The 488,533-nt window shown below is 39.4% G+C and overlaps 2 protein-coding genes and 1 long non-coding RNA gene across 12 annotated transcripts; all 3 read right to left on the bottom strand.

The window, feature by feature from the left end:
• Window positions 1-14,264: 14,264 nt before the first annotated feature.
• OVCH1 (ovochymase 1) lies at window positions 14,265-110,884 on the bottom strand. 3 transcript variants are annotated; one of them, XM_086401538.1, is made up of 27 exons: window positions 110,597-110,884; window positions 109,614-109,732; window positions 109,229-109,326; window positions 108,328-108,500; window positions 102,035-102,130; window positions 100,999-101,150; window positions 99,042-99,228; window positions 87,314-87,388; window positions 85,701-85,881; window positions 78,964-79,036; window positions 78,122-78,317; window positions 70,829-70,983; window positions 62,818-62,974; window positions 62,399-62,500; window positions 56,360-56,584; window positions 50,973-51,098; window positions 49,257-49,392; window positions 48,421-48,560; window positions 37,545-37,670; window positions 33,353-33,400; window positions 32,137-32,361; window positions 24,248-24,421; window positions 21,804-22,071; window positions 20,287-20,447; window positions 16,845-16,943; window positions 15,279-15,412; window positions 14,265-14,620 (listed from the first exon to the last, which is right to left on the bottom strand). In XM_086401538.1, the coding sequence occupies exons 1-27, from the start codon at window positions 110,820-110,822 to the stop codon at window positions 14,399-14,401; spliced, it is 4,074 nt and encodes a 1,357-aa protein (XP_086257664.1). In that variant the 5' UTR covers window positions 110,823-110,884; the 3' UTR covers window positions 14,265-14,398. The 3 variants fall into 3 exon arrangements, with proteins under 3 accessions (XP_086257664.1, XP_086257665.1, XP_086257666.1); XM_086401539.1 differs by having other exon boundaries at window positions 15,378-15,412; XM_086401540.1 differs by lacking the exon at window positions 32,137-32,361 and having other exon boundaries at window positions 110,597-110,881.
• A 2,777-nt stretch (window positions 110,885-113,661) lies between these two features.
• On the bottom strand, window positions 113,662-428,950 carry TMTC1 (transmembrane O-mannosyltransferase targeting cadherins 1). Of its 8 annotated transcripts, XM_086401544.1 has the most exons (21): window positions 428,382-428,837; window positions 405,146-405,323; window positions 397,205-397,278; window positions 393,395-393,571; window positions 386,892-387,083; window positions 357,159-357,251; window positions 284,667-284,748; window positions 280,623-280,726; window positions 255,762-255,951; window positions 223,271-223,392; window positions 204,690-204,857; window positions 195,894-196,007; window positions 180,621-180,764; window positions 153,222-153,330; window positions 134,349-134,451; window positions 132,155-132,290; window positions 131,404-131,548; window positions 130,337-130,474; window positions 128,913-129,035; window positions 126,522-126,599; window positions 113,662-119,927 (listed from the first exon to the last, which is right to left on the bottom strand). In XM_086401544.1, the coding sequence occupies exons 1-21, from the start codon at window positions 428,681-428,683 to the stop codon at window positions 119,787-119,789; spliced, it is 2,913 nt and encodes a 970-aa protein (XP_086257670.1). In that variant the 5' UTR covers window positions 428,684-428,837; the 3' UTR covers window positions 113,662-119,786. The 8 variants fall into 8 exon arrangements, 6 of the variants coding, with proteins under 6 accessions (XP_086257670.1, XP_086257668.1, XP_086257667.1 ...); XM_086401542.1 differs by lacking the exon at window positions 195,894-196,007 and having other exon boundaries at window positions 428,382-428,950; XM_086401541.1 differs by lacking the exon at window positions 357,159-357,251.
• A 17,014-nt stretch (window positions 428,951-445,964) lies between these two features.
• Window positions 445,965-465,668, bottom strand: LOC147372517 (uncharacterized). Its single transcript, XR_015164146.1, has 3 exons — window positions 465,545-465,668; window positions 453,267-453,381; window positions 445,965-446,095 (listed from the first exon to the last, which is right to left on the bottom strand). It is a non-coding gene; the product is annotated as an uncharacterized LOC147372517 (long non-coding RNA).
• Window positions 465,669-488,533: the final 22,865 nt, after the last annotated feature.

The raw sequence follows: 488,533 nt of genomic DNA, 5'->3' as shown, positions 1-488,533 counted from the left end.
CCTCTTTATTTTCTTCCGTCAAGAACGTTTAAACTTTGCTTTTAAGACCAGGTAACATTTATTAAATGTTTTTCTTGTCTATGGGTTGGCCAAAAAGTTCGTTCGGATCTTTCCGTAATATCTTATGGGTAAATGCAAACGAACTTTTTGGCCAACAATTAGTAGGCTCCATAAGAAAGTACATCTGATCTACAAAGATTCTGATGTACCTATCTATAGGGCAGCAATGGAGATGCAGACATAGAGAACAGACTTTTGGTACACAGTAGGGGAGAAAGAGGGTTGGATGATTTGAGAGAACGGCATTGAAACAGGTGTATTACCACATGTAAAATGGGAATTTACTGTATGACACAGGGAACACAAAGCTGGTGCTCTGTGACATCCTAGGGGGTGGGACTGGGAGGAAGGTGAGAGGGAGATTTGGGATATATGTATACCCATGGCTGATTCATGTTGATGTGTGACAGAAGCCATCACAATATTGTAATTATCCTCCAATTAAAAATTAAATTTAAAAAAGCACATCTGTCTCCGTCAATCTTATATCACCAGTACATTTCTAAGTACTCAACTATTTATTGAGAAAGAAAATTAATGCTTCATTCAGCTTTTTCTAACACTTGCTATCATAAGAAGCAACAGAGGGGACTTTGAAAAGAACGGGTTCAAGAGCAAGCCCACGTGTTACCAGATTTTGCAGACATTGAGATTTCAATTTTAAGATTAATTGACCAAAAATTCTCACAAAAAGATAATAATTACTAATTCTTAAAGGGTAAACAGCACTTTTTTTTCACCCTGTAAGCAATATTTATATGCTTTACTGTGTGTTTCTCATTTAATCCTCACAATACTATTCACTTACTAGATATGGAAATAGAGATAAGTGGCAGTTAAGTAATTTACCCAAAGTCAAAAAACTAGGAGATGCAGAAAAATCTTGACCACAGAACCAAACTGCCTTTCAAAGGAAAAATCATTTTATTTAATGAATTAACATTTACTGAAATATAAAATTTTACTAAATTTAAAACATCCTAGAAAATAAGGGCAAATAATTTGCACAGATGGAATTTCACTTCCAGACTTTCATCTCAAGATTAGCCCCAAAACTTTAAACCACCTCTAAATTGATTTAAAGCTTAAATTGATATTTAAGAAGAAACATAGTAGGGTGGTTAGGATCACAGACACTGAAGCCAGGATTTCTTGGGCTAAAATTCCAGTTCAATCACTTGCTAGCCTGTGTGACCTTAGGCATATTATTTTACCTCTTTTGTCCTCTTTTGTTTATCTATAAAATGCACAATAATGTCTCAAAGATTGTTGTAAGGACTAACTGAGTTAATATATATCTAAAGTGTTTCTTTTTTTAATTTATTTTAATTGGAGGCTAATTACTTTACAATATTGTGGTGGTTTTTGCCATACACTGACATAAGTCAGCCATGGGTGTACTTGTGTCCCCATCCCAAACCCCCCTCCCACCTCCATCCCCCTCCCATATGCAGCGTTGTCCCTATGCACTGGCTTCAAATGCCCTGTTTCATGCATTGAACTTGGACTGGTCATCTATTTCACATATGGTAATATACATGATTCAGTGCTATTCTCTCAAATCATCCCACCCTCTCTTTCTCCTACAGAGTCCAAAAGTCTGTTCTTTACATCTGTGTCTCTGTTGCTGTCTCGTGTAGAGGGTCATCGTTACCGTCTTTCAAAATGCCATATATATGTGTTAATATACCGTATTGGTGTTTTTCTTTCTGACTTACTTCACTCTGTATAATAGGTTCCAGTTTCATCAACCTCATTAGAACTGATTTAAATGTGTTCTTTTCAATAGCTGAGTAGTTTGCGACATTTTACAGGAAATAGTGATCAAGACCATTCCCAAGAAAAAGAAATGTAAAAAGGCAAAATGGTTGACTGACGAAGCCTTACAAAAAGCTGTGAGAAGAGAAGCTAAAGGCAAAGGAGAAAAAGAAAGATATACCTATTTGAATGCAGAGTTCAAAGAACAGCAAGGAGAGATAAGAAAGCCTTCCTCAGCAATCAATGCAAAGAAATAGAGGAAAACAATTAGAGAATGAGAAAGACTAGAGATCTCATCAAGAAAATTAGAGATACCAAGGGAACATTTCACGCAAAGATGACCACAATAAAGGATAGAAACCTAACAGAAGGAGAAGATATTAAGAAGAGGCAGCAAGAATACACAGAAGAACTATACAAAAAAGATCCTCATGACCCAGATAACCACGATGGTGTGATCACTCACCTAGAGCCAGACATCCTGGAATCCAAAGTCAAGTGGGCCTTAGGAAGCACCACTATGAACAAAGCCAGTGGAGGTAATGGAATTCCAGCTAAGCTATTTCAAATCCTTAAAGATGATGCTGTGAAAGTGCTGCACTCAATATGCTCACAAATTTGGAAAATTCAGCAGTGGTCACAGGACTGGAAAAGGTCAGTTTTCATTCCAATCCCAAAGAAAGGCAATGCCAAAGAATGTTCAACCTACTGCACAATTGCACTCATCTCACAGTCTAGCAAAGTAATGCTCAAAATTCTCCAAGCCAGGCTTCAACAGTACATGAACCATGAACTTCCACATGTTCAAGCTGGATTTAGAAAAGGCAGAGGAACCAGAGATCAAATTGCCAACATCCACTGGATCATTGCAAAAGCAAGAGAGTTCCAGAAAAACATCTACTTTTTCTTTATTGACTACACCAAAGCCTTTGACTCTGTGGATCACAGCAAACTGTGGAAAATTCTGAAAGAGATGGGAATACCAGACCACCTGACCTGCCTCCTGAGAAATCTGTATGCAGGTCAAGAAGCAACATTTAGAACTGGACATGTAACAACAGACTGGTTCCAAATAGGAAAAGGAGTATGTCAAGGCTGTATATTGTCATCTTGCTTATTTAACTTATATGCAGAGTACATCACACGAAATGTAGGCTGGAAGAAGCACAAGCTGGAATCAAGATTGCCGGGAGAAATACCAATAACCTCAGATACGCAGATGAAACCACCGTTATGGCAGAAAGTAAAGAAGGACTAAAGAGCCTCTTGATGAAAGTGAAAGAGGAGAGTGGAAAAAGTTGGCTTCAAACTCAACATTCAGAAAACTAAGATCATGGCATCTGGTCCCATCACTTAATGGCAAATAGATGGGGAAACAATGGAAACAGTGACAGACTTTATTTTTGTGGGCTCCAAAAGCACTCCAAATGGTGACTGCCACCATGAAATTAAAAGATGCTTGCTCCTTGTAAGAAAAGCTATGACCACCCTAGACAGCATGTTAAAAAGCAGAGACATTACTTTGTTAACAAAGGTCTGTCTAGTCAAGGCTATGGCTTTTCCAGTAGTCATGTATGGATGTGAGAGTTGGACTATAAAGAAAGCTGAGTGCTGAAGAATTGATGCTTTTAAACTGTGGCTTTAGAGAAGACTCTTGAGAGGACCTTAGACTGCAAGGAGATCAAACCACTCAATCCTAAAGGACATCATCCCTGAATATTCATTGGAAGGACTGATACTGAAGCTGAAACTCCAATACTTTGGCCACCTGATGCGAAGAACTGACTCATTTGAAAAGACCCTGATGCTGGGAAAGATTGACGGCAGGAGGGGAAGGGGACGACAGAGAATGAGATGGTTGAATGGCATCACTGACTCAAAGGACATGAGTTTGAGTAAGCTCTGGGAGTTGGTGACGGACAGGTAAGCCCGGTGTGCTGCAGTCCACGGGGTTGCTAAAGTCGGACATGACTGAGCAACTGTACTGAACTGAATACTTCCATTGTGTATTTGTACCACAACTTTCTTATCCATTCGTCTGCCGATGGACATCTTGGTTGTTTCCATGCCCCAGCTATTGTACACAGTGCTGCAGTGAACATTGGGGTACATGTGTCTCTTTCAATTCTGGTTTCCTTGGTTTCCTGTGTATGCCCAGCAGTGGGATTGCTTAGTCATATGGCAGTTCTATTTCCAGGTTTTAAAGAAATCTCCATACTGTTCTCCATAGTGGCTATACTAGTTGAATTCCCACCAACAGTGTAAGAAAGTTTCCTTTTCTCCACACCCTTGCCAGCATATATTGTTTGTAGATTTTTTGATAGCAGCCATCCTGACCAGCATGAGATGGTACCTCAGCTTGGTTTGATTTGCATTTTACTGATAATGAGTGATGTTGAGCAGCTTTTCATGTGTTTGTTAGCCATCTGTATGTTTTTTTTTGGAGAAATGTCTGTTTAGTTCTTTGGCCCATTTTTTGATTGGGTTGTTTATTTTTCTGGTATTGAGCTGCATGAGCTGCTTGTATATTTTTGAGATTAATTCTTGGTCAGTTTCTTCATTTGCTATTATTTTCTCCCATTCTGAAGGCTGTCTTTTCACCTTGCTTAAAGTGTTTCTTTATCTTAGCTGCAAAGATACCATCAGCCCTTCCTTCTTTGTGGGTGTGATTGAGCTCTTGTGTGGCTGGAAACTGATTGCTGTTTAGTTACACCTGATCCCTGGTCTCTAAAATAGTCTACTTTCAAGGTAACAACTACCCCATAAGAATCAGATGTCCCAATAAAACAGAACTGACTAATTTGATCTTGCTTATTTAAAAAACAGCTCATGATCTTCCAAGCTACTCAGTGAAGACTAAATTTCCTCCTGAAGATTGAAACCTTACTTAACTTGGAAGGGGCAAGTACTTAATGCTATGGTGGTGTTATATCTGGAAAAAATTTGCTTCCAAAAATAAAAATGTCCATTCAGTAATGATTAGTCAAATCTATTTCACCTGCTTTCACTAATTGAGGTCATTTTTAGACTTGTCCTGCAAGCAGTACATAGCCTACACATTGTCTACCCATTATTTTTAAGGAACTTGAGGTCATTTGTGTCTCGTTCAAGCCCAGTTGTTAAGGCTGGATGGGACCACCAACTGAGCATGTGAGAGTGTCTGTTTGGTGACCTTTTAAAGGCACAGTGGTCTATAGCTTAGTTATGCCTTCACAGAATGACCTCACCTTTATCCAGCCTCTGCCACTCAGATATTTTTCCATTTTCTGATATCATTATATAATATTGGTGGTGAGATAAAATGGCCAAATAATTTCCATCCCATATACAAGATATATCCCTGCTTTTTTATTCCATAAATACTCAAAGCCCCTTGCCTTCAGGAAGCCAGATTTGAGATTTGTCTTCTAGTCCCCTTGCTTGGCTATCTTGTGAAAAAAAAAAAAAAAAAAAAACCCTGCCATTGCAGCAAACCTCAGCATCTCAGCGTTTGGGCTTGCTGTATGTTAGGTTAAAGGAACCTGGTTTGGTAGTGTTGCCTGCAGAAGAGAACCAGGAGATAGGTATTAGATTGGGAATTAACAGTCAGTGCTAACCAATCTGTATTTTGTACACATGATCTAAAGGTATTTTCATGCTGGAGTTTTTTTTGTTGTTGTTGTTGTTTGTTTGTTTTAGTTCTCTATAATTTGCATAAAAGTTTTAGCAAGTGAGTAACAAAATTAAGGTAATTTAATACTTTTTGCTATATGAGTGCCCTAGAATTCAATATACCTCAAATTCAGTATATCCCAAGTAGATTTTATAAATTACCCCCAAATCTATTCTTCTCCACTGTACCTAGGAAAGTCAATGACACCACTAACCTCAGATTTAGTCACTAGCTACCAATCCCAATGATCAATTTCTTTCATTAAAGCTACTTCCAGTTTCATGCTACACAGCAGACTGTGATTTTATGTATGTGTCAAACTATCATAATTACAGAGGATAAAACAGGATAACATGACAGAAAATCAACTTTCAACAGCACAGCAGAAGATATTTTTCCATTTTATGATATTATATAATATTGGTGTTGATCTAAAATGGTCAAATAATTTCCATCCCATACACAAGATATGTCCCTAGAGGTGATTTTCATATCATGTAAACAGAAGCAGCCAAATATATAAAAAATATATGGTCAGAGTTCAGATGCTTCGACAAAAAGTTATGAATACATATTGTAATCTTACTATTACTATTCAACAGGATTAACCTGCCAAATACTCTTATGTATTAAATTTGTTTTTGTAAGTAAAGGATGGTTGAGCCAACAACAATGAGGTCCCTCTCCTCCCTGTCTGGATCTTAGAAGAAGCCAGTCAGACCTGTTCCCCCCTGCCCTCCACTTTCTCATGAACCAGGTTTTGAATGAGTAAACTTGATCAGAAGTTGATTTTTCCTCTAATGGAGAAGTAGTTAGGTTGGGGGAAACTCACTGAAGAGTTGAGTCCTGGACACAGATTGAGGCTGATATTTTGGTATCACATCCATCTAACACATCTATAAGGGTGATGATCTATAACTTATTGATCCCTTTTGGCACTTTCATCATAATACAGATGGGGATTGCTGAGCCCAAGGTGGGAGAAGCTATTAACATCATGTCTATTCTAAGCCAAGTCCAAGCTGAAGGAACACGTAGGGAATCCATTAGAGTCTTCCATTTGGAGGCAAAAGATAGAAAAAATAAGGTTGGGAAATTAGTACTGTCTTTTTTTTGGTCTATACACCAAGTCTAGGTTCGGTGGCTCAGATGGTAAAGTGTCTGCCTACAATGCAGGAGACGTGGGTTCAATCCCTGGGTTGAAAAGATCTCCTGGAGAAGGAAATGGCAACCCACTCCAGTATTCTTGCCTGGAAAATCCCATGGGTGGAGGAACCTGGTAGGCTACAGGACATGGGGTCACAAAGAGTCAGACAACGACTGAGTAACTTCACTCACTCACTCATACATCAAGCAAAAAGGCTTGATTCAGTTAAACTATGATTTGTCAAGGGTGAATTTTTTAAAAATCATTTTAAAGTTTTAAAGGTGCTAGCAACAGCCATAAAGAACAGCGCAGCTTCCCCTGTGCTCCCCCCTCACCCCCACCTTGCATCATCTGTTGGCGAAATGCAGCTGTTTTGTCATCAGCAGAGTCAAGAAGCCCAGGGGAGAGGCCCACATGGCAAAGCACTTTCGTGCTTTAAATATTTCTGAGTCTCAAGTCACTCAAATTCTTGACCAAAGTATGAGACCTCTTTTTATCTGGAATCTTTTATCATTTTCTTATCTCCAGTGCTCTTCAGCCTCACAGTGACATCTGTGATCTGGTCCATCCTCACACTGGTGCTGGGCATCCAATGCCTTCTTTCCGCCTGGCAACACATACCCTTAAGTCTAGGAAGTTTTCTTGACTTGTTGTCTTGATTAATTTTCCCCCTCCATTTTCTCTATTTTCTCATTCTGAAACTCCTATTTATTGTTATGAGATGCCCTGGACTATTAAAAATGATAACTAGAAGAAATAGGAAATCAAAAGCAGTGGAATAAAGAATTACAGCTTTTTCTTTATACAACCACAGTATCATTTTTAATTGGCACTATTTCTTCTGTACTTATTCCTAGAAAAGGTGATAAAAGTGAAATTTAAAGTAATGTATAATAATTAGGGATGTGAGAGAGATTTCTGGTTGCATGTAAATATTCATCTCTCCTTCTTCGGTACCAGAATCCTGGACAATTAAACCCAAGTGAAGAATGAAATTCTCAGGCTTGGCAGGTAGACATGTAAGTAAAGTCACTGAGTAGGGCTTTCCTGAAAGCCGTTTGTCCCCTTTTCTCCTTGCCCTTCCTCATTTCCCATCTTGGAATGTGAGTGTGATGACCTGAGTCCTGCAGCTGTTTTATGGCTTGACAACTGAATTGATACACTGAGGATGGTGGAGGAGGAAGACAGGAAAGTCTCAGGCCTTCTAACCCTTTAGACAGACTATCAGCTGTCTGACTTCATTTAGGTAAGAGAATAAAAATACTAATTCCTAAAACTACTGTAGTAAAGCCTTTTTAACAAGCAGCTGGAAAGTAAAATTCCTGGTGGATTCAAGGAAATTTATACTATTTTTAAGCTCTCTGAAAATTGAACCTCCCTTATTACATGTACGTCTTATTATCTCTCTCCATTTGATTTTCCTTCTCATGTTTAAGTTTGTGATTGAAGCCAGCCCAATTCCAATATCTCCATGCTCCTAATCTTATCTCCCCAGTCCAAACTCCACACTTTTGCCTGCATTATCTTCTGAAAACTCCCATCAGTCACGTGATATATAGTAATTAAGGTTTGTAATCAGTAAAACCTATGTATTCATCTTTCTCTGGAACCAGGTGTTTGATATAAAACAAGTCAGTCTCCCTAGCTTCAATGTCTTCATTGATAAAATGGGAAAGAGACTGCCTTTTTGATACAATTGTGCTCAGAATTAAATTAATATATATAAAATATTCAGCACAAGGAAATTTACTAAGATAGCCTCATGGGATTGTCATTCCTAAATTAAATCCTTAAGGAATTTATGGAGAGAATTATTGAAAAAAATGGAGGCCATAAGAAAGAACTGAATAATTAGATACACTATATTGTTGAACAGCAAGGCTTAATTAAATCAATCTTTCCCCAAGTAACATATGACATAGTCTTTTTCTTTTACATGTAATGGTTTATTGCTGAATTTTATTACATTCAAACATGAGAATTTAATCAGATTTTACCCCTCCTGATTAAAGTGTCATTGAAGTAAAACTGAAACTATTCTTTATAAGTGTACAATTTACTGATTTTATTAAATGTATGGGGTTGTGCAATCATCACCATAATCTAATTTTAGTACATTTCCATCACCCTGATTTTATTTCTTGCATTTACTCAAAATCTTGAAAAGTGAAAGTGCAAGTTGCTCAGTTGTGTCCGACTTTTTGCGACCCCATGGTCTTTACAGTCCATGGAATTCTCCAGGCCGGAATACTGGAGTGGGTAGCCTTTCCCTTCTCCAGGGATTTTCCCAACCCAGGGGTCCAACCCAGGTCTCCCGCATTGCAGGCCGATTCTTTACCAGCTGAGCCACAAGGGGAACCCAAGAATACTGGAGTGGGTAGCCTATTCCTTCTCCAGGGGATCTTCCTGACCCAGGAATTGAACTGGGGTCTCCTACATCGCAGACAGATTCTTTACCAACTGAGCTATTATGGAATCCCATCCATAATGTTAGGGAACCACTGTTCTGCTTTCCATCTATAAATTTGTCTACATTCCATATAAGTGTAACTGTAACATGTAGTCTGTTGCAACTGGCTTTTTTTCAGTCAGCATAATGATTTTGAGGTTCATTCATTTTTGTGACAATTTTTTAACTGTTCTCTTTTGTTCAAATATTTTTTAAAGGACCCAAGGTCAGATTGGTAGGGGAGGGAATCCTCTTTAAAAGTTTTATTTTTAAAAAGTGCACAAAACAGTAACTAACATAAATTGAAAGTTTACTAGGTGACTGACACTCTTTTAAGTAGATAAATTTATAAATTCCTTTAACTACAAGATATCTCTATGAATATTTTTTTATTACCTTCATTCTGTAGGTGAGAAAGTAAAAGTATAATGAGGCTAATTTGCCCAAAGACATAAGGCTAGTTAATGATGAAGATGGGATTTGAACCCAAGAAGTCTGATTTCAGAACCAACACTTGTCCCTATGCCCAGGGGTTATTAATATGATATTCAAATATTTTCATAAGATTAGCTTTAATGGTTAAATGATCTAAATGGAAAAGTCAGGTAATATCTAACACAGAAGATAACACAAACTTTAAACCCTTTTCCACTGGAAGAGAATGGATGGCAGAAAGTGTAACTGCCAGTTGTTAACTAAGCAAAGTTAACAAACAGTGACATCAAGTGATATCAGGGAACACAAGACACAGTGACAATCTGTGCTTTCCAGATAAAGGGGATTGCCAGAAATGCAAGACTTTAGTGCTCTGCATGTGTGAAACTCTAATTACCTGGAGAGAAGAACAGGTTCTATGCTGAATAGCAAGTGTTATTTGAAAGACTTTTAAGTATATGTATATTCTGTAGTATTTAATATACACAGAAATATATGTAAGTTATGGAGCAAGATCATAAACATCTGTAAAACCCCCACCCAACTTGAAAATTATTAAAACCATTTATGTGTGGTTCCTCTGTCTTATCCCACCATCTTCCCACTGCTCTGAATGGTGGATTCTTGCTCCCTGGCATTTTTTTCAACCATATATGAAGCTAAACAGTTTAATTTTGCCTATTACTGGCCCTTCTATGGCACCTACTCTTCTGAAATTTGCTTTTTAAACTCATCATTGCTTTTAATATTCATCCAAAGAGCCTGTGGACTGTGTTGTGTTTTTTACTGCTATGTGAGGATACCGCTGCTGCTAAGTCGCTTCAGTCGTGTCCGACTCTGTGCGACCCCATAGACAGCAGCCCACCAGGCTCCCCCATCCCTGGGATTCTCCAGGCAAGAACACTGGAGTGGGTTGCCATTTCCTTCTCCGATGCAGAAAAGTGAAAAGTGAAAGTGAAGTCGCTCAGCCATGTCCAACTCTTAGCGATCCCATGGACTGCAGCCTACCAGGCTCCTCCGTCCATGGGATTTTCCAGGCAAGAGTACTGGAGTGGGGTGCCATTACCTTCTCTGATGTGAGAATACTACCTTTTGATTATCCATGCTTCTGTATTGGGTATGTGGAGTGCCAGCTTTTGCTGATATTCATGTTTCCGTAAAGTTTCCTGTTCATGCTCAGTTGTCATGACTGCATCACTTTCCCAGGACGCTGTTAAAGCTAACCTCATGTTAGAATCAATGTAAAAAATTAAAAAAAAAAAAAAATTACACCACCCCCACCCATGCCCCAAATGTTTTCATTTAATTGCAGCCATGCAACCGTCTAGGGCATTTCCTTAGAGGTAGAATTGCTAACTCAGAGGACATTAACATCTTTAACATTACCCATGTTATCTGAGTTGCACCCCACCCCTGACCAGTGAGGAGAGTTCCCTTCACTCCACTTTCTCATCTGTTTATATTGTCACACCATGCATTTTACCAGTTTAGAGAATGTAAGATGGCACTTTTTCTTGCTTTTGCTTTCTATTCTATTGATTGATTTCATCATCTCTGCAGCAATATCACCCTTTTGGCTCAGCTGGTAAAGAATCCGCCTACAGGGTGGGAGACCTGGGTTTGATCCCTGGGTTGGGAAGATATCCTGGAGAAGGGAAAGGCTACCCACTCCAGTATTCTGGCCTGGAGAATTCTGTTTTAATTACTATAGCTTTAACTGCCTCTGTTGTAATTTTCCACTTTATTCTGCCTCTTTATGAATGTATTAGATATTTTGGCCCTGACAGTGGTTTGTGTTGCTACTACCTGAAACTTTGGTTAAAATTACTCTTATTTTATATCTATAAGGAAGAGAAAAATGAAAGTGGTTATGCTACTGATAATAAAGTTGAGACCAAGATGAAATCAGTTAAGTGCCCAAAGCCTCACATTAACTCCTCAGTTAATCTTTGATGAGAATTAGACACTTGTTGGATCTAAGTTGTTGACTGTTAAATTGACAATATGTATGAATAACTGGAACTATGTTATTGAACTGTGTTATTACTACTTCCCTGGTAGCTCAGACAGCAAAGCATCTGCCTGCAATGCAGGAGACCTGGGTTCAATCCCTGGGTCGGGAAGATCCCCTGGAGAAGGAAATGGCAACGTACTCTAGTACTCTTGCCTAGAAAATCCCATGGACAGAGGAGCCTGATGGACTACAGTCCGTGGGATCACAAAGAGTTGGACGCAACTGAGCAACTTCACTTCACATTATTGAAAATTTTGTGAAAAAGATAAGATGGGAAGTTAGAGGATATTAGGTAATGCAATTTATGGCTGACGGATGAACAACAACAACAAAAATGTTCCAAGAATCCAAATGATAGGAGACACTCAAAGTATGTGGAGTTGTTCATAGGAAAATAGCTTGATACAGATTTCTTTAACATCAGATACCAGTGTATAAACCATTAAGACATAAAACAAAAATCAAGTCAACTAATATTAGAGCTTTAAAACTCAGTTCAAATATTACTCTTCCTGCAAAACCTCCATCCATCTTTGCAGAAAGTGTTGATTGTTTCCTCCTAGACTGGCAGCTCCATGGCATACAGAATCGTAATTAACTTTGTATATCGTTCTTCTCCCCTAGAATGAGATTCTAAAGATGAGGGAAATTTCCTCTTTCAAGGTGCCCCTCTTTGCCATACAGCAGGTGCTCATGGAGGACATTTTAAAATAAACACATGAGCAAAAACTTAGGTTATTAGGTCTCTATTTTTTTTTAATTTGGCTACATAACTTTTACAGACTATATCAATGTACACAGTTGATTGCAGTTTAATATACATAGAGCTTGACCTTGAAATGAAAGAATAAAAGAGAGTTTTGGGGAAGAAGAAACAGTCGAAGTAAGAAATAAAGCTTATGTCCCTCCTGAGTGAAATTGGCTTTCAACTAGGACAAGGGAAAATAAAGCAGTCTAACCGTAAAATAGTCTAACACAGTCCTATTCAACAGGGAAAAGATTAAATACAGAACAATTTAAAAATTACTGCCAACTGAAGCTGAAAAGAGATCACCAAATAGTCTCTGACCCTTGTAGAAAAGTCAGGCAGCTTCCCCAAGTAGTACATGAAATGCTAACCCTACATCTTTTGCTGCAGAGCCCTCAAGCATCACCACCAGATCACCATCCCAGGAGACCAGAGATTGTCCAAGCATCCAAATTAACCACCTGCAGGTCACACTGTGAAGAAAAATGCTTTAGACAGGCCTGATGTTTTAATACAGTCCATCTTTAACTCTCCTAATGTCATCTAACTGAAAAGATGAGAGCAATTTAATGAGACAAAGTAAAAATACTACAAGACAAATTAACATAAGAATGAGAGAATCTTCATTATAAATCTCATCTTTCAATTTACTGAGTTCCTATCGAACAGTATAATTTAAATCAATGAATGCAATTTAGGCCAAAATTCATAAAAGATGTTTTTAGTAAATACTAGGAAATTTAAAAACACTTTCCCTTTGTAGCATTTGCAAAAGAGAGGAGAGACAGAAAGACAAATAGAGAGGGAATGGGAAGAATGGGGTAAGAGAAAGGGAGATCAGAAAAAGAAACAAAAATTATCTTTTAGTTATTTCTTTATGGATTGTTCTTTGATTTGTTTATATTGTGCTTACCTAAAAAGTTAAACTATCCTCCCTTTTTGAATGCTGTAATTTTGGAAACAAATGATAAATGTTGGTGGGAAATAAGAAAAAAAATAGTTGCTTCAAGCTCTTTCTCATTCTACATTATATATCTTTGTGATGGGCTCTGGCATTAAGTCTCTGGTCTCAAGGGCCTTCCTTAATTTTTGGCTAAGCTTTGAAAGATGAGGGTAATGGTACTGGTCAGCTGAAATTCAGATAAATGTTTTGAAAACAATGGAAATATCTTAAATTGTACCTAAAAAGTTAAAACTCAAGTGATAAGCCTGATAAATCATTTCTTAAATGTCAGTTGCTCATTGAAATTGTGAAACTTACTGGGACCATTCCTATATTTGTGCTTATCTGTGTGAGTAAAATTAAGAATTACAAGGAGGGAGTAGCATTTCTCTTCATATCTTTCAATGTTAACCAAATTAGAAAAAATAGTAAAAGTATATATGTATGCTCAGTTGTGTCTGACTCTTTGAGTCCCCATGGACTGTAGCATGTGAGACTGCTCTGCCCATTGAATTTTCCATACAAGAATACTGGTGTGCGTTGACATTCCATTCTCCAGGGGATCCTCCAGACCCAAGGATCGAACCCACGACTCTTGAGTCTCCTGCGTTGGCAGGCAGATTGTTTACCATCAGCACCACCTGCTGCTGTTCTGCGCTGAATAGCTTCAGTCATGTCCTGCTCTTTGCAACCCTATGGACCATAACCCATAGTCAGTATCATATGGACCTGCAGTCAGCTCCTGTGGACCATATGAACCATAGTCAACCATATGGACCCTGGTAAGGCTCCTGTGTTCATGGGATTCTTCAGGCAAGAATACTGGAGTAGGTTGCCATGCCCTCTTCTGGGGATCTTCCAGACCCAGGGATTGAACCCACATCTCTTTATCTCCTCTTTATATCTCCTGCATTGGTAAGCAGGTTCTTAACCATTAGCACCACCTGGGAAACCCCAAAAAGTATATATGGTGGTATTCAAATGTGACATATACATAGTACATGGATATGAATTTAACGGCATTTAAGATTGTAAGTCCCAGGAGGCACAAACCAACATTAACTTTCTGTGACCAATGTTTAATATTGAATGTATTTATACACCAAATCCAAGCTCCTCAATGACAAAAGTTGGGAAAAGTGACACTGAGTTTTTTTAGCAATGACAAGAGACATGTTTTCCAGATATGTGGTTATGTATTTCCTTTCCCACTTGTGATCACAGTCCCACCAGGTTGGTCTCCCAGTGATCCTGCTTCTCCTCCAGTGATGGATGTGATCCAGTCTGTGTAGGCAGAAATTCTGGTGAAGACTGTTGGTGCGGCAGGATGGCAGTTACTGCTGCCCCAGCTCACAATACCGATGAGCTTGTACTGTCCACCCTCACCACACTGCAGCGGTCCTCCAGAATCTCCCTGCAACCAGCAAAAAGAAAAGTTCACTCTCCCGACTGCATGATTCCTGGGGGACGCTAACCCCCAACTGCAGGGGATGATCAGACAAGAGTGTAAGTCTCTCTCCCATCACAACAGCTCAAGGAACTAGGACCACTGAGCTCGTTGGCTGATGTTACAGATCTCTGATTCAGATCAAAATTTATATTTTCAAAGCAATGCTGAAAGAAACATGAATTCATTTTATGCTGACCATAGACTACCATGCAGGAAGTTTCATGTGTCTAATCAATATAAATGAGCAAATGATGGCTTTGAGTTACACAAAAGCATTTTTATATTTTCAGTGCTACTGGAAATAGGTAGTTTGAGCTACCTAATTCAGCTATGATGTCAAACAATAAGAAATCATCATTTTTTTGTAGGTCAAAAATAGCTGAAAATCATCAGTTTCACGTAGTTCAACCTAGCAATGGAATGAGTAATTCCTTTTGAAAACTGAATCTATGCAAATATCAAATTAGCAGTCGCAGTACATCAACTTAGCAATGGACTTATTCCTCTCATTTTTCACTTTAAAACTGCCATACGTTTGTACCTCTTTCTGGTCAGCAAACAAACATTCAGAAGACAACACTGAAATGAACCTCCTGCCCTCGTGAATGCAGGCCTTAGTTACCATACAGGAGGATGATCCGGAAGCTCCTCCACATATATTAGTGTTTTTAATTTCCAGTCCCCAGTAGCTTCGACAAGATATACTACTGATCAGTGGTACCTTTGCCTGCTGCACAGTTTTAGGAAATTCATCTTCTAGTAGAAAAGAAAGAAAAATACATAGGCAAATGCTATTAAAGGATAAAACAAAATTAGCCTTACATATACACAGACTCCAAGGGGTAAATCCTACTCATTCTCCTCTCTCAGTACTTCAATGATGCCATTAGGTGACTTGTAAAAAAACAATTATTCCACAGTGGTTTATACAACAGAAACAACAAAACACATTTTATGTGCATTCTTTTGTCATTAGTATAGTCCTCAAAAGATATAAAAATGATACCACCTTATGAAAACAAAGACAAAATTTACACCCAAATCAGTTGTTGACAAAGCAAACAACATAATTCATTTTTGACATATGAAGTCTATACTTTATTTCATTGGTTTTGCCATCTTTTCATTCTTTTGATTTGACTTCTGCTGAGCAGGACATTCTAAGTGCTGACACTGACTGGAAGCTGACAGCTGAAATTACATTCTAACTCTTTACTTTGTTGGATATTTGTAACTAGTTAATTCATTTGGAAAATAGGGTGTAGGTGAGACCAGAGACATGGATTTGATCTCTATATGGACTAGAATATTTTCACATAATCTTTCCACCCATTTACCTTTTAAAAAACATTGAAGTATAGTTGATTTACAACATTGTGATAGTTTCTGGTATAGGGGGAAAGTGATTCAGACATAAATATACATTTTATACATATATGTAATGTATATATATGTTCTTTTTCATATTACTTTCTGATTTATTACAGGATATTGAATTTGGTTCCCTGTGCTACACAACAAGACCTTGTTGTTTATCCATCCTATATATAATAGCTCGCATCTTCTAGTTTCAAAGTCCCAATCCAACCCTCCCCTGCCCTTCCTCTCCCTTGGCAACCAAAAGTCTGTTCTCTATGTCTGAGTCTGTTTTTGTCTCATAGATAAGTTCATTTGTGTTACATTTTAGATTCCACATATAAGTAATATCATGTCTACACACTTACCTTTTATACAACCCTATCATTTCAGAAAAATGCCTGACAGCTTTAAGAACAGGCACATACATCTTCAAGTATGGGTTTTTACAATAGCAATATCTACACTACTGTGAAAACAAACTGTGTGTGTGTGTGTGTGTGTGTGTGTGTGTGTGTGTGTGTCTGTATGTGCACTCACAGCACAATTGGGGAGTAAATACACACAAATATTTATTGGGTAATAACATCACTAGATAGTTACCAACACAAGTTTTTAGAAGTATCAATGAACTAGAATCAATGAACTTGTGTTAATGAATATGATGGCCTAAAACTCAAGCAGTAACCTTTAGACCTATTATGAAAAAAAGTTTTTCTACTATCATTCCTATGAAAACTACAGAGCAATTGAAAATGAATAAACAGTATACTCAGACTTCACATATAATTGTTTGGATTCTAATTTTAGAAGAGTTAATAAATATACTCACGATGAGGTTCAGTTATTCCCCATCCGGCAGTCAAACATTTGGAAAGTAAATTTATTTTATCATCTTTCCCTGGCAAACAGATTGTAGATACAAACTCTCCTAATAAAAAGGATGAGAAAGAAAAAGACAAATATCAATTAGTCTATAAGATTCATATTAACATTGTCTATATTGTTTGCTCTTCAGTGATAGCTCTAGAAATGTCTTTGACCTGACATTATCCTCTGTAACCCTATAATTTAATAAATAAAATCTTCCAGAAGCTTCCACCTATTAGTTAGTCAGAGGGGAGGGTCCCAATCAATGTACATGATACCATTTTGCTCCAAGTATTTCCATATCCTCCTAGGAAAACAGAAACACATGTCCTGCACTGAGATGTGGGGATTCTCATCCATAACCATTTTTAAAAATGCATTTGTTTTTCAACCCGTGTGCCTTGAGGACATCACCATGCTGAATCTGAGATGACAATGGAGAAGGATAAAATTGTCTTCCTTTTTCAACTATGTTACATGAAGAATGGGGAAGAATATATTTGTAGCAATTTAAACTTTTGAAGTATTTTTACAGCAAATATCTATCTTCACAGTTGCATTATAAAATATATTGACATATTACACATTCACTTTGTTTTTCTTATCACCAAAATTTGTATATATATAAATACTGTGGGTTTGTGACTCTGTGTGTATATATGCTACACACACACACACACACACACACTGAATGCAGTGCTCTTGTGTTTGTTTTCCCTTTTCCCAGGCTGTTTCACTTCATTTTCGTCTGGGCTTTTACACACTTAAGTGCCTCAGCATACCTGCTATCATAGGCCATTAATTTCAATGATATGTTCTTTATTTTTACTGCTATCTCTTAACAAAACTACATAAAACTCTTTGTAACTTGTCTATTCTTTTCCTACTCATCTCTCTACACGTGTAGCAAATCTTATGTTATACTGCCTTCATAGATGATCATTGCTCTATCATAATCTCCTCCCAAATTTCCTTGAGCTAAAGCATTTTCCCTCTACCAACATATTTTTCCCATCAATAGTTTTTTCTTATTCTGATACTCTTCATTGACTAAATTATGATATTATTTATATCATTGCACACAGATCTACTACATCATTCTTTTAACAGCACACAGTATTCAGATAATGAATGCACTGCAATTTATTAAATCCCATTGGCAAATATTTAGACTTTAACTTTTTCCTTTATAAACTGCATCAAGTTTTCCAGATCACATATCTGTGCGACGGTGCCAGTATCCTGGATAGTTGAGTTGCTAGACCACAAGGCCTGCACTTCAAAAATTGTCAGATATTGCCTAATTGCAGGATGGGGGTAGGGAGAGGTATTGACTTGTAATCTACATTCAGCTGTGTTTATAACGGAAAAATATGTCAAGAATCTTGAAAACAGTTATGCCCCAAATCCTGCATTTCTGCATCTGAGAAATTTATTTTAAGGCAATAGACCTAGAAAAATGTACATATAAAGATAGTCAATCCAGCATCATTTAAGTAAAAAAAGGAAACAACCTTTACATGAATGTTCATGGCAGCTTTATTTGTAACATCTAAAAGCTAGAAACCATCCAGATGTTCTTCAACAAATGAATGGTTAAACAGTTATGAGTGGTTAAACATTCATACCATGAACATTCAGTTCAGTTCAGTTCAGGCGCTCAGTCCTGTCTGACTCTTTACGACCCCATGAATTGCAGCACGCCAGGCCTCCCTGTCCATCACCAACTCCCAGAGTTCACTGAGACTCACGTCCATCGAGTCAGTGATGTCATCCAGCCACCTCATCCTCTGTCGTCCCCTTCTCCTCCTGCCCCCAATCCCTCCCACTCAGCTATTAAAAGCAATGCACTATTGATACATGTAACAACATGAATGAAGCTCCAGGGTGTTAATGCTAAGTGAAAAAAAAATCAATCACAAAAGTTTACATACTATATGATTCCATTTATATAATATCCTTGAACTGACAAAATTATAGAAACAAAGAACAGATCCATGATTGACAGAAATCTGGGTGGGGAGGGTAGAGTGGGGAGGAAGGAGATGGGTGTAGCTATAAAGAGGCAATAGTAACGATCCTCTTGGAGATAGAAATGTTTTGTATCTCAATTGTATAAATGTCAAATGCTGCAAGTTGTTACCACTGGTGAAAACCAAGGTAAAAAGTACTTTGGTGTCTCTGTATTATTCCTTATAATTGCATGTGAATCTACAATTCTCTCAGTATTGACAGTTTAACTAAAAATAAAATTTAAAAGCAGGGTAGGGAGAAAAAATAAGTCACAGCCAAGGTTAAAAAGCACTGCTCTGAATGCTGTCACTGACTCAGTTATAAAAGCGTAAAAAGCAAATGATTTGGGGTTTGTAGAATGGATGTACCGAAATGACATAAAAAGTGAGGTCTATAGGCATAAACAGAGGAGAAAGTTGGAGCAGAGCAGGAAAAGTGTCCAGAGCCCTGTGATTTCATGAAAAAGCTTGGATGTGTGGGTGGGGACTATCCATGGATCTTAGTTACATTTCCCTCAATACATTTTCCACCTAAGAAGGTAGGTGGATTAATTGCCATTCCCCATCTACAAATGATAAAGCTGAAGTTCACAGAAGTTACATTACTGCCCAAGATCACATGACTACTTCGTGACAGTGTGAGGATTAACAATTCCACATTTTTGCTTAGCTTCAGCTTAAGTAAAAATTTAAAAAAAGCAATATCTTACTAAGTTATAAAAGAAGAGAAAATTGAACATCTCATAGTTCAAACTGATGTTCTCTAAGTATTTGAATTAACCTCTGAGAACATAATGAGTCTCAAAAATATATATATAGGACAAAGTTAAAAACATATTTCTTTCTTTCTTTATTTTTTTAGGTCACACTGTACAGCATGCAGGATCTTAGTTCCCCAACTAGGGATCAAACCTGTGCCCCTACATTGAGAACACAGTCTTAATCACTGGACTGCTAGGAAAGTCCCTAAAACATATTTCTTTGAAATATTCTCTAGACCCCCATCAATTAAATACACATAAAAGTAAAATGTTTACACAGATTCTTCAGCTTTTAGAGAAAGGAAGTTCAGTTAGTATAAAAGAACATTTAAAAATAATTATTTAACTTCATGACTCAGGGAACTCAAACCAGGGCTTTGTAACAAAACAGAGGGGTGGGAAGGGGTGGGAGGTGAGAAGGGAGGTTAAAGAGGGAGGGGACACATGTATACCTATGGCTGACTCATGTTGATGTATGGTAGAGGCCAACACAATAGTGTGAAGCAATTTTCCTTCAATTAAAAATAAATAAGTTTGGGGGAAGAAAAGTACATACAGCACTTCTAAGCAAGATACAAGATAAAAACTATATGGCAAAGGTTCAAAATGTAAAAAAGTTATTTATACTGACCTAGTTCAACAGGTTTTTCCAGATGCAGCAAAGATAGATCATCGTTGGGAGGAAATTGTGTGAAGCTGGGGTGAATGTACACAGCTTTCACTGGTATCAAATCACTATTTCTTATATTCCCCAGGTAACTTCTTCCTATTACCAGGTAGTCTGTGACAGTACTTGTCACAATAAAAGGGAGTGAGGAAATAGATTCCACTTTTAATTAGGCCATCATTTCTCAGAATTACTAAAAATATATTCTTTAACATTTCTAATCCACATTAAAATCCTTATTATCTTGAATTCATAGGAAACAGAGGTTTCTTATTAATTCAGCCCTTGAGAAAAATTTTAAAGTGTCTACTTCCTTGTCTTCATAATGTCAGATAAAAAATACTGAATAAAAAATTCAGAATTTTTTATTCAGTATTTTTTATTATAATTAACATTCATGCTGCCTCAAGGTAATAATCATATGTATTATAATTATAATATTATGCATTATATGATGTACTTATGTAATGGTCACTGAAACTACTCTGAAAGTTATATTTACTCCCTAATACAGTGCTTCTCAAAGAAATGTCTAGGGACCACATGCATTAAGTCTAGCACAGGTATTAAAAGTGCAGAATTCCAAACATAACTCATCAACTCAAAATTCAAAATTAATACTCTAAGATTCCATTTACAAAAAACTCCCCAGGTAATTTTAAGCACATGAAAGTCTGAAACTGTCTTAATAAGTATGCCTTCTTATGATTTACCTGTATCAAAAGGAAGAGTTGGGGGATAGTATAGAAATTGAGTTTTTAGTTCACTGAAGGCTCATGATAACCACACTATTTGATTAGATGCTTTTATTGTAAAGCCAATTTCAGAGACGTTGAAAATGTTGTATCTACTTGTGCAGCTATGGGACACTGTGCAACAGCGTCAGCTGTCATGCTGCTTCTGGGAGATAATACTAAAAACGTCAAGCTAAGACTCCTCTGAGGGAGTTTTCAGATATCTCCATATCATATTAAGATCAAAAGTAAGATAAAATCAAAGAAAACAAATGTTCCTTTTTAAAGGACATTCCTTGAAATTCTTTCAAACTTTACAGATTTATTTTGGGACTGGGTATGATCATCAGACAATCCACAGGAGAGTAAGGAGGAAAGGAAGCCACATATAAGCAACCCCTGGGCTCTAGGCTCCGTGCTGAGAAACTGATGCAAAAATGTGAGATCTCCATTTTTATGGTTGGAAGGGAGGGTGTTGTTAGTTACTTACTAATTAAATTATACCTAGAAGCAGAAAGCTGCTCTTAGAATTAAAAGCTATTAGTAGTAATTTTATTAGTGAAGCACAGAAAGTTTCATCAACCTAATACATTCATTCATTTGCAAGTTGGGGACTGTATCAGTGGGAGCTGGTGCTTAATGTTTCTCATGATGTGGGGAGAGAAGGAGTGTACCCACCATGGGCCCTCAAATAGCTCCTTATCAGCACCCACCGCATCCCAGAACCCCCACCACCCAGGCACACACCTGAAGTTACAGTGTGCCGCTGTCAGGACCCACCGCCTCCCAATCAGAGCACCTCCACAGTAGTGATGGCCTTGGTGCTGCAGACTGACCAGCCAGGGCCACGACATCACAGCGGCTGCACGGCCACCAACCACCCTGGGCTCCCCGACCTCTGCAGGCAAGATATTTGTATTCCTCTCAAATCCTTCAATGAGAAATGGGTCAACAAATGGAACGCCACATGAGTCTTGAGCTGGCTGTCTTCTGGTATTGTTTTCTACTGGAAGCCCTTAGAAAAAAAACAACAGCAAAACATTAGATAGCAATACTTATGAATATGTATTTAAATCTCAGAAGGCATTTACTCCTTTTGTCAGTTCAAAACTAGCATTATTTGCAAGAGATGAGACTCATCTTTTCTTCCAATGCTTTTAAATGAGCAAAAATCAACAGTTTACTAAGGTATTAATATACACACCATGTTAATATACTCATATTAAAACACATATCTTTAGGTGAATTGGAACACAAATCAATTTTTTTTAAAAAAATAAAAATGTTGCACTTAATCATGAAATTATTGGAGATTGTTCTTTCTGTAGCATCATTTGTGTTATCCCAGTACATATATTTAGACACATCAAAATATTTTATGCTCTGTGTATTCAAAATAAGTTGTATATATAAAGGAAAATCATAAGGAAAATGTATAGCAATATGTTTACTCCATTCTCAGATTTAAAAAGAAATTTAATAGTTAAGCATTTCCTTAAATATGAAGAAAACTAAATTTTTCCATAACCATATAATTTTGGAGTGATAGGATATATTCCCAACCCAGGGATCGAACCCAGGTCTCCTAAGATATGCTCACTTGTTAATTCTTTACTTGAGATTATTTTTTACACCAGAAAGCTATTTAAAACAAAAAATTTATAGCATAGCAGATTTGCACTTGATTATTCAATACTTAAGTAAAATCATTTCTACTTTCTTTTCAGATATGTATAAAACATGGATTCCCTCTTCCTTTACAAATATGCAAACTCTTCAAAATTAAGACTATCCTGGACTTTAGGGGGAAAAAACCCACAAAAGGTATTTACTAAAACATATTTTTTATGCATCAAGTTCACTGCATTACTGTATGCTTTTATTGCATTGGTAATCCACACTTTATGTGGTAACTCAGATTTTGGGGTTGTTTGTATACATGCATCATAGCCATATTTTATTAGTATTCAACTTACTTTACAATACTTTAAAAAAGAAATGAGGCTAAATATTTTTACTGTGAGAATAAAGGGTCAGTTTAAAGATAAAGCAATGGAAAAACAAAAGCAATGGACACAGAAGAAGGGTCAATTAGGTGAGCAGGCCTTTAACAATTAAAAATCACATCTATAGGGGATTTTGTTAGTGGTCCAGTGGTTAAGACTCTGTGCTTCAATTGCAGAGTGCACGGGTTTGGTCCCTGCCTGGGTAGGGAACTAAGATTGCACGTGCCTTGTGGCACAGCCAAAAAAAGAAAAAAATCACACCTATAGGACAATGTGGTTCACTAGTCTAGGGCTCAAATTCAGGACTCTTAGGAGAGCCTGTTCATTTCACTATCCTAAGAAAGATTGTTGTTGCTTAGTTGCTAAGTTGTGTCCAACTCTTTGTGATCCCATGGACTGTAGCCCTCAAGACCCCTCTGTCCATGGGATCTCCAGGCAAGAAATACTGGAGTGGGTTGACATTTCCTTCTCCAGGGGATCTTTCCAACCCAGGGATTGAACACGTGTCTCTTGAGTCTCTGGCACTGGCAGGTGGATTCTTTACCACTAGAGTCACCTGGAATCTTAAGATAGACTGTCATAAAAAAAAAAAACAACTTTGCATTAATGTGGATTATTTGAATTTTCCTGCTATTATACTCTAATCAAGAAAATCTCCTAATAACAGATTCATTAGGTTTAGTCTTAAGCACAACTAATGAAACGCTAGCTTAAAATTAGATAGACTAAGTAGGAAAAAATCAGTACATTTGTTTCTATTTTATGCAGAAAAGGTAATATATCTAAAATATTTTGAGGGTTCTTGGTGGTGGTGAGGAGATAGTTACTTAATAGAAGAGATATGTAAACAAAGACATGGAAACACATTGAACTCTCTTCTTGTTTCAGCTTGAAAGCCCCACAGGATCTTTTAAATAGCAACTCACTGTCTCTCATGTTTATTATTTCTCAATTAAAAACAACATACACACATATAGACATGTACACACCCCAATTAACTTTATTACCTCACATGATCTATGTGAACTGCCAAAGTCTCAGTCCGTAAGGAATAGTCTGAAATGAGCTTATCCTGTTTTTAGTATTAAAGTGATTGTCACTGATCCCTAAACCAGTGGGCTCCAGGTTCTGTTTTAACGCATATATGGTACCTGATTTAGTAGATATTTTAAAACAATTACTTACCATTAATAGGCAGTTGGATCCCAATATTGCTTTTCTGTGATGGCTTCTGTGTCATATCTTCCAAAATCAGTTTAAAACCTCTTTCTCCCACAGACTCATCAGTTTTCAAATTCACAGTTAGGTAAGCACCACTGGATATCCAGACAAATTCTTTCTTGGAGCCACATAAATGAGCTGCAATGTGAAGTATACTCAATAATCAAAATACTTCTGTGTAATTACATGGGTAAAAGAGGAAGGAGAGAGAGGACATTAAATTGCAAACAAATCTTGACAAAAGAATGATTATCAATAATGTAAAATCAAGATTCTGAAGATGAAAGTCATGATTTGATTGAGACAATAAAAGGGTATAGAGTTTAAAAGATCAAAGAGAAAAGACTGGGCTAGCAATTGATATGGAAACAATTATACAATTTGTGTGGCAATCTTTGATTATAAGGGTGGTTAAAGAAGCATTTCAATGAAGATATATGGACAGAGAAATGGAAGTAATGGGATACCATTATGGACCAAATGTTGGTGTGCCCCCAAAATTCATATGTGAAAATCCTAATCCCCCATGTGATGGTATTAGGAGGTGTGGCCTGCAGGGGTGACCTGGTCATGAGGGTGGAGCCTTGTAAACCCTTATAAAAGAGAACCCAGAGAGCTCTCTAGACCCTTTTCTTGTCTTATGGGGAAATAGCAAGAAGACAGCTATGAACCAGGAAGCAAACCCTCACCAGACAGCAAATCTTGAACTTCAAGTCTTCATAACTGTGAAATAAATACTTGTTATTTAAGCTACCCAAACTATGGCATTTTTATTATAGTAGCTAAAACTAAGACATGTAGTCTGTCCAAATACAGACTAATGATGATCCTTTCCTAATACAGAAACACAAAAGTCGTCACAAGGGTTGTCCTGATAGGTGACAGGACATTTGCTGTAATTTATCTATACAAGCTGTAACTGAGATTCTCTCAAACTAAATGATACACTGTTGATTTGTCTTAAAGATAATGTTTTTTGAGGAATCTGGGCAAGAGAGATGGGGAATAGGAGAAAGTTAATCTCTACATCATTCTTATCCTTGAAGAATCTGTTTGGTGAACTGGATGTCGTGGGTAGCTTTGGAGAGGCACCATGTCAAATAAAGGCAATCTGTGTAAAGTCAACTAACACTCTGCAAGTTTTAACATAATGGAAATGGGAAAATGTTATTCTGCTTTTCAAAAAGGAGATTGAGGGTTGGCAGAGGGGGAAGGGTAGGAGACAGAGAAAAACAAAGAGGCTAAAGGATTTGCAAAGTCTTATATCAGTGAAGTAGTGTAGCTTAGTCCTTACAGGCTTGGATTCCAAAGTCAAACTGCTAGTCTGGACTAGTTCTATTAGCTATGTGGCCCTAGGCAAGTTATTTAACCTCTCTGCCACAATTTTCTCATCTGTATAATTTAGATTAAAAAAATATGGGATTATATAAAGTTATATTTATGAAGCATTATAAACATTTACTAAGTAAAAAAAACCTCAGCAAAATTTTATAGCAAATTATTAGGTGGTTTTTGAACACTTTAAGAAGGAATCAGTGGTCATGAGCAACTAGCATGGGATCCTCTACAGGCCATATTAAATTAACCTAATTTAATTTTTGGAAAGAGCTAATTAGATGGTGGCTAGGGGGAATGAGATAAACTTAATGAATTTTGATTTCAGTGGAGCACTTAATAAAGTACCTTACGATGTCCCTGTGAACAGATATAAAGTGTAAGTGGATAATTATATGACTAGGGAGCTTCACAGCTGATTAAATAACCATACAATGTTAACCTGAAGGGAAGATCTGATGGGTATGAAAATAGTTCTACCCTCGGTTCTGCCAAGTACAGTATTGCTGTTAATGGCTTAGGTAGAAATACAGGCAACACATTTACAAAACATGTAGGTTTGAAATGGGTAGCTGAATGAGAAGTAAAGAACTACGTTAAATATAGAATCTTAGTGATAGTTTAATCTTTCATCTAGCACTGAGTTCCTTCTAAAATAACCTTGGACATATGTTAGCTGCATCTGAAGATATTATGTGGGACTTATGAGCATTTATTTTCTCTTTTTAAGCAGTTCTAATTGCTTGACAGTTCTTCCTTATGTTGAATCAAAAGGCATCAGTGTAATCATATGGTTAACGGAATGGCCAAGGATATAAATGAATCAGAGTGCCTGGGCTTTAAATCAGCTTTCTTTACTTTTAATTATGTTACCAGAGGCAAGTTACTCAAAATTTTTGTGTTTCCTTATATTTAAAATGAGGATAACACAACCTACCTCCATAGGACTTTTAAGAAGATTGAGTTATAAGTTCTCAGGACTATGCATGAATAATGGTAAACATTCAACAACTATTAGATATTACTAGGCAGAACAAGTTTTATACATGGCTGAGAGTCTACGGAAATTCCATAAATACTTGAAGAGAAGAAATTGTGATCCTTCTGTCTTCTCTTTTCTCTAAGATAAACATTCCCAGGTGTCCACACCCTTCAGCATCCTGGTCATTGTGTTCTATGGATGTGTTCCAAATTTTTAATGTTCCTTAAAGTTGTTGCTTGACCAAAGATGATATTTCATAACCAGTATGTCAGGGGCAACAACCAGACAGACTGGATATTTACAGTGAAGACTCGTGAGACCAAGTTAGTGAATGCCAGCTCAGTGCCAACACTAAATTTAACCATACAAGGGATCTTATCTCTTTTGTCATAATTCTTTACTAACAACACTGCATTGAAAATTTGGAATCATTTGAGACTTTTGAAATTTGATTTCAAATATTCTACTTCCCAAATTACCACTTTTATGTATCCTAATCTATTAGTATTCCCTTGCTATAATTGATCTCTCCATGACTTCTTACCCATAATCCCATAAACTATGTACATCCATCAATCTCTAAGAAAGTGAGAGATTTTACTGTAAAGGGAAGCAGAGAAATGGGGCAACAGCTAACTTTCTTGTTCTATTTTTATTTTAATCATGGGTAATAATAGAATATGTTTGAAACTGATGAGAATGATAGAGGAGATTGATGATGTCAGAGAAAGCATAACTAAAGGAAATTTATGAGAAGCTAATAACTCTCAAATCTATATCTTAAGTCCAAACTTCAGGAGTTCTACTTCTAACTCCCTACTGCCAACTCAACCTTAGATGTATCATGGCATTAAAAATTTAACATGACCCAAATAGATCTTTCACCACAAATCCGTTTCTCCCTCTAGTATTTCCCATCTCTCTAAATACCACCACCTCTGAAAACTTCCTACTATAAACTTAGGAGCCATCCTTGATCTGCAGATCTAATTTCACATTTATTCCATCAAGAAGCCTATCAGTTCTCCAGATCTGTCCATTTTACCTGCATTCCCTTGTTACCATCCTCTTGCAAGGCAACTTTAGTACCTAAACAGTACTAAAAGAACATTCTGCAATGATGGGAAGTTCAATATGAGTGCTGTCCAGTATAGTAATCATTCACTACATGTAGCAGTTGAGCACTTGAAGTGTGGCTAATACTACATTCCATTTCATTTTAAAATTTGAATTTAAATAATAACATGGGTTAGAGAGCATAGGTATAGATTATCATAATTGCCTCGTAACTGCAGGTGTAATTCACCCTGACAAGGGGGGAAGGGATAGTGAGGGAGTTTGGGACAGACATATACACACTGCTATACTTAAAATGGATAACCAACAAGGACCTACTGTATAGCACATGGAACTCTGCTCAATGTCATGCAGCTTGGATGGTAAGGGTGTTTGGGGGAGAATGGATACATGTATATGTATGGTTGGGCTTCCCTTGTAGCTCAGTTGGTAAAGCATCTGCCTGCAATGCAGGAGACCTGGGTTGGATTCCTTGGTCGGGAAGATCTCCTGGAGTAGGAAATGGCAACCCACTCCAGTATTCTTGCCTGGAAAATCCCATGGACACAGGAGCCTGGCAGGTTACAATCTATGGGGTCACAAGAATCGGACATGACTAAGCGACTAAGCACACATATATATGTCTGAGTCCCTTCACTGTTCACTGGAAACTATCACATCATTAATATGTTATCCAGCAATACACAATAAAAAGTTTTTTTTTTTAAATAATTCACTTGTCACTCTAAAATCCATTCCCAACATGGTAGCCACAGCAGCTCTCAAATTAGTTCCTTGTCCAAAACCTTTAATGACCTCCCACTGGATGGGAATAAAGTCCACTCATTACCATAACCTGAGCTGTATGACCTGAGGGAAAAACCTTCATCTTCTACAACCTCACCTCATTCCAGTCCGTCCTCAATCTCTAGCCACTCTGATCTTTGACAGTTCCCAAAGTTACCAAACTATTCCCATATTCAAGGCCTTTTTCTCATTTATTTTTTCATCAAATATTTATTTTCAGGTAGTACTTTAGACATTGGAGATAAAGCAGTGAACAGGAGACTAAGTTCTGTTATCAGGATATTTTCATTCTGGTGGAGGGAAACAGATTCTAAACAAATAAATATACATGCTGCCAGGTCATGATTAACGCCAAGAAGGAAAAGTGTAAGAGGATTATTTAGATGATGTGGTACAAGAGGCCTTAGATTATATAATATCTGGACAGATACCTGAACAAACTAAGGAAGTGAGTCTTGAAGTCACACTGGGGCCAAGCAAGAATATGCTGTTAGTCCAAGGAAGAATAAAGAATCCAGTGTGCCTGGTTTTGGGTGAAGGAGAAGGAGAACGGTAGGGTGTAAGGTCAGACCTGAGATACTAGACACCTTCGCACATGCTATCTTGGCCTTGCCTGACTGTTTCCTTGTCATTCTTTGGATCTCAAATGCACTCCTTCAATGAGGCCTTCCATGACCATCTTAACTAAAGCAACTGTGTACCCACTATTATTCCATACTGCTGCTGCAACTAATTTCCTTCAGACTATGTTGACATAGGGTTTCCCTGGTAGCTCAGCTGGTAAAGAATCCACCTGCAATGCAGGAGACCCCAGTACGATTCCTGGGTTGGGAAGATCCCCTGGAGAAGGGATAGGCTACCCAATCCAGTATTCTTGGGCTTTCCTGGTGGCTCACATGGTAAAGAGTCCACCTGCAATGCAGGAGACCTGAGTTCAATCCCTGGGATGGGAAGATCCCTTGGAGGAGAGCATGGCAACCCAATCCAGTATTCTTGCCTAGAGAATCCCCATGGATAGAGGAGCCTGGCAGGCTATAGTCCATGGGGTCACAAAGAGTCAGACATGACTGAGCAACTAAGCACAGCACACATGTTAACAATCAGTAATTATTTGATTATTATTTATTGTTAAATACTATTATTAGTTTTTTTTTTATTATTATGTCTTTTCAGAAGAAGGTGGCAATGATCACTTCTGAACTGTTCACCATTGTGTCTTCAAGATGTCTAACACTAGAAAATGCTCAGTCATGAATTAATCTGACATGTATATTTAATATGGTGTTAACTAGTTACTGATGTCTTACCTTTATGGGGTAAATGAAAGAATGAAGAAAAGATGAACCTTAATTTTGCTAATTATTTTCATTAATATAGTGTAAAACCATTGCAATGAAACCAGTCTGGAGGCTGTGTACCATTCCATCTATATTCTCAGAAATAATTAAAAAGTAGCTAATGAATTCTCTTTAGGTGAGAAAATATTTAGTAAGAAAAGATAACTGAGACAATATAGACAATGTGGATCTATATTTGGGCTAGCTCTTCTCATCAGATGGGAGAATAGCAATAGGGTTCAATGTTCAACAGTTTAACAATGCTTATAAAATTGCATATTTCACTGAACTAAAACTACTGTAAGTATATAAAATTATATGAAATAAAACTGTGTAAACTAGCAAACTAATGTTAGTGACCTCACTTTTATATAAAATTGTGTAAGCTAATTACAGAAATAAGAGTTGTCACATTTTTAATGTTTTGACCCATGAATTTTTGATTAATCGGAACTTTTAAAGATGAATAATGTTGCCAGGTTGAAAAACAGTAAAATGAGAAATAGGAAAGCAGCCCTGACATCCAGAAACTGGTCCAGCACTCACAACTGAATCAGGGTCTCCTATTAGATACAAACAGTCTCACAGGACACCAACATCAGACTGTCTCTAAATCTGTGATAAGACAAAAACAAGGTCATCTGTAACCAACAAAACACCAAACATTGACCTCTCGGCTAAAATGAAGACTTGCTACTTCTTTACCAATTACAGTTTTACCTGTATTCTGCTGCTGCTGCTGCTGCTGCTAAGTCGCTTCAGTCGTGTCCAGCTCTGTGCGACCCCATAGACGGCAGCCCACCAGCCTCCCCCGTCCCTGGGATTCTCCAGACAAGAACAATGGAGTGGGTTGCCATTTCCTTCTCCAGTGCATGAAAGTGAAAAGTGAAAGTGAAGTCGCTCAGTTGTGTCCGACTCAGCGACCCCACGGACTGCAGCCTACCAGGCTCCTCCGTACTCTAGTCACGCCTAGATACCCAATCATAAATTTGCCCCACTTTCTCACCCCCTTCCTGCAAGCAATCTAGAGCAAATTTCACTTCCTTAGTGTGGGTGTGCTGTCATGTCTGACTCTTTGCAACCCCATGGATTGTAGCCCATCAGGCTCCTCTGTCCATGGAATTTCTCAGGCAAGAAAACTGGAGTGAGTGAGTTGCCATTTCCTTCTCCAGGGGATCTTCCTGGCCTTCCCAATTGAACCTGCATCTTCTGCATTGGCAGGCAGATTCTTTACCACTGCACCTCCTGGTAAGCCGTTCCACTTCCCTAGAATTTAGAATTTGGGCTTTGAATGGGTAATTTTTAAGAAAGTCCTCTTCCCTAGACCCTCTCCAAAATTACTCATTCAAAACCCAAATCCTATAGGGTTCTTTCTACCATCCTGTTAACACTCCATGGTTTTCAAGGATATGTGTTTTCTTTTTCCAAAATGAGTAATAAATCAAACTTGTTCAATTCCAGGTGTGTTCCAAGGGTCTTAGGTTGAAAGGCATTCTGGAGAATTATATCAGATAATTCTGGATCTGATACCATAGATGATTCATATTAATCTCATGGAGAACTAACAGCTTGATATTTTGTGTCTCCACCACCTCTATTCTAATTGCTTTAGAATTCTTGGCAGGAACCAAACTCACTGATAAGAAAAAATTTAAGTAGCTTTGGAATTTCAAAGTACATTGCTAAGCCTATTGATGTTATAAATCCTAGAATATCACAAGAGTGGTTAAGATCTTTGTAAAAAGATAGCTTCAAACCTCTTCTCCTGTCCTTTGTGATAGGTGGATTGTAATGGCATCCTGATTAGCAGAACTGGTTGGAAATTAGAGAATGGGATACAATATTGAATTACAAAATCTTTGGAAAAGTTCCCTCTATGAGTCAGTCTCAGGACATTGTCTGACATTCAAATATAGTACACGTCATGTGGTCATTAAATCTCTAAAGATTATTCAAGTTAATTGGGCTTTTTTTTTTTTTTGTAATTTACCTTGTATCTAAAGAGAGCTACCTTTATTGTGAGGATGAAATCTAAGTAAACACATTTTCAAAAAGCTGTCTAAAAATGCAGTTTAGGCAACAGAAACTCTTCAAATATATGACTTCCTGAGAAAAACAAAATTAGTGTGCTCTCTGATGATAAAATGAGATAGGAATCACTGAAATCAAGAAAAGCTGGAATTAAAGGTGAAGAGCCATTGAGTGTGGTCTTATGCTCTGACAGCAAATGATATTGCTCCCAAGGCAAATGTAGATCATGTTTGCCACATATATAATTATATAAATGTTCTTATGAATGCTTCTCAACATAGGACATTTAAGAAGGTTCAGTTTACCAAGTAATCTTGATTGCTGATCTGGTCCATCATAAATATTGAAATAATCCCATTCACAGTTCCAAGATTCTTCCATTATAAAATCTTTAATCAATGCCTTCATTTTATTTCCAGATATAGAATAAAAAGTCCAAGTGCAGTTCAGCATATTAGGATAAATGTTAGGATAATTGGGAGATGTGATCTCAAAAGAACTAACTGCAATCAGATCCAATATTGGACACCCTTGAGGCAAAAAGAAAAAAATATTGTATGCAATAGTCAAGGAGCTGAGTTACTACTTTTTGGATCTGGTTTTAATGTCTACAACAGGTCATTAAAACCTTAAACTGCAATGTACTTCTATTAAGTTATATTACTCTTTACTTCCATAGATCCTTATATATGGTGACACAGGGTATGAATGACTTTTGTTCTGAGAAACTGACCCTTCTCAAAAGAAGACAAAGTTCTGTGACTTTAACTGACAAACTATGAACCACTAAGTCACCCACATATACATTGTGATGTAGCTTTGTTGCTTATCTTTAGCACGCAATCTTCTAAACCCCTGAGTAAATTACATACTTCTAAAATTCAGCCTATACTAAAAATTATAATCATTTTATTTGGTAAGGAAATTTGGATCACTCTCAGATAGTTGAAATCAGGATATTAAGGTTCACAAGGGCCAAGAAGCTACTACACCAAGAAGAGAACTGAGGAATTTAATGACATTTTGGATTTACTCCAAATGCTCTAGGCATTATTCAAGACAAAATTAATGCCACCCCAAATTGATTTACTTCATCAGTAATCTTGTCATTTTAGTTAACTGTGCAATGGCCCAGCAAAAATAGAGGGTGAAGGATGTCAAAGCACAATCCAGAGGACATAAAGTACATGGAAAGAATGTTAATGAATAACAGAGTTAAAATAGGGGGATCTCATAAACAAAACATGTATTTCTTACACAGTAATCAGATAAGGTGCCACCTTCTTACTCTCTACTCTCTGATCTGCCCTAGGTCTCCACTACCTCCAAAGTTTGACACTCAGAAAATTAATATAAGTTCATATCTCATTATAAAGCAAATAGAATAAGGACACAACACTGAGAAGTCTTTGATAGCAGTCAAAGTATACTTATTCCTAAACAGTGTTTAGCAGAAGGAAATTCCTCACTCTATTTCTATATCAGGTAACCAAAGGCAGATCAACAAGGCCAATTCCTTACCTCCTTTATCCTCTTTACCATTAACTTTAATGTTTCCTCTCATGGAACCTAGAATAAGAGAATTCTTAAGGTCAATATATCCTAATTAATGCTTTATATTTTTTATTTTTTGTTTAAGTGATACACTTACATTGGAGAAAATTTCCAAAAGACAGATTTCAAAAAAGGAAATAAAGTCTCCTGTAATTCCATCCTACAAGTAACCAATACTCATATTTTAATGTAAATCCTGCTTTTCCCTAAGCTATAGTGTACATTTTTTTAAAACTGTATTTCACTTTACATCATTGTAACTTCCCCCAATTGTGAATATTTTTCCATATGACTAAATATCACACATATATTTTAATGTTCACATAGATATTAATGTTACAGTTTCCACTGATATATTTTGATTTGTAATCTCATGAGTATGAATGATGAGTCAGACCTTTTTAAAAATATTTATTTATTTATTTATTTTTGGCTATGCTGGGTCTTTGTTGCTACATGGGCTTTTGTCTAGTTGCAGTTCATGGGTTTCTCATTGTGGTGGCTTCTCTTGTTGCAAAGCATGGGCTCTAGGGCTCGGGTTTCAGTGGTTGTGGCATGTGGGCTCAGTAGTTGTGGCTCCTGAGCTCTAGAGCACAGGCTCAATAGTCGTGGTGCACGGGCTTAGCTGCTCCACGCTATATGGGATCTTCCCAGACCAGGGATCAAACTTGCATCTCCAGCATTAGCAGGCAAATTCTTTATCACTGGGCCACCAGGGAAAGCCGAATGAGTCAGATTTTTAACAAACTTCACATACAGGGTGAACCTATAACATTTCTGCTGTTGTTGGAAAAATGTCTGTGCTAAAGGTTGTTTATGTTTATCTGAAAACAGAAATTGAACATGTGTACAAAATCTGCTTAGTTGACTCGTACTCATTCTTTAGCTCTCAGCCAAAGGGATTTTCATAAGCAAGACAGATGTATTTCTTACTCATTTACTAGGTAAGGAGCTACTACCTTACTGTCTACTCACTAACCTACCCCAGCTAGAATGTCATTTCCTTTATTCAAACAATTATTGAGCATCATCTATTTGTAGGCATGGTTGCACGATTTGGAGGGAACAGCAGGGGGGTGTGCTTGGTGTGGCTGAGCGACAGCAGAAAGGCTGGTGTGGCTGGGGAAAATGATCAGAGAGGTAGTCAACGAGGTAGCCAAGAACAAGATCATACAGAATCTCATGTGGTTTAGTCACTAAGTCATGTCTGACTCTTGCGGCCCCATGGACTGTAGCCCACCAGGCTCCTGTGTCCATGGGATTTTCCAGGCAAGAATACTGGAGTGGATTGCCATTTCATTCTCCAGAGGATCTTCCTGATCCAGGGATTGAACCCAGGTCTCTTGCATTGCAGGCAGATTCTTTACCGACTGAGCTAATCTCATAGGTCACTGTAAAGCCAACTAAGAGTGAGCTGGGACAACATTGAAAGGTTTTAAGCAGAGGAATAACATGATGTGAATTATTCATTTAAAAATGATTATTTTGGTGCCTCCCTGGTGGCTCAGTGGTAAAGGATCCAGCTGCCAATGCAGGAGACAGGTGCCTGGTCTGGGAAGATCCCACGTGCTGAGGAGCAACTAGGCCTGTGTGCCACAACTACTGTGCTCTAGAGCCCCAGAGCTTCAGTTACTTAGCCCAGATACCACAACTACTGAAGACCCCTTGCCTAGAGCCTGTGCTCTGCAACAAGAGAAGCCACCGCAGTGAGAAGCCCACACACTACAGCCAGAGAGTAGCCCCTACTTGTCACAACCAGAGAAAAGTCCACGCAGCAAAGAAGACCCAGCACAGTCAAATAATCAAACAAAATTTTTTTAAATATTTAAAAAATGATCATTCTGGCTGTTAAGAGTAAAACAGACTAAGCAAAGGCTTGTATCAGAACATTATGGTGGAATTGTTGAGAGGTAGTTGGATTCTAGATTAATTTTGCTGTAGGTCCACAGATGAACTAAATCTGATGACAGATGTGAGAAGAAAAGTCAAGGATGAACAGTATAACAGCTTGAACACTTAATTAGTAAACTGCAGTTGCCATCTACTGAGGTGGGGAAGACTGGTGGAGGAAGAATCTGGAAACAGAGGTAGGAAATCAAGAGTTGCATTTTGGTCATGTTAAATTTGAGATGCTTATTAGATACCCAGATGAAGAGGGAGGCAATTGCATATACAGTCCTGGAGTTCAAATTAGAAGATGGAGATATACTTTGAGCGTTATCTGTGTAAAGATGGTCTTTAAAACTAGGGATTGGATGATATCACTTAAGAGTGAGTGTAGGTAAAGAAGAAAACAAAGTCAAGGACTGGGTCCCAGCACACCTCAGCTTTTAATGGTAGGAAAAATGAGGCGCGACCAGCCAAAAGACTCTAAGGAGATCAGTGAGGAAAGAAGAGAGTCAAGTAACAGTGGTTTCCTGGAGGCCATGACAAATGAAATTCTAGAAGGAAGAAGAGGTCATCCATGCAAAATGCAGCTGTTATGACAGAGAAGTAACTGTCGGATCTCAAATTGTGGGGGTCACTGGTATCTTTGGCAAGAACACCATCTGGGGAAGGGTAAGAAAGAAAGCCTTATAGGAATGGATTCAAGAAAAAGTGAAACAGTAGAAGGGGAGAGAGTGACTAGAAATACGTTTGAAGGTGTTTTGCTATAACAGAGCAAAGATTTCCCAGAATTCCATGCCCATCCTTTACCAAACTAAATAAGACCCCTCTGTCAAATCTTAATATAGTCATTTTTTCACTGTATATTTTTCTGAGATTATTTGATTAGTTGACTGAAACAAAAACGCAAAACATGAGAGCTATGAGTTTTGTTTCACGTAGGGTCTTACGGAGGACTATACCCATGAGACAACCTCTCAGTAGCTCTGAACAAGCTGTTGCAAAGAAGTAGGGGGGAGCCAGTCTAAATGTCGTTTTGGCTAGGGGAGTATGGACAGTTAAGTACATGTCTTGAAAGAAGATTACTGCTGGTCACAAGGAACAGAGATCTCAAGCTAATGATTTTAGTGCTTTTACATGAAAATATGAAATCTGAGTTCATTAAAATTCTTCCTGAAATACACATCTAGCTATGTAAGGGGCCTGCTTGTTCAAAGCACAGAGCATCCTGTTATCACCTTAATTTCCTCTCTCTGAAGCACAGAGTGCACTGTCCATCAGCTACTGCAGTGGCTTAATCCTGGTAGAACTGGGTGATAAGCAACACTCTCGTCCTTCTCTATTTACAGATATTGACTATCTCCCCACTAGACTGTCAACTCTTCTAAGGCAGGGACAGTCTTGCTCATCACTGAATCCTCAGTGCTTTAAACATGGCATAGCATAAGTTTAAAACCATTTGCTGATAATCTGAATAATTAAAGGCTTAAATGGGAAATTTGATTCTGTTTATGTTAGCCCCTTATGGTACACCTTTCACTTATGTAATTTGAACTTGATGCAAATCTTCGTTTTCTCCATCCAACATTTCTCACGTTACCAGACTAAGAAAGTAAAAATTTTTTTGTAGAAATAACTCTCCAATTATATTTCAATTAACATTTTTAATGTGTATGATTTGATAAATCTTAAGAACTAGAGCAACTCTAATGTTTAATTCAGAATTAAGCATAATTGCAAATGTTTTCTTCATAACACCCAATTTCCATAATTTGCAGTACTTCTCAATTTTCATAATGCTATCAGTGCCTTCACCCAACTATAGGAATGCTGGGCAAAGCATATTTGTCAATAATCTGGTTATAACTAATATATATGAACTATCCACCAAACAAGTTTTAAAAAAGGAATCAATTACTCTTGATATTAGTACATTAAGGAAACCAATTTCAATATAGAAAAATTACTTGAAACTTTTAGGCTAGGGATAAAAAATTCCTACTGTATTGTTATAATATTCCAAGTATACAGAAAACTACAGAATTATTAGGTACTATAATAAAAACTGAAAAATTTGATAAATCTTATACTTTATGAAGGTTTACTTTGATGCCTCCACAGATTATAGAAGTTACAACCTTAAATACTATCTTTTTCTCTTCTAAAGCTTACAAATGAAATGAAGAACAAATTATTTTATGACATATTTTCTAATAAAGCATAATAAAGCAAAAACATACAGATATAAATATGAAAAAAGTAACAGACTTACCAGACATATGAAAAGAATATCTCAAAGAAAATTCTTTCATGGCCAAACTTGCATTGTATGTGAAAATCAACATCATAAGAGGACCATGAGACTTTAATGAAGGTGAATCTCCTTCACATAGATTTCCTAGCCAAAAAACAACAAAACAACCCCACCCCCGCAAAACAACATTCTTAGCATTCATCAAGGTAAAAGTTATTGAGCAAAGTAAAAGGAAAAAATCCTATTTTTAATACAAATTTATACTTTATCTACTACCAACAATTTAATAATGGGAAATTAAGCATAACAAAGCCCAATTAGAACAGATATGTCCTAGATTTCAAAGTGTAAGCAGTTCTAAGAAAGTGGTTCCTAACCAACTAGGACATTGTACCCCATTCTCATAATGTCTGAAATACTTAAGTAGATCTTTTAAAGCTATATAATATAAAAGAAGGTAACATAGTCTGGCTAGGTCATCAGGGAACTAAAAGATATTTTGTCACCAGATTGAAATAACCATACATAAAGAAGTATATTTGAGCTTTTGTTACATACAACTTTCATTTATCCACAGCACAACCAAATGAATAAGAGGCAAGGTACAGTAACTGGCATAAAAGTCAAAACTGCTAGCTGGTCTAAATGAGATTTTTTAGGCAACAGTTCTTAGAGGTCTCCTGTGAGTCAGAATCCTAGGGCTAATTAGTAATGGTTTTGCTCAACCTCCCGTTGCCCCTGGATTTCTAAAAGCATCCTTCAGAAGATGATGGAGACTGATCTTTACCCATGGTCTCTCTCTTGTGAGGCTGACTGGTAATAGCCAGATTGCTGTTATAAAGTTCTCTGTAACTGCTACCCTGTGAATCTAGTTCAACTTCTAGAATATAATATTTTTCTTTCATCTCCTGATTTTTATAGTTTTCTTTATGATCAGAATGTTTAATCCTTCACTACAGAAAATCTGGACAATTTAAAAAATAATTACTTATAACCTTGCAGTCCAGAAATATCCACTTAAACATATTGGTGTGTTTCTCCCTATGATAGGGACAGAATGGGATGATCAAATAGTGAGCACAATGGTGAGTTCCCCATTAGGAAACTGTAGATAGAGAGGGAACTACAGGGGGCTTTCAGAGACCACAATAAGACTAATGATCATTCAAGAAAGTAATAGGAAAATTCTGAAACAATGTGGGCTTGCTTGACTCATAACGCAAAACAAGTCACTTAACATCAAAGTCAGACTGGCTTACTTAATGATAAAATCAAGCTAACTTCAGTTCAGTTCAGTCGCTCAGTCGTGTCTGACTCTTTGCGACTCAATGGACTGTAGCACACCAGGCTTCCCTGGCCATCACCAACTCCCAGGGCTCGCTCATACTCATGGCCATCGAGTCGGTGATGCCATCCAACCATCTCATCCTCTGGCATCCCCTTCTCTTCCCACCTTCACTCTTTCCCAGCATCAGGGTCTTTTCCAATGAGTCAGTTCTTCACATCAGGTGGCCAAAGTATTGGAGTTTCAGCTTCAACATCAGCCCTTCCAATGAATATTCAGGAATGATTTCCTTTACGATTGACGGTTTGATCTCCTTGCAATCCAAGGAACTCTCAAGATTCTTCTCCAACACCACAGTTCAAAAGCATCAATTCTTTGGTGCTCAGCTTTCTTTACAATCCAAATCTCACATCCATACATGACTACTGGAAAGATCATAGCCTTGACTAGATGGACCTTTGTTGGCAAAGTAATGTCTCTGCTTTTTAATATGCTGTCTAAATGGGTCGTGGCTAACTTAGCAACAAAACCATGCAACAGAAACAGAGGACATGCCCACAAACAACAAAACAATGGCAGCATGAAACCTACATCCTGCTCAGTAAGGCCAGTGAGTTAGTAACCCCCAAAACATGTTCTTCGGCCTAGACATGTTCTTTGCACAATGCCCCCCAGACAAAACAACAATAGTAGAAAACAAGGCCTACAAACTGCCCAGTGATGTCATCAAATTAACGACCACCAAAACAGGCTCTGTGCACACAAAAATTTATGGAAAGATGATTTTTCACAATGAAAGGCCCTCACTGTACTGAGACCTGAAAATATTTTTCCAAGTGCTCTGATAGTTGAAGTAAACTTCCCTGCCTACCTGGGGAAGGAAGCTGATGATGGAAGTTCTACTTTCTTTCTACTCAATAAATACAAGAAGATCTCCCTCCCCTCACTCTTTCTTGATTACAAAAAAGTAAACCCATTGAGTATGCAGGCAGCGCAATGCTTGTCTTCCCACTTGTGAACCTTACAAATGTCCTATTCTAATAAATCACTTCCTATCAATCACTTTGCTTCTCACTGAACTACTTTGTGGGCTGAGACATAAAGGACTGTGGTGCCAGAGCTCTTCAGAGCCCTGGAAACAACACCCAATGGTTTCAGCTGGTGACCAGAGCAGGATTGTGGTAAGATAAGAAGGTCTGGGGTCGGGTACTAGTAGGGCCACGGGACACCACAGGTCAGAAGTTCTGGGGAGGACACTCCACTGATGACAGCCCATTTCAGTCAGGCCAAGCAACCCCGAGAGCTTTATGGCTCTGACTGGATTCTGAGATACAAGCTAGGGGAACAATGATATGGATGTTTAAAGATCTGGAGAAATGATGACAATCAGTATGGGTTGCCATGGAAAGGTAGTATGGAAATACAGAAAGAGTCTTATTGCTGGTGCAGGAGACAAGGGAAATGGCGTGTGAAAAAGAAGGAATTTCACTGTCTGGGTTGCTTTGACCAGGTTTGAGCCCTGGCTACATAGATACATACCGTGGCAATGGAATGGCTGTGCTTGTACACATCCAGTCGCTATATGATGTTGCAGGATTTAGCAATCTCTACTCTTCTCTTTGACCCTGAGGTTTTCCTTCTATGCTCTCTATCTGTTCCATATCTTTTAACTCCAAAAGACCTGTATGATCACCAAGGTGTAACAATTCACTCTTCTCTCTCAATTTGGCAGGGAAGCAGCTTACAAGACTCAAAGTACTTTTCCTTAATTACTAGGAGTGTCCAGTTGAGGACCTATCAGGCCCTGATGTCAGTCTTCTCCTCCCTCCAGGCCCTTGCAAATGTTAACCCTTTTATTTCTGACTTGCAGCCAGACAAGTTCCAGATCATCGTCAGCACCACTGGAGACATCTTCTGTACTATTCCTTTGTGGCAATTTCTTGGGCACTAACATCTGGTTGGGAGACTGCTTTGGAAGGGATACCATCTAAAATCATAACTGCCAATCTTGATCAAATTGCACAAAAATAAAACTTATGGATAGCCCAGGAAGCAGAGACCTTTCCTCAGGTTTGGGTCTAAGATGGTCAAATTGAATGAATCCCAGTTGACATCCCTCTGGGACATGTACTCCAGGACTGGAAAAAAAAGTGAACAAGATTTGAAAAAGAAAAAACTTCTCAGCCTATGTAACCAGGTTTGGCTGCAATATAAGTTAGAGAGCCAAGAAAAGTGAGCACCGAACAGGTCTCTAAATTATAATACTATACTACAACTGGATTTATACTCTAGAAGGGAATCAAAATGGGGTGAAATACTACATGTTCAAGTTTTTATGACCTTGTATTTGGGAACTGTAACTGAAAGGGATCTAATATATGTGTAACCCAGAAGCCTAATTTAAGGAACCAATCAGATGACAGTTTACCTGACCCAGTGTACAGGGCCATGCAAAGACCAGACCCCCCACAGAAAGAAGCTGTTGCTCCTGAAGCAGCTGTCAACCCAGTGGGAGTTGTTCCGCATCCTCCTGGAGGAGCTATTGTGCCAACAGAGGTTCTCAGATCTGAGACAGCTACTGCTCCAGCTGAGGCTAAAATCCCAGAGGAAAGTGTGTGCAAAGGTGAGGAGAGGCCACCACCATATTCCAGAACTCCTTCTCTGTTCCTCAAGTCACCCAAGGAGCACAATCTCAGCCCAGCTAGCACCCATAGTGGCCTAAATTACCAGCCACCTGCCCCTACAATCTTGCCTCTGAGCAAAGTTCCTGATGAGAGTCAAGGAACAGTAACAGTCCATGGGCCCTTTTCAAAATATCCGTTCTAAGTCTGGCTGGGGATAAATTGGGAAATTTTACTGAGGACCCTGTAATTTTCACTAAGGAGTTTACCAGGTTAATGAGAACTTTTGATCTCACCTGGGGAGATTTGCAGATTTTTACTATCCCATTGCTGCATCCCAGAGGAAAAACAGGGTATAACACTAGCAGCCAGGGACAGTGCTGACCAAATGGCAACTAGGGCCCAACAAGGACATGCAGTTTTTCAAGTGGGGAATGGCACTGTCCCTGATGCTGATCCGCAGTAGAATCACCAGATGAATTCTACTGACAGGGACAGATAGGACAATATGATTAACTATTTGATAGAAGACATGAATGGTAAAGTCTGTTTATTATGAGAAAGTAAAAGAAGTCCAACAGGGACCGAATGAAAACCCTGCAGTTTTTCAAGAGAGATTAGAGGAAACTTTTAGAAGTATACAAATGAGGATCCCCTTCCCCCGAGGGACAGACCCTTTGTCCTTTTGGCTATGCATTTCAGAGCCCAATCTGTCCCAGACATCAGGCACAAAATTCAAAAGGTATCTGCTGATCCTCAAACCCCTATGAATGATTTACTCCAATTGGCTTATTCAGTTTTCATTATAGGGATGTAGCCCACAGGGCTGAATGCCTGCAGAGAGACAAACAAAAGACTCAAATGATTACAAAGGATTTGTCCACTCAGGGACCACCAAAGGAGAGGCCAGGTTTTTGGGGCCAATCTGACCATGGTGGACCATGAGGCCCATGGGTACCCAACAAAATCACTGTGCCCTGTGTGGACAGAAGAGACACTGGAGGAAAGATTGTGATCAATGTACCCTTTGCCAACAGTCAGTGCATGGGCAGAGGGGACACCTCAGTTGCCAGCAAGTGATGGGGGCCATTAGACTTCACAATCGGAAGATAGAGGGGCCTGAGGCCAGAAGTGGCTCTGCCTAGAGATATCATCTATATAATTAATGCTGAGCCTGGGGTAGTCATTGAAGTAGCAGGCAACTTGATAGAATTTCTTATAGACACTGGTGCAATCTTCTCAGTCTTAACCTAAAGGATTGGAAATCTTAACAATCATAAAGAATATATAATGGGAATATCAGGAAAAAGACAAGGGTACACTTTCCCAGAACAATTTATATGTAACGTTCATGGCCAACTACTTTTACATTCCTTTTTGTTTGTGCCTGATTGTCCCTTTAATGGGAAGAGATTTATTAAACTAGTTAGAGGCCACTCTGTTCCTAAAGGGAACAACGAAACTTTGTGTCACATTGTGCTTAGTTGCTCAGTCGTGTCTGACTCTTAGCAACCCTTTGGATTGTCGCCCTCCAGGCTATTCTGTCCATGGGAATTTTCAGGCACTGGAGTAGGTTGCCATTTCCTCCTCCAGGAGATCTTCCCAATCCCAGGAATGGAAACTGCATGTCCTGTGTATCCTGCACTGTGTATCCTGCAGATTCTTTACCTCTGAGTCACCAGGGAAGCCCTTAAGGAAAACTTATTCATCACCAAATGATTTTAACAGAGAATGAAAATGAACAGACTGAATCTACAACTGAGATAGAAGCCCTAGTAAACCCTGAAGTTTGGAACATTGAGGTTTCAGGCTTAGACAAAGACATCTGACCAGTAGTTATCAAGCTAAGACCTGGATGAGAATATGCCTGTGAAAAACAATATCTCCTAAAGCTAGAAGCCTAGAGAGGAATTTCTCCTACAGTGAAGAAGTATGATTCATATGGATTATTACTGGTACCTTGTCAGTCACCATATTATACTCTGGTATTACCTATTCTTAAACCTGTTGGAGACTATCGATTTGTACAAGACCTAAGGGCTATTAATGAAGCTATTGGACCCATTGATCCTATTGTGCCTAATCCTTAATACTATCCTAACTCAAATCCAGGGGAAGCCAATTGGTTTACTGTGTTAGATTTAAGTGAAAGTGAAAGTCGCTCAGTCAAGTTCTACTCTTTGTAACCCCATGAACTATACATTCCATGGATTTCTCCAGGCCAGAATACTGGAGCCTTTCCCTTCTCCAGGGGAATCTTCCCAACCCAGAAATCAAACTGGGGTCTCCTGCATTGCAGGTGGATTCTTTACCAACTGGGCTATCAGGGAAGCCCAAAGGATGTTTTTTTCTGCATGCCCTTGGCCCAGGAACTTCAATTCCCTTTTGTCCTTGAGTGGACAGGCCCAGAAACAAAAGAAACCCGATAACACACCTGGACTGACTTCCTCAAGGATTTAGGCACAGCCTTGAAAATGACACCTAATGGTTTCTATTAGACCTTTAGTCATACTTTTTTTTAAAAAATAAAATATATTATGTAGTTTTTTTTCATTCCAATCTTCTCTCTTAATATCACAGTAGGACTTTCCTGTCTTCTAAAAAAGTTAGGTGAAAATATTTCATTTAGTGGTGGTATAACATTTTATCCTATGGATTTGCTATACTTTTCTTAACCAATTTCCTATTTTGATACTTTTTTGCGGGGGCCATTATCATAAATAACACTAGCTGAATGAATATCTTGTACATAAATGTAAAGTATATTTCTTAAAAGTATGGATAAAAATAGAAACACTGAATGACAGGTTATAGATTTATTGCTTTTGAAAAACATTTCTCTATCTTGCTCCAGAAAGAAACTATGTATTATACCTAAACAACAACATGAAAATGTCTGTTACACTGCATTTTATTTACTAAGTATAATCATTCTTCAAATATTTTTGTCAGTTAAGTAGGTAAATTTTTTTTCATTTATGTTTTAAAAAGGCTAAGTATTTTTTTCTCACATCTATTTGCCTATTAATTGCTCATTCAGATCACTTGCCCATTTTTGTATTATTGTGCTGCTGCTGCTGTTTAGTCACTCAGTCGTGTCCGATTCTTTGTGACCCAATGGACTGTAGCCCACCAGGCTCCTCTGTCCATGGGATTTCCCAGGCAAGAATACTGGAGTGAGTTGCCACTTCCTTCTCCAGGGGATCTTCCTGACCCCAGGGATTGAATCCATGTCTCCTGCTTGGCAGGTGGATTCTTTACCATGGAACCACCCTAGGAAAATAGTAATTCTGAATTGTATTTTAAAATCAATTGGTTAAACTATTATTTATTGTACTATTTTTAAATTGTTTTATATTAGGGATCCTCTTGATTCTAAAAGAATGCATCTGTGCTTTATAATTGTTGAGTCACTGTTAATTATTATAGGGCTGATGATTCAAGTGTGCTTCCTGTGACAAACCATTTCTAAGTTTAACTGACCATACATAGTATTCCCTGAAACAAACATTCTAACAAAGGTAGTTTGCTATGCACACACAGTTTCAAGTCAACAATTCTAGAACTATTAAGCTTTTCACTATTATAAGAAAACTGCCCTTCTTAGTAAACGGATGGCCAGAGGATTAACTTCATTGTGACAGAAAAAAATAGAGAGATTTAATTTAGATTGTATAGTAACTGATGTATAAATATTCATTAACTTTCCTTATCGATCAAAAGAGGTTGAGGGTTAATCCAGTGCTTTTGCAAAATCACTTGGGTCAATAGTTCACAATTCTTTAGGAAAATGAATAAAAGACTCAAAAGCTTTGAGAACTCTGGTTTTAACCTGACATTTTTTCAATGCTAAATCAAACATATTTGGGCCGTTATAATTTTTTTTTTTTACATATTTGGGCTTTTCTAATACTGATTTATACACATCCCCTATATTAATTACCTTAAACCTTTCTCAGAGTTGTTGAAAATCCTTGGTTACTTGTTTTTTATTTTGCTTCTGTTGAAGGAAGTTTTTAGTTACACAGGAATTTATTGATAATTTCCTGTTGTCTTCAATTGCTTTTACATTAGAATCCTTCTCCATACATAACTAAGATAATTGCTTATTTTATAAACTTTTAATGCCTTAAGAAAAATGCTTAGCTCTTTACTCAACTGTTATATGAGGTGATGGAAAATATAATTTATATTTCCCTCCCTGATCTGCAATGCAAAATTTATCACATTTAAATGCCTTATAGTTTCTTGGGCCCCTTCTGGTCTACTCATGTGTGTCTCTTTTATACCAGTACTGCTCTGTTTTAATTATGGTTACCTCAAAGTATGTTTTTATCTTGATAATTCACCTCATCATCCGGTCATTTTTTTCCCCCCAAAACATTTTCAGCTAGTTCTAGTTAAGGATAAACTTTAGAGTTACTATCAATTTCCTCCTTGCTCTCCAAAGACAATTACCATTGGGATTTTGCTATATTTTTAAATTAACTTGGGGTGGATTAATGTTAATTTCATCTTCCAGTTTTAGAACGTGGTACTTTTCTCTATTCAGATATGTGTGTGTGTGTGCGCACATGTGCACAAGTATAAGTTTCATATTTGTGCAATAAAACTCACATTTCAAGGTTATTCCTAGCTACATGGTTTTTGTGACTAATTATAACCAAAGTGATTTTTACATTATAACTTCTAACTAATTTTCACTTGGATGGTTTTAAGGATATGATTATTTTATCATTGATTTATATTTATTTTTCCTAATTTGACCTAGCTTTTAGATAATACATTTTCAATATTAAACTAGTTGTGCATTCTGGGGATATAGCATTGTTGACTATGTTTAAAATATTCATTCAATAACCTATTGACTTCAAAAACTGAGTTAACCACTAGAGGCTGTCTTATTTGCAAAAATTGAAGTAGAGTCAAAAACTTTTTGTGGAAGAAGATAGGAAATAATACATATATTTTATGAACAAATTCTAAGTGAAGAACAAATTATAAGAACAACAGAGATACAGTTCATCAATATTATAAATTATAACTGACATAGCTAATGTACTTTTTTCCCTTTTTCTGTATTTCTTTGTTCTTTCAAACCTTGTGTTCTTAAACACTCCACTGATGGAGGGACAATAGGGAGGGACAATAATCTTTTCTTCTAAGCAGCACAATTTAAAAATACAAATTTAGAGGTGTAATTCTAATTCAAACACTGCAGGTGCTTGGTTTCTTTTATATTGATTAACATGCACTCTGTCATTTAATTATCAAAGTAACCTCATGAAGCAGTACAAGTTACAGGTATTCTGTAAGGCAAGAAAGCAAGAAGTGTAGATAATTTCCAAAGATACTAGCCTAGATGCTGCACTCTCCCCACAGAAAGCTATGCCCTTCTGATGTTATGTAAAAGCTCCATGTTTACTAATATTCCCTTAAGTAGAAACACAAAGATTGTCAATGCACCTATTTCTGGGATGTTAATGGGTGTAAGCCTACAGAATAAAAGAACAGTGGTTTAGCAATTGGCTGTTTGATCAACTCTGGCAAGACTCTACCAACATGGAGAGGGACACTGACATCTGGGTCCTTCCTAGAGAGACAAAGGCCAGCAAAATGCTATACATCTTCTCTCTCTGGGAGTCACCTTGTTACATTAGGCATCTATATCTCTGACTTAGGCACATTGGGAATTTGTAATACCCATGTACATGTGTGCTAGTGATGCTGTGTCTTTTCACTTAAATCACATGAAAAGTTACAGGTAGTTATTGTCACGTTACCAGTGAGGACACTGACTGAGAAAGCTTCGGGAACATTCCCAAAGTCACTGAATTACCAAGTGGTAGAACTGCAATCTACTGGACCCAGGATCATCAGATTTCAGAACTCTAGGCTGCTATATCCTAATTAATTGAGCAACTTTGGTCACCCAGCCCAAACTACGTTTCCATTTCCCTTTTCTCTAGTCATCTCGCTCTCAGTCAGGTGTGGCCATGTGAAAAATCTGGCCAAAGTGACTTAAATCTGCTACAGGATTCTTGGAGACATATTTGCTTTCTCCATGGCGATAACCCTTCCCTGGGCCCTTTCTTCTTTTCTCTCCATTGTAATGGCCACAACTGAAATAGCCATGATGGAACCACTAGGAAAAGGCCAAGAGAACTGCAATAATTCCAGTCTTCACAGAGTTGAACTATTGAGTTGGTGGTGCATCTGCATGCCTCAGCATTTCTCTTTCTTTCACAATAATGAATTTAAGTCACTGTAATCAGGTTTTTGACTACTATCTAATTAATAAGGCCATTTAATGCCTTCCCTGCGATATTATTTTGCCTGACTAATATAGGAGATCCAACCAGTCCATTAGGAGATCAGCCCTGGGTGTTCTTTGGAAGGAATGATGCTAAAGCTGAAACTCCAGTACTTTGGCCACTTCATGCGAAGAGTTGACTCATTGGAAAAGACTCTGATGCTGGGAGGGATTAGGGGCAGGAGGAGAAGGGGACAACAGAGGATGAGATGGCTGGATGGCATCACTGACTTGATGGATGTGAGTCTGAGTGAACTCTGGGAGTTGGTGATGGACAGGGAGGCCTGGCGTGCTGCGATTCATGGGGTCGCAAAGAGTCGGACACGACTGAGCAACTGAATTGAACTGAACTGAACTGAATATTATACTCTCAGTTTTCTTGTGCTGCATTTGTCTGAGACTGTTTATTCATCCTTTATTTTTAGTATTTCTGGCCAAGTTTAATCTATGTATGACTCAAGTAAACAGCACATAGTTGGGTTTTGTTTTTAACTTAATCAGAGTATTAAGTTAATTTCAATTACAAATATAGTAACAGCAACAGGTTATTTCAATATCACATTTAAGAAGAGACTAATTTATGTCATCTGTAATTCACACACTGAATATAAAATGACCTAAGAATATTTTACAAAAGAAAATCAATAGCATAGTTCTTCATGGGAAATTGGTTACCTATTAATTTTTTGCCTGATCCAAATCCTTCATAAACCCACAGGTCACCCTGACAGGCCAAGGGCATTGGTTGCTTCTGGAAGCTGATAATATCAAGGCGAATGATATGATTTATAGGGGCTAGTAATCTCCAGTGGCAGCTACAGCACAATGAAAGAAAGTTAGAAATTATTTCTCAGTAGCATAAATTGTTATTTACTTTGTTCAGAATTTAATGCATCACTCAGTGAGTCACTGTTATTGACTGTACCTGCTTCTTTTGTGCTTAGGTGAAAGAAAATTTTAAACTATAACAGTAAAAATATTCTCTAATACTTTTGAATTTGTCAACAGTTTTAACCAAATACACCCATTATATGAATGGCTGGTCAGGCACATGTGTTATTCTAAATTCTAATTGGCAATCCATAAGAGTTAACCAAGTATTCCTGTGTCAGTTTGCCCTAAACGTCCCCAAATCATACACATTTACTTAGGATTAAGTTTATTCTAATGTTTAATTTAGGGAAAGTTCTCTTATATGAACCACTTATTGAGTATTACTATGTGCCAGAAGGTTTTACATACATTATGTCAATCTCCAAAGCTCTTTGATAGAGATTCAGCATTTCACTTTACCTAACAAGTGATCTCTTTTGTTGGGAAAGTACAGTTTATCAGCAGGGGTAATCTCACATTCAGGTTCTATATACTTAAGGCTTCAAATCAGGTATTGTCTCAAAGTCCATTCTTTCAGGAAAGCAGGTGGGAAATAATTCCTTAAACAGATAACAAATGTTGCTGCTTGTCAAGTGATCATTCAAAAACTTTCATTGTAATACAAATTCCTTCCTCACCTCATAATGGTTCTGTGAAAATTTCTCGGGAATTGTATGATCCCTGCTGGTTTGGTCAGAATAACATCTTCACAAGTGGCCACATGCTCTTGGTTTGAACTCTGAAGAGACTGGGTGCTTTTACTGCCCTTTGGACCTAGAAATAAAGAAGAAAAAAAATGAGATAAAACTAATTTTTAAGAGGCTTGTTATATGCTTTTTCAGGTCAGAGCTGTCAGTTTTCCTCCCTGTTTTAGAAAAAGTTAACAGGAGGTGGTTAGTTTCACTAAAAATTTTTCTATCTGAAATATTCAAAGGTTACAGAAAACCAGCACCTCTCTCAAATTATATTTGGCACAGCCTAGGGTCTATGGAAGATAAAGAGGAATGACTGTAGATGATGTAGTTTCCCTACTCAAGTCCATTTAAAAGCAGTATTCTTTTTAAAAAATTTTAATTCAACTATAGTTGATTTACAGTGCTGTGTTAGTGGCTGGTATACAGCAAAGTGATTCAGTTATACATATATATTTATACATTTTTTCCCCATTATGGTTTATCACAGGATACTGAATATAGTTCCCTGTGCAATACAGTAGGGTCTTGCTATTTATCTGTTTTGTATATAATAGTTTGTATCTGCTAATCCCAAACTCCTAACTTTCCCCTCCCCCACCCCATCTCCCCTTTGGTAACCATAAGTTTGTTTTTTCATGTCTGTCAGTCTGTCTCTGTTTTATAAGTTCATTTGTATCACATTTTAGATTCCACGTACAAATGATATATGATATTTGTTAAAGCAATATTTATACTATAGTTCTTTAGGAAAACAAATTTCATATGATATACATGCTTTTCTTTTTATTTCTCACTTAAATTTTTCCATGTATATCCCTGCAAAGCTTTTCAGTGCCAAGGAGAGAAACTAGTTTTTGGTTACCTATGTTCATCAAGAGTCAAAAATCTCATTAATTACATGTCTGAAAATCTAATAACTCTGAATTGTGTACAGTTTACATTTATATCAGCCTCTACTATTTTTTTAGCTTGTCCTCAAAACTCATTCTAACCTTTTATTTTTATAATATCAGTATAAAGGGAACTCCTGTAGAGATAAAAATTGTCTGGAGCTAATCAGCCAGCTAAGATTTAGAACCCAAATCTTTTAATCCACAAGGATAATGGTGGTAGGAAAGGCTAACTGTGGTATAAAATGACAATCACGATAAAAATATTACTTTGCAGTTAATATATTGTATCGCCATGTCCATGAGTCACAATTCTGAATGATGTACAAGTCAGTCAAGTTATTCACTAAGTAGTTTTTCTCTTGGATCAGACCAAAATCAGATCATTGAAAATGATTTTCCCTTCAAATATAAACTCATTCCCCACAGAAACATAACTTTGCTTACAAAACAGTGCGTAAGTTTTGAAATATCCCTAAAAAGAAAAACACTGAGATTTTTTTTTAATTTATTTAATTGGAGGCTAATTACTTCATAATATTGTGGGGGTTTCTGCCATACATTGACATGAATCAGCCATGGGTGTACATGTGTTCCCCTGTCCTGAAACCTCCTCCCACCTCCCTCCCCATCGCATCCCTCTGCATTTTCTCAGAGCGCTGGCTTTGTGTGCCCTGCTTCATGCATCAAACTTGCACTGGTTATCTATTTCACATATGATAATATACATGTTTCAATGCTGGTTTTAACTTTATAAGTTAGAACATACCTTGGACTCTAAAGACAATATAATTTATGCCAAAAGCACCTTGCACACTGGAATGAAATGTCACCCTCACCAGTGGTCCAGAGCTCATGAAAACCATTGGATAAAGCCTTCTTCCGCATAATTTACCTAGGTTAAAAAAAATCAAATTTATTAAAAAAGAAGAACATTTAAAAAAGTTTCTCTAGTTTAGGCATGGCAACTAAACTCCACTCTGCAAATTGAGGAACAGCATTCTAGAATTCAAATGACTCGCCCAAAGTCACGGACTAGGGGGTGGGGAGTCAGGAGCAGAACCTAGGTCCCAAAATTTAATACCTGTTACAGTCTGCTATGTCCCATTGTTCCCATGAAAGACCGTAGGTAGCACATTATTTTATCTTTATTATGAGGCTGATATGCCATTTCTCTCCTAGGAAAGTAACCTATTTATTAAAAATACATCACTGTGAAAACCCATGATGGAAACTTTTTTATGTGAAAATTTATTCTTTCCCTACAGCCAATCTTCTTTTGATTGCTTTATTTTGAGAACCTAAGTCAAAGAGAATGTAAAATTATAACCATAATTCTAAAATGATTCAGAGGGCTGATTAAGAAGGTATAGAAAGAACCCATGAGTTTCTTAGAATCAAACTCACCTACTATTAAGAATAATTCCATGTCTTTCTGTAATAATTATTTAAATGTCATCTGCTCAGAAAGCTGGTTGTTCTGCACCCAATTCTATGGCATCTGCAATCCCATATGCTTTTTCTCTCTCTTCCCACCTCATTTCCCCTTAATCCTTCTGTCTAATGTATTATATATTTTATCATGTGTCCTCTCCCCCCTAGAATATATGGTGGTAAGGGCAGGGACTTTTTGTCCATTTTGTTCACTTTTGAATGCTCACAACCAAGAAAAGTCAATCCTTGACCCATAGTAGGTGTTCCACATATATTTGTTGGGAGTAAGGAAGGGAAAAGATTATTTACAAGAAGAAAAAATCATTAGTTGGCATGATATATTAGAGTAAATGATGCTGAAATACTATTTGAAGAATAAGCCAATATTTATTTGTAGCAAATAGAGATGAATGCAGCTCTTGAATGGTTGCTGGCTCCCACAGGGAAAAACATAGCATTTGCAGTGCACAAGGATACTATCCAACTTGAGTAAGAGGTAATATCTCTATCATAGCCTCACAGTTCTGCTAGCTATCATCTAAAGGACAGAACAATTTTACAGGTTTCAAGCTGACAATGTCAAATCAAAGAAATGCTAGGTTGAAAAATTATAGGGTTTCCACAGTTAATCTAAAACAAAGTCAAGCATGGTTTTCAGTAGGTAACAATGAAAAAGGCAAGTGTTAGTCACTCAGTCATGTCCTATTCTTTGCAACCCCATGGACTACAGCCCACCAAGCTCCTCTGTCCATGGAATTTTCCAGGCAAGAATAGTGGAGTGGGTTGCCATTCCCTTCTCCAGGGGATCTTCCCCATCCAGGGATCGAACCCAAGGCTCCTGCACTATAGGCAGATTCTTTACTGTTTGAGCCACCAGGGAAGCCTGGTTTTTCCAGAAATCATTTATTTCTATTTGGGAGCCTGGTATATGATAAAGTGAAGTGAAGTGAAAGTCACTCAGTCATGTCCAACTCTTTGTGACCCCATGGACTGCATAGTCCATGGAACTCTCCAGGCCAGAATACTGGAGTGGGTAGCCTTTCCCTTCTCCAGGGGATCTTCCTAACTCAGGGATCGAATCCAGGTCTCCCTCATTGCAGGCAGATTCTTTACCAGCTGAGCCACAAGGGAAGCCCAAGAATACCAGAGTGGGTAGCCTATCCGTTCTCCAATGGATCTTCCCAACCCAGGAATCGAAATGGGGTCTCTTGCATCGCAGGCAGATTCTTTACCAACTGAGCTATGAGAGAAGCCCCAGTATACGATAAAGATAGCTATAAATTAAAGAGGAAATCATTTTGTCCAAAAACGGAATCAGTCATAAGATCATTTTACCATAAGAGAGGGGTTCCCTGGTCTCTCAGCAGTAAAGAATTTGCCTGCAATGCAGGGGACCTGGGTTTGATCCCTGGGTCAGGAAGATCCCCTGGAGAAAGGAATGGGTACTCACTCCAATGTTCTTGCCTAGAGAAGTGCATGGACAGAAGAGCCTGGTGGGCTACAGTCCATGGGGTCTCAAAGAGTCAGACACGACTGAGCGACTAACATTAACACTACACTAACACCATATGAGAAAATCTATTTCAGCAGGATTAAGCTTTTTTTAATTAAAAATTTCTGACCTTAGTTGGGAAATTAATTTTTAAAAATAAAAGCAATGAGATAAATCAAAGATGAAAATACATAGAAATATATTTAAATTAATAAATTTAAAAATATTTATATCAACATACAAATACACAAAATTTAAAAGCAAATGATAACCTTATAAATAAGTACTTGTAATTTATGACAAAGGAAAAATTGTTTTATATAATTATATACACACACACACACACATATATATAGCCCTTATAAACCAATTATAAGATCAATACTCAAATTTAAAAATAATGGTAGTAACAAGGAATTTGAAAATGCAGATAACTAATAAATGGAAAAAAATTATCCCCATTAATAATTAAACAAAGTAAAAGTGATTAAATTGATAATATCAGATTAAAGGCATGGTGAAAGAGGCTCAAATTTAGTAGTATGCATTCATGCAAAACAAATGTTCTGAGTCTCTATTATTTCAATTTGGGAAAATATAGGAGGGGAAGAAAATAGCCAGATCCCTGCTCTCATGGCACTTTCATTTTGGTCAGGTAAATGAAGATGATTTCAAATAGAGACCACTGCTACACATGAAATAACAGCAGAATATGATAGAAAAAGACCATGAGAGGGAAAGTTGATGGTCCTTCAGACTTAGAATGTCTATTTGAGGAGGTCACCTTTCAGTCAGTCAGTCATTTACTAAATGCCTTCTGTGTATCCAGGGCTATTCTAAACATGGGATTCCTGACACGAAGAGACAAGTTTCAGTCCTCGAGAAGCTCATGTTAATAGGGATGACATAGGTATGAAAACATGAAACAACATCATAGGTTAGAAGACAATAATGCCAAGAGAAGGGCCACTAAGAATTACAGAGGTAGGAGGTGATGTGATTCACATCAATCAGGTAGGCCTCATTAAGAAAGTGTGTTCTCTGAGGAGAAAAGGGAACTCTTGTACACTGTGGGTGGGAATGTAAGTTGTTACAGCCACTGTGGAAAATAGTATCAGGTTTCTCAAAAAGCTAAAAATGGAACTACCATATGACCCAACAATTCCACTCCTGGGGTATATATCCAAAAAAATAAAAAAAAAACACCAGTTCAAAAAGATACACGCACCCCAGTGTACATAGCACTTTACTTACACTCTCCAAAATATAGAAGCACCTAAGCATCCGTTAATAGATGAATGGATAAAGAAGATGTAATACACACACACATACACACACACATAAAGGAATACTACTCAGTCATTTAAAAAGAACAAAATTTTGCCATTTGCAGCAACATTGATAGACTTGAAGGGCATTGTGCTGACAGAGAAAGACAAATACTCGTATGATATCACTTATATGTGGATTTAAAAACTCCACAACTAGTTAATATAGCAAAAAGAAGCAGACTCATGGATATGAGAACGAACTAGTGGTTACCAGTGCGGAAGGGGGAGGGGCAATAGAGGGATGAGGGAGAGGGGTACCAACTGTTCAGGTGTAAGACAGGCTCAAGGATGTGTTGTTTTGTAATAACTGTAAATTGAAAGTAATCTTTAAAATTGTATTTAAAATGTCAAATAAAAAAATGAAAGCACATCCTAGTCAAGACTTGACTGGATGGAGAAGAGCTGTTTGAAGAGCTGGGAGAGGTAGATGGACAAGGGCCCTGAGAGCGGAGTGTGATGAGTTAAGGGACCGGGAGGCAAATGTCATACTGTGCATTCTGGATCTCATTGCAGCTACAAAGAGACCTCAAGCCATTTCAATCAGGGTGGATGGGGAGGTGATCTGATCATAGGGGGAAAATGTGCAGTGGACAGGCCAGTTAATGGTTTCCTCTGCAGTTTAAATGAGACAGTATTTCTAAAGAAAGAATCTTTAAATAAATGGTTGTGCCTTCTAAGTCAATAATTCAATCTCTCAATTTTTCCAAAGAAAACAATCTCAACCTCAAAGCAATTCCCTGGCTTCCATATACTCCTGAATCAAGCACGCACATCTGTGTGTCAACCACCTACACTCACAGTAACATACATAAACTTTTCTTTCCAGGTGTCCCCATCAACCAAATTATTTCCAGCACCTTCCCACCTCCTGCTTTGTGCATGCTGTCACTTCAGTCATATTTGACTCTTTGGGACCCCAAGAACTATAGCCCACCTGGCTCCTCTGTCCATGGGATTCTCCAGGCAAGAATACTGGAGTGGATTGCCATGTCCTCCTCCTGGGGATGTTCTTGACCCAGGGGTCGAACCTACATCTCTTATGTCTCCTGCATTGGCAGGCGGGTTCTTTACCACTAGCGCCATTCCTCTTTACTGAGAGCCAAAAACCCTGTATTATACCTATACAAACAAGAGGTGGGAAGTTTGTTTTGCTAAACAAAATAGGTTTGCCCATACATGAAATGAAATGACAGTTGGTATGTTATTAGCAAACTTTTCAATTCCACCATTTTAAAAGCCTAATGTGTTTTGCTGTATTTTAAAATTCAGCACTCTAGGTCCTACATGATTTTTAATTATCTTAATCCCTCCTTGGTCATATACACACTTCTGGCATTCTGGTATGGTTCTGCTACATTTGAAGATGGGCTCTCTTGCCTTTTTTTTTCCCCCTAAATACACATACATACAAACACACCCACTCAACCTTTAGTATACCTGTTTTGTAAATTCAAACTTGAAAATATTAAATATGTCTAAAAATAAACGCATAAAAATATGCCTGCTGCTGCTGCTAAGTCGCTTCAGTCGTGTCTGACTCTGTGGGATCCCATAGACAGCAGCCCACCAGGCTCCCCTGTCCCTGGGATTCTCCAGGCAAGAACACTGGAGTGGGTTGCCATTTCCTTCTCCAATGAATGAAAGTGAAAGTGAAGTCGCTCAGTCGTATCCAACTCTTCGTGACCCCATGGACTGCAGCCTACCAGGCTCCTCCATCCATGGGATTTTACAGGCAAGAGTACTGGAGTGGGGTGCCATTGCCTTCTCCAAAAAATATGCCTACATTACATGAATATATTACATTACATTTCAGAGGTATTATTGCCAAGTTTAACTCTCCCTTTGATCTTATGCTGCTTACACAGGAAAAGCACACATATAAATGCCCCTAAGCCTTACCTGACATCCTTCTCTCACTGTGGTTTTCTTCATAAATAATCAGAGCTGAATCTTGACACATATGAGACCAAGGGAGTAACAGATACTCAACTGTAAATTTTGCCATACTGCTTGGTGAAACTCGGAGGACCCAAGAACATTCCAGTTTTCCTCTATAATCCAGTGGATATCTTGGAGATGAAAAAAATCCTCTGGGCTCTTCTAACTCCACTTCGGAGTAACAGCCTATGATTTAGAACATAGAGACACCAGGGACCAACTCAAATAAGACAAAGAAAAGTGGGATTCTATCATAAATTTGAATAATTTAGGCTTGCAAAAAGAAAAATAAAAATTACCATCAGTTATAATTTCTTGGATAAAATGATCATCCCATTTAATGTGTCCTAGTTTTGTGAAATGAGACTGTAAAAGTAGAATTTAAATAATAATTATTAAAAATGACTTTTAACTGAATTTTAAAAATTTCTTAGAAAATGAAGGTGGACTGCATTGTATTCTCTAATGGCAGCCTGTTTTCATTTCTTTCCTTCTTTGAGATACAACTGAAGATCTGTTCCTAAAAGCTTCTTTGGTTTCAATAAGCACTTACCTTGCTGGGACAAATGATTGTATTCATGAAGTTTGAAATTGAGGTCAGGAAAGGAGAATTTGCTGAATACACTTTGAATGTCATCTTCAATTTGTACTTAAGTCTAAGGGCACTGCTGTACCTGCACGAGTACCTGCAGAGCTTCAGATGCTAGGAGCGCTCTGTCCCACTGACCCTGACATTGGCTTCTTCTCCTTCAGGTGACACCTTGGCTCTTCCTTCTTTCCCTATGTCTATTCCCTTGATAACATTTTTTTGAGCAATTACAATTGAAATACTCTGTATTCAAATGAACACATTTTTAAAATATTTATTTTTAATTGGTTGATGATTGGTTTACAATATTGGTTTGATTTCACATTTTGATGGATGAATATGATAGCTTATGGTGAACGGTGTTGGATTTGTCATCTCTGAAGATTTAACTTCAGGACTAGGGACCAGGCTTGATCACTCAAGAGTTTTGTAGAGCAGAGTTTTATTAAAGTATAAAAAGGGATAGAGAAAGTTTCTGACATAGACTTGTAAACAAGAAAATCCATTTGTTTTTGGCATATGAGTAAAAGGAACCACAGTCTCATTTATTATTTATAAATCTTGAACTAGTCGCCATTTATCATTTAACTTTTCCACACCCAAAATAGGAATGTTGCACAGACTATTACAGGGAATTAATAGTCCTTGCTCCTTTAAATTCTCAATGATGGGTATTAACCCTTCCTTAACCTCGGGCTTTAGGGGATACTGCTTTTGATGTGGAAATAGGTGAGGGTCTTTGAGCTTGATAAGGACAGGAACAGCATTTTGTCCTCAACCCAAAGAATTTTTCATCAGCCCACACTTGAGGATTTAGTTTGTTCCATTAAAAAGAGCTGGTTCCATATTCATGAAAATAGAGACCTGGACCTTGTTCAATATATCCCTCCCCAGAAGGGGCGAGGGAGACTCTGGCATGATTAGAAACTCGTGAGGAAACAGCACAGAGAAAGTTGCCACTTAAAGGATGACTGACATAATAATGTTTGGCTCATCCAGACAGTTTCATTACAGTAGTGGATCAGGAGGAAAGCAAACCAGGGGCTTCAGTGAGCACAGAGAAAGTTGCCCCAGTGTCCAAAAGAAGTCAACTGATTGGCCCTCCCCAGTTATTAATACCCAGGGTTCCTCGTGTGTAATTAGGACGGGAGCTTGTGTGGGGATCCCTGGGCACCTTCTATTGTCTATGTCAGAAGCTTTCTCTCTTTTAATACTTTAATAAAACTCTGCTCTACAAAAGCTCTTGAGTGATCAAGCCTGGTCCCTGGTCCCAGAGTTAAATCTTCTTCAGAGATCACGGATTTGACACCATTCACCGTTAGCTATCATCCTGGGGGCTTGTCCAGGATCTGAATCTGGGACCCCTTGCACCAGAGGTGAGAACTGTAACCTATAGACCAACTAATCTGCCGCCCCTTCAGTCCAGATTGTCTTAAGAGTCCAACCCTTAGGGACTACACCTCAGAGGGTAGTCTCTTCTCCAGTGTGGTCCTTTGCAGACCAGACCTGGAGCAATACATACATCATTATACATGTTCTGCCATAGAGAAATAATATTCTAATTGAGGAGACCCATATGTTAATACACTTTACTGAACAATAGAGATGAAGAGTGGTAGAGGTGAAAGGAAATGTTCCAAGAATTCAGGATTCTATTCAATTGCTTGGTTTTCTGTTACTTCTGTGAATTTTTCTTTTTTTCATTTACATGGCTATTATGGTCTAACTTAGGTATTTCTTAGGTCTACTTGGATGTTATAGTAACCTAACTGATTTTGCAGTCTCGAATCTTCCCCCATCATGTCCTTCAATCAGAGAATGATGAAACAGAAGAATTAAGCTCTTTTCTCGCTTGCTCAAAGCCAACTACAGTGGCTTGCAGGGTCTTTCTGAGTCTAGTCTCAACGTGTCTTTGCAATCTTTTTTCCTCTCTACATGAATCCTCCACTGTAAATCTGCCTGGAAAAGGAACTGAATCATATAAAGTCATGAATTCCCGAGCAGTCCCTATTTTTTTTATAAATAGGGTAACGATTTCAAAAAACCATTGCTAAGATTCATTTATTCTCTTGTGTGAAAAGCAAGTGGTGGGAGTGGGTGGCTGTTAAAGATGGCAGAGTCCTAATACTTTTTCTCACAGAATATTCAAAGAAGTAGAACAAAACAATACCCTTTTATAAGTAAAGCTTTCAAAGTTCTCTGGTATGCATAATTATTTCTGAACACATGCAAATGTGCAATATCTTCTCTACATTTTAACAATGTTCATTTTCTAATGGCCTGTTTTGTTTTGTTTGGACACGCTGCATAGCATGTCCATCTTAGCTCCTCGACCAAGGATTGAACCCGCACCTTCTGCATTGGAAACACAGAGTCTTAATCACTGGACCACCAGGGAAGTCCCCACTTTCTAACAGTCTGAAAGAGACAGAACAAAGAATACATTTGATGGTCACTATCACCACTCCCACACTTACTGACTCTTTTCATAGGTCATACCATCCCTATTCTAAGGGCTTAACATATATTACTTCTTTCAGCACTCATTAAAATTGTTAACTCAAATCATCAAAATCATTAGGTTTTATGATCTTAAAGTCTGCTCTCCATCTCAATCCCAATTCCAGATTTAATTTTAATCTAAATATGACTCTTTGACTCTAGTTTTGACTCCTGACTCTTGTGTTGTCAGAACATACTACCTGTAAGGTAACTGGTCCCTGAGTTACTCCACTTCATTCCTAGAAGATTTTAGCAGTCATTTTCTCCAACATTATTCTTATCTTATATCTTTCTGATTTCAACAGGCACATAGATGATGACTCTAGCACTGAAGCTTCTCAATTCTCAACTTCCCTCCAATAATCCTGTCCTTCACCTGACCTCATTCACTCATCCTAGTGATCAGCCCCTACACACCTGGTCATTAGCAGTAATTACAAGCCTCACATAAACTCAGTTTCAAGAACCACCATCTCCAACCACAACCTTCTATTTTTCCGCTTACACCAACACATCTTTTGAGACTTGTAATTCATCTATCCCACCACCTTTTCTTATTTTTTAACTTATCATTCATCCTTATTTTACTCTTTCCCCCAGCTTAAATTCCAACCACGTATCATTTTAATCCCTTCCTCACGCACACACTCTCAATTCCCTTATACTCTTGTATACTTGGAAAAACCCACTGTGATTGAATCTTCTCTGCACCTGTGCTGCATCTATGTGGGACACCTCAGTGTCTCCAGAGGGAAACAACCAGACCAACTGATTGCTGCTGCTGCTGCTGCTGCTGCTAACACTTCAGTCGTGTCCAACTCAATGCAACCCCATAGACGGATTGGTTTTCCTCTAAATTTATGATCATTAATCTCAGAGGCTTTTATGCTGCCAAAAAGTTCTACTACATTTCCCTAGTCCATAGGGCTTCCCTGATAGCTATTTGAAAGCCATTTAATACTTTCTCTTTTTTCTCTAAAAACTCTCAAACTCTGTTCTACAATCCTCTGTTTCACCTGCTGATGAAATAAGCAATTAGAGGAGAATTGCCAGCAGCTCTCATTCCCTACCCAGACCAGAGCACCCGTGCCTAAATATTCTGCTTTCCATTTGGCAACAATGGATGAACTGCACTTTGCTCCTGCCCAAGACCAGTCCTTCCACCTGGACACTAGATCTCATCCACTTTCTTCTACTGAAAGTTATCCCTCTAGCAAGTCTTGTTCTTCTCTCTGGACTCCTCTTCAGTTTTTCTCCAACTCTTCCTAGTTGTCTCCTGGACTTGAGCGTATGTTGGAGTAGATGAAGCAGAAATGGGTGAAAAGGGAAAGACTCTGACCATTTGGAAACCAAGAATAATGGTTATCATGGAACTTTTATCTTCTTGTAAATCTTTCACAGACTTCTAAATCTCCAGGTGCTTTTCAGTTCAGTTCAGTTGCTCAGTCGTGTCTGACTCTTTGCGACCCCACGGACTGCAGCACACCAGGCCTCCCTGTCCATCACCAACTCCTGGAGTTTAGTCACACTCATGTCCATTGAGTAGGTGCTGCCATCCAACCATCTCATCCTCTGTCGTCCCCTTTCCTCCTGCCTTCAATCTTTCCCAGCATCAGAGTCTTTTCAAAAGACCAGGTGCTTTTAACTTTTAACTAAAAATAAAATCCTATTAGCAAACAGACATTGACAGTGTGGAAGGACTAAAAGAGACAGTAACACCAATGCTGGTCTTAGTTATCTCATATCCAGAATCTTTGTTTAGCAAGATATCTGAAAGTCTAAGGACCTTTGTTCATGCAGGAATAAACAGTTCAGAGATCAGAATAATTCTGTGAACTTTTCCAAAATTCAAGCACTGTTTATAACCATAAGACTTTTTTTTAAACCTGTAATAGCTGTGTCTATGAACTAGAATCAAGATTGCCGGGAGAAATATCAATAACCTCAGATATGCAGATGACACCACCCTTATGGCAGAAAGTGAAGAGGAACTCAAAAGCCTCTTGATGAAAGTGAAAGTGGAGAGTGAAAAAGTTGGCTTAAAGCTCAACATTCAGAAAACGAAGATTGTGGCATCCGGTTCCATCACTTCATGGGAAATAGATGGGGAAACAGTGGAAACAGTGTCAGACTTTATTTTTTGGGGCTCCAAAATCACTGCAGATGGTGACTGCAGCCATGAAATTAAAGACACTTACTCCTTGGAAGAAAAGTTATGACCAACCTAGATAGCATATTGAAAAGCAGAGACATTACTTTGCCAACAAAGGTCCATCTAGTCAAGGCTATGGTTTTTCCTGTGGTCATATATGGATGTGAGAGTTGGACCGTGAAGAAGGCTGAGTGCCGAAGAATGGATGCTTTTGAACTGTGGTGTTGGAGAAGACTCTTGAGAGTCCCTTGGACTGCAAGGAGATCCAACCAGTCCATTCTGAAGGAGATCAGCCCTGGGATTTCTTTGGAAGGAATGATGCTAAAGCTGAAACTCCAGTACTTTGGCCACCTCATGCGAAGAGTTGACTCATTGGAAAAGACCCTGATGCTGGGAGGGATTGGGGGCAGGAGGAGAAGGGGACGACAGAGGATGAGATGGCTGGATGGCATCACTGACTCAATGGACGTGAGTCTGGGTGAACTCCGGGAGTTGGTGATGGACAGGGAGGCCTGGCGTGCTGCAATTCATGGGGTCGCAAAGAGTAGGACATGACTGAGCGACTGAACTGACTGATGAACTAGAAAAGATCCCTAGACAGTAACAATAAATAACTCTCCTGTCTTTCAACTTAAACTACCAACCAGAATGAAAACAGTTTATGGTATTCCAAAGAAAATTAGTGAATCCAGATAAGCAATGCTTTTTGCTAAATTCTTATTAGTTCTATTAATGGGATAATGTGAACATCTACTACCTGGCCCAGATGCACTGTCTCTTGAGGGTGTGGGTGGTGGCAGTTGTTGTCTTGTTAAGATTTTGCTTTTATTTTTTATCTGGAGTAAAACAGGACCTGCATCTGGGGAGACATGTTAAAAGTAAATAAAGATGAAAGCCTAAGGACAAAATGTTGTCTGTTCTAGAGCAGAGATTTTCAAAAGAGAATGCAAATCTAGGATTAAAGCAGCCTCAGGAAAAGTCAATTTTACCATAACATTGCCGAAGGAAGAAGTTATTCTTATAGAATTTTAATGTATATTTTAATGTATTTAGAAACTAAAATGAAATACTATGTTATTGTCTTTTCTTTTATAATGCTGTTTCTATCACTCTCACCTCTCCCAAGCCCACTCTAAAAACAGAAGAAACTTTTTATAATATATGAAAAATAGTTACCTTTGAATTTGGATTGAATCCAGTCCAGGAAGACACTCACTCTGGCAAATACACCTGGCTTCCTTGGTTGGGCACAGCCAGCTCCCCAGCTGACAATGCCATAGAGGACAAAGGGACCTTTTTCATGTTTACACACTAACGGTCCACCAGAATCTCCCTGAAACACCAAGAAAACGTGTTCTAAAATTGCTTTAATCAGAACTCCTGCTTTCAATTTTGGAACATGAATAATTAATTTATTAAAAACATATTTCTTTAATTTTTTAAAAAGATTTATTCCTTGTCATTTGGTATACCTTAGAACACTTAGACATAAATAAATGAAATGGCAAAAGGGAGAAAGAGGAGACACTACAGCTGGTATTCCAGAAATACAAAGGATTATAAGAGACCACTATGAACACTTATAAACCAAAAATTGGGTAATTTATAAGAAATAAATTCCCAGAAACATGCAACCTACTAACAACAAAGAGGAAAAAGAAAATCACAATAGACTAATATGAGAAAGGAGAATGAATCAATAATGAAGAATATCATAAAAAAGAAAAGTCCAGGACCAGAAGGCTTTACTAGTGAATTTCATTAAACATTTAAATAAAGAATCCTTGTCAAATTCCTCACAAAAACTAAAGAGGGGGGAATACTCCAAAAATCATTTTATGAAGTCAGCATTATCCTCATACCAAAGCTAGATAAGAACACTACAGGAAAAGATAATTACAGGCCAATATCCCCAATGAATATAGATGTAAAAATCCCCAGCAAAATACTAACGTACTGAATTCTGCAGTATATTAAATATACTATCAATCACCATAATCAAATGGGATTTATTCCAGGGATGTAAGAGTTTTTCAATATATGCAAATCAACAAATGTGAAAGTTAAAAGTTGTGTCGTCTCAATAGTACAAACAAAACATTTGAAAACTGCAACATTCTTTCATGATTAAAAACTCTCAAGAACTTGGATATAAAGAAAACATAACTCAACATAATAAAAGTAATATATAACAAACCCACACTTAACATCCTACTCAACAGTGAAAGGTTGAAAGCTGTTCCTCTAAAAGCAGGAACAAAAGTACTCATCCTCACCATGCCTATTCAATACAGTCTGAAAATCCTAGTCAGAGCAATCTGGCAAGAAAAAGAAATAAAGGCACCCAAACCAGAAAGGAAGAAGTAAAATTGTTTTTATTTTCAGGTGATATAATCTTTTATACAGAAAATCTTAAAGGCTTCACAAAAAACTGTTAGAACTTATCAGTGAATACAGTAAAGTTTCAGGATACAAAACAAACATGCAGAAGTCCGTTGTCTCTTGCCTGTAGTCAGTGAGGGGCTGTGCACCTTGCGCTAGTTCCTGGTGGGTTCTGCTGGACAAATACTGGGCCAGTGTCATTGAGGGAATCAAGCAAGATCTGCTCCACAGGGCTAATGCTACATCTCCCTTTTAAAATTTTGTAGAAATTATAAAAAAAAGACAGTGGTATGTGGTGTGATGATCAGCACTAAGTCCTGCGTTTCTCTCAAGGCCACCTGGGCCATGAATGAGAAGGGAATCAAAATGAAATCTGACTAAAATATTACTGCACAGGCCAAGTACATTTAGTATGGCACTGAGTTATGATATAGTTTTACTTTGGTGTGAATTTTGAATTTCAGCTTCACCTAGATAGACATAGAATGATAATTAAAATGCTGTACCAACTTATCTAATAAAATTGGCACCCAGACCCTATTTTGTTGACTATGAGATAGTTTATGTTAATTTTAAGGGTCTGATAGAATACTTCATGTGTATTACGGTGATATTCATATGCAGTGTCTCTAAACTTTATTTTCAAAAGCTTAAGGCTCAAATACAAACTTCTTTGAAATAGAAAAAAAGAAATCGTGTCTCTATACACCAATAAAAAACATATTTTAAAAAAATTTCATATATGATAGCATCAGAATAATAAAATATTTCAGAACACATTTAACCAAGGAGGCAAAAGATCTCTATACAAAAAACTATCACTTTGATGAAAAAAATTGAAAATTATTTACACAAATAAATGAAAAGATATCCTATGTTCATGGATTGGAAGAATTAATATTGTTAAAATGTCCATACTACTCAAAACAGTCCATATCAAAATTTTAATGGTGTTTTTCACAGAAATGAAGGGAAAAATCCTAAAACTCACATGGAACCACAAAGACCCCCACACAGTCAAAGCAATCCTGAGAACGGATAAAGTTAGAGGCATCACACTTCCTAATTTTAAAATATATTACAAATTTATAGTAATCAACACAGTATGGTACTGGTGTTAAAACAGATATGTAGACCTAAGGGACAGAATTGTGAGCCTAGGAAAAAACCTTAATTTATATAGGTAACTAATATTTGACAAGGGAACAAAGAGTATTCAGTGAGGAAAGATTAATTTCTTCAGTAAACGGAGTTGGAGAAATTAGATATCCATATGCAGAGAAATACAACTGAATCCCTGTTTACACCATAAAAAATTAAAGACTTAAACAAACATAAGGCCCCAAAAGGCAGAATTCCTAGAGGAAAACAGGGGAAAAGCTCCTTTGCTTGGGGCATCAGATTTTTGGATATGAAACCAAAAGCACAAGCAAAAGGGGCAAAAATCAGTCAGTGGGATTACATCAAGTTAAAATGCTTCTGCACATCACAAGAAACAATCAAGATCAAAATGTAACATGTGGAATGGGAGAAAATATTTGCAGACCATATATCTGATATGGGGTTATTATTCAAAATTATAAAATTCGTACAAATCAATAACAAAAATCACAGTTTAAAAATGAGCAGAGGATCTGAATAGACATATTTCCAAAGAAGACGTGCAGATGGCCAATAGGTATATGTAAATGTGCCCAACATCACAAGCATCAGGAAAATGAAAGTCAAAATCACAATGAGATATCATCTCATACCCGTTTAATCATCTGTCATCAAAAAGACAAGAAATAAAGTGTTTGCAAGGATGTGGACAAAAGAGAATCCTATTGCACCACTGGTAGGAATATAAATTGATATATCATTGTGGAAAATAGAACTACTATATTATACAGCAATCCTAGTTTTGGGTATACAGCCAAAGGAAATAAAATTAGGATACTGAAGAGATAACTGCAATCCCATGTTTATTGAAGCTTTATTCACATTAGCCAAGATATGGAAGCAATCCATTTTTCTGTGAAAGGATGAATGGATAAAAAAGATGTTTTGTGTGTGTGTGTGTTATGGATACTTTAAGAGTGCTCAGTTGCTAGGTCATGTCTGACACTCTGTGACCCTGTGGACTATAGCCTGCCAGGTTCCTCTGTCCATGTGATTTTCCAGGCAAGAATACTGGAGTGGGTTGCCATTTCCTCCAGGTGATCTTCTTAACCCAGGGATCAAACCCACATCTTCTGCATTGGAAGGCAAATTCTTTATCACTGAACCACCTGGGAAGCAATATATACATATATATACACACACACATATATATATATAAGATATATGTTTATTTGTTGTTTATCTATAAGAATACTAAATATTAAGATGGAATATTATTCAGCTATGAGAACAAAGGAAATCCTGCCATTTGTGAGAATATGGATGACCTCGAGAACATGATGTTAAGTGAAAAGTCAGATAGGGAAAGACAATGACTATGTTACATCACATATATGTGAAATCTAAAAAAATTAAACTCACAGAAATGGACTTCTGGCGTGCTGCGATTCATGGGGTCACAAAGAGTCGGACACGACTGAGTGACTGATCTGATCTGATCTGATCTGAATGACTCAGTGGTAAAGAATCTGCCTGCCAATTCTTTGAGGCATGGGTTTGATCCCTGGGATGGAAAGATCCCCTGGAGAAGGAAATGGCTACTTGCTCAAGTATTCTTGCCTGGGAAATCCCATGAGCAGAGGAACCTGGCAGACCATGGGGCTTTAAAGAGCTGGACATGACTTAGCGACTAGGATCTTATATACGGTTGCTAAGAGAGTAGATCATAAGTGTTCTCAACACAAGAAGAAATAGTAATTGTGCAAGGTGTGCTCAGTTGCTCAATTTTGTCCGACTCTTTGTGACTCCATGGACTGTGTAGCCTGCTAGGCTCCTCTGCCCATGGAGTTCCTCAGGCTAGAATACTGGACTGGGTTGCCATTTCCTCCTCCAGAGGATCTTCCCAAACCAGGGCTTGAACACTTGTCTCATGAATCTTCTGTATTGGCAGGTGGATTCTTTACCACTGATCTACCTGGGAAGCCCCTTCGCAACACATGTGTATAAAAATCATCACACTGTACATTTTAAATGTATACAGTGTTATATGTCAATTAATCTCAATAAAGCTGAAAATAATCAGACCTTAAAATATAGGATTTGCATTTTTTAAAGACAGCCTTTCTGATTTTTAATCAGTGCTTTATATATATATACACACAAGTGTATTTAGACCCTAACTAAATTTTTAATTATCTTCTTCTAAAACAAACTGAGCTGATAACACATTTGATATAGCTGTTTATTTTATACAAAGAATTTTACAGTAGATATCCTGAATTGGGAATAGGAGACAGATTCCCTAATTTGTATTGTAGAGCAATTAACATTTTCTTTGGGTCTAGTTTTTTTCCCCACATAAGATTATACTTAAGATTTCCTTCCAGTTTGAAAATGGTCTGATGTGTCTTTTATTCACTCATTAATTCAGTACCAACACATACCCAATATAGAATTTTCCAGGCAATTACAAACATGTCACGATACAGAAAAAGTCTGTCTAATTTATCTTCTTTTGTCAGTGCTTATCACAGGGTTTAGTACATAGTAAATCTTTAATAAACAAATGGTGCCTATTAGTTACTTTAAACAGAGAAGGCAACGACACCCCACTCCAGTACTCTTGCCTGGAAAATCCAATGGACGGAGGAGCCTGGTGGGCTGCAGTCCATGGGGGTCGCTAAGAGTCAGACACGACTGAACGACTTCACTTTCACTTTTCACTTTCATGCATTGGGGAAGGAAATGGCAACCCACTCCAGTGTTCTTGCCTGGAGAATCCCAGGAATGGGGGAGCCTGGTGGGCTGCTATCTATTGGGTCGCACAGAGTCGAACACTACTGTAGTGACTTAGCAGTAGCAGTAGCAGTTCCTACTGTGGGCTAGCCATTATGGAAAAGAATATAAACAAATTAGATTGTAATGATACCCATAAAAAGGATACTCAGAGTGAATGTTGAGAAAAAAGGAGCTGTGTGTATGTTTACACATGCATATATAAATATATATACATATACACACATATAAATATATATGCATACACACATATAAATAAATTACATAATAAATAAATTACATAAAATAAACTACATATTAACACTCAGATGTGACTGTTAAGGGCTTCCCAGGTGGTGCTAGTGGTAAAGAACTTGCCTGCCAATGCAGGAGATGTTAGAGATACAGGTTCCATCCCTTGTTTGGGAAGATTCCCTGGAGGAGGGCATGGCAACCCACTCCAGTATTCTTGCCTGGAGAATCCCATGGACAGAGGAGCCTAGTGGGCCACAGTCCATAGAGTCACACAAAGTTGGACATCACTGAAGCGACTTAGCATGCACATATGTATTATATATATGTATGTATGTGTGTGTGTGTGTGTATGAGCATTTGAGCTCATACATGAACAATAGAAGGAGCTGTATTTTTTAAAATCTAGAGAAACAGCATTATATGCACAACTGATATTGGGGCTAAGGGCCCAATTTAGACAAGGATGTGGCAAGTTTGAAGGTCAGAAGGCAAGCAGTGTGGCTGGACTCTAGTAAGCAAGGGGAAAGAAATAAGAAATACATTGGAAAAGTCAGCAAGAACCAGACAAGTATCTACTCTGTGAAGACAGAAATCACTTGATAGGTCGAAGAACCTGAAATTTTTTAAAACAGTCTGAAATATGTGGTGAGCAAAGAATCACAGGATTCCACACTGACTGTCTGAGACTCCCATGTTTCTGCATTTCAACCTTCTGATGTTCACCTTCCTGGATAAGAAATTACATTAGCGGGTCCATTACCTCTGAGTATACACAGGAGGGTAAAAACCAATTACCTGACAGATATATTAGAGTCCATTCTGTCAAAGCAAGTTTCTGAAGTTACCCTTTCCATAATTCAGTATTCTTTGTAAGAGAAAGCTAGCCACACTTGGTCAGAATTTCAGCTCCTATTTTCCTCTTCTCACATTGGCTATAAATTTGGTCACACTGCAGCCAAAGTGACAGCTGGATGTAGCTGAAGTAAGAATAGGTGCCAAGTGAGATCATGGTATTTGGCTCACCTCTACACAGATCTATTTCCCTCTCTAGTTCTTTTATGATCTCTTGATAGATTAAGGTCTTTCCTTAATGTTAGATGCTATTAAACATGACAGAGACGGCAGAGATATTTGTAATTTTCTTGATTCAAAATAGAAAAACCATCCCTCAAAAAAGGAAGAAAGAACACATTAATTCAGAATCAGAACACTTTTCTATTTGATTTCTGTAACAGTAATATCCTCTAGCAGAGGGTGTGAAACCCTTCTCATACTCCTCAGACCTTCCAGTCAGTGGCTGGCTCTGTGCCACAGGGATCCTGCGACTCCACCCATGAGATAAGCCAGAATATGACCAGAATATGAGAGGTGGCCCCCTGCAGCCCTCCAGCCATCACCTTGGGGAAGCTGCCTCACTCCTCCAAGGGAATAAGTGTACTACATGAGTTTATCACTGCAGGATTCAGTTCAGCCCCCCGCGGTGGTGGCTGGCTTAACTGCACATCCTAGACTAGCGGCTTCCCCTTCCCTGTACCACCTCTTCACATTCCTACAGCTGATACTGCACTTCTAGGCAGACTACAACTGAATCCTCCTCTTAGGGTTGGCTTCTGGAGAATGCAAATTAGGACAATATACAACATAAAACAGAATTTGTATAGAACTTGACATCATAAAAGGCTTAACCACAATAAATTTATACTCAAAGTTAAGACGGGTCTTCTTCCTTTTGTCCTCATGTTTTTACATGGAAAGACTTCTACCCAGATTATAGCCCAGTTTTCTCTCTTTAGAGGTGATATCCATTGGTTCATGTTTCCTGATGGTAGGGGCTGGGGTGTACCATCAAAGAGCTACAACTATTCAAGACACATTCTTTTCTTGCCTCTCTAGCCCAGCATGAAAGGAAATACCGATCTGGAGGTATGGGTCTGCCTTCCTTCAGGCAGCTTCCCTCAAATCCAGCCTAGGAGCTAAAGGTAGGGCTATTTCCTGTTGGAAATGCTTCTCGGTTGCATACCTAAGTCACATTTCTCAGTTGGCTATGTGGATATAAAAGCTGGTATTTTGCAATCCTTTTGCACACATCCTGTCTTTTTCTTACTTAATGCTGAACTCGCCAACAGCACGCTTGCCCAGCTGACTTGTAAGTCCATCTGTGTAGCTTTGCACCACTGTGGTATCACTGAAATTCAACTGCTGCTTTCTGACTTATTTTCCATTGCATATGAAAACCATTTTTTCAAAGGTTCTCATTTTCCTCATGATTGTTTTATTTTATTCTGTGGTAGAAAATTGTGTGAGTACACAGGAATTTAGTAATAATTTTAAATAATAAAATTTTTATATCACAAGTTGGATACATTAACTGAGAATCCTTATTTGCTCATTGCCCTTTTACCAAAGCCCTAAGCATATCTGAACACATCTCACCAGCAGGTCAGTTGGTGAGTGTCAGAGTGGTATTGCCCTCTCCAACCTTCTCATGGGCTCCTCTACGTACCCACTTGCCCTCTGACCGATGCCTGCTTCTGTCTGGCTTTTGAATAGGGGTGTGGTGTGATGCTGTGGGCACGCTTGTCTATGGCTTTGAGAGTGGGTTCTTCTCGTCTATGGAGAATCTCCAGCAGATAACAACTTCCTGTATTCCTTGGAAAAATCAGGATCCTCTCACCTGACCCACATCTTTCCCTCCAGATGCTGCAAAGCCAGCACAGATCATCTTCTCTGAGATTCCTCCTGGATGGGCTGAATAGTAAGTGCGTTCGCAGACCTCTCTTTCTAACACAGGCACTTGAATCTGCTGTAAGCGACTTGCTAGACCACCATCTAAAAAGTAGATTGAGAAAGAGCTTGATTGTGAAGTAAACAGCAGGTTATGTTAAAAAATATAGTTAAGTTCAAGCTTTCTCTACACCATCATTCGGTTTTGCCTAAGTTGATGCAGACTTCTGAATCCAAACACAGCATATTGTGCAGAATATCTTTATTTCCAGATGTGGCATCTTGGGGAAGAAAATCCATTGGCAAGAACAAGACCAAAAGCACTTTTTTTTTCTAGTTTAATTCTGATTTAAATCTTAGTGTTTCAAAGATTGCTACATGTAAGAATTCAGAAAGAGAAATTCAGTAATATATGACTTGGTGTTAGATAATTCATATTATAAATATATGTGACTATATATTTATACATGTACAGTTGACCCTTGAACAACATCGGTTTGAGCTGTACAGGTCCACTTATACTTGGATATGTTTTCAATAGCAGATATAGCAGTACTACATAGCTTGTGGTTGGATGAACCCATGGATGTGGGATTGCAGATATGGAAGGCTGACTATAAATGATACTTGAATTAACCTCCACATTGTTCAAAGGTCAACTGTAAATATTTATGTAAATATATTATAACTATATAACAATAATACATTTATACTACTACTACTACTACTAAGTCGCTTCAGTCATGTCCGACTGTGTGCGACTCCATAGACGGCAGCCCACCAGGCTCCCCCGTCCCTGGGATTCTCCAGGCAAGAACACTGGAGTGGGTTGCCATTTCCTTTTCCAATGCACGAAAGTGAAAAGTGAAAGGGAAGTTGTATCTGACTTTTAGTGACCCCATGGACTGCAGCCTACCAGGCTCCTTGGCCCATGGGATTCTCCAGGCAAGAGTACTGGAGTGGGGTGCCACTGCCTTCTCCGAATACATTTATAGGATTTCCTAATATAAACCAAAATCATGTTTCTCTTTTTCCTTTATTATCTGCTGCTGCTAAGTCACTTCAGTCATGTCCGACTCTGTGCGACCCCATAGACGGCAGCCCACCAGGCTCCCCTGTCCCTGGGATTCTCCAGGCAAGAGTACTGGAGTGGGGTGCCATTGCCTTCTCCGTCCTTTATTATCACTGGGGCCTAATTTCAACTCCAATTTAAGATAACTTTGATGATGAATACTAAAGAATTTCTTCCCTGGCCTGATCCTCAGGCAGGCCTACGTTAACATGTGTTCTGCATGACTTATTCTATTACTTTAGATTTATGACTCATTTAAAAAAGCTAAGTTTAGTATTTCATAGTTCTGTAACTTTCTGGAAACAATTTTTAAAAAATAAAAAAGGGGGTTCATGTATACATATGGGGCTTCCCCGGTGGCTCAGTGAAAAATCCCCTTGCTGGCAACCCACTCCAGTGTTCTTTCCTGGGAAATCTCATGGACAGAGGACTCTGGAGGGCTACAGTTCATGGGATCACAAAGAGTAGGACACAACTTAGTGACTAAACAACAGCAAATATGTATACATATAGCTGATTCACTTTCCAGTACAGCAGAAACTAAAAAATCATTGTAAGGCAACTATACTCCAATAAACATTTTTTAAAAAATATTAAAATTAATTAAAAATTAATTTACATTTATTGGTTTAGATGGTAAAGAATCTGCCTGCAAGACAGGAGACCTGGTTTCAATCCCTGGGTCTGGAAAATCCCCTGGAGAAGGGAATTGCTACCTACTCCAGTATTACTACCTGGAGAATTTCATGGACAGCATGGACAGAGGAGCCTGGCAGGCCATATGGGGTTGCAAAGAGTTGTACATGACTGAACAACTAGACAAGATGTACAATATTTATGCTTTTTACTCCTAGCTCTTAATACTCACAACATTGTGAGGTGGGCTGTCACACTGATTTCACACCTGAAAAAGCCAGAACTCTGAAGATTTGATCTTTCAGCAACTATGGGATAGAACTAAGAACTAGCCCGGGTCTGACTCTATATCTTACTTTTTTAATGCAATAACCTAATACAAAAATAAATTAATATATTTAAAATCCTCTTTTCAGAGACGATCCCTAAAAGTGCTGTTTTATTATCACGTCTCAAAATGGAGAACTTGTTCTCTCTCCAAGACTGAAAGACTGAAGTCACCTTTTGTAAAACTTTAACTACCTCTATCACCTGGTGGTCACAGAGTTGGTGAAGGCTGAAGGTTTCAGAGAACAGGCACATTTACTCAAGGGCACTGAGGCCAGCCAGTCCATAAAAAGTTACTGTTTCCTCTATGCAAGGTAGATATTGACCCCTGGGGAGAGAGCAGTAAATTAGGCAGAGATCTGCCTCCAAGAGGCTCCCACTATAAGGGGTGAGATATAGAAAACGAATCTGTAAAATAATGTCAAGTCCCTTTATGTGCAAGGAGATGATAAAACCAGGCAATGAAGAGAGTGAAGAAGGACAGTCCTGCTGCAAGAAAATGGTCTGAGATTTGAGTTGAGGATGGAGTGATGAGAAGAGGCTGTGAGGAGACTGAAATAGGAGTGCTCCAAGGCCAAGGAAACAACGTACAGAGCTTGATAGAGAAAGAAGACACAGTGCCTGAAGGTCAGCCAACAATGGGACAAACGAGGAACAGATGCTGGAGAGGGTTCGGGAGGTCCCGTGCAGATTCTTCAGTGCTGCGCTAGGAGGTCAGATTTATTCTTTTTTTCTTAATGAAAACTTATTATTATTATTACCCAAAAGCAAATATTTCCACAACATTCTTAACATTCAGTTTGGGATGGAAATTGTTTCTTATGTAACAAAAAGCCATTCAAGGTTTATCAGCTGAGCCACACTGATTTAAATTCCCTTTTGATATTTATTAGCCATGGAGTCTTAGCAAATGACTTAACTTTCAGGGCCATAACCCCCTCATTTGCAAAACAGGAGGATAAAATCTCCTCATATGGCAGTTGCAAAGATTTTAGAAAAATGCAGTTTGGCTGCAGGTACCACAGTAAACCGAGAAGATGAATGCTGTACAGGGTCAAAGATTAATTCCCCTCTCCTTCAAGCTCAGACTTTGCCACTGTTTTGTTTGAAGTATATTTGACTTCCCTTTCATGAATCACAACCTTGTGCTTGGGCAAATAGGAACCCACTCCACTACTGTTGCCTAGAGAACCCCATGGACAGTATGAAAAGGCAAAAAGGTATGACACTGGAAGATAAGCCCCCCAGGTTGGAAGGTGTCCAGTATGTTACTGGGGAAGAGCCGAGAACAATGACTATTAGCTCCAGAAAGAACAAAGCACCTGGGCTAAAGCGGAAACAATTCTCAGTTGTGGATGTGTCTGGTGGTGAAAGTAAAGTCTGATCCTGTAAAGAATATTGCACAGGAATCCGAAATGTTAGGTTTATGAATCAAGGTATGCTGAATGTGGTCTAGCAGGAGATGGCAAGATTGAACATTAATATCCTAGGAATTAGTGAAGTAAAATGGAAGGGAATGGGAAAATTTAATTCAGATGACCATTATATCTACTAGTGTGGACAAGAATCCCTTAGAAGAAATGAAGCGGCCTTCACAATCCACAGAAGCATCACAAGTGTAGGGTTTGGGTACAATCCCTAAATGATAGAATGCTCTAACCATTCAATATCACAGTAATCTAAGACTATGCCCAACCACTGATGCTGAAGAAATTGAAGTTGACCTATGAAGTTCTGTGAAGACCTACAAGACCTTCTAGAACTAACACCGACAAAAATGTCCTTTTCATCATAGGGGATTAGAATGCAGAAGTAGGAAGACAAGAGATACCTGGAATAACAGGCACATTTGGCCTTGGAGTACAAAATGAAAAAGGACAAAGGCTAACAGAATTTTGTCAAGAGAACACGCTGGTCATAGAAACACCCTTTTCCAACAACCCAAGAGACAACTCTACACATGGATATCACCAGATGGTCAATACTGAAATCAGATTGATTATATTCTTTGCAGCTAAAGATAGAGAAGCTCTACAGTCAGCAAAAACAAGACTTGGAGCTGACTGTGGCTCAGATCATCAGCTCCTAATTGCAAAATTCAGGCTCCAACTGAAAAAAGTAGGGAAAACCACTAGGCCATTCAGGTATGACCTAAATAAAATCTCTTCTGATTATACTGTGGAGGGGATAAATAGATTCAAGGGATTAGATCTGGTAGGCAGAGTGCATAAAGAATTATGGATGGAGGTTCATAGCATTGTACAGCAGGTGGTGATCAAAACCATCCCCTCAAAAAAGAAATACAAAAAGGCAAAGTGGTTGTCTCAGGAGGCTTTACAAATTTTTAAGGAAAGAAGATAGGTGAAGGGCAAGAGAGAAAGGGAAAAATATACACTGAACTGAAAGCAGAGTTCTAGAGAATAGCAATGAGAGATAAAAAGGCCTTCTTAAATGAACAATGAAAAGAATTAGAGGAAAAAAACAGAATGGGAAAGACTAGAGATTTCTTCAAGAAAATTGGAGATATTGAGGGAACACTTTATGCAAGGATGGGCATAATAAAGGTCAGAAACAGTAAGGACCTAACAGAAGCAGAAGAGATTAAGAAGATGTGCAAGAATACATAGAAGAACTATACAAAAAAAAGGTCTTAATGACCCAGATAACCATGATGGTGTGGTCACTCACTACATACTCACCACATATGGACATACTGAAGTGTGAAGTCAAGAGGGCCTTAGGAAGCATTTCTACAAAAAAACCAAACCAAACCAAAACAGAACAAAAAAACTAGTGGAGGTGACAGAATTCCAGTTAAGCTATTTCAAATCCTAAAATATGATGCTGTTAAAGTGTTGTACTCAATATGTCAGCAAATTTGGAAAACCCAGGAGTGGCCACAAGACTGGAAAATGTCAGTTTTTATTCCAATTCCAATGAAGGGCAATGCCAAAGAATGTTCAAACTATTGTACAGTTGCGCTCATTTCACATGCTAGCAAGGTCATGCTCAAGATCCTTCTAGCTAGGCTTCAGCAGTGTGTGAACTGAGAAATTCCAGGTGCACAAGCCGGGTTTCAAAGAGACAGAGGAACCAGAGATCAAATTGCCAACATTCGTTGGTTCATAAAGAAAGCAAGGGAATTCCAGAAAAACATCTACTTCTGCTTCATTGACTATGCTAAAAGGCCTTTGACTGTGCGGATCACAGCAAACTGTGTATATCTTAGAGATGGGAATACCAAACCACCTTACCTATCACCTGAGAGACCTGTATGCAGGACCAGAAGCAATAGTTTGAACCACACATGGAACAACTGACTGGTTCGAAATTGTGTAAGGAGTATGACAAGACCATATATTCTTACCTTGCTTATTCAACTTCTATGCAGAGTACATCATGGGAAATGCCAGGCTGGCTGAATCACAAGCTGGATTCAAGACTGCTGGGAGAAATATCAACAGTCTCTGATATGCAAATGACACCACTTTAATGGCAGAAGGTGATAAGGAACTAAAGAGCCTCTTCATGAGGGTGAAAGAGAAGAGTGAAAAAGCTGGCTTGAAAATCAACATTCAAAAAAAACTAAGATCATGGCATCAGTCCCATCACTTCATGGTAAATTGATGGGGAAAAACTGGAAACAGTGGCAGATTTTATTTTCTTGGGCTCCAAAATCACTGCAGACAGTGACTGTAGCCATGAAATGAAAAGACACTTATTCCTTGGAAAAAAAGTTATAACAAACCTAGACAGCATAATAAAAAGTGGAGACATCACTTTGCTGACAAAGTTCCATCTAGTCAAAGCTATGGTTTTTCCAGTAGTCATGTATGGATGTGAGAGTTGGACCATAAGGAAGGCTGAACAGTGAAGAACTGATGCTTTCAAACTGTGATGCTAGTTTTCCCTTGGACTGCAAAGAGATCAAACTAGACAATCCTAAAGGAAATCAACCTTGAATATTCTTTGGAAGGACTGATGCTGAAGCTTAAGCTCCAATACTTTGGCCACCTGATACGAAGAGCCGACTCATTGGAAAAGACCCTGATGCTGGGAAAGACTGACGGCAAAAGGAGAAGGAGGATGCAGAAGATGAGATGGTTAGAGAGCATTACCGACTCAATGCATATGAATTTGAGCAAAGTCCAAGAGACAGTGGAGGACAGAGGAGCCTGGTGTGCTGCATTCCATGTGGTTGCAGTCAGAAATAACTTAGCAACTGAACAACAGCAACAATATCTAATTTACATAGTCGTCTTAGTTTCTGCTATATAGCAAAGTGATACAGTTTTACATATACACACACACACATATATACTTTTTCAGATTTTTTTCCATTACAGATTATTATAAGATATTGAATATAGTTCCCTATGCTATACAGTAGGACATTGTTGTTTATCTATTTTATATATAGTAGTATGTACATGTTAATCCCAAACTCCTAATTTATCCCTCTCTTCCCCTTACCCCTTTGGTAACCATAAGTTTGTCTTCAGCATCTACAAGCTTACAGAGTTTAAATGACATATAGACAGAAGGAAAATATAAGAGAAAATAACTTTATACAGTGCAAATAAGCAGGACAACAACATCAACTCATTCAGGTCTTTTGGTATTTCACTATGGCTTTAAGAACTATAGAATCTAGCCCAGGCCTCATTAGATTCCAGTCCACAGGCCAAATCCATGTCAGCCCCTACTACCAGCTCCCGATACCAACTCTGAGTCTATTTATTACAATCCATGAATTAATTATGGTTTGTACATTTTTAAATGGTTGAAAAGATAATCCAAAAAAAAGAATACCATTTTGTGACAAGATTATTGCATAAAATTTCAATTTCATGGAGAAATTCCATTGGAACACAGCCACATCCATTCTGTAACATATTGTCTAAGGCTGCTTTGTGGTACAACAGCAGATTTGAATAGCTGTGACAGAGACCATATGGCCTACAAGGGATAAGATACTACTATCTGGCCTTTCACAGATCTAGCCTACCTATGATTAAGGCATCCTGATGGAAAAATTATAAAATAGTTCATTCTCTACTCTGATGAACTATTACAGTTAAATAAACCATGGTTCCTGTCTTTCAGAAGGAAGAAGGGCTAAAGCAGATACCGTTTGATATCGTTTCCATGCCATGTTCTCGAAACTGTCAATCAATAGTGATGTTCATGCAAAAGTAAAAGGTTTACCTTTATTAGCACTTCCCCAGCCAGTCACAACACAAATCTCAGAAGAAAACAGAGGCTCCAAGCTGTGTGGAAGACATACTGGCCTCACCACTGAGTTGAATTCTAGGGCAGAGCTCAGTTGGATCAAGGCGATATCAGAGTCATAGCTCAGTGAGTCGAAGTCCTCATGCATCACGATGTGTTTTGCCCTTCTCACCTGCATCATGAGCAAGCAAGAAATTACAGGGCAGAGTCAATGATTCAAACAAATTCCTTGTATACTGGTCCAAAATCATCCTAAATCTCTGCATTTCCACACGTCACCCAATGAAGGTGACTTTGTACTAACTTTAGAAGGGAAATCTTTGTTAATAATTTGCAGGAATCCATGAAGCACTTTCTGAGGAATGGAGGTCCTGGGAAAATTAGACTCTCTGGACCTGTGTACATGGACCTCAGTTTGCACTTCCTGACTCACTTCCCCTGATTCTCAGATTAAATGTGATCTCAAATTCTATCTTTAAATGTTGGTATAAATGATAAGTGTAAGAGGGCATTAGGAAAGTAGTAACTAATCTCATGTTTTAGATAAATGTATTCCCTGAAAGTGAAAGTCGCTCAGTCATGTCTGACTTTTTGCGACCTCATGGATTATACAGTCCAAGGAATTCTCCAGGCCAGAACACAGGAGTGGGTAGCCTTTCCCGTCTCCAGGGTATCTTCCCAATCCAGGGATCGAACCCAGGTCTCCTGAGTTGCAGGCAGATTCCTTACCAGCTGAGCCACAAGGGAAGCCCAAATGTATTCCCTGGCATGTGACAATTTAGGGAACAGGCAGAATGACCTTTAAAAACATTTCTCACCTGCTCAGTTGATTCCTTCAAGGTTCTGTCATGGTCTCCAGCAACAATGGTCCAGAAGAGTGGATTGTTTTTCCTGGAGGAGGAACAACAAAAGTTTGATATGAAAACACATTTTTCACCATTTGGTCTAACACTATAACATCCACTGTTCAGTCCAGCCAGGGGCCACCCACTACCTTGTCTGGAATCTTTATGTAACCAGAGAAGCTGCACCATGCCTTCTGATCTATCTGAGGACAAGTTCCTAATTGTCTATCTTGCCCCCTTCTTTTGTCCATAAAATGTTTCTGGAGCATTTATCAAATATCACCAGTTTATTTTTAAGTTGAGAAGGAAAAAAGAAACCTAGAGCTTATTTTAATTTCATAGTGACATTAGGAATACATGAAGAAAATTACATTTCTAATGAGATCTATGCTTTACTGTTAAAAATATTCAAATACTATATTATAGGAATATATCTTTTAAATTATCATCTTTTATAAAATAATCAGAATTTATGAAACTAAGACCAATTTATCAATTCCTAAATAGGTAAAATTCACATCTGATATCAGAGATTAGGACACTGACTACTTTTAAAGGGGAGAGGGCATAAAGGGGACCCCTAGGTACTGGCACCATTTCCTTTCTTGGTCTGGGTGCTAGTTACATGGTTATTTGCTTTGTATAAATTCCTCTAACTGTATTAATGTTTTGCACACATTTAATATACTTCAAAAAAAGTTTAAAAATTTGAATCTACATCCATTAATTTGCCACATCAAGATCTCCAGCTGAAAAAATATCCAAGGAAAGAGTCCCTCAATTGCCACAAATATATTGTCACTGATTCTTCATTTTTCAAAACTGTCTTTTCAGTAAAAGTAAAGTTATGAAAAGTATTTCTTCAATACATTTAGTCAAAGAAGTTTCTTAATACAGGTAGGCATGTTCTCTCTAATCATAACCATGCTCATTTCAGTTCCTTGCATGATGAGTCTGACTCACTGATGTGTTTAAGTGTGCCTTTATTAAGGGAGCCAACTCAAGTAAAGTGCCTGGTAAGTATACGGAGATAGTAATGACTCCATAATGGTAGCCATTATCATTGTTATTATCTGTCATGCACTCTAATGGAAGGATCAACTTTATTTTCAAAGTCACTCTCTAAATCATTACTTGGTAGTAAAGAAACGTATTTCTTAAAGCTGTTACTAAGGCTGCTGCCCTAGAATCATACCCCTGCCCCTCCCTTGGATGGAAACCAATTGCTCTTATCTAAGTTTTGGAAGGAAGCTGCAAAGAGAAAAACAAGAACTGGTTAACCCTAGAAAGGGCTTCTCTGGTGGCTCAGTGATAAGTGACCCGCCTGCTGGTACATGGGACTCGGTTTCTATCCGTAGTCCAAGAAGATCTCACAAGCTGTGGAGCAACTAAGCCCATGCGCCACAACTATTGAGCCTGCACTTTAGAGCCTGGGAGCCACAGCTACTGAAGCCTGAGAGCCCTACAGCCTGAGCTCGGCAACAAGAGAAGCCTCTGCGATGAAGAATCTGCATACTGCAATGAAAAGTAACTGCTGCTTGCCATAACTAGAGAAAAGCCCACACAACAGAAGATCCAGCACAGCCAAAAATAAATGGATAAAGAAATAAACAAACGAGTGCAGGTGTGCTAAGTTGCTTCAGTGATGTCAGACTCTTGTGACCCCATGGACTGTAGCCCCCCAGATTCTTCTGTCCATGGGATTCTCCAGGCAAGAATACTGGAGTAGGTAGCTATGCCCTCCTCCAGGGGATCTTCCTGACCCAAGGATGGAACCCACACATCTCACGTCTCTTACATCTCCTGCATTGGTAGGTGGGTTCTTTAACACTAGCATCACCTGAGAAGCCCCAATAAATAAATATTTTAAAAGGCAGCTTCTAAGAAAATAAAGGTCGCTGAAACTGGAAAAAAATCCACTGATTTAGGTTTGAGACAGATTCCAATGTACAACTGCAAAGTGAGTTTATTCCCCTAAATTGTTTATTTTTTAAACTTTTTATTTTATATCAGAGTATAGTCGATAAACAGTGTTGTGAGAATTTTGGGTGGACAGCAAAGTGACTCAGATATACATGCATCCAGTCATTCTCCTCCGAACTCCCCTCCTATCCAGGCTGCCACATAACATTGAGAAGAGTTCTCTGTGCTATACATTAGGACCTAAAATCCCACACGAGCATGAAGAAGAGTGTGGAGTCAACAAAAGGAGAACATGCCAGGTTTTCCCTAAAAATAGGACAACAGTACCCAGCAACTTGTTAGAAATAAAGATTCTCTGGCTCCACACCAGACTTTAAGTAAGAAACCTTCCAGACAAGTCTGGTATTTGCTAGAGCTAATACTAAGGGTAACCAGTGCTAGAGACGGTAGCACATGGGGTGTAGTACAATGTTGCTGTCGGTTGTCCTTATCGCCTTTTGTAGCAATGTCAGCCAGCCTGGCACGTGGGACCTTCAGCAAAAATGTCTATCTCAGCTCCCAGATTTTGTACATTTCCCCAACCGGCTCATTCCATGCAGTAAACTTGCCTTCCCAATGGATTTGGGTACGCCCCTTCAATGGAGGCTGGAGCCCTGGATGTCCATAAGATTGATGAGGATGAGACAAGGAGAAGTAAGTTCTTGAAGGAATCAGCTGAAGGATTCCCAAAGACAAGGCATGAGTGAACATACTAATTCTTCACACTAGCATCCCAAATGATTCTGGGTAAAGATATACACAGTTCCAACTTCAAAAAAGATATTTCTCTGGTCAAGTAAATTAAACAACTATAAAAGTTAAAGAAAAAATGAGGTAACCTTTTCCACATCAAATAAGTATAAGGCACAATATTTTGTGTAAAAATTATAAAACCCTACATAAAATATATATGTATAAACATTAATGTAAAATCAGATAATTAAAACATTCTTAATATTGATTACTTCTAGAAAGGAGGAATGGATTAGAGAAATGGAGAGGGTAGTTTAGATTTTACTTGATAACTTTATTTGAACTGCCTTTTTAAAAACAAGCAATACTACTACTTTAGCAAAATTTTACAAAGAAAACAAGAAGGGCCACTAAAATTACATACAAATCTTTTTGTGGTTAACTTAAATGGTTCACAAACATTTATAGCTGACTGTGTTTATTAATCGGAGAAGGCAATGGCACCCCACTCCAGTACTCTTGCCTGGAAAATCCCATGGACGGAGGAGCCTGGTAGGCTGCAATCTATGGGGTCGCTAAGAGTCGGACACGACTGAGCGGCTTCACTTTCACTTTTCACTTTCATGCATTGGAGAAGGAAATGGCAACCCACTCCAGTGTCCTTGCCTGGAGAATCCCAGGGATGGGGGAGCCTGGTGGGCTTCCGTCTATGGGGTCGCACAGAGTCAGACACGACTGAAGCGACTTAGCAGCAGCAGCAGTGTTTATTAATCTCAGCTGACTCATCAAGTTGACTAGTTCACCTTGTAAAGAATGGTTTGGTGTGGTCTGTATCTTGCTGCAAGGAATCATAGTCTATGACATAAATTCAAGAATAAACTATTTGACAAGGGAGTCTGACAAAGCTTCTTCTGTGCCTCTGGCATCAGTACTAATAGCTGGTTTCTCCAATACTTTAATTTCCATTAATTAGTTAGCTGTGATTGAGGCTTTTCCACGGTACATAAAAATGCACTTTGATAGAATTCTTATAAAATGAATTTCTCCAAGGGCCGGGGGGTGCTAGAATGAACCATGTGGTTGAGTTGGAAATATCTGTATGATCTCATGTTTACCTTAATATAGGTATAGACAGAAAAACAGGTTTATGTAAGTGAGTTAGTATGCCTTCTTACATTTTCTAGCTCTGTTAGCTAAGAGGGGCTATAAGCAATAACAACACCCTAGTAGCAACTGGGATGCTCAGCACCCAGATTTTAACTTCTTGTGCAGCTTATGGGAGAAATGGCTGCTTCTAAGACTGAGAGGGGATACATAAGATGAACTTGGAGTATCTTTGTCCCAAAAGGGTGGTGGCATATCAAAAAGACAAGAACTTACAGTGGTCAAAACTGGAAAACTCACCCTGAAAAAACTCACAGGGATCAAAGCTGGAGCAATTCAAGCAACAAAATAAATATGTAGTATTTACAAAAAACAAATGTCCTCCTGCCCATACTGGTTTAGTACACAATTTAATAAGTAAAAGGAAAGTGAAAGTTGCTCAGTTGTGTCCGACTCTTTGTAATCCCATAGACTATACATTCCATAGAATTCTCCAGGCCAGAATACTGGAGTGGGTAGCCTTTCTCTTCTCCAGGGGGATCTTCCCAATCCAGGGGTCGAACCCAGGTCTTCTGCATTGCAGGTGAATTCTTTACCAGCTGAGCCACCAGGGAAGCCCAAGAATACTGGAGTGGGTAGCCTATCCCTTTTCCAGGCGATCTTCCCGACCCAAGAATCAAACTGGGGTCTCCTGCATTGCAGGTGGATTCTTTACCAACTGAGCCACTAGGGAAGCCCCAATAAAAGGAAGAGAAGAGGTAAATCTCCCATACAGAATAACTTTAATTTATGGAGAAAACTCTGCACTCAAGATGATAGAGCTTAATGCCCAACTGCTTGAGTGTGGGCTACCCTTAGCCACTTGCTTGCAAAGAATAGGTAAGAATGGGAGGAAGATGGAACAGTGGAGACACCTGGCAAATACCAGGTTAACATCATCAGTGAGAAATCATGCTGGTAGCATGTACCCTTCATATAATGTGATAAAAAAGGACATGTCCCTCTGTGGATTTCCTGTGGAGTCCCAGAAAAACCATGAGAAAAATATCTGATGAACTCAAACTGAGGTACCTTCTACAAAAAACCAGATGAGTACTCCTAAATACCGCCAAGACCATTAAAAACAAGGTCTGTGAGACTCAGAGCCAAGAGGAGCCTAAGGAAAAAGGACAACTAAATGTAACTTGGTGTTCCAAATGGCAGAGGGAACGACTACACAGACCTTGAGATAGGAACAAGCACAGCATGTTTGAGAAAAGAGGTGAGCTTGTTGGGGACAAGCAAGAAAGGGTCAAGATGGACTCATGGACAGGGCGTGGTTCTGGACTTTGTACATTGGAATCATTTGGGGAGTATATATTTATTTAGAAGAATAATTGATATACAGTGTTGTGTTAATTTCTGATGTACAGCAAGGTGATTCAGTTATAAATATACATGTATTTTAAAAAATATTCCTTTCCACTATGATTTATCATAGGATACTGATATATATATAACAGAGAATACAGTTCTCTGTGCTACACAGTAGGATCTTGTTGTTAATCCTGGGGTGTATATAAATATACAGTGTCCAGAACCTGCCTACAAGTGTGATCAACTTAATCAGTCTGTATTGAAAATGAATTAATTATAGTTATACACGTCCACATGATAATCCATATGATATGCTATAAAGATAAAAGCATATCACAGAGGAATATAAACTGTAATTGTTTTACATTAATACAGGGAAAACAAGACAACATACTGGTTTTAGGAATTCACAGATGTTAAAACCACTCCTCAAAAAGCAAAGACATTATAAATGCAAAATTTAGCATAATGTTTACTTCTCTGGGAGGGGCACTGAGAGGGCTTGCTAGTGTAAAGATCCTTCTTACACTAAATAGTAGGGCCATTCTTTAGACTACATGTTTATATTTTGTATATTTTTTCACATCATGGCATAGTTTACAATTAAAAAACATTGAAGCTCAGTGATCAAGGTGGTGAATTACCCTACTGTGTTCTCCACTGTCGTGGTCCCACTTTAAGAGGAATGACACTAAACCAATCCAGGATATAGAGCGCTGCATGATGAGGGCTGTGGAGTCACAAATACTAGAACAGTAAGCATTCAGCGTAAAGATTAAGGGCAATGTGAGAGGGATCTTCAAGTCTAGGAAGGATGATTACATGCAAGTAGAAAGAGACTGAGTTCTTGTTTTCTGGAACTGCAGTAAATTTAGATTAATAAATTATTGCTATAGAGAAGCAGACTTGGGCTCAACATAATAATCAAAGATGCCTGTAAATGGGATGAACAATTTCAAGATTTGATTTGCTTTTCTTCACTGACTTTGTTTAAAAAGAGGCTAGATGGACATGGGTCAGAAACACTGAAAGGAAGATTCATGCTTTAGAATCAGCCTGCATGGTTTTAGGAGTTACACAATTATATTTATGTTCTAGGTATGATACAAAAAAGGCTTCCCTGGTAACTCAGTGGTAAAGAAGCCACCTGCCAATGCAGGTTCAAGCCCTGGGTCTGGAAGATCCCCTGGAGAAGGAAATGGCAACCCACTTTAGTATTTTTGTCTGGGAAATCCCTTGGACAGAGGAACCTGGCAGGCTACAGTCCATGAGGTCTCAAAAGAGTCAGACACAACTTAGTGACTAAAACAACAAACAACATGATTATTGTTGTTGTTCAGTTACCAAGTCAGGCTCCTCAGTCCTTCACTGTCTCCCAGAGTTTGCTCAAATTCATGTCTATTGAGTTGGTGATGCTACCTAACCATCTCATTCCCTGCTGCCCTCTTCACCATTTGCCTTCAGTCTTTCCCAGCATCAGGGTCTTTTCCAGTGAGTTGGTTCTTCATATCAGGTGGCTAAGGAATTGGAGTTTCAGCTTCAGCAAACAACATGGTACATAAATACATTAATAAAATATCATCAGCCTCACTCACGATTGCACACAATGTGCTGCAGTCAGAATCCAAATCGAGTTGATGATGGCACCTCCACACTGGTGATTGCCGAGAAACCTCAAACCCACCTGCCATGGCCAACAGTGGGGGCAGGCTTCTACTCCTCCTGCAATTCTTCTAGAAAGCCACTGGGGACTAAATGGAGGGATGCCACAGACACCTACAGCAAAAGAGATCAAACTAATGACCCATTCAACTGAAATAATTAAGAACACACCCCTCCCCAATATGTCTTGCCATAGTCAACAGTGGAAATTGGAGAAGGAAATGGCAACCCACTCCAGTACTCTTGCCTACAAAATTCCATGGATGGAGGAGCCTACTGGGCTACAGTCCATGGGGTCACAAAGAGTTGGACACAACTGGGTGACTTCACAACAACTTCACAACTAGTCAACAGTAGCAATTCCCAAACACCAGATGAGTTTCAAGAAGATGCAGATTCCTAAGACTCATCTCTGAAGAATCTGATTTTAAAAGCTTGCCTAGGTGACTCTGCTAACCAGTTAGGTTTTATAGGTACTGGTCTACAGAATTATGGGCTTCCCTAGTGGCTCAGTGGTAAAGAATCCACCTGCCAATGCAGGAAGATCCTCTGGAGAAGGAAATGGAAACCCATTCCAGTATTCCAAGGAAAACCCCATGGAGAGAGGAGCCTGGAGGGCTACAGTCCATGGGGTTGCAAAGAGTCTGACTTAGTAACTGAACAACAATAACTATAGAATTGTATTTATTCATTCATTTAACAAATACTTAATTAGTACTTGGTGTTATCAGGCACTGCTCTAGACATTGGTGATGTATCAGTGAATAGAATAGACAAAAATCCTGGCCCTCATGATCTTACATTCTAGTAGGAAAATTCTGTTTGTTAGTAAAGGGTATGTGGTTCTTTATTATATGTTCTTATTTTATGTCTCTTTCTCATTGTTTGAAACCATTTACCAATCCCCAGACATGCCAAATTTGCTTAGACATCCAAATGCCATTCTCTTGTCTAGAATACTGCTGTATACTGTCTTCCCCATGAAGCCTTCTCTGACTCCCCTTCAAGAAGCAGACATCTTTCCTTCTTTACAGCTCCCTGTGCAACTTTCTATTACAAATCATCAACTATAATATATATAATACATGCATACAGAGCAATGAAAGATCATAATATTTAACATAACACTTAAGGTTATAATGAAATTAAAAATTAAAAGTGTGTTAAAAAACAAAACCAAAAAAACTTTGCTTTCTCCCTTTGCCCCTAAATGCAAAATCATATTACAGAATCTGGAAAGATATTTTAAATATGAAATTTGCATATGAATAGATGAGGAAAAAAGATTGCTCTCTGTACCTCTTTCTTCCTATTTTTTTTTTTTTTATCTTTCTTCCTATCTTAAAGCTTAATTCTTCTTCCCTCTATTTATGGAGTCCATGCAAAAACCTAAAAAGAATTCTAAAAATTTCATAAGCCTAAATATAAAACCCATTCTTCCTCACTGCAAAGTATTATCAAAGTAAGATGAGGCTTTTGAAAAGAGATATCTAGTTAAAGAAGAAAGAAGATTAAATAGATCATAATCACATGGCTATCAACTCACCATATGGAATAACTTTTGCAGAAGATCTAGGATTGGTTTTGGGAAATGATGTTGATCCAATTTTGTTTAAAGAGTCTGTAGAGAAAAAAAAATAATTCAAAGTATTTACAGTAGCCTAAACTAGCTGAGTCACTTGCTTATGCTGGTCAATCATAAAACCACTCTTAAGTTGCATACCCTTTAATATTCCTGTTGTTTTCTAAACATTACCTCCTTCTTTGGCCTCATGACATTACTCTTTTTTAAAATATATATATATCTATGGTCATCTATTCCCAATCTCAGTCTTTTTTTCAGGGTCTATTCTTTATTCTGAAAAATATTCCATGAAAGTACTGTACATAGCTTTATTTGTATTCATTTACATATATATGACTTCCAAATGTCTCTCTTCAATCTAAATCTCCTTCCTGAATTCTAGATCTTGACTAGATCTAGAATTACAAATTCTAGGACTGCTGGATATGTCCATCTTGATCTCTCACAATCTCATAAAAGTCCGGGTATCTCAAACAGAATCCATTGATTTTAACAGTCAAGATGGTCTTGCAATGCTTCCCTGTATCATTTAATGACTCTACCATCCACCCAGCCAATCAAGCTAGAATCCTGAAAATCATGCTGGAAATTTTCTTCATATACCTCCTCCCCTACAACATAACCAATCAAGCAATGTCAGAATAAACTCTTACAATGACTTGCTCACACTCTCCTCCAAGTGAGTTTACCCCTAACCTTGATTGCCATCTTCTATGTTACCGCTAGGGTTTGAACTTTGGCTCTACCTCATGCCAGCTATGCATCTTTGGGAAAGTTACTGAACTCCTCTAAGCCTCTATTCCCTCATCTGTGAAAAGCAGAAGAGTATACAAACCTTTTAGGTTTATTCTGAGGAATAAAGTAATACTGTATGTGAAGTGGTTAGTCCATACCTGGTACAGGGTAAATAATCAATAAATATTAACTAGACATCCTATGTGACTGGTGGTGGAAGTAAAGTCCAATGCTGTAAAGAACAATATTACATAGGAACCTGCAATGTTAGGTCCATGCTGTCACTTCAGTCGTGTCCGACTCTGTGTGACCCCATAGACGGCAGCCCACCAGGCTCCCCCATCTCTGGTATTCTCCAGGCAAGAACACTGGAGTGGGTTGCCATTTCCTTCTCCAATGCATGAAAGTGAAAAGCGAAAGTGAAGACACTCAGTCATATCCGACTTTTAGTGACCCCATGGACTGTAGCCTACCAGGCTCCTCCATCCATGAGATTTTCCAGGCAAAAGTACTGGAGTGGGGTGCCATTTCCTCCTCCGGTTAGGTCCATGAATCAAGGTAAATTGGAAGTGGTCAAACAGGAGATGGCAAGAGTGAACATAGACATTTTAGGAATCTGTGAACTAAATGGACTGGAATGGGCAAATTTAATTCAGATGACCATTATATCTACTATTGTGGGCAAGAATCCCTTAGAAGAAATGGAGTAGCCCTCATAGTCAACAAAAGAGTCCAAAATGCAGTTCTTGGGTGCAATCTCAAAAATGACAGAATAATCTCTGTTCGTTTCCAAGGAAAACCATTCAAATCACAGTAATCCAACTCTATGCCCCAACTGGTAATGCTGAAGAAGGTGACGTTGAATGGTTCTGTGAAAACCTACAAGACATTCTAGAACTAACACCCCAAAAAGATGTCCTTTTCATCATAGAGGACTGGAATGCAAAAGTAGGAAGTCAAGAGATATCTGGAGTAACAGCAAGTATGGAGTACAAAATGAAGCGGGACGAAGGCTAACAGAGTTTTGCCAAGAGAATGCACTGGTTATAGCAAACACCCTCTTCCAATAACACAAGAGGTGACTCTACACGTGGACATCACCAGATGGTCAATATTGAAATCAGATTGATTACATTCTTTGCAGCTGAAGATGGAGGAGCTCTCTACAGTCGGCAAAAACAAGACCAGGAGCTGACTGTGGCTCATGAACTCATTATTGAAAAATTCAGATTAAATTGAAGAAAGTAGGGAAAACCACCAGACCATTCAGGTATGACCTAAATCAAATCCCTTATGATTATACAGTGGAAGTGAGAAATAGATTCAAGGGATTAGATCTGATAGACAGAGTGCCTGAAGACCTATGAACAGAGATTCGTGACATTGTGCAGGAGGCAGTGATCAAGACTATCTCCAAGAAAAAGAAATGCAAAAAGACAAAACGGTTGTCTGAGAAGGCCTCACAAATAGCTGAGGAAAATAGGGAAGCTAAAGGCAAAGGGGAAAAGGAAAGATACACCCATTTGAATGCAGAGTTCCAAAGAATAGTGAGGAGAGATAAGAAAGTCGTCTTCAGCAATCAATGAAAAGAAATATAGGGAAAACAATAGAGTGGGAAAGACTAGAGATCTCTTCAAAAAAATTAGAGATACCAAGGGAACATTTCATGCAAAGATGGGCACAATAAATGACAGAAATGGTATGGACCTAACAGAAGCAGAAGATATTAAAAAGAGGAGGCAAGAAAACACAGCAGAACTATATAAAAAAGATCTTCACAACCCAGATAACCATGATGGTGTGATCACTCACCTAAAGCCAGACATTCTGGGATGTGAAGTCAAGTGGGCCTAAGGAAGCATCACCACAAACAAAGCTAATGCAGGTGATGGAATTCCAGCTGAACTATTTCAAATTCTAAAAGATGATGCTGTGAAAGTGCTGCACTCACTATGTCAGCAAATATGGAAAACCCAGGAGTGGCCACAGGACTGGAAAAGGTCAGTATTCATTCCAATCCAAGAGAAAGGCAATGCCAAAGAACTCACAAACTACCACACAATTGCACTCATCTCACACACTAGCAAAGTAATGTTCAAAATTCTCCAGGCTAGGCTTCAACAGTACGTGAACCGTGAACTTTCAGATGTTCAAAGGGGATTTAGAAAAGGCAGAGGAATGAGAGATCAAATTGCTAACATCTGTTGGATCATCAAAAAAGCAAGAGAGTTCCAGAAAAATATCTACTTCTGCTTTATTGACTATGCCAAAGCCTTTCACTGTGTAGATCACAACAAACTGTGGAAAAGTCTTAAAGAGATGGGAATACCAGACCACCTTACCTGCCTCCTGATAAATCTGTATGCAGGTCAAGAAGCAACAGTTAGAACTGGACATGGAACAACAGACTGGGTTCTAAATTGGGAAAGGAGTACATCAAGGCTGTGTATTGTCACCCTGCTTATTTATCTTACATGCAGAGTACATCGTACAAAATTCTGGGCTGGATGAAGCAGAAGCTGGAATCAAGATTGCTGGGAGAAATATCAATAACCTCAGATATGCAGAAGACACCACCCTTATGGCAGAAAGTGAAGGGGAACTAAAGAGCCTCTTAATGAAAGTGAAAGAAGAGAGTGAATAACTTGGCTTAAAACTCAACATTCAGAAAATGAAGATCATGGCATACGGTCCCATCACTTCATGGCAAATAGATGGGGAAACAGTGGATGACTTTATTTTGGGGGGCTCCAAAATCACTGCAGACAGTGACTGCAGCCATGAAATTAAAAGAAACTTGCTCCTTGGAAGAAGAGCTATGACCAGCCTAGATAGCATATTAAAAAACAGAGACATTATTTTGCTGATAAAGGTCCATCTAGTCAAAGCTATGGTGTTTCCAGTAGTCCTGTATGGATGTGAGATTTGGACTATAAAGAAAGCTGAGTGCTGAAGAATTGATGCTTTTGAACCTTAGTGTTGTAGAAGGCTCTTGAGAGTCTCTTGAACTGCAAGGAGATCCAACCAGTCAATCCTAAAGGAAATCAGCCTGAATATTCATTGGAAGGACTGATGCTGAAGCTGAAACTCCAATACTTTGGTTACCTGATGTGAAGACTGACTCCTTTGAAAAGACCCTGATGCTGGGAAAGATTGAAGGTGAGAGGAGAAGGGGACAACAGAGGATGAGATGGTTGGATGGCATCACTGACTCAATGGACATGAATTTGAGTAAGCTCCAGGATTTGGTGATGGACAGGGAAGCCTGGCATGCTGCAGTCCATGGGGTGGCAAAGAGTTGGACATGACTGAGTGACTGAACTGAACTTACTGAGAACAGGCAACTAGGGAATGAGAAGATTAGAAGGATGATATTAAGCAGGTGCTGTTTAACTAAGTTACTTGTCACATTCTGATATTCATTTGACTATGGAATTGATGGTTATTGCCTGATTTCATTGCCATTTTAAAATGTTGGTATCGTTAACATTTGTTCAGGGCTTGCTAACCTTTTAACTTTTTCTTCTAGGTGATGAAAACCGAATAGAATTGCTACCAGGAGACAAGTTCTCCCTGTGATCATGGCAATGAACAGAACACATTTACTCTGAAGACGAAATGAAAGTGAACTGAGAGGTGGGCTCTTGCATTCAGTTGGACCAGCAGCAGAGTTGCTTTTCAAATTATCAGCTAGGTGGCTGATCTTGGACTAGAATGGGAGAGGGAGGAAGGAATGGAAGGAGGGAGGGACGGAAGGATGGAGTGGGGAAGGATGGAGCGGGGAAGGCTGGAGGAAGGGAAGGATGGAAGGAAGGAAGGATGGAGTGGGGGAAGGATGGAGGAGGGGGAAAGGATGGAGGGAGGGAAGGATGGAGGGAGGGAGGGAAGGATGGAGGAAGGGAAGGAACACTTTTCTGCAGCTCTGGGTCTTGGCCTTTAACAAATTTGGTTCTACTAAACTACTTATTCTTGTAAGTTGTGTTTCCTTATGCCTCTTTATTCTTCAGAGGCTAACCTCTGTGTCATTTTCTTAAGCAGATGCTGCCCCCTTTTATGGCAAACCTTCTGGGTCCCTCAGAATTGAGCTCCTTAGACCTCTCCTCAGTCCTTTGAACTTTGAACTTCACCTTTAAAAAAAATTATTTAATTGGAGGATAATTACTTTACAATATTGTGATTGTTTTTGCGTATATCAACATTAATCAGTCATAGGCACACATGTGTCCCCTCCCTACTGAACCCCCCTCCCAGCTCCCTTCTACCCCATCCCTCCAGGTTAAGCCTGTTATACAGTGAAGTGGGTCAGAAAAAGAAAGACAAATTTTGCATATTAATACCTGTATATGGAATCTAGAAAGATGGTACCTATGGTCCTATGTGCAAGGCAGTAAAGGAGACAGATTTTTGGACTCAGTAGGAGGAGGAGAGGATGGGATGATTTGAGAGAATAGCACTGAAACATATACATCACCATAATAGATAGCCAGTAGAGTTAGAACTTTACCTTTTATCACAACTGTTCATTTACTTCTTTGTCTTCCCAAATATTCGAGGACAGTTTGACATCTCCAGACCCATATTTATTTTCCTAATCTAGATTTTAGTGCCACAGAACAAAAATAACTCTTCAAAGCCTGCCTTATGTTTCCACTGTTGCGAAGTAAAATTAGCAAGGGTGAATGGGAGAAGCAGAAGAGGAGTGATTTATTTTTAGTGCTCTTCACTAGTTTAGAAAAAAAATGTTAACTGGATAAATTAAAAAAGAATCTTGTTCTTAACCAGTAGGTATAATTTTTTGTTTTCTTCATTCGCCAGGTCAATCTATTGTACTTTGTTTTTGTTGGACTGTTTTGATTTCACTTATAGGTATATATGTATATGTGTATATTCTATTATTTTAATTATTATTTGCCTAATTTTGTAACTGCCATTTTCTGAGGTTCATCTTTGGTTTCTCATTTTTGGGTATTTGTTTTGATCTCACTTAATGCCATAACAAACCACTTGTGAAGTCTTTGTTCCTGACCAAAGATCAAGCCCTGAGCCTTTGGAGTGGGAGTACTGACTCCAAGACCCTAGACTACCAGAGAACTAACCCTGAGGAGTATCAAATAGTGAGAAGTCACACAAAGGACACCACCTGAATACAAGACCCAGCATCACCCCACCAACAGTAGCACCCTGTGCAGAACGTCTCATCTAAACAACAAACAAAACAAAAATACAAACCCAATCATCAACAGACGGGATTACCACCTCACTCAGCCTTGCCCATCAGAGGAAAAACAAACTTACTCAGCACAAATCTCACCCTATCAAAAACTTTGAAAACAGATTGGAGAAAATGCAAAAATCAGTTAACAAAGACCTACAAGAATTAAAGAATAAACATATAGAGACAAACAATACAATTACTGATATTAAAAATACTCTAGAAGGAATCAATAGTAGAATATCTGAAGCTGTAGCATACCTCTGGGAGGCTATCAAATACACCAATATTTGAATTATAGAGGTCCCAGAAGAAGAGAAAAAGAAAAGGTATGAGAAAATTTTTGAAGAGATTATAGTTGAAAATTTCCGCAACATAGAACAAGAAATAGTCATGTTCAAGAGGTGCAAAGGGTCCTGTACAGGATAAACCCAAGGAGAAACACACCAAGACACATATTAATTAAACTAACAAAGACTAAACACAAAGAAAGAATATTAAAAGCAGCAAGGGAAAAGCAACAAGTAACATACAAGGGAAATCCCATACGTTTAACAGCTGCTATTTCAGCAGAAACTCTTCAGGCCAGAGGGGAATGGCAGGATATATTTAAAGAAGAAAGGGAAAAATCTACAACCAAGATTACTGCACCCAGCAAGGATCTCATTCAAAATTGATGGAGAAATCAAAAACTTTTTAGACAAGCAGAAGTTAAGAGAATTCAGTACCACCAAACCAGCTTTACAACAAATCTTAAAGGGACTTATATAGTCAAGAAATACAAAAGAAGAAAAAGATCTACAAAATCAATCCCAAACCATTAAGAAAATGGCAATAGGAATGGCAATAAATGGCAATATATATCAATAATTACTTTAAAGGTAAACATTAAATGCTCCAACCAAAAGACACAGACTGGCTAAATGGATACAAAAATAAGACCCATCTATATGCTGTCTTGGAGAAGGAAATGGCACCCTACTCCAGTACTCTTGCCTGGAAAATCCCATGGACGGAGGAGCCTGGTAGGCTGCAGTTCATGGGGTCGCTAAGAGTCGGACATGACTAAGCGACTTCACTTTCACTTTTCACTTTCATGCATTGGAGAAGGAAATGGCAACCCACTCCAGTGTTCTTGCCTGGAGAATCCCAGGGATGGGGGAGCCTGGTGGGCTGCGGTCTATGGGGTTGCACAGAGTCGGACACGACTGAAGTGACTTAGCCGCAGCAGCAGCATATGCTGTCTTCAAGAAACCCACTTCAGACTCCAAGACACATATAGACTGAAAGTGAGAGAATGCAAAAATATATCCCATGCAAATGGGAAGCAAAAGAAAGCTGAATTAGCAATCGTCATATCAGACAAAATAGACCTTAAAATAAAGAAGATTACAAGAGATAAGGAAGGACACTACATAATGATCAAGGGATCAATCCAAGAGCAAGACATAACAATTGCAAATATCTATTTACCCAACATAGGAGCACCTCAATACATAAGACAAACACTAACAGACATAAAAGGAGAAATTGACAGTAACACAATAATAGCAGAAGACTTTAACACCCTACTCACACCAATGGACAGATCAAAACAAAAATTGATAAGGAGACACAAATCTTAAATGATGCATTAGATGAGGTGGATCTCTTTGATATCTTCAGGACATTCCATCCAAATGTAGAAGAACACACCATCTTCTTAAGTGCACATAGGACATTCTCCAGGATAGACCACATCTTGGGTCACAAATCAAACCTCAGTAAAATTAAGGAAACTGAAATCATATCAGGCATCTTCTTTGACCACAGTGCTATGAGACTAGATATCAATTACAAGAAAAAAACTGTAAGAAACACAAACATATGAAGATTAAACAATATGTTTCTAAATAACCAACAAATTACTTTAGAAATCAAAAAGGAAATAAAAAAATTTCTATAAACAAATGACAATGAAAACACAACTCAAAACCTATGGGATGAAGCAAAAGCAGTTCTAAGAGGGAAGTTGATTGCAATACAATCCTACCTCAAGAAACAAGAAAAACATCAAATAGACAACCTAACTTCATACCTAAAACAACTGGAAAAAGAAGAACAAAAAACCCCCAAAGTTAGTAGAAAGAAAGAAATAATAAAGATCTGCAGAAATAAATGAAAAAGAAATGAAAGAAATAATAGTAAAGATTAATAAAACTAAAAGCTGGTTCTTTGAGAAGATAAAATTAACAAACCTTTAGCCAGACTCATCAAGAAAGAGAGAAGAATCAAATCAACAAAATTAGAAGTGAAAAAGGAGAGGTTACAACAGACAATGCAGAAATACAAAGGATTATAAGAGACTATTATGAACAACTATATGGCAATAAAATGGACAACCTGGAAGAAGTGGACAGATTCTTAGAAAAGTTCAATCTTCCAAGACTGAACCAGGAAGAAGCATGATACTGGATGCTTGGGGCTAGTGCACTGGGACGACCCAGAGGGATGGTATGGGGAGGGAGGAGGGTTCAGGATGGGGAACACATGTATACCTGTGGTGGATTCATTTTGATATTTGGCAAAACTAATACAATTATGTAAAGTTAAAAAAAAAAAAAGAAATAGAAATTATGAACAACCCAATTACAAGCACTGAAACTGAAGCTGTGATCAAAAATCTCCCAAAAAACAAAAGGCTCAGGACCAGATGGCTTCACAGGAGAATTCTACCAAACATTTAGAGAAGAGCTAATGCCTATCTTTTTAAAACTCTTTCAAAAAATTTCAGAGAAAGGAACACTTTCAAACTCATTCTATGAGGCCACCATCACTTGATACCAAAACCAAAGACAACACACAAAAAAGAAAACTATAGGCCAATATCACTGATGAACATAGATGCAAAAACCCTCAACAAAATTTTATCAAACAGAATTCAGCAACACATCCAAAAGCTCATACACCAAGATCAAATTGGGTTTATTCCAGGGATGCAAGGATTCTTCAATATATGCAAATCAATCAATGTGATACACCATATTAACAAATTGAAAGATAAAAACCATATGATAATCTCAAATAGATGCAGAAGAAGCCTTTGACAAAATTCAGCACCCATTTATGATTAAAACTCTTCAAAAAATGGGCATAGAAGGAAACTACCTTAACATAGTAAAGGCCATATATGATAAGCCCACAGCAAACATTATTCTTAATGGTGAAAAAGTGAAAGCATTCCCTCTGAGATTAGGGACAAGACAAGGGTGTTCACTTTCACCACTATTATTCAACATAGTTCTGAAAGTCCTAGCTACAGCAATCAGAGAAGTAAAAGAAATAAAATAATCCAGATTGAAAAAGAAGATGTAAAGCTCTCACTGTTTGAAGATGACATGATACTGTACATAGAAAACCCTAAGCATAGTATCAGAAAATTACTAGAGATAATCAGTGAATTTAGCAAAGTTGCAAGATACAAAATCAATACATACACAGAAATCACTTGCATTTCTATATACTAACTGAAAAATTAGAAAGAGAAATTAAGGAATCAATCCCATTCCCCTTTGTAACAAAAAGAATTAAATATCTAGGAATAAACTTACCTAAGGAGACAAAAGAACTGTACACAGAAAATTATAAGACACTAATGAAGGAAATCAAAGAACAACATAAACAGATGGAGAGATATTCCACGTTCCTGGGTAGGAAGAATCAATATTGTGAAAATGACTATACTACCAAAAGCAATCTACAGATTCGATCTCTATCAAATTACCAATGGCATTTTTCACAGAACTAGAACAAAAATTTCACAATTCATATGGAAATACAAAAGACCCTGAATAATCAAAGCAGTCTTGAGAAAGACTGGAGCTGGAGGAATCAATCTCTTGACTTCAGATTATACTACAAAGCTACAGTCATCAAGACAGGATGGTACTGGCACAAAAACAGAAATATAGGGTAATGGAACAAGATAGAAACCCCAGGAAAAAACTCATACACCTATGGCTATCTTATTTTTGACAAAGGAGGCAAGAATATACAATGGGGAAAAGACAGCCTCTTCAATAAATGGTTCTGGGAAAACTGGAGAGCTACATGTAAAAGAATGAAATTAGAACACTTCCTAATACCATACACAAACTCAAAATGGATTAAAGACCTAAATGTAAGACCAGAAACTATAAAACTCTTGGAGGAAAACATAGGCAAAACACTCGATGACATAAAGCAAGATCCTCTATGACCCATCTCCTAGAGTAATGGAAATAAAAGCAAAAGTAAACAAGTGGGACCTGATTAAACTTAAAAGCTTTTGCAGAGCAAAGGAAACTATAAGCAAGGTGAAAAGACAACACTCAGAATCGGAGAAAATAATAGCAAATGAAACAACTGACAAGGGTTGGATTAATTTCCAAAATATACAAGCAGCTCATACAACTCAATATCAGAAAAATGAACAACCCAATAAAATAGAGGGAAGAAGACCTAAACAGACATTTCTCCAAAGATCATACAGATGGCTAACAAACACATGAAAAGTTGCTCAACACCACTCATTATTAGAGAAATGCAAATCAAAACTACAATGAAAAATTGCCTCACACCAGTCAGAATGTTCATCATCAAAAAGTCTACAAACAATAAATGCTGGAGAGGGTGTGGAGAAAAGGGAATGCTCTTGCACTGTTGGTGGGAATGTAAATTGATACTGCCACTATGGAAGACGGTATGGAGGTTCCTTAAAAAAATCTAGGAATAAAACCACCATATGACCCAGCAATCCCACTCCTAGGCATATACCCTGAGGAAACCAAAATTGAAAAACACACATGTATCCCATTATTCATTGCAGCACTATTTACAATAGCTAGAACATGGAAGCAACCTAGATGCCCATCAACAGATGAATGGATAAAGAAGTTGTGGTATATAAACACAATGGAATATTACTCGGGCATAAAAACGAATGCATTTGAGTCTGTTCTAATGAGGTGGATGAACCTAGAACCTATTATACAGAGTGAAGTAAGTCAGAAAGAGAAAGCTAAATACTGTATTCTAATGCATATATACAGAATCTAGAAAAATGGTGTTGAAGAATTTATTTACAAGGCAGCAATGGAGAAACAGACATAGAGAATAGGCCTATGGACTTGGGGAGAGGGGAGGAGAGAAGGAGATGTATGGAAAGAGTAACATGGAAACGTATTACCATATGTAAAATAGATAGCCAACAGGAATTTGCTGTATGGCTCAGGAAACTCATACAGGGGCTCTGTATCAACCTAGAGGGGTGGGATGGGGAGGGAAGTTCAAAAGGGAGGGGATATATGTATACCTATGGCTGATTCATGTTGAGGTTTGACAGAAAATAGAAAATTCTGTAAAGCAATTATCCTTCAATTAAAAAATGAATAAATTTATAAAAAAGAATCTTCTAATGAGACTATTCTCAAAAACTATTTTAAAATCTCCTAAGTACAAAAAACATATCTCATGAAAATCTACATGACCATAAACTTGACGATCCAGTTGATGTTCAAGTTAAATTGACAGGTATTATTGTTCATGAAATCAGAGTTAAAAATTTATATACACTGGATTAAGAACAAAACCCAGCCATCTTCTTCTTATTTTAAAGCTTATTTCCGATTATATATGCAACATAGAGTATCCTTGAAATAGGCATGATCATTTTTTTGAGTTGCAGTGGATGAGGAAGGAAGAATCCACAGAAATTACACTCACCTGTCATGGTCTGTGTGATAAAATCCATCAACACAAATACCTTGGAGAAAATGCCAGGTGATGCCTTTCTCTGCTTATTTCTGAAAGGATTCCAAACTCTAGTACAACCAGCTGCCCAGGAAGTTATCCCAGCAAGAACCCAGACTCCATCATCTCTTCTACAAACAAGTGGGCCTCCAGAGTCCCTCTTTTATGGTAGAGAAAGAGGAAATTTTAAAACAGTTACAAGTTAAAAATACCTTATCAGGTGCAAAAAGATCAGCCCTCATCTCAGAGAGAGAAGTAGTAGAAGCATAAAAACTCAATGGTCATTATTCATCAACGTTTTGTGTTCATCATTTTGTTTCTTCATCATTGGTTTCAAAGGACTATCCTTTTATTCAGATGTAAACTCCTTCCACTCACTTCACGAAATCTTGTCAAGCTAACCTTTAATTTCTCTCTTCCTCCTAGTCTTTTGGGAACAATTCAAAATCAATGGAAGGAGGAGGGGGAGTTCACAGATAAACGCTTAGATAGTTCACAGATAATGCTTCCACTATAGCATTCTAGGGAAGACTGGATCACATTCCAAGCCCACAATACCAGTGAATAGAGCCCCCAAGTTCACGCAATGGCTCAAGGCTTTTAAAACAGAATGCCTGGGAAACTTATTTTGTCCCAGGGGCTATATATAAAGGATCCATTGGCTCTGAGACTAGAGGACAAAGGAGCCACACTTTCAGGATCTTTTCTTTAATAATTCTTCATAACAATGTGCTGCTTTGAAAACACATGCCAATTGGTATCAGATTGAATCCCCACAAAAGGCACAGAATTGACAACTTTATCCAGAAAATACTTACCTGTAAAGGATGAGACAGTAAGTCTACCTATATTCCAATTTAGAAAGCAGAATAATTGTAAATGTCTATCTCCTTCCTACCAAACTCTCCCTGGCCCTTATTCTGTCACCCCCTAGAAGAAAAATTAAACATTTTCCCAACAGAAAATTTTAGAGAGCTCCCCAATGCAGTTTCAAGCTGCTTGTTGGCAAAGAATAAAGACTCCCTGGTCCTCCATTTTAAGAAAAACAATTATAATTAAAACTTAAAATCCACATCTATCACAAACTGGCCTCCCTTTCCTTTCTTGTCAGAGTTGGTCTTCTTTGTGAAGTTGTTGTGTTGGCCTTGGAATGTTGTCGTATACAACATCTTTAACCCCACAGTTACTGTAGCTATGCTGCTGCTAAGTCACTTCAGTCGTGTCCGACTCTGTGCGACCCCATAGATGGCAGCCCACCAGGCTCCCCCGTCCCTGGGATTCTCCAGGCAAGAATACTGGAGTGGGGTGCCACTTTCTTCTCCAATGCATGAAAGTGAAAAGTGAAAGTGAAGTCGCTCAGTCGTATCTGACTCTTAGTGATCCCTTGGAGATCCTACCAGGCTCTTCCGTCCATGGGATTTTCTAGGTAAGAGTACTGGAGCGGGTGCCATTGCCTATCTTTGGTCAAACTCTGTGTAAACATTGCATTCCTCACTAAAGCTTGAGAAAAGTTAAAATGTTTAACAAACGGTAGAATGAAAAATAATCACAGCTAGCCTAATTCATTTGCCAAGGTGGTTATCTTGTTTGATTTCGTTAGGCTGGAAATGTTGAAACCACCTTCCTTGCCTGACCTCTTCACTCCCCCACAAAGAGGTACAGGGGTAAGAATGCACGTGGGATAGAAAAGAACTCTCTCAGCTCTGGTCAAGGAAAGTTTTTCAGTAGCAATCAGATGGAAAGATGAGGGAAAAGCGAAATCTTAAAGAAGTAACCCCTCAAAAGCAGCGCAGAAAGCACTCTCATCCATATGATAGTGGGTGAACAAATGGACTGGTTTATGCTAGGAGGACTAGTGTGCTGCAGTCCATAGGGTCACAAAGAGTTGGATATGACTGGGCAACTGACCGACAACAACAATGCTTATTACCTGGCAGGCATCCTTTTCCCCATCAGGAAAACTGGCACACAACATGTCCCTCCCCAGGGGAGGAAGGTTCATGCCCCTGAGCATGGCACCGCATCTTCTGTCATCCATAATGGGAACTTCCACTTCCTGTAGGATATTTGAATATTCTGATGCTGTGGAGAAGGGACTGGTTAGTTGGTCAACAACTGTCCCCACTTAAAGAAACCAATAACAAGCTTACAAGTTTAGAACTGGCAGATGTTTAACCAAAATGTAGAAGTAATTTTTTTTATAGCTCTGAATAATATTTTTCCCTAAAATCTTACACTAGTGACAAAGGGCTTTTTTTAAATCAGATTTTTAATGTAACATAGGCAATTGTTGGAGAAGGCGATGGCACCCCACTCCAGTACTCTTCCCTGGAAAATCCCATGGACGGAGGAGCCTGGTAGGCTGCAGTCCATGGGGTCGCTAGGAGTCGGACACGACTGAGTGACTTCACTTTCACTTTTCACTTTCATGCATTGGAGGAGGAAATGGCAACCCACTCCAGTGTTCTTGCCTGGAGAATCCCAGGGACAGGGGAGCCTGGTGGGCTGCCGTCTATGGGGTCGCACAGAGTCGGACACGACTGAAGTGACCTAGCAGCAGCAGCAGGCAATCGTAGCTTCTCTGAATATATGTTTAAATGTTTCCTCAAGAGGAAAACTTTAGTCAGTAAAGGCAACATTTTGTAACGTTCTTCGCTTTTTAAAAAACACAATACCAAAGATAAGGAAGCTGAACTATTGTTACTTTACTGTATTCTTCATCTATTATATTTACTTCCTATTCCTGACCCTGATACACCTGACCAAAATGGCAGCAGAGGAATTTTATGTAGAGCCTTTAAGTATAGCCTTTTTTTGGTGAAGACAAGCAGAAGTCTTCCCTGAGTTAGAACTCAGAGAGGATAAAACAAGGATAAATGTATTATTTAAGACCAACAAAATTCCTGATTCCAATGGGCATGTAAAGGAGCCTAGAAGAAATATTACATTCTTTTGATGTCTCTTACTCTCTGAAATCTTGCCCCATCCACTGGCCATGCAAAAAATTCCTTCTTCAAATTTATCACCTCTATGGGGAATACAGATTGGCTGAACAGTAGTTCCTGAAAAAAACAACAATAACAAAAAATCATAAGAGTCACAGACAAGTGATCCTAAATATATTTGGAAACTGACATCTCGTTGATGTCATAGCTTTCACAGTTTCTTCCTAAATGTAAGTAATGATATTTTAAAGGTTTTTCTTCTCTCAAAAGAACTATCCCATATTTATAGAAATTTAGAAAGTGCAAGTAAGGAAAACAACTCATTGTTAAAAGTACCAAAATGACCTTCCCCAACTACCAACATTTTAGGATGTGCCCTTGTTCTTAAGGGGCTTCCCTCACAGCTCAGTTGGTAAAGGATCTGCCTTCAATGAGGGAAACCCCAATTCGATTCTTAGGTCAGGAAGATCCTCTAGAGAAGGGATAGGCTACCCACTCCAGTATTCTTGGGCTTCCTAGTGGCTCAGCTGGTAAAGAATCCACCTGCAATATGGGAGACCTGGGTTCGATCCCTGGGTTGGGAAGATCCCCTGGAGAAGGGAAAGGCTACCCACTCCAGTATTCTGGCCTAGAGAATTTCATGGACTGTGTAGTCCATGGGCTTGCAAAGAGTCAGACACAAATGTGCAACTTTCACTTCACTTCACTTCACTTGTTCTTAAGGGATAGTTTTTCACTCAAGTAATTGAGCACTGTTATGTGGAGAAGGCAATGGCACCCCACTCCAGTACTCTTGCCTGGAAAATCCCATGAATGGAGGAGCCTGATAGGCTGTAGTCCATGGGGTCGCTAGGAGTCGGACACGACTGAGTGACTTCACTTTCACTTTTCACTGTCATGCTTTGGAGAAGGAAATTGCAACCCAGTCCAGTGTTCTTGCCTGGAGAATCCCAGGGACGGGGAGCCTGGTGGGCTGCCGTCTATGGGGTCGCACACAGTCGGACATGACTGAAGCAACTTAGCAGTAGCAGCAGCAGCAGCATGTAGCAAGCGGTCTTCTAGCCCTCAGTAAATGATCAGGAAAAATCCCTGCCCTGACAGAATGTAGATCTAGGCATGAATAAGTGTGAGTGTGAGTGAGAGAGAGAGAGAGAGTGAGTTTGGGGTGAAGTACAAGTAATTCTAATAATTTAGCTATCAGGTAATATGTGCTCTGATTTAAAAAAAAATCAGGAAAGGATAAGAAAGATGATAAGTCTGGGGATTAGGGAATATGGCAAGGGAGATGCAATTTGTAAAATGGCAGTCATGCCAAGTTCCATTGAGCAGAGCATTGAAGAAGCTGAGGGAAGAAATCATATCTGTGGCAGTCATATCTGTGGAAAGTATCTGAAGAAGAAAAAAACAAAATGGAAATTTCCCGCAGTGGAATCATGTCATATATGTCTAAGGAACAGTGAGGATTCCAGGATGTCTGGAGCAGATTAAACAAAAGAAATTCTAGTAAAAAATGAACAAAAAAAGAGGTTGGCTACAGGGTTAGGGTGATGGATGATGTCAGCTAAGAATACTGATTTGCATCTGAGTGTAATGGAGAACCACCGAAGTGTTTTGAGCAGAGTAATATACTCTGATTTACATTTCAAAAGTATTATTCTGGCTGCTGGGTTAATAATAAAAATTAGGGATGCAAGAGAGGAAGTTGGAGATGATTCAAGAGACCATTCAAATTAACCCAGGCAAGAAATGATGGGAGCCTGGAGCAGGATGTAGGAGAGGAGAGGGTGAAACAGAAGCAATAGACTTTTTCTGATGGATTCGATATAGAGTGTGAGAGAAAGAAGAATGAGCAATGAGTATGGTCAGTGTCTCTATTTAATTCAACTATTGTTACCAATTCCAATTATGTTCATATCTTTAAGTTTTATTGACTCCATTTCAAGTCTTCCTTTTCAGTTAATAGTTTCTTGTTAGTCATTTTTTATAGACTTTTACTTATTTAAACTTAAAACTTACTTTGTAGTTATGTATATCATTTTAACATCTGTCATCTTGGAATGTCTAATTCCGGTTGATTACTTTGCACTCTGGTGGCAACCTTCTCTGCATGCTTTTAATTGTGTGTGCTCTCAATCACTAAAGCTCTATGGGAGTACATTCAAGCTGAGACTTAAGGTTCATGTCTTCAAAGAGAATTTACTGCCTTTGCTTCTGCCAGAAACCCAATTACTCACCTGGAACAACTTTAAAATCTTGGCTTAGAGTTTTGGGGACAGGCAATGTGTATGCCAGCTGCAAACCTGAATGAATGCTAGCTCAGGAAAATAGATATTTCTGAGAGCCCTCCATCCAGGGCCAAGGTTCAAGCAGGTGAATTTTCCTTATTCCCTCACTTTATGTGGCATATTTTCCTGTCTCTTTCTCTTCCTCTTGTAAAGAATCACCTTTCAAGAAGTCCCAGGTTACATACATGGGAGGTTCCAGTCAGACTCCCTGCTCCCATATCTTACTCCCACGCATGCATGGGAGTAAGTTTCCTTGCATGGAAAGTTAAGGTTATAAGTTCTTTTTTTTTTTTTTTTTTTCAGTGATTTAACATGGATAAAATACTTTTATTAAATCTACTGTCTGTATTCTAATACTGTTAACTGACCCTCAGTGTCCTTTTTAGCACTTTTTCCTTCTAGTACAAGATCTAGTCCAGGATCAGATATTGCATTTCATTGTCATGTTGATAAAGTCTCTTTTAATCTGGAACACTTTTACAGCCTTTCTTTGTTTTTTATGATATTGTCATTGTTAAAGAATACTGCCCCTACTTTGTTTTTTGTTTTTTTTTTTTGACAGCTTTAATTTTTCAGCACTTTATTTATTTATTTTTTTATTTGATAAATTTAACACCTTTTATTGCCATACCTCATTTTACTGTGCTTTGCTTTAGTGAGCTTTATAGATACATGTTTTTTTTTTTTTTTTCCTTGTTAATTTTCTGTTTAGTTGATCTATCCATAAGTGTGAGTGGGGTATTAAAGTCTCCCACTATTATTGTGTTATTGTTAATTTCTCCTTTCATACTTGTTAGGATTTGTCTTACATACTGCGGTGCTCCCATGTTGGGTGGATATATATTTATAATTGTTGTATCTTCTTCTTGGATTGATCTTTTGATCATTATGTAGTGACCTTCTTTGTCTCTTTTCACAGCCTTTGTTTTAAAGTCTAATTTATCTGATACGAGTATTGTGACTCCTGCTTTCTTTTGGTCCCAATTTGCATGGAAAATCTTTTTCCAGCCCTTCACTTTCAGTCTGTATGTGTCCCCTGTTTTGAGGTGGGTCTCTTGTAGACAACATATGTAGGGGTCTTGTTTTTGTATCCATTCAGCCAGTCTTTGTCTTTTGGTTGGGGCATTCAACCCATTTACGTTTAAGGTAATTACTAATAAGTATGATCCCGTCGCCATTTACTTTATTGTTTTGGGTTCGAGTTTATACACTATTTTTGTGTTTCCTGTCTAGAGAATATCCTTTAGTATTTGTTGGAGAGCTGGTTTGGTGGTGCAGAATTCTCTCAGCTTTTGCTTGTCTGAAAAGCTTTTGATTTCTCCTTCATACTTGAATGAGATCCTTGCTGGGTACAATAATCTGGGCTGTAGGTTATTTTCTTTCATCATTTTAAGTATGTCTTGCCATTCCCTCCTGGCTTGAAGAGTTTCTATTGAAAGATCAGCTGTTATCCTTATGGGAATTCCCTTGTGTGTTATTTGTTGTTTTTCCCTTGCTGCTTTTAATATTTGTTCTTTGTGTTTGATCTTTGTTAATTTGATTAATATGTGTCTTGGGGTGTTTCTCCTTGGGTTTATCCTGTTTGGGACTCTCTGGGTTTCTTGGACTTGGGTGATTATTTCCTTCCCCATTTTAGGGAAGTTTTCCACTATTATCTCCTCAAGTATTTTCTCATGGTCTTTCTTTTTGTCTTCTTCTTCTGGAACCCCTATGATTCGAATGTTGTAGCGTTTAATATTGTCCTGGAGGTCTCTGAGATTGTCCTCATTTCTTTTAATTCGTTTTTCTTTTATCCTCTCTGATTCATTTATTTCTACCATTCTATCTTCTAATTCACTAATCCTATCTTCTGCCTCTGTTATTCTACTATTTGTTGGCTCCAGAGTGTTTTTAATTTCATTTATTGCATTATTCATTATATATTGACTCTTTTTTATTTCTTCTAGGTCCTTGTTAAACCTTTCTTGCATCTTCTCAATCCTTGTCTCCAGGCTATTTATCTGTGATTCCATTTTAATTTCAAGATTTTGGATCAATTTCACTATCATTATTTGGAATTCTTTATCAGGTAGATTCCCTATCTCTTCCTCTTTTGTTTGGTTTGGTGGGCATTTATCCTGTTCCTTTATCTGCTGGGTATTCCTCTGTCTCTTCATCTTGTTTAAATTGCTGAGTTTGGGACTCCTTTCTGTATTCTGGCAGTTTGTGGAGTTCTCTTTATTGTGGTGTTTCCTCGCTGTGTGTGGGTATGTAGAGGTGGCTTGTCAAGGTTTCCTGGTTAGGGAAGCTTGTGTCGGTGTTCTGGTGGGTGGAGCTGTATTTCTTCTCTTTGTTCAGTCGCGCTATGGGGAGGGAGGGAGGGATGCTGCAAACAAATGACACTGGCGTGCGCTCGCAGTGCTTCAGCCACACTGGGTCTACCCCCGCTCACGGCGCGTGTAGCCTCCCTGCCCACACTGCTCGGGCTCTAGGTTGTTCCGCTGGGAACAATCCGAGGCTGGCCCTGGGTTGCATGCACCTCCCAGGTCCAAGCCGCTCAGGTTCAGGCACTCAGGTAGTCCTCAGAGGCGCAGACTCAGTTGGGCCTGCGTTTTGTGCTCTTCCCAGGTCCGAGCAGCTCAGGTGATGAGGTGTTTGGCGAGCGCCAATGCTGCGACTTATCGCCTCCCCGCCACTTGGTTATCTGGGTGTAAAACCGGCGCACCTTCTCAGGCAGATGTTGACCGTCCAGACCCCCAATAAGTTTTAGTTAGCAAAGAAGCCAGTTTTATAGATAATGTCTCTCTGGGGCTGCGATTGCCCCCTTCCGGCTCTGGCTGCCTGTCACCGGAGGGGGAAGGTTTGCAGCCGGCTACCTCTGTTTAGTCCTTTGTTCCGTGCGCGGGCTGGCGGTGTCTTAGGTTAGGGCTGGCTTTTCACATGGTAGATATCCCACAGTCTGGTTTGCTAGCCCAAATTATTTCGCTCAGATAGTGCTCAGGGTATTCAGGCCAGATTCTTACTCTCAGCGATGCAGCCCGCGCCGCGCCTCCCTGCCCAGCCCCCGCTTGCTAATGGCGGATGCAGGCGTCTGCGCTGCTTCTCCGCTGGAGGAGTTACCGTAGGGCTCGCAATCTGCGAGTTTTAATTGTTTATTTATTTTTTCTCCCTGTTATGTTGTCCTCTGTGCTTCCAAAGCTCGGCACGGATTCGGCAGTGAGAAGGTTTCCTGGTGTTTGGAAACTTCTCTCTTTTTAAGACTCCCTTCCCGGGACGGAACTCCGTCCCTCCCTCTTTTGTCTCTTTTATTGTCTTTAATATTTTTTCCTACCTCCTTTCGAGGAGTTGGGTTGCTTTTCTGGGTGCCTGATGTCCTCTGCCGGCATTCAGAAGTTGTTTTGTGGAATTTACTTGACGTTTAAATGCTCTTTTGATGAATTTGTGGGGGAGAAAGTGTTTTCCCCGTCCTACTCCTCCGCCATCTTGGCGCCTTCCCCCAGGTTATAAGTTCTTAAAGATCATTTAGATGCTTCAACGGCAGTCACTTAACTTCAGTGTCTGGCTAACTCCTTTGAATTTGTTCTCTTTCATTGTTTTTAGTCACTGAACATTTCCCTTTCCTGTATTTTTTTTAAAGTAGGCTTTTAATATTTTGTCTAGAATGCTTAGATTATCTGTACTGAGAATGGTATCAAATATCTTGTCCATAATAATGACAGAAAGGAGAAATCTGAGGACATTTTCAAATGTCCCATACTCCTTGGTTAGAGATGAGTACAGGTAGATGGTCTAGAATATTGCCCAGCCAAGACACTGGAGTACTTAAAATGCTGATTAAGCATACATAAGTCGTGGCTGGTACTTATAGCCTGTGCAGTACTTTTTATATGTTATAGATTAAACAAAATTATTTTTAAGGAACAAAATTTAGCCATTCTAATATTACTATATATATATATACACACACAGAGAAATTAAAGTTAACTGGTAAAAATTAATAAATATAGCTTTTTTCGTTACATCTTTTGTATTCTAACTCTCCCTACTTACCAAACTTGACTTTGAGTTTTAGATACAGCAGTGCAATATTAAAACTCATATATCCAAGTCTGTTGTATTCAGGATGGATAATAATTTTTGAGACAGGAATATTCTGTTCCTCCTTATCCTTCTGAAAGAGGTTGTACTCCCCAGCAGTCACTGTCAGACTCTTAATTTGCTTCCTAAAACCAAACAGAAATCTTTCAGTAAGTATAATCCTTTCCTCTAGGAAAGACTGTCTTGATTTCATGTAATTAACATGATTAATGTATCTTTAGGGATTTCCAAATCTTAAAAGAAGATGTACTTTATTAGCGATTATTACTATTGTTATAATTTCTATAAATTATAGCTATCTATAAAAAGTCATGGTTTTCAATCATGGAGTGTTTACATTCTGTGAACTCTTCTACTGTCACTCATCATTCTGCATAAAATATTCAGGTATCTTTTGTACATAAACCAGTCTCTCTCTATATGCTCTACCATTTTAAACAATATATAAAAGTTGTTCCTACTGTCCTTTTTCTCCTATTAGCACCCTCTTTTAATAGTATTTTTCCCTCCTAATTACTGAAAAGTAGATTATTAAAACATTGGCTTATTCACTTAACATTCGATGTTAATACTTTATTAGAATCAGTAACCATCAACCCACCCTCCACTAACTCTACAAATCATAGATTATGTGTGGAATCTTTGAGGTCTCTGATTAATAGAGTAGAAAGCACAAGAAATCTTGGGCTACACACAAGCATCTGGGAATCAGGAGTCAGTCAGCAGGTAGACCAGATGGAAAAAATTAAGAAAGGGACTAAGGTTGAACGATGCATAGTATTTAGCGCATTGACTGTCCCAGTCCAGTTGCCATGGATCAAGGTTTGATAAGTAGTGGAAATCCACAACTTACTCATTGAGGCCAACCAGGCAATGTACTGCTGTAACAACCAGATCATCTTGAATCAAACTTCCTCCACAGAAGTGGTGTCCACCTAATTTCAGGGAGACCTGCCCAAGAAAAAAGTTAGGAACACAACTAATATACATCTCCACATAGATGTCATCTCCTTCAGAAAAATTTGAAATCAACTCTTCTAATATGATGTCACATTAAGATACTGATACATTCAATAAACTGGTTAGTAAGAGATTTCTTATGAAGCAAACTTTGTGACAGTGAGGTCAAGTGGGGGTCCATTGTAAAATTACCTGTTAAGCTGGAGTTATGGTATCTAAAAATAGGGAAATAATTCACCGTTAGCTCATTAAGAAATCAATGTCTTTATCACACTCACCTGCCATGGGTGTCCACCAACTGTTGAATTTCTCCAACTACTAATTCTAGAGAAGAACCTAGATTCCAAGACAGTTTCTATACTTTTCAAATCAACTGCACGAATTCCGTACTTCAGTCCTGTGTGGGAGAGCATATATGTCACACACACACACCGCTCCTTATGTCAGGGTTCATTTTATCAAGATTTCCATTCTGGGGTTTTGTTCCCCCGGTGCAGATGTTCACTCAGCTGCAGGCTGTCCCTTTTTCTCAAAATATCCCCGACCTGAGACTGTCCCAGTCACACCTCATTGACTAGCACTTGCCTGGTGACTCTCCCTGCCCTTTGCAGCCTGAGCTGCCTCAACAAAAATAGACCTGGCCACTGAATGAGGCCCCTTTCCCTCTGGTGAGGGATTCGGGGCTTTCCCTGGGAGGGTTGCTGCTGCTGCTGCTAAGTCACTTCAGTCGTGTCCGACTCTGTCCGACCCCATAGACAGCAGCCCACCAGGCTCCTCCGTCCCTGGGATTCTCCAGGCAAGAACACTGGAGTGGGTTGCCATTTCCTTCTCCAATGCATGAAAGTGAAAAGTGAAAGTGAAGTCGTTCAGTCGTGTCCGACCCTTGTCAGACTCTTTGAGACCCCATGGACTGCAGCCCACCAGGCTCCTCCGTCCATGGGATTTTCCAGACAAGAGTACTGGAGTGGGGGTGACATTGCCTTCTCTGGGAGGGTTAGCATGGCATAATTTAGGTGGAATGAAAGATACTGGAGAACATACACTGCTCTGAAACAGAGTCACTGGATTTTAAGTTACTTCCACTTGGTTATCTTTCCTTGGAGGAAAATCTTTAGCACCAGCAAAGTTAACAGATGTGCCTAAAAAGTAGGAACTCTAGAATCTAAAAGATTTCAGAAGAATATTTGGCCCAGGCACTTCTTGGGCACACCTGGCCGTTGTCTTTGTTGGCCTAGGGAAAGACACCCAGGACCTGGCTCACCTCGGCTGGGCGGGGAGTGGACCGCCAGCAACAGCAGCAGCAGGAGTGAAACAGCCCCGGGCAATGCGCGTATGGCTCCCACGCGTGGTGACCGGTCCATCTTCGCCCACACGCAGGCGCTGCAAACTAGCGAAGAGAAGCGCTCCGGCCTCACTGGGCTCTGAGCTCCCGGAAGCGCCTGCCTATACCACTCCGTCCTTCCCAGCCGGGGAGGTGGGTGGTGCATCTACTGCGCAGCAGGGTGCACAGGTGTCCCTCCTCAGGACCAGCCCAGCCGCAGCTGCTCTTCGGCCGCCCAGGTGTCATCGCGTCCCCGCCATTCACTCCTGCAAACAGGCGCGAGGTAACCTTGCAGGCGAGCCAGAGTCAGATGCAGGAGATGCTAGGACAGATGCGGGACCAAGGGGATCAATGGCCTAGAATGCTCGGCGCAGGTGAATTTGGTTCCCAGTCAGGGAATGTGGCCCAAGTCCCAGGGTAAAGGAAGCCCGGCACCCATGCAGGACACACGCAGGCTGACTCCGAAAGGAGGAAGACTCTTGAAAGTTTGAGTATTTAAAGATCCCACCTAGCTTCTAAAAAGCTGGTTGAAGACCTTGACACTCCTGAGTTTTCAAAAGGACTGGATATGAATGATCAGAATTCTGCCCTACTCCTTTTCTGGGTGTCAGTGTTATCATCAGCTTCAGTGGAATGGACCAAGCTGTAGGATCCAGCATTTAAGATTATTAAAATGAATTCACTGTATGTTAGCATTTTTTTCAATCAATATCATTTTCTAGTAAGTAATTTGTAACAAATTAGCTTGAGGTTGGGAGAGGAATAAAGCTAGAATTTGTAATTGATTTATAATTTATCAAAAAATGAGGACAAAGTTAAGTGAACACTATATATATATTAACTAACCTAGACACCCAGGCCCAATTGTCTCACTTCTGTATAAAATAGAAATAAAAGCTCCTTGAGGTAGAAGGGTAAACAAATCAGGCAGACAAGTGGTAGACAGAAGGACAGGAAAACAGAGAGGGTCAAAGTGAAGGCAGGTACAGTGACAGGCAGGTGACAGCTGAGGGAAGAAGGAGCAGAAGGTGAACTGGGAACCTGGGGCAAAAAGCTCAAAGAATGGGATTGACACCCAAACTTGAGACATACCATCTCAAACCTTTTTGTTTCATGAACCTAAAAGGAGTTTCTGTGATCTTTATATCTCAAGTCTTAGATCACTGAAAAGCTCTACAGCTGCACTATTCAATAGAGTAGACATTAGCTATAGGTGGTTATTCAAATTAATATTAGCTAAAATAAAAACTGAGTTCCTCAGTCACACTAGCTACATTTTAAGAGCTCACCAGCCACCTGTAGCTAGTGGCTACCACATTGGACAGCACAGATACAAAACACTGTCGTCATCATATAGTTCTGTTGGACTGAATTGTTTTTGAGTAGCATCGTTTTAAGCAAATACAACTTGGATGACAGTTTGAGTAGACGACTCCCAGGTTTTGAGCTTGAGTGTTGGGGAAACACCAGGAGGGGGCTTGGTAAGGTAAATTACCACAAGTCCTCAGGGACTCACTACTCTCCAAAAAAGCTCAGATCCTCCAAATGGACCCAAACTCCTCTCTTTTTTCTTAGCAAGAGTGGGTCATATTAAAGCTACTACAAAGCTCTTACAAAATGAGAGAGAAGGAAGGAAAAAATGCAAGTTGGACCCACAATGTTCAAGTTCATGGCTAACTTTCTCATGAAGCTCAGAAACCATGTCCCCTTGCAGTCTTGTACACGTGGTACACACACAGCTTTACAGGATCATTAGTGTTTTGTTTCAGACCCGAAGTCTCCATGGGGTTGGACATCATTTCCTGTTACAGCATAGCTCCCTTTGTTTCCAGAGTTCAAACTCCCAGCCTTAAAGGAGACCCTGTCCTTCTAATACAGAGGATTGTTCCCTTACAGCCGTAAAAAAATAATGCCTTTCCATTAAATAGAAAAAGACTCATTCATTGTGAATTGCATACATATAAAAAGCCAAGTCATTAGTTTCAGATAGAAATTTGCTAGTAAGATGATGGTTTAAATATAAATTGAGTTTGTGGTGATGCTGAAATGGAAGTATTCTCTTATTTAAGGAAAAACCACAAAACTATAGAAAAGGAAAGGATGTCAAGCAGAGTGAGCTGGACTATCCCAAACTAGATTGAGAAACCTGCATTGAATTTGAACATAATTTCATTAGGGCAGCATAATAGTGATCTGCTATTGGAGGCCTTCCAGGACGCTTGATGCCCCAATTCTAAGGATAGTTGAAAAATTAGGAGGGTTAGGAGACTAACCCGGGAGCAATAAGTAAACCATGGGTACATAATGTTTTGTTTAAAAAATAAGTTTTTTCATCCCTACTAAAACACTGGTCCAAACTCTAGAACACTCTCCCAAATCCCACAAGGCCTAGGAATCGGCAGTAAAGTGATCATTGGTGACACTAGAAACAGCAATTTCCTTTGAATTTGTTGCAGGGACAGATTTCACTAGGATGCAGACAGAATGTGAAGGACGGAGATAGAATGAGTGGAGACAATTTATTCTGATAGAGTGGCTGTGAAGGACATAAACAGATGCAGTAGTAGCTACCGCATGAAAAGGAATAAAGGAAAGGTTTTTTCCAAGTGATCTTCATGGTGGCCACCAGTATCCGTGTTTTAAAATAGAACTGAACTGACAAGAGCCAGCAAAAGGAAGAAGTTAAAGAAAAAGAAAGAGGTTAAAGAATGAAGTTCTTCAAGAAGTGATATCCAGGGCCCAGGATCCTCTTTTTCCATTGCAGCAACAGGAGAGAGGGGAGAATTAGGTGCAGGTAAGTTTGCAGACAGAGTGCAGAATACTGAGGAAGTACCTGTTTTCTACTTTGTATTTACATCATCAAGAAAGAGGTGAAGGCAGCTCCTCAGTAAGATGAGGGGAGGGTATCTGGAAGGGGTAAGTACTGAAATGGTCATCGTGCGGCATGAAAAGGACAGCAGGCACCACGCACACAGAACAATGCGACGAATGAATGAACAATGGGGGAAAGGAAGAAAGATGGTATTTTTTTATTTTAAAAGTGGGCACCTAATGGTGACATAAATTTCAGTGGGTACTAACCACAGACCACTTGAGAGATTGAAACAAGACTTAATTATTTTCATATTTTATATAAAATATACATTTACATAAATTTTATTTTGGAAAGACCTAGGCAAAGTGTACATAATCAGACTTAAATAAGAGAAATCCTTTATGGGAGATATATTTCTAACTGGCACAGCAAAAGTAACAAAAGAGTACATTTATATATAACTGATCAAAGCAATCTGAAAAACATGATACAAGTATTTCCATCTAATAAAAGGAAGGATGGGTGAGTCACAGCAAGTCAGCTGATTTCCACATTATAAAAGCAGGCCATGGTTTCTACAGATACTTTAATGTCTTATTTAAATTTTTTTTTCTTTTTCCCAGAAACACAACAAAATCGCTAATTTTTACGTGTGAAAGTGTTAGTCACTCAGTCATGTCCAGCTCTTTGTGATCCCATGGACTGTAGCCTGCCAGGCTCCTCTGTTCATGGAATTCCTCAGGCAAGAATACTGGAGTGGGTTGCATTTCCTTCTCCAGGGGCTCCTCCTGACCCAGGGCTGATCCATGGAGAAGGGAATGGAGACTGCAAAATAGGAGTATTAACCTCTGTCACGTTAAAGTATATGGGCAGTTCAGTCACGTTTAGGGTTCTGTGTTTTGCTGCAATAATTATCTTAAGAATTTCTAAAACTAAGAGCCACATTCAACAGTTACCTCTGCGGAGGCAGTGGGCTTTCCATTTCGATTCGGGGGACTCACAGAGCTTGATGCTGCTGCTGCTGCTGCTGCTAAGTTGCTTCAGTGATGTCCGACTCTGTGCGACCCCATAGATGGCAGCCCACCAGGCTCCCCTGTCCCTGGGATTCTCCAGGCAAGAACACTGGAGTGGGTTGCCATTTCCTTCTCCAATGCATGAAGGTGAAAAGTGAAAGTGAAGTCGCTCAGTCCTGTCCGACTCTGAGCGACCCCATGGACTGCAGCCTACCGGGCTCCTCTGTCCATGGGATTTTCCAGGCAAGGGTACTGGAGTGGGGTGCCATCGCCTTCTCCGCACAGAGCTTGATAGGCCCATAGTATTAACCACTCCTTTAATGTACTATAAACGTGACTGAGACAATTGGTAACTTGTCCCGGGTGAGGCAACTCCTTTGTGGCAGAGCAGGACTAAATTCCAGATCTCCAGATTCTTGGATTGGGTCTCCCCTCCTATGGAGCAGCAAGATAACCCCAAAAGGACATTATGCACATTTGTATTACTTGTATGCACAGTGATACAAATACCACTGAGAATGGGAAAAAATGTCCTGGATTTCTGGACACGGAGAGCTCTTTTTAGTTTGTGGCAAATGTTGATCTAAACTTACAAACTAATAATGACCCCATATTGTGATGATGCTAATTTTATCAGTTATGTGCCCTAAAGGTTTTTATGGAAAGGATCCTTGGTGATAAAATTAGAACATTTCTATATGAGCCATTTGTATTCTGTTGTGACATTGTATTTTACTGATAATAAACCATAGCTTGAAGTTATTTCATTTAAGTTATATAGCTACTAAAAGACAAAAATAAGGAAGTGCTATTTTTTTAAAGATTGCTCAACATACTTTTCACATCAGAAACTTCAAGAATAATCATAAAAAGTTATATTTCCCTACATTTTTGGCATTGTAAGTTTTTATCTTATTCAATTGTAGCCTAAATATAAGATTTGACAGGGTTTTTTTTTTTTTAATCTTTTAAAAATGTCAAAAGATGCCATTTAGATAGTTGTTTTTGTTGTTATTAATGGGAAATACCAACATACGCTTTTATTAAAGTAAATGTGATTTGGAAACTAGGAAAAAATTAAAATAAACAATGCCTATAACTACATTTGCTTTGAGTGCTGTTACTATAACCTATAGATTTAGTGATCTAAGGTACAAATCTATAATAAACCAGAGAAAAATATTTTTAAAACTTATTGTAATGAGTACAATTAAGAAATAATTAACAAAAGTTGACATGTATAACTTAAAAAAAAGAGATACAGGTGTAGGCATAAACTTATGTCATGGATCCTTCTATGAGTCATAACAAAACATGAGTTTTATATACTGGGCTCCTCATCTAGTACATGAAAATAGCAGGGCCATTCTCCATCTGAGAACCAAGAGTTCTCTAAATATAAGATCAAATTATAGTCCCATTGCCACAAATGCAAAACCACCTCAGCCAACCCACCTGTTTGTCAATCTTAGCATGGCAGCTTCAACTAACCAAGTGTACTGTTAAGTCATTCTTTGAAATTCCTTGGCTCACTTTAGTCTAAATTTAGAAGTGAAAATTGTAAAAGACTGTAAACATCTCTTGGTAAAAGTCATAAACTCTTATTAAAGGTTTTAGCTTGCAGTGGTTCTCCAGCCTGGCTGCATATTAGAATCTTAACCTGAGCGGCCAAGGTCCAGTGATTCCCAAAGTGCGCACCCAGGTTATTTTCAAGTCCACTAGGGCCTAGATAGAGCACCTGTGTGTGAGGGGCGAGATCTCAGCTGTCAGCTGAATGTGGTGTTTCAATGTGAGGCGCTTGGAAGGTTTGAAAGAAACAGTATGAAACCCACATTTGCTTTTTACTCCTCCTCAAATTAGTTTTTTCAGTCGGCTTGTGTGGAAAGCTTTGGACTTTTCTCATTTAGCCTTGATGAAAAGCAGCTGCACCACCACTGCAAACCCCTGCACCGAATGAGGTCCTGCGTGTTAGGCACGTCCGACTCCTACACTGGGGGCTGTGAGGTACTGTGGGGAGCTGGAATCCAAGTGCTGACAATCCTCTTTGTTTTGTGATGGGCTTTAAAATAAACAGACCTAAGAGGATATATCTCAAGAGTCCCTAAAATAAAATTTCCTTTCCTTCAAGGTATTTGAATCTTTGGTTTAGTTCACTACAGTTAATCTAATGAGCCATATTTCATGAATACCATTAACAGGTTGAAAACATCTGAGTCAGCTTTGAAATCCTGAATAATTCTTAAGGTTAACATAAGCTTGTAAAGCCATTCTCATGGCTTCTATGTCAAAGGGCATGTGAAAGGACTGCCACTTATTGGAGAATTTGAAGGCAAGGAGAACTGGTTCTACACAGGGCAGAAGGACAAGTTAGATAGACTGAACCAACTCCAGCCTTGTTATCAGTTACATTCCTTCCTGTCCTGGGCAAAATAGAATTGTAGGATCCTTTGTTCAAAAATTACTAAAAATTTCAAGCATAGCATCCATCCAAGCACAAGGTGCATCTGAGTGCAAGACCCTGAGGCCTGCAGAGACTGCATATCCATGAAGCTGGCTCTGCAATTCCATCTCGGAAAGAGGTTACGAACTCACAGCCAAGCCTGCTTTTGTTAAGGGAACCTGGATGAACTCCATGACTAGCCAGGGCACCCCATTCTTATTTTTATAAGGATGAGTTCCACATAATATTTCATGTTACAAGAGCAAATAAAAATAGTTATAAAATACACTTAATATCTTTGAAAAATAATGTGTGATTTACTTTCTTATAGGTACCATGCAACTATGAAAGCTATTTCATTGGCCTCATCTAAGTGAAAGTATTAACTCAGGACAGAAATACCTGATCCAACAAAAAGTGCTTACTTCTAATGTTCAAAGAGATGCCAGTGTGCACAGACAGAATGAGACAGAATGACAGAGTGAGAAAGACAAAGAGAGGGAGAGAGAGATGGAAGGGGTTGGTGGGGGGAGAGGGCAAAGGGAAGGGGAGAGAGAGAGACAAGAGAGAAAAACATCCAAAAGAAGGCAGAAAAAGTCTCCTGAAGGCCACATGACCCTTTTCTCTCAGAAACTTTTAGGCTGTAATAGCCAATGCAATTATTCCAACAAATGTACTCTCATATCTTTAGCAGCCCTTCAGATAAGGCATAATTGCTTTTCAAAATTTGGTGCTTGATCTTTTCCATTAACTTTCTAAGTATAAATTTTTGTTACTGATTATTCTAAAAAGTTTGTAATTACAGTACTAGATATTGTTTTTAGCTAGGGTTCCATGTTTTTCATTTTGGGGGTGGAGTAGTTATTTTATAATAAATATTATAGTACATTTCTTGACCTTAGGACTACAGAAGTATAATTTGGGGGACTAAAAATATCTGAAATGAAATTTTAGACACATTTATGATCTATAACATTAAAGACTATTAGAAACAGAAGACCATAGTTGTAATATATACATTATTGGATTACTGATACACACAAACATGTATGCTAATTTAAATTCCATAATCCTTTGTATTTAAAATATTCTGGCATCATCCCTTTCCAAAGAAATTTTTTTTCAAAAATTTTTGACAAAAAGTAATACTAACAACACAGAGGCAGTGCTTTCTGCTACTGGGGCTAAAAAGAAGCAGAAAGCTTCTGCTCTGGCTGGAGCACGTGACATACATGTGCCTCAAGCTACTAAATATGTATGACACCTGGCTTAGCACCAGGAACAGCACTATCCAGAGTAGGTTTTGTTTTTTTTTAAGTTTATGATGAAAACCAAATTAGAATCACATATTCCAATTTCTTCAACTCCAAAATGTATTACCACCCAAACACTGATGGCTGATTCCTAATTTCTTTAACTTTAGCAAGTGAATAATCAATATAAAATTTTTGAGGGACTGTTGAAACTTAATTACTTTGTAGTTTAGATTTATAATTTTTGTATGAAAAGCTGCTACTAAACCACTATGTACAGAGAAAAATGTGTTCATATATTAAATATTTTATAAGTTATGAAATAAATAACACTAAAAGACAAATGTCAAATTGTAAGTTCAACTTTGCCATCCATACCTTTTAAATAGAAATATATATATTTTAAAATTATGAATTTAGATTTTTTTCCTAGATTTTTTTGAGCATTTTCCATGAAATCTCCAAAATTCCAAACACAGAACCAAGAACTGCAGGTTCTATCATTCATGTTTTAAGCACAGAATTCTCATTAAGCCTAGGAAGATCAATCAATAGAGCTTCTTTACACCCATTTAGAGTCTATGAAGATTTCTGTAATATACTGTAAATATTCCTCAATGATTAAATATATTTTCAAAAAATAATCTCTGAAAGTTAAGATAATAAAGTAGAACATTCTCTCAATATCTTTAATAATTCTCATGTAGAATATACTATTTTTTCTCCACCAAAATAACAATATATTTGGAGGTGGAAACATTTATGATTTTTAAAAGCACTTATGAAATCTTAGAGCAGAGCCACTACTCCAATAATACTTGTAATAAAATTAAAATAATTTAAAACATTTCCATAAACAATCAGGGGTACTGAGATCCTTGATTTTCCCATAGGAATATGAATACCCATACACAATTCCAGAAACTTCCTTATTGATATATTAGGCAATGGGAAAACAGCTTGTATCAGAGGGGAATTTAATTTACTTCTCAATAGGGCTCTAGCAATATCCTCAAAAGGATATAAGATAAAGCTGACTTAACAACAGCCTCTTTCCCCATATATTCCAGAAGATTTTTACAAAAACTGTGAGATACTCATTTCTAGTTCCAGAGAATTAAATGAGATACCTCTTGGAAGAATTTCCCAAATGGTTTATCCCAGAGGATTTATCCTCTCTGAAATATCTCCTCTCATAAAGAAGAGATGCCATGACTTCATAGCATTTCAAGCCTCTATTTCTGGGAGGCTACACCAAGAAATGTCTACACTAAGAAATGGAAATAGATCTCCAGGTTAAAAAAGCAGATGCATATATGAAAGGAAATCTAGAATTAAAGCAAGAAAAAATTCTGTAAAATGTGCAGCTGCTGTTTTCCTTCCATCTCAGGTCTCCTAGCCCCTGCTTGCTCTTTTTGTCTTCTTTCATGGAAATGCAAGTCTCCAGCACAGCGTTACCAGCAGGTGTCCCAAAATGTGTCACCCTGAACTTGGAGTGAGAGGAAAATGCCATTGGTCGTGCCCCAAATGATGTGAAAGCAAAGCTTCCATCACTTCTTCCTCTTCCAAAGACACCAGCACTGTCCCTTGAGACTGGGTCAAACGCTGGCTACGTTTGGTTCTTTTCTCGAACTTCCTGTAATCTTTTCTCAAGGCGATCCAATTTGGCGAGATTTTCCTGCAGTAGTTTGCTGTCTGGAACCAGCTGTAAGGCTCTTTCATAATAAGTTCTTGCAGACACGTAGTTTCCCTGCAGAGAAAAAGAAAAGGGATAATTATATTCTGATCCATCAGAATACTTGCTTGAAGAATGCAGAGACCAAGAAACAGATCTTCTGGTCCATTTTAACATTAATGTCCTCATAAGGAGACCCTGTCTGCTTGTGTAATTTCATCTTTATCTGTTGCTGCCTTGGAGAATCCATTTGTTTAAGTACCGGACCAGATGGAGAATGTGAAAGATAAGGGTTATGCCATAAGGTTAAATGGCAGGAAAACAGATTTTCAATTCTATTAATACAGGGTATGAAGCTATCATCTCACAGTGTTCTCATAGGGTTAACACTATTCCTTTGTAATCAAATGGAACCAAAGCCCTGGAAATTCATAATTAGAGCAAAGGGAAGAGAGAGAAGGTTGAGTCAGGGGAGAGGGGTGTGTGTGTGCGTGTGTGTGTGTGTGAGAGAGACAGAGACATATTTTTGAAATTGTAAGAGTAATGATTAAAAAGTAGATAGTTTAGGAATCTATTATACCTACTTAGGAAATATTTTAATCTTCACTTTAAAACATAAAAACAACTTTTGCCTAACACAGGCTTTAGTGCAAATATGCTTTTATAAAATGAAGAGAACTGATAATAAATAATATAGAGTCAAATTTATCCCATACTCAAGGTGTGTGACCATATATGTCTGCTGGATACTGTAAAGGCAGGAGGGTAGGCATGTTGCACCAGATCTGTTAAAGACCCCTGTCTCCACCCTCTATTGATCCCCATCTGTTTTGTTTTTGAATAAATTAAATATTTCAGTTTAACTGGCAACCACATGTGCCTGGTCCCTGTTAAAGACCCCTGTCTCCACACTCTATTGGTCCCCATCTGTTTTGTTTTTGAAAAAAATTAAATACTTCAGTTTAACTGGCAACCACATGTGCCTGGTCCCAGAAGGTCCCTGACAACAAGTCAGAATTATTAACTTTTCCCCCAGATTCTTTTCTTTTCTGTCACTACATGTATTCCTTCTGTATGGTTGACTCTCTTTAAGATCTGTGTGCTGCCAAGTCTTAGCACTAAGATTGGTAGAGATCTCTTCATTCTAAAAAACCATGAATTTGTTCCATTTTATTCTCAGTTACAGCTCCATGTGGACAAAGACCAGTTACTCTCTAAATTTTCATTACAACTTAAAACAGTACCTCTTAGAGTAAAAGTACTATGTAGCAATATCAATATTTATTGAATGCTTAAATGAACTACCTCCCAAGTGTCAGGACCTTAGACACCTGCCTGCCATATAATGAGCACTCAATCTGATGCCATCATTACTGTCATTATTAAATGACTGTGTGTACGTGTGCTAAGTTGCTTTAGTCGTGTCTGACTCTTTGCATCCCTAGGGACTGTAGCTTGCCAGTCTCCTACGTCCATGGGATTTTCCAGGTAAGAAAACTGGAGTGGGTTGCTATGCCCTCCTCCAGGGGATCTTCCCAACCCAGGGATCAAAGCTGCATCTCTTACGTCTCCTGCATTGGCAGTCAGGTTCTTCACCACTAGTGCTACCTGGGAAGCCCATTAAATGCCTATTTGTGTGTAAATGAGTAAGCACTCTTTCTTATGATATTCACTTGTCATATTGGTGAAAAGGAGAGTAAAAATCACAGAACAGGTAATTCTACATTGGGAATCTAGGCACTGGCATGTGCATAAATGAAAGTATTTCAGATTATTAACACTGATTCTGATAAGAGGCTAAACAGAATTCTGAACAAATAAGAACCTGGATTTAGCTACATGACTTTTTAAAAATTCAAGTATTTAATCTTTAGGTTGTCTCTTGACGTTTCTTAAGCATACCACATATATGCAGACAACCGGACATCTGTGGCTCTCAGATTGCTCTCAAACTGTGTTCTTACTGTGGTTGATTTTGAAATTGTTTACCCAAGAGGTTTCTCTGAATTTAGGCCTCAGCCTGGTACCAGGCATCGCCATCTCGGATCACCAGCTTTCTCTGTCTTTTCCACAAAATCTAGTCATAGAGTTATTTTCTCTCACTCGAATTGCTCTTTTCTTAATGAAACTGGAAGTCTTTTTAAAGTTATATCCCTTAATTCAATGTCCCCAATTTCTAGGTGCTAGGTGGGGAATTTGAATTATCCAATTTCTAGAACTCTGCTAGCTACTATGAAGGCCACTAGTCCTCCGTGTCTATTTAAATTTAAGTTAATGATGATTAATTAAGAATTGAATTGCTCAACTGCACCAACCACATTTTAAGTTCTCAACAGCCACAATGGGCTAGTGGCTACTGCCTTGGATAGTACATACATGGAATATTTTCATCACTGAAGAAAGTTCTATTAGCCAGTTCCATCTTAGAAAATGCATTAATGTCATAAGGCAGAATTGAAAATATCACCTGACCAAGGTGATATGGCCCAGCTGGTGCAACTCTGATTCAGTTCAGTTCAGTTCAGTTCAGTGGCTCAGTCATGTCCACCTCTTTGCAACCCCAGGGACTGCAGCAAGCCAGGGCTCCCTGTCCGTTGCCAATTCCTAGAGCTTGTTCAAACTCATGGCCCTCAAGTTGGTGATGCCATCCAACCATCTAGTCCTCTGTCTCCCCTTCCCCTCCTGCCTTCAATCTTTCCCAGCATCAGGGTCTTTTCCAATGAGTTGGTTCTTTGCATCAGGTGGCCAAAGTATTGGAGCTTCAGCTTTAGCATCAGTCCTTCCAATGAATATTCAGGACTGATTTCCTTTAGGATTGACTGGTTTGATCTCCTTGCAGTCCAAGGCACTCACAAGAGTCTTCTCCAACACCACAGTTCAAAAGCATCAATTCTTCAGGGCTTAGCTTTCTTTATAGACCAGCTCACACATCCATACGTGGCTACTGGAAAAACCATAGCTTTGACTAGACGGACTTCTGTCAGCAAAGTAATGTCTCTGCTTTTTAACATGCTGTCTAGGCTGGTCATAACTTTCCTTCCAAGGAGTAAGCGTCTTTTAATTTCATGGCTGCAATCACCATTTGCAGTGATTTTGGAGCCCAAGAAAATAAAGTCTCTCACTGTTTCCATTGTTTCCCCATCTATTTCCCATGAAGTGATGGGACTGGATGCCATGATCTTAGTTTTCTGAATGTTGAGTTTTAAGCCAACTTTTTCACTCTCCACTTTCACTTTCATCAAGAGGCTTTTGAGTTCCTCTTCACTTTCTGCCATAAGGGTGGTGTCATCTGCATATCTGAGGTTATTGATATTTCTTCTGGCAATCTTGATTCCAGCTTGTGCTTCCTCCAGTCCAGCATTTCTCATGATGTACTCTGCATATAAGTTAAATAAGCAGGGTGACAATATACAGCCTTGACATACTCCTTTCCCTATTTGGAACCAGTCTGTTGTTCCATGTCCAGCTCTAACCGTTGTTTCTTGACCTGCATACAGATATCTCAGAAGATAGGTGAGGTGGTCTGCTATTCCCATCTCTTTCAGAATTTTCCACAGTTTGTTGTGATCCGCACAGTCAAAGGCTTTGGTGTAGTCAACAAAGCAAAAGCAGATGTTTTTCTGGAACTCCCTTGCTTTTTTATAATTCAAGGGATGTTGGCAATTTGATCTCTGGTTCATCTGCCTTTTCTCAATCCAGCTTGAATATCTGGAATTTCATAGTTCACATACTGTTGAAGCCTGGATTGGAGAATTTTGAGCATTTCTTTGCTAGTGTGTGAGATGAGTGCAATTGTGTGGTAGTTTGAACATTCTTTTGACATTGCCTTTCTTTGGGACTGGAATGAAAACTGATCTTTTTCAGTCCTGTGGCCACTGCTAAGTTTTCCAAATATGTTGGCATATTGAGTGCAGCACTTTCACAGCATCATCTTTCAGGATTTGAATTAGCTCAACTGGAATTCCATCACCTCCACCATCTTTGTTCATAGAGATGCTTCCTAAGGCCCACTTGACTTTGCATTCCAGGATGTCTGGCTCTAGTTGAGTGATCACACCATTGTCATTATTTGGGTCGTGAAGATCTTTTCTGTATAGTTCTTCTGTGTATTCTTGCCACCTCTTCTTAATATCTTCTGCTTTTGTTAGGTTCATACTGTTTCTGTCCTCTATTGTGCTCATGTTTGCATGAAATGTTCCCTTGGCATCTCTAATTTTCTTGAAGAGATCTCTAGTCTTTTCCATTCTATTATTTTCCTTTATTTCTTTGCACTGATCACTTAGGAAGTCTTTCCTATCTCTCCTTGCTGTTCTTTGGAGCTCTGATTATGAAAGTGAAAGTGTTAGTCACTCAGTCGCGTCCGACTCTTTGCAAACCCATGGACTGTAGCCTGCCAGGCTCCTCTATCCATGGAATTCTCCAGGCAAGAATATTGGAGTGCATTGCCATTCCCTTCTCCAGGGTATCTTCCCAACCCAGGAATCGAACCCAGGTCTCCTGCATTATAGGTAGTTTCTTTACCATCTGAACCACAAGGGAAACTCCAGTAATAAAAAATGTATTATAGTTTTTCTGCTTCATCCATTTCATTTTACATAGAACTTTATGAAAAATATCATCTTTTATTGCTAATAGTATGAGCAAGTCTCTCCCTCCCTCTGTTTGTCATCTCCTTGCAAAGTTTTATTCCAACTATCAACCTTGCCACAGCCCTCAGTATTTCCTAAGCTTCAGCCAGACTCAGGCAAGGAGTAGGGCCCAGGAATGGGATAATACTGCCCGAGGCACATATTTCCCAGCAAGGCAAAGGTCACGGAAACTTAATGGTTGTTCTTAAAGGCCTCATGATGATAATCCTGCAACCTGACAGTGACATCAAAATGACCACATCCAAGCCATGTGCCTGATCTATATACCTGTGTTGGACTGAATGAAAGAGTTAGTTGCTTAGTCGTGTCCAATTCTTTGTGACCCCATGGATGGTAGCCATCCAGGCTCCTCTTTCCATGGGATTTCCCAGGCAAGAACACTGGAGTGGGTTGCCATTTCCTCCTCCAAGTGATATTCCCAACCCAGAAATAAAATCTGCGTCTCTTGCATCTCCTGCCTTGGCAGGTAGACTCTTTACCACTAGTGCCACCTGGGAAGCCCTGTGTTCCTCTGTTAGATCAAGGCTAATAGCTACAGAGTAACTATCCTGTTGTTCCTTTCCATCTGTATAGTTATGGATCATGTTTTTGTTTTGTTGTGTTTCTGGGAGTGATCAGTTCCCACTTAATCATAAACCCTATTTATCCTTTGTTTAAATTATAATCACCATCTTGCTATTTTCTCAGAGTAAAGTTTGAGAGAAGCCTGAAGGTAAGCTAGCTAAATGAGAGTGATCCTTTAAAATCACGTAAGACCACTGCATTTCTCTGCTCGAAGTCCTCCAAGGATGGAAACTTGTTTGGCATAAGGGCTGAAGACCTTACAGTCCCCGTCCTTCAGTGCCCTGCATCGTCTGTCCCTGTGGCCTCTCCGCCCGGGCTTCTGTCGTTTCCTCTCACTTGCCTCCTCCCTGCTCTTCAGATACACTGGCACCCTCACACCTCAGGACCTCTGCACGTGCGCTGTCCTACTCTTGCCATGTGGCTTGCTCCTTTCAGATCTTTGTTGAAACACCACTTTTTAACTAAGGCCATCCCTAACCACCTCAATTTAAAGTTTCAGCTTTTACCCCCAGCACTTCCTATCTTCTTTCATTCTTTTATTCTCTATAGCACTTATCACTATCTGATATATTTCACGTGTATATGTATATATGTGGGTTTCCCAGGTGGCACAGTGGTAAAGAATCTGCCTGCCAATGCTGGAGATGTGGGTTTGATTGCTGGGTTGGAAAAATCCCCTGGAGCAGGAAACGGCAATCCACTCAGTAGTCTTGCCTGGAGAATCCCATGAATAGAAGAGCCTGGCAGGCTATAGTCCCTGCGGTTGCAAAGAGTCAGACATGACTGAGCATGCACACACACACAATACACACACACGTATTTAGTATTACCTGTTTTCCCCTATTAGAATGTTAGCTCCACAAGGACAGGTATTTTTGCCTTGTGTTCACTGCTTTATTCCCAATACCTACACATGTACCTGGTACATAGGATGTTCTCTAGCAATGCTTATCAAATGAATGGATGGATGAATGAGTGTCCGTGAATCTTTGATTTCCTGCAAAGGGTAGCTTCCAGTTATTAACTCAAAGGTAGCTTCTTCTCTTGAAAACAAACAACTACGTTTTTCAGTATGTCAGGTAATAAAAGATACACTAAGTATAAGTTAAGCTACAGAAAAATAAGCTGTATTAGTGTAGCTCCAACAAAACTTTAGTTCACACAGCAGACTTTATCTACTATATGATGATACCTAAGTAGGTATTATTTTCTTTATGATAAAATTATGACATCTAATTTATATAGATTTGCTTTTTAAAATGGCTTCATGATATTCAATGTCTAGATAATACAAAGTGAACATAAATCCTGCTAATAACACTTTTAAGCACCTGTGTTTTCAGTATTCAAATAATTCAAAGAGGAAATTAACAATAGTTTTTCAAACTTTTAAAGGGAAGAAAGAGAAAACACAAAGGGAAAACCTGGTTCACATGAACGGGAATTATTTTCTTACCTTGATGTGCTGAATTCCACCCATGTTCATCCAGGCCTGTGCTTGATCTGGATTTAACTCCACGGCCGCTTTATAGCTCTAAATACATAAGAAATATCTTCAGGCTGGGAAATGAGAACCCATCTTTAACACTGTAGGATTGTGGAAAGCATTTTCTATATATGTGGAAATTTAAATGGTTGATAAAATGAACAGTCATGTCTAGTTCTCAGGTGTTCCCTTTATTTCTATTATTTTTCAAAGCTGATGATTCTAAAGTGGAGGAAACTGAAATGTGTAATTTCCTTGCAGAGCTAACCTCTGGACTTACAAAGGCTGAAGACACCTGCCAGGCATGCAGGTGATTTCTATTACACGCATCATTTCCTACTGGCCTTGATCTGCTAGAAAATGGTGCTCTTAGACCTTTTCACTGTAAATGGACTTTGCAAGAAAAAAATTATAATCATAGAATCTTTGTTTCCTAAACAGCTTAACCCTCTCACAAAATCTGATCTGATTATTCAGCCCATGCTTAAATTCTTGCAGGGACTGGTATTCTGTATTTCTTTAATGAAATCTAATAATTTTTTACCAGAGGATAGTTTTAATCATTAGAAAGCCTTTGTTTTTCTTCTGCCTTTTGAGAGATCTTAAAGTGTTTGAAGAGAGTTACTTGTTTCTCAAATATTTTTTGTCTGAATAACATGTATCATAATGTCCTATCTGTGAAGTACATTTTTAACATTTGCACATTGTTTTGCATCAAAGGGTATATTCACCATTGAGCTTTGATTTTAAGAGCTGTCACTTTAAATAAAACTAAAGGCTAAGAGTACTGTCTTTGATTACAAAGCTAAGTATCCATGTGTATATATTAATGTTCCTTGCTATTTTCCTGAATAAGAATCCACCTGAACAGATCCATAAATAACTAGAATCTGTCCATCACTCCTCTACTTCAGTTTGAAGAGAAAGAAGCAAATGTTAAGAAATTGTATTGCTAAAAAGTTGCTAAAGGTAACTGAAGAGTATGTTTTGTGTTAATTTTTATCAGCAGAATAAAGTGTCTATTTCTTATTCTCTGTATAACCTTGAATAAGTTAGAAAAGCTCTGAGTCTCAATTCAGTCATAAAATGAAGACGATGAGCATGTCTTTCTTATATGATTGTTGTGAAGATTATAATAAGTGTGAATTATACATTAAAAAACTAACATTGTAGCTGCTATTATTAGCCAATGGCTTTACTCCTACTCTTCACAAATCAAGCCATAATGACTATTTAATCCATTAGTCAAGTAACTAGAAAATACTTTTGTTTTTAATACAATATATAAAATACAGACAGATATAGATACCATATAAGTACTCATACAAATGATCATGTAAGTTATAAATAATTAAAGAAAGACAGCATTGAAAATTTCATAAGGCAGAGAAGAATTTAGTTTCTGCTCAAATAGGCCACCGTTTCTGTTTTAACATTCACATTCAAATTAGTTTCTCCAAATATCTTTACGTGCTTTTCCAATAATATTTAAAAGCCACTTACTATTTATTTTCAAAAACAATCTTATCATTTGAAATTTCACTTTTTTGCATAATTTTATGACTTACTTAATTATAACCTGTGGCTTTATTGAGGAAAATATATGGCACTTCTGTAACATTTCATTATGCTTGTAAATATCTTTTTATTTCAAAGTGGGTTATCAATTTCATTCCAAAGATACACACATTAACACTGCTAAGATGCAACATACTATGTTTTAGAACACAGAAGGAAGCAGTCCTTTCCACAAGGAAAATGCAGTCGAAATAGGGAGCTAACCAGCGCTTATGCATGTGCACAGAGGGAAGAGGAAGGAGAGGATTGGAGATGGAGAGGAGAGAGAGAGACTCCCAACACAATATATGATGCTTTCAAGTCACTAGATGAAAGGATGGTGGGGAGGGCTCCCTGAGGAGACACAGGCCTGTGTCGGTAGATGAGCGGGATTCTGCAGGGACTGGTGGATGGGGTGGACAGTGTTATAGGACATGTGGAATGCCAAAGCTCCTTGGGGCACTAGTCTAGCTGAAACAGAGGGTTACTGAAGGCAAACAGAGCGCAGAAGAGTGAGAGAGAGAGAGGGGAAAGCTTACTAGAGGGCAAAATGTGGAATGCTTTAAACATCAAGCTAAAGGTGATAATTCAGAAAATAATGCGGAGGTATTGTAGAACTCCTAATGGTCAAAAACCAGAGGCTCAATTATCAAAAGAAATAAACTTACAATGTCAATTAATCAGAAAAATCACTCTACCAACATGCCATTGATCTTAGCTTTCAAAGTATATATTTCATTAAAGATTGAGAGAGTATTAATTTTAATCCATGAATTTAATAACAATTTTATTAAGTGTTAATACCTCAAAAGCTTTGTCCAGGAGGTTCTGCTCTCTCAGTTGGTTTCCTTTTGTGAAAAAAAGTTCAGATATAACTTTTGGGTCCTTTGGTTTCAGCTTGAGAGCCTTGTCTATAGCATCAAGTGCCTGTATAGGTTGGAAATTAAGACACAGTAAGTATAGATTAGATAAAGAAAAACTGACTTAAACAATATCTTCCATTCTTTCTGTTTTTATGTATTGGCTAGTGTGGTGAGTGATGATCAAAACACATTCTTCATCTTATCTGATGTTCTCACTGAGGAATAATGCAGCCCTGACCAAATAATTTCCCTATACTCCAGGTTTCCTATTTATTTCCAATGAAATATCCCTGATCACTTTATAGGAACATTGTGTGATCCTGTTGAAACAACATCCGGGGTTGGATGTTTTGCCCCGGCCACATGTCCCTCTGGACCGCTCCAGCAGCCTCATCTTGGGCCTGGTGCTCACTCTGCCCCCAGCACCCACTACCCCACCCCCTGCAGCCAGAGATCCCTTCAAGGCACAAATCTGACAAGTCTTTCTTCTCCTTAAAGCCTCCAAGCTTCTTGCAATATAAGGAAAAAGTCCCTTGTCCTGGTCCCAAGCCTTAGGATAGAGTGCCCAGCAACCTCTGTGGTTACATTTCACACGCCCCCTATTTCCTCAAGCCCATCCTGCAGACAGTCCATTCGCTGTTGATTGGGGCCTTTTCATGCTTGGAATGCTATTCACTGCCCTTTTTTGTTTAATAACTCCTATTCGCCACTCAACCTTCAACTTCACGTCACTCTATAGAGAACCCTACCACCCAGACTATTCGGGTTCCCTGGACATGCGCGTTAGGGACCATGCTGCTCTTCATGACATCGCTGAACACAACTATAATTCTGCACTAGTTTTGTGATTACTTGTTCAACCTTCATCTCCTCTTCGATTGTAAACTCCAGGAGGACAAGGGAAATAATTTTTGTGTTCTTTTTTTCCCCCAACACCACTTTATTCCCATTTGATAAATATTTTGTTGAATCAGTTCATGAATCTACTGGTTGTGTGACTTAAAAATGAAGATAAACAGTGCAGTTGTAATACAGGGCCACTGACATGCCTTAAAAGGGTTGTTATAAGGATTCTATAAGATATATTTGAGGGAACATGAAAAGTTATAAAAGAAACCAACGTTAGTCTTTATTCAGTTAGCTGAAAACAAACTGAATGACACCACATAAAACCTTCAGACCCAGAACAAACCAAGAAAACAACATTTCAAGGGGTCGTCTAAGCAGTCAAGGAGGTATCTGTGCAAAGTGCCAAGGGATAATGTTCAAGACTGCTCGCCCTTGTGAGAGTGCAGGCTGGAGGGTCATCAGCTACACCCGATTTGTGCCGTGAACACAGACAATTCCAAACAGTGTGCTCTCTACCTTGTCGTGCTGCTCCTGCTTGCTGTGGATGGCGGACAACAAGCGATAGCATTCAAGGCACCCAGTCTCCTCTGACACAATGTGACTGGTCATCTTCTCAGCTTCTTTTGTCTGCCCCATCACGGCCAAAACCTGAGCCTGCAAAACCACACGGACCTTGGCTTAGATAGCACTTGGTTATCATCTTATCAAAGAAATCATTCAGGGAACATTTCCCACAAAAGTGCTCAGCATCTATTTGTGACACACAGAGAGGGCTGACTTATCACAGTTATTAATAACAGACTTTAGTCTTCTGTTGTTTGTTTCTTTATGTAGGCATGTGCCTGCATTTGTGCATGCATGGCCGGAATATCAAAGTCATTCAATGAAATGACTTGTGCCTTTTTAAAAAAGTGAACTATGTGAAAGAGAAATATTTCCCTATGGTTTCAACAGAACGCTGTTTTTAAAACAAGAAAACAAGTTTGTTTTACTGTAAATCTAAGGAAAAGGAAGAGTAATGATCCAAAAATTGAAATAAAAAATATTGCCAATATTCATTTTCCTAAATTTGATACCTAACTGTTCTGTGGTTGTGTTAGAGAATGTCCTTGTTCTTAGAAACTGTATGCTGAAGTATTTAGCAGTAAAGATTAAGAGATTGATAATCTCACACAGCTCAGGAAAAAAATAACATGTATTAATAATATGTATATGCACATACATATCTAAATATGCACATACATACATGTACACATACACATACACACATACATACTCTAGAGGCGATAGATGCATCAAGGTGCTAAAAATTTATCAATCTGGGTAAAAGAATGTGCAGGATGCTATATAGAATTCTTGCAAGATTTTGTAGGTTTGAAATGATTAAAAAAAAACATAAAAGTGTCTTTAGGGTCCATGTGTTTGGTGAATGGGTCTAACATTGGTTAAATATGAATATTCATTAAATGGATATAGTATAGCATTCTAGTTCCCATTACGAGGCTTACTAACTACAGCTCCCTGTATTGCATGCCATGCATTTCTTCTCTTCTCCATCTTCTTTCTTTCCTCTGTCTACTCACCAGTGCCAGGCGGAGTTCCCTTTGGGAAGGCTGAAGGGCCACGGCTTCCCTGTAAGTCTGCAAAGCCTCTTCGTATCTGCCAGTGTTGTAATACAGCGCTCCCAGAGGTGACAGTATCTCAGTTTTGCGTGCTACCTGTAGGGCGCTGAATTTTGAGGAAATAAATGGACATTTTTCTTCTAATAGGTACATTTCCAAAGGTTGAAATTTAGATTCAGGGACCACTGTCTATGGTTTGAGACTCTGTTCCCACCTGGTCTTTGTTTTTATATCAAGAAGAATGTTAAAAAAAAAAAAAAAAAGATCATGGTGCCATCCTCTGACTATAAGAATGTTTCTAGTGACCTAGCAATATGTAAATTGGGCCCCAAGGATCTTTTCCATTCACCGAGATAGGCTTGTTTTGATGTATGCAAGTTTTTCATTCAGATCCATTTTTAAAACTGTGATTTTTAGTTTGGGTTGTTAAGTCCATAGCTTCAGAAAACAATGGACTAACTAAAATGAGAATTAAACTCCAAACTTGGTTTAGCACCATATTTTAACCGGCAGGCAAAAATGTCATTAATCAGGATATCATTTATCCTCATAGTACCATTTATGGTACTGTTCTCTGGAGAGGGGAATCTGTTTTGCCTGCATTGGCAAAATTTGCTAGTACTCTGAAAGAATCTGTTCCAAATAACCAAGACTTTGATGGCCAACTGCAGGAGCTTTGGGTGACTTACAAAGTGAAAAACAGGACCTTTACCGTTTGTACCACTCTTCAGCCACACTGTTGTCTCCCAGTGACCTGTAGAGCCTCCCTAGGTTCACCATGGCCACATGATGGCTTGGGCTAAGTTTGATGGCCTGTTGGTAATGGGCCACTGCCTTCTCTGGAAAGCCTGCAACCAAAGGCAGGTTGGTAAGAGCAGAGCATGCCTTAGTTATAAAACAGACCAACTCTTTTTCTTCCTTTTTAACATATGAACTCTTTTAATTTCTCCTCTGGTGATGATCATTCTTCTTGCAGCCATACCATTAAATTATTCACTTTGTAAATTAGCACACATTTTGGCTTCTTGCCACCACCTAACTTTGGACCATTTCACTGTTCACTTTCACTTAAAACCTATTTATTTTATTAAATATATTATTTTCATCGAAGTGTTTTCTGGCTATTGCCCTAGCTGATAGGATGTTTTGAAATTATCAGTGATTGGTATTTACACAAGATATTGTTGCTTCTCACTATATGCAAAGTAGAATGTGCTATTATAGAAAGAAAACTGTCCTGAGGCAACTTCTGAGGGTCTATTACAATTATTCTACTGCAACCTAGTGACTGAGACACTCCTTTAAATAAGGCAGCTGCTATATTTTGAAAATATCTTTTTAAATAGTATGTTTTGGTTTAGATGGTATTTATTGAATGGGACTTTAATAATAATAATAATACCAACTTGCATTTGTCCAATGCACTGTATATTTTAAAACCTTTTAGTTAAACAACCTCATATGATTTTTGCAGATGTTTTGATCCTATTTAGCTGTCTTTTGAAAGCATTTAGTTCCCTCTTGGGATTTAAATGATATTAAAAAATATTATCACTTTACAGATATAGATGCAGAAGTGCAAAGACATTAGGAAACTCAACAAAAATCCCAGGGCAAGTGAGGATAAAGGCCAGAACTAGAATCAAGTCTCTCTGGTATGATGAGATTCCCCAAAGAACCTTCCTTGTGAAATTATGTGTAAGTGAATGAATTGTGGGATAGTCTAAAGTTCTACATGGTGTGTTTACCTGCACAGACATCTTCTCAAGTCTATCTTCTTTGAATGTAAGTTTGACCAGGAGGTGCCAAAAAAAAAACCTCTGCATGTGTAAGGGTCTATGTATAGGTCACAGGTGAGAGGGAGAATAATACCAGTACAAAAGCATGAATATAGTGGGAGTGTGGAAAGGTACACAGTGGTTAGTGAGATTTGGGGGTTGGGAGTTGGGGTGGGATATTTTGTTGTTGAAGTAGAAGGAAGAGGGCTGGATCAGGCCAACAGGAGGTCTCTTCTTCCTTTTTGGTAAAATTTTTGATACCTAATTGATTATTATGTTGCTAATGAACCAGCAGGTGGCACCATGAAACAATTTTGAAACAGTTTTACATGCAAAAATAAAGGATGTTTCCTAGGTATATCAGAATGTAAATTTATGTCCTATGGAACAGAAGAGCTTCAAATATCCTAGAAAATAAAAACCCTCTTGAGCATTTCATATCGACAAAATAATTAAAATTGAATTTGATTGCAGGGAAGGTAGTCTAATAGTTAATGAGAACAAAGTGGTGTTTTTGTATTAAATTCAAGTATCTTTTCATCCTTTCTAAGTATTCAACACATGCCAACAGTATGTGGGAGCGCAAATCATAAAGAAGACCGGATTCCTGCCCAGTAAAGTTTTACATTAAATGAGATAAAGCAAGTATATTTTATATAGCACCTGTTTTATAAGAGTATATCAATTATAATGGAACAGTTCCTTAGTATCACATAAGGAATGGTGAAATAATTCTGAAGACTTTTAAATCAGGTGTAGAAAAGTATTTACCATCTGCCAGTAAATTGATTCAGAGGCAGTTTCTGCATCATTGTAGAGAACAGTTCATCATTATAGATTTATAAACTTGTATAAGTGCTATTCAAAGGAGACAGCTACTCATTAAATCATCAAGGCCACTTTCTGGCCACCTGGGAAGTTTTCTTGAACGATCTGACTATAAGAACTGGGCAGATTTTACCAAACTGAGACTGAAGATTTAGAAAACTGACAGCAAGTACAATGGGATGGTCAATGTGTTTCCTGCCAAGCCCAGTGAGTTCTACTTTTGAAGCATTATTTGTGTGGATTGCCACTTAGCTTGTTAGATAGTATTATCTCATCTCAACAGGTTCTCTTTAATCTCACCAGTATCAACTAGGAAAACTCCATAGTTGTTGTGTAAGTCTGAGCTATCTGGGCATTTCTTTATTCCAGCCAGGTATATTTCCTCAGCTTCTTTAAATCTCTCCTTTAAAAAAGAACAAAGAAAAATACATGAGAGAGTTTTTTTTTTTTTTTTTTAATCAGCAATAAACTGAATAACAGAAATGGGAAAAGCAGAAAATAACTTACTGAACATCTGCTATGCAATAGGCACCAAGATCAAACACTACTTACTTTGAGTTAAAGTCAGTGTCAACTGCACGGATATCAATGATATCATACTTGTGTTTAGTTCCTTCAGCACAAACCAGCTGATGTTTACTAAGAAGCAACATCTTGGATGTGAGAGTTGGACTATAAAGAAGGCTGAGCGCCAAAGAATTGATGCTATTGAACTGTGGTGTTGGAGAAGTCTCTTGAGAGTCCCTTGGACTGCAAGGAGATCCAACCAGTTCATCCTAAAGGAGATCAGTCCTGGGTGTTCATTGGAGGGGCTGATGTTGAAGCTGAAACTCTAATACTTTGGCCACCTGATGTGGAGAGCTGACTCATTGGAAAAGACCCTGATGCTGGGAAAGATTGAGGGCAGGAGGAGAAGCGGACGACAGAGGATGAGAAAGTTGGATGGCATCACCGACACAATGGACATGGGTTTGGGTGAACTCTGGGAGTTGGTGATGGACAGGGAGGCCTGGCGTACTGCGGTTAATGGAGTCGCAAAGAGTCAGACATGACTGAGCGACTGAACTGAACTGAACATCTGAAAGGATTTGCCCTACAGAAAAAGCTTCAAAGCAGATGTTTGAAAGGGATGCCTTCCATCCCAGCAACTCTCTGGATGAAAACAGGTGATCCATTCATACAGGAATGTCTTCTGGGCTGGGTGATCTCACTGGGAGACAGGGTTATGGTGCTTGTTCAGCCGCTAAGTTGTGTCTGACTCTTTGTGACCCCATGGGCTGCAGCATGCCAGGCTTTCTTTTCCTCCACTATCTCCTGGAGTTTGCTCAAACTCATAGAAGGCCTGGCTAATTGTCTATCAGCTGCATTTGCATGGCTAGCTCTCCCACCTATACTGTATGAATTTGGGGAGAGAATTTTTTGAAGGAGGTGGGTGTGGAGGTTGATGCTAATTATAGGAGGGCTTTGCCTATCCTTTTTTAAAAAAATATTTCTATAGCTTACCAAACCATTTGTTACTTCCCTTATCACTCTCCACTTTCCATCTCTGAGCTGCATCCTTCCGATAGGAATACAGGGTCCCTTGAGGCACACCTCCAACTCCTCCCTTTGTGGCATGGCCCACGTCAATTGCCACAGCTTCAACAGATCTTCTTCCAGGTGCTTTGGTTTTCTACTCTAATGATCCACTTTAACATACTTCAATAATCCTGAATTAGCTTTTAGGCACATTTTCCACAACCATCTGAGATTGTCATGTCACACTTTCTTTTACAATATAGAAGGTAATGGCTAATTAATGACTCAAAGCCACTCAGGTTCTAACAATAACTCACAAGTAAACCACTTCCTAGTACTGCTGTGAATGTCAGGTGAAAGGCAATGGTTTGGCATAAAACACAGAGCAACTTTTTCTTTTGTGTGCTCTGATCATGGACACTGTCCATAATTTTATCAGAAGTTACTACTACTAAGCATTCAAACAGACACAGGAAAAGGGAATGACAACATCATTTTTCTCAGACATGACACCTTAAGCTTGTGACTAAAAATGCCCTGAGTACTGAACAAGAAGTCAAGACATCTAAATTTGATTTTACACAGAAAGGCAAAGACACTTAACTCTCGGTAGAATGACCAATGCCATCTCTCTTAATCTACATACTTAAGTACCATTTAGGGAACAAAGTGTGGTTTAAATTTGGCAGATTTCTCTTATTTGAAGTGCAAATCCACAGTCCAGCAAAAATGGATTTCCATATTTCTAAAAATGTGTTTTCTAATTGCTAAACTCAAAAGAATTGTCAAACTAAAACAAACAAAAAAAAACCTCAAAGATGAATGAAAAATATCAAGCTATCTCTTTTCAATCTATTGAAGAAAAAAAACTTAATGAAGATATCACCCACTGTGTGTGTGCATGTTAAGTCGCTTCAGTCGTGTCTGACTCTTTGCCACCCTATGGACTTAGCCCGCCAGGCTCCTCTGTCCATGGGATTCTCCAGGCAAGAATACTGGAGTGGGTTGCCATGCCCTTCTCCAGGGGACCTTGCTGACCCAGGGGTCAAACCTTCATCTCTTAAATCTCCTGCATTGGCAGGTGGGTTCTTTACCACTAGTGACACCTGGGAAGCCCCATCACCCACTGAAGGTCTCACAAATTGGTGAGTGTACATGTGTGTGTGTTAGATGGAGACAGGCAAGTCACAAATTACATATGATCCCAATTGAATTAATAGAGAGTAGTATTGGATATTTATTCATTTGTCCATTCATTCAGCACATGTTTTCAGTAATTGCTATAGAAAGCATAGCATAGTGATTAAGAACTGGGCTGCCATATGGAGGTGCCTCAAAAAAGCTAAAAATAGAGTTGCTATATGATACAGCAATCCGAATCCTGTGCATACATCCAAACAAAGTATAATTTAAAAAGATACATGTACCCCTATGTTCATAGCAGCGCTATTTACAAATAGTCAAGACATGTAAACAACCTAAATGTCCATTGACAGATGAATGGATAGAGATGTGGTGTATTTATACACTGGAATATTACTCAGCTATCAAAAAGAATGAAATAACACCATAACGCCATTTGCAGCAATGTGGATGGACCTGGAGATGATCACACCAAGCAAAGTAAGTCAGAGAAAGACAAATACTATATGACATCACTATAGTATGTGGAACATAAAATACAACACAAATGAGCATAACTACAAAAAAGAAACAGACTCACAGACACTGAGAACAGACTTGGTTGCCAAGGCAGGGGAAGGTGGGTAGGAGAGAAGAGGAGGGAAGGAATGGGAGTTTGGGATTAGCAGAAGCAAACTTTTATATATAGGATGGATAAACAACAAGGTCCTACTGTATAGAACAAAGAACTATATTCAATATCCCATGATAAACTAGAACAGAAAAGAATATAAAAAAGAAAAAGTTATATATATATATATATATATATATATATATATACTTCCCAGGTGGCACTAGTGGTAAAGAACCCACCTGCCAATGCAGGAGACATAAGAAACATGGATTTGATTCCTGGGTCAGGAATATCCCCTGGGCAACCCACTCCAGTATTCTTGCCTGGGGAATCCCATGGACAGAGGAGCCTGGTGGGCTACAGTCCATAGGGTCAGAAAGAGTTGGAGATGACTGAAATGACCTAGCACACGTGTGCATGCACACACACACACACACACACATGACTGAATCACTGTGCTATGCAGCAGAAATTAACACAATATTGTAAATCAACTGTACATCAATAAAACTAGAAAAAGGAATTGGGCTACCAGTGCTTGGCACATGGATTGGAATCCCAACCCCACCATTTACTGTCCCTATGACTTTACTTCCCCTCTATGTTGCCAAGTGTAAAGGAATAACCTATTTCAGAAGGTTGTTCTGAAGATTAAGTGGATTAAAACAGTTGAAGCCCTCAGGACAATGCCTAGCAAGTAGCACTTTGTCATGTTAGCCTCTACCCTTATTACTACTACTAGGAGTAGTATTTGTTGAGCACATTTAAACACAAAGATGGCATTAGTATCAAACACTAACACTGGTCATAACACAAGAAAATCGAGATTTTAAAGAAATGGTTACCCAGTTTCAGATTAGCCAGGGCATTGTTTCTCTGGTTGCCTCCAAGAAATTGTTTACTGACCTCTGTATCAGAGATGATTAAAAAAATTAAAAGGATGAACATTCAAGTTACTTTTACTCTTTCTCATATAGGGTTAACTAAAGGGCTTTGATGGGAAATGCCACGTGGACAGCGTTGCGACACCTGATATGGCCACAGCAACAATACCAGGGAACCTGGGCTCAAGATCACATGCACTTACCTCTTTACTACACTGCTCACATTGAATTGTATTCCGTAGTTCAGTTGTCTTTGAGCTCCTTCAATAGACGCATTTTGTTTCATTCCTCCCCAGGTCTTGGGCATCTATCTCCCAGGGGTATAAGTAGTAGCACCACCCATGTGTCAAGTATATAGCGGAGACAGAAGAGTGGGTAACAGACAATTCTACCCTCACAGACAAGAAAGTGAGATTTGGGCAAGAGGGAGACACTGTGATGGCTGGGAACAGTGTCACAAAAGCAAGGTGCTTGGGAAGCAAACAGGAGTGACACCCAGACTGGTGTTTAATAGATTCTCTACACCTGCCAAGATCCAAATGCCAGGAAATGCAGGTTACCATTAACTCCAGCAACTGTATAATATGAAAATGTGCTTGAAAAAAATCTGTGCTATTTGAGATCTTAAAAATATCCTTATAACTAAACTGTGAGAGAGTTGAAAGATATTTTTCCTGAAAGGAATAAAATTGATGTCCTCATATTCTAAGTTGCTGAAGTCAAATACAAGAGCTTTCAAGTGCAATTACTGTTGTGCCTGATTTAATTTTACTTTCCCCCCACATTCCTGGCTGCTCCAAAAAGGCAAAGAGATCACCTTTTTCATCTAAAATCCATTTTTGGATTTATGAGCTGGGTCTCCACTAGAAACGCAATTTTCAAAGTCCAAAGAAGTAATGCGATTTAAAAGACCATCCATGTCTAGAGAAAGTAATCACATTCCTGTGCCTTTGGTATCCCCAAGGGCAGCCTCCAGACTCGGGTCTATGAAAAATGTTTTCAATATCTGTCTTTCTTGTCCTTTCACTTGACTGTAAATTTCAAAGAATGATTAACTCCACTTATTAAAAAACGTAAAGGAGCCACAAGTGCAGGAGAAAAATGCTTTCTAGGTATTTATTTAAAACAAATTTTGCCTTCTCTGGAAGGGCAGTGCATTTATCTTCAAAAGCAGTATTCTTAATCCCTCAAGTTCAGTTTCATTTACCTCATCTGGCTAGATGTCCTGACCTAAGCTGATCACTCCCAATCTCTACTGACTTGTGACAGCCAGAGGAAATGAATATAAGCTATTTATAGGACAACTTTAATTTAAAATGTTTGTGACCCGGAGAATAGTTCTGACAAATAATATGGCCATCAGAGTCCCCAACCAACCACTGCCTCAGCATGAAATCAGCCTTCGAGGACAGTGGTTAAAAATGGGCAGCGTGCAGCCATGGGCCCCACTCCAAGGCTCAAAAGAATTTTCAGTGGGGTGGAAACAAAAGAGCCCGGGGAGAGAGAGAAAATGCTGTCAACATCTCCACACTGAACGTGCTGTAATTACCGACGTGGCGTGCTTTTTACCTCAAGGAAGGGAAAGTGAGAAGTAGATCTGAAAACGGGCCTTTTGTCATTTACTCTCTCAGGTCAACTGATATGTCTGCAAAAGATTTCTTATACTTCAAACTGCAGCAACCAGCAGAGCAAATGGACATGGGCTCAATGCAGCTATCTTCAAACTTCTGGTTTGCACTCTAAAACTTACTGAGGACCCCAAAGAGCTTTGTTTATATGATGTACATTTATGAACATTTACCACAACAGAAATGAAGCATTTTTCTTTAATAAACTGATAATAAACTATATTTACTTAAAATAATAAACCAACAACCAATAACACATTCATAAGAAAATATATTTTTCCAAAGCAAAAAAAAAATTCAGTGAGAAGACTGATATTATTTTCTATTTTTCCAAGTATTTTAAATATCTGGATTGATAGAAGATAGCTGGGTTCTTATATCTACTTTTGCACGAATCTATTTCTGTATGTTTTTTAGCTAAAGTATGTGAAGGAATGTGGTGTCACACAGACATTCAGTTGGAAAGGGGAGTATATTTTCATATTCTTTTCATGACTGTGAATACATCATGTAGCTTATAAAAAATTACTATATACTTGGGCAAGAATGAGAGTAAAAAAGGCAAATTACCTGTGACTATTATAAAAACTGCACAAACCTTCTTGGACCACAGGGGGCCTAGTCAACCCTTTGTGAACAGCTGCTTAATGAATGGCCTGGAACATGTTCTTACTGTGTAGCAGGTGTAGGGTGTGACGTTCTAAAGTGGTGAAAGACCTACAGAGATGCAGCAGGAAGGTTGTGCGCTCTGACATTACGGCCGTGCGTCTGGTCTGCTTCCCACTACTCTGACTCTGACCAATGATGTGTGCACACAGATCTGCCAGGGATCTCCCAATTAGCCAAATGACTATTTACCATTACAAGACTGGCAAATGTAGGACCACTCGACATTTAAATTCATGTCAGTGACTTCTCCAAGCAGCTCTTTAAAACACAATGGCTCAGAACACAAAGCAGAGATGCCTTTTTTCTCAGCCTCTTCTTTGCTTTTATTTTCTTTGTAAAACAGTTCTTCCCCTATCAGTCACTGACATGGACGTTTATGAGAAAGATGCTGCCAATATTTTGATGTCTAACACTCTTTCTCATTTGACTGAAATGAATCAATTAACTTGGCATTCCTCTTCACCAAGGAATTTGGGCATTTCTAATCCTCAATTTTCTCCTTAACCAGCAGACTGTGATCAACATTACCCTGTGACAATTTAAGAAAGAAATGATGACTTTAAAGAGGAAATGCCAAGAATCAAAAAAGCTAAAATATGACAAATGTGACAGTGTGTAACAGTCAACAGACCAGGAAAAGGGTGGCCAAAGAAACCACCCCCCCCCCAAAAAAAAAGAAAGACCAGGAAGAGTGGAAGGGGAGCTACATGTTCATGGAATTGCAGCTTTCTCCATTTCCAAACTGGAGAAGGCAATGGCACCCCACTCCAGTACTCTTGCCTGGAAAATCCCATGGACGGAGGAGCCTGGTAGGCTGCAGACCATGGGGTCTCGAAGAGTCGGACACGACTGAGTGACTTCACTTTCACTTTTCCCTTTCATGCATTGGAGAAGGAAATGGCAACCCACTCCAGTGTTCTTGCCTGAAGAATCCCAGGGACGGGGGAGCCTGGTGGGCCGCCATCTATGGGGTCGCACAGAGTTGGACAGGACTGAAGTGACTTAGCAGCAGCAGCAGCAGCCATTTCCAAACGGTTCTCCTGTTCTTCTGTCCTCATTCTACGTACTTCCAGGCACACAACTTTGCTCCCCAAAGAGGAAGGAATCATACTGTTCCCCACTGCACAGCCCTCACCTGGTCTAATTTCTGTAGCCAGAAAACTTTTCCTAATGATTTTTTATCTCGTTGATATCTATATGTTCTTAAGGTACCAAGCTGAATTTCACTCTTTGGCCAGTGATCCTCTCCCCAAACACCCATTGCTCACATGAGATCGGGTCCCTATGACACTCGCACTGGTACTCTTTGCACACTTGTCACAACTGGGTGAGGTGTTGGGCAGAGGGTGGTAATTATTCCCCTAAGAGTATTCTTCCCTTTTAGACTCTTAAGTTCCATGAGTCAAGACCCATACCTTGCAACTTCTTCTAATACTTGGTGACACTTAAGTGCTCAATAAATAAGAATTGAATACTTAAATCGATAAATTATGTTAGGGTTCAGCTCAAGGTGACCTGACCATACATGCAATGGTATATGTGTCTGAATCTACCCCAAAGATGACACTTGTCAAACAAGAGAAATTGACCTTATTTTTGATCTATACTTCTAATTTATATTTTATTGTTCCAATTTTCTTTCCATTCTTGTATCAGTTAAAGTCATATCCCCAGACACTTAAAGAAACATATTTTAAGTGTTATCAAATTAATTAATTGAGTTTTTCCATAGGTTGGCAATAATTTACAGTGATAATGTTATAATTTATAGGATGATAATGTTAACTTTATTTCCTTTATTGCTGTGTAATGCAAGCTATATAATCTATGGCAAGAGGAGGCTGGTTAAAAATGATGGTGGGCTTGTAAATGTTTACAACCCTATCTGTGAAGCTGGAGTATAGCCAGTTCTGAATGCTAATGAAGAACCAAAAGAGACTAGTAAGCCAGAGACCATGTAGACTTTGAACCTAAGAGTATTTTCTATTCTGTTTTCTTGACTTCTGTGCTGCATTAGACACAGACTGGCAACTTTCTTCTGCATCCTTTTATGTATTTAACATCTATGACAACCCACTCTCCTGGGTTTTGTCTATTGTTTTTCCTCTCCTTTTCCACATGGATATTTGTACATCTAACCTCATTAACTACAGCCTATTACCACAGTCCAGTCCTGGGACCCCAGCATCATATGCTGAAAGAGCAGTGGGAGAGGAGTCAAGTTACAGTCTCCAGTCTTGGTCCTGACACTAGTTATCTGAATGACCTTGAGCAAATGTAATTCTGTGCACCTCATATTTCTATCTGCAAAATGGGGAGGTTTAACAGTTCTTTAAGGTTCCCTCTACACACTACTCTTCCGTTTTCTCCTAAGATAAATTAGCTAATCACAATATAGATGCATTTACTTGAAGTCCTAAATCTATCTTTCCAGTCCCGATCTCTTGCACTGTTACCTGTCCACATGCTATTTCCATTTAAACGTCCCACTAACATTCAAGACAGAGGTTACAGACTGCTGGTGGCATACTGTATTAGTACCATTCTTTTAGAAACCAACTTAGTAATGCATCTCGAGAGTCATGAAATATGCAGATACACTTTGATATGGGAATACTTCTGGAAATCTATCATTAGGAAATGATCCAAAATACTGGATCATAAAGAAGAAAAAGTCACACACACACACACACAAGAACCTGAATGACCAACAGTTAAGATATTATATAATAATTCATCATTTCATAAACTAGTAAGTAGGTATTAAAATGGTATTTATAAAGATCATTTAACAGTATGAAAATATGTATAATATTATATATAACATAATGGAAAGTCAAAATAACAGGATATAAACTACATGTGACTATTAAGCATGAAAACAAAAAATGCTAACTTGAAAAGATATTTCCACCTGTATGTTCACTGCAACATTATTTACAATAGCCAAGCTACATAAAGTGTCCATTGATGGATGAATGGATAAATAAATGTGACACATACACACACACATATATGCACACACAGTGAATATTATTCAGTCAAAAAGAGAACATAATCTTGCCATTTTCAGCAGCATGGATAGAACTTAAGGACATTATTATAACTGAAATAAGTCAGAGAAAGACAAATATTATATAATCTCACATATAAAAACCTCACAGAAAACAAAAACATGAATAATATTCCATGACTTCAGAATATACTACATAGCTGCAGTAATCAAAGTAGTATGGTACTGGCACAAAAGCAGTCACACAGGTCAACGGAACACAATAGAGGGTTCATAAATAAACCTATGCACTTACCATCAATTAATCTACAACAAAGCAGGCAAGAATATACAGTGGAGAAAAACAACCTCTTCAATAAGCGTTGCTGGGAAAACTAGACAGCTACATGTAAAATAATTAAATCAGAACATGCTCTAACATGTACAAAAATAAACTCAAAATGGGTAAGACCTAAATATAAAACCACAAATCATAAAACTCCAGAGGAAATATAGTCAGCACATTCTTTGATATAAGTCATAGTGGTATTTTTTTGGATCTGTGTCCTACAGCAAAGGAAATAGAAGCAAAAATAAACAAAGGTAACCTAATTAAACTTAAAAGCTTTTGCATGGCAAAATAAACCACTGACAAAACAAAAAGACAGCCTTCTGAGTGGGAGAAAATATTTGCAAATGATACAATGGATAAGGAGGTAATTTCCAAAATATATAAAGAGCTCATACAACTCAATATCAAAATAAACAAAAACGTAATTGAAAAATGGGCAAAAGACCTGAATAGATATTCTTCCAAAGAGGAGATGCAGATGGCCAATAGACACACGAAAAGATGCTCAGTATCACTAATCCTCAGGGAAGCGCAAATCAAACCATGATGAGATATCACCTCACACCAATCAGGATGGCTATCATCAAAAAGAGCCCAACTATACGTAAAACAGATAAACAACAAGGACCTACTGTATAGCACAGGGACTATACTCAGTAGGTTGTAGTAACCTATGTGGAAAAAGAATCTGAAAAAGATTGGTACCCCAGGTGGTGCTACTGGTAAAGAACCCGCCTGCCAATGCAGGAGACATGAGAGACATGGGTTTGGGTTTGATAACTGGGTCCGAAGATCCCCTGGAGGAGGGTTTGGTAACCTACTCCGGTATTCTTGCCTGGAGAATCCCATTGACAGAAAAGCCTGGAGGGCTCTAGTCCACAGGGTTGTAAAGAGCTGGACACGACTGAAGTGACTTAGTGTCATACATATATATATGTGTCACTTAGTGTCATATATGTGTGTGTGTGTGTGTCTGTGTCTGTGTGTGTATTTATAACTAACCCACTTTGCTGTACACCTGAAACTAATACAACATTGTAAACCTACCATACTTAGATTAAAAAATTAATGACTTTTAAAAAAGGAACAGAACAAATTCTGGTGAGGATGTAAAGGAAAGGGAATCTTTGTACACTGTTGACAGGAATGTAAACTGATGCAGCTACTGTGAAAAACAGTATAGCAGTTTCTCAAAAACTAAAAATAGAACTATCATATGACCCAGAATTCGATTCCTGATTATACATCCAAAAAACCCCAAAACACTATTTTGAGAAGATACATGCACTCTAAAATCATAGCAGCATTATTTCCAACAGCCAAGATATGGACTCAATCGAAGTGTCCATTAACCAATAAATGGATAAATAATATATCATATTAATATATATCTATATCTATCTATATAAATTATATAGATATATAATCTATATCTATCTATCTACAGAAATGGAATATCACACAGCCATACAAAAGAATGAAATTTTGCCATTTGCAACAACATAGAGGGTATTATGTTAAGTGAAATAAATCAGAGAAAGACAAATACTATATGATATCACTTATATGTGGAATTGGGCTTCCCTAGGAGAAGGCAATGGCACCCCACTCCGGTACTCTTGCCTGGAAAATACCATGGACAGAGGAGCCTGGTAGGCTGCAGTCCATGGGGTCGCTAAGAGTCGGACATGACTGAGAGACTCCACTTTCACTTTTCACTTTCATATACTGGAGAGGAAATGGCAACCCACTCCAGTGTTCTTGCCTGGAGAATCCCAGGGACGGGGGAGCCGGGTGGGCTGCCGTCTATGGGGTTGCACAGAGTCGGACACGACTGAGTGATTAACACTTTCACTTCACTTTCATATGTGGAATTTAAAAAATGCAACAAACTAGTGAATATAGCAAAAGTGAAACAGACTCATAGATAGAACAAACCCGTGGTTATCAGTAGGGAGAAAGAAGTGGGGATGGGCAATATAGGGGCAGGGGATTAAGACATGCAAACTATTATGTATGAAATGAGTTACAAGGATATATTCTACAATACAGGGAATACAGCCAATTTTTATAATAACTATAAATACAGCATGATATTTAGAACTGTGAATCAGTATATTGTACACCTGTAACATATAATATCAAAGATCAAATATATTTCAATTAAAAAATGTAAAAAACAAAACAAAACATGGCCCACCAAGATCATAGACACAGAAAATAAATTCCCAGAGGCAGGAGAAAGGGGTCTTTGCAACCCCATGGACTGTAGCCTGCCAGGCTCCTCTGTCCATGGAATTCTCCAGGCAAGAATACTGGTGTGGGCAGCTGTTCCCTCCTCCAGGAGATCTTCCCAACCCAGGAATAGAATCCAGGTCTCCTGCATTACAGGCAGATTCTTTGCCATCTGAGCCATCAGGGAAGCCCAAGAATACTGGAGTGGGTAGCTTATCCCTTCACCAGTGGATCTTCCCAACCCAGGAATCAAACTTTACCAACTGAGCTACCATAAAAGCCCAATAATATCATATATCAACTATATTTCAATTAAAAATGTAAAAAAAAAAAAGACCACCAAGATCATAAACACAGAGAATAGATTCCCAGAGGCAGGGGAAAGGGGTGGATAAAATCTGTGAAGGGGGTCAAAAGACACAAACTTTCACTTATAAGGTGATTAAGTCCTAGGGATGTAATGTATAGTATGGTGACCGTACTTAATAACACTGTCTTTGCATAGAAGAGTAAATCTTCAAAGTTCTTATCACACACAAAAAATTTTATAACTATGTATGGTGCTGAACTTATTGTGATAATCATTTTGCAAGATATACAAATATTGTGTCATTCCTTATATTGCATATCTGAAACAAATATGTTAATTATGCATGCATGCATGCTAAGTCACTTTAGCTGTGTCCAACTCTTTGCAACCCTATGGACTGTAGCCCACTATACTCCTCTGTCCGTGGATTTCTCTAGGCAAGAATACTGGCGTGGCAAACTGCTATGTAACAACCTAGAGGGGTGGGATGGGTGTGCAAGAGAGAGGGGACATAGGTGTACCTATGATTGATTCATGTTGATGTTTGGCAGAAACCAACACAATACTGTATAGCAATTATTCTTCAATTAAAAATAAATTTAACAAAAAAAGAAAATAACTGCAGTTAAAAGTTTAAATAAAAAAGAATATTGGAGTGGGTTGCTGTACCCTCCTTCAGGGGATCTTCCCAACCCAGGGAGTGAACCGTGTTTCTTACTCTCCTGCAGGGGGGTTCTTTAGCACTAGTGTCACCTGGGAGACCCCCGATATCTCAGTTATACCTCCACTGGAAAAATAGGTATATTAAAAAGAACTACAGTATATTAAAAATGGTAATGTTTGTTGTTTCCAGATATTACGGGTGAAAGGTGAACTTTATTTTCTTTGATCTTTCCATGTTTTCCATTAGATTTTTATACTATTAGTGTAATTTTATTTCTTATGTTTCTGAAATCTTGCTTATCCTTGGCTTCCCCACAGCTCTCATTGGCCATATATCTCCTAAGTCCTTTAGATGCTCTGCTCTGGAGTTTTTAATTTTCTAATATTTTTCTCTTTCAGCCTTCACATGCACACAGTTTCTAAGTACAAAAGGATTCTTCTTCCACAATAGAGTCTATCCATTCCCACACTATCTTCCTGAAACATGGCTCTCAACTATGCATTTACAAGCCTTCTCCAAAATACTGCCATATTTCTACAATGTTTAAAACACTTTCTTCAGACGCCTAATTTTCTTCCTATTATATATCACTTTCAAATCTGTGCTTCACCATGGGCCTTAATATGCTCCTTCATATAAAGTGTTTTCAAATTATTGGCCTACTTTACAGATTTCCTTTCTCAAATTCTCTATTATGCCCAAATAGACTTACTTGCTACCTTCAAGTTCCAACAGAATAAGGAGCAAAGTGTTAGTTTCAGACAAAGTCTGAAAGAGTTAATATCATTAATTTTAGGGTTTTATGTAATAGAAACATAGTCTCAAGCCAGGAAAGTATTTCTTATCCTCCTGAAATTACCAAACTATAATTTAAGAAACCAGTTCCATTTGGGAGCCATTTTGTCATAGAGAAAATGGACAATCCAGAGCCTACGTAAAGCACATGACCAGAAGGAAAGTATTTAGAAATCAGGGTAAACTAGAAACAAGTTTAGTATAGAAAAGAGTTGTTCAGAAAAATGACAAGGCGGTTGTGCTCATAAACCATAGAATATTACTCAGCCATGACATTGAATGCATTTGAGTCAGTTCTAATGAAGTGGATGGGTCAGTTCTAACAAGGTTCAAGAGGGAGGGGATACATGTGTACCTATGATTGGATTATGCTGATGTATGGCAGAAATCAACACAATATTGTAAAGCAATTACCTTCCAATTAAGAATATATAAATTAAAAAATCCCAAAATCTAAAAACTGGGCTCAATAAGCTATCACTTGGGCCCAGCCCAGAGGAAGCAAATCACAGGACTGTTGATTTCAACTCCATACAGGAAAGGGTTCTCTAACATTGTGGGCCACCACAACCACAATGAGCATGGGCTGGGCACGTGCATATATGGTGGTCCTGGAAGATGACCAGTAAAGTGACGGAAGGGTTACTGGTGTGTTACAGATTGACTATGGTTTGCTTTCTTGAAGGCTGATAAATAAAGTTGTGCTATTAAGAAATGAATTTATTTGCTAACAAAGGATATGAGCTTGGTGCTTGTGCATCTGAAGCATTCTTTTATTAAATAATTCAAAGCATGAAGATAAGATGCTGAAAGAGAGCGAAAGCAATCCTAAGTTATGCCCAACAGCTACTCTCTCATGAGCTCTCTCTGATGTTAAAATCAATTGCCCAAAGGAGCAGAAGAACCTTTCAATCTTTCAATTACATTCTTCAAGTTCATAATATTCTACATTTGAATCGAGAATAAGAAAGGCTGGCAAAAGATGTGATCTTTGTATGTAAGGAAAGGTCGTGGTCATAGTCATAATTTGTTTTTTCTTAAAACTTGTTTATAACTTTATGTGGCATACAATAATGTTATATAATTTGCCATTATGGTTCTCAAAAATTGAATTTACCACATAATTGATTTTAAATAAGGCATCTGACACTTTTAAAACGTAACTGGGAAAATGTATATATGTTGCCCTTTTTAAACATATATATTAATACTATGTTTTATAGATATATATGTCTATAAAATTTGTTAATAGTAAGATATTGATGAATGAACTAAAATTTCAGTGTCACCAAACATTGTCATCATTTTTAATAAAGTAACTTTTCATGAACTTGGAGTTCATCAATTTACAAAAGGAATACAACTTGAAACTTTTGGAATTTACTAAGGCAAATCGCTTTTCACAATATTAACATGTTAATGCTTTATTTATATAGAAACAATAGCACTAATTGAAGTGAAACCTTAAGTTATTCATGAAAAAACTCATTAGCACTTAGTTGACTTTAAAGGAGGTACTTTTAGACGCTCTTAAAATGTTAGAGCCATAAGAGTTAGGGAAGGTAATTTAGAGTAGTTATCAATTTTAGATTTGGAAACTGAGGCCCAGAGAGGTGGAACACTTCTCACTCAAGTTTGCACAGGTGTTACTAGGAAGTGAGGTCTAGAATAGGCCACCTGGTTCACTGTCAAATTCTCCTAATTTGAGGAACTGACCCTGAAGTGCATTAAGTCCAGAGATGCCGATGTATGCTTGCCTGGCTTGCATTATACAGTGAAGTTCCCTGAGCCCTAGAAAAGCAATATGCATACAAAGACATGGCTTTTCTTAAAGGAACTTGCAGTCTTGCGAGGAAAAATAAACCTGATAAACTGTTTACATTATATAGTTCAGATATTAGTTCAAGAAATAAAAATATGTGATTGGTTTGTGAGTTGATGCATGTTCCTAAAGATTTCATAAAAGCTCCAAGGAAATCTAACTCCCCATGAGATGGGGAGGTGGGCGAGTGTTGGGGGAGGAAGTGAAAGTTGAATTGAATCTTGAAAAGTGGGGATGATTTAGAAAGAGAGAAAGAAAAGATGGCATTACAGGGAGATGGAACTGTGTCAGTGTCGGTCAAGAGCTCCCCCTAAAACAACATACCTTGTTATCACTGGTATTAGTTGAGTGAGTGACATTGTCTTTTACCTTCAGGGTAATTTTCATCAAGAAGAACAATTAAATGTTTATTGTATGTCCTGGCAAGTTGTGAAGAAAAAAAAGATGTGACTGATCTTGAAAGTGAAAGTTGTTCAGTCGTGTCTAACTCTTTGTGACCCCATGGACTATACAGTCCTTGAAATTCTCCACTCCAGAATACTGGAGTGGGTAGCCTTTCCCTTCTCCAGGGGATCTTCCCAACCCAGGGATCGAACCCAGGTCTCCTGCATTACAGGCAGATTCTTTACCAGCTGAGCCACAAAGGAAGCCCAAGAATACTAGAGTGGGTAGCCTATCCCTTCTCCAGGGGATCTTCCCAACCCAGCAATCGAAACAGGTCTCCTGCATTGCAGGCAGATTCTTTACCAACTGAGCTACTAGGAAAGCCTGATTTTAATGCAGTGCTTTATTCATTTACAGAGAATTGAAGCAGCTTTCAAACATAGAGAACACAAATTGAATAAAACAAATTGTTAAGGAAAATGATAAACCCAGTAAAAGCAGTACACACAGAAAAGTAGCCTATCCTGTCAAGATGGCAGTTATTTGGGGGGTGGGGCCAATGGAGACAAAGCTAGAATTGATTTTCTTAGCATTTGTAAGATTTTTCATGCGTTAGATTAAAAAATAAAGCACAAAACTTGTAGTTCAGGAGAAATCTAATATTGAGCCATGAGAGAAATTTTCCCTTGAGTCCTCATCCAGAAGCCACTGAACAATGTAGCAAGTGCTGCCCTCAACCCAACCCTGGTCTGCAGCTGGAAGGAGTAACTTCACCTGGCTGTTCTCACACTGTCCCTCACTGCAGCACAAGAGCACGACCCTGAGGCACAGTTTGTTACATGAAACACTGCCCACATGCCCAGCATCTTTTACTCATCTTTTTACTCATCTTTTACTTTCAAGATGAGTAAAACCTTGGTCATGTGCTGGACTGGAAGGGTTACATGGTCTTCAGATCTTATCCATTCATCTTGCGGCTCAGCTGGTAAAGAATCTGCCCGCAATGTGGGAGACCTGGGTTCAATCCCTGGGTTGGGAAAATCCCCTGGAGAAGGGAAAGGCTACCCACTCCAGTATTCTGGCCTGAAGAATTCCGTGGATTGTATAGTCCATGGGATCACAAAGAGTCAGACATGTCAGAGTGACTTTCACTTTTCATTCACTCAGTATTTACTGACTGCATATAATGTGACAGACAAGGGAGGAAAGTCATGAATAAAAAAGACAGCCATTCTCATGGAGATTGGCTCACAGAAATATTCTAATGGTGGGAGGAAGATCACAGACATAAATAAATGTATGTTAGATGCTGATGAATGCTTCGGAGAGAAATCAAAGAACGTGTGGGGCAGTGAAGGAGTTGTTTCGAAAGGGTAATCATAGATAGCCCTTCCATACAGAAATGTTTGGGCAGAAACCAGCACAAGATGAGGAAAGAAACTCTAAGATGTCTGGGAGAACAGTGCTGGGAGAAAGGGCACAGTTAGTGCAAAGGCCACAACTGTGTGTGGCTTGTCTGATTAGCTGCAAGCCACCAGCCAGGCAGAGGCAGGGGAAGGTCTTCCATGAAAATGAAGGAGCCAGGATGAAGTGAGAAAAGGGAATAATGATGGAATCTTTTCTCCAGAAAACTCCTACTGTGTCTGCTTCAACACAAACCAAGGCAGCTGAGGACTGCCATGTCTACCATAAAACATGAGCATCATCATTTTAGCTTAAACTTTGTGTTAAAACATGCATTAAAATCTCTCACGACAGACACAGGCCTTTGTCTAAAGCCCACCTACACTATATGGAGACTAGCAGAGCAAGACAACTAGATTTATCACTTGTGACATTTAAATAGCCACTGAATGTCCTAATTTTGTTTCCTGGTGAAATCTCCAAGGTTTTTCAAATGCAAACTGCACCCCTGTGTACCTGACAACATCAAATCATTCATTACATTTAAGTCAATGCTGGAGGGCATCTTTCAAAGGTGTTGAGTTTGAGTTTAATTTTAAAGACACTCTGGAAATTGTATAATAGCAGAATCTACCTTCTATTGAGGGCACTTACGTGTGTCAACAAAACTCTATCATCAATTTAGAGAAGACAATTTCTATTTGTTTTCCCACAGCATGGGGCATGCATCCAGGACACTGAAACATGGGATCCAATGGTTTGCAGCCAGGAGCATGCATGCATAGTGAGTCGTGTCTGACTCTTTGCAACCCCTTGGACTGCAGCCCGCCAGGCTCCTCTGTCCATGGATTTCCCAGCCAAGAATACTGGAGTGGGTTGCCATTTCTTCTCCAGGGGATCTTCCTGACCCAGGGATTGAACCCACGCCTCTTGCATTGGCAGGTGGATTCTTTCACCACTGAGCCACCTGGGAATTTTAAATACAGTGAAAAGGAGGGAAATCAAAATACTTCTCCATTTTATGCCATGAAAAATGTTCTCTCTTAGGAGCCTGTCCTATGAGACTCTGTGATCTTCTGATAGGTATTACGACATAGGATCTATAAGATTATTGGTAATTGTTTCCATATTGAGTTCAGAGATCTTAGTTCATTAGCAATTCCCCAGAAAGATATAAATGAGTAGTAATTGAACAAGCAAATATCACGTACTGTTCATGACGGATTTTGTCCCAAAGTGATAGAGAATTTAGTAGTGGTTTATAATGGACCATTTTAGTCTAGAGACCCCATACGTGCACAAAGAATACTGGAGTGAGAAACCTAGATTTGTGATTTCTATCAAGAGGAAAACTGACATACAAATTAGTTGTCCATTATGGCAAGCCACTCCAGCACTCTTGCCTAGAAAATTCCATGGATGGAGGAGCCTGGTAGGCTGCAGTCCATGGGGTCGCTACGAGTCAGACGCGACTGAGCGACTTCACTTTCACTTTTCACTTTCACGCAATGGAGAAGGAAATGGCAACCCACTCCAGTGTTCTTGCCTGGAGAACCCAGGGATGGGGGAGCCGGGTGGGCTGCCGTCTATGGGGTCGCACAAGAGTCGGACACGACTGAAGCGACTTAGCAGCAGTAGTAGCAGCAGCATGAACTTACAAGTTAAATGATATAAAAAAATCTGTGTATTATAACATTAATTTATACATTCAACAGAAACAGTTAAGAAGATATTATATGAAACTAAATGGAAACAATTACCTGCTCAGCCAATAATGAAGCTAAGCTTGAATATGCATCTGCAAACTCTGGACCATATTTAATGGAATCCTTCAGTAAGGTGATAGCCTCTTCCTTTTTCTCCTGAGACCTATGGATTATAAGAGAGGAAAAAAGGATATCTTTTAATAAAACTTTAAATCCTCTGATTAGACTTGAAAATCTCATTTCTTTTAACAAAGATTAATGGATTCACTCTGGATTTTACTGCAAATAAATTAAACTAGACTTCCTCCAGGTGCTAACAAGTTTCTGTCTCTGAATTCTCAGTGGAAAGAGATGTTAAGATGTAAATGATGCTGCAGATTATTCACTGATTTCTCTACCTTCCATTTCCTGCTATGCACTTTTTGAGAATTCTATTTAAAATTTTATAAGTTGTTTAAATAGAAAGTTTAACCTTCAGAGGAGCAATTTTGGGCACATGACCTGGGCGGCATGGGAGCCACTTATAACGTGGAGGATGGTTCGAGCCCCTCTCATACTAGCTACACCATTACAGGCTGGGCTCTTAATAGAAGCAAGCCAGCCAAACTGCCCATGTCCATCTTTGCTTTTCTATCTAAGAGAGATAGCTCTTATACATAATTTGTGAAATTATGAGATACTGGCTGGCAAAGAATGACCAGCTATTTTATCCTCATATTTTTATTGAAAATTGGTCTGATGGTCTTCTTTATTTTAGTTTTCTCCCAGTGATTACATTTTTCATTCAAAGAGGACTCAAGGCCTGAAAGTTATTATTTTGGGTGAAAGTTCTCTTTTCTGTTAGTGCTATGGGAAAACACTGGGTCATTAGTATGATATCAGTGTCTTAGAAGCCAAAAATGTACACCGGCAGTGATCAACGCTGCCATCAATGCAATGCCACAAACCCTGACCACTTGCTAAACTCTAGACACTGTAACTGACAACAGAGGTGGAATAAAGAATAGAACCCTTAGAACTATGAAGGGCACGTAGCCTAAGGGCCCCTCAACTTTATCAGTTACCAACGCTGAATTGTATGCTTATGTTTTTACTATATAGGATCAACAATCATTTATTCAGCAATGAATATATACCAAATGCTCTGGTCAGTTTTCACATAACATTAATTCTCACAACAATCTCATGTAGCAAGTATTATTGTTTTATCATACTCATTTTTCTAATCTGAAAATTTGGATTCAGAAAAGTTAAGTGACTTACCATGTTCACATAACTAGGACTCTGAGTCAAGCACCAGTGCTCTTCCCTCATACCGTATCTGCTTATTCTAATTGCTTAAAATCCACCTCTTATGACCTTGATGCTCAAAGTGTGATCCATGGATCAGTATCTTCGACATCACCTAGCCTCCGGTTAGCAATGCAGAGTCTCAGGCCCCAATAGGAGGTAAAAAATTCATACCCTTCATTCAAAAAAGATTCTCAGGTAATTTGTACACACACTGAGATTTCAGCAGCACTGCTCCCTGAATTATCAAAGGCACCTGAGAGTAACTCCTGCCACAAAACGTCTATGCAGGGCTTCAGGCTCTATGGGATGAAGATCTATAGGGGAAACCCAGTACTGACTCCATATGTTTGAGTTCCAAGTGCTAAAAGTAGCATGCTACAAGGCTGTTTTCTATCACAGACCTTGGGAAAAAAGCCATGTTTCCAGCACAGATACTGTGTTTACTACCATTCGGTTTAGCAAACATTTATCACCATAAATTGTAGCTGTTTCCCAGGGGATGTGCCTGTCCATGCTATCCTCTCCTTTTTGGGATCTAGCTAACTCCTACTGGGCTCCTCTTGATATCAAGGTGTAACACCTGCCTCCTTAAGTGGCTCATCCTTGGGATGGGGCTTTAAAGATGCATAGTTTAACAAATCTGCATTACAGCTCTTAAAGCACTAAGTTGTTTTCTTGTTGATCCATTCATTTAGTCGTTAAACATTCAAAGAGAGTCTATAAGACTCTATGGAAGCTCACTACGTTCACATACACTTGGGTTTCTCTTCTAAAATAAACTTCCAAGTAATTCTTCCATGGGCACATGTTTTTAAATGAAAACATATTTTTAATCCTGGTAATTTAAGTATTGATTTCATGGTTAGAAGAACTCTTCCTCCAAGGATTTTGTGAATCTTTATTAACATTAATTTGGAAATTTCCCCAAAATCCAAAGGAAGATACGGATTTAGAAAATTAAGGCTGAAAATCAAGCCCCTCAGGACATAATTTAGCTCGGATATTCTTTAAAATCAGCAAAGAAAAAGCCACAACAATTTGACAGCAAAGATTTAATGACTTGCATTTGTTATGACTCACATCAATTAGAATGACAGCTTAACCTTTTGTATATAAACTCAGTGAGATTAATTACCATGTGCAGTCCATGAATCTAAATACTTGAGGTTGTCCATTCACATTCATGTGACATATTGAAAAAGTTAGCATCAAAATTATTCACAGGGAACTTTGAATTCTTTATGAAAAACTGTACCTCTGTTCATCTCTGCAGGGACTGACTGATAAATTTTTAAGAAAACACATCATCCTCTAATTTCATGTGGTGTGTAAATATTACAAGATATAAAGACTGGGGCAGAGGAGACTCTTCGTCTTGGCTCTGCATTCCTGGAGGACTCTATTTTCCCTGGGAGCCTCTGACAGTCCTTAGTTCCCAGCAGGGGTCAGGCACATGACAAGTTGATAGATAATTATAAAAGTTTTTAAAGAAAGTCCAAAAAATTGGTAAGTGGTAATTCTGTTGCTGTTGTTTATGTTTCTGAAAGGGAGAGGACTAGTAGGAAAGATATATTTCTCCTGTAGATCTTTCTTGTTCACCCTTTGGTAGGAGTTATGAAACTGGTGTGCTTTTGAAACATTCAGTTCATTTCAGTTCAGTCGCTCAGTCATGTCCGACTCTTCGCGACCCCATGACCACAGCACGCCAGGCCTCCCTGTCCATCACCAACTACTGGAGTTCACCCAAACCCATGTCCATTGAGTTGGTGATGCCATCCAAGCATCTCATCCTCTGTCGTCCCCTTCTCCTCCTGCCCTCAATCTTTCCCAGCATCAGGGTTTTCTCAAGTGAGTCAGCTCTTCACATCAGGTGGCCAAAGTACTGGAGTTTCAGCTTCAACACCAGTCCTTAAAATGAACACTCAAGGCTGATCTCCTTAAGGATGGACTGGTTGGATCTCCTTGCAGTCCAAGGGACTCTCAAGAGTCTTCTCCAACACCACAGTTCAAAAGCATCGATTCTTCAGCACTCAGCTTTCTTTATAGTCCAACTCTCACATCCATACATGACCACTGGAAAAACCATAGACTTGACTACATGGACCTTTGTTGACAAAGTAATGTTTCTGCTTTTTAATATGCTGTCCAGGTTGGTCATAACTTTCCTTCCAAGGAGCAAGTGTCTTTTAATTTCATGGCTGCAATCACTATCTGCAGTGATTTTGGAGCCCCCCAAAATAAAGTCAGTCACTGTTCCCAACGTTTCCCCATCTATTTGCCATGAAGTGATGGGACCAGATGTCATGATCTTAATTTTCTGAATGTTGAGCTTTAAGCCAACTTTTTCACTCTCCTCTTTCACTTTCATCAAGAAGCTATTTAGTTCTTTTTTACTTTCTGCCATAAGGGTGGTGTCATCTGCATATCTGAGGTTATTGATATTTCTCCCGGCAATCTTGATTCCAACTTATGCTTCATCCAGTCCAGCATTTCTCATGATGTACTCTGCATATAAGTTAAATAAGCAGGGCGACCATATACAGCCTTGACGAACTCCTTTTCTTATTTGGAATCAAGCTGTGGTTCCATGTCCAGTTCTAACCGTTGCTTCCTGACCTGCGTACAGGTTTCTCAAGAGGCAGGTCAGGTGGTCTGGTATTCCCATCTCTTTCAGAATTTTCCACAGTTTATTGTGATCCAAACAGTCAAAGGCTTTGGCATAGTCAATAAAGTGGAAATAGATGTTTTTCTGGAACTCTCTTGATTTTTCCATGATCCAGCGGATGTTGGCAATTTGATCTCTGGTTCCTCTGCCTTTTCTAAAACCAGCTTGAACATCTGGAAGTTCATGGTTCATGTATTGCTGAAGGCTGGCTTGGAGAATTTTGAGCATTACTTTACTAGCGTGTGAGATGAGTGCAGTTGTGCGGTAGTTTGAGCATTCTTTGGCATTGCCTTTCTTTGGGATTGGAATGAAAACTGACCTTTTCCAGTCCTGTGGCCACTGCTGAGGTTTCCAAATTTGCAGGCATATTGAGTGCAGCACTTTCACAGCATCATCTTTCAGGATTTGAAATAGCTCAACTGGAATTCCATCACCTCCACTAGCTTTGTTCGTAGTTATGCTTTCTAAGGCCCACTTGACTTCACATTCCAGGATGTCTGGCTCTAGATCAATGATCACACCATCATGATTATCTGGGTCATGAAGATCTTTTTTGTTCAGTTCTTCTGTGTATTCTTGCCACCTCTTCTTAATATCTTGTGCTTCTGTTAGGTCCCTACCATTTGTGTCCTTTATTGAGCTCATCTTTGCATGAAATGTTCCCTTGGTATCTCTAATTTCCTTGAAGAGATCTCTAGTCTTTCCCATTCTATTGTTTTCCTCTATTTCTTTGCTTTAATTGCTGAGGAAGTCTTTCTTATCTCTCCTTGCTATTCTTTGGAACTCTGCATTCAAATGCGTATATCTTTTCTTTTCTCCTTTGCTTTTCGCTTCTCTTCTTTTCACAGCTCTTTGTAAGGCCTCTTCAGACAGCCATTTTGCATTTCTTTTTCTAGGGGATGGTGTTGATCCCTGTCTCCTGTACAATGTCACGAACCTCCATCCATAGTTCATCAGGCAGTCTGTCTATCAGATCTACTCCCATAAATCTATTTCTCACTTCCACTGTATTGTCATAAGGGATTTGATTTAGGTCATACCTGAATGGTCTAGTGGTTTTCTCCACTTTCTTCAATTTTGGTCTGAATTTGGCAATAAGGAGTTCACGATCTGAGCCACAGTCAGCTCCTGGTCTTGTGTTTGCTGACTGTATAGAGCTTCTCCATCTTTGGCTGCAAATAATATAATCAATCTGATTTCGGTGTTGACCATCTGGTGATGTCCATGTGTAGAGTCTTCTCTTGTGTTGTTGGAAGAGGGTGTTTGCTATGACCAGTGCGTTCTCTTGGCAGAACTGTATTAGCCTTTGCCCTGGTTCATTCCACATTAACTTATAGCAAATAATCACCTAAGTAGAACCTTCCTTGTCATATAGTATGTAATTACTATGTGAGAATTAAACTCTGTTTCAACCTGTTTCTGAATTCAATAGCATCCTTTTCATATCTGCATTATGTATGGCCCATGTTTCTTTGTTAATTATCCTATATTAAAAAAACAAGGATGATATTCCTATAATTCTATTGGATTATTATTCCAGCTTGGAGTGCATCTTACTCAGTTTTACTTGCTAACACTTTATTTCATACCCTACTTCTAGTTCCCTCTTTGCCCTCCTTCTACTATATACAGACAACTAAATGATACTTTTTTTTTCCCCTAGAGTATTGCTCTCAACACATTGCCTTATATAAAAAAAATCTTCATTAATTCCCTACTACTCACAGACTCTTAGTTTAAAACCCCCTATAATATGGTTCTAAGCACCATTACAAACATACCCAGTGGAGTGGACTAGTGGGTATGAGTCCAGCCAGACTGAGTGACCTTTGACATCTATCCTACAGAACCTAAAAGATCACAACTCCAGCACATCTCTGCCCTCACTGTATGTTAAAATCACTTGGTGTACTCATAAGAGACCTTAGTGTTCTGAGATTGTAGTGCTCTTACTAGCTCTGATTATCCTCTCATCAGATCTCCTAACCATGTAACACAATCACAGACCATATATATGCTACCTTTCTTAAATTTTCACTTTATTTTGAGTCTCCATTAAGAAAAAAAGATAGTAGGGGAATAAAAGCCTGGATCTGGCCTCCAAAGGGGCAACTGCCCCCTTGTTCTTCAGTTCAACATTCTGAAGAGCAACTAGGCTTGAGCCTACTTTGCTTCTCAAGATCCTGGCACTGCACCTAAAGGGTACCCCCACTGCCTCCAGCAGGAGGGTGCGAGTCTGTCAGTGAGTGCTCCACACAGTCAAGTTTTCAAAGCTTCATGTTTCACAGTAGCTCTTTGCTGAACATTTATTCACTGCTAAAGACAGAGTAAGTGATTCCTTTGCATCATTTAATTCCTATTAAGCATTTTGAATTATGCATAATTATTTCCATTTTAAAGATTTAGAAAACAATACTAGTAACCACCAGACCAACAAAAATTTTTAAAAACCCTGAGATTTGGAGTGCTCACAGGATTTGCTCTTAGCACACAGCTACTATAACACTAGGATTCAACTTGGAACTTCAAATTTAGCATGTTCCATCACTGGGCCATGATTGGCATTTCTGCATCCTTCTGTCACTCTCTGTCTGTGACCATTATTAGACCGTAAGCTCCTTCATAGGCAGGACCCATGTCTTATTAATTTTAGTTACTTCTTTCATCCCAGAGACTAGTAAGGTAATCTGTACAAACAGAAATCCAGTAATTACTAAGTTATTTTTTAAACCATGTTTTTACTATTTTCTTCATTCCTAGATCTTTATAAGTCTTCCCAATTAAGCTTTAAAAAAAATAACAGAGGTGAGTGATATAATTATTTTATATCTCTGTTTCTACAGCTCTTTCAATATTATAGGAGTGATCCTAGGAACAAAGAAGCACCCCAAGCCTTAGACTCATAAGAAAATTACAATATAGCTTCCATTTATTGAGCACTTCTTATTTACCAGGCAATGCTAAGCAGCTTCTCTGCATAGTAGCTAAAAGCACAGACTCAAAAACCAGAATGACTTGGTTCTGACTCTACCTCCAATATTACTGCTTTCTTAGGCAACTGTCTGATTGCCCTGTGTCCATTAAACTTATATTCTGTCTTTAAAAATTAGTTTCTGAAACTAAGGAGAATGCAGTGCTTTTGAAATTCCTTCCAAAGTAATATACTTCTGATAGGGAGAGAGTAAAGGGTCAAAGTAGGTGCTTAAAAATAGTTAATCCTACTAGGGGATTGTAAGTAGAAAAAAATATGTGAGACCCCTGTAAATTAATGATTACTCAAGAAAGCAGGTTCACTTAACAACAAAACCAAGCAGGCTTGCTTAGCAATAAAACCATGCAACCGAAGCACGAGACATGCCCCTAAACAACAAAACAATGGCGGCATGAGACCTACATCCTGCCCAGTGAACTCAGCAAGTTAATAATCTCTAGGACACACTCCCTGCATACATTAAAAAAATAAAAAAAACAATAATATGTGGATCTTTTTTGACCATATAGGGATAAGAAAACTTCCCTGCTCAAGCTGGGAGAGGAGATGATGATGGAAGCATGATGTCGACTCAAGAAAGTCAAAGAAGGTCTTCTCCACCTCTCCACTTTTTCTTTGATTAAAAAATTGTAGTCCACTAAGTTCTCAGGTGTGGCACTCTCTCACCAGCCTGCTTGTAAGCCTCCCAAGCGTCCTATTCTAATAAATCATTTATCTATTCCTTTGCCTCATGGTGAATTCTTTCTTGGCTGAGACATGAAGGACTATGGTGCTGGAGCTCTTCAGAGCCTCCCCTCTCCCTCCCCTGAAATGCCACCAAACAGCTTTACTGTCACATTTCAAACTACTCATAAGAAATTAAAGTTAGATGGAAGAGTAATTTTTCCTGTGTCTGGTCTGATATCACAAAGGATTTTTAGTATAAAGTTGTCACTAAGTACACAAATGAATAGCGCTGCACTGAATGTAAAATAACCCAGTAACTGAAGCAGTCAAAACCCCTGGAAACCTCATTCTTAGGCAAATGCCAAGCTGAGAAGGCCTAAATGGCAGGCTGATAGTTCAGAATCCCCTCAGCTGATGTTGGAGCCACACAAAGGAGTGGGTCTTCATTTTGCAGGGGTGATGGCTAAAGGTGAATATTTAGGCAAGAAAGAATCGGGAGCAATTTTAAGCCTCTTTTTCAGTCATGCCAGGAAAGCTTCTTAGAAAAGAAAGGTTTAAGTAGTTATTTCCATGTAAAAACGAATAACAAGAGAGGCAGAAAATTTCAAATAGACATTACAAAATGCTTAATAAAGGGAATTACCTATGTATTCTGACAGTACAGATCACCTCTGGGATAGCATTCGACAGTATTAAAACTCCCTAATGCATTCTTTTGGCTCTATAATAGGCAATTTAGGGAAATCCAAAGCCCATTATCAATGTAAGCCTCCATCTATATAGGAATACTCTGTTAGCCCTTTAGATGGAATTGACAAGTCAATTCAAAAGGTGGAAAATATGAAAGTAACATTTTCACCAAGCATATGATTCACCAAGGATGCGTATTTCCTCTCAACAACCAAGCAAGTCCGCAGGCTGTTTTTCTGAATTTCAGAGAAAATGCTTTAAGTAAATAGATGGGGAAACAGTGTCAGACTTTATTTTTTTTGGTCTCCAAAATCACTGCAGATGGTGATTGCAGCCATGAAATTAAAAGACACTTACTCCTTGGAAGGAAAGTTATGACCAACCTAGATAGCATATTGAAAAGCAGAGACATTACTTTGCCAACAAAGGTTCGTCTAGTCAAGGCTATGGTTTTTCCAGTGGTCATGTATGGATGTGAGAGTCAGACTATAAAGAAAACTGAGCACTGAAGAATTGATGCTTTTGAACTGTGGTGTTGGAGAAGACTCTTGAGAGTCTCTTGGACTGCAAGGATATCCAACCTGTCAGTCCTAAAGGAAATCAATCCTGAATGTTCATTGGAAGGACTGATGCTGAAGCTGAAACTCCAGTACTTTGGCCACCTCATGCGAAGAGTTGACTCATTGGAAAAGACTCTGATGCTGGGAGGGATTGGGGGCAGGAAAAGAAGGGGACGACAGAGGATGAGATGGCTGGATGGCATCACCGACTCAATGGACGTGAGTCTGAGTGAACTCTGGGAGTTGGTGATGGACAGGGAGGCCTGGCGTGCTGCAATTCATGGGGTCACAAAGAGTCGGACACAACTGAGCGACTGAACTGAGCTTTTCATAACAGGTGAATAAAATGACAAAATGAAACCTCAGTACATCCCCCATCTAATTAGGCATGGGCACACTTCTTTATCCTGAGGGCAGGAGGAGAAAGGGGCAACAGAGAATGAGATGGTTGGATGGCATGAACAACTCAATGGACATAAGTTTGAACAAACTCTGGGAGATAGTGGAGGACAGAGAAGCCTGGTGGCTGCAGTACATGGGGTCGCAAAGAGTTGTACACGACTTAGTGACTGAACAACAACAACTGACGTGGAAATTCATATCACACTGTGAGGCCTGTCAGAGCTTCTGTGAAGGCTTCTGCAGGTACTGATGGAACTATCAGAGAACTCCAGAAAAGTGGAATAACCAGGGAGAAGTAAATCTGCTCCTGGGTTAGGCAATATTATTTCCTGTCTGCATCCCGAATATCCTCATCTGTCAAACAGTCACCAGCTAAAGACTGATAATCCTGTAGGACCTAAAATATTCGGTCTTCACTTTTCCCTTAGATCAACTGTTCTCAAACTTTAGTGCTTAAGAATCAGTACAGGAAAGGATTTTCCTGGTGGTCTAGTGGTTAAGATTTTGTCTTCCAATGAATGCAGGGGGTGCGGGCTCCAACGCTGGCCAAGGAGGTAAGATCCCACATGTCTCACAGCATCCCCACACACACACAAAAGAAATATATATATATATATATATAACAAAAAAGCAGTATTATAACAAATTCCATAAAATCCTTAAAAAAAATCAATATGGGTTTGGTATAAGGAAGGATCCCAGGCCTCCTAAGATTCAGTAGGTCAGGGGTAGGGTTGAGGAATCTTAATAAGCCCCCCAGGTGATTCTGTTGAGGGTGGTCTTCAGTCTACGATTTAAAAACCCTGTCCTGCTTACTATGTGGGATCTGAATGATCAGTTGATCCTTAATATAAAGCTACATGTATCAGGATGAGGAAAGCTAGAAAAAGGAGAGATAAGATTTTCTGGAACAATCAGAGCAAAAAGCTGATTTGCCCAGATGAGCAACATTCCAGATGCCAAGTGATATAGGGAGGCTGCAGATGGGGTGCCTGGAGGGTGACACTGCAATTGGAAGAGCAGCTGTTTTGCTCATAGAAGCTCTGTGGCCAAGTTCTTTTGTGTGTCCAAGTTTTAGCTCCTGTGTTGTCCACATATGTATCGACAGCAGTAAAAGTCTCCTAATATTTTGCAAGCAAAATGCCTCTCTTAGGTCTCCCTTAGGAACTTCCAAAAGGCTAAAATCCCTGAGAAGGGGATCCTGGGACCAATAACATCTTCCTCACTGATTTCATAAGAGAAATATTAACTAGAAATTAGATCTTGTTCATAATGTGCAAATTTTGCCATTGAATATTTGTAGTTTCACAGGGAATTTTCCCTTTGGTTATACAGCAGTGGGACTGTTTTTCTCATGTGTTAAGTAACAACATTCGCTCTGCCTCAGTAACAGATATTTAGCAAAAGCAAATAAGGCTTCAGCACATTTTCCTGTGGTAATTAAGGACCTGTTAAGTTTGTCAATTTAGAAAACTTTTTCAAATCCTGTGTAAAATCTCATGACACATGCATTTAAACTGAAAGCAGATGCTTGCTTTGAAAAAAATATTGACATTTGGGGAGAATTTAGGAAATGCAATAACAGAAATAAATGGATTTGGCAATCCCCTTGCATGCAGTAAAATTTCCTATTAACCACAGTGTGAACCTGGAGTGCTGGGCAGTCTCTTAACTACCATTCCTTTGCTGGGGTGTTTTGCTGTTGGATCCAGGAACAGTGTCTCTCACAAAGGGAAAAGATGGTGACTTTAAGGGAGGGGCAGAGGAAGCTGACATATCTTTACCAGCTCCTCTGAAAAACTGAACTGTGAAAGTCAAATTGTGAATGTCTGACTAGAAGGCTGTCTTTACAGAGTGCATATTTTTCTGTGGCTCTACTGTCTTTCCGAACAGAAGTAAAGAAGAAAACTGGATCCTACCCTGTGTAGCCTCTTTTATGTTCTAGTTTACTGGGTGATGCAATGGAAACCTAGTTTACGGGTGCTTGCCCTAGTTTTTCTGCTTCATTCTTTATGGAAGCCACATAGGAGAACAGTCTGGAGGACAGATTCATATATATTCGTGGTGAAGAATGAATTTTTTTTCAATTCAAAGCCATACTCACTATAGTTAGAATTATGAGAGTAGATCCCCTGTACGTCTCCCTCCTGTTTGCAGTGGGTTTGCAGAACCAGAGTCAGGTGTCTGGAACCATAGTTTAGGAGGTGACAGGGGGGCCCACCCTGTGTGGTGTGAGTGGTCTTTAACACTTTTCTCCCCAGCTGAAAGCCAAGGGAGGGAATGATGGACAGTTCTGACATGGTCTAGTCACCAAGCTACAGACATGGAAACAGGGCTCACACAAAGACCTCACACAGGGCTGGTAGGAGTGGGTCCTGAGAAAAGGTTCTTCCCAAGTCTCCTCCTCTTACGCTCCTTTGGCTCTTTATCTGCTTGGTGAGGTCCCTGCCCTGAACCCTGGCAGCAGGAAGCTTGTTCCTGATGGCCTTGCTCCTGCATGTGTGAAGCCAGTTCTGTACCATGAGTACACAGAGGTGGGTTGAGGGGTGGGGCCAGTCTCAAGTAGCATGTCTTTGAAGCAAACAAAATGCTGATGCTAAGCTCTTTAGCAATTTGAAGGAAAGCAGAGAAATAATGTCCCCAGGTTGGTTCCTGGAAAATAAAGCAGCTGAGACTAGCTTGCTTTAGGCAGGATTCATTTACCCCATAGATAACAGATCATCTGGATGACACAGTTGAATGCATGTCCCTGGTTTAGGCTCAGGCGGATTGCTATCTAAATCCCGGCTCTGCTCTCACCAGCTATAGGACTTGGGTTAGATGTTACACCTCCATGAGCCTCAGTGGCCGAATCTGTGAAAGATGCACAGTTATCTCTACCTCTCGGGGTTCCTCTAAAGAGTGGAATAAACACGCACGCACGGTGTGCTTACCAGAGCGTGGAGCGTGTGGGAGGATGCGGTAACTGCTAGCTCCATGTGCTCCTCCCTTCCTCTCCAGCTGAATAAGCATCTGGAATTTCTACCTGAAGGCTCACTAATCTCTCAGCAAAGGGGCAATGCTGCTCCAAGGCAGGATTGCCTCTGAAGGGAATAGGGACTTTCAAATTCCTTTCTGATCTTCCATTTCCATTTCAGTATAGAGATGAGAAACTTGGAGTCATAGTGAAAACCACTGATTCTTGCAGCAAGAGAGCCTTACAGAATCATCTGGTCCCATCTCTTATTTTGAAAAGAAGGAAAGTGAGTCTCAAGGAAGTGGAATATTGACTAAAGCTGTTCAACAGCAGGAACAGAAAATGTACCACCTACTTCTGATTTATTATTAATTTTAGCCAAGAATATGAGCTCCAAATTGAAGTGAAAAATTACATCCCTAGGCTAGTAATAATAACTAAGGCTTATTTTATCTTTATTGGGGGTTAGGTCCTACATTAAGTATTTGCATGCATTCTCTTGTTTAGTACTCATGAAGGACCTGGTTACTAGCAGTATTTTTACTTTGTGTTAGTCGCTCAGTCGTGTCTGACTCTTTGCGACCCCATGGACTATAGCCTGCCAGGCTACAGCCATGTAATTCTCCAGATAAGAACACCGGAGTGGGTAGCCATTCCACTCTTCAGGGGATCATCCTGACCCAGGGATCAAACTCAGGTCTCCTGCATTGCAGGCAGATTCTTTACCATCTGAGCCACCAGGGAAGTCCTATTTTTACTTTGTAAATGAGTAACTGGAGCCATTGCAAGATCAAATTGTTTTCCCAGGGTCACACACTACTATGTGGTAAAGCAGAGATCCAAACTCACTAAGCTCTACAGCTCCTATTCCTGAGGAGAGCGCAGGGAGAGTGCAGAGTGCAGCCATGTGATGCAAGCAAGTATCTGGCTCTGGAGGTCTCGCTTCACAGCTCATGGCACGTGACGTCCCTCACCATCTCCCAGTTGGTAATGAGGGAGTGAAGGTACCTGCCCTCAGGAAACCCTTAGTAGGCAGGTACATGAGATGTGAGAAAGTGCTCTGTAATTTATCATTCAAGTGTTAGTTACCGTTCTTTTTACCTGGAAGAAGAGAGGTGGCAGAAAGGTTGAGGGCATACAGCCCTACAATGCTGCTCAGCAGAGAGGCAGCACAGCAGGAAAGCACCAGAGTGGGCCCTGCACGAGGCAGGGAGTTTGGCAGAATTAGTAAGAAGTCAGCAAGAAGGGAGGGAGTCTCAAAGGCCTCCTTCTCCTCCTCAAGGTGCTTCCCAGGACCGAACTGTAGGTCATAGGCAAGCATGGCCAGAGGGGACACAGACAGCATGCACAGTCCCATCCTTGGCATTTCTCTTCCAGGCCTACACAGAGCATTTTTAGATTTGAAATTTTTTGCGGATCTCTACCACATTAAATTCTGAATTTAACCTCTATGTGAAGGCAAAGTTGATCTCCAACTGAATTTGAGATAAACAGTTGCTCAATTTTTATTTCCAGTGAATTTCCAGTGAACACCTGCATTTCTAGTATTCTTTTCATTGAATTGTACCTTCTTTAAGCTATGAGTCAACAGTTATTCCGAGCCTATTCCCAGTACAGGAGTTAAAGAGCACTAGATTGAAAGTGAGGCCAGGAAAGATTGTGAGAATTAAAGGAGTGGGAACATGATTTTCAGGACAGGTAAGACCACTGAAAACTCCTATGCTTGACAAAGTGGTCTGGCCTGTTTAATTATATTCTGTCAGAAATACTTATGCAAGGAAAAAATGATGACCATCCAACACTTTCAAGAGAAAACTGGGGCTCTTGAAAGCTTGCTTTCCCCAACAGTGCTTCCTGTGCACAACTGTTTTCTGGCCTCAGGAGTGTTTACTGCAGCCATCACAGCAAAAGAAAGGACTGAGAAAAGGGACCCTTCCCTCTTCCTTGCAAACCATGCTATAGATTTAAAACAACTCACTCATGCTCTCATCATTAGTAATCACAGCATGACTTAGAAGAGTTTTTGTTGGGGGAAAGTTACTTATGAAAATATTTCAACAATTAGCAATCTGTATAAATATATATACACACACATATATATGTATATATATAAATAACACCCAAATCTTAAGAAAGTAGGTAAACATTCTCATCATTTCTCTGATAATTCAGTTTTGTACAGACATGGAATATAAGATGATAAAATGCAAAGAAATAATATTTTGGATGAACTAGAAGAATTGTCACTTAAAAATCTTTGTAATAGTCTCTCAAATGTAGTCTGCATGTTTCTATGTCTTGAATGGTGACAAGGAGTCAGCTTGGCTGGGAGTCTGGGTTTATACAGTGTGGCAGAGTGGCAGAAAATAAAGAAGAAAGGGGCAGGATTGTGGGAAGTTTTGTATATTCACACTATATGTGTGTATGTGATGGGCAATCAATGAATTTCTCAGTTCTCCTACATGTAGTAGGAAGGCAGAAGAAGAGCAGATGCAGGAAATAGAAAAGAAAGATAATGTGTTATGAGCAACAAAATAGAGAGCTTCAGAGCACCAGGGGTCAACAGGATCATATTCTTTACCTCAGAGAAATCAAGGGGAGTGAGAGCTGAGAGAGTCTGTAGAATTCACAGCTGATATTAAGAGAGCAGCTCCAGAAGCTGAATGAACAGGTAAGGGGGAAAGGGAAGCAGTAAGTGCTAACTATTCTTTTTGCCAGTTTGATCAGAGAAAGGAAGGAGTGAAGAGAACCACTTAATGGAGTAGCTGAATGGAGACATTCCCCAGAAGAAGTAGGGCATGTGGAAGTTTGTGGAATGGGAAGAATCTGAAGACCGAAGAGAATGCTCATGATAATGGGCAGGGAAAGGGAGAGAAAAAGAACCAATAACATGTGGATTTTACACTAATAGCTAATGGCTAAAATAAAAGACTGACAACACCAGATGTTAGTGAGGATGCTAAGCAAGTGGATCTCTCACCAATGCAAATGGATCTTTTCACCAATGGAGTGAAAAGTGGTACAATTACTTTGGAGAACTGTTTATCTGGCAGGTTCTTAAAACAATAAATATTTATCTACCCACAATTCTATTTCTAGATATTTACCCAAGAAAAACAAACATACAAAGACTGGGACATAACTAGTCATGGCATGAATATTCATGCTGACTCAAGTCTATAAATAAACCAAGTATCTACCCACAGGAAAATGGATAAACAAATTCAGGAATTTATACAATGAAATACTACTACTCATCAATTTTAAAAAATGTACCATGTAACAACATGGATAAGGTTCAAAAAATCATGCTAAATGAAATTATACAGATGCCCAAAAGTATACATTAAATGAACTTTAAATGAACTTCTGTAACTGGCTAAAACTAGTTTGTGGTGAAAAATTTTGATTTGAACAATGATTGCCTCAGAGGAGGGAGTACCTTACTGGAAAGAGGCATGAGGCATCTTTCTGGGATAAATGTTATATGTTATTTTGTAGGTAAATACAAGAGTATATAAAAATGTCAAAACTAATTGTACCAAACAAAAAATATTGTGCATTTTTGCATATTAATTATGCCTCAATTTAAAGCCACACAAACACAGGTGTGACCACTAGGCTTATTAGGGAGACAACACAATTCTTCTTCTGCTGGAAGAGCAAAAAAAGAGGACATCTATGAACATGTAGGAAATGAGACAGGGGCAAGGGAAGCTACAAAAATTAACCTTGAATGACTTGAATATTCTTAGTAAAAATAAGGCATTATGTCATCTTCTGGGTGTGTGTATAGGCACTGAGGAGGGGAACAAAGGATACATACATTAGGAAGACAGAAAATATTTGGGAGATATTACTAGACCATAATGGAGGAATTTCTAACAGCTATAATCTCTGTATTTTTTTCCATGATGGTGTCTTTAGAGTTTTGTAAGGATCACATTCAATTCAGATGTATGTTTTTACCTTTAACACTTGATAGATTGGATGAAGGTCTACGACATACATACAGAGATGATAACCATACATACATATACATCCTGGAGTGGGAATGGTGCAGTGAAAAACAGTATTAGATTACTATAAAAATAAAATTAGATATTAGAATGGTTTGTGATCTCTCAAACTACAATACATAACAAATCTTATAACTGAATATTTAATTTGGGGAGGGGTGTTTAGAAAAAAATGCTTAAAATGGCTCCTGGGGTGGGGAGGTGAGTGATAATGAGAAAAAAATTGAGACATACCGGTCTGAGGAAAAGTAAAATGCATGCAAAGGGGGGTACCCTGAGTTGGGGATACAACTGAGCAAGTAAATGATGTTCAAGCTGTGAGTCTAAGCTGAAGTTACATATATTAATGAAATAGAGCAGATAAATGAGAGATGGGATTATAAATTCTTATAGTTAGTTTCTAAACTCATAGTGTTGTGGCCAGAAAAGATGCTTCATATGATTTCAACTTTCTTAAATTTACCAAAGCTAGCTTTGTTGGTCAGCATGCAGTCAATCCAGGAGAATGTTCCATGTACACAGAGAAGAATGTATATTCAGCTGCTTTTGAATGGAATGCTCTATAAATATCTATTAAGTCCACCTGCTCTAATGTATCATTTAAGGGCTGTGTTTCCTTACTGATTTTCTGTCTAGATGATCTGTTCATTAATGAAAGTGGGTGTTAAAATCCTCCACTATTATTGTTATGGTTGATTTCTTCTTTATGGCTGTTAGTATTTGCCTCATATATTGAGGTGCTCCTATGTTGGATGCATATATAATTACAATTGTCATACCTTCTTCTTGGATTGATCCCTTTGTGCCCTTCCTTTGTCCCTTGTAACAGTCTTTATATTTTAAAGTCTATTCTATCTGACATGATGATTGCTACTATAGTTTTGTTTCTTTGGATTTCCATTTGTATGGAATATCTTTTTCCATCCCTTCACTTTCAATCTGTATGTGTCCCTAGATCTGAAAGTGGGTTTCCTGTAGACAGCATATCAGTTCAGTTCAGTTCAGTCGCTCAGTCTTGTGCGACTCTGCAACCCCATGAATTGCAGCACACCAGGTCTCCTTGTCCATCACCAACTCCCAGAGTTCACTCAAACTCATGTCCATTGACTTGGCGATGCCATCCAGCCATCTCATCTTCTGTCGTCCCCTTCTCCTCCTGCCCTCAATCCCTCCCAGCAACAGGGTCTTTTCCAATGAGTCAACTCTTTGTATGAGGTGGCCAAAGTACTGGAGTTTCAGCTTCAGCATTAGTCCTTCCAAAGAACACCCAGGACTGATCTCCTTTAGAATGGACTGGTTGGATCTCCTTGCAGTCCAAGGGACTCTCAAGAGTCTTCTCCAACACCACAGTTCAAAAGCATCAATTCTTCGGTGCTCAGCCTTCTTCACAGTCCAACTCTCACATCCATACATGACCACTGGAAAAACCATAGCCTTGACTAGACAGAGCTTTGTTGGCAAAGTAATATCTCTGCTTTTTAATATAGATGGCATATAGATTGGTCTTATTTTCGTATCCATTCAGCCAGTCTATGTCTTTTGGTTGGAGCATTTAATCTGCTTATGTTTAAGGTAATTATTGATATGTATGTTTTTACATCATTTTGTTAATTGTTTTGGATTTGTTTTTGTAGGTCTTTTTTATTTTTTCTTTCTAATTTGTTCTCTACCCTTGATTTGATGACCAACTTTAGTGCTGTGTTTGGATTCCTTTTCTTTTCTCTTTTTGTGCAGGTATCAAATGTAGATTTTCAGTTTGTGGTTAACATGAGGTTTTGATATAAAAAAAAGTATGTATGTCAAGAAGCAACAGGTAGACCTGGACATGGAACAATTAACTGGTTTGAAATTTGTAAAGGAGTATGACAAGGCTGTATATTCCTACTGCCTATTTAACTTCTATGCCAAGTATAGCATGTGAAATGCTGGGTAGGATGTATCACAAGCTGGAATCAAGATTGCTGGGAGAAATATCAACAGCCTCAGATATGCAGATGATACCACTCTAACAGCAGAAAGCAAAGAGGAACTAAAGAGCTTCTTGATGAGGGTGAAAGAGGAGAGTGAAAAAGTCAGCTTAAAACAACATTCAAAAAACTAAGATCATGGGATCTAGTCCTATCATTTAATGGCAAATAGATGGGGAAAAAGTGGAAACAGTGGCAGATTTTTTCCCCTGGGCTCCAGAATCACTGTGGACAGTGACTGCAGCCATGAAATTAAAAGATATTTGCTTCTTGGAAGGAAAGCTATGACAAACCTAGACAGCATATTAAAAAGCAGAGATCTCACTTTGCTGACAAAGGTACATATAGTCAAAGCTATGGTTTTTCCAGTAGTCATGTATGATTGTGAGAGTTGGACCATAAAGAAGGCTGAGCACTGAAGAATTGATGCTTTTGAATTGTGGTGCTGGAAAAGACTGTTGAGAGTCCCTTGGACAACAAGGAGATCAAATCAGTCAATCATAAACAAAGTCAACCCTGAATATTCAGTGGAAGAACTGATGCTTAATCTGAAGCTTCAATACTTTGGCCACCTGATGCAAAGAGCTGACTCATTAGAAAAGACCCTGATGTTAGCAAAGAGTGAGGGCAGGAAGAGAAGAGGGCAAGAGAGGATGAGATGGTTGGATGGCATCACTGACTCAATGGACATGAGTTTCAGCAAATTCCAGGAGACAGTGAAAGACAGGGAAGCCTGGCATGCTGCAGTTCATGGGGTCACCAAGAGTCAGATATGACTTAGCAACTGAAAAACAAATATAAGAAGACTGTTTTGAGTTGCTGTTCTTTTCATTTCAAATGCATTTCCAATATCCTACATTTGTACTCTCCTTTTCTCACAATCACTGGTTTTGTTATTATGTTTGTGTATGGATGATTTCCTACCTTTATTGTATGGTTGCCTTTACTGGTGAGCTTTCCTGTTCATAATTTTCTTGTTTCTAGTTGTGGCCTTTTCTTTCCTGCTTAGAGAAGTTCCTTTATCATTTGTTGCAAAACTGGTCTAGTGGTGCTGAATTCTTTTGGTTTTTGCTTGTCTGTAATGCTTTTGATTCCTCCCTCGAATCTGAATGAGAGTCTTACCGGGTAGAGTATCCTTAGTTGCAGATTCTTCCCTATCATCACTTTAAATATATTGTATCACTCCCTTTTGGCCTGCAGAATTTATGCTGAGAAATTAGTTGATATCCTTATGGAAGTTCCCTTGTATGGTATTTGTTGCTTTTCCCTTGTTGCTTTTAATATTTTTTTCTTTGTCTTTAATTTTTGTCAGTTTGATTGCTATGTGTCTTGGTATATTCCTCCTTGGGTTTATCCTGTCTGGGACTCTCTGCACTTCCTGGACTTGGGTGTCTATTTCCTTTCCCTTATTAGGGAATTTTTTTAGCTATTGTCTTTTCAGGTATTTCCTCAGGTCCCTTTTCTCTCTCTCTTCTCCTTCTGGGGCCCCTATAATGCAAATGTTGGTATGTTTAATGTTGTCTCAGAGGTCTCTTAGACTGTCTCCATTTCTTTTCATTTTTTTTTCTCTATTCTGTTCCATGGCAGTGATTTCCACTAGTTTGTCTCTAGGTCACTTATGCATTGTCTTAGTTATTCTACTATTGATTCCTTTTGGTTTATTTTTCATTTCAGTTATTTTATTAGTCACATCTGTTTGTTCTTTAGTTCTTCTAGGTCTTTGTTAAACATTTCTTGTATCCTCTTGATCCTTGCTTCCATTCTTTTTCTAAGATTCTGGATCATCTTCACTATCATTATTCTGAATTATTATTACTTATCTTATTTCTGGTAGGTTGTCTATTTCTACTTCACTTAGTTGTTTTTCTGGGGTTTCATCTTTTTCCTTTGTCTGGGGCATGTTCCTCTGCCATCTCATTTTGTCTAACTTTTTATGGTTGCAGTTTCCATCCTGCTGGCTTCAGGATTATAGTTCTTTTTGCTTCTACTGTCTATCCTCTTGAAGCTATCTAAGAGACTTGTGCAGGCTTCCTGATGGAAAGGACTGGTTCCTGCCCAGTGGTAGGTGGACCTGGGTCTTGTCAATGATAGTGAAGATCTTGTCCATCTGGTAGAAGGGCTGTGCTCAGGAAGACTTCAAGCTGCTTGTCTGCTGATTGATGGGGCTGTGTTCCTGTCCTATTGGTTGTCTGGACTGAGGCATTCCAGCACTGGAACGTCTAGGCTGTTGGGTGGGCCTAATGGCAGCCTCTGGGTGGGCTCATGGCAATGAACAAATACTCCCCAGGACTACTGCTGCTAGTCTTTGTTCCTGCAGTGAGCCACAGCCACTCCCCATCTCTACTGGAAACCTTTCAATACTATGATGCAGATCTGGCCCAGTCTCTTATAGGGTCACTGCTGTTTTCCACTGGGTACTGGTGTACATGAGACTTTGTGTGCACCCTCCAAGAGTGGGGTCTCTGTTTCCTCAAGTCCCCTGGAAGTTTTGCAATCAAACCCTGCTGGTCTTAAAAGCCAGATTCTCTAGGAGCTCTTACTCCAGTTGCTGGATGCCCAGGCTGGGAAGCCTGATTGTGGCTTAGAATTTTCACTCCTGTGGAAGAACTTCTGTGGTATAATTGTTTTCCAGTTTGTGGGTTGCCCACCTGGTGGATATGGGGTTTGACTTGATAGTGATTGTGCCTCTCCTACTAACTCGCTATGGCTTCTTCTTTGTCTTTGGATGTAGGGTATCTTTCTTGCTAGGTTCCAGGGCTTTTTTTGGTTAATTATTATTCAGCAGTTAGTTGTGATTTTGGTGTTATTGTAAGAAAGAGTGAGCTCACATCCTTCCATCTGGCCTTCTCTGAAATGGGTGTATAAATTATAAACATACAATTCAGAGAGAATAGAGATTCTAACAATGGTAAAGAGCAGAGACATCCTGGAATGAGAGACAAAGAGGGGAATGACACTTGTCCTGGAAGGAAGGTATGTCAATCTCAAGGTCTTAAAAGACACACATGAACAAAGAGAAGAGCTTGGAGGTGGCAAGTTGTTATCCCATGACACCTTCCAAAGGTCAGAAGGAGTGACCAAGAGAGGAAGAGAAGGTCGGGGAAGAGGTAATGAGGTCAAAGAGGAACATTTCAGAATTCAGACACTAGAGGATGCAAAGATGTTTGTAATTAGAAAGCCATGGAATGGTCACATCAGTGAATGGGGAAGATAGAGCAGAAGTGTCAGAACCTGGAGGGAATGCAGCAGAGGAACTGTGTGATGGGTAAAACTGAATTCACTGAAGTAGGCAGCACAGTTTGGATAGCAAGGCAAAGTCATTGACCTAGTGCTCAAATCCCTAAGGATGATGAGAAAATGTACAAGACGGTGACATGGCCTTGATAAGGATGAAGATGGTGTCAATGAGCTGATGGACTGGGCTTCAAAGGAGCTGGAGAAGGACACGTAGAGAGAGACAGGTGTGAGCTGCATAAAGATGAGGGAGGAAAAATCACAATGTGGTTAAAATTACAGATAAGCTTGGAAATAATCTGGATGTTAATAGGTCACCATGGGGTGCTAGTGGGGAGGAGGATTCACTCCAAGAGGGGGATGAAGAAGGCGCCCACCCAAAGTTGACATCCTAATATGGTGAGAAGGACCTCAAAATGCTTTTGTTTATCCAGTGGGCTGGCATTTTGGATTCTCTGGGGTTTCAGGTAAGAAGCAGAAAAGGGGAGAACTATTATCTTGAGTGTGTAAATATCCTTTTTATGAAATAAAAGGTAGTGTGCCTAGTGCCAAAGCTATAAGGAAATGTATCCCAAATATTTACATTTATATCAAAGCTAATGGTTAATTCTTTCCACATTCTTTTATTCTTTAGAAATTCAATTCTAATGATCAGACTAAAGAAAATCAAATGTATACTGTTATCAAATTCATCTGTATAGCTCAATTTTGGATACTACATTTCATTTTCTTCTGACTTTTGATTATAAGATTTATTGTAACACCTTTATAACATCCATATCCTATTATGTGAATGAAAGATAATTTTGGCAAAGGGACAATGTGATTCTTTAATATGAAAATATTCTGTTCTACTAACAAACACCAGATAACTATTTTACCCAAGCAGTCAAAGAAGTGTTTCCCCATGCCCTGATGGCACAAGAGAACATAATAGAATTCTTTAATTCAGGGAACACCATAAATGTGCTGCACAGAATCATAACAGAAAAGCTTCCAAGTCCAGGGAAATGGCCATGAAAGAGGTCAAATATATTTAGATAAGAGTCAGTGACATGCACTGCTGTGAATAGGTCTAAAACTGTCTGTCATATAACTCCAAGAATTCAGATGAAACTGGACGTCAGTGCTCTAAGGTTTCTGGGATGCTCTGACAGAATCACATCTTAGTTAGACCTCCTGGCTTGGACAAAGATTCATTTCTCTCAAAGTCAAGGTCATTTATAAAGGTCTGTGCTGTTCAATGTATCAACCACTAACCACAAGTGGCTATTGAACACTTGAAATATGACTAGTCTCAGGTATGCTGTATGTGTAAAAAATACACTGGATTTCAAAGATTAATTATAAAAAAGAATGTATATTATCTTATTTATATTTTCACATGTTTAACTTAATCAATTTTAATATTATTAACTACATGGAGACCGGGGTTCAATCCCTGGGTCAGAAAGATCCTCTGGAGCACAGGATGGCTATTCACTCCAGTATTCTTACCTAGAGAATTCCATGGGCAGAGGAGCCTGGCAGGCTACAATTCATGGGTTGCAAGAGTCAAACACGACTGAGTGCCTAACACACACACACACACATAAGCACACATTAAAAAGATAATATTTTAGATATATTGAGGTTTAAAATATATTATGAAGTTCACCTTTTTTATGTTTTAAAATACAGCTACCTGAAAAATTTAAATTATATATTCTGGCTCTCATATTTCCGTTGGGCAGGGCTGGTCTGGGCTGTATCCCAGTTTTGAGATGAGCCGCTAGGAGGCAGTAGAGTATAGTGATTGAGAGCAAGGGTACTTGGCCAGGAAGTTTGAGGTTTAATTCCCACAAATTCTGTTTCTTCACTAAGGGACCTTGACACCTAAATTATCTTCTCCAAGTCTCAGTATTCTCACTTATAAAACAGGAAAAGCGATTTTGCTTTCCACTTAGGGATGATGGAGTCTAAACCACTCACATCTAAGGAGACCACGTGGGTTCTTATAATGAGCATGAGTTCCAGGTTATAGAAGAGGACACAATTTTTAAAAGTTATCTGCCTAATGAGAAATAGATAAGTCATGAGTCTTAAATAGTAAAATGCATCAAATAAAAACATTTAAAATATTCTTATCTTCTTGAGCCTCTTGATGAAAGTGAAAGAGGAGAGTGAAAAAGTTGGCTTAAAGCTCAACCTTCAGGAAACTAAGATCATGGCATCCCATCACTTCATGGAAAATAGATTGGGAAACAGTGGCTGACTTTATTTTTTGGGGCTCCAAAATCACTGCAGATGGTGACTGCAGCCATGAAATTAAAAGACGCTTACTCCTTGGAAGGAAAGTTACGACAACCTAGACAACATATTAAAAAGCAGACATATTACTCTGTCAACAAAGGTCCATCTAGTCAAGGCTATGGTTTTTTCAATAGTCATGTATGGATGTGAGAGTTGGACTGTAAAGAAAGCTGAGTGTCGAAGAATTGATGCTTTTGAACTGTGGTGTTGGAGAAAACTCTTCAGAGTCCCTTGGACTGCAAGGAGATCCAAGCAGTCCATCCTAAAGGAAATCAGTCCTGGGTGTTCATTGGAAGGACTGATGTTGAAGCTGAAACTCCAATATTTTGGCCACTTGATAGGAAGAGCTGACTCATTTGAAAAGACCCTGATGTTGGGAAAGATTGAAGGCAGGAGGAGAAGGGGATAACAGAGGATGAGATGGTTAGATGGCATCACCAACTCAATGGACATGCGTTTGGGTGGACTCCGGGAGTTGATGATAGACAAGGAGGCCTGGCATGCTGCGGTTCATGGGGTCGAAAAGAGTCGGACATGACTGAGCGAATGAACTGAACTGAACTTATGCCTTTGACCTATTGCTACTTAACAGCAGAAATACATTAAGGAAAGCAGAAGTAAAACTCCAAATCTAAATATGGGTTAGTTCTGCTATTTTCTGGGTCACCTTTCTCTGCTACTAAAGGACATAATGGAAACAAACTTTACAGTTTCCTGATGAAAAACAGGAAGGTCCTCCTTCCTCCCCAAAGGTAATCAATCACATATCATTCAATAACTAAACATTAAGTAATATTTGGATTGGAGAGCTATTTGGGCAGCATGGATAATGGAAAGTGAATAAGACAGGGCATGCACTCAACCCTGGATCAACTACAGCCTGGGCCATTGTCACATGAAGTCTTCAAATCTTGTTTTTTTCGTCCATAATGAAAATGGGGATGAGGATGACAATGCTTCTCACAATAGTTTTAAAGATTAAATTAAATAGTGGATATAAAACCCACTTGTCTGTAAACTGGAAAATATTACATAAGTATTAGCTACTATCATGATTTGATTCTAGTTGATTCTAAGACTCATCTACACAGATGGAGCCACTGTGATCTCTGGTTAATATAAAGAGCAGAAGGTAAACAAGGGTGATTTTGTACCTGACGGTTAACCTATCAGGACCTTGGTTCCTATTCTTCCCAATGTATTTTAAAAAATCATTGGGAAGGCTTTATTTTTTTTAAAAAAAGCACTCAAATTCTTATACAGGTGTGAAGCATTATTGGTTTGGATAATCACTGAGTTGATTTTACTGAAAAATACAGAAAAATCTTATGTTGAATATCTAGGAGTCCCTCCTACTGTGATAAGTAGCCATTGCTATGCTCCAAAAAATATTTCCTTGTGCTCTTAACTCACATAGGCTAACTCAAGATAATAGGGGCAATAATATGCCAATTGAAAAAGGAAGGTTGCAGTATGCATGTCTTGTTCAGGTCTGGGTAAGATGAAATTTAAAAGCATCTATGCCATCATTTTCAAGTACAGCCACATTCAGCACAGTGTAATAATCACAACTGCAGGAGATCATTCCCAACAAGAACTATCAGTTCGTATTCAGGCTGACAAAGTTGGCTTCTTTGTTAAAAAAAAAAAAAAAGAAAGAAAGAAACTCATCTGCAGTATTTTTTAAATCAGTACTATTTTTGAAATGCAAGTATTCCAAAAGACATGAACAGGATTTATCTACCCTTTAATTATTAGGGCTCTAAATTGGACATATATAGATGCAACAATGACGCTTATAAATGAGTCCTTAAAACTTCACATAAATAAATAAGAACTCATAAAAATGGAAGAGTAAAATAAAAGCACCCTACTGACCTGTAAATAGCTACCTACATAACTGACACATTTTCCCCACATCTTTTGATTTCATGTTATTCATTAAAGAGAACATACTGGTACTAAAAGGCTTTTCTGTCAGTGTGTACTTCTTCATTCTTAGTTGTTTCTCATCACTTTCAATTTATACAGAATGTTAACAAGCTTTCTAACTTTTTTTGGACCACATAGCCTGCAGGACCTTAGTTCCCCAACCAGGGATCAAGCCATGCCCCCTGCAGTGGAGGCGTGGAATCCTAACCACTGGACCACCAGGGAATTACCTAAACGATCTAATTTTTAAAATTAAGCTCATTTAGTTTTTGCTGACTTAAACTTTTATTTTTTTCATTTTATATGTAGTTTCCTTGCATTTATTAATTTTTCTGTAGAACTCTCTTGATTTACTATCCCCGTACATGGACGAAGCCATTCTTAAACAAAACTTCAGACTTGGGATGCCACCTATTCTTTACACAATGCTTCTGTTCAAATGGGATTAAATAAAAACATGACTTAACAAATGAGCACACTAAGGAAAAGAACTAGAATCTCTGTGCATATGGAAAATTCAAGGAGTAAAAAGAAAAGTGAAGAAGATGCATCCACTGAGATACTAAGGCAACTAAGCCAATCTTGATAAGGAAAAGATTAAATAAGACAGCAAACCAAGGGCCCTGAAAGTACCAAGTGTGCTCTCCAGAAGTTCAGAGACGTAGAAACCAATTCAGAAAGTGTATGGATTGTCGGTAACCTAAGAAGAACAGATAATGCATCACCAACACTGACTCTAATCATTTTTTACCCTTTATTTCCATTTCTGGTATTTTAAACCTGTTTTTTTATATGTAAAAGTTAAATGCCACAGCCACCACCATTTCCACTATGACTACTGTCTTAACTACCATTGTCAACACCGTCATCAACATGCCTAGACTTTACATTAACAAAAACACAAGATACAAAAGTACTTCTTTGCCTTCAGGGAGACCAACTGCACTATTAACCATTTCCAGGGCAGTGAGTGAAAAGTGAACACCAGTGATTACACCTGGAAGGTCTTCCGAGAGCAAGAGTTACCATTACTAATTCCAAGCTAGGCTCACCTTGCTTCTTGCATGATCAGTTGCTTAGTCTGTCTGACTCTTTGCAGTCTCATGGACTGCAGCATGCCATGCTCCTCTGTCCATGGGATTTCCACGGAAGAATACTGGAGTGGGTTGCCATTCCTTCTCCAGGGGATCTTCCCAACCCAGGGACTGAACCTGTGTCTCCTGCATTGGCAGGCAGGTTCTTTACCACTGAGTCACCAAGGAAGCCCCACTTTGCTTCTTATCTATAGCACAAACTGGACTCACTGTGGTTATGCCTTTTGGCTGCACCTTTAGAGCACACTGCACTTTCCCTAAGGTATATTCACAAAACACCTGGGTAACGCCTATTAAAAATGACTGAGGAAAGTGCTATATTCCGTATTCCCGTCTTGAATATTCACAGAGCATTTAGCATGTTAAAGATGCTTGCAATAAAGGAACTATCTTTGCTTAGCTCAGCATTTCCTGAGTTTATTTGACCATGCAACCATTCTGTATTCATACCCCTCTACAGGCAATCTAGGAACATCTCCCAGAACTAATACTTCCAGAGAGACATTGGGAAATACCCTTTTGACTGATAAGGGACAGAATTAATTCAGATGAATATTACATCCTCCCAAAGCTTGAAAAACCTATTCTGCCCTAGGAAGAGGAGACAACAGCACAACCAAACGAGTGCCGAAGAGGAAAGGATTTCTTAAAATTACAAGGTCTTCTGATCAAAGGTACCTGTTCTACTTACTTAAGGAGATTCCCGAGATTGAAGAGAGCCCGATTATGCTGCGGGTTTAGCTGGAGAGCCCTCTGATAGTACATCTTTGCCTCTGTCGTGTCTCTAGTCAGGGTTCCAAGGTTGTTCAGGGCACTTGCGTGGCGTGGATACAACCTGAAAAATTAGAAATCTTAAGCCATAATTGTTCAAAGGCTTCTACATTGGTCATGATTTACTTGTTCTTCACCCCTCCCCACCTCAGGAATGCCAGAACCAAAATGAAACACTGAATTCTTCCTTTATTTCACAGTATGCCTATGTGAAATCTTTTTTTATTTCTTTATGACTACGCTGAGTCTTTGTTGCTATGCACAGCTTTCTCCAGTTGCAGCGAGCAGGGGCTACTCTCCAGTAGCTGTGTACAGGCTTCTCATGGAGGTGGCTTCTCTTGGTAAGGAGCATAAGCTCTAGAGCACAGGGCTCAGTAGTTGTGGTGCCTGGGCTTAGTTGTCCCACAGCATGTGGAATCTTCCTGGACCAGGGATTGAACCTGTGTGCCTTCATGGCGTGTGGATTCTTAACCACTGAACCACCAGGGCAGTCTCTCTATGTCAAATCTTAACCATCAACTGTTTGTGCAGCTACCGGCATGTAAAGACGGCAGGAAAGCACATATTTGACATTCAGTGGTATAAGTAAATTAGCCTCAAAGAGTGCAAAAATAAATAACGTGCCAATCAACCCGGGTAAGATACTTCGCTTGGAGCCTACAGTTACTTTCAACTTCCTTTGATAGAAAATCCTCATTGCTTCAGGTGTTGAGTTTCTGGTCTAGGGGACTGCTGACCAGCTGCCTGGATAATGCCCACTATTAACACAAGATGCTGGCAATTCCTCGGCTGAGGGATCTTTGAATATTTGAAGCATCAGTGACACCACAATTATTGAGAAGGTGATACAAACATCTCCCCACAAAAATAATATTCCTCCTTCAAATGGCTCTCTGTCTTGACTCTTTTACCATTTTATCTCATTTCCCCCCCTACTGTAATTTGGCACCACCTGCCCTGATAGAGTCTGGGAGTGAAAATCCTGACAAATATTTAAAAATTTAAAAATGCACAATGAAGTGAAAATAGCAATCCTAATATTCAAAAGCAAATGTAAAGAAGGACTGCATGTACATCAGCAAACCAAATTTATGGTGATTAAGAAAGGAAGAGAATCAATTTACTCCCTTAGCTCAAAACTATAAGGAAGGCAAATCAGCACTGCTGCTTCAGCCACTGCTGAATTGTTTCTGCTGTGTTCAGAGGGGGCATATATAGCCGTCAAAGAGGTTGCCCTGTCTCTGTCACCCAGAGGACTTTGTATAAGCCTGTGGAGCTGGCTTTTAATGTAGGAAAGTCAAGATAAAGCCCAAGTAATAAAAACAGGATCTGTACCTGTCAAGTCTCCTGATGATCAAAAGCCATGCTTCCCCTCTCCCAGCCTGTTCCATACCTTCTAAGAAGATCAATATAATCTGGGGACAGAGGGGTTCCTATTAAAAGGCCAAGGAAGACAAGCTGTATAGCTTAAAAACAAAACAAAACAAAACAAAAAAACCTTTGCATAACCCAACTTTCTTATAGCTCAGCTATAAGCATCCCTCAGTACTTTCAGGAAGACAAACTGGGTAGTGCTCCTGTTGACTGACAAAGGATAGAATCAATTTAGATGAATGTTACATCCTCCCAAGGCTTGAAACCCCTAATTTTTCGCAACGACTTTGGAGGCTGCTGGGAGACATATATTATGAGAGGAAGTTGGGAAGAGAAAAAACACATACACACTGCTTGGTTACCTTTAATTAGCAAAGACAATCTGCAGGTACCTGATACCAATCCCCTGACTCCCAGCCTCACAGTTCCTAGGGGGTCTCCATGGAGATGCAAGCCCTTGGAGGTCTCTGAAGTACCTCTATAGGACATCAGAGCCAAGAGAAGATGCTCTAATGCTTGGCCACTCATTCCATGCCCTGAACAGCCTCCTGGGAAGCTATGTCTAAAAATTACTTTGGGAATGGTCATGGAGAGCACATCAGAGCCAGGACTTAAATTCTTCCAATGGGAAAAAAATTTTTTTTGGATGCTGAGAAAAGCTCTCTGACCTAAAGATTTAAGGTGGGGACGGGTCCAGTGAACATGATGAAAACAGTTCTAATTGTTTCTCTGATAACAAACAGCAACAGAAGGTCCTAGGAACCTCTGCCTTCTCAGAAGAAGTCACTTCTTAAAACTTGCTCGTTTTCTTATTTCTTTAGGTTTTGGAGGCCTCAAAATAAATGTCTGAGATGAAAACACTAAATTTAGCAAGTTGTTCAGTTGCTCAGTCGAGTCTGACTCTTTTGCGACCCCATGGACTGGAGCGCACCAGGCTCCTCTGTCCATGGGATTTCCCAGGCAAGAATACTGGAGGAGGTTGCCATTCCCTTTTCCAAGGGATATTCCCAACCCAGGGATAGAACTGGAGTCTCCTGCATCTCCTGCATTGGCAGGTGGATTCTTTACTTCTGAGCCACCAGGGAAGCCCAAATACGGGAAAGGACAGTCTACATTCATTAAGAGCTTCTACATGGGTTCCCTGTCACACAACAGCCTCTCCTTCTGGTTCTCAGTCCACCTTTTATGACTTCATCACTGTCTCACTGCCATTTAAAGCAACAGCGTGCACTTTCAAAGATTACTGACTACAAAAATGTTTCTCTCTCTCTCTCTTTTTTCAAACCAGAAACAGAACATAAGCCTACACTGAACTCTCCAAAACAGAAACAATCAGTGAGAAGGAAAGTAAAAAAGAAACAAATATAAATACCATCAGGGGAAAAAAGTCTTCAGCATGTCTTGTGCTCCAAGAAGCTTAGGACAGGGCTTCGTGGTCAGCCACAGGCAGCAAAGCAGCTCTGCTGTAACAAAATCCTAACCTGTCCAGGAAGGGGATTGCTGGCATTTACAGTGATTTTACTGAATCTAATGCAGGAGCCACAGGAGACTTGGGTTTGATCCTTGGGTCAGGAAGATCCCTTGGAGAAGGAAATGGTAACCATTCCAGTATTCTTGCCTGAAGAATCCCAAAGACAGAGAATCCTGGTGGGTTACAGTCCATAGGGTTGCAGAGTCCGACAAGACTAAAATGACTTGGCACATTGACTCTGTTACCACTCACAGTGCTCCACCTCAAAAATGTGTGATATTGTTTATTCCTGGTAGTAGTAAGGGTCTGCTAGGAATAGCCTCCTTCTCTGAGCTGGTTAGGTTCGCCTAATCATGAGCAAGCATTGCATTATTTATGAAACAAAGCTGAATTTCATAAAAATAATTCTTTAAGAGGGCCAAGAAAAAAAAGTCACTTTTAATTTTGATGTTTATATAGATGTAGACATTTTCTTAAAACATATTCTGCTCTTGTTTACAGAAGATCTATGCAAGGACAAAACTTATTTTGTGTGTTTACTTTTTAAATTAACTTGTGTTTAAATGAACTCAGGTCTAATTCAATCCTGAGGTCTCCAGAAGGGGAATGCTCCATCAATTGTCAGAATAAATGAAGTGTGCCTTGACTTTGACGACTACAGGTATGTTTTACCAAAGTTCTGGTAGTGATTATTCCCTTCCCCAGCAAAACAATCTCTACGAAAGCTCCACTGAACTGGAGGAGAGTGGTGATTTTCTTTTCAAACACATTTTTAAAAAACCAGTGTGAACAGCCACTAGTATAAGGAAGTGTATTCTTTCTTTTTAAAAAAAGAAATCTAGATATAGAAATACAATTCTACGAGCTGAAGAGAATATCGTTTCAAAACTGGCTGATTTACATTCTTGATAAGCACACATCCATTTGAGCATTGAAGTGCTTGTTACTTTTTATCTGGTAGCCTTTCCTTAAGCAGAATTAATAAGGCAGGTAGTTAAGGACACTATTATTATTCCCTTTCATTCCCAGTCACCTTATCTCTGAAGAATAAACATCAACATGTTAACAGGAACCACTGAGGTAGCAGCTGCCTAAGTGGCAAACAGAAAGCAGGAACAGAAGAAAATGGGCCCCAAACACTGAGCATGTATTAATGATACTTTACATTTTAGAGCGCTTTCTCATACACTGTCTAACTTAATTCTAATTCTTCAAGTAGAATTATTGTACTGTTTTACAGTTGTAGAAAGGGAGGGTGGGGAAATTAAAAAATAAATTACTTTCTTCAAAAAAGAAATATCTCAGAAGCAGTTGTGTTAAGTGTTGAAAGTCAGATAATTCCAGTAAATCTATTTATTTTCCCAAACAATCCATGAGTCATTCAACCTTCAGTAAAGAAATATACTGCTACCAATTAGAGCTTTCACTTAGAAGAATTTCCCCTTGTATCCTTGGGCCAATTCATTCAGCTATGATCTTATAGGAACTACTCAGTGACAGAAGCAAAATAAAGTCAATACTCAGGAAACGTGGCTGAGGTTCTCCTTCCCTGGGAAAACTTGTCTTCTGCCATACAAAATACTTATGTTATCTCTGCAAAGCACAGTATTATGGGAAGTTATTTGGAACCAACAATATTAAGTAAGTATGTAAGGCAGTGGGGCTTCCCTGGTGGCTCAGATGGTAAAGAATCTGCCTGCAATGCAGGAGACCCTGGGTCAGGAAGATCCTCTGGAGAAGGGAATGGCAATCCACTGCAGTATTCTTGTCTGGAAAATTCCATGGACAGAGAAGCCTGGTGGGCTCCAGTCCATGGGGTCACAAAGAGTCAGATATGACTGAACGACTAACATTGTGGTTTACTGTGTGATATGAGGCACAGATACATGCTCACAGATCTACTGGTCTCAAGCTTCAATCTCAACTAAAGATCTATGAAGATAAAATGTATATGATTCTAGTTTAGTTTTCAAAAGTTAAGAATGATGTTCCTTTTTTACTGTTTGAGAAACTTCTAAGGCATTTCATTGTTCAAACAAGACTGTATCGTGTGCTCCAGTTTGCAGTTTCCTTTTGGAATATACACACCCTGATTTGTCTGATTTTCATTCCACACATTAATTTATTTGAGGTTAAGTATGCTAAGGTCAGATGTTTATTTTCTATTTCCTACTGAAGGGGAAAAAAAAAAAAAAGGACCCGAAAGAAAAACATGACTGGGAAAAAATTCAATCATGAGACCTAAAGTTCACTGAACTAAAAAGTACACAAAGTAAGCTTTATTTCAGGAGTCCACAGCAGCAGCATATTTTTAGTCACATTAGTTCCTGGCATTTCTCAAGTGTCTGGTTCCTTCATGCTATAAAATATGAATCATCAGGTCATTAAATTGTGCCAGAATGACATTGATCATCTACCAGTCTGCTTCTTTAATTGTATGAAGTCACCATTGACACCCAGAAGTAAGTCTTGCCACTTTCTTTTGGTTCTGTACTTCTTCCCATTCATTAGATAGCCTTGGGGAAATAAAAACCTCAAATGCAATTTAGGGAAACAGGACTCACTCTTCAGTGAGGAGCCAACTAAATGATCTGACCTCTCACAATGGATGACCTCCAGTCAGGATTCAGCAGGACTTCGCCCATCTGACTTTTCCAGACAATTTAGAGTAAAACCATGCCCTCAGGAAATGACTCATTTTAAGTGACTAAATTTTCCTGATTCCCAGGAATTTTCCTCAGGAGGCTGGGAAATGCATTGATTTAAAGACTTCTCTGCTCTTTTAAACAGAAAGTGGTCAATGCAATTTAACTTTTCTCAAGGGCTTGGGGTGACCAACTTTGGTTTTCTGTGGCAGAAGTACAGGAAATTATTTTGGTGGAGTGGAAAAATAACTGCACTTGGGAGTCAGAAGCCTTGGGGAATTTTCTTGCTGGGTGATTTTGAACTCACACCTGTGCTTTAGTTGCTCTCTCTGTAACAATAAGGTCCATAACATATTAACCTGTGTGACCAAAAAGGATGGTGGGTATAAGATGCCTACCATCATCGCTGGTACATTCCACTCATCTGATGCTCTGGGGTTGGCTGCAGAACCTCTGGGGGGCTGCGCTTGGCTCCCTCCACAGCCCTAATGAACCCACGGCAGGCTGAAACTGCCACTTTTCTTTCATGTGTATTTCTCATCCTCCAAAAAATCATTCTTCTCACTGCTGTCAAAGGTATCTGACTTGCTTCCATCAGTCAAAATAACATCCATTATTTTTTCACCACTAACCCAGTGAATGCTCAAGTCTTCTCATATCCATCTGTTTCTCCCACATCATGGGTTTTCAGATGTGAAGGACACTTGGCCCACTCCATTTTAAGAATGTAGGACGGTTCCTTGTCAAGCACTCACTCCAACAGAGCCTGTCAATCTTTCATCATCTGAAATAAATGATGCCCACAGGCACTAGGGTAATTTCCTCCAAACATTTCTGACACGCTCAACATCAAATGGGATTCTAGACACGCACAATTTTAAGAGTTACACCCAAGATTACAAGGAGGTTCAAAGTCCTATATGACAGATCAGTGAGCTCGTAGAATCCTTCTTGTAATAACACTTTGCAGCATGTGTAGCACTCTGGCTGTTAGACTGACAGGCAAAAAAAAAAAAAAGACGGTGGGCAGGAGTGTGTCCAATGTTACAGTTAATAGTGCCAGCCTAGGAGGTCATGAGTGGGAGGGAAAGGAGTGTATATCCTGAAGATTCACCTCAGGAATTGGGGGTCACTACTGGCATATAGTTTCCCAAGCGGTGCTAATGGTAGAGAATCTGCCTGCCAATGCAAGAGACACAAGAGATGAGGGTTCAATCCCTGGGTTGGGAAGATCCTCTGGAGAAGAAAGTGGCAACCCACTTCAGTATTCTTGCTTGAAAATTCCATGGACAGAGGAGCCTGGTGGGCTATAGTTCATGAGGTTGCAAAGAGTCAGACATGACTGAGTGACTGAGCAGACACACACACACACACACACACACACACACACTGGCATATAATGGTCAGCAGCTCAGTTTAGTTCAGTCGCTCAGTCGTGTCCAACTCTTCGACACCCCATGAACCGCAGCACGCCAGGCCTCATTGTCCATCACCAACTCCCAGAGTTCACCAAAGCCCATGTCCATTGATTCGGTGATGCCATCCAATCATCTCATCCTCTGTCATCCCCTTTTCCTCCTGCCCTCAATCTTTCCCAGCATCAGGGTCTTTTCAAATGAGTCAGCTCTTCGCATCAGGTGGCCAAAGTGTTGGAGTTTCAGCTTCAACATCAGTCCTTCCAATGAATATTCAGGACTGATCTCCTTTAGGACGGACTGGTTGGATCTCCTTGCAGTCCAAGGGACTCTCACGAGTCTTCTCCAACACCACAGTTCAAAAGCATTCATTTTTCGGCCCTCAGCTTTCTTTACAGTCCAACTCTCACATCCATACATGACCACAGGAAAAACCATAGCCTTGACTAGACAGACCTTTGTTGACAAAGTAATGCCTCTGCTTTTCAATATGCTGTCTAGGTTGGTCATAACTTTCCTTCCAAGGAATAAGCATCTTTTAATTTCATGGCTGCAATCACCATCTGCAGTGATTTTGGAGCCCAGAAAAATAAAGTCAGCCACTGTTTCCACTGTTTCCCCACCTATTTCCCATGAAGTGATGGAACCAGATGCCATGATCTTAGTTTTCTGAATGTTGAGCTTTAAGCCAACTTTTTCACTCTCCTCTTTCACTTTCATCAAGAGGCTCTTTAGTTCTTCTTCTCTTTCTGCCATAAGGGTGGTGTCATCTGCATATCTGAGGTTATTGATATTTCTCCCAGCAGTCTTTATTCCAGCCTGTACTTCTTCCAGCCCAGTGTTTCGCATGATGTACTCTGCATATAAGTTAAATAAGCAGGGTGACAATAGCTAGTGGTGTTAAAAGTGTATAAGTGTATTAGAGCTTGAAACCTGCAGTGGAGGAAAACAAAGTGAAGCAGAAGAATAGGGTATGCTGGGGTTGGCTGGGAGACCAGGGATAGACTCATGGACAAGATGAGGTTACCTAAGGCACCCTGAAGGGAGGGAGGCAGCCATTTACAGAAGGGGGAAAGTGTCTTGGGAAGAAGGAAGGACAAATGCAGAGTCCCTGTAATAGATGTGAATGAAAAAATACTGACCATCGTATCAGCAAACAAACAGTGTTGCAGCCATCACATAATCACATTACAGCTGCCCAGATGGTGAGCCCTGCGGGCCTCAGGATAGAAACCAGATGCCCACCATCCTTCAGCCAGCAGCTGCAGCCACCTCTGATGGTGCACCCTGGGGAGACTCAGGATGAGACAGCACATGATACTGGCCCCAGATAGCTGAGGTACACATCAAAGGAATGGTTTTCAGTGCACCCAGACTCTTGCATCTTCCCCTACATTAAAAAACACTTAAGTTCCTTAAGATATCTGATTTTCTTTAATAAACAGTAATCTTTTGTTGCTCCAATTACCTGGTCTTTGTTGCAAAAACTCTTATATATCCTCAACCCCCATTTGCTTCTTCAGAGTAGTCTCTCAGACTTATCTGAAATGCTGTGTCCTGGGCCATCTGCCAAATAAAACATAATGCTCTACTTTCAGGTCACGCATTTTTTTTTTTTCTCTCCAACTGATATAGGAATGTGGCAACTGCTGTCCAGCGTTCCTGGAGCTGATGGCGATAGGTGCAATAGGAGGTGAGGTCTGAGTGGCAGAGGTCAAACAGTGCATGACATGGAGACCACTGCAGGGCCCTTGATTCTTGATGGAAGCAAGCAGAATGTTCTGAGCCCAGTACTGCTAATGAACTCCCCTGGGCTGCTGGGTTAAGAACAGATGGCAGGAGGGCAGAAGGGAGAAGTGAAAATGTGGAGACCAGAGAACACTGAAGCAATCCAGGTGAGAGAAGATGGGCAGTGGAGGCAGAGAGAAGGGGTCTGATTTAGGATGTTTTAATAACATTTACTGAGTTTAGCATGGCCAGGTATTTAGATACTGTTTTACACCTTGTTTGTGAATTATCTTCTAATATTCCAGCCCTATGAGGTAGGTTGGAGAAGTAACTGGCAACCCACTCCAGTATTCTAGCCTGGAGAATCCCAAGGACAGAGGAGCCTGGCAGGCTGCAGTCCATGGGGTTGCAAAGAGTAGGACATGACTGAGCGACTAACACTAACACTATTAAGTAGATAACACCACTATTCTCATTTTAACAGAAAATCTAAATGATATTCTGTTCAGTTCAGTTCAGTTCAGTCACTCAGTTGTATCTGACTCTTTGTAATCCCATGGACTACAGCATGCCAGGCCTCCCTGTCAATCACCAGCTCCCAGAGCCTACCCAAACTCATGTCCACTGAGTTGGTGATGCCATCCAACCATCTCATCCTCTGTCATCCCCTTCTCCCCCACCCAATCCCCCTGCCCTCGCCACCTTCAATCTTTCCCAGCATCAGAGTCTTTTCAAATGAGTCAGTTCTTCGCATCAGGTGGCCAAAGTATTGGAGTTTCAGCTGCAGCATCAGTCCTTCCAATGAACACCCAGGACTGATTTTCTTTAGGATGGACTGGTTGGATCTCCTTGCAGTCCAAGGGACTCTCAAGAGTCTTTTCCAACACCACAGTTCAAAAGCATCAGTTCTTTGGTGCTTGCATCACTGACTTGATGGACTCCGGGAGTTGGTGATGGACAGGGAGGCCTGGCGTGCTGCAATACACTGGGTCGCAAAGAGTGGGACACGACTGAGCGACTGAACTGAACTGAAGTGAATTGCCTAGCACCAGTGATTGGTTGATAAGGGGGTATAAATGTTCCATTCCTTTCATGACAACTCTGAGGATGCCCAGCTCCCGAGCACTCTAAGGGCTCCTCTGATCCCCTGGGAGTACACTGCATCTCAGCTTCTCCCTCTGCCCATCTTGTTTCTTTGGCCAGCATTAATGATCTTCCTGTTTGTTAATCTCTGCCTTGGATTCTGTTTCCTGGGGAACTACAGTGAGGTTTTGAAGTGACATGGTGGTTTAAGGCAGAAAAGAAGAGAGCAAATGTTTTTTAATATAAATTATAGAACATTCATGCTGAAATGTAGTCCATAAGTATGATCACAATATGACTAAAATTCTGGCTTTCTAAATGAAATGTATAATGTCTTGGATTTAATGAATAAAATTGTTAAACTTAATTAACACAAAATACATGTGGTAAGAATATAATTTCAACAAAAAGGAAAAATAATTTCTATTGTCCTACTGGAAAGCATATTTAGACTTTTATAAATGAAAATGACACACCAGCAGAAGAATCCATCTCCACTTGTTAAACTAGGTTAACAAATGGTATCGCAATTTTTATTCTTTCCAGAAATACATGGCAGCTGGTAGTTAATGCCACCTGTAGTCATGCGAGTTATTTTAAATGCTCATTCAAAAATAGCCTGGGTAAATAAAGGCTTTTAAGTAATCATTAAATCCTGATTTTTAAAAAATGTTCAAACTCTACCAGTTTTATAGACAACACTTTTCAAAGGAATTATAATAATCTTATTAATAGACTCAGGACATCAATGAACAGTGGGTTAATTAGACATAGACTTCTTTACAGTCTAATGATGTGGCTTTCTTCAATAATCACTGTCTTACGATTTCCTTTTTTCCACATACACTTATTACAATCTCATGGAGTCTCTCTGCAGACTTCCGGTTATCTACATATGAGGGAATACAAAGAATGATAGCAGTGGGAACTGTTCTTATGACAAGTCTCTATTTTATGCATTAAAAAAAATCCCAGTCAGAAAAATTTTAGCTTCTCCTTTCCCATGTGTTAGCCAATTATATATCAGTTGAATATTTCTTTTGTACAAGAGTTTTAAAAGCACATTCCTTTCCTTTTAATTATGCCTGGTTAGGGACTTCAAACCCTGCCTCCCCTCCCGCCCCCCCCCCCCACTAACAGCTTCCCTCCTCTTCAGATTTTCTATTTAAAAGATCAACAATAGATATGTTAAGAGTGGACAAGTCCTCTCTAAGGAGCCATGGTGACCCAAAGACACTTGAGAGATCCCTCAGGTCAGGGACCTCTGAGTAATGCATCTCCTACTCAATATAACTTACAGGAGGGTGACTTCTTAGACTATGTCTGTGAATTTCATGTGAAACCATAACTGTGAAAAGAAAATAGTTATCTGGGTGGCTGAGGATTACAGCCTTTTTATATGTGGCTGATATCCAACTACCTGGAATGCATCAGCCAGTCTGGGTGTGGCAGGGGCTTACTGTCAGGGGCTGGAAGGAAGAGGACATCTAAGTGAACAAATGTTCAGAGGAACATGGAGTGATTCCTCCTGACATCAGAGAGACTTTTTTGATCCACTCGAATAAAGGTGAACTCTATTCTCATTGCCAGCTTCAGGGTTCTTAATGCCTAGCCCATATTAGCCAATCAGTAATTGATTTTTGTAGGGAATCTATACTTAAGATGAAAAATAATTTCCATGAGACTTCTAATGAAGACTCTTTTAAAACAGACATGTAAATGTGTCATCAGATTTCCAGATGTTCTCTCTTCTCTGTAAAGCATTTTGGGGGATACATACAACTTAGTAAACCCTCTCTGTAAGTCTGGGCCCTTTTGTTCCTGTAAGTTATGCTGCTTGAGTCAGTTGTGTTTATTAACAAATTTATTCCAGTTTATTGCAATTTCATGATATAATGAAATATCTTGCAAACTGATAAAATATAAATGTGAAAAAGAGAGTTGTAATTTTTATGAAAACTAAAAAAAAACTCAAAGAAGGGAAGTTGCTCAAAAATTGCTGTTGAATTCAATATAAGATTAATTGTAAAAGACTGGAAAAGAAAAATCAGAAGTCTCAGTCTTTACATTTTTAGTCCACTTTAAAGTATCAAAACTCATCACCACAGAAATGAATTATGTATGTGTTTTTTGCCAATTCTAATCAGCAGACTCTTACTCAAAGAAAAAGACTTGGTATGACATTAAGAGAATTGGTAAATGGGGGTACCTGTGAAACTTTAGGGTACAATAAAACATTTTAGTGTGCATTATTTATTTTGTGATTCTTCACTTTAAACTGACTTTTTAAACTAATCAAGAAGCCACTGGCCAACTATACATACAGTATTAACTGCACTTTATTTGGGAAGTGCCACTCTTGCTCCTTTTGGGCTTACCAAGTGAATCATTTCATGAGAGGTTTTGTACAGGAAGAGCTTAATGGTTGGGTGGTCTTTGGACTTTCTACTCCCATCATATGAGGTGAAATGGTAGGAACCTTCTGCAGAGTAACTCAATGGTCAAAAACTTTTGAAGGAAAATGGCAGCTTCACCACCAGTATTCTGATTTTCCAGTGTACAGAATCCCAACCTTTATAACACCCCAATAAACACAACAGCCACCCCAACAGCAAAGGAAAACTTACACCTGTCTTTGTGGAGGATTTAAGGAAATGGTTCTGACAATTTCCTTTGATGATTTGAGTCTTAATCTGAATCTATGACCTCGGCTGCGGCATTATCTAAGGGCGACCTCCCTTGCAATACAGAAATGTCATAAAAGAGGTACACCAAAATGAAGTTAATGGTACTTCTACATTGTTTAAAAAACAGAATAAAGTTTAAAAGAAGCACAGTATTCATGCCATATATAATTACCAATTTAATATAGTGTTATTTTGAGAACTATAAGCCAGCCAAAAAGATATAGATACAGATACAAACTTTATGACTAACTTCACCATTGTCTTTGGAATTTATACAGTTATTACAACAGGAATGAATAACTCTGGGGACTGACTTCAGATAACACCACATTTAATCCTGCATTTCCCTCATTATTCTCTTTCTTGCTGTGTGCAAATACGGAAAACATCAGAGACAGCAAAGGTGCAGTAGAATGAAACAGTTGGGATAGAGCAGAACCCCAGAGTCTGCAACCTCCACAAAGAGTTACATTAAAGGAAGGATAGTCTTCCAGTCACCGGGGATAAATAATCACCAAAATGATGAATAGTCATAGTATCTTCCTTTTTTTAACATAAAGAGTGACAATTTACTAAAAAAAAAAACCCACATCCACTGAAAATTCACATAGAGGTATCCACACAAAAATAATAATAATTTAAATCAAAAGTATTTTGAGCCTGGTGGGGAGAGGATGAATTACTTCACTAATTACTCTGCAGTATATTTTTAGCTTTAATTATTTTTACCGCATTTCTCAAAGGACATGTTTCTTCCTGAAGCACAGTTGTTGAAGCAAACATTTATCTTTATTGTTTCATAGGAAACAGGCGGAAGTCCCAACCAGCTACTGCGATTCTATAAAATCAGCTACAGGAGAATTTTGCTTAATTTATACTTTTGCCCCAAGCTGTGCCTTAGGATCTGCCTTATTTTTTTGTTTGAACTTGACAGAAAATAGTGTGTTAGAATGAAAGAAACTTAAAGAGATACGGGTACATTTCCCTTCCACCAATATTTTTCAGGCAAACTTACTGCTCTTCTCTTCCCTTTAAGAATGCCACCTGAAATCATGGCACACTAATTAATTATTGAAGATAAAACATAATTTATTGGCTTCAATGTCCGTTCAAAGAACATGCCTTTTTAAAAAAAATGACACTTCCTCAATTCAAAAATAATGCGTGTTCATTGTAAAACTTCTGGAACACAAAGGAAAGAATAAAGAAAGAAATTAAACCATAATCTCACTAACCAGAGATAAGCAGTGTAAACATTTGGATAAATTGGCTTGCAGTGAAAAAAATATAATTCCTTATTAAATCTTTCAAAATGCTTTCTATTTCTTAATAAAAACTTCCTTCTCACAATAATGAGCTTTGTTGCAATTATTCCTCTGGGGCTCATATTTCTTGAAATCTTTGGGAAAGAGAACTTGATGTGAATAGCTTAAAATTTTTCCCATATTGGATATTAAATAACAAGTCCTAAAGTCTAAAAGATTTTGCTTGATGACCAAATATACTTATGTAGAACACTATTCAAAAGATAACTTTAAAAAATTAGGTCAGTTACTTTAAGAATGACAATTTCAAACTAAACCTTGAGACAATCCAAGAAGGGTGTTCAGTGAAATGCGTGCTTTGTTTGGTACACATATTTTAGAGCATGTCCCAAAGTGGAGCAGCATCAGAAAATTCAACCAAATGTGGGACACACTGTAGAGGCATGGAAACCTCTTGAGAACACTTCTGTGAGCTCACATGGGGAGATTCTGAGGCTGTGTTTAGTTATCAGGTCTTCACTCCTTCCAGGTTAAACACATTTATTATCTGAGATCTTCTAGGGCAGACCTTCTTTTTTGCGGGGAGGGGAAAAACCACCTTGCAAATCACAGTTGCAGTTGGGGCAACTAAAAGCAATACAGATGGCTGCTGATCATGCAGAACTTAAATCTGAATCTAAAATCGCCTCTGGGGCTTCCCAGGTGGTGCAGTGGTAGAGATGCCTGCCAACACAGGAGATGCAAGAGACACAATCTCGATCCCTGGGTTGGGACAATCTCCTGCAGGAGGAAATGGCAATCCACTCCAGCATTCTTGCCTGGAAGATTCCACGGACAGGGGAGCCTGGTGGGCTACAGTCCATGGGGTTGCAAAGAGTCAGACATGACTGAACAGGCACGCAGTAAAATCATCTCTAAAGCCATGCATGGTATATTCTCTTCCAGTAGATAAATACAAAGAGAGTGTCAGGGCTGCTCATGTTTAAAATGTTAAAACATTAAAAAATATACTATATATACATGTATGTACGACTGAGCGACTGAACTGATGTATATACATACCTTGTTAACATATTCCCAACAGAGTAATTAAGTGAATTCTCACTTTTTTTAAAATTTAACACAATGATCAGAGTATTTTACTTCTATTCTCAAAAGTTTTTATATAAATCCTTTTAGATAATGGGAAGCCTAGACTGGGAAGAATTCATTGGAGTAAATATCCTATGAATTTATGAGAATATTTTTTATAACCAATTCCTATAGGTCTGTATATATGTATTTAACTGTGTCACTTCATTACATAATGTGTAGCAATGGAAATTTTTATTAGAAAACACCGAAAGTTAGAAGCAAAGTAGACTTATAACAGACTTGAACAAAAAGCCAAAAAATTTGGAGTCCAAGATCTATACCACCTCCAAGGAGATGGTCACTATCAAGAGAAACAAGGTCTCTATATACTGGGAGGGGTGAGTGAAATAAACAAGGGCCTGAAAAGCACAGACACCCAGCTGCAGCTTACTTGAGGGCCGTTCTGTAGTGGTAGATGGCTTCCCTGTTCCGACCCTGGTCCTTCAGGAAATTGGCATAGTTGTAGTGAACCTTGGCATTGTGGGGCAGAGTCTGAACTCCAGACCTAAAAGTTAATAAATTAAAAAAAAAATGAGTAACAAAGAGTACTGCTTAGGAATGTTGCCAGTTGCTTTCATGTTTTAATCACAGATTTATGAACCTGCATTTGAAATGTTCATTGCATCCACCAAAGCCTCTTTCAAAACTTGTGGACCTTATGAGTTACTAAACATGCTTCTGTGGAAAACAGTGAAGGTTGTGCACAATTATGCACAAGCAAAATACACTAACTGCACGTGAAGCAGAGAAGCAGGAAGTAGTGAGAGATGATTCTTTGGGGGGACAATCATGCATGCTCAAGTTAACTCAGCTTTTTCCTTTTTCCTTACTTCTTTCACTTATAGCCTTCCTCTTTTTTTTAAAAAAATTGAGATTGTCTATAAAAATAAATCATTACAAGAAAGATGACTGTAGACTAGCCTCCCTACTAAGGTTTGTTGGAAATAAATATTTCTCATGTACTAAGCCAGGGCTAATTTTATTTAAAGGCAGGTGTAATTATTAATAAATATTCTACAAGTTGGAGGTAAGGAAAGGAGGTTTGGCTCAGAAAAGTTAAAAATTTCTTAAGTCATGAGTGTATTAGTCTGCTCAGACTGGCAAAACAAAATACCTGGGGAGCCCCAGAGGGTAACACTGAAGTTTTGAAGGTGATACAAGTCACTTGTAACTGCACAACAAATTCACCTTGCACAAGATCAGCCTGGTAGTAAGTACATAGAATGGGATTCTGACCCAAGGATTTGCTTCTAGAGTCTCTGTTCCCTCACCTGCAAGGAGGTGGTGGCAGGGAAGTGACAAAGGTAGATGGGTTTGGGAGCTATCTGGGAAGAAAACTCCAGAACTTATGTAGGTTAAATGTGGGAGGGCAACAGGCTAAGGGTGAGAGGAAGGAGACATGATGACAACCTAATTTCTGGGCAATAGTATTTCAAATGCAGTACCTCTTCTAGGTAAGAACACTAGGGAAATTCCATACAAAGTGTTAAAGCGGTTAGGGAAATACGTCAGGGTATTGTGACCTTTGTTGAGCTTTTGTTGAAATAGCCCCTATTTAATGTTATAAGCCAATAAAAATTGTTTTTAATTTTAAAATAAAGAAAAATGTGCAAAGGCAAACATAAATGAAAGAAAAAAAATTAACAGCCCCTTAGGACCAGCAAAGACTGTCCCACTTAAAATCCACTGGCTGGCTCCTTGAGGAACTCTTCAGAGGACAGAATGTACAGGGAGTGGGTGAAGCTAGAGACCAACCCAAGGGCAACATCCTGGGAAAGCAGCAGATTCCACCTTATGTGGAGCTGCTGAGGTGAGGTCAAATGCATGGCCCTAGGTACCTCTTCCTGGGCCTGCACATCCCGGTGACTTATTTCACTATTCTTTCCCTTCCCAGCAAAAGGCAGGAAGTTTAGTCTCTAGAGGGCTTCCCAGGTGGCGATAGTGGTAAAGAACCTGCTTGCCAATGCAGGAGATGTAAGATATTTGGGTTCAATCCCTGAGTCGGGAAGACCCCTGGAGAAGGGCATGGCAACCCCCTCCAGTATTCTTGCCTGGAGAATCCCATGAACAGAGGAGTCTGGTGGGCTACAGTCCATGGGGTTGCAAAGAGTTGGACACTGAAGAGTTGGACTTAGCACACACTCATGTTACTCCCTAGAGAACTGAATCAGAGAGCTCCTGCATTCAGAAACAACAGGTACAGCTGAGGGCCAGTAGAGATGTACCTTCAAAGTAGGTTAAATGACAATATGCATTCTGAACAGTGGATCCTCCTAACCCTGTGGTATCCATGCAAAGCTCTACACACTGGCAGCCAGGATTGGACTCTCAGGGAGGAGACTGGAGGAATCCTCTCACTGGAAAATGACTAACCCAAAACAAAAGATTTACAAATGCTACCATTTGGGTGCTCCAGTGAAACCATCAATCTCTTCAATCACCCCCACAGTACAGCTCACTAGCTAACAAACAAAGCTAGAATTTTAATGTAACATTTCAAATGGACATTACCCAAAGTATATTTAGTCATGGCAGGACCAAGGTCAGAGTGATAGTGATGGCTTCTTAAAAATTTAATTTTTATACAGGAAAATGTTTGATTTTTCTCTCCGAAACTACACAGTGCATGGTACAGGGAGATTTTAAAGATAACTTTGATTTCAGCATAGATATAACTGTAATATTTATTGGAATTGATCCTTCCTTCTATGCAATTAGCATAGCCGCTCTATTATGTTTCACCCAAGTTCGGTCTGTGAAAACACATCCTTGTGAAGATGAGGGCATTGTTCAGGGATGGCAGTAGGAAGTAGTAACACTCGTAGCAGGCGAGCTGGTGTGGGTGGAGGAACTGCAATCCTGTGACTCTGCTGCTTTTCCCGTTGCTATTTCCCATTGTTGTTTTTGACCTTTACATTCTCTACGTAATGTTTTCCTGCTTTGTTTTTCCAGTCTCTCATTTTACAATGAACAGTTTATGAAAAAAGAAAGATAAACTAGCCAAAGGCAAAACTTTCAGTGTCACTGAGTGGCCAGTTTGCCTCTCCTTCCCGGGCCAGCCTCCTCAGCCTGTGACTCGGACATTGTCATTCAGTCGTCCCAACTGTCTTAATAGAATGTGCAGCCTTACACAAATTTACTCCACAAGGAAATGTAGGATTCATGAGTTATGGTGCTGGATCTCAAACCCTATTCATGACTGCTGCTGCTGCTACTGTTTAGTTGCTAAGTCGTGTCTGACTCTTTGCGATCCCATGGACTGTAGCCTGCCACGCTTCTCTCTCCATGGGGTTTCCCAGGCAAGAATACTGGAGCAGATTGCCATTTCCTTCTCCAGGGATTGAACCCGCATCTCCTGCGTCTCTTGCATTGGCAAGCGAATTCTTTATCACTGAGTCACCGGGGAAGCCCTATTAATAACTACAACAAGGATTATGAATAAAAGCCTCCCTCTGAATGCAGGGTCTGTATTCATGCATTTTACATTTCTCCCTCACACCTCTCATTTGCAGAAGACTTGAAAAATACCAGAGATATCAAGACACTTCTCTCAGGTATCTCTCCAAGTTTGTAGAACGTTTGTTTTGTTGATATTACTGGAACAATAGGTCAGGAAAACCATCTCCAAATTCCTGATTAGAAAACAAACACTTTTTAAAAACAAGTAGTGTTCGGCCAGAGGTTAACAGGAAAGGAAAGTAAGAATTTGTGGTTCTCCTCGATTGTGACCCTATTTAACCTAAGGTTTCCAACACCACACTCAGGATGGCCAGTGCTTACACCGGCTCATTTTAAATCAAGCGCTGAGCTAAGCATCCACTTTCAAGGGCTATCTCCTTTCCTCCCTTCAACAATCCATCAGATGGGTAGTATACTGTACCTCCTATATTGTAGTTGAGGAAATTGAAGCTCAGAGAGATGAAGACTATTTTCTAAGGTTACAGACTGAGTAAATAGTTGAGCAGAGATTTCAACCAAGGCCAATATAAGGTCAGAATCATTCCTGAAGTTGGTCAATATTGGATAAACCTAAAAGGTACCACAAGATACTAGGTACATTAGAATGTCACTGTGACTATGTTTATATCATTGATAAATAAACTACGGCCTGATGGGCCACAGACACATCCATGGGTTTACCCTTCTACAAAAATGTCTTTGGCCTCTTTCCCAAGGTAACAGCAGAGTAGCTGCAAAAGAGACGAGAGGGCCCACGAAGCCTCAAATATTTATAGTCTGGCTTTTACAAAGGAATCTGCCAATCTCTGGTTTCTGTTCTCTGCCCTGAGAGATCTGCTTATCTTTCTGGCTCAGCAATTCCAGAGGAAGAAAAAGAAATGTGTTTTCTACAGAAAGGGAGGAAGATCTAGGCCATAAATTCTTAAGGGTGGTCCACAGATCATTTAAACAGTTCATGAATGGGATTCAGAGAGAACCCAAACTGGATGCAAAACAAAATATGCTATCTTTGTCATTCTAGGTATTTTGAAGATTTGGGGGATAGGAAGAAAATATTTAATCAAATTGCATTATTTTGGTACAATTTCCTGCAAACACACATAAGAGCCTGGGATATCACTCAGTTCAGCTGGATGTATGCAGTTTCTATCTCCTCAGATTAGATAGCAGAATAATTTCCTGTTCTAAGAGATTAAGAAAATGTACCTTGCAACTATGATACAAATATCTCTCACTCTGTCTCCATCTGTCTCTCTGTCTGTCTGTCTCTGTTTACATTGGGCGTAGATTAAGTTAGACAACATAAAGCAAAATATAGGTGTGGTGAAGTATATACATTCTTTGGCTTTTACATTAGATTTGGGTTCAAATCCTGGCTCTTCCTTTCACAGCTATCTGACTGGGACAAACTACTCTCTCTCTGAGCCCTTGGTGAGACACAAGGATTGGATTCTTATGCTTTTGTGTGAGAGGTTTTCAAGAATAGATGTACAAAGATGTGAGGCAGCTTTGCATTGGTATCTCCTAAAAATACATCATTCAGTGCCATCTTTTTTTGTGGGAGGAGGCCTTAGCTGGAAACACTGGAACTTGACTGAAATTTGGATTTTCTCTAACACAAAGGTCTGTCCTAATATATTCTGTAAGATTGCTCATAGTATTGCCAAGCAAAACCACTCCATATAGTTAGAGAGGTCTCGAGACCATATGACCTGGGATGGCCAATGAGTTTAGTTTGGAAGAGAGGAGAAAACAGAATCAGGACCTCTGTAAGGACATCAGCTTATTCAGAACTTTTTCTTACTCAGTGGGCCAGCTCTTGGTTTTGACCATTACAACTACTTTAGGTTTTCCTCATCCTACCATAGCGAGCTCAGGCCCACAAGAGAACAGTCCTTGAAGGCTTGGGTTGACTACAGTCACCTGCCTACACTTATACAGTGTCCTGCCCTTCCTCTTGTCTACCACCTGCTTTGTTGTTGTTTAGCTGCTAAGTTGTGTGCAGCTGTTTGCGACCCCATGGACTGTAGCCCGCCAGGCTCCTCTGTCCATGGGATTGCCCAGGCAGGAATACTGGAGTGGGCTGCCATTTCCTTCTTCAGGGAATCTTCCTGACCCCGGGATTGAACCCATATCTCCTGCATTGGCAGGCGGATTCTTACCAGTGAGCCACCAGGGAAGATCCTACCACCTGCTACATTATATTAAAATGTGTTCATGCGTCTGACTCCCATCCAGACTTTGGGCTCCTCTAGTCTCTCCCCCAACCCACTTCTCACTCATGTCCTAGAACACAATGCAGAGCAATAACCTTACATAGTGTTTATCATACTGCCCTGGGCATCTTTTAACACACTCTTTTATTCTTATAAATACACCAGAAGATGCAAGTGTGTACTAAGTCACTTCAGTCGTGTTTGACTCTTTGTGACCCTATGGATTATGCAGCCCACCAGGCTCCTCTGGTCCATGGGTTTCTCCAGGCAGGAATACTGGTATGGGTTGCCATGCCCTCCTCCAGGAGATCTTCTCTGGAGGGATCTTCTTAGAGATCTTCCCTAGGGATCAAACCACCCACCTCTCTTATGTCTCCTGCATTGGTAGATGGGTTCTTTACCACTAATGCCACCTGGGAAGCCCCTAACAGAAGACAGACACTATCATTATTCTAAATTTTAAAAAAATTATTAAAAAAATTTTTAATGAAATTTAGATGATTTACAATGTTGTGTTAGTTTTAGGTGTACAACAAAATGATTCAGGCCATTTCCTTCTCCAGAGGATCTTCCCAACCCAAGGATCAAACCCGCATCTCCTGTGTCTCCTGCATTGCAGGCTTCAGATTCTTTACCTGCTAAACCATTAGCAAAACCATATATATACATATATATATATGTATATATATGGTTCCTTCCTTATATATATATATATATATATATATATATATATACACACACACATATATATATAAAATTATGGTTTATCACAAGATATTGAATAAATATACTGAATAGTTCCTTATGCTATACAGTAGATCCTTGTTGGCTATCTGTTTCACATAAAGAAGTGTATATATGTTAATCCCAAATTCCTAAATTTTAAAATAAAGAAACTAAGGCATGAAGTGGTTGAGTAACTCACCCACGATCACATAGCTATTAAACAGTGGAACTTGAAGCAAAGCCAAAAAGCCTAATTCCAGACTCTACACCAACTACTAATCCTATCATGACTCAAAGATTCCTGGTAAATGTTCAACTAATTTGAACATTGCTCAGGAAAGATGAATATATACAAACATCTGGTCTTGAAGGAAAAAGAAAAAACTTAAAGTCTCAGATTCTTAAAAGTTTTCTCAGAATATAAATAAATTATAATAGGTAAAGTTTTCTAAAACCTATTGATAGCTTTGATTTGCATATTACACAAAACTCCATTTGATCAGCAAAGGACTCTCAGACACAAAGTTTCTTTATGTACATATGTGGAGTGTTTTAGTAATCAACTGCTCACTTCCTACATGCTCCCATCTAAAAAATCAGAAGCCTCTGCATGCAAGGTCAATGAGCGTTTTGCTCTTTTGTTTTCCCTTTTTAAAATTGCTGGCATCAGTTGTATAGGGATTGAACAGTAACTTGTTATCCTTGAGATAAACCACTGTCTGTCAGAATCCATCCCCAGAGTTGCTCCGATTAAGCAGTAAACATCATTATAAAATGCAATCACTCTTAGTAGCTATACTCAAGAAGGTTTAACATAGGGCAGAACCATTTAAACATTTTTCATAAAATCACTGACTACTAAAAGTGAGAGAAAAAATGCATTAAGTCAACAGAAACCAGGAGGAAGTTATATTCCTGAACTTCCATGCCCTTGTGTTTACAGAATGACCTCAGCACTGGGTAGTAAGAGGGAACAAGTTCACTGTCATCTGTAAGCACTGCACTGAAGTCAGGGGTACAACAGGAACAGAGCTGGCTCTGCAGCTTAAAAATGAAAAACAATTCATAGAAAAGGAAAAAAAAAAAAACAGAGCAACATGTCCCTACAGTACCCATGGAAATAATGATGGTGATAATGATAATGACAATGACAATAAATGACATGTAATAATAAATAAAGACATGCATGCCAAATTACATTTTTTTCTATTAAAAAAGTTAAATTGCCAAGTAGCAAAATCAGATATATTGTTTTAAGTGGACTTCCTGTAGAGAATTTGCTTTTGCTGTGTTATCTCAGAGGAAGCCAACTTCCCTCCCCTCACCCCCATGGAAGTTAGAGGAGAGTCTTTGACCAGTTCTGTCATCTCAGTGCCCTGATGGGGGACAAAGGGCAGGCACGTGACCTAAGTTCAGGCTCAGTTAGAAGACTTTATCTTCCTGGAACTGTGATGTGAAGAGAGAAAACAGGGGTAAGTTTGCTGCTTCTGCTGCTAAGTCGCTCCATTCATTCCTTTGCAAGTTTTCACATCCCCTCAAGACAGACTATTCAGACAACCAGTCTGCTATGCACCAGCTTCCTCACTTGCTCCCCAATTCTGTGTGCTCCCCTATGTTCCTCCTATATTTTCTCATTTTAAAAAGTAATCCCGACACTTCATTCCTTCATTTACCCTCCATTCACTCCTTTGCAAATATTCAGGTACCCTCAAGACAGACTATTCGAACAACCAGTCTGCTACACACTTTCAGTTGTTTGCCTCCAAAGAATAAGTGTAGGGTACCAGGTGATCAGGGAACCAAATAAAACCACATTGACTGAACTGGCCAACTGGGCCACAAGTGAGGATAGAAGCAGGAGGCAGGCAAAAACTAGGGACTCCTAGAGACTGGGAAATACTCATGGGAGGTCAGGTGTGGCTGAGCCAGGAGCCCAGGTGAAGATTGCCTGGGCTGTGGCATCAATGAGACAAATCAAGTGCAGAAACACAGCATGATGAGTGACCCAAAGGATGTTTATACTTTAGACATTTAGGACATTGTTATATTGGTGGCTCAGATGGTAAAGAATCTGCCTGCATTGCAGGAGACCTGGGTTTAGTCCCTGGGTTGGGAAGATCCCCTGGAAAAGGGAGTGGCTACCCACTCCATTATACTTGCCTGGAGAATCTCTTGAACAGAGGAGTCTGGCAGGCTACAGTCAATGGCAACAGTCAATGGTTGTAAAGAGGCAAACACGACTAAGTGACTAACACTTCACTATATTCTGAAACAGCTTCTACACCATATAAAATCCTACCAGGAGATGAGACACCATTTCCTGTTCACAATTAATGTTCAAAATAAAGCAACTGGATCACAGATCACGACTTAATGTCCTGAAACATTTTAAAGAAAATGTACTGCATTTCTCTTCCTTCTTGCTGTGCACTCACCTTTCCCATTCACTCAGCTGAACAATGGAATTAGACTTATTGCTTCATTTTGTTTATAGCTGATTTTACAGCCCAGCTTATCATTAAGACTTTCCATCTCAATTCACAGACCCCCCAAAGCTTCCCGTGATCCCTATTTTCATCAATTCACTTAGAATGAGCTCCCATAAAACTTAATATACTATTTAAAAAAACTGAAGTTAAAACCCAAAATAAAAGGACATCTTCCATTTATAACTTCACTGAAAAACACTTCTGGAGTAGTAAATATTACTAGATGTCACCTGATTCATTTGGAAACAAATACATAAGCAAATGGGAAGAGATTCACTTTTATCCCTCTAGTCATACCTGAATAGGGACTCTCTCGATAGCCAAATTTCATTCTGTTTCACGGTTTTCCAGGAGAAAAGCAGCAGTAGCAGCACCGTGGACACACTCAGGGTGGTGGCTCCACAACGATTGAGCCACGTGCACAGCTTGCTCAGTCCGTGCACGAAAAGAATGCAGTAGCCCATGCTAGAAAAGAAAGTGGAGAAGCAGGTGAGTCTGAGAGTGTGACGGAGGCCTCTGAGCATTCCATCCCATATAACTAACTTTCAAACAGAGCCTGTGCTATGATAGAAAAACAGACACAACCTCCCTGTCAGATACATTTCCACATCAATGCTCCAGTGGGCTCCACTAGCACATTTGCTAGTTCTCTGTCCAAGTGTGGAGAACCACAGGTTCATCTTGTAGGCTCCTGCTCCTAGATTTCATCAGCTCACACATCCAGAAAAGCCCATCCTGTATGCTCTTGGGTCTTGACTGGACCCTCTAAACTAATGTCCCTCGTGCTTCTAACATTGTATAAACCTTCTGGCACCATGTTTCAAATTTGGGCCTTGAGGCTTGAGAGAGACAGTCCCTGGAGGACTATCAGATCTTGAGAGGGATTCTGGTCACCAAGGAGCATTGGGTTTGGTCTCCAGAAACATGCCACCTAGTAAGTCCCCACTCTGGCAAAAGTCCTTAAGACTTTCCTTCCTGTGGGAAGGAAAATCCTCTCACAGGCCAACTCTAGAGCCTGGCAGCTTGGAGCTCATCATGGACAAGCTTCATTGATCTGATTCTCATGCTGACTGTGGCCTAGCTTTCCCAAGAGACAAGAAGAATCCTGGAGTGGGACTCTGGCACATTGCGGTCATATCTCTGAAAGCTTTGGCCTGGTGGATGGAACATGTTCCTTCCCATCATCTATGCACCCACAGAGAGGCTTCCTGCCTGCTGATTGGCCTCAGAAAAACACAAACATTTAGCTTGTACATTTCAGTCATTTTTTTCCTAAGATGACAATATAAATTATTACAGAATATTTTAACAATGAAGGGAGCTTGTATAAAGAAATCCTATATGTGTCAGACACTAATGCTATAAGAAACCTTAAATCAATACATCTCATTTACTTTGCTCAACTGTTTATTTGTTCTTTCACTAGTATATGACAGGCAGTATGCTGGGCACTAAAAATACAATTATAGGTAAAACACAGAATATATACCTCCCACTGTTACAGGCACCAAGAACATATCAGTGGACAACACAATCATTCCTCTCCTCCTAGAACTCATATGGAAGGAAAAAACAGCCAACAGGCAAGTAAAACACAGAGTGCTGCTGCTGCTGCTGCTGCTAAGTCGCTTCAGTCGTGTCCGACTCTGTGCGACCCCATAGACAGCAGCCCACCAGGCTCCCCTGTCCCTGGGATTCTCCAGGCAAGAACACTGGAATGGGTTGCCATTTCCTCCTCCAATGCATGAAAGTGAAAAGTGAAAGTGAAGTCACTCAGTCGTGTCCAACTCTTCGCGACCCCGTGGACTACAGCCTACCAGGCTCCTCCATCCATGGGATTTTTCCAGGCAAGAGTACTGGAGTGGGGTGCCATCGCCTTCTCCGAAAACACAGAGTACATCACACAGAATACAATACATTAAGCAGAGAAGAATCAAGTAGGAAAGAAAAGGCGGAGACCAGGCTGAGGTGGGGGAGATGAGCTGTACATAGGGTTAGGAAAGGCCTAACTGAAAAGGTGACATGTGGACCAGGTATTGAAATGCAGGAGGTGCACTCTGAAGGCACCCATGTCCCCAAGACCAGCTGTCTTTTCCCCCTGCCTTCATAAAGCAGCACCACGGAGGACCAATGTTTATCGAGCACATCTGATATGCCGAGCACATTCTTGGCAGAAAGTCAGCCCATCCTCACATCCCTGGGGTTCACTGTTAGCAGCGCTGAATTCCTGATACTGAAGAAGAGAGACAAAAACATTTGCTGAATTTGGTCATGTGGCTCATGCACAAAACACCAGAAATTCCGGATTCCAGAGTCCACACTCCATCTGCTGTCCTGACATTGGGGTTCTGCCTTGACTGGTGGATGCCTGTGTTCCTCACACCTTATCACACAGCTTCGCCTACTTCCTTCCCAAGCACTCCATTCACGAAATCTCAATGGTCGTTAACGGTTTCCTTGTAGGAAACAGAGCTGCCATCTGGCAGAGCAGTGGGGAAGTGAAACACTGGGATCCCAACAACTCCAGAGGAACGTGGCAGAATACAAGGATGACTAAGATAACAGCAGCCAAATGAACTATTTTATACGTTTGCACACTTGTTGAGTGTTTCCTACGCGTCAGTTCAGTTCAGTTCAATACGCGTCAGGTGCTGTGCTAAGAGCTTTATGTGGACCTGTCCACAACATCTGTAGGGCTTGGAACAAGGGTAGTACTGGCTTTAAATATATTATCTAATTAAAAAATTTAATCTTCAGTATCTTCGACTTCATAAATGAAGAAACTAAAGCTTTTGTTGTTGTTGTTCAGTTGCTAAGTTGTGTCTCTTTGCAACTCCATGGACTGCAGCACACCAGGCTTGCCTGTCCTTCACTATATTCCAGAGTTTGCTAAAACTTATGTCCAATGAGTTGATGATGCCATCCAACCATCTCGTCCTCTGTCATCCCCTTCTCCTCCTGCCCTCAATCTTTCCTAGCATCAGGGTCTTTCGCAATGAGTCGGCTCTTCACATCAGTTGGCCAAAGTATTGGAGCTTCAGCTTCAATATCAGTCCTTCCAATGAAAATTTAGGGTTGATTTCTTTTAGGATTGACCGGTTTGATCTCTTTGCTGTCCAAGGGACTCTAAAGAGTCTTAGAGAATTTAAATAACTTGCCCACAGCTCCAAAAGCTAGGAAGAGAGTCAGATCAGAAGTCCCATGGCCCTAATGTTCTGCTGTAATTCAGGAGTTGGCACACCTTTTCTGTAAGGGGCCAGAGAGTAAATATTTCAGGCCATATGGCCTCTGTCCTTCCTACTCAACTCTATCTTTGTAGCAGGAAAGCAGCCATTGACACTTATGTAAACGAATGAGCATGGCTGTGTTCCAACAAAATGTATTTATAAAAACAGGCGGTGGGCCAGATTCCACTCACAGGCCTGTCGTTGAGCCTTGCTACGGCCAACACGAAGGGGAACAGCGCTCCTTCCACTCAGCACAGGCCTTGGGATCAAGTAACACAGTCATTTTCTTTTCAGAAGTCCTTGTGTTGACATATGGTTTAAAGAAATGTTAAGCCATATAAAATAATCTCCATTTAGGTTTGCAAATTTCTCAGAGGATATCACATTCTTAAGAACTTGAACACAATATCAGAGATTAAGATGCTTCTCTATTATGACATTTCATCTTTCAACATCTGCTTTACTGCAGCTCTCAGCTGCAGGGGGTACGAATGCTCTCTTCATTGCTTGGGGCAGCAAAAGCCCTCATTTTGAAACTGGAAAAATCAAGCAAATGAGAAACTACATACTTTTTTGGCCTCCAGGGAAATGAAACCAAACTCCAGTTTGGTCTGGCTAACCTGTTGAAGGAAAATGTGGACTCTGACTAGAGATGGCCACAGAGAGCCCAAAAGAGTCAGTGCAAACCATTGACAGCTGACAACATCATAACCTGGAGAACCCAGAACCCAACTGGCTGTGGAATGGCTTAGCTCAGTACAGAGGCATTTTCAAAGCACGCTTGAGAAGCACCACAGCTGTCCCAGAGAAGAAAGCACAGAAATGCTCTCTCATTCACAGGCCACAGGTATCTCCAATTTTGAATGGATTTTATTGACAAGCTGCTCAGCATGCAGCACTTGTACTAACTAAAGAAATTTACATCTCTCCCTTAAAAGATGCAAATCCAAAGAGAGCTGAATAGGAAATCTGAATCAACAATGTCTTTCCTTTCAAATTAGAATAAAAAAATGTTTACACCTGTTGTTTGAGAACTTTGTGAGCAGTTAATCATCCTGCAAATAGTACAAATGTACTTTCAGGAACCTTAAGGGGAAGAAGTTCTTAAGTGATAAAAGTAACAACATTTTCCCTTCCCATTTACATCAACCTGGAGAGATGACAATTTTCTATGACTGGGCCAAGGATTTAATGAAATTTGCTTTAGTTTCACTTTCTGTTTAATTATAGGCAGCAAAGAGAATCTTTCAGTTGTTAAGGTAGAACTGAAATTCTACCTTTTAATTTAACAAGCTCAAATTACCCACTGAATGTACCTATAAGTAGCATTAATGATACAAGACAGACACATTCTATTTTATTACTCTAAAAAATTCCCAACTTTAGACTGTTTAAGTGAAACACATCCCTGATTAACTTCACATTGATCTGTTGAATCCCCATCTGGAAATTTATCTGACCTTAAGATCTTATTCCAGTCTCATGAATGCTGACCCCAAATGGTTAAACAATAAAGCCCTGGAACCTTGAACCCAAAACAAGTGTTTGATGCTCTAGCAAAGGAAACAACAGGAGTCAATGGCGGCTCCTCAGCTCAGATTGAACCCAGAAGCTGGCAGTTCCATGAGCCCAGACTCATCAGTGTCCCAATTTATTGCCATTTCATTTATTATCTCAAACACTTGATGGATGGGGAAATATCCCCAAAGATAGAATGTATCTGGATGTGAAAGTTTATTCATAGTCTAGAGAAAGACTAGACTTGTGTATTTCCTTAGCTCCACATCCCAGGGGTGCTAGTCTAGGTTTATTAATGTTCTTAATTAATAAGAGAAGCTTCTTAATGTTTATTCTGTCACCTCCACTGGCTTTGTTCATAGTAATGTCTCCTAAGGCCCACTTGACTTCACACTCCAGAATGTCTGGCTCTAAATGAGTGACCACACCATTGCAGTTATCTGGGTCATTAAGACCTTTCCTATATAATTCTGTGTATTCTTGCCACCTCTTCTTAATCTCTCTGCTTCTTAGGTCCTTACTGTTTCTGTCCTTAACCATGCCCATCCTTGCATGAAATGTTCTCTTGATATCTTCAGTTTTCTTGACAAACACATCCACAATTGAGTGGTGTTTCTGCTTTGGCCCAGCTGCTTCATTCTTTTTTTTTTTTTTTTAATTTTATTTTTAAACTTTACAATATTGTATTGGTTTTGCCAAATATCAAAATGAATCCACCACAGGTATACATGTGTTCCCCATCCTGAACCCTCCTCCCTCCTCCCTCCCCATACCATCCCTCTGGGTCGTCCCAGTGCACCAGCCCCAAGCATCTAGTATCGTGCATTGAACCTGGACTGGTGACTCATTTCATACATGATAGTATACATGTTTCAATGCCATTCTCCCAAATCTTCCCACCCTCTTCCTCTCCCACAGAGTCCATAAGATTGTTCTATACATCAGTGTCTCTTTTGCTGTCTCGTATACAGGGTTATTGTTACCATCTTTCTAAATTCCATATATATGTGTTAGTATACTATATTGGTGTTTTTCTTTCTGGCTTACTTCACTCTGTATAATAGGCTCCAGTTTCATCCATCTCATTAGAACTGATTCAAATGAATTCTTTTTAATGGCTGAGTAATACTCCATTGTGTATATGTACCGTGGCTTTCTTACTCATTCATCTGCTGATGGACATCTAGGTTGCTTCCATGTCCTGGCTATTATAAACAGTGCTGCGATGAACATTGGGGTACACGTGTCTCTTTCCCTTCTGGTTTCCGTAGTGTGTATGACTACTAGAACTAATCAATGATTATAGTAAAGTTGCAGGATATAAAATCAACACACAGAAATCCCTTGCATTCCTATACACTAATAATGAGAAAACAGAAAGAGAAATTAAGGAAACAATTCCATTCACCATTGCAACGGAAAGAATAAAATACTTAGGAATATATCTACCTAAAAAAACTAAAGACCTATATATAGAAAACTATAAAACACTGGTGAAATCAAAGAGGACACTAATAGATGGAGAAATATACCATGCTCATGGATTGGAAGAATCAATATAGTGAAAATGAGTATACTACCCAAAGCAATTTATAGATTCAATGCAATCCCTATCAAGCTACCAACGGTATTCTTCACAGAGCTAGAACAAATAATTTCCCAATTTGTATGGAAATACAAAAAACCTCGAATAGCCAAAGCTATCTTGAGAAAGAAGAATGGATCTGGAGGAATCAACCTACCTGACTTCAGGCTCTACTGCTTTATTCTTTCTGGAGGTATTAATAATTCCCCTCTGCTTTTCCCCAGTAGCATATTGGACACCTTCTGACCTGGGGGCAGAGTCTCATCTTCAGTGTCACATCTTTTTCCCTTTTCATTGGGTTCTCGTGGCACAAATATTGGAGTGGATTGCCATTTCCCTCTGCAGTGGACCACGTTTTGTAAGAACTCTGCACTCTGATCCATTTGTCTTGGGTGGGCCTGCACAGCATGGCTCATAGCTCTGCTGAGTTACGCATGCCCCTTTGCCATGACAAGTCTTTGATCCATGAAGCGAAGTTGTTTGTACTACAATTACCTTGAAAGGCTGTTGCATGGAGTAAATGAAATAACACATGGATGTGTTCTCTGAACTGAATACAGGTATCAGTGATCTCAAGGACAATGTCTATCTGTTCATGTGTGTATTTAGTACACTATTACATCAATTAGGGTTAATAGCAAGGAAAGATAAGAAAGCCTTCCTCAGTGATTGGTGCAAAGAAATAGAGGAAAATAATAGAATGGGAAAGATTAGAGATCTCTTCAAGAAAATTAGAGATAACAAGGGAACATTTCATGCAAAGATGGGCTCAATAAAAGACAGAAATGGTATGGACCTAACAGAAGCAGAAGATATTAAGAAGAGATGGCAAGAATACACAGAAGAACTGTACAAAAAAGATCTTCATGACCCAGATAATCATGATGGTGTGATCACTGACCTAGAGCCAGACATCCTGGAATGTAAAGTCAAGTGGGCCTTAGAAAGCATCACTACGATCAAAGCTAGTGGAGGTAATGGAATTCCAGTTGAGTTATTCCAAATCCTGAAAGATGATGCTGTGAAAGTGCTGCACTCAATATGCCAGCAAATTTGGAAAACTCAGCAGTGGCCACAGGACTGGAAAAGGTCAGTTTTCATTCCAATCCCAAAGAAAGGCAATGCCAAAGAATGCTCAAACTACTGCACAATTGCACTCATCGCACACGCTAGTAAAGTAATGTTCAAAATTCTCCAAGCCAGGCTTCAGCAATATGTGAAGCGTAAACTTCCAGATGTTCAAGCTGGTTTTAGAAAAGGCAGAGGAACCAGAGATCAAATTGCCAACATCTGCTGGATCATGGAAAAAGCAAGAGAGTTCCAGAAAAGCATCTATTTCTGCTTTATTGACTATGCCAAAGCCTTTGACTGTGTGGATCACAATAAACCATGGAAAATTCTGAAAGAAATGGGAATACCAGAACACCTGATCTGCCTCTTGAGAAACCTGTGTGCAGGTCAGGAAGCAACAGTTAGAACTGGACATGGAACAACAGACTGGTTCCAAATAGGAAAAGGAGTTCGTCAAGGCTGTATATTGTCACCCTGTTTATTTAACTTATACGCAGAGTACATCATGAGAAACGCTGGACTGGAAGAAACACAAACTGGAATCAAGATTGCCAGGAGAAATATCAATAACCTCAGATATGCAGATGACACCACCCTTATGGCAGAAAGTGAAGAGGAACTCAAAAGCCTCTTGATGAAAGTGAAAGTGGAGAGTGAAAAAGTTGGCTTAAAGCTCAACATTCAGAAAACGAAGATCATGGCATCCGGTCCCACCACTTCATGGGAAATAGATGGGGAAACAGTGGAAACAGTGTCAGACTTTATTTTTCTGGGCTCCAAAATCACTACAGATGGTGACTGCAGCCATGAAATTAAAAGACGCTTACTCCTTGGAAGGAAAGTTATGACCAACCTAGATAGCATATTCAAAAGCAGAGACATTACTTTGCTAACAAAGGTTCGTCTAGTCAAGGCTATGGTTTTTCCTGTGGTCATGTATGGATGTGAGAGTTGGACTGTGAAGAAGGCTGAGTGCTAAAGAATTGATGCTTTTAACTGTGGTGTTGGAGAAGACTCTTGAGAGTCCCTTGGACTGCAAGGAGATCCAACCAGTCCATTCTGAAGGAGATCAGCCCTGGGATTTCTTTGGAGGGAATGATGCTAAAGCTGAAACTCCAGTACTTTGGCCACCTCATGCGAAGAGTTGAATCATTGGAAAAGACTCTGATGCTGGGAGGGATTGGGGGCAGGAGGAGAAGGGGACGACAGAGGATGGGATGGCTGGATGGCATCACTGACTGGATGGACGTGAGTCTGGGTGAACTCCGGGAGGTGGTGATGGACAGGGAGGCCTGGCGTGCTGCGATTCATGGGGTCGCAAAGAGTCGGACATGACTGAGAGACTGATCTGATCTGATCTGATTGTTTTATTCCTTTTTTCAGGCTAATTACTGGGCAGATAACAGGAGCTGCTTCATAATTATGATTGAACACTGTGGTTGAAGGCATCAGAAACTAAAACTGTGTACAAGCCCCTGTGTCCTTGTCTTTTGAAGTAAAATGTTGACTCAAGTTAATGACTGGGAAATAGGAAGATATAGAAACAAAGAAGAGGTCTTGGGGAAGGGAACTGGTAAAAATTTAGACTATGATTCTGCCACACAGCAGAATCACCCAACTCCCAGTTCCCTAAAATATATAGATAAAGGTCTGAAACACATTCTTGTTTTTACTGGAAGCAGACCCCGTCCAGATGAAAACTGCTGACCACCAGAACACAGACCCTACACTGGTTGAAACCAGAAGACTGATGATGCTTGAATGAAAGCCAATTCAAGAATTGTCCAGGAGCTGATCACGCTCTGCTCCTTAAACACTGTTAAACTCTTCACTACCCCTTCCAGGGTGGTTCACACAGCCTCGAGGGCATTAGCCTACTGTCGTCCCCTTTGCCTGGCAAAGCAATAAAAGCTGCTCTTTTCTACTTCACCCAAAACTCTGTCTCTGTGTTTCTGTTCAGCATCAGTGAAGAGAGGCCAAGTTTTGACAACAAAGCTAACATGGAAACAAAAGTGAACTTAAAAATGCATCAGTTCAAAGTGGAACCCAAAGATGACTATCACCAGGGGAACTGTCCATACTCAAGGTGTCGTGTTTCCCTTTGCAGGCGCCTTCACCTGGCTTATTTCCGTCTCAGCTGGTTCAAGTGGCCACATCCAAATTTTCCATCTGAGCTGAAAGGCCTTTTGGTCAAAGCCAAACACCTCAAAAGTAAATGAATCTACATCTAAGACATCCTTCTCAACCCTCCTACAGCATACTCAGCATTAGGACCTGAATTCTGCCGCTAATTCTTCCACAAACTACCAAATTCTAGAGTCGAGCATCTTCACTTTTGAAGCAAAAGCATAATGGACAGACAACTCACTGCTGCTGCTGCTAAACTGCTTCAGTCGTGTCCGACTCTGTGCGACCCCATAGACGGCAGCCCACCAGGCTCCCCCGTCCCTGAGATTCTCTAGGCAAGAACACTGGGGTGGGTTGCCATTTCCTTCTCCAATGCATGAAAATGAAAAGTGAAAGTGAAGTCGCTCAGTCGTGTCTGACTCCATATACAGCAGCCCACCAGGCCCCTCCGTCCATGGGATTTTCCAGGCAAGAGTACTGGAGTGGGGTGCTTCTCTGATAACTCACTAGCTGGTGCTATACCCTTGTTTCTTCCCCATACTAACATCACCCTGACTGCATAGGCTGTGTCACGTGCCAGTGTATGCATGCTGAGTCGCTCAGTCAAGTCCGACTCTTTGTGACCCTGTGGTCTGTAACACACCAGGCTCCTCTGTCCATAGGATTTCCCAGGCAAGAATACTAGCGTGATTGCCATTTTCTTCTCCATGGGATCTTCTCGACCAAGGGATGGAATCTCCATCTCCTGCATTGGCAGGTAGACCCTACCTCTGAGCATCCAATGTTGTTTAATTTTACACAATACTCTCTAATGAAGCATGTATTTTTCTGGGTATTATGAGAAAACACAGATGTACAAAATGGTGGTCCCACCTCTGACAACTGGGGTTTCTAAATGAGTGGGGAGGATATTTTAAAATAACTAAAATGTATAGAAGAAGTCCCTGGTTTGAGATGTATTTCCCAGCACAGAATCCAGGCACCAAGGAAAGAAAGAGATTCACTAATAAAGACGAAGGAGTCTTAACGGAGGGGAGGTTGAAATAGCCATACTTAAGCCCACTTATATCCTCCAGGCAAACCGTGCAGGATGCTGGGTGTGTGACACCTACTCATTACTCTTGCTTCCACTCCCAGAGGCACATTCCATAACCTCCTTCAGTATTATGTTTCAGAACGCTAGCCTGCTAAGCTAGGGTTGCTCACTTTTTTAAAAATTTGAGATACGAGTGATGTACTAGAGTCAGGTATACAGCATCATGATCTGATATTTCTATATATTATAAAATGATCACCACAATAAGTCTAATTAACATCCATCAGCTTACATATTTACACATTTTTTTTCTTGTGATAAGAACTTTTAAGATCTATTTTCTCAGCAATTTTCAGTTATACAACACAGTATTATTAACGACACATTACATGCCCAGGGCTTCTTTAACTTATAACTGGAAGTTCGTGCCTTTTGCCCACCTTCACCTATTTTGCCCACCCCTCACACCCTGTCTCCGGCAACCACCAATCTGTTCTCTGTGTCTGTGAGCTCAGTTTTTTTGTTTCTAATGGAGTATAACTACTTTCCACTGTTGTGTTAGTTTCTGCTGTACTATGAAGTGAATCAGCTATGCATAGGCATTATATCCCCTCCCTCTTGGACCTCCCTCCTGTCACCCACCTCCCCCAGCACATCTAGGTTGTAGAGCACTGAGTAGTGCTCCCTGTGCTCTACAGCAGCGCTGAGTAGTGCTCCCTGTGCTCTACAGCAGCTCCCCACCAGCTATCTTACACGTGGTCGTGTATATACGTGAATCTCAACCTCCCAATTCATCCCACCTTCCCTTTCTCTCTCTGTGTCCACCTGTGTGTTTTCTACATCTGAGTTTCTATTTCTGCCCTGGAAATGGATTCATCTGTACCATTTGTTTAGATTCAACATATTAATTTTTTTATTTTTAGGGTTGTTTACTTTTGAGCACATGAGATTAGAAAAGAGACAAAGAGTTTTGTAGAGCGAAGGAAGAGGAAGAAAAGCACTGGGGAAGGAGAGGCCTGTACTACGTTGTAATGATTTCCTTCCACTTTGGTTCCCCCAGTCTTCTCATTTGTACAGGACAGACTGAAATAATGGCTTGCAGTTACCTAGCATAGCTTACAACATTTTGCACATGTATTATTCCATTCAGTCTCATCTGAATTCAGATTCTACTATCCAAATTTTACTTTCAAATCATGGTTTCCAAGACATTTACTGCTCTCCATTTAAAACTCAGAAATAAACATTTATCTTTTATAACTAACAAAGTAACAAAGTTCTATAATATTAAGGCTTTGATTCCAGCCTAGCAAATAACTGTTCAAGTTTATCCTCCCTTTGTGCCAATAGCCAAGGACAATTAATTGAACACAACGGAACTGACTAGCTGATCCTCAGCCCATGAGCACACTGACCTCCTCTCAGCTCACTCACTTCTCACTGCTGCTCTGTTCTATGTGATCTACAGTCTCTAGATTTGTAACACAGTTGTTTGAGTTCCTTTGCAAAGTCCTGCTGCTTCCTTTCTGGTCATGACAGTCACCTAGCCCACTCACTCTCATGATGACTTGATGACTGACCACTAGTCTGGTGCAGCCCAGGACCCTCCCTACTTGGGCCCTGCTCTGGAGAGTAACCATCACAAGACAAGATCCAGCTTCTAGATCTCATCTCTCTTCTTAGTTGATGTCTCAAGAGGCTGATGGAATAGTCCATGCTGGCACAGCAAGAGCAGAGAAACAAACACTGGAGTCAAATCTTCCCATCCCTACCCTGTGGTATTCTGAAGACCAATGTTAATTGACTTTTGAAACCCCAATATAGGGCGGCAGAGGGACTCAACGTGTTGGACTCAGTACCAGTCACCTTGTGAGCAATCTGACCTGTGCTTTGAGCCTGGATTTAGATATTAGGCTTCAGTACAATTCCTGAGTCTCTTCTTATGACTTGATATGGATATGCACACATCTGACCTGTTCTCATGGCTGCAACTTCTCTTGATAAGCTGCCTGCACTATCACGGCTTGAACGGGAGCATCTGCCATTGCCCCTTCTTGTCCCACTCCAGTGATTAGGGTCCTATTTCCTCCTGGCAGGTACTCTTTATTGCTGCTAAGCAAGGACGCCCCATCAGTTCATGAGGAGGCCCCACACCAGGGCTGCCTGGACCAACTCCCAATGCCCTCTGCTGGACCCTGCAGAGGGCCTATCCACATGGCAGGTGGACTTCCTCCTCTTCGCGTCTCACCCTCAGGGGACATGTCTCCCTTTCCCTACTTGGGCATCATGCTTAAACTAAGCAGACACAAGTGGTCCCATTCCAGTACAGGACAAACTTGTGTTTCAAACCTTAAGAGGAAAAATTCAGGCTTTACCCAAGGTTATTCCAAGTCACAAAGAGTGGAACTTTGGAGCTGAAAGGGACCTTCAAGACCATGTGGCATCCTGATAACTGGACTTTAGATTTCCCAAACTGCAAAATGTCCAAGAAGGAGGAGCTGAGTTGGGGAGAAGAAATTAAGGGAGGGTTGTGCTCTCAATCCCCAGTGTGGCCACAGACAGGGACAACCGTGGCAGGAAGATATAAGCAACATTTGCAGACCACCGGGCAAGGCCAACACTCAGATTTTACAGACAGGAAAGTAATCCCCAGGATGGCCAGGCAGCATGTTGATTCCCAAGTCAGTCTTCCTTCCACTGGATGTGCTAACGTAAGATTTTATTGATAGCAAATTATTTTTCTGTTGATTTGAGTATTTGGCAAAATTTTGATTCACTCTCAATCATCACTCTCTTCCAGCAACTCTGAAGGAACATACGCATAGAGGGCTTATCAGTAGGGGTCCCCAGCGTCAGATAACAGGACTAATGTTCCTTTAGAAGTAACATGTCTCATTTTGCATCCTGAGAAATAAATAACCTGTGTAAGATTACAAATTCCATTTAAGTATTAGTAGGTGTGATTTGAAGGTATTTGTCAGAACTGAAAATGGAAATGAGTCACCTTTTTTCCATTTTCCATGTCTGATGTGTCCATTAGCTGAAGAACTATACAACTCAAATAGTATCTCTTTTCCCCTCAAACACATGTTATCTGTTTAACTTCTCCTTCCATGGTCCCAGTTTTTCTTGATCAGTTCTATCTACATTCTTGTTTCTGCCTTCACTTACCCCTGTCTGTTCTTCCCTCTCCCCTCGTAGATATTTTCTTAAAATAGTTCAGGAATTTGCTCTTTGACACTGAAGTAAATAAATCATCCTTAATCTGGCATTTGAATGGATCTCTGATCATATCCTATGATTTTATTTGAGAGCTCTCAACAACTATGTCTGCTTCATCAATTCTAAGAAATTTTAGTCCTTTGAAGCATTATAAAGTGGTTTTTATGAAATACAAAAAGTAGCCATTAAATTATATGCTACTCTTGAGATAAGAACAAGAGATCAAAACTTCTGTGAAAGAATGATTTAAGCCCCGAACTCCCCTGCCTGTTCAAAAAAGATATCCATAAAACTGGCATTTATCACCAGAAGAAAAGATTATTCCAATTGCTTTTGGTGGTAAAACATTGACCCTAAAGCCATACAACAGTGTGCTAAATAGATAGCCAATTTCTGTTCCTTTTATCCACAGAGTTCAAAGTGCAAGTGAGAGGCAGGTGAGATTTTGGGTCTTCGCTAGGTTAGGACGGAGGGAGAACAGAAGCCAAAAGATTTAAGCGACTTGTTCATTGTTAGGCAGAAAAGCAGAGGATGAAAGAGAACTGTGGATATGACTCATTCTGGGTTTTCTTGTAAAATGGCCAAACCAGCCCCCTGGGGCTGCAGGGATCCACCTCGGATTCAGTGAGGGTGAACATGACCTCTGTAGTGTTCATGGATGGGATCTTAAAACTCGGAATGGGATCCTTAACTTGAACATTCGGTGAGCAGGAAATTTACCTATCAATTGAACTTTTAATTTCATCTTCCTTTTGTTTGCTAAAGTTTTGGAGATAACACAGATTTTCTGCATTGATGATCTTCTGTATTAAAGATGATGATCTGTATCTTCAAGAAGGCCAGAATAGACGGTGCATATTTTCCTCAAAGCAGTTGGGTATGAATGCAGTGGGAAATGGCTCTTTCTTGTTGAGCTCAATAATGGGAGGAGAGCCATGCAGAGAGGATTCCTGTGTGTTTAAAAAGCTTGGACACATGCTTCAGCATCGTGGAAGCCAGCGTGCAGGTTTATTAAACGCACTGGCTTCACCTGGTGCTCTGGCGCCTTCCAAGGGACACTTGCAGTGTCTGTAACATTCTTTGCAGCCCTGAAGAAGATTCCAGCAGCTCCTTACCCAACTGTCTACCACCATCCACTGAGATGGGGCAGCTGGTCTCTGCTGGGTAAAATCTTTTTAGGAGAAAGTCCCCTTTTTCATGAAAACTGTCAACATGGGTAACCAGCTCCAATGAAGTTATTTAAGTCTCTTAAGTCATAGTACAGAAGTTTTACCACAAAAACTTTGATTTCTGACTCAGTTGTACAACTTTAGATAAAAGGAAATCCAGTGCCATAATTAATATGGCTCCCTTGTGGTACTCATTACAACAGCGACCATGAAGGAAGGCTGGGGTTCATGAGAGGTACAATGTCTCTCTCAAAAACTCCTCAGCTTCCTCTGACCCCAGGCTCTCAGAATCAGAAGTAAACTCTCAGGTGTGTGTTCAGAGCTGTGTATCTGGCCTGGTCACCTGCCCCCTTCATCAGCTCCAGGACCACCTCCCTGTCACACGGCCTTGGCATCTGTAATATGGATCTGAATACAGGAGATGCTGTGCAGTAAAGACAAACCCTCAGAAAATGATGACTTGGCATCAGCACTACAATGCACAGATGCAGGAACTTGGAGAGGAAAGGACAGCCATCTTTTAATAAAGATCAGTTTCCTGAAACTGATTTTTGGATGACTTTGCATCAAGTTTGCCAAATGCAGCAAAATTCAAATAGGTTCTGAGAGGCGGGCACGTGCTCTTGGTAATATTGATGTTTTCTTTCTATTTCAAACTTTTAATCCCAATCAGCATATTCCTAGTGGGAAAAGGGCAGTGGTACCACTTTGACTATTTTGGAGAAAAGGAATGGAGTCAGAGAAACGCCTAGCTGTGACGTGGCGGCACAGGGAGGGCCAGAGCTGGATGATTCTGTGGGTGGAGGACACACCTGCTGGGGTGACAGAACCCCTGACTTTAAATAAGATAGCTTACACATGGTTGATGACAATATTATGGGCTTCCCCGGTGGCTCAAATGGTAAAGAATCTGCCTGCAATACAGGAGACTGAGGCTCAATCCCTGGGTCAGGAAGAGCCGCTGGAGGAGGAATTGGCAACCCACTTCAGTATTCTTGCCTGCAGAATTCCATGGACAGAGAAGCCTGGCGGGCTACAGTTCTTGGGATTGCAAAGAGTTGGACACGACTGAGCAACTAACTTTCACTTTTTCTTTCATAATGTTTACCTAAGTTTCTCTTACAGAAGAATTAAATTTAACCTCTTGTTTAAAATTCCAGCCTTTCATTTCCTCAAAAAATTTTCTCTTGTATTTGGATTAGAAAAGTTCACTGCCCATGAACTCAGAACCTCGATGGCTGAGGATTCAGATCTCAGGACTCCTAAAGTATCAAGTGCTGATTCTAAATGGAGTTGAGCTGAATACTTAACTATGCTCAGATTTTCTTCATCTTTTTCAACTGAGCAGAATACTGAGGTTACTATCAGAGAAGCAATGTAAGCTGGAAGGTGACAGACGGGTCAGTAGACAAGGATCCATAATCTCCCATTTTGCCACTTACTAGCTATATCACTTGGACAAGTTACTTAACTTAGAGCCCAGGCATTATTTTTGTAAAATGAGTATAATGGTATCAGCTACCTCAGAAAGCTGACATCAACAATAGTATTTACTTGATATTGTAAACAACTTGATATTTACTAGTCATGTACAATGCAAAGCATTTTATAGATTTTTATATGACCATCTCCCTTAATGTTTATAATATCTCACTGAGTTCAGTGCCATTATCTTCATTTTACATAGATGAGGAAACAGACCTAGGGATGTCACACTCATGTCGCACTATGACTGCAGGAACATGTTTCGAACCACCACATACAGCATGAATTAACTGAGAAAATAAATATAACACACTTAGTGTTGTGACTGACATACAATAAAGATTCAACAAAAGTTCGGATACAATTAGACTGTGATATTATTTTAAAAAATATCCAACCCATCAAGTGTTTAGATTGAAAGGTGCCATTTTGTTTTTAATCAGCAGTTAAAATCTTTGGTGGAAAAAAAAAAAAAACCCAGAGATTCATTAATTTTTGTAGCCTCAAATCTAGTAGAGCATATGCCTGGGACAGGTGTTCTGTGAATATCTGTTAAGTGAAGAATGAATACAGATTCTACTTGGAATCAGGAGTACTGCAGACAAAACTAGACTGAAGCCACTCTCAGCTGCTCTAAGCGAAAACACACGTAGAACAGACACTGAAGTCTGCCTTTGCCCACCACATTCCTTAGTACTGACAAAGCCTCACAAGCTTGTTATCTTAAGGCAACACAGAATGCAAAGAAATTCTGCTGTATTTTTGTCTTATCAAGTAGTTCTTAGCAAGGAATAATCTCCTTCCCAAACTGTGCTGTAGACACATAAAGAAAATTAAAGGCCACCTTTTCGTTAACCAAGTCAAAACAAGAGACTGTAAAGCCTTAGGAAAGCTGTGAGGTACTTAGTTTGAGGAGCGTCCAAGGTTATGAAACTCATTTCTAATTATATGCATCTAAAAATTCTCAGTCAATATCCATAAATGAAATTAAATCTTCTTATTACTTAAATTAATTTTATTTAAATTAAAGTTAACAAATTTCTAACTCACTATGAATGAATAATTTCCTGATAATATTTTGGTTTATTGTATTTATTTTGTTGCCTTTTAGAAAAGTTCATTCTTACTTATAATTCATAAAATCACTTAATTTTAGAAAGCTTATTAAAATCTCTGTTTTAAAAATGAGAGGGAATTTTCTGGCAGCCCAGTGATTAGGACTCAGTACTTTCCCTGCTAAGGGTCAGGTTCAATCTCTGGTCAAGGAACTATGATCTCACAAGCTGCATGATGTGGCCAAAAGTAAATAAATAAATAAAGCTCTATAAGTTAAAAAAAAATTCAGTTTGTGGACTTCCCTGGTGGTCCAGTGGTTAAGAATGCATCTTTCAATGCAGGGGATGAGGGTTTGACACTTAGTCAGGAAACTAATTCCCCAGAGAAGGCAATGGCACCCCACTCCAGTACTCTTGCCTGGAAAATCCCATGGATGGAGGAGTCTGGTAGGCTTCAGTCCATGGGGTCGCTAAGAGTTGGACACAACTGAGCGACTTCACTTTCACTTTTCACTTTCATGCATTGGAGAAAGAAATGGCAACCCACTCCAGTGTTCTTGTCTGGAGAATCCCAGGGACGGGGGAGCCTGGTGGGCTGCCATCTATGGGGTCTCACAGAGTTGGACATGACTGAAGCGACTTGGCAACAGCAGTAGCAGCAGGAAACTAAGATCCTACGTGCCATGTGGCAATAAAGCCCATGTGTGGCAGTGAAGACCCAGCACAGCCAAAATAAAAATAAAGAAATAACTTTCTAAAGTTTAAAAAGAAATGAGTGTAAAAAAATCATGTTCTGCTTAAGGTCACACAATAGATAAATGGCAGAACCATTTCAGGGACATTTTCAGGCTTCTGAAAAGAAACATGGCCTTGGAATGCTGACATTTCAATAAGATAAGAGAACAGACAAGCATCACACAGTTCAAATATTCAAAGCTAAGTGCCATTATGTAATCATACATGTCTGAATGCCCTTTATAACTTTTAACCAATGTTTTTCTCAAGGACAAGTTTCTTTGAGATTGTTTCTGTTTTTAAATTCAAGAACAAATAAAGAGAGAAAAAGAAGATAGAAGTCAATTAAAATCATGCTACTTAACACAGTCAATAATTTTATGCAAATTAACAAATATTTCTATAAAGTAAGTCATTATGTTTAATAAGCACAGATACTTGAACAAAGAAGTTACGGTAAAATGATTGCTGCTAAAATCCTGAATATACTCCAGTCAATATTATCCAGCTTCCTCTATGGCTGTTTTTAAAGCTGAAGTAATAAACACCTGAGCTCCACAAGGATCTAACTGTGATACACGCAAACAACAGTCTCTCTGGAGCCATCAATGTTGGTCTCGTAAAGAGGAAACCAGAAACAGTAATTACCTAGGCATGTATAGGACTCTCTCGGCCACCACGAAACCCACCCTGAAGAAGAGGTTGCTGGCTGGGATGAACGGGAAAACCAGGAACAACAAGCCCACCAAAACTTCCCTGTGCTCCAGTCTCTGAAACACACAACAGTGGAGGACAAATTAATCTGGGTTTAATTCCACTTCAGTCAGCATTTAACCATCAAGTTCTTATTCAAGGAATGAATAAACTAGACCAATGTGGACCTTTTGATCAGTGTACTGATTCATCAGAGAAAGCCTTCAGGCTAAAACCTCTGGCTCATGGAAATATTCGCATGTTTGCCTGACACATATTTGCCACCCAGAACATCTGCTATTTGCATAACATAATCAGTGACCATTACTCCTTGTTCTGGGCTGGCTCTACAGTAACACTACTTGGTCTGCTTTCTTTCAGAGTCCTTGTGCCCCCAGGCAACTCATTCCAGGGAGCACAGCAGCTGGGTAGGATAAAGCTCACTAAGGCATCATGGAGAATTATTGTTCTCTCAAAATAGAACACATTAAAAACAAATGAATAAACAGAAAAAAACCCACACAAAGCCCACCAGAGGAGGCAAATCTTAGCAAGAAGGAAATGAAATGCAAATGGCGAAATAAGGGGCACAGAGAGGGAGATCACTTGAGCTGAGGTGTTTTTAGCATCTTTCAAAGTAAGACAGTAAGCATTTACTTGCTTAATTCCATGAAATTTTTTGGAGTAAAAATTCATTACAATAATTCATTAAACTGATAGAATACCTTTCTCTTATATTATATATAAAAAATTTGTAAATATTTTTGTCACAACTAACAAAAGTTTTTTTATTTATTACCAAATAATATGTTGTAATGGGCACTGTAAAAGGTAGTGTGTATTTCCAAATAGACACATTTGAAGGAAAATCCATTTAAAACAAATCTAGATGTATTGGATGGTATTTTATTTTAAAAATAATTGAAGAGGAAAACCAAATAGAACTTTCCATATTACTGTTTTAAACTTTTTCTTATAAACATTTTAAATAGCCTAATACTTTAAATATTTGCAAAACACTAAACAAAAAATTTCAAAAACATAAATAAGACTCCCTAACACAAACTACTAATATTTTAAGTAGACAAAATAAAAGATTTTAAGCATCTTGAGACATTTGATACTTGGACTTTATTAAAATACATTGAATAATAAAGTTGCAAATGTGATTTGGACTATTTCCCTTGAACAATTAATGGTTCTGTAAGTCATTACCTCATTTTTAAAATTTACCTAAAGTAACCATACTCTTTAGAATTAAAAGATGAAAGAAAAAGAAGAAAAAAAATTTGCATAACAAGCTTTCAACTCAAATGGATGCAATGTTATATATTCTATGCTGCATTTAAATTAAAGGAAAAACACAGGTAAGAAGTGGCAAGTTCATTATATTTAAAAGCTGAAAACTCTTTTTGTAATTTATATTATTCTTTCAGTTTACAAAGTATATTTCAGTGCAAGAACTTAAAGTTTATATAAGGAACAAACACCCTAAGAATCCTATAATATGAAGGTGAGAAATGGAATATTTCCTTCATATTGATATCAGTGATTCTGGCCCTCCAAATGTGAATCCCTGACCCTAAGGTCACTCAGGAAGGAAGAAAATACCTGTGCAATCTGGCAGCCATGAGGCTGCAGCCACTCCCTACAGTGAGCACTGAGGAACTCAGGATGTGAAAAACACAGAATACTGGACTCAGATAGCTGAGATGCATATGAAAGGAATGATTTCAATGAGCCCAGACTCTTCCCTTGGATAGAAAAGCGCTAAATTCCTTAACTTGGGCTATCTGGTTTTCTTTAATTCATAAAATACTTTTGATGTTCAGACTACTTGTCCTTTATTGCAAACTTCTATATAACCAACTTCCCCTCACTTCCCTTTCCGCTCCCCCCCTACCCCCACCCACTCCCCCTGCTTCAACAGAGCAATTCTCTCAGGGTTACATAAGACACTGTCTCCTGTGCTTAAAGTCCTAAAATTTCCCACCAATTAAAACATAACTCTCAACTTTTAGGTTGTGACTACTATTTTATGTTGACAAAGGCAAATGTTTCTTGACAAAGTTGAAAATAAACCCCAGAGAATGAGTGTCTTGCCCAAGTGTTCCTTATGACCTCTGAGTCTATTAGTGATGTTCTCTCTCTCTCTTTTCTGTTTTTGGACTATTTAAAAACTGAAATACTTCTACAAAAGTATTAGTGTGTCTTCCTAAAGAGATTTGTAAAGAGAATGTAAAATCCCCTATTAATTAATCCTAAGAATGAAGACAAGGGGAGGGACTGATGGAATCCTGACCAGGTCATGATATATCCATGTCCCTGGATTGTGTTTTACCCTATGAGATGCCTCCTCAGCTCATTGCAGTTATTGGTGAGCATCCCTCATAGCTCTGAAAAAGACATTGCCTTCACATCCCCAGTATCACCCCTTGCTGCCTGACCAAAGGCCTTCCTGATTGTGGTGGCACATGCTTATGTCCTTTACTCACCAGAAGCCCGAGGCTCTGGGAGCCACTAGATGGAGAGGAGGCGGGCATCCCGGGCATGCAGAGGCCCCCTTGGCCATCTCCTCCCTCAGTTCAGGAGCCCCTGCAGTGGGTAGTCTGAGTGCCACTGCTGCAGGCAGTGGTGATGCTGAGTTGGGGACTGCAGGCTCCAGGCACCAACTTTCTTTCCTTCCTCACTCTCATCCCAGTTGTAATTATATATTTTTCTGTGTGCTCACCATATTTTTCTATTGTCTTCACCAGACTCTAAGCTCTATGAGGACAGGAGCTGGTGAGCTGTATTCAGAGGTGTGTGGTTTCTGCTCAGCTCAGTGCCTGGCACTTAATGAGTGTTTAGAAACATTTGTTGAATAAATCAATAAATGAATAAATGTTCCAGATGAGAGAGGAAACTGGGTGTGAGACAGGGAGAGGATGGAGAGGGCTTCCTGGTGGAGGGGACAATCTGGGGTTGAAGACTGAGGAGTGAATGCTCACAAGGTAAATGTGGTGGTGTTAGGAGAGAAGGGAAGTGGTCACAGTGAGGTGCATTCCAGGCAGAAGATACAGAAAGTACAAAGCAGGGAATAACCCTGTGCATGTTAGCAGGTAACGAATTATAAGGGTTTGGTATTCCCTGAGTGGAGCTGATTTTTACCTACAGGCAACAGGGAACAAGTTAAGGGTCCCACACACATAGAAGGGAAAGCAAGTCAGTGTCCCAAAGCTGATGTCCAGATCTAAGTTGGGGCCCTGCCATCATTAGTCACCTTGAGCAGGCAGGTAATTAGCCCTTCCTTGCCTCAACTATAAAATGACGTAAGTGCAGTTCACGGCTCAGTGGGGTTGGTTGGATCAGCACAAAGATTTATTGATCAGTTAAAGTCAATGTCATTGGAGTTATGAGTTCAGAGGCCACCACTCCACAGAATGTGCTACCAGAAGGGCTGTCTTATGTGGTGTTTTCTTTATTTTCAAAACATTCAACTTAAGACAGTGGCACAGTGCCCAAACTCAATGAAGTTCCATTGTTTATCTCAAGAGAAATAATACTTATGAAAAAAGTTCTTGATTCTCAAATCAAACTGATGATAATCTTCTCTCCTCCCCATTCAGTCAAGAGAGATAGAACATATTCAAGAATATACTAAATATTGACATAAACTGCAAGTTGATCAGGCAATTAGAATGTTGTAAAATTAGGGGAAAATATGTCATGGATGTGGCTGAACTTCCTAGAATGAGAAAGACTGGAAGGGAATCCAATTTTGTATCTTGTGGATCACAGATGTGACAGAGTTGGCTAAATAATTTATGGCTTATCTCAACCTAATAGGTTCAGATGAAATGCAAACAAAATATGAGTGGGGGAAAAATAAGATGTGTGTCATTTTCCAAAGTACACGAAGTGCATTCATTTCTAGGAAAGAGGCAACTGGAAATTTATTCCAAATACACTAGGGAGTGAAAAGACAAGAATTAAAACAGCTAGTAATATAGCCAATAAAAATACACGTTACTTGTCTGATTAACTGTGCAACTTCCAACAAATTAATTTACTTCTCTGATCAGTTAAACAAAAGAAAGTTTACCGATACCTACTGTATCTGTAGGAAAAATGTGTGATAGATTCACTGTGGTGGGTGTTAGGCTTGATTTTCTTCTGGCTCGAGAGGAGACAGAAAAAGCATTTCCCTGAGCTGCAAAGAGATGAAATTCTCTTAACACACCTGTCAGGGTGCCCAGAGAATCACTCGGCCACCATTGCACAGCCATGTATCTGTGGGAGTCACTAATGGAAAAGCAGTGATCTCCTCAGAAACATAGATTACCTCAGAGAAGTCCCAGCTCTGAAATCTGAGCCTAGCCTAGTGGCTTTTGGTTTATCCCATCCCCTTCCTACTCTCAGTTTCCTTTTCAAAGAACAAATCGCAGATGAGGAAATATACACAAGCGTGTGCACGCACGCGCGCGCACACACACACACACACACAGATAGATGCACATGCACGTGGCCAGCATTGTGTGCACGAGTGGTCATGAGAAGACAACTTCTCTTTCACTTAACCCAGACAACCTCCACCATAGTCTGCTCCCTCCCAGAGCAGCAGAGAACAGGCCTCATTATAGTAATTATCACCATCATTCCTATTATCATATTTTCTTTCAGCTCTAAACAGGTTACAGATAAATAAAACAGTGCATTCAGCATGTTCTCACAGTTCTACAAAGAGCACAGTTATATTTCACTAAGGATGCATTTGGCAGTTCTAGGCTCTAGCTGTCTGCATCTAATTTATCAGTTTTCAGGGAAGCTGATGACCATAAAGCTCCCTCTTCAGCCCTGGGAGTAAGGTATCTCCAAGCTGACAACTGGCAGGGCTATATACGAGGCCCTCTTTTCTCATCTGTTCTTGGGTCTACTTCCTCCATTAGACTATGCCTTCCCTGATGGGAGTCATCATCCTACTTAAATTTATCCAGATACCTGCACAAACATAGTTGGCATTCACCAAACTGTTGCAATAAGAAAGATTAGTGACAGAAGCTGCATATACATCTCTGGGGTTCAATTTAGAGACTTCTTACTATGGAAACCTTGTACTTTTTGCCACCCTCTGAAACACAGTATTTGCAATGCTAATTTGGGCTGAGAAGTCCTCAGTCTTTGAATATCCAAACTGTCTTATGATTGTCTGCCAGAGTTGACCAACAGCATTTTTAATCAGGTACTTTTAATCAGGATGTATGCATACCCTTCCATGCCTTTCTCATTCCATTCATTGCTACTAACTACTATCTCCTCTTTTTTTTTTTTTTAAAACTTTACATAATTGTATTAGTTTTGCCAAACATCAAAATGAATCCGCCACAGGTATACATGTGTTCCTCTTGAAAGGTCGTGGGACTTTCATGCTCAGGGAAAATGACATCTTTTACATGACTGAAATTCAATTTTAATCTTGTGAATATTTCAGTGTATTAAAATACTCAATAATCACTATTATATTATTATGAAAATTGTTTTTAATTGAGGAAGACAAGTTATTTAATCAATTGAAATCTCTGTTGCTTTATCTGACTGTACTTTACTGCCTCATCTCTTGTTTTGAATCCTCATCTCCTGTAATAAGCTGGGGGCCCTGGGCAGTGAGCTGCGCTCATTCTCTTGCTAAGTGACTCTCAAATTTCCACCCAGAAGCAAGCAATACATTTATGCCAGTTTAAAAAATTCTCTTTAATCTTCACAACAGTTCTGTGGAGATGAGTATTATTATCCCTGTTATAAACTCAAATGCTGAAACTTTTGGGTCCTTCACAAATAACTACAACTACAAATCAGCAAAAATGCATCACATTATTTCTGTGAAAAATTTTCCTTACAGCTGCACAGGACTCCAGGTCTCCTTCCTGCAAGAGGAAACCTGGGCTCTCCCTGTGATGCTTGTGTATATTTTAATAATTTTTTGAAAACTCAACTCCTTATATTACTGTCCAGAGGAAATGCATCGGTGAGTCTCCACTTGAGCAAATCAGAGGCTCAGGCTTATTTAAAATATCATGAGCTTTGAATCTACAGATGTCCTTCGATGCTTTCAAATGATGATAATACAGACTGCATGAAATGGATGGAGAGCTGGCCTCAGAAGACTAACTCGGGCCCAGCATGGGAAGGGGCAAGTCAGAAGTGGAAGGACAGAAACAGCTTGATTGTTTGGGGCAATGGGATTCTGTCTGAGCTCTGTACAAGTGTGTCTTGAACTTCCTTCCTCCCCATGGGCTGCTCTCTTATCTACTTGATCTTCACTCTTGTTCATATTTTCCTTGGAATTGGACAGCCCCTCCTTCCTCCACCTTTTCACACTGTTCATGGGGTTCTCAGGCAAGAATGATGAAGTGGCTTGCCATTCCCTTTTCCAGGGGACCACATTTTGTCTCTTGAGAGTCCCTTGGACAGCAAGGAAATCAAACCAGTCAATCCTAAAGGAAACCAACATTGATTATTCATCAAAAGACCTGATGCTGAAGCTGAAACTCCAATACTTTGGTCACCTGATACGAAGGACTGACTCATTGGAAAGGACCCTGATGCTGGGGAAGACTGAGGGCAAGGAAAAGTGGGCAACAGAGGGTGAGATGGTTGGATGGCATCACCGACTCAATGGACACAAGTTTCAAACTTTGGGAGACAGTGAAGGACAGGGAAGCTTGGCATGCTGCTGTCCATGGGGTCACAAAGAGTCAGACACGACTTAGCGACTGAACAACAACTCCTCCACATCTGTCTGATAGTGGCTCAGTTTGCCTAACTCCAGGCATAGCTCCTGTCTAGGGATCCTCTCCAAGGTCAGAGCTCTCACTTAGTGTTGGTGACAGTTCCTTCCTTTGACGTTTCAGGCCGTCTGGTATGTGTCCCTTGGCATGTTAGCTCCATTTTGCCCAAGGCACTGTAAAGGTCTGCAAAGGTCTTTTCATAAACCCTTTGATCACTCCATTGGCTGTGCCAGGGCTCTGACTAAAGAGCACAGAGATGGTAGCAGAGCTGTGGATGCAGAAAAGTAGTCAGAACTCTGGCTTTCATGAGACAACTGAAGCCAGCTCCAGATCACTCCTGACTTGGTCCCATCCTTGCACTATTGTATTTCCAGCATGTTTTAGCCCTTGAGTGAACCACCATTTTTTGAGGCCATTAAGATTATAGAAAAATTCTAATGTTGTATAAAAACAGTGAAGACAAATGCCAATCTGAGAGAGCTTTATCTGGCAAATGATATTTAGACCAATCACTCAATAGTGGGAGAAGAGAAAGTTTTGAATTTTTACTGCTATTGTTATTTCAAATGCAACAGTCCACTTCTTAATGATTCAAACAAGATCTAGAACCTGATCAACATATCAGTAATGGAGGAATTGAGAGGAATCTTGGGACAGTCTTAAAGACAAAGAGAAAAAAATTTGAAAGCTTATTCTCAGAGCTTCAGTTACAGCTGTCAAACTCCTTGGTGAATTTACAGTTAACGGGGACCCTATGTTAGATCACAGTGACATGCTCAAGAGGCTGAAGGACAGTCTGCCCATGACATGAACACAATTCACATCTCACACATAAGTGTGGAAAGGTACCACTTGCAATTTTTTCCTTCACTGGTCTGAAATCAACAGAATAAGCCAAGCTGGGGAAAAAATAGCTCTGATTCAGGATCTCAATAACATAGCTGCCAACACACATTCTACACTTGGCTCGAGCTGGTGATATCACTTCCTCATTTTCATGTGCTCTAAAATTTACTCATAAATGTTCAGGGAAAAAAATTTTAAAAGGGGAAATGAATGAAGAAATTATATCTCCTTGGAGACAAAAGCAGATTTGTACACTGTCTTCTCTGAGCCAATTTAAACACTGCTTGTCCCAAGCCAAGGTTTCTTCACCGAGGAGCTCTGCCAGTCGCACTGATGAACGGAGTCGGAGGGAGATTAAAATCAGAGCATTCCTAAACCAACACTTCTGATTTCTGGTCTTGGGTTAAGGATTTCATTTTTTTTTTTTTTTGGCAGAGTTTTTGTTTGATTTGCTTTTAATCAATCATTTGAATCTTCCTGCAAACACTAGTTCCTGGGATTGAAACTTCTTATCTCACAAGAGCACACAATTACGTTGTTTCAGAGTCAAATCAGGTGGAAGACTGAAGCACTCAGATTATTTTACTCAAGTGAGAATAAACTAATTCAAACTTTATTTGGAAATGTGCCTTACATTCTCTGTAAGTGTGTTTTAAATGTTCAAAGGCAAATAAAAGCAAATATCTTTTAAAATGCACTTTAGAAGAAGCGTGATTGGAAAATACCAGTCTAGTGCACGAAAACACCATTCATTTTCATAAACAAGCACTAGTAAGGAGTTAAGGGAATTAAGTAAGTTAGAAAAATACTGTTCAAGAAATTTTTTTCCTGATTCAAATGAAAATATCATAGGAATTCATGGAGACATGGGAGAAGAAAAGAATGAACGTTCTTCATCTCTGTGGTTTTGAACAAAAATGGAGAAGTACTTACTATAAAGCTGTGTATTTTTAAAAAAAAAAATTGTGAGGAAGACCAGAGAGATGAAAGGTAGGAGCAAGATAAGATCTCATCTCAGATTGTGTTCAACATATAGATTATTATACATGTGCTATGGGAAAGGCTCATGCAGAAGGGCAAATAAAAGCCAGCTGGTAAGCTGCAAATGGTAGAGGGTAAAGGAAAAACAAGAGGCTCTTAAGCAATACCATATGCCAGACATTTGACTTAGCCTGTCCCATTGATGTTTTGTGATAATATTACAAGATAGGTAATTATCCCCAGTTATATAGATGAGGAAATTGAAGCTCAGAGGGCTTAAAGACACATCTACACTGATCCAATTAGTGAAAATCAAGGGGTTCAAACTGAGGTTTGATTCAGCCCAAAGCCTGTTCTTTCCCCACAATCCCTTGGGCTTTGGGATCCAAAGACAAGGTCAAGGGAGTGTGCATGGGGGAGATTTCAACACTTTTCGTCTTCCTAGGTTTGTAGCAGAAACACACAGAGAAGACAAGACCTAGCAATTTGGATATTGCTAGGCAATATCCAAGGTATTGCTAGGCTGATCCAGAAAACTCACCACTGAGGTCTGTGACAAAGGGCATCACTGAGCCCCATTGCCACATAAACACAGACACAAATTTCCAGTTTGCAGGGATGAAGCAGGATGTGTGGCACGAAATGTGTATTCCTTGTCAAGGATTCCATTTCAATGAACACTTTCAGGTGGCCCACCTACTCTCCCCTACAACCTGCCTCTGGACATATCTGTGTCCACAGCCACAATAGGGGAAGATGCCATTCATTTGACTGCTCTTTAGTTACTAAATTATAAGTCAAAATTATATTTAAGAAGGCTTGAGAAAAGAATAAGGATTATTTCTGACATAAAAAATCAAATACTACAATGAGATTGCCCTTCTTATCAAGGAAAATAAGAGTGCATTCATATTCTAGTGACCAGAGAGAAACAGTGAATAAGCTGAGTGGAAAAAGACCTTATAAATGTTAAATCTATACATGCTCTGTAGCTTGTTGCTCTAAACTCCTTTTTAAATATTCACCTGTTTATCTATGAACTTGACATTGTTCAGTCACTCAATCATGTCCAGCTATTTGTGACCCCATGGGCTGCAGAATGCCAGCCCTCCCTGTCCTTCGCCATCTCCCAGAGTTTGCTCAAACTCTGTCCACTGAATAGGTGATGCCATCCAACCATGTTGTTCTCTGTCATCCCTTTCTCCTCCTGCCTTCAATCTTTCCCAGCATCAGCCTTTTTTACGGCCCGACTCTCACATCTGTATATGTCTACTGGAAAAACCATAACTTTGACTATGATTTTGACTACAGACCTTTGTCAGCAAAGTGATGTCTCTGCCTTTTAATATGCTGCCTAGGTTTATCATAGCTTTTCTTCCAAAGAGCAAGCGTCCTTTAATTTCATAGCTGCAGTCACCGTCCACAGTGATTTTGGAGCCCAAGAAAATAAAATCAGTCACTATTTTCATTGTTTCCCCATTTTTTTTACCATGAAGTGATGGAATTGGATGCCATGATTCCTGTAAATGCTTTATGAATGCTGAGTTTTAACCCAGGTTTTTCACTCTCCTCTTTCACCTTCATCAAGCGGCTCTTTAGGGTGGTATCATTTGCATATCTGAGGTTTTTGATATTTCTCCTGGCAATCTTGATTCCAGCTTGTGCTTCATCTTGCCTGGCATTTCACATGATGTATTCCGTATATCAGTTAAATAAGCAGGGTGATAATATACAGCCTTGACATACTCCTTTTCCAATTTGGAACCAGTGTGTTGCTCCATGTCCGGTTCCAACTGTTGCTTCTTGATCTGCATACAGGTTCTTCAGGAGGCAGGTAAGGTGATTGGTATCCCCATGTCTCTAAGAGTGTTGTGATCCATGCAGTCAAAGGTTTTAGCGTAGTCGATGAAGCAGAAGTAGATGTTTTTCTGAAATTTTCTTACTTTTTCTATGATTCAGTGGATGTTGGAAATTTGATCTCTGGTTTATCTGCCATTTCTAAATCCAGCTTGAACATCTGGAAGTCCTCAGTTCACATATTATTGAAGCTTAGCTTGAAGGATTTTGAGTATTACTTTGTTAGCATGTGAAATGAATAAAATTGTGAGGTAATTTGAACATTCTTTGGCATCGCCCTTCTTTGGGATTGAAATGAAAACGGACCTACTCTAGTCCTGTGGCCATTGTAGGCTTTCCAAATTTGTTAGCCTATGAATGCAGCACTTTCACAGTATTATCTTTTAGGATTTGAAATAGTTCAGCTGGAATTCTATCACCTCCACTAGCTTTGTTTGCAGTGATTCTCCCTAAGACCCACTTGCCTTGGCAATCCAGGATATCTGGCTCTAGGTGAGTGATCACACCATTGTGGTTATTTGGGTCATTAAGAATATCTTTTTTGAATAGTTCTTCTATATTCTAAGTACACTAAAGGTGTATTCTTGCCAGCTTTTCTTAATATCTTCTGTTTCTGTTAGGTCCATACTGTTTCTGTCCTTTATTGTACTCATCTTTGCATGAAATGTTCCCTTGTTATCTCTGATTTTCTTGAAGAGATCTCTAGTCTTTTCCACTCTATTGTTTTCCTCTGTTTCTTTGCATTGATCACTTAGGAAGGCTTTCTTGTCCCTCCTTGCTGTTCTTTGGAACTCTACATTCAGATGGGTATATCTTTCCTTTTCTCCTTTGCCTTTTGTTTCTCTTCTCTTCTCAGTTATTTGTAAGGCCTCCTCAGACAACCATTTTGCCTTTTTGCATTCGTTCTTCTTGGGGATCATCTTGATCACTGCCTCCTGTACAATATCATGAACTTCTGTCCACAGTTCTTCAGGCTCTCTATCAGATCTAATTCCTTGAATCTATTTGTCATTTCCACTGTATAATCAAAAGTGATTTGATTTAGGTCATACTTGAATAGCTTAGTGGTTTTTCCTGTGGGCATGGCTAAGTTGCTTTCATGATGTCTGATTCTTTTGCTACCCTGTGAACTGTAGCCCACCAGGCTCCTCAGTCCATGGAATTCTCCAGGCAAGCATATTGGAATGGGTTGCTGTGTTCTCCTCCAGGGGATCTTCCAACCCAGGGATCAAACCCCCGTCTTTTGGGTATCCTGCATTGGCAGGTGGGTTCTTTACAGCTAGTGCCACCTAGGAAGACCCAGTGGTTTTCCCTATATTCTTCAATTGAAGTCTGAATTTTGCAATAAGGAGTTCATGAACTGAGCCACAGTCCACTCCAGGTCTTGTTTCTGTTGACTTTATAGAGCTTCTCCATCTTTGGCTGCATAGAATATAATCAATCTGGTTTCGATATTGACCATCTGGTGATGTCCATGTGTAGAGTCATCTCTTGTGTTGTTGGAAGAGGATGTTTGCTATGACCAATGCATTCTCTTGAGAAAACTCTGTTGGCCTTTGCTCTGCTTCATTTTGTACTCCAAGGCCAAACTCGCCTGTTACTCCAGTCCCCTATGATGAAAAGTACATCTCTTTTGGGTGTTAGTTCTAGAAGGTCTTGTAGGTCTTTGTAGAACCATTCAACTTCAGCTTCTTCAGCATTACTGGTTGGGGCACAGACTTGGATTATTGTGATATTGAATGGTTGGCCTTGGAAACAAACTGAGATCATTCTGTTGTTTTCTGAGATTGCACCCAAGTACTGCATTTCAGAATCTTTTGTTGACTATGAGGACTACCCCATTTCTTCTAAGGGTTTCTTGCCCACAGTAGATCTACTATTATATCTATAATGGTCATCTGAATTAAATTCACCCATTCTGGTCCATGTTAGTTCACCAATTCCTAAAATGTCAATGTTCACTCTTGCAATCTCCTGTTTGACCACTTCCAATTTACCTTGATTCATGGACTTAACATTCCAGGTTCCTATGCAATATTGTTCTTTACAGTATTGGACTTTACCTTCACCACCAGACAAATCCACAACTGGGCATCATTTTCGCTTTGGCTCCGTCTCTTCATTTCCTTCTGAAGCTATTTCTCCACTCTTCTCCAGTAGCATAATGGGCACCTAGCAACATGGGGAGTTCATCTTTCCGTGTCATATCTTTTTGCCTTTTCATAATGTTCATGGGGTTCTCAAGGCAAGAATGCTGACATGGTTTGCCATTCCACTTCTCCAGTGGAACTCCAGTGGAGTTCTTGTCAGAATTCTCCACCATGAGCCATCCGTCTTGGGTTACCTTGCAAGGCATGGCTCACAGTTTCATTGAGTCAGACAAGGCTGTGATCCATGTGATCAGTTTGGTTAGTTTTCTGTGACTGCAGTTTTCATTCTGCCTGCTCTCTGATGGATGAGGCTAAGAGGCTTGTGAAAGCTTCCTGAAGGGAGGGACTGGCTTCAGGGAAAACCGGGTCTTACTGTGGTGAGCAAGACCATGCTCAGTTAATCTTTAATCCAATTTTCTGCTGATTGATGGGGCTGTGTTGTTTGGCTTGAGTTCAAATCTATGAACTATTTTATGTATAAATCTTGCAAAAATGTAATACTGTCATAACCACTTATTTTTTGCATTTTTTAACCTTTACATTTTTTAAAATTTATTTTTTTAACTGAAATATAATTGTTGGTCAATATTATATAATATTTTAACTGAAATATAAATGTTGGTCAATATTATATAAGCTCATGCCAATGAACTTGTGCTGTCACTAAGTTGTGAATGCCTTTGCGACCGCATGGACTGTAGCCCAAGAGGCTCCTCTGTCCATGGAATTCTCCAGTCAAGAATATTGGAGTGGGTTGCCATTCTTTTCCCTATGGGATATTCCCAACCCAGGGATCAAGCTCGTACTGCTGAGACACCTGGGAAACCCATTACAAAAGTTACAGGTGTGTAATATAGTGATTCATAATTTTTACAGTTTATACTCCATTTATAGTTACAAAATATTGACTATATTCCCTGTGTTGTACAAGATAGCCTTGTAGCTTATTTTATACATAATAGTTTGTACCTTCTAACTCCCTATCCCAATGTTGCCCCTCCCTTCTCCTTCTCCTCATTGGTAAACACTAGTTTGTTGAATTTTTAGATTCCATATAAAGTGGTATCCTGCGGTATTTCTCTTTATCTGATAACCATTTACTCTTGTAACACCTGTGAGATTCATATGTATACCAGATATTTGCTCAGGAGGGTAGATTTGGAAAATCAAAAGAGTAGTGTTGCTCTAATAGCTATATGTTCATATGTGTTGAGACTAAAGCTATCTGGGTGGACTCAGAAGAAAGGAGGAGCTGGGAGGAGGCACCAAGAATGGCCAGCAGGCACCTCTGGCTTCAGGGGAGGCCCTGTCCAGAGGAGGGTGAGTGGTGTACCGCACAGGGGCCCTGTGGGTCCAAGAAGAGAAAACTGTCAGCAGAAGCTCACTCTTGTGCCTGGAGCTTGTCCAGGGTAGAAAGGAGAAAAGGCCACCACTTAGGGGTCCGGGTCTTCCACCATGCTCCCTGCATCCAGCTCTGGCTAGTGAAACAAAAATGTCTCAGGTAATGCTACTGAATTCTCTGTGGAGAACAGTAACAGTAAGTGACCTTAGGTAGGAGGGAGGCAGAAACAATTAACCATTTTTTTCCCTCTGTAAGAATTCAGTTAAGAACCAGGGTGGATTTAACCTTGCAAGTGAGGTCATGCGTGAATTCAGTTTTGATGACAAGGAAATGGAGGCAGAGGATAAATTAGATGCATTTTATAAATAACTTTGTTCCTATGGCAATATACATGCCTGGCAGAAGTGGTCTTCTACCTATGACTACTGTTTAAACATTTCTAAGATGTCCCTCTGCCAAAACTTTTCAAAGCAGGATGCTATAGACTTATTTTCTGTTAAGAAACAGACACGATTGTTACTTTTTTCACACTGTGAGTCACACTCACTCAGAGGTATGATTCATCTTCCCGCTTTGGATTGTCACACAGAGGACAGTCCCTCCCTTCTGTAATCTAAAATGAACAAGGAGAAGGAACCACAAAAACCCCATACAGTTCCACACAGTAAAGATGCAAAAGTTTTAGAGCAGCATTCCTTAAAGACAATAATAATTCATCATATTTTATCAAACAAATTACAATTTGGCTTACTTCAAGGTTACAAGTGTGAAAGTAATAAGAAAGTTAGTGGCTTCTCTCAACAGCTAAAAAAAAAAGTGAGTTTTAACTTGTCAATTGAGCTTCTGAAGTAACTGCTATTAATAATGGACATGATTCCTACTATCCATCAATGTACTCCTCCAAAATCAAAGAATCTTCTATATTCAAAATATGTTGGATCTCTTTGACAAGACCCACTTTCCTGCTTCTGAAACATATAGTAATAAAAGCGTGATGGATCACTTTGCTTTATCATAAGTTGTTAAAGCTCTCTCTCTCTCTTTTTTTTTTAACAAGTAACTGACATGATTAAATAATGTTCTTCCCTTACCTTGAACTGTGCATCTGAACAGCCTATCTACCACAGCCTAAAAGGGCAAATTTAATGGATTAATGAATGCAACAAAGGATGGAAACAGAGGCCCGAGGTTTTAATACAGTATCAAGTACTTGTAATTTTCTAAGTTCAGACATTCCAGCACCTATTGTCATTGCTTCAATAAGGCCTCCTTTCTACTAAATCACAACAGCATAAATCTCTAAAGTGCAGATAAGAGAAAAGCAGCATAGGACCTATATGAATCTTGACATAAACGTAAGAATTCCAGCCCCTAATCACTGATTGAGAGTCAGTTTCTCCTTGGGAAATTTTTACAAGATAAAAGAAGAAATCTTTCAGATGGCAAAACAAAGGGTAAAAGTGTTTTAACCCCAAGTAAAGACACTGACAGAGCAAGTACCTCTGCAACAGGAGAAAACTAGAGTTCGCTGGCCTGAGTCACCCACATCAAAAGGAACTATGGTGCCCTGGAAGGAGAGAATGTTCAAGGCAATGCCAGGGAGGCTGATGTTAATAATGTTGTTCCCAGTTAACCACTTTTTAATACCAAATGCCAGGGGACAGGGCACAAAGTGACTAGGCCAATTTGGCCATCGAAAGTTGCCAGGCCTTTCTGTAAATACTCTGGCCTCTGGCAATGGGAGCCATACAAGACACAAAGATAAACACAAGTTTTACATAAAGTTCTGCCAAAAGTGCAACAATTTATCATCAAACAGTCACATACTGGCTTTTCGTGAAGCCCCAGGAAGTCTTTTCTCTGTCCTCCAGTCTTTCTATAAGAATCTACCATGAAAGGAGCTTTGTTCTTAGGAAGAACCGCTCACTTTCCACTCCGGTAAGGCACACAGTCTTCTGTCAAGCACCTTCTTTTTAAAACAACAGCACAGAGTGAAGTAAGAGAAAGAGAAAAATAAATATTGCATACTAACACTTAACACGTATATACATGGAACCTAGGAAGATGGTACTGATAAACCTTTCTGCAGGGCAGCAGTGAAGACACAGACATAGAGCACAAGCGTGTACCCACAGGAGGGGAAGAAGAGGGTGGGATGAATGGAGAGAGGAGCGTGGAAACATGCACTATCATATATAAAATTGGATAGCCAGGGGGAATGGGCTGTATGACTCAAGGAGCTCAAATCCATTGCTCTGTTGGGATGGGGTGGGAGATGAAAGAGAGGTTCAAGAGGGAGGGGGTATATGTATACCTATGGTAGATTCATGTTGATGTATGGCAGAAACTAACTTAGCAATATTGCTAAGCAATTATCCTTCAACTAAATAACAACAACAACAACAGTGAAGCAAATAAAGATACATTTAAAAAACTGCTCCAGTTACAAGGAGCACATGTGCAGAGATACATGCCATGTCACTCTGGTCTCCCTTGGGAAACTGTCTGCTTGATGTGATACTCACTTCCCCAAACGGTGGCATCTGAAGGATGGCCATGCAGTGTCCACATCTCATCATGACCTTAGAAATGATAGTCACTGCCTCAAATCTAACTACAACCTCAATCTGATGGAAACCAAGGCTCCAGAAATCTGTTCCAAAGCCTTACCTCTCCCTTGCTGTTGACTTTTAGAAACTATATCTCTAAAAGGAAGGGTCTCAAAGGAATCCTTTCACAGATGGTATTGCTAAAGGGAATGTAATACAAAAATGGTTTTGTTGATGCTGTGGTGGTGGCTGTTGTTTTTGACAATACAAATATGGCAGCAAGAAAGTATTCAAACACTGCCTAAGAAAGGACTCTCAAAATTCACTTAGCCACCCACCCTGATATCTCCAAGTCAATATTTCCCAAAACATGCCACCAGAGCACTGATCCTGCAAGAAAGCCCTAAAAAAGACTCCAAAATCATATAAATTTAAGAAATGCCACTTACTACATATACCCCATTTAGAAACTCAAAATGCTGCTTATAACATGGTAAAGGGGTTTATAGAGTCCCTCAGTAGAGAAAAATGTTTAACTTCTCTAAACCAAGTGTTTCTGAAATGCAGAATCTTTACTTAGAGTAACCTTACTTAATGACCTGTATGATGATAGAACATATTTTGAGAAATGCAAGTAAAAATTGCTCAAGCAGAATGAAGTTAAAAAGAAAAGTTTCCATATTAGGAGTTTCTGTGTGTGCGTCTGTGTATGTGTGTCCTTTGCGACCCCATGTACTGTAGCCTGCCAGGCTCCTCTGACCATGGGATTTTCCAGGCAAGAATACTGGAGTGGGTTACCATTTCCTTCTCCAGGGGATCTTCCTGACCCAGGGATCGAGCTTGCATCTCCTGCATTGCAGGCAGATTCTGTACCACCTGTAACCTGTCCCCCAGATCATCACACCAAGTTTCTGCCAAACAGAAATCTTCCCTACATCTCTTCTAGAGCCTTCACACTACAGGTGAAACACATTTTCTGTTATTTATCTTGTGTAGATGTAGAATACTTGACTGTCACTTTCCATGTAAAAAAAAAAATCACTACACATCTAAAGAACTTTATCTAGTCATCTGTCAGCATAGTTTTGGCTTCTGCCAGGATAAATCCTGAGAACAGGAAGGTTTCTCGGCAGTGGAGAAGCACGTCTGTGTTTAGAAGGATAATTCTCTCAGAGGTGGGGTAATGGACTGAAAGTGGAGAAAACAGCTCTTCAAGGTAAAAATAGAGCTTTCCTCTATTTTTATTTTCCATACTCAGCATATTGTTTGGAACCAATGAAGGATCAATAAATCAAAAACTGAATACTTTAACTTATCATTCCTTCTGGTCTTTTCCTCTCTAAACCTATTATCCTTCACCTACAAATTTATTCTGAAAAAAAGTGTTAGTTGCTCAGTTGTGTCTGACTCTTTGCCACCCCACAGACTGTAGCCCACATCAGGTTCCTCTGTCGATGGAATTCTCCAGGCAAGAATACTGGAGAGGGTTGCCATTTCTTTCTCCAGGGGATCTTCCTGACCCAGGGATCGAACCCAGGTTTCCTGCACTATAGGCAGATTCTTTACCATCTGATTTTCTTCTATTTTTATTGTCTATACTCAGCATATTGTTTGAAACCAATGAATGATCGATAAATTAAATACTGAATACTTCAACTTATCATTTCTTCTAGGCTTTTCTTTTCTAAACACATCATCCTGCACCTACACATTTATTCTGCTTGTCTCTGAATACCTTGTCAGCTTTTAAGACCAGTTTCCATTTCCAACACACAGCTATATATAGGTAGCTGCTAATTGCCGCTAGTCATGCTGCTCAGACTCCTGGCCTCTGCCATGAGACACACAAAGTGCCTGAACATCAAGGCTACCACAGGCTACGTCCTCTAATTAATTTTCTTCCTCAAGGTATTTTTTTTCGTTTCATACATGATATTATGCATGTTTCAATGCCATTCTCCCAAATCTTCCCACCCTCTCCCTCTCCCACAGAGTCCATAAGACTGTTCTATACATCAGTGTCTCTTTTGCTGTCTCGTACACAGGATTATTGTTACCATCTTTCTAAACTCCATATATATGTGTTAGTATACTGTATTGGTGTTTTTCTTTCTGGCTTACTTCACTCTGTATAATAGGCTCCAGTTTCATCCACCTCATTAGAACTTTTCCATCCTCAGCAATGAGTCTCTTGGTATAACACTATCACTGATTACTCATTCATTCAACAAACATATTACTTATAATCTTATAATCCCTTTGGGCAATGTGCTTATAGGCAATCACTTAAAGAATTTAGCAGTCAATCACTTCCATCTTCTCTGTATTTTCCAGGCACTATTCTAGGCTCTCTGGCATATATCAGTTAGCAAAGCCAACCAAACAAACAAAACTCTTGCCTTTCCAGAGAGGAAAAAAATAAGAATCTGGTGAGGGATATCTGAAACAGAGGATGAGTGGACAAGAAGAGGGATGCAATTCTAAACATGGTGGATAGAGTACGCCCTGTTGAGAGGGTGGCAATTAAGCAAAGACTTCAAAAGATGAAGTCAGCCACAGTATTCACTTCATAGGAAGACATGAATTCAAGACACAAGAAAAACAATGGGGTGGGACAAGAGCATGTAGAATCTTTAGGCCACTATATGACCACTATGACTTTGAGAAAAATATGGAGCCACTGAAAGATTTTAAGTACAAAAAGGGCATGATCTAATTTGCATTTTAATGAATCATGGTGGTCACTGTATGGAGAGTGGTATGGACCACTGCCACTAGGGTGGACGCGGGCCACCTAGTTAGGTTATGGCAACAATCTAGGTGAGAGAATGGCTTGGACCAGGGTGATGGCAGTGAGAAATGGTCAGATTCTGGATATACTTTGAAACAAGAGTTGACCAGATTTATTGATGGGTTGAATGTGATATTAGAGAGCGAGACAGAGAGGCAACAAGAAAACCCCAAGAATTTTGGCCTTGGCAACTAGTAGAACGTACAGAGGTGGAAAATTGTCAGGGAAACAATGAAAGAGTAAGTTCAGGAGTAAAAATTTAGAATGTTGGTTTGAAATACCATGTGGAAATGCATTTATATAGCAATTTCCCTGCTAAACAACCCCAGGTACCCTATATATTATTTCATTTATTCTTATTACATTTTAGGTGAGAAAAAAAGTTTGAAGACCCTATTGTCAACATTTTAATGTGTAATAATGTAAATATAGACACGTAGAAGCTCATATAACAAACTTGTTTTCCTTCTAATACTCTATGCTGCCTCTTTAGGCAAAGCATATGCAAAAGTAAGGCATTTTAGTTTTATTTATTTATTTTTTAATGGGGTGAATGATTCTCCCCAGGTTGCATTTATCACATTTGCCATCGCTTTATAAGTTCCTTGTGCACAGAACTTGGAGCAAACCACCTACAGAATCTGGCTATCAGTCACTTCAGCCTCTTTTCTATCTTCTAATACAAAAAGCTATTCTCAATGGGTTTTCTGTTTAGAGAAACTTACTTTAGCTGCTTTTATCTCGGGTCATCCTAATTATATATTTCATGGTTTTCTTCAAACAGTATGGAAAGGGTGGGCTCCTTTAAATAGAAATGTCATGTTGTCAACGGAAATAATAAGGACAGAATGACTCCAGGAGTTACAAAAACATCTTTTGACCTTTTTAAGTGTTTAAAACAATCAGAAGCATTGCAAGGCTAGGTGGTAATAAGTTGCTTTTATGACAGTATGAATCATTAAGTTAAAAGAAATAATAGATGTGTTAAAAACTAAGATTATCACTTAAAAGGTGACAATTATTCTGAGTAAAAGCAAATAATAACATAGACTATAAAATCATGCTGAGAATCATAAAGCATACAATCAAGAAAAATAAAACTGTTACTGATGTCTGAAACTCCTTTTTCCCATTACACAACTATCTAATTCTTTCATTAATAATTTCAGTGAGGTTTCCAACTAAGGTATAAACATAAGAGGGGTAAGTAAGTCACTTTCTTATTAAAGAGTGTGACTTGTGAAAATGTAACTGCCCTGTGAAGGCAAAGAATAAAACAAATTATTTAATGATATGAAAAAACTCCTGCCAGGCCAGATCAAAAGCCAAGCATAGCATTACAACCGAACTGCGTCCTATATGAGAAAGATCTGCACGAGGTTCAGATACATCACAAAGAGAAATGACTTCCCAGGTGAGGTATTAGTAACGGACAACAAAGAATGCCTTGGGAAGACTTTGCACAGGGATCTCTGATTTTCAGGTAGCCACTGAATAAAATGTTGCATTTCCAATGGCTATTTTGTTTCAATACCCAGGACTGAATAGAATGGAGAAATCTAGCAATGACAGTAACAGGTTTTAAAAACAACAATAAAAGAAAATGATTCTTTTCTTATATCTTGCCTATTCTGGTAAACTTTCAAATATCTTTAAAATCTATAATATTTCTATAATTTGGAGGTTTAGGTGATGACTCCAATGTTCATTTGTAAATAATTTAGTGATATTTGTCACTATTTTCTTTCCCTTGATTAACATTCATTTTTTATCTAAATAGTTTTATGTTAGGATTCTGCCTTTCTATTATATTTGAACATGCTGCTGCTAAGTCGCTTCAGTCGTGTCCAACTCTGTGCGACCCCACAGACGGCAGCCCATCAGGTTCCACTGTCCCTGGGATTCTCCAGGCAAGAACACTGGAGCGGGTTGCCATTTCCTTCTCCAATGCATGAAAGTAAAAAGTGAAAGTGAAGTCGCTCAGTTGTTTCTGACTCTTAGCGACCCCCAAGGACTGCAGCCTACCAGGCTCCTCCGTCCATGGGATTTTCCAGGTAAGAGTACTGGAGTGGGGTGCCACTGCCTTCTCCAATATTTGAACATATCTACTTCCAAATTCTAAAATATGCTTAATCATTAAAAATCTTCAAGTATGTTTCTACTATTAGATCTCAGGCCAAGAATTTAACCTCTGTTACCTAGGATGGGGAAAGAAGGGGAGGTGGGAGGGCAGGATCAATCTGCGGTAGTATTATAAATATTTTTGATGATCTAGTGTATTTGTAAGTTGAAATATATATAATTTTAAAAAAGCAGTCAACTGGGTTACATTTTGTTCAAGTCTGGTTATTTCTACAAAATGGAAATAAAAGCCCTGATTGTGCTCCTGACTTTTAACTGTGATGATTTCTAGATGATGGTAATGGTGATGATGATGACAAGGAATAAAAAACCAGCTGCAGGGTACTCAGTGTTCCCCACATGTCAGCCACTGTGCTGAGTGTCCAGCATGGCTTGCCCTGGTTCAGTTTCACAATGACTTGACAGGACAGTGTAAGAACAGGGTTAAACAAGGTGAGCTCACAGTGGGCAGGGGCCCAGCCCGGCCTGACTCAGATAAGCACTAATCACTCTACTCTGCAGCTTTCTCTCATCCCAGCCCTGGGACTCTGGGTCTGGAACTTGGGGCAGTACTCCTCCACACCTGGGCTGCCTCCAACCTGGAGAAGAATGGCTCCCACTGGAAGATGGTCATTAAGAATTTAACTTAGACTACCAGATGAAATTACCATGACTGAACATAAGTCACAATTTGTATCATATATGGCAAAGCAGTGATGTAAAAACATGTGGGAAGAGACAGCAGCAATGGATCTTTGAATGTGTTTCATTTTAAAATAAAGTGAAAATTCAACTTCTCTACTTTTCAAAATCACATCTGAGGAAGCATAAGTGCCTCATTTTCCAACTTTCATCAGAAAAATGATAGAAGCTGAAATCTGAGCTTCAGAGCATGGCCAAAATTGACTACAGGTACTGACTTGAACACCTTTCGCTAGGTGGGGTGAGGGACAGAGAGGCCTGGCATGCTGCAGTCCATGGGGTCGCAAAGAGTCAGACAGGACTGGGTGACTGAACAACTGACTTGGAAAAATGTGACCCAAGTAGTAGGATGTTATCACTACAGGTAAAAAGTGGCAAGTGGAGAAGTCAACTGAGGGCAGTAAGAAGAGGCTGGATCAACTAGGCTGGCCAAATTTGAAACAGAGACCTCTCAGACAATGGCTCTCCTGAAGTCTTGGTGGTCACACACAGATGGACCATGGCAAGACACCACAGGACCTCTTCTCTCAGTGCCTGCAGGGGTCCCAGAGCAGGAAAAACCAGACGGGTTGTAAATGGGCTGGAAAGATTGGACCTGTAAAATAGTATGAGGAGTATTCTCATAAATTGAGGACAGAAAAAGGATGGAGAATGTGAAGTTTTCAGAGAATGGGAACCGAAAAGAGAAATGTAGGCCAGAAGAAAAGGAAAATACCCATCAACATTGGCACAGAGCCATTTACCATTAACTGCAATCTTCATTCCTCAAGTTCAATTTTATTTTACCATTTGGTATATTAAAACATGTTGCTCATAATGGCTCTTCTAGAACTTAAAAGAGCTATTCCACAATGATCTACGTGACACAATAATACCTTAACATACTGTTTGGCTGAGCTAAATGAAAAGTTTAGCTTCTAAACTAAACTAGTTTTCTAACTTCCAGAAATCTAAAAGCATGTTTTAGTTCAACCATGTGAATCTATGGTAGTACACCAGGGGTCAGATATGACAACGGTGGAGCAGAAGAGTTATGACAGACTATATGACAAAGCCTCAAATATTTATACCTAGTTCTTCGCCAAAAGGAGAGAAAAGTTTGCCTCTTGCTCTGCCATACTGTAGTATATTATTCTCATAAGTTACTCCTGTTACAAGTACTTTGGGGAATAAGGCAAGAATGTCAACGAGAAAATAATCACTTTCCAATCTTCCCTCCTTGTGGACATGTGTGTGTGTGGGGGGGGGGGGTGGTTAATAAAAGAGAGATCTTCTGTTTGTCCATCTGTTTGCTCTTTCACTGAGTATATTGATGGGGGCTGTGGTAACACTAGCATCAGTTCAGTTCAGATCAGTTCAGTCACTCAGTTACGTCCAACTCTTTGCAACCCTAAGGACTGAAGCATGCCAGGCCTCCCTGTCCATCACCAACTCCCATAGCTTACTCAAACTCATGTCCATTGAGTCAGTGTTGCCAACAACCATCTCATTCTCTGTCATGTCCTTCTCCTTTCGGCTTCAATCTTTCCCAGCATCACGGTCTTTTCCAATGAGTCAGCTCTTCACATCAGTTGGCCAAAGTATTGGGAGTTTCAGTTTCAGCATCAGTCCTTCCAAAGAATATTCAGGACTGATTTCCTTTAGGATGGACCGGTTGGATCTCCTAGATATCCAAGGGACTCTCAAGGGTCTTTTCCAACACCACAGTTCAAAAGCATCAATTCTTCAGTGCTCAGCTTTCTTTATAGTCAAACTCTCACATCCCTACACGACTACTGGAAAAACCATAGCCTTGACTAGATGGACCTTTGTTGACAAAGTAGTGTCTCTGCTTTTTAATATGCTGTCTAGGTTGGTCATAACTTTTCTTCCAAGGAGCAAGCATCTCTTAATTTCATGGCTGTAGTCACCATCTGCAGTGATTTTGGAGCCCCAATATAAAGTCTGTCACTGTTTCCATTGTTTCCCCATCTATTTGCCATGAAGTGATGGGACTAGATGCCATGATCTTTGTTTTCTGAATATGGAGTTTCAAGCCAACATTTTCACTCTCCTCTTTCACTTTCATCAAGAGGCTCTTTAGTTCTTTTTCACTTTCTGCCATAAGGGTGGTATCATCTACATATCTGAGGTTACTGATATTTCTCCTGACAATCTTGATTCCAGCTGTGCTTCATCCGGCCCAGCATTTCTCATGATGTACTCTGCATATAAGTTAAATAAGCAGAGTGACAATATACAGCCTTGATGTACTCCTTTCATGATTTGGAACCAGTCTGTTGTCCATGTCTGGTTCTAACTGTTGCTTCTTGACCTGCATACAGATTTCTCAGGAGGCAGGTCAGGTGGTCTGGTAGTCCCATCTCTTTAAGAATTTTCCAGTTTGCTGTGATCCGCACAGCCAAAGGCTTTGGAATAGTCAATAAAGCAGAAGTAGATGTTTTTTTCTGGAACTCTGTTGCTTTTTTGATGACCCAACGGATGTTGGCAATTGGATCTCTGGTTCCTCTGCTTTTTCTAAACCCAGCTTGATCTGGAAGTTCATGGTTCACATACTACTGAAGCCTGGCTTGGAGAATTTTGAGCATTACTTTGCTAGTGTGGAGGCTATTCAAGAGCAAGGTTGGAAACAGGCATGAAGGGAGATCCCAGAAATCCCACAGCTGCCTCCCAGAGAAGGGCCCCCATGCAGCCCTGCTTCTCCATTTCCATCAAGTCATCACTGGTGGTCACCTCCACTGGGCAGGCTGCACATTCATTGCCAGGCAAACCTCAGAATCTGACTGGTTTTGCAGGGCCCAGAGATACAGCCAATGATTTTGCTTGTTTCAAGGGAATGATGTGGAAGACTACGAATGGAAAACCTGGGACAAAGCTGTGACCCCTACTGAAAATGAAAACAAAACAACCAAACAAAACCAATTTTAAAACCTCATACCTGAGGGAGGAGACTTCCCTGCTTGATGTGTGTTCTCAAAGCACACCTTTTTGTTGAGGTCATTATTAGGAAAGCTGGCTATCATTAACATCTCCCTTTTTTCCCTCAGGTTTTAACTTTTATAAGCATCCTCAATACTATAAAAGATATAAAAACTTAACATCTCAAGATTCTCTCTGAAAATGTAATGGAGAATCAATAACATAAATTACTCTTAAATATATAGTGGTGTTTCCTCTGTCACATTAAAGGACATGGGAAAGGATAAGCATAAAGAGCAGGACCAATGGTATTAACTACTTTAAACAATCCAAATTAATCCAAACTTTCCTGATCTCTGTCACTATTACAAGTCAATAGTCTAATGCACAATCTGTAAGAAAAAACCAAGTACATTTTCGTCCTGTTGTTCTCCTGGTATCCAGACATACACTATTCACAGGTAAGAATGGAATAACCAGCCTTGACGTCTTAAGTGCTCTTAATCTCTACTGTGCACACCTTCCAACAGAGTGATTATCCTCATCACAATGAGTGAGAGCAAATTAGTTCATTTTAAAAGTCATTGTTAAAAAGAATTCAATCCAATAATGAATTTCTAGATTGTTCTCTACATTATGTACTATGAGCTCAGATGCATTCCTCATGAATTAAAGGTGTAAACAGGAAGAGGAGATGGAAAAGCACAGAGTAAGATGAAGTTCATATTTAAACTCTCAGACACAAGTGAGCTCTTTTATGATAAATAATAAATGACTTCCTGAGGTCTTAAATTTCTTATGCCATAAAAATGGGACAAATTAGAAACAATCTTTAAACCTTTAGATTCTGAGCCCTAGTTCTCCCAGTCAACCCTGGACAAGAGCTTGTCAAAATTCAAACATCTGAGATGAACCAATTTGCAAAGTAGAAATAGAGACACAGACGTTGAGAATAAACTCATGGACACCAAGGGGGGAAAGGGGAGGTGGGATGAATTGGGAGATTGGGATCGACATATATACACTACAGGCACTATGGTTAAAATAGATAATGAATGAGAACATTCTACATTGCTCAGGGAACTCTACTCAGTGCTCTGCGGTGACCTAAATGGGAAGGAAATCTAAAAACAGAGAGCATCTATGTACATGTATAACTGATTCACTTTGCTGCACAGCAGAAACATAACACTGTAAAACAATGATACTCCAATAATAAAAAAAAATTCTAACACAGGATCTCTGAGTTGCTTTACCTACCAGGACACTCCAACTGGCTGTAGAAGTGGCCTGGAAGGGCCTGCAATTTATAATGATATGCAACTTAACTTACTTGTATGAGAGAGAATTTGCTTTTGCTTTCAATAAGTGCAAAAAATGTGCAAGGACGAATATTCAAAGCCGGCCTGCAGAGTGGGACTCGGGTTGTGGCTGGGGACTGGGAAATAATGGCTGTTTTATTTCTTAACACGTGGTACTTTGTAGTTTTGTAATGTTTTCCAGAAAAATTCATTAAGTGTAAATACAACTGTAACAGGGTAGATTATATCCCCTTCCTCCAGTGCCCTGGGTGATGACAAGGTAAGATAAAAGAAGTGATGTTGGTAAACTGGAGGAGAAAAAAGAGTGTAAGCATATATATTGCCCCAAAGTTATGCCCTCCCCCCAAAATTGGTTAATAAATATTAGCAAAAGAAATTTGTGTATGTCTTACACATGCATTGTGGATGCTAAGACTGCCCTTTATCTTCAGCCCTCGCCTCCTGCCTTCCACAAACACACACACACACCCTCATCTCCTTGAAATCATTTCCTTTGGTTTGACTTTGGCCCACTCTGCTACAGTTGTGTCGGTCTCCCTGCTGCTCTGTAAACTCTCCAGTACGTTCCTGCCTCAGGGCCTTGGCACTTGCTTTCCTACTACTTGAAACAATCCTCCCCAAGCAGCCAAATGGCCCATTCCTTCACTTCCTTTATGTCTCTGCTCAAGTGTCATAACATCTGTGAGGTCGACCCTGACCTCCTCATAGCCCCTACTGATGGCTGGCACGTAACGACAAATTTTAAGTGGTTAAGTGTAAGCTCTATGTAGGCAAGACCATTCTGTTTACAGCTGTAATCCTGGCAAAAAGTAGATATTCAATCAACATTATGAGAATTAAAGAGGAAGATGTAGTGAGGCTAAAGAGAACATACTGTCCTCTGAGGATAAGTCAGGGTGGATTTTGTATGATTGAGAATCAAACAAAGGTGAAAATAAAAGAAATATTTTCCATGATTCCCAGGACTCAATGTCTATGCTTGTTTATCCAAGCATTTTTCCCCTAGTAATGTATCATATGGACTTATTATCTCAAAATTTAAAGAAATAGTCGGGGTTATAAAATAATTTCAATACATTAATATAGTACACACATCATTTGGAAATATTCTAGGTGGACAGAGTTGGGTTTATTTTGTTGATATTACTACAAACATTTCATCCACTGTTCCTTTTTAGCACAGAAGAATATCCATAAGCAGTACCTCTATTTTCATAAAATCTTGGTTCTACTGCTTATTGTCATGCGTCAAAGCCCTGAGGATCATGTCCTTAGTAACTGATCATCACATAGAATAAATAGGATTATCCCCACTTCAAGAAGTTACTAACTAGCAGGACAATCTGACTTTTAAGACCTTCCAATGTGTAAGTAGATCAAGAACAGAGAGGCCAGGCCACATAAACACAAGCTAGATGCCAAACCTCTGTCTCCAAGCTCTGAAAGAAGAAAATGTAGAAAGTGCAAGTAGGCTCCAAGAATTGCCAGCGGCTTTAGTTAATGTTTGCAAAGAATTTTCAAGATGAAAGCCATCACAGAAGAGATCAATCTTACTATCACCACAGCTGGAATGCTTTGCTAATGTTTTTCCAGATGCAAGAAAGTGACTTTGGAACAAATTCCATGAAAGAAAAGGACTAATAGCCTTCCAACGGAGAAGTTTCTACTCATTTATCATGTTATCAAAGACACTCTGGGGACAGCCAAGGCTTGCCTGTGTATGTAGGGCTCTACTGCCATCATTAAGGTACATCTTTAACATAACGTGACCAAGGTGACAGCCTGTGGGGATGCAACACTCCCTTTAATTAGTTGGGAGGGAGCCAAGAAAAACCCTTCCTGACATACCGGTCCAGCACTCTACTATATTTGCTCCTGCAGATCAATACCAATATAGCAGGCATGTCAAACCACAAGAAAAGGCCAGACTCTAATAAACCAATACAATACTGTAAAGTAATTAACCTCCAACTAAAATAAATAAATTTATATTAAAAAAAAATCAAACAAACCTTATATTGACCCTCTAACACTTCATACTGGTATTGACTATGGTCTTTTTATAGGCTTTAGATATAGTTCACCTTAAAAAAAAAAGGTTCTGCATACCAAAATATAAATAGAGTTGCTAACTTTTTATGGTTTTATTCATTTAGATAACAATAAAATTTAGATAATAAATTTTGGAGGTAGCAACTCAGTGTTAGAAACATGGCATTAAACAAAATAGAAAATAATTACTGTTCTCATGGGGCTTACTACTCCAATAGGTAAAAATCACCAAGTTATATAACTATTGGAAATATAGTGAAGAAAAGTTTAGGGAGATAAGATGTGGAGTAGAGGGTATATGTTTGCATTTTAAACAGAGTAGTTATGGTAGGCTTTACCACGAAGGCGAAATTTGTGCTCATATACAAAATTAACTCAAAATGGATTACAAACCTAAATATCAGAGCTAAAACTTATGAAACTTTTAGAAGAGAACAAAGTCAGAAATCTTTATGACCTCAAATGTGAGTTTTAGATTTAACACCAAAAGTAATGAATAACAAAAGAAAGCAGACTTCATTAAATTAAAAAAAACTTTTGTGCATTAAAGGACATTATTAACAATGTGAAATGAAAACCTAAAGAATGGGAGAAAATATTTCCAAATCATCTATCTGTTGGGAATTTAATATTCTGAATTCTTATAACTCAACATCAAAAATATAACCAAATTAAAAAAAAAAAAAAAGACCGAAGGACTTGAATAGACATTTCTCCAAAAAAAGATACACAGATGGCCAATAAGCAAATGAAAAGATGTTCATCACTGATCATTAAGGAGATGCAAATACTTCTTCATGCCCACCATGCTTTAAACAAAATAATACAAAATCCAATATTATTCAGCCATAAAAGGAACAGAGTATTGATACACACTATAATTAGCATGAATTTCAAAGTACCACACAAAGTGAAAGAAGTCAGACATAAATGGTTACATATTATATTTTTGCAGTTATTGTATAATTTATTTCATATCCAGAATATGCAAATCCACAGAGACAGAAAGCAGATTAGAGGTTACCAGGGGATGGGGTAGGGAGAGTTGGGAGTTATTACTTAATATGCATGAGTGTTTTTAATGAAGTTATGAAAGAGCTCTGAAATAGAGCAGTGAACTATTCAAGACTGTGAACACACTAAGTACCACAATGCTGTATACTTTAGAATGGTTAATTATATGTCATGCAAGTTTCACCTCAAGTAAAAAAACAAAGACTTTTTCATCACACTTTTAGGATCACATAGTATGTTTTATATTTTATTTTCAGTTATGTATTCATTTCAATCTTTAATCTATTTGCAACATTTTAGTATTTTTTAAATATAGCTTTATTGATACAATTCACATACAATAGAATCCACCCATTTTATACATATATTCTGGTGAGTTTTGGTAAATGTATGTAGTTCAATAACCACACAGTCAAATTTTAGAAAGCATTCAACACCCCAAAAAGTTCCTTCACAAGTTACGGTCAATCCCCAAACCCAGGTTTTTTGTCATTATAATTCTGCCTTTTCTAGACATAGAAAACTCTAGGAAAGGTAAAATTATAATGACAGACATTTCATATGAATGGAATTAAACAGTATGTGATCTTATATGCCGGGTTCCCTTCACTTAGTATTTGAGGTTCATTTATGTTGATTTATGCATCAGTGCATTATTTGTTCCTTTAAATTTTTTCAATAATTTACTGCATTAAGTTTATCCATTTACAACGTAAAGTCACTAGATTATTTTTATTTTTCAGTTAGTACAAATAAAGCTTCCATGAATACTTACTTGTAAGACTTTTGTATAGACAGAAGTTTCCATCTCCTTTTAGTGGATACTGAGTAGAATTGTCTGTTTTTATGTTTAACTTTTTATTAATAACAAACTGCTGAATATTCCCAAAGTGACTGAACCATTTTCACCAGTAATACATGAGGCCTCCAGCTGCTCCCCATTCTTGGTCAACACTTAGTATTGTGAATTTTTTTAATTATAGTTATTCTAGAGGATGTAGAGTAGTTCCCTTTGTGTTTTTAATTTGAATTTCCCTAATGATTAATGATGCCAAGCATTTTTTCATGTGCTTATTAACCTTTGTATATCTTTTCTTGTGAAGTATCCATTTGTATCTCTTGAACATTTTAAATGAGCTGTTTTTCTTATTATTGCATTTTCACAACTCTTTAAATATCCCAGCAAATATTTTCTCCCAATTTGTAGCTTGCCATTTGATTTAATTAACATTATCATTTGAGGAACAAAGCTTTTAACCCTAATGATGTCTAATTAACCAACTCTTAAAAAATAATTTATACTTTATGTATCATAAAAATCTTTGTTGAACCCAAATTCACAAAGATCTTTTTCTATTTCCTTTTAGAAACTTTGGTTCTGCTTAACTCTTAAGGAAATGGCAACCCACCCCAGTATCCTTGCCTGGAAAATCTCACGGACAGAGGAACCTGGTGGGCTGCAGTCCATAGGGTCACAAAGAGTCGGGCACGACTGAGTGACTAACACTAACACTTATGATTCACTTAAAAATACTTTCTAAATGTATAGTATGAGGTAAGGATTAATTTGTTATTTCAGTATCTTCTATTTAAAAGACTATCCTTTCCCCATTGAATTACCTTAGTAACTGTCAAAAATCAATTAAGCTTGTATGAGTGTACTTACACTTTGGAATCTGAATTCTATTCCATTTTCTGCTGACTGTTTTTTCCTGACCTTGGGTCATACTATCCTATTTCTTTACATGTCCAGTAATCTGATTAAAAACCATATATAGTATGCCATAACTATGCTGTTTTTGCTGTGTACTCAGTCGCTTAGTAGTGTCTGACTCTTTGCAACCCCATGGATTATAGTCTGCCAGGCTCCTCTGTCCATGAACTCTACTCTGTTCTGCTCTTCTGAAATCTGATGGTTTCCTGTTTTAATATGTGATAAACTTGCCTGGACACAAATTGAAAAATTTGTAGACAGCTGAAATTTTTGCTCATTGGGTTTCTTTCTTTCTTTTGCCTGAATCTCTAGGGGAATATCTTTTGTGCCAGCATATCTTTGAGATCAGCCAATGATTTCAACAGAGATCAAACATAGATAACTCAAGCCAGTGAAATTTCTACCCTCTGCCACCCAACCTGTATATGGGTTAAAGAATTCATTCAAATTTGCAGCAAATAAGTAAGCCTCCCTAGGCTTTCAATTTTGCTGTGCTTTCTAGGGCATCCCATATGCACTAATTGTTTTCTCAGTCATCCATGAATGTGTGGAGAGTGTATCATCTCAGCCCTTCTATAGCTCTCTTGCCTCCAAAATCTCCCCCTTAAATTTTTAGCTGGTCCACTATTTCCCCAAACAAATCAGTCACCTTCAGCCAGTAAACCTGTGGATTTTTAACATCTGCTCTGGGGGCATGGGAACATCTTCAGACAAGAAGCATCTTGCCCAAGGCTGTAGCCATTTTTAATAAGTAAATATTTTCGAGTTCTTTGCCATCTTTGATCATTTTTAAATGTTACAGTTAATAATTTTTCCATATTCCAATATTTTCCCAAGTTCCCAATAATAAAACTATTAATAAAGCTTTGTAGTAGTATTTTTTGAAGTGAGAATCCTCCAACCCACTCAGGCAGGCATTCATTAATGTAAGTAGAGTCTTAACCATATTTTAAGCACTTACAACAATGTTATCAATATCTCACTTATCATTACATGAAATAAAACAATTGCATCAAAAAATAGTCAACTGCTGCAGGAAAAAAAAATTTCTTATTTGTGAACATTAAATTTCAGATCCAATTTCTACACAGTTGGTGGAAACAATAAAGTATATAATTAAGATAGCCTCGGTCTCCTAACCCCATTAAAGTCTTCAAAATATGTATTACTTTTCTGGAAAATTTTTAAATATAAAGTTTTTTTTTAGACAGAGGGATAAATTCAATTTAGACCCACATTCTCTTGCAGGAAAAAAGCATTTCTGAGTATAGAGCATCTCTCTTCCAATGCAGTGTTCATTTGAATGTTAAGAAAATTACCTTGAAGGCTGCTAGACAATGAAGACTCAGTAAGGCCATCACGACTGCCAGAAGGATGGTAGCTCCATTCCGTATGTCCCATATGGTCTCTACCAGAGGGATACTGCCCACCTGCCAGTCATAGCACAGGGTAACAGGTGCAAGCAGAAGCCACATGTTGAAGGCCAAGAGGTAGGAATAAGTAAGGAATCTACAAAGAGAAGAAGAATCATTAAAACACAACTCGAGACCCATGACATTCTGAAGACATTCATTCACCATGTTTCTACTGAATAGCCTTTCTATGCTAAAAATGTTATAAAAAGACAAGGTAAATGGAAGGCGATTCATTCATTTAGTCATGAAGTTGACCATTCTGCAATATATCTAACAGCTGCTAGTCACTGTGGTAGCTGCTGGCCTTTCAATGATGAAGAAGACAGAGTTTCCATGACCTATTTTTAAAAATTATCATATAAATACTTACATAACAACTGAGATAAATGGTATAAAAGAAAAGTTTGATGGAAGTATTTGACATGAAATGCTGCCTCATTGGGTACAATTCCCTGAGTAAGAGACATTTGAATTGTCTCTTTTTAATAATGCCCCAAATCCTGCACTAGATATGCAAATATTAACCATTTAAAATAGAGTGATCCATTTTGAACCATCTCAAAAAATCAAAATATCTGTAGTAGGGAGATAAAGTCTCCCACAAATCAAGGGGCTAACCTTCAAAAGGAGGGACAAACAGTTGTCCCTGATAATAAGAATAGCCAGGTGGACCTCAGGAAGGAAAATAATGAATGGAGATATTACTCCTGTTTCCTGGCTGTGTCTAGGCAGTAAGGTAAAGCAGAAGGCATCCTAACTGATCCCCTTCCTTTCTGCACAGAGGAAATGGAATTTATTTAAGTTTGTTCAGTCTACACAAATCATTAAGTAGTGTTCAAGACCCTTGAGAACTGCAGAACCCCAGCATACAGCAAACTCCATCCACGTCTCTGCACTAAGGGATGACTGAACCCTCGTATGGCTTCTAGCAGCAGAAGGCCACGTCCCCAGGATGACTCCAACCCCTCCCCTGGCATTAAAATGCCAGCCTGAGAAAGACAGATCATCACTGCCTGGAGAATTTACTTCTTTTCTAGCCAAACCATGACAAAAGGCCCCCAACCTCCATTTCCTAGAGCATTTACTACAAAGCACTTACGACTGGGAATATGTATCTCCTAGAACTCAGAAGTTGTTCTCAAGGACCCGGGAGTTGTTCCTTTAAAATGTCATCACCAGGAGCATGGGGCCTGGCTCCCAGTCTGCTGGAGGACAGAATCTGAACTGTGATAACTGCCAGCCAGTAAACACAGCCTGAATGCACTTAGAGGATCAGTCCATTGTAATGTTTTACTTCTTTGACTCAGCCAAGCATCAATTTGCAAACCCCTCCCCGCCACCATTCTCTCTTTAAAGTACTTAGTCACCTCTGCGCAAACCAGAATGGAGCTCAGCTCCTGTCCTGTCAGGAATTACTGAATAAAGTGTGCTCTTACTGCTCTAACTTATGTCCAGCTGGGTTCATCTTTAACATTATATATGGAACTAAACCAAAGACCTAGATAAATCCCTTGCCTTTAAGGAATGTAAAATCCAATAGTGAAAATAAGATATATCGAATTAAAGAGTCATGAGGGCGCAGAATGTGAAGAAGAGACCTCCCGCACCACCAGGTCCTTTTAGAGGAAATCTTAGATGGGCCAAATCCAATGCTAAGAGTGAGTTCACCTTAAATTTTCAGTTAAGTAGCTCTGGATTAAAATACCTTTCCCAGGCCTTCCCAACATATCTCCTTTCCTTCCCTCCTCTTGTTCCAAGGTTGGCAGTGGAAAAATCATTAACAGTGATCGGGAGAGGCTCAGTGATGGGGGTTATTCACTGCCTTCACTGTCAATCCCCAGCAGAGAAATTCATCAGATGTTTTGGTGGTGTTTCAAAACTCTCCTCTCTGTTGTTATTTTAAATAAAATAACGCACAGACAGTGCAGTATAAGGGACTTCCCTGGTGGCTCAATGGTAAAGAACCCACTTGACAATGCGAGAGATGTGGATTCGATCCCTGGATTGGGAAGATCCCCTGGAGAAGGAAATGGCAACTCACTCCAGTATTCTTGCCTGGGAAATTCCATGGAGAGAGGAGCCTGGAGGGTTATAGTCCATGTGGTTTGATGAAGTCCATCAAATTTTGTTATTTAACAAAAATAAAAACAAAAAAGTCACCATATCCCATTTAGGTTTGAGCCTATGAGAATGCCAACTCCATAGAAAGAAGATTGGGTCACTTAAGGCTTCTTTTCATAGAGATTCTAGGCTGATGTTATTTACTTCTTAGCTCAGTAAATATTCTTCACAACTTGGCTTTAAAGGAGAATGTTCAGCCACCAAACTCAGCAGGAAAATTATGCAGCTGTGTCACTCAGTTATATTAATTTAGTAATTTAATAAATTACTTTAAAAAACAGTATCTCCAGTTTTTTAAGGAATCTCCACACTGTTCTCCATAGTGGCTGTACTAGTTTGCATTCCCACCAACAGTGTAAGAGGTTTCCCTTTTCTCCACACCCTCTCCAGCATTTATTATTTGTAGACTTTTGGATCGCAGCCATTCTGACTGGTACCTCATAGTGGTTTTGATTTGCATTTCTCTGATAATGAGTGATGTTGAGCATCTTTTCATGTGTTTGTTAGCCATCTGTATGTCTTCTTTGGAGAAATGTCTATTTAGTTCTTTGGCCCATTTTTTGATTGGGTCGTTTATTTTTCTGGAGTTGAGCTGTAGGAGTTGCTTGTATATTTTTGAGATTAGTTGTTTGTCGGTTGCTTCATTTGCTATTATTTTCTCCCATTCTGAAGGCTGTCTTTTCACCTTGCTAATAGTTTCCTTTGATGTGCAGAAGCTTTTAAGGTTAATTAGGTCCCATTTGTTTATTTTTGCTTTTATTTCCAATATTCTGGGAGGTGGGTCATAGAGGATCCTGCTGTGATGTATGTCGGAGAGTGTTTTGCCTATGTTCTCCTCTAGGACTTTTATAGTTTCTGGTCTTACTTTGAGATCTTTAATCCATTTTGAGTTTATTTTTGTGTATGGTGTTAGAAAGTGGTCTAGTTTCATTCTTTTACAAGTGGTTGACCAGATTTCCCAGCACCACTTGTTAAAGAGATTGTCTTTAATCCATTGTATATTCTTGCCTCCTTTGTCAAAGATAAGGTGTCCATATGTGCGTGGATTTATCTCTGGGCTTTCTATTTTATTCCATTGATCAATATTTCTGTCTTTGTGCCAGTACCATACTGTCTTGATAACTGTGGCTTTGTAGTAGAGCCTGAAGTCAGGTAGGTTGATTCCTCCAGTTCCATTCTTCTTTCTCAAGGTTGCTTTGGCTATTCGAGGTTTTTTGTATTTCCATACAAATTGTGAAATTATTTGTTCTAGCTCTGTGAAGAATACTGTTGGTAGCTTGATAGGGATTGCGTTGAATCTATAAATTGCTTTGGGTAGTATACTCATTTTCACTATATTGATTCTTCCAATCCATGAACATGGTATATTTCTCCATCTATTGGTGTCCTCTTTGATTTCTTTCACCAGTGTTTTATAGTTTTCTATATATAGGTCTTTAGTTTCTTTAGGTAGATATATTCCTAAGTATTTTATTCTTTCCGTTGCAATGGTGAATGGAATTGTTTCCTTAATTTCTCTTTCTGTTTCCTCTTTATTAGTGTATAGGAATGCAAGGGATTTCTGTGTGTTGATTTTATATCCTGCAACTTTACTATAGTCATTGATTATTTCTAGTAATTTTCTGGTGGAATCTTTAGGGTTTTCTATGTAGAAGATCATGTCATCTGCAAATAGTGACTGTTGGTGGGAATGCAAACTAGTACAGCCACTATGGAGAACAGTGTGGAGATTCCTTAAAAAACTGGAAATAGAACTGCCTTATGATCCAGCAATCCCACTGCTGGGCATATACACTGAGGAAACCAGAAGGGAAAGAGACACGTGTACCCCAATGTTCATCGCAGCACTGTTTATAATAGCCAGGACATGGAAGCAACCTAGATGTCCATCAGCAGATAAATGGATAAGAAAGCTGTGGTACATATACACAATGGAGTATTACTCAGCCATTAAAAAGAATACATTTGAATCAGTTCTAATGAGGTGGATGAAACTGGAGCCTATTATACAGAGTGAAGTAAGCCAGAAGGAAAAACATAAGTACAGTATACTAACGCATATATATGGAATTTAGAAAAGTGGTAACAATAACCTGGTGTACGAGACAGCAAAAGAGACACTGATGTATAGAACAGTCTTATGGACTCTGTGGGAGAGGGAGAGGGTGGGAAGATTTGGGAGAATGGCATTGAAACATGTAAAATATCATGTAAGAAACGAGTTGCCAGTCCAGGTTCGATGCACGATACTGGATGCTTGGGGCTAGTGCACTGGGACAACCCAGAGGGATGGTATGGGGAGGGAGGAGGGAGGAGGGTTCAGGATGGGGAACATATGTATACCTGTGGCGGATTCATTTTGATATTTGGCAAAACTAATACAATTATGTAAAGTTTAAAAATAAAAAACAAAACAAAACAAAACAAAAAAAACAGTATCTCCTTCTTGAGGTAATAGATCTAGGCAAAGATTATAAATGGCTGCTGAAATTATTAGATGAAAAGTTGATGGGGTATTTTATAATGGATGATCTGGCTATATCAGGTGCCAGGAACTTATTAAATAATTTTAAAATCACAGAAAGGGAAACGAACATCTTGATGTCCTCCTGATGGATTATGCACATCACCATCTATAAAATTGTCTTGCCAAACAGAAAATTAAACTTAAATCTAATCAAGTCCTGTATTACTAGTTTATATCAAATACAGAAAACACCAGAACATGTTAAATAATACCACAAGGAAGCAACACACTAATTCAGAGTGTTACAGAACAAACGATGGCAGTGTCTTCAACGAACACATCGCAGTGGCAAAGAAAACATGGGCGAGGGCACAGATGAATCAAGACTTACGAGACGTATCAAACAAATGCAGATTTTGTCTAACTGGGAATTCAAACAAACTGCTCTTAAAAATAACTGCTTATGAGACGGACAAAATTGAAATGCAGACTAGACATGCTAATAGGGAATCACTGTTAATTTGTAAGTGTGGGGACAATACTGTAGTTCTATTCTTTAAAGGTTCTTGTCTTTTAGAAATGCACAACATGATGACTTGGATTTGCTTCAGAATTATAGACTAAAACAAGGGGGAAGAATTGCGTGGGAATATGAATTAAATAAGATTATACATGAACTATTATTGCTGAAACTGGATAATGGGCACGTGCAATGGCACCCCACTCCAGTACTCTTGCCTGGAAAATCCCATGGATGGAGGAGCCTGGTAGGCTGCCATCCATGGGGTTGCTAAGAGTTGGACACGACTGAGCGACTTCACTTTCACTTTTCACCTTCATGCATTGGAGAAGGAAATGGCAACCCACTCCAGTGTTCTTGCCTGGAGAATCCCAGAGACAGCAGGGCCTGGTGGGCTGCCATCTATGGGGTCGCACAGGGTCGGACACGACTGAAGCGACTTAGCAGCAGCAGCAGGTTCTTTACACTATTTTCTCTCCTTTTGTACTTACTTAATATTTTCAAATAAAAATGAATTTTAAGTAGTGGTAAAGGTAACAGAATTGCCACAGGAATGCTTTCTTATATTTGGTTGCAGCTTGACTATGGAGTAGATGCAAATGGTATGTAGAAACTTTAATATTCAGGCCACATTTTGACATTACCCTACAAGTTGTGTTCAGTCTCTTATATTTTCTAGATTTGTAATACCATGACAACAGAGGATGAGATGGCTGGATGGCATCGCTGACTCAATGGACATGAGTTTGAGTAAACTCTGGGAGTTGGTGATGGACAGGGGGCGTGCTGTGATTCATGGGGTCACAAAGAGTCAGACACGACTAAGCGATTGAACTGAACTGAACTGAACTGAATGATAAAAAACAAATACTAAGGATAACATTTTTCAAAAGTTACAATTTCAATATAGTTACTTATATTTTTTTAATGCTCAATTTTGACTTTTTATATAGATTATAACAAAAATACATTTAAAAATAAAAGCAAATCATGGAATTAAAAAAAACAAACTTTCCTTTCTTGTAATACTAGGAAGGTCAAAACCATTAACTTGACTCAAGACTATTAACTTAACCCTTCTTTATTTTTGTTAGGTATAGTTGGTTTATAATAATATATTAGTTTCAAGTGTACAGCACAGTGATTCTAAATTTTTGTAGATTATACTCCATTAAAAGTTATTATAAAATATTGGCTATAGTCCCTGTGCTATACAATGTATCCTTGCCGCTTATTTATTTTACACATAGTAGTTTGTACCTGGAGAAGGCAATGGCACCCCACTCCAGTATTCTTGCCTGGAAAATCCCATGGAGAGAGGAGCCTGCTGGGCTACAGTCCATGGGGTCATGAAGAGTCGGACACGACTAAGAGACTTCACTTTCCCTTTTCACTTTCATGTATTGGAGAAGGAAATGGCAACCCACCTCAGTGTTCTTGCCTGGAAAATCCCAGGGACAGGGGAGTCTGGTAGGCTGCTGTCTATGGGGTCGCATAGAGTCGAACACGACTGACGCGACTTAGCAGCAGCAGCAGCAGCAGTTTGTACCTAATTTTCTACCCTTAATATGCCCCTCCCCTTCCCTCTCCCTACTGGCAACCATTAGTTTGCTCTCTATGTTTGTGGGTCTGCGTCATTGTTGTCGATGTTTTACTTTATTTATTAATTTCACATATAAGTGATGACATTCAGTATTTGTTTTCCTTTGTCTGACATTTCACTAAGCATAGTACCCTCCAGGCCCATCAAATCTGTTGTGAAATGCAATTTTGTTCTTTTTTACGACTAATATGACAGTGTAGCTATATGCACTAAGTGTGTGCACGCTAAGTCACTTCAGTTCAGTTCAGTTCAGTTGCTCAGTGGTGTCCGACTCTTTGCCACCCCATGAATCACAGCACGCCAGGCCTCCCTGTCCATCACCAATTACCAGAGTTCACTCAGACTCCGTCCATCGAGTTAGTGATGCCATCCAGCCATCTCATCCTCTGTCGTCCCCTTCTCCTCTTGCCCCCAATTCCTCCCAGCATCAGAGTCTTTTCCAATGAGTCAACTCTTCGCATGAGGTGGCCAAAGTACTGGAGTTTCAGCTTTAGCATCATTCCTTCCAAAGAAATCCCAGGGCTGATCTCCTTCAGAATGGACTGGTTGGATCTCCTTGCAGTCCAAGGGACTCTCAAGAGTCTTCTCCAACACCACACTTCAAAAGCATCAATTCTTTGGTGCTCAGCCTTCTTCACAGTCCAACTCTCACATCCATACATGACTACTGGAAAAACCATAGCCTTGACTAGAGGGACCTTTGTTGGCAAAGTAATGTCTCTGCTTTTGAATATGCTATCTAGGTTGGTCATAACTTTCCTTCCAAGGAGTAAGTGTCTTTTAATTTCATGGCTGCAGTCACCATCTGCAGTGATTTTGGAGCCGCAAAAAATAAAGTCTGACACTGTTCCCACTGTTTCCCCATCTATTTCCCATTAAGTGATGGGATTGGATGCCATGAATTTCATTTTCTGAATGTTGAGCTTTAAGCCAACTTTTTGACTCTCCAGTTTCACTTTCATCAAGAGGCTTTTGAGTTCCTCTTCACTTTCTGCCATAAGGGTGGTGTCATCTGCATATCTGAGGTTATTGATATTTCTCCCAGCAATCTTGATTCCAGCTTGTGCTTCTTCCAGTCCAGCGTTTCTCATGATGTACTCTGCATATAAGTTAAATAAGCAGGGTGATAATATACAGCCTTGACGTACTCCTTTTCCTATTTGGAACCAGTCTGTTGTTCCATGTCCAGTTCTAACTGTTGCTTCCTGATCTGCATACAGGTTTCTCAAGAGGCATGTCAGGTGGTCTGGTATTCCCATCTCTTTCAGAATTTTCCACAGTTTATTGTGATCCACACAGTCAAGGCTTTGGCATAGTCAATAAAGCAGAAATAGATGTTTTTCTGGAACTCTCTTGCTTTTTCCATGATCCAGTGGATGTTGGCAATTTGATCTCTGGTTCCTCTGCCTTTTCTAAAACCAGCTTGAACATCAGGAAGTTCACAGTTCACATATTGCTGAAGCCTGGCTTGGAGAATTTTGAGCATTACTTTACTAGCATGTGAGATGAGTGCAATTGTGCGGTAGTTTCAGCACTCTTTGGCATTGCCTTTCTTTGGGATTGGAATGAAAACTGACCTTTTCCAGTCCTGTGGCCACTGCTGAGGTTTCCAAATTTGCTGGCCTATTGAGTGCAGCACTTTCACAGCATCATCATTCAGGATTTGAAATAGCTCAACTGGAATTCCATCACCTCCACTAGCTTTGTTCGTAGTGATGCTTTCTAAGGCCCACTTGACTTCACATTCTAAGATGTCTGGCTCTAGGTCAGTGATCACATCATTGTGATTATCTGGGTCGTGAAGATCTTTTTTGTACAGTTCTTCTGTGTATTCTTGCCACTTCTTCTTAATATCTTCTGCTTCTGTTAGGTCCATACCATTTCTGTCCTTTATTGAGTCCATCTTTGCATGAAATGTTCCTTTGGTATCTCTAATTTTCTTGAAGAGATCTCTAGTCTTTCCCATTCTGTTGTTTTCCTCTATTTCTTTGCATTGATCGCTGAAGAAGGCTTTCTTATCTCTTCTTGCTATTCTTTGGAACTCTGCATTCAGACGCTAATTTAGTCATGTATTTTCATTGATAAGCCAGGAATGAATGAAGATGTTTCAGGACGAAATATATGAAAGGGAAGGTGAGGCCAGTGGGGAACTGGCATCAAACAGCACCTAATGAAACTAGTGATCCTTAAATATAAATCTTCTTTTTTATAAAATAAAAAGTTAGAGTGCTCCACCTGACCTGCCTCTTGAGAAACCTGTGTGCAGGTCAGGAAGCAACAGTTAGAACTGGACATGGAACAACAGACTGGTTCCAAATAGGAAAACGAATACGACAAGGCTGTATATTGTCACCTTGCTTATTTAACTTAAATGCGGAGTACATCATCAGAAACTCTGGGCTGGAGGAAGCATAAGCTAGAATCAAGATTGCCGTGAGAAATATCAACAACCTCAGATATGCAGATGACACCACCTTTATGGCACAAAGCGAAGAAGAACTAAAGAGCCTCTTGATGAAAGTGCAAGAGGAGAGTGAAAATATTGGCTTAAAGCTCAACATTCAGAAAACGAAGATCATGGCATCTGGTCCCATCACTTCATGGGAAATAGATGGAGAAACAGTGGAAACAGTGGATGGTTTTATTTTTCTGGGCTCCAAAATCACTGCAGATGGTGATTGCAGCCATGAAATTAAAAGATGCTTACTCCTTGAAGGGAAAGTTATGACCAACCTAGATAGCATATTGAAAAGCAGAGACATTGCTTTGTCAACAAAGGTCCATCTAGTCAAGGGTATGGTTTTTCCAGTAGTCATGTATGGATGTGAGAGGTGGACTATAAAGAAAGCTGAGCGCCAAAGAATTGATGCTTTTGAATTGTGGTGTTGGAGAAGACTCTTGAGAATTCCTTGGACTGCAAGGAGATCCAGCCAGTCCATCCTAAAGGAGACCAGTCCTGGGTGTTCATTGGAAGGACTTATGTTGAAGCTGAAACTCCAATACTTTGGCCACCTGCGAAGAGCTGACTCATTAGAAAAGACCCTGATGCTGGGAAAGATTGAGGGCAGGAGGAGAAGGGGACGACAGAAGAGAGATGGTTGGATGGCATTACCAACTCAATGGCATGGGTTTGGGTGGACTCTGGGAGTTAGTGATGGACAGGGAGGCCTGGCCATGCTGCAGTTCATGGGGTCACAAAGAGTTGGACACGACTGAGCGACTGAACTGAACTGAAGTGCAAAAAATATACATAGAATCTGTTCTTTGTCTTTGAAAAAACCTTTTGGCAAAGAAATATCATGAGCCTAAGATATTTCCCTGTTCTAGTAAGATGCCTGTGACAGGTACATTTGAAAAAAATCATACACTGCAAGCAGAAATGTACAGCACTTGCTTGTTTTATATAAAATGTTTCTGCTCAAAGGATCCTTTTTCTTTCATTTATGAAATTCTCCATCATTTCATAAATACAGGTCATTGGGTCCACTGTATGCATAGTGCATCTTCTCAGTTAATGCACGGGCTAACACTGTCTAAATAGCTGAGGTGTAAACCACGGTACCTCCACAATGGAGTACCCCATCTTTCTCTGACTCTGCCTCTGCCCTCCAGATTTTGGTGATCTGTCCTACCCCTCCCCAGACTGTCCCTTACTTTCATCCTCATAATTCCTCTATTCCATTGATGCTTCAAAAGGGTCTCCACAGTTTCATTGTGGAGAAATAACGACAGGCCTTTGTAGGCAAAACCTGCTTATTACCATCATTAGCATCTTTTCCTGCTTATAACCTTCTCCAGGACGAGCCAAAGAAAGCCATTTCCTGAACTAAGTTCTCAATGAATAGGAGACCCTCACGCGAATTCAATAAATGTTGAATAATTACTCTGGGCACTTTTAGCGGTACTGAATGGTAATCAGAGCTAGCCCCTATCCTCCACATGGACAGCATCAGTGGTGAGAAGACATGTACACATTACATGGTTGGGAAATAGTGAAATACAGACACCGAATTTCAGTGGAGTTCTAAGAAATGTAATGAAAAACAGAATTAAGGAATGCCCTCCTATAATCTACGCAGAACTTAAATAGGTGGAAAGACAGAGAATCAAGGCAGGACCACAAATGAAAATGTTTCAAATTGTAAATGAATATGACTTTCTGAGGACAGTTAAAAATATGGGTAAACTAGAAAGTGTTAGGTGTTCAGTCATGCCCAACTCTTTGGGACCCCATGGACTGTAGCCCATCAGGCTCCTCTGTCCATGGAATTCTCCAGGCAAGAATACTGAAGTGGGTAGCTATTCCCTTCTCCAGGGGATCTTCCCAACCCAGGGATCGAAACCAGGTCTCCTGCATTGCAAGCAGATTCTTTACCATCTGAGCCATTAAGGAAGCCCATGAGTAAACTAGAGTATAGGATTAAAATGAAGAATATAAAAATGATAAACTGCCTCTGCTAGAATGAAAAATGTTATGAAAAATACTTATGTTGAGTATTGGTGGGGATGTGGGAAAACTGGGATTTTGAAACACTACTGTGAATTGGTTAAACCACGTTGGAGAAGTTCAGGCAGTTTCATGAAAGTAAAATAAATGCCTACTTTATGATCCAGCAATTCTGCTCCTAAGTTTATTCCAACAGCAATATACATATATTTTAAGCAAAAGATATCTACAACATTGTTGACAGCAGTACTATTATTATTTTTAAATTTTATTGAAGTATAGTTGATCTACATTTCAGATGTACATCAAACTGATTTGATGTATATATATTTATACATACATATATTATGTGTATATATATTCTTTCTCAGATTCTTTCATTATGGTTTATTACAGGTATATATAATTCTCTGTGCAATACAGTGGGTCTTGGTTATTTATCTATTTTATATATAGTAGTGTGTATCTGTTAATCCCAAATTCCTAATTTATCTCTTCTTTCCTTTCCCCTTTGGTAACCATAAGTTTGCTTGCTATGTCTGTGCCTCTATTTCTATTTTATAAATAAGTTCATTTGCATCATTTTTATTTTTTTTAGATTTTACACATAGTGGTATCATGATACTTGTCGTTCTCTGTCTGATTTACTTCACTTTAGTATGATAATCTCTAGGTCCATCCATCTTGTTGCAAATGGCATTATTTTATTCTTTTTTATGACTGAGTAATGTTCCATGATGTGTATGCATGTGTATATATTAACAGTTTCAAACTGATGTCCAGCCACAATAAAATCAATACCTATATTGCTATATATCCATTGAATGGAAATCCATCCAGCAATGACAACAAATGCAACAGGGATGAATGTTATCATGGGTGATGTGGAGCAAAAACAGCTGACACAGAAGAAAAGGAAATCAAAGAAAACCATTTATAGATAAGGATGGGGTGACCAGAAGCATGACCTGACCCCCAGCACACAGGGCTGGGACAGAAAGTCACAAGGCAAGCCCGGCTGAATGACTGGAGTAGAAGCTTGTCTATGGCCCTCATGTCCTAGCTCCTTGGTGTCAACAAAGTAGAAAGTGCTAGACAATCCTTGTAAGAATCAAAAGATCAGAAATTAAGAATAAAACCAGATTTCTTAGGAACCAGAACCAAGTGGCTACAAGGTAGGCTCCTCTCTAGGCCCCAGGCCTTCTTCATGGCTGCCCTGCTTCTCGCAGTCTTTGCTCCACCTCCTCCCTCTGCTCCTGGGCTCCTCATTCATGCTTCTTATAACTGAGGCTGGGTGTGGCCATCAGGGTTGCCCAGCTCTCCTGTCCTCTGGCCTTCACGCATCTGTCACTTCAGTCTTTGTGGCCAGCTGCCTTACTCTTAGGTTTCAAAGTCCTGAGACCAGCTCCTGATTGGGTCACCTCATCTCTTGGAATCAACTCTCACAGGTTGGCTGAACTCTAACTCCTGATCCTTCAGGTCCCAGTGAAGATGTCACTTCTCCTGATAAGTGTTCCCTGTTACTGCCCCCTCCCAGGACCAGGCTGGAGTCCCCTACGTGAGTGCCTGCAGACTCGGGGCATACACATCTCCTGTAACTTCCTATTAACATGCCTGACTTCCCACTGAAACAGAAGCTTCTCAGGGACAGAGTTGAGTCTTATTGATAGTTATCTCCCCAGCACCCAGCTCTTTAAATAGGTCTTAAGAAATTAGTCTGATAGTAAAATAATGCCTAAAAATCTAAAAATATTTAAATTTGATAATTTTATTTGACCTGAGGCAACCATACCTGCTAGGCTTCTAGCTGTCCAGGCTTATAGCTAAAGGGCACAGACTGAAGATTCCGCCCTCGTGTGGCCCCCTTAGCATCTTGGGCAAAGCTGGATCCTGGGACACCATCCAGGAGTGAGAAGAATCTGAGTAAAGGTACTCACTCCCCTCACATGTCACATAGCATCATCATAAAACTAGGCTAGGCTTACTTTTTCTTATTTTGCATTAAACTGCAATAAATATAGTTCAAATGAGAACTCCTGTTACATGACACACTATATAAAGTGAATCTGAAATGTCATTAAGTCTCTTTGATCTTTTTAATGCACCATTAATACAATTATCTTATTAACAGAGACAGTCTCCTCAGAGCAGAAACCATCAATTTCAACATCCAAGTCTGTCAGTAACAACTTCTTACTCATTTATCTGCAAAAAAATTAGGTAATTCCTTCTGCAAAGTAAATACTGGGTTTGTTCCTTATCTAGAGTCTGTTTCTCTCTATAAAGCATGTAACATCTTTATTTCAGACCCAACATACTTCTTGTCATTGAGCAGAGGTGTAAACAGCAGGCGTAAACAACCTGCACAAGAGCTGCTGATCTTACATCAGGTGCAGCCTCCATATTCCACACAGAATCCTGGTGGTCTACTAACGAACTATATCCAATCACACTGAACATACTTTAAGCATTTACAGCATTTTCTAGTGCTTGCATATAAGGATTATCTGATCCCAACTTCATTCTCTATGAGGTGAGTGTTACCCTCATTCTCGTAGCAAGGGAAACAGCTTCAGAGAGGCAGATTGTTCAGTTCACTGCAAGAGACCCTCTGGAGACCCTGCATACTAGGCAGGGTTTTCTGGCCCACGTACAATGCAGAAAACTAAATGGAAACATGACTGTCAAATACTGGTATTTCATGGAGAAACACCTGCCTGAGATTCTGACTTATTCCCTGGACAGTGCCACCTGGAAGAACCTGAGTTTGTATACCAAAAAACCCAAGCCACTAACTTTTAGTCGAAGCAGGACCGACAAACTTAAACCAGCAGGCAGTCTTCCCTATAGCCCAGCAAACAGATGCCTGAACTGATGGAAATGTTTGTCAGAGCATCACACAGCAAGAAACAGGATCCATAATTTAAAAGCTCACCTTTGGCATTTTATTCATTATGAAAAGCAAATTTTGCCTTTATGTTCCATTGTTAGCAAACAACAAAAAATTCATCTCTAATTTTTATCAGCTTCTCATAGATTAAATATTATAATGGAAACACAATAAGTAAATTTAAAGGATTGCATTTTTTCTTGAAGCAGAAAATTGTCAACAAGTTATCCAGCATTTTCAACCCCACTCCCTAGTCCACAGGTAGAATTTACCACTTCCACAGCCTCCCCTTCTGACTCCCTCCTCTTTCCTCTTCCTTGTTTCTCTCCCCTTCATTCCCAGGGTCCAAGATGCATTAGAGGAATTACTATTGCACAGTGTCATTTCAGTTGAGGAAACTACACTCAGTGACTTTGATCATCTCTTTCATCTCCAAGCTATTTTTCTAAGAACATAATACAAAATATACGATGGGACAACACCCACCTTGTAGAGAGCTCTTTAGTTACAGAGGACACAGTTCATACCTGAAGATTTCAAGAATAACACCTCACCCCACCACCACCACAAAGGTGCTGATCAAACACAGAATTATCTCACCCAATGTTATACCTATTCAAACAACTTCTGCAACCTGAAGCAGAAAGTCTTATTTTTAGCATACTTCCCAGGGTGATTCTGATATTCATTCTAGTTCAGCAACTATTGTTTTAGAAATCAGAATAACTTCAATTTCACTTCATGTATGGAGACACTGCTAGTTGCTGAAGCAAGAACAAAGCAACACCTTTTGCCTACCTCTCTTTAAGCACACAGTTGTTTTGTTTTTAAAGATAACTTAAAATTTCACTTGTTCAGAGTTTATTATTAGTCCCCATGTTAGGGACTTACAGGACTACAAACATTGTAAGGCATAGTGCACTAAGGCTGTAACTATCAAAACCTAAGGTTTCATGCCTGTTTGAAATTACCAACTAAAATGGAGACAGAAAAAAAAAGCTTCTTTTGGAGGATGATATATTGACTTCTATCTTAATCTCATTATTTCATATCTTAATGTCTTCCTACAAAATAATACATGCTTTTTCTTGTGTAGCCAAGCTGCACAAGCAGATCTACCCACCTAAAAGGATATATTTCACCTGCTTATCCAGAATCACATCTCATGAAAAAAACATGATGCCGATAGAAGGCCTTAAATTCACTGAAAAATCCAATTTTATCTGTTTCCTGGATTTGAAAGACAACTATTTTCAATATTAGAAAGGCCGTAGTTCTTTGGTTAAAGATATACTGCTGTATGTTCTGTCTCCTTTGAATCAAATAAAATAGAAAACCTGTTACTAGGCAGCAGGCAGGTGCCTTAATAGTGAAAATAACGTTATCTCTTCTGCAGGCTGTAGCCCCATGCAGAAGCCTTACTTAACTCAGGCTTTTGTTTTTATTTTTAATCCAGGATTTACAAAAGTGTGTTAAGTCACAAAATTCAAAGTCAAAGCACCACATTTCTAAAGAGACACATATAAACATATGAGTAAATCCTGTGCTAAATGCCAATTCTCTGACAGAACAAGCTGCTCAGAGACCTACTCCATCACTCCTCAAATGTGAGTTCACCATAACCACAGAAGCAGAGTATTCGGGTACCAGACCCGAGCACTGATGTTTCAACATGATTCATAAGTGTTTTTGAGACGCATGCAGGTTTGGCAAGCTGTCTGGAGTAAAATCATAAAGCCCAGGACAGTTGTAACCAGAGCATAAATTTGGGTGGTATTATAATTTATAAGAAGCGACATAAGCATCCATAGTCTTGGTCCCTAAAGGACTTCTTTTTCAGATGGCACGAAGTCAGTCTTGACACCAAAAGGCAAAGTGCAAAATCTCCACCACTCAGAATCAGCTGAGTAAAACAGATGTTGGCAGATTAGAGAAAAACAGCCAAATCAGAGGCAGAGGAAGGCTGCAGAGTAGGCTTTGTATAACTCCACTCGCCAGCTTACCCATCCTTCTAAGAGCTAGGCCAAGAACCCCAGCACTTGTTCTAGGCCAGTGCTATCCAATAGAAATATAATAATGTGTGCATATTTTCAATGTTTTATTAGCTATGATAAAAAGAGGAAATTAACATGCCAAATAAATTTAATAGTATATTTTGTTTCAAGAATATACTCAAAATATCATTTCAACATGTATATATTTAATGGGATATAGTCAATATAAAATTATTAATGAGATGTTCTGCATCTTTTCATTCTTATAGGATTTTGTCTTCAAAATCTTGTGCATATTTGATTTATACTTAAAGCAGATCTCAATTCAGACTAGCTGGCAGCCTCACGCAGCTCTAGTAGTAAACACCACAGATCTACATATTCACTCTGGCTCTCAGTCCCACCCTCCACCTCTCCCCACACACACTTGTTCTTGGTTTAATCTTTAATTTGGGACTTCTACTCTATACTCACCTGCAATCCTGGGCTTTAGCCCCTTTCTATTTCCAAATCCAATTTCAAAATTTTTTAATCTCAGGTGTCCCAAATCACTAACCTGTTTCGTTGTCTCTGTTCTAGTACAAGGCTTTTGTCTCCATTCACTTCCTTCTACCTCTGGTGAAAACTTCTAGCTCTTGTTACAATAGAAATTCCAAATGGGATGGGAGGCCAAAATTTTCTTAAACTTGCTTGTCAAGAGAAAGTTGGGCAATCAAAATACAATATTCTCCCTGTTCTTCAACTTATAACAATATTTTTCTTCTCAAGTCAAAAGCAGAGACATGTACAATTCAATGTCATGTCATTTAGCTGATCCACACAATCTCAACAGATTGTAAAAGTCATTCATCAGTCACAGAATTCCTGACAGTCAATATGACCCCAAGCAATCTGAATGCCTGGGATAAAATGGAAAGGAAAAAGATTAAGGGTTTGTTGGCAGCATATGGTAAATAACGATGACTTCTCTATTCTGTATGGATCTATCTTGTTGGCTGGATACACCCAAAAGTCAAAAATATAAAGCCAAATTCTAAATGAGCTCTGAACTGCTGTTAACATAAACTGTATCATAAGCAAGGTGAAAAGACAGCCTTCAGAATGGGAGAAAATAATAGCAAATGAAGCAACTGACAAAGAATTAATCTCAAAAATATACAAGCAACTCCTACAGCTCAATTCCAGAAAAAATAAACGACCCAATCAAAAAATGGGCCAAAGAACTAAATAGACATTTCTCCAAAGAAGACATATAGATGGCTAACAAACACATGAAAAGATGCTCAACATCACCCATTATCAGAGAAATGCAAATCAAAACCACTATGAGGTACCATTTCACGCCAGTAAGAATGGCTGCTATCCAAAAGTCTACAAGCAGTAAATGCTGGAGAGGGTGTGGAGAAAAGGGAACCCTCTTACACTATTGGTAGGAATGCAAACTAGTACAGCCACTATGGAGAACAGTGTGGAGATTCCTTAAAAAACTGGAAATAGAACTGCCTTATGACTCAGCAATCCCACAGCTGGGCATACACAATGAGGAAACCAGAATTGAAAGAGACACGTGTACCCCAATGTTCATTGCAGCACTGTTTATAATAGCCAGGACATGGAAGCAACCTAGATGTCCATCAGCAGATGAATGGATAAGAAAGCTATGGTACATATACACAATGGAGTATTACTCAGCCATTAAAAAGAATACATTTGAATCAGTTCTAATGAGGTGGATGAAACTGGAGCCTATTATACAGAGTGAAGTAAGCCAGAAGGAAAAACACCAATACAGTATACTAATGCATATATATGGAATTTAGAAAGATGGTAACAATAACCCTGTATGCGAGACAGCAAAAGAGACACAGATGTATAGAACAGTCTTTTGGACTCTGTGGGAGAGGGTGAGGGTGGGATGATTTAGGAGAATGGCATTGAAACATGTATATTATCATATGTGAAACAAATCACCAGTCCAGGTTTGATGCACAATACAGGAAGCTTGGGGCTGGTGCACTGAGATGACTCAGAGGGATGGTATGGGGAGGGAGGTGGGAGGGGGGTTCAGGATGGGGAACACATGTACACCTGTGGCAGATTCATGTCAATGTATAGCAAAACCAATACAATATTGTAAAGTAATTAGCCTCTGATTAAAATAAATAAATTTATATTAAAATAAATAAAATATTAAAAACATAATCCTGTACAAACGCACAGTGAAGACTAAAAATTTACATAATGTATTAATTAGGGAATCAAACACTTAACAAGGCCAATTTAAAAAAGAATATGAGTTGGGCAAAAACCTTCTTAGATATAACAGCAAAAGCATAAGGAACAACCACCAAAAAATGGATAAATTGGATTTCATCAAAGTTAAAATCTTTCATGCTTCAAAGCATTTTGTGTGTGCGTGAGTTTCAAAGTTAAAATCTTTTGTCGTCAAGAAAGTGATACAACGACCCACAGAAAGGTAAAAAATGTTTATAAATCATATATATAGACTATATAAATATCACATTTAGAATACATAAAGACTATTATAACTCAATAACAAAAAGACAAATAACCCTATTAAAAACTGGTCAAAGGATTTGAATAGACATTTTTCCAAAGAAGATATAGAAATGGCTAACATGCACATATAAAGGTTGTCTACATCACTCTCACTGCTGCTGCTGCTGCTAAGTCACATCAGTCATGTCCAACTCTGTGTGACCCCATAGATGGCAGCCCACCAGGCTCCTGTCCCTGGGGTTCTCCAGGCAAGAACACTGGAGTGGGTTGCCATTTCCTTCTCCAATGCATAAAGTGAAAAGTGAAAGTGAAGTCACTCAGTCGTGTCCGACTCTTCGAGATCCCATGGACTGTAGCCTACCAGGCTCCTCCATCCATGGGATTTCCCAAGCAAGAGTACTGGACGAAAATGCAAATCAAAACCACAATAAGATGCCATTTTATACCACTTGTAGGGCTATAATCAAATCAACAACAACAAAAAGACTTTCAAAAGACAAGTGTTGAAAAGGATGTAGAGAAACCAGAATGCTCATATACCACTGGTAGAGATTGTTTTGGTAAACAGTCTCACAGTACTTCAAAACGTAAAATACAGTGTTAACATATATGACCTGGCAATTACATTCCTGGCTACATATGTAAAGGAAACGAAAACTTATATTCAAACAAAAACTTGTGCATGAATGTTCATAGCAGCAGTATATGTAACAGACAAAAAGTAGAAACAACCCAAATGTCCATCAACAGATGAATGAGAAAATAAAAAGTGATATATCCATGCAATGGCATATTACTGTGGAATAAAAAAAAATACTTATCTATGTATGCTATAACATGATGAATCTTCAACACATTTTCCTAGGTAAAAGAAGTCTGTCACAAAAGATTGCATTTCATATAATTTCACTGGCTCATGTCCAGAATAAGTAACTCTACAGAAATAATTCTATAGAGATAAAAATAGATCAGTGGTTGCCTAGGGTTGGGGGACTGGACTGAAATGGGAAGTGGCTGCTAATGGATATGAGGTTTCTTTCTGGGGAGATGCTTTAAATTTGATTGTGGTGATGGTTGCACTAAACTTTGTGAGTATACTGGGAATGACCAAACTGTACATTGGAGATAAATGAATTGTATGGCATGTAAATGATATCTCAATAAAGCTATTATTAAATACAGATATAAATTGAGTTTATGTAAGAAATATAGTCCTGAATATTCATTGGAAAGACCTACAGTGAAACTGAGGCTCCAATACTTTGGCTACCTGATATGAAGAACCGATTCATTAGAAAAGACCCTGATGCTGGGAAAGATTGAAAGCAGGAGGAGAAGGGGACAACAGAGGACGAGATGGTTGATGGCATCACCAATTCAATGGACATGTTTGAGCAAGCTCCAGGAGTTGGTGATGGACATGGAAGCCTAGTCTGCTGCAGTCCATGCGGTCACAGAGTCAGACACGACTGAGCAAACTGAACTGAACTGAACTGAGTCAGACTGAACTGAACTTAACTCCAGAAACATAAATATATATGTATCTATATAAAGTAAATTTCAGAAAAGTTTTCACAGTTCATGAAAAAGTAAAAAGTAATAAGACTGGAAAATTATATACAAAGAATAAAACTAACATTTGAAATTTTATTTTCTACTAGAGAGAAAAGAAATAATCATACCTGTCAGATATCTATACATAAAATTTTAAGTGAACAGAGTTGTAAAATACAGCGACTGTAAGTAGCAAGTCAACCAAAGTTGGATTCCTCTAGGTTTGTTAGCCAATGCTCTGCATCACAGCGAATGCCACAGTCATGCTTTGCTTTTCCAAGTCTTAGATACTTTTTCTTAACAAAGGTTTCCCAAGAGTATACCATGATTTTGAATCTCAGTTTTGTTAGGCAGAAAATGGCAGGTATTTCCTCTTAGCTAATACATGGGAATAGATCATCTAAAAGAGAAGGAATCTCAGAACTTAAGTCACAAGAAGTCATTTGAAAGAAACCAAAAAACAAAGAGTTGACCAAGCAACCCTTAAAAGCTTTTAGGATACTTTAAAAACTATCTGTAATCATTAACTTCAACAATTATTAAGGAACGAGAAAGCTAGTTTGAAAACTCTCACCTGATAATAAAGTTATTAAGATCCCCTTCTCCAGGGGATCTTCCTGACCCAAGTTCAATCCCTGGGTTAGGAAGATCCCCTTGAGAAGGAAATGGCAACCTATTCTAGTATGCTCGCCTAGAAAATCCCATGGACAGAGGAGTCAGGGAAACTACAGTCCATGGGGTCACAAAGAGTTGGACACGACTGAGTGACTTCACTTTCACTTTTCACTTTCATCCTTGCAAGATGGAAGCAAAGATGCTATAAAAGTTATTCAGTTTACAAATCCACTAAAAGAGGTGAAGCATTAACGAGACTTGGCTGACTGACAATCCTCTAATTGGTAAAGACAGACCCACAAAGCCAGCCAAGTCATAGCTAAATTGTACAGCTGATGAGAAGAGGGGAAAAAAAGAGAACTGGAAACAGACTAAGATAACCCAGTTTAAAATCATCATTGTACTAGAAGTCAAACAGTATGCAAGCAGTGTACAAACTTTACTCAGGAGAGGTATTAAAGACAATTTTCTGGATGTTCAAAAGAATCAGTTATAATACAGCTACCTTAGAGGAATGTGAAAGGCCATTTATAGCAACTATCATTGAAATGTCCCAGAGTATTTTAAGTATGAAACACAAGAACTAAAAGATATGTGTTTGTTTGTTTAAGATAAATAATATAAAGGTGTTAGGACATTCTGTTCTATCACTTTATACTGACTGAACTGTCTGAGGAGTCACTTGGCTTTCCCAGTGGCTCAGTCGGAAAGAACCTGCCTTCAATCCAAGAGACACTGGGAAGATCCTCAGGAGGAGGAAATGGCAATCCACTCCAGTATTCCTTCCTGAAAAATTCCAAGAACAGAGGAGCCTGGCAGTTCTGTTGGGGTCACAAGGGGTTGGACACAACTGAGTGACAGATAAACTTAGATAAACTCAGATAGATTCACAGACAGAAAGTCCTGGATGAAAGGTATATCAGCTGCCTCAGAAAACATACATAAATACCTTGGAAGTGAAAGGCAGATTCTAGTGAATTTTAGCCCCCAAGGTCCTAAATCTGCCAGAGGTTCCACCAAAGAATTTTTTTTTTTTACCACTGGCAGGAGTAAAAATGCAACCTGACTACTCTGGCAGCTAAGATGGTATAGACAGGAGGACAAGTGAGCCAGAGACCAAAGGCACCTTGTCCAGACACCAAGGACTGGGGGGCAGGGATGTGTTTGTTGATGACAGAGCTACGAATGAAATGATTGGTTGGTAGTTGAGAGCAATCTGTTCTAGTTCTCGTCTCTCTATCTCCTGCGTGAAGCTTGGCTTTTGGGCACTGGTATGCTCAGTCTTCAGATGAATAGGCTACATCCAACTATAAAGAATGACCACTTAAATTCATCACACAAGAAAGCTTGGAGGGAGACCAATAGAGGGCTAAGGGAAATAAATGGAGCCATAAGCAAGAACAGGATCTGGCAAAGTTGCTTTTTTCTCTTAAAGGCAGAAAATAGCTACTGAAGGAGCTGCAGAACCTGAAACATTTTATCAATGAGCTAAAAATACCCAGACAAGGAACTCTGGAGGTGTTGAAAGCCAGTGAGAGAAACCTAAAAAAGGACAAGTAGATTGCAATATTAATAAAAATCTGGGTTAGAGATGTCAAGCTTAGTAAATGGACTAATTAAATAATTTTTTGAAAAATATAAAACATAAACAACAATTTATAAGCCTCTAGATTACTTCAAAGGGTTAAATCAACTATCAAGGCTGTATACCATATGGTTTCTGAAGCATATTCAAGATTTTTTTTTTTAACACAAATAGATATTTCAAGTAATAAAAGCAATTGTGACACAATTTTTACTATAAAAAAGGATTCATCAAATTGGAAGTTATCTTTTATGAATGGAAAATATTCTTTAAAAATAAGAAAACACTAAGAACAAAAAAGAAAGATATAAAATGCAAAGATACTAGAAATTTACCAATTAAGACATATGAAGTAAATAAGTGAAGTTAAGTGAAATAAAACAGAAATCACTGCTTGGCTTTATAAAAACAAAATTCAACAATATCCTATACCTAAAAGATACAAATAAGCTAAACTATATACATGCTATCAGTCAAGGTTTAAGATTTATTATGTCTTTGCAAACACAAAACAGAGAGGGTAAGTTACTAATATGAAAACTATTAGATATTAAAAAAGTATATAAAACTATGACTCTCTGACATACATCACAGCAGGATCCTCTATGACCCACCTCCCAGAATATTGGAAATAAAAGCAAAAATAAACAAATGGGACCTAATTAACCTTAAAAGCTTCTGCACATCAAAAGAAACTATTAGCAAGGTGAAAAGACAGCCTTCAGAATGGGAGAAAATAATAGCAAATGAAGCAACTGACAAACAACTAATCTCAAAAATATACAAGCAACTCCTACAGCTCAACTCCAGAAAAATAAATGACCCAATCAAAAAATGGGCCAAAGAACTACATAGGCATTTCTCCAAAGAAGACATACAGATGGCTAACAAACACATGAAAAGATGCTCAACATCACTTATTATCAGAGAAATGCAAATCAAAACCACTATGAGGTACCATTTCACACCAGTCAGAATGGCTGCGATCCAAAAATCTACAAATAATAAATGCTGGAGAGGGTGTGGAGAAAAGGGAACCCTCTTAAACTGTTGGTGGGAATGCAAACTAGTACAGCCACTATGGAGAACAGTGTGGAGATTCCTTAAAAAACTGGAAATAGAACTGCCTTATGATCCAGCAATCCCACTGCTGGGCATACACACCGAGGAAACCAGAAGGGAAAGAGACACGTGTACCCCAATGTTCATTGCAGCACTGTTTATAATAGCCAAGACATGGAAGCAACCTAGATGTCCATCAGCAGATGAATGGATAAGAAAGCTATGGTACATATACACAATGGAGTATTACTCAGCCATTAAAAAGAATACATTTGAATCAGTTCTAATGAGGTGGATGAAACTGGAGCCTATTATACAGAGTGAAGTAAGCCAGAAGGAAAAACACCAATACAGTATACTAACGCATATATATGGAATTTAGAAAGATGGTAACAATAACCCGGTGTACGAGACAGCAAAAGAGACACTGATGTATAGAACAGTCTTATGGACTCTGTGGAAGAGGGAGAGGGTGGGAAGATTTGGGAGAATGACATTGAAACATGTAAAATATCATGTAAGAAATGAGTTGCCAGTCCAGGTTCGATGCACGCTACTGGATGCTTGGGGCTAGTGCACTGGGACGACCCAGAGGGATGGTATGGGGAGGGAGGAGGGAGGAGAGTTCAGGATGGGGAACACATGTATACCTGTGGCGGATTCATTTTGATATTTGGCAAAACTAATACAATTATGTAAAGTTTAAAAATAAAATAAAATTTAAAAAAAATTAAAATAAATAAAAAAGTATATAAAACTATGAAAATTTAAGAACAGTAAACTGAATGTACAAGTATTATAGCAATAATACACCCTCAAGAAGTGAAAACTATCAAATATAATTATATCTGAGAGCCTCAGAAGTATATCACAGCAGGTTGGATAAGGAATTAAAATGAACAAAATCCACTGGTCATCATCACTTCTTACTCCCCTATCTTAAATCTCATAAGGCCAAATGGTTATATATAACTGACTGTATCTTAGCAAAAATTGTTACTCACTTCTGTTTGTTACTTTCAACTTTCCCACTGATTTCAATCTTACAAATAGTTATGATGTCCAGTTAACCCCTAAACACCTCTCAGTACTTGTTCTATAACGTTTGCCTTATGAGACACTCAATAGATATTTATTATTAAGTGCTCAATAAAATGTATACCAATATGAGAACAATAATAATGACAAAATTATAGTAATATTGATAAAACAGCACCATTTGTTGAAAAGAATTCCAAATGTCTAAACAGTGGTATCTTTTTTCCATACACCCTGACTAGAACACAACCTTTCTTTCCTTAAAATGCAAAGTCAATATATCATTTAAGATTACTTAAAACAATCAGATAAATACCAAGTAAAGTTAAAAAAATTCACTTCTACTGACCTTGTAAGAATGTAAGGCGAAAATGAAGCTGGATTATCCTGCTCTGAAAAGAGGGGCATAGATCCTCCCATTATCCACAGACGAAAGTACAGAACAATGATCACCTTTGGAAAAAGGAAGATTTGCTGAGAAAATTGTTGCTTGTTGGAAATAAGCCCTGCTTTTCTGGAAAATACTTTCAGATGCTTTACAAATATTTTGTCCTACAAACACATTTTTTAGTGAGCATTTTTATAAAATTCTATCATTGAAGATGAGTAGAAAAGATGGAAATAGTTAGAGGGGAGAGAAAACAATGAAGGTGAAGAGGGAAAGGCACACAAATCTAATAACAGCTGTCATTGTTATCCATTGCTGCTGCTGCTGCTGCTGCTGCTAAGTCACATCAGTCGTGTCCGACTCTGTGCGACCCCACAGATGGCAGCCCACCAGGCTCCTCTATCCCTGGGATTCTCCAGGCAAGAATACTGGAGTGGGTTGCCATTTCCAACAGCAAATGAAGGACAGAGGAGCTTGGTGTGCTGCAGTCCATGGGGCAGCAAGGAGTGGGGTATGATTTAGTGACTGAACAACAACAAAGTCCCCTACATAAGAACCTTCAAGTTGTGAAGTCACAAGGATGTGAACATGCATTTGCATGTCTAATCACATGCTAGTTCACACGTCTGGTGAGCACTGTCATGTGTGTGCATCCTCCACAGTGTTGTGCTTTTGTGTACTTTTGTTCTTGTTGTTTTCTAGTTGCTAAGTCATGTCCAATTGTTTGAAACCCCATGGACTGTAGCCTGCCAGGCTCCTCTGCCCATGGGGTTTTCCAGCAAGAATACCAGAGTGGGTTGCTATTTCCTTCTCCAGGGTATCTTTCTGACCCAGGGATCGAACCCATGTCTCCTGCATTGGCAGATGGATTCTTTATTACTGAGCCACATGGCAAGCCACTCTTTAGGAATACTAATATATAATCACTAAGATAATCTAAACTTATATTTGGTTCTTATTCTTTTAAAACAAACCACTGTATAGTACTGTATAAAAATCAGTAGTGCAGTACCATCTCCCACCTCCTCTCCCTCCTCCAGGCAGTACTCTTCTTGCCTGTTCACTCAGTGCCAGCCCCTGTATGCCAGCTGTTGTATGGTACTACTGTACTTTTGAAGGTACTATTAGATTAAAAGTGTTTCCCTTATTTTTTGTGTTTTTTAAAAGTTTTATTTGCATGAAAAGTATAAACCTATCACTGTACAGTACTATATAGCCTAGCTGGGTACCTAGGCTAACTTTGTTGGACTTACAAAAAAGTAGACTTAAGGAACATGCTCTTGGAATGGAACTCATTCATAAGTAGGGGACTTACTATAAAGATCCTTCCACCTGAGGCCTACCTGTCCAATAGGAAGATGAGGAATCTGAAGCTTAAAGGTAATCTTCCCAGAATCCAACAGTTAATAAACTACAGGATCTAGGAGTTGGACTCAAGTCACTGGTCTCCAATGCTCTGTGTCTTAATCACTGCTCTCATACAACCCCATGAAACTTAACTTCAGCTGTGGTAGAAGATACCTCCATGTCCTGAATAAACACATTTGGAAATATTCCAACCCTCAAATCCTCTGAAGCAGACTACCCACACAGAGTTATTTCAACAACCCCAAGAAACAATTTTTGTGTCACTCAATGGAATTTTATTACTGAATGGTGCTATCCCATTCCAAAGATGGGTTGAGAAAACCAGAGGCCAAAGACACTTCAGTAGGGATGACATTTGTTTATAGAATTCACCCACACAGACCTTCTAGATGTAATTCTCATTTTAGTAGGGACCAATTATGTTGTGTCTGCCTATCAGAGTCAGAGGGAAATCTCTGCTTCACTAAAAGCTAAAGGATTAATATGAGGAGGGAATTAAGGCTGGAGTTTTTCCAAGGAATATCACTGACTTATTTCATGAATGCTTTTTTACATAAGTGACCCCAAATCCAAAAATCTAAAGTAAACATAGAGTGTCAGTCAAAAGCATATCAGCAGTAAATAATGCCTAAGAAGAAATTAAAAATCATTTTAATTAACACTCACATAAACTAAATTTAAAATTTTAAAGATATTTCAATGGAAAATGTCAACTATAAAAGTAACAGGAAAAGTATCCTGAAAGAATATGAATTCCCTAAACTACTAAGAGGTAACAGAATATGTCATCCCAGAATACGCTACTTTGGCATATAGGTAATTTTGAACTGAAGGCAACTAAGACTCAAGAGACTTATGAAAAGCTTTCTACCTCTCCGTTAACTGCCTAAATGAATTAACTGCCCTATAGCAGGAAGTACAGGGCGTCACAGCAGTACTGTCAAATTCTTGCATTCCCAAACAACACGAAGATATAAATCACTTCTGAAATGAACGTTGAATTGTCTTTATTTTATGCAAAGATACTGGGGCATTCTTTAGAGAAACCGTCTGCCCCTTTTGCTGAAATTGTCCAATCAAAGCTCTCCATCTCATTCAGTTTTTGCACACCTTCTTGCTTCAGTTCAGTTGAACTGAGCAGTTCACTTGCTCAGTTGTGTCCAACTCTTTGCAACCCCATGGATTGCAGCATGCCAGGCTTTCTTGTCCTTCACTAACTTCCAGAGCCTACTTAAACTCATGTCCATCACATCGGTGATGCCATCCAACCATCTTATCCTCTATCGTCCCCTTCTCCTCCTGCCTTCAATCTTTCCCAGCATCAGGGTCTTTTCCATTGAGTCCATTCTTCTCATCAGGTGGCCAAAGTACTGGAGTTTCAGCTTCAGCTTCAGTCCTTCTAATGAATATTCAGGACTGATTTCCTTTAGGATGGACTGGTTGGATCTCCTTGCAGTCCAAGAGACTCTCAAGAGTCTTGTCCAACACCACAGTTCAAAAGCATCAATTCTTTGGTACTCAGTTTTCTTTATAGTCCAACTCTCACATCCATACACGACTACTGGAAAAACCATTGCTTTGACTAGACAGAGCTTTGTTGGTAAAGTAATGTCTCTGCTTTTTAATATGCTGTCTAGGTTAGTTATAGGTTTTCTTCCAAGGAGCAAGTGTCTTTTCATTTCATGGCTGCAATCACCATCTGCAGTGCTTAAACATGCCTTAATGCTGATTTAAAATATCATTAATTGTTAATATTACAATTCAAAAACATTTTCATAAGTTTCCTATCAAACTTTATTATAAATCTGGACTTACAATTTATGAAAAACAGCAACAGCAAAAGAGACTGATCTCCTAATTTCTTTGAATAGAAGCATTCAACTGTGTAAGAAGATGCCCAGTGTGATAGTCACTGAAGATCAGGACTAAGAACCCCTATCTTTTCTGTATGCACCTTCTATTTGCTCTTCTTATCAAGAGTGGAGTCAACTTCCCCTTCCTTTAAATCTGGTCTTGTGACTTGCATTGAACAAAAGAATCTAGTGGAAACTTCACAGGTCTTGCAGTTTGTCCTAGAACCCAGTTGTCAGGTTGTAAAAAGATCCTGTCCATCCAACTAGAGAGAGTAGCCACAGAAAGAGGCCTAAGAGGATGAGTTATCACAGAGAGGTTACCTGCTCTGAGTTATCACAGAGAGGTTAACTGCACAAACTTGCTTGAGTAACCCCAGCCAAAAATATAGAAGAACCAGCCAGCTGGATGTGACCCAAACTAAAGCATTTAGGGAAGCTAATATGATGGTTTTGTTTTAAGCCACTACATTTTAGGTGTTTTTTAATGCAGGAACAGATAATTGATACAGCCAGGTTTGTGTTGCAGAAACAACTCAGCACCAGCATCCTAAAAAGAACTCACAAAGTACAGTTCACGCTGTTGGTGTCACTGAACTCACATATCCTTAGAATGCTTCCATATTTACATTCCAAGGCTTTGTAACATTTATGGTATGTAAACTGTTTGATCTTAAAATCATATTGTTAGGCTCGATTGCTGATTCTATTAAACAATCTGGATCATGTCTCTGAGTCAAAGTAAAATATTTCTTATTAGATATTTCAAAAGCATATATATACTTACATAACTTATGACCAAAGTGGCCCTTTTTAAGAAGGGCCTCATGGTAAGCAGGAAATTTCTATTGCTGCTTGCTGTCAGATACCTGAAACAGAAAAGAAAAAGCATATTAAATAAGTGTCAGAGTCCACTACATGTAACGTTTTCTTTTCAGTGTGAATAGGCTCTAGCTCAAAAGAAGGTTGGAAAAGATAGCCGTTAAGAACATGGTTTCTGGAACACACCACGCAGGTTTCAATCCCCAGCTCTGCTTCTTTCTGTTTGGAAGATTTTGGACAAGTTGAGTAGTGTCTACTTCATAGGAAAGTTGTGAAGAATAATAAGCTGTACAAAAATACAGGGAATACAACCTAGTACAGTTAGCTACAGTTATATATTACTATCCTATCTAACCCCAAATAACAGAGGCATTCTGGCAACTATTACTATATGATGACCCTAGTCACAGGGATGATCCTAAACAAAATAAGAGTTCATTTGCCTACTGAATGTAACTTGAGAAGGACAATGTCTTTCACCCACAAAACATCTCACAAATGTTTTACCCCTAAAAAAAAAAGATACTAAGGTTGTATGAGATTAAGTAACTTATCCAAGGTAACAAAGTTAAAGTTATTGGGCTTCCCCAGGGGCTCAACAGTAAAGAATCTGCCTGGCAATGCAGGAGATGCGGGTTCAATCCCTGGCTCAGGAAGATCTGCTGGAGGAGGGCATGGCAACCCACTCCAGTGTTCTTGCCTGGAAATGTCATGGACAGAGGAGCCTGGCAGACTACAGTCCATGAGGTTGCAAAAGAGTCAGAGAGGACCAAGTGACTAAACAACAAAACAAAAACAAAGTTATTAAGCATCAGTGGTCAGACCAGAGCTCATGAATATGCAACGGAAAATTACTTCATGTGCCTATGACCCTGGGAACCAAACCAGGTAATGAGAATGCCACTTCTTTAGGGGCAGCAACTTGTGTGGAGCCTGCATCTGCCACTTGTACAAAGTGGAAGCACTATATGTCCACACGGAAGACATGTGATTGGTTGGTTTAATAAAGATGATCAAAAGGAAGGAAGAGGAAGCTGTCAACAAACTTCCCCAGGAAAACTTAAAGCAACTCCTTTTCACCTACAGACAAATTTCTGTATTTTAAAGTACAAACCGTAGGGAAAAAATCAAACCACATAATCCAGCAAATATTTCCCACCTCATCCTTATTTCCCTGGCCCCTTTTCACTTTTTTTTTTTGTTTGTTTGTTTAATTTTTCCTCAAAGGTATCTTCCTCAAGAATTTCTTAAAATCTGTATATGAATGTGTTATCTTCACACAGTAAGGATGTTCTACACAAAGAAAGCTTCATTTGAGAGACCTGAGTGGGTTAGTATCTCACAAAAAAATGTCTAACTTGAACTCCTTACGAAACACATGTGCTTCCCATTTTATAACAGCTAAGTGTGTCCAAGTGGCTCTGGAAGGAGGAAACAGTATCACTCCGAGGCAGATCCTTCATTCTTGCTTTCCTTTTCTTTTTCCAAAAGGCAATTCACAGTCACCTTTTAGCAAGCTCTGGACTGGATGCACCCCCAAGCACGACGTTGAAATCCTTTGTTCTCCCTAAGCCCTCAAGAGGAGGAAAGTCAGGGATACTGTCAGCTTTTATGACACTGGTGATCTCTTCCACCCTAAAGTGGGCTTGAGAGAGTCCATCACCTCCTGAAATTGTACATGAGATTTCATGAATGTTTGCATCTGTGCATTTCTCTGAGGCAAAGTCCTTGGCTTTCATCTTCAGTGTCAGATCGGGTCTGTGATTCCAAAAAGGTTAAAGCACTGCTCTGGGCCTTTCCTTAGTTTTGCCTCTACCATCACTATCATTTTCGGACCAATTCAACAAAGACCAACCGTGGATATTTCTACTATTCCTTGACAGGATGTGGATAATTGGCAGCAGGAAGGCAAAGGGAATGACAGTGTGGGAAGGAAAAGGGCTGAACTGGCAACACGTCTGAAAGAAAAAGCCCTTCTTGGATTGGCCTGTTTTGAGAAACTACACTTCTCAGGTTTCCCCTGTTGCTTGTTTATTTTAACACAGTGGAAAAATTAGGAGTGGTTTCCTCTCTATAAAACAAATCACAGGGTTTTAGAAGTCAAACTTAGGTAATTGGTATTTTGTTTCACTGAAAGCTCAATATGATGGTTCAGTTCAATTCAGTTCAATTCATTTCAGTTCAGTCGCTCAGTCGTGTCCAACTCTTTGTGAATCGCAGCACACCAGGCCTCCCTGTCCATCACCAACTCCTGGAGTCCACCCAAACCCATGTCCATTGAGTCGGTGATACCAACCAGCCATCTCATCCTCTGTCGTCCCCTTCTCCTCCTGCCCTAATCCCTCCCAGCATCAGGGTCTTTTCCAATGAGTCAACTCTTCTCATGAGGTGGCCAAAGTATTGGAGTTTCAGCTTCAACGTCAGTCCTTCCAATGAACACTCAGGACTGATCTCCTTTAGGATGGACTGGTTGGATCTCCTTGTAGTCCAAGGGAGACTTGGACTTTAGGATGGACTGGTTGGATCTCCTTGCAGTCCAGTCCAGTCTTCTCCAACACCACAGTTCAAAAGTATCAATCTTCAGCGCTCAGCCTTCTTCACAGTCCAACTCTCACATCCATAAATGACCACTGGAAAAACCATAGCCTTGACTAGAACCACAGTATATGATGGTTAGTTCAGTGAAATATATTTAAAAGAGCCCCTTTGTTTGGAAATTCTTCCTCCATGAAAAATTCTATTTCTGTAAAAAAGTACCAAATAATTTACTCTTAAAATGTAACAAAGCCTAGGATGATACAGAGAACAGTGGTTGAATAAAAAGACCTTTCAAGATCTCCATTTCCAGCTGTTGACCAAAATTAAATGAGAAAATGAGCCAAAATGACATGGTCCTCTTTTTTGGTAAACACTAGGTCAGAGGCTGAGATTCCTAAGTTCATACAGAGAACTGAATTTTCTGCAACTCCTTTCCCTCTCCTATCCTATAAAAATTGGATAGTAGAATTTCTCCCCTTAGTCTACAATACTTCTGAATTAGAACCAAACAATAACAAATAATAACAATGGTAAAAATAGTAAACTTGTGTAAAATAGTAAAAATAGTAAATTTGTGTGTCAGGCACAAATATAAGTGATATAAATGTACTAATCCCTTTACAATTTCTTTGTAATTTCAACAATTCCTTGAGGAAGAACATTATAACTCCTTTTCAATAGAGGAAGATACTGAAAAATTAAAACTAATACTTAACCATAATATCAGATTATCTCAGCTACTCATTTCAATCACAGGCTAATATAGCTGAGTGTACCTTACAAACACAAAGAACTATGCAAATGTCATCATTGATAATTTTCAACTTCAGTTAAATTCTCCACTATTTTCCCTGCAAAGACAGAGAACATGAAAACAACAAAACTGAACCATTGAGGAAACCATTAGCATAGAGCAAGATTTCAGGATTCTATCCCTGTGCTTCCAGCTAATCTCTTACATTAGTTGGTACAAATTTACAGGGGCTTCATTTCCTTCCTACATCAGTGGTAGTTGACTAAGTGGTTTCAAGGTCCCTTTTGGGTCCAAAATACTATGATCTTTGGATGTTCTCACCAACTGATGACATCAAAGATGACAACTAAAGAAAAACAGAAAAATTACTGAAAAAATTTAAAAGGAACACCAAATGATAAAGGTGAAACAAATATTGCTGCTGCTGCTGCTAAGTTGCTTCAGTCGTGTCCGACTCTGTGAGACCCCATAGACGGCAGCCCACCAGGCTCTCCCATCCCTGGGATTCTCCAGGCAAGAACACTGGAGTGGGTTGCCATTTCCTTCTCCAATACATGAAAATGAAAAGTGAAAGGGAAGTTGCTCAGTCGTGTCTGACTCTTAGAGACCCCATGGACTGCAGCCTACCAGGCTCCTCCATTCATGGGATTTTCCAGGCAAGAGTACTGGAGTGGGGTGCCATTGCCTGGTGAAGCAAAAAGATGATTCCTTCACTTTTAAGTAGACCTTTGATAATTTGCTGTTGCACATTAAAAAAATACTTTAACATTAGTCTGGGGTAGTAGCATTATCAAGTTCTGCATTTTTAACAATTTCTGATATTAGGAAAATAAAAGCAAAAGATCAAGACTATCCAAAATAAATGTTCTAAACTATGCTCCCCATGCCCTAATTTTTCTGACTGCAAAATTTCTAACTACTAACATCTACCTCCTTAGTTAATCATGTTCAAATATTCAAAGCTAAATGGGTCTTCTTCCTGAAGCTATCCTCCATAGCTACTCAGTCATCAAATCCCAACTGAGAGATCTCAGCTGAGACCAGGACAACCAGCCATCCAAAGCTGTGAGATGCTTTTTTTTTTTTTTTTCCAGGAAAGTGTTCTTTGCAGGAAAGATCTCTCTGCAGGAGGTCCTTTTTGTCTTGTCACTTTAGCAAATTAATATTTTAACTAAACTCTGACCCAAATACACCTTTCAAATTTTTGATCACAGAATACTTTGCCTAATCTGTTGGTTCTTTCCTTAAATCAAAGATATAGAAATGAATAATATGTAACGATGGCACCCCACTCTAGTACTCTTGCCTGGAAAATCCCATGGACGGAAGAGCCTGGTGGGCTGCAGTCCATGGGATCACAAAGAGTCGGACACGACTGAGCGACTTCACTTTCACTTTCCACTTTCATGCATTGGAGAAGGAAATGGCAACCCACTCCAGTGTTCTTGCCTGGAGAATCCCAGGGACGGGGGAGCCTGGTGGGCTGCCGTCTGTGGGGTCGCACAGAGTTGGACATGACTGAAGCGACTTAGCAGCAACAGATGACCAGATCTCTTCCCCAGCCTCCCCTTCAGGGATCTCACAAATAAACTGTGAGAATAAGATAGCATCTAAAAAAGATCACAAGGAGTCGACAAGCCTGCACACAGTGGGGGACGCTGATGAACTCTAACCACCTATCTCAATGATCAACTGAGATTACTTCCCCCTTTTCCCTTGAAAGTCTTTCATGGCCACACAGAAACTTCAGAGATGGTTTTGGAACATGAGTCCACCTTTCCCCTAGATTGCTGGCTTTTTGATTAGAGCAAGTATTTCCCTTCTAACAGCACTGATTCCTTGTATCCAGATCTGAGTTTGGTAACAAAGTCACCAACTCATAAACTTGAGGGTAAAATGAATGCTTATTATTTTAAGTCATTGAACTTTGTAACATAGAATTATTGTGTTAATAGATAGCTGATATATCATAGCAAGATGATCAATAAATGCTTATGGACTCAAATAAAATTTTAAATATACTTAGATGCCTCCACTCAACCCCTTTTCTTTGTCTGTATTATTCTTACCCTCCAGTACTAGACTGGATACAAAATAAAAACTTACAGTTTGGGATGTAGACAGCAAATTGAAGGAGTCCTGGTAGTTTACATGAGAATACTATATTAGATTTTCTGGTTCTTCTCAAAAACCTCCTAATTTTTTGCCTAAACAACAGCTGCAGTGGCAAACATCTCAGCTATAAGTTATTGCCATTTAATAATACACCAATAAATTATTTAAAAACTATAAACAAAATTACTTCAGTAATACCTGTCATACTAACTTAATCTCTCTTTGCTCCTTCAAGGTAATGAAAAAGATTAACAGTCACATCAGTCAGTCAGTCAGTTCAGTTGCTCAGTTGTGTCCAACTCTTTGCGACCCCACAGACTGCAGCATGCCAAGCTTCCCTGTCCATCATCAACTCCCAGAACTTGCTCAAGCTTATGTCCATCAAGTCGGTGATGCCATCCAACCATTTCATCCTCTGTCATCCCCTTCTCTTCCTGCCTTCAATCTTTCCCAACATCAAGGTCTTTTCCAAAGAGTCAGTTTGTCTCATCACGTAGCCAAAGTATTGGAGTTTCAGCTTCGACATCAGTCCTTCCAATGAACATTCAGGATTGATTTCCTGTAGGACTGACTGGTTGGATCTCCTTGCAGTCCAAGGAACTCTCAAGAGTCTTCTCCAACACCACAGTTCAAAAGCATCAACTCTTCAGTGCTCCAGCTTTCTTTATAGTACAACTCTCACATCCATACATGACTTCTAGAAAATCCATAGCTTTGACTAGATGGACCTTTGTCAGCAAAGCAAAGTCTCTGTTTTTTAATATGCTGTCTAGGTTGGTCATGGCTTTTCTTCCAAGGAGCAAGTGTCTTTTAATTTCATGGCTGCAGTCACCATCTGCAGTGATTTTGGAGCCCCCCAAAATAAAGTCTCTTACTGTTTCCATTTTTTCCTCATCTATTGCCATGAAGTGATGGGACTGGATGCCATGATCTTAGTTTTTTTAATGCTGAGCTTTAAGCCAGCTTTTTCACTCTCCTCTTTCACTTTCATTAAGAGGTTCTTTAGTTCCTCTTCCCCTTTTGCCATTAGGGTAGTGTTATCTGCATATCTGAGGTTATTGGTACTTCTCCTGGCAATCTTGATTCCAGCTTGTGCTTCATCCAGCCCAGCATTTTGCATGATGTACTCTGTATATACTTTAAATAAACAAAGTGACAATATACAGCTTAAAAAATGCTCCTTTCCCAATTTGGAATCAGTCCATTGTTCCATGTCCGGTATTCTAACTGTTGCTTCTTGACCTGCATATAGGTTTCTCAGGAGGCAGGTAAGGTGGTCTGGCATTACCATCTCTTCAAGAATTTTCCAGTCACATAATATGACCAAAAGCAGAAAGAAATAAAAAGAATTTGAATCCGGAGATCTTCAGGAATTTAGAAATCCTGATTCTCTTTGAAACAGAGAGAGAAAAGATCTCACAGCTGATCAAAGTCACAAAGCCTTAGCTCACATTAGAAGAGATGAAAAGATTAACAAAAACAACAAAAGAAATTTAAGCAGCCTTCAGTTTCTCTCTTTGATGCACTCTCTTTGAACCTATAAATTGCCTCCTCTAAACATCAATAATCAATGGCATTCTATAGAGGAGCAGAACTATCTTTTTGTGTCTTCTTTGATTTTCAAATGCAGATTCTAAAGGGAAGGAGCTATTTTAAGACAATAATAATTTCTAAGTTCAATCTATTCAGAAGCCCAAATTGACTTTCAATACCCCAATACCTGTGGTAAAATTTCTTCTTGAAGTTTTAAACTCTTAATTCAGCACGCTACTTACAAAGAAACATTTACTTAGATTATCACACATAGAACAGTGGAAATACTGGCAGAGAAAAGGGGGATACGATTTCAGTTCTCTTAACCATTCTGAAAATCAAAGATAGAACTGAAAGGGATCAAAACAGTTCAAGTAGTTTCACAGGTGAATAAAAATAAGCCCAGAAATGTCATCTGACTTGCAAAAGGTCACATCCCTTCAGGGTCAAAGGTCAACGAGTTTAGGTTTCATTAATTTAGTCAGAGGGGCTAATTTATATTGCTGCTGCAATGAATTTAGTCAGAGGCACCAATTCTTATTCTTTCTACATATAAAGCAATAATTCGGTTTCGGTGATTATCACTCTTGCTTGCTGTTTAAGTTCCAGGTTAGTTTCAATTCATTAAAAATGGGGTTCCCAGGTGGCACTAGTGGTAAAGAACCTGTGGCATCTGGTAGGGTACATTCCATAGGGTCTGACAGAGTTGGACACAACTGAAGCAACTCAGCATGTGTGCACGCACATTAAAAATAGGAGATACAATATGCATTTAATCTATATCAGTCACTGTGCTAAGTGACTTCATCATTTCATTTAACCTGCATACCAGTACTGTGAGTCCAAACTTGTCCCCATCTTGTGAGTGAGGCTGAAGAATGTACTCACTCCAGACCTCAAAGCTGGCAAGTGGCAGAGCTGAGTTGTCGTTGTTCAGTTGCTCAGTTGTGTCCAACTCATTGCGACCCTGTGGACTGCAGCACGCCAGGCTTCCCTGTCCTTCACCATCTCTTGGAGCGTGCTCAAGCTCATGTCCATTGAGTTAGTGATGCTATCAAACCATCCTGTCCTCTGTCACCCCCTTCTCCTCCTGCCTTCAATCTTTCCCAGCATCAGGGTCTTTTCTAATGAGTCAGCTCTTTGCATTAGGTGGCCAAATTAACGGAGCTTCAGACTCAGCATCAGTCCTTCCAATGAACATTTAGGATTGATTTCCTTAAGGACTGACTGATTTGATTCCCTTGCAGTCCAAGGAACTCTCAAGAGTCTTCTCCGACACCACATTTCAAAAGCATCAATTCTTTGGTACTCAGCCTTCTCGATGGTCCAGTTCTCACATCCATACATGACTACTGGAAAAACCATAGCTTTGACTAGATGGACCTTTCTTGGCAAAGTAATGTCTCTGCTTTTCAATATGCTGTCTAGGTTGGTCATAGCTTTTCTTCCAAGGAGCAAGCATCTTGTAATTTCATGTCTGCAGTCACCATCTGCAGTGATTTTGGAACAGAGGTGAGACCCAAACCCAAATCCACAGCACCCACTGCTTGATAAGGCATAAACATAAAATGGAGCTGCTTATTCAGCACACTTACAATATAGATCATTTATTAAACAACATTTTTACATGATAACCACGACTTCTAATTAATTAAAAATGATAAAGTTTACAAACTTGAATACCTTCATCAGTTTGTACAGATCTACAATAAAACCTACAATAAGGGTTCTTCATACCAATGACAGTCTGAGGCAGTGAATAATTCTTGAGGGATCTTTGAAGAAATATCTATTTAAAGGTTAATATATGTAGTGATTGCCACAGCTCAAAATGCAAACTCCATATTCACTAGGCTGATTCAGAAACTCTAAATGAGAAGAAATGGCTACAAGAAGAAGGTGAGCAGGACTGAGAAGGTATGATATGATCAGCCAACTCCACAGGAAGAAGCAGAAACAGAGAGGGAGATAAGGATGCCCCAAGGGAGGCACAATGAAACTGACATCTGAGGAAGAGCAAGAGTGAACTGGGTGAGGAGAAGAGGTGAAACACGCATCTACAGAGGCCTAGAAATGACAGCTGTCTACCAAGGCCTAGGAATGACACTCCTTCCCCAGTGAATGAACTCCTTCCCCATCCCTTCTTTTGTACACCCCTCATAACCTGCTTGCTAAAGAAACCCAGAGCAGCAATTCCTCACCTGTCTGCCAGCTCTCCCTGAGAGCATGTGCACGTGTGCCCACTTGCTCAGTTGCGTCCAACTCTTTGTGATCCATGGACTGTAGCCTACCAGGCTCTTCTGTCCATGGGATTCTCCAGGCAAGAATACTGGAGTGGGTTGACATTTCCTATTCCAGGAGATCTTCCTTACCCAGGGATCAAACTCGAGTCTCTTGTGTTTCCTGCACTGGTGGGCAGATTCTTTACCATTGAGCCACCTGGGAAGCCCCCTCTAAGAGCGTATCCTTGTTTAAATAAACTTTCACTTTACTTTCTTAACCACTCTACTTCATCTCTGAATTCTTTCACAGTGAAGAAAGAACCTCAAATTCACCGGCAACAGAACCACATCACTACAGGCCTTATCCCATTATGGGATTTGGGCTTTGTTCTGATGGCCCTGAGCAGCAGGTGAAGGGCTTTAGGCAGAGATGACCTAATCTGATTTCTAGAAGAGGAGCATCAGCATTGTATGACACTGGTATTGTATCTACACTGAGATCCGTAACAAAGAACAAACGACTCAAAAGCCCAAATGGGCAAATGATGGACAGAATTTATTCCAAAAGTTTCTGAGATATCAGATTTAGATGGGAAGATCTAGTCCAGATAACCAGAGAGATTTTTCATAAGGATAAATAAGAAAAGCTTGTGTTGTTACATCTATTCAGGTGTTTGGTTTCTTCTTAACATACTTTTAAGTTAATCGGTCATTAATGTAGTGCTGGTATAAAATATTTTTACTAACTAGAATATTCAATTTGCCAAAATAAGAACTTATTACAAGAAGATGTGTGTTAACTGGGTCCAAGTTCACTCTGCTAGCCACACAACAGGCCAGTGAATCCGAGAGACAAGGTGTTGAGGCTTTAATCGGGGAGCTAGCAGACTGAGAAGGCAATGGCACCCCACTCCAGTACTCTTGCCTGGAAAATCCCATGGATGGGGGACTGGTCGGCTGCAGTCCATGGGATCGCTAGGAGTTGGACTCGACTGAGCAACTTCACTTTCACTTTTCACTTTCATGCATTGGAGAAGGAAATGGCAATCCACTCCAGTGTTCTTGCCTGGAGAATCCCAGGGACGGGGGAGCCTGGTGGGCTGCCGTCTCTGGGACCGCACAGAGTCAGACACGACTGAAGCGACTTAGCAGCAGCAGCAGCAGACTGAGAAGATGAGGCTAGTGCCTCAAAATAGCCATCTCATTGGGGTCTGGATGTCAGGTTCTTTTATAGATCAGAGAGAAAGAAGCAATGAGGAACTAAAGTCAAAAGGCAGAATAGAGAGGGAGAGACAGCGGGGAAATAAAGTGAACGGGTCTTCAGTCTTGCAAAACATCTCCAAGGGAATGGCCAGCCAGCTTTTGGAAGGAGTGCATTAATCTCTTCTATTCACAGGTGAAGAAAGTGAAATTCACTCAGTCATGTCTGACTCTTTGCTACCCCATGGACTGTAGCCTGACAGGCTCCTCTGTCCATGGAATTCTCCAGGCCAGAATACTGGAGTGGGTAAGTCGTTCCCTTCTCTAGGGGATCTTCCCAACCCAAGGATCAAACCCAGGTCTCTGGCCTTGCAGGTGGATTCTTTACTGTCTGAGCCACCAGATAGTTTGGGGCAATTTATCTATGAGCTGAACAAAGGCACTTTACAGTCAGGCAGAGGAGCAGGGTCCTCCAGACAAGCTGTTAAGTATGATTATAACAACAAAAGCAACGAAAAGCAGTCAAAGAAACAATGTCCAACATGGTGTCAGAATTGGCTTCCTCCCTGCATCAGATGCGTATTAAATATTTTTATGGCATTTTCTATGTCAAAAGATTTTTCAATCCAGTCTAACATTTAATCCTTGAAACATCCATATGCACTTGGCAGAATAGACAGCACTGGCCCCATCTTACAGATTGAGACCTAGTGAATCCAAACCAGAACGACTTTCCTGATGCCCGATTCTATGCCTTTTAGCTGTGCTTATGGTCTCCTCTCCAATGATGCTGAAAGGCAACATTTGCTATAGGTTGTCTCTTATTCCCATCCTCCAAACTTGCTGCACACTGGAGTCTTTAAGAAATCCATGGAAATGAAATCACTGCTAATTGCAATACATGTTTGTACAGATACACAAGTAAACTTTTACACTAAGAAAAAGATTAAAAACAAGCAATAACAATACTTTCTGGTTTTATCCCCTGTATTGGGATATATGGGGCTTATCTGGTGGCTCAACAGATTCAATGCTGGACACCTGGTTTCCCTGGATTGGGAAGATTCCCTGGAGAAGGAAATGACAACCCATTCCAGTATTCTGGCCTGGAACATCCCCTGGACAGAGAAGCCACAGGCTAGAGTACATGGGGTTGCCAAGAGTCGGATACGACTCAGAGACTAAACAACAATTAAGAAAAATGGGCTGATAAATCAAGTATAGTTAAGCTAGTGAAAAGCAGTATTTGCTATTGGACTATCCTGGTAAACTGAAGAAACATACATTCTGTTAACAATAACAATAATAGTAGTGAAAGTTCACTGTGCATAGTTCTTATGTGTATAATTCTTAGCACATTCCTATCAGTTGTAAACTCTCAATATCTTCCTCTCACAGGCAGAAACTAAGGCAGAAACGGTCAAGTAACTGGTCCCAAGGTCCCACATGTAGGAAGCAAGAAGATTCAGGATAGAAAGTTCACCCTGTGACCTTACCACCAACTCTGCTACCTTTTAGTCATTGCCAACTAAATCTGTTTTCACCTTCCAGGGGTATGCTTAAATTTCAAAAACTACTCTCAGAAGTACAAACATATCAATTACATGTTTTAAAGGATGTTAATTCAAGATACCAGAAGATACTGGATTAATTTAGGAAATTAACAAAAAGGCTGCTACAACTATATCACTATGAAAAATGACAAGTTATTCCAACAACAATATTTGTATTATATAAGTTTCAGGTGTACTGCATTATAGTCCAACATCTGTGTACAATACAGAGTAATCACCACGACAAGTCTAGTCATCATCCATCACCATACAGTTGGCCCCTATCACCCGTTTCCCCTACCCTCCAACTCCTCCTCTCCTCTGGCTGATAAAATTAATCCGTTTTCTGTATCTATGCTTGTTTTTATTTTTTGCTTGTTCATTTTTAAAAAAATAATTCCATGAGTGAAATCAAACATTACTTGTCTTTTATTTATCTGATTTATTTCACTTAGCAAAATACCCTCAGTTCAGTTCAGTCGCTCAGTCGTGTCCGACTCTTTGCAACCCCATGAATTGCAGCACGCCAGGCCTCCCTGTCCATCACCAACTCCCAGAGTTCACCCAGAATCACGTCCATTGAGTCAGTGATGCCATCCAGCCATCTCATCCTCTGTCATCCCCTTCTCCTGTCTCCAATCCCTCCCAGCATCCGAGTCTTTTCCAATGAGTCAACTCTTCGCATCAGGTGGCCAAAGTACTGCAGTTTCAGCTTTAGCATCATTCCCTCCAAAGAAATCCCAGGGCTGACCTCCTTCAGAATGGACTGGTTGGATCTCTTTGCAGTCCAAGGGACTCTCAAGAGTCTTCTCCAATACCAGAGTTCAAAAACATCAATTCTTCGGCACTCAGCCTTCTTCACAGTCCAACTCTCACATCCATACATGACCACTGGAAAAACCATAGCCTTGACTAGACGGACCTTTGTTGGCAAAGTAATGTCTCTGCTTTTGAATATGCTATCTAGTTTGGTCATAACTTTCCTTCCAAGGAGTAAGCGTCTCTTCATTTCATGGCTGCAGTCATCATCTGCAGTGATTTTGGAGCCCAAAAAAATAAAGTCTGACACTGTTTCCACTGTTTCCCCATCTATTTCCCATGAAGTGATGGGACCAGACGCCATGATCTTCATTTTCTGAATGTTGAGCTTTAAGCCAACTTTTTCACTCTCCCCTTTCACTTTCATCAAGAGGGTTTTGAGTTCCTCTTTACTTTCTGCCATAAGGGTGGTGTCATCTGCATATCTGAGGTTATTGATATTTCTCCTGGCAATCTTGATTCCAGCTTGTGTTTCTTCCAGTCCAGCATTTCTCATGATGTACTCTGCATATAAGTTAAATAAGCTGGGTGACAATATACAGCCTTGATGTACTCCTTTTCCTATTTGGAACCAGTCTGTTGTTCCATGTCCAGTTCTAACTGTTGCTTCCTGACCTGCATACAGATTTCTCAAGAGGCAGGTCAGGTGGTCTAGTATTCCCATCTCTTTCAGAATTTTCCACAGTTTATTGTGATCCACACAGTCAAGGCTTTGGCATAGTCAATAAAGCAGAAATAGATGGTTTTAAATGGCAGGATTTCATTGTTTTTAATGACTGACTAGTATTTGCTGAATGCTTAGATTGCTTCCATATTTTGGCTATTGTAATGCTGCAATGAACAGAAGGGTGCATCAATTTTTTTTATTTAATATTTTTGTGATATTCAGATAAATACCCACAAATAGAATAGGTGGGTCATATAGCAGTTCTATTCTTAATTATTTCAAGGAATCTCCATACTGTTTTGTATAATGGCTGCACCAATTTACAGACTACCAATAATGTACAAGGGTCCCCTTTTCTCCACATTCTTTTCAACATTTTGCTATATCTTGTCATTTTGATACGTCATTCTAATAGGTGGGAGGTGATATTTCATTGTGATTTTGATTTCATTTACCTGATAATTATTAATGTTGAAGATTTTCCCATGTGCCTGATGGTCACCTTGAGTAAAATGTCAATTCAGATCATCTCTCAATTTTTTAATTGAGTTGCTTGCTTTCCTGTTGAGTTTTATGAGTTCTTAGTATATCCTGGATATCAACCCATTATTGCATATATAATTTGCAAATATCTTCTCCCATTCCATAGGTTGCCTATTTGTTTCTATGATAGTTTCTTTCACTATGCAAAGGCTTTCCGTTTGATTTAGTCCTGTTTATTTTTTGTTTTATTTTGTATTTGTATTTTTTAATTTTTAATTTTTTATCTTGCCTGTGGAATCATATCCATAAAACATTGTTAAGACCAATATCAATGAAGTTACTGCCTATGTTTTCTTTCTGGAAATTTTAATAGTTTCAGGTCTCACCTTCAAGTCTTTAATCCACTTTGTCTTGATTTCTGTGCATGGTGTAAGATAGTGGTCTGATTTTTTTTTTTTTTTTTTGCACATGACTGTTCAGTTTTCCCTACATCACTTATTGAAGAGACTGTCCTTTCTCCAATGTATGTTGTTCTTTGTTGTTTGTTGCAGATTAATTGTCTATGGAGGAATGGGTTTATTCTTTGACTCTCAATTCTGTTCCACTGATCTATGTCTGTATTTGTGCCAGTATCTTACAGTTTTGATTAATATAGCTTCGTAGTATAGGTTGAAATCAAGATGTGTGATAACTCCAGCATTGTTCTTCTTGCTCAATATTAGTTTGGCTAATAGGGGTCTTCTGTGTTTCCACACAAATTTTAGAGTGATTTTTTTCTAGTTCTGTGAAATTTGCCATTGAAATGTTGATAAGGATTGTACCAAATTTGTAGATTGCTTTGGGTAATACAGATACTTTAATAATATTAATTCCTGAAGTCCCTGGACATGAAATATCTTTCCATATTTTGTATCTTGCTCAATTTCTTTCATCAGTATCATAGTTTTCAGTGTACAGGTCTTTCATCTCCTTGATTAAATTTACTCCTAATATTTAATTCTTTTTGATGCAATTGTAAATAGAATTATTTTCTTAATTTCCCTTTATCACAGTTCATCATTAGTGTATGAAAATAACAGATTTCTGTACATTGATTTTGTATCCTGTAACTTTACTGAATTCATTTATTAGTTCCAAAAGTTTTTTGGTGCAGTCTAGAATTTTCTTCCCCAGTGGCTCAGCGGTAAAGAATCCGCCTGCAGTGCAGGAGACATAGGTTCAATCTCTGAGTCGGGAAGATCCCCTGGAGAAGAAAATAGCAACCCAGTCCAGTCTTCTTGCCTGGGAAATCCCATGGACAGAGAAGTCTGGTGGGCTACACAGTCCATGGGGGTGCAAAAGAGTTGGACAATGACTTAGTAACTCACATCATCTGTAAATAGTGAAAGATTTATTTCTTCCTTTCCAATTTGGATGCCTTTTTACTTTTTTTTGTTATATAACTGTTATGACTAGGACATCCAATACTTTGTTGAATAAAAGTAAGAGTTGGCATTCTTGTTTTGTTCCTAATCTTAGAAGAAGCACTCTCAGCTTTTCACTGTTGAATATGATGTTAGCTATAGGTTTGTCATGAAGTGAAGTGAAGTGAAGTCGCTCAGTCGTGTCTGACTCTTTGAGACCCCATGGATTGTAGCATACCAGGCTTCTCAGTCTATGGGATTTTCCAGGCAAGAGTACTGAAGGGGTGCCATTTCCTTCTCCAGGGGATCTTCCAGACCCAGGGATCGAACCCCCATCTCCCGCATTGCAGGCAGACACTTTACCCTCTGAACCACCAGGGAAGCCATATAGGTTTGTCATATATGGCCTCTATTATGTTGAAGTACATTCCCGCTATACCCACTTTGTTGAAAGATTTTATCATAAATGGATGTTGAATTTTGTCAAATGCTTTTTTCCAACTAATGAGATGATCATATAATTTTATACTTGATTTTGTTATTGTAGTATATCATGTTGACTGATCTACATGTTGAATGATCCCTGCTTCCTTAGAATAAATCCCACCTTATCGTGATGTATGATCCTTTGAATATATTGCTAATTTGGTTTGTTAATATTTTCTTGAGGAGTTTTCCATCTATGTTCATCAAAGATATTGACCTGTAATTTTCTTTGTTTTATGATGTCATTGTCTGTTTTTGGAATTAGGATAATGTTGGCTCTGTAAAATGCATTTGGAAGGTTTTCTACCTTTTCGATTTTTATAAGAATTTGAGAAGAATAAGCATTAAAGTTTCTTTAAATGTATTATAGAATTTTCCAGTGAAGCTGTTTGGTCCTGGGCATATGTTGTTAGGAGCTTTTTGATTATTGTTTCAAATTCCTTGTTAGGTAATGGGCCTATTCAGATTTTCTATTTCTTCATGATTCAGCCTTAGAAAACTATATGTTTATAGAAATTTATCCATTTTTTTACTTTGTCCTCTTTGCTGTGTGTATGATTGCTTGTAGTAATCTCTTATGATCCTTTGTATTTCTGTGATATCAGTCGTAACTTGTCTTTCATTCCTGATTTTATTTATTTGAGCCCACTCTTTTCCTTGGTTAATCCAGGTAATAGTTTATTGATTTGGTTCATTTTTTTCAAAAACAGCTCTTTGTTTCATTGATCTTTTCTGTTTTTTAAGACTCTGTTTCATTTACTTCCACTCTGATCTTTATTTCCTTCATTTGTTTTTCCTTTTCTAGCCCCTTTAGGTGTAAATTTAGATTGTTTGCTTGGAATTTTTCTTGTTTCTTGAAGAAAGTTTTGCTCTGAACCTTCCTCTCAGAACCACTTTTGCTACATCCCACAGATTTTGATTCGTTGAATTTCTATTCTCTTTAATCTCTAGGTTTCTTATTTCGCCTTTGATTCCTTTGATGATCTGTTGGTTATTCAGTAGCACATTGCTTAATCTCCAGATTTGTGTTTTTTTCCAGGTTTTCTTGTGATTGATGGCCAATTTCATACCATTGTAGTTGGAGAAGATGCTTGATATTTCAATATTCTTGAATTTATTCAGACTTGTTTTGTTATCTTGCATGTAATCTCTCTTAGAGAATGTTCCATATGTACTTGATAAGCATCTATACTCTGCTGTTTTTAGGAAGAAAATTCTCTATATACCTAGTTAAGTCAATGAGATTTAATGTATCATTTAGTTTGATGTTTATTGATTTTCTGTCCAGATGATCTATTCATTAATGTAAATGGAGTGTTATAAGTCCTCTACTACTATTGTACTGCTTTCAATTTCTCCCTTAAGTCTGTTAATATTAACTTTATACATCATGGTATCCTTTGGTTGTGGAGAAGGAAATGGCAACCCACTCCAGTGCTCTTGCCTGGAGAATCCCAGGGACGGGGGAGCCTGGTGGGCTGTCGTCTCTGGGGTCGCACAGAGTCAGACACGACTGAAGCAACTTAGCAGCAGCAGCAGCATCCTTTGGCTGAGTGAATATATATTTATAAACGTTAAATCTTCCCATTCAAGGGATGTCCCCTGTGTGGGTTATATGTCCTTCAGCTGAGGTGGAGCTATGCCTGCTGCTGCAGTATGCTAGTGGCTAGGGCTGGCTCCCCAAATATTTGCAGGGCCTGGTGGACTATGAGACTTGGCTGAGGTGCAGGGGTGGGTGGGGTTCTTAGCAAGGCTTATGCACTGGCGCTAACAGGTTAGATGGTGATTTCCAAAATGGTACCTGCCAATGGAAGTATTAGCAAGGTAGCCTGATGTCATAAAAATGATCCCCACCATTGTCTCAGTTTTCAGGGAGTATTCCTCTCCAAGAGATGCTTCAAGTCTAGTAAGTGGGTCCTTTTCACGTGTGTGTGTGTGTGTGTGTGTGTGTGTGTGATCAGTTGCTTCAGCCATGTCAGACCCTGCGACCCTATGGACTGTAGCCTGCCAGGCTCCTCTGTCCATGGGATTCTTCAGGCAAGAACACTGGAGTGGGTAACCATGACATTCTTCAGGGGATCTTCCTAACCCAGGGATCAAACCCAGGTCTCCTGTGTCTTCTGAATTGCAGGTGGAGCCACAGGGGAAGCCCTAATCTATGTCCCACACATTTTTAAATCTAGTGTTTTTACACTGGTTTTTTTATTAGATGAATCTATATACAGGCCCTTGTAAGGCAGATTTCCATTCCCTGTAGCTCTATGGCTTTCCTGGATGTATTCCCAGTTGGTTTTCAAAGCCAGGTGTTTGGGGCCTCATCTTTCCTGTACAGAATCGGAGGGTTGGGGCACCTGATGTGGAGTTTAGATCCCTAGCTCCTCAGGGAATCCAAGTGTCCTTTCACCCTTTATTATTATAGAGACTCTGTTCATCAAGTTTTCTGGTCCCTTTGAGAGGGAATTATTCTACATGTGGTTACAGATTTGTTGTTTCCATGGGAGGAGGTAAGTTTAGGATCTTTCAATGCTGCCATCTTCAGCCCTCTCCCCAGCAATATTCAATTTAACAAGGTAAATATTGAACACTAGAATCAATGTATGAAAGAAATAAATACATATGTTTAACATTTAAATAACAGATAACATTTATGTTATCTTAACTAGAAACTGTCATAAGCACATGTATTAATTCTTTAAACACACAAAAACAACAAATTATAACTATGAAGCAAGTGCTATATTTATTCTCATTTTATATTAATAGATGGGGAATCTGTGGCATAAAACAGTGAATGAACTTGCTGAAGATCATAAAGTCAGTAATTAGCAGAACTGGGGCTTGAACCTATGCATCCTGATTCTCTAGCCCACATCTCATCATTATAACAACCTTTCTGTACTTTCCTCACAGACTCAATGAGCACTTCACATAATAAAGGACTAAAGGAGTTCAGAAAATGAAGAAATCAACATGGACTTGGAAAGGAAGGGAGGATGCAGGGAAGAGGTGAACTTGACCTGGATCTAGAGGGACAAAAGATAGGAGAGTCGGGGAAGGCAGGAGGGGCAAAGAGGAGAACTGCCCATGTTGCTGCACAGGGACCGAGTGAACACAGCCTGCTCTGGGCATGAGGTCTCCCTGAAAACACAGCAAAGGAGCCCCTACTCTTCTACTTGGTACACTCCTCAGTGTTTCAAAGTCAAGTGTCTGAAATCTGAATAAAGAAAAGTTAAATTGAAACTATAAAACCCTGATGACTTGAACAGCAGAATATATCTAAATATGATTGATATTGATTCCATTTGCCTTTTGCTCAGACACATATGGACAAAAAGATCTCACCCAGGCAACTCCCTTTCCCCTAAGCTTGCCTACCTGGTGTTACCACCCCTGTCACCAGGGCTCTTTAAGTACCTGGAGCAAGACCACCTCTTCCTATAGTCTCAACTCGGACCTGCTTCCTAGGTACCCAGAACATAAAAGGGCCACCACTGCTAACAGTAGAGGCTACTTTGTGATGCACATCAGTATCCTTTCTTGGTGTATCCTCTACTGTTCCATCCAAGTAGAACATAGGACAGGCTGGCTCAACCAGGCCTTTCTCTATCCCACTTGCAAGCTTGTATAACTGGGGAAGTAATTTAGGCTGGGTACTGTTTTACAGATCCAGGTAGCCTAGATTTAGGGTAGGGAGAGGACCTTAACAAGGCCACTTTCTCCAATCCAGCTTTCCATCTAAGGCCTTGCATAGCCTACTCATCACTCCTCCCCGATCCTCATGCACATGCTCTGTAGCAACCTGTAATAACAGCAGTAAATCCAGAAGCTCCCAAGCACACAAGGTTCTATGCACTGAGTTCATGTAGAGGCCAAGGAAGAGATCTGGCAGCCTGGGCTTCCTGCAGACCACAGCTTCTCCTGAAATAGATTACCTCCCTGCAGCATTGCCCTTACTGTGGTCAAAGGCCTGCAGCAGAATACGTGGCCTAAAGAAACACAACACCATTCACAGGGACATAAGCAGTGCTGATACAGGAGAAGAGAAACAAACATCCAGAGACAGCCCATTGCTCTGGCTCCAACTCCTCAAGCCTTTCGTATGTAAGGCAGGAGGGTTGACTGTCAGATTTGCAAGGACCAAAAAGTGAATGTCAGTCATTCCTGCATGATTTGGGCAAACATCTTCAAAAATTTACTTTTCCTACAAGAATCTCACTTTGGGGGAGGATCAAGTTTTATTTCCCTTGGAACACCATTTTTTACATTGAGGAAAATATAACAGGATATTTATTAAAAATTCAAAAATTTAATGCTTCACCTCTGGGTAATTTGGTTTTGTTTTTAAATTCCAAAGCTCATGCACACTAAAAGTTCCTGAGGAGACAACTATAACTAAGATTTCACAGTAAAAATATGAATCACAGTGGTTCTTAGCACTGAGTACACATAACATAGAAACAATCATTATTCAGATAACTGTCAGAGTTTTAATGGTTGCATAAAATGTCTATTGTTACTGTATAAGTTAGGAATCCATAATAATCAAGCCTATATTTTTTCAAATGAATAGTTATTTTGGTTATATAATTTTTAAAATTTTATCTTAATATCCTTCTGGATCTAACAGTTCCATTTTAAAACATAATATAAAAAGCCTAAGTAGAAAAGTCACCAAAGAAACTAGAAACTCCATTCCCAGCCATAAAATTCATACATATATTCACATATTTAATTACATTTATTTTTATTTTACTTATACTTTCCAAACTAACCATTTATCACTAAGAAAACAATGTTATAATAGCAGTTTGCTAGGTTTTCATTATCTCTGTGTACACTGCCTTCATTGCAGAAGATCTCTCTGAGTCTTTTGCCCTAAGCTCTCAAAGTAATGTACTCTTAATATTACAGGGGCTGCTGGGCATGGTGAACCTAGAAGATAAGGCACCCTAGGACTTGGGTACCTCAGCCATAAGATACTCATCATAATTTCTACCTTACAAGGTTGTGGGCAGGATTTCAATGAGGTGAGGTATATAAGGTGGTCAACAGAGTGCCCAGCTCATAAAGGCACCCAAAGTCATTACCACTATAACAGTTACCAAAACTCAGCTGAAAATACTAAGACCCTATGACTTATCCTTCAGGGGTACAAAAAAAATGTGAAGTTCATCTAAGATAAGGATAAGAAAGGGTTTCATTTCTCTCAAGTTCTATTATCTCCCTCCTTCCTGGAAGAGAACAAAATATTTCTCTAGAATACAAAGTTTTAATTTGGCTTTTAGCAGTCTTCTTGTTCATGGGGCTCCTTTAATTCAGCTTGGATGAACGTGAACATGAAGTCGCTCAGTCGTGTCCGACTCTTTGCGACCCCATGGACTGTAGCCTACCAGGCTCCTCTGTCCATGGGATTTTCCAGGCAATAGTACTGGAGTGGATTGCCATTTCCTTCTCCAGGGGATCTTCCCAACCCAGAGATTGAACTCGGGTCTCCCACATCGTAGACAGACGCTTTACCATCTGACCCACCAGGGAAGTCTCAGCTTGGATACTGAAGGCAAATACTCAACTGCAAGTTGTCCATGCACAAGGGAGCCAGCTGAGGAGGAATTGAGGAAACTGAGAGGACTGAAATCCAGTTCATGCTCAGTTTGACAACCTGTGTGCTCTAGTACTGACTGCCTCTGCCCTAGAGAAGGTAGCCTTTTCCAATTTGCCCCAAACAGTAAACAGTGTCCTGACTAAAGCATCATCCACCCACCACATCTCATGCCTGCACAGCTTTCTCTACTTAGTATAAATTTTGCTATTGACCAGCAGCAGCCCTGATCCAGTCACGTATGGCTGTGAGAGTTGGACTATAAAGAAAGCTGAGCGCTGAAGAATTGATGCTTTTGAACTGTGATGTTGGAGAAGACTCTTGAGAGTCCCTAGGACTGCAAGGAGATCCAACCAGTCCATCCTAAAGGAAATCAGTCCTGAATATTCATTGGAAGGACTGATGCTGAAGCTGAAAATCCAATACATCATGGCCACATGATGTGAAGAACGGACTCATTGGAAAAGACCCTGATGCTGGGAAATATTGAAGGCAGGAGGAGAAGGGGATGACAGAGGATGAGATGGCTGGATGGCATCACCGACTCGATGGACATGAGTCTGAGTAAGCTCTAGGAGTTGGTGATGGACAGGGAAGCCTAGCCTGCTGCAGTCCATGGGGTTGCAATGAGTTGGACATGACTGAGCGACTGAACAGAACTGAACTGAAACCGCTTCACTGTCCTAATGACTTCCAGAACAACTTGTTAAATATCATGTTTCCATTTTCTTTGCAGCCAATTTCATTTTCTCACTGCCATACTATCACGGCGTTGCTATATTTCCAGTCATCAAACCATGTGCAAAGTAACTTAATGTTCAATTTAAAAAATAGTGTTTTTTCTCTCAGTTAAGTTTCAGGCAGATTTAGCACAGTTTTACACAGTAGGCATTCAATTCATCCAAATGAAATATTTAGAATCCTAATTATATAATACTCCCTTTACAAACCATACTGATAGACATCAGGGCCCAATTTGAGACTGTTATTTTAACAAATGCATTTTTTCTCTCCTAAACTAAGTTTAAGCCCAGCTATAAGCCTTCTGAAAATTGTCCAGCTTGACATTTCCCAACCCAAGAGATTTCCATACACGAAACTGGATTGTCATCAAGCGTGACCAATCAGTCCAGTCTTCCTAGTACTGAGCAGCTTGCTGGGACATAGGACATTCAGGGTTCAATATGGAAATGCCCTGGGAAAACAGGAGTAGAAGGTCACCCCGTATGCCATTGTCTAGCAGGTTGGTAGAGTACAGTAGAATAAAATGTTAAGGAGTAACCAAACCACAAATTCTGCGAAATTAAAAGGAAAAAAATTAGCTTTTTTTCTCTTGCTCTAGACACCCACACGCAAACACACACACACACACACACACACACACACACACACAGAGTCTTAATCCATGACTTGCTGTTCCTCATGAGTAAGAGTTTAATCAAAAACAAGTGTTTCTCTGGTGGAAGATATCTACTAATTGGTTGAACTGTTAATTCTGAAAACATGAGAACTAGAGTTTTCTCACCCACATTTTCTAGCTGTCAGATAAATCTTTTCTGCTTGGATAAGCCAATATAAGTTATTTTTTATAGTATCATTTTGTTAAAACAACAAAAAGGAGAGGAGGACAGAAAGAAACAAGAGTTTAGCAATCACTAAAACTGTACAGAGTCCCTTATATGTACAGTCAATGGAATTGTAATTACTGTAATTACTAGACTATATAAAGCTGCCAGAGCACAGTATGGAGGTAAGCTGCTCACCAATCAGCAACAGAGCGTCATTTTCTCACAAGCAAAGAGAGATCTACAGATTCACCTTTTGAAAACAAATCTGAGACACTCTGAGAGATTTACACTAGTGTCTCTTTTTTTATAAATGCTAAATTTTAAAAGAGCAGAATACCATGTTGGCTTGGATACTATGAGACAGACAAAATCATGGATTTCTCATGTGAGAGATAATTTATATAACCCTGAGCACTTTTTTTCTGAATAGCAATTGGCATCATGCATCAAAGCCTAAAACATTTCCTCAACCTTTAGTAATCACACTCAAATCAGAGGCACACAGAAAGAATTATTAGTAAAAACCTGGAAACAAGCTATATATAAGGGAATGCTTAAATAAATTTTAGCATAACCATGTAAGGGAATGATTACCATTAAATTATTTAAAATTACATTTAGAAGAATATTTAAAGACATGTGTAAACAGTCATTATACATTCTTAAACAAAAATAAGAGAACATGACCAAAAATAAAAGAACAAGCAGCATTATACAATATGAATTCAGTTGTTAAAAGGTCAAAAGACTGGTAAGCTGTTACAGACTGCATGCTTATAATCTCCCAAATTCATATTGAAACCCTAATCTCCAGTGTGATGGTATTTGGAAAAGAAGACTTTGGGAGGTATCTAGGTCATGACAGTGCAGCCTTCATAATGGAATTAGTGCCCTTATAAGAAAAGACATGAGAAAGCTTCTCTCTTTGCTTTCTGTCTTGTGAGGGTACAATACAAAGATGACCATCTGCAAATGAGTAAGAGCCCTCACCAAGAACTGAATCTGCTAGCACTTTGATCTTGGATTTCCCAGCCCCCAGAACTGTAAGAAATAAATATCGATAGCTTAAGCCACCTAGTCTATGACAACTGTTATGGTTGTTGTTGTTTAGTCGTGTTGCAAAGTCATCTCAGACTCTTTTGCGACCCTGTGGACTGTAGCCTGCCAGGCTCCTCTGTCCATAGGATTTTCCAGGCAAAAATTCTGAGCAGGTTACCGTTCCCTTCTCCAGGGGATCTTCCTGACCCAGGGATCAAACCTGCATCTGCTGCATTGGCAGGCAGATTCTTTACCATTGAGTCACCAAGGAAGCCTGATTAAGGCAGTAGCAAAATATTAATAGAGGCTATCCTTGGATATGATATTGAAAGTGAAAGTGAGGTTGCTCAGTCATGTCCAACTCTTTTCGACCCCATGGACTGTAGCCTGCCAGGCTCCTCAGTCCATGGAATTTTCCAGGCAAGAGTACTGGAGTGGGTTGCCATTTCCTTCTCCAGGGGATCTTCCTGACCCAGGGATCGAGCTTGCATCTCCTGCACTGCAGGCAGACGCTTTACCATCTGAGCCACCATTATGCATCCTTTAATTTCTTCTCCACAATTTTCTGTAGTTCAAAACTTTTCAACAGTTAATAAAAAATATTTTACAATCAGAGAGAAGTCAATGAATTCTACTATTTAAACAAAGTGTTTTTAAAAGTAAGTTAAAAATATGAAAAGATAGAATTTTCAAAAGCAGGAATGAGAATTAAAGGCTAAAGAGCAGACAAAAGTGAAATAATTTGGGCTACATCAGTAATTCTTAAGGAGCTATTACAGTATAATAAATGTTCAATAACCAAAGTTCATAGTGATTACCCTAACCTAGTGCTATGGAGTAATCTCTAGGATATATTATTCAGTGAGAAAGAAGTATAAAATATGGTGGCTCAGAGGGTAAAAGCATCTGCCTGCAGTGCGGGAGACCCGGGTTCAGTCCCTGGGTAGGGAAGATCCCCTGGAGAAGGAAATGGCAACGCACTCCAGTACTCTTGCCTGGAAAATTCCATGGACGGAGGAGCCTGGTAGGATACAGTCCATGGGGTCGCGAAGAGTCAGACATGACTGAGCAACCTCACTTTCACTTTCAATATCATATCCAAGGATAGCCATATCCATTCATTTAAGATGGGAAGAAAGACATTTATTTTAAATTAGAGCAAAAGCAAACTGAAAAGAGAAGGAAAAGGAGATGAAGGAGGAAAAGAGAAGAAAGAGTTACCTACAGATGGAGGGAGGCAATGGGGTAGAGAGCATTGGACAGATCTCCCTGAATAGACATTGCCTTGTAGATTCAGAAGGAGTGTTTACATGATTATAAAGCAAAATCAAAGGCAAGAAAAAAACAAACTCTAAAAGTCAAAAGCCGCATGAAACAAATGAGCCATAAGTATGCAAAAGGAACTATATCAAGTGAGTCTAAAACAGCACCTTTACTGTATATATCTCATGCACGCACACTCAGTCGCTTCGGTCATATCTGACTCTTTGCAACCCTATGGACTGTAGCCCACCAGGCTCCTCTGTCCATGGGATTCTCAGCCAAGAATACTGGAATGGGCTGCCATGTCCTCCTCCAGGAGATCTTTTCAACCTAGGGGCCAAACTCATGTCTCTTATGTCTCCTGCATTGGCAATGGATTCTTTACCACCAGTAACACCCGGGAAGCCCATACATCCCATACATATACTTGAAAAACAAAAAGAATTATTAAAAACTCACAAACTGCTTTTAATAATCATATTGTCCTATGTAACATTGGTTTTGTTGTTTTGAGACTGTCATGTGAATAATGTGAGGCAAAACAAATATTAATACATAATTATGCTATGTCCTTAGGAACTACAATTTTCAGTGGCAGAGGAGACAGAGATGCACCATGGATGAGGTGAGGTCAAAATCCTTGTAGTTCTAAATGTGAATCGAAGGTATCAGGATGAACTCATTACCTAGTTTCATATTTGAAAGATAATTGATTTTGACAGAACTTGCCACTGGAAAGTCCTAGAAACACTAATTATTCAGTAGCAATGAGCACTGCAAAAGCCTTAATTTTGGTCCTAAACATCACTCCCATCTTGGAAGAACCAAAAGCACTTGGAGGAATGACTAGTGTAGAAAGTGGATAAGATAAACATGGAATGTCTGGAACATCAGGGAAGAGAACTGAGGACACATCAAAAGGACAGAGGAACCAACCTGAAGCAAGTTTCCACTGACCACAGACGGACATTAGAACATCAACAGATGATGCTCAAACAAACTCTAGTAAGTCCATACATCCATACCGTGTAATATGGATGTATGGAATAGATCCATATTCCATACATCCATATTACATATCCAGCAATAGAAAGGAACAAACTATTGATATACATACTGCCAGGAGCTGGCATATTGAATATTGAGTGCATATTGCATATTGCATATTGAGTGCAGCACTTTCCACAGCATCATCTTTCAGGATCTGGAATAGCTCAACTGGAATTCTATCACTGCTGGGAGCCAGTGTGAGGAACTCTGCCCATGACAAAGGTCATGCGGAAAGAGGCTTGGCATACGCAAAGGCGGGATCGAGCCTCAGGGGTCCCCCTGGAAATTCTCGAGCATCTAGCCCCAAAACCAGAGTCTGCCTACTTTCTGCTTTGTGCTTTCACCTACACCTCTGACTTTGCTGGGGGCTGTCCCCCACTACCTCTCTGAAAAAAGAGTTAGCTTACAGCTCCAGTTAATAATTCCTGGGTGTGACAGTGTTTCAACCTACAAACTCCTTTGGAAATCCTCTAGCCTGCCTGAATAGGCTTTTCTGGCCACATGTGATTGCTCAGAGCCTCCCAACTGTGAGAGGCAGGAGATGTTCTAAACTGTCTAAATACAGATTCCTTTGAGCAGTTAAAAGATTGATTAGAAATTGTATTGGTGAAGGGATTTTCACTTGTTGGGCCAATGTTTGCTGCTAAGTTTCCATATCCCTTACCTGCTGTGTCCCTGGCAGTGTATTGATTAATATAATTGATGTAAATAGTAGCTTTAATGTTTGTAACCTGGGACCCTTGAGTTAATTCTTTTTCTTGTTATAGCCCACCACACCTTTGCTCTGTAGGAATGCAACTTTATCTAATGCTTTTGGAGGGTGGCGCTTGACTTATCACCTTTAGAGAAAAATAAGTTTTCTGAAGAAAGGGTCTTAAAATGTTAACAGGCCCCCGGGCCAGAAGATGATGCAAATCACCTAAGCTTTTGCATATGATAAGCTTGCAGGAAGAAAGCCTGGCTTGCTGCATGACTCTACCCCTTCCCCCATTATCCTCTATGCATAACTTAAGGTATAAAAACTACTTTGGAAAATAAAGGGCGGGCCTTGTTCACCGAAACTTGGTCTCCCCATGTCGTTCTTTCTCTCACCTTCTGGCTGAATTATTCAGCCTCTTTTCTCCACTGAATTTCCTCACTGAGCTATCCTTATTCCATTACTCTTTATATCCTTAATTAACGTTTAATTAAGCAGTTGTTTCCTGATCCTCGCCGACGCCATCCCCGCTTCGAATTCCCTGGATCCACCGGGGCTGGACCCCGGCAACATACCAACTTGGATGGATCTCAAAAACATTATGCTAAAAAGAAAAATTGTAAAAGGCCACACACTACACAGTTTCACAGTACAGTGTTCCCCAAATGGCAATGTTAGAGAGATGAAAAATACACTAGTGATTGCCAGGGTTTGGGGTTGGGGCAGGGTACAGGGTAGGTACAACTACAAGAGACAGCATAATAGACATCTTTGTGTTGACATGATAATTGGGCACCTTGATTGTGATGGTGCTTATATGAATCTACAGACACAATAAAATGACATAGAACTATATACGCGTTGCATCAATGTCAATCCTAGATTGAATACTGTACTTTAGTTATTTACAGTGTAATCTTTGGGGGTAACTGGGTGAAGGGTGAAAGGGACCTTTTTGTACTATCTTTGGATCTTCTTGTTATTCTTATATGTATTTTAAAACAAAAAAATTTTTTAGAAATATCAAATTAATCTAATTCTAAAGTCCATGTCTGTTTCCCTGTGTCATGCTGCCTCACTGAAGAGCATTAAGTTCAAAGTATGACAGTGGTGTTCCTCCCTGGTGGCTCAGACAAAGGAGCAGAAGGAGTCTGCTGCAATGCGGGAGACATGGGTTTGATCCCTGGGTGGGGAAGATCCCCTGGAGAAGGAAATGGCAACCTACTCCAGTATTCTGGCCTGGAAAATCCCACAGACAAAAGAGCCTGGCAGGCTACAGTCCATGGGGTCGCAAAGAGTCAGACACGACTAAGAGACTTCACTCACTCACTCATGACATGTGTTAAAAGAAATCATAGATTCAGCATCTGCAGTTTACTTATTGCTTAGTACAAGTTGGATTTTGTTACTGCTGTCAGCAAATGAATCTTCGGAACTACTGGCTTCCTTCCCTTAATATACCAGATTTGGGATTCAACTGCCCAGATGGTTTACAACTGAAATCGGTAGAAACTTTGACTTCCAAGAAGCAAAGTCAAAATTATTTATATCACTCTTCCCAAGAGCATTCAAGAACTCAACGTAAGACCCTCAAAAATAGAAGAGAGAAGATGTGTAAAATTGAGATAAGCATGGTTATTCTAAACCAGAGAGAAGTAATTTAAAGAAAACCTTCAAATGTCTGAACCTAAATCATACTCACCAAAACTCCACATAAACCTCAACAGCTAAACATATCCATATACACACACTCACACACATACACACATATATATATAATCTCTCATGCCAGGATGTTACTGAAAAGTGCCACTGAATGTACTGCACAATCATCTCTTTTAGATAATTTAAGTTCATGGAAAGCAGAAAGTCCAACAAGAGAAATAAAAATAATTTAACATACCTGAAAAAAGCAAAGCTTGCAAATAACCTAACTATTAAAAAACGGCAATGTTTTCACTAACAGGGTAGCTAGTTGGTTATTAAAATGAAAATAATTCATTTCTTTTCACTTTAAATAGAAAAAACACAGTATTGGTGTGATAGAATGGTTAAAAAAAGAAAACACCCAGTTAATTTTTCATTTTTATTCTTTTTCCGAGTAAAATATGGGATTTCCAGAGCAGTCTTATTACTATTGACTAGTTAGAGAAAAAGAAGGCTACAAAGAAAATCTGAACCTCAAATGTTTGTAAATTCTTAAAAGTTTGAGTGAAACTAATATTAAAAAACTTCAGCCACATTTTCTCATCTTAGTAGATATATATAGGTTCTCTCATTAGAATGTATACTCAATACATCACATCCAAACATTACAATTATAACAAAAACAGATGGCCTTGTCTTTCTTTTTAACCCTACATTAGTCCTAAATTGCTCTGAACAAATTCACATCTGTTTACTTTCTAATGTTAAGATACATCAGATTAGGATCATTAAGAAATGTTTCATTTGTTTAATTATTTTTTGACCCTTTTTCTCACTCTGCTAAAGATACACTGCTCATACACACCTTGGTGTGAATGGCATATAAGATTTCTGGTTCTAGAGACATACACCTGTATTCAAATACTGGCTCTGCTATTTCCTAGCTCTGAGCTGAACTTGTGAGGATTAAGAAAGAAAGTACAGTGAGCACACTTAGCATAAGGCATGTCACACATACATACACACACACACACACACACACACACACACACGGGGCAAGGGGATCATATCATTTTCTAATACTGTTATTGCAAATGACAGGTTATAGTGAATGCAGAGAAATTTCCAACTCAATAGTTACATAGAGAATATATTAACTAGTCCCTTGTTTTGTTCAGATATGTCATGTCATTTTTAATAAAACTCCAGAAATTTTTTTTCCTTTCTATTATAAACAGTACTTTCCATTGCCATTTGGAGAAACTACTCTTTAAAAAGAGTAATTCACAATTTGTATGGAAATACAGAAAACCTCGAACAGCCAAAGCAATCTTGAGAAAGAAGAATGGAACTGGAGGAATCAACCTGCCTGACTTCAGGCTCTACTACAAAGCCACAGTCATCAAGACGGTATAGTACTGGCACTAAGACAGAAATATAGATCAATGGAACAAAATAGAAGGCCCAGAGATAAATCCACACACCTATGGACACCTTATCTTTGACAAAGGAGGCAAGAATATACAATGGATTAAAGACAATCTCTTTAACAAGTGGTGCTGGGAAATCTGGTCAACCATTTGTAAAAGAATGAAACTAGAACACTTTCTAACACCATACACAAAAATAAACTCAAAATGGATTAAGGATCTAAACGTAAGACCAGAAATTATAAAACTCCTAGAGGAGAACATAGGCAAAACACTCTCTGACATACATCACAGCAGGATCCTCTATGACCCACCTCCCAGAATATTGGAAATAAAAGCAAAAATAAACAAATGGGACCTAATTAAACTTAAAAGCTTCTGCACAACAAAGGAAACTATAAGCAAGGTGAAAAGACAGCCTTCAGAATGGGAGAAAAATAATAGCAAATGAAGCAACTGACAAACAACTAATCTCAAAAATTTACAAGCAACTCCTACAGCTCAACTCCAGAAAAATAAATGACCCAATCAAAAAATGGGCAAAGAACTAAACAGACATTTCTCCAAAGAAGACATACAGAGGGCTAACAAACACATGAAAAGATGCTCAACATCACTCATTATCAGAGAAATGCAAATCAAAACCACTGTGAGGTACCATTTCACACCAGTCAGAATGGCTGCGATCCAAAAGTCTACAAGCAGTAAATGCTGGAGAGGGTGTGGAGAAAAGGGAACCCTCTTACACTATTGGTGGGAATGCAAACTAGTACAGCCACTATGGAGAACAGTGTGGAGAGTCCTTAAAAAACTGGAAATAGAACTGCCTTATGACCCAGCAATCCCACTGCTGGGCATACACTCTGAGGAAACCAGAATTGAAAGAGACACATGTACCCCAATGTTCATCACAGCACTGTTTATAATAGCCAGGACATGGAAGCAACCTAGATGTCCATCAGCAGATGAATGGATAAGAAAGCAGTGGAACATACACACAACTCAGCCATTAAAAAGAATACATTTGAATTAGTTCTAATGAGGTGGATGAAACTGGAGCCTATTATACAGAGTGAAGTAAGCCATAAAGAAAAACACCAATACAGTATACTAACGCATATATATGGAATTTAGAAAGATGGTAACAATAACCCTGTTGTACAAGACAGCAAAAGAGACACTGATGTATAGAACAGTCTTTTGGACTCTGTGGGAGAGGGAGAGGGTGGGATAATTTGGGAGAATGGCATTGAAACATGTATAATATATGAAATGAGTCGCCAGTCCAGGTTCGATGCACAATACTGGATGCTTGGGGCTGGTGCACTGGGACAACCCAGAGGGATGGTAAGGGGAGGGAGGAAGAGGAGGGTTCAGGATGGGGAACACGTTTATACCTGTGGCAGATTCATATTGATATATGGCAAAACCAATACAATATTGTAAAGTTAAAAAATAAAATAAAATTAAAAGAAAATAAAAAGAGTAATTGGGCTTAGGATGAAAAGATCATCTCTTCGCAATATACATTTTTATTTTTAAACTAAAATGTATTCACAGATACTATGAGTGAAACTTAGTTCAACTCAAGGAAAAGATTTTCAGTGATATTTTTGAGAGTATCATTCAACAACATCAAAATAAATCAACTAGGGCTATTTTGTTGGCACTCAGATTCAGAAAACCAATTCCCAGGCACGGTACAAAACAGTCTCTATTCTAGAATTTAAAATTGCCCTATTTATTTTTATGTAATTTTTCCTGCGCTTCTCTATTCAAATGCAATGGGATAGTATTCATTATTTCCAAATTTACTTTAGAAGGAAAAACTTTCCAGGAAGACACAATATTAAAACAATGCAATACATGAAGATCTTTATGCTTAAAGACTCATTTTTGCTTTGCCACCTAAATTAAAACTTGTTTTTGTAAAAAAAAAAAAAAAGGAACAAAATTTCATTCTATACACCTATGATTCTCAAAAAAACCTTCACAAACCTGACAACTAATTTTTAGAAGTGCAAATTACTGTTTTAAGGACTATTATTTCCTATTGGAAACAAAACTGTCAACAAAAAAAGACAGAAGTCTTGTAGGCAATATAGGAAATACTACTACTGAGAAGCTTGGTAAATGAGAATAATTATTTATTGAAAATGGTTTTTAAGGGTTATTCTGTATATGCTGACAACATTGATGGTGAATCACAATTCCATGGTTAAAATCTAGCAAATTCAAACTTTCTAAATCAGTTCCCTCCTTTATAAGCAAAGTAGTACAGCTTCATGGGGTCACAAAGAGTTGGACACAACTGAGCGACTAACTCTTTCACTTTACAGCACCTACAGAAAGTGAACAAACCATTCTTTCACCTCATGTTTATTATAATCTAAAACTGTAGATTATGTTATATAGTAGGATTGTTATTTTTTTTTAAAAAAAAGGTTCACTTTACTCAGCTCCCAAAGCTCCATTTTAATCCATTGACCAATCCACAGCTACTGAATTTTACTAAACGCCATCCGCCATCTGCTCAAGTCACTCAGCTAAAACTTCTACTAAAGTCCCTCAACAATCTAATAGTCTAACGCAGGGGTCCCCAACCTCCAGGCCATACACCAGTACTGTTCTGTGGCCTGTTAGGAAGTGGGCCACACAACAGGAGGTCAGCAGATGGTAAGCAAGTTTTACAGCAGGTCCCTATTGCTCACATTACACCCCATCCCTCATGCTCTTCCCCACTGATGGAAAACTGTCTTCCATGAAGCAGGTCCCTCATGTCAAAAAGGCTGGAGACCGCTGGGCTAACCCATGTGGAACATCTTGCCTATATATGGCAGTATTCATCAATCTTTCTTAGAAATCTCTACACCCTTGGGTTCCCCCTAAACATTTCTCCATTTCTCCTGAAACTCTTCTGCAGCCTTTCTTCTTCTGCCCGCTCCTAGTAATGCCACTCCCAGACTTCTTTCACTATCATATTTCATTGTCAAATTAATAAACATGATCACTAAATGATTTCATTCAGTTTCACAACTTTAGATTTCATAGACATGCCAATGCCTCCCAATAGTGGTTGATCAGTGCACTGCTGTGGTGGGGAGGTGAGAAGGGGGACAGAAAGACTTGAGTTGTATCATTTGTTGATTTATGTGGTGTAAACACTGCCTCCATGACTTTAGTTCAAGCCGTCCACATGATGGCATTAAAATGGAGTTGAGAAGAAATGTGCAAACTGGGCTCGCTGAATTAGCAGGACACTCCCTTCTCTGGTGAGCTTCCCTGGAGGCTCAGATGGTAAAGAATCTGCCTGCAATGCAGGAGACCTAGGTTCTAACCCTGGGTGGGGAAGATCCCCTGGAGAAGGGAATGGCAGTCCACTCCAGTATTCTTGTCTGGAAAATCCTATGGACAGAGGAGACTGGCAGGCTATAGTCCATGAGGTTGCACAGAGTCGGACAGGATTGAGTGACTGGCAATTCCACTTCCTTCTCTTCTCTGGCACATATGCTCTCCAACCTGTACCTCCTGCCAGGCACTATCCCTGAGCTTCGGTTTCACACATCAAACCATCTTTCCCTGGATTAGGATTTTCACAATATCAACTTGAGAAAGACTAGGACCTGGGACCCTTTGCTGCAGTGCTTGCACCTTAAAAGCATCTCCTTGAGCAACAAAATACAACAAAACTATACATGAATGCACTGTTAGGGCAAATTATGAACAACAAGATACAAAAAGACAAAAAAACCCAACTTCCACTTCTAAGGTGGTTGTTCAGTCGCTCAGTCGTGTCCAGCTCTTTGAGACCCCATGGACTGCAGCACGCCAGGCTTCCCTGTCCATCACCAACTCCCAAAGCTTACTCAAACTCACGTCCATCGAGTCAATGATGCCATCCAACCATCTCATCCTCAGTCACCCCCTTCTCCTACTGTCCTCAATTTTTCCCAGCATTAGGATCTTTTCCAATGAGTCAGTTCTTTGCATCCTCTGTCCACGGATTTCCCAGCTTTGGGGCTGCCAGGTCTCCATACCCATGTCCCCACCCAGCCAGTGTGGCCCCTCATCAGGAAGCTCCAAGTCTGGGCCTTTCCTAAGTCAGGTGCTGCCAGTTACAGGATAGAGCAACCACCTAGCGGTGCTTTGCATGTGCAATCTCTTTTACTGCTTACTCATAACAACCCGTGGAGGTTATGACTATCCTCACCTCATAGATAAGAAAACTAAGGCTCAATAAGTTGACAAAGCTATTAAGTAAAAAAGCAGGAAAATAATAACTATATTTTATGATTGATTATACCCTTCCATCTAGTACCCATTCTCCCTATTTTCTTAGTAACAGCAACAATTTTTACTAGACTCACTGACCAACTAAAAGAACATTTCCCTCCCTTATGTGTGGCGTATGACTAATGAGACATAAGCACAAATGTTAGGAGGACCTACTAAGAAATCTTAAGGAGCAGAGAAGCGCCTATGTGCATCGGTCCTGACTCCTTGAACTTGGACGTAATGGCCAGAGTGCTAGCAACTATTTTAGACTATAAGTGAAAGTCATTCAGTCGTGTCTGACTCTTTGTGACCCCATGGACTATACAATCCATGGAATTCTCCAGGCCAGGATACTGGAGTGGGTAGCCTTTCCCTTCTCCAGGAGATCTTCCCAACCCAGGGACTGAACCCAGGTCTCCCACATTGCAGGTGGATTCTCTACTAGCTGTCATCAAGGGAGCCCTTAGCCTACAAGGGTGGGTCCCATAACCTAGCAGTCAAAGAACAAAGGCCTTGGGAATTCCCTGGTGGTCCAGTGGTGAGGACTCCACGCTTCCACCACAGCAGGCAGAGATTCCATCTCTCATCAGGGAACTAAGATCCTGCAAGCCACGCAGTATGACCAAAGAAGAAGAAGAAAAACAGAACTTCAAAAAACTTGGCACAACAAAAAGAATTAGACAACTTTGTGGCACCATCATACCAACCCTACAAATGCCTACTTCTAGACTTCATTTACATGTAAGAAAAATAAGCTACTATCTTGTTTAATCCACAGCATGTGTGTGTGTTTAATATATTCAGTTGAACTTCTACCAAAAACACCCTTTCCCTAGTGAAATATATACTATGTGACTGAACCTGGACCCTGGATTTCTTCTTTCTGCTATCTAACTGTGACAACTTTCACAACATACATGATTGAGAAAACTCAGGCACAGAGATCTTTAATACTTCCCTGAATACTGGAAACATAAATGTATAATGAAATGCTGGATGTTTTAAAATTAAGTGATAATTATCTTCCAGGATTGTTATGATGAATAAATGAGTAAATGTACCCCTTTCTGTCTGCTCTGAAGTCAGTCATTAACCAACAGCTTGCTCAGTTACCAAGGAAATGGTATGACCTTGCTTGAATCTTCACATCTCTACCTCACAGTAACAACTGCTTTCTTGAAAATGTTGTTGACTATGATAGGATCGATCAACTCATATTTAACCAAGCCCTTTACCTGAACAAGACTGCATCTCCCAACAGCCACTCACATATATCAAGGCTGGCCCTGCTTGACAATCTAATAACTTAACAGATAAAACAGATAGAATGAATGCATGTCTTTTGAAACCAATCCCTCCCATAAAGACAGCAATGTATCTATCATCACAATGCATAGTGACTCATCTTATAGCCTCTTAGAGAATTTTCTAGTAATTGGGATAAAAAGGTCCTGGGACTAAATTCCAAAGACAGTAATAGACTCAGCAAGTAACTGCTAGAATCAGTACATATGTCATTTGAATTATATTGCTCTTCTTATGAGATGAGATGGAAGGAAAATATGTGTTCATATCTCAAAACTGGCTGAACCAAGCACCAGGCAATATATGAGATAAGAATCTCAATTTATTTATAATCTCAATTACTTAAGGAATATTGCTTTCACATTTTATACAAGAAGTGTGACAATAATGAGATAAGTTTTTTAATTTGGTTCATAAACTGGCACTGATGGAAAGTTCAAAATAAGACAGAGGAATTGCAAAATGGATGAAACAGGTTTAAAGCCAAGATCATTCATTTGAAAATATATGACGCTCATTTATATATGTAAGCTCTGGTCTATTAAAACCATATATAATGAATTGTGAGGATCAAGTACTGCTAATTTGGTGACAAAATTAAACACTGAAGAATATCTGTGTTTTCCTGCTATTCTTTGAGTTTTTTAAGGAAGTCTTTCAAATGTGAATATACATTTTATTCAACTACATTTTGGAAAAATCTTTAGACTACCCTTTGAGGCAGGATTAAACAGTTAGCTAAAATGAAAATGCTAAGTTGTGGATTACTCACTCACCATGACTTTTCCACTGGTCATCACTTGAAGCTAAAACTGGAGAAACTCTTCTCAATCAATAAAATGTTTGTATTCACAGGGAAGTTTGTGCTATGTATTAACACCTCCTGAGCCTAAAAGTAAAATTAAACCCCATGCCCACCCAATCACGTACTTGGATCTTTGATGAAGGCAGCAGAGGCAGAGAAAAAAGCAAGAGTAATTGGGCTGCCCAGATGCATTTGTGTTAGTGGAAAGAAAGGACATGAAATTCGAGATTATTCAGGCTCGACACTACAAAGCTCAGATGGACACCAATGACCATAGAAGGCCTAACACTGTGTCCAGAAGTGACAGGTCACTAAAGGGAAAGTTGTAACAGAAGAAGGCCTTAATACATCAAGGAAAGAAGCTATGAATAAATGAGAATGCTCTTTTTGCAAAATAGACAAGTGTAATGGATAATAACTCAAAAGTACTCTTAGTTTCTGAGCACATTTTGATCTAAATTAATGACACTGTCATTACCCTAGACAGAGAATGTTCAAACTGTTACCAATGGTTCTAATGTGCTCATATGTTTTGTATCTTCACTGATACCATTAATATGACTTGGCTTTCCAAACCACAATTTTTTTTTAATATACTTTTCCTTCTCTTCTCCTTTTCCATAATCATATATCTACTTTATTATCATTTCTTCTCTCACCATCTCTCTTATTTCATTTTTTCTCCTCAATTTCTCTTATACCTTTTCCTATTGTGTGTTCTATGGCATTCTTGGTTTAAAAAAAACAAAACTGAGTCTTAAAGACCAATGACAGAGGTTAAGAGCCAAAGTTCACCTGAGAATAGCCTTAGAGGAATAGTCAATATCATTAGTCATTAGTCAAAATGAGATACCACTTCACAGCCACTGGGATGGCCATAATCAAAAAGACAGACAATACAAGTATCACTGAAGATGCAGAGTAACTGAAATCTTCTTACATTACTAGTGAGGAATGTAAACTGGCACAGTCAGTTTGTAAAACACTTTTGCAAAAATGAAAACATGAACTTACTATACAATCCAGATATTTATCTACTGCTCCAAAAAAATAAAAATAAAAACATATGTCCACACAAATATTTGTATGCAAATGTATATAGCAGTATTATTCATAATGACCCAAGAGGAAGCCATCCAAATATTCACTGCTTGGTGAATGGATAAACAAGACGTTTATAAACAAAATGCAACTGAATACTATTCAACAATAAAAACTAATGAAATAATGAAATACGCTACAAAAGGGAAAAACCTCAAAAATATTACCTAAGTTAAAGACGTCTGATACAAAGGAAAATTTATATTATTGTTATATTAATGTAAATGTCTAGAAAAGGTAAACCCACAAAGACAGAAAGCAGATGAGTGGTTGCCTGGGGCTGGAACTGGACTGACTGCAAATAAACACAAGAGGTCCTTCTGGGGAGGTGGGGATGTCCTAAAACTAGACTGTAGTAATGTCTGCACAGCTCAACAAATTTATTTAAAAGATTGTAACTGTATGCTTAAAATGGGTGAATTTTACAGTGTGTAAATTATGCCTCAATAAAGCTTTAAAAATACTCTATATCAATTTTTAAATGGTGATAAATACTACTATGACAGGTATCTATTCAGTGAATTTCATTGTAAAGTTAGAGATATATTTGAAAAAAATATATGAAAAAAAAAAAATCTGACAACCTGAGTTCAAAAAGGTGTTAAAATGCCCAGGCAGATTCATAGCACATTGGACGTTACACTTTAGTTTTCCTAGTATTTATAGAGCAGATTGAAATATCCCCTTCATGTGGGATATATACCCCAGTTTATAAGTTCATCAAATTCAAAGCTGTAGGTTATTTATGTAATAACATAAACATTTTTCACATTATTAACATATATTATGAATAGCTTATTTTATAAAAAGTACTTTCATTTTAAAATCAAGCATTGCTTGCCGCTGACCTAAATTCGCATTTTTCAGAAAAGTGGCAGTATTCTTTCCATGTTCTCATGTGTATATTTCTACCTTTATGATAAACCTTTTCACATCATGCTGTAATGGTCCATCCCATATCTGACTCACTAATCTTGTATAAGTTTCTTGCAGGAGAGACAGTTTTCAATGGATTGTATCACAACTAATAACACATCATTGCTACTCAATGAATCTTGGTTAACCCTTTATGTATTAGTTTTCTGTGGCTGTGACAACAAATAACCACAAATCTGCTGGCAAAACCACAGAAATTTAGTCTCCCACATTTCTGGGGGCCAGAAGTCTGAATTCAAGGTGTTGGCAAGGCCAGTCTCCCTCTGAAGGTTCTGGGGGAGAATTCTTCATGTGTCTTCAGCTTCCAGGTGCTGTTAACATTCCTTGTTTTCTTTGGCTTTCAACCACATCACTCCAAGCTCTGCCACTCCAATCTCACAGGACCTTCTCTTCGGTCTCTTATGAGAATGCTTATCATGGGATTTGGGGCCCACCTGGATAATCTGGGATGACCTTATATGAAGATAATTAGATTTGCAAGAACCCATTTCATGAATGGGCTTCCTTGGTGGCTCTGACAGTAAAGAATCTGCCTGCAGTGTAGAAGACATGGGTTTGATCCCTGGGTCAGGAAGATCCCGTGGAGAAGGAAATGGTTACCCACTTCAGTATTCTTGCCTAGAGAATTTCATGAATACAGGAGCCTGGCAGACTACAGTCTACAGACTACAGACTACAGACTACGGGATCGCAAAAGAGTTGGACACAACTGAGCAACACTTTTCACAAACAGAGCCCCATTCACAGGTTCCAAGGATTTGAATGAGGATGTATTTTCTAGGAAAGCCACAATCTACTCATTATACTACATAATCTAAAGATTAATTTAAAAGTCTTTTAAAGAACTTGACAATACCCACATTAAACAAAGTAGTTTAATCACCTTACTGATTAAGTTTTGACTGGAAAATAGTTTTTTTTTTTTTCACCTATGTCTTTAAACTAAATCCTGGCAGTAGGTTTTATGATGACACTGACTTTGGCCTAAAGGGAAACTATGAAGTGAGCTTTTCCATGACTGAAACAAATATAATTCACTGAAGCATGAGCCAGATATTCTCCCATGCTTTTAGTTCTTTTCAAATTTTTCCTTTTTACTGATAGTAGTTATTTTCCGTGGTTCTTATAAATTGCCAATGGTGTTTTTCCAAAGAGGCATATTTGAATACATCTTGGGCTGAAATAAAATATTTTAATTAACTGTAGAGCAATATAAAAAGAAATTTTGCTCTTTATCTTGACATTTTATCACAGCCTTCAGGATCAGAAGCACTGTTATCTCAGTCTTTTATATATGTATTAGTTTGTGTTTGGGGAAAGGATGGGCCTAGTCACATACATCTAGATTTGAGTCATTGCAGTTTACTTGAGCACAGAGTTCTACTGCTTTAATGGAGATGAAAGGAGAGAACAAAAGAATAACATTAATAAATGTTTTTAAAATGAGCCAACAGCTTTTTATTAATAAACCTAACTTTTGGATGTGTCTAGAAGTCAAAAACAGTCAACCTTGACTACCCCACATTTAAATAAGGAACTTGCCAATACTGTAATGCATTTCTATAGTTTTTCATCTAAATTTTTATTTTTAAATTTAATTTTATTATTCTTTTTTGATCATGATGCAAGACTTGCAGGATCTTAGTTCCAGGATCAGAGGTGGAACCTGTTCCCCCTGTAGTGGAAGCATGGAGTCCTAACTCCTGGACCACCAGCAAATTCGCCATCTAAACTTTTAAAAATCCTGGGAAACTCAAAAGAAAAATCAAAAGAAATCTTTTGGTCTGTAAAGAGGCAACCTCCACCACCAATGTTATTCTCTTTTCTCCCAATTACACCACCAAATTCACTATTTGCAGATAATCTTGAAGCCTTTGATAATACACATTTCCAAGGAAACTAAAGATAAAGTCATGGATCTTAAATTTCTTTTAGAGCTTCTGCCTCACTTTTGTTCCAAAGATAGCAGGTGACTGCCTCCTAATTTACATAAGTCAAATACTATAACATATATTAAGATGAAAGATTTAAATAAACCTAAAATTACTATTAAAACATCATTTTTATTTGTCAATTTACTTTTCTTATTTAAAAAGATGAAAACTTACTATATTTTATCAATCTATACCTTTAACTTTTAAAGTTTATAAATATATATGCTAATATTTCCTTAGGATCATTAACATACTAGATTAGATGCTTAAGTTCTTCTGGGGTTGGGTAGAATGATATACAGGAAGGAAACAAACAAACAAAAACCCTTAATACATGCAAAAGGTATTTTGTGCAAATTAACATTATTTATCTTTAAATGTTTAAATTTTTAATTTCCTTGTTTCTAATTTGCACTTGAAGAAGTTTATAAAAGAGCTTTATAAATAACTGACGCATAAGAAGTATTACTCTTATTTAAAGAAAAACAACATGAAAGGAGGTAAAAGGGTTTCTGAAAACCATAAAGGTCTACAGAAGTACACTGAAAGCTTGCTTAGAAATCACACACATGCACTATAAAAACTAGAAGTTTCATGTTAAGCAGACTTCATAGCTTTGTTTACCAATTTATTCCCAGAACCACGAGCCAGGCCTGACCTGTCTAGGGTCTCACCACACACTTGTCAAATGAACAAAGAAATGAAAGAATTCAAGAGCACAGGCATGGAGCACTCAGCCTGAGTACCGGTTCCACTGTCTACAGCACACTAACTGAGTTTCACTTCTTCCCTCATCACTCTGTAAGCCCCTGCCTGAATGGATTCTTGACCTCTTTATGAGCACATATATCCTGCCTCCCTGGATTCTACTGTAAGCCTCTTTGCATTCCCAGTGTCCACCACAGCACCCTCTCACATCTCAGACAGTATCCAAGGACGATGACGATGCTGGGGGACTGGAAAACCTTCTCTATGTTTAAGGGGGGCAGTGTCTATACAACCAACTTTACAGATAAGCTAGCATATGTGTCCCACCATATCTCTGCTAGAGATGCTTACAAATAATGTCCTCTTTCTTCTCTTATTTTTAAATTGTAGAAGAACTTTAGAATATCAGGGAGAGTTGCTGTTTCAGTGTCTTATCTGACACACTCTCACATCCAATAAACACAGTTGTACTTCAGCACCTACACTCTTACCTAAAATATAGATCTCCGGTATTAATCACCACTATATTATCAAATTCAAATCAGCATCCCACAGTCTTGCCAAAGTATGGACAGACCCTTACTATCATGAAAATCTGAATGATCTCTGTTACTCATCCTTGGAGCCCTGTCAAGTCTCTACAAGATTAAGAGGGAAAGTGGGAAAGAAGGGGTTAAAAATCTCATTCCCTGGAACCACCCTCTACTCTCCAGCTGTGAACAATCAGGCTTGTCTGCATTCCTTCTAGGAAACTCCTGCAGCTTTATTAGGATGAATGGGAAACAGAATTTTTACTTTTTGATACATAGGGTTATAAATCTACCATGAAGACTGCCAGGAGTTCAGAGTTTATCTGAACAAGCTGGATCTTTAATTCTGGACCTCACAAGATGCTCTACTTAGGAATGTCATATTGTGCTCCAAGGCAGAAAGGGGAGGAGTTGGAGAAACTAGGTTTGTCACTAAGGAAATACTTTCTTTAAATGGAATTATATAAAAGGACAGGTAACAGCTATGCAAAGCAAGGTCCCTAAATATTCATGCTCTGTCAATCTGTAAGTACTTGTTCATATACAATTCTACCTTTTTTCATGGTTAGTCATGATTTTATCATTTTCTCTGAGTTTTGTATCTAATCTTTAAATAAAAAGCTTATTCTTTGACATGAAAATGTGTCATACAGTTCAAGGAAAATAGTATAGGTGAAAGCAACTTAATTTGAATTTTTCAAAGGAGGACATACCAAGAACCTGGATTTGACTACAGATTAATCAATAAACTTTCCAATCTCTACTCCATGAGACAGAATCCTTCTATTTTACTAATATAAAGTACAGGTTTTCTAATATGGGAATTCCTTGTGCACCTTCTTTTTTTTTTTCTTTTGGCTTTTAAGACTTCATCACACGATGGCAGCAATATCCAGAACATAGCTCAATGCATTCAGTTAAATCCACAACAACAAACATACCAAGCAGTGAAAGACTGTGGCCCTTTCTTAAATTAAAAAAATAAACCAACAGTATGAACCAACAGCCAGAGATCTGGATGTACAACATGAACCTGTGGGAGGAGAAAAAAAATCAGGAAAACTGCCTCTCAAAAGCATGAGTCACGTGAGGTCCTCAGGGAATCAGTGTTTCCCTCAAACATAGTAACCTAGAAAATCCTCTTTCAAAAGGGAAGAGTTTTCTCTTTATCGATTAAGCCCAGAAGAAGTTTGTCACTATCAGGAGAATATTCTTTTTAAAAAGTAATTGTTTCACTGCAAATGTCCATGATGGGTTTAAGAATTCTTATAGCATTTTTTTTGTTGGCAGCATCCAATTCAGCCTGCAAAATATGGTAAACTTTTCTCTTTATTGATTTAAAATAATTTGATAAAGAATTTGGTTGGTTTGTAAAAAGCATCACTAATGTGGATTAGATTTTGCTCGACCCCAAGCTGCACTTTTTTGCCAACAAAACCCATGAGGAAGCAATGAGAGCTGTATAGTCATCAAAACTTATTCTGCTGAGAAGGACTAGAAATTTCCCAGACCATCCCCCTTGTTTGATGCTCCTGGAAGTCAGTTTTAGAGGTTACCTTTAGCAGATCTTCTCTTTAAACTTTCATAGCTCAGTTCTTCATAAACTTATACAAACTCTTTGAAACCCTTTTATATTTCCTGCCATCATTGGGGAACATTAAATCTGTGGTCACGATTACTTTTTTCCAAGACTCTTGGATTTACTTAGGTTGAATTGTTATAATAATTGGTACCTGATTATCAGGTTAAAAATGATAATTTTATAGATTTCATTGATCTCAGTTAAAACCATTTTATATTGAAAATTAATTTTTGGTTTTCATAACCAATTAATGGTTATATATAACCAAATATAATACCATGACAGTTGATGAGAAAATATTTCTATGTTTTATTAAAATATATTAATTATTTTAATTAAAAATATAACAGCAGGGACTTCTCTGGTGGTCCAGCAGTTGAGAATCTGTCCTGCAATGTATGGGGCATGGGTTCAAACTCTGGTCAGGGAACTAAATACCACATGCCTTGGAGCTTAGAACAAAGCCCATTTGCCTCAACTGCTGAGCCTGCATGCCACAACTAGAGTCCATGTACCACAACAAACATCCTGCATGCTGCAACCAAGACCCAAAGCAGCTAAATAAATATAAATAAATATTTTTTTAAAAAATACAATAGAAAGTAATGCCAAGTACAGCTTTGTAGCATCAGAAACTAAAGTGGCTTAATTTCAAACCATGCAACCAGAAGGACTAATATAAACAAGCAAATAAATAAATTGATGATGGAAAGTCAAAATGAAAAGGAATGAATCTCAGGGATGTAGCCAATAAAATCATTTCACAAGGAAATTGCCTACCTGGTGACTTCAACACCCTAGTTCTTAGAGATGCTGCAACTTTGGAGGTTGGGGGAGAGATGACAGTAATTACCATAATGAAAATCCATAATCAAATACAAATTCAAAGAGATCTCAAATAGACAAGAACGAGGCTAAATATAAAATGCTGAAATTTAATAGGACAATTTTTTTAGTATCCAAATTTAAGACTTTATAATTTTACAGGTAATGAGAAGAAGTGAAGGAAAATGAAGCTTAACAGGAATGGAAGATCTTGAGGGGACCGTGTTGCTGACAGTACATTTACTGTAATCCTCAAATGATCTGTGTGTCTGGCCCCAGGACTTAACAGTAGACCAGAAAGAACAGCAGAATATAATACCCCAAAATATGCCATTTGGCATAAGAATTATTTTGAGCTGAAGGCAACTGAGAAGCAGCAGATGCAGGCAAAGTCCCTTGCTCTCCTTCTCTCTGCCTAAAAGTAGGATATAAATCTTCAAAGGCATGCTTCCTCCCCTCTCCAGGACAAAAGTTCATCACTGGAGACAACTTCAGACCTTTACCAACCTGGAGACAGCACTGGAGGAAACTAACAAACTTTACTAATTAGCTTTTTTCCACCATTAGTTTTCTCTAGTATATTTACCTTCTTATAGTTTGTTGCCCTTGGAATCCTGAAACTACTTCCCTTCGTTCTATCCTTTCTCTGTGAACTTACTTTTCTCTGTTGAAGATGCTATATAAGCCACAATTCTAAGCAACTGCTTTGAATTACTCAGTTTTCCCTGGATGTGTTAATAAACTTCCCTTTGCTTTTCTCTTATTAACCTGTCTAGTACTGTAGGGTCTCATTCAAGAACTCAGAAAAGTAAAAGGAACATTATTTTTCCTCCAATATAGCTGCATGAACAGAATCCTAGACCATAAGGAAGAAAATGCAAGTTCTATTCCTCTTGGAGAATTAAACTCTGGTCATCTCACTTCTTAGAGATGTTCACTAATTACAGCATATCTAAGGAAGAGTGACTAGAATAATAAGAACTGGTATATGAAGAAAACTGGTTTGTGGGATATGGCATATGGAATATGGAAAACTGGTATATGAAGAAATACTAAAGAATGGGAAGGTTTTTCTCCTTAAAAAAAATGATATAGGAGGAGAAAATGTTGCCTGAATATATGTGCAGAACTATTGGTAGAAGAAGGGTCAAATTTTCCTCACCCCAAAGGAATGGGCAGCCTCAGAAAGTAGTGAGGCCAGGGTTGCTCAGAGTTCAGAGTAGAGGCCAAACACAGATGAAGAGGGTCCTATGGGAGGGGTCAACTCTATGATCAACCACCAAGGTCTCTTCAAACCCTAAGAGTCTACAGTTGGTGCACTGACCAAACTCAGGAACTCTTCTCTGGTTACTGGTTGCTAGATCCAGCCTGTCCGAGAGAAACCTCAGCATGTGCAGGTTGGTTTCAAAGAATCATAATCAAGTGATCTACTTCTTGCATTACTGAAATTCTAATACCAAAGATGTGTCTGCTTCCGGCCAGAAAAAAAGGCATCATATAAACTATAAAACGCTATAAAAAGGAGCACTGTGATTCTCATTACCATTTCTCTCTTTTTTAGTTTTCACAGGTTCCCCTGGGGCCCAGGATATGTTTCCTACAATTCTCCTTAAATGTCCCAGAAATACAAGCAATCTACCAGGGATGTTGACTCAAAGGGAGGCAGAGAATTTTGTCACCCCCACATAAAGTCAGCATGTGGTACCCAAACAATGCCACCAGAATTCAAAGAAAGAGCTTCATAGAGAGGGTGAAATCTGACCTGGGACCTGCGGAAAGAAAAAGGTCACGGTGAAGGGAGACATGCACTTCCCAAAGGGAAGCCAGGGACATTAAAGGCAGAGACAAGAACAAAACTAACACACTCCACTTTGTGGTTCCCTATATGTTGAGATCTAAAGGAACTGCATTTCCCTTCTGCCCAAGTGTTCCACACTCATCTTCTCTCTGCTCTAAAGGAATGAAAAGAAAAGTGTATCTCGGTTTGTGCATGAGCCACAATGCCAGTGAGGTAGTGCTGTTAGTGCCATGATGGAGTTTGAGGTAATTACTTCCACATTTTGGCTTCTTCACTAAAATGGAATGTGAAGGGGGTGATTCTGGAAGTACTTTAACAGGCTTTGGAGCAAATGTTTTCACCTGAAAACACCCACTCCAAGAATCTTACACCACACAGAGACGGACATCCACGAAAATAATTTTCACACTGTATGGCGAGAATCAGTTCACTGACAATTCTGTTAATTCTGTAGATGGCATTCCATGTAGGTGTTTCATTTCTATATACTTAGTTACATACATAAATAGAAATTTTGTTGATGATGCTGCCTGTGTGTTTATGTCCAAAAAAAAAAAAAAACACTGGCCGGGAGGAAGGGAACAGTGGACAGAGAGGTTGAAAACAGCTGTTCAGATACCTGTTCAGATACTTGGTTCACTCAAGTAACACAAAGATGTCTTCATTCAACATACACTGCCCCAGACCTTTCTATGTGCCAGGCAGTGTGCCCAGCACTGTGGGACACACCAAAGCAGAAAGCAGACACAGGCCTTGACCTCTGGGAGCTTTCAGTTTCCTAAAGTAGACGTCACACAAATACACAATCAAGGACTGTGTTAAGAGCTGAAATGGAAGGATACAGGATTGCATAACGACTGTATAACAAGGTGACCTAATTTACTTTAAGGAGACATAGGCTTTGTTCTTGTACACTGCCTGTACATTAAGGATGTAATAAATAAGTGGATGAATGAGTATAGTTACTGCTGCTGCTAAGTCACTTCAGTCATGTCCGACTCTGTGCAACCCAATGGATGGCAGCCCACCAGGCTCCTCCATCCCTCGGGTTCTCCAGGCAAGAACACTGGAGTGGGTTGCCATTTCCTTCTCCAATGCATGAAAGTGAAAAGTGAAAGTGAAGTCGCTCAGTCGTATCCGACTCTTCGCGACCCCATGGATTGCAGCCTACCAGGCTCCTCTATCCATGGGGTTTTCCAGGCAAGAGTACTGTAGTGGGGTGCCATTGCCTTCTCCGGAGTATAGTTAAGGGATGAATAATTAAAGACAAGAAAGGTAACAACAATTTAATATACTTTATTTACTAATATATATGAAAGACACAGAGCAAATCCAATTAAAATGGACACTGAAAATCATAGGAACAAATAATTTGGTTGGAAGTTACTTCAGAGACCACCTGAAACCACCAAAAGTGGTTACTAACCACCAGGCCCCTCTGACAATCTGAAAACAAGCCAAAGCTGCATAGAACTGCAGTGGCACACTCCAAGCCCCGGGACCCTGTTAAAAACGCTTAATTTAATGATATTTTACCCATAATCCCACTCAGGACAGGACCACTCTGTACATTTCCAAGCAGACTCCAGGGGACCCAGACAGCCAGGTCTTTTGGAAAACTTGGGTCAGTAGAATACATTCTAAAGACAAGATACTTTCATGTTAGAGCAAACACACACATACCCAGACCAAACCAAACATACATCTAGAATCTATGCAAAAGATTTTACATTCAATACCTGGTGTGTCAGGAAATTAATTTAGGCAGGACAGTGAAATAGGAAAAAAGGAAGCAAAGATAAAATATTTCCACATTAGACACAAGTAAGGAACAAGTCACTTCCATGTTCTACTTTTTAAAATACAAATACATTCAAAAGAAAAACTGTGAATGAAATATCTCAAGACTTTCAAAAGAGGGAAAAAAGTGGAAGAGAAACCAGAGAAACTCTGCACCTCCTGGAGCCTGCCTACCTTTCTCTGCCCTCTATCCTCTGCAGGAATTAAATGCCAGACGAACAGAGCCAGTCACAACAGGAACACGTTGTGTCAGATACACACATGCCTTCTAAAAAGAGTTTAAAAATTTTACAATACCTTTATAGTCACATGTTTTAAAAAGTGCTTCTACAAATTTAAGTCTTGTTCTTTCCTGCACACTCACCTGTGAGGCGGGCTTCTCGACGTTTCTGCTACAGTCTAATGACACAGTGGAGACAGCACAAAGCCAGAAGTGCGATCCAATGACAGAAGGGGAGTTGCCCTGTCATCACAGAGACAATCTACACGTGAGGGCAAAATACCCTGAAAGGAGTATTTTGAGAGGAGTTGCTGAGAGGAGTTGACCGAGGGATAGGATCGGCCAGGGCTCTCCTGCACCCCATCACTAAAACATGTTTCTCTCCACCTCTGCTCAAACAGAATTTGTGTCTATTTCTGTTTTCTCACTTGTTTCTCTCATTTCTATTGAACAACGTTCCTGAATCAAGCAGCTGCCACACTGCTAGCTGGCTTCCAGACCTAGCTACTCCAAAGGCAGCCTGCACCCCCTGGCTGGGGTCTGCAGAGACTCAGTAGGCCTGTTAGGACACAGCTGATGCCTTGTAAGTCATTTGGCCGCTCGTGCTCCCACTGCATGCCAATTAGTCTGCAGGCTGCTCTTTCTCTGCAGCCATCAGAACCGTACTCCTATCTCAGGGATGTCTCAGGAACCACGTGACTGAGATACCAAATGAAGCTGATGCCCATTGTTTGTCATCAACCTGGAACTCAAATGGCCTTGGCGCAACACATCTGAACCCTTAAAAGATCATTCTTATGGAAGAAAATATAAAAGTTAGATATTTCACAAGTTCAGAAGGAGACATATTTTACACAGGAGCTAGTTTTATGTGATGATCTAGAAAGGAACACTATATAGGATTATTAACGGATTTCCATGAGTTCCCATGCATTAGCACTGTGCTTTCCTTTCCTCTGAAATATGTCACTACTATCTACATCATCCTCTGTGTTCTTAATACCAAAAGTTATGGACATTGAACTGGAACACTGCTGTCACCAGTTTAGCTCAAGCTATTAACTGCACATGGCACCTTATTTTTAACATTAGTATAATGAAGTGAGAAGGACTGAGAAGGACTGAAGCAGCAGACAGTCAGGGATTTAAGGCTTGGGGGCAAGACCTTAAAAAGCTGCTGGCATTCTGCAAGCACTTGGCAAATGGTTTTGGAGCCACTTTGCAAAGCAGCCCTGTTTTAGCCTGTGCACTAGTATCTGGGAGGCTTTTCATGAGAGGTCACTACCTCTAGCAGAACATGGACTTCTCAAATAAATACCACCAGGAACAGAATCCCCCAACTGACCAGCCTGACCATCTCAGAGCAGACTCATCATCTGACATCCAGCGGCACCATTGCCAGCACTACTGTGGGGCATGCAAATCACTCTTATGTAAAGACACTCACTAAACACTCAGGTATTTAGACCGGTGAGCATCTTGAAAAAAGTTTAATCCTCACATATGCTGCTGTCTTAATTAGAATTATTTTTCCCCCAACCTATCACCTCCTTTTTATTAAAGTAGCATTTATCAAACAATTTCTTACCTGAGGACACCTCTCATTCAAAAACTACTGAAGAAACAAAAAAATTTTTACATTTTATATCTAAGAAGAAAAAAATTAACTTTTAATCCTCAGCAATAACATTAAGTCCATTGCCTATTAAGATATTTTAGTTTAAAAATCTAATTTTCTAAACAAAAAAAAATAATGAAAGGAGTAGGATTTTTTAAAATATTTTTTGCAAATCTCTTAAACCGGCTGATTTAAGAGAACAGAAACTAAATTTCTGTATTTCCTTCCACATTCAATCTTCTGCTATACATTGTTTGAGTGGAAGTATGGGAAGATAGTCTGTCCTTCCTTAAGTGTGTCTGGAAAAAGAGCATTTTCATAGTTTTCTAGGTAATCATGGATATCTTTTGATACTACATCAGTCAACAAGGGTTAGTTACTTAGAGCTTAGTTGCAATGTAGAGTTCACTGGTCTATCTTGAACTCTGAATAGATCTTTTACACTGACTGTAATAGTTAATTTTATGTGCCAATTTGACTAGGCTATGATGTCGAGTTATTTGGTCAAACACCAGTCTAGATTTTGCTGTGAACATTTCTTGTAAAATTGATTAATATTTAAATCAGTAGATACTGAATAAAGCAGATTACTCTCCAGGATGTGGGTGGGCCTCATCCATTCAGTTGAAGAGCTTAAAAGAAAAAGACTGAGGTCCGCAGAAAAAAAAGAGAATTCTGTTTCCAGACTGCAGCATGAAAACTGTTCCTGAATTTTCCAACCTTTGTACTCAGAACTACATCAAACTATTTCTTGAATTTCCAGCCTACCAGCCTGCCTGCAAACTTCAGATTTACCCAGCCCTCACAACTGCATGAGCCAATTCCTTAAAATAAATATCTCTCTCTAGCTATGTATCAATATATTCTATTTGTTCAATTCTCTGAAGAACTCTGACAAATATATGCATGATCTTATAATATCATGCATTGGTCATTTGGAAAATACTAGGTCACTGAATTACACAAACTTTCAAAATATTTATACATATTTCATTATACAATATTTTGAAAAGCCTATTTGCTACTATCACAACCAATCTTTGAAAGCTTTTTGATACTGGAAAGTTCGTTAAGCTCACAATGTCAGCTTAAAGTTTTCAAAAATTTTGATTTCTGCTGGAAAACTTGAATTTTTGCACTAGTAATAAATATTGTTAGTCGTTTTCTTTGAAGTATGGGTTTCATTGCTCATTTTGGAGAAAGTGCTTATTAAAAAATAGTCTGAATAATCATTTCAGTAAGTTTTTCTACTAAAAACTATATTTCATTTTTAAAAGAGAAGTTGGTATGGCTTTCCACTGAGACAATCACACAACACTTCTCCAGACATCATTCTCTTGTGCACAGCAGAAGAGCTTTATGCAGGCTGCCAGTTTCTTCACACAGAATATTAAGAAGAAATATACTCCATTGTTGACGTTTAATACAAAATTACTTTATATTGCTTCATCAAGAACATTCTTGAGTGAAAAGGGCATTTTTTTAAACTGCAAGTGTGCAGCAGTATGTACAATGACCGCTATCACAGTTTGGTGCCACTGTCTTGATCTGTGATAAAAGGGCAATTGTTCTGCCTATCACAGCCTTTGCATTATCAATGCAAATATTAACAGAGTAAAAAAGGCAAAAAGCTGCTTTTATTATCATCAGAATGGGTGGACCTCACAGACCCCTAAAAGGGCCTGGATCTTCAGAGCAGTTTAGGAACCACAGAAGTGACCTGCCTTCCAAGTTTACCTACCAACAAGTTCCAGAGGGGAAACTCAAGCTGGTATGCAGATGCTGGGCTGGGTAATTTCCTGGTCATACTGGTCACTGAAAGGGGATGGCCCCAGGAGCCATGATCTCTAAACTGGGGTACACAGACCAGGGTACACAAAGACTCTCTAAGATTAATTCCCTTCAGAAGCACTAAAGGCCAGATGCTACTTCTAGTTCTTGGGGTCTACTATTCCTTTCACATTATTTCTGACTCCTTCTTTATAAAAGAAACAGTACCTGTTTCAGAATAGAGTACTGTCCGGATGGTAAGTCCTCTCAGAGCACCCAACAAAAGTATAATTAGAAATGCTGGTATTTGTGTTGCAAAAGAAAAGGACTATAAAGACTGGAGAAAACTCATTTTATAAGTGAACTGGTTTCCAACTGAATGCTTTCAACAAATTGAAGCAGGGTCTAATGGAGTCATTCATTTAAAGATCATTTAAAATATCTGATAAAAGATCAGTAAGTGATTTTTTGACAAATAATCCAAAAAGAGTTCAAGGAATTGAGAAACTTTGTTATATCAAGACTCCTTTCATCTCATCTACTCATTCATATATAAAATTTTCTCATCTAAGGATATAAATGAAAAATTGGTATAACCATGATTCTGAACCCAGATTCTTTCTGGTAACAAATAATTTCATTATTTAATATATGAATTTAATTGTAAAATAATTTCAGAAGATATTTCCACCTCCTTAAGAGATGCATTTCCAATAATACTTTACTTTTGATTTTTAATAAGTATGAACAAAATAATATAGCAACACCTTATAATACTAATTCTGGGCTAGAAATTATTCTAAGCCCTTTGTTGTTGTTGTCCGGTCACTCAGTCATGTTTGAATCTTTGCAACTCCATGGACTGCAGCACACCAGGCTTCCCTGTCCTTTATCATCACCCAGAGCTTGCTCAAACTTATGTCCACTGGGTCGGTGATGCCATCCAACCATCTTATCCTCTGTAGTTGGTGTTATTCTCCTGCCTTCAATCTTTCCAAGAATCAGGATCTTTTCCAGTAAGTCAGTTCTTCACATCAGGTGGCCAAAGTATTGGAGCATCATCTTTAGCATCAGTTCTTCCAATGAATATTCAGGACTGATTTCCTTTAGGATTGACTGGTTGGATCTCCTTCCAGTCCAAGGGACTTTCAACAGTCTTCTCCAACACCATAGTTCAAAAGCATCAATTCTTTGCCACTCAGCCTTCTTTACGGTCCAACTCTCACATCCATACATGACTCCTGGGAAAACTATAGCTTTGACTACACAGATCTCTGTCGGCAAAGTAATGTCTCTGCTTTTTAATATGCTGTCGAGGTTTGTCATTGCTTTTCTTGCAAGGAGCAAGCATCTTTTAATTTCATGGCTGCAGTCACATCTGCAGTGATTTTGGAGCCTAAAAAAATAAAGTCTGTCACTGTTTCCACTGTTTCCCCATTTATTTGCCATGAAGTGATGGGACCAGATGCCATGATCTTAGTGTTCTGAATGTTGAGTTTTAAGCCAGCTTTTTCACTCTTTCACTTTCATCAAGAGGCTCTTTATTTCCTCTTCGATTTCTGTCATAAGGGTGGTGTCATCTGCATATATGAGGTTATTGATATTTCTCCCGGCAATCTTGATTCCAGCTTGTGCTTCATCCAGCCCAGCATTTTGCATGATGTACTCTGCATATAAGTTAAATAAGCAAAGTGACAATATATAGCCTTGATGTGCTCCTTTCCCAGTATGGAACCAGTCCATTGTTCCATGTCCGGTTCTAACTGTTGCTTCTTGACCTGCATTCAGGTTTTACAGGAGGCAGGTGAGATGGTCCGGTATTCCCATCTCTTGAAGAATTTTCCACAGCTTGTTGTGATCCACACAGTCCAAGGCTTTAGCATAGTCAATGAAGCAGATGTTTTTCTGGAATTCTCTTGCTTTCCCTATGATCCAATGGATGCTGGCAATTTGATCTCTGGTTCCTCTGCCTTTTCTAAATCCAGCTTGAATATCAGGAAGTTCTCAGTTAACATACTGTTGAAGCCTAGTTTGGAGAATTTTGAGCATTACTTTGCTAACATGGGCTTCCCTTGTGGCTAAGCTGGTAAAGAATCCACCTGCAATGCAGGAGACCTGGGTTTGATCCCTGGGTTGGGAAGATCCCCTGGAGAAGAGAAAGGCTACCCACTCCAGTATTCTGGCCTGGAGAATTCTATGGATGATATAGTCCATGGGGTTGCAAAGAGTTGGACACAACTGAGTGACTTTGACTCACTCACTTGCTAACATATGAAATGAGTGCAATTGTGTGGCAATGTAAACATTCTTTGGCATTGCCTTTCTTTGGGATTGGAATAAAAACTGACCTTTTCCAGTCCTGTGGCCACTACTGAGTTTTCCAAATTTGCTGGCATATTGAGTGCAGCATTTTAACAGCATCATCTTTTAGGATTTGAAATAGCTCAGCTGGAATTCCATCACCTCCACTAGATTGTTTGTTCACTACAAACAAATATTTATATATAAAATTTTTACATTTTATAAATATAAACATATATTTATTCACTTAATCCTTATAACACCTGTATTATATTAATCCCTGTTTTACAGATAAGGCAACTGAAGACATAAAGCAACAAGAATTAGAGCTAGGATTTAAACTCAGACTCAAGAGTCTGTGTTTTCAACTACTATATTATGCTACTTTATACATTATTTAAAATGTTTTGATAAACTGAATATTAATACTAATATACAGTTTTAATACTTAGACATTAAGGACATGGAAAATTTTTAAATCATATTAATATATTTGCAGACTTTTATTGCAAAGAAATATGATATAGTGATTAATAAAAACATAAAACTGTATTACATTAGAATGAGATCTTATATGTCAAATGGAATGGAAATATGAATTCAAAGTGGAAAAAAATAATGTAAAATTTGAAGTAATAAAAAGGAAGCTTAATGATGTGTTTTAAAAATGTATGACGGTAGATGACAAATCACTTTTAGCATTTATATTCCATTGGACACATTAAAAATAGGGATAATTTTATTTTAAATTGTCAATATATATAATATATGGGATGGCCATCTGATGCAAAGAAATGACTCATTGGAAAAGACCTTGATGCTGGGGAAGATTGAACATATAAGGAAAAGGGGGTGGCAGAGGATGAAATGGTTAGATAGCATTACTGACTCAATGGACCACATTTTGAGCAAACTCTGGGAGACAGTGAAGCACAGGGGAGCCTGGTGTGCTACAGTCCATGGAGTCAAACAAGACTTAGCAAAGAGTTGGACATGACTTAGCGACTGAACAACAACAGGGATTTTACAGCTTTTGTAAGTGGTGCAAACTTATGCAGAAAAATTTTAGATGCTAATCTAAATATAGAGAGAGTCCATGGATTTTCCAAATTAATTTCTATAGTAAGTGCATCAAAATGTTTATAATACAGTCCTTGATGATGAATACATTTCCAGAATCTTCTCCTGAAGAGCTTTGGTAGATTGACTTGAAGTCCACATGTCTAAAGTGAATGAGGTCTGTGGAACTCATATGTGATGGATCAGCTTTACCAACCGCAACACTGTTAATTTACCAACTGTCATTCCACTGGAAATGGGATCAGCTTTATTTATGATCAAAGTGCAACGCACCTGTGTTCCTAAATAAAAATTAAATAAATTTAACAAGGTCTGAGTCTGAAGAGAGTTAGCAATTATAATCTTTAATTTAAATGTTCACATTAGATTTGAAGTAGTACTATCCTATAACCTTCACTTTTAATTTGATAGCAGCAAAATCATTGGTAAACACTGGGATTTTAAAACTTTTGTCATATTGGGATTTATAATTCCTTCCATAAATGGAAGCTTGCGTACTTCATTATAAATTAATAATCCAGTAATTACTCTCCAGTTAGGCAACAATGTTGAACTTGCAACTGATTTCTGATTAAGTAATGACAGGCACGAAACAAAAAGAAATACTCTATAACACAATGAATATCACTTGCAATAAATTAAGCCCACTCAAACACTGTTTTCCTAATTACTATGCATGTTCTAAGTTAAAATGTCAAGTACAGGAGCGTTCTGTTTCTAACAGTCGTGGAGTACTCTGTATTGGTCCAACGCTTCCATGAAAAACAACTTTAAATTTTGCAGTAAATACCAAAAATAACTACTGCAGGCACTAGAGAGTAATCAAAAGCAGGCAGAAATCAGAGGGAAATTTGAAGAAGGGAACAGCACTTTTTTTATGCTGTATTATTTTTCCTTTTTTTTTTTATGGTTCTTCATCTGAAGGGAGGGAAAACCAGCTCCACTTAGTACAGCAGCTGAAATGCTGACAGAAAGCCCCAGCCCTACTAGCTTGAAGAGCTGAGGACAGAGTCCAAGACAACCAAGGTAGCCATGACGTGAGGGAGAATCCCAGAAGACTGTCCCAAATTCTGTGCAAAAACTTCTGCCCAAACTTCTGGCTGGCAGCCAGTGTACATATACAAAGCAGAACTCCAAATAGACCTTAAGACTATAAGATTGATACAAAGATTTCAGCTGACATCTAATACCAGAAGAAAGAGTTGAAAATTTTGTGTAGCCATGCTAACTGCTACTATAAGATGCCTTTACCAATATCAAGAATACTATCCAAAATCACTATGCATATGAAAAACAGGAAAATGTGATTCAAGTACAAGACAAAAAGCAATCCATGGCCACCCAGGTATTATTAGGAGACAAGAATTTGAAAGCAGTTATTATAATTATGCTAGGAAAATACGCTCTTTTTTAGGAAAATATGAACTTCCAGATGTTCAAGCTGGATTTAGTAAAGGCAGAGGAACCAGAGATCAAATTGCCAATATCCGTTGGATCATCGAAAAAGCAAGAGAGTTCCAGAAAAATATCTACTTCTGCTTTATTGACTATCCCAAAGCCTTTGACTGTATGGACCACAACAAACTCTGGAAAATTCTTAAAGAGACGGGAATACCAGACCACCTGACCTGCCTCTTGAGAAATCTGTATACAGGTCAGGAGGTAACAGTTAGAACTGGACATGCAACAACAGACTGGTTCCAAATAGGAAAAGGAGTACGTCAAGGCTGTATATTGTCACCCTGCTTATTTAACTTATATGCAGAGTACATCATGAGAAACGCTGGGCTGGAGGGAGCACAAGCTGGAATCAAGATTGCCAGGAAAAAAATCAATAACCTCAGATAGGCAGATGACACCACCCTTATGGCAGAAAGCAAAGAACTAAAGAGCCTCTTGATGAAAGTGAAAGACGAGAGTGAAAAAGGTGGCTTAAAACTCAACATTCAGAAAACTAAGATCATGGCATCTGGTCCCATCACTTCATGGCAAATAAATGGGGAAATAGTGGGAACAGTGACAGACTTTATTTTGGGGGGCTCCAAAATCACTGCAGATAGTGATTGCAGCCATGAAATTAAAAGATGCTTGATCCTTGGATAAAAAGTTATGACCAACCTAGATAGCATATTAAAAAACAGAGACATTACTTTGTCAACAAAGTCTGTCTAGTCAAAGCCATGGTTTTTCCAGTAATCATGTATGGATGTTAGAGTTGGACTATAAAGAAAGCTGAGCACTGAAGAATTGATGCTTTTGAACTGTGGTGTTGGAGAAGACTCTTGAGAGTCCCTTGGACTGCAAGGAGATCCAACCATTCAATCCTAAAGGAAATCAGTCCTGAAAATTCATTGGAAGGACTGATGTTCAAGCTGAAACTCCAATACTTTGGCCACCTGATGCAAAGAACTGACTCATTGGAAAAGACCCTGATGCTGGGAAAGATTGAAGGCGGGAGAAGGGGACAACAGAGGATGAGATAGTTGGATGGTATCACCGACTCCATGGACATGAGTTTGAGTAAACTCCAGGAGTTGGCAATGGACAGAGAGGCCTGACGTGCTGTAGTCCATGGGGTCGCAAAGAGTCGGACACGACTGAGCGACTGAACTGAACTGAACTGAGGAAAATATTATCATAATTAATGAACCAATAGGACACCTAAGCAAAATTATGTTAAAAAGCACTAAATGTAAGTTCTACAACTAAAATACCTACACACACAAAGATATAAAACAAAAATTCTCTGAATGAGCTGAACGATATGTTAAAGAGAGTAAAATTGAAGATATATCAAAAGAATTGATCAAATTGATCTAATCTGAAGGTACAAGAATAAAATAAAAATGAACAGCATCTCAGTAACAGTATGGAACATCTAAGATCTGTATAACTGAAGCCCCGGAGAAAAAGGAGAGAGAATATAGTAGTAAAACAAATTTTAAAGAAATAATGGCTAAAACATTTCCAAATTTTGTAAACTGTATAAATTTAAGATTCAGGGAATTCAGTAAACGCAATATAGTATAAGTGCAAAGAAAGCCACACCTAGAAGAAAATAAGTACAAGAGAATAACAGTATAATATCTGATGATCTATTACTGAAAAAAAAAGGACAACATAAGGCAATGCACCATTACCATTAAAATGCTGAAACAAAACAAGTAGGGAGCAGTCATCTTAAAGCAAGTCTAAGAAACTGAGAAGGACAAAATGATTTCGCGATGATAAAATCTCTCTCCCACAATATGGTAATAACATAGTAACAGTGGTCAGTTCTATCAGGGGCAGAACAGACACAACAAGGGAACTCCTTTTCCACCAAATGCCCCTCTGTATCCTTTCATACAGACTTCTGAATACAATCCAGCTATTCAGAAATGCTAAATATTTTAAAGCCTAAACAATAAAAAATACATCATATATCTGTTATAAGACCTATGTTCCTTTTAATTTGCTACTGCATGCCTAATGATGTGGTCAAGAGTTATTAAAATATACATCCATAAATCTAAAGGAAGTGAAAATGAGCACCCAAGGGAGAAGTCAGTGAAGTCCATAAGCTGAGGCAAGGGAAAAAACCCACACAAGAAAGATAAGCCTGAGCTTCAGCATAGGGAGAAAGTGCTTCTATCTGTTATATCAAAACTATGTTCCTTATGAATTTGCCTTTTCATTTCAAGTGAAATGCTCCCCAATTAAAATATGCCTTAATAAACCTAGAAATAATAAAGATAAGCACCTCACAGATAAGAAAAGTCAACAAAACTGAAGGGGCATAATACAGGAACCAACTTCGTGAAGCTCCGTGATAGTGAGAAGTGGGAATTTGGGTTGGAAGCTTAATCCGCATTCAACTTTAACAATAACTCCATTTACAGGATGTACAACAGACTCAGAAAAAATATGATTTCATATTTAAAAGCCACAATTTAGTCCCCTATACTATTTTACCAGAGAGGTAGCTTAGCAGAATGGTTGATAGCACAGTTTTAAGCTGGCCCAAATTGCTTCAAATCATGGTTCTGTTGCTTATTAGCTGTGCAACCTTGAATAAATGCCTCAGTTTCCTCATTTAGAAAATGGGAATCGTACTTCCCTGGTGGAACAGTGGATGGGAGTGCGGGCAATGCAGGGGACACAGGTCCAACCCCTAGTCCAGGAGGATCTCACATGTTGTGGAGCAACTAGGCCTGCAAGCCGCAACTCCTGGAACCCGCACCTTAGTGCTCTGCAATAAGAGAAGCCACCGCAGTGAGAAGCCCGTGCACCTGAATGAAGAGTAGCCCTGCTTCCCACAACTAAAGAAAGCCCCTGTGCAGCAACGAAGACTCAGTGCAACTAAAAAGAAATAGATTAATTAATTTTTTAAAAAAGAAAATGAGAATAATAATAGTGCCTATCTGATACAGTTTCTGTAAAGACCAAACGAGGTAGCAGAGTATTAAATTTTTTGAAACAATATCTGACACATAATAAACTGTAAATGTGTCTATATGTTTATAAATGTTACACAGTAAGATTACAAGTGTAAATATAAACTTTGTTGCTTAAAATCAGTTTGCTTTTCTGTAAAATAGCTTCAATGATCTTTGTATTTGATTAAATTTGATAAGTATAAGCTATTGGAATAACATACAAAAGTTATTTTAGTTTTAGAATGGCTACAATTTGTTGCTCTAGAAAAAGGAATCTCCCTTGCCACACAGTGCCATGTATACCCTCCATAAGGGCTTTTCTCAAACATAAATAAACTCAAAGTGTTTAAAGTGTTCCAATTTCAAGATTGCAGATGGGATTTCCAAGATTCAAATATTGATTCAAAGCCATGAAGCTCCCACTTAAAACAGTACAGGGCTCTGTCCGCACTGTCTCCATAGTTTGGAACAGATAGAGGCGAATTCTGGTAGTGTGGAAGTTAGATCCTCTCATGGAAAAACAAAATGTCAGATAAAATATTTTTAAAATCCAGTTTGTAAATATATTGATGAGCTGGGTAAGAACTTCTCAGAGACCAAATATCAGGTGCGAATGAAACATCAAAAGGGTAAGGGGACTAGGAAAGCAATTGCAAGCAAAATTATAGTAGAACTTTCTAGTCCTTAGCCTTATAGCTACTATAAGAATAAAAGAAAATAACCCAGTGACCACCCAAGATGGGGAATCAGTAAAGGACTCTGTGCACACATGCTCAGTCATGTCTGATCCTTTGTGACCCCATGGACTGCAGCCCGCCAGGCTCCTCTGTCCATGGGATTCTCCAGGCAAGAACAATGGAGTGTGTTGCCATTTTCTTCTCCAGGGGATCTTCCCAATGCAAAGATTGAACCCGTGGCTCCTGCAGCTCCTACACTGGCAGGCAGATTCTTTACCTGGGAAGCCCCAAAGGACTCTTCCCCTGCATAAAGCTGGGGTTCTAAAGGATTGCACTCTCAGGGTAAGGGCATTACAAGGAAACTTAATTGATACAAACAATGGCAATGAATAGGGGAAGAAAATCTCCTTTGAGAATTTATAATCACAAACGGACGAGCATAAGGTTTCACAGCTTGAATTCACCAAAAGAACTGGAGAATCACCGTATTCTCCAAAAAGCTACCAGTTGAAATTTAAAGTACTCCTGGGTTTTGTACTGTCCTCCAAGCAAATGAAGCAAATACAGATTATGCAACCCAGGCATCTAAGTATTCACACAGAAAATGTTCCAAGAAAGATGGGCTCAGAGTAAATCATCAAAAATATGCAAGTAAACAAAGCACCATGAGAGGGCCTGCAGGGAAAAAAAGCCAAAATTAGACCCACAAAGGCTTCATAAATAAAAATTGTCTGAATCGGAATATAAACTTCCATATTTTATCAATCTAAAGAGCCATCCATTTTAAAATGCACCATTATTTTATTTAAAACAAAGAGGAAAACAACACCTATACAACAACAACTATAACTGTAAGCTGCATCTCAATTTCAGAGATGCCAGATGTGGGGGGAAAACACTTATCCTAGGACGACTGATATGCACTTAGTATCTCAGTATGTTAGTACTGGGTCTTCTCTGGTGGCTCAGTGGCTAAAGAATCCATCTACAATGCACGATATGAATGTTTGACCTCTAAGTTGGGAAGATCCCCTGGAGGAGGGAATGGCAATTCACTCCAGTATTCTTGCCTGGATAATCCCAGAGGAGCCTGGTGGGCTAGTCCATAGGGTCACACAGAGTCAGATATGAGTGAAGTGAACACACACACATTAGTAGTGTGTAGTAAGAATGATCTTATGACTGATTCCCTGAAGGCTGACTTCCTGCAAAGCTCAATCAAATCCTTTTACAACTGACTTCAGGGTCAATCCTTGTACAGTACTGAGGCTACAGATCAACCCAAGGGTCTACTATCAAGCTGGGAACCAGGCTTGGACCTCAGACTCCTTCCTCATCAGCCCAAGGGATGAAGTGGTATTCCCCTGATCCTTGAATACTGAGGTGGCAGAACAGAGATGAAGGTCAAGGTTTAGTCTTGTCAGAATGCTATACCCAAAGGTTTGAACTCCATTCATTTATCATATTAAGAGGGGAGTGGTAGTACACTAATCTTGCAGCCTAGACATTCACAGCTCTAGATTCATATTCCTTTTCCTATTGTCTTATAACTCTCCATGCTATATCCCTGAACATATTGCATAATAATGGGCAAGGAGGGGATGAACATATCTACATGGACTCCTCTTCTGTGAATATCCCCCAATATAAATGATGCCAGGTAATCCGAGGTGTGTACTCTCAGGTATTTCACATTTTCTTGCTCTGTAATGTCTAAGGAATCTATAAATAATTGTAAGAAGAAAAAGCATATTTAAAAGACTAAGAAGATTTGAAGAAAAACTAAAGAGATTTATATATTTAAAATTTGCAAAGAGGGTAGATATTGTGTTTTATGTTCTTACCACATACATAAATTACTAACTATAATAAAGGAGGTGGTGGATGTTCATGGACTTGATGGCAACAATGGTTCCATAGGTAAATATTTATTCTCAAACCGACTTAGTTATATATTAAATATGTATCACTTTCTATATATGTCATTATATCTCAGTAGAATGTTTTAAAGTATGTTTTGAATTATTAAACTCCATGAACAGTTTTACAAACACAAAGAATCAAAAAAGAGAATTGGTAAAGTAGAATCGAACCTAAGTATCCAGAATATAAAGGGACAAAAAATATATGAAAGCAGGGTTAACTGAAATGGAGGAGTAAGAAAGTTTAACAATAAGAGATGGAAAAGGAAAGATAAGAAAGATGAAGTAGAGATAATAATTAAGCTGATAATGGCTACAAATTCATCTACACACACAAACACACATACATACACATACATATATTATAAATATACAGATAGCTGAAAAGCCTAATCCATAGGTTCAGGACTCCTAACACATCCCAAGCAGTATAAATAAAAATAAATCCACATGTCAACTATCAAGATGAAAGTGCAGATGACCAAATAAAAAGTATTAAAAGCAGGCAAAAGGAAAATACAGATTATACTGCAAAGGAGTGACCTCTTACAATCAACAATGGAAGTTAGAAATCAGAACATTATCTTCAATCTGCTGAGAAAAAATAACTCCCAATCCAGAAAGATAGATGTTTAGATAAATGAGATAAAAATATCTTTTAAAAATTAAACTGAAATAAAGATAATTTACAGAAAACTAAAGTGGTATGCTCAGTTGGTAAAGAATCCTCCTGCAATGCAGGAGACCCTGGTTCAATTCCTGGGTCAGGAAAATTCACTGGAGAAGGGATAGGCTACCCACTCCAGTATTCTTGGGCTTCCTTTGTGGCTCAGCTGGTAAAGAATCCTCTTGCAATGCAGGAGACCTGGGTTCGATCCCTGGGTTGGGAAGATCCATCCCCTGGAGAAGGGAAAGGCTACCCACTCCAGTATTCTGGCCTGGAGAATGCCATGGACTGTATTAGTACACAGGGCCGCAAAGAGTTGTACAGGACTGAGCGACTTTCACTACACTTCACTTCAAAGGGGTATGCCAGAGCTCCCCCAGTGACTCAGCAGTAAAGAATCTGCTTTCAATTCAGGAGCCAACAGGAGATGCAGGTTTGATCCCTGGATCAGGAAGATTACCCCTGGAGGAGGACAAGGCATCCCCCCTGGAGGAGGGCAAGGCAACCTACTCTAGTATTCTTACCTGGAGAATCCATGGGCTCGTAAAGAGTTGAACATGATTGAAGTGCCTGAGCATGCACGCTCAAAGGGGTATGCTACCATCAAACACTTATTTCAGGAATCCTAAGAAATATTTTTCAGGTGAAAAAGTGATTATAGATAGGAGGATTGAGGTCAATAAGAAATAAAGAACTGACATCAAATACTGAAGGGGTTGTGTACATGTGTATATAGACAGAGGGATTTAGAACTACAGAGTAGCTATTTTGACAGATATTAAAATTATTTTAGGGCTACAATAATTAAGAGTAGGTAGTATTAACATTGGGAAGACAAAGGAACACAACAAAGAACCAGGAACAGACACACATATGTGGAAATTTAATTTGTGACAGTTCTGGCCCTGTTGCCGCTGCTAAGTCACTTCAGGCATGTCTGACTCTTTGCGACCCTGTGAACCATAGACCACCAGGTACCCCTGTCCATGAGATTCTCCAGGCAAGAACAGCTGACCTTGTACATCAATGGTAAAACGCTGGACTTTGCAACAAATCATACTGAAATACTTGATCACTCACATGAAAAATAAGATTTAGGAGAGAAGATTTATCTGAAGTGAAGACAATATAAAAAGTCAAAATTATATTTTAAAGATGTTTAGAAAATAATATAGAACATATTCATGAGGTCAGGACAGAGAAGGATTTCTCTGTTTCTTCAGAGTAGAGATGGTTTTGCATAAAAAGAGAAGATTGATAAATTCAACTATATTAAAATTAACCACCCTATTAAAAAATGGCAAAAAAACTTGAAAAGGTACTTCACAGAAAAAAAAAAGTAGCCAATAATAATCATAAAAATACAAAAATAATCCCATTAGCATTTAGGAGAAAAATTAAAACACTGTGAGACAATATTTTACAACACACTAATTTGGCAAAATGCTGAAGTCTGACAATAGCAAGTGTTGACAAAAATATAAAGCATTCTGATTATATACACTCTGCTGAATGCAGTATCTATTGTTATAATCAGTTTTAGGGGAAATGGCCTAAACAATGATGAAGATATGAATGGCCTACACCCTGAAAATCACCCTTTGTATGAATGCAACCTACTCAAATTCATGTGCATATATATGCATTACATATGCAAAAAATGTTCACAAAAGCATTATTTGCAATAGAAAAAACTAGAAACCTGAATTTCTTTCCATCATATTCTAGATAAATAGTGATAGAATCATTACACAATTTATACAACATTATACAGATTATAGAATGTAGTCATGTATGGATGTGAGAGTTGGACTAAAAAACAAAGTGAAGTCACTCAGTCGTGTCTGACTCTTTGCGACCCCATGGACTGTAACCTACCAGGCTTCTCCGTCCATGGGATTCTCCAGGCAAGAATACTGGAGTGGGTTACCATTTCCTTCTCCAGGGGATCTTCCTGACCCAGGGATCGAACCCGGGTCTCCCTCATTGTAGGCAGACACTTTAACCTCTGAGCCACCAGGGAAGCCTGGACTTAAAAGAAAGCTGAGTGCCAAAGAATTGAGGCTTTTGAACTGTGGTGTTGGAAAAGATTCTTGAGAGTCCCTTGGACTGCAAGGAGATCCCACCAGTCCATCCTAAAGGAGATCAGTCCAGAATTTCATTGGAAAGACTGATGTTGAAGCTGAAACTCCAATACTTTGGCCATTTGATGCAAAGAAACTGACTCACTGGAAAAGACCCTGATGCTGGGAAAGATTGAAAGCAGGAGGAGAAGGGGACAACAGAGGATGAGATGGTTGGATGGCATCACCAACTTGATGGACACAGCTTTGGGTGAACTCCGGGAGTTGATGATGGACAGGGAGACCTGGCGTGCTGCAGTCCATGGGGTCACAAAAAGTTGGACATGACTGAGTGACTGAACTGAACTGATACGGAATATTACACAGTTATGAAAATGAATATAGCTACTGATAATAACCAAGATTAACCATAAAAACATAATGTTTAATAAAAAGCCAGCATTTTTTCAAAGAAGATATACAAACGGCCTACAGGCACAGGTATACCTTGGAGATGCTGGGGGCTTCATTCCAGACCACTACGATAAAAGCAAATACCACACAGTATGCCATACAAATCTATTGGTTTCCCAGTGCATATATAAAAGTTATAATTTCCCTATAGTGTAATTAAGCATGCAGTAGCATTGTATCTAAAAGAACAATGTAGATACCTTCATTAAAAAATACTTTATTGCTCAAAAATGCTAACCATAAAAAGTGCAAGTGGCCTAGTAACATATATATATACATATACAGTATGATCAGTTTACAAAAATTTCTTGTTTAGGGATATAAACTTATGTGGTAAAATCATAAAGAATAGAAAGGGGGAAATAAACACAAAATACAGGATAATGTTACCTCTGGGGAGGCTGGGAGGAGAATGGGTTGAAAGAAGGATGCCCAATTTACAGGAACCACTGTATTACTAGGTCTCCTTGGTAGCTCAGTTGGTAAAGAATCTGCCTGCAATGCAAGAGCCCCCGCTTCAATTCCTGGGTCAGGATGATCCACTGGAGAAGGGACAGGCTACCCACTCCAGTATTCTTGGGCTTCCCTTGTGGCTCAGCTGGTAAAGAATCCGCCTGCAACGTGGGAGACCTAGGTTCAATCCCTGGATTAGGAAGATCCCCTGGAGAAGGGAACGGCTACCCACTCCAGTATTCTGACCTGGAGACTGTGAAGTCCATGGGGTCACAAAGAGTCAGACATGATGGAGCGACTTACACACACAGTTACACTGTATTATTAATTCCTTATTCTTTCAATAAATTTTAATAAAATTCTTTATCTAATCAAAAGTTAACTTTTAAAGTAAAATAGAAAAATTACATAAAAGTGTACCAACAAACACAAGCTAAAATGACAGTTCACATTTTTTATTACAAATGATAACCTAAAATTCATTATAAAACTTGGCTGTATCTCTGACAAGTTCTTAATATAGTAATTTCTCATTTTGAATTATCAGATCACATAATAAAGGCAGAATTGAAAGACTACCAGTGAATAATTGTGTTTATAAAACAGAAACCAGATAAATGACAAAAGTACCATAAAATATATTATTTATGTGTGCTTCACAATTAATTACATGCCCTAAAGAGACAAGATGCTCCAGTAATAAAGTTTTTTGTCACTTTGGGAAATATATTTATTTGATCTGCCATTTCACAGTAGTCTACTATTTGCTAAAGCATTTAATCTTCCATAAATAGCATTCCAAAGTCATCATTAGAGCTAACTTCCAGGGGGAAAACATGATATTTAAGACCCCCAATTGTTAAAATCCAATCTTCAAATTCAAACCTTCAAATTCTGCCAATGACATTTCAAAAGAAGTGCATCTGACCCCAAAGAATGGGCTGTCAGCTGGAGGCAGAATTCCATGCTAGCCTCTCAACTTCTTCAAGACCTAAGCGTTTATAAACAGACCCACCTAAGCTCAGAATTCCACAGCTAGACTGAGCTGGCTGCCAAGTATTCAGCCTGAGTGGAATTAAAAAGCAGACACCATGTTCTAGTTCCTCTAACACTGCTCTGGGAAACAACAATGCGGTCCCAGGAGACACCACCCACCTCGTAAGCCTGAGGGAGCTGCAGCCTGCACTTTGAGCCGAGCCACAGAGAGTTCCGGAGGGTGGAAGGGAGCAGCCTGTCTCAGGACAACATCCCAGGTTTCTGTCCTCGTCTCTGACTGCTCATTATCTCAACCAGCTCACCAGCTGTTTTTGATATCTTTACCATAAGTCACAGCAATTAACATGAAAGCTGCTCTTTATAAACACCAGGGACATTTAAACATAGTATTTACTTCCTTAGTAAATACCAGTGATTCACTAAATAATAGAGATTTTTATGCCATCTCCCAATCTTAATATTAACCTCTCCCTAGATTTTTAAAAAGCTCTCTTCCACCAAAGTTTGATTCTTTAAGCTCAAGAGGGAATAAGGCAATGGCCAACAAACACATCAACAGAGGTGCAGACCACCTGTGCTCCCCCAGGAGGGCAGCCAGCCCTAGACTCTCTGCACTTGTTTTGGAATCCTTCCTGCCTTCACTCTACACTCATCACAAGCTTTGGAAGGATATCTGACACTACTGCACCTCTTGTTCTTCAAGGATCTAAAAATCCCGTAGCTGGTAAAGTGTTGGCCATAACAACATGATGTTCGCCAACCACAACAGGATGATTTACTAGGTGTCAACAACATAAAAAGGGGCTTCCCTGGTGGGTCAGACTGTAAAGAATCTGCCTGCAATGCAGGAGATCCAGGTTTCATACTTGTTGGAAAGATCCCTAGAGAAGGGAATGGCAATCCACTCCAGCATTCTTGCCTAGAGAATTCCATGGACATAGAAGCCTGGCAAGCTACAGTCCATAGGGTGGCAAAGAGTTGGCCACAACTAAGCAATTAACACATACACACAACAGCATAAAATAAAACCAATCCAAAGAACAGATCAAAAAAAAAAAATTGGAAAGCCAAATCCTTAATATAGAGATTATTCTACAGTCATAAAGACTTGTTTATATTGATAAATTAAATGTACACATAATGATTATCCCTCCCAAATATCTACTTGACTTGTAAGTAGCACTAGACGCAGTTAAGAGATAATGAATCACATAAACACGGTAAGAGGACAGCAAACATCCTTCTCAGCAACCTTCCAGAAGGCACTGCTGAGCACAGCAGGAGAATAACACCACTGCTCCAGCCTGATTACTCTGAGAGCATCATCAAAGGCAATTAAATCACCTTGACTGTCAAAATACTATGGGGAAACCATATACATAATGTTGCAGGAGTTCTGCACCTGGAAAAATTCGATGCATGATTAACCGAACGTGTACTACAGCACCACATGATCAAAGTAGAGGAAACGAAAAGAGAAAAGGGCTCAGCATTGCGGCCCCATCTGATTTTCTCAAGCATGAAGTCTGCAGTTTTGCATATTGTGTATACAGCTGTGGATTACAGAGAAATGGGAGCCCCAGATCATAGGTAGAAAACCTGGGGACCTAGGAAACCAAAACACTGTTACGAATGCTACATAGTGAGAGGGTTTATCCCTTTCCATCCGCAGGTGCTGGTGCCAGCTGTGGCACACTCCAGTTATTACAAAAGGAAAAAGAACTGGAAAATCACGAGTTTTAGGCAGAGCACTGCCTCTGCTTAAAATTTAAGCCACACAATGTTAGGCATCTTTTAGACGTGCCCAATAGTAGAAACGCTTTTAAAAAGAATAAAGGAGCTTTATTCAGATACTAGAGGTGGCTTTGCCGGCCTATTACAATTTGGGGCTCCAATTACAGGAGCGACAAGAATGACACAATGTGGTACCTTGAGTATCAGGTTCCATTTATAGATCCAGCTAATCAGTGTGCAGGAATGAGAACCCATGAGGCAAAAGGGAGCAGTGCCAGATGCTGGGGGAGGCTTGGTTCTGGAAGGAACGGCTAAGAACGGAGCAGCCCCTGTGTGGCCAAAAGGTCAAGTGCTGTTACCTGAACTCAGCCTGTGGGGAGGAGGCTGCCACACCAGCTCCCTTCCAGGGCCTCCTAGACTATCACGACCAGGAGACCCACACCAGGACAGCTGGAAGGATCTTCCAGGCTGAAATCAGGCAGCACGGGGTTCACAGTTTTGGCTGGGCCTTAATACCACCCGACCTGCTCATGTGACACATCAGAAAAAGGAAGAGCAGAGAGACCACTGGTTGAGAGTCTTACCCTTAAGACATGGACTCCATGTCTAACTGCAGGTCCTGGATCCCTCACTGCCAGAAGCAGATCAACAGCAGTTGGCAGAAATGCACATTCTCAGGCCCTGTGGCAGGATCTATTGAACCAGGAGGTACTCTTAAAGAGCCCTTAAAGATTCCCATGTACATCAAGGTTTGGAAAGAAAGCACTGCTCCACACCATACTGCTTAACTCCTGCAATCCAGCAAAGCTCAGACTTCACAGACAAACTTCTTGGGTTCAAATCTCAGCTCACTAGCAGTCTGACCCTCAGTTAAACCCTTAAACCTTCAGTTAAACCCTTAATCCCTCAGTTTGCATCATCTGTAAAAATCACCACAATACCTATCTCACAGGTATCTTGAGAGGGTACTCAATAATTTAAATATTATTCTAACTACATTAAAATGTCTGCTTACTCCTCTATCTCCCTGATGGATCAGAAACATCTTAGTGGCTGGGCATTTTGTCTGTGTGCTCCAGATCTCTCCCACCTGTCCTCCAGCCACCTTTCCCAGAAGGCTCGCCTGTATGGTCTGTATCAGTCAGCTGCCTGACTCCTCCAGTTCACAGCAGGGAGCCCTGGACTAACAGGAATGTCTGCCTATTGCCCAGGGTCACTCAAGTGGGTTGGTGCTTGTCTCAAGGTGACCCTTCCTGAAGGACACTCACTTCCCAGGTTCTGGGTGATAACTGCTCCTCTGATGTTACTGCTCTCACCTGAGGAAACAGTCCCTTTGTCAATAATCCTCCCCCTATCGTCCTATTTTGAATGTATCATCTCTTTACTGGTGTGACTCTGACCAACACACCAAGTCTCTTCCAATAACTATTCCTGCATTTCAGCCCAGCCAGACCCATGCTAGTGGCTGAAGATACAGAGGTAAAATTAAAATGGCAGTCCTGGCACTCGTGGAAGTTATATTTTGGATCTCACACTGTGACTGACACAGAGAAGACAATCTTTTAAATGGATAAATATAATTTCCTCTTTTCCTTAATCCTGTATCAGAAGCACTGGCCCCAGAGCACACCAAAAGCCTGCTGGTTACAAAAGCAGACATGCCAACAAGACCCAAACGAGGGCAGGGGATTAGCCAGACAAGGGAATCAGAGTCTCATGGAAGCCACAGTGAAAATAAGTGCTCTACAGATTTGAATCCAAATCTGCTATTTTCATTTAATAAAATCAAAGGCTGTGAAAATATTTTACCTGAGAAAGTGAGACTTAAAAGATAAATACCACAAGAAGGTGAGTTTTGCAGCTTCTCCCTAATATCAAACCATTGCAAGCTGCATAATTCCCATGATCTGCCATGGGAAATCCCCTTCACAAAGATCCTGGCTGGTGCCTTATTAAAAAAAAAAAAAATGTGTTTTGTGGAAAACACTTCCTAGGAGGCAGAGAGAGATTTCTACCCTTAGAACCATCTCTGAGAAGGATCACCAGAGGTTGACAGCATTGCCAACTGCAGGAGAGGCTGGTGGGGATTAGCTCTAAGACCATGTAAATACTTCCTAATGACAGCAAAGGTTTTTCACCAGCTCCTCCTTTAGCTGTTCCCAAATCTGAATAAAGGCCAATAAACCTGTAAAAATGTTTCTTAGGTTCTAAATTTTTAAAGGTCAACTTAGTACTGACTCACTTGGGATATAAAAGGGGGAAGAATCATAACGAGGAATTCCATTTAGTATTTGTTCAAAAAAGGGGGAAGGTTCTCACTCTGTTGGTATTTTGTTAGAATTTGTTAGCATTAAACAAGAGTTTTTTACTCCCTGCTTTATGCAATGAATTTATGCAGTAAGTACAGTAGGTCCTTCTGCAAGGACCATCTCTATTAACACTAAATGAAATAGGAGTGGATTCTGCATATTCTTGCGGACGGTCATGAATGAAAATTTGGAGGAAGGAATAATTTGTTAGTAGTAAATTTAAATTAATGAAAATCTATATTTTCTGCAGTTTTCTGTCAGGGAACTCTAGCTCCTACTACAGGAGAATCTAATTCAACAGAGGAACAGTCTGAATAACAGTCTAAAAGGAGAAGGGGACGACAGAGGATGAGATGATTAGATGGCATCACCAACTCGATGCACATGAGTTTGGGTGAACTCCAGGAGTTGGTGATGGATAGGGAGGCCTGGCATGCTGCGATCATGGGGTTGCAGAGTCGGACACGACAGAGCGACTGAACTGAACTGAACTAGTAAAGCGGATTTTTTAGCAACATAATAGCAAAGCAATGGAGAATAAAGCTTATGTCCTTGGAACAAAAAGAAAAATAAAAGAAAAAGCTATTCAGAAACTGATCCTTTATAAAATAAGTACTAAAAGAAAATGTTTTAAAATCTCTGAATCTGATATTAATTTTATTTTCTCCTATCATTTACTTGAAAGAAGATAACCAAATAATATTAATATATAAAAAATGTTTATGCTTGGAATCCATTAAAATACAATAAGGAAAATTCATTGTATTGCTACAAATGTACACAGATTTTCCAGTCACTTTTGTTACCACTTGTTATACATTTAAAGATTTTGGGCACACAGTTAATTAATTTAATTCTTCATCTAAACCAGAATATCAATTCCTATGTGGTTCTGGCATACTCTTTCTATTTCTATGTAATTTTTCTTGGCTATTTTTTTTTTTTTTTTGGCCACATCGCATGGCACTGCAGAATCTTAGCTCCCTGACCAGGAACTCGGACTCCTGCAGGGCACCTCCAGGAAAATCCCATCTTGGGTATTATTTTCTTTTGCTCATTCCTTTTTCTCTACTACAATATTCAAGCAACTTTTTTCTAATTTCCATAAAATAAGATATGTATTGTGATTATTTCATTTGCTAAGAATATTCTTTCTTTCAGGCTCCCTAGATGGCTAACTGAAGAACACTTACTCAATATTATCTATGCAGAGAGTATGGTATTAAACACTGTTGGGATTAAAAAAAAAAATGATTCACACAAAACTTTGAAATCTTTTTGAAAAGGGCACACATAACAAATGTTGCAAATACTTGGTTGCCAGTGATAATTGCAAAATCAGTAAAGCAATACCAAACGCAATGGGGCTTCTGGTAAGAGACAACCAGCAGAGCTGTACTACTCAGGAAAGGATATTCAAAGGCAGGAAGAAATTATTGGGTGAATGGAAAAGGATAAGGCACAGAGGTGAATGACCAGAGAAGAAAATGATGGCAACCAGAAACACAAAGTGTATTTCAGTGGAAATCAGAGAGCCATTTGGCTGAAATAAATCTTTCCAGTAGGAAAGAATTGGGAGATGTAGATAACAGATGGGCTTGAAGCCAGTCAGTCTATGAACAGGAAAACAAAGGTATTATGGGAGCTTCTCACAACAAACCATGGAAAATTCTTAAATAGATGGGAATACCAGACCACCTGACCTGCCTCGAGAAATCTGTATGCAGGTCAAGAAGCAATAGTTAGAACTGGACATGGAACAACAGACTGGTTCCAAATCGGTAAAGGAGTATGTCAAGGCTGTATATTGTCACCCTGCTTATTTAACTTATATGCAGAGTACATCATGAGAAATGCTGGACTGGATGAAGCACAAGCTGGAATCAAGATTGCCGGGAGAAATACCAGTAACCTCAGATATGCAGATAACACAACACTTTTGGCAGAAAGTGAAGAAGAACTAAAGAGCACTCTTGATGACAGAAAAAGCAGAGTGAAAAAGTTGGCTTAAAACTCAACATTCAGAAAACTAAGATCATTCCCATCGCTTCATGACAAATAGATGGGAAAACAATGGAAACAGTGACCTACTTTATTTTCTTGGACTCCAAAATCACTGCAGATGGTGACTTCAGCAATGAAATTAAAAGATGCTTGCTCCTTGGAAGAAAAGTCATGATCAACCTAGACAGCATATTAAAAAACAGAGACATTACTTTACCAACAAAGGTGAGTCTAGTCAAAGCTATGATTTATCTAGTATTCATATATGAATGTGAGGGTTGGACTATAAAGAAAGCTTAGCGCTGAAGAATTGATGCTTTTGAACTGTGGTGTTGGACAAGACTCTTGAGAGTCCCTTGGACAGCAAGGAGATCCAACCATTCCATCCTAAAGGAAATCAGTCCTGAATGTTCACGGGAAGGACCAGTGCTGAAGCTGAAATTCCCAACACTCTGGCCACCTGATGCAAAGAATGGACTCATCTGAAAAGACCCTGATGCTGGGAAGGATTGAAGGCAGGAGGAGAAGGGGATGACAGAGGATGAGATGGTTGGATGGCATCACTGACTCAATGGATATGAGTTTGAGTAAACTCTGGGAGCTGGGGATGGACAGGGAAGCCTGGCGTGCTGCAGTCCACGGGGTCGCAGAGTTGGACACAACTGAGCAACTGAACTGATCTGATGGAAGCTTCAGGAATTGCCTCTGGGATCAAACAGATCCTGTTCTAAATCTGGTTCAGCTACCTACCACCCGGGTTTCCACATCCATAAAATGCTGATAATAACAGCACCAGTCTCAAAGAGATTCTCTAAGCAATAAATTTTAACACTCTTCTCACAGGGCTTAACACATATCAAGAGTTTTGTTTTTTTTTTTTAAGGTTAAATCTGTTCTTATTGTTAGCCACGCTGAAGGGCCTGGATCGTGTGTCACTGTTAAAGAGGTCTTGGTGTAGAGCGATGTGATGCAGCACTCATTTGGTCGGTAATGAGCACTGTCCTGACCAAAGGGAGGGGGCCACTCTTCAGACAGACACTGTATGCAGCTCTCTTAACACAGTGTGAAGTCAATCCAACAACAGAGATTTGAATCAACTTCTTACCCAGCCACATCACCCCATTATACCCAAAGGCTTCCAGTACCAAGCTCTTATCCCCTTACCACTTACTCACAACTGTACGTTCCCAATATGCTCCAATATCTGCTAACCTTCACGCTGCAGTGAATATGGAACATGGGGCAAGAAAGACCTGGACTCAAATGCTGACTACATGTGTTCCTCCCGACAGGCTATTTCCTCTGAGCTCAATTTTTTTTCACATGTAATACATGCAAATAATAAAACCAACCTGGATATATTTTTATGAGGCTTAAATGAGACAAGCAAAGCAAAAGCAAACAGCACATCATCTAACACAGAATGCTAGGCATGTACTGTTATATAGTCAACACTGAAAACAATGCTATGAGGTACATGCTTCTGTTTAGTCACATTATATGAAAAACACTGAGGCTTAAAGAGATTAATCTGCCAAGTCACAGATGATATGTATGGCAGAGCATCAGAATCAAGCTGTCTGACTCCAGCACTGTCTCACTCCTCCCCACCTTCTCAAAACTCCACAAAGGTAATTACATTGACCAGTGTCAACCTCATCAGGCTCAGGACTGCCCTGACCATGTCATTCAGTCACTGCGAGAATGTCTTTGGTTGACATAAAAGCCATAATCAGAGGGAAATCCTTCACATTCTCTAGGAAGCTGCTTACTTATTATCACATTTTTTATCCCTTATACAAAAGACTAAGAGTCATTTTGATGGTATAGAGAGGACTTAAGAGTTAAGCTAAAGTCCCAACTGTTACCACATTCATGTCTCTTTTTTTTTCTTTCAGAATTAACATATTTTGATAAAAATTTTCATCTTCTGAACACATTCTGCCTTCTCCTCTCTGAGCTGCAATCTGACAAAACATGGTAATCAGGTTGGCTTATGCCTCAGTGTGAGCCTGAATTTCTTATGACCCACTCCTCTATTCACTCCTTATCAGTCTCTTCCTCAGTTGCTGTGCCATCAATAATTGTTCTCTACTCAACACAGTGTGTTCTTTTCTGTACCTGCTTCAACACTGGTCTGATCACTCTATTGTTTTTCTTGAGAAGCTTCCCATTACTTTGTTTCGACAACCCAAGGCCATTTTTTTCAACACAGTTTCCACAGAATATAAATGCACATGAAGTTGTTTACTTATTTCCCTTTGAGGACATATAACCAACACTTCACTGGGAAAAATAAGTCTCTCTACCTTTTCACAATGCAAAGAAGCCCTGTTATCTTTCACTTAACTGAGGAACTTAAACGCTCCTTAAAATACATGCTGTTAGGTCTGCTTTCACTGAGCAGACAAAAGGCATCTATTTAAAGTATGATTCATTCTTTCCTATGCCAGTACTGCCTTTTGTCTTTTTACATTTTCACCTGTCTCTTAAACTTCAGGAAAGAACAATGGTGACATCCACAGGGGCGATTTGTTTGTCCTGAACATCCTGCTGAGTTTGCCTGTCTCTAACAAGGATACATGCCTTTTCTACCTTGAAAAATAACTGGCAAGCTCTGATATTTTTCATGAGGTTGAACCTCTGACCCCTTCCCACAGTGCTGGGCCCTCCCCTGAGTTTCCTCATATTGGGCACGCCCTTCCTTTGAGCTCGCCCAGCAAGCAGATGAGCGCCTGCACCAAGAAGCCAGAAGACTCTATATTATCTTGACACTTCTACAATCCAAATGTAGAAAATATATGCATTATGAATCACATGATAGAGAAATCTGAGCAGTTTTTGACTTTAAGAATATACATTTACCAGGCCTTTCATGTTAGACTGGCACTAGCAATTTTTCACAAAGCTCATTTTAAAAAGTAACAATTTTAATTTCAATAATTGGTTTCTTGAGAATTTTATCTTCTTCTTTCACTTTTTACAAGAGAAGTTGTTATGATAGATATTTCTAGGAGGCAGGAATCCCTGTGCCTTAAGACATCTATTTGCACTTTAATCTGTAGTGTGATTAAGGGGATTACCTGAAACCTCGGGGGCAGCTCCAAATTTAAGTAAATAGTCAGAACATAATTGGGTAGATCTGTTTGTGTGGGCTCTGCTTCTCAAAAGTATTTCAGTTCCATCATAAGAATTAGCCTGTTCTATACTAGTTAAAAATATCTAATTGTTAAGCAACCAATAAAATACCCACCATATTCTCATTAAAACCCAGAACTAAACTGAGTCTAGATTAAGTAAGCAGAGGAAAGGCCAAGACAGAAGGAAATACCAAGACCCACTCAGAAGGCTGGATCCTCATGATGGCTAACTCAGCTTTCTGCAAGGAGGTACAATCCTTACACTAACAACCTGATCACTTTTATGAGATTTCTTACCAAAACCAGCTTTCTCTTTGTAGAGGAAAAATATAGGAATTGGTTTTAAGAGCAAAGATTCAGGAGCCAGGCTGCAGAAGTGTGGTTTCCAGGTTCTTCACTAATGATGCAGCATAAGTTATTTATCCTCCCTGTATCTCCACTATCACACTGAAAAATGTGGATAATAATGGTGTCAAATGGCACACAGAGTTGTTACATGGATTAGGCGAATTAGCATACATAAAACTCTTAAAGCAGTGTTTGAATATAATAAATGTTAGCTATTATTACTAATTATACTCAGTATATTCTAGAGGATTAATTATTGGAATTCAGTAGTTTATCCAATAAGAGAACAGTTACCTTTTAATTTAGCAGGTGTTCAATAAATGCTTGAGAAATTACATTCATTAAAGTGATGACATTTCATAAAACACTCTAGTATATAAGTTGATGGGCATGAAAGAAAGTTGACTATACCTGTAGATCAGATCAGATCAGATCAGTTGCTCAGTCATGTCTGACTCTTTGCAACTCCATGAATCGCAGCACGCCAGGCCTGCCTGTCCATCACCAACTCCCAGAGTTTACTCAGACTCACGTCCATCAAGTCAGTGATGCCATCCAGCCATCTCATCCTCTGTCGTCCCCTTCTCCTGCCCCCAATCCCTCCCAGCATCAGAGTCTTTTCCAATGAGTCAACTCTTCATATGAGGTGGCCAAAGTACTGGAGTTTCAGCTTTAGCATCATTCCTTCCAAAGAAATCCCAGGGCTGACCTCCTTCAGAATGGAATGGTGGCTCTCCTTGCAGTCCAAGGGACTCTCAAGAGTCTTCTCCAACACCACAGTTCAAAAGCATCAATTCTTCGGCGCTCAGCCTTCTTCACAGTCCAGCTCTCACATCCATACATGACCACAGGAAAAACCATAGCCTTGACTAGACGAACCTTTGTTGGCAAAGTAATGTCTCTGCTTTTGAATATGCTATCTAGGTTGGTCATAACTTTCCTTCCAAGGAGTAAGCGTCTTTTAATTTCATGACTATACCTGTAACTCAGATGCAAAACCTCAAAACGTGAGATGAGTATTGATAAGAGTCACTCCCTAGGTTATCCAGACTTTTCAGATGTTCTCCGGGTCTATTATAGACTATGAGTTAAGGAGATCAAGACAAGGTGAAGCTGGAGCTTGTTATGGGTAGTACATAGATACTCTAATTCACTTCTGTGTGAAAACTGACTGTATGACCAGATTAACCAGAGGTTGACATATAAGTTGGGTGGAATAGATATGGTAATAAAAAAACATCCTATATATATATATATATATATACATATATATATATATATATATATACACAAAACACAGGACAGCATGGCCCCTGAGGAGACAGTGAAGGGAATGAGACCAAAGATAATGTTAAGGTAGACTTCAGCTCTACCAATACAGCTTCATTCCTTAGGTATGAAGCCAAAAAAGGATTGGAAATAAATATGACCATACATAGCATGGATGTTTGTTTTATTACTTTTCATGTCTACCTGTATATTTTAAGTCTTTCAGACCAAAAACAGGGGAAAAAGAAAAGCAGCCTTTATTACTTAAAGTGTCTTTCCTAAAAAATAAAAATAAAAAACTAATGATGTAAAAAATGACATCATGGTTTATGTAGAAAATCTGGAAGAACTGATAAAAAACTCCTAAAACTAATAAGCAATTATAGCAGGGTTGCAGGGTACAAGATTAATATATAAAAAGTCAAATGCTTTCCTATATTATCATTACCAGCAATGAACAAGTAGAATTTTAAATTAGAAATACAATACCATTTACATAAGTACCAAAAAATGAAATACTTTGGTACAAATATAATGAAATATGTACAAGAGGTATATGAGAAAAGCTACAAAACTCTGATGAATGAATTTAAAGAACTAAATAAATGGAGAGATAGCCCATGTTAACAAACAGGGAGACTCAATATTGGCAATATTTCAATTCTTCCAAAATTTACCTATAGATTCAATGCAATCCGATTTAAATTCCTGCAAGTTATACTGGGGATACTGACAAACTGATTCTAAAGTTTATATATGAGGCCAAAGACCCAGAATAGCCAACTCAACACTGAAGGAAAAGAATAAAATTGGAGGACTGACACTATCCAACTTCAGTAATTACAATAAAGCTACAATTGTCAAGACAGTACAGTACTAATTAAAAAAAAAAAAAGTTAGACAAGTAGATCAATGGAATGGAATAGAGAGCTCAGAATAAACCCACGTAAATACAGTCAATTGATCGACAAAAGAGCCTACAATGGAGCAAAAATAATCTTTGCAAAGAAAAAAATGGCAATGGAACAACTAAATATCTGCATGCAAAAAATATAAATAAATACAGACATAGATCTCCCACCCTTAACAGAAACGAACTCAAAGGGATCACAGATTTAAGTGTAAAACACAAAACTATGAAACTCTCAGAAGACATCCTAGGAGAAAACCAAGATTATGACAGTTGGTTATAGTGATGACTTTTTAGATAAAATACCAAAAGCACAATTCATGTAAGAAATAATTAATAAAATGAATTTCATTAATATTAAAAACTTCTTCCTTGTGAAAAATGTCAAGAAAATAAGGAAACAGGCCACAAACTGGAAGAAAATATTTGTAAAAGACACAGCTAGTAGAAAATTGTTACCTAAAACATACAAAGAATTCCTAAAACTCAACAATTAAAAAACAACCCAATTTAAAAACTGGTCTTAGCAGAGACCTTGCCAAAAAAAATACACAAATGGCAAATAAGCATATGAAAAGAAGCTCCACATCATATGTTATCAGGAAAATTAAAATAAAAACAATGAGTTAACACCTATTAGAACAGCCAAAACTGAAAACACGGACAACACCAGATGCTGATGGTGATTATGGAGCAACAGGAATTCTCATTCATTGCCAGTGGGAATGCAAAATGGTACAGCCACTTTGGAAAACAGTTTGGTGATTTCTTACAAAACTAAACATGATCTTACCATTAATTCAGATCAGTTGCTCAGTTGTGTCCAACTCTTTGCAACCCCATGGGCTGCAGCACTCCAGGCTTCCCTGTCCATCATCAACTCCAGGAGCTTCCTCAAACTCATGTCCATCAAATCAGTGATGCCATCCAACCAGCTCATCCTCTGTCATCCCCTTCTCTTCCTGTCTTCAATCTTTCCCAACATCAGGGTTTTTTACTATGATCTTACCATGTGTGCATGCTAGGCTGACTCAGTCATATCCAACTCTGTGCAACCTTATGGACTGCAACGTGTCAGGCTCATTTGTCCATGGGATTTTCCAGGCAAGAATACTATGGTGGGTTTCTGTGCCCTCCTCCAGGGGATCTTCCCAACTCAGGGATCGAACTCACTTTTCCTACATCTACCGGCATTGGCACGTGAATTCTTTACCACTAGCACCACCTGGGAAGCCCTGATCTTACCATATGATCCACCAATTGCACTCCCTGGTATTCATCCAAAAGAATTAAAAATTTATGTCCACATAAAAACCTAAACACAGATACTACAGCAGCCTTATTCATAATTGCCAAAATTTGAAAACAACCAAGGTGTCTTCAGTAGATGAATGGATATATAATTATGGTATATTCGGGCAACACAATATCACTTGAGCGCTAAAAAAAAAAAGTATCAAACCATAAAAATGGAACAAATTTAAATGCACATTAACTAACCTAAAAAGGCTACATACTATATGATTCCAACTGTATGACATTCTAGAAAAGGTAAAAGACAATATGGAGACAATAAAAAACTATCTTACCTTATTATGGAGACAATAAGATGAATGATTGTCAAGGGCTGGGGAGGGGAGAGGATTAATAGATGGAGCACAGAGGATTTTTAGGGCAGTAAATTTCAAATGCAAATCCACTTTTTGTTACTCTAGGATCCATGCACCTAACCCCTGAGCATGCCATTGTTCCATCATTAAAGGTAAACAAGGTAAGAACTCTAGAATAACTTTTGGAGAAAACTGCATCAATAGAGGCCTTCAAGTTAGCACACAATTTTCCTTGTGTGAAAACTAAACTGTTTCTTAAATTCAAGCTCTAAGACTAAGAGTCTAATATATAGATTTGGTCAGAAATTATCTCTGCTAAAGTGAATTCTTGACAGCTAACAGCTGCAGTCTAATGCTAAACTGTGCTTGCTACATCACTTCTGAAAACACAGTCAACATTAGGTTGCAGAGCTACCAATCGATCATGCCAGAAAAAGATACTTATTTGGCATCTGCTCATTTTCTTTGCCAAGTAGAAAAGCAATTATCTGCACCAATACAAAATGCAACTGCTCGGGCACAATACACACAAGAAGTCATTATTTTAATCAGAAATTGGAAGTCAAAATTATAAGCTTAGCGTACTGAATTCATAACAGAAAGAGATTATTACCTCCATGAAGTTTTTCATTAATTTCTGTCCTTTGGAGGAAAATCATAAATTGATAAGTTTTAAATTAATTAAGGTGTGTATAAATAGCAGTTTCTCCCTATCATGGGCAAATGTACTCTTAGGTCACCTGTCAATTTTTCTTAAATATGAGAATTCTTCCAAAATTACAAAAATGTATAAAAAATATTTATATAAGATACTGTCTCAAAAGACAAAGAGAAAATACTGAACTTTCACATATATAGATTCAGGATTCAATTATGGTAAAAATCTCAGCATTATTGTTTTTAATTCTCAAAAGTTTAATAATTAACATTAACTAGTTTGAATTTTTAAATCTTCATACTTTAATAATTGGCTTTACGATCAGTCTTTTCTTACCTATAAATCTAAAAACAAGATGAGCCTGCCCTGCCCTGGTTGCCCTCCGTTACAGGGGCAGTCAGTCCCTTGGCATCTCTCCCAAGCTCCTCCATAACAGGGCTCCTGCCCACCTTCCCAGCCTCACCTGCAGTCCTTGTGTTCTGAGCTGTCTGTAGTTACACACGCACACACAAACTCTTCATGCACACTTTACAGGTACATAATACTACCTTTACAGCCTCTTGTGTCCTCCCTCCTGCTGTGCTTTATGCCTGAAAGACCACCCTCCCTTTCTCTAGCTCATCTTCTCATCTGTTAAAGACTCAGTTTCTACAAAACTTCCCAGGCAGACTAAGGTATCCTATTCTATGAGTCCCATGATTCAGTATACACACCTGCCACCCTCAGTAAGTTTATCTTTTTTATTTTCATGGCTTCCGCACTGGGATGTAAACTTATCCATGCTGGGCCAATGTGAATTTCTGTTTTTGAGAATTTGGAGTCAGAACACAAGAATTCCAGTCCATCTTGTACAGAGTATTGAACTGAGAGGCTCTACTGAGCCAGGACTGAGGTGGCCCTAAGAAAAGTCAGTCTTTAAGAACAGGAGGAAAGGAAAGCAACATGGATTTAAAAAAGCAAAAAAGAGACCACGAAGCCCCAAAAAGGTAAAAAAAATAAATGTTTTAAGTTTGCCAGTTTCTATGTCCAGAAATTAGGCTCAATAACCAGACTGGGGTGCCATTAGAGTTCAATGTATCTTTCTAATGAAAACCTCAATTTGTTTAAATAATTCCTTTAAAAATTTTATTCTTTGTAAGCAAATGATCACTATGACATTTGTATACAGTAAGTGTTTAATAAATGTTTATAAATCAAATGAATCAACCATCTCTGAAGGGTCACCAATTATGGTGTTTGTGAATGCACAGCTTTAATGACCTCTAAGACGGTTGAAGGCAAAAATACTTAGAAAGCAAAATTTAATCTTGTTTATATTGATATTTTTCATCAATACATTTGACTAAAGTTCCAAAGACCTAAGTACTTAAGAATTCAAGATGGAAAAGGAAAAGAAAATAGCAAAATGCACATTAGTGAAATTTCCTCCACAGTCTGCTTGGTCACTTATAAGCGGATACCATTATGGTATATCAATTGGGGTCAGCCTCCAACTCCCACACAAGTTCCAACTACATGCACACCAACGGAGTGGAGCAATTAAAGAGAAAAAGAAAAGTACAGCATAGCCTCATAAGAGTTTGACCAGAGTACCAAAGACATGAGACTACCTGTCTTCCTTGTGTCATTTCACAGATAAGAAAAACAAACATCCAGGGAAGTAAAACAACTGGCCCAAGGACCGGAGCAAAGCAGAATTGGAGCAGAACTCAGTTTACTTCCAACCAAGCCATGGCTACTTACACTACCGTGCATTTCTTTAAATCCAGCACAACCTAGGAAATAGTTCTTCTCTTTTGAATAATTCAGCAATTATACAATATTCAGATTTTTCACAAACAACAATGAGCACAATGATGTGAGTTTTATTGTTCAATTCATCATGTACTCTTAGTCATCGACTATTTTCACACATGTATTTTCTGTTTAAAAATATCTGGGAATTGGTGTCCAAACTCAACTTATCTTAAAGGTTTACCTAACCCATTGTGGCTATAAATTAAGCACTGTGAAGAAGAGAGAAACAAGGAACTCTCCTACAGGCTTGGTGGGAATGTGAAATGCTATAGTCACTATGGAGAACAGTATGGAGGTTCCTTAAAAACTAAAAATAGAGCTATAGTATGATCCTGAAATACTTCCCCTCAGCATGTATCTGGAGAAAAACTATAATTCAAAAAGATATATGCTATCTCAACATTCACTGCTATACTATTTACAATAGCCAAGGCATGGAAGCAACCTCAGTGTCCATCAACTGATGAAGGGTTAAGAAGGACATGGTATATTTACACAATGAAATGTCAATCAACCATAAAAAAGAATGAAATAATGCCATTTGCAGCAACATGGATGGATGTAGATATCATACCAAGTGAAGTAGGTCAGACAGAGAAACAACAAATATCATATGATATCACTTATATGTGGAATCTAAAAAAAAATGACACCAATTAACTTATATACAAAACAGAAATAGATCCACAGGCAAACAAACTTATGGCTACTAAGGGTAAGAGAGGGGAGGGATGAATTAGAAGTTTGGGACGAATAGATGTACATTGCTGCTGCTGCTGCTGCTGCTAAGTCACTTCATTCGTGTCCAACTCTGTGTGACCCCATAGACGGCCTCCTACCAGGCTCCTCTGTCCCTGGGATTCTCCAGGCAAGAACACTTCCTTCTCCAATGCATGAAAGTGAAAAGTGAAAGTGAAGTCGGCTCAGTCGTGTCCGACTCTTAGCGACCCCATGGACTGCAGCCTACCAGGCTCCTCCGTCCATGGGATTTTCCAGGCAAGAGTACTGGAGTGGGGTGCCATTGCCTTCTCCGCAGATGTACACTAATATATATAAAATAGATAACCAGCAAGGACCTACTGTATAGCACAGGGAACTATACTTAACACTTTGTAATAACCTATAAGGGAAAAGAATTTGAAAAAAATAGACATATATATATATGTATAACTGAATTACTTTGTTGTACACTTGAAACTAGCACAACATTGTAAGTCAACTATACTTCAATTTAAAAAAAAATTTCTAATAAAAAAATTTTTAAAAGAAGAGAGAAACAAACTGCATCGAGGTTATATGTAAAGTTTCTCCCTAACTCTACATGAAAACCAAAAGTACAGTTTTATAATTAAACAACTTTTAAATAAAAAATTTTTCATTATAAATGCAGTATGGAATAATGGTTTTCACAAAGTGACATTCCTCTCAAAACTCATAAAGAGAAAATTACTTAAGGGAACCAAAGATAGAGTACAAAAAGAAATCTATAATACAGACTTAACTGTCACGAAATAAAAGCTCTACCACTTGAAAAGTGAAACACATTGGTTATTCGTTAGGAACTGAGGCATGTCTAGCTCTTAACACAAGACACAAACATTATTCCTTCCCTCCGTTCAAGTCTGGCTGGTTGTTTGCATGTGGTTGTTTTTTTTTCCCTAAATGATTATATATGAATTGCCTTCATCCCCTAAAAACCCATACTATGTTCCCTTTAAACATTTTACCGATACTTTTAGAGGTTAAATCATTAAGAGCAAACCTTTAATGCCAGGCTCCTCATGGAGACTGTTGCTTAGGGTGATTTCAAAATCAATATGCATTTTCTAAGTTATATATAAAGTAGTAAAGATCATGGTTTCAGTAATGCAAAGAGTATTAAAAATTCATAAATCTACAACATGAAACACATTTTCCTATATGGCTATAAGGTCATCAATCTAAAACCTAGTGAATTGTTTTTATTAAAGTAATGTTTTATTCAATAGTAATTCTAAATACATAATTTTTTTAATTAAAAAAGTCTGCTCTTAGTTCCAGAAACTAATAATAATAACTCTAAGTACACAACTTATAATGAGGATGGTATTTACCAGTTAAGAATGTGTTAACACAGGCATTCTGTTTTCCTGCTAAATTTTGATAAACTGTTCACCTTTGCTATAAGAATGCTTTTCTCTTTTACAATCATTTTCCTCTAAAGTACTATAAGCTCATAAAAAGAGGAAAAAAATAACTAAATATCATAAACAAATAAAATCAAGACTATACCACTTCCATAAATACAGCAAAGGAAAAGTGATCACTATAAAATGATTTCTAAACAGTAATTCTTCCACACTGGCTTTGGCATAAAACATGGTGGTCACGAAAGCTAAGTCCTAGCCCTACCATTTATGAAAAGCCACATCTAAAAGCCATGTTAAGCTCTTTTCATGTATTCACTCATTGTTCCTCACAATAACCCAATAGAGCATTTTTTCAGTATTTTTTCCAAGCATTTACATTTTAAAAATTCCGTCACATTTAATCTAGAAAACATAGTACCAGTTCAAAACTCATGGCAGACAATTTTCAGAGCAACAAACTGGAAATCCCACCAAATTACCTGAAACCATCATGATATATTGCCTACTGTAGAATAATGTTCTATGAAAGAATTATCTATGTACACTCTGTTTACAAAGTTAAGATGAACTGATACTGCTTTTATTGCAGTCATTCTACAACCTCTCAGCAGGCTACATTAAAAAAGATAAATTTAAAAAATTTAGCTGGATGACAGTTGCATTAACTAAAAGAGCAAAGAAACTGGCAGCAAACTCCCTAAAACACCGTAAGAGCCCTACCTGTGTTCTGCAAAAGAAGGGAGAGACGTTTGGTGTCCTTGAAGTCACACAGGCTCTAACCCACATAGGACAGAGATCGAGTATCCATATGGTGGCTGATGAGCTGATGGAAAACGAGTCCTGGCATCCTCTTCTAAGAGCTTACTGAGGCAGTGACACAACTGGATGCCAACCAGAAATGCCTACATTCTGATAGTTTTCTCTTTCAACATATGTCCCCATGCATCCAATTGGAAAGCAGATGCCCAAGCTTGATTGCTCTCCACTGAGAAAGGAAAGAACTTATCATCCACTGACTCAAATTCACAGGGGATAGAAGACTGCCAAGAATTGGTATCCAGTCAAGATTAAGCAGAATGAACCAGGGTCTGTCAGCAGTTAGGAACTCTACCAAGTGCTATCCATAAATTAAAAAGAATTTTGCCTCTTTAGCATGTGATTTATTTGGAAGAAGCTTTTAAGCGCTAAGTTCTGAATGAAGCCAAGAGACACTTTATTGAAATGATTCATTTTAGTTCAGTTCAAGCTGAGTTCAGTTCAAGAAGCAAAGCAAATTTCAATAAGCTTTGAGACAAACTTATCAAAGTAATTCCTGCTCTCCCATATACTCTGGGTCTGGTTCAGAAGGAATAACATCACCGTCAACTAGTGGTTAGGAAACAGAAAGAGAAAAAACTCTCTTCTAATTCTCTATGCACAGAAATGAACACCTCTCTGGTAAATTCCACATTCAAGAAAAGCTACTTTAAAAGAACTTGGGAGCCAAGCTTTGGTAGATTAAACCCCCAAAGGATATTAAAGACGTATTAATGACACTGTATCAATAAACAGTTCAAAATTAAGAAGCCTGATAACACTGACAGTTCATTTGAAAAATAACTTTTTTATCTAAGATTTAAAAAATAAATTTCCCACTATTTCCATCATTCCTATATCAAAACAGCACTGTTCACCCTTCCTAGTAAAATGTGTCCTTCTCTGTAGGACAAATGCCTGCAGCCATTACCCACCTTCCTTCTCCAGACCCTTTCCAGCCACTAAGCCTGTCTGCGGTTCAGTCACACCGGGAGCCACTATAGGATCTCAGTAAAAGCTACAGTCAGCTCAGTACATTAAAAAGAAATTGACAAACTATGAAAAAGTCCGGGGGTGTATGGAACAAAGGTAAGAAGAGGATATCCTTTGGATATTATATACAAAAGATAGAATCAGGAGTGTAAACAGTTATAAAGTTGTTTTAATAAGAAATAACTCTGGCAGTAGTTAGGCTAGTTAATCAGGTCATTGTCTTTATAAAATACAGCCTGGGAGTTACTGCTTTCTTGGGTCCACTGTCATCACGTGCCAAATAAGTCATAGTGATCTGGCTGCAGCCACCTAAGAACTACACCTGAAGACGGAAGTATTTACACCATTGAAGAAGACATAGAATTCCATAGCAAAGCAAAGGAAATGAGGAAAAATGAAGAGCAGTGAAAGATTTCACCTTTAAACAAGGCAAAGGAAATGAGGAAAAATGATCAACAGCAGTGGAAGAATTCACCAAGTCTCTATAAAATAAGATCTGAGTTCAAATCCACTTCCATGAGGTGTCTGTGTTCTTAAGGTGGGTTCATCACTAGGTTTATACTTGCATTAAGAGATTTTAAAGTAGGAAAGGGGGTTTCTCAATATTAACCTGCAAACTTCACTTTTTACTGTTGGAGGTATTTTCCCTGTAGATTATTAGTTAACTCCACCCCTCTTTCATTTGGTTATTTCATTTATTAAAGCAGTAACTGAATGAAATTGAAAATGGCTCACCTGAGATCAGTCAGCCAGAAAAGTGTGTAAAATGGTTGGGGGGAGAGCCCAATTATTCACAAGTAATACAGATGGCTTTCAACATAGATCTGTTGCTGTAATCTGAAAATATCATTTCATTAGCTTACTAAGTTTCTCCCAAAGCTGACATGAGGCTATTTTCTTTAAATTTTATTTTATTTTTAAACTTTACAATATGTATTGGTTCTGCCATATATCGAAATGAATCCGCCACAGGCATACATGTGTTCCCCATCCTGAACCCTCCTCCCTCCTCCCTCCCCATACCATCCCTCTGGGTCGTTCCAGTGCACCAGCCCCAAGCATCCAGTATCGTGCATCGAACCTGGACTGGTGACTCGTTTCATATATGATATTATACATATTTCAATGCCATTCTCCCAAATCATCTACCCTCTCCCTCTCCCACAGAGTCGAAAAGACAGTTCTATACATCAGTGTCTCTTTTGCTGTCTCATATACAGGGTTATTGTTACCATCTTTCTAAATTCCATATATATGAGTTAGTATACTGTATTGGTGTTTTTCTTTCTGGCTTACTTCACTCTGTATAATAGGCTCCAGTTTCATCCACCTCATTAGAACTGATTCAAATGATTCAAACTGATTCAAATTTAAAGGCTCAGTAATACTTCATTGTGTATATGTACCATAGCTTTCTTATCCATTCATCTGCTGATGGACATCTAGGTTGCTTCCATGTCCTGGCTATTATAAACACTGCTGCGATGAACATTGGGGTACACGTGTCTCTTTCCCTTCTGGTTTCCTCAGTGTGTATGCCCAGCAGTGGGATTGCTGGATCATAAGGCAGTTCTATTTCCAGTTTTTTAAGGAATCTCCACACTGTTCTCCATAGTGGCTGTATTAGTTTGCATTCCCACCAACAGTGTAAGAGGGTTCCCTTTTCTCCACATCCTCTCCAGCATTTATTGCTTGTAGACTTTTGGATCACAGCCATTCTGACTGGCGTGAAATGGTACCTCATAGTGGTTTTGATTTGCATTTCTCTGATAATGAGTGATGCTGAGCATCTTTTCATGTGTTTGTTAGCCATCTGTATGTCTTCTTTGGAGAAATGTCTATTCAGTTCTTTGGCCCATTTTTTGATTGGGTCATTTATTTTTCTGGAATTGAGCTGTAGGAGTAGCTTGTATATTTTTGAGATTAGTTGTTTGTCAGTTGCTTCATTTGCTATTATTTTCTCCCATTCTGAAGGCTGTCTTTTCACCTTGCTTATAGTTTCCTTTGTAGTGCAGAAGCTTTTAAGTTTAATTAGGTCCCATTTGTTTATTTTTGCTTTTATTTCCAATATTCTGGGAGGTGGGTCATAGAGGATCCTGCTGTGATGTATGTCGGAGAGTGTTTTGCCTATGTTCTCCTCTAGGAGTTTTATAGTTTCTGGTCTTACATTTAGATCTTTAATCCATTTTGAGTTTATTTTTGTGTATGATGTCAGAAAGTGGTCTAGTGTCATTCTTTTACAAGTGGTTGACCAGTTTTCCCAGCACCACTTGTTAAAGAGATTGTCTTTAATCCATTGTATATTCTTGCCTCCTTTGTCAAAGATAAGGTGTCTATATGTGCGTGGATTTATCTCTGGGCTTTCTATTTTGTTCCATAGATCTATATTTCTGTCTTTGTGCCAGTACCATACTGTCTTGATGACTGTGGCTTTGTAGTAGAGCCTGAAGTCAGGTAGGTTGATTCTTCCAGTTCCATTCTTCTTTCTCAAGATAGCTTTGGCTATTCAAGGTTTTTTGTATTTCCATACAAATTGTGAAATTATTTGTTCTAGCTCTGTGAAGAATACCATTGGTAGCTTGATAGGGATTGCATTGAATCTATAAATTGCTTTGGGTAGTATACTCATTTTCACTATATTGATTCTTCCAATCCATGAACATGGTATATTTCTCCATCTATTAGTGTCCTCTTTGATTTCTTTCACCAGTGTTTTATAGTTTTCTATATATAGGTCTTTAGTTTCTTTAGGTAGATATATTCCTAAGTATTTTATTCTTTCCGTTGCAATGGTGAGTGGAATTGTTTCCTTAATTTCTCTTTCTGTTTTCTCATTATTAGTGTATAGGAATGCAAGGGATTTCTGTGTGTTGATTTTATATCCTGCAACTTTACTATAATCATTGATTAGTTCTAGTAATTTTCTGGTGGAGTCTTTAGGGTTTTCTATGTAGAGGATCATGTCATCTGCAAATAGTGAGAGTTTTACTTCTTCTTTTCCAATTTGGATTCCTTTTATTTCTTTTTCTGCTCTGATTGCTGTGGCCAGAACTTCCAAAACTATGTTGAATAGTAGTGGTGAAAGTGGGCACCCTTGTCTTGTTCCTGACTTTAGAGGAAATACTTTCAATTTTTCACCATTGAGGATAATGTTTGCTGTGGGTTTGTCATATATAACTTTTATTATGTTGAGGTATGTTCCTTCTATTCCTGCTTTCTGGAGAATTTTTATCATAAATGGATGTTGAATTTTGTCAAAGGCTTTCTCTGCATCTATTGAGATAATCATATGGTTTTTATTTTTCAACTTGTTAATGTGGTGTATTACATTGATTGATTTGCGGATATTGAAGAATCCTTGCATCCCTGGGATAAAGCCCACTTGGTCATGGTGTATGATCTTTTTAATGTGTTGTTGGATTCTGATTGCTATAATTTTGTTAAGGATTTTTGCATCTATGTTCATCAGTGATATTGGCCTGTAGTTTTCTTTTTTTGTGGGATCTTTGTCAGGTTTTGGTGTTAGGGTAATGGTGGCCTCACAGAATGAGTTTGGAAGTTTACCTTCCTCTGCAATTTTCTGGAAGAGTTTGAGCAGGATAGGTGTTAGCTCTTCTCTAAATTTTTGGTAGAATTCAGCTGTGAAGCCGTCTGAACCTGGGCTTTTGTTTCCTGGAAGAGTTTTGATTACAGTTTCAATTTCCGTGCTTGTGATGGGTCTGTTAAGATTTTCTATTTCTTCCTCGTTCAGTTTTGGAAAGTTGTACTTTTCTAAGAATTTGTCCATTTCTTCCACGTTGTCCATTTTATTGGCGTATAATTGCTAATAGTACTCTCTTATGATCCTTTGTATTTCTGTGTTGTCTGTTGTGATCTCTCCATTTTCATTTCTAATTTTATCGATTTAATTTTTGTCCCTTTGTTTCTTGATGAGTCTGGGTAATGGTTTGTCAATTTTATTTATCCTTTCAAAGAATCAGCTTTTGGCTTTGTTGATTTTTGCTATGGTCTCTTTTGTTTCTTTTGCATTTATTTCTGCCCTAATTTTTAAGATTTCTTTCCTTCTGGGGTTCTTCATTTCTTCCTTTTCCAGTTGCTTTAGGTGTAGAGTTAGGTTATTTATTTGACTTTTTTCTTGTTTCTTGAGGTATGCCTGTATTGCTATGAACTTTCCCCTGAGGACTGCTTTTACAGGGTCCCACAGGTTTTGGGTTGTTGTGTTTTCATTTTCATTCGTTTCTATGCAAATTTTGATTTCTTTTTTTATTTCTTCTGTGGTTTGTTGGTTATTCAGCAGTGTGTTGTTCAGTCTCCATATGTTGGAATTTTTAATATTTTTTCTCCTGTTATTGAGATCTAATCTTACTGCATTGTGGTCAAAAAAGATGATTGGAATGATTTCAATTTTTTTGAATTTACCAAGGCTAGATTTATGACCCAGGATGTGATCTATCCTGGAGAAGGTTCCATGTGCGCTTGAGAAAAAGGTGAAATTCATTGTTTTGGGATGAAATGTCCTATAGATATCAATTAGGTCTAACTGGTCTACTGTATCATTTAAAGTTTGTGTTTCCTTGTTAATTTTCTGTTTAGTTGATCTATCCATAAGTGTGAGTGGGGATTAAAGTCTCCCACTATTATCGTGTTATTGTTAATTTCTCCTTTCATACTTGTTATCATTTTCCTTACATATTGCAGTGTTCCTGTGTTGGGTGCATATATATTTATAATTGTTATATCTTTTTCTTGGACTTATCCTTTGATCATTATGTAGTGACCATCTTTGTCTCTTTTCACAGCCTTTGTTTTAAAGTCTATTTTGTCTGATATGAGTATTGCTACTCCTGCTTTCTTTTGGTCCCTATTTGCATGGAAAATCTTTTTCCAGCCTTTCACTTTCAGTCTGTACGTGTCCCCTGTTTTGAGGTGGGTATCTTGTAGACAACATATGTAGGGGTCTTGTTTTTGTATCCATTCAGTCAGTCTTTGTCTTTTGTTTGGGGCATTCAACCCATTTACATTTAAGGTAATTACTGATAAGTATGATCCTGTTGCCATTTACTTTATTGTTTTGGGTTCGAATTTATACCCCATTTTTGTGTTTCCTGTCTAGAGAATATCCTTTAGTATTTGTTGGAGAGCTGGTTTGGTGGTGCAGAATTCTCTCAGCTTTTGCTTGTCTGAAAAGCTTTTGATTTCTCCTTCATACTTGAATGAGATCCTTGCTGGGGACAATAATCTGGGATGTAGGTTATTTTCTTTCATCATTTTAAGTATGTCTTGCCATTCCCTCCTGGCTTGAAGAGTTTCTATTGAAAGATCAGCTGTTATCCTTATGGGAATTCCCTTGTGTGTTATTTGTTGTTTTTCCCTTGCTGCTTTTAATATTTGTTCTTTGTGTTTGATCCTTGTTAATTTGATTAATATGTGTCTTGGGGTGTTTCACCTTGGGTTTATCCTGTTTGGGACTCTCTGGGTTTCTTGGACTTGAGTGATTATTTCCTTCCCCATTTTAGGGAAGTTTTCAACTATTATCTCCTCAAGTATTTTCTCATGGTCTTTCTTTTTGTCTTCTTCTTTTGGGACCCCTATGATTCGAATGTTGTAGCGTTTAATACTGTCCTGGAGGTCTCTGAGATTGTCCTCATTTCTTTTAATTCGTTTTTCTTTTTTACTCTCAGATTCATTTATTTCTACCATTCTATCTTCTAATTCACTAATCCTATCTTCTGCCTCTGTTATTCTACTATTTGTTGCCTCCAGAGTGTTTTTGATTTCATTTATTGCATTATTCATTATATATTGACTCTTTTTTATTTCTTCTAGGTCCTTGTTAAACCTTTCTTGCATCTTCTCAATCCTTGTCTCCAGGCTATTAATCTGTGATTCCAATTTGATTTCAAGACTTTGGATCAATTTCACTATCATTATTTGGAATTCTTTGTCAGGTAGATTCCCTATCTCTTCCTCTTTTGTTTGGTTTGGTGGGCATTTATCCTGTTCCTTTATCTGCTGGGTATTCCTCTGTCTCTTCATCTTGTTTAAATTGCTGAGTTTGGGGTGTCCTTTCTGTATTCTGGCAGTTTGTGGAGTTCTCTTTATTGTGGCATTTCCTCACTGTGTGTGGGTTTGTACAGGTGGCTTGTCAAGGTTTCCTGGTTAGGGAAGCTTGTGTTGGTGTTCTGGTGGGTGGAGCTGTATTTCTTCTCTCCGGAGTGCAATGAAGTGTCCAGTAATGAGTTATGAGATGTCTATGGTTTTGGGGTGATTTGGGGCAGCCTGTATCTTGATGCTCAGGGTTGTGTTCCTTTGTTGCTGGAGAATTTGCTTGGTATGTCTTGCCCTGGAACTTGTTGGCCCTTGTGTGGTGCTTGGTTTCAGTGTCGGTATGGAGGCGTTTGATGAGCTCCTGTTAATTAATGTTCCTTGGAGTCAGGAGTTCCCTGGAGTCAGGGTTTGGATTTAAGCCTCCTGCTTCCAGTTACTGGTCTTATTTTTACAGTAGTTTCAAAACTTCTCCTTCTATACAGCACCATTGATAAAACATCTACGTTAAAGATGAAAAGTTTCTCTACCGTGAGGGTCACCCAGAGAGGTTCACAGTGTTACATGGAGAAGAGAAGAGGGAGGAGGGAGTTAGGGGTAACCCGAATAAGATGAGGTGGAATCAATAGTGGAGAGAGTGGACTAGCCAATAATCACTTCCTTATGTGCACTCCACAACTTGACTGCTCAGAGATGTTCATGGAGTTATACAGAGTTATAATTGTTATATCTTATCCTCTGTCTCCTGAGGAAGGAGGAAGGAGGAAGGAGACAGAGGTGGCCAGAAGGATAAAAGGGGGGAATGAAAAGGAGGGAGACAGATCCAGCCAGTAATCAGTTCCTTAAGTGTTCTCCACAGTCTGGAACACAGAAATTCACAGAGTTGGGTAGAGTAGAGAGGGGTTAGGGAGGAGACACAGGCGACCTGGTGGAGAAAAAGGAGAGTCCAAAGGGAGACAGAGCAGTTAAGCCAGTAATCTCGTTCCCTAGTGAAAAATGGGTACTGAAGATTGGGTTCTTAAAGGTACAAAATTGGTAACAAATACATAAAAGCAAAAATTAAAAATCTAGAGTTTAGAATTTTAAAAATATGATGTTAAAGAAAAGAAGAAGGAAAAGAAAGAGAGGAAAAAAATAAACAAAAACAAACAATGTCACAAAATTTATAAAGAAAATACAGGTACAAAATTGATATCAAATACCAAAAAGCATAAATTAAAAATCTAGAGTAGAGTTTGGAATTTCAGATATACAATGTTATATAAAAGAAGAAGAGAAAGAAACAGGAAAAAAAAAAAGTCACAGAAATTATTAAAAAAACTATAGGTACAAAATTGATAACAAATACCAAAAAGCTAAAATTAAAAATCTAGAGTAGAGTTTGGAATTTCAAAAATACAATGTTAAAGAAAAGAAGAAAAAAAAAAAAAAACAAGATCAAAAAATTATAAAAAATATATATATGAAGTTTGCTGAAGAAAAAAAAATAGGGTCTTTTTTTTTTTCAAAGTAATAGGTTATAAAAGTGAAAATTAAAGGAATAATAGAGGACTTAAAATTTTTTTAAAAAATTAAAAAAAAAGAAAGAAAGAATGATCGTAAAAATAGTAAAAATATATCGAGGACTTTCTCTGATTTTGTTGTGAGTATTGTGGGTTCAGCTCATTTTTGGCTAGTTCCTTGGTCCGACTTTTATTTCTCAAGATCTATAGGCCCCTTCCTATGCAGTCGGTAGTAACCACAGGGTTTTAATCTATTGCCTGTAGCTTCCAAGGCGGTCCCCTCTGTCATAGCTTCTTCTGTTTGCTGGACTCTTCAGTGTCTGGTTTCCGCCCTGACACAAAGGGGACGGTGGAGGACGCTGTTTTTTTTTTTTCTTTTCAGGCTCACATGTTCAGTCGCGCTGTGGGGAGGGAGGGAGGGATGCTGCAAACAAGTAACACTGGCGTGCGCTTGCAGTGCCTCAGCCACACTGGGTCTGCCCCCCATTCACGGCGCGTGTAGCCTCCCTGCCCACAGGGCTCAGGCTCTAGGCTGCTCCACTGGGAACCATCCGTGGCCAGCCCTGGGCTGCTTGCACCTCCCAGGTCTAAGCCGCTCAGGTTCAGGCACTCGGGTAGTCCTCAGAGGCGCAGACTTGGTTGGGCCTGCGTTTTGTGCCCTTCCCAGGCCCGAGCAGCTCAGGTGATGAGGTGTTTGGCGAGCGTGATTGCTGCGACTTATCGCCTCCCCGCCGCTCGGTTATCTAGGTGTACAACTGGCACACCTTCTCAGGCGGCTGTTGACCGTCCAGACCCCCAAGAAGTTTTAGTTAGCAAAGAAGCCTGCTTACAGTTTTGTAGATAATGTCTCTCTGGGGCTGCGATTGTCCCCTTCCGGCTCTGGCTGCCTGTCACCAGAGGACGGTCTGTAGCCGGCTATCTCTGTACAGTACTTTGTTCCATGCATGGGCCTTGCGGTGTCTTAGGTTAGGGCTGGCTTTTTGCGTGGTAGATATCCCACAGTCTGGTTTGCAAGCCCAAATTATTTCACTCAGATAGCGCTCGGGGTATTCAGGCCAGATCCTTGCGATGCAGCCCTCCCCGCGCCTCCCTGCCCAGCCCCTGCTTGCTAATGGCGGATGCAGGCGTCTGCGCTGCTTTTCCGCTGGGGGAGTTACCTTAGGGCTCGTAATCTGTGGGTTTTAATTGTTTACTTATTTTTCCTCCCTGTTATGTTGCCCTCTGTGCTTCCAAGGCTCGGCACAGATTCGGCAGTGAGAAGGTTTCCTGGTGTTTGGAAACTTCTCTCTTTTTAAGACTCCCTTCCCGGGATGGAGCTCCATCCCTCCCTCTTTTGTCTCTTTTTTTGTCTTATATATTTTTCCCTACCTCCTTTCGAAGACATGGGTTGCTTTTCTGGGTGCCTGATGTCCTCTGTCGGCATTCAGAAGTGGTTTTGTGGAATTTACTCGGTGTTTAAATGTTCTTTTGATGAATTTGTGGGGGAGAAAGTATTCTCCCTGTCCTACTCCTCCGCCATCTTAGCTCCTCCTTCCTGACATGAGGCTATTAATAATGATCTGAAACACTTTTGCCCTACTCACAAGATCAATGTGTAGAAAGTTCAAAATCTGACTTCAGGAGTTTAATCTACAAAACATTTCTTACTTCAGGGAAGAAGAGTACAGGGCAGTGTCTACAGAAGTAGGACTGCAGCCCACCAGGCTCCTCGCTCTGGAATTCTCCTGGCAAGAATACTGTAGTGGATTACCATTCCCTTCTCCAAGGGATCTTCCTGATTCAGGGATTAAATCCAGGTTTCCTGCACTGTAAGCAGGTTTTTTACCATCTGAGCTACCAGGGAAACCCCAAAGTATTAAAACAACACTTAAAAGGTCAGTAATACATTCCACCAGTAAAGGGCAAAATATTTATATGCCTTTCTAATTCCCCTGAATTTAATGACTTCACAGTTTCACTTTAGTGACAACCTGTTCTCTTTAATAAACTTGTATTTATTTGCAGGCCTCTGTGCAAGCAATACAATAAAGACTTTTAAAACACACTGAACTGAAAAATCTAACCACTGTCTTACCCACAAAGATTGAAAACGAGCCCATTTTAAGTAAAAACACCATGATCATCATCCAGCTAAGTTCCATAAGGGCAGGGCTTTGTTCACTTCACTATCATATATTTTCAGCACCCAAAACAGTGCCTGATCATAGGAGGCATTTGGTAAATACTGACAGAATGAATGATTCATGACAGATGTCACAGAGCAGCAGAATAAAGACAGCTCTTGGGCCAAGAACTCTCTTCGATACCAATCGCAATCACTGTAAAAATGACTACATATAGTTATAGAAACAGATGTGAGTTATGAGAATAAGATTTCAGGTAGAATTCACTGAGTTTTCTAAGGTGAAAAGGAAAGGATATTCATATGTGAATGAACTGTATGTAATGAAGAGGGTGGGAGAAGGAAGATTTACATTTCTCACTTCACATGGAGCAACTGGGCAAAAGATGGAATCAACTGAAATTTCATCTGATTCCAGAGTGTCTACCCTAAGTCCTAGGTTCACTGCACTTGCCACTTGCTACCTATAAGACAATCACTAAGCCATACAGAAAAACAGGCAACTAAGTAAATGACTGACAGCACGATTTTTCCCTGGGCTGGGATGGTCCCCCTGTGTTTGGTAACTTCTGAATACATTTTATCCAATAGTATGTATGTTGGGGAAGCACACTGATTGAAACCGCCCACCCTGGCCAGGCACCATAGTAACTATTTGCATGAGTTGTTTTATGACAGGAAATCCTGACAAGGAATATGGAACTAATAAGCCACCACCAACAGGAAGAGTTCGGGAAAGGTCTAAAGGAGACACCGTGTGTCCTTCCACTTCCCAGAATCCCTCTTGCTAGCATCCATCTTGGCTGAGCAATGCGTGCACCACCAGGAAAGACTCTGAATTAGAATGATTGGCCAAAGACCACGCGGAAACTAATCCCATCACCATAAAACCTGAGACTGCAAGCCACGCAGCAGAGCAGTTCTCCTGGGTTTTCTTACCCTACTGCTCTCCACCCAGGTGCCATTTCCCAATAAAATCTCTTGCTTTGTCAGCACATGTGTCCCTCGGACAATTCATTTCTGAGTGTTAGACAAGAGCCCAGTTTCAGGCCCTGGAAGGTGTCCGCCTTCCTGCAACATGTAGACTAATTTCTGTCAGCCTAATGCCATCCATGCAATGCAAATACATACTAGCAAGAAAAAAAAATCCATAAAAACACATTCCTTGCCTGTATACTGCAGGTTCACCAGTTTCAGTGTTTAGAAAGTCACATTCCAGTGTTTAGAAAGTCATAAAGAATAATAATATTTATAATTCTGAACTACTACTAATGATGCTGCTGGCTGCCAGACCAAATGGCCACTGTGTGCCAGGCACTTATTTACAGACTTATTACCTGCTTATTACTATAGCTCTGAGTCCTGACAAGCAACCTTTGAGTAAAATGTTACAATTAGTTCCCCTTTTGGGGAGATGAGAAAACTGATGTTCTCAGAGATAAAATAACTTATCCAGGACCTACTAAGTGAAGGATTCATGATTTAAACACTATCCACAGAGATCTTCAGAACTAAGATAACATTGCCTCTTTGAGCTTTTATTTTCTTTACCTGATCACCTTCTGAAAAAAGGACAAGCATAGTTTTTAAAACTAATTTTGATATTAATCAAATTTATAGTCAAATACATGATACCTTTCCTTTCCAGAGAAGGAAAATACATGACAAGTTTCCTCTCAAGGAAGGATAATGGTCCTTCTTGCTCACAAACATGTTGACTTAGTAAGATCCTGACCCAGTTCCCATCGTATTGTGTACTGCTCTCCAAGCATCATTCTTTCTAAATAGACTGGGGCTCGGAGTTAGAAAAAAAAATTTTTTTTAAGCATATCACCTAATTCAATGTATAAGCACCAACAGTCTATATTAAAGCCAGTCAGGAGAGGCCTCATTTGTGGACCCACAGATGGCTGCAAGAATCTTCTATCCCTGAGAGCTGAGCAGGGAGGCCAGCTGCACAGAGCATGACATCACTGCCCTGCCTCCTCCCCAAGGCCAAGTTCTCACCTGGGATTCTAGACTTCAGAGCACAGCAAACAGGCAAAGCACGGGATTAGTGGCTGTGCAGTTGTAATTCCAATCCTGACTTTACCACTTACCAACTATGTAAATGTGTTAAATGACCATTTAAGCTAAGATCTTCCATTTCCACCTGATAAGCAAACTATAAGATTTACCCTAAACAAATGTTGTGATGGCTGCATGGAATACCACGTAGGAAGGGCTAGCCCACTTCCTGGTACCTAGTGATAGATAACAGATGTAAAGCTTTCTTCCCCTCCTGAAGGACCTTCTTCACTGGAGTACTGAAGCTCACATTGTTCTATAAGAAATGACTATTAAATTTTCTGGAATTTTGCAAGCCAGTTATTAAATACAGCCATTATTTAAAATTAAATTAAATAACTTATAATAAATTATATGTATATATATTCTATATTTATATCAGTTATAATATTATATATCTTTTATAATAAAATGAATTACATAAGCTTAAATAAATCAAGCTAAAAATGAAGGTAATGAGTACACAAATCATATCATTTCCTAATCAGTTTCCTTCATTTTACTTTTGTCTATGCTCCTGAGATTATTTACATCTACAGTTTATTGGGCAGTAGAAATGCTTCAAGATGGTGGGCTATGGCACACCTCTCCCAACTCCAGTTTCAGCTATGTCATGTTTGTAGCTTCAAATCAGCCAGGGTAGGAGTTACATGGAAATCTGTAAACACAACAAGTGAGGATTTACTTTCTTTGGACAGCCAATGATTAAGCATTACCAGCACACCACTGGTATGCGTACTTCATCTTATTCCTTTTTGCTCCTGCACTTACCTCTATATTCTCTACAAGTTATTTACATACATACACACACACATCCATTAAATTTAAAATAAAATGAAAACAAAAACCTCACATGCCTGCAGTTAACAGGCATGTTAACTGCCTGTTAACATTTCTTTATTGCCAAATTTACTAAAATGTTCTGCTGCTCCTGCTGCTGCTGCTAAGTCACTTCAATCATGTCCGACTCTGTGCGACCTCATAGACAGCAGCCCACCAGGCTCCCCCGTCCCTGGAATTCTCCAGGCAAGAACACTGGAGTGGGTTGCCATTTCCTTCTCCAGTGCATGAAAGTGAAAAGTGAAAGTGAAGCCGCTCAGTCGTGTCTGACCCTCAGTGACCCCATGGACTGCAGCCTACCAGGCTCCTCCGTCCATGGGATTTTCCAGGCAAGAGTACTGGAGTGGGGTGCCATCGCCTTCTCTGACTAAAATGTTCTATTTTTGCTTAATTTCAATACTTTCTTACCATCTACCCATTAATTTATTCATTTCACAAATACTTGCACAACTACGATTAACTAGACACTATAAGAGGATCTGGGGATACAACTGAGAGCAGAAGCCTATACAATCGGATCTGTATGGAACTCAGTCACTGTATGTACACAGTCCGACTGGTGGAAGTCAGTCACACTGCAGCCTGCCTTCTGTCCCTTCATGAGAGTCTCCAATGATCTATTTATTCTTTTTTCTTCTCCTTTGCCTTCCTTAAAATATTTACAATTTCCCCAGATGTTTTGCCCTCTTTTTTTCATACCCGGTACTAAAGAGTCAAGATTAGTTCAAGGTTTTGACAGTTTATCGCTCTTCTTTCTTGCTCAGGAATTTCATGCATTTCTGTGACTTTATCCTTTCCCAAACCAACTTTTCCTCTAGCCTTTCCATCTCAGTAACTGACACTACCATCCACCCAGCAGTTGAAGCTAGAAACCCAAACAGCCTCGATTCTTGCTGTTCCCTCACCCCTTTACCCTAAATCGTCAAGTCCTGTTAGATCTATATTTAAAACGTCTCCAAAAGCCACCTTATGCCTACATCTCAGGCTCCATCACTCTCAGCTAAGACCTCTTTTCTCCCCTCAGTCAGTATGAAAGTCTCCTTGCTTTACTCTTGCCCCTAAATAATGCACTACAAGAAATAAGACTGAACATTTGTAATATAACCACATCTTGCCACATTAAACAAGCAAACAACAACAAAACCCTCCAAAGTCTCCCCATTCCACTCAGAATAAAATCCAAATTCGCTCCCATGGCCAAAACATTCTTCATCATCTAGGCCTGCCCACCCCCTGAACTAGCCCCTTCCCATCCCCACTTGCTAATTATCCCAAGGCCGGACCCCTCTGTGCAGATCTGAGCAGGATGAGCTCCTCCTCTCATCCACAAGGATTCAGAGACCTTCCCTGACCAATCAATGGGAATTCGCCCCAGCCAGGCTCACCCACCACTCTCCACCACACTGTTCACTCCTTGTTGGTTACTTAGTGTCTGTCTTCTTCTACTGGAAGGAAAGCTACATAGAGGCAAGGATCTTGTCCTCCTTAAACCCCAGTACAGCCCTGGTGCCTGCCTGGAACATGCCGGGCACATGGCAGAAATTCAGTAGGTCTTTGCTGATGAATGAATAAGTGGAGTATGATCTAAAAGACAGGTAAAGGCAGGACTAATTGGAAACAAAGACACCCGAAAAGAGGGAGTTGTCTGGGACTGTAGAGAAGAATAAGAATAGCAATCTGCTGCTGCTGCTGCTGCTGCTAAGTAGCTTCAGTTGTGTCCGACTCTGTGCGACCCCATACGCGGCAGCCCACCAGGCTCCCCCATCTCTGGGATTCTCCAGGCAAGAACACTGGAATGGGTTGCCATTTCCTTCTCCAATGCATGAAAGTGAAAAGTGAAAGTGAAGTCGCTCAGTCACATCCGACTCTTAGCGACCCCATGGACTGTAGCCTACCAGGCTCCTCCATCCATGGGATTCTCCAGGCAAGAGTACTGGAGTGGGTCACCAGTGCCTTCTCCAGCAATCTGCTACTTAAGTGCTAATAGTATGAGTCAAATTTCCATCTTTATTAAATTCTTACTTGACCATGGCTTGAGTTATTTTCAAAGGGAAGTTGCTCAGTCGTGTCCGACTCTTTGCAACACCATGGACTGTAGCCTACCAGGCTCCTCCGTTCATGGAATTCTCCAGGCAAGAGTACTGGAGTGGGTTGCCATTTCCTTCTTTCAGTGACAAGCTAATTTAGCCAAGTACCTGTTCTGATGAATCTATGATAATTTTCATGGCTAGGTCAAAAGATTTTTTAAAGGGAAAGAAAATTTTGTACTTTAAAGAAGATCTTCCTGAACCCTCAGAAACATGCCTGAGAGGCAGCATCCCCTGGGCTACCTCATATACCTACGTTGTAATAAATTCCTATTGAGAGGGTAACAGGCAGGAAGGCTAGGGGCCCCCAAATGGAGGAAATAGGCTGGAAATATCAGACATTTTTTAATCTCTCTTAAGTGGCAGGAGGAAACAAACTACAAGTGTCAGATTTTTTTTCCCTTCTCTATACAGAATTAAAAGAAGGTTTCTTTCAAAATTCTGTGTTGTCATGACAACACCTCCTTCCATCTGAACTTAACTTTTCTCAAACTTTGAGCTAACTAATGCAGGTTTTTTTTTTTAATGGAAATATTTTTCTTAAGCCATGTTAATGAACAATGCATTTACCTTAAACTCTGTCTTTCCTCAAGTTGGTTCCACCTAAGACTCAGATAATGGCCCAAAAAAGCAGTATGTTTTACTCATACAATTGTTCACCTCATCTATGTTAATGAGATTATGTATTTGCTTGGAAACCTGCCTTTCTTCAAGATTCATGTCAATCATTTTATGGCCCAGATGACTCACCTTGTGCCAATGCAATCTCAAAATGCATGTTGTGGGTGAGGGGCCTGGTGCCATTCTCTGAGTTATGAGACATTTCTTTTCTCTAATTAGCAGCCTGCGAGTAGGTATATAACTTCCTGTTAAAGACTAGCAGGGGGACACTCTTTCTGCCCCCTTCTGATGTCTATGTCAGAAGCTGTCTCTTTTATACTTTAATAAAACTCTAATACACAAAAGCTCTGAGTGATCAAGCCTTGTCACTGGCCCTGGATTGAATTCCTCTCCTCCAGAGGCCATTTTTGAATCCAAGGCCAAAAATGAATCCTGGCATTTTTCACGGCTCACCAACAACCTTTCATTATCACACACCAAAAGCAGGAAGTCAGGGCAGGGGAAGGCAGAGCTCTCCTCCCAAAGAAAACTGAGGGGCCTGTGCCCTGATGTGCAGGGCTCTTCCCCCAGGGAAGCAGCAGAATGCTTGTACTGCTTAACTGAGGCTTCACAGCCTCATCTCTTCTTCCAAATAACAGCAGCCAGCAGGGCTTCTACTTCTTCCAGCTACTCCTTTCTTATCTGATATGACACAGGGAAGGCCAGGGATAGGGAAAAGAAGGAAGGAAGAAGGAGGAAGGGAAATGGGGAAGGGAAAAGAAAGGAGGGTAACAGGAGTGGGGGTGTCCCAAAGAAATGACTCGGTGCTTCACTTCTCCAGTGATCCCCCTGCAACAGGTGATGCTGGATGGTGAAAACACACAAGGTCAAGGAGCCCAGTCCAGTACCTCATCAAGGACCACACAGCTCCAGGAGACACAGGGAATCCACTGCTCTTGGGTTCAGATGGCATGGCATGGCAGCCACCCCAGGCTCCTTTGTGAGGGAACCGCTGCTGCTTCCCATTCTCCCGGAGAGGGTGTGCTGTCGGGGAGCTTCCAGGCTGCTGTGGGCTGCGCTGATGGATGACCCCGTTGCTCCTAATTGTGAGGAAGAAACAACGTCAAAAGGAGCAACAAGACCTGCAACAAGGAACAGCATCCCCTATCCCCTCCCCAAGCCCTGTTCCTTGGAAGCAAATATTCATCAGTCTTTTAGCTCTTTTGTTTCTGGTATTTATCACAATATTTTAAAAATAACATTAAATAATAATGTTATTTCCAATTTTAGAACTTGTCATATTGGCTCATTACAAGAGAAGATGTATATTCAATCCTCTTATGTGGTCACCAATACACATACAGACACTCTTCACTTCTTATCTTCCTCATACATTTCTCTCATAATAAATATAAGTTGAATTCTCATAACTTAGCTGAAGGGATATTTGGGATTTACATTATTATGATCTTGTAAAATTGTGTTCACAGATGATCCATGCAACATATTCTCATATGTTCTTCCATGAATCCTCTGAGATATATTCCATAACATTAGCTGGGCAAAAATTTTAAAGTTTGACACTACTCAGGGATGGGGAGAATGTGGAACAAGAGGATTCTCATCCACTGCTGCAGTTATTTCAAGAGAATGGCTCCACATCAATACACTGAATGTGTATCTATCTGTGGGCCCACAACCTCACTTCTGTGGTTATGCCCTGGAGAAACCTGCAGGTATGTGCACACAACATTTGTTTGCAGCATGGTATACAATAACCGAAAAAGGGGAAACAACCTAAATTCAGAATCCAAAAGGATGGATGCGTGCATGCTAAGTCACTTCAGTCCTGTCCGACTCTTTGTGACCCTAAGGATTGTAGCCCGCAAGGCTCCTCTGTCCATGGGATTCTCCAGGCAAGAATACCAGAGTGGGTTGCTGTGCCCGCCTCCAGGGGATCTTTCCGACCCAGGTATTGAACCCACATCTTTTATGTCTCCTGCATTGGCAGATGGGTTCTCTACCACTGCACCACCTGGGAAGCCCTTATTCTAAATTAGCAGATAAGAATTTCTGGGAAAAGGAGACACAATTTTGTGAGATTCTCAACGAGTTAAGACTCTCCAATACAGGCAGATCCTCTGAGCTCGTATCCTGCTACTAATGTGAGCCCAGGCTCTGGGCTGCAGATGCCCTGGGAGGTTACTGGCCCCAGTCACATGTGCCCCATGGAGGCAAGTGCTCAGGGGTAACCCTGTGAGTCTGGAGTTACACAGACAGAGTCTAAATCGGGGATGGGTGACCCTGGAGAGGTTACTTTCTATGCCTGTACTTTCTGCTCTGTGAAACAAGGGTAACAGTTGTTAGTAGTAAGTGACTTCATATCTGTAAATGGCATGGTCCCATTCCTGGAACATAGCCTTCACTCAAGAGATACTGTTAGTGACCAGGTATTGCCAAGAGAAGACTCTACACATGGACATCACCAGATGGCCAACACTGAAATCAGACTGATTATATTCTTAGCAGCCAAAGAAGAAGAAGCTCAATACAGTCAGCAAAACCCAAGACCGGGAGCTGACTGTGGCTCAGATCATGAGCTCCTTGTTGCCAAAATCAGACTTAAATTGAAGAAAGTGCAGAAAACCACTAGACCATTCAGGTATGACTTAAATCAAATCCCTTATGATTATACAGTGGAAGTGAGAAATAGATTTAAGGGACTAGATCTGAGGGACAGAGTGCCTGATGAACTATGGACGGAGGTTCGTGACATTGTATAGGAGACAGGGATCAAGACCATCTCCATGGAAAAGAAATGCAAAAAGGCAAAATGGCTGTCTAAGGAGGCCTTATAAATAGCTGTGAAAAGAAGAGAAGCAAAAAGCAAAGACGAAAAGAAAAAATATAAGCATCTGAGTGCAGAGTTCCAAAGAATAACAAGAGAGCTAAGAAAGCCTAACTCAGCGATCAATGCAAAGAAATAGAGGAAAACAATAGAATGGGAAAGACTAGAGATCTGTTCAAGAAAATTAGAGATACCAAGGGAACATTTCATGCAAAGATGGGCTTGATAAAGGACAGAAATGGTATGGACCTAACAGAAGCAGAAGATATTAAGAAGAGGTGGCAAGAATGCACAGAACAACTATACAAAAAAGATCTTCACGACTCAGATAATCACGATGGTGTGATCAGTCACCTAGAGCCAGATATCCTGGAATGTGAAGTCAAGTGGGCCTTAGGGAGAATCACTACAAACAAAGCTATTGGAAGTGATGGCATTCCAGTTGAGCTATTTCAAATCCTAATAGATGATGTTGTGAAAGTGCTGAACTCAATATGTTACAAATTTGGAAAACTCAGCAGTGGCCCCAGGACAGGAAAAGGTCAGTTTTCATTCCAACCCAAAGAAAGGCAATGCCAAAGAATGCTCAAACTACTGCACAATTGCACTCATCTCACGCGCTAGTAAAGTAATGCTCAAAATTCTCCAAGCCAGGCTTCAGCAATACATGAACCGTGGACTTCCAGATGTTCAAGCTGGTTTTAGAAAAGGCAGAGGAACCAGAGATCAAATTGCCAACATCCGCTGGATCATGGAAAAAGTAAGAGAGTTCCAGAAAAATATCTATTTCTGCTTTATTGACTATGCCAAAGCCTTTGACTGCGTGGATCACAAGAAACTGTGGAAAATTCTGAAAGAGATGGGCATACCAGACCACCTGACCTGCCTCCTGAGAAATCTGTATGCAGGTCAGGAAGCAACAGTTAGAACTGGACATGGAACAATGAACTGGTTCCAAATAGGAAAAGCAGTACGTCAAGGCTGTATATTGTCACCCTGCTTGTTTAACTTATATGCAGAGTACATCATGAGAAATGCTGGGCTGGATAAAGCACAAGCTGGAATCAAGATTGCTGGGAGAAATATCAATAACCTCAGATATGCAGATGACACCACCCTTATGACAGAAAGTGAAGAAGAACTAAATAGCCTCTTGATGAAAGTGAAAGAGGAGAGTGAAAAAGTTACCTTAAAGTTTAACATTCAGAAAATGAAGATCATGGCATCTGGTCCCATCACTTCATGGCAAATAGATCAGAAACAGTGGAAACAGTGTCAGACTTTATTTTGGGGGGCTACAAAATCACTTCAGATGGTGATTGCAGCCATTAAATTAGAAGATGCTTACTCCTTGGAAGGAAAGTTATGACCAACCTAGATAGCATATTCAAAAGCAGAGACATTACTTTGCCAACAAAGGTCCATCTAGTCAAGGCTATGGTTTTTCCAGTGGTCATGTATGGATGTGAGAGTTGGACCATAAAGAAAGCTGAGTACTAAAGAATTAATGTTTTTGAACTGTGGTGTTGGAGTAGACTCTTGAGAGTCCCTTGGGCTGCAAGGAGATCCCACCAGTCCATCCTAAAGGAGATCAGTCCTGGGTATTCATTGGAAGGACTGATGTTGAAGCTGAAACTCCAATACTTTGGCCACCTGATGCGAGGAGCTGACTCATCGGAAAAGACCCTGATGCTGGGAAAGATTGAGGGCAGGAGGAGAAGGGGACAACAGAGGATGAGATGGTTGGATGGCATCACCGACTCTAATGGACACAAATTTGAGTAAACTCCAGGAGTTGGTGATGGACACGGAGGCCTGGCATGCTGCGGTTCATGGGGTCGCAAAGAGTCGGACACAACTGAGCGATTGAACTGAACTGAATCCTTGTTACCTGTTCTCAGTTCTTTTCTACCAAGTTCATGACTGTACTCAGGTCCTCATGTAATTACTTACGTAATGTTTGTCTTCCCCCAGCACTGCCCTTTGTGGGAAGGAATCTTATCTGTCTTATTTGTGGCCAGGCACAAAATGGGAATGCATTAAACAGGTGGATAAAATGATGCAGGAAAGAAAGAACGCCTCCACCTACGCATAGATGCTGGTGGTTGTGAGAGCTAAAAGTTACTAAAACCAAAAAACCCCATAAACTATGAAGTATGCAACTTCCAAGCTACATATCAGCAGTTATTATTTTTTCATAGAACTTTCAGCAGTTTGGTATGGTGAAGGTCAAGAAAATTACTAAAGCACTAAAAGAGATAATTATCCTCTTTGAAAAAAGCCTAGCTCAATAGTGACCAGATGAAGAAGAAAGGACTATAAGGAACCATGTGTTGCGGAGTCCTAAGACCAAAGGAGCTAAGACTTCGAGTATAAGTATACACAAAAGAATGCTGCCTGCCATCAAATTATCAGCCACTGAAGCTGGCCCCATGTGTACCCTAAGGGAATTCAGAATGGAGAAAAACAGGATACTGACCCTAGACAGCTGACATGCATATCAAAGGAAAAATTTAATGAGCCCAGACTCTTGCATCTTTCAATATACTGCAAAGCACTAAATCATTAACTTGAGATGTCTGATTTTTTGTGATTAGCACTCTTTTGAGTTTCAACTATAGGCTTTTTTCCCCCCAGCAGCACAAACTCATATATCGTAGTTCCTCCCTCACCTCTATGGAACAGTTCCCTTACAGCTATCTGAGGACTTTCTCAGGTTATAAGTCCTTAGTAATGGTCCCAAATAAAACGCAATTCTCAACTTTCAAGTTGTGTGGGTGTATTTTTCAGTCGATATGAGGTGAAAATATCTCTGGACAGGACCAGAGGGGAAGATCTCCCGTCACTTGTCACAGCAGCAAAGGTGGTACACACAAAGAGGAGGCAGAAGCAAGTGGAGAGCCAGAGGAGCGGATAGGAAGGCCAGCAATGCAATTACTGCGGTGGGTCAAGAGGACTCTTATGAGCCAAGCGGAGGTCCTCTGGCTTTCCCGGTTTAAGCTTGGGTCAAAATGATAACTAGGCTCCTTCCTTTTACACGCCTCTGAGATTCGGAGAGACCTAACAGAGTACTAAAATCTATTTAAATTATCTCCAAGTACGCCCAGGCAGGAAAGTGATCAGAATTTAATGACTCATCTCAGCTTGTTGACATGCAATAGCACTGCTCTTATCTTTGTGTCAACAAGTATAAAGAGGTAGCGAATGGGATAAAAAGGCAGGATTTTTTTTTTAAAGATAAAATTCTTCCAGACAAGGCCGGAGAATAAATCAGCTGCATTTATTAAAAGTTCAAATGTAAGGACCTTATAATTACTGAAAAATGGGGTTTGCATGTCAAATTGTTAGTAAATCCTGAGGAAGAAAATTACAGTATGTACTTGAACTTTAAAACGCCTTAGTCATTCTTATCATCTATAACCCACAGGACAATATGAAAGTGCCTAAGTTTTTTAAATGAAAACAGGCTACTAAATAAACTTACTCTTTAACTTGAATATGATATGCAATTAATTATTCCTGTATGGTTTAGACTGGTCTGTTGTAGAATTCCAAAAACACACCCTCCTGCCCCCCACCGCCCCATTCAAAATTTAGGTAAATACACCACCCCTCAAGCTAGTAAACAGACTCCGATTTAGCAGTGTTCTTTGAAGGATAGCACTTAGGTGAATGCAGAGATTCCAGGCAAGCTGTTAACAAACTGTTACCATTTGTAACTACTCTCCTGTGTGAATCAAGATTTCTCAGTGTTATACAAGCAAAACAATCTAGTGATATAAACTTGCAATTAGCATAGGTACTTTTCAATTCCAAATTTGGTGCTCACAAAAACTTTATAATCCTCATTGACACAAGTGTGAAGAGTCTGAATACATACAATGCAACTATCTTAAGGAAATAAGCCTTACTATATTATGGTTGGAGAAGGCGATGGCACCCCACTCCAGTACTCTTGCCTGGAAAATCCCATGGATGGAGGAGCCTGGAAGGCTGCAGTCCATGGGGTCGCTGAGGGTCGGACACGACTGAGCGACTTCACTTTCACTTTTCACTTTTATGTATTGGAGAAGGAAATGGCAACCCACTCCAGTGTTCTTGCCTGGAGAATCCCAGGGACCGGGAGCCTGGTGGGCTGCCGCCTATGGGGTTGCACGGAGTCGGACACGACTGAAGCGACTTAGCAGCATATTATGGTCTAAGGTGAGGTTTGTTTTTATTTAGTCGCTCTGTCCTGTCTGCCTCTTTTGTGACCCCACAGACTGCAACCCACCAGGCTCCTCTGTCCTTGAGATCTCCCAGGCAAGAATACTAGAGTGTGTTGCCATTTCCTTCTCCAGGGGATCTTCCCAACCCAGGGATTGAACCTGCATCTCTTGTGTCTCCAGTGTTGGCAGATGGAGTCTTTACAACTGAGCCACCATGAAAACCCCCAAGATTAGGTTACATTTAACAGAATGTTGTATCTCTATTTTTTTAAAGAAAATTTGAAAACTATTGATTTAAGTAATTTTCCTTTGCATATCACGCACTGCTTGACAGCAAAACTTTGACATGACTTACGATTTATCATGATTGTGGGATAAAGAAAAGAGATCATAAACCAAGCACACGCCGAACACTGTGATGCCCGTCTCTTTCACCAGCATTGCACAGGTCCCCAGAAACAGACTGAGCAGCAGGAAGAAGGGAGAAGCTGTGGGAGGGAAACTTTCCCCAACACAACACTGGTCCACACTCCTGAAAAATAAAGTTGACATAGTTTTACTCCAAGAAGAAATATGGGTTGCTAAGAAATGCCACCTTTTAAAGGTAAGATCCAACACAGATTTCATTTTATTCTAAGTAGATGAGCAAAGATATCTTTAAGAATATAATTTGCAAAGGTGGGAAAAAGTAAATGACTGACAATGCTGAATTTGGTACTTAGATAAAAGCATATAAGTTATGGTAAAATATGGTATATAACAGAGGAACACTAAAAAGCAACTTAAAATGCTAGTATACAGAGATATACTTAGTGACATGTAAAGATGTTTAGGTGAATATATATTAAGTGAATAATATAAGCCACATGCGGAGAAGGCAATGGCACCCTACTCCAGTACTCTTGCCTGGAAAATCCCATGGACGGAGGAGCCTGGTAAGCTGCAGTCCATGGGGTCGCTAAGAGTCGTACATGGCTGCGTGTCTTCACTTTCACTTTTCACTTTCATGCATTGGAGAAGGAAATGGCAACCCACTCCAGTGTTCTTGCCTGGAGAATCCCAGGGACAGAGGAGCCTAGTGGGCTGCCGTCTATGGGGTCGCACAGCATCGGACACTACTGAAGCAACTTAGCAGCAGCAGCGGCATAAGCCACATGCATGAACCCTGGAGCCAGGTTTCCTGGGTTCAGATCACAGCTCTGTTGTTAACTAACAAGGTAACAAGGGGCAGGTCAATGCCTTCCTGTGCCTCATCCTGTGTTTATCATCGTTATTATTATTGTTTTTGTGAAGGTGTTTTATATGTTTCTGTACAAAGAAAACACTGGATAGATACCAAAACACAATCATCATTAATATGATGAAAATACAGATGTTTTAGTCTTTTTCTTTTCTTGTGGCTGATCTGTTTTTTTTTTTTTTAATTGAATAATAGCTGATTTACAATGTTGTATTAGTTTCTAATCTGTAGTTTTAAGTATATTTTCCATGAGAATATTTAGGGAAAACTTTTTTTTTTTCTCAGCATAATTTCCAGCAGGGATTTTCTAAAACCCTCCAATTGCTGTAAAGTCTTTTTTAACCTTACAAAACAGAATCGGCTCCCCAGCAAGAAACCTCACAGCTCCTTCTGCAGGTGACACACCAATTTGTTCCCTCTCCTTGGTAGGACAATACATCTGCAGTTGTGACGTCTCACCGTTATTGTTATGTCTTGGAACAACTGCCTAAATTATATTCCAAATTTGTAGGAGACAAGCTTTTTCTCCGAAGCTTGTTGACACCTCAAATTACTCAGAGTGCGAATGACCTGCACAACAGAAAGCTGTAGCAATGTGGCTTCTTACCACACAGGTATGGATAGGCTGCAGACCCACTCACATTCCCAAGTTTATTAACACACAGAAAAGGCCTGAGAGATCAAGTTCACACTCAAGAGTGATTGTTAATCTTATTCTAACACCAGAGCAAACAGGAAACAATTGTTGAATTTGGGTTTACATTTTTAATATTTTCACAACACTCATATATAACTAGCAATGCCATGAGGATTTCCCAGGTGGCACAGTGGTAAAGAATCCTCCTGCCAGTGCTGGAGACCCAAGAGACACGGGTTCAATCCTTGGATCAGGAAGATGCCCTGGAGAAAGAAATGGCAACCCGCTCCAGTATTCTTGCCTGGAGAATCCCATGGACAGAGGAGCCTGGTAGGCTACAGTCCATGAGGTCACAAAGAATAGGACACGACTGAGCGACTAAGCAAACACTCATGCAATGCAGTGGGAGGCTACAAAGCCAGGGTAGAAGCTTGGTCCTATATTAAGAAAAGGTTTTGCTCTTAAACCAAAACTTAATAAGGTTTAATTAAGTTCATTCTTGACCCAAGGTCTAAGCTAGTTTACAACAAGGATTCTCAGCACAGCTCAGGGAAGATGATTCTTTGTTACAAGGGCAACCTTCAGAATCCTTGGCCTCCACTCACATGCCAGGTGAGCAAAAATATCTCCAGACATTGCAAATGTCCCTGGGGACAACATGGACAAATTTCTCCCATATGGAGAACCACTGGTTTAGAACAGTGTTCCTTGCAGTCACTGTGTTTTCTAAGATTATAGGCCAATGAACTGACCCAAAGATCAAAGTTTATAAATCCTTAACTAGGCATCACTCCATGAAGCAGGGCAATGGTTCACTGTCCCCGCTTTATCTGGGCCAGCCACTGAGTCACTGCCCCCATTACATTCTTTTCTTTTTTTTTAGATTTTTTAAAACTTTGTTTATTTTTAATTTAAGGATAATTGCTTTACAGAATGTTGCTGTTTCCTGTCAAACCTCAACATGAATCAGCCATGCTGCTGCTGCTGCTAAGTCACTTTAGTCATGTCTGGCTCTGTGTGACCCCAAGGACGGCAGCCCACCAGGCTCCTCTGTCCCTGGGATTCTCCAGGCAAGAACACTGGAATAGGTTGCCAGTTCCTTCTCCAATGCATGAAAGTGAAAAGTGAAAGTGAAGTCATTCAGTCATGTCCGACTCCCAGTGACCCCATGGACTGCAGCCTACCAGGCTCCTCCCTCCATGGGATTTTCCAGGCAAGAGTACTGGAGTGGGGTGCCCCTCCCTTTTGAACCTCCCTCCCATCCCCACCCCTATAGGTTGATACAGAGGCCCTGTTTGAGTTTCCTGAGCCATACAGCAAATTCCCATTAGCTATCTATTTTACATATGGTAATGTAAGTTTCCATGTTACTCTTTCTATTCAACTCACCCTTTCCTCCCCTCTTCCCATGTCCATAAGTCTGTTCTCTATGTCTGTTTCTCCACTGTTGCCCTGTAAATAAATTCTTCAGTACCATTTTTCCAGATTCTGTCTATATGTGTTAGAATACGATATTTATCTCTTTCTGACTCACTTCACTGTGTATAATAGGTTCTAGGTTCATCCACCTCATCAGAACTGACTCAAATGCATTCCTTTTTATGGCTGAGTAATATTCCATTGTGTATTACATCCTATTTTTAGCCCACCCCTTTGCCTATGTGGCTATGTCACAACTCAGGTGAGAATCTGATCATCTTGCGGGGAAAGAGGCAATATAATGGGAGATTGTTTTATTGCTTTTCAGTCTCACAAAGCAAGAAGCTTCTGTATTTTGATGAAAGGATGTACAAATTAGAAAATCACAGTTGAGAAATAGTGCTTTCAATTCAGCCTTGTCATTTTAAGCTTTAAGCTCCTTTAATGAGTATAATAAAGAGGCGGGGGGGAACTAAGACCAAAATGAAAAGGACAAATTAAACAAATCATAGTTAAATAGAAGACAGGACTATACCCAGTATAATTTGGCTCAGAGCTGATTTCAAATTCCATTCTCAGTAAGAGAAATCAAGAAGCTAGAGCTTATCTTCCCAGCACTGGGATAGCAGTCCTTTTAAGAGGCTATGACATAGTTCAGAATATGGCTGGAAAACAGAACAGCCTAGTCTTTGGTTAAGAGACAGTTTCCTATGCCAAGTCTCCAGGAAGCTCATGGTTATCTCACAGCCAAGAAGCTTCCCTCCTCTCTCAGGAAGGAGCTCAGAAGCTCACACAAACACACACAGCAGAAACTCCCAGGGAAGAGCATGATTGTAAACACAGACAAGGGCATTCTTAGCCATACATACCTATTATAGGAGAGAAAGGCCAAAAGAAACAGCAGGCATGCCAACACATCAGCTCTGCCAACAATTCCAGCCACCTACAAATTTTGAAAAAACAAAAACCTTAGAAAACTACTTTCTCAGAGACCCATAACAGAAATGTATTTGTTTTTAGAGGAATAAAAGAAACAGTACACTAGAAAACACATTATTCTTCAATTTCTGATATATGACTTCTGGTTATCTTAAACATTTAACAATAATTTTAAAGAAGGAGATAGGAAGAAAGGGGCAAGATTTTCATGCTTAACTTTATTTTTAACATTTCTTGACTATAATACAACTCATAATCTATCATAATATAGTATTACATATAACATATTTTCAATATCATACATATATTATACTTACAAATATACTATATACATTATAAATTCCTATTTTATATTCAGATGTTCTTACATTATTGTACTTACATATATTTCATTATTTTATTTATATTATAAATTTTAATATAATATGCTATATATGTAAATCATGTTATAAATTATATAATATAAAGTTGTTTGTATATTTATATTATAATTTATATGTATATATTATAATTTATATATACTATAATTATGCAACATAGTATACATTATTATAACAAATATCAAATTAATAACATATAATAACATTATATACATCATAATATATCATTTTAATTACATCTAAAGATATAAATAATATAACAGAAAGACAATGAAGACTTGTAACTGTTACAAACCTAAGATTGATGTATACCTGTGGCGGATTCATTTTGATATTTGGCAAAACTAATACAATTATATAAAGTTTAAAAATAAAATAAAATTAGAAAAATAAAGAGAAAAAAAAAAAAAGAAAGAAGCTAAAAAGAAACAGTGACTAATGACCATGGTTTTAGAAAATACACATCACAACTGAATTATTAAGGTATAAAGTAGCATGAATTACACAACCTACTATCAAATGTTTCAGAAAATAAAAAATACTTCTATATATTGAAGGAGAAAGAAAGCAAGGATGATAAAGCAAATGCTGCAAAAGGTTAAAAACTGGTGACTCTGGACAAAGAGTAAGATGGTCTTTACACTTCTTAAGTTTGAAATTTTGTTTTCAATGTGTTACTTCAGAAAGGGACTGAAATGAAAGACAGGTGGGGGATAGATGCCTATTTATAAATATTTGTATTATTTCACTATTTAAAACATGTGTACATTTCTCTTAACTATTTTAAATCCAAGAAATAAAATTATGAAGGAAAAACTAGGGTATGGTTGAAAGAAAGTTTCAAAGAAAAGCTCACATGGGGAGGAAGAGTTTGCAAGAGAAATAAACAGATTTGACATTCAGGCACAGAAAACAGCTTCACCCAAAATCACAGAGGACCTGAAGCCCATGATGTGTTGAAGAATCAATCAACAGTTAATAGTAGAAAATAGATTTCTGGGAAATATACCTATAAATATCCTCAAATAATGAGCAAACTTTGCAGTCATAAAGGAGAGGTGATGACACACGCATGGAGCTAGACCACCCAAGGCTTCAATATAGACTCCTCTTGCCATCTGAGTGAGACTCAACTTTGTCATCTTTAAGTTCTGAGATTTGGTTTTGTTATTTTTAAAATGACTATTACACCCCCTACCTCATGTTACTGCTGTAATAAGTAAAATGATATATTGGGTTGGCCAAAAAGTTCTTTGGGTTTTTAAATGAACTTTTTGGCCAACCCAATATATAAAGTGCCCACTCGGTGTTGATGCCCTTCTGTCTTCCTTTTCTCTGCAGAGCAAGGAAAGGAGACTCTTATCACTGAGGTTTTCCTGTGTGACGTATAGAAATCATCTTTTTACACTGAAGTTTACATGTGTGATATTTTATGTTAACTTTACTAGATAATCTAATATATCTATTAGTTAAAATCTAAATAAAAAAATAATTCAATTAAATACCTGCATCAGGATGGATAGTGAGTCACATAATTGAGAAAAATTCTAGTCAAATCCACATCAAGAGAAACCTGGACACGGCCAAAGAATTTCACTGGCAGTAAAGAACTGAAAGCTCTTACCTAAAGTGGCTGTTCAGCCACATGCTGTTCATTGATCCCTTAATCTATAAGGAACTTGCATGCCACATCAGGAAGAATGCATGAGGGAAGTAGGCAGTGACAGTGTGGTTTCACTCAGTGTCAAGGCCCGGCTCAGACTCGCAGTCTGTAAAGCTACAACTGCACTCGATTCACTTCTGAAGTCTAGTTCTGCTCATTCTATACCACTGCCTCCTAGAGCACTGAGCTCAGCATCGCCTGCAAGACTTCTGGAAGGTTAAACAGAGAGCCCAGCTGCCCAGCAACAAAGTCCTGGGATGAGGCCAGGCATCTGGGCCCAGAGGGACAGCTGCCACAGCACACCTGATGGTGGCCAACTCAGACATAGCAAGATTCACAAGTCAGTAGTGGGGGTACCAAGCTGGAGCAAGGCAATCACAAGCTAGGTGAGTGAAACCAACGCTGTGAAGGCGTCTGGAGCCCTGCTTCTCGAACTGTAGTCAGTTAGCTCTGCTGGGAAACAGCGGCAACAGCAGCATGTGCCAGCTGGATGTGCCCAGATATAAAGAATGTAGTGTCCCTTGGAGCAGAAGCTCAGAAGGGGTGTTGAAAAGTCAGCGCTAACATCGAGACTCTGCTGCCAGCTCCAAACCCCCACACAGTCACTGAACCCCTATTCTACATCCTTGTTAAGCTGGGGTCTCTGGGGGCAAGAAGGCTAGTGTCTTAAAAACAAAGTGACTGTCATTAGCTAATATATGTCCAGACCAGCCAAATACTGCAAGTCAATTTGTCAATGTCATCTTGTTCAGTAATTACATGTATCACTCCCTTCAACAAACATTTTCCAAGCGCCTCCTCTTTGCCAGATATTATGCCAGCTGGAGGGATAAAGCCTGCCCCAAGCAGTTAGTATCTGGTGGGGAGTCAAAAAAGGGTATTAAGAAGTTACAAGGAAACTGCATGCATTGTAAAGGGGAGAAATCACAGAAGACTGAAGGGATTAATTTGGACTGCAGGATCCAGGAAGGGTTTGTGGAAATGCTGGTTGTATTCACTGGGACTTACAGGTCAGGCACAGAGGACTTCAGGAAACTCGAGACAGGAAGATGTGAATTCTGGGCCAGAAAGGGAATGCAGCATTCCAGGGAGAGGAAAGAGAGGTCTGTAAGCATGTGGGCGTTTCTGGCTGGGAAGGCATAAAGTGATGAGTGTGTGTGTGTGTGTGTGTGTGTGGGTGTGTGTTTAGTCGCTCAATCATGTCTGACTCTTTGTGACCCAATGGACTGTAGCCTGCTAGGCTCCTCTGTCCATGGGATTTTCCAGGCAAGAATACTGGAGTGGATTGCCATTTCCTTCTCCAGGGCGTCTTCCCGACCCACCCACGGATTGAATTCACATCTCCTGCATAGCAGGAGGATTTTTACCCACTGAGCCAAGACAAAGTGATGACAGCATGGATTACTGAAAAGGGGGCAGCAGTGAGCAACAGAAAGCAAAGATGAAATAAGTTGCAGCCCCTTGGGCCTGATTCCACAACAATGGAGGCTGAACCATAGGGTGCTGGGAAGTACAGAAAGACCGGTCAAAGATATCAATACAGAGATGGACAGTAATTATTTTTGCCCTCAAGCTGCAGGTTTCCATCACAAATTGGGTAGTTGTAACCTGGGAAATGTATTCCTTTAAGAAATATTTAAACATTTGAAAAACATCAGTGAACCTAATTGAGTTGAATTCAAATAATGTAATGTTCAGCTCTCTTAGCAAGCTTTACAGAATCACAAGTGGAAACTGCCAATTAAGGACTTCATTTGTCCCCAGAACTTGTTACTTCTTGGACTATCACTCATAGGATTTGTATGAAGTATACTATATGTACAAAGTTATTAATTATGTTATCTGCAAAATGAGTTCTCCTGGTGTCAGACTGAGCAGGAACACACACTTAACACAGAGCCACAGCTGAAAGCTGACATGCTGATTAGATCACGACCAATTTTTCCCCGAGTACTCTGTTCCAGCCTTGGAAATGCTCACCCTAACCTTCAACTCCGTGTGTAAGCATTTCCTGTTCTTGTTTTTGATTTGACATATGAGCATTCCTTCAAACAGTAATGTCTCTGTGATGACTTAAGTTTTAATTCTCATAGGATAATTTCAATGATTTCCCCCATTTTCCTAATTTCTCTACTGATTTTTCTCATGATTCAGAGTTAAGAAAAAACCCATAAATTTCCCAAGAAATATACTATCAGGAAACCCAAGAATCACAAGGTTTTCAATGAGGAAAGTCTATCTTATTCACTGTATAGCCCTGCATTGATTGACTAGATTCCAGTCACTCAAATATTTATTGAAAAATTAAGTAAATAAATTAATTTGTTCATCTCTATTTAAGGTGGAAATAATTTTTCCTTCACTGAAATTCTAGTTTTATTAGAACATATTGCTTTGTCTTGTATGTTTTTATGTGTACGCTCTTTGGCTTTCTAGAGGCTTATGAACAAACTGTGGGTAGGGAACCCCACTGCCCATTCACATATCCCCTTGGCACCTGGCACAGGACCTGTACTAAACAAGTACTCATTAACAATTTGTTGATTATATAATTAAGAAAACAAATCGTTAATCATATCAACATGCTTAAACTAAACCTTCCTCCCCCCCAATTCAAACCCACTATCCTTCCTGTCATAATTGATGGTCCCATATTTATTCTTGTTTAACAGAGAGGGTATATATTCTACTAATGTAGAATATACATTATTCTTTCACCACACTATGGTCTGTTTTTCTTTTTTTTAATCATTTATCACTGTTTTCATAACACACATTTCTTTTTTACTATTCCTCTGTCCTCCTTTTTAGAAACCTAAACTAATATCTATAATTAAATAATGGTCTCTAGATTTTACTTTCCAGTATAGTGTATTATGTAGGTCTAATTTCTTTACTTTCTTATGCCTCCCCTATCTTCTTGTAAATGCAAATAGTTTAAAATTTTTCCCTAAATAAATGTCCATCTCTCAGGCTGCTTTGTCCCCATAATTGTGTTACCATGGATTTTTTTTTTCCCCGATTAGTATGAAAGTTGGTTGAAACTCTTTCTTAAAGGTCATTTTGCTAACAGAATTTTCCCTTTTTCTTAGATTTCAACCTAACTCTATCAGTTCATGATCACACTGAATTTTATGCTCTCCTTTTCTGCAAGCACCGAATCAGGACTGGTCTTATTCTACTCATTTGTTCTTTCCTACACAAATTTTCCCCAACACCCTCTAAGCATGAATTTTCAAATCTATCTAAGAAACTGTCAGAAACATAATGAAGTCGATGGGCTTAGATTAAAACATTGCCATTGACCCAGTGTCATATGTTCTATATGGCGAGGAGTAGTGGTCCTTGATTATTTCTCTTCATCCAACAATAATATTGAAAATTTATGCATTACTCTTATCTTTTAAAATTCATATCTAAAGTTTTTCATCATAATTTTAAATACTTCAAAGGATTTAACTTCCTGTGCATTTTAGAAATTGATATTTTAAAATAGGCCATAATATTACTGTTTTGAATGTACCAAATGAACCTGAAACATACCACAGCAGTTTGAAGCTCATCATCTTCCATTTACACAAATATGAACAGGCTCTTTAAATGAGAGACATTTCACGTGCCCTTTCCCCTTGAAATCATGTTCCCATTTTATTTCCACCTCAGCATTTTTTTCTTAATATGCTATGCAATTACATTTTAAAATGTTCTATTTATCATCTCACTCTATAATAAAAATATATGTATAATCAGATTAATTTTTTAAAGTTCCTGTGATCAAAAGCACCTAAATTTTCTGAATTTTCAAAATTGTTGAATTTTCAATTTTGTATTATTATTCCAATTAGTATTATTTTCAATTGCTAAATACGTATGTTAGAAAAAAATGATAAAAATTATTAAATAAAGAATAGTCCTCAATGATATAGGTGTAGGCTTTTTTAATAAATTCATTTATCTATGACTAAATATTACTTTTTGTTAGAATAAGGAAGCATGAGGCATCAATTCTATTTGTAGCTTTTGTATTTGAACGCAGTTCACATAAATGAGGACAGAAGTAACCATGTTACAGCAGTGACAGTTCTTTGAACACCCAAGTTATCTGCAAAATCATAGCGATCTATCATCTTGCATAATGTTTAATGATCTATCAGCTCCAGGTTCTCCTTTAACCTGGTTGAAAGCAAATAAATGAAGTGTACCAATCATTAAAGTTACCCGTCATTGGATTCATTTGCTTTCATAGTTTCTCAAAACTAAGGAAAAAAGGCTTGACTGAGACTTTGCAAAGGCTTATTATGTATACTTTATAGCCCTCCACTTACAGGCACCTTGTTCAGTCCAAAATACTCAGAAAGGACTGGGAAAATTACACTTAACAACGTAATTGTTTATAAAAATAATTTTCTTCCTTATCACTCTAAATATACTTGTGTCAAAACCTTGGGCTTACAGATTTTGAATTTTGTTTGTGGCAAATGTCCATCATATGGCCTAACCAGTCCTCATCATCAAACCAATTGGCCAAATCAGACGTCTTGCTTCAGATCAAATGAAAGTATTATGCATCCCCATGATAAACATCTTGCAGGCCACCTTACCCGACTTCTAATACAGTGCTGCCTTCTACACAGAAACATGTATAGACGGAAAAGGACATAAACCTACTTTGGGTTTATGATGCCTTAATTAGAGGAGACGTGGCTGACACCAATATATCAAATTGTTTCACTGTATGGTGCCATTTGTACCCCTGGGGCATAGTAAGATTCTGATGTATGCAAGACATTCCTTATTAAAAGGCAACTGAAAAGGGAAGAGGGAGAGGAGAATCAACTTGACACTTTTCCCCCAGGTTCTCAGGTCTGGATGTAAACTGTAGGATGTGAACTGTAGGAAAATGCCTGGATGCAATCTGTGACTCTTGAGACAATTCTTATAAAACTGTGGTAGGCATGGACTGCTTAGAAAGTCTTCATCCACCCTCAGCAATACATAAAATAAACCAGCTGTGGTTACTGAGATGTGAAGCCAGGCTAGATGACACCATCTTGGTGCATGATTAAGCCCATATTTTAAACAGGACTCCAGATCTATACTTTCTAAACCCATTTCTCATCATCCTCCAAATAACTACAGTTCATACTAAATAACTTGGAAAACTATTGGTAAGTCTTGAATGTGTGTTTAATTTGAAGAATGTCAGTTCAACTTTTTATGGTCTTCCCCCAGCTGTTGGGCTTCCTAGTGGCTCAGTGGTAAAGAATCCACCTGCCAAGCAGGAGACATGGGTTTGATCCCTGGGTCAGGAAAGTCTCCTAGAGAAGGAAATGGCAACCCACTCCAGTATTCTTGCCTGGGAAATCCCATGGACAAGGAGTCTGGTGGGCTACAGTCCATGGGGTCACCAGAAGTCCAATACAACTTAGTGACTAAACAACCCTAGCACTTAAGAGTTCTGTATCGTGAATGTTATAAATATTAAGCAGAGCAAGAATAGGTTAAAAAATCATAGAGCGGGAACAATAACTCAGCATGCTAAGTATTTCAAAATGCCCCTTGCTGTTTAAAACACATTAGGACTTAAATTTTCCACAAATAAAGAACTGTGGTCATTTATGACTACCTGTAATAATGACAGTGGTTATTTAGAAAAGCAGTTAAGTCCTGGAGGTGCATTGGCTATTAGAACATTTAAAAAGAAAAGTTGTCAAGCAGAATGATTTATATATAAACACTTCAGTAGAGCTTTAAATTCACATGGTTTTGAGAGGAGAAAAAGATGACTTTTGTGCTTCATTATTTCATTGAGTCTCAATGACACTCACCGCCTCTGTGTGAACAGGATGCACGGCAAAAAGTAACGCTGTAACAAAAGCAAGTCCACGATTCCTGAAGACAGTTTTGTCACAGGTGTACATCAGCACAAGGGTCACTAGGCAGTGTAAAATGACATTTACTGCGTGGAAATAGAATGGGTCCATGCCAGTCATAAAGATGTTTAGCCTGTGACAACAAATAAAAACCGAATTAGCTACAAACAGAAGGTAAGCACAAGGAAAGCAAAGGGAATCCATCACTTTAAAAGGTAAGTTATTTAATTATTTTAAATGATTCCACTATCAGGTTACTCTGTATATAAGTTTTTTCCTACCTAAAAAATTTTCTATCTGCAGAAATCTTTGTAAATGCAATATGATATTGCTTCAGAAAACTTGGTGGCCTCATTGAAAAGGCAGACAGGTGTGGAATGCTTTTCTTCCCTCGCTCGCTTTTTTCCCTCACTCCCTGGCTGGTCCAAACACCTCCCAGAACTCTTGCTTCACTAACAGCTGAGTGTTCTTGCTTCTTGCTTCTTCCTAAGCAGCTGAGTGTTCACAGGCAAGTCCTCAGTGCTGTAGGTTGGAGCCATGGTCACCAGCGATGAGAAAGAGACCGAGAAACTGGCACCTATGGTCAAGGGTGGGATAAACCAAGTACGACTGTGTTCTCTCACCCACAGTGCCACCAGGAAGCAAATTTCCAGATTATGTACAAGGAATCATTGTTAATTACCACCCCACAAAGCATCTCCAGGGCATCTACCCACCATTACCAGTTGTAGCTGAAATTATTAATATAAGGGTGAGAATGAGCATAGCATTTCAGAATTTGTATTAAATGTTCTCTAACATCAATTCCTATAGAATCTCAGAATCTGAATTCCAGGATTACAACAAAAAGAAAATAAAAAGAGAACCACAATGAAAAGAGAAATTTGTTGTTCAAAATTTTAAACACTCACAGAGAGACTTCTGAACGTAGCCTTTAAGTTAAGAATAGGACATAATGTCCTCAAATAAGTCTGTGGGGTTATAGAAAAAAATGTAACTGCATAGGGAATGGCTCTCTTGGGAGAACACACACACCCTAAGTGGTACTGTCTATAGTCATGTAGACTCCAGTCCATTTTACCAAAACAGTAATTCCATATCTTTATCCTCATGCTCTTGATCTGCTTCTCTTACACAGCTACCTCCGCTTTGCCAAAAACAGCTGAGAATCTAAAAGTCAACTTTAGCAATGGCATACGCATATTCTAAATACTTGAGTTGATTCAGCTTTAATTTACAGAATTTTAAACATCTCAAGCTTTATTTGGACACACGAATCTAAATGTCATAGTCACTAATCAACTCAATTTTCATTTCCACTGAAGTAATCATGGTCCCAACTAAGCCTTAAAAAAATGAATTGCTGGCCAACTCCAGGGGCTCAGTGCAAAATTCAAGACAGCTGTGCTGCAGACCTATGCATCTGCTCACACTCCAAGGTGCTGAAGATAGGAACCTGGTGTGAAATACCTCCTTCAGAGGGAAAGAAGAAAGGGCCGTGAACAAGGGGACTGGTGTGTTCGGCTAAAGAAGGGAGAACAGCATCCCTGCCATTCCAGGACAAGAGGACCTACACACGCTGAGAGAGCTGCTGGGAATCAGAAAGCACAGGACGGGGCTTCCCTGCTGGCTCAGTAGTAAAGAACCCACCTGCCAATGCAGGCGACATGAGTTTGATCCCCCATCCGAGAAGATCCCAAATGCTGCAAAGCACTTAAGCTGGTGCACCACAGCTACTGAACCTGTGCTCTGGAGCCCGAGAGCCTCAACTCCTGAGCCCACTGACTGAAGCCCGTGATCCCTAAAGTCCAGGCTTCCCAGCAAGAGAAGCCACCACAATGAGAAGCGTCTGCACCAAAATTAGAAAGTAGCCTGCTTAGCAATCGGAGAAGGCAATGGCATCCCACTCCAGTGCTCTTGCCTGGAAAATCCCATAGACAGAGGAGCCTGGTAAGCTGCAGTCCATGGGATCATGAAGAGTCGGACATGACTGAGCGACTTCACTTTCACTTTTCGCTTTCATGCATTGGAGAAGGAAATGGCAACCCACTCCAGTGTTCTTGCCTGGAGATGGAGCCTGGTGGGCTGCCATCTATGGGGTCACACAGAGTCGGACACGACTGAAGCGACTTAGCAGCAGCAGCAGCAGCAGCTGCTTAGCAATGAAGACTCAGTACAGCCAAAACTAAATAAATAAATAAGATTTTAAAAAAGAAAGAAAGAAAGCACAGGATGGAGGAGCTGTGAGAAGGATGAGACTGAGTCCCTGTCCTCGGGGAAGGTGGGGGTGGTCCCGACAGCCCACTCCCCTGACGTTAATTTTATATTGTTTCCACTTCACCAGGCTGAGTTTTCGAGACCAGCTAAGCCATTCATTTAAAATTCATTCACATTCATCTCAGTGAGAGAAAACAGGCAATCTCATATGTGATAGGTCTCTAGGTTGTCAATATATATAAAAGACTTTACAAATTGCACACCCTTTGCCCCAAAATTCCACTTCTAGAAATTTTCTGTAAGGAAAAAACAGAAAAGTATTCAAATATATATATATATATATATATCACATCATACATATGTGATACTGTGATGCAATAAGAATATGTATTTTGATCTTCATCCCAACTCCTGGTTAGAGACCCTAAAACCTTTGTAATTTCCTAAGCGATAAAGGTGCTAGAAATATCTTTTGTTTTAATATTTGGTCTCTGCCCCCAAGTTCCTGGCACCACTCTCCTAAATTCCTTGCAGTTTCCTAAGTGATAAGAGCACTGGGAGCACCTTTTGTTCTAATACTTGGTGTTTGGCTCTGGTTCCTGACACAGAACTCCTAAATCTCCTAGAATTCCCTAGGAGATAAGAGTGACTTTTGTCTTAACAAGGTGATTCTTACCAGGCTCCTGGGTGGCTTCGGGATGGGAGGTGGTCACGAGAAAGACCACATGTGATTAGAAGCTTGGAACTTTTAGTCCACCCCCATCCTCAGGAAGAGGAGAATTGAGGGAGACTGAGCTAATAATTGATCATGCCTACATGATGACACTTCCAAAAAAGTTCCCAGAACTATGGGTTTTGGAAGCCTTCCAGGTTGGTGAACACGTCAACGTGCCAGCAGAGTGATAGAACCCAACTCCACAGGGACAGAAGCTCCTGTATTCAGGACTCTCCAGGCTCTGCCTGATACATTTCTTCATCTGGCTATTATCTGTACCGTTTATCATGCCCTTCTTTATATAATAGACTGGTTTTCCTGAGTTCTGTGAGCCATTATAGCAAATTATCAAGTCTGAAGGGGGAGGTCATGGGAAACCCCAACTTGTAGCCAAAAAGTAAAAGTGTTAGTCTCTCGGTCGTGTCCAACTCTTTGAGACCCCCAGAGACTGTAGCCTGCCAGGTTCCTCTGTCCATGGAATTCTCCAGGCCAAGAATACTGGAGCTGGTAGCCATTCCCTTCTCTAGGGGATCTTCCTGATGCAGGGGTCAAACTGGGTCTTCTGCATCACAGAGAGATTCTTTACCATCTGAGTCACCAGGGAAGACCCAACTTGTGGCCAAGTCAGACATAAATGTGAGTAACCTGAGGACCAGTACTTGTGATTGCCATCTGAAGTAGGGACACTCTTGCAGAACTGAGCCCTTAGCCTGGGGGATCTGATGTTAACTCCAGGTAGACAGTGTCCAAATTGAATTGAACTCCAGGACACCCAGCAAGTGTGAGAGAATTGTTTGGTGTAGGAGTAAACCCACATATCTGGTGTTAGAAATCTTGTGAGTATAAGCAGAGGAAGAAAGAGGAATTTTCCTGTTAATGTACAAAGATTGTGTTAATTATAAAAATGGCAACACAGAGATGGCAAAACATCTAATAAACCTCTATGTATTTATCTATTCCCTGGAGGAGGAAATGGCAACACACTCCAGTATTCTTGCCTGGAAATCCCATGGACAGAGAGGAGCCTGGTGGGCTACAGTCCACAGGGTCACAAAGAGTCAGAAACAACTGAGTGACTGAGCACATTCCCACCGATGATATACTTTAAATCATAACCCTGGATTACAAATAATAGCAGGTTTTTTTTTTTTTTTTAAGACAAAGGACTTGCTATTTTTCCAATTTATTTGTTATTCAACCATTTAACAAGTAAAAGCATCATTAAAGATGATGTTATTACTATGTTATGACATGTTTATGAGATACTTAACATACACTCCTTTCCCCTTCCAAAATGATATAAAATAGTAGGTATGACTCATCCATGTATCTATATGTATCATATCTAAAAATGTGCAGATGTTATCCATATAGATTATTTCTGGAAATTGATTATAAGGGAGTATTTGGTGTTGCAAATGAATTCAATTAGATCCAAAAATATAAAAATAAGTTGCTGAATGTGGAACCACTGTACAGATAAGGTAACAGTGTGAAAGCCCCTCACCTGGGACCTTAATCTAAGTTTTGAGAAGTCACCAAAAATCTAGTTATGAGAATTTCCCAAATTATCTAAAAAGATGGAGCTTGAACTCTCTAAATGATAGCTAAGTAAGTTTAAGATGAAATGGTAACAAAATTTTTGAGTATATCCTATGTGTGGGGACTGGAAAAAGAATATCTGATTCTGAGTTACTACAGGTTCACAAAAAGGGATTTAACTGATTAACTTCTGGAGAGGGGTGTGATAGACATGTTACATCTTTAAGAATGTCATTAAATAGGACCTCTCAGAATCTCCTGGCATACAAGGCAGAATAAAATAGATATGAGCTAACAGAGAGTGGTGAATACTAAATCAATGTCTCCTTGGCTGGAGACCTCCAGGGTATGTCACAGCATTCTGATAATATCTCTGGTCTGTCCAATATTTTTATCAAAGGCTTAAATGAATCCGTAGTGTATGCTAACCAAGCCTGCACGTGGCCTGTATCAGGGAAGGAGAGAAACTGTACTGAAGACTGAGCTTCACAAAGAGCTTAAATGATGAAAATTGACATCTAATTCTAACAATTAGACAGAATATGGCTAACAGTAAAGACCCACTTTTAGACACAAAACAGAACAAAATCCTTGCAATCCAGATTAAAACTCTACATGTGGTATTGTCCAAGGGTTGTTAAGTCTACCCCAAAGTCAGAGTTACTGTGTCCTAGCTATCAAACAGACCAAAGCACCAACACCGATAGTCAGGGAACTGCCTAAGTCAGTATTTTTCATTTCAATGCACTCTAACAGATATTTACTGAACACCTGCTAGTTGCTGGGTACAATGTAGGGCCCAGAAGAACAAACAGAAGACATGGCACCTGCCACCAAGGAGTTAATAGCATAGTAGGAGAAAGAGAGAAAGTACTTCATAGTGAGAGAATTCCAGCAGCAGGAGAACCTACCAGGTACTGAGATAAGGCAGATAGAGGCGTTCTCCCTGTGGATGGGAGAGGGAAGGGGGTGATATCCAACACAGGGCAGCAGCCCCTCAGGGTGTTACTTAAATGCTGGAGCACCTTCACAGGACAGCTTCAGGATGCTGGGGGAGGGAGTCTCAAACTGATGTCTCAGGGAAGTAGGTTTGAGGAACGGGTAATGCTTAGCCTGCAGAAAGATGACAGACAGGTATGAAACCAGTTTTTCAGGGGAAAGGCTCTTTGGCATATTTACAGCTTTATTCCCAGTGTCTATCCCTGGTATGTGCTATCACACAATAAAACAGGTGATTTCATATAAAAATTCCAACTTTTCTTCAAATCTTAAAAGACGTGGCAACTCTGGGCCTCCATGGCTGCGTGGAAATACCTGGGTGCCAATTTAGGTGGTTCAAGTACTCATAATTTGCCATCGGGTCTTCCAACTACTGGGGGGCAGACTTCAGCTCAAAGAAAAATGTAATATCTAAAACTAAAATCAGTGGTGGGATAAGCAGGAATGTTCACACAGAAGCCTGACAACAGCTTACCTTAAATACCATCTACAGAGAACAATCTCAGGTTTCATGTCACCATGAATGTACTTCCATTACAGCATATAATCAGTTTTTAAAAACTCATTTACTATATCCCTCAAGTGTTATGAGAATTTTTCCTTCATTGTTAGAAATTAACATTTTTGTCATGGTATCCATCTCAGTTGGAGCACAGTAGGTTCTAAATAAAGGTTTATGAATGAACAAATAAACTGACGTTAAGCTGGAGGTTGGAAAAAAAAAACATCTTTTCCTTTCTTCTCAACTAATCTCTAAGTTTACTTGATTTAACTTTCATTTCTAATTTAAAACTAGGCCAAGCAGTAGGAAATATAACTTTTTTCCTAAAAAAATCTTAATAGTCATGTCTGCCTGGCTGAAAGCCTTCCAGACTTTGGCAGATAAAACGCAAACAGCCCGTTCTCCGTCTGAACTCCTCTGCCTCCTTGTAAAACCGCCCAGAAAAGGGAGGGGGCACATGCAGCACACAGCAATCGGAGGGCACCAGTCCCCAGGAAAGACCACAGGGTCACACAGTGTGGCTCCGAGTAGTCACAGGAGGGGTGAGGAGGGGAGAAAAAGACTCATTGTTTTTGCCCCCCAGTAATGCACACTCTTCTGCTTCTGTTAGGTCCATACCATTTCTGTCCTTTATTGAGCCCATCTTTGCATGATATGTTCCCTTGATATCTCTAATTTTCTTGAAGAGATCTCTAGTCTTTCCCATTCTATTGCTTTCCTCTCTTTCTTTGCACTGATCACTGAGGAAGGCTTTCTTATCTCTCCTTGCTATTCTTTGGAACTCTGCATTCAAATGGGTATATCTTTCCTTTTCTCCTTTGCCTTTCCCTTCTCTTCTTTTCACAGCTATTTGTAAGGCCTCCTCAGACAGCCATTTTGCTTTTTTGCATTTCTTTTTCTTGGGGATGGTCTTGATCCCTGTTTCTTATACAATGTCACGAACCTCCGTCCATAGTTCATCAGGCACTCTATCTATCAGATCTAGTCCCTTAAATCTGTTTATCACTTCCATTGTATAATCATAAGGGATTTGGTTGAAGTCATACCTGAATGATCAAAGAAAGGCAATGCCAAAGAATGCTCGAACTACCACACAATTGCACTCATCTCACATGCTAGTAAAATAATGCTCAAAATTCTCCAAGCCAGGCTTCAGCAATACATGAACCCTGAACTTCCAGATGTTCAAGCTGGTTTTAGAAAAGGCAGAGGAACCAGAGATCAAATTGCCAATATCCAATGGATCATCGAAAAAGCAAGAAATTTCCAGAAAAACATCTATTTCTGCTTTATTGACTATGCCAAAGCCTTTGACTGTGTGGATCACAAGAAACTGTGGAAAATCTTGAAAGAAATGGGAATACCAGACCACCTGACCTGCCTCTTGAGAAACCTGTATGCAGGTCAGGAAGCAACAGTTAGAACTGGACATGGAACAGCAGACTGGTTCCAAATAGGAAAAGGAATATGTCAAGGCTGTATATTGTCACCCTGTTTATTTAACTTAGATGCAGAATACATCATCACAAATGCTGGGCTGGATGAAGCACAAGCTGGAACCAAGACTGCCGGGAGAAATATCAATAACCTCAGATATGCAGATGACAGCACCCTTATGGTAGAAAGTGAAAAAGAACTAAAGAGCCTCTTGATGAAATTTAAAGAGGTGAGTGAAAAAGTTGGCTTAAAGCTCAACATTCAGAAAATGAAGATCATGGCATCTGGTCCCATCACTTCATGTCAAATAGACAGGGGAACAGTGGAAACAGTGGCTTTATTTTTTGGGGTTCCAAAATCACTGCAGATGGTGATTGCACCCATGAAATTAGAAGGCGCTTACTCCTTGGAAGGAAAGTTATGACCAACCTAGACAGCATATTAGAAAGCAGAGACATTACTGTGTCAACAAAGTTCCTTCTAATCAAGGCTATGGTTTTTCTAGTACTCATGTATGGATATGAGAGTTGGACTATAAAGAAAGCTGAGCACCAAAGAATTGATGTTTTTGAACTGTGGTGTTGGAGAAGACTCTTGAGAGTCCCTTGGACCGAAAGGAGATCCAACCAGTACATCCTAAAGGAGATCAGTCCTGGGTGTTCACTGGAGGGACTGATGTTGAAGCTGAAACTCCAATACTTGGGCCACCTGATGCAAAGACCTGACTCGTTGGAAAAGACCCTGATGCTGGGAAAGATTGAGGGCAGGAGGAGAGGGGGACGACAGAGGATGAGATGGTTGGATCGCATCACCGACTCAATGGACACAAGTTTGAGTAAACTCTGGGAGTTGGTGATGGACACGGAGGCCTGGCATGCTGCGGTTCATGGGGTTGCAGAGTCAGACACGACTGAGCGACTGAACTGAACTGAATCCACACTTTCACAGACTGCTGCTGCTGCTGCTAAGTCACTTCAGTCGTGTCCGACTCTATGTGACCCCAGAGACGGCAGCCCACCAGGCTCCCCCATCCCTGGGATTCTCCAGGCAAGAACACTGGAATGGGTTGCCATTTCCTTCTCCAATGCATGAAAGTGAAAAGAGAAAGTGAAGTCACTCAGTCGTGTCCAACTCTTCATGATCCCAGGACTGCAGCCTACCAGGCTTCTCCATCCATGGGATTTTCCAGGCAAAGCCCATCACTTTCCAGATAAAGCCCATCACTTTAATTTCCCTCTTGAAAAACACCTATGTAAACGAAGAAAATAAAAGCAAGTATATCTCTGGAAGAGACTTCTGCTTGAGAATATACTAGGGTCCATCCCCAAGGGGACCCCAACTCTATTTCAGTCAAAGAGCCATACCTTAGTGAACTGGCAGGGGTATGGAAACTGTGTGAGGTCTTGGCTCTCCATTGTGGTGACTCAAGTCTAGTTTGGGGCCCTGAACCTGGAATTTTCCTGGTTATATAAATAGGTCAAGTAAGATTTAAGAGGGCTGCCTGTCCGCTTCACGTCACCATTCCTGTGGGTCACAACATTCCAGTTTTCACCACATCCTCGTGCCTGCCATGTCAATGCTCTCACCTAGACTTTGGCCGCTAAGCTCTGCCACCCGGCCTCTGGAACTCCAGGGTCCCATCAACCCCACTGGAGTCAGAAAGCCCGCCGCAGTGGCAGCATCTCCCACATCACACTTGGCCAACAGCAAAGAAATGCCACAGAGCTTCCCAACCTTGCAGGCACTCTCCTATTTATGTATTTCTCAATGCCTCAGTGCAGAGAGAAGCATTTGGCCCTCTCAGGGGATGCAGGATAGGGGGTATAAGAAAGGTGTGTGTAGACGATGTGATGAATGGACCTCAATGTTCCCACCTCAACGAGCTTCTGGATTCCTTTCTCTGTTATGCCAGGCAGATTTTGGCATTTCAACCTCATTAAACATAGGCCCCACTGAGTCGCAGGGCTTCCCGGGATTCTCAATCACCAGTGTGCTGGTTACAATTGCTGATTCCCTGATCCCATCCCAAAATATTCTAAGCTAGCAGATCTGAGACAGGGCCCAGAGATCTGCCCTAAGCAACCCAATAATTCAAGACAGGTGATACTCAGAACTGTAATGCTCAGATCTCAAAGCTTAAGGGAAAGCTGCACATGGTTGCTATGTTTACCAGAAAAAAAATCCAGGTTTCTCAGCAATAACATAACATACATTCTTCTCCAGTAAAAACCATAAACGGGGGAAAGAAAAAACTAAATGTACCCCTCATCTTCTGTTTTTGGTGTCTCAAGTGATGGCTTCTCCCACACTTCCCTGGTGACTTTCCACAGCCCAGTACTAATTCTCCTGTCTTCCTCTCTCACCACTCATTTTTCTTCTTCTCATCTCCTGCCTTCATTACAGCTCTCAAATGCTTCTAAGTGCTTCCCATAGTCTTCTTAGATCATTCAGCCAATAAACAACAACATCTGGATCTTCTCATTTTTCCTCTAAGGCCTGTCCCTTAGGCCCTTCATCATTTTGGTTGCTTTTCTTCTGCATTCCCTCCAGTACCAGGAATAAATCAACAAATCAGCATCACTTCATGTCTCTAAAGAACCAAAGGATGTGATTCACAGGCACCGGTGCAAACAAGAGTGCGGAGATGAGACAGTGCCCTGAGGCAAAGGCACAATATACACCCTCCACCCCGCCTCCCACCCCAGCTCTGAAGAAGCTGTAGGGAAGGACCAGGCTGCATGGAGCGGGTCAGGAGGAGGCCACAGTCACTGTTTGAGCAAAGAAAGGGTGGGGAAACAGGGCAGGAAGATCAGAGGCCATAGAAGGAAGCAAGTCCCAGAAAATGGGAGTCCACAAAGAATAAAAATTAACACATCAACACCAAACATAATATAATTATATCTGACCTGTCAATTTTAAGGAAATGGGTTTCTTTCTTTTCAAGGTATGTATGTTTGGTGGAGTTCCTGGATGCAATGCCATTCAGACACCAACTACCTGACACAGCCCTGCCCAAGACTCCCTCACGTCAGACACCAGACCACCTGCACCTCTGACCTCCCAGCCACAAATTCAGGGGTTCCCATGCCGCCCTTAGATTAAACAATTTGTAAGAATGACTCATAGAATTCAGGAAAGCATAATACTTTTTTTTTTTAATTGATGTCTTTATTTTTAATTAGAGTATAACTGCTTTACAATATAGTATTGGTTTCTGCAATGTAACAACAAGAATATATGTATGTCCCCTCCGTCTTAAACCTCCCTCCTACCTCCCACTCCAAGCATGATACTCTTTTACGATTACAGTTTTAATATAAAAGATATGAACCAAAACTGATAGAAAAAAAATAAAGACCCATGGGGCCCAAGTCTGAAAGGGTCCTAAGCACGAGCCCTCTGTGTCTTCAGGACACATCAGCCCCTCAGCACACTGATGTAGAACTGCCAACCAGGAAATCACAACCAAACTTAACCAGGGTTTCAGTGGGGAAGCTAACTGATTCCAGCACTGGCCACTCCAGCACCCCTTTCCCTTCCCAGAGGTTGGAGGGTAGGGCCTTCCTAGATACTGTAACTGCAGAACCAGCTCAAACTGGCCCCATGCTGTTTCTAACAAGACACCAAGGTGTTTTTCAGAGACAACAGAATAAAACCACAAGTCATGCAGCTGAGGCATGCTCTTAGGAGAAAATTGTGACTTCAGATAATGCCCAGAACCAAAGTTTCTCTGCTCTCAACCCTACCCTCCAACCCCCAATAGGGAACTAAAAGACAGGAACATGACTGCAACCTGAACACCTTTCAGAAGTGAACGATCCATTGTTCAGGAAGATCCGGTATGACACCCCTTCATCACACCTTAGCCAAGTAACAAAGGCCAAGTAACAAAGTTCTCCAATCCAAACCACCCAACAGGGCTTCTGCACACCGACCCTCCTCCACTAACCCTAAAAGCTTGAACCCTGCTTGCTGTCTCCTTGCTGCTTGACCTCACAATAACGTCCTTTTCTCAATAGCCAGTGCCACAGCACCATTACCAGCCAGCCTGGCTTAGAAACAAAAATCATCTGGCTCCAAGTCCCAACTCTTGAATCATAAGACTAGTCTTTCCAGCAGGACCACCTGCATTCTAAGGCTATCTGGAGGCCCACCGTGAATCAACTCCTCCTTAGCGTAAACTCAGGTGTGGTCCCAGGGAGTCCCCATGAACAACAAAATCACTCCTATCACTCTGGAAACTCGAATAGTTTAGAAGCTCCTTCCCAGAAATCTGGGGAAAGGCCAGACAAATTCTTGCACAGCTGCAGGGAAGAGGAAGTCTCTCCCACTTAACCATAGCACCCTTGAGAAAGTATTTTCAGGTCCTTATACCCCATGTGGGCTTCTCAGGTGGCCCTGGTGGTAAAGAACCCACCTGCCAATGCATGAGACATGAGACTTAGGTTCGATCCCTGGGTTGGAAAGATCCCCTGGAGGAGGTGAGGGCATGGCATTTCCCTCCAGTATTCTTGCCTGGAGAATCCCATGGACAGAGGAGCCTGGCGAGCTACCATAATCTGTGGAGTCGCAGAGTTAGACACGACTAAAGTGACTTAGTGCACACACACACACACGCATACTCCATTTAATCCAACCAGAAATGATATTTCATTGTCTAACTCATTAACTGGAAAAAAAAATGGCCTTTCATTACAGATAGCAGGACACTGGCATGGAGGAATTTGGGTCTTCATGAGCAGGGTGTGGAGAGAATCCCATGTAATTCTGAGGTTTGCCAGAATTGTGTCCAGTTTACAGCAAGCAACCCCCAACCATAATGCTTCAATCTGCCACAAAAGAAGCTTATGATTTAAAAGTGCAAAAGATCTCATTCTCCCTCTCCACAGAGGGTCACGGTCTTAGCAGATTACAGCAGAGCCATAGGAGCCCTTTCAGGATCAGAGCTGCCCCTTCACCTCCTAGTAAGTAGGACCCACTGCAACTCTCTGCGTGTCCAGCAAATTCCTGGTCTGCTCCCACTTTTGTCTTTGATGGAGGAAGGGAAAAAGATACATAAGCCAAGAAATAAGTCCAGCAGACTTTTCCCTCTACCTTGTAAGGGTGTTGTTGCCATTGTTTAGTCGCTAGGTGATGTCCGACTCTGTGACCCCATGAACTGTAGCCCACCAGGCTCCTCTCTCCTTTAGATTCTTCAGGCAAGAATTCTGGAGTGGGTTGCCATTCCCTCCTCCAGGGATCGTCAAAACCCAGGGACATCCTGCATTGGCAGGCAGATTCTTTACTGCTGAGCTACATGGGAAACCCTGTAAAGGTGTAGCCCTACCTAAATCATTAACTGAATATTTACCTACCTAAACATTTACCTGAAGAAGTAGGGCATTCACAAACATGATTTAAACAATTAATTTATCAAGCTCCTATCTACGTTGCATGTCAGGCACTGTTCCAGGTGCTTAAGATAAACCTCATAGAGTTCACACAATAGTGAGGAGACACAAAAAGCAGCAATAAATACATGATGCCAGATAACAGTGAGGGCTACCAAGGCAAAGAGGGTAGGAGAGTCTGAGAGTAAGGATGGCACATGGAGGAGTGCCAGCTATTTCAGATCAGGTGGCCAGGGAAGGCATCTGGGATAAAGTGACATTTGAGCAGAGACTGAAGGTGGTGAGAGAAGAAGCAATGCAAGGACCTGGGGAAAGAGCATTCCAGGAAGAAGAAGCCAAGTGCAAAATCCCTTGGGAGCCAAAAGTTTGGTCTGTACCAGGAATACAGACTCTACCACGTGACACAGAGAGAATGAGGTGGAGACTGAAGACTATAGGTCTGGGCCAGGAGCAGATCAAACAGGAACCATTTCTTATCATTTGGAAAAGGAACAAGGCCATTACTGATGCAAGATTAGCATTCCTTATCCCCCTTTTAAGTGGGGAGATTACATAATCAAAGTTTGAAAAAGCTGAATGTAGCTCCCAAGGATGATAGGAAATACATTTTTTATTAAAACAAAAATGACTGCTTCAGAAGATGTTTTCCAAACCTTCACTGATTTGAAGAACTTACCTATTAAAAACTCTCATGATTCAGAAATATATTCCTCTCATTTCCCATCCCTCCTACACCATCAGACTGTAGTCTAAAGTCTATTTTACATCTAAAGCATATTCTAAAAGACAAGAATCATAACCTTCTTCTCTTGGGGTTTCTAAGATAAACTTCATTTAGAATGAAATTTTCAGAGAACATTTTTTTCATTTTTTTATATAAAAATCTTCATTACTTCCAATCACATTTTTTCTTAGTTACACTACATCCATTACCAAACATCCTAGAAAATCTAGTCAAACATCCTAAACAGTCTTCACTTGTCTTAAGATTATCAGTCTTGTAGCAATAGACTATTTCAAAATGAATGCCCAGAGAGGTCAAATCAAAAGGAACAGAACCAAAAGGTTTTGCGCATAGAGGCTAGAGCTGACTTTCATGGTTGGCATATCATTTGTGCCTTAAAGTTGCAAAGTGCTGCAAAAAAAAAAAAAAAAACCTCTCAAGATCCAAATATTAAAATGTTGAAAATCCTTACAGCTGCACATATTAAGATATTCTATTTTTTAACTCTGACATTTAAACCACCCACTTTCACTCATATGGTTTATATTACCATCAGAAGCATTCAATAAAATAAAACTTTACAGCAAACTAGTAGAACACTATGATCTAATAGCCTGAGCATGGAAAGAGATCAAGGTCTTTTATTTGCCTTCCTTCTCCTTCTATATCATGGAAAAACCAGTGGTTCTTTCTTGTTGAAAGAAGCTTCTCCTTGCTTTTCGATGTGGAATAGCACAGCCAAGAATTCAGCAGGAGCTGCTTCTCCATGAAAGTTAAAAAGCTAAGCACCTTTTAAATCAATTAGGACCATTTTTCAATGTGGGCATTACAGGGTCTGGTTCTGGGTCAGTTCAGCGTCTACAAAGTGACTTCAAGTGCTTCTCCTGATTCCAGTGTTAAAAACAGGTCATGGCCAGTGAAGGATAAAGAAAGAAAACAAAAAAGATTACTGCTGCAGATTAAGTTTTCACAGATGTTTTGATTCTGCTCTACAACAGTCCAAAAATATTCCTGTGTGCCCTTGGAAATGAGATTATGAAAAGACTGAATAGAAGATTTGACTAGAGACAGAAATTCATTAGAATTCTACATTCACTCCAAGCAACACAAAGAAATGATCATTTGTATCAGTTAAAGTTTGACCAGAGAAGCAGAACCACCAGGAATGATACAGCTAAAGGAATTTGCTACAGAGATTTGACCTTTCATAATCCAGAGAAACTCATTTAATAGCCTATGCAGGGCTGCTGCTACTGTGTCTGTAACAAGTGGAAAGCCAGCAGGTCAGGCATTCCAGAAGCAGGGATGGAACCTGAAGTAGGGGAAAGAAGAAGGGGCTGGAATCCACAAAGAAGAACTAGAATACACTTCTCTCTTGCAACCTCCTAGGCTCCAACTTAAACGATGGGAGTGGCTTGCAAACAGGCCAGCAGTGTCCATACAGCTGATCACACATGGGCACCATGATTTCAAGTAGCTACAGGAAATATGGAAAACTCTGGAGGAGCTGCAGAATCAGCTCTGCTGCACAGCAGAGCAGGTTAGTCTGCAAGTCGGGGAGAACCAGCATGAGCTGTGACACACCAAAACCTACACCCAGCTTCTGAGCGAGGACATGGCTGAAACAGAGCAGGGCACTCTGGGACGTTCCCAGGAGAGACCCCCACCTCCAATGTCCTCAGCCTGCCTTCTGTCTGTAGAAAAACTTTAGTTGAAGAATAAATTTAATCAGAGAGATGAGAGAATGTAGAAGCAAAGGAAAGCAGTCAAATAAGACTAAATAGTTTAGCCATTAAACAAGTCAAAGAATTTTAGTTCCTGGGCTTCCCTAGTGGCTCAGAGGGTAAAGCATCTGCCTGCAATGCAGGAGACCCAGGTTCGCTCCCTGGATCAGGAAGATCCCCTGGAGAAGGAAATGGCAACCTGTTCCAGTATTCTTGCCTGGAGAATCCCATGGATGGAGAAGCCTGGTGGGCTACAGTCCATAGGGTTGCAAAGAATCAGATACTACTGAGCGACTTCACTTTCACTTTCACTTTCAAGGGCTATAGATAATACTCTAAGCCATATCCTTTGCAGATACTGAAACCCCTCACCAGGTGGAAGAAGATAACTACATGATGACCAGACTATAGCCATGACATAAACTGCCGTGATTCCAAGAATGGGCCTCAAGGAAATGGGAACAAACCAACTGGGAAATGAAGATCAACTGTACTTCAAACGATCAAAATGAAGCTGGTCAGACATGTGATGACCAATTTCAAGATGACTGACTATCAGAGATGACTGCTATTTCTACAAGTAGCCACCTCCCTCCACCTATACACCCCTGAAATGCCCCTTTAAAAACTCTTGTCCAATAATTGTCAGTGAAGAGTCAGCCTTTGGACATGGGTCCACCCTCTCTTCTAGTTGCTGCCTCCAAGATAAAGCGAACTTTCCTTTCCACCAACCTTGTCTCTCAAGTATTGGCTTTCTACCAATGAGCAGCAGGACTGCATTTTTGGTAACACAGTCATTTCACTTTCACTGTCTAAACCTCGAACAAATTTCTCCTGTCTGCCCCTAACCCAGTACAGCTCAGGAAAGAAACTTCTAAGATGAGGTTCCAGTTAGCTAAATTGATACAGTACAAAGTCACCGCATCTTGGGAAGCTGCCTTCATCTTCCATTGTGCTTGGACCCCCAAACTGGTCAAAGTAGACACTCTAATAATCCACTTCCCCACTTCAACTTCTACCCATTTCTTACATAAGAAAAACTGTGATTAGTATTAATATATTTCTATACAAGCAAGCACCTTTATGATAACAAGCATTACTTTTTTTATAAATAAGTTTATTTAGCATTTACTATAAGGGAATTTCTATCTGTTAGTATGTGTGACATTCATTTATTTATTCAAAGATAACAAACTACATTTAATGAAATAAATCAGTTTGAGATTTGCACTGGGAAAAAACTCATGAAGAAGATGAAGGAAAAACAAACTATAGAGTAGAAGGAAATCCTGACAAAGAATTTATATCTAGAATATATTAAGAAATCGTAAAACTCAACATTAAAAAAAATCTATTTAGAAAAATTGACAAAAATATGAAGAGAAATTTTAACAAAGAGGCTATACAGAAGTCAAATGAACACATGAAAAAATATTTAACACCATCAGTTAGCCATTAGAGCCAATGAAAAACACAATGACATGTCACTACACACCTATCAGAATGGCTAATAAAAAACAATGACAAAAAACTTGTGAGGAAGTAGAGAAGCTGGATAACACATACATTGCTGATGGGATGGGATGGAAAACAGTTTGTCAGTTTCTCAAAAAACTAAACATGTAACTACCACATGACACAGCAATTGTACTCCTGACATTTACCCTAGAGAAATAAAAACTATGTTCACATAAAACCCTGCAAATGAATGTTCGTAGCAACTTTATTTGCAATACCCAAAAACTGGAAACATTATAGCCAACAGCAAAAAGCTGAAAACTTTTCTTCTAAGATTAGGAACAAGGTATAAATGCCCACTCCTGTCATTTCTATTCACATAGAACTGGAAGTCCTAGGTAGAACACTTAGGCAAGGAAAAGAAAATAAAGGGGATCTACATCAGGAAGGAAGAATAAAATTATCTCTGTTTACAGATGACATGATCTCATATATAGACAACCCTAAAGATGCTACCAAAAATCTATCAGAACTAATATAATTCAGTAAAGCTCAGTTCAGATCAGTTCAGGTCAGTCGCTCAGTCATGTCCGACTCTTTTCGACCCCATGAATCACAGCACGCCAGGCCTCCCTGTCCATCACTATCTCCAGGAGTTCACTCAAACTCCCGTCCATCGAGTCAGTGATGCCATCCAGCCATCTCATCCTCTGTCATCCCCTTTTCCTCCTGCCCCCAATCCCTCCCAGCATCAGAGTCTTTTCCAATGAGTCAACTCTTCACATGAGGTGGCCAAAGTACTGGAGTTTCAGCTTTAGCATCATTCCTTCCAAAGAACACCCAGGGCTGATTCCTGTAGAATGGACTGGTTGGATCTCCTTGCAATCCAAGGGACTCTCAAGAGTCTTCTCCAATACCACAGTTCAAAAGCATCAATTCTTCAGCACTCAGCTTTCTTCAGAGTCCAACTCTCACATCCATACATGACCACTGGAAAAACCATAGCCTTGACTAGACGGACCTTTGTTAGCAAAGTAATGTCTCTGCTTTTCAATATGCTATCTAGGTTGGTCATCGGAGAAGGCAGTGGCACCCCACTCCAGTACTCTTGCCTGGAAAATCCCATGGACGGAGGAGCCTGGTAGGCTATAGTCCATGGGGTCGCTAAGAGTCAGACACGACTGAGCAACTTCACTTTCACTTTTCACTTTCATGCATTGGAGAAGGAAATGGCAACCCACTCCAGTGTTCTTGCCTGGAGAATCCCAGGGACAGGGGAGCCTGGTGGGCTGCCGTCTATGGGGTCACACAGAGTTGGACACGCCTGAAGTGATTTAGCAGGTTGGTCATAACTTTTCTTCCAAGGATCAGCATAAAATACCAGCTGTGTTTCCATGCACTAATAATAAACTCCTGGAGGAGGGCATAGCAACCCACTCCACTATTCTTGCCTGCAGAGGCCCCATGGATACATGAGCCTGGCAAGCTACAGTACAGTCCATGGGGTCACAAAGAGTCAAACACGACTGAACGACTAAGCACACACAATAATAAACTATCCAAAATTAAGGGGGAAAAAAATCCCACTTACTATAGCAACAAAAAGAATGAAATACTGAGGAATAAAATTAACCAAAGGAGTTTCCTCAGTGGTAAATAATCTGCCTGCAATGCAGGAGACATGGGAGGAAGATCCTCTGGAGGAGGGCATGGTAACTCATTCCAGCATTCTTGGAGGGAAAATTCCATGGACAGAGGAGCCTGGTGGGCTATAGTCCATGGGATTGGACAGGACTGAAACCACTGAGTATCAGCAGCAAATTTAACCAAAGAGATGAAAGACTTACACACTTAAAACTTCAAATCACTGATGAAAGAAATTAAAGAAGACACAAATAAGTGGAAAGACACGCCATGTTCATAAATGGGAAGACTTAATATTGTTCATATATTATAGATTCAATGTAATCCCTATCAAAATCCCAAGGCATTTTTTACAGAAAAAGAAAAAAATCATAAATTTTATATTGAATCAAAAAATCCTGAATATATAAAGCAATCTTGATCAACAGGAATAAAGCTGGAGGCACCACACTTCCTGACTTCAAAATATATTCCAATGCTACAGTAATTAAAACAGTGCAGTACTGGCATAAAAACAGACTTACAGATCAATGGAAAAGAACAGAGAAATTAACCCATGTATATATGAAGAAGGCAATGGCACCCCACTCCAGTACTCTTGCCTGGAAAATCCCATGGATGGAGGAGCCTGGTAAGCTGCAGTCCATGGGGTCGCTAAGAGTCGGACATGACTGAGTGACTTCCCTTTCACGTTTCATTTTCATGCATTGGAGAAGGCAATGGCAACCCACTCCAGTGTTCTTGCCTGGAGAATCCCAGGGACAGGGGAGCCTGGTGGGCTGCCGTCTATGGGGTTGCACAGAGTCGGACACGACTGAAGCGACTTAGCAGCAGCAGCATATGGTCAAATGATCTTTGACAAGGGTTCCAAGAATATACAATGGGGAAAGGATAGTCTTCAATAAATGGTATTGGGAAAACTGGCTAACCACATACAAATGAATGAAATTAGACTCTTACAACATGTACAAAAATCAACCCAAAAATATAGTAAAAATTTAAATATAAGACCTGAAACTATAAAACTCCTACAAGAAAAATACAGAGGAAAAACTTGATGATGTTAGGCTTGGCAATGGTTTCTTAGATATGATAACAAAAGTACAAACAATAAAAGCAAAAATTAGACAAGTGGGACTACATCAAACTAAAGAAGCTTTGCAGAATAAAGGAAACAAATTAAGAGTGAAGAGACAACCTACAGAATAGCAGAAAATTTTTGCAAACCAAATATCAGGCATGTTATTAATATCTAATATATATAAGGAATTTCTACAACTTAAAACAAAAGAAATTAAATAACTTGATTTTAAAAATGGGCAAAGAACAACTTGAATAGACATTTCTCCAAAGAAGACATAGGAATGGCCAATAGGTAGAGGGAAAGATACTTAACATCACTAATCATGCAAATTGTGCTTTAATCATGCAAATCAAAACCACAATGAGATACCACTTCATTCCTGTTAGATTCGTTTTTATGAAAACAAACAAAGGTAAGCATCAGTAAAGATGTGAAGAATTGGGAACGTTTGTACACTATTGGTAAGAAAATACAGCCCCTATGGAAAACAGGATAAAGGTTCCTCAAAAATTAAAAATACAATTACTATATGATTCAGCAATCCTTCTTCTGGGTCTATATCCAAAAGAATTGAAATTATGACTTTGAAAACATATATGTACTCCTGTGTTCACTATAGCATTATTCACAGTAATCATGATAAAAAACAAATCAAGTGCCCATCATCAGATGAACGGATAAAGGAAAAGTGATATACACACATGATGTAATATTATTCAGCCTTAAAAAGGAGGAAATCCTGCAATGTGCAACAACACAGAAGACCTTGGAGAGTACTATGCTACATGAAATAAGCCAGCCGCAGGAGTCCACTTACGTGAGGTCCCTGAAATAGTCAAACTCATAGAAACAGATACTAAGATGCTGGTTGCCAAGGGCAGGGTGAGGTGAGAGCAGCATCAAGAGTTGCTTTTTGACAGGTAGCTAGTTTCAATTATACTAGAGGAATAAGTGCTAGAGAGTTGCTGCACAACATTGGACCTACAGTTGAAATACTATATTGTGCTCTCAAAAACTTGTTAGGATGGTAGATCTCATGTTAGATGTCCTTACAATATTAATTAATTAGCTATTAATTAAATGGCTTTAAATTTTCAAAGTTTTTCCTTAAAAAGCTTAAGATACAGGTAAGACAGCTTGTACGCATCTCAAAGGCCACTTTGTGTTTTCACCAGCTGTGCTTGTGTGCTCAATCCTGTCCAGCCCTTTGTGATCTCATGTGACTGTAGCCCACCAGGCTCCTCCGCCCATGGGATTTCCCAGACAAGAATACTGGAGTGGGTTGTTATTTCCTTCTCCAGGGCATCTTCCTGACCCAGGGATCAAGTCTCTTGTGGCTCCTGCATTGGCAGGTGGATTCTTTACCAGTGAGCCTCCTGGGAAGCCCTATTACCTAAATTAAAAAGCATAAAGACATGACCTATGTAAAGTCCCCAGGCCAATGCTTGATTCACACTAAACAGTTAGTATATGTGATTTTCTGTTCTTCTTCAAAACAATCATCAGAGTTGTGTTGGCCTAATATTGTTAACATCATCCTTTATACATGCCCAGCCTCACACTATTGCAGCAGAATATGCAGTTGCACCTCAGGTGACTATGATGAGAAAGTCTCCACAACTTCTTCAAATCAATGCCTGTAAGAACAGAAAGATTAGCTGAATTTCTCTTTCTGAAGAGGCACTATTCCTTTCAGTCAGTGCTCTGTTGCACTCTAGATTTGCAACTCAATCATCTTAAAAAAAAAAACAAACAAAACAAAACAAAAAGAATATCTTACACAGCCAGTAAGATATACTCTACAAAGAGCAATGCATCTTAGCAACCAGACTGCTTTTTCTAACCAGTGAGTATCACAAGTGAAGTTGCCCTCTGCCCCCTCAATTCTTCTCCTTAGCCCCTGTTCTGCTCAATGCCTGTTTTCCTCTTCATAAATGGTCTTGCCTCACTGTCTACTCCTTTCCTCCCCTCCTCTGTCTTCTGCCCCTGCCACTTTCTGCATGAATTTTATTTATTTATTTTTTCCTGCATGAATTTTAAACAATTTTTTTTAGAAAGCCAAGAAGTGAAGATACTCTTCTCTGTCCACCAACTGGGCACAGGCATTTGACCCTGACTTTTGTATATGGGCTTCCCTTGTGGCTCAGCTGGTAAGGAATCCGCCACCAATGCGGGAGACCTGGGTGCAGTCCCTGGGTTGGGAATATCCCCTGGAGAAAGGAAAGGCTACCCACTCCAGTATTCTGGCCTGGAGAATTCCATGGACTGTACAGTCCATGGGGTTGCAAACAGTTGGATATGACTGAGTGACTTTCACTTCACTTCACTTTGTATATGGAAAACATTCAAAGGAGGGACCTAGGCAGTCTCCCATGGCTAGTATAAGCCCAGCACACCTCCTGCTGTGAGCTTCCACACTTTAAAGTAACCAACAACTCTCTCTGTAATAAATCAAAAGCAGGTCGGCTTAGAAGTTACACACATTGTGCCACCTGAGAATGTGCCATTTTTAAAAATTTAGGGAAAAATGGAATGAGCAACTTAGTAGCTGAGCTTATCTTTCAACTGAAAAACAAGACCACTTTCCAGCAGGATAAATGTTTATAAAATAATCTTCAGAGTCAAATGTGGAATTTCCTTACCCTCCTGAAAACATTCAACTTCCAGTGGAAGTAATTCTTCCAATCGCTCTGGTTTCCTTTTCTAAGTCATCAGCCACCTGTCAAGAGACCTGAGGCCTCCCAATCTGAGCAGGCTTTTCAAGCTGCTTACCCTGTCTCATATGACCAGTACCATGAGGACGGGTTCATATTACACCCGTTGGAGAAGGCTTAAAACGCTGATGATACTGAACCAAAATTATTTCAACAGTTTTGTCCGGCACATTATAAGCTTAAATACTGAGCCAAATCATAACGGGTTGAGTCAAGCTCATGACATAGGAGCCAGCACTCCCTGGAATCAGCCCTTCTCCCCTCCCATCTGAAGCTAGCCCTCTTTTTAAATTCAAGAAAATACTCCATCCTTCAAAAATCTGACTCCCTTCGCACCTCATTCACACTTGAAATGCTGAATCATGACTCTGAGGTTGTAAAAGAAAAACTACTTCGACTGGGACGCCGGAATCCCCAGAGGACCCCACGTTTTTCTGCCCTCCTTTGCTTTGCATCTTTTAAAGCCTAAATCTGGAGCTCTTCCCAAAGATCCGAGAGACTCCAGAAACAGTCAAGGCTGCAGGTCGGGAGAGAGCTTCTGCCTGCGGTCCTTTCCTCCCCAAATCCCCGCGCCACGGCAGCTCAGGGCTGCTAAGAGGCTGATAACTTCCCATCTGCAAAGCTGCCCAACAGCGGCCGAGAAATGCTCAACTTGGGAGCTTCACCACTACAGCCACCGCATCGTCGGGCGCGCTCTGGTCTCACTTGGCCACAGCCCCACGGGAGTGAGGTGTGCGTGGGCGGCTCCACGGCCCCTCCAGCCCTGGCCCCAGAGACCAGCCCGCCCAGAGCGAAGACTCCAGAAACTCGATCCCAACTCGCAGCCCGCGCCTTCCGAGCCGCCCCGGGAGCCCGGAGAAGCGGGGCCGAGGTCAACAAGCAGAGGGGTGTGGGCAACCTGGAGAGCAGGGAGGCGTGGAGGGCAAGGGGCAGCAAGAAAAGAAACGCCCTCCCCTCCCCTCAAGCGGGTCCCTCAACTTCTCCCAGCCCGGTAGAGGGTGAGTAGAAACGGCCGCTGCGAGCCCAGGGTGAGGGACTCACTTGAAGGTGAGGACGCAGAGCGGCCGGTAAGACTTGTGGCTGGTGTTCTCGGCCATGCCCTTGCCCCAGAAATCGTTGGAGAAGATGCCCCAGAGCAGAGGGGCTCCGGGCCGCACGTCGGGGTTGTTGACGATCGCCCACACGTCGTCGTGCACGAACTCGCCCCTCAGGGAGCGGCCGTAGCACAGGCAGCTCGCCCCGGCCAGCAGCGCCGCGGCTCCGGCCGGCGCGAGTCCGCAGTCCCGCCGCCGGGAGGGCGCGCGGTCCCCGCCGCCGCCTCGGGCAGAGCTGGTCACCACCATCGCGCCGCCGCCGCTGTCCTGGTCTCTCCCGGGTGTCTGGCATCCTCCCCGGCCGGGGCCCGGACGGTGCGCGGCAGCTGCCGGGAGATGGGCTCGGGCATGGCTGGCGGCAGCTGGACCGGCCGCTGGCGTCCCGCGCTCCGCCGCCGCCTGCGCCGCCGAGTTGGCCCAGCTGCAGATAAACAGCAGTCCCCCCGCCTCCCCGGGCCATCGCCACCTCCTCCGCCCCACTGCGCATGCCCCGCTCGCCATCGCCTCCACCCCCCAATCCCGGGACCGGCGCCGCTTTCCCCCCACGCCCCGCACCCTCCGCCCCCGCCCGGCTGGTGTAGCGCTCAGCCTGCAGGCGCGGCGTTAAGAGGTGGCGAGAGTCCGTGTGCAGGTAGAGAGGTCGCGGCGTGGGGCCGCCCGGAGCGGCGGTGAAGGGGCACCGGGGTCCTCTCCCCTGTGCCCGCGGTGCCCTCTGCCCCTCATCATTTCCCCGTTAAGGGTCTGCTGGGGGGGACCTCACCGACGAGCACCTTCCCGGGCCAGGACGGGCTTAGCAGGTGCGTAGCCGGAACCTCCGCCCGCGCTCCGGGAGAGGGAAGTGGCCGCCGCCGCCCGGGACGTCCCGGCTTTTCAGCACCCCGGACAACAGCAGCGGCCGCTGGGCCATGCTCTCCGTCCGGCTCCGCTCTCCTGTCCGGTCTCCGCCTCCCTCGTCTTCTTCCCGGGCTTTCTGTCCCCACTGCCCGCGTCCCGCGGTTGCAGCCTCGGGGCGGGGGTGGAAACCGTAGGGAAATGGAGCTTCCGAAACGTATTTCTGAAAACGGAGAGACGGTCTCCCTGAGGTGGGCTTCCTGCCCGCCCTGCCCGGGTTTGTCCACCGGCTGTTTTTCTTTACCGCCCATTCCTCTGCTCGCCTTTATAAAAAGTCTCAGGTTCGAGTTTGGGTTTGGGAGCCGAGTTGGCTTCTGAAACATTTCTCCTCGTTTGTTTTTTACTGCGGTTCTTAAAACAATCCGGGAGATGCCAAGCAAATTACTTTTTGTCCCCATATGAGTGGATCACATGGGTCTGATTATTACTTCCTACTCTGTGAGTGTATTTGAACTCTTCCTGCTAAGTCGGTAGGATTCAAAACAAAAACCAAACAGCTTTAAGGCCTCTGGCTTCGGCTCCCCATCTTACAGTTTCTCTGCAAGGTTCTTTTCGTTTGTTTTTTTTTTTTTTTAATATTGCTAATTATAATATATAAATAAGCTAAGTATACCGTTGTGATGAAGTTCAGTAGAATTTCTCCATGTTTGAAATATCTGTGAACTCTTCAATGGACCTTGTGAATTTTTATTGCTATGTAATATTGAAGTTACCTGGAATTTGACACATCCAGATAGAGAAATTTAAATACAAAATTTACCGTATTATTCTCATTCTTCCAAAATCGCTAGGAGTTTTGATGATCTAAAAAGAAAGAAGAGTAGGGGGAAAAAAAGCAAAAATTCTTCTTGCACTGACTAAAAGCTTATGTCACTCTAGGACACCTTTTTTTTTTTTTTAATTAAGATACATCTGAGCAGTTGAAAACTCAATGAATTAAGACGACATATTCCAAGTCAGGATGTTTTTATCCATTTCGCTTTGTTTTTTAGTGACTTCATAATTCGTGACTGAGAAATGTGTTCGTCCTTGCATCAAAACTTTTTAACCCGTGGGTAGCCTTCATATCCAGACCCCACACACACCTGAGTCTACCATCTCCCCCACAGGACACATTACAGTCTTTCTTCTTTGCCTGTCCATTAATTTAATTAAAATGTGTGAATGTTTATGTTATACTACAATATGCTAAGTACTGTGCTGGATGACCAAAGCTTCTCAAATTGTGTGTGATATGTAAGATTAACACCATAAAATACTAACAACTTTCTAAGACAGTAAACGTGTGCTTACTGAAATGATAGTAGCTATAATAAACCAACGTATCAGTTGTTATCTACAATTAATAAAGGCTTTCTTGAGACAATATCTTAGTCCCAAAGAGTGCTTCTCATGGTAGATTTTTATAGTTTTTTTCTCCCTTAAATCTCCCTTGTAGTAGGTACAGCCTGCCCACCTCCTTCTCTTCTGAGTTATTTTCTCTTTTAGAAGAAAACACTTACCAGAATTCTCCATGACAATGGAGAGAAAGGAAGAAAGGCAAAGCTGAACTCTAAAAAGACAATAAAACAGAGAAAAGAAGGAAACCTGTAAGTGGGGTTCCAGGTTTCTGAGCACAGAGTTTCATCAAGCTTTGCTCTAGGTTTGCTCTAGGTTGACTGGCATCTCCATTCTATTTAGTTCAGATGATGAATTCGGGTTTAATGTACTTTGAAATAATGAGATACCTCAAGTCTTCTCAAGGACAAGTAAGTAAGTAAATACATTTTAAAAGTAAACAGTTCCTTTGCAGTCCCATCATTCCCTGATCCAATACTATTCTGTGTTACCAAAAAACTGTGGAAGTGTTGATATCACAGAGAGAAGGTTTATACTGATATGCTGGCTTGTCATCCCTCTGCTTCTCTCTTAAGATGTAAAGTACTCATCTTGCCTAATGAAGAGGCCCCAAAGCAAATTAAGTTAATTCTTGTTACTTAGTCTCTGATTATTTTTAAAGGATTTATCATTAGAGCAATACTACCTTCTAAGACACCTTTTGTCCACTCAGAGCAATTTAAAACATAAATTATTACAAAGGGCTTCTCTAAGGCTCATACAGATTAAGTCACTCAGGAAAGTTAAAGGGAACCATAGTTCTGAAAGACTATGGACACATGGGACACGACTAACAACTAAAAGTAAATCAAAGACAGTAGATAATTTAATAAAATAAATTTCAAAGGACTGCCCATTGTGCTGTTTTGCGCATTACACCCTGTTCAGGAACCCAGATAGAAAGAAACTGTTGATGGAAGTGAAAACTCATGATGTGAGAGCTATGGGTTGTAGTTTTATCTGGGAACTTACTGAGGACTATCAGTTCAGTTCAGTCGCTCAGTCGTGTCCGACTCTTTGCGACCCCATGAATCGCAGCATGCCAGGCCTCCCTGTCCATCACCAACTCCCGGAGTTCACTCAGACTCACGTCCATCGAGTCAGTGATGCCATCCAGCCATCTCATCCTCTGTCGTCCCCTTCTCCTCCTGCCCCCAATCCCTCCCAGCATCAGAGTCTTTTCCAACGAGTCAACTCTTCACATGAGGTGGCCAAAGTACTGGAGTTTCAGCTTTAGCATCATTCCTTCCAAAGAAAACCCAGGGCTGATCTCCTTCAGAATGGACTGGTTGGATCTCCTTGCAGTCCAAGGGACTCTCAAGAGTCTTCTCCAACACCACAGTTCAAAAGCATCAATTCTTCGGTGCTCAGCTTTCTTCACAGTCCAACTCTCACATCCATACATGACCACAGGAAAAACCATAGCCTTGACTAGACGGACCTTATAGTCCTTGACTGAGGACTATAGCCAGAGAGAAAACCTCCCAGATAGTTCTGAGGAACTGCTCAGATTAGGTGGGGTGGGAGATGGGGGGTGGGGGAGGAAGTCCACATACATGTGATTTTTGGCAAAGGAGTATGTGCAAAGGAGTAAGTCAGACCTAGAAGACAAATATGATATCACATATATGGAACCTAAAGAAATGGTACAAATGAATCTGTTTACAGAAGAGAAGTTGAGTCAGAAATGTAGAAAGAAAACTTGTAATCACCAGAGAGGAAAGTAGGGGGAGGGCTAATTGGGAGATTAGGATGGAGATGTATACACACCACGATATATAGAATAGATAACTAGTAAGAACCTACTGAATAGTACAGGGAACTCTATTCAGTACTCTGTAATGAACTATATGGGAATAGAATCTTAAAAACAGTGGATATATGTGTATTTTTAACTAATTTACTTTGCTGTATGGCAGAAACTAACAAAGCATCATAAATCAACTAACTCCAATAAAAAATTAATTGAAAAAAGTAAGCGACCCCATGGACTGCAGCCTACCAGGCTCCTCCGTCCATGGGATTTTCCAGGCAAGAGTACTGGAGTGGGGTGCCATTGCCTTCTCCAAAATAAAAATTAAAAGGCATCAATTTAAAAAAAAGGAGTATGTGCAATCAAGCACAGATCTTTGTAGAAGGTTACCACTAGTCATGAGGAACAGATATCTCAGTCAATAATTTTAGTGCTTTTCTAAGTATGGGAAGATGCAAGAATCTTGGTCTATTGAATGTTCTCCTAAAAATATCCAACTTTCTGAGACCGGTTCTGCCAGTTTTCTCAGAACACAGAGTGCCTCATCCTAAGCTTCACTCTGAGTTCCTTTCAAGGTGATTTGTAGGTCAGCGACTACAATGGCTAATAACTTTTTTTTTTTTTTCTAGAACTGGTTTGTGAGCAACATTCTTTAGTTGGCAGGACAAATGCAATGTTACAAAATAAAAATTCAAGAAAAGAGCTGATAACATAATTTACATCAAAAAATAAATTTTTGCTGCCTTGTTATTTAACTATTACCTGTAAATTTATTTAACTATTATCTATTAACCATTTCTTCTGTTCTTGAAGAAAATGCAGGAAAATAGAAAAAAAAGAAAATGGAAATATATCTACCCACTACCCCTGGGCTACGGTAGCACAGGCAACATGCTCCCTAAGAAGCTGACCCAGCACCTGGCAGGGCAGATGGGGGATCAGGGTTGCCAAGTGGTCTGAGGAATGCCTGCACCCAGACCTGGTTCCAGACTGGCCCCTGCAGACAGGAGGGGCTCCTCATGGAGGTAAACTGGCTCTCCTTTCCATTCCTGCAATACAACTGTGGCATCTGCACAGAATTAAAACTAAAGAATATAAAAAATTATCTGTGATCTTGCAATTTCTGTCTCTCAGGCAATAAATTTTGTCAACAAATTACAAGACAAAAGCATACACATGTACATTGCAATAAAGCATATGAAGTACTCGCTAGACTCTTCAGAGCCTAGAATCTCTAATTGAAAACTGCCACACCATTGCAAAGCACATATCCACAGTATTAGAAATGGAAATTAAAATGTAAGATTATTGTACACAACAGAAAGACAATTTTTCATATGAATGAAATTTTATTTGCATACATTTTTATTTCACATTTTAATTATTTACAAATCAAAAAGTCACTTTTAATATGCATGGCTGAGTCCCTTTGCTGTCCACCCGAAACTATCACAAAATTGTTGATTAACTGTGTGTGTGTGTGTGTGTGTGTGTGTGTTAGTCGTTCAGTCATGTCTGACTCTGTGTGACTCCAAGGGCTAGCCTGCCAGGCTCATCTGTCCATGGAATTCTCCAGGCAAGAATGCTGGAGTGGGTTGCCATCCCTTTCTCCAGGGGAATCTTTCTGACCCAGGGATCAAACCCCAGTCTCCTGCACTGTAGGCAGATTCTTTGCCATCTGAGCCATCAGGGAAGCCCCTAATCAGCCATACTCTAATATAAAATAAAACTCCAATATAAAAAAAACTCCAATACAAAATATAAATAAAATGTTTTTTTTTAAAGTCATTTCTGGTTTCTTGTATAACCTCCACAATTTATAGGTAATGTCAGAGGAAACATAAAATTAAATTCAGACTTACAACAAACATTTGTATGAAGAGTTAATTTTTTAGAAAAATTATTCCATCAGACTCATCAGCTCTAGAAATACTATGTTTTGAAATAATTTATCATAAATTTATCCCAATGTTGTTACAACCTACAGAATACTTTTAACAGTTCTAGTAAGAGTTGGATCAGCAGAAAGATGCTTCTCAAAATCAAACAGTATCCAAAAAAGTCTGATTCCTAGCATTTGCTGAATTTCATGGTGTAAATATTTTAACCATGGTTAATTTCATGCTACCAATGGGACACTACTGCACACAGAGACAGTAAGAGATGAATAGTAACATGAGATTCTACAGAATTTTCACCATATAGTTACACTAGACGTAGATAAGATCAAGAGCAGATTCATAGTATAATATAGTAAAATAATTAGAAAAGGATGAGTTTTGAACATTTATTACCTTTGTGTTTAATCTAATTTATATATTTGTTATTGTTCTTTTAGTCACTAAATTGTGTCTGACTTTTGTGATCCCATTGGACTGTAGCCCACCAGGCTCCTCTGTCCATGGGATTTCCCAGGCAAGTATAATGGAGTGGGTTGCCATTTCCTTCTCCGGACCCAGGGATAAAACCCACGTCTCCTGAAGTGCAGGCATATTTTTTACCACTGGGCCACCAGGGAAGCCCAATTTATATATTGGGTTGGCTAAAAAGTTCATTTGGGTTTAAAAACCTTTTTGGCCAATTTATAAATAATTATAAGTTTGTATAATTAAACTTTGTATAATGACTGTGTTTAACAACTAGCTGACAGAATTCCTAAATATTTAACAGTTTTTGTGAGCTAGTATGAGTTTGACTCTGGCACACTTTTAGATGAAATAAGATTGGTCACTGTTGGTATTATGGTTTTGAATTTCAGTGATAAATATGGGCAGAGGCAGGGAGTTCATTATACTTGTGTAGTGAGGAACTAACCTTACCTTGAGAGAGGTCTAGCCTTTGCCCTGGGCTACTAGGAGGTAATTTTTAGGTCCCTGGAATGTCCTACTTGACAGGAGGATCTTTGCTGGAGGCTTTGAGTGCCAGACAGCCTAATAATGCAGTCTGTGATGGGCGCTTTGGGTCACACAAGATTAGTTCTGACTGCTGGGGGAACCAGAAACTAAAGACATTAGTCTGACCTCTGGGAAGGACTGATGCCAAAATGTCAGCCGTGCCGGCAGTATGTGATGAGTCCCAATAAAAATTCTGGGTGCCAAAGGCTCGAGTGCGCTTCCCTGGTTGGCTGTCTCCATGCGTCTTGTCACAGATTAATGCCAGGGGTGTGACATGTCCTGACTTCATGGAGGAAGACAACATGAGCTTCGTTTGGCATTTCTCATGGACTCTGCCTCTTGGACTTCCGTCTGCATCCTTTCCCTGTAATAATCCAGAAGAGTTTTCAGTGAGTTCTGTGAATCCTTCTAGCAAATTTTGAAATTGAGGGTGGTTTGGGGACTCACCCCTAAACTTGCAATTGTTGTTAAAGTGAGGGCACTCTTGTGAGGACTGTGCCCAAATGCCCCTTAATACTATTTTTCTACTTTTAAATTTTTCTTTAATACATTTTTTTTCTTTTAAAAGATGTAATAGCTGTCATCCAAGAAGAATGGAAGAAATGGTAGGCATCCTCAAAGCTATAATGTTTTCTTCTTTTTCTCACTAAAAAGCTTCAAAGTCAAAGTAAAAAGCTTTATAAACAAAACAAAACCAAAAGAAGGGAGAAAAAAGGAAGGGATGAAGGAAGGGATGGAAAGATAGAGTGAAAAAGGAACGAGGGAGGGAGGGACAGAGAGAGGGAAGAAAGGGAGGGACAGAGAAAGGAAGAAAGGAAAGGAAGTGAATTCATAAAGAAAATGATAAAAACCTGGATCCACTGCATAAGTACTTCTGGGGGGTTAACTTCAGGAACTTCTATGTGATTGTCAGTTTGTAGAGGATGAGGCTCAACACTAATGACTGTTTTTGAAAAGATGACAGATAATGAGAAGAATCTGAGAGTTGGCTGCTCTATATGAACTATTTATTGTTCATCAGTGGTAAGTGTTTTGCATTCTGTATGGTACAGTAACACTTCGCTTATGTGTTACATTTCTTTATGTTTTATTAAATTATAAAAATTATTTTGCTAAGAAATCCCTGACCTCACAGATTTCCTCACCTGTTTTAGAGGGTCTAGGGACCGCCAAAATTAGTAGGTTCACGGTACAAGGGACTTAATAAAATACCTGTAAAAGCCAGTGACTCTGCTCGCATCATATATTATTAAAGTAGTTGGAGAACTTACCAAGCCAGTTTTTCTTTGACAAGAAGTGAAGATTATGTGTGGAGATAAACAGTTTCCCTTGAGAAATAACAGTCTCCAGTCTTTCCTCACTGTGCTGCTAAGTCTTATTTCTTGGCCTATTTTTCCACATGTGAATTTATCTAGAGGGATAAATGAATCTTTTCAGGCCCCACTGCAGCTTACAAAAAAGAAAAATATTCTTGGATTTTATTGTTGGCCATGTTTCTATGAATAAGATAAGCAGAGGTTTTAGTTGTGGTGGTTTTGGAGGTGGTGGTGGTTTCTAAATAATTTTGAGTCTTCTTTGTACATCTTGGATGACTACTAAATATGGTGCCCTTTCCTGTTAGAAGACAAAGTAGAAGATTCTTGCTTCATAGTCTGTTTCACAAACACCGTCACTTTCATTTCCCATTCATTCAGTGATTTCATTCTTACCCTCTTATGTAGTTGGAAGGGTTAGTAGACAGTTTTATCCATCTGACAAACTTTTTAAAGAAAATGAAAATTACACCTACCATCTAAGAATCAGAGTGTCTTGGCAATGCTGAATTGTATTTACGGAAACACCCAAATGCTGTTTTTTCCTTCATACTTGACCCAAAATTCCAGTAACAGCTACTGAGAGGTAGTATCATGAATGACAAACCCAGGAAACTCGCCATAAATCCTCCTCCTTTCTATGGTCATGAAAAAACATGACTAATCAATTGTGATAGTCTTGCACATGAACTCCAGATGCAATCTTAGAATCCTTAATACAACCCTCCAGGCTGCCACTCTATAGATAAGTTGGCCTATGAGTTGAAACTCCTCTATTATACTGAGCCAGTGGAATATGGCTACCTGGGAGCATGGAAACCAAAACAATAATGTGAACATATAAAAATAAAAGTTTAGCATTAAAAAGTGGTTTCATGTTTATATACAAATATGAATTTATGAATCTGTTCTCTATATTAATCTCATAACGAAGTAAATATATATACACAACTTTTTTAACTTTATATGTTATGACTTCTATTTGAATAAATGTATTTCTGGTTAATGTTTAAGTAGGTCCAAGAAGATCATACCTCTTGTATTTTGGAGTGTTTTTTAGGAGTTTCCCATAACAATTTTCACTATTTTGAAAGCATATTACCAAATAAGTGAAAATTATCACACAAGAACTAAATTGCTATATTAGAGTATTTCTATGACTATGAGGCCTAGAAAATGTGAAAATTCATGAAAAAAAAATGCTATTTAGAGCCATTTGTAAAGGAAGTCAATAACTTAGGCACAAATAAGTACCCTAATGGTGCATACACTTTTAGCTATAATTTATCATCACTAGGTCTAATCTTGAGTGCTACTGTCTGTCCCCAAATTGAAAATTACTCATTTATGAATAAAGGAGGATTCCACTTAATCTGTGTTCTCTAGAAATAGCACAGTCTGATGCTCCAGCTACTCACACTGGTTCTTGAACGGATCACTCTATTTTGCTTCAAATGGTTTACAGTCAAGATGTGCACAAATGGGAATACCCTGGTGGCCTACTGCTTAGGATTTTGGGCTTCACTGCCATGGCCTGAGTTCAATATCTGGTCAGGGAACTGACATCCCCAAGTGGGGGCGGGGGGAGGAGCAAAAATGTGCACAGAAAACTGGGCCTCCAGAACTGTACAGGGTTCCAGTTTCCTACTTGGTGAAAGCGCCTCAGAGGGCAATAGAGAAAACTGAGTGAGCTCAATCAAGAGCTTTCCTAGTGCCTGATGTAAATGACACAGAATAAGTCTGCTCAGTAGAAATTAGCTAAGATGAAAGATTATGATAATGGTAGTGGTGATTTTTCTCTCTCTCTTTTCTCTCAGTAATTTCTATTTCTCTCCATTATGGAAAAATAGAAAACCCACTGTCAAGCAACTCTTAGATATCTGCTCCCCAATAACTGATCGTTTCATTCATTCATTCATTCTGAGAATGTGGCTATCAGACAAACCTGGGTTTACTCTGGACAACCATAGTCTACCTTGCTCACCATTGCCTCATTGCAGTTGCAGGATCAAGATTATCAACCCTCTCAAATCTGGTGCCAGAGAATGCCTTTCTCACCAATGAGTCACACAGCTATTCATTTTTTTTTTTTTAATCTGACTGCCAGTATCAAATTGCTTCTCAGGGAAACTTTAATCATTTTCTTTCCAAATCTTTAATTTTTAACATCATAGTGCATACATTTTTAAAAATTACTTCATAAGAAATATTTTAGATTTCCTCATGGTTACAAAGGAATTACTAGCAGTTATTTGGTCATTTTATCAATAATGCTTACCCCTTTCTTCAGTCTGCTTAAAACATTTGATATTTGGCAAAACTAATACAATTATGTAAAGTTTAAAAATAAAATAAAATTTTAAAAAAATCCTTGTGAAACTTTTAAAGTGAAAATGAACTAGGAAAAAAATTAAGTAGGTATAGTGAAAATGAACTAGTGAAAAACTAAGAAGATACTAAAAAGACCTATTTTTCCTAGGATATTCTTTTCTTAGGATTTTCAAGGAAATCCCGGATTTCTTTCTTTAAAGTTACAGGTCTGGAACTTGCTCCTTTGCTCTTGTTGTTAACTCTGACATGGGAGACAGTGCACTGGTATCCTTATTAACATTGGAGGAAGTAGGAGAGTCCTCGGTATAAAACACCACTGACTTTTCCTCACTATGGTGGAGGATCAGGTCCAAAGAAGCATAGACATTCAGACTAAGCAATAGCACTTGTCTCGTAACAGCAGATCTAAGGAGTAGAGAAGCACCAGAAGACAAAAGATAAGCCTAGCACTTGGGGTCCTTTTCATCCAAGGATGAGTGAGAGGAAAAGCCAGTGCTCTAGGAACTAGGGAGGAGTTCAGTTTCCACCCGCACTGGTGACCCTAGCTGTGTGTAAGGGTGGGGTCCTGTAGAGGCACCCTAGCAATAAGAGGAACTGGAAGTTGACCACTGCTTCTGACTCCAGCCCAGCTTCCAGAGATCTTGATCATCTCAGTAAAGGTAAAAGAAGAATTTTTACTAACAAAGCCAGAAGACCAGTATGGGTGGTGACCAAGCAGAATGAAAATGATTTTAGATGAAAGTATAGAGATAGAGGGAGAAAAAGAATGCAATCTAAATGGTAAATGTGGTACTATGTGATTAAATCTAGTTGAAAATTGCCTACTTACAAATCTACAGAGACGGAAAGCTGATTACCAGTTGCCAGGGGCTGGAAGCAGGATAATGAGGAGTGACTGCTAATGAGCCCAGAGTTTCTTTTTAGCGTCATGAAAATGTTCTAAAATTATATTTTGGTGATGCTTGTACAATTCTGAGAGTACACTAAAACCCATCAAGTTTTATGCTTTAAAACAGTGAATTTGATGGTATGAAGATTATCTCCCAATGGAACATTTTTTTAAAAAGAAGACAAAATATATGATATCAATCGCATGCAAATTAAAAGGAGGTACCTGAAGTGTTCTGAGGTCACTAAACTGTCTGGAAACAGGGTAAGTTAGAATTAGTCATTAGGCTTTACAATTATGCTTTATGCTCATTCTATAGGAGTGTCATGTCACACACGCGCTTTTAAAAAAGAATGCGAGGCAACTAAGCCAAAGGAGTTAATAATAACAAACAGTCCAGTTTGCTAGTCAGTTCCTTTTTAAAGACTCCCTAAGAAAATAGTGATGTGGATTCCAGGCATACAAAGTGGAAAGATAAAATTTTTATGTTTTCTGCCTAAAATAGTATATATGAGTCAACCAGTACAGTAGGAATAAACTTAGTAAACATAGTAGATACAGATTACCGTATGCTAGGAAAAATAAGTCTTAAATAAGATGACTGACTTACAGGAGGACAGCTAGGTCTTTCAGTTCAGTTCAGTTCAGTCGCTCAGTCGGGTCTGACTCTTTGCAACCCCATGAATCGCAGCACGCCAGGCCTCCCTGTCCATCACCAACTCCCGGAGTTCACTCAGACTCACGTCCATCGAGTCAGTGATGCCATCCAGCCATCTCATCCTCTGTCGTCCCCTTCTCCTCTTGTCCCCAATTCCTCCCAGCATCAGAGTCTTTTCCAATGAGTCAACTCTTCGCATGAGGTGGCCAAAGTACTGGAGTTTCAGCTTTAGCATCATTCCTTCCAAAGAAATCCCAGGGCTGATCTCCTTCAGAATGGACTGGTTGGATCTCCTTGCAGTCCAAGGGACTCTCAAGAGTCTTCTCCAACACCACAGTTCAAAAGCATCAATTCTTCGGTGCTCAGCTTTCTTCACAGTCCAACTCTCACATCCATACATGACCACTGGAAAAACCATAGCCTTGACTAGATGGACCTTCGTTGGCAAAGTAATGTCTCTACTTTTGAATATGCTATCTAGGTTGGTCATAACTTTTCTTCCAAGGAGTAAGCGTCTTTTAATTTCATGGCTGCGATCACCATCTGCAGTGATTTTGGAGCCCAAAAAATAAAGTCTGACACTGTTTCCACTGTTTCCCCATCTATTTCCCATGAAGTGATGGGACCAGATGCCATGATCTTCATTTTCTGAATGTTGAGTTTTAAGCCAACTTTTTCACTCTCCTCTTTCACTTTCATCAAGAGGCTTTTTAGTTCCTCTTCCCTTTCTGCCATAAGGGTGGTGTCATCTGCATATCTGAGGTTATTGATATTTCTCCTGGCAATCTTGATTCTAGCTTGTGCTTCTTCCAGCCCAGCGTTTCTCATGATATACTCTGCATATAAGTTCAATAAGCAGAGTGACAATATACTGTGTCCCATGGCCAGTTCTAACTGTTGCTTCCTGACCTGCATACAAATTTCTCAAGAGGCAGGTTAGGTGGTTTGGTATTCCCATCTCTTTCAGAATTTTCCACAGTTTATTGTGACCCACACAGTCAAAGGCTTTGGCATAGTCAATAAAGCAGAAATAGATGTTTTTCTGGAACTCTCTTGCTTTTTCCATGATCCAGCGGATGTTGGCAATTTGGTCTCTGGTTCCTCTGCCTTTTCTAAAACCAGCTTGAACATCAGGAAGTTCACGGTTCACGTATTTCTGAAGCCTGGCTTGGAGAATTTTGAGCATTACTTTACTAGCATGTGAGATGAGTGCAATTGTGCAGTAGTATGAGCATTCTTTGGCATTGCCTTTCTTTGGGATTGGAATGAAAACTGACCTTTTCCAGTCCTGTGGCCACTGCTGAGTTTTCCAAATTTGCTGGCATATTGAGTGCAGCACTTTCACAGCATCATCTTTCAGGATTTGAAATAGCTCAACTGGAATTCCATCACCTCCACTAGCTTTGTTTGTAGTGATGCTTTCTAAGGCCCACTTGACTTCACATTCCAGGATATCTGGCTCTAGGTGAGTGACCACACCAGCTAGGTCTTTACAAATATTTAACTATTTTATAAAAATTTTACTGTTGTAAACCATTTTCAGTCGCTTTAAATTAACAAAAGCAGGATCAACACTGTTTGGGCTGCCCCTGGAGCTTAGCAAATTGCTTGCACACAGTAACAAATCACATAGTTGTTAATTGATGGAATGGATAAATGCTTGAATGCATTAATAAGGGGATAGAAGACAAGATATTCTGAAGCTGGATATTCAGGATTTCCTGGAGGCATGAGGGCAATTCACTTTTGTCTTTGTTTTATTATAAAGTATATAATATATATCTTCAAAGTTAAAAAAAAGTGACACATTTATATACTTTCATAAATTTCTAAGTGAAGTTGAATTGATTCATACTCTGGAGATAGGCCACACTAGAAATGCAATTCATTTTCTACATTGTTACTTCTTTTGAGTAATGTAAATCCTGACTTCTGATTTAGAACTGCAGGAAGGAAATGGCAACCCACTCCAGTACTCTTGCCTGGAAAATCCCATGGGTGGAGGAGCCTGGTAGGCTGCAGTCTATGGGGCCCCTAAGAGTCGGACACGACTGAGCAACTTCACCTTCACTTTTCACTTTCATGCATTGGAGAAGGAAATGGCAACCCACTCCAATGTTCTTGCCTGGAGAATCCCAGGGATGGGGGAGCCTGGTGGGCTGCCGTCTATGGGGTCACACAGAGTCAGACACGACTGAAGTGACTTAGCAGCAGCAGCAGCAGCATACCTGCTTTTTTGAAGGAATCTTCTAAAATTAGTGCTATTCTTTTAGACACCTTGCAAATCTTCTAAAAGCTCCAAAGAAGGAACATTCAGAATTTCTTACTCAAAATAAAAATCTAAAGAGGAGCTTTAACATTAATCAATGTCTCCAGTTTAATACCATTTCTCATTATTCTTCAAGTATTAAAAGAGAACAATTCCTAATATACATTTGTTGTTGTTTTTTTCCTAGTTATTGTTAAATGGTTCCCTTCCTATATAACAATGTTGCTTGAATGTCTAAATAAACTTGGTCTTTGTAAAATTCAGTTTTGCCAGCTATCAGACTCGCCTCAACTTGATGAGCTTGAACTCATAGAAGCTTTACCATCTCTAAACTATATCTCAAAAGGAATGAGCTCAAAGAATGTCAGTTCTGCCCCATACGGCTTGGCGAAAGTGGAGTCCAGGCCTGATTGGGTCAGTGGTGGAAGCTGCCGCAAGAAGGGGACCACAGCAGACAGAGGAGTAGAAGAATTGAGACAGAGAATGGGTCCATAGCCAAGGTTCACAGGAGGAAATGCCAGTGGTTATTTCAGAGCAGGAGCCAGAAAATCAGAGCCCTGGAATGAAGTGGAATCTTGGAAGAGAAGGGGAGCTGGGTGTTTGTTCAGAACAACAGAAGCAGAGTGAACTCCAGAACATGCCACCAGGATCTACCTCACCTCCCCAGGGCTGTGGTGAGACCAGCCTTCAATAACCTGCCAGCTCTGTGCAGGGACTCTTGTCCTTGGGGATCTCAAAGATACCTAGCAGGTTCTGATAAGCAATAAGACATAGCTCAGAGATACATGAGGAAATCATCCTGAACAGGAAAGTCTACATCACAAATAAAAGTCTTAAAAGTGAGATTTCATTCCACTGAGGAATTTGGAATCAGTGGAATTTGGAATTGTTGTTGTTCAGTCACCAAGTCGTGTCCAACTCTTTGTGACCCATGAACTGCAGCACACCAGGCTTCCCTGTCCTTCACCATCTCCCTGAATTTGTTCAAACTTGTATCCATTGAGTCAGTGATGCCATCCAGGCGTCTCATCTTCTGTTGCCCCCTTCTCCTCCTGCCCTCAATCTTTCCCCACATCAGGGTCTTTTCTAGTGAGTTGGCTGTCCACAGCAGATGGCCATGAACATAATGAAAAGGGTTCATTAGAAAAGAGTAATATTATCATATGTTTACTTTAATTTTTTTATATATTTTCTATGGTTTTATTTAATGTAGTATGATGTGTGAATTGATGTTACTTTAAAAATATTTTATGTAAGCAATACTGATATTGTATCAGCCAAAATCTGAAAGGGTCACACCCAGAGATGATATTTGAAATTCCATCTTTAATGATATGTGAGACATGGGTAGTGGCCAACACTGTACAACCAGAAGAGGGTCAAGCCTTAGCTCTGGATCTGGCTTCCAGAAGCCTCCTCTGTGCTGGTTAAATGAGCTCCTTATCATTAGAGAATTAGGAGAGAAGGTCCCAAGAAGGGTGCTAGGCTAAGGCAGGAGAGGGGTGCTATTTGCAATACCTTACAGAATTATTTAAATATTTTAACAACCTGTTTTACACTGCACCCTGATACCATCAACTCTGGGTACAGCTCACTGGGGATTGAACCCCAGACCTGCCATTACTAGCTGTGTGACTCTGGGCAAGTTCCATAATCTGTAAAGAGCACTGAGGTGAAAATTACAGGAGTTATTTCCTGTAAAGTGCTTAGAAGAGGGTCTGACACATAGTAAGGGCTTGCTTTAGCCAATATTATCTATTGATAGTGCTTATCTGGAAAACTGTCCAGACCAGGGGAAAAAAAAAAAAAATGACTGTGATTAATTAACAGTACACTCCACAGGTAATGAAAGAGTAATGGCAATAATAAGTGCCATGGGTTTGCCAACTCTATTCTAGTCCACCCCTAACTCCACCTGACCACAGTATGTATCCAAAGCATGAGTATATCAACGACAAACAAAAGGGAGGACTCTCACAAGTCTGGTTAGTTAAGTCTCAACTAGAACTCAGTGATGTGAGTGTTGGTCATTTTTTTCAATACCTGCGATAACTGACAATTTTAAGGCTTGGTCAGGCCAGCATCCCTTAATAAATTTTGTTCTGCGTCACTATCTGGAAACCCTGCAAGTTCTATTTTTCTTTCTGATCGATCTTTGTATTCCTGTGAGTTGATCTGGGAGGTGAAATTTCCAAAATCTCCACCTACTGGAGGCCGACAGTGGTCAGGTCTAAAGTGGGGGACCTGATGCAAAAGTTGAAGAGGTGGCACCTGTTACTAACCTCTAGTCTAATGGGATCCTCTCATGACACATGAACACCTCCCAGGCCAAAGGTCTTCATCTGATATGTATTTCAGTCATAACCTAAATTCTTGTGCATATCCTATAAAATGAAATTATTTCAGTGAGGATAATTTAGAATGTAAATGGTCACTTTGATGAACTTTTAATATGATTATAATTATTCATCTTATAGACATAACTTAAGAGCAAAAAAGACTTGTAAAAAGCTTCTAACCAAAATTCAGACTTCAGTATAGCTCCATTAAAGGATTTTTTTGTCCAAAGATAACGAAAAAATGTGGAACAACTTAAGATTTTTTGGTTCTGCTAAACTCTTGTCATTTCCTAACCCCACCCTAACTCTTCTTCCTTTAAATACTGCCCCCAGATGCTGACTCCTTCTATTTCTCACTTCTTCCAGCAAGCTTTTCCCTTTTGGCAAAGCCCAATATCCTTACACATCCTTCTTCTGTGTTTCCTCCCCGAAGAACAAGTTCTTCTAAAAATAAATCTACCAAAATAGGATGAGTAAAAAGTTCTTCTAAAAATAAATCTACCAAAATAGAATGAGTAATAGGTAGATTTTAAGCAAAAGGCTTTCTTCAATTCCCAAGAGAAAAGACAAAAAATTACCAAGATTTTACACTACTGGAAACTAAGAATTCTAGCCTCCAGAACTAAATCAACTGAAATAGATTAGTAAATTCTTTAAATGCAAATATCTGGTTCTACAATGCTGAGTGGAAGGCTTAGAAAAGGATCTAGCATCTTCTGGTTTCTTCAGACAGAATAGAAACATTAGAAAACGTAAGACGTGGGACAAGGCTTATTGCATTTCCAGTAAAGACTAAGTTGATATTAACTTACTTCATAAGCAAAGAAAGGGTAAATCCATGGGAAATTTTGAAAATCATCTCTTCACTTTTATCTGACAACATTCTGCATTCATCCACAGGCAGTTGCTTCTGCTGCATTACTCTCCGTTGTGTGCATGGCCTCTAGCTAGAAATAGGGAATTGGAATTTTGTACATAAGCAAGAGCTAGAATTGCTTCCCTAATACACTCATCAGATTAGGGCAAATATTTTGAGATGTTCTTAGAACAAAAACAAAATGAGGTAATAATAGCTTTATGAACTTAGTAATGTGGAATCTGACTTTCATTTTTTCTCTCAAACTTAGAGAAGACTTATCCTTAACTATTAAGGACAGTTTTCAATGAGTGCTACACTGCTGATAATAAAACCAACTATTCTGTTCACCCTAAAAATCAGAGACCAAGATAGTAGGCATCTCTTACTGTCCTCAGACTCGCCTGACTCCCATATTATTAACCTTACACTCCAAAAACATACATACTAGATGCTGACTGCAAACAGTAAAATACGGCAAAAAATAATTATAGCACTGTTTCTGAAGCTAGGGACAACACAGAAATATGGAATAAATATTGGAACTATTTTTTCTTCACTTGTTATTCTCAGAGCTTTCAACTTTACCAAGAACTCTGCTCTCCTTGAGAGACAGACAATTGGCAAATGTCAATCATCTTAAACAACACCTATAACCCTAAGAGTACCTATACCTCTCTAGAATACTGTTCTTATGTGGACACTAAGCCTTTACTTGTCTACCACACACAAATCTGATTTATTACTATGGGGCAATTTTTGGAGTGTGTGCTCAGTCATGTCTGACTCTTCACAACTCTTTGGACTATAAGCCACCAGGCTCCTCTGTCTGTGGGATTTCCCAGGCAAGAATACTGGAGTGGGTTCCTACTCCAGGGGATCTTCCTGACCCAGAAATCGAAACTGTATCTCTTGCATCTCCTGCACTGGCAGGTGGATTCTTTACCTCTGTGCCATCTGGGAAGCCCCTCCATATCCAGATCCCTCCCATGATATATGGACCATATCTCATTGAAGTGTGTATCCAGTAATTTACAAAGTGAAGAATTAACTACGTACTCTAGAGATTTGCCAATTTTTAATGCACAATACCGTGTGGGAGGGTAACATAACTGAAAAAATTGTCAGAAATAAGTATAACTTAGCCAAAGTTATAAAAGACACTTTGCAGTTAAACACATAGTTTTGGGTAATCCAATTGCTTTTGACTTCCTATTAGCTCATCTAGACAGTGTCTGTGCCTTTGCTAACAATTTGTGATGCACTGGTCAGATAGAAAAAGCTACCTCTGAGAAACGCTGGGCTGGAAGAAGCACAAGCTGGAATCAAGAGTGCCGGGAGAAATATCAATCACCTCAGATATGCAGGTGACACCACCCTTATGGCAGAAAGTGAAGAGGAACTAAAAAGTCTCTTGATGAAGGTGAAAGAGGAGAGTGAAAAAGTTGGCTTAAAACTCAACATTCAGAAAACAAAGATCATGGCATCTGGTCCCATCACTTCATGGGAAATAGATGGGGAAACAGTGGAAACAGTGTCAGACTTTATTTTGGGGGGCTCCAAAATCACTGCAGATGGTGACTGCAGCCATGAAATTAAAAGATGCTTACTCCTTGGAAGAAAAGTTATGACTAACCTAGATAGCATATTGAAAAGCAGAGACATCACTTTGCCAATGTCCGTCTAGTCAGGGCTATGGTTTTTCCAGTGGTCATGTATGGATGTGAGAGTTGGACCATAAAGAAGGCTGAGTGCCAAAGAATTGATGCTTTTGAACTGTGGTGTTGGAGAAGACTCTTGAGAGTCCCTTGGATTGCAAGGAGATCCAACCAGTCCATTCTAAAGGAATCAGCCCTGGGTGTTCTTTGGAAGGAATGATGCTAAAGCTGAAACTCCAGTACTTTGGCCACGTCATGCGAAGAATTGACTCATTGGAAAAGACTCTGATGCTGGGAGGGATTGGGGGCAGAAGGAAAAGGGGACAACAGAGGATGAGATGGCTGGATGGCATCACCAACTCGATGGACGTGAGTTTGAGTGAACTCTGGGAGATGGTGATGGACAGGGAGGCCTGGCATGCTGCGATTCATGGGGTCACAAAGAGTCGGACACAACTGAGTGACTGAACTGAACTGAACTGAACTGAAACTAAAGGAGATGTCTGGATCTCCAAGGTGAAACCCAAATAGACACTGGGAGAAGTGTTCTTGGCTTGAGTTCACTAGTTTGGGAGTGTGTTTTCAAAACATTCTACAAAGGTTAATCATTCTTCCCATATTCTTCACGTTGTATTATCAATACAATTGCCTAGTATAGAGCCTAGAGTTTTGAGTGCTGCCATGCAGTTACTGTCATTTGACAAAAGGATCAACAAGACCAGAACTCTTATTCTGGTGCCAAACTCTTACTCTGAGGTGCAGAATCATCTATAGATTCTGACAATAGCAAAAATCTGGAGTGAGACTACTTTTATGGCCAACCTCTGGACTAGTCAGAGAATGGCTAAAAGGGGGTTCTAAAACTACAGTACCATCTCTGTTAACTGTGCAGTTGTCAACTCAGAATGTATTGTGATTCACATAACACTTCCTTCTTCACTCAGAACCTCATCTCACCTAAGTTAATCTTTGCCATAAGAAGTCACTGAAAAGAAGACTCAGGGAGGGAACACAGCCACATCCATCAGTGGAAAATTGGATTAAAAATTTACTGAGCATGGCTTTGCCCACCACAGCAAGACCCAGTTTTTCCCACAGCCAGTCCCTCCCATCAGAAAGCTTCCACAAGCCTCTTATCCTCATCCATCAGAGCACAGACAGAATGAAAACCGCAACCACAGGAAACTAACCAAACTGATCTCATGAACCACAGCCTTGTCTAATGCAGTGAAACTAGGAGCCATGCCTTGCAGGGCCACCCAGGACAGATGGCTCATGGTGGAGAGTTCTGACAAGCACTCCACTGGAGTTCCACTGGAGATGTGGAATGGCAAACCACATCAGCATTCTTGCCTTGAGAACCCCATGAACATTATGAAAAGGCAAAAAGTTATAACCTGAAAAGATGAACTCCCCAGTTTGATAGGTACCCATTATGCTACTGGAGAAGAGTGGAGAAATAGCTCCAGAAGGAATGAAGAGATGGAGCCAAAGTGAAAATGATGCCAAGTTGTGGATTTGTCTGGTGGTGAAGGTAAAGTCCAATACTGTAAAGAACAATATTGCATAGGAACCTGGAAAGTTAAGTCCATGAATCAAGGTAAAATGGAAGTGCTCAAACAGGAGATGGAAAGAGTGAACATAGACATTTTAGGAATCAGTGAACTACAGTGGACCAGAATGGGTGAATTTAATTCAGATGACCATTATATCTACTACTGTGGGCAAGAATCCCTTAGAAGAAATGGAGTAGCCCTTACAGTCAACAAAAGAATCCAAAATGCAGTACTTGGGTGCAATCTCAAAAACAACAGAATGATCTTTGTTCACTTCCAAGGTAAACTATTCAATATCAGAGTAATTCAAGACTATGCTCCAACCATTAATGCCGAAGAAGCTGAAGTTGAATGGCTCTATGAATTCCTACATGACCTTCTAGAACTAATACCCAAAAGAGATGTCCTTTTCATCATAGGGGACTAGAATGTAAAAGTCGGAAGTCAAGAGATACCTGGAGTAACAGGCAAGTTTGACCTTGGAGTACAAAATGAAACAGGGCAGAGGCTAACAGAGTCTTGCCAAGAGAACTGGTCACACCAAACATCCTCTTCCAACAACATAAGAGAAGACATGGGCATCACCAGATGGTCAATGCTGAAATCAGATTAATTATATTTTTTGCCCCCAAAGATGGAGAAACTCTATACAGTCAGCAAAAAAGGGATTGGGAGCTGACTGTGGCACAGATCATGAGCTCCTTATTCCAAAATTCAGATTTAAATTGAAGAAAGTATGGAAAACCACTAGGCCATTCAGGTATAAATCAAATCCTTTATGATTATACAGTAGAAGTGACAAATAGGTTCAAGAGATTAGATCTAATAGACAGACTTCCTGAAGAACTATGGGCAGAGCCTTGTAACATTGTACCAAAAGCCATGATCAAAACCATCCTCAAGAAAAAGAAATGCAAAAAGGCAAAATGGTTGTCTGTGGAGGCCTTACAAATAGCTGAGAAAAGAAGAGAAGCAACAGGCAACAGAAAAAAGGAAAGATATATGCATCTGAATACAGAGTTCCAAAGAATAGCAAGGAGAGATAAGAAAGCCTTCCTCAGTGATCAAAGCAAAGAAATAGAGCAAAATAATAGAATGGGAAAGATCTCTTCAAGAAAATTAGAGATACCAAGGGAACATTTCATGCAAAGATGGGCATAATAAAGGACAGAAACGGTATAGACCTAACAGAAGCAGAAGATATTAAGAAGAGGTGGCAAGAATACACAGAAGAATTATACAAAAAAAGATGTTAATGACCCAGATAACCACGATGGTGTGATCACTCTCTTAGAGCCAGACATCTTTGACTGCAAAGTCAACTGGGCCTTAGGAAGCATCACTATGAACAAAGCTAGTGGAGGTGATGGAATGCCAGTTGAGCTATTTCAAATCCTAAAAGATGATGCTGTTAAAGTGGTGCACTCAATATGCCAGCAACTTTGGAAAACTTAGCAGTGGCCACAGGACTGGAAAAGGTCAGTTTTCATTCCAATCCCAAAGAAAGGCAATACCGAAGAACATTCAAACTACCACATAATTGTACTCATTTCACACTCTAGCAAAGAAGTGCTGAAAATTCTCTAAAGTAAGCTTCAATGGTACATTAACTGAGAACTTCCAGATGTTCAAGCTGGATTTAGAAAAAGCAGAGGAGCAAGAGATCAGATTGCCAACATCCCTTACTTGATTGTAATGAAAGTAATGAAATGTTTTATATCTTGATTGCAGTGGTAGTTACATAGATATACATTTGTATTTGAATTGTTCTCTTAAAATGGGTACATTTTATACTAGGTAACATTTAAAAACTTTAACTTTTAAAAACACAGTAACTTTTAAAAATAGTCATTTGGCTGAACCACATGAAAATTCCAGATACTGAGTGAGCCAATTTTGATCTATAAAACAATAACTTTACAGATAGTACATTCTAGTTTATGAATGAATGAAGATATTATCTACAATTAATTGAAACTGAATTTTTAAAGATTTTTATCATAAGTAATATTTGTATCATAATAGGGAAACTTAAAAAAAATGACAAATATATGGATCCCTCCTTTAAAAATCACAGCTGGAGGCACACGATTTTTGATGAGTATTTGGAATTGGTAAAAAAAAAATCATTGAAAGATATTGTTATTGTAAATTTTAGGATCGCTCATACCTAATTACTTCTGATCAGGGCTAATCAAGAGATATAGTCCAACCTACTGCAATTTACGGAGAAGGCAATGGCACCCCACTCCGGTACTCTTGCCTGGAAAATCCCATGGGTGGAGGAGCCTGGTAGGCTGCAGTCCATGGCATCACTAGGAGTCAGACACGACTGAGTAACTTCACTTTCACTTTTCACTTTCATGCATTGGAGAAGGAAATGGCAACCCACTCCAGTGTTCTTGCATGGAGAATCCCAGGGACAGGGGAGCCTGGTGGGCTGCCGTCTCTGGGGTCGCACAGAGTCAGACACGACTGAAGGAACTTAGCACTGCAATTTAATTCAACAAACTTAATACCATCAAAGATATGTCAGAAGATGGTTTAATATAATTTTACAAGTAAAAATACATTTTTATTTTCTCCTTAGTAAAAAACTTGAAATATTAATTTCTAGGCAGTCTTAAGAAAACTTAATGAGAGTTACAAAAGGATTTAAAAATCAAATTCAAAATACCCTTGTTGACAACAGGTGAAACAATTTAATTTGCTTCATTTGAAACCTATTTTTCAGAAACAATTACAACAATGCAGTTGATTTCAAATATCAACATGAAATTCTTGTTTCTGTTATTATTGGGTCCTTTACTGTTCATGTCTCTACTTCTTTACTGTGATCAAGAATCCTGGGGAAAATCTATTAAGGCATGTTATCATAAAAATTACAGCATTCTTACATAATGTACAGAAACGACAGACTTAAAAGAAGCAGAAGAGTTTAAGAAAAGGTGGTAAGAATACACAGAAGAGTTATACAAAAAGATCTTAATAACCTAGATAACTACCATGGTGTGATCATTCACCTAGAGCCAGACATTCTGGAATATGAAGTCAAATAGGCCTTAGGAAGCATTACTATGAACAAAGCTAGTGGAGGTGATGGAATTCCAGCTGAGCTATTCAAATTCTAAAAGATGATGCTGTTAAAATGGTGCACTCAATATGTCAGCAAATTTGGAAAACTCAGCAGTGGCCACAGGACTGGAAAAGGTCAGTAAGAAAGGCAGTGTTCAAACTACCACACAATTGAGGTCTTTTCACATGCCAGCAGGGTCATGCTCAAAATCCTTCAAGCTAGGCTTCAACAGTAGTTGAACAGAGAACTTCCAGACATACAAGCTGGATTTAGAAAAGGCAGAGAAAATAGAGACTGAATTGCCAATAGCCACTGAATCATAGAGACAGCAAGGAAATTCCAGAAAAACATCTACTTCTGCTCATTGACTATGTAAAGGCTTTGAATATGTGGATCACAACAAACTGTGGAAAATTCTTAAAGAGGTGGGAATGCCAGACCACCTTACCTGCCTCCTGTGAAACCTATATGCAGATCAAGAAGCAACAGTTAGAACGGGACATGGAACAAGGGACCAGTTCAAAATTGGGAAAGGAGTACGTCAAGGCTGTATATTGCCATCCTGCTTATTTAACTTTTATACAGAGTGCATCATATGAAATGCCGGGCAAGATGAAGCACAAGCTGGAATCAAGATTGCTGGGAGAAATATCAATAACCTCAGATATACAGGTGATACCACTCCAATGGCAGAAAGTGAAGAGGAACTAAAGAGCCTCTTGATGAGGGTAAAAGAGGAGAGTGAAATGCTGGCTTAAAACTTAACATTCAAAAAACTAAGATCATGGCATCTGGTCCCATTATTTCATGGGAAATAAAAGGGGAAAATGTGGAAATAGTGTCAGATTTTATTTTCTTGGGCTCCAAAATCACTGCAGTCAGTGACTGCAACCATGAAATTAAAAGACACTTGCTCCTAGGTTGGGAAGATCTTCTGGAGGAGGGCATGGTGACCCACTCCAGTATTCTTACCTGGAGAATCCCTACGGACAGAGGTGCCTGGCAGGTTGCAGTCCATGGGGTCACAAAGAGTTGAACATGACTGGGTGAGTAAGCACACAGCTTCTTAGAAGAAAAGCTGACAAACCTAGACAACGTATTAAAAAAAAGAGACATCACTTTGACAGCAAAGGACTGTATAGTTAAAGCTATGGTTTTTCTAGTAATCATGTATGGATGTGAGAGTTGGGCCATAAAGAAAGAAGGCTGAGCACAGAAAAATTGATGCTTTCGAACTGTGGTATTGGAAAAGACTCTTGAGAGTCTCTTTGACAGCAAGGAGATCAAACCAGTCAATCCTAAAGGAAATCAACCCTGAATATTCATTGGAAGGACTGATGCTGAAGCTGAAGCTTCAATACTTTGGTGACCTGATGCAAAGGGCTAGAAAGCTTGAAGGCAGGAGGAGAAGGGGGTGATAGAGCATGAGATGGTTGGATCTCATCACCATCTCAATGGACATGAATTTGAGCAAATTCCAGGACATAGTGAAGGAAAGAAAAGCCTTCAGTCCTGCAGTCCCTGGGGTCACAGAGAATGGGACTTAGCGACTAAAAAGCAACAATTATAAAAAAGAATAAACAATTAAAAGCCATAAATTGACCTTGACAATATGGAAAACAATGACTACATAGTCAGCCTCTAATCTTTTTCAATTCATTCTTAAAATTTTTTTTCATTGACATCCAAGTGGCTAGCTTAATTGTCAAGGAATAATTACTTTCTAAACAGCAAGCCAGAGTATTTGAAACACTAAAATCCTTTCTGATAAAACTGGTTTCTTCTCAGTTTGCTCTGTAAAATACAGTATGGCCAGTTAAGTTTGTATTTCAGAACATTTTTTTACTATAAGTATATCACATGTAATATCTGTATATTGTAAAAACGTCTTTGTTAGTCATCTGAAAATCAAAATTATCTGGGTGCTCTGTATTTTCGCTTGCTTTATCTATCAACTCTGTCTTTTACTCTTGTAATGATTAATCTAATTCAGTGAAATAATAGTTCATAATCCATCAGGGATTTTGTAAAATATATTTATGTATTCATAAATTAAAAGGGGTTGAACAAGCCAGCAGAATTCTTTTCTAATTTTTCAGTTATTTTGTTGATATATTCTGGATAACAAATGTTACTCAACTGTAGTATGGATAAAAGTATTAAGTAATAAAACATTTGTATGTGAAGAAATATCCAATACCCCATTACTTCAGTAAAGACTTAATGATTCTGGATTGCATATGGTCCAACTTCCAAGAAGAAAGAATAGCTTCTCTGAGAAAGGTTGACAGGAACTGCATTTTAATTTCCTTTGGAAAAATTTCCAAAGCATTTTACTCTGACACTATCCTGTTTTTTTCTGTTGCAGCAGAGTTCCATGTTATTTTTATCTGAAAGAAGAAATTGGAAGGTAACATCCAGGCATGAAGACTTGGTGTTTACTTGGACTATGTCATTAAAATTTCCAACTAGTTGAGTGCTTTCCATGTTTCTCAAAGGTCTTCACCCTGTAAAAGCTGATGGATGACCTGACAGGTATTTCCAGGCTTCGGTTGGTGTAATGTGAGCTCAGGGCCTGGAAACAATAAAATGGCAATTTTCTGAGAGATTTACCTGCAAAAGAGCCAGGAACATAAAAACCTGTTTCAGCTTCCCACCCAAAGCCTCTTCTTTTCTCTCAGTCCTGGAGGGGTTAGGGAAGCCTGGATCCTGTCAGGTTAATTGAGGGTGACATTAAATGTAATCTCAGCAGCAGCCGCTGTGAGGGCTCTAAGGGAAAGATACTGAAGCAGGAATCAGAGAGCTGGGCCATGGTCTGACCAGAGTGGAGGCTTCCCGTCATGAACAACAGAAGCAAAGGCTGCAGGCATTGGGATATGTCAGATCTTTTCTCTTAGAACCTGGATAGGATGATTCGGTTATGATTTGACAAGTAATGGTTTTGGCTTCAGTAGCAGCTACAAAACAATAGAAGGGTCTTCTCCATAGTTAAGTCAGTCACAGCTGAGCCAGACTGTTTGAAGTTCGTATTGAGGGTCGTCCACACCATTGCATTCTTAGAGGGTTGTGCCTCGAAACTGGGTCTCTTTATGTTACCAGAAGGGATGAAGTCGGCACCCTAAAGAGAGATTCACACGAAGGAAATCTAGACCAAAGTGATGTGAAAGGTTACTAGTGAGATTCTGGTCTCCCAACTCAGTTTTGTAATAATAATCCATTAACTTTAACCCTGAAGAACCTAGATTCTGGGTCCCCCATCTAAATCCACAGCCCATAGGATACTGTCTGATTTTAAATACATCAAATGATAATTCTGCCTACCATTGTTATTTCTTCTTGGGTAACCTTACAACCATGTAACAGTTTGCTTTCAAGTTTCAGCCTGTAATTCAGCCCAGTCATTACCCTCAGAGGAACAGGACATTGCACATTGTCAACTTTGTCTTGTTGAAAACAATGCTAGGAAGCCCATGTGGAGCCATCTTTCCAGGCAGAGCTAGAAGGCAGAGGACAGGCTGGACAGGCAGAAGCAGAGTGGAGGTCAGAGGCTGTGGCTCAGTGTCAGGAGCTGTGGGAAGCATGTGAACACTGGCCAAATAGCCTGAGGTCTTTCCAGAGAAGCTCTGATTGTGCCGGCTTAGCCTCCCATCGCCTGTCTAATTTTCTTCCTGGCATCACCTCCAGGCCTCTGCTGGAAGTGGTGCTTTCTGGACTGATCGATCCCATTAAATGAGTTTCAGATGCTGATTTTCTGTTTAAAGGATGAGCAAGCATTTCCATAAGATGCATCTCATTTGACCAACATGACTAATTTCTTTGCTTTCTTGCGTCCAATCCATCATTTCACTGCAACTGTGAATTTCATTAATCAGCCAATGACGCCCTCTTCCAGATCGTTAGTGGAGATGTCAACTTCTGACTGGACCTGGTACCAGTTACCAGGGCTTGGGCCTGGCATCCCTGAGAACCCCTGGGGAGACATTCATCACTCTTATACAGGTGCCTTCATTATTCCAAAGCAATTTTAGCTTATTTTTCAAGAAACACTTAGAATGTTGTAAGAATTAGTGCTTTCCCAAAGAACCCCTAATTCAGGATCAGAACAGATGGCTGCATGATACAGCAAAAAACAGACAGCCACAAAATCTTGGCCCACTAACCAGACAGTACAGGCTCATTTATCCCCTCTCTTTTGTCTCTGGAAGAACAGAAGGATTATATCCTTCTACTATAATCCTCTATGCTTTTGATGCTTTTCCATCATCACACTTTTCCATTGATTTACCCTTTCTATTTGACAAAAGCTTCTTTTTTAAAGTTAATTTTTATTGAAGTATAGTTGATTTACAATTTTGTGTTAGTTTCAGGTGTGCAGTGAAGTGAATCAATTTGACAGAAACTTCTAATTTCAGTTCATCTACTTGATTAGCATTAGAGTGCTATATGGAAATCAGTAGGTTACTGGATGACTGTGAGGTTTACCTAGTGGTTAAAAATTTAACTTTAGAGAAGATGATGTTCTCAATGGCTTGGAGAGCAGGTATTGTTTCCTGATTTTTCTTTACCCACTCCCAGTGTAAATCAGGTTCTAATTATGTGAACTAAATCAAAGAAAATGATCGAGTCAACGAGGTCGATTTGTTTTTATTTTATTCCTTGGTACCTAGTCACACAGAGTAATCAAGTTTCAACACCAACTTTTTCTTCTTGTTTGGAATTTCCTTCTGAAATTCAGAAAAGGAAAAACATTTTTCTTCCCTCTATTTAGATACTTTTTTTGATAAAAGGAGAATATAAAATTATAGCTCTCCTGGCACTATAACTTGAAAAAAATGTTTTTTGGAGGCAAACTGAATGGAAAACTGTAAGATGAAACATTTGGTTTGCTGGAGTAGCAAAACTTGAGACAATTTTTTCTCTAGAGTATTATAATTTTATTTAGTATGATTAATATAATCTGTCATATCTCTTATATAGTAAGATGATTATTCTAAGATGTAAATTCTAATCTGTGAGGAAGAGTGATGTTTAAAACCTTTGGGGAAATAGTTTCTTTCTGTTTGGAGCTGAAAGTGGATCTCCCATTAACCAAGTAAATTGGCATTTCCTGAGAAGCTCCATTAAGCATTTTTAGGAAACAGGATCTCTGATATTACTGTTTAATCACTTCATGCCACATAGTATGTGTGTTGTAGCATGTAACTCAAAAATTATTCTGGAAGTTAAGATGCCAGTGGGATTTCCCAGGTGGCTCAGTGGTAAAGAATCTACCTGCCAAAGCAGGAGATGCAGGAGACACAGGTTCAATCCCTAGATCGGGAAGATCCCCTAAAGGAGAAAATGGCAACCCATGCCAGTACTCTTGCATGGAAAATTCCATGGATAGAGGAGTCCATGGGGTCACAAAGAGTTGGACACGACTGAGTGACTGAGCACACATTAGGATTCTGGGGGAAAAAAAAAAATATATATATATATATATATAGAGAGAGAGAGAGAGAGAGAGAGAAAGGGAGGGAGGGAGGGGGGCAGAAAATCCAAAATCAGAAAGGGCAGGCTAGCAGACTGGAGACTTAGGGAAGAATTGCAGTTCAAATACAAAGGCAATCTTCTGGTGGAATTGTTTCTTTTTTGGGAGAGGTCAATGTTTGTTCTGGTTAAGGCTGCCAACTGATTAGGTGAGGCCAACCCACATTAGTGAGGGCTATTTGCTTTACTCAAAATATAAAAATTTAAAAATTAATTCAAAAAACACTTTCACAGCAACATACAGAAGACTGAACAAATATCTGGGCACTGTGGCCCAGCCAAGATGACATATTAAAATGAACCAGTACAGTGAGGTTAGATTTGTGAAGAGGGAGGAACAGATAGTTAATAAGCATTCAACACAAACTTATTATTTTATGTATCCCAGTGGCATAAGGATGAGGATAACATTGCTGGTTTTAAGAGAAATGTTTTGTTGAAAGTTTCCGATAAGGATCAGCTGGTATATGGCTAAGACAAGGTGGAGCAATGGCCAATTTACTGCTGAAGACCAGAGTTGTTTGTAATCCAGCAAATACATTTCACAAAGCAAAAGAAGACCCTGGAAGAATATGGAACTACAAATTCTCAAATAACTAATGCAAAACAAAAGAGAAGATTTTTAGCAAACAAATGAACAAAACAAAGCAGAAGCAAACTCACAAATATGAAGAAAAACTAGTGGTTACCAATGGGGAGCGGGAGAGGGGAGGGGCAAGACTGGAGTAAAGGGTTAAGAAAAACAAACTACTGTGTAAAAAATAAATCAGCACAAGAATATATTGTAAGGCACAGGTATTATAGGTATTTATAATAACTTTAAATGGAGTATAAACTATAAAATTATTGAACCACTGTTGGTCACCGGAAGCTAATATAATATTGTAAATCAACTAAACCAGTTAAAAAGAGTGTTTAAGATGATTTATCAATGATGAATAGCTGTACGCTCCTAACTCTGAGGTAACGCAAGGCCAACACCATAGTAAGAAATAAGTACATACTCTTCATTTTGTATTTTTCTTTTTTAAATAGTACACAAAGTGAACCACCAAAAAGATATTACAAAAGATATGCCCCCAAATTGTGCAAGTAGAGAACAGAGTACAAAACAAAGATGTAAATGCCTCAATTAATACTATGGGGAACCAGCTTTTGCAATGTAAAAATTTCCTACACGGAAAAAAAAAAAAATTTCCTACACGGAAACAAACACATTTCATTCTGATTTGATTACTGATAATGATCTTGCCTGAATCTGATATGTTTCAGGCTCAAAAGAGCTCAGCAAAGATATTCACATTCTACACGTGCCCCTGTCCCCTGAAAGTAAAATCATCCATAAAAATACAAACAGTGGTCAACAGTATACAGTGAGAGTGACAGACTACAGGTGTGATAAAAGTAGGATTTATTTTTTTAAAGGAGCTTTTTGAAATTTTTTTTAATGTAAAAAAATTTAAAGGAGCTTTAATGAAAAGTACATTGAAATGGAGACAGAATCAAAACTGCTTGGATGTTTCCTTTTAGAAATGTTTTCCTCTTTCCCCTGGGAAATATTATAAGCCAAGTTTCATATCTTGTAACATAAAGAAAATAATATGACCTGTCCTACTTCCAGAGGAGTTGTGATTGTCACAGATAGCAAGATATGTGAAAACACTTCAAAAAATGAAATGATGTAAGTGGAGTTATTATTTTTAGTATTAAAAAGAAGAGAAAGTGTAAGTGAAGGGTAAGAGCTTAAGAATCAGCGTGGAGGCTGGATATCAACTCTGCCTCTCTGTACTTGTATGACTGTGAGGAATTCTCTTAATCTCTTTGAACAAAAGCTGCCAAGGTTTATATTGAAGTTTCCATGTGTGTGCACGCTTGTGATGTACATGCATGTGTATGCAGGCATGTGTGAGGAGGAGGGTGGGGGTGGAAGGGCCTCACTAATAGAATATTGAATGGAGCATACTATTTAACGTGGGGATTGCTTAAAAAGAATGTTTTTATGGCCAAGAATAAAATACTTTTGTCGAAGGGAGTTACAATGATCAAGAAAGTTGGGGAGGGGTGGATGAAGGAGGAAAGCTGGGAGGGGCTAAGTTTAGACCAGCAGTGAATCTGGTTAGAGGTTTCAGGTAGCCACCTCAAATCCACAGTACCAGCTCCCCACATCTCACCTGAAGGCAGATCTTGGGGCTGAGGGAAATCACATTAGTTGCAAGTATGGCAGTCTTTCTCAAACAAATCTCAGAATGAGGAAAGCAAAACAGAACAGAAGTAAAGCTCGAACAACTCTTGAGACTCACTCTGGGATTGAAGAGAAGACATGCTTGAGTCTAAACAACCCATAGGTATACTTCTTGGGTGTCTGTGATTTAACTATTGTGTTTCGGCCTCAAATTCACCTGTCTACAGTCTGCCTTGCGATGCTGGGTTGGGACTCTGCAAACAATACTTCTGTTGTGCTAGCTGATGCCATGTTAGGCTCTGTTTGCCAGTAGGGGGCACCCAAAGGAGATGAAAGCTTGAGGAGGAAGAAGGGATTGACTCATTTGCTTCCCACCAATTTTCCTATGAGCATCACCTGCCAAAAGCTTCTGCATTTTAGTGGTGGCAGTTTCTTCTTGTAAATATGTAACACTTGCAGATCCAGATTCATAAGACTCCTTGGAGACACCTGTGCCAGTCAGCACCCACTCTCCTTATAGGTCTGGATCCCAGACCCTTTCTCTCAGCATGCTCATTCTCCCCATCTCTCTTCAACATCATCCTGGAGGTTTTGGCCATTGCAATATGGTAAAACATAAAAAAGAAATATAAAAGAAAAATGATCAGGAAGAAGTAAAACTCTCTCTCTTTGCAAATAATGTGATTGTTTCTACAGAAATTCCTCAGAATCTCAGAAACAAATTCCTCAGAAACAAAATTTCATCTCCCTCAGGTCCCCTACTGCCAAATAGAGTCTAACATGGAATCAGCCAGCAAAAGAGATGTGGCTTGCAGAGTCCCAGATCCAACATCACAAGGCAGTTGTTGCTTTTTAGATTTTTAAGAATTTCTGTAGAAACAATCAGATTATTTACATAGAGTTTTACTTCTTCCTTTTTGATTATTTTTTAAATTTCCTTTTTATGTTTTACTGTATTGCAATGACCAAGAACTAATAAATGAACTTGTCAAAGTCACAGGATGAAGGTTAGTATACTAAAATCAGTTATATCTTTATATAATACAGCAAATAAAATGATAATTAAACCCCAGTCTTCCATATACAATAGTATCAAATCCCACAAAACTCTGAGGAGTTATGATTCTGTTATATAAGATTTAGTACATACTTTTAATCAGGAAACAACAACGGATGCTTTCTCTCTAAGAATACACGGATTGTCTAAGAATCAGTGCTTTCAAGAGGGAATGGCTCCTTTCATTATTTCACACCAAATATCCCACTTTACAGAGTCCTTATATCCATATCTACAATTTCATTTCTGAAGTTTGGAGGTCTTGGTTTCTAAAAGAGAAATCCTTAGAACAGTGGTTCCGTGGAACTGGAGCTTCACTCTGCTATTATATCTTTCTGAGTTCCTCTTACGACTACCCCAACAGGCAAAGAAAGGGGCTGCTCTGTTAGGTGGTTGATCTTATTTCACTTTTCACTTTCATGCATTGGAGAAGGAAATGGCAACCTACTCCAGTGTTCTTGCCTGGAGAATCCCAGGGATGGGGGAGCCTGGTGGGCTGCCGTCTATGGGACCGCACAGAGTCAGACACGACTGAAGCGACTTAGCAGCAAAGTCACTCACCCTAGTTGGTCAGCCCTGGAGGGCAGGGCTCTGGCTTGATGAAGAAGTGAAGTGAAGTCTCTTAGTTGTGTCCGACTCTTTGTGACCCCATGGACTGTAGCCTACTAGGCTCCTCCATCCATGGGATTTTCCAGGTAAGAGTACTGGAGTGGGTTGCCATTTCCTTCTCCAGGGGATCTTCCCAACCCAGGGATCGAACCCAGGTCTTCCACATTGTAGGCAGACGCTTTTACCGTCTGAGCCACCAGGGATGCCCCGCCTATCTAGCAGAAGTATCTACACTTCTGTAGCTCCACCAATAGAGTGATGATGGATGTTCACAAGTGAAGGATTATACAGTCATAAACCAGAAGATTGCAAATTATTTCTGCTGCTCAGTTTTGCATATTCTTGGAACAGTGCAGCACTATTTTAGAAAACAATTTCATTAACTTGAGTGCTTCCTCTAGCACACATTTTTCTGTATTTTTTTTATCCCATCACCCATCCGATCTCTCCATCCATGTCTTCATTCACTGCACACATCCTTACTGAACACCTATTGAGTGAACAGGCAAAGCTTATAGATGAGTAGAATGTCAAAGTCCTCACTTCCATAACTTATCTATGAAGTGAGGGAATTGAACTAGAGTGCCCTCTAAAATTTCCTAACAGAGTTAGAGATCTGTGTCAAGCACTCATCCCAGGCATCTTAAGTTGCCTTCAGATTAATCAAGTTAGTTAAGCTCCGAAATTAAAAAAATAATAATAATAATCTAGGGACATCCTTGGTGGTCAAGTGGTTAAGAATCTGACTTGTGATGCAGGGGATGCAGGTTTGATCCCTGGTTGGGGAACTAAGATCCCACATGCCACGAAGCTACTGAGTCTGTGCACAACTAGAGAGTCTGTGAGCCACAACAAAGATCCTGCATCCCACCTGATGCAGCCAAACAAATGAATAAATAAAGACAAATAAATATTTTAAAAAATCATGTAAAGTCCCCTCTTCTCAACCCATTTCCTTCTTCCTGCCTAACTGCCCTTCTTAAAATGCGACTGGACCCAGATCCTAAAATATCCTAATGATTATCACCTGTTAACAAGCAGGCCCGCCCAAGACAATGAGAAGTTGCTTTGTCTCCAGAGCTGACCACCAACTGACCACCTGGCACTGCATGTCTGAGGATGAAGGACCCCTTTTATTTCTATAGCTGAAAGTTTTGTCTCAGATATAACTGATATTGTTGACAGATTGCAACTTGAAAGTCACTGCTCAGTAGAAGAGCTGTTAGAAGAAAAAGCACTTCATTTCTGGAACACTTGGATAACAGAGATCAGAAATTTTTAAGGAAACCAAAAAAATGTTTCAGTTGATTCCAAATGACAGTGGAGCTTGCCTCTGATAAGAAGGGACACATTCACCTAAACGACTGCCAACACGAAAACACATCCACATAGAATTATATGCCCTAAAATTCATCTTAATAATTACACAGCAGGATTACATCCAAGAAGCTACTCAGGAGTAGGACACTTCCCAAGTGTCTTAAATAAATCTCACTTGCTGATTCACATTTCTGAAATAAAAAAATGTTACTGTATTTTTGTCATATATCCATTATTTTAATTAGCTTTCCGTGTCTTAGTCTACCAGTTCAATATTCTTTCTGATTGTCAAGACAGATATAAAATCTCTTAAATGTATTCATCTAATATTAACATCGATACTGGTAACTAATCACTTAATTGTACTCATGGGGTCAACAGGACTTCCTTAAGCCATTTCTCACTGAGACACTGTAATTTCCCATGTGAAGTTCTTCTGTATGTGGCTGTCTGTAGAAAGGATAAGGAATTTCTTCACCTGAATCAAGAATCAGAGAAGAAAGATTGAGGAGAAAAGGCCATGGATTATGGGGTAAATCTATTTCAACTGCTATATACTTAATATGGAATAGATTTCACAGTGATTTTTTTGCAAGAGTAGGCTTGTTTTCTTTGACATTTGGAAAAGAAAAGAGTATGGGTGGGATCGGATTTTAAAGGATATTTGTGGTTTACAGTTAAAACAGATTAGTCGTATTGAGACCCCTTGCCTTCTCTAAACCTGCAGTGCGAAAACACACCTTTGAACAGAATAGAAAATAAACAGTTGTGTGAGCATAGCCATCAGGATAGGCTCCGGTGATAACTTTCAAACTCCTCTTAGCATCCACTAAAAGATACTTTAAATGCACTCACATGCTTCTGAGTAAGAGCTGTGGGAGTTTAGAGGATTTTAGCAGTTCCTCCTCTCTCAGTCAGCAAGAATTGTCTGCTAAAGATCTCCAATTACTTTAGTACTTTGCAAACACTGGTGAATATAAGCACATCAGCACTAACCCAAGCAAGCTGCTTTTGGCAAATGTTTTCAGCTAGCAGTGGGCTATCTGCTCACTATGAGCACAGTCTGGAAGGCTCATAGACGGCCTTGATGGAAGTTCCTGTATGTGAACAGAACTGAAACTGGAGTGGTTCTGGCTTCTGTCACTGACCCCGAGAGTTCAAAGATTGGTTATAGGGATGTCACCTGAATGGAAAGCAGGCAACTGGCTTAATAAGAATTCTTGGCAATTAGAGATGTCTAAAAGAACCAGCAAATCCAGCTCAGTCCATTAAACAAACCACTGAAATTCACTGGGGGATGTCCCAATTTAAAATATCGAGTATGTTCAGAAGAATCAGATCCTTTTACACACAGTTAGTAGAAGAGTAAATTGGAACAACACTTCTGATGAAATAAATCAAAAACTTAATTGTGCGTATCATCTGACTAAGTAAGTTATCTTCTAGGAATTTATTCTAAGAGTAGAATTAGAAAAATATACAGAGATAGATACATAGAATTGTTTCTTGTGGTATTGTCATTAAAAGCAAACTGCTTACATGAAGTGGTACTTTATCAAATAAATTATAGTACCTATTTGTAAGGGATTATCTATTAAAAATGGATGAGGTACTTACATGGAACGATATGTTCATCATACATTTTTTTAAGTGAAAAAGGTGTAATGTATGTGTGTGTAGCACAACTCCATTTTTAAGTGAATAGGTAAACAACTGAATGGGCTCTCCTTGGCTTTCCTACTTCTGGTATCAAATTCTGCATGAGTCATAGCTCAACAAGAGAGGTAGAATCAGCAGGATATATGTATATCGATATTGATATCTGTCTATCTACCCATCTGGAGAAGGCAATGGCACCCCACTCCAGTACTCTTGCCTGGAAAATCCCATGGATGGAGCAGCCTGGTGGGCTGCAGTCCATGGGGTCGCTAAGAGTCGGACATGACTGAGTGACTTCACTTTCACTTTTCACTTTCATGCATTGGAGAAGGAAATGGCAACCCACTCCAGTGTTCTTACCTGGAGAATCCCAGAGACGGGGGAGCCTGGTGGGCTGCCGCCTATGGGGTCGCACAGAGTTGGACACGACTGAAGTGACTTAGCAGCAGCAGCAGCACCCATCTATCATCTATATACTATAAATAGGAGATTTGTTATAGGAGATTGGCTTATGCTATCCCAAGTCTTGCTTAAACAGGCACACAGCCTTATGAAGACTGTTTAGGTAAACCCTAGACCAGGGCTGGCTCTTGCCTGGCAAATCCCATGGACGGAGGAGCCTGGTAGGCTGCAGTCCATGGGGTCGTTAGGAGTCAGACACGACTGAGCGACTTCATTTTCACTTTCACTTTCATCCATTGGAGAAGGAAATGGCAACCCACTCCAGTGTTCTTGTCTGGAGAATCCCAGGGACGGGGGAGCCTGGTGGGCTGCCGACTATAGGGTCACACAGAGTTGGACATGACTGAAGCAACTTAGCAGCAGCAGCAGCAGCAGCAGACCAGGGCTAGAGTCTGAAGTTCACAGGACAGACAGTCAGGAAGGGTCACTCACCGGCAGGCTGAAATCCCACGAGGACGAACTGAAGCCCGTGTCTCTTCTTGCCTTTCCTTGCTGATGAAGGTATCCTGCAGGAGGTGGGGCCTTTTGTCATAGAATTGAACACATATACCTCTGAGAAAACTGAAGGAGGATTCAGAGGAAGGTAGAGCCTCTACAGCCTAGGAGCTGTCTCAGTGGAATGTCAGCAGGTCAATATCCATGTGTGTCGACTACATGTGGCTGCAGCTTCCCTTCTGCTTGCTGACTATCTTGCCAGATTCACCCTGTGATCTTCCTTATTCAGAAAAATACAAGAAGAATCCTTGGATATGTATTTCATGGAAGCCAAGTGTACACATTGCAAAGCTATCACAGAGGCCAAATTGGCATGTAGCTCAGGTGAGAACCCGAGGGCTGCCTGCTCATTGACCCCAGATTCAGATCAGACATACTTGTTCACACAGCCCTGGGCAGGCAAGAATCCCGCACATAGTAAAAATGGTTTTCTCTCTGCCTACAACAGGATTAAGCATTCAGAAGTTAAAAACATCTAGGATGCTTGATAAGACTCCATTGTTTCCCACAATGACAATACAGATCACAATAAAATAGTGTGCGATTGTCCCAAGTGCTTTACATATATTTATCACATTTATATTAAAGATAAAGAAACTGGAACACAACGTGGCTAAGCAACTGGGCAGAGAGCAGCTGTTAAAGGACAGATTCAGGATTTTAACCTGCGATTATGTTATACTGTTGCTCCTAAGTAGCTGCAAAGTGGTGTGTATCATGAAAACTCTGAAACATTGCAAAATCCTTAATCTAAGAGAGTATACTTATTCGGAACAAATTGTGTTAAAGCATAACTTTCAAAATAGCCAAATCATCATTCTCATACAAGTACAAAATGAGCCCCTATTAAATATTTTACTCAATTCATTGATAAATGAGGAAACCAGTAAGATATCAAAACTTAGTCAAAGGAGGAATTAACTTACAGATATTTATATTCTCTACTGGATAAAATTCATTTGCATCACTTTGTTATGGACAAGAAATACTTGCCTTATCTTCAGTTTTTTTATTCAAGTAAAACTCTATCATCACAGGTTTGTGAAGAGTCTGGTTAAACACAATCAAAGATCTACACCCTGTAGAATCAGAAATTCCTGGAAATTCTGGTAGGCAATTCCACAAGCGCTTCATGAATACCTCAGTAATCTCTCTTGCCCATTTCCAAGGTTTGACAACTTTTCTGACAAGTGAAATAAAACTTCTTTACTGAATTAAAATGATCTATTCATAAAACAGGCTTCCCTGGTGGCTCAGATGGTAAAGAATCTGCCTGCAATGCAGGAGACTCAGGTTTAATCTCTGGGTCAGGAAGTTCCCCTGGAGAAGGGAATGGCAGCCGGCTCCAGTATTCTTGTCTGGAGAATTCCATGGATAGAGGAGCCTGGCAGGCTATAGTCCAAGGGGTCGCAAAGAGCTGGACATGACTGAGCAATTAACGTTCATAAAACATTCTAGTTATTCCAAATTGTATTTTAACTGTCAAATTTTCTAAGACTCCTTTTTATTTTAAAATTTTATATTTCTAAGTAAATGGATATTCCCTGAGTCACATATTTTAAGAATAAGATGATGGTAATTTTGGGCCAAGGGTTAACACTTTGTGCTTCGAATCCAAGGGGCACAGTTTTCACCCCTGGTTGGGGAAATTTTGCATGCCATGTTGTGTGGCCAATAAAAAAGATGATGGTTATTTTATTTTCCTGTTTTAGTTGGCATTATAATTTTGAACATAGTAGAGGAATTTCTTAACAACAAAGTTTCATCAGGATAAATTGTTAAAAACAGGTGAGGAAATGAAGTAAAAGAAAAATCAGATTTAAAACTAAGAAAATGAGAATAAGAAAGAAAGATGGGTGAGTGGGTCAAAACAGATATATGAATAATATAAAAATTATGCAGTGAACTGTGGTCTACAGATGTTCCAAGAAGACATTGTGATTATATTTAATTCTTTACCAAGAGTTTCAAAACTATCAATTCTATTGCTAAGTCTTAAGTAACTGATTCAATGAAGTTCACCTGCTGGTCTGAGGCCAGGGGGAAAGTAAACATTCTTCCAATTAGGTCACTTAAGAGGAATGTTTTATATGATTACAAAAGGCAAACAAGAAGAACATATTATGCTAGAAAAACAAAATTTTCGAAATGGAGAACCTGCCATTGAATTCTTTCTGAAACTTTTGAAAGGACACTCCTGATGGAAGTGTCTTGGAAGAAGCTGAACAGTTAAGGTTATTAGAAAGCAGCCTCTGCCCCCAGCGAAGTGTGACATGCCTCTGTGTTTTGCAAAGAATTCTTGTTTCACAAGGACTATGCCAATGTAGAGACTGGGAGCCCGATTTTCTATCAGAGCCCAGTGAGTAGGAAGAGCCAATTTGGACGTGCTGGTCTGAGTACATGAGTACCTTCACTGAGTATGGCCTTAGATTGCCCAAGGAATAGTTCAATTCCGAGAGCGTTAGATGATTATTTTAAGAAGACTGAATTCCAGGTAAGATGATCGTTAGATAAAGTACTAATCGTTTATGATACTTTAATCTCTCTCATTAGGTGAGCAGGAATTGAAAATGGCTTAACCCCTAAATCCATTTAGCCTAATTTGTAGCATAAGGCATCAGAATTCATTTCCACATTACCATCCTGGAAGTAGATGTGTGTGAGGCCTCTGGCTGAGCCCTGGGCCGACCACCAGAAAAGGAGCCACAGTCTCAGGTTGCTTTATTTTAAAACAGAATAAATACAGCTGAAGGCATTAAAAACAAAGCATCCAGGATACTGTGGATTAATCAGAGTTAAATTTAGTAGCAATGCTAATATAGGGACTAACATTGATTGTGCTCTTACTATGGGCTTAACCCTGAGCTTAACACTTTAAAAACATCTCATGTTATCCTTGAAACATTTCTATGAAGCAGATTCTGTCATTAGGCTCACTTTATAGATAAAGAAACTAGGTATGGGGGGTTAAAGTCCTCTCCATAGGTTACACAGAATGGTGCGTCGTGTATCTAGTAGCAAGATCCCCTGGAGAAGGAAATGGCAACCCACTCCAGTATTCTTGCCTGGAGAATCCCATGGACAGAGGAGCCTGGTGGCCTATAGTCCACGGGGTCGCAAAGAGTCGGACATGACTGAGCGACTATACTTACTTACTTACCTTACTTAAAGAGGAGCTTGGAGGTAAAAATTTTGGGAGACAAACTTCTGAATGTCTGGAAAGTCACATTCAGTAGTAATAGGGGATGCACACCCCACCCCCCCCACCCCCAAACAGATTGCAAAACCGATTGTTTCACTCCATCCATCGGCACTACCCAGAGCCCACCTCAAGCCATTGTCACTTCCTGCTGGGGCTCCTGCACTGACCCCCAACAGACAACCCCATGGATCCCTCAGGCAATTTTCACACTTAGCCAATTCTTGCTTACTCTTCCAAAAGATGGTCTGATGTCACCTATCCCTTGATAAATATTTGCTAAATGAATGCATGGAAAAGTGCACTAGAGTCGATCTGTGTCAGTGAATTGGTTGTTGGTGAAACAAAGTGGATGGTGTGTGTGGGGGAGAGAATAAATAGTGGAGACTGAGCCAGGAAATGACATGCTAAAAACTGTCTGAGAAAAACTACTTCCAAATGTTTTGTGTAGAAAATGCTAGCACAAAAAGAGGAGAGAGGAACAGGGACTGCCCTCAAAGGCAGGGCTGGTGTGAGTGGCCAGGGGCTCAACAAGAAACATTCTCTGGGAGACAATGTAGGGGTTTGGAGAAGGGTTGAATGAATGGAAAAGGGAAATAAAACTATCCCCAATGATCTCATGAGTCTTAGGACCATCACTGAGGAGGGAATGAAGCCAATAGGCCTTTCTCAATGTGTTATTTCTTAAGCACATTAACTATTAGGAATATTAAAGGAAATCTACTTGTGGCAAGTCCCAATTTTATCAAGCTCTTCTACATTTATGACATTCCTAAAATAGTTGATACTTTTATCTAGAAATTCTTTCTAGCAATTTTAAAGATAAAATTTATAAAGCTCATTGATAGTGAAAATCTCTGAAGAATCAATTTATTATGTTTAATTATTTCAGTAATCTCTGATTTTATCCATCACTTCGTATTTATATTATATATTTAACCTCAGAGTACAAATCATTGCTTTTATTTAATACTCATTTAATTCTGCCAATATGAATGATCACTTTACCTTAACTTTAAATTGCTGAATTTTATAAGAAGGTTTGACGAAATGCTTCCAACTTATGAAGGTTTTAAAAAAAATTCCCAACTTACTGGGCCCAGAAAAGAAATGTATAATGTTTTGTTCACTGTGGCTATCTATTTTAGAGTAAAAGATGGCTCAGAAAACAAATATTACTCAATGCTCACATCTGATTAGGGAAATCTACACTTTCCAATATGGATTACTTTTGGTCCAGTGAGTTTTGTTTCATTTCTTTTTCTGATATGTCTACTTTCACAATATGATTAATGACTGAACTTTCCTTGTCTTTCCCAAAGTTGCCTTGAGAATTTGTGGTATTAGGTTTATTCACTTACTGTAAGGGCAAAACAAAAATGAAATCTTCAATGTAGATATTGCTACAAAAATGAGACATTCATTACTAAGTATGTTTTAATCAATTTTTAATGATATGCATAGTAGCTCAGTTGGTAAAGAATTTGCCTGCAATGAAGGAGACTCCGGTTCAATTCCTTGGTTGGGAAAATCCCCTAAAGAAGGATATGGCAACTGACTCCAGTATTCTTGCCTGGAGAATCCCATGGACAGAGGAGCCTGGCAGACTACAATTCATGGGGTCGCTATGACTTAGCAACTAAAGAGAGATACGGTATAAAATCTTTTTATCTAAACCTTTTTTACCTATACCTATAAAAATAGAAAAAGGAGTACATCAAGGCAGTATATTGTCACTCTGCTTATTTAACTTCTGTGCAGAGTACATCAGGAGAAATGCTGGGCTGGAAAGCACAAGCTGGAATCAAGATTGCTGGGAGAAATATCAAAAACCTCAGATACGCAGATGACAACACCCTTATGGCAGAAAGGGAAGAGGAACTCAAAAGCCTCTTGATGAAAGTGAAAGAGGAGAGTGAAAAAGTTGACTTAAAGCTCCACATTCAGAAAATGAAGATCATGGCATCTGGTCCCATCACTTCATGGGAAATAGATGGGGAAACAGTGGAAACAGTGTCAGACTTTCTTTTTTGGGGCTCCAAAATCACTACAGATGGTGACTGTAGCCATGAAATTAAGACGCTTACTCCTTGGAAGGAAAGTTATGACCAACCTAGATAGCATATTCAAAAGCAGAGACATTACTTTGCTAACAAAGGTCCGTCTAGTCAAGTCTATGGTTTTTCCAGTGGTCATGTATGGATGTGAGAGTTGGACTGTGAAGAAAGATGAGCACTGAAGAATTGATGCTTTTGAACTGTGGTGTTGGAGAAGACTCTTGAGAGTCCCTTGGACTGCAAGGAGATCCAACCAGTCCATACTAAAGGAGATCAGTCCTGGGTATTCTTTGGAAGGACTGATGCTAAAGCTGAAACTCCAATACTTTGGCCACCTCATGCAAAGAGTTGGCTCACTGGAAAAGACTCTGATGCTGGGAGGGATTGGGGGCAGGAGGAGAAGGGGACGATGGAGGATGAGATGGCTGGATGGCATCACCGACTCAATGGACAAGAGTTTGGGTGAACTCTGGGAGTTGGTGATGGACAGGGAGGCCTGGCGTGCTGCAATTCATGGGGTCGCAGAGTCAGACACGACTGAGCGACTTCACTTTCTTTCTTGGTTAAAGACACCAGAATGGCATCTGATATAAGGTATCAGTTTTCAGAGGGACCACTCTGAAAAGAGAATAATTTTCACAGGGAAAAAAAAAATATTAACTAGAACTTCAATCTTAAAATAGTCATCTCTACAGTGAACATGGACAGCAAGTTATTTCAAATGATCAACTGGAGAAAACATCAGATATCGGATATTTCCACTCTGAATTTTCTTGCAACCCACTGGAATTTTCTTTGAATTTTAAAGTATGGTTGCTTGTGGCAAGTCCTGACTTACCAGAGTTGGCATTATTCAAAAACCCATTCTTGCTTTTTGGAGCTTCAGACCTGAACAGTGGGGCTACACTGCCATCCTGAAATGAGAAATCTGTTTCTTCCTGGCTTTAAAGATATCTGAAAATGGCATTTTAATCCAGATTCTTTATAAGCTTCAGTGGGTTTTGGGGAGAAGTGTCAAAAGCAGACACTTGTGTCCATCAAGACTAAATTCTAATCTTGGCTCAATAACTTGTTGGCTCAGCTGAGCCCACTCTCTCCCTCCAATCATACAATCAAATACACAGAACTTTTTTCACTTTCTTTAACCAGACAGGTCCTTTCTCACATCCAAGCTTGCAGACATGTTTTTCAATGTATTTGCCTGGAATACTCTTTCTGTCCCTTTGAGCTCAGCTAATATCACTTGTCCTTTAAGTCTCAGCTCAAAGGAAGGTTACTTATTTCTTCAGCAAGCCTTTCTGCTCAACAGATTAGATTCCCCCTGATATATGTTCCTGTATCTCCCTGAAACATACGTGTGCCCAGTATACTATGAGCTGTAATGCATTTCTTTAATGTCTTCATTCCCCTTGAGAGTGTGAGTACTGCAAGGGCAGGGAGCATCTAACCTTACGGCCTATTACAGTGCCCTGCTGGGAGTGGGTGCTTAATATATATCTTCTGGGTGAGTGGATGAATGGAAGGTTATCTGTGTAATCTAAACCTAGCTACACATCTCTTTGAGACTTCGTATGGGCTATTCCAAGGATTAAAAGAGATGTGTACATAGAGCATATAGCTCCAAAAATCACAAGCTTAATAAATGGAAACTATTTTTATCAGAGTAGCCCACACACTTGGGGTCACTATGTGAAAGATAATAGCAAATCTAAGAAATCATTGGAGCCAGACAAAGGCCATTTCAGAATGCGTTAGCTCAGAGTCTTAAGTGCACAATTTTTTCAGGAAATGCTAAGTTCAATTGCCATGGTAACTAATGAAAACAAATGTTGCTGTCTTATTGTTTTTAGGAACCCTTTCTAATGTTGCCTTTAGTGTAGAATCCCACTTTTCAGTTAAAAAATAAGATGTGCAGACCTATGCCTGAAGCTAAAGTCTTATTAGTATTGTGGTGATGCATTTTTTGGTCACATCCCCCCCACTCAAGAGAAGTGACTGAAAGGCAAAGATTGTATCCTCTTGTACTGACAAGACACCTAGTCCAGAAGTTTCCATTTAGTAAAGACTGAATGCATTGTTGTGAAATAAAATTATCAAGGGATTTCTCTGACACTTTGGTGGTTAATATTCTAATCTTGCACTGCAGGGAGCATGGGTTTGATCCCTAGTTAAGGAATAAAGATCCTGCATGTTGTAGGGCAAAAAAATCTATGAAAATTATTTTGACTCCTAAAATAAACTTTCAGATTTTACTTGAAATTCAGGTTAGTATTTCCAGCTATCTATTGATCTTCTCCATTCGGATACTCTGTCCCCTCCTAGAACTCAGCATGCTGAAAGGGAAGTTTGTTACTCCCACCAATCCTTACAAGATTGGCCCTTTTTCATACCATCCAACACTTGCCCATGGTATCACGTTTATTTTAGAAACTTGGTACTTATTTTTGAGTTTCCCTTTGCTGAAATTGTAGAACATCTAAATACAATCTGTCTCAAATTCAGTCATTGCTTCAGGGCCTCACCTCAAGGCTCACTTGTTGATTTCCCAGGTAAACATCTCTGTAACCAATCTCCTTACCATTGCAACTGCAATTCCTCCTAAATTCCAATTTCTGTGTCTCTCCCATGGCTCCCTTCTCTTATATGTTCAGAACAGACTCCTATGCCTATTTCTTGGGATTCCCATGTCTGCCTCCAACAGTTTCTTCATCTTTAATCACTATTTCCTCACTGCCAGGAAGGCTTATTTGCACCCTGATTGCTTTCCCCTACCTCTCACCAGGGCATCCCTGGAGGCTCAGATGGTAAAGAATCTGCCTGCAATGCAGCAGACCCAATTTTGATCCCTGGATTGAGAAGGTTGCCTGGAGAAGGGAATGGCTAACCACTCCAGTATTCTTGCCTGGAGAATCCCATAGACAGAGGAGCCTGGCAGGCTGGTCCATGGGGTTGCAGAGTTAGACACCTGTGAGCAACTAACACTTTCCCCTTTCACATAAACACACACACTGTGCTCATTTTTATAATGCCTTCTCCCCTCTCCCTTACTTAACCAAATCTTAGTTAAACTGTTCTTGAAGACCCAATGAAAGTACAACCCCATCCTTGATCTGTTCAATCTCACACTGTTCTTCCTTTCCTTGAACTTGCATTGCAGTTACAGTCATCACCCTGTAGCAATTAATTGATTGTTTAATTAATTAATTAGCAATTCTTCTCTTGTTTTTATATATTCTTCCATTCCACATACACTTACAAATCCACATATGCATGTGTCTTTGTGCTGGGTACTAGATGAATGGAGATGAATAAGCTCAACAAGACAAGTCCCCACTCTAAAGAAATGCTGACATGCCATGGACATCAGCCTGTTCTCCTCATACACACCCCTTCTTCTAGGACATGTCCCTTTTCCTACTGAACAAATCAAATGGAGGCATAATTTTCTTATGGAACCTGCTGTTTCATAGACACTACTTATCTCTGCGGTATGAAACAGATCCAAGTTGAGACAGTCAATAAAGAAGCTTAAATCTCTAGTCACAGTTAACCAGAACCAGGTGGAAACCCTACTTAAGTCTGATCAATTGAAATCCTTGGATGTTTTGAATCTCACCATAGAGAACAAGTTTCAGTTCATTTTGACCGATGTTATATAAGGCTGGGTACCACACGCCAGCAGCAACCATGTTTCCTGATGATGGAGAGAGAATGCAGGCTGATCAGAGGCTGCTCTTTTCATGGATGTCTCCCTAAGACCAATAGCAGTTTCTGGAACAAAGTATTCCATAAATGTTGAATGGATGATGCCCAATATTTACTTAGGACTACACCAGGCATTGTGATAAGAAAACAGAAGAAGCAGGATGAGGATTAACATACAGTAATATAGCTGACAACCATCAGTGGCTGTTTTCTCCATTTCCTGATGAAGAAACAGAGGCTCAGATGGTTAAGTAACCTGCCTTAGTTTATTTAACACAGGTGATAAGTAGCAGGGCACGGAGCACAGACTCACATTCAGGTCTGTCTCCAAAGTCTATGCTATTCCCACTATGCTATGGTTCCTGTCTTCTCAAAGCTTACAAATTTGTTGACAAGATGAAACATACAAATTTTAATTAACCTGAGCATTGAGTATGCCCTCTGGATGTTCACTGATCAAACAGATGCCGTTTAAGTTTAGGGTAACCTGCATGGAAAGTCAGTGTGTCCCAGGACCTACCACAATTGCAGACTGTAACTTGATCAGATTTGGGGTTAGATGATTGGTTTTGGCAGTGCTAATTAACAAGGCCTTCCAAAAATATAATTGCAAACAGAAACCTTGTCTGACTATAATACAAAAAGAAAGTAACGTAATATATTCCAGCATTCATTCAGAATTTGGCTGTTTATGACTGCCAGAAAAGTGATAATAAAGAGGTACTCCTTATAGCTGGGATTTCTGGTAAAACTATCACCTTATTTCTTTCTGGAACACATTATATTATTTTTGACTCATGTGGTTTATTCTTATTTCATTACCAACCTTTGTATAGAGCATGGATGTAGATCTAATTTTGTCTTATTTACAAATTCAATTTATGTTTAAATGATTTTCAGGCTTTCTCTTTTCTGCTGTGGCTTAAGCTACAACATGTGAGAAAAGAGTGGGTAATGGCTTGAAGAGAATCAGGGTCAGAGGAGGAACAGCTGCTTTAATACCATCAATAGAAGGAGGAGGGAGGATGAGCTCAGGATTTTCTGTTCTCTAGGTTTCCTTAAGGGCAGTACAGGTTGGGGTTTGGGGCATGAAAAAGGAGCTACTTCTTGGTGGTGTTTGTGTCATTAAGGGTTCTTTCATTGCAAGCAACAGAACCAACTCCGACTATCATGGAGGAAATAAATACATTAGTAGAATAGTAGGTAGCTCTAATAGATAGGGTGGAAAGGAAGACTTAAGAAGGGTCAGGAGCCAGGACAACCTCAGAATTCTATCAGAGCAATGAATGGACACCAGCAGGTTTTGTTTGTTTTTTCAATCTTTGTTATACTGCATTCAAGATTCAAAATTCCAGGGAAAAAAGTCAAAGTTTCTGTATGAGCTACTCTTCCACCCTTGGCTGGATGAGGGCAGACAGTTAGTGTTATCAAAAGGAAAAATTTTTTGCTGTATAGCAGAAAAGTGCTAAATAGCCACTGCATGCCCTCTCCAACCCAGCCCTGTTAATGCCCTGGCTGAAGCTGCTCTTTCCAGAGGCATCTTCCAGAGAACATTGCTTATCATGCTGGACCTGCATTAGCAGCTCTTTGCCTTTTCCTTTGTGCTTGGATTTGAGAAGTCCTGATGAGCCTGTATCTCTCTCACAGACTCATGAGTATACTAATTCTATAGAATAAGCGTAAGAGTTTCTAAATATTTTCTGTCTCCTGCAAGCAATAGTTTACTCATTCTGTCAATTGCAGGTAGTCAGAGTGAATAGTAATTCTAGTTTTCTGTTACATTCTTCTGCTGTTGGAGATTGACGTGATTCCCTGGGATAGGTCAATGTAGCTGTGCCGAGGACAGACTGACTCAATCCAACAAAGGTGACAGCTTTGAACTTGTATTCAAGGTGTGCGATGATTGGGCCCCATTGTACTGGAGACTGGGATTAACACTTCTCTCTGCAGATATCAGAGACGCTCTACCAAATACTGTATTATATCCTACTTTGATTAATTGGAATCTATGACTGAGTTAATGCTTTGGGAAAATCAAAACAGGCACCACTGCCTTCTCCAGTAATAAATTATTACTGTATAATTTATTAAATTACATACAGGAATATATAACTATTAAATATAGTTACATTTACCCATTAAATATAAATACATAAATATTAAATATATTATATAATATTTAATATATATTACTGTATAATTTATTAAATAACATACAGGAATATATAAGTATTAAATATAGTATAGTTAACTATTAAATATAAATATATAACTATTAAATATTATATTTTATAATATTTAATATAATAAAGATAATTTTAATATTTAATATTTAATATAAATATATAGCTATTAAATAATATAATATTTAATAGTTATATATTCCTGTATGCAATTTAATAAATTATACAGTTATAATTTATTACTGGAGAAGGCAGTGGCACCTGTTTTGACTTTCCTAAAGCATTAACTCAGTCATAGATTCATAGATTCCAATTAATCAAAGTAGAATATCTTCAAGATCAGAGGTAATAATTCTGCTCTTGGCCATAGTGGTCAAATACCACTCAGATTATTGCCTTCAGTTCTGATTTGGAGGAATTTAAAGAAAAAAGACTTTCAAAGAGGGTTAACAAGGAGAGTGAGATTTTTAAAGACAATTTTGAAGGAGAAATAGTTGAATAAAGTAGGGGTTTTAATAAAGAAAAATAGATACAAAGTAATAATATTTGCCTTCAAATATTGAAGGAGTTCTTTCAAATATTGCAGGGGGTTGTCATATGGTAAAAGAATTAAATTTCTTCTGTGTTGCCTAATCAGTAAGCAAAAAATGTATGGAATGTTCAGGAAGATAGATTTCAGTTCAATATCAGAAAGAATTTTCAAAGAAGCATAAATAATGAAACATGAAATGAGTTGTTCAGGGGGACAGCAATTTATGTCACTAATGCTGTTCAACATAAATATTTTAGTATTTCATGGGTATATTAGGACTCTCTTGGTTGTGACAGAAAGCCAATTCATGCTAGCTTAAGCAAAATAGAAAACTTACAAACATACTGTTTTAACAAGCATTTCTTGAGTTCCTACCATGTATCAGGCACTATTCTAAATACTGGGGGTATAGTAATTAACAGAACACAAAAAATTCAAATATCTCTGATCTTATGAGGTATACATTCTAGTAGGGAAACATAATAAAAATATATAAGCTGATATATATCTTTATTTCCATGTCTATCTCTAGATCTCTCTCTATAACTACACATTGTACAATTTGTGTGATGCTCAATATGGCACCCAGATGAGACGGTACTTGGGGCTGAAATCAGATCTGAGTTCTACAGCCACACTTGAATCCCAGTGGGCTGCACTGTTAGACTGGAGGAAAGGTCACTGTTTTGTAATTTGCAGCGAGGCCCCAAATATGTCTATTAAGACAAAAGAGTAAAGTTAGTGTGTTAGATCATAATAGAACTGTAAAGAAAGTTGAAGCATGACCAACATAGTCTCTGAGTAATGACTGGGAGGATATGAAGTCAGAGAGGTAAGAGGCAGGGGAGAGTCAATGCATGGGGTCCTGTGGATACTGCAAGGACTTTGACCCTGAGGACATGATGGAGGAGTGATGCGATCTGAGATTTTAGACTATCTTCCTGGCTGCTAGGCTGAGAACAGAGTGAAGAGGAACAGTGGCAGAGCAGGAAGCCCAGGGAGTAGGCTGCAGTGACCTGGGGAGATGATGGTGGGCTGGACTAGGGACTAGCATCATCATGGTGACCAGTGGATATATCTTGAAAATATACCTAATTGCTGATGTGCTGATGCCTCAAATGTGGAATTGTTTAATTAGGAACACCCAGGAATTTGACAGACATTTATATAGCTCAGTCCAGGAGCTAAAACAATAGTCAGGGCTCCATCCTTCTTCATTTCTCAGATGGATCATGGTACACCACAGTAGTGATGCTCACATAAAGCCCATCAGCATGATGGCTCATGTGCTACCAACTAACTTAAAGAGAACACCTTCTCCCATGGCTCTGTCAGAGAATCTACTGCTTGTGTTCTGTGTCTACCCCTAGGTCAACAGTTATGGCCAAGTTTGGGGTGTATGTCCACTCCCCTGCAGGGATAGGAGTGTGGGAGGGAAACAGGCACAGCCAAACTTCAAGTGACACCAAAGTTTCTCCACTAGGCAAGTCAACATGAGGACAGATATTAGAAAAGTCTGTATGGGTGGGCAGGAAGGCGGCAGATCAGCTATGTACAGTCTGGAACGAAGATGTATTCATCTACAATTCCCTTGGAAGCTGATTTTTACAAATAGATTTCTTTTTTTCTATAGAGAGAATGTTTTGAGGGTCTCTCTATTAGTTTCTTAATGCTTCTGTAACAAATTACCAAAAATTTAATGGTTTAAAATAGCACAAATTTATTATCTTATAGTTCTGGAGAGCAGAAGTCTGACAGTCTCATTGGATTGTCTTCCTTTGGGACACAATCTTTTCCAGCTTTTAAAAGTTGCTTGCATTCCTTGACTCATGACCCCTTCATCCATCTTCAAAGCCAAGAGTGTAGATGTTTTTTCTCTCTCTCTCTCTCTCTGTCTTTCTTAATAGGCTCACTCAGATCATCTAGCCTAATATTCTCACCTCAAGATTCTTAACCTAATCAAATATCCAAGGGCCCCTTTGCCACTTAAGGCAATATATTCACAGTTCTTGGGATTAGGCCATGGACATCTTTGGGGGGACATTGTTCTATCTATCACAGCTTGCCATGCATTTAGTTCCATTCATAACTTCTTTCTTGGGATAGTAGAAGTATTCATAGGTGTTTTAATCATGATAAATATAGCCACATTCACTCAGGAACGGGCCTCTTACTCAGTGGTTGTCCACTCAAAGGACTGCTTCTATTTCCCAATGGAGACACTGTATTCAAAAAGGAGAGAGATTGAGCCAATCAAACTCTGTCCTTTTCATTGCTTGAAGTGCAGACACAGAGGATGATCTGTTAGAGTGGTGGAGATGCAAGAAGTGAAGGCCGTAACTAGAAGCCATGAGTTTGAGAGAAGCATGGGTAGGCTACAGGTACTTCATAAGAAAGGCAGAGCGGGATAGAGAGGACTAGAGACCCAAGAACTCATCAGAGACACAGTGGACTTGTAAACCTTGGGTTGGCTCCTTTTCATCAGCAACATCTACTCCAAATTGGCTGTTGGACTGTTAGCCCTATTAATACAATTGCAAATAAATAAACAACTATGAATATGGTTCTAGTTCCTATGTATGCAGCAGCTTACATCTTTTCCTTGTTCTTTTCCACAATAAATACCCATAGCTGATAGCCTGACCATGTCTTTCTTCCCAGAAATCTAGATGAATTTGGCACAGAATAAGGAATGAAATCTGCTCAGTTAAGACATTAAATGAGAGATGTCTGAGTATTAGTCACTCAGTCGTGTCCAACTCTTCGTGACCCCATGGACTGTAGCCCACCAGGCTTCTCTGTTCATGCAATTCTCCAGGCAAGAATACTGGAGTGGGTAGCCCTTCCATTCTCCAGGGGATCTTCCTGACATAGGGATAGAACCCTGGTCTCTTGCATTTCAGGCAGATTCTTTACTGTCTGAATTACCAGGGAAAACATTCTGAATCAGACCACAAATAGTACAGATTATACCCTTAAAATGTTACCACTGTTTTCCCAATAACTCCCTCTCTAGTGGCCTGCTTCTGTGACCTAAAAAAAAACCAGAAATCTTATATGACCACATGGCAGTACCAAGCCTGCTTATGACACTTGGATTTTATGTTGAAAACTCTAAAACACTATGCAATAAGAAGAAAATAAAGGCATTAGGGAGAAAAGCTGCTGCTGTTGCTGCTAAATTGTTTCAGTCATGTCCAACTCTGTGCAACCCCATAGATGGCAGCCCACCAGGCTCTCACATTTCTGGGATTCTCCAGGCAAGAACACTGGAGTGGGTTGCCATTTCCTTCTCCGGTGCATGAAAGTGAAAAGTGAAAGTGAAGTTGCTCAGTTGTGTCCTACTCTTAGCGACCCCATGGACCACAGTCTATCAGGCTCCTCCATCCATGGGATTTTCCAGGCAAGAGTACTGGAGTGGGTAGGGAGAAAAGCATGGAACACAAAAAGAACAGAAGGGAACCAATGGAATAAAAGAAAGCGGGGAATTTATATATGGAGGAAAAAAGACGTGTTAGGACCAAAAGAATACTTTCTGTGAGCCTTTCCATCCTTTACATAGATTTTTTTAAAGGTAGATTCTGAGACCTATTGTCATCCACAAAAACCTTGAGAAGACGGTGGGTCTGGAAGGAAACCAGCAGAATTTGTAACCCCACCCTCTTAAGCCAAAACAATACTGACAGGCATGAAATTGCTATTTATGAAGTTATAAGTCCTAAAAGGATATATTGTACATACAAAAAAAAAATGCCACCCACAGAGCTGATTCTTTTTCATGTTTGAGTTTAGGCTGAGACACTCTGGGATAAGAAAGCCAATCTTTTTGGTTTTCACATTGTATTTACAATTTGGCCAGAGTTCAGTAACCACCCTTTTTATACAGTGGTCTTTAAACATTTTGAGTCATGGACCCTTTTGAAAATTGTATGAAAACTATTGACCCTCTCCTCTGAAAAATGAACATACACACACCATTTTGCATAACATTTCAAGGAGCTTATCATTTTTCTGAACCACCATGGACCCAAATGAACAAAGCAAAATGACACCCCTAGGGTATGGAAGGTTAGGTACATGTTGAAGGTCGTTCAACAAGCCAGCTGATTCCACAGATACATCCATTTTTTCTGACTCTTTAATTTTTGTTCATTCCCTCAAGCTACTTACAAGCATATATGGATATTTGCATAATTTGTGCATTTAGAGAGGGTTTCTAAAAAGACAGCACTGGAAGTGCCTGTCTAGAAATGTTCTATAGGATGCCTCTTGAGAGAAGGAACAGAGAAATGCAGAGTAGGAAATGAGTTAACAGTGCCTTCCAGATCTTTCTCTCTGCCATCCTAGTATGGAGGCTACTTCAATCTTAGATATTTGAGATTATCAGTTTCAAAACTTCTCAAACTTTGGTGCATCACAATCATGTGGAAGACTTGCTTAAGTTTTTAAAAAGCTCTGGAATGTCTCTGGTGGTCCAGTGGTTAAGAATCTGTCTTACAATGCCAGGGAATGCTGGTTTGACCCGTGTTTGGGGAGTAAGATCCCACTTTCTTTTTTTTTTTTCATGTATAAAATTTTATTTTATTTTTAAACTTTACAATATTGATTGGTTCTGCCACATATAGAAATGAATCTGCCACAGGCATACACGTGTTCCCCATCCTGAACCCTCCTCCCTCCTTGCTCTCCATACCATCCCTCTGGGTCGTCCCAGTGTACCAGCCCCAAGCATCCAGTATCGTCCATCAAACCTGGACTGGTGACTCGTTTCATATATGATATTATACATGTTTCAATGCCATTCTCCCAAATCATCTCACCCTCTCCCTCTCCCACAGAGTCCAAAAGACTGTTCTATACATCAGTGTCTCTTTTGCTGTCTTGTATACAGGGTTATTGTTACCATCTTTCTAAATTCCATATATATGCATTAGTATACTCTATTGGTGTTTTTCTTTCTGGCTTACTTCACTCTGTATAATAGGCTCCAGTTTTATCCACCTCATTAGAACTGATTCAAATGTATTCTTTTTAATGGCTGAGTAATACTCCATTGTGTATATGTACCACAGCTTTCTTATCCATTCATCTACTGATGGACATCTAGGTTGCTTCCATGTCCTGGCTATTATAAACAGTGCTGCGATGAACATTGGGGTACACTTGTCTCTTTCCCTTCTGGTTTCCTCAGTGTGTATGCCCAGCAGTGGGATTGCTGGATCATAAGGCAGTTCTATTTCCAGTTTTTTAAGGAATCTCCACACTGTTCTCCATAGTGGCTGTACTAGTTTGCATTCCCACCAACAGTGTAAGAGGGTTCCCTTTTCTCCACACCCTCTCCAGCATTTATTGCTTGTAGACTTTTGGATTGCAACCATTCTGACTGGCGTGAAATGGTACCTCATAGTGGTTTTGAAGAATGGAAGTGGAGGAATCAACCTGCCTGACTTCAGGCTCTACTACAAAGCCACAGTCATCAGGACAGTATGGTACTGGCACAAAGACAGAAATATAGGTCAATGGAACAAAATAGAAAGCCCAGAGATAAATCCACGCACATATGGATACCTTATCTTTGACAAAGGAGGCAAGAATATACAATGGATTAAAGACAATCTCTTTAACAAGTGGTGCTGGGAAATCTGGTCAACCACTTGTAAAAGAATGAAACTAGACCACTTTCTAACACCATACACAAAAATAAACTCAAAATGGATTAAAGATCTCAACGTAAGACCAGAAACTATAAAACTCCTAGAGGAGAACATAGGCAAAACACTCTCAGACATACATCACAGCAGGATCCTCTATGACCCACCTCCCAGAATATTGGAAATAAAAGCAAAGATAAACAAATGGGACCTAATTAAACTTAAAAGCTTCTGCACAACAAAGGAAACTATAAGCAAGGTGAAAAGACAGCCTTCAGAATGGGAGAAAATAATAGCAAATGAAGCAACTGACGAACAACTAATTTCAAAAATATACAAGCAACTCCTACAGCTCAATTCCAGAAAAATAAATGACCCAATCAAAAAATGGGTCAAAGAACTAAATAGACATTTCTCCAAAGAAGACATACAGAGGGCTAACAAACACATGAAAAGATGCTCAACATCACTCATTATCAGAGAAATGCAAATCAAAACCACTATGAAGATCCCACTTTCTGTAGAGTGGCTGAGCCTTTGCACCACAACTGGGGAGTCCATGCCCTGCAAGGAAATATCCCACATAATGCAGTGAAGATCCTGTGTGCTGCAACCAAGACCTGACACAGCCAAATACTTAAACAAATAATGCACATGTTTTAAAAATTCCTGTCCCCACAATTTCAGATCCAGTTAAGTACGGAGTGTGGCTTGAGGATTTGCTGTACAAGCTCTCAGGTGGTCCTGATGCTGATGCTGCAGGTCCTAGAACTACATTAGAAAGGCACGGATTTCATCTATTGAAAGATGAAGGGCTGAGACTGGCTCCACTTCTACCCTGAAGATGGGCAGATCCCTTAGCCTTTTGCGCCTCTCTCACAAAACTCCTGGACTACAGTCCATGGGGTCACAAAGAGTCAGACACAACAAAACATGCACACACAAAACTCCTCATAGCAGTGAGTGAGATGAGATTGGCAAACACATTAAGCTCATTCATGACTCAAACCCATACTTGCTGCTCCTTTAGCCAAAAACAAAACGAAAAACAAACAAAAAACACCTCTGCCCTAATCATCACAAGAAGTAAGATCTGCCTTACTTCATTCAGATCTCTGCTCAGATTCTCTCTGCTTCCCATTCCATCACCCTCTGTCTTCCTCATCACATTAATTTTATTTCCAGAACTGACTCCTACCTGAATCATGGTGGTTCATTGTAGATATAGTTCCATGAGGACTAGACTTGCCATGTTCATCACTGTAACTCCAACCAGAACCAGGGCTGGCCTATGATGGGCTTTCAGAAAATAGTTTTTGAATTGATGAATACTGTATGTTTCATTCTACTTTAAGTGTTTATGGCCTTCCTTGAAATTATATTTTTTTTCTATAATTTTGGCATTTTCTGGACTTTTGTTCATCACTTATGATTGTAACGATGAAGTTGGATAGCAATGCTTAGACACATGGGAGGTGAGAAAGTATTTTAATTTATGTAAATGAATTTAAAGTAATTAATTAATTTAAAGTGATTTATCTTAATACAATGCTAATTCTGCTCTTTAGTCAATGCAATTGGGAGACTATAGTAGTAACACAGAGATGGCCATACATGACAGGGATATCTCTTTAGAAAACTAGGGGAAAATGGTATTCTGCTTGACTGCTTTCATTCATTTCATTCATCTATATGTGATAAATATATATTTATTGGTTATCTACTACATTCCAGGTACAGTTTAGCAGATACAGAAGATAATAAAGTGGGAAAGAAAATCACTTCTCTTAGAGAGCCTATAGAAGTGAAAGGAAGGTAAAGAAAAATACGCAATATAAGTAATTTACGTAGACTATAGAGCTTCGAGGTGGCACTAGTGGTAGAGAACCCACCTGCCAATGCAGGTAGATGCAGGAAATGCAGGTTTGACCCCTGGGTGGGGAAGAGCCCTGGAGGAGGACACTGGCAACCCACTCCAGTATTCCTAGGACTTCCCTGGTGGTTCAGACAGTAAGGAATCTGTCTGCAATGTGGGAGACCTGGGTTCAGTCCCCAGGTCAGGAAAATACCCTGGGGAAGGGAATGGCAACCCACTCCAGTATTCTTGCCTGGAGAATTCCATGGACAGAGGAGCATGGCAGACTACAGTCCACGGGGTTGCAAAGGATTGGGCATGACTGAATGACTAACACTTTCACTTTTAGGGAGAAAAACATGAAAGGAAGGATAAGGAATGTATGTGTGAATATGTATGTGCAAATTTAAACAGAATAGTCATGAAAGACCTCACTGAGAAAGTAACACTACAAAAAGACTTAACTGAGGGAAGGGATCAGTTCAGTTCAGTTCAGTCACTCAGTTATGTCTGACTCTTTGCAACCCCATGAATTGCAGCACGCCAGGCCTCCCTGTCCATCACCAACTCCCAGAGTTCACTCAGACTCACGTCCATTGAGTCAGTGATACCATCCAGCCATCTCCTCCTCTGTCATCCCCTTCTCCTCCTGCCCCGAATCCCTCCCAACATCAGAATCTTTTCCAGTGAGTCAATTGTTTGCATGAGGTGGCCAAAGTACTGGAGTTTCAGCTTTAGCATCAGTCCTTCCAAAGAAATCCCAGGGCCAATCTCCTTCAGAATGGGCTGGTTGGATCTCCTTGCAGTCCAAGGGACTCTCAAGAGTCTTCTCCAACACCACAGTTCAAAAGCATCAATTCTTTGGCACTCAGCTTTCTTCATAGTCCAACTCTCACATCCATACATGACCACTGGAATAAACATAGCCTTGACTAGACGGACCTTTGTTGGCAAAGTAATGTCTCTGCTTTTGAATATGCTGTCTAGGTTGGTCATAACTTTTCTTCCAAGGAGTAAGCGTCTTTTAATTTCATGGCTGCAGTCACCATCTGCAGTGATTTTGGAGCCCCAAAAAATAAAGTCTGACACTGTTTCCACTGTTTCCCCATCTATTTCCCATGAAGTGATGGGACCAGATGCCATGATCTTCATTTTCTGAATGTTGAGCTTTAAGCCAACTTTTTCACCCTCCACTTTCACTTTCATCAAGAGGCTTTTTAGTTCCTCTTCACTTTCTGCTGTAAGGGTTGTGTCATCTGCACATTTGAGGTTATTGATATTTCTCCCAGCAATCTTGGTTCCAGCTTGTGTTTCTTCCAGTCCAGCGTTTCTCATGATGTACTCTGCATATAAGTTAAATAAGCAGGGTGACAATATACAGCCTTGACATACTCTTTTTCCTATTTGGAACCAGTCTGCTGTTCCATGTCCAGTTCTAACTGTTGCTTCCTGACATGCATACAGATTTCTCAAGAGGTAGATCAGGTGGTCTGGTATTCCCATCTCTTTCAGAATTTTCCACAGTTTCTTGTGATCCACACAGTCAAAGGCTTTGGCATAGTCAATAAAGCAGAAATAGATGTTTTTCTGGAACTCTCTTGTTTTTTCGATGATCCAGCAGATGTTGGAATTTGGTCTCTGGTTCCTCCGAGTTTTCTAAAACCAGCTTGAACATCTGGAAGTTCACGGTTCACATATTACTGAAGCCTGGCTTGGAGAATTTTGAGCATTACTTTACTAGCATGTGAGATGATTGCAATTGTGTGGTAGTTTGAACATTCTTTGGCATTGCCTTTCTTTGGGATTGGAATGAAAACTGACCTTTTCCAGTCCTGTGGCCACTGCTGAGTTTTCCAAATTTGCTGGCATATTGAGTGCAGCACTTTCACAGCATCATCTTTTAGGATTTGAAATAGCTCAACTGAAATTCCACCACTTCCACTAGCTTTGTTCGTAGTGATGCTTTGTAAGACCCATTTAAGTTCGCATTCCAGGATATCTGGCTCTCGGTGAGGGATAGAGTCATGTAAATCTCTTAGAGGAGAGTGTTGTGGGTAGAAAGTAGAATGTACAAAGGTCCTGAGGCAGAGCCTTGCCTAACAGGTTAGTGAAGTGAAATTTGCTCAATCATGTCTGACTCTTTGCAACTCCACGGACTGGAATTCTCCATGGAATTCTCCAGGCCAGGACACTGGAGTTGGGCAGTTCCCTTGTCTAGGGGATCTTCCCAAACCAGGGACTGAATACAGGTCTCCTGCCCTACAGGCTATGGGGTCGCACAGAGTCAGAAACGACAAGCGACTTAGCAGCAGCAGCAGCATTACAGGCAATTCTCTACCATCTGACCCACCAGGGAAGCCCAAGAATACTGGAGTGGGTAGCCTATCTCTTCTCCAGTGGATCTTCCTGGATCTAGGAATAGAACTGGGGTCTACTGCATAGCAGGCGGATTCTTTACCAACTGAGCTATCAGGGAAGCCCAGCTGAATAGGTTAAGGGAACTTCAAAGAGGCCAGAATGGCTGGGGCAGACTGGGAAAGAGGGCAACAAGCAGGAGATGAGGTTGGAGAGGATGGGGGACCAAACTACGTGGGTCTTTTAGGCACTGGTGTGTTCTGGGGTTAAAACTCAATTGTGATCTGCCTAAAATTGTGATTTTTAACAGCATTACATGACTACTGTGTTGAGAAGAGTACTTGACTCATATCTAGGCTCTGGAGTCTACAAACAGAAAATCCGAGTCCAGAGATTTTTTTTTTTTTAAATACCTACTTGTTTCAAATTTCTCTCTAGTAAGTTCTGCCACAACACATTATTCATTTAAAAATATTTATTGATCATCGACTAAAAGCCAGGCATTGTGGTTAACTTTTTTTTTTTTAATGTAGAATGAAAAAGAAGTGAAAACTGCTATCTATCAAAAAGCCTTTTGTGTGCCTGCCAGGTGGGGTGCCAGTCTCTTCATCTCTGCTGTCTCAGAGTCTGCACTTTCCTAGAGCTTTGAGTTAATAGGGAATATAACGTGCATCAATCAGCAGCGAGGACTCTGTAAAAGAACCCCAGATCTTATAGATAAAGCACCTTGGCTTCCAGATTTCCTTGTGATTCATTTCAGGTCACCTCTGATAAGGGGCTCCATTGAGTCCTCACCAAACCTGGAGGGCTGAGGAGTGAACCCCAGACAGCAGCAGTGGATCCCAGATCCCAGAAGTAACTGGGGGTCTGGAGAGTGTAGACACAAATGTGGGAACACTGTGGGGGCCAGGGACAACCAGAAGCCTAGGGAATTGACTGGATTCAGATCCTGATGGAATCTTATGGCCTGAGGGGTGGGAGTACAGAGGACCACTATAGATTCCAAGAGAGGACAGCACAGCGAAGTCACAGATGTACGCAGGTAGGGAAGGGGAGTGGGCAGTGGGCCTGGCTCCTGGTTGGGGAAAAGCAGGAGAAGGAAGGATGGAGATGCTGTCTACTGGGAGCTCTCCTATGAAATGAACTTGTGTCAGATGAAGAAATTCAGGCTAACTTTTAGGCATAAGCTAACTTTAAAGTTTCATCTGCATACTCCAACTTCTGTCTAGAGAGGGACAGCCAAATGGGAATTTTTACATTGGCATGAAGACTGTGATTAGGGGAAAATTCCTTAGGGCAGACAATTACATCAGCATATTTTTTCAATTTATATTTTAAATAGTACAAGTGTTCCCAGAGGGCTGGTGACAGACAAAACTTCTTTAAATA

The sequence above is a fragment of the Bos grunniens genome, chromosome 5 (assembly GCF_055505025.1).
Source record: "Bos grunniens cultivar Pamir isolate PY7600 chromosome 5, Bosgru_T2T1.0, whole genome shotgun sequence".
NCBI lineage: Eukaryota > Metazoa > Chordata > Mammalia > Artiodactyla > Bovidae > Bos > Bos grunniens.
The sequence above is the reverse complement of the archived record's forward strand: the minus strand, read 5'-3'. Positions and strand labels throughout refer to the sequence as shown.

Coding starts and splice junctions, on each gene's coding strand:
- TMTC1 (XM_086401542.1), bottom strand. CDS start 428,935: ATGGCGAGCGGGGCATGCGCAGTGGGGCGGAGGAGGTGGCGATGGCCC. Junction 284,749..357,158: donor TTGGAGTCCAAGAAAATAAA/GTAGGTCACTGT, acceptor TTTCTGTTTCAG/GTATCTGACAGCAAGCAGCA. Junction 255,952..280,622: donor TCGCCTTACATTCTTACAAG/GTCAGTAGAAGT, acceptor TTCTCTTTGTAG/ATTCCTTACTTATTCCTACC.
- OVCH1 (XM_086401538.1), bottom strand. CDS start 110,822: ATGCACCACCCACCTCCCCGGCTGGGAAGGACGGAGTGGTATAGGCAG. Junction 99,229..100,998: donor GGGAAAAGGATGCCTGCCAG/GTAATAAGCATT, acceptor CTACCATAAAAG/AGGGACTCTGGAGGCCCACT. Junction 62,975..70,828: donor GAGGGAAAGATGTGGGTCAG/GTGAGAGGATCC, acceptor TTGGTGTTTCAG/GGAGATTCTGGTGGACCGTT.